We start from the raw sequence: 480090 nt of genomic DNA, 5'->3' as shown, positions 1-480090 counted from the left end.
AGCACCAGTGAAGGGTGATAGATGAGAATGAAAACAGGCCAGTTAGCCCATCATGATGAATTCATCAGGAATTAACCATGATAGTTTCCAGGGAGAACCGCGAGGAGGTCGACCTGGTTGGGTATATTGCTAGCAATAGGATTCTCAGTCTCCATTACTAACAATCCCTTCCCTCCCCCTTAGGGAGTTTTTCCAGTAGTTGCCACGCTTGGCAGGCGGGTTGCCAACCGCTGTTTGGCTTTGGTGATTTTTAAGAGGGTCGCTACTGCCCATCCCTACACTATAAGCTTCCTTAGTTGCCTCTTACGACATTCACGGGAAAGGAAGGGGTGGCCTATTTTATGCTGGGACCTACACAACCCTTTCCATTTCAAACAAAGATTTACCTCTTAGAATGACACTTGTAACTTCATATGGATGGGTTAAGCCGTTAAGGCGCTAAGAGGTAACAAACTGTCATATTTATATTTAGCATTGAGATCGTAGACTAAGGATAGTTTCTGTCTCTGTTCAACCGACTGCAAAAAAAGGACGTTCACAATTCGGTACTATTGTTTTTTTTTATGTTCTTTACCTCAATTTTGTTATTAGTAATATAATATTCGATTTGGAAAAATCTTAAAGGATATACATACAGATCGAGCCCAAAAAAATCTTATCAAAGTCGGTGCAGTAGTTTCATTTTTAAATCAAAATAATTCATTTTGCTACAATTAAAGTCTCTTCTTATGGAAATTATTTATTAGGAAATTAAAAAAAAATACATAAAATGTATTAATTCGCAGGTATCCTTCATCTATGTAGCATATACGAGTACCTAATTTATTAGAAAAAAAAAAAGAATTACCTTCAATGACAATATACGATATTGACAATATTTTTCAATTTAGTCAATTGGTTTTAGTTATTCAAGTGATTATTTACTCTTTGGTTATTCGCCTAATATTTTTGAATATTAATTTTCATTTTTCGTCTTCTTATATTTGTTTTGAAGCTATCTAGACTAATAACAAATATCTACTGACATGCAAGTTCAAATACCTTAATATAAAGTTTTAATAACCTTGTAAATTCTTGATCTTATCATCTCTACCTATATAATAATAAAACGGTAACTACAAGATGTCTGTACGTAAAAGATTTTTAAACAATATTAATATGAACCAAAGTAGCCGACATAACTCGAAGAATAATCAATAATAAGAATAATTTACCAGAGGGAGACTTTGTACAAAAGTCGATTGCTCGGGTACCTCTGTCCCATTCGTGTTTCAACCGTGAAGCAGTTTTGTTTGCATGGCTGTATTTCGGTTCGAAAGGATATGATAGTGAATTTACAGGGTACAGAGGAATAACACCTGTGTCTTCAGGAATGGCAACGCGTGGGGAGTATCATGGGCGAAACAGTATACTCTGTTATGTCCATGGTACTGCTCATGTCTATAAGCGACTGTTATCACTTTCCAACAGGTGGGCCGTCAGCTTGTTTGCCATTCTAAGTTGTATAAAAAAAAGCAAGCCAAAGTAGCAATGGGCTGGTCACATAGTTCAAAGAATCGACAACAGTGTTCCCAAGGGCGGATCCAGCTTTGGCGCCAGGAGGTGGTCACATAGTCGTGCTCAAATCATGAACATATAATTTAATTTGGTAACAATAGATACAAGTAAAAGTAGGTATTTTATTAATGTACGTAAGTACTGTAATTTAAAAATATTAATTCTTTATTGTACACTTAAAAAACTTAACACATAATAACTTGTACATATATGGTACACGTACATATTCTTTTTTTTGATGGGTGAAAATGATATGGTAACCCCGCCTGCGCTAACGGGATACGCTGGTGGAGCACCAGTGAGGGGTGATAGATGAGAATGAAAACAGGCCAGTTAGCCCATCATGATGAATTCATCAGGAATTAACCATGATAGTTTCCAGGGGGAACCGCGAGGAGGTCGACCTGGTTGGGTATATTGTTAGCAATGGGATTCTTAGTCTCCGTTACAAACAATCCCTTTCCCCCCTACACGTACATATTGCCATCTTCTCCTGAAGACATCCAGAGAAGAGATGCGATCGTTCCCAAACGTTTACCATCATACGAAGTTATTATATTATATTAAATTAATTAAATATTGAAGGTATGTACTTACATAAAATCTGTATGGTGACAAAATATATAAATAAAATCATTATGTTCAATTACTGGTCCACCTAAGTCCTGGAACCAGCTCAGGGGGGGGGGGGGTCATGACCCCCATGACCTCCCCCACCTGGATCCGCCGTTAAGTGTTCAAATACCTAGTCATTATTTTAATAGAAAGAAAAACAATATTTACTTACACCAAAAATTTTATAAAACGTAATTCCCTACCGCGTCTGTCTGTCTATATGTGGGCGATAATCTCAAAAACTGCTGAATGGATTTTCATGTAATTTTCATTTATGAACACAGTGATTCCTGAGCAAGGTTTAATAAATTGGTTTAAATATGACAGTGGTTGTTGAAAATGTTGGAAGAAATCAAGCCGGCGGCCGGGAGCTTTCATCAAAAATACTACCTAATCTGTTTGAGATATAACAAAACAATGTATGGTGAGATTGTTTCTCTTTTAAAGGTCTACAAAAAATCCGCGATAGCATATGTCTATCTTTTAAGGATAGCTTTCTATATCCATTTAACTCTAACTCGACGTAAAAAGCTGATGCTAAAAATGTTACCATATATTGATATGCTCTACTACCCGTTTGAAGCCAGGGCCGGTAGCTAGTTTATGACTGAAATAAATTTATAAGTATTTTTGACCTTAAATGTTGACATAATTTTTATTATATTAATTTTAATATAAAGCTATATACATAATAAAATGTATTTACTTATTCGAAACTAACTTTATCTCTTGACACAACAACGAAAAGTATACTTCAGGTACCCTTTTTACAGTACAGTACAGTCAGTTACAGTACAATCGCAGTCGGTTAATCATCGGGTACGCAACTGGATAGTGTAGAGACTGCGTGCTCGACAATGGACCTTTATTTCCGTACAGTCTGCACGTGTAATAGAAAAAAAGAAAGTAAAATTTTAAAGTATCGGAATAAAAACAAAAATAAAAATAAAATAGAAAAAAAAAAACTCTATTAATTCATATCGTAATAATGAATATACTTATTACCATATAAATATGAATTAGTGAAGACACCAGTGAAGAGTGACAAGTGATGAAGGCAGGTCAGTTGGCTAATAGTAACCAATTGAACACGTTTGGGGGAAAGGGATTGTTAGTAATGAGGAGGTATCTACTTACCAGAGGGAGACTTTGTACAAAAGTTGATTGCTTGGGTACCTCTGTCCCATTCGTGTTTCAACCGTGAAGCAGTTGTGTTTGCATGACTGTGTTTCGGTTTGAAGAGTGGGATATGGCGTGAATTTACTGGGTACAGAGGAATAACAACTGAGTCCTCAGGAATGTCAACGCATGGGGGGTATCATGGGCAAAACAGTATACTCTGTTATGTCCATGGTACTGCTCATGTTTATAGGCGACGGTTACCACTTTCCATCAGGTGGGCCGTCAGCTTGTTTGCCATTCTAAGTTGTATAAAACAAAAAACAGGTAAGCCTCCATTGCTATCGATATACCCTATCAGGTTGACCTCCACGCGGTTCCTCCTGGAAACTATCGTGACAAATTTATTGTTGAATTCATCACGATGGGCTAATTTTTCTAATCCTCATCTCTCATCCCTCACTGGTGCCCCGCCAGTGTATACAGATAACGCAGGCGGGGCATCATTCTATTATCATTCTAAAAAAAACAATTGAACAAGAATTAACCACTATGGTTTCCAGCGGGAACCGCGTGGAGGTCGACCTGATAGGGTATATCGATAGCAATGGGGCTGTCAAATCTCCTTCCCCCCAGTATGATAAGGTTACTCTTTCACGCTAAAACTACTGTACGGATTTGAATGAAATTTGGTACATAAATTATATTCTTTACTTTAGACTTAGCATACAGGATACTTTATGTATTGACTCACGCGAGCGGAGTCGTGGGATATAGCTAGTGTAAAATGTATGAATTTCGCCCGTAATTGCTTGCAAGTAAAGGAATAATTTATAAGTAGATAAGCGAATTTAATGATTAACCTATTTATATTATTTTCAGTAATTAATTTATTTTATTAACCGACTTCAAAAGAAAGGAATCTTTTTAATTCGTTTGTAAGTATTATTTAGTTATACGCACGCGACGTCGTCGTCGTTAATGTCTGTAAATCTCTGATCGCGATGATTTTTTTTCGATGTCCTGAAAGAAAGAAAAATATTGCAAAGAATTTAACATTATTATAATTATTATAAATAAAAACTTTTTATTATCATATATATATTTTTTTAATATATCTTATATATAAAATTCTCGTGTCGCGGTGTTTGTTACCAAACTCCTCCGAAACGGCTTTACCGATATTTATGAAATTTTGTGTGCATATTGGGTAGGTCTGAGAATCGGCCAACATCTATTTTTCATACCCCTCAATGATAATGACCCACCCCTAAATATTTTTTTTAATTTTTTTGTCAATTGTTTTTATTTTTATTTTATTATAATTTAGCATTGAAAAATACATACAACTTTAAATTTTCATCGTATTACGATCAACCCCTGTATTTTAATCGCGATTTTTATATTTCGCAATAAGTGGTAAAACAACGTTTACGGGGTCAGCTAGTTGTACAATAAATTTTAATTTTGTAATATATAGCATCAGTGTCATCGTCATCAATATCGACCCGTTAACTCTTTGTTCAAAAAGAACCTTTTTACATACAATATTTATATATAATCTATAATTATATATATAAAAATTAATGCCACTTTTCGTTGTTATTTTACAACTCAAGAACGGGCTCACCTATCCAAACCAAATGTTTAGGCTTTGTTCGGACTATTTAGTAGATGGTTTATGTGAAGTTTGCACAAAATCGGTCGAGCGGTTCTTCATTTATCACATTATCAACTTTCTTTTTTATAAAAAAAAAAGTTGTTTATAAAAAAGAAAGTTGATAAAGAAACGAATTTAGAACAAAATATATATCAAGTGAACAGACGGCATTTTTACTTAGAATTAAATATAATTGATAAATGATAATATTTACATCAAGAACCAGCATATTTTACAAACAGACTCCACAATGGTTTCCAGGGGGAACCGCGTGGAGGTCGACCTGTAGGAACTGTAGGTGTAGGTGTATTGCTAGCAGTGGGTCAGTTAGACCCCATTACTAACAATCCCTGTCCCCCCTGGCTGTAAGAGTAGAATACGGCAATAAAATTAAAGGGTACAGAGGCATAACTCCTCAGTTCTCAAGAATGGCAACACATGAAGAGTATCATGGGCGACACAGTATACTCTGTTATGTCCATGGTACTGTTCATGTCTATAGGCGACGATAATCATTTTTAATCAGGTGGACCGTCAGCTTGTTTGCCATTCTAAGTTGCATAAAAAAGCCCAATGCGACTTTAGCTCGTTCATCTTTCTTGTATGTACTTGATTAATTATATAACTATAATATAATATATTTTTTTAATGTGAATATCAAATTTATCTATGTATTAAATTATTTAGTACATTATATTATATATATTTAATTTTACCCATGTATCTATCTATACATATTTATTAAATAATTCCTTGAAATAAACACAATATTAAATCGATACGTAAATTACTAGTTCTTAAAAGAAAACCTCCCTTATTTCCAAATCGGCGCGGAGCTCTATAAAACAGGTGACAAGGGGGGGCGCGCGGGGTCGACGCGTCCCGCGCCGTTTACGCGGGGTCGCCGTGGCGCGCCGCGGCGCCACCGTCGCCCGGCGACGTCGCAACCCGTTATTCGAGACTTGCGCCGACGCCGGAACTACACTAGTCCAGCGTCACAATATTTACAAACGGTGAACAGTGCTAAAGTGACATTATTAGGAGCATATCCACATAGGTAAGACCTTTTCTGTCATCTACATTCATATATTCAACACTTCGCGCCATCGTGACTTTGACAGTGTCAAAATTGACAGCTCACTTGTTTTGTTTATGTTTCGAACGTTTTAAACGCTCGACCGTTTGCGCATGCGCGTGCGAATTAATCACCTGAAACTTTGTTATGTCTACCTTCTTATCTTATAAATGCGAGTGCTTTGTTTAATTACATATTTGCAACTCAACATACAATGAATGATGAATGATAAATCATACAATTTAACTCGAAGGATTCCAGTATTCCTTTTAGTAAGGCTCCGGCACATATGTGTTAAAAAAAGTTGTTGTGCGCAAGCTAAAAGTTGTCCAATTGGATGCGCGTACGGTCGATAATCGTACAGCTGTTACGGTAGCCTTGGGGGAAAGGGACGCCGTCGTCGCCGCCGCGCCGCCTTCCCAGGTAGCCTCGCATCGTCGCGCTAAAGATTAAACAGTTGCAGATTGTTCATTATTTCAAACAATATACCTACTATTTATGTGTAATATTTTTTTAAATATTTTTTTATATTTGAATAAATATTATTATTTTCTTGATGACACATGACATTGACTACAAAAAGAAATGAGATTCTCAATTAGACTGTTTTTTTTTTAATTTTTTTTAAATGTGATTTCTTTAAATTTTTGTATGTATGCCGACGTTTTTATCAATTTTCAATCGATTTTTTGATATGATTCTTTTTTTAATCAGTATCTATCTTCCGTTTTAGTTCCTTAGCAATTTTATCAATATTTTAAATAATATTTTTGAAGACTATTTTCTTGTGAAATATATATTGTGAAATATATGTATATGTATATATATATATATATATATATATATATATATATGTATATATATATATATATATATATACATATATACCTACATAGTCTGTGGTAGATTATATATTTTACTGAATTACGCACATATTTCATGGATTCTATATAATTGAACTGTTTCTTGCGACTTTCCTTGCGTGTACCAGTGTCACAGATAATACTATGCTATGCTTATTAGATCGAAGCACAATATTTCCCTGGTCGAAATATATTTTTTTTTATTTTAATAATATTAACGAGATTTGGTTTAAAATCCTTTTTTTTTCTATTTTACGTAATTAGGAGATTTTTTTTAATAAGAATATATTTTATAAATGATTTTGTTTTCTAAAACTTACCGAAACATTAATAGTAAATCGCGACTAGTATCGCCATCTATTATTTTTTTTTCTTTAGGCCAATTTTTTCTTCGTCATTGAATACCCCTGCCAGTGTAAGTGTAAAGTATTTCATGTGTTAATTTACGATATAATACAGGCAAATTTTATTTAATCTATCCAGCCTTTTAATTGTGATTGAGTTTTTTTATGCAATTTAGAATGGCAAACAATACGAACAGTACTATGGATATAACAGAGTATACTGTGTCGCCCATGATATCCTTCATAATGATGTAACATACAAGAATCGTTACATTTATTTAACGTTACTTGATTAAATCATGTGGGTTGGATTAAAGCCAAGATCAGCGAAGTGTGATTAGAGCGAGTGTTAGGTACACATCAACCGCAGGGGGAACGAATGCATCTGACTACAGTCGAGGCATCTAATATTTGCAGTTGTGAAGTATTTATTGTTATAGAAATAGTAAAAGAAAAAAATATTTAATCTGCTAATTTTATTTTTAGAATTTTTTTTATTACTTGTTGAATTTCCGCTTGTATATACCTCACTTGATGGCAGGTGATAATTTGTACACTAATGACTTTCTTAAAAGAAGTTGCTTACAAAAATATTTTGAGCAAAACTAAAAGGGGATACCTGTTTATTAAGGTGCTTCAAAAAGCGAATAAAAAGTATTTGAGAGTTTAGAAAACGAATAATGTTATTTAAACACACACATATTTGCACACACACACACACACACACACATGCACATACACACGCACACAGTTATTATAAAAAGATTATAAAAAAATATATTCTCTTCACTCACTGGACACTCCATAATATTTATTTTTAGAATCAAAATTAGACTATTTTAATTATGTCATAATTAATTTGTATAAATAAATCTTAAAATATATATATATATATATATATATATATATATATATATATATATATATATATATATATATATATATATATATATATATACATACATATAATAAATCTTAATAGTTACCTAACAATTAACAATAATTATAATTAATTAATATTAATTATACGCCATCATATAAGTCGTTAACTGTCCACTGTTAAACCTCCCCCTGGAGACGTTTTGCCAGTAGTTGCCACTCAGGCAGGTTGGCAGGTTGGCAACTGCAGTTAGACTTTACTGGTGTTTTAAGAGGGACGCTACTGCCCATCCTTCTACTATTTAGTTCCTTTAGTCGCCTTTTACGACACCCACGAGAAATGAGAAGGGATGCCCAATTCTATGCCGGGAACACACGGCGACACAATTCCACAAAAAAAAAGAATTTTGATAAATTTTCTATATGAGACTAATCTAAAAGTATATCATTTCAGATAAAAAGAAATAATTTTCTAAATCGGTTTATAAATAACTAAGCTATAGAGATAGGTAATGAACATAAAAAAAAACAACCGAATCGAGTACTTCCTCCTTTTCTGAAGTCAGTTAAAAACATTTTTATAAATGATGCTGGGAAATGTTCTCCCCCATCTCCTTTCAAAGGTTCCTGTTTTACGCCACCTCAAACCAGTTCTGTTTAACTGCGTCTAGATCATCGCATATTGCTTTTTTTATGCAACTTTGAATGATAAACAAGATGACGGCCCACCTGATGGAAAATGGTAACCGTCGCCTATAGACATGAGCAATACTATGGACATAAAAGAGTACACTGATTCGCCATTGATACTCCCTATGCGTTGCCATTCCTGAGGACTCAGTTGTTATTCTTCTGTACCCTGTAAATTCACTGCCATATCGCATCCTCCAAACCGAAATACAGCCATGCAAACACAACTGCTTCACGGTAGAAACACTAATGGGACAGAGGCGCTCAAGCAAATGACTTTTGTACAAAGTCTCCCTCTGCTAAAATGTTTTTACATAAAGCAATAATTACGAGTATAATAAAAAAAAGACTTCAATTATGGCATAATAATTTATTTTGATTTAAAAACTAAACTACTGAACCTATTTTAATAAAATTTCTATACGACCAATCTTATATCATTTCAGATAAAAAAAATAATTTTTCAAATTGCTTTGTAAGTGAAACAGTTATGAGGTAACAAACATAAGAAAGAAATACAATCGAATTTTGTATCTCTCGGCGGAAAATAGGTAAATATCGAGTAAATAAATACCTAATTAATATGACCCTTCTGGTGGGTATAGCCAGCTTAATCTGCGACACATAGGCAGTAAACAAGTAGAACTGGGCGCATGCAATCATCTCACAAAATTCTGTTCATTCAAGGATACCTACTCCCTTTCAAAAAAAGTTGCCAACATTTGTTTTATGATTTAAGTAGTTATTTAGAACAAAATTTAAGGAAAATTCAAATTTGCACTTAGGGGGGGGGGATTGTTAGTTATGCAAACTGCGGGTCTCATTGCTAGCAATATATCCCGTCGGGTCGATCTCCACGTGATTCATCCTGGAAACCGTCGTGCGAAATTCTAGGTGTACTCATCACGGTGGGCTAATTGACCTGCCTTTTCAGGGGGGAAGGGATTGTTAATAATGCGGATAATCACTCACATTGCTAACAATATACCCTAACAGGTTGACCTCTACGCGGTTCCCCCTGGAAACCATCTTGATTAAAAAAAAAATAATAATAATAAACACACAGCTATAATTTTAAAGACATAAATACAAACAGATTGGAAAGTTGTCGCCTCAAAGATAGCGACAGAAATCATAAATAAAAAAAAAAAACCCTCTTGATTAATTCATTATAAATTCGTCACTATGGGCTAACTGAGCTGCCTTTTCATTCTCACCTATCATCCCTCGCCGGTGTGGGGGGAATGGGATTGTTTGCAATGGAGTTTGACACCCCCATTGCTAGCAATATGCCCTATTAAGTCGACCTCCACGTGGTCCCCCCTGGAAACCGTCGTGGACAATTCTTGTTGATATCGTCACGATGGGCTAACTGACCTGCTTCATCCTCACCTATCATTCCTCACTGGTGCTCCGCCAGTGTATACCGATAGCACGGGTGGAGAATGAAAACAGTTAACCTATCATGATGAATTCATCAGGAATTAACCATGATAGTTTCCAGAGAGAACCGCGAGGAGGTCGACCTGGTTGGGTATATTGCTAGCAATGGGATTCTCAGTCTCCATTACTAACAATCCCTTTCCCCCAAGTAAAGTCGGACAGGATCACCAATATAAAATATAGTACAACTAATAATTTATTGCCACTTCAATTAGGAATTTCATTTTTTTTGGGTCATTAACTGAGGATAAAAACTGTACAAAAACATAGATGCATAACTATGTTTATATGGCGCTCTCTGGTCTCGGCATAGAGTAGGCCACTTCTTCCTTTCCCGTGGGTGTCGTAAGAGGCGACTAAGGGGGACGAGGGAAAGGCAGTAGCGTCCCTCTTAAAACATCTCTAAAACCTAACTGCGGTTGCGAATCCGCCTGCCAAGCGTGACAACTATGGCAAAATCCCCCCAAAGGGGAGGCTTTTGTTCAGCAATGGACAGTTAAAGGCTGATATGATGATTAAAAACTCTGTTTAAACGTATTTTAATAATTTCTCAAAAACTGTACAAATTAGAAACCTATTTCTAGTTTCCTGTATTATTTACATATATACCTTTATAAACAACGATTACTTAAGATTTAGCACTTTGCAAAAGTCGGATAAAAGGGGCCGGGATGTTATATTTTTTATATTTTGCATTATAATTCGAAAATCATGTGGCATTAAAATTAGTTTTGAAAATATGCAAACGAAGTCCTTGTATCTAATATTCCACTTGATATAGTAGCCCCATTTTGAAATAAAAAAAACCAGGTTTAAAATGTGCAAAAACTGTCAAAGCCTTTTATTATACTCGTAGTAGGTCATTTTTACTTTCTGAGTACCTTCTTTGGATCTTCTGTCAAATTTAATAAACATATATTTTTTTTAAAATTATTTCTGTTGCAGTAATTTTCCAAATTTCAAAGCGATAGCAACAGTAGTTGCTGAGAAATAGTGCTGTGACAGATGGTCGGACAGGCAAAGTGGCAGCACAACGGTTCCTTTATACTATTTTATACGGTACGGAACCCTAAAAAGTGATTATAGTTGTCACAAAATTGAAGTCTCACTATTTTATTTTAAAAGTAATAAAATGCATTGTATCCAATAATAAAACACAATAAACGATTAGACATAATTCGTAGACACATTAGATTAATAATATTTAAATTTAGAACGCGGAATCGTGTAGGTTTTATCCATAAGATTTTATTTTTATGGTTTACAGAGAAAACAAATGATACTTTGTTTCTCTACAACACCCTATTTACCTGTAAAAATAACAATTAAAATAATATCAAAATTGATATTCTATCGCAAAAATACAGACGGATAATTAATGAAAATGTCCAGTAAAAAATTATAATACAACTGAATTAACGTCCCTTTTTTAATGCACAACCACTCTTTGGAATCAACTTCCAGCAGCAGTATTTCCGAACCGATACGACAACATAACCTTCAAGAAAAGAGCATATTTCTTTTTAAAAGGCCGGCAGCACACCTGCAATGCCGTAGGTGTTGTGGGTGACCATGGGCGGCGGTAGTCACTTATCATCAGGTGAGCAGCATGCTCGTTTGCCCCTTGTGTTGTAAAAAAAAAGTCAGTTAAAATTTTCACTACCATCGAGTAGGAGCTCGTTTCGCTTGTTTTTTTTTTTTTTGTCTTTGCCAATTCTCGGTATCGAGAATTCCTTTTGCATTTGATATGTTTTACTTATAATTTTTAGACTTTATTGGTTTTATTATATATTTTTTGTTATGACTGAAGTAGGCACATGTTACAAAACACATCTGTGTTTTTATCTGAAACAAAAAAAAAAAAGATTTTGCTCTCTGTTCACAATTGACGAAGTATTCAATTGACTTACATAAAAAAATATGTACAGTAGAACGTAGAACCTCATTTCTGTGACATCGGTTAAAAATCTCTAAGCAAGACGATGAAAATTCTGCTTAAGATCGTATTTGGTTTGTATTCAAACACTAAGAGCCCGTTATTAAATATTTATAAAGATGGCGCCATTTATATGTCAGGAACATGCAGGGCTCAGGAACAAAATTAGCAAGCTTTTGCAATTCAGGATGTTCTAGACTGAGAATTGTTGCATACGTGCAATAGATGGCGCTTTACAGAATATATACATTTTATAATGTTCAACATACCTAATTATAAGTAACATAATTAAAAAATAGTTTTAACTCTGTATTGTGTATTTTATTCACAGGATAACATTAAGAAATAGTAAGAAAAAACGTTATAAGAACAATATTTACAAAAAACAAGCTATTTAAAACACCAGCTTGGCTAATATAATAATTTTGTAGATAAATACGTTCCCATATTTATTGAATGAAGGAATGAATTTACTTGCATTATAGGAGTACAATATAGGGAATAGGGGGGAAAGGGATTGTTAGTAATGGGGTCTAATAGCCCCATTACTAGCAATATACCCTTTCAGGTTGACCTCCACGCGGTTCCCCCTGGAAACCGTCATGTTTAATTCTTGTCGAATTCATCATGGCGGGCCAACTAACCTGCATTCATTCTCACCTATCTTCTTCCACTGGTGCCTCGTCGGTGTATGCCCATAGCGCGGGCGGGATTACCAAGACATTTTCACCCATTTAAAAACAATATAGGGAATAAGCGTGACAATAATGTAACGATACAGTTGTATAAGTACAGTAAGGCGGTCTTATTGATGATAGCAATTTTTTCAAGACAACTTTAGGGTAATGGACTAATTATTGTACAAGTAGGTATGATTGTAAATAATAATAAATTATTGCTAAAGGATATAAAGGAAAGACAACAAGTTGATAGAACATTTTTTTAATATTACAATGGTGGCAAACAAGCATTTAGCTCGTCTTTTTTTATACAACGTAAAATGGCAAACAAGCTGACGATCCACCTGATTGAAAGTGGTAACCCTTGCCTATAGACATGAGCGGTGCCATGGACATAACAGAGTATACTGTTTCGCCCACGATACCCCCCATGCGTTGCTATTCCTGAGGACTCAGGTGTTATTCCTCTGTACCCTGTAAATTCACGCTATAGCCTTCATACCGAAACACAGCCATGCAAACACAACTGCTTTACGGTAGAAACAAGAATAGGACAGAGGTATCCAAGCAATCGACTTTTGTACAAAGTCTCCCTCTGGTCTAATGGTAAACGGTTAATGTAGCCTATGGACGCTTGCAACACTAGGGATGTCACTTTTGCGTTATTGACCCTTCAAAATTAAACCCTCGCGGTTCTTCCTGGAAACTATCATAGTTAATTCCTGATGATTCTATCATGATGGGCTAACTGATCTGTTTTCATTCTCATCTATCACCCTTCACTGGTGCTCCGCCAGCGATCCCGTTAGCGCAGACAGGGTTACCGTTCTATTTTCACCAATCTAAAAAAAAACCCGCGCCCGCGTTTTCGGTGTACACCGACGAGGCACCAGTGGAAGATGATAGGTAACAATGAATGCAGGTCAAATGGCCCACTATGATGTATTCGACAAGAATTAACCATGATGGTTTCCGGGGGGAACCACGTGGAGGTCGACCTGTGATATTACTAACAATCCCATTTCCCCCGCAGTGGGGCTGTTAGGCCCTATTACTAACATTCCCTTTCCCCCCATTTTCATTTATGTTTAAAGTATCGCCTGATCAGAGGTTTGGCATAATGAAACCAGGCACGACGTGACCAGTCTTATAAGACCCTAGCGTTAACTTGCAAGATTAAATGGGTATATTATTTATCTATAACTAGTGATGTACCTCCTCTTGTAACAATATCGGATATTTCGTATGAATTCGTAGGAATTTTGAATATTTAATTTAATTGTAACCTCCATGTGATATTAGACAAAATTAAGGAATAATATCCACGCCAATAAGAAACAGATGATAAATGAAAGAAATAAGAATGATATAAAAGAAAGAAGGATGGAAAGAAAATAAAATAACTATTGCGTAGTAATCTTATTACTGTTTTTTTTTTTTTTTTTTTATTGTTTGCGGTACAGTATTTAAGGCATCCCGTCCTCGCTATTAGATACGGGTGACGGAATGCCTATACAAGAGGGTACATGGTGGGCGCAGTTTAGATGCAATATCTGAGGAGCATTAGGAAGGTACTATAAGAAGCCTGGAATTTAACATCCGGGTAAGTATACCCCATGCGGGGAACCCATAAAAAAATCTCCATATAAGAAGGAAGGGATTGTTAGTAATGCAGACTACCAGTACCAGTGCTAGCAATATACCCTATCAGGTCGACCTCCACGTGGTTCCCCCTGGAAATCAACATGTTAAATTTCTGACATATTCTTTACAGTGGGCTAACTAATCTGTTTTTTCATCTAACCTGTCATCCCTCACTGGTGCTCTAAATTTTTAACTGTTACTAGTATTTAATTTAGAATTATTAAAATAAATGTAATTTGGATAGTTTTTTTTTTATGTTTATTTACTTTGGAAAAATAAATATTTAGTCTAATATCATATTAAAAAGAGGAAATATTTGATTTTTAATATATTTGTTTGTAAGGGAATAACTTAAAAACTACTAAACCGATTTTGAAAATTCTTCCACCTGTACAAAGCTACATCATCAGCCAGTAACATAGGTATTTTATTTAGAAGAAAAAAAGACCATGCGAAGACGGGGCGGGCCGTTTGTTTTATTATAATATTCGCGGACTGATTACGCACGCGGCTCATCACTATCCAGTTTTAACCGGATAGCATATGTCCATCAAAAAAGTTATTTACTGTTGGCAACAATATATTAAATGTTTCTCTCGTTCGTGGTTAATACGATAAAGATTACACGTTCCGATGTGCTTTACACAATAAATATATTCGACCTGACAACGAAATTATATTTTATGTTTTATAAATACTAAAATGTAATGACGGGTTTGTGGAGCGGGATGGAGGGGTCGGATTGGTACAGCTTAGGTTCCACGCGAGAGTTGCACGGTTTAGGTGTACTGGTAACGTCCAAACAGTCGTGGGTTCAAATCAAACAGGACACCAGAACTATGTCAGAACAAGAGAGTTCCGGCAAGTCGTTGTCGTTGACGTATTTAAGATTATCCTACCAGGAGACACGTGGCCTCTTAAAAAAAGCGCCTATGTACTCTCAAACATGTCTTTGTGAAGCTTTGCTCGCATCCTGGCATGGGTATCAAACGATTTGAGATCCTGACCCTCGACTCTAAATACGTCTGTGCTTGTTATGTTAAAACAAAGCAATACCGCGTTCTAAATTCAAATATTTTGTCTTTAAGACATCGTCCATCGGGGGTAAAACACCACTATTCTGAGTTCGAAATTTAAATATTTTAAGTCTTGTCTATTGGTGGTAAAACATCACTATTCTAAACTCAAATAATTTAATTCTTCGTCTTCATATCTTTGTTCATCGGTGGCATAACACTGCAATTCTGGGGGGAAAGGGATTGTTAATAATGGAGACTAAAAATCTCATTGCTAGCAATATACCCAACCAGGTCGACCTCCTCGCGGGTCTCCCTGGAAACTATCACGGTTAATTTCTGATGAATTCATCATGATGGGCTAACTGGCCTGTTTTCATTCTTATCTATCACACTTCACTGGTGCTCCGCTAGCGCGTCCTGTTAGTGCAGGCGGGGTTATCAAACCATTTTCACCCATAAAAAAAACCCTGCAATTCTCAGTTTTAAATTCAAATATTTTAAAAGTTTTTATCTCGTCGTTTATTTGTTTTAAACTTATAATACTGTATTTTTTGTTAAGCAAAATGCTTTACTACATTAGTTTAAAAACGCGATACGACTATTCGAATAGTATTATTATAAAATATAAATATAGCAAGCGGTGGGTTGGCAGTAAGCGCATATAGTGGGCTCCACTCGGACCGTGTAATTCTATGTCATAAATTTTAACCACAAATAATACATATTGGAGCGCAAATCGCCCTGATTGATATCGAGCTGTCATAATTTGCCGGCAATTCACTTGCTATATGGCTTGGATTCGTGCTCGAATATTTACCGACTGCGCTAGCGATAGTTGTGTGTTTAGATGGATTTGCTAAATTGAAAGATTATTAATTAAAATGTGAAAACAGCGTGATATGCAAATTATTTAATATTTTCCTTACTAATACGTGCCGTGTGGTCCTGGCATAGAATAGGCTACCCTTTCATTTACTGTGAGAGTCGTAAAAGCGACTAAGCGAACTTAATGATCGAGTGATGGACAGCAACGTCCTTCTTAAAACATCACCAAAGCCTAACTGCGATTAAGAAGGGGGGGGGGGGAAGGGATTGTTAGTAATGGATACTGAGAATCCCATTTTGAACATGAATTATATCACCTTGATTTAATTCACCAATAAAAAAATCATGCAAAGAAGGATTAGCAAGAGTTAGATAAAAATCTTTAAAAGCAATTACCAAAATCGATTTTTCGTCTTGATCGATACTTACCATTTAAATCGATTGTATAGGTAACGTGAAAAGTTACAAGAATATATTGCTCTGCATATAATTAGAGAACTAATAATAAAAAAGTACTTTAATTATTATAAAACCATTTAATTTGATCTAAAAAATAAACCACTCAATCGATTATGATAAAAATTCATTGAAATAATCAATAATGCAAGCAATCTCACCAATCCATTTTCATCCATAAAAAAAATGTAAACTGGTAACCTTCAGTTATGGGGAGGAAAAGGGATTATTATTAATAATAAGAGCTTGTTAAAATACATAACCTTCGGTTATAATATCACCGGTAGGTGTCAGTAAAATCTTTACCATGACTCAGTTTCTGTTCTCCATAGACTGCGGTTCGACACTCGAGTTCCCATGTCAACTTGTCTCAGAAACCCCGTCAATATTTCATATAGTTTGGTAACAATACCGCAGTCTGACACTGTGATATCATGGGAAACTTGTTATAATTTTATATTGATTTACTAAATCACTATAAACGTGCTCCAGGCGCTGTCATTTCATTGCAACATAATGGAAATATTTCCCCTTCCTTTTCCGTGGGTGTCGCAAGAAGCGAGTAATGGAGGGCAAAGGATGGGCAGCAGCGTCCCTCTTAAAACAGTACCAAAATCCAGACTATAGTCGCCAATCCGCGTAATTGTAGTACTAACTGACAAAATTCCCCCAATGGTAAACTGCCATAAGAAAAGGCCATAAGAAAAGGCCATAAGAAACCTGTTCCTTATGGTAGTCTGTAAAGGAGATATGCTTTATAATATTTTAAAATTGTGTTCCCCAAAAATCCCTGTCTTCGTTTGTGACAAAACTAAGCAATTTTTATAAAATTTCTATGGAACCAATCCTTAAGCATATCCTTTTAGACAACTTACGGAGTTATTAGATAACAAACGTAAAAAAAAAATACATTCGAATTGAGAACTTCCTGCTTTTTGTAGTTGGTTGAAGATTTACGATACAATAGAATCTTTGTGAACAAAATCTTATAATTTCGAAGTTACGATCGTACGGTCGTGTGGCCGTCCGGTCCCAGCTAAGAATGGGCGGCGGTAGTCACTTACCATCAGGTGAGTCGCATGCTCGTTCAACCCCTGTGTTGTAAAAAAAACCCTTCCTTTACCGTGGTCGTCGTACGAGACGACTAAGAGAATTTTGATGGTTAAGGAATTGACAGCAGCGTTTCTCTTAAACCATCATCAAAGTCTAACTGCGGTTGCCAACTCGGTGGCCAAGCGTGGCAATTACTGGCAAAACCTCCCTTACATAGGACATTCCAGTCCGAAACTTCCTAATAAATGTCACAAACAAATTTGGGTTAAATTTAAAATAACTTATGAGCATTAAATTATCAATGTGTGGAACCCTCTCCACGCGAGTTTCACTCGAACTTGTCCGGTTTTTATTGATGTAATATATATATATATATATATATATATATATATATATATATATATATATATATATATATATATATATATATAAAAACATGTCAAAAATACGTGGATGGGATATTTATTAAGGATGGGATTTCATTTATTGTTTGACCGCATCAGAGTTATACTTATTATCACTCATGTGTTTTCGTTTAATTCTTAACCGATTACCCAAAAAGAGGTTTTTTTTATACAACTTAGAATGGCAAACAAGCTGACGGCCCACCTGATGGAAAGTGGTAACCGTCGCCTATAGACATGAGCGGTACCATGGACATAACAGAGTACATTGTTTCGCCCATGATACCCCCATGCGTAGCCATTCCTGAGGACTCAAGTGTTATTCCTCTGTACCCAGTAAATTCATGTCATATCCCACCCTTTAAACCGAAACACAGCCATGCAAACACAAATGTTTCACGGTAGAAACACGAATAGGACAGAGGTACCCAAGCAATCGACTTTTGTACAAAGTCTCCCTCTGGTTCCCTTAACTTTCTCTCTCTCTCTCTTTCTCTCTCTGAACTCCCTGGAACATATCCATTGTGTATTTTTTTCATTCTCCTGTCAAATTTACTACAATTACTTTTGTCATTGAAGCGTTGGTATTCAACGTTCTTAATTCAAATATCATCATGTCAGCCTTTAACTGTCCACTGCTGAACATAAGCTTTCCCCTTAGGGTATTTTGCCAGTAGTTGCCACGTTTGGCAAGCAGATTGGCAAACGCAGTTAGGCGTTAGAGATGTTTTAAGAGGGACGCTGCTGCCCATCCCTCGCTCTCCCCTAGTCGGTTCTTACGACATCCACGGGAAAGGAAGGGGTGGCCTATTCTATGTCGGGAGCACACGGCTATGATTATAATATATTATATATAAAATAAACAGAGTTTCGAATCTTCAGTCAAACTGTTTATAATTACTCTTCTCCATCCAAAGGTTTTTTTTTGATGGGTGAAAATGGTATGGTAACCCCGCCTGTGCTAACGGGATACGCTGGCGGAGCACCAGTGAAGGGTGATAGATGAGAATGATAACAGGCCAGTTAGCCCATCATGATGAATTCAACAGGAATTAACCATGATAGTTTCCAGAGGGAACCGCGAGGAGGTCGACCTGGTTGGGTATATTGCTAGCAATGGGATTCTCAGTCTCCATTACTAACAATCCCTTTCCCCCCGATTTTATTACATTAGTAAATTTAGTAAGACGGCACTCGTATTCAAACGGTCGGCGACGAGACTAGTCGCGCGACCGGTCGCCGGCCGGCTCGTCTCTAAACAATAATTGCGAGGGAGAAATAATAACAGTAGCGCGGCTCGAGCCGTATCCGCTTGCAATAAAAATGTAAAACGCCGCCGATAAGCGACAACGCGAAGGCTCGAATGTGAAGCGATAAGGTTGCGCGCACTATCGGTAAAATCACGTATCGATAGTCGAACCTGATATCGAGGACTTCAAGGTTAGAGCTGCAGTCACGTATTGTTGTTTATATGACTATAGAGTGATGTCGATGTCGTTAGCAGTACGTTAAATTTTTTTTAATGAATGATAATGGAGTGGTAACACCGCCTGCGCTAACGGTATACATTGGTAAAGCACTAGTCAAGGTTGATAGGTGAGAATGAAAAGCCAGGTTAACCCATCATGGTGAATACACTTGGAATTCAGTTTCCAGGGGGAGATTGTGTGGAGTTTGATATGACAAGGTATATTGCTAGGAATGGAACTGTTAGTTCCCATTACTAGCAATTTTTCCGCCCCCACCCCCACCGCACCTACTAACTAAATATTTGTAGATATGAATTTCAAGAAACAAAAATTTAAAAATAAATCAAGTTTTCAATTTCCCGTACACTGTGAACAACGCTAGTGGTTGAATAAAACACTGTATTTGCTTTGAATAGGTTATACAGAGTTTTTATTTAATAAGTAGACAGTACCATATTCAGCTAATATTGAGCACGAAAATTATATAAAAATTTAAATAAATTTATTTTTAGACAATAAATAGGTATTTGTAACTATACCAGTTATAACAAATTGCATATAATATACGTAATGTATAAAAATGGTTCGGAATGATATCTACAGCCATCTTTTATCATCGCATCGCTTGCCATCGACCGAGAAATCATTCTCACACGCTAGAACCTAAACGGTAAACTGCGATTTTAGAAGAGTTTTCAAATGCGAAAGCTCAGGCTATAGAATAAGATCTCTGTCGAAATTTTCCTTAGGGACTACAGTATCAGATTCTTCAAAAAGGATGTATTGAGGTTTCGTTATCATTAGACAGGCTATAAGCTTGTTTGCCATATAAAAAATAAAATAAAATTATTTCAATAATATTTGGATATTTGGTATATTATATTATATTATAGGTAAAAGCTTAGGTAAAATTTGTATCTTCTTTATTGTAACTATTAATTCTTCATTGACTTTGGTACAATCGAATTTATTATTACATCATTTATTATGTGAAGTGGATGGACGGATATGAATGTAACGTTTTAAGCTTTTTTTGTAAATTCGTTAATAAACAAAATTAAATATTTCATAAATATCGATATTTCGAGTTATATCGACTCTAGGCAGCCCTACCGGTCGGGCTGTTTGACTTTTTATGTCCGGATCAAAACCGCTAGCTATTTTGTCACACAAAATATAAACGTGGCTTACTTCCTTCCTTCATTGGCGGAGTTTATCTCAATGATTAATTACTCCCTTGTACTGCATACCTTTCAGCGGTCGAATAACATAAACTGTTTTATATGGGCCGGCCTTTTGACTTGTTTTCAACCGAATTGAAATAAAAGGTACTATATTTTTACTTGAGTGGGATTTCTTTTACAACACAACGGACAAACAAGCATGCAGCTCACCTGATGGTAAGTGACTACCACCACCCATGATCACTCACAAGACCAGAGCTATATAGCAGGTGTGCTTTCGGCCTTTTAAATATGGTCTTATCTTGAAGGTTACGATGTCATATCAGTTCGGAATTACTGCTGCTGGAAGTTGATTCCAAAGAGTGGTAGTGTGTGAAAGAAAGTGCCTTGAAAAACGCACAGTGGGGGACCGCCACTCATCCAGATGGTTGAGAGAGAATTTTAGTTTGTGACGGGCTGGGATGACGGTGCAACAACGTTATTAATAGTTATAAACAAATATCATACCAGAGGGAGACTAATATAAATATTTTACCAGAGGGAGACTTTGTACAAAAGTCGATTGCTTGGGTACCTCTGTCCCATTCGTGTTTCAACCGTAAAGCAGTTGTGTTTGCATGGCTGTGTTTCGGTTTGAAGGGTGGGATACAGAGGAATAACATCTGAGTCCTCAGGAATGGCAACGCATGGGGGGTATCATGGGCGAAACAGTATACTCTATTATGCCCATGGTACGGCTCATGTCTATAGGCGACGTTTACTACTTTCCATCAGGTGGGCCGTCAGCTTGTTTGCCATTCTAAGTAGTATAAAAAAAATCAGCTAGATATACTTCACAGAGACATGTAGCCCCAAATATATATGGGTCTTTTTTTGCAAAATAGAAGTTCTAAATCAGTTAACTGGTTTTGTCACAATGAAGTTGTAAATTTCTTTGGTGAAATAAAATTTACGCATTGTATCTCTTTATAAACAGCTAAGTCTTTTTAATGGGTGATAATGGAACGATGCCTCCGCCGGCGCTATCAGTATACGCGTATGGGACACCAGTGAGGGATGGTGGATGAGGATAAAAGCAAGTTAAAATGTCAGTATTTAACGAGACTTATTCATGATGGTTTCTAAGGAGAACCGCATGTAAATCGACTCAATTGGGTATATTACTAGCAATCCTTCCCCTCACTAACACTTGTTCCCAATCAGACCTGTGGAGAGGAGATGGAATCGTTAGTAATAAAGATCAACAATTCCATTGCTAGCAAAATAACCTGTTAGGTCGACCTCCACGCTGTTCCCCATGGAAACCATCGTGATTGATTTATTGTTGAATTCGTCATGATGGGCCACCTGCCTGCTTCATCATCATCCCTCACTGGTACCTCACTTGTGTATACTGGCAGCGCAGGCGAGGAGATAATTCTATTATCATCCATTAAAAAAAATCAAGCGTGTCGGGTAACTCTTGAAATAAATCGATATTGAAATTGAGACATTTCGCACTCTCAAATTGCAACACCAGCGACATAATAGTTCCATATCGTTCTGACAGATGTATATTAGTGTAACTTGTTAATGCAAACTATTGTAAACCGATCCCAATTATAACCTAATCCCTAACTGTAGTTTAACTTTGAACAACTGCATAATGTTGTTAAATGACTTGGGCAGCAGAAATAACATTATCTTGAGATAGATCCCTAATCATTCAAATATTCATGAAAATAAAATAGCTGACCAATTAGCAAGACCAATTAGCAAAGGAAGGGGCAAAGAATGCCCAAATAGGACCCGAACCTTATTGTGGCATACTTCGATGTCTTAAGCTCAGACACCTCAAACTTAAAAATGCTTCTAATGCTGCTTCTAAAGCAGCAAACAACTGGCTCTTGTTGCCAGGATTAAATCATTTAAAAACCCTGGTTAAGGGATTTTCAGAAAATTAATTTATAAAATTAATTATTTTGAGTAAAAACAATATATATGTATTAACAAGGCTCACACTAGAAACTGCAAACTAAACAAGCATATGGCCCAATTAGGGTTATGCCCAAAAAGTGTTTGTAAATTTTCTCACAATGAGGAAGAAGCGCCGCAGCACTTAAATTAAGGCTGTAGCCCACTCTTTCATAAACGATATATATCCTTTGTAAAATACACTTTATATCCCGAGAAGACAAAAAAACATCGCTACGAAAAGCATCTTAAAATTCCTGTCACTGATAGAAATTAGTAGCGAACTTTGAAAAATAGGGCGAGTATAAAAGATCATGGAAAGGTGGATGATACCCATGTCAACCAATCCTGTCTCTCTGTAACTGTTGTTTCATGAGTACAGTATAAAATTGTCGTTGGCTATAGACTGGATTAATATTGATATTAGAAGGCCCGATAAGAGTAGACCCGCTGTTCTCGAGTCACGTTGCGCGCGCTATTCCAAGCAACTGGCCACCTAACAATACTGCGACTGCGCAAAAAAACCCCTCTATCGGCGCATCGTGAGAAAGTAATAATAAACATATCAATTTGACGATCGATCGCTTTCTCGTGATCTCAACTGTTTATTAGAAGGCTATATAAGGGATTGGCTAACTATGGCTGCCGGCGGCACGGCCATATTTATTGAAATTACTCACAATTTGATTGTGAATCTGTAATGAGGGAGTCAGCTCGGTAGCTCGCCGCGAAATTAGTAAGTTTTTTGTTCGAATTAGATGTTTTATATAAAGATACATGTAGGGTCAGCTGTACACATTGTTGTATGAAGTTTGTGATGGATCTCTTTTTATTATTTGTTTGTTTATTTATATGTTTTTGTACATTCATTTTTAATATAGATTATTATAAGATAAAAGCATTCGAAAGGAGTAAAATAATATGATAAATAGTAAATTATATTATTAGGAGCTATATAGAAGAGAATATGTATATATATATATATATATATATATATATATATATATATATATATATATATATATATAGAATTACTATCATACATATAAGTAATTTAACTGTCAATCTGTTATTCCTTATATCCTTAATTGTCCAACTATTATTTTTCTATTGTTATGTCTTGGCATTCCATTGTTTCTGCCCACCCTGATGGGTGACAGGCATGACAGATATGTATGTATGTATGCCATGTTCAAATTTAACTTCAATTATTCCTCTCCGTTTTAAGGTAGCCTGGAAGAGATCGCTGTTTAGCGATAATGCTATTTATTTATTTATTGTATTTAAAAAAATGTTTGGTGCAAAAAGTCAGATAGGCTATTTAGAATTATCTCCTTCTTATCATTCCTTCTTCTCTCCTCTGTAAACCTTTGGAAAAATAAAAATGCAATTGTGCGGCTGTAAGCTCGTAAAAAAATATCTTAATTACAACAAGTACCTTGTTTTTTTTTTTGTACTGTAACTGTCCACTGCTGAATGTAGACTTCCCCCATAAAGAGGCTTTTTGCCAGTAGTTAATAACGGCCCCGATCCACTTTCATCCACTGACTCCCTGTAATACATTGGAGGCCGTCGCTCCAACTAGTGGCGGGTCGTCCTACACTGCGTTTGCCTGTACCAGGTCGCCACTCAAGAACCTTTCGTTCCCATCAGTTGTCGGTTTTTCAATCAGTCCGAAAGCAATTGAAAGTATTTTAAATCAATTCGTGAAGCAGTTGTTTGTATGGCTGTGAGAGTTGTATAGGTGTTTGGTGAGTTTAATAGGTGATAATGGAATGGTAATCCCGCCCGCGCTATCGGCATACGCTGGCGGAGCACCAGTGAGGGATGATAGGTGACGATGTAAGCAGGTCAGTTAGCCCATTGCGACGAATTTCACTAGAATTAACCACGATGGTTTTAATAGGAAACCGCGTGGAGGTCGACCTGGTAGGGTGTATTGCTAGCAATGGATCAGTTAGACCCCCATTACTAATAATCCCTTTCCCCTCTGGCAAGCGGGTTGACAACCGCAGTTAGTCTTGGGTGATGTTTTAAAAGGGACGCTGTTGCCCTTGTCGCCTCTTATGACACGCACGCGATAGGAAGGGGTGGTCCATTCTATGCCGGGACCACACGGCAACATTTTATAGGCATATTGTTAATTTATGTAATCTGTATCATTCCTTTAGGGGACAAATACAATTTTTCATTAATTCATTTATTAAATTTGATTATTCGTTCATAATACTTAGAATGACAAGCAAGCTGACGGCCCACCTGATGGAAAGTGGTAACCGTCGTCTATAGACTAGAACTGTATCATGGACGTAACAGAATGTACTTTGATACGCCTAGTACCCCTTAAGCGGTGGGGAAAGGGATTGTTAGTAATGGACACTAAAAATCCCATTGCTAGCAATATACCCAACCAGGTCGACCTCCTCGTGGTTCCCCCTGGAAACTGTCATGGTTAATTCCTGTTGAATTCATCATGATGGGCTAACTGGCCTGTTTTCATTCTCATCCATCACTCTTCACTGGTGCTCCGCCAGCGTATCCCGTTAGCGCAGGCGGGGCTACCATACCATTTTCACCCATCAAAAAAACAAAGTACCCCTTAAGCGTTACCATTCTAGTGGGACGTTTGGTCCGCGCCCAAAATTCTCCATCATGTTGATATAGTTCGCTCAGGTTTTTAGTCCGATAAGAGATGCTCTTAAATTATACTATACAAGACAATTTTTTTTTAAGTTTATCGCCGTATAATGCCGGCATAGAATTGGCCACCCCTTCCTTCCCGCGTGGGTGTCGTAAGAGGCGAATAAAAGAACTTGATAGTCGAGAGATGGGTAGCAATCTTCCTCTTTAAACATCATCGCTGCTTCACCGTCTTCTTTCTTTTCTTCTCTACTCAAAAAAGAGATCTGGAAGATATTGCTTTAGCGATAAGACCGCCTTCTGTACTTCATATATCTTTGTATTATTTCTTTAAGTGGTGAAAAAAAAAATGTAAATAAATAAAGAAAGTTTGAAAAGATGTTTGGATTTGTTTGCCTGTTCATCATTGTCATATCAGCCTTTAACTGTCCACTGCTGGACATGAGCCTCCCCCTTAGGAGGGTTTTGTCAGTAGCCAAACTTGGCTGGCAGATAGGCAACCGCTGTCAGGCTTTAGACAAGTTTTAATTGGGACGTTGCTCGACCTCGCCCTCCTTTAGTCGCCTCTTACGACACTCATTGGATAGGAAGGGGTGGATTATTCTATGCCGGGACCACACGGCCATGTCTGTTACTCACAGTTAGGCTGAACGGATTTAAACGAAACTTGGTTATAGATTTCTTAACACAAGACACTTGATGTATGCAAGCAAAGCCACGGGGAACAGTTAGTATGATATATAACGTACTTATTATTTAAAATATAGGATAGAAATGTACAAAAAGATGAAGCCTATTAAGGTTGGGTATAATGTAAATTAATTCTTAAATGTAGGTAGCTAAAGTTGCGGTTGCAATATCAGCGGACTAACCAAAAGAGTTTCTTCGATATGATTAATTATATTATTTTACTAAAATTAGAAATGCATGTAAAGATGTTTGGGCATTTATTGCGTAATTACCCTCAGACTATAAATGGATTGAATGTAATTTGTTTTTTTTTTCTATGCGGACATAACACATTGACTCCATAACCACCTGACGTGTAAATGTAGTATGTACGGTACCTATAAGTGGTTATTAAATCAATCTGTGTGGATCGCAGGTCCGTTGTAAGATTGCCTGATCTGTGGCCCATACTATAACGGCTTATACGGGTAGGTTATATCTAGACTTAACAAATGGGACATTTTATATGTTGATGCACGCAAGTGTAGTCGCGAGAAATAACTTATTAATATAATCCGATCCTCAGATAGTGGTATCTTTAATCATAGAAATGCTTGTTTAAATTCCATGTCGACTACTGTAACAATTCTACGCACTATAGTTTACTATAGACTAAATTCTTTTACTGAAATTTCGTACCAGTGGATTTTGCGAGTACGTCACATACGGATAGCGCACCAAAATAAAATATATACCAGATTTTAAGTTAAACATTCAGGGATACAACTGTGAAAACCGCATTTTATTCAGAATAGTAATTTTTGAGTGACGCTGCAACAAACAGACAGACAGACAAGAATTATAAAAAACATTGTTTTAGCTTCTATTTCTCTTAGAAGAAAACCACTTAAGAAACCATATAATTTTTTTTTTATTTCGTTCATGTACAGAAATCAAGTAGTTACAATTTTATTATTTTAGTAAGATTGTAAAATCCACTCTGCTCATACGACCGCTGCCAGGTGCACCAACCTCCTTGTAACCAAAATAATCCTTACATATAGCAAAGAAGGTATTAAAAACTATATTCTTTTATAATGTGTTTATGAAACATTCTCTAAATGAAAGAATTAGCAATTCAGATTTTTCGACAAGATTATTCTATTTGCACTCATCAGCAGACATCAGCAGACTTTCTATCTGCATGGCTTGGTCAATTATTTACTTTATATTTTCTTTAAGTTCTATTGAAATATATTATATATATTTATCGTCATCTCAATCATTGTCCGTCCACTGCTGAATATAGGCCTCCCCCATATACTGCCAACTGTATATCAGACATTGCAGAAATATGATTTACTATTATTTTGAATAATCCGCTCCGCTCATGGGCCCGCTCACAGTGGCGCCGAGCGCGTGGTAACCACAATAATCCTTACTTACATTGCATATCGGCTACTGTAGAAATTCTACGCACTAAGTATGGTTTATTATATTTTATAATTCCTAATGAGGGAGTGAGGTAGCTCCGGGCACGATGCGAACGGCCCGCCCCGCCGTTCAATGGGCACTTACAAAAATATATGCTACGAGATACAAAACATGTATGTATGATTCACGTGATTTCATACATATGTAATATAATATAAATGGTATATAAGATTTCACAGTACAATTGTCTGTTGAGTTACTAAGTTGAGTTGAGTTATCTGATGGTTTCCACGTGGAGGTCGACCTGTAAGGGTATATTGCTAGCAATGGGACTGATAGTCCGCATTATTATTATTCCCCTCCCTCCTTCGCACTGTATATGTTGCGTTTTATATTTAAATCTTATAGAGGCCGTGTGGTCCCGGCATAGAATAGCCCACCCCTTTCTTTCCTGTGGGTGTCTTAAAAAGCGACTAAGGGGGGTGGATCTTTCCCGTGGGTGTATAAAAGCGACTAAGAGAGGGCATGGGTAGGGCTGCAGCGTCCTTCTTAAAATATCTGTAAAGCCTAACTGCGGTTGCCAATTCGTCTGCCAATCGTGGCAACTACTGGTAGAATCTTCCAAGGGGAGGCTATGTTCAGCAGTGGACAGGTAAAGGCTGCTATGATGATGAGTAAAACAGACTCTGTTCAGATTCTCAAAGTTGACTGGAAGAAATCCCTTCAAGGACTACGTCCATAGTGTGTATATTTTTGTTATGACTTAATATCTATATTAAAAGTGAATATACGAAAGCATATAAAATACATGGCCGTAGCGAGGGTGGGGGGCAGGCATTAAGGGGCAATGCCCTACCTTGAAAGGTCTAATGTCCCGCCTTAAAATGAAAGGCCCCTAGGAAATTAGACAGATTCGCTTTTTCGAAGTCACTTAATTATGACTTCTACCCTATCAAAAAGTTCTTTTGCCCTACCTCAAACTTGGATTAAGTTACGGCCCTGTAGTTGTCAGATAGGCGTCCTGCGACGGCCGCGGCGGCTCAGTGTAATCATGCCGATTTTAATTGTGTCATTATTTTTTAGTATTTTTATTTTTTTATTTAATATATAAAAGATATATGCGTTATATCGTGTAATTCAAGCGTGTAACTCCTCCACTATTGGGAGGGGGGGGGGGAGGCTTATGTTCACCAGTGGACAGTATACGGCTGACATGACCATGATACGATGTGTCATCATGATAGCGTCCCAAATGGCGGACTGATTTTAATGATATTTTTTATATCACGGTAATACTGAGATGGTGGGGGAAAGGGATTGTTAGTAATGGAGACCAAGAATCCCATTGCTAGCAATATACCTAACCAGGTCGATCTCCACGTGGTTCCCCCTGGAAACTATCATGGTTAATTCCTGATGAATTCGTCATGATAGGCTAACTGGCCTGTTTTCATTCTCATTGATCACCCTTCATTGGTGTTCCGCCAGCGTATACCGTTAGCGTTAGTATTTTTTTTATGGGTGAAAATGGAATGGTCACCCCGCCTGTGCTAACGGTATACACTGGCGGGGCACCAGTGAGAGATGATAGGTGAGGATGAGAAGGCAGTTAGGTCCATCGTGATGAATAAGCCTGGAATTCAGTACAACGGTTCCCAGAAGGGACCACGTGGAGGTCGAACTGACAGGGTATACTGCTAGCAATCTCTCCCCCCCTTCCATCATTTAATGTTAGATACCTAAAATAAAATTAAAGAAAATATATACTGTATTAATAACTAACAATCCGCCCCATTCATAAGATTGATATAACATTTGTATTTATGAACCGATTGAAATATAACAGACACTAAATGCAGCAAATAATAAATAAGTGGAGCAAACCGCTACGCATTAGTGAAAACCGCATACAAATCGGTTAAGCCGTTTCTGAGATTAGCGCGTACAAACGTTGTATATACAAACAGAGAAAAATTCTAAAAACTTTTCGCGGCCAAAGGTGAGCTTTTTGTCAACGGAATATCAGTGTTTTGCTCTTTTTAGGGCAAAGCAAAAAACTGAGTTGTGGCCATTTTGTGTTACTACGGCACACGCATGAAGGAAAAAAAAAATTTTACTAATTTTATGCATTCTGATTTTGTTTTTTTTTTTTTTTTAATTTTTTGTACAAGTATCTTTTTTTTTTTATTTTTTTTCCTTTGCATTTGTGTCTTTTGCTGTTTGTGTGCTGTAAGTAATGCAAATAAATTATTTATCTATCTATCTATCAAAAACCAAAGTCTTAGGTTCCATTGTGTTCTTAAAGCTGCTCCTATAATAGTTTTTCTTATACATCTTCAATGTACAGACGACCAGTTACAATTTTATATATATGTATTGATTGAAGGACACGGTTTGCACCCAATTAAGTTTCAAGTGTGCATCGATATTAATTTTCAAATAACACTTGTATGTATGCAACGCGGCGCGGTGGGTGGCGGCCATGTTTTTTTTTAAAACGTTTATTAAACTTTAAATAACATATTAGGGGCCCGCAGAGCACGCCCTGCGGTCTCCGCGAGGGTCCCGCCGGTAACGACTGCTCAATATGATCACCGTCGCCGCGGGGTTCCGTATGAAATCTTATGACATTTCACGGCGGTTTGGGGCTTGAGAGTTGATCTAATTGTTCGCTGATGGATGCTGTTGATGACAAACTGGCTACGTGCCGCGGTTTTGTCTATACCAATTCTTACTAAGGTTCTTAACGTGAAAGTGAATTTGTTTGTTTGTTTGCGTTTTAACGGCTCAACCTATTGGCATGAAATTAGTTATATATGTATCGTTAAAAGTCGTTTGCTTGGGTACCTCTGTCCCACACGTATTTCAACCGTAAAGCAGTTGTGTTTGCATGACTGTATTTCGGTTTGAAGGGTGGGATATGGCTTGAATTTACAAGGTACAGAGGAATAACACCCTAGTCCTCATGAATGACAACGCATGGGGGGTATCATGGGCGAAATAGTATATATCTCTGTTACGTCAAGATACTTAGTGTGCGTAAATATATAGAACATTAATAACTCAAAAACAACTGCACAGAACTGTACTTGTTTATCACAAATATGTTCCTAAAGGTTGAACTTAGAAATTGGCGTATATCATATGTAATCATGAAATTTTTCTAATACTAAAATCGCGAACAAAGTCACGGGAGAAAGCTAGTAATCACTTAAAACTATATCGTTCCATAGAAAGCGATTACAGAATACATTTGTGCATCCAATTTCTGGCTTTACATGTGAAACCGTGTGGATTACAAATCGCCCATACTAGCACTTTAGATTAGAGTGATTAGATCCAGTTCCGGAGTTCCGTACTGCAATATGCACAGATATTAAACATTCTGAAAATTGGAGACTTCATTTGAGGATTACAACGCATGTATGTATGCACAATTTGTTCTGTTTTCTATCAGGTGGGCCGTCAGCTTGTTTGCCATTCTAAGTTGCATTGATTGAATCATTTTCTCCCAGGATTTTATGTTAGACCTTTAGAAATACAACTATGAAACCGGCATCCAATTTAATGCAGTAATTTCTTGCATCCGGAAAACAGAAAATTTTTCTTTTAATATTCTAACTGCATAAATTATGGTTTCGGCAAGGATCATGAAGTGTGAAGCAAATTGCGACGACCTATTAATCAGGAGCTACATTCACGTCATTCCGTCACCTCTTCTTTTTATATATACAAAAATATTGTAAATTTATATGTATATTTCATTTGCTTACATATTAAAATAATATCCAAATCAAGAACAAATTCGTTATTAGGTGCAAACGCAGTAAAGTAAACTTGGAACTATCCAATTTGTAAGGGCAAACCAACACACACATGCTCAAATAAATATTGTTTTTTGTATTCATTGGTCTGATTTGGCCCTTTATATTATTTTTTCTTAAATACACGCTGGCGGGGCACCATGAGGGATGATAGGTGACAATGAATGCAGGTCAGTTGGCCCATCGTAATGAATTCCACTACGATTAACCACGATGGTTTCCAGGAGGAATCGCGTGAAGGTTGACCTGACAGGTTGTATTGCTAGCAATGGGTCAATTAGACCCCATTACTAACAATCCCTTTCCCCCTGGACTACGTAATTAGAAGCGGGCTACGCCGGCAAATCTGTCATGTACAGACATTGTCTAGTAACAATTTTGTTATATTATTTGTTACAAAACCCGCAGCTTTTAATAAATTGTTACATTGTAATGTTTTCTAGTACTTTTAGTTGCCAATAACGGATTTACAATGTACAATATATTTCTTATTAGAAAGTTAATTTTGAGCTTTGAACTTTTCACTGAACATAAGCTTTCCTCAAAAGTGGAGTTTTACCAGCAGTTGCCATACTTGGCAGGCGAGTTGACAACCGCAGTTAGGCTTTTAGAGATGTTTTAAGAGGGTTGCTGCTCATCCCTCTATCAATAAGTTTCTTTAGTCGACTTTTACGACTCCTATAGAAAAAAAGTGGCCTATTCTATGCCGGAAAAAATCATATATGTTAGGTTGAAAACTTAGGTAATATGTAAATGTAAATATGTTTCGTTGACTTTTGGCCTATTATATGCCGGAAAAAGTTATATATTACTGTGATCTAAAAGTAAGATCACCAGAGGGAGACTTTGCACAAAAGTCGTTTGCTTGGGTACCTCTGCCCCATTCTAGTTTCAACGGTAAAGCAGTTGTATTTGCGTGGCTGTGTTTCGGTTTGAAGGGTGGGATATGGCGTGAATTTACAGGGTACAGATGAATAACACCTGAGTTCTCAGAAATGGCAACGCATAGGTACGCATATCATGGGCGAAACAGTATACTCTGTTATGTCCATGGTACTGCTCATGTCTATAGGCGACGGTTACCACTTTCCATTAGTTGTTCCGTCAGCTTGTTTACCATTCTAAGTTGTATATAAAAAAAGAAAAAAGATGAAATTGACATTTTTGACTCATTAGACAGACTCAGGAGACAGGAATTTTTTTTTCTATATTGGTAGTACTATGTTATGTTGAAAACTTAGGTAGTTTGTGAATATAAATGTGTTTCGTTGATTTTAAACACCCAATCGTTACTCAACGATGCTATGACCTAACGAACAGGCGGTAATGAATGATAATAGTGCTTATAGAGTGAGATGAGCATAGCGCACTCCGATGCGCCCAATATCCGAAAGGAAACGGTGCAGACCTGCCGCCTCCTTCACGTTTCTCCTATACCAACTCCGGTTGGCTTATACCTTAATTATACAGTCTATAATTGAAATTATTATACTTTGAACGTTTAGAGATAGAATTTGTTTTTTTTTTTACATTCCGTCAGTTCTTTTAATCTAATGTCTGTTGAGGGCCTCCAGCTGAAGACTCCAGTACACTATTTTAGTTTTTACGACAAATCGTTCACGGTGCAAGCTGTACCGTTTCCAGGGGGAACCACGTGGAGGTCAATCTGACAGGGTATATTGCTAGTAATGAAACTATTTGACCCCATTACTAACAATCCCTTTCCCCCCAAACAGGTCAGTTAGCCCATCGTGACTAATTCCATAAGAATTAACCAATATGGTTTCCAGGGGGAACCTCATAGAGTTCGACCTGGTAGGATTTATTGCTAGTAACGGAACTGTTAAATCTCCATTACTTATATATTCCTATCACCTTCTCCCCTAGGTTACCATTACATAGACTGTATGTCACCATAGAAACATAAAAGAAACCTTGTAAAATTTAATATTTTTCCCAAAAACGTAAATCGAAAAAATTAATTATTGATTACCTTATTAGTAATTATTTTCATATAACCCTGTATTATACTAGTACTTTCAACTGACTTCAAAAAAGAGGTTTTCAATTCGTTCGTATTATTTTTTTATTTTTGTCACCATGTAACTCCGTCAATTGTAAACCGATTTGAAGAATTTTATCAAAATAGGTTCAGTAATTTTGGAATCAAAACAAATGGTTCTACTGATGGTGGTTTTATTTTTTGGAATACAATATTACAAATTCAACTGTAAAATTTAAGCATTACGCTTAAATATTACATTTGAAATTGTAATATTTAAGCATTACACTTAAATATTACATTTGAAATTGTAATATTTAAGCATTACGCTTGAATATTACAATTGAAATTGTAATATTTAATTTATGCTAGCTGATCCAGATGCTTTAGGCACAGAGAGCAGTCTAAATCTGAATGCAGCCTTAATAGATAATAAGTAGGTGGTGTGAACTACGAGGCTCAAATGGTGGAACGATCACTTTATGTAACAAGCCTGATCTGTACACATATTATATGAGACTTCACGACCACTTTAAGACCTTTTTAAATAAAATGTCTTAACTTCCCATACCATGTAATATTTATTACATGTGTCTATAGGAAATATTAATTGTATCTTGTAAACATTTTTTTTATGCAACTTAAAATAGCAAACAAGCTGACGGCCCACCTGATGGAAAGTGGTAACCGTCGCCTCTGTACATGAGCAGTACCATGCACATAACAGAGTATATTTTTCGCCCATGATAGCCCCCATGCGTTGCCATTCCTGAGGACTCAGGTGTTATTCCTCTGTACCCAGTAAATTCACGCCATGTCCCATCCTTCAAATTGAAATACAGCCATGCAAACACAACTGTTTCACAGTTGAAACACGAATATATTGCCGTGGTCCCGATAGAGAATGGAGTACCTCTTCCTTTCCCATGGGGGTCGCAATAGACTAAGAGAACTTAATGACCGAGGGATGGGCAGCAACGTCTATCTTCAAATTTCGTCAAAACTTAATTGCGGTTGCCAACGTGCTTGCTAAGCGTGCAACTACTGGGAAATCCCTCTACGCAGTCCCCCCTGAAAACCATCGCAGTTAATTCTTGTAAAATTCGTCATCATGGTCTAATCGATCTGCTTTAATTCTCATCTGTCGTCCCTCACTGGTGGAGCACCAACGGGGTTACCATTTAATTTAAATAACACCCTACCGATTGCAAAATCAAAATGAAAATCGGTAAATAACTGGTTATGTAGCCGTGATGATTATAGACAAATAGCGAATCTCCTCTTTAAAGTAACTAGGTGAATATAAACAAACACACACCTACAAACATACATACACACATACGAAGATCGACGTGACGATTCGTGGACACACACACACAGAGTAAATTGCATTGTAGATACAGTGCGTGTACTACAGAAAATATTGCGTATACAATCTATAACAAATCGTTCGTGAAAATCAAACGTTGATTGCCCGCAATTTCGTCGTATAATCAAAAATACCGAATCATTCCCAACTAAATACCCCGCGCCCCAATATCTATTTATTTAGGACGTAAAATTGAATAACAGTCGCCCCTGAAATAAATTGATGTGAGACGCACGCAGTGGTAATATTTAAATTATATTTAGGCGCCGTCAACCAATGGCAAGCGGCACCATCTTCCACCGCCAATGACTGTTCGAATAGAAATTTTCCAAAATTATCGCGTTTTCCGTGTCGTCGCGTCGCGCCGAGGGGGGCCACGGTTTATATATTTTATAGAGTTATTCGACGAATCAATATATGCCATTACTGCTTACTGAATCAACATATATCTCGGCTGTCCGCAACGGCTCCGCGCGGATGTACTAAGTCCGTGCGATTTTTCAAATATTTTCTTTCGAACAAACCTTGTCCTGACATAATTTTGCGAACATAATAAAAAAGAAATTAGCCCAACAAATGCAGTCAATCTGAAGTGATGCGGCAATTGATTTATCTATATCTACACTAATATAAAGAGGAAAGATTCGTACCATTGTAGATACCATTCTAAGTAGTATATATAAAAAAAGATTGTATTATATAAATTAACTAGCGACCCGCTCCGGCTTCGCACGGGTGCACATCACATCACATTAGAAACCTTCCTCTTGAATCACTCTAATTATTAAAAGAAATCGCTTCAAAATCCGTTGCGTAGTTTTAAAGATTTAAGCATACATAGGGATGGACGGACAGCGACAGCGACTTTGTTTTATATTTTTTTTTTATACAACTTAGAATGGCAAACAAGCTGACGGCCCACCTGATCGAAAGTGGTAACCGTCGCCTATAGACATGAGCAGTACCATGGACATAACAGAGTATACTGTTTCGGTCATGATACCCCCATGCGTTGCCATTCCTGAGGACTCAGGTGTTATTCCTCTGTACCCAGTTAATTTACGCCATATCCCACCGTTCAAACCGAAACATAGCCATGCAAACACAACTGCTTCACGGTTGAAACACGGATGGGAAAGAGGTACCCAAGCAATCGACTTTTGTACAAAGTCTCCCTATGTAGAGATGATACAAGACGTCCACACTGAGTAGAGTACTGGAATATAATCTCTTATATTTTCATAATAAGATTCATAATTTCATAAATTGATCGTTTTTTAGTTACACAATTTCAAAATCTTTTGGATGAACTCCAAAATAAGAGTTTCAAATTATCCATACACCTTGTCGCACGTATCAACGTCGTTTCTGAAAGTTCTATCAATTTATTAAACTATAATAAATTAATTTTGACTAAATTTTTGAAACTTCTAATAATTATATAATTAATTTATGTATTTTTTTTTGTTTCAGATTATTAATTTATTTAAACTATTTACGTTCGGAATGAAGCAAAGCGAGGTTGGCGAATGAAGACTATTTGGACGGTAAGTGCTATGCTTAATTATTGAACTAAGCTATCATTTTGATATTATTATCTACTATTTGTTGCCATGGTGTTTAACATTGGGGGGGGGGGGGGGGGGGGGGGGGGGGTATTGCCAGTAGTTGCCATGCTTGGCAATTGAGTTGGCAACCGCAGTTCAGCCTTTGGGGTTGTTTTAAGAGAGACGCTATTGCCTATCCCTCGACCATAAGTTCTCTTTGTCGCCTCTTAATGCATCCACGGGAAAGGAAGTGGTATATATATATATACCACTTCCTTTCCCTTATATATATATATATATATATATATATATATATATATATATATATATATATATATATATATATATATATATATATATATATATATATATATATATATATATATATATATATATACATAAAGAATTCTGACGCTTGATATTTACAATCTCTAAGAAGATTAATATAAAATATGTACAAATAAAGATTTTTTTTTCCATTCATGAAGAACTAATAATTACTTATGATATAGCTGTATGGGTCATGCTCTTTATCTGTTCATTTCGGATGAATTTTAAAACAAAAACTAAATGACAACTTAATACGTCAATGTAACAAATTCTCTTTTATTCCAGACAAATTATCATATTAGGTACGCTAAGGGGGAATATGTGAGGGATGATAGGTGAGAAAAAAAAGGCAGATCAGTTAGCCCATCGTGACGAATTCATTTGGAATAAAAGACGATGGTTTCCAGTGGGATCGCAAGGAGGTCGACCTGACAGGGTGTATTGCTAGCAATGGGGCTACCAATCCTTATTATTCACCTCTTCTCCCTCCCCCATACAAATGTTAGGTCATCCGTATAGCTATTATGAAGCTACAGTTAGAATATTAATTTAAAATTTCTCCCTCAGTGAAATACGACTTCCCAGGTAGTAAATAGCTCGAATCGCAAGTTGCTGCAGATAAATATTCTGTTTACATCTCCTAAACTAGGGTTTTATTATTTTTTTAATAAATGATAATGGTATGGTAACCCCGTCTGAGTTAACGGTATACGCTTTTGGCGCACCAGTGAGGGTTGATAAAAGAATGACCTACTGCGGAATCCTAATATACATGCTACAGGCCCCTAAGAAGGCCGTGTACCCCATTTCAAGAAACCCTGTTCTGTTTTTGATTTTGACACGAATTTCTATATCGTTTAGACATTATTTACAGAAGGCTTATATGTACTTGTCATAATTAAATTTTTATATAAGTAATAGCACAGGTGCGAAGCAGGGGCGGGTCACTAGTATATATTGTCATATACATTTTAAACACTATGCACATTATTCACAAGGGAGAATATTGAATACAGTAATGCCCCTGGGCTCTGTACCACGGCGAGATTTCGATTTCCTTTAATTCCACTCTTATAATATTGGTTCGCCGGTCCTGCTTCCTGCCTGCGCCGACTTTAGCAGTCGGCGCTCGTCGATTGTATTTTCTTCTCTTTCTAACATTGTTACTGTATTTACGACGTTTGATATGATATTTCTTCAATTCCAATGCAGAAATACGACTGGTTTTAGGTATGAGGAATGATGTTTTGTGAACGGTTAACATGAATTTACGAAAATAACGTTAAATGAAAATCAATGTTGTTTTACTGATTTTGCATTACTTATTTAATGAGTTCTCTAACTCGTAAGAAGTAATAAAATCTTTGTTTCATATCCAGTTCCCGCCAAAAAATACATTGTCTTTTTTTTAAGTACGTTTGTTCCGTTGCGGAACAGGCTAAGGTCGGAGACCATGCTGCCTAGTTTTCAATATGATAATTTGCCTGGAATAAAAGACAATTTGTTACATTGACGCATTCAGTTGTCATTTAGTTTTTGATTTAAAATTCATCCGAAATGAACAGATAAAGAGCATGACCCATACAGCCATATCATAAGTAATTATTAATTCTTCATGAATGGGAAAAAAATTCTTTATTTGTACATATTTTATATTAATCTTCTTAGAAGTTCTAAATATTAAGCGTCAGAATTCTTAATGAATACAATTCTTCTCATATGAAACAGTCTCCATTTTAACTTACTCTTCAATTATAAGTTAATTATATATGTGATTCGTAAACTTATATAAAGACTGTACATAAGTCTTCTTATATATAAATTGTAAATACTAAACGACGTTCCCGTATATTCTTTATAGATAATTGTCATTTAAATAATTACACTTGGTGACACTTGGAAACGTCAATGTTCTTTTTGGCGGGAACTAGTGTTACCATAAAAATCTTATATTTTTTTGAATGACGAATAATGTACTTAGAGTTGGGATTTTTATAAATAAAGACCATAGGCATCGCTTGGTGTTCGGGCGCGGCTAATGACGCACGTGCCTACAAACATTTAGTCAATAAACTATTACTTTATTGTGCCGCCGCCCTTAACAATCATACAGGCTAAACATTGGCGGGCTTTACGATATTTACATGTCGTATCGTGTGACGCGGCCTTTACACAATTTACGTTCCGTTACACGCTATGGCTAATTATATGTTTTTTTTTTTTAATTTGACGTCACACTCAGAGGCATGGTCAAAAAGATTCCGTTACAAAAATAACCTTGACGCCTAAAATGTTCACTTGGGTGATCTGTAATAAGATTTTATTTTACCTATCAAAGGAAGACTTTATACAAAAATTTGGTGCTTTTCAGTCATGTTTCTGCTATCAAACAATTGTACTTCAGTTTGAATTGTGGGGTATGGTAGTGAAATTACTTAGTACTTAATAATATTTACTACTTTTCATCACATAGACTTTCGATTTACTTGTCACTATAAAAATTTATAAAAATGTCGTCTAAAAATTCATTACAAGCAATTGATAGTTTTTATGTATGTGTATTATGTTTAAATATCAAATTATTACAAGAATTTTTTACTATATAAATACTTTTAAATCTTTTTTATTATTATTAAACAATTTGGTTAAATGTTGTTTTTTTTTAAAAAAATATTCAATTTCATTAGTTCCATTGATTTTAGAATTCTATGAAGAATCACTAAAGTTGCCATTTTAGGCTTCAATATGCCGCGTAAAAGCTCATGTCATTTATACTTATTTATACTTAGGACTATTACACACTTGTTTTTACACAATATAAATATTTGTAGTTCGAAAGAAAGGCCTTAATTTAAATTTTACAATGCTTTCGTAATTTTTTAAATATAATTTTTAAAACGTAAACCACGTAGTCAATCTAAGAAAGAGTTTCAAACAATTGTAACCCACTGTCAAATTATATAAAAATAAATCTTAAAATATTTTTTTTTAATTAATTTCCACGTTTTAAATGAGAGCGCAAGTTTTGAATTTGAACCCCTATCTACATATGAACGGAACGTACCATTCGACTCACTCTAACTCACAACACAGAGCCAAATGTCGACCGAGGTTCAATTACTTAGGGCGTGCACGCACTGCGCCAGGGAGCCGATACAAATTTAAACAGGCTAGTTCAGAAGCGGGGCGTGCTTAAATTTTAATGCCTTTAGTCTCTTAGAGCTCTATTTTGGGATTAGGGAGCTGTATCCCCCTTGATGCTCTAGATTTGGAATAAAATCACGTAGCTCGCCAATCAATGACTGCCAAAATCGTTGTTTAATATCAAATCCGTGAGATTTTGCGGCGGGCTGAGGATGTGGGTAAATGAGTAATTGCAAAACAATGTATGTTTGTTTATTGGTTTCCGTTTCTCAAAAAGGGGTAACGTGACTTCGGTAATAAGATGTTTTGAACTTTTTAATTTAAAGATAGAATAACAATTGACAAACTTGACTTGAGAAAATTACAGATTTGACAGTTGTTTTCGCTTCAGAAGTGATTGATTTACTTTTTTCTTTATGGTTTAATTTTGTTATTTTAATTTTATAGTATTTTAAAATAAATTTGATTAGTTTTATTATTACATAAACTTGTAAATACGCTTGTAATCTTTAAAATAAGAATACAAGTCAAAAAAAAAAATAAAAATTAGTAAATAAAAAATCTATTTGCTTTTGGATGATAATGGAATGGTAATCCCATCCGCGCTATCGGTATACACCGGCGGGGCACCAGTGAGGGATGATAGGTGAGGATGAAGCAGGTCAGTTGGTAGCCCATCATGACGAATTCAACAAGAATTGTTCACGATGGTTTCCAGGGAGAACCACGTGGAGGTCGACCTAATAAGGCATATTGCTAACAATGGGGCTGTCAAACTCCATTGCTAACAATCCCTTTCCCCCCATAAAGATGTTATTATTACCCATAAATAACTTTCAGTCACAATCTGTAACCACTTTGTGACGTCACAAAGCCAAGTATCTACGTTCAGTACAAATCATAGACTATATTGAATGTTGAACAGTAATTCTTCAATGTTCAATTCTACTGGTGGCCCATTGTCCGGCTTACTCGGCTCTTGTACACGCACGCTTACCAAAATACCAAATTGTAATAGCAATATACCAGACTATTATGACGCCAAACGCTTTAGTAATAAAGACTATAACGGCAGCACAACAAACTTTGTCATTACGGTTCTAAATATATGTGTTAAAATAATAAGCGCAAGCGAAATTGAGTTTTATTACTATAGTGGAAGAAACTATAACGATAGTAAGAATAATGTTGCCAATAGATTCGACAAGCCAGCCTGTAGTGTGAGCACACGTTCGCGACTCACGAATCTCGGGCACGATCGTCGCGTGGCAGGAATGACAATAGGGTGACCAACCTTCGGCACGACGATGTGATGTTCACCGTTTAACCTGACGATTGCAACCTTACCGATACAATGGTATTAATTTGGCACTTCAGTACCGAACAGACGAGGGTTCGTAAAAAGAACAGCATTATTCTATTCTCGTCCCGAATTCCTCATTTTCCAGTAATGACTTTCGGAATTATGTATATTTATGTGTCTATTATTTGGCACGTTGTGTAAAGCACGATTCACACAGATCCGAGTGAAGATCCCGTTCGTGCTCGTCGAGTACGAATAAAAAAGCATGATTTCATGTTTGCACTTACCGTCACGTAATGTTTAGTTTATCGAAAACCCGTGAGGTTTCTGAACGATCGAAAATACCATTTCGACAGCAACTTGTATTGCGTAATATTAAGTTTTTGTTTCGTTCGGCAATGACGTTTCGGAAAAAATTTATGGTACACCGATTTTGTAATTTCATATATAGATGAAATTATGTTAAAACATATCTTTTTTTTTGTGTAAATTACATTTATGGATTAATATCTGGAAAAACAATGAACAATTATATTGTGACATATACATTAAACCATGGGGGAGGGGGGGTGGGGAGGGTTTGTTAGTAATCGTGTCTAACAGCTTCATTAAGAGGGAAAGAGATTGTTAGTAATAGAGACTGAGAATCCCATTGCTAGCAATATACCCAACCAGGTCGACCCCCTCGCGGTTCTCCCTGGAAACTATCATGGTTAATTCTTGGTGAATTCATCATGATGGGCTAACTGGCCTGTTTTCATTCTCATCTATCACCCTACACTGGTGCTCCGCCAGCGTATCCCGTTAGCGCAAGCGGGGTTACCATACCATTTTCACCATCAAAAAAAAACAGCTTCATTAATAGTAATATATCCTATCAAGTTGTCCTTCACGTATTTCCACCTGGAAACCATCATAGTTAATTTAAAAAAAATCGTTTTAATGAGCTAATTGGCCTGAGTTTATTCTCTCTTATTATCAGTCACTGGTGTCCTACTTGAGGTACCATTCTATTACCATCCTGTAATTAAGTCAATAAATGTCATTAAATTAGAGAACACTGATACCAATTTCCCTGATTGTAATTGTAGCTGATTGTAAACTGTAAATAATTTTAAGTAACTGAGTGCACGTCCATGACGGAGTAGTAAGCTAGCATTTTATTACATTATATGGAGCTCGGCAGCTTGACCCGGAACTGTGTGAAAGGTGCTTAACAATGGGTTTAAGGATTTTATATGTTATATGTAAATGATGTACTTATAGTTAAATTAGATTTATGCTTCCTGATATATCTCTGAGAACATTTACTTTTTACTATATATTTCTGATTTGTAGACGGATTCATAGATCGCAGATGGATATTTAAGGACATTTTCACTATGAGGCCTAGCTGGACTCTGTGGGTGGGGGTGGGAGGTATTGTTAGTAATAAGGTCAGGTTGACCTCCACGCGGTTCCCCCTGGAAAACATCGTGGTTAATTTCTTGTTCATTTTTTCACGATGGGCCAACTGACCTGCTTTCATCCTCACCTGGTCACCATCTATCACTGGTGCCCCGTCAGCATACTGATAGTGCGGAAGGGATTAACATTTCATGGTCATCCATTTAAAAAAAGCTCGTTCTACGTCACACAACTGTATAAGTCAAACTGAAACTCTGGGAATTCTTCCTGGAAGCCATGGTGTTGAATTGCAAGTGTATTCATAATGATGGGCTAACTAACCTGTCATAGGAGGGAAAGGGATTGTTAGTAATGGAGACTGAGAATCCCATTGCTAGCAATATACCCAACCAGGTCGACCTCCTCGCGATTCCTCCTGGAAACTATCATGGTTAATTCCTGATGAACTCATCATGATGGGCTATCTGGCCTGTTTTCATTCTCATCTATCACCCTACACTGGTGCTCCGCCAGCGTATCCCGTGAGCGCAGGCGGGGTGGGGTTACCATACCATTTTCACCCATAAAAAAAAACTCTGAATTGTTTATAACTAGAGACGCTTTTGGTAGCAATATATCGTCGTCAGATCGACTTTCACGCGGCCTCCCTGGAAGTCATCGTTTTATTGTCATCTCTCACTAACGTATAACATAGCGAAACCGAGGTTACCGTACCTTTCCTTTCCATCCTACCTCAACCATTATATTTCCTTAGTCACTTCTTACGATACCCATGGGAAAGGATGAGGTGGCCTATTCTATGCCGGGACCATTGGCCATATAGGTAAGCGATATAGACTACTATTTATCCTGCCCAATGAACATATTTCGGTCACGCAGTTGAAAACATGGTTAATGCTGTTAGAAGACATTTAAGAAAAACTGATACTACTTTATATAAAACTAGCGAACCGCCCCGGCTTCGCACGAGTTCAGTACTGATACTAAATACCGCCGCCGGCCCCCCATTACATTACGACATTACATTAGAAATCTTTAAAATTATCAGTGTTCCTCCACTATATTATGCATGTATTATACATATAAACCTTCCTCTTGAATCACTCTATCTATTAAAGAAAACTGCTTCAAAATCCGTTGCGTAGTTTTAAAGATTTAAGCATACATAGGGACGGATAGACAACGACAGCGACTTTGTTTTATACTATGTAGTGAAGATAGGCGGGACAGAGTTTTTCTTTTTATACAACTTAGAATGGCAAACAAGCTGACGGTCCACCTGATGGAAAGTGGTAACCGTCGCCTATAGACATGAGCAGTACCATGGACATAACAGAGTGTACTGTTTCGCCCATGATACCCCCCATGCGTTGCCATTCCTCAGGACTCAGGTGTGATTCCTCTGTACCTCTGTCAAAAAGATTCCGTTACAAAAATAACCTTGACGCCTAAAATGTTCACTTGGGTGATCTGTAATAAGATTTTATTTTACCTATCAAAGGAAGACTTTATACAAAAATTTGGTGCTTTTCAGTCATGTTTCTGCTATCAAACAATTGTACTTCAGTTTGAATTGTGGGGTATGGTAGTGAAATTACTTAGTACTTAATAATATTTACTACTTTTCATCACATAGACTTTCGATTTACTTGTCACTATAAAAATTTATAAAAATGTCGTCTAAAAATTCATTACAAGCAATTGATAGTTTTTATGTATGTGTATTATGTTTAAATATCAAATTATTACAAGAATTTTTTACTATATAAATACTTTTAAATCTTTTTTATTATTATTAAACAATTTGGTTAAATGTTGTTTTTTTTTTTAAAAAAATATTCAATTTCATTAGTTCCATTGATTTTAGAATTCTATGAAGAATCACTAAAGTTGCCATTTTAGGCTTCAATATGCCGCGTAAAAGCTCATGTCATTTATACTTATTTATACTTAGGACTATTACACACTTGTTTTTACACAATATAAATATTTGTAGTTCGAAAGAAAGGCCTTAATTTAAATTTTACAATGCTTTCGTAATTTTTTAAATATAATTTTTAAAACGTAAACCACGTAGTCAATCTAAGAAAGAGTTTCAAACAATTGTAACCCACTGTCAAATTATATAAAAATAAATCTTAAAATATTTTTTTTTAATTAATTTCCACGTTTTAAATGAGAGCGCAAGTTTTGAATTTGAACCCCTATCTACATATGAACGGAACGTACCATTCGACTCACTCTAACTCACAACACAGAGCCAAATGTCGACCGAGGTTCAATTACTTAGGGCGTGCACGCACTGCGCCAGGGAGCCGATACAAATTTAAACAGGCTAGTTCAGAAGCGGGGCGTGCTTAAATTTTAATGCCTTTAGTCTCTTAGAGCTCTATTTTGGGATTAGGGAGCTGTATCCCCCTTGATGCTCTAGATTTGGAATAAAATCACGTAGCTCGCCAATCAATGACTGCCAAAATCGTTGTTTAATATCAAATCCGTGAGATTTTGCGGCGGGCTGAGGATGTGGGTAAATGAGTAATTGCAAAACAATGTATGTTTGTTTATTGGTTTCCGTTTCTCAAAAAGGGGTAACGTGACTTCGGTAATAAGATGTTTTGAACTTTTTAATTTAAAGATAGAATAACAATTGACAAACTTGACTTGAGAAAATTACAGATTTGACAGTTGTTTTCGCTTCAGAAGTGATTGATTTACTTTTTTCTTTATGGTTTAATTTTGTTATTTTAATTTTATAGTATTTTAAAATAAATTTGATTAGTTTTATTATTACATAAACTTGTAAATACGCTTGTAATCTTTAAAATAAGAATACAAGTCAAAAAAAAAATAAAAATTAGTAAATAAAAAATCTATTTGCTTTTGGATGATAATGGAATGGTAATCCCATCCGCGCTATCGGTATACACCGGCGGGGCACCAGTGAGGGATGATAGGTGAGGATGAAGCAGGTCAGTTGGTAGCCCATCATGACGAATTCAACAAGAATTGTTCACGATGGTTTCCAGGGAGAACCACGTGGAGGTCGACCTAATAAGGCATATTGCTAACAATGGGGCTGTCAAACTCCATTGCTAACAATCCCTTTCCCCCCATAAAGATGTTATTATTACCCATAAATAACTTTCAGTCACAATCTGTAACCACTTTGTGACGTCACAAAGCCAAGTATCTACGTTCAGTACAAATCATAGACTATATTGAATGTTGAACAGTAATTCTTCAATGTTCAATTCTACTGGTGGCCCATTGTCCGGCTTACTCGGCTCTTGTACACGCACGCTTACCAAAATACCAAATTGTAATAGCAATATACCAGACTATTATGACGCCAAACGCTTTAGTAATAAAGACTATAACGGCAGCACAACAAACTTTGTCATTACGGTTCTAAATATATGTGTTAAAATAATAAGCGCAAGCGAAATTGAGTTTTATTACTATAGTGGAAGAAACTATAACGATAGTAAGAATAATGTTGCCAATAGATTCGACAAGCCAGCCTGTAGTGTGAGCACACGTTCGCGACTCACGAATCTCGGGCACGATCGTCGCGTGGCAGGAATGACAATAGGGTGACCAACCTTCGGCACGACGATGTGATGTTCACCGTTTAACCTGACGATTGCAACCTTACCGATACAATGGTATTAATTTGGCACTTCAGTACCGAACAGACGAGGGTTCGTAAAAAGAACAGCATTATTCTATTCTCGTCCCGAATTCCTCATTTTCCAGTAATGACTTTCGGAATTATGTATATTTATGTGTCTATTATTTGGCACGTTGTGTAAAGCACGATTCACACAGATCCGAGTGAAGATCCCGTTCGTGCTCGTCGAGTACGAATAAAAAAGCATGATTTCATGTTTGCACTTACCGTCACGTAATGTTTAGTTTATCGAAAACCCGTGAGGTTTCTGAACGATCGAAAATACCATTTCGACAGCAACTTGTATTGCGTAATATTAAGTTTTTGTTTCGTTCGGCAATGACGTTTCGGAAAAAATTTATGGTACACCGATTTTGTAATTTCATATATAGATGAAATTATGTTAAAACATATCTTTTTTTTTGTGTAAATTACATTTATGGATTAATATCTGGAAAAACAATGAACAATTATATTGTGACATATACATTAAACCATGGGGGAGGGGGGGTGGGGAGGGTTTGTTAGTAATCGTGTCTAACAGCTTCATTAAGAGGGAAAGAGATTGTTAGTAATAGAGACTGAGAATCCCATTGCTAGCAATATACCCAACCAGGTCGACCCCCTCGCGGTTCTCCCTGGAAACTATCATGGTTAATTCTTGGTGAATTCATCATGATGGGCTAACTGGCCTGTTTTCATTCTCATCTATCACCCTACACTGGTGCTCCGCCAGCGTATCCCGTTAGCGCAAGCGGGGTTACCATACCATTTTCACCATCAAAAAAAAACAGCTTCATTAATAGTAATATATCCTATCAAGTTGTCCTTCACGTATTTCCACCTGGAAACCATCATAGTTAATTTAAAAAAAATCGTTTTAATGAGCTAATTGGCCTGAGTTTATTCTCTCTTATTATCAGTCACTGGTGTCCTACTTGAGGTACCATTCTATTACCATCCTGTAATTAAGTCAATAAATGTCATTAAATTAGAGAACACTGATACCAATTTCCCTGATTGTAATTGTAGCTGATTGTAAACTGTAAATAATTTTAAGTAACTGAGTGCACGTCCATGACGGAGTAGTAAGCTAGCATTTTATTACATTATATGGAGCTCGGCAGCTTGACCCGGAACTGTGTGAAAGGTGCTTAACAATGGGTTTAAGGATTTTATATGTTATATGTAAATGATGTACTTATAGTTAAATTAGATTTATGCTTCCTGATATATCTCTGAGAACATTTACTTTTTACTATATATTTCTGATTTGTAGACGGATTCATAGATCGCAGATGGATATTTAAGGACATTTTCACTATGAGGCCTAGCTGGACTCTGTGGGTGGGGGTGGGAGGTATTGTTAGTAATAAGGTCAGGTTGACCTCCACGCGGTTCCCCCTGGAAAACATCGTGGTTAATTTCTTGTTCATTTTTTCACGATGGGCCAACTGACCTGCTTTCATCCTCACCTGGTCACCATCTATCACTGGTGCCCCGTCAGCATACTGATAGTGCGGAAGGGATTAACATTTCATGGTCATCCATTTAAAAAAAGCTCGTTCTACGTCACACAACTGTATAAGTCAAACTGAAACTCTGGGAATTCTTCCTGGAAGCCATGGTGTTGAATTGCAAGTGTATTCATAATGATGGGCTAACTAACCTGTCATAGGAGGGAAAGGGATTGTTAGTAATGGAGACTGAGAATCCCATTGCTAGCAATATACCCAACCAGGTCGACCTCCTCGCGATTCCTCCTGGAAACTATCATGGTTAATTCCTGATGAACTCATCATGATGGGCTATCTGGCCTGTTTTCATTCTCATCTATCACCCTACACTGGTGCTCCGCCAGCGTATCCCGTGAGCGCAGGCGGGGTGGGGTTACCATACCATTTTCACCCATAAAAAAAAACTCTGAATTGTTTATAACTAGAGACGCTTTTGGTAGCAATATATCGTCGTCAGATCGACTTTCACGCGGCCTCCCTGGAAGTCATCGTTTTATTGTCATCTCTCACTAACGTATAACATAGCGAAACCGAGGTTACCGTACCTTTCCTTTCCATCCTACCTCAACCATTATATTTCCTTAGTCACTTCTTACGATACCCATGGGAAAGGATGAGGTGGCCTATTCTATGCCGGGACCATTGGCCATATAGGTAAGCGATATAGACTACTATTTATCCTGCCCAATGAACATATTTCGGTCACGCAGTTGAAAACATGGTTAATGCTGTTAGAAGACATTTAAGAAAAACTGATACTACTTTATATAAAACTAGCGAACCGCCCCGGCTTCGCACGAGTTCAGTACTGATACTAAATACCGCCGCCGGCCCCCCATTACATTACGACATTACATTAGAAATCTTTAAAATTATCAGTGTTCCTCCACTATATTATGCATGTATTATACATATAAACCTTCCTCTTGAATCACTCTATCTATTAAAGAAAACTGCTTCAAAATCCGTTGCGTAGTTTTAAAGATTTAAGCATACATAGGGACGGATAGACAACGACAGCGACTTTGTTTTATACTATGTAGTGAAGATAGGCGGGACAGAGTTTTTCTTTTTATACAACTTAGAATGGCAAACAAGCTGACGGTCCACCTGATGGAAAGTGGTAACCGTCGCCTATAGACATGAGCAGTACCATGGACATAACAGAGTGTACTGTTTCGCCCATGATACCCCCCATGCGTTGCCATTCCTCAGGACTCAGGTGTGATTCCTCTGTACCCAGTAAATTCACGCCATATCCTACCGTTCAAACCGAAACACAGCCATGCAAACACAGCTGCTTCACGGTTGAAACACGAATGGGACAGAGGTACCCAAGCAATCGACTTTTGTACAAAGTCACCCCCCTGGTAATAGACTTCGCTTGAAATGCAAAGTTGCACATTTTTCTTGCATAAAATACAATTTCTTTGAGTAACTGTTTCAAGTCAATATTTGCATCAGGAGAAGCACTCGCAATAAACTATTGAATGGGGATTTATTCATTGTGCGTATGTTGCAGTCAATAAAGGAATGAACCAATATATATATATATATATATATATATATATATATATATATATATATATAAATTAATGCCACTTTTCGTTGTTATTTTACAACTCGTAATTTTTTTTCTGTTGTATGTGTATGTTATGTATATATTTAATTGTGTGTATATATATGTATGTAAGAAGAAAGAAAGAAAGAAAAAACTTTATTTTACAAGAAATATGCGACGGCACCCACACAGGGGTTAAAAAAAAATCCATATATTAAGAATTATAATAAAGAAACAACACAAAAAAATATTTATAAAAAAAATATATATATATATATAAAATTAAAAAAGAAAAATAAAACGATTCGTATTATAACAATTTCATCAAAAATGAATGTGTGTGTGCGTGCGTCGCAATACCTGCAAAATGAGGCGCGTGCTCAGCATTATGCTGTAGTGTCAGGGACACTACAGCGCTGATTTTCAGCACGCGCCTCGCCAACCCGCGGGGTCCTAATAATAACAATAATGTTTGAAAACTTGACCAACACAGTGGTGTGCTTAAAGTGTATTGTGTAAAAAATAAAAATAAAATAAATATAATAAATTTGTAGTGGGTATATATTGAATGATAAATTGTGACGTTGTCAATGTTGAATAATAATAATCACACGAAAAACATAAAATACGTATAGAATAAGTATTTTCCTTTTACGTAGTAATACTACAGACGCTAAAGAAACTAAATATCGAATATAGTTGAATCATCCCCACATTCAATCGAGGACCACAAAAACTAGGTAAGTACTTACCTCCTTGAGTTGCAATATGCAATATGTCAATAATGTAATCAATAGCAACCAGTAATTAGATAATAATAAAAAATATATTATTGATTGTGTATTATATTAAAGTGAAATAACTGTTCATATATGTATCATAGAACTCCTAGCTGCACCTAATAGGATACTCATTAGAAAGTCTCTGGTAAGGAAGATCCCGGACAGAGACCAGCAATTTAATTGGCTTTTTGTTGGTGTAGATAATATTTTTTTAGATTACTCTTAAACGTATGTACATTTTTCAAGTTTCGAATTGGTGGAGGAAGATCATTCCAACAGCGAGTGGCAGCGTATTTGAAACTGCCCCTGAAAGCAGCCGTCCTATATCTTGGAATGCTGAGTACATTCACAATTGGACGAACAACATACTTGTGATAGTTTTGCCTCCACGACAGTTTTTTGTGCAAGTAGCGTGGTTGGCCAGTAGCAATTACTCCGAAGAGTAAAGTAGCAAAATGAAGCTTTCTCCTGGCGGACATTTTGATCATATTATTTTCGTTCAAGAAAGGTGTGATGTATGTGTATGTATGTATGTATATATGTTTGTATATGATAATATTTATATAATAGTGCGCCACCTACCCTTTGTCTTTTTCTCAATGTCCTCTACCCAAAGGTTGTCTGCAAGAGATTGCTTAGCGATAAGGCCGCCTTTTGTATCACTTCTCATTAATATTTACTGTATTTGTTATTTCTCTTTTTACTTGGTGCAATAAAGTGTAAATAAATAAATAAACAAATAAACTCCAGAACGGGCTCACCTATCCAAACCAAATGTTTAGGCTTTGTTCGGACTATTTAGTAGATGGTTTATGTGAAGTTTGCACAAAACCGCTCGAGCTGTTCTTCATTTATCACATTTTTTTGTAACAAATGAATCATTTTGATGGCGGATCATTTTTGTTAATGGGGATTTTTGTGTCAAATTCATACTTTTTTTTAAGATGGGTATTGTGCTCTCAAATTGAAACTTTTTTCAGTGTTGACAGTACAAGCATGTTGTTATGTCATTCATGTGGTCATTTCATTTTGGACGTGCTTCGATTAAAGCAAATTGTCAGCGATAATTATTGCTTTATGTTTATATTTTTAAACATATTGTTCAAATATGGCTATTCCATTCAATAGATATTACCAATTTAATAATTCATAGAAATAGAAAAAATAACGCTGTCGCGTTGTACATGTTATTCGTACCTATTTTAGCGGTGCGAGAGAGGGACAGGTGGAGGCGGGCACATCTATGGAATAAGTAGCTAGGTAGGATCAGATAAAAATGTAAAATGTTGTAAAATGTCGACCCGTGCGAAGCCGGGACGGGCCGCTAGTACATAATATTTTTTTATTAGTATTTGAAAAATTCACTGTAAATATTAAAATTTTGCATGCCATTGATCTGGCAGAACACGCATGTTCACAACGTATTATTTATTACTAGCATTTGGGCGGCGGTAGTCACTTACCATCAGGTGAGCCGCATGCTCGTTTGCCCCCTGTGTTGTAAAAAAAAAAAAAAAACAGTGTTTTTCAGCAAATAAATAAATTTCTAATATATAAAATTCTCGTGTCGCGGTGTTTGTTACCAAACTCTTCCGAAACGGCTTTACTGATTTTTATGAAATTTTGTGTGCATATCGGGTAGGTCTGAGAATTGGCCAACATTGGTTGGGATATTTTTCATACCCCTCAATGATAAAGGTGATCCACCGCTAAATATTTTTTTTTATTTTTTGGACTATTTTTTTTATTTCTATTTTATTATGATTAAGCATCGAAAAATACATACAACTTTAAATTTTCACCCTTTTACGATTAACGCCTGTTTGTTAATCGCGATTTTTATATACCGCAATAGGGTTGCAAAGTGACAATCGAATACAATAATTGTAGTAGGATAATAAGTAAACTGGTAAAATTGGTCTCTCTGGATGGTTTATTCTCTCTTTGAAAAATACTTATTACAATAACTAATTTGTACCATGTGGCATTTTAATAAATAATAATAAATAATAAAAAAAATATTATAATGAACAGTGACAGTATTATTGTAGTTAAATTATTTGGACATTTAGAGGACTGTCGAACTATGTAAAGTGTCTGTAACATATAAATGGTACTGTGGCGAGCTGCGTCGGTGTAGTTGTAGTGTGCACTCTTGTGGGGGCGCCACGGGGGCGAACTAAGTAGGCCACAGTGGGGCGCGGGGTGCCCACTAAACGCACTCCAGCTTTTAAATTAATTCAAAGTACGTAACCGAAGGGCTTGTGACGTCATGCACGTGGTAAATTACATTGGGTTTTTGACGAGTTAAAAAAAACTGTTTCCATCGATATACGGAGCAAATAGATTTTGCTCCACAAAAAATACTAACTTCAATCGTTCCAAAATCGGGTATTTTGTTTTAAAAACCAAACTGTCGAACCGTTTTTAAAATATGGCCAATTTGAAAGTATATATTTTTAAATAATAATAAAAAAAAGAAATAACTGAATCGGTTTACAAATGGTTGTATTCTGAGACGACAAGCGTCAAAAAATACAAATGAATTGACAACTACCTTCTTTTTTTAAAGTTGCTTAAATACATATTAATTTCTGTCGATGCTGAAGATTATTGGTACTCGGCGGAATTTAACGGAATACAGTATTCCACTACAGTGAACTCATTAGCATCTCTCTCTCTTCAGTCGTACACTCTTGACAGAGTGGTCGTGGTTTTCACATTGACAGTGGATCGTCGATGAGGCTCTCCTTCGCGATTGAGGTCCTCGCAATATGTCTCCATCTACTTCTGTTCGCCGCCGAGCGGGAGCATTCCACAGTAGACTGCTGTGTGGCCGGTTTCGTTTTCGTTTCATTAGCATAGGCGGGGTTTTTTTACTAGTTGGTAATGGAATGGTAACCCGCTCGCACTAATAGTATGTGCCGGGGGAGGAGAAGGGATGGTTAGTAATGGGGAGAGAGATCAGCAATCCCATTGCCAGCAATATACCCTTTTAGGTCGACCTCCACGCGGTTCTCCCTGGAAACCTGCTTTATCATCATATATAATATCATCCCTCAATGGTGCCCCGTCAGTGTATACCGATAGCGTAGGCGGGGTAACCATTTCATTATCAACCAATAAAAAAAAAGGTATGCACCAGGGAGGGGGCACCAGTAAAACAGGTGAGAATGAAAAGGCAGACCAATTAGCTCATCGTAATGAATACTCCCTGGGATTCAGCACTGTGATCTCCAGGGTGGACCACGGGGAGGTCGACCTGGCAGTGTATATTGTTAGCAATGGGGTTAGTAGTCCGCATTACTAAGAATTCCTTCCCCTCCACACAGACAGGGTTACCATTCCATTATGACCCATTGAAAAAGCGTATTAGAGTACACAGTGTACTTTTAACTCCAATAAACGCGAATAAATTAAAAAGAAAAATAAAAACCAAGTTCGAATAAATTAAAACAATTGCCCGACCCGGGAACGGTATCAGAAACCTCCAGACCTTAATCCTATGGATATTGATATTTTTTGCAAAACTTTCGAACATGAATAAAGTCACATCAAGAGATCCCACAATGTTGAAACTGCCCATCTGCGGGGGGAAAGGGATTGTTAGTAATGGAGACTGAGAATCCCATTGCTAGCAATATACCCAACCAGGTCGACCTCCTCGCTGTTCCCCCTGGAAACTATCATGGTTAATTCCTGATAAATTCATCATGATGGGCTAACTGGCCTGTTTTCATTCTCATCTATCACCCTTCACTGGTGCTCCGTCAGCGTATCCCGTTAGCGCAGGCGAGGTTACCACACCATTTTCACCCATCAAAAAAAAGCTGCCCATCTGCAGAACCACACTGCATCAACAAAACTGTGATATAATGACTATTAAAACATATTTATTTATTTATTTATTACATCCACTGGGTGAGCCTTACAGTCTTCCAATACGCTCACCCAGGAAAGCTTGAGTACAATAACATAAAAAATTAATATTACATATTAATAACAAAAATAATATAAAAAGATTTAACACAAACAAAAAACGTGTGAACACAAATACTCTGTGGTCACTCGACGAAACTCCAGCAAGTTGGAGGCAAATACATCCAATTGCGGATACTGGCTCAAAATATCATTGAGCAGTTTCAATGCAAGAGATAGGGAAGCCTGCTTAGCCAACTCTTCAAAATTAAAATTCAAAATTCAAAAATCATTTATTCATGTAGGACATTTTAGCCGCTTATGAACGTCAAATTTTTACATTATAATTTTATTTTTTTCCCTACCGTCCAGTTCGGTATATAGATCCAATTGAGAAGAACTGGCAAGAAACTCAATTGAATTACTTTTTTTTTAAAGCCAGTTTATTTACAATGTATATTTATATAGGTGTCTATGTCTAACATTAAATGAAAATTCAGTGCATGAACAACTATTGCCATGCACACTCGTCATTCAAGTAATCGTTTAGTGAGTAATAGGCTTTGCTCAGTAAATATGATTTAACAGATGTTTTGAATTTATTTAAGGGTAATTCCAACATAATCTTCTCTCTGTTCTTCTTTATGGAATACTAGCTGACTCGGTAAACGTTGTTTTACCATATATATTATTTCTAGAACTATACATGAAAATATATCGTACTACAATTATTATACTCGATCGCCATCTTGCAACCCTATGGCGAAATATAAAAATTGCGATTAAACGACAAGGGTTGATCGTAAAAGCATGAAAATTTTAATTTGTATGTATTTTTCAATGCTAAATCATAATAAAATAAAAATAAAAATAATTTTCATAAAAATAAAAAAATAAATTTAGAGATGGGTCACTACTATCATTGAGGGGTATGAAAAATAGATGTTGGCCGATTCTCAAACTTACCCGATATGCACACAAAATTTCATAAATATCGGTAAAGCCGTTTCGGAGGAGTTTGGTAACAAACACCGTGACACGAGAATTTTATATATAAGATAATGAAATACCAAAACCAATAAGAGAACTACTAGTAAGTCTCTTTAAATTACGATTAAAAAAATGGTTACTGGAATGCAATTTTTATTGAATAAATGTCGTTTTAAAAAAAATAATGTATGTACGTAAATGTATAATTCAGTTGTATTGTATGCCATTTGTTATGTTTTTGACTTGTTATGTATTTGTTTTTGTTTAGTTTGTATTTGTTTAGTTCTGCTACCATTAGTATGTGTGCGACTGCCAATATTTATAGATTGACTCCTACTAGGTTATTTTTTTTTTTGATTCGTTTAAATTGTATGGTATGTACGGTTCCAGTTGTAATAATGAGAGGCGATCGAGTCAACATGTTTACGTAAAAAAGTGTGATGGCAAAATAAGTGTCAGTGAGTATAAAGAATGATAAGTGCATTAATGATTTACGAAAAACATGAATAGTAATACTAAATTGTCTATTTTAGTTAATTATAATTATCTTTTACATTTTGTATACATAGTTTTATAGTCTAAAATGTTTATATCCGTAGTTAGTATTCCATAAGCGAAACTTTGTCTCATAGTGTTAACATAACTCAGAAATATCAATTGTATATCTTTTTTTTTTATTGCTGAAAATGATATGTTAACTCCGCCTGCGCTAACGGGATACGCTGGCGGAGCACCAGTGAAGGGTGATAGATGAGAACGAAAACAAGCCAGTTAGCCAATCATGATGAATTCATCAGGAATTAGCCATGATAGTTTCCAGGTGGAACCGCGAGGAGGTCGACCTGGTTGGGTATATTGCTAGCAATGGGATTCTCAGTCTCCATTACTAACAATCCCTTTCCCCCCAACCTACTAGCCTATTAATATACGTAAGCCACTAAAAAGTAATTAGCATGATAGCTGAAATAAAATAAACATTTGCATGCCTTTAGATAAAGGGAAATGTGTAGCTCAATAATATTAAAGACTGTTATTATTACCACATTTCGAGCAAATAAATAAATAATTATTAAAGTAATCATCAGGCCACTGAATTGGCCGTTTCGAACTAAGTATATTGATGTTATGTTTGAAGATAATCGAATTTCTCTATTCTGAGTGTTTGTGAGGGCTAGCTTGCTCTCTGTATAGAAACTAGTGCGCCTATAGAGGTCGCTAGGGGCCCACCAATTATCCTGTGCCTAATTGGATTCCCATGTCGGCCGGCCAAGACGTCCGAGTGACAGCCCCTGGTTAGCTCTGCTTCCCGATTGATCCGATCAGAAATAACAATATCTCTTTGTTTAATAATTTATTTATTGCTAGCGACTCGCCCTGGTTTGGCACGGGTGCAATACAGCACCGCTATGTCCCTGCATTTTAAATCTGTAATATCTTCGGAAATATTTATTTAAATTACATGCTTTAAACGGCCATACTGATCTATATTAAATGGACAATGTATTTAAAATACTTAATTGGATGAAAATTAAAAATTAATGCTGTATTACTTAAAATCTCTTCGTAAATAAGCCATTTTTTTCCGTAAAATGTAAAGGATAAAAAATGATTATTGTGGGTTATCCTTAAGAGATAGACGTATACTATCGCGGACATTTTTGTTGACCTTTTTAAGGTGTACAATACTGTAGTACATTATTTTGATTTATCTCGTGAGGTTCAGCCAGCGTTTGCAATGTAAGCGCAAGAAATGTGTTTGTTTACGACATCACATTAGAAACCTCTAAATTTATCAGTGTTTCACTGCAATATTATGCATGTATTATACATATAATTTTTTCTCTTAATTTGCTTTATCTATTAAAAAAAAACCGCTTCAAAATCCGTTGTGTAGTTTTAAAGATTTAAGCATACATAGGGACGGACAGACAACGACAGCGACTTCGTTTTATACTATGTAGTGAATAATCGTGCTGTAGTCTAAAATAAATTATTTTTTATGTAAATACCTGCACACACTAATATTTTATTGTTGAGGCACACAATCGGGTTCGTGCTCGCGTCGCAGTCGCTTATGACTAAGGATCACGAATTTATTCCGAAACTAATTGAGTTTTTTTCGATCTAATTACACTTAAGTTAAACCGGCAGTTATTACATTAAAATACACTAATATTATTTAGATTTATCATCATATCAGCTTTTAACTGTCCACTGCTGAACATAAACCTTCCCCAAATGGGTTTTTTTTGATGGGTGAAAATGGTATGGTAACCCCGCCTGCGCTAACGGGATACGCTGGCGGGGCACCAGTGAAGGGTGATAGATGAGAATGAAAACAGGCCAGTTAGCCCATCACAATGAATTCATCAGGAATTAACCATGATAGTTTCCAGGGGGACCGCGTGGGGGTCGACCTGGTTGGTTATAATCTCATTCCCCCCCAAATGGGGGTTATGCCAGTAATTGCTTATAGGTTTTGGTGATGTTTTAGGAGGGACACTGTTGCACGGCGACGATGTCTCCGTACACTGGGGGGAAGTGATTGTTAGTAATGGAGTCAAATAGCCCCATTACTAGCAATATATCCTGTCAGGTCGGCCTTCACGCGGTTCCCCTGGAAACCATCATGGTTAATTCTAGTTGAATTCGTCACGATGGGCTAACTGACCTGTTTTCATCACCTATCATCCTTCACTGGTGCCCCGCCGGTGTATACCGATAGCGCGGGTGAGGTTACCATGCCATTATCACTCATTAAAAAAAAGTCTTTATACACTGTGTAATGTGTAATATAAACTATTATTATATAAACTACCAGAGGGAGACTTGGTACAAAAGTCGTTTGCTTGGGCACCTCTGTCCCATTCGTGTTTCTACCGTGAAGCAGTTGTGTTTGCATGGCTGTGTTTCGGTTTGAAGGATGGGATATGGCGTAAATTTACAGGGTACAAAGGAATAACACCTGAGTCCTCAGGAATGGCAACATATGGAGGGTATTATGGACAAAACAGTATACTCTGTTATGTCCATGGTACTGTTTATGTTTGCATGCAAACATGCGACGATTACCACTTTCCATTAGGTGAATATTCAGCTTGTTTGGCATTCTTAGTTGCACAAAAAAGAATTTTTAGCTGCGGCCTTGTCCGAGTTCGCATTATGTTCATTCGGGTTAAGTTGTCTAATATATTTTATTCAGAATATTTGCAATAATTATTAAAATAAGTAGCGATTAAGGGAGAAAGGGATTGTTAGTAATAGATTGGAACACCCCCATTGCTTGCAATATACCCTGTCAGGTCGACCTCCACGCGGTTCCCCCTAGAAACTATCGTAGTTAGTTATTGTTGAATTCATTCTCACTTATCATCTCTCACGGGTGCCCCGCTAGCGTATACCGGTAATGCAGGCGGGATCACAATAGCATCTTTTTTTTTATACAACTTAGAATGGCAAACAAGCTGACGGTCCACCTGATGGAAAGTTGTTAATCGTCGCCTATAGACATGAGCAGTACCATGGACATAACAGAGTATACTGTTTCGCCCATGATACCCCCCATGCGTTGCCATTCCTGAGGACTTAGGTGTTATTCCTCCGTACCCAGTAAATTCACGCCATATCCCACCCTTCAAACCGAAACACAGCCATGCAAACACAACTGCTTTACGGTTGAAACACGAATGGGACAGAGGTACCCAAGCAATCGACTTTTGTATAAAGTCTCCCTCTGGTAAACTATATAATAAACTATGTTATAAAAATCGATTCATAATTATTTATTTAAACACATATCATTGCTACGAAAAAAAAATTAAGTAGAGAGCTCTTCGAAATCTCCTGTTGTTAAAATCTCAGTGGAGAATTGTTAACGCGGAATTCAGTGATAACGAATAAGTTTAGTCTCTAAATGTATGAATAAGTTCAAACTAAATAATTATGTAATAACTAGATGACCCGGTAAACCTCTTAACATTTATAACGCCATCTGTTGAATGGAATTCGAAGTAGCGCATTCCATACAAAATTACCTATTTACAATTTTTCAATTTTTTTAGCTTAGCATTAGGATGTCTCTAACTTTTTTTTCTTTACTTCTAAATCACCCCTATATATATATATATATATATATATATATATATATATATATATATATATATATATAAATAAAACAAAAAAAATCTAATCATTTAAACTATTTTTGAAAATTTGCGATGATAAAAAAACAGCAATTGTTTCATAAATATAAAAAGATATATCGATAATTGATCGAACAGATAACAAATTTACGGATACCGTGTTTGTGTCGAGAAATTTTGTTATAAAAATCTATTGACGGTAGATGTGAAAATTTGTTAGCAATCGACGTGCACGTCGCTGCCTCGCTCCCTCCGCTCGGTTCCAATCTGCCTACGGTCTTTGTCCGTGTTACAACTATTCTGACGTCGTCGGTGAAATTTGGTAAGTACTTTATTTAATAAATTAAAATTGTTTATTAGTAGTTATTAATAACTTTTTATATATTAAGTATGTATAATTAAGTCGTTTCCGTGACATTGTTATATATTAATAATTTATTTTTAAAGATAGAAAAAATAGTTGAATAGCGTGGTACGCGTTCGGGGTTCTCAAACGGCTCAAATATGGAGATCGCCATTTTATACACCAGAGGGAGACTTTGTACAAAAGTAGATTGCTTGGGTACCTCTGTCCCATTCGTGTTTCAACCGTGAAGCAGTTGTGTTTGCATGATATGGCGTTAATTTACTGGGTACGGAGGAATAACACCTAAGTCCTCAGGAATGGCAACGCATGGGGGGTATCATGGGCGAAACAGTATACTCTGTTATGTCCATGGTACTGCTCATGTCTATAAGCGACAGTTACCACTTTCCATCAGGTGGGCCGTCAGCTTGTTTGCCATTCTAAGTTGTATAAAAAAAAATTATGATTTATTTTTGATTATACGTGAACAGATTTTTACGATATTTTTTTCATAATAATATTGTCACGATGAACGTTTTAGATTTTTTTTTGAGAAAAAAGTATTGGGTTTGATTTTGGGATGCCATGTTGCAAAGCAAAATATATTTATAGAATTGCGATTACATAATTTTTAACGCTAGGTGTTTACGAAATATTTTCTTGTTTATAAGTGCGTTATTATAATGTAACTTTTTCTTTACTTGTTCGTTTTACTTTTATTTATTTATTTAATCTTTATTGAACAATTAAATGTGGTACAATATTTTATTTATATAATTATATATTTTTTTTATACATAACTTCGTCTTATTAAAGTTATTTTTAAGAAGTGCTCTTAGCTTAGTTTCATAAAAAAATATCAATATCGGTTTACTTTTTAGATAAAAGGTTTTGTCACGATCGAAGTCAGTTTGTCGGTCCGTCCGTCCGTCCGTCTGTCACAGTGTTCTCAGCAACTATTAATGGTATCGATTTGAAATTTTGAATGGTCTTACATATTGCTAGCCCACACATATTTCAATAGAAATAATAAGAAAATTTTTTGTATTTTTTTGCTAGGGGGTTTAAAAGTGGTACTTCTATTTTCAAAATTGGCACAATAGTCCAAATGGAGTATTATATGAAAGGGATTCATTTCTATATTTCAAAACTAATTTTTATTTATTTTTATGCTAACTCCCCCCCCCCCTCCCCTAACTCCGACATTTGTGGAGCGAAAAATTTGAATTTAACAAATATTTTTAAAAAAATATTACAATTTATAAAGATATATATAAATATTACAGGAAAAATACAACAAAGTTACTAACTAATATAGTTTTTGAGAATTTATTTAAAAAATACTTGCTAAGTTTGTTGGCGGTCAGTGTTTAACCACAAATATTAATAGTAATAACTATTAGTTGTCTATTTCGTATAAGAAATACAATAACGGTGATTTTATCTCATATTTATATAAGTATATCCCTTCAGATAAAAAAAAAATATCATGTCAGTTTAGGGAATGACGAGGTAACAAACTTAAAAAAAAATGCAACCGTACTGAGTACCCCTTTCTCTTTGAAGTTGATTAAAAATAAGGAAGTAAGGATAAAAAAAAATATTTAAGTAAATATTTAATGTTACTTTAATACCAATAAATGGGCTATAAAATATTCCCATCCTTTCTCGAGGGTGTCGTAAGAGGAGAATAAAATTTTAATCGTCGAGGCATGGGCAGCAGCACCTGTTTTAAAACATCACCTTAAACTAACTGTGGTCGCCAACCAGTATGTCAACCAAGACAACTACTGACAAAACCATCCAAAGGAGAGGTCTATATTCAGAAGTTACCGGTTAATATCATGATGATGGTAAAATAAAAATATATATTTGTTTCTATTTACAGTACAGAAAGTAAGCGGAACGGGTTCAGTGTTGATCAGGGCTTCAAATTAAATTGCGGTAAAGTAAATTGCGGTAGCACCATCCAAGAGTGAAGACGCAGCTTCGAGTCTACAGGGAACCGGACGCAGCAGCGGTGCAGTTGGCGTATGGACAACGGACGACGAGTGACCAGGTCATCGAAGACCAGCAAGAAACAGCGGATTGATATAACAATGCTTCGTTCTACCAAGACTGTTAAAAAATCGAAGAAGCATCCTGTCACGTAAGTTGTAATCCCGTTTGCTGTATTAATTCCTGATCTTATTATAAAAAAATTACATTTCCGACAAACATACCGTAGATAGGTACATGTTTAGGCGTCTTAATAACTATGTCTAACAATTGTTTATGTAAAACAAAGTGTCATTAAAAATAAAAATAAAATGTTTAAGGAATAATAACTTCATTTCAGTATCATATAAAATCATATAGCTACTATCATTTACTATTTATTATATTATTACTGTTTATTATTACAAAGGTTGCCTGGAAGAAATCGCTCTTATCGATAAGGTCGCCCATTGTTTTCTCATTGTGATTATTTCTTGTAATTGTTTATATCTATAATAAGTTTACTATTGTAATCTTTTGGAGGAAACAATAAAGAGTATCTATCTATCTATATTATTTTTGCACTATATATGTTATGCCTTATATACAAACCCTATAGAGCCTTTCTCCTTTCGGGTTCTCAAGGTTGACTGGAAGAAATTCCTTTAATGGATAAGTTCGCCTGTGTACATTTTTGTTATGACCTAATATAAATAATATATCTATATTAAACGTAAAAGCACAAAAACATATAAATAAATAACCATTGCCAATTAAAAAAAAAAAATTATTACAAACATTTTTTTTTATACAACTTAGAATGATAAACAAGCTGACGGCCCACCTGATGGAAAGTGGTAACCGTCGCCTATAGACATGAGCAGTAGCATGTACATATCAGAGTATACTGTTTCGCCCATGATACCCCTCATGCGTTGCCATTCCTGAGGACTCAGGTGTTATTCCTCTGTACCCTGTAAATTCACGTGATGGCGTGAAGTGAAAACTTATCACAAACTTCATAGAACAATGTAAATAGCTGACCATACATATATATATCTCTATATAAAACATCTAAATCGTATTGTTAATAAGTAGGATAACGCCATCTGGTGACAAAATTTTCTAGTCCACTTTCATTATAATATAGGAAAACCCCTGACGTTGCTTAACTGAAGACTGGCTTTTAAGTAATTTTTAACCGTCTTAAAAAAAGGCTTATTTCGTTCTCATTCGGTTATATTTTTTTTATGTTTATTACCTTACCACTCCGTCAGTTGTAAACCGATTTGGAAAATTATTTTTCTAATCCGAAAGGATGTACATATAGATTTTATTTTTATTTCAGCCACTTTAACTGTTCACTGCTGGACATAAGCCTTCCCTATAAATGGGAGTTTTGCCAGTAGATGCCACACTTGGCAAATACATTGGATTGGTACAAATTTAATAAAATCGATTCAGTAGTTAGATTTTTAAATCAAAATAACGAGTGTTACCACATTTAAAGTCTTATTATTAACATTATGTTTAAATGCAAAAGTTTGTAATGAAAAATGGATGGATAAATTAATGTACGTTTATTACTCTTTCACACAAAAACTACTGAACGGATCTGAAAGAAATTTGGTACACGGGTAGGTTATATCCTAACTCAGCGCTTAGTTTACTTACTGATTCACGCGGGCAAAGACGCGGGATACAGATAGTCGTGACTAAATGACGAAACACATCGTTATTTTTGAATAAATTCTGTAAATATGGGTTTAACTAATTGTTCAATTGATTATTGTAACAGGACATACCTCCCTACAACTCTACGCCGTCTGCTCCCTCACCCCTCGTCCACCCCTATACAATGTCTAGAACAATAAGACTAACCAGTTGTTACTTTAATACGAGGTCTGTCCGGAAAGTTCGTATAAAAGTGTTCTGGAATGCGAGAAAGAGGAGTGGGGAGGCCAGGTAAGCGCAGGACCCCTTCCTTATGTCCCTAACAATGCTTCAGTTCTGGTCTGACCGCCGTGCGGTGCGAACTGGCTTGTCACGCCATCTGTGAAGTTACCTCTTAACGAAACCCCGTCGGCATGGAGCCCGCTTCCGTTGAAGAGCAGCGCGTCGTAATCAAGTTTCTCTCGAAACTCGGCAAGAATGGCCGTGAAATTTTTGCCGATCTCAGAACAGTTTATGGGGATGATGCTGTGAAGGAACCAACCGTCCACAAGTGGCTAAAAAGATTCAGAGAGGGCCGAGAAAGCGTTCAAGATGACCCACGTTCAGGACGTCCTTCCACTTCACATTCCGACGAAAACGTGGAAAGAATTCGAACTTGTGTTAATGGGGACCGTCGTTTAACGGTCAGACAGGTGGCTGAAGAGCTTAATTTGGGCAAAACCGTGGTCCACGAAATTCTAAGAAACGAACTTCAAATGAAAAAAATTTGCGCCAAGATCGTTCCGTGAGTTTTTGAGTAAAAATTCCATTACGGTGACCGAACACCCCCCCTATTCGCCGGATTTGGCCCCGTGTGACTTCTTCTTGTTCCCAAAAACCAAATTGGTACTTCGGGGGCGGCATTTGGGGGACATAAATGAGATAAAAAAAGCTACGACGGGGCAGCTGAGAAACCTACAACCAGAGGACTTTCAAGGAGCCTTCTCACAGTGGAAACGGCGTTGGCACAAGTGCATTATGTCACAGGGGGAGTACTTTGAAGGGGATAAAATTGATTTACCTGAATAATTGTAAAATAAAATTTTTAAAAAACTTTTATACGTACTTTCCGGACAAACCTCGTATAGCGCGCAAAATGGCGTAGATAAATATTTAACAAAGAAATACTCATTAGCGTCGTACACGGTCTAAAAATAATAATTTTATTGATTTTGCGGGTTGCTGCGGTCACTTACCATCTGGTGAGCCGCATGCTCGTTTGCCCCGTGTGTTATATAATAAATCAATTTATATGGCAAATATTTCACCAACGACGACGGCAAAGTAGGACTAGGTCCTATTTAATATTTAGAGGGGTCCGAGTGAGCCATGCCCACCTTAGATTACTATAATACCCACCCCAGGATGTGAACAAAGCTTCGCAAAGATACGTCTGAGAGTGCCTTTTTAAAAGGCCAGACCGCTTCTGTCCCTCTGAAAAATAACCTTAAAAACACGAATGCCTTTTTATGGATGATTAACTAACTGTACGCGTGGCTTCGCTCGCGCGAGACAGTACATAAAGTATTTTTTATTCTAAGTTAAAATACAATTAATTTTCACGTAAAAACTACTGAATTTTTAAACCAAAATTCAGTAGTTTGTGCGTGAAAAAGCAACAAACATTTATCCATTCTCACAAATTTCGCGTTTATACTCGCGTCGGCACTAGGATAATGGAATAGTTACCCTGCCTACGTTAAAACTCAAAAATGGCTTGAGCGATTTGAAAATATTTTTTCGTTTTATTACTTGTAACAAAGAAATATATAAAAAAAAATTTAAAAGATAATTTTGCGTGAGAGTTGTTACTTCGAAAAATTTTCAATAGATGGCGCTATAGGTAATACAATATTCACCGTTAGTAATAAGTATATACAAGCGGTTACGTGGACTAGATATGAATTGTGAATTGTGAAACATACTAAAGATTCATAAGTGCTTAATCCAACTTATTTTCAAACGGATACTCAAATTATATCTGCGTACAAATATAAATGGTCGATAATAATATATTTTATTTGTGTGCCCTCATTAACGGCGCAGATTATATGGATACGACACGTAATCTATGTAGTTTTAGTGGACAAACGGAAACCATGGCGGCCATTATTACCATAGATACATTAAGAAATCCCATCGCCTGTGAGCATTGGACGTTATACTTCTTTTCATTGTAAACGGTCATTTTTTATAAACGAATTTGAATCAAAGAAATCAACGCATAAAGCCTTGTAAGTGGTGATTTTGTTCATGCTGATTCCACCATTGACTATTCTGTGGTTTTTGGCTTCATCATCATGTCATCATAAATATTTCGTGGATACGAGGTATGATAAGTACTTTGGCTGCCTGAAGTGTTTCCACTTTCAAGCTTTATGGAAATTTAGCGTAAATACGTTTTAATTCTTATCTTTGACTTTGTCCGCATAACTGGGTTATAAATGACCTAGACAAAAACTACCCTTTCTTATCTACCCGGTTTTTTATAGATGATAATGGAATGGTAACCCCGCTTGCGGTAACGGTATACACTGGCGGGGCACCAGTTAGGAATGATAAGTGAGGTTGAATAGACAGGTTAGTTAGCCCATCGTGACAAATGCACGTGGTATTCGCCAAGGGGAAATACTCAGGGGGACCATGTGGGAATCGACCTGTAAGGGTATATTGCTAGCAAGATACTTTGCAGACTGGTAGACCGCAATACTAACAATAGCTTCCGGATATTATGACTATAATTTCATAATAAGTCGTTAAGCGATTAAGCCGCCAAGATGTAACAAACAAACAAATTTACAGGTCGACCTCCACGCGGTCATCTTGAAAATCAGCGTGTATAATTCTCGACTTTGTCGCGGCGTGGTTGATCTAAATCCACTTAATCCTCACCTACCACTCGCTGTCACCCTGCGAGTGTAAATCGACAGCACAGGTGTGGCTACCATTCCATTATCATCCTTATAAAACTCCAAATCAATGGATGCACCAGGCTGAGAGTAAGTAGGGTCATACGTATGTATGTATGACAGATGAAGGTATGGGAACGAACATATGGCATGCCTAAATCGGAAGCGGCTCATTGCGAATTAATAGATTGCAGGAGAGCACTTCAGTGCACGTGTAATAAATTATGTAGTACTTTGTCAGAGTAGACTCCTTGCTAACTACAGTATCTTGTTGATTGTAACTGAGTCTTAGAGGCTGGTCACCTCACCGGCTATCTACTATATATTCTAAACTACGGTTCAGACAACTGCAAAATAAATACTAGCTTTTACCCGCGACGTAGTCCGTGTGTTCGGGATTAAGTTAAAATATATATATTATATCCCCTTAGATTATATAAATAGAGTGTCTCCATGTAAATTCTTCGAGGAAAGCGGGTCAACTTTTTCATACAATTTTGCGTGGTAAATAGATATGAGTGATTCCTTTATAACTTTTATATTTATTTTATCTTATAAATTTTATACCTTTTTAATGCGCAAAAACTTATTTTATGTATTAAAATAATTAAATGTAGACACGTCAAGAGGTACATTGTGTGCATAAGTGTATAGAACGTTAATAAAAAAAACTAGTCAGCTAATTTGACAGTTAGTTGACCAAAAGATACCTAGAAGTTTTTGTGGTTCGAGGCCCTATCAATATAATTTAAGTATAACTCATATAGTAAATGTATACCAAATTCCATAGTGATTACTTAAGCTGTTAAGGCTTTAGCGCCTTAACGAATAACGATGACGAAGGAACATTTGTTGTTAGTCAATTATACAAAAATGGCTGAATGAATTTGAATAAAATTTAGCACATTAATAGAGAGATTTATAAGAAAGGAAGGGGTGACCCATTCTATGCCGGAACGATTATTTGTCCATTATCGTCATCTCAGCCTATATCTGTCCACTGGTAAACATAACATAAACATAAGGAACGGTCCTGAGCCACCTGCATCCACTGACTCCCTTTAACGCGTTTTAGGTCGTCATTCAATCTAGTGGGGAGATCGTTCTACACTGTGTTTGTACGAGGTCGCCACTCGCGAACCTCCTTTCTCATTTATATGATACTTTAATCGTAATACACGACAAGCAAACCCGCGGTTTACCGCCCGTCCACCTGTTTCGGTTTTCGGCTGCGTCCACGCGCCATTACTAATTCCAGTTGATGCAGCGTTCCTCGCATATGAATCGGAGATTTCTGTCCGTCCGTCAATCGTGGCTATTCATAATTGATCGTATTAATTATCACATTTGTTTCATACGACAGCCGGTTCATATAGATGCGTTTTGTTAAGCTAATCGTATTGATTATTTAGCTGTATGCGGATTTATTTAGGCATTTCTTTCAGCTGTCTGTGTTTCTAAGGGGGTTTTGACGAATATATGCTTTATGTAGCTACAGATAGAGGGTTTTTTTTAATGGATGATAATGGAATGGTAACCCTAACCGCGCTATCGGTATATACCGGCGGGGCACCAGTGAAGGATGATATGTGAGGATGAAGCAGGTCAGTTAGCCCATCATGACGAATTCAACAAGAATTGTTCATGATAGTTTTAAGGGGGGATTACGTGGAGGTCGACCTAATAAGGCATATTGCTAGCAATAGGGCTGTCAAACTCCATTGCCAACAATCCCTTTTCCCTCTCGATTTTAGCGATAAGGTCGCCCATTGTTATCTCATTGTGATTATTTCTTGTAATTGTTTATATTTATAATAAGTTTACTATTGTAATCTTTTGGAGGAAACAATAAAGAGCATCTATCTATCTATGATGCCTGTTAAAACCTAATAAAAACTAGCAATAGAACAACAAACAATAGTTTGGAGGTTCAAATAACAGTATCTATGCCCTGAAATTTTTAAATCTCGCATACGCTAACCCGTCGAGATGAATACTATGAATTAATAACGATGATTAGTAAGGACACCGCGCGGAGGTCGACTTGACAGTACATATTGACAGTCATTTAAAAGCATAGGAGACAAAAAAAAAAAACAAGTGTAAAATTAATAATTAAACATTGATACAAATTATTTAATTCAACATGTCCGCAGTGCCACCTATAAACAAACCAACCCCATGTATATTGACGTGAATTGATGGACACCTTAATGTCCACGTTGTCACTTAGTGCGTCGATATCGTAAGTAAGTGTCCATGCATCAGGTTAAGCACAAGATGAACTAAAGAGAAATTATAATCTAACCGGACGTAAATACCGGTTAACTCTAATTAGCACGGCCATTATTTGTAACTAATGTTTAAACAGACAAGTGGGATGTCGCGTGCTGAAACGTTCTATAGCTAATGTATAACGTGGTAAATTAAGTATTTATTTAATGACAAGTGCATTTTTCTTGTACAATAAAGCATCTGTGAAAAGTAAGCTAGAGAGTGTGTTCTGTGACATACGCAACCACGCACTCACATATACACACACGCACGCGCACACATGAACACATATACGCACATGCACAAACACACACACACACACACACACACACGCACACGCGCACACATGAACACATATACGCACATGCACAAACACACACACACACACACACACACACACACACACACACACACACACACAGCACAGCACAGATGCAGACGCACATACGCTTACACTTACGCAACACACACACACTTGCATACACCGCGATTCGTCAGGATATTATTATAAGAATAACAGAAAGAAGTAATTTTTTGGCCAAAAACTTTCAATAATTATACAACTGTTGAAACTAAAGCGGGTAGCGCCCTCTAGTTGATAATATTTTAGCATTTCTATTCATGTCATATAGTTTGATTATTTCATAAAATAAAAAAAGGGTACTTACTTAAATTCTCATTGTTTTTATTACAATAAAATATTAATGTAAACATGTTTCGTTTTCTGAATAGTTACCGTGTGTAAAATAACTAGATTAGATCGTCAGCCATTTTTTATTCAGCACATTTTCAGTTAATATCTATCAATTTCTGAAGCAATGTATTTAAACACTGTGGCTATTAATAAACTGTCTGAAAGAAACAATTATAATAGTTGGAAATTTGCAACAAATTTCTATTTGAATCATGAAGAACTATGGTCGTGTGTGGACCCGTCAACAAGGAAACCATTGCTCCCAAGAAGTATGTAAAGGCTAAAAGTAAGATTATATATAAGTAAGATAATTACCACCATATAAAAAAAGCACAAAGTGCACGAAAAGTGAGTGAAAACCTGCAGTCTGCATTCGAAGACTTCGGATTTAACATGAAAGTAAATATTATACACATTTAGATAATTGTTAAAGATCAATGTTGATCAATGTTGAAAATTATGTGAATAAAACTGCAACAACTTCTCACACACTGAGAACTATTGGTTTTAAAGTTGACGATGAATTGCTGTGAATATTAATTTTAGCAGGATTACCGGATCAGTGTAAATCAATGATATGATCAATGATCTAGAAAGCTCCGGTGTTAAATATAGTGCAGATGTTATTAAAATAAAATTGGTGCGAAAGGTAAAGAAGGAATCTGATTCTACCGCATTGTAAGCAAAGCATAAGACCTGCCCTCATGACAAAATTATCACTACAATCAGAATAAATCTCTAAAAAGAACTCTTAAAGAGTTAAACTCGTCTGTTGTACATCTTCATTTAATATAGTCTTTAACCATGTTATTTTTGTATACAATAAAGTACAAATAAATAAATAAATCACGAGATCATCGTTACTAGAATTGTAACAAATATGGGCATATAAGTAAGAAGTGTCTCTCTAATGAAAAATTAAATACATTAAACATAAATATATATGCAATAAACATAAACTGCAGTTTTTTCAGCTTATACTGCAGTTAATGACAATCACTGACATGTAGATTCAGGTGCATCAATGCAAATGACGAGAAAATGTGACTGGTTGTATTACATTAAGACACCTCCGATACTAATTATAAAGATATCCGACGACTCTTCGGTTATAGTACAGAAGATAGGAAATTTGGATCCCAATCTCTGCTGTTAAAATGAACTTAGTCCAGGTGAGAAACATTCTATTTATAATAGAACTAAGCACAAACTTGTTTTTTTATACAACTTAGAATGGAAAACAAGCTGACGGCCCACCTGATGGAAAGTGATAACCGTCGCCTACAGGCATGAGCAGTGCGATGCAGTATGTTGTTATTTAGTCAGTTGGTGAAAACTGGGAGTCAGGTTTATTTTCATAGCACTAAATGTTGTATTTACAATACCAATAAATAATAAGTAGCAATGACACGATTTATCGACAATATGTATAAACTAAATACTACTAGAGTAAATGCATATGTTACTGCCAATAATAGTAGTGAAAGTTTAGATATTTGGTATCGTCGAATAAGATATTTCAATTATATTGATCTAAAAAAGTTGTATCTTGTGCTAAACGAGCAAAGATAACAAACTGAGAAAATAAAACATGCAATCCTTGTATATAAGTGAAACAAACTAGATTACCTTTTAAAAATAGAGATTCAAATGCAACATCATTGCTTGAAATTATCCACTCTGATGTATGGAATCCACTTCTTTCTTTTGTCAAAAAACTTTTTGTATACTTTTTATAGAACAAATTAGATGTAGCCTCAATCTTTTATAACATTAAGAGTCAAGTAAAGAAAGAGTAGAACTAAAAAATAAAAACTGTCCGCACTGACAACGGACCCGAATATCTTAATAAAGTTTTTGCAAAATATCTTTCAGATTCTCGCATCAAGCATCAAACAATAACATCCAAGCAGAAACGACTTAAGCAAGAGGAAATATAGAACGAGCCAAACGTAAACTGAATGTTGCAAGTTTGTCAAAAATCTATTGGGCTGAAGCTGTGTCAACAGTAGCTTATATTATAAATCCCATCTCGAGTGGTTTATGGCATAACACCAGAAGAAGTATGATCGATGAAAGAACCAAACAACAGCCACATGAAAACATCTGACTGCAAGGCCTTCTACCGAAATAACGAGACTAAAATTCTAAATCTACTGAAACCAAGTCTGTGGGCTATTGTCAAAATACAAAAGATTATTAGATATTAAAAGGAGAATCATTATAAATAGTAGATATGATATTCATAGAAAAAATCAAATAAATTCGAATAAGTACTTGCTATTATAAATCAGAACATTCAAACAGTTTCATTAAAGTTGGAAATACGTAGTCCCAGTTCAGAGACAGAAATAACAAGTTTGGATAAATCTAGGATAGAAAGTGTGCATCGCCATTTACTCTCTTTGTTTCACAGTTGTGAAAATCGGTTTTAAAATGGCGACGTGATGGCGTAACGGAGATGTAAAAATATAGAATATATTTTTTAAAATTTTTAATTAAGAATTAAGAATTTCCTTTGCTCCAAAATTAACTGGTAGACACACTCAGACTAAGATATCAATTACATACAGATACGAATGAATACAATGATAATTTACAATACAATGATTTAACAAGTTTAGAAGAAGAATTATCATGCACAAACTCGCATCAGTGGCTACAAGCCATAGATGAAATGAAAAATTTAAGTCACATGTAGAAAAATAAAACCTAGATATTAATGGAACTGCCTCCTGATAAGAAAGCAATTGCATGTAAATGAATATAGAAGATGAAAACAGAAATGGAAACATAACTAAATACAAAGCAAGATTAGTAATAAAGGGGTGTGTGCAAATATTAGGTAGAGATTTATTTGAGAGAGTTTATTGAGATAATCAAAGTTGCGTTAAACTTGTAGATACTGATGTTTATAATTTCAGAACAAAACATACTGACGTCCCGCATCATTTAATGAAGGACAAACTAAATGAAAAGACTGAAGTACACAACATATGAATAGTGGCAAGACGGTTGCTGATGTGCTTACCAAAGCTATTCCCCTAGCTGAACTACAGTATTGCACCTGCAAAATAGGCTTATGTTCAAGGCAGGATATTGAAAATGGACCATACAGTACCATCTAGTGGATTATTTCTTATTAATTGATTATTACTGCTTTCTTTGGTTCGATTTGTTAATTGTGTGGCCGCACGTTTTTATTCATATGCTTTGCTTATTTTATACTAGCTGTTGCCCGCGACTTCGTCCGCGTTTCCGTCGTTTTTGGTAAAATAAGTAGCCTATGTCCTTCCTCACGGTTCAGTGATTTTGATATTACAGACACATTTCCCTTCACTGCTCTGCTCCTATTGATCGTAGCGTGATAAAAGGCATACTATAAGAATAATTGTACCAAATTTCATTAAAATCCGTCGAGTAGTTTTTGTTTCTTTAACGAACATACAGAAAGACAGACAAAAATTTTACTGATTGCATTTTTGTCATCAGTATCGATCACTTATCACGCCCTGATAGTTATTTTGGAAATATATTTCATGTACAGAATTGTCCTCTCTACAGATTTATTATAAGTATAGATAGATTTAGATAACTGGAAATAGTTTATTACAACAATAATTGTATTAACTAACACGGGAATGACTAAAACTAAACTGCGTTAATTTCAAAAACAGTTGCGAAAATTGGCTTTAAAATGGCGACGTGATGGCGTAACGGAGACGTAAAAATTTAGAATTTATATTTTAAATTTTTTTATTAAGAATTAAGAATTTCCTTCGCTTAAAAATTAACTTTAATCTTGAGACAATTATTATTTTTCCATTTAAAAAAAAATAATTAATAAAATGATTTCAGAATTAGTGACGTATCTGTAATTTACTCCCGTGTTGATCCTGTATTAATTTATTGATGACTCAAGCGTTTTTGAAGGTATTTCGCTTTGCGACGCATATGTACATAGCCTTGTATGTTTTGGATGTTTTCTATGTACAATAAGTATTTACAAAATAAAAAAAAAAATATATATAAATATCTCTATTATTTGTTTAGTAGTTATTTGTAAAACTGTTTATTGTAAGACTAGATAGCGCTGTGTTATAGCGCACTCGTAGACTATTCAGCGTTCTAAATTGAAACGCTATTTTTTAAAATAAGAACACTAAGTACATTAGTCAACATTAATTATATCAGAACATAAATTATCTGTCGTTTACTCGTTAAATCTATACACATCTGAAGACGACTTTACCGAACCACTCGACTGTACAACACAATATATAATCATATCTATATGTAATTAAACATAGATAATTATACCCACATTAACAACAGTTACTTGTGTCGCCGCACTAGTGTTGCCAAATATCAATGTCAAAAATATCGGGATTGATCGTTATAGGTGCCTAACAATATATTCTAAATTTGAATTTTTAAATTTAACAGTTTTTTGTTTAAATTTCTCTTAGTAACGTGAGTGTATAAATTCCAGCTATACTTAAAGACGTTTGTTTTATAAATTAGTTACTTAAATTTATAAAAGTTAGATATAAAAGCAATTTATCATTGATATATTTAATTTGTGAAAGTTCAAATGGGCAAAGTAACAATGTCTATAAGTAATTAATTGTTGAATGATTAAATTCAATTTTAAATTCCAAACGAAGCTAATTTCCGAAAGTTATTTATTGTGAAGAAATTACAGGAAACTCAATAATTACTTGTCAAATTACTTACTATCAACACTATTAGTGTTAGGGTAAGAGTTGTACTTAACAAAATAGTTTATTAATATAATATATAATTAACCCAGTTAAAATTACGATAAAAATTAGCGTCAAGGCACGTGTACGAGTACTTTAAACTAGGTGATGACATATTAACGTTAATAAATCAGTGCAAAGCAACACGCCAAGCACCAATAACGTCTTCAACTATCTTAGGCAACATCTCATACGCATTTCAATATTATAATCGTTATCTGTTGGCCTAACTGCTCCGACAGTGCGTTTGTGGAGTATTTGTTTTGATTCCGTGTATAGTTTTGATCCATCATTACAATGATGGAGTGTCAACGTATAAATGATGTTTCGAGATCAGGATACCTGTTGTGCATGTAAGTGCAATTTTTACTCATTATTTGCTTGTAATTTATATAAGGTTTTATATTGAAAAAAAAAAGACAATATTAAATATTTAAGGATATATTTCAAAACAAAATGGGGTGAATAGAGCATAATTATTCACTAATTAATTTTTTTTAATATTTTTAAAATGTGTTTCCGTTGTCATAATCAATGAAAGTGGTCGCCATTTTTGTTAATGTTTATTAATTTATAAACAATATGTATATTTACTTTATATAAAAAAAAGAAAATGACAGTGATCTGGAAAAATTTGCAATTGCAATTTTATGGTAATTATGCAGTGACCTTCTTCAATGAGTCAGTTTATTTGCTATAATTTTTTTATTCCATTAAATACAAGCGGACGTCCCGCGATGTTTGTAATGCGTGGTGATACTACAAATTCGTATACAGGTGTACATTTAGCGTCAATAGAATAATTATGTATACCTATGCGAGTACTTCTTTTCATACTCACTCGATTGTAATGTATAATTGTTATATTAATTAGATATTTGTAGAGTTCCGTACAGCTAAAGGTAACATTATTATATGGGGGAATGGATTATTAGTAAAGCGAGTTGCCAGTCCCATTGCTAGCAATAAAGCCTGTCAGATTGATCTTGACGTGGTCTCTCCTGGAAACCATGATGCTAAATTTCAGGTGTATTCATCACGATGGGCTAACTGACCTGCTTTTTGATTCTCACGTGGACGGTCGTATTTTAAATGCATCTATCCTCCAAACTACACTGGATTTTAATATCTACGTTTCTAAGGTGAACGGAAATATGGTGAAGACAAGGATCCTTATAAGGCTGATGTCAGTTTTGCAATTGACCCCTCTATTCTCCCATCATCATCATCATCATCATATCACCCTTTATCTGTCCACTGCTGGACATAAACCTCCCCCTTAGAGGGGTTTGCCAGTAATTGCCACCGCAACTTTGGCAACCGCAGTGAGGTTTTATTGTTGTTTTAAGAGGGACGCTGCTGCCTATCCTTGCACCGTTAAGTTCCTTTAGTCGCCTCTTACGACACTTACGGTAAATGAAGGGGTGGTTCGTTCTATGCCGGGACCACACGGGAATATATAATGTACGCTACGTATATGCTACTTTTAAACCTATTCAAAGTATTCTGATCGCAAGGGCGAAATTGTAGATAAAAACTTTTAACCCCTAACGCAGCAGAAGGGTGTTATAAGTTTGAACTGTCTGTGTATCCGTTTGTGACATTGTAGCTACTAAACGAGTTGACCGATTTTGATGTGTTTTTAGGATTCCGTACCTACAATGGAAAAACGGAACCCTTATAGGATCACTTCGTTGTTCGTCCGTCCGTCCGTCTGTTAAGACTCTTTTTCTTAAGAACACGTTTAGGTATCAAGTTGAAATTAATATCATACACTCCAGTTTGCAATCTCTTACAGTAGTGAAAAAATCAAGTGTCCAAATCGACGCAATTTTTTTTTTCAAACCCAGGGGGCAAACGAGCATGCGGCTCACCTGATGGTAAGTGACTACCGCCGCCCATGATCACCCACAACACCAGCGGCATTGCAGGTGTGCTGCCGGCCTTTTAAAAAGGAATATACTCTTTTCTTGAAGGTTATGTTGTCGTATCGGTTCGGAAATACTGCTGCTGGAAGTTGATTCCAAAGAATGGTTGTGCGTGGAAGAAAGTGCCTTGAAAAACGCACGGTGGAAGACCGCCACTCGTCCAGATGATTGGGATGAAACTTTAGTTTGTGGCGGGTTGTACGGTGGTGAAAATCAGCAGCAGCAAAATCAATCCGAACAATTCCTCAGAACACTCCCCATGATAAATTCGGTAGAAGATGCACAGAGATGCAACATCTCTGCGCAGTTTCATTGGGTCAAGTCGGACAGTAAGGCGTTGACCATCGATAATTCGAGCCGCCCGACTTTGAATGCGGTCTAACGGAAGGAGTTGGTACTGTGGCGCTCCTGCCCACAGGTGAGAACAGTATTCCATATGCGGCCTGACTTGGGCTTTATATAATTTCAGGCGGTGTTCTGGCATGAAATATCGTCTCACCCTATTGAGCACTCCTAACTTTTTGGAAGCTATCTTAGCCTTCTCCTTCAGATGACCGCAAAACTGGACGTCGCAAGATATATCAACGCCCAGAATTCCTAGACTCGACTTTTTATCAAGGGAAATGCTCTGAAAGTGAGGAGATACGACAAACGGCGTCTTTTTTGCGGTAAACGCGCAGACTTGTGTCTTTTTGGGGTTAATCAAAATCAAAAGATCAAAAGATACGGCCGTTTCATTTATATCGCGTATTTTGACATTTACAAAGGGAATCAAAACCTATAGGGGACTTCTTGTTGACCTAAAATCATGGAATTTGGCAAGAAACAATGTCATGTAGCACAAGTAAAGGAAAACATTCGGTAACCACAAATTTGTAGTTATTTCACAAAAAAAAATTGATAATTTTGTACGGAACCTTCGATGCGCGAGTTCGACTCACACTTAACCGGCTTTTTTTTTATTGAAAGTTGCCGTGATAGGATTGATTTGTGATGACTTTATGAATAGATGTTCATTCAGGCTTGTCGAGGTCATAAGCTTTTGGTGCTGGGCCCTTAGATGACTCCTAGGCCCTCACCAATACTGTATTTTTTTTTAATGAGTGATAATGGAATTGTAACCCCGCCCGCGCTATCGGTTTACACCGACGAAGCATCAGTGAAGGATGATAGGTGAGAATTAACCAGGTTAGTTAGCCCATCGTGACGAATTCAACAAGAATTGTTCACGATGGTTTCCAGGGGGAACCACGTGGAGGTCGACCTAATAGGGCATAATGGGGGGAATGGGATTGTTAGCAATGGTGTTTGACAGCCCCATTGCTAGCAATATGCCCATTTTGACGAATTCAACAAGAATGGTTCACGATGGTTTCCGTGAAGCACGTGGAGATCGACCTAATAGGGCATATTGCTAGCAATGGGGCTGTCAAACTCCATTGCTAACAATCCCTTTCCCCGCGACCAATACTGTATTGATCCAAAGCACACACTAATATTCACTAAGGGTATATAATAGAAAAATTAATGAATACGATTCATACATGGGTTGAATGATGTTTAAGAAATAGGTAGTTTATAGGTTTCTTCGTGTATGGACTTTTTTTTTTAATTTTTAATAAATTTATAATTATTTGAGTACGAAATTAGTCATTGTGACACGTACATTGCCTAATGACCTTTCCCCGTTGTTGTCAAAGGTTTCAGTTTGAAACTGTCGCTAAAACACTTAGGTACATACAACTTTGTTAAAAATACAATTTTACATTTGTACGTTACGTCGACTAACTTTGTTTTATTTCGTGTCGCTAAACAATGATTGCTAAATGTATAAAACAGTTTCACAATTGAATTTCTGTATTATGTAGTCAAGATTTGAAATAAAAAATTAAACCGTGTGGTCCCGGCATAGAATAGGCCACCTGTTCCTTTCCCGTGGGTGTCGTAAGACGAAGGGAGGGCGAGGGATGGACAGCAGCGTCCCTCTTAAAACATCCCATTCGTGTTTCTAACGTGAAGCAGTTGTGTGTTGTTGAAATGGCAACGCATGAGGGGGGGGGGCGGTATCATGTGCGAAACAGTATATAGTCGACGGTTATCACTTTCCATAAGGTGGGCCGTCAGCTTTGTTTGCCATTCTAAATTACATAAGTTGCATCTCTAAAGCCTGACTGCCAAGCACGGAAACTACTGGCAAGTAGTGTTTATGATGTATTATTTTCTTATGTATTATGTATAATTATTTTAGTGTGTTACTATTTTGTTTTTATTATGTCACATATTTTTCACCAAATCTGCCCTTCATACGCTTTCTGTTCTCACCTAATGGATAGCTGGTAGAGAATGCCTTATGGCATTAAGCTCGCCACTTGTACAAAGTTTTATTGTGCAATAAAGAATAAATAAATAAATATAATAGACGAAACATTCTGTTGAGGTAGTTCTATTAAAAAAAAAAGACAGTTATTTGACTAAATTAATACAGGATAGACACGGCAGTGAACGGTATCAGTCGTTTGGAAAAAAATGGCAAAATATAATTATTGTGTAATAAAACATGCCCTTCGGTTTTTTGACGTTTAAAAACATATCCGTTGGAATATATATTATATTGTTTATAATATAATAAAAATAGAATAATAGCGATAAGACTAACTTAACCTCATTTGTAATCAATTATGGGGCAATACTTTGCATCTGTATCGATTCACTTCAATATTTCAATGTCAATTAAGGGTCAGATACAGTTGTGAAATGTCGCGTACTTTTGTACGCATAATAAACTATTCCTCAAGTGCGACAGATGGCATAACTATAGGGTCCACGGGCTACGGTCACCCCGTTTACTATAAGACGGGCCGTATGCTTATTTGCCGGTATAGTCGTTAAAAAAATTAGTACAATCGCCGTCACAGTACTTTTTTAACAGTTGTAATGTTCAATCTCATCAATCTCATCAATGATTGTCATTTCATCATCATCATTTAAGTATTTAGCTGTCCACTGCTGAATGTAAGCATTCCCCTTGGAGGTTTTGTCAGTAGTTGTCAAGTTTGGCAGGCGGATTGGCAAGCGCAGTTAAGTTTAAGAGATGTTTCAAGAAGGACAATGCTGCCCATACATCGTCCTATCTTAGTCGCCTCTTACAACACCCACGAGATAGTAAGGGGTGGCCTATTCTATGCCAGGACCACACGGCCATTTTAAATCAAGCAAATCGTCAGCTTGTTTGCTATTTAGAATCATTGGCAAATAAAAAAATCTTAATCCATTTTAAGTCGTTTTTTAGTTCGACGGATCCCTACAAATGATCGTGTGATTTTATTAGTGAAGTGTCAAATTGGAAATATGGAAAAACGTCTCGTTATCATGCAGCCATGCGAGGAATGTCAACTCCATCAGATTCGATCACTCCAATTAGTTATTAACTTAATTAACGAGTTAAGGGCCCATCTTCAGTCCCCAGGTATTAATATTGGTAATTGCATGTAAGCGCTTTCGCCAGTTTAAATGTTCGCGGGGAATTCATTACTTTAGTCCAGTGGCTCTCAATCTGAGGTACGCTACTCTCAGAATCACTTTCTATATTGTAGATGGCACTAAGAGAGTCGGCATAGTACCGTCAACCGTCGAGAACAGAGTATTTTTTATGTTTGTTACCCCATAACTTTGTCAGTTTTAATCCAATTGGTAAAATTTTCTTTTATTTGAAAGAATATACTTATAAATTGGTCACATAGAAATTTTATCAAAATCGGTACAGTAGATTAGTTTTTAGATTAAAATAACTGTTTTGCCACAATTGAAGTCGCGTTTCTTTGGAACACAAGCTTCAATTATCGGTCAACACATTCGTAGACCATATTGTTCCTATGTTCGCTCATATAGTGTAGTTTATGGCCGAAGCTGGGGTGGAGGTGGGGGGGAGGGCATTGAGAGGTAATGCCCTAGCTTAAAAGGCCCAATGCCCTACCTTTAAATGAAAGGCACCAAGAAAATTAGACAGGTTAGTTTTTTCGAAGTTAGTTAAGGCTTCTGTCCTACCAAAAGAGTTCTTTTGCCCTACCTTAAACTTGGGTCTAGCTACGGCCTGGTGTCAATAAAAATCGCAATTTTTTTTAATAAGTTACGAAATGTATACCAGAGAGAGATTTTATACAAAAGTCGTTTGTTTAGGCACCTCTGTCCCATTCGTGTTTCAACCGTGAAGCATTTGTGTTTACATGGCTGTTTCGGTTTCGGTTTCAACTGCCATATCCCACGGCAGTGAATTTATAGGGTACAGAGGAATAACACCTGAGTCCTCAGGAATGGCAACGCATGGGGGTATCATGGGCGAAACAGTATACTCTGTTATGTCCATGGTACTGCTCATGTCTATAGGCGACGGTTACTACTTTCCATCAGGTGGGCCGTCAGCTTGTTTGCCATTCTAAGTTGTATAAAAAAAATGCTTTAAAATGCTCTAAAAATTGTTTACGTCTGTGTGTATAGTATATCTGTGGTACTGTTCATGAACGCATGGGGAGTACCATGGGCGAAACAGTATATAATCATCCATTTAAAAAAAACTGTGGTTACCAAACCGTCTGCCAAGCGTGGCAACTACTGGTAAAATTCACCTTATGGGGCAAATCTTAAGTTTAGCAGTGGACAGTTAAGTATAGTTAGTTAAGTTATAATAAAGGTCACGTTGATATTGTGATGAGATACCAGTGGTTGACTGTTAGCCTGGGTCGCGGCATTACAACATTTGAGAAACAGTGCCTTAGTCAGTTTTAGAGTTCCTTATCTAAATATTGATTCTTGAAACTGACTTAATTAAAGGAAAGGAGGTTGTTAATGATGTGCGTTTACGTTTTGATGATGAACGGATGATGATGATGATGATGATGATGAATAAATACACCTAGTATTTGAAGCGGTTTAACTAGGGCAAATAAAATAGATAATAATTTGAAGCGTTGATGTAATATAAATTTGATGTAATGCGTTGAAGTTTTGTTTTGCGAGTCAGTTACAATTTTGAAAACCTGAAAGGTCATGTAAATTTCTCCTGCGTTATGATTGGCGTTCTCGCGATGTCGTGATGAGCGACTCTTGTTACTGGTTGATGTTGTGCGTGATTATCTATTAATAACTTAGCAGTCGTCCATTGGTTTTACCGCTGAAACCGCTTCATTATACGCAGGAGTGAATAATATTCATTGCATATTGTTAATGCTTTAACAGAGGTATATGTGTGGAGGAACTTTTGTGGCAAATGTTACGTATCAAACGTAGGTTTACAACGCGCAACGAAAATTATAATCGGACATCTATACAGTATTCATAGAAAACATTCTTAAAGTTATAGACGCTAGATGGCGCTGTGCGATAACGTCCAGCGTTATTGTTCTTAAATATAATGCAGCCAATGATCAGTCAGTACTAATCAAGTATTGAAGCATTATTTTAAAATAAGAACGCGTTTCGCTTCAGTAATTATACAGAGGGAGACTGGCGTGGGGGGCGCGGGAGGCCGGCACGGGAGGGGGGTGTATTGCGAAGTGAAAGCGAAGCAATAGTGGTAGGTGCCGCCCTCAGCGATTTATTGTTTTTAATAATAACGTGAACCCGTCACAAAGAGAACAAAAGTCGGCTGCGGAACGGCGCGCGGGTGGCGCCGAGTCGCGAAACTAGCTAGAAAGATCGGATGCGGCAATTTGGGGTAACCAAGTTACCCCGCTAGGTAAATGATTTGATTGAAAGGAATCACTATCTATTAGTCATTATATTAAAAATATTAAGACATTAATTTATGTAGGACGTGATTTAACGTGCGTTATGTAGTATCGCGTCTTATATGCGTTCATGTGATTTGAGGTGATATGGGTGTACCTAGACTAGATTAGGTCACGTATACAAATATATATTTTACTAGCCATATCATCGACTACAATAATATTCCATCAAAATTACGAAATATTTTTATATAAGATTTAATAGATAACGATGTATGAAATTGATACTGCTGGCGATTGGCCAATAACTTTTTTTTATACCACTGAGGTAATAAACAAGATATAAGAATAAACAAGAACAAGGTTTCTTCAGACCTCTTTACCCCTTTTTTTAAAGAATCCCATGCTGTCTCTTAGCTTTTAGAGTAGGTCATATTCAATCTCTAAGAAAAATTTCGACAGATTTTTTTTATTTTTTTTACAACACAGGGTGCAAACGAGCATGCGGCTTACCTGGTGGTAAATGACTACCGCCGCCAATGATCACCCACAATACTATATTTCTAATTCAAAATCTATTTGGAAAATTGTCCATTTGTTCCACTATGTGGTTCACATATTGTTCCATTGTGTAATATATAATATACATGCTATATGCCTTCATCATTTCGTTGCGCGTGCTGTTTTTATTTTTGTTTGTAATTATGTCTACTATATGATATCACATTTGCTAATAAATTGAATCGACAATTTGTAGTACAAAATAAATTTTAACGACGCGCCGAGGAATTTGAGATTTTTATCCACGAAATGGATCGATGGATGAATCCCATTGCTAGCAATATACCCAACTAAGTCGACCTCCTCGCGGTTCTCCCTGGAAACTATCATGGTTAATTTCTAATGAATTCATCATGATGGGCTAACGGGCCTGTTTTCATTCTCATCTATCACCCTTCACTGGTGCTCCGCCAGCGTATCCCGTTAGCGCAGGCGGGGTTACCATACCATTTTCATCTACCAAAAAAAAAAAAATCAAAATAATCAACTGAATTTTTTTGTGGACAACAATCCTATCATGTTACCACAATTTTATAACATATCATTCAATTCTTACCATATATATGTTGCAGTTAAAATTCTTAACCAGTCAAAAGTACTATTGACTAGCAAAATCAGTCAAAAGACCGTATGGTTTAGTCAATAATACTTTTAACTAAAATAACAGTTAAAAGTACCTAACCTAACCGCAAATTTGCAGTCAAATGTACTAATAACCAATAATTTTCAGTCAAAACCACTTTTGACCAGTCTGTTCGGTCAAAATTACTTTTGACTGATTTTGCTAGTAAATAGTACTTATGTGTGTAATGTATTTATGTGTGTAAGTTTTTATTTATTTATGTATTAATGTTATATTATTATTCATGTACTTTTATTATTTACATATGTAGGTGTATACAGCTGTTTTTATTGTATTATATATTAAATTTTTTACTGGGTATTATTTAGTTTATCTTTAATTGTACGGTTATACATTCTACAGTTTTCTTTTAGTTTCTCAAAGGTTGACTGTAAGAGATCCCTTTATGGGATAAGTCCGCCATTGTGTATTAAATCATTTATCAGTGCTCAATTTGAATTATGTGCAATAAAGACTTTACAATACAATACAAAAAATAGTAATTTTGACTGGTTAACAGTTTTGATTGCAATATATATATTTAATTAAGAATTCTCTAATGATACAGCAAAATAATCTGCCACATCTGATTAGCTGAATGAGAACTGGATGCCGCATCCATTTCCGCGCACTGTATTCTTATTCCGACCTCAGTCGAAGTCCCTCTGGAGCGGGCCGTGGTCGCGATATTAACATTCGTACACATAGCACCCCACAGTGCCTTTATGCTTTATCGTCATACGAATAAAGGTTATATTCGCTCAAATCTATGTCACGCGGCTCACCGTACATTTCAACAAGGAGTTCTTTTTTACCATTATTTCCTAACTTTCAAATGTCGTTTTGTTTATTCGTGTAATGTTATTAAAATGTAATAGGATAATGAATAGGTAAAGATGTAGACAGTAGATGTAGACGGTAGATGTAGACATGTGGCATGTGTTCCGAAATACAACTCCAGTTTTAATAATATACTTACGTTCGATTTTGAAAATGATACTAATGTTTGAAGTAAATGACTTGTGATAGTAAACACCGTTAACAATGATAATTACGTAAGTACAGTTTGTACACTGTGTCCCCTTGTTAGCAATATACCTTATCAGGTCGACCTCCACGCGGTTCCCCTTGGAAACTATCATCATCATTTCAGCCATTATCCGTCCACTGCTGGACATAGGTCTCCCCCATAGACCGCCATAAGGAACGGTCCTGAGCCACCTGCATTCATTGACTCTGGAATGCATGTGAGGTCTTCACTCCATATAGTGGGGGTCGTCCTACACTACATTTGCCTGTACAGGGTCGCCACTCGAGAACATTTTTTTTTCTGGAAGCTATGGTGGTTAATAATTGTCCAATTGGTTATTGTTGAAGTATTTTCAATAAGCATAGTGTAGAAGAAAAGACGGTCTTATTTCTAAGCAATCTTTTCTAGACAACTGCTAACAATGGGAATGTTAGACCCAATTACTAACAATCCCCTCCCCCCCTGCAATTTTAATGCCATGCCCCAAATATCTTTTTAAATCGAAACAACAAACACTGCTGTTTTGCGACAGCAACACGATTGGGGACAGACGTACCCAAGCATTCTGTTTAAGATAGATAGATAAGATATATTTATTTAACAAAGTATGTTTGAATAAGCACAGAATTTATCATTGATTCCTACACTAGGCTGAGCCTGTCCTGTAAGAAACAGGATTCGTAGTATTATATATGTACATGCATACATATATTAATATAGGCTTTTTAGTATTACTGATAATTGTTTATCTATTTATATTATATACTAGCGGCCCGTCCCGGCGTCGCACGGGTGGACATTTTTACATTTTAAAAAGTGGCCATTAAGGCTGCACTCGCTACGAAAGCTAGAGAATGGAGTAACTTCTCCCGTTTTCTCAACGTTTCCCTTCACTGCTCTGCTCCTATTGATCGTAGCGTGATAAAAGTATACTATAACCTGTCCAGGAGTATGAAGAATAATTGTACCAAGTTTCGTTAAAATCCGTCGAGTAGTTTTTGTTTCTTTAACAAACATACAGACAGACAGACAGACAAAAATTTTACTGATTGCATTTTTGTCATCAGTATCGATCACTTATCACGCCCTGATAGTTATTTTGGAAATATATTTCATGTACAGAATTGACTTCTCTACAGATTTATTATAAGTATAGATAATAATTATTTCAGTGCAAAGTCTCCCCTTGTAATCGAAGTCTCGAGGACAACTCACACTTGACCAATTAAATCTTGATTCTTTATTTCACACTCGTAATACCTTATTTTTTATTATAAGAAAATAGTTTAAAAAAAAAAAGTAAAAAATTGGCTTGTTCTCAAAATTTTTAACAAGCGTTCGCTAAAGAAAATCAGATATAATTCGAAGCAATAACCACTTACCCTATTTAGCAAATGACTCGTCGAAATCTCATTAGGTCTGCTCATATTTTTAGGGTTCCCTGATCAAACCGATAATACGGAACTTTGAAATTTAATTTGTTTAAATCTAATGCGAGTCCAAGTTTAGTGGAACTACTCTCTTCCGGTATTTTCTATCATTGACAATCACTATTTCGAATCAGTTTTCAAATCTAAATGTATCTACGAATCATCAATATCGGTTTAGGCGTTTTAAAATTGTATTTTACAAAAAAAATCTACTTCAATCGTGGCAGAACCATTCACTTTGACTTAAAAATAAGTCTGCTGAACCGATTTTGATAAAATTTCTATGCGACCAATTTATAAGTATATCCTTTCAGATAAAAAAAGAATTTTTCAAATCAGTTTACAACTGATGGAGTTACGAAGTAACAAACGTTAAATAAAAAATGGAACCGAATTAAAAACCCCTATTCTTTTTGAAGTTCATTCAAAATTAGAACAGTGAGATTACTACATACATACGTACATACAAACATACATACAAACATACATACATACATACGTACATACATACATTGATACATACATACATACGTGCATACATACATATATATCTGTCACGCCTGTCTCCCATCAGGGTAGACAGAAACAATGGAACGCCAAATGCTTCGATTCAAACAAACCTGAGATTACTAATCAATATTAATTGAGTCTAATCATTATAAATTTTACCAGAGGGAGACTTTGTACAAAAGTCGTTTGCTTGGGTACCTCTGTCCCATTCGTGTTTCTACCGTGTAGCAGTTGTGTTTGCATGGCTGTGTTTCGGTTTGAAGGGTGGGATATAGCAGTGAATTTACAGGGTACAGAGTTGTATATGTAATAACACCTGAGTTCTCAGGAATGGCAACGCATGGGGGCTATCATGGGCGAAACAGTATACACTGTTATGTCCACGGTACTGCTCATGTCTACGACGACGGTTACCACTTTCCATCAGTTGGGCCGTCAGCTTGTTCGCCATTCTAAGTTGTATAAAAAAAGTCACAATAGTTATTTTTTTAATTGACTCTTGTTAAAAACTGAAATAGCTACGGAACCCTGTTGGTGTAACGCGCGACACGCTCCCGGCCGACGCTTGAATATTTTCTTTTGCTCTTCCGCAGCGACATTGTTCTCTTTAAGGTAACGAAGAGAAACGGATTCGTTGCGTTGCTTTTTCTATCCAGCAATTGAATTATATGATCGATTTTCCATTAAAATGTTTTATGCTATGAAAAGTTAAAGTGTGGGAGGGGCGGCGCGGCTCTTTTTCTTTATGGTACCACCGCATATTGGGCGTGTTTATTTATGCCATTTGACGATTTACGTGGTGCTTTTTTTTTAATAAAGAACAACGGTTGCCGCGCCTTTTTTTTATACAACTTAGAATGGCAAACAAGCTGACGGTCCACCTGATGGAAAGTGGTAACTCTCGCCTATAGACAAGAGCAGTACCATGGACATAACAGAGTACACTGTTTCACCCATGATACGTCCCATGCGTTGCCATTCCTGAGGACTCAGGTGTTATTCCTCTGTACCCAGTAAATTTACGCCATATCCCACCCTTCAAACCGAAACACAGCCATGCAAACACAACTGCTTTACGGTAGAAACACGAATGAAACAGAGGTAACCAAGCAATCGACTTTTGTTGCTGCCATTCTTATGGACAAAGCTGTTACACCACAATTTCATGCACTGAAAATATCATCCATCGATGAATAATGGTTACCATGAGTCATACATACAGTATGTAATACTCATGTTGACTTCACATGACATTTTAAATTTGAAAACACCCGACTAGTTTCAAAGTCAATAGGAGCCCTATTCATGAGCGTCATGAAAGTCTCCCTCTGGTAATAAGGGTAAAGGTGCCTATTCTATGCTGGGGCCATACGGCTACCATTCCATTATCAGACATAAGTATTTTTTTTATTATATTCAGTGTGAGATAGGCTTTAGTCAAAGAAGCACTACATTAATGTTGATTAATTGAAGCGACTAGTGGCTAGCCTCCAAGTAGCCGGCGCCCACCCGTCATACCTTCCGCGTCGTACGGCCAGGCGATGTTCTAGAACATTCTTCAACTGTAACAACGTAGAATTTAAAAACAAACATATCTATAAATTTAGTAAAAATTTTAAAAAATAAAACCTCGACACAACAACACACCTATGAAAAGAGCCAATGGCTTTGATACGCTTGGACAGATCTTCGTCAGTTTTTAAACAAAAAACGCATAATAATCGGTCCTTTAGTTAATAGGCTACGATGACACAGACAGGCATACAGACACGTCAAACTTATAACACTCTTCAAAAGCGGGGGTCAAGAGATTTCTTCAGGGTCGGCAACGCGCGCGTAATGCCTCTGGTATTGCGGACGTTCATAGGCTACGGTAACCGCTTACCATCAGGTGGGCCGTATGCTTGTTTGCCACCTCAGTGGTAAAAAAAAAACTCCTCTTTTTGCATCGGCAGATAAAAATATATATGAAAGTATCTGAAATATTTATAAAAAAAATGTTTTTATACAAGTTTACGTGAATTAACGCATTACAAATATAAGCATTTTTGAATTGTATTTTTTTAAGAATAAGCCGGCCAGCTCGTGATGGAATTTGAAAGAGTAGAACGGGCAATATTTAAATTTGAAACTTTAAAAAATATATTCGATTTGTTATGACTTCCTTCTCAGCTGAAATTGTATTCCGAACGGAAGTTAAAAATTATGATTCCGATATTATACTAAAAGTATAATAGGCAGCCTAGAAACACTTGACACCAGAGGGCGTCACAACACACACGAGTAAAAGTGCGCTTAATAATTTTTAGTATTTTACAATTTTTCTCCATTTTTTACGACGGTTAACACTTTCTAGGCCGTCTGCTTGTTTGCCTTTCTAAGTTGTATGAAAAAGTTGTGTGAGTTTGAATAAGTGTATGTTTATATGTATATGCGTGCGTGTGTGTGTACATGTGCGTGTGTGTGTGCATGTGCGTGTGAGTGAGAGTGAGTGTGTGTGAGTGTGTAGTGAGTGTGCAAGTAAATAAATGTATCTACCTATCTAGTAAAATATTCCCTTATAAGGAGGTTTATAATATATATATATATATATATATATATATATATATATAGTTAGTGACAATTCCACAAAACAATGTTGTATAGGTAGATATGCAAGGGTCTCGTACCAACAAATTGACCTTTCAACTTCAGACAACCAAAAACTGACTCCAATTGATATTGGCGGCAAATAGAAAAAAAAAGTATTTAAAAATCGGCATATGGAACTGGAGTCCGTGTTCGATGCCGCGACATCGCTCCGTCGCCATTTTAATTAACTCCGCGTCACACGGACAGCTTACAAAGGAAAGTGACGCCACAGACTAATCTGAGACCTGCTAAATGCCTACAACCACATGTCATTTGAGAGAATAGGTCTAACTAGTTCTTGTCCAAAACTTCGTGTGTTGCCTGACCGGAATAAAAAGTAGCCTGTATCCTTCTCTATTTCACAGTACGTGTATGCCAAACTTTATAGTCATTGTGTTAAGAGCTAATAAACAAACTTACTATCACATTAATATTATTACTAAGGATCTGGCAAATGTTATCTTACCTTTTCCTACAACTACCGGCTTCACTTAAGTTGAAACATCTATATATTTAAAAAAATATAAATCTCGATCGAGCGATTTGGAAGATTAACGTGAATGGACATCGGAACACGAATTTTTATATATTAAATTATCTGTATTTATTTATTATTTTGAATAATGTATTTACTATTTTATAAATGGTGCAATAAAGTGTAAATAAAAAATATTTAATTATTTCTTTTAGGTAATTGTCTACATAATTGTAAATATTGCTTTACAATAATAATGGCTGTAATAGCATCTTAATAATTGAATTTGTAAAGATTTGCAAATGCTCGTTACTCATACACGGTTAAAATACTAAAAGTTATGTAATAAAATGAAAAAATACTTAGTCCAAGTAAAATTTAAACCATCACACACATAATTTCACATAATTTTAAAGATAAATCCACCGATTCATATAATTATGTATGAATCGGAGTAATTTTTTTTTTTTTTACAACACAGGGGGCAAACGAGCAATGCGGCTCACCTGATGGTAAGTGACTACCGCCGCCCATGGTCACCCACAACACCTACGGCATTGCAGGTGTGCTGCCGGCCTTTTAAAAAGGAATATGCTCATTTCTTGAAGGTTATGTTGTCGTATCGGTTCGGAAATACTGCTGCTGGAAGTTGATTCCAAAAATTTTATATCTGTAGGTAAAAAACAAATCGATTAATATAAATTGTATAATATGGACCCGTCTGTTACATTGTAACTAATATTGTTAGTCTTGTGTCGTAGCATAATTGCCAAAACGCAGTTTCTGATCACGTCACGTGGCTGCAATCAATAATAAAAAAATAAAAATATTCAGAAGCAAATCCTTACGAATTTTATTAACGTGAATGTTTTCGCGCCATATTAATTTTGTGTCAATAAAAAAAAAATGTAATCTTTATTATTATCGTGAAAAATGTATATTTTTTTAAACACGATTTCATGTTCTGAATTCAAATATTTTTAGTGTAATATGTCTACGGAATTTTGCGTATGGGTGTGTGGGTGAGTGCGTGCGTGCGTGTAGGCGTGCGTGCATTCGTGGATGCGAATTTTATTACGATTGACATTTGTAAACAAAATGCACCTACACCATGCAAGTCATATTCATGGTGCTCTGCAGGACGTCTTAGCAATCAAGTGTCGTTGACCTTGACAATTCAACCGCATCGTAGATTAGAACAAATTGTAACAAACGTTGACTAATTAAATAAAATTACAATTTAAAAGTGCTTGCAAACGAGTCTATTTGAATAAAGATTGAATTAATTTGAATTCAATTTTAGATTAGAATTCGATTTATTTATTAAAATTTTATGTAATAAATATGATACTTATCATCATCATCATCATCATCGCCATCAATATGATATCAGCCAAAAAACCAAACTGCAGTTGTCAACCCGCCTGCCAAGCATGGCGGTTACTGGCTAAATAACCCCCCCCCTCTTATGGGGGAGGCTATGTTCAGCAGTGGACAGTTAACGGCTCATACAGCAACTTAATTTGTATCCTACTATTACATGAATGTTTCAATGTGTCAATGGAAACATGCAATCAATTACTAGAGGGAGACTTTGTACAAAAGTCGATTGCTTGAGTACCTCTGTCCCATTCGTGTTTCTATCGTGAAGCAGTTGTTTTTTCTATCGTGAATGGTTGTGTTTTGGTTTGAATGGTAGGATACGGCGTGAATTTACAGGGTACAGAGACATAACACCTGAGTCCTCAGGAATGGCAACGCATGGGGGGTATCATGGGCGAAACAGTATACTCTGTTATGTCCATGGTACTGCTCATGTCTATAGGCGACGGTTACCACTTTCCATCAGGTGGGCCGTCAGCTTGTTTGCCATTCTAAGTTGTATAAAAAAAATGCTTTAAAATGCTCTAAACATTGTTTACGATGGTTTCCAGGGGACACCACGTGGAGGTCGACCTAATAGGGCGTATTGTTAGCAATGGGGCTGTCAAACTCCATTGCTAACAATCCTTTTCCCCCATTTCATATATATTAGAATACCCATATATATTAAAAGTGATGTTTATGTATTATATGTGTACTTCTTATGTATTATGTATGAATTATTTCAGTATGTTACTATAATTATGTCACATATTTTTCTCCACATCTGCCCTTCAGAAAGCGTATGCTTTCTGTTTTTACCCAATGGGTAGCTGGTAGAGAATGCCTTATGGCATTAAGCTCGCCACTTGTACAAATTTTGATTGTGCAATAAGGAATAAAAAAAAAAAACAAATGAAACACATCACCCTCCGTTCTTCCGGGGTCGGGTGATGCATTTTGATAAGGCACCCATTTGTGTGTATTACAAAATTTTAATGTGTCATTAACGGTCACGTGACAAATTTGTACTTAATAAACCACTATCTACTCGTGTATCTCTAAATTATTAGGGAACCATTCGGCCCGACGGCGTGCGGTCGTGCCCAACTAGGGTTGCCAAAAAATTTCAAGGCGAGCGTACAAGCAATCGAAATTGTTGGCCACCTTTTTGAGTAGTGTCCAAAACAACGTTTTTCCAAAAGGACGTGGAACAAAATGTTACAAAAAAATTTAAACTTACTACGAAAATTATAATCGTTCCGTTGTTAAATTATTTAATCTTTTTATGTCATTTTTAGACCCATACGTATTTGAGGAAGACGTTCCGTTTCATTAATGGATCGCTTCCTTAATTGTAATGATTTCGACTTATTTATTTATTGGAAAACCAACAACTTACAATTTCTAATTTAAAATAACAAGAATTTATCCGTAATAAAATCCAATAACAGGTTTTCACTTATTTAACAATAGAAATTTAGTTGTGGCAACAATATTGCTAAATTTATCAGGTCAGTCATATAATTTATTTATATTATTATATGTATTCATCTGTATGTATGCATCTCCCATATTTAGATTTAACAGAATTTTTCATCGTGCCTCCCACCAAATTGTTTATTACTCCTCTCCATCCAAAGGTTGCCTGGAAGAGATCGCTCTTAGTGATAAGGTCGCCTATTGTTTTCTCATTGTGATTATTTCTTGTAATTGTTTATATTTATAATAAGTTTACTATTGTAATCTTTTGGAGTCAAAATGTAATAAGATATTATTTACTTGCGGATTTGCCCACGCGAACCAGTATATAAGGCATCCCACGTGTCAAGTTAGGATAAAACCCACCTGTTTGCCTACTTTCAAGCAAATCCGATCAATAGCGGGAATAGGTACCAAACGTGACATAGTAAGATAGGATGAGCTCAAACCTGATGATTTTCAGGGGACACCACGTAGAAATCGACTTAATAGGGTATAATGCTAGTAACGGGACTGATAGTCCAGTAGTTGTAGTGTTACCTTCATCACAACGCCAACAGTCGTGCCACGAATATTTCGTTGATATAATATATTTTATTGAGGGGGAAAGGGATTGTTAGCAATGGAGTTTGACAGCCCCATTGCCAGCAATATGCCCTATTAGGTCGACCTCCACGTGGTTCCCCCTGGGAACCATCGTGAACAATTCTTGTTGAATTCGTCACGATGGGCCAACTGACCTGCTTCATTCTCACCTATCATTCTTCACTGGTAGCGCAGGTGGGGTTACCATTCCATTATCACCCATTAAAAAAATATATATATATTTTATTGGTGTTTGACAACCCTAAGTGCAACCGTGTAATATTAAGCGTCCGTATTGTTTGGTCACGATTTGGTTGACGACGCGCCGCTTGTTATATACAGATAGGGTTGTTTGCGGCGAGCGTGTAGGTATTTGTAATTTTTTTAATTTCCATTGCTCTTTTATATTTACCCGACTGCCGACGATGGCAGGGTAATAGTGTTGGGGTATGTGAATAATGCCTTTGATCTGTGTACTCGTATGCTATTTTATAACTGTTGAACAATCACAATCAGTATCACGATTATCCGACCAACGAATTGTCCGAATATTCGATTATCCGGACATATTTTACACGGCCCTAATTACCGAGTAATTAATTTAGTAAATAGGTATTATGTAATCCACTATCTTTATAGCTTGTATTTTTTTATCGTATTGTCTAAATGACGTATGTAAAACTCTTTAAATAATAAAAAAAATAAATATGTTCGATTTGACTTTAAAATCGATTATCCGGATTTTCGATTATACGAAATATTTTTGGGTTTCATTCGATTCGGATAATCGAGTCTCTATTCCTCTAACAGTTTCACCACGAGATATCAGACATTTAAATAACTTTTTGTGTTTAATTAAAATATTTTTACATCAATATTTTAAGAATTATAATCGTTGTCATGTTTTAAAATATTTAATTTTTTTATAATAATAATTAATATTAATACAATCACTTGTCATAATATTTTTTTTATACAACTTAGAATGCCAAACAAGCCGACGGCCCACCTGATGGAAAGTGGTAACCGTCACCTATAGACATGAGCAGTACCATGGACATAACAGAGTATACCGTTTCGCTCATGATACCCCCCATGCGTTGCTATTCCTGAGGAGTCAGGTGTTATTCCTCTGTACCCTGTAAATTCACGCCATATCCCACCCTTCAAACCGAAACACACCCATGCAAACACAATTGCTTCACGGTTGAAACACGAATGGGACAGAGGTGGCCAAGCAATCGAGTTTTGTACAAAGTCTACCTCTGGTAACCTCTGGCTATTGTCTTTTTAATTTTATTAAGACACTTTTAATATAACGTAAGTGTGAATCGATTATAAATATTTGTATTTCAATAACTGTGTAGTAAAGCAACAGTCATACAGTCAGCAATGCAGATCAACGAGCATTACGAAACGAAATCATTATCTGTTTGTGTACATGGAGATTAAACGGAGATAGATGACGTGAGAAAGTCGATCTGAACGTGCCATTACAATCATTTACGTATCGCGTTATTTGTTTATTTTACAGAAAAAAATGTATTAATTCTTTCTGATAATTATTACGTAAGGTGAAGAGGGTAAGGATCTTATCACATGTTACGAAATCTTACCAATAATTGAGAGGAGATCTCGTATTAAAATAAAATCATGTAGGGAATATAGTACATTACTGCAGCGGCCAGCAACTGAGGCATTGATGGACGAACGTGCAAATGTGAGCCAAAGCGTAGCCGAGGCACACATACGTGAGTCCATCAATGCCTAGTTGTGGCCAAGGCTTGTATAATACTTTTCTCAAACAATGCGCTGAAATAAAAAACACAATTTTACTTTTTTAAATTCAATGACGAATAACGAATAATAATATTTTTTTACGCGCCTTTGTTTTTTTTTTCAATAAACAGCTTTCTATTTGCAAGCCAGTTCGAAATTTTAATAAAACCTTTTATTAGTTACCTCCTTGGTAGCCATGCTTCGAAGTAAAAGGTCATTCCATTTTTAAATTACAAGACAGATATGAGTTTACATAGTAATTTATCTGGCCGCAAAACACGATAGATATGAATTTTTATACAACTTTATCTGGCCAGTACAGCAATTTTGATTTATCTCTAAGAAGATTGTCAAAATAATGCTCACATTTCCAAGCATGTTTGAGAAAAATAAATTTTTAGACCAGTATACACTATGCGAGTAATGTAAAATGAAACGTAAAGGTATCATTGTACTTACTATATAATACAAAATGGTTACAATTATTATTTATATTATAAATGTAAAAGTAAGTTTGTTTGTTTGTTTGTTACTTTATAGCGCCATAAAATTTTAACCAATCGTTATGAAATTTGGTATACACGTTTATGGAATGGGAACCGATGTAGACTTTTCACCTTGGTTAATAAAAGCTAGTGTTAAATAAAATTAAAACATGATCTTAATTTCGTATTATAATTTTATTGATATTTAAATGTTATAAATAATTTGAAGTGTGTATTGTGAGCTGATTGTAAAAGAGAAAACGCCGGTTCGTGTTGAAAAGTTATACTGACAGTTTATATAAAAAAATGAATAATTAAAAGAATACAATATTAGAAATTACAAATTACAAAGGAGTTTGTAACAGTGTGTGTAAAATTATAATTGCCTTTAGTGTGTTGGAGTTAATGAGAGGAGAGAGAAAGGAGAGTAATACTATTGTAATACGGTAAACTAAGGTTATTATAATAAGGTATTGCTACAGGTAATACTATAATAATTATATAGGTGAGGATGAAGTAGGTCAGTCAGCCCATCGTGACGAATTCAACAAGAATTGTTCACGATGGTGTCCAGGGGGAACCACGTTTAGGTCGACTTAATATGGCATATTGCTAGCAATGGAGCTGTCAAACTCCATTGCTAACAATCCTCTTCCCCTACAGGATGCGTTGTAGTATAGTATAGTATGTAGTCGCCTACGTACAACTATTTTGCCAGCCGACTGTACCTACACAAATGTTTCCCTTTGTGCTCATTTGACTATTTATTTCCCCAATTTGTGTGGACAAGTTTACATACAACTTTTGTCTGTCGGCGTCATTTGTTTTTCTCGGAAATCTTTACACTGGCGGAGCAATTAAAGCTTTATATACACACAACAAATATTAGACTTTTTTTTAAATGTTGTGAATAAATTTATGGTGTTTTTAATTATGTTAAGTATGTATATGTATGTTGTAAGTATGGGTATATTTGGTTGAGACATTTATTTTTTGTTTTTTTTTTTTTACTTGTCATATTTGGTGAATAGTGTTGTAGAAGAGGGAGACTGTACAGGATCTGGTGGGGCACTTAATCCTACTCGTGTTTCGGTTATGAAATAGCTGGACTTGCAAGGCTGTGTTTCGGTTTGACAGACAGAGGAACTTGAAGACAATGTAATTATAGGATTTTTAATTTTTTTTTTTCATAGTTGATAATGAAATAGTAACCCCGTCTGCGCTAACGGTATACGCTGGCGGGCACCAGTGAGGGATGATTAGTAAGAATGAAAAGGCAGGTCAGTTAGCCCATCGTAATGAATATAACTGGAATTCAGCACGATAGTTTCTAGGGAGACCGCGTGGAGGTCGACCTGACAGGGTGGGATAGCAATGGGACCGGTAGTCTACATTCATAACAATCCCCTCCCCCATCTTAGTCGTTTTAACTAGTAATACATGACAAGTATATTGGGCGTCACAGAATATTCTGTTTTTGATGTTTTTTTGATGTCTTCTGTCTATTGGCGACAGTTAGACACCACTTTACATCAAGCGGGCCGTGAGCTTATTTAGCAATGCGTGCATTTCGAATGCTTAAATCTTATTTAAAAGAAAGACACGGAAATAATAATAATAAAGTTAAAATTGTGTCCAATAAAAAAAAAAAACTCAGTGGCAAAACCAATTATTTTTATTTACAAACTACTGAACCGATATTTAAATAAAAAAAAATTAACAAACCGATTTAAATTTATTTATAATTTTCATTTCATTTATTTATTCAATAACAATCATACAATTGTGTTTTTGAAATAAGTTACAATATTTTATAAACTAAAAATTAAAGAAATGAACAATAAGGTCAATTAAAAAATAATACAAAAATAAAAAAAAAAAAAACAAAATGATAGCTTATAATAGATAGTAGATAAATTACTTACAGTTACATACAGTTATAAGGGCAACAACCGTTAAAAAAATGTAACCGAATTGAGAATCTCCACCTTATTTGAATTCGGTTTCAATTCAAAACGTAATATTTACTATAAATTGTTAAATTGATCATTCCAGTGACTTCCAGTATTCTAATGCTTAAAGTATTAGAATACTGGTTATTAGAACATAATCGTTAGAGGAGATAGTACTTACATGATACAAAAGAAATTAATTTAGCAGTCGTTTCACAAATCGTAATAAAGGTGCGTTCAAAACATGCCGTCTCTATCATTAATACCCACCACCGCCATCTACTCGGCAAACTAACAACTCATTAGTTTCGCCCACATTACGACAGATGTCGCCATAACAGTGTAAACATGGCGGTTATACAACTTTATTGACGCATAAATATGCTAATTCCGCTATGACTTTTTTATAACTTAATTAATAACGTGCACCTCACAGTTTCCACGTAAAGAAGAAGTATGATTTAGATTTTTATGTGGCGCGTTTTAATTGATGGCGAGTTTGGTTCGCGTGACCGGCCGCGTCGTCACATACTTTTATGAGCGATGTAAAATAATGAAAAAATACCGGATAGCTGTTTTATGTGAGGCATTTGATTTAGCGCACCTCTGTTTTACGATGGTTTGATGGCTGAATATAATCATGTTACGTAGATACGAGGACTTGCCGTTCACGGGGCTGCGTTGCTGATGTGATTAACAAGTATGTTGATATTTTTTTTTATACAACTTAGAATGGCAAACAAGCTGACGGCCCACATGATGGAAAGTGGTAACCGTCGCCTATAGACATGAGCAGTACCATGGACATAACAGAGTATACTGTTTTGCCCATTTCCATTCTCTCTGAAAACTATCATGGTTAATTCCTGATGAATCCATCATGATGGGCTAACTGGCCTGTTTTCATTCTCATCTGTCGCCCTTTACTGGTGCTCCGCCAGCGTATCCCGTTAGCGCAGTTAGCGGGGTTACGGGGGTATACGCTGGTGGGGCACCAGTGAAGGGTGATCGATGAAAATGAAAACAGGCCAGTTAGCCCATCAGTATACTAGTATGAACATAACAAAGTATACTGTTTCGCCCATGATACCCCCCATGCGTTGCCATTCCTGAGGATTCGGGTGTTATTCCTCTGTACCCTGTAAATTCACGCCATATCCCATCCTTTAAACCGAATCACAGCTATGCAAACACAACTGCTTCACGGTAGAAACATATATGTGTATATATATATATATATATATATATAGTGTTTTTTTAATGGGATGAAAATGGATTCGTATTCCCGCCTGCGCTATCGGATCGATATACTGAGACGGATTACTAGTGAAGGATAATAGGATGGCAGATGGCAGGTGAACACGAAGTCAGGTCAATCCGATCGTGACAATTCATGAATTAACCATGATGGTTTTCAGGTGGGACCGCGTGGAGGTCGACCTGATAGGGTATATTGCCAGCAATGTGGTCCCCGTTACTCACAATTCTTCCCAGCCAATGACATGTTAGACATAGATATCACAAATATCGCGACTCATATAAAAACTAAACGGATCGCTCCTAAATCACTTGGCTCAACGTAACAAAGTTATTTTTTGACTCATTCCCCCTCTCGCTGTAAACTTTTGCGAAAATACCGTCTAGATGTAATGTTGTTTTTGTCGATTCTGTAAAATGTTTTTTTTTTTTTTCATATATTTTTATGTGGAAAGTTCGCACTGAAATTTAGTTGACGTCAATAGCACTCACTGTATTGCGCTCCATTTGTGGTCAAAATACTGAAACGCGAAGTGTAGGTATTGTAATGGAGACTTACCTCCACGTGGTCCACATTGGAAACCTGATGAATTTGTTACGACAGGTCAAAGGATCTGCTTTCATTCTCACCTATCATCCCTCACTGGTGCCCCGCTAGGGTATAACAATAGCACAGGCGAGGTTACTATTCTAATTTCACCCATTACTAGCAATATACTCTGTCAGGTCGACCTCCTCGTGGTTCCCCCTGGAAACCATCATGACTGATTTATTGTTAGATTCGTCAAGGTGGGCTTTCTGACCTACCTTTCATCGTCACCTATCATCCCTCACTGGTGCCCTGCCGATGGGGACTTTGTACAAAAGTCGATTGTTTGGGTACCTCTGTTCCATTCGTGTTTCAACAGTAAAGTAGTTGTGTTTGCATGGCTATGTTTCGGTTTGAAGGGTGGGATATGGCGTAAATTTACTGGGTACAGAGAAATAACACTTGAGTCCTCAGGAATGGCAACGCATGGGGGGGTATCATGAGCGAAACAGTATACTCTGTTATGTCCATGATATCCATGCCTGATATGAATGTCCATGATTTTGTACAAAGTCTTTCTCTGATAACTTGTTTGTTACCTTAAAAAGACTTAACCAATCACTATGAAATTTTATATACATTGTACTATATTGGATGGAGAAGAATATAGGCTTTGTATTCCGATCAGTAAGCATATACTGATCACGCGGGCAAAGTGAATAATAATAATTAGTAATCTACAATAAAAAAATCGATTACTGTTCGTTTGCTTTGCTTAAACTCGAAAACTTAATCGATATCAATATATTTTTTTTTGTTTTATTCATCATAATACAAGTGGTGGTTTAAAAGAATAAAAGGCGGAAAACTATTAAAATGCAGCTAAAAAATTGAAATTTTAAAATAGATAATTTAGCACGAGAATCGCTACTTCGAAATATTTTCAATAGATGGCGTTGTAGGTCATACGAAGCTCACTGGGGGCAGCCACTTAATTTACAACATTATATACCTACAATTCTTTGAGTACTTTAAAATAGTTTTAAACTATTTACTTGACTTTGCTAGACTTGTTGACTGAACGATTTGGGATGTCAAATCGTATTAATTTAGTATCCCAAAAAAGAGATTGTGTCCTAAAAAACCGACTTAAGTTGTAAAAAAATCAATTATATTGGTCTAAAAAACTGAACTACTCGACTAATTTTGATAAAATTTGAAATCGTACTGATTTGGTATCCCAAATCCCAAAAATTGGAATGTGCCCCAAAAAACCGACTCTAGATAGATAGATAGATAGTTAATTTATTTACATTACTTACAGCACACAAATTACAATAAAAAAAAACATACACATAATACACAGTAAAAGAGATAAAAGAATGAAAATAAAAAAGCACAAGTAAAAAAAAAAAACAGAAAACAAAATATATAAACTAACAATCTCCCTTCTTTCCCTTCCTTCACGCGTGTGCCATAGTAACACAAAATGGTCACAGCTCAGTTTACTGCTTTGCCCTTAAAAGAGCAAAAATCAAATTTCTAAATCTATTTTAATAAAATTCCTACGGGACAAATGTGTAAGCATATCCGTTCAGATAGAAAAGATGTTTGCAAATCCGTTTTACAACTGACGGAATTATGAGATATGAAACATGAAATAAAAAGCAACCGAATCGAGAGGCTTCTTCTCTCTGAAGACGTCTGACAAATTGAAGTGTTTTGTTCATGAATCGTGGACAATTCAATGTAGTAAATCTATCAAAACTGTCAAATTTAAATGACTCCTAATCATAACATGCATCTTACTATTGTGCTTACAATTAAAAATAAAAAAAAAACAAACTTAAAAAAATATTACTTGCATTCGTAAATAGAATTTGTATAAAAGTTTTTTTTTCTTTATCACAAAGCTTAGTGCTTAGTACCTACCACTGTCGCCCGACCCTCCACTTGTATATTTTATACTCCCCTGAACAAACAAACGGACACAACTGGCTTCGAGGAATCTTTTATATTTCTTTAGCGCACTAAAATTAACACACGCATTATGTCTTCCTTGGAATAGTCTGTGTTTTTTTTTTGTTATCTGTATATATAATACCTATTGCAGTGGATTGTTTAGTACTGGGGACTAGAGTCCCCATTTTCACAAACTTTAAAAAGAAGGAGTATAATTTTTTTGTTATCTCATAACTCTGACATTTATAATTTGAGTTGGAAAATTCCTTTAATTGAAACAATATACCTACTTTCAAAATGGTCCTATAGAAACTTCATCTAAACCGGTTCAGCAGTTCCAACTCTGTTTCATTCGTTCTTTAAAAAGGGGGAAGAGGGAGGAGTGAAGAGGTTTCTTCAGGGTATGCAACGCGCGCGTTATACCTCTGGTATTGCAGGCGTTCATAGGTTACAGTAACCGCTTACCATCAGATGGTCTGCATGTTTGTTTGCCACCTAAGTGGTATAAAAAAAAATCGTGTTTCAACCGTGAAGCAGTTGTGTTTGCATGGCTGTGTTTCGGTTTGAAGGGTGGCGTATGACAGTTAATTTACACGGTAGAGAGGCATGAAGTCTTATTCCTCAAGAATGGCAATGTGGTCCAGATCGGTTTACAACTGACGGAGGTAACGAATATAAAAAAAAATATAGGCGAATTGAACCTCCTTTTTTTAAGTCGGTTAAAAGTGGGCACTTATATGCCGCAAATCCTTTAATCCAAACTATACTTCGCATAAGTTATTTTCAAATATATATCTATTTCTCTTATATAGTATTAGATTGTCGTATAAACTCGACGGAAAGACGAGAATTCATACGCCACTTTTATCTAAATAAATGAATGAATAAGTATACTTTATTTGCATTATACAATATAGGGAATAAGCTTGACAATTAATAAATGTAACGATACAGTTGTATAAGTACAGTAAGGCGGCCTTATTGCTGGGAGCGATCTTTTCAATACAACCTTACTGGGTAATGGACTAATTATAATTAATATAAATTTACAAAATTAAATTAAAAAACAAATTCTATTAATTTATATTTATTCATTTAGTTATATATGAAATTAAATTCATTTCATATATAATTAAATGATAAATTATATGAAATGAAGCTAAGCGCCTAAACGACTTAACTGGTGGGAAAGGGATTGCTGGGAATGAGATTTAACAGCCCCATTACTAGCAATACACTCTATCAGGTCGACCTCCACGCGGTTCCTTTTGGAAAATATAATGGAAACCATAATTCTTGTTTAATTGCTCACTATGGGCCAATTGACCTGCCTTCATCCTCACCTATCATCCCTCACTGGTGCCTCGCCAGCGTATACCCATAACGCAAGCGGGATTACCATACCATCTTCACTCACGCCTCATTTTCCAAAAACGGCTAATAAGTATGTAAATTGGTATATATATATATATATATATATATATATATATATATATATATATATATATATATATATATATATATATACAATATATTGGCCAAATAACGAATATATTAAGATAGATAGATACTCTTTATTGTTTCCTCCAAAAGATTACAATAGTAAACTTATTATAGATATAAACAATTACAAGAAATAATCACAATGAGAAAACAATGGGCGACCTTATCGCTAAAAACGATCTCTTGCAGGCAACGTTTGGATGGAGAGGAGTAATTATAAACAGTTTGATCGGAGGCACGATGAAAATTTTATATATTTTATTTATACATTTAATACTTTATTGTTAACACTATTTATACGTAAAAATATGACAGAGGTTATTTTATACAGGTTTAGATTTTCTTTTATGGATGATAATGGTATGGTAACCCTGCTTGCGCTATCGGTATACACTGGCGGGGCACCAGTAATGCATGACAGGTGGATAATGAAAAAGCAGGTCTGTTAGCCCGTCGTCATGAATGCACCTGGAATTCAGCACGATGGTTTCCAGGGGGGACCGCGGGGAGGTCGACCTGTCAGGGTATATACTGTTTTGTCCAGGATACACCCCATGCGTTGCCATTCCTGAGGACTCGGATGTTATTCCTCTGTACCCTGTAAATTCACTGCTATATCCCACCCTTCAAATTGTAACACAGCCATGCAAACACAACTGCTTCACACAACTGTTTCAGACACGAATGGGACAGAAGTGCCCAAGCAAACGACTTTTGTATAAAATCTCTTTGGTAAAATGTGAATGGGACTGGTACGCATTACTAACAACCCTCCCCCCTCCATATCTGTTTAGTTGTGTATATATATATATATATATATATATATATATATATATATGCAAATTCCTTTATATTTATGTATGTATTATTTATTTCGGTATACATTATTAGTTGTTATTCTCTTTACCTATTCCAATAACGAAATAACACATTTGTTCCCTGGTCATCGTGAAGGTTGGACTGGTAGAGAATGCTACTAGCATTATGTCCGCCTTTTGTACCATATTTCCTTTTGGACAATAAAGTTATTAAAATAAATAAATGTAGTTTAAGATGCTTCATAAAACAATAACTTCGAGACACTATTAAAATGAAACCTATCTATTATGGGGGCCTACCATGAAATATTTTTTGAAATTTCGTGGCTGAACCAAACAAAAATTTAATATTAAAATTACATAACACATACCGTTTAAAAATATTTAAAAATGTTATAATACCGTTCCTTTGTACTTCTATAGTAGGATTTATGACGAACGAAACGTTATGCTCCATTTACTGAACCGATTAAAATATGATCAATAATACGATATTTGTGCACGAAAATTCGTAATTTTGATTTTTTGGTATACGTACAGAATGTTTTAATTTGTTTTGTGTCGTAAAATTATTAAATTATTGTTCTATCAATTAAATTTATAATAATTTCCACTTAAATGTATTGGAAATACCAGAGGGAGACTTTGTACAAAAGTCGATTGCTTGGGTACCTCTGTCCTATTCGTGTTTCTACCGTGAAGCAGTTGTGTTTGCATGGCTGTGTTTCGGTTTGAAGGGTGGGATATGGCGGTGAATTTACTGGGGACGGAGGAATAACACCTGAGTCCTTAGGAATGGCAACGCATGAGGGGTATCATGGGCGAAACAATATACTCTGTCATGTCCATGGCACTGCTCATGTCTATAGGCGACAGTTACCACTTTCAATCAGGTGGGCCGTCAGCTTGTTTGCCATTCTAAGTTGTATAAAAAAAAAATATTAATTTATTTATTTAACTCTTTATTGAACCAGAAACATAATAATAAACAATGACGTATAAACAATTCAAGTGAAATACAGTAGCATAAAGTTCATATAAGAGTCAATACATATAATAAAATCGTAACTGCTCGCTGTCTGTACATAGACGATATATAAGAAAAACTATTATAGGGGGGCTTTATGAACGCAATAGAACTCAGAACAATGATTTTTAGAAATTTTATCTGTTTGTCTGTACGTTTGTGCATGCTAATCTCAGTAACGGCTTAACCGATTTGAATGCGGTTTTCACTAATGCATTGCAGTTTGCTCCATTTAACATTTAGTGTTTTATTTCAATCGGTTCATAAATAATAAAGTTATATTAATCTAAAGAATCACATATAAAATGCTATAAAATAACCGATCAGTTGAATTGGCTGACACTTTTTTTATTGTATGTATGTATTGATTTTCGAAAATTCTGTCTACTCGTGCGAAGCCGGGTTTGATCACTAGTGTACACATATGTACATAAATGTACAAAAGGCTGTCTTATCACTAGGGGAATTTAGCAATTTATTACATATATTATTTTATATTTATTAAATAAATAAATATTAAATAAATATCGCGCTATGATATCAAATTGAAATTGTTATTTTTGTAATTTAAAAATATGACACCCAGAATAAAACACCCTATAGCTGTTTGTTCCTTAATAGGACATCTGAAAATAGGGTAGGTACATATTGAAAACCATGGACTATAAAATATTTATTTATTTATTAAAACTTTATCGCTAATATATGAAGTGTTAATCGGATTTTAAATAAGTACCTTAGACTGTTTTATTGCTACGAAATATTTGAGTCACTTGCATTTTATGGATTCCTGGTACTATTGTGTTGGTGGGTAGTATACCCATTTAGGGTAACTTAGCTAAGTTAACTTAGCGCATAGGTTACTGTAGGTTACCATTTACGCGGGCAGAGTCGCGCGTGTATTGAACGTTTATTAACCTAGATAATTTATAACTTAGCGATCTGCCCCGATTTCGCACGGGTAGATAGGTAGAATTTTTTTAAACTTTCTACTACACGAGGTTATTTTATTCTATTTTCTAGTTTATCCAACTGCAAGGAAATATAATCAAATCTATCCTTTTTATAATACCCACTAGATTAGGTAGATTTTGTGTCCGTATATTTATTTAATAGGCACGTCTACAGTTGAAGATATCGTGACTGCGCTATTTAATATGCAATTTTGTAGCTTATATAGTTTGGTGACTAACAGTATTGTTTTGTATTGTTTGACTTAATTTGAACTACACTTACATAGGTAGAAATGAATTATTTAGTACTGTAGGTAAAAACCTATCTGTTAGAAATAATTCGAAATCAAAATTATAATATATTTCCTTATTATTTTAATTTGAATTTGTCCAAAATATTAAGTTAGCATTTTTGAAAATCTATGTGTAAATGCCGCGAGCATTGCATTTTGTGAGCGGCGCATAGTGCAGCGTGCAAATGTGCTAGAGTGCAGTGCAGCGGGCGGGCGCGCTCGCTGCGCGGGCGCTGCCGGTCGCGGGGCGATCGATGGGGGCGCGGGGGACGCTGGGCGCGCGCCGCCGGGGCGGGGCCCGGAGGCGGCGCGATGCCCCATTCGCCGGCGACCGGGCCCGGCGCCCCGCCCCCGCCGCCGCCCCCCCGCGCCGCGCCCCGCCGCACGCTGCGCCGCCACTCAGTGAGTCGCGAGTCGTCGCGCGCGGTGCATGTGTGGCGCGCTCTCATCACGGACGCGTTACGTTGCAGATGCGAGCCCGTTGCCGCTAGAGAGATGCCGGCCGAGGAGGAACCCGCGGCGATGGAGAGCCGGGACGTGGACGGGTCGCCCCAGCAGTTCTGTTTGAGATGGAACAATTACCAGAGTAACCTCGCGAACTGCTTCGACCAGCTCCTGCAGACCGAGTCGTTCGTCGACGTGACGCTGGCCTGCGAGGGGCAGAGCCTGAAGGCGCACAAGGTGGTGTTGTCCGCGTGCAGCCCCTACTTCCAAGCACTGTTCATGGACAATCCGTGCCAACACCCGATTATAATAATGCGCGATATAAAGTACTGCGACCTGAAAGCGGTGGTCGACTTCATGTACCGTGGCGAGATAAACGTGTCGCAGGACCAGATCACGGCGCTGTTGAAAGTGGCCGAGACGCTGAAGATCCGCGGCTTGACCGACGTGGGTGAGCACGCCGTGCTGCGGCCCGGCGCCGGGCCGGCCGGCCTCGACCCCCGCGCGCCCAAACGGCCCGTCAGCCGCGACAGCGAGTCGTCGGCGAAGGCTCGCCGGCACGTGTCCACGGAACGCGACCGCAGCCCGGTCCCGGGCCCGAGCCCTCGCCGCTCGCCCAGCACGCCGCCAAGCGCGCCGGCCGAGCTGCCGCCGGCGGGCGCCGTACCCGGCGAGCCTGGCGGCCACGTTGGCCCCTCGCTGGCGGGCCTGCACGCCGACGACGTCGATATCCGCCCTGGCATCGCCGAGATGATCCGCGAGGAAGAAAGGGTGAGTACCGCATGCATCCTCGCTCCGGTCACGCACGAGCGTCGCGCTCGTAAAAGTTTTCCCGCCGCGGCCCCCCGCGCCGCCGCCTCGCCCCGGGCGCCCCGCGTGCCGTCGAGCCTCCACCCCCCGCTCGGCCCGCGCACCCTCGTCTCGCGAAACTTTCCATTCGGTATCGCATTACGTAATTAATTTATTTTAGACTTGACTACTTTGTTATTGCTAATGTGAAAGTTATAAGTGTTCCGCGGATCGATCGGCGGGGGCTTTCCGCCGCACTCGGATGCCGGTGGCGCCCTGCGCCCTGCGCTCTGCCACCGGCCGACGACACGCGTGCACACACTGTACTTACGTGGATGCCCATATCTCGGAATGCTTCCGCAGTTTATTCGTACATTTTTTTGGTGGGTCGCGACCCCCGCCTGTCGTGGTCCGATGCCGCGGGTCGGGCCCGTGTCAGTGCAGTGCGCTGCTTGCGAAAAGTCTTCTCGATGTTTACATTGTAAACAACGAGTGTGCGGGCGGCGAGATTAAGCTAGCACTCTTTGTAAAGCCGACAATGAGCGAATCGAAATAAACTTGTACCCACGGTACGGTGACCACGCGATCACCGCACACGGGAATGTCTCCATCTCTCCATTGTTTTTTGTATTTAAAGTAGCGTGTATTGTAGCATATAAGTATTTGGAATATTGTTAGGGATGTTTTTTAGCTATAATGTCTATTTTATTTTTCATTTACTTAATTCCACAAATCTTGGGGTCACGTGATCGATTTTCTTTGGAGCAGGAACAGGAATCGTGTAAAAAATGTTTTAATATAAGGCTTAAAATATTTTTTAATATTTCTTCCTTTGAATTGAAATTAAATAAAATATTTATTTGTTTAAAACAAACATTTAAGGTAATAAAAGCAATGTGTCAGAACTTTTGGCATCCTTATGAAAAGTCGTTCAGTTTTTTTGAAAGAAAGCAAGACACGTCAATTTTAATAGAAGCGCTCGGTAACTAATATGCATACTATTTACTTATTGTAAACAAACCCGCTACTGCACTAAACCCTTTCAAAAACAGGTAGTTAGATAATGCTCTCATTATAGTCCGCTAAATTTATTTTCCTACTTAAATTGTGTGCAGTAACTCCCAGTGGATATTTAGTTGATACAAAAAACCTTTTGGAATCTGTTTTGGACTAAAAAATTAATATTCAAACAACATTTAATTCCATAATAAACAATAATAAAGAGATGATAGGCCGTCGTTTAATGTAATCGATCCAAAATCACGTCGAAGAGACGTTATTTTGCTTTACGTTTGACGTCAGTACACTAATCCATACAAACGTTTACGTATAATTATTCATATTTTTAATTAGGTGTCCACCAATATATCAACTAATTATTTTTAATACTTAATAAACGGATTTTCCTTTTTTTCTGATAATTATTTTTGGGGATTCAATCCTAATTAATTGACAAGTAGACTTCTAAATATTATAAACGTAAGTTGACGGATTGGTTATTATTTTAACATGGATAAAAGAAACTTTATGAACACTCGCATTTATAATACGAGAAAGATGGAGGAAGGGAAGTGTTAATAACGGGAATTATGGGTCCATTCTGGCTCTATCAGGTTGACTGCTAGTCAATTTTTGTAGAATTCGTCACAACGGGATGAAACCTGGCAGCATTCGCAGTCCGCACCTATTATCACTCACTCGTACTCCGCCTGTGTAAACTAATAGCTCGAACGGGCTTCCATTTAAATTCGTTTAAAAAAACACGAGTGGGATTAATTATAATAACCGACTATTCCTTTAAATGGGGTACGAGTTTATCGATCGCCAGACAAAGCAAGGGGAACGGCCGGTCGTGGCAAAACAAACATTTTTTTTCGAGGGTGCCAAATGTAAATACGTTGGTGGAACGGTACGCGGGCAAGAGTTTATTCCTATTTTGTACTGACGCCTGTAGGGGGCGGCGGGGTGGGGCTGGGGGTGTTAATCTTTAAAGTGTGCTTCTCAGACTATTGAACGTACTAATGTTTTTATTAGAACACTACACCGTCTGTGGCATCGTGGCCTAGTAGTATTCTAGCCTGATTTGTAGTCGCCAAAAGGTCACGAGTTCGAATCTAATAGAAATACTTGTTAATCTAGAAGTCCAACTAATTCTCCAGTAATGGAAAAAATTGTTAACAAGTAAAATAATCTGAAGGCAACGACGGGCTCGTTTATTGTTAAATTGTATTCGAATGTTATAATTATAATTCTTCCTAACCGCAACGGTATAATAAATATATGTCTCTGACTCTATCGATTTGTTGTTTACTCAAAAACCTTTGTAATAACTAATTATATAAATAGAGTTAGGGGATTAAAGCACAGAGGAAGTACATAAAGAAAGAGTAATTATTCACTCTATTAAATGGACAATTGGTACTTTTATATGTATAAGGATAATGAGGATTTGCGGCACGGTAGACGCTTCCCATGTTCCTTTCTAGAGATGGCGTGATTGACAAAATCTAAGATTCACTAATTATAGATATTAGCTTGGAGAACTTCAAAATCAAATCTGATCTTAAGCATTTCCATGATCATTATTACATGCAAGTGATGAGTTATGAAAATAGACGAAATGAGAGATAGATACATTTTGTTTCCACCAAAAAAGTACAATAGTAAATTTATTATAGGCACAAACAATTAAATAAGAATTGTATGACGTTATTTGTATGTAGATTGATAGATACTCTTTATTGTTTCCTCAAAAAGATCACAATATTTTTTTTATACAACTTAGAATGGCAAACAAGCTAACGGCCCACCTGATGCAAAGTGGTAACCGTCGCCTATAGACATGAGCAGTACCATGGACATCACACAGTATACTGTTTCGCCCATGATACCCCCCATGCGTTGCCATTCCTGAGGACTTAGGTGTTATTCCTCTCTACCCTGTAAATTCACGCCATATCCCACCCTTCAAACCGAAACACAGCCAAGCAAACACGAATGGGACAGAGGTACACAAGCAAACTACTTTTGTACAAAGTCTCCCTCTGGTAATAGTAAACTTATTATAAATATAAATAATTACAAGAAGTAATCACAATGAGAAAACAATAGGTGACCTTATCGCTAACAGCGATCTCTTCCAGGCAACCTTTGGATGCAGAGGAGTAATAACTGTCACAGATACAGGCACCTGGATACCGATTCACTGCCAATCCTGTAATATATTTATGGCATGAATATAGATAACTTCGATTGTAAAATGTCTTTCTTTAATCACGAAAGGAGTAATAAATTGAAAATATTTGGTCAATATTTGGAACTGTAGCAGGATTTTTTAAAATATTAAAAAATATATTTTAAAAGTAATAATACATGAGGAAAGAATTATTATAATAAATTAACTATTACACTTATCTAACTCTTCCTCCTCATCTCGCTTATTAAAATGACAGAACGGTTAAATCCAAAGACAGGACTACTGCATACAAACTTGCACATCAATTTACAGTAATTGTGCATTTAAAAACCAGAGGGAGACTTTGTACAAAAGTCGATTGCTTGGGTACCTCTGTCCCATTCGTGTTTCTACCGTGAAGCAGTTGTGTTTGCATGGCTGTGTTTCGGTTTGAAGGGTGGGATATGGCGTGAATTTACAGGGTACAGAGGAATAACATCTAAGTCCTCAGGAATGGCAACGCATGGGGAGTATCATGGACGAAACAGTATACTATGTTATGTCCGTGGTACTGCTCATGTCTATAGGCGACAGTTACCACTTTCCATCAGGTGGGCCGTCAGCTTGTTTGCCATTATAAGTTGTATAAAAAATATATATATAATAAATATTACCCTATTATTCACGTTAGGTTACCAACAAGATAAGCAGGGAAGTTATTTCAACGGTACTTACCTGCACAGGTTATTTTAACGGTTTTAAAATATACATTTTTGTAATAATTGCTTGAGGGCTTTTAAAAATTAAACGTCATTTTCCTTTATTAAAAAAAAAAGGAAAAGGGAAATATTAATTTGAAACATCTTTTACGTAATAATAATCGAGCGTTTAAAGAAAAAATATTAAAGGTCATTTCTATGTATTTAAATGAAAGAATAGAAAAAAAATATGTATTAATTAAAAACATGTTTTTCATAAACGTTTTTCGAAAATAAAATGTTTAATGTTAAATTCGATATTTTAAATTTTATAATAATATTTAGTGAGACTGTCCCGCTTAAAATAAGTGTTATGGTCACCGTGAGGGTAAATGAGAACACGAACGCTGGGAAGGCAAAAAGTTTTAAACACCACTTTGGCCGATATGGAGTTATAATATACAAAAAATATTACTGAATTCGACTATTTTTTGTATTGAATTAAAAATTAATTTCAGATTGTGTACCACAAAAAAAATACGACTTCAGCTATGACGGAATCCGTTATTTTGATTTAAAAACTAAACTGCTGATCCGATTTTGATAAAATTTCTATGCGACCAATCTGTAAGTATATACTTTCGGATAAAATAATAATTTTCCAAATTGGTTTACAACTGACGGAGGTATGAAGTAACAAATATAAAAAAATTGCAAAAGTATAGAGAACCTCCTTTTTTGAAGTCGGTTGAATTTTTAACCGACTTAAAAAAAGTATATATATATATATATATATATATATATATATATATATATATATATATTGTTTCATCGTATCAGATATTTATTATACTATTTATTTTGTTTTTTTTTTTATTTTGTGTTTAATCGACTTTAAAAAAGGGTGTTCTGAATTCGTTTATATTTTTTTAATGTTAGTTACCTCAGAACTCTCTCACTTATAAATTTGGAAAATTCTATTTTTTTTTCATTACTTCTTAAAAAAATATACTTCCAGATCTGTACTATAAGGAATTCATTAAAATCGCTTCAGTTATTTAGTTTTTAATTCAGAATAACCGCTTTTTCCACGACTGAAGTGGTGATTTTGTAACGCAGCAAAATTTATGTACTTGCAGTTTACTACATCACCCGTTAACAACTGCCCATTGCTGGACATAGGTGGCAGGGTTGACAACCATAGTTAGGTTTTCGATGTTTTAAAAGGGACACCGCTGCCCATCCCTCGACTGTTAAGGTCCTTCAGTCGCCTCTTGTTACTTTCTCTTTGCTCCCCTGTAAAGTCCACTGAATGGCACCTAATACATTTTGCTCCCAGCGTTCTAATGTAGACCCAGGATAGGCACCAGCGTGCAGTTTCTGGTTCCATGTATTCGTAGAATAATTGCCTATAGGTAGTCTGCACTAGTAATTCTAATTTGGTAGTCGCAAACTTGCTCGGGGTCATTGACCTTTTACAGTTTTTTTTTATTTGTGAAATGGGAATGGTATCCCCGCCTACGTTATCGGTATACACCGGTGGGGCACCAGTGGGCGATGATAGGTGAGAATAAAAGCAGATCAGTTAGCCCATCGTGATGAATTCAACTAGAATTTACCACGATGGTTTCCAGGAGGAACCACGTGGAGGTCGACTTGACAGGGTATGTTGCTGGTAATGGGGCTATTTGACCCCATTACTAACAATCCCTACCCCCCCTATGTTTACTACTTACCGGGATAAAACAGCCTACGGTATGTGTTTTTTTATGCAACTTAAAATGGCAAACAAGCTGACGGCTCACCTGATGGAAAGTGGTAATCGACGCCTATAGACATGAGCAGTACCATGGACACAACATATACTGTTTCGCCCATGATACCTCCCCATGTATTTCAAATTTCACTAATACAAAGTCACGTATTTTCCTCACTCAATAACTGTATCACCATATCTCACTCTTCAAACTGAACTATGCAAGCATAGCAACTAATGAATGGGACAGATGTGCCCAAACCTATCTACATAGCTTGGTTATGTCTACTCTAGTAAAAAATTAAGATAAACAATGGTAAAACCAAGGAGTTCAGCCAATTTTTATATTCATATAGTTAATGTAAAATCAACGCGTGTTTAAAGTAAGCAACGGCTGAGTTTTTAGTCCGCTCTGTTCAGCTAAAATCGCATTTCGAAATGGGTGGTAAAATAATAAAAAGAAAAAGTGCCACTCAGCAGTGCTTAAAATACAGTTTCCATGAATAAAAATCATTCTTACTGCTTATATCCCGTATACGAAATCGATCCCTAATGGTTTTGTATGGAATCATTCAATGGAATTGTTTACGAACGGGAGCGGCTTAAATTTTTGTTTATATTTTGACTCATGCTCCTTGGGGAAAGTTTATCAACATTTGCAGTTCGGTCGGGTGAGCGCAACAGACAGATTCGTTGTTTTATTAATTATAACATTGTTGACCTGTACGAGAAAACATATCGGGTCGCGGCGAAATGTGGTTAAGTTGGTTTTTGCAAAAAACACATGCATTTGAGCGGTGAATATTTTTGTTCTTTTATTATTATTTATTATTATTTTTTTTCGCTTAATTTTTGTTCGTTACGTTGCTTGTTCGAAAATGTGTTTAGTTCTATTACTACACGCATATATCATGTTCGCAAAGTAATTAAAATGCATAGATATTAATATAACAACAGTAACACAACAGACACACGTTTCCTATCGTAAATGTGTCACGCATTTAAATTATTATTATTTGACTCAGTTAATTTGTATAGGAAATTTTAATTTGCATACGTAATAGGTATTATATATGTGTTCATTGTGCGCCACTGAATTTGAGGGTTTCACTAAGACATATCTATCGATCGTTTTCACCGCCCACTTTTCAATAGTTATAAAAAATTATAAATATATTTATTATATGAAAACGATAAAACAGAAATCGGTTGTAATCTTCAAAATTAAGTTGGTTTTTTTCTTGTATATTTGTCGATTTACTCGTACGTTCGTAAAAGTTTCTTGTCGTAGTATCTATGTTACGTAAATTCGAATCGACATGTCAAAGTGATATTACTGGATCGATATATTAGTTAAATAATTAAAAATAGACCTATTAAAATTTTTACATTTTTATATAAACTAAAACGAATTAATAAGAAATATTTAAATTTTAAGCTTTTATATATTCAATTCTCGTAGACTTGTAAATAATAATGTTTGTTTTAATCCAACGGAATGGGAGACGCCAGATTGCGTGGATACTTTAGAAATTTTATTTCGGCGTAATATTAATCGAGTATTTATCGAGTAGCCGCAAATCGATTTTCACAGTCGTGTATCGAGCAACTGATCGATATGACGTGTTATGACGATTCCTGTTGAGGACGACGGACCGGTTTCGGCCGGTTTGGCAGCAGGAGAAAATGTCAGGTGCCACGAACGCATCACGGTAGCCGGCTCGCACGTAGCTACGTAATGTTGATGCAATCGTTTGATATCGTGTGACATTTTGTGATTATTTTACGTGAAAAAAATCAAGCTTCTAAATCGACGCAATCAACTATATGACCTATGTTCCGTTTATATCGCATATTTTGACATTTCGCAAAGTGAATCAATACCTATAGGGTTACTTCCCGTTGACTTAGAATCATGTAATTTGGCAAGAAGCAATGTCATATAGCACATGTAAAGGAAAAAATCCAGAAACCGTAAATTTGTAGTTATTTCACAAAAAATAATATTAAATTTGATTATTTGTACGGCACCCTCGCTGTGTGAGTCCGTTTCGCTATTGAGCGGCTTTTTAACTTAATTGATGAATAAAATATAAGACGTAGGTACAAAAGTAGGTTTCAAAGGAATTTTCTACCGCGAACGCTCAGGCTGTGGAATGAGTTCCCTGCCGAGGTTTTCCCTAGAGATTATAGTATGGGATTTTTCAAAAAGGGTATATTGAAAGTTTTCTTCAGTGACACCCCTAGTATTGCAGGCGTCCATAGGCTTCAATAATCGTTTGGCATCAGACGGGCCGTATGCTTGTTTGGCACTCTCGTGGTATAAAAAAGGGTTACTTTTAGATTCATTAGACTCATTAGGTTGTACAGTATGTAGTTTTAGTGTAAAAGTAAATGTATGTATTTACTTAAAACGTGCTAATACGTCTGACGTCGTTCTGTCAAAAGCTGAATCTTTGAATTGGCAACTAGAAACAGTTTTTTTGTGCAGAAAAGAAAAATGGTGATTTTACAGTTTTTCCGATTTTTTCAAATTTATTCTTCATTACTAATTGAAGTTCGAAGGTACCACTTATATTATACTTAGCAACATATTTAAGTAATATATATATATATATATATATATATATATATATATATATTAGATCGTTGAAAGTCCCAAATGTGATCATTGTTTCCGTTTACCTTTCCATCGACTCGCCTCGTTGAACGCAGCACCGGCGCCGATAAAACACCAGCTCGTAAAAGTAGCAAAATAATACTTACCTTATTCCTAATGCATTTGAATAATGCAAACATTCACTTATCTATGTTGATTGCATTGCTAATTGCAGTAAAACAATATCCTTTTGTTATAAGAAAGACCTAGTTTTGGACGCAAAATACGAAATTATACAACCAGCCAGCAACAATGGCGCGCTGCCGCGGCCGCCGCGCCATTTTATTTTACGTACCTACTTACATTTTTTCAACAAAAAAGTTACGCAATAATTGTTGTTAAAACTATTGCTTTTGTACTTACAACACTTTGCGTAGGGCGCCTTTGTTCGGAGGCTATTTTTATGCATATAATAGTGTAATCATGGGTAGAATGCGGCTCGTACTTGTAACGTGTAATTGGGCATTAAATTTACTTTATCTAATTAGATATTATAATATTTTTTTTTATTCGTTACTAGCTTTTACACTTTTGTAAAAAACCAACAAACTCTCTTATTTTTAATATTTTTTTTGTTATGGATGGTATTGGAATGGTAACCCCGCCTTTGCTAACAGTATACTATATATTGGCGGGGCACCAATGAGGGATGATAGGTGAGAATAAAAACGCAGGTCAGTTAGCCCATCGTGATAAATGCATCTGGAATTCAGCACGATGGTTTCCAAGGGGACCACGGGGAGGTCGACCTGACAGGGTACATTGTTAGCAATGGGACTGACCGTCTGCATTATTATCAATCCCTTCCCACCAACTGTGGTGCTATAGGAGGCTATTTTATTTTCGTCTATCTAAGAATTTACGAACAATTCTACAAGTATTTAATATTGCAGTTTTCTGTAAAGTGATGTAAATGATTAGGAATAACACTTGTAGTTGAAATGATTATAGATACGATATATATTTATTATTTATATTTATTTATTTATTCGTTAGTACATATATGTGTATATGGCGGACTTAATGCTAAAAGCATTTTCTCCGAGTCAACCATAGGGAAGTGTCAGAATACTCGAATGCGGTACCACTAATTATTGATATATGTACATACTAAAATTACATATATAAACGAATAAATATATAAAAATATCAAATGCACTTACACATATATAAAATATACTATATTATATACGCAAATGAGTATTATAAATAGTACTTATTGCTCGGATAAAGTATTACAGTGAGAATGAACGTTTTTTTTTTAAACGGTTTAGTCGGTAGTCTCTTAATGGTATCAGTATTTTTTTTATACAACTTAGAGTGCCAAACATGCTGACATCCCACCTGATGGAAAGTGGTAACCGCCACCTATAAACATGAGCAATATCGTGGTCATAAAAGAGTATACCGTTTCGCCCATGATACCCCCCATGCGTTGCCATTCCTGAGGACTCAGATGTCATTCCTCTGTACCCTGTAAATTCACGTCATATTCCACCCTTCAAACCAAAACACAGACATGCAAACACAATTGCTTCACGGTAGAAACACGAATGGCACAGAGGTGTGCAAGCAAACGACTTTTGTACAAAGTCTCCCTCTGGTAAATTATGTCATCGAATAAGTTTTTTTAACATGCAAACTGCACTGTACTTGTGTTAGACACATAATATCACGAAACGTCATAAACATAATTATAACAAATATTAGTTCAGTTTATCTGTGACCATAAAATGCGCTAGTCATCTTTTATTAGTTAATTTTTAACTCAATACATATTCTCTTTAACAAAACGCCGCGGGCCTAATTCACGGATTGTTATATTGGAGCATAGATTATAAATTGAGGCGTTTGAATTAACAATGACATAGAAAATTACTCGGTTAAATATTAAATGGTAAACAAGGACGATAGGCGAACAGCGCGCTGGTCGCGCTGTGCTGTTCGCGCAGCATGCACGCAGCTGCGAACCGCGCTCATGAATAGGGCTCCTATTGACTTTGAAACTAGTCGGGTGTTTTCAAATTTAAAATGTCATGTGAAGTCAACATGAGTAATTACATACTGTATGTATGATTCATGGTAACCATTATTCATCGATGGATAATATTTTCAGTGCATGAAATTGTGGTGTAATAGCTTTGTCCATAAGAATGGCAGCAACAAAAGTCGATTGCTTGGTTACCTCTGTTCCATTCGTGTTTCAACCGTGAAGCAGTTGTGTTTGCATGGCTGTGTTTCGGTTTGAAGGGTGGGATATGGCGTGAATTTACTGGGTACAGAGGAATAACACTAAAGTCTTTAGGAATGGCAACGCATGGGGGGTATCATTAGTAAAACAGTATACTCTGTTATGTCCATGTTACTGCTTATGTCTATAGGTGACGGTTACTACTTTCCATCAGGTGGGCCGTCAACTTATCTGCCATTCTAAGTTGTATAAAAAAATATCTCGTGAAGAGTACTATGGACTCAAGGTTGCCAGTAGCGATATTTTGTTTTGACGCAAATTCAAATAGGATTTATTACCCTACATTGCGAAAGGGTACTCAATCTGGCACCGCTGCACGGAGTGGGCGGTACAGTGTATACTGTGACGTCCATGGTGCACGATGCTGTTTACGTCTACATATAGTTACTATTTTTCATCAAGCGGACCGTTAGTTTATTTGCCTTTTTACCATTTTGGTATTCTTTTGATGAAAAGGATTTATTTCCATATTGGTCCCATGCTTGGTAGGGTCTCAATTTCGTGATTTAGTATTAAATATGTCGGCAATTCTAAACTGTTTTTGATAATTCTGTTTTTAAATTAATAACGTCTATTTTTTTTTTGTAAATTTTATGATATTTAAAACAATTTTTTTTAACGAACTGTTAAAATAACGCTGTTGTCAAATAATACCTTTACACATCCGATTTATCATTATGTCAGCTCTTAACTGACTGCTGCAGAAAAGGCCTCTCCCTACAAGTGGTTTTGCCAATAGTTGCCTCGCTTTTCAAGTTGGTTGGCAAGCACAGTCAGGTTTTGCTAATGTTTTAAAAGCAACGCTACTGCCCATCCCTCAAACATTATGTTTCCTTAGTTGCTTTTGACGATACTCACGGTACAGGAAGGGGTGGATTACTCTATGCCGAAGCCACACGGCTACTGTGCACTATGCCAGTACTCTAATACTTATATTAATTGTAAAACACGGCCATACTTAAAGTTTTATACGTATATAAAGGTAATACTTCTTATCAATAAACTCGTACGGAATTAATCGAACAACAGCTAAGTATAATAAATACTTAAGCTTATCGGCCGACACAAATTAATCTCGAGTCTAAAACTATATTTTTTCCCGACGCACTTTTTAATTACTGGCGTTAATTGAAAAATTCACGGCGTATATTCATTTGTGCACTTATTTTGTTATACTATTTTAATCTATGTATGTAACGAAGTTACTCTGTGAAAAAATCTATTTCAATAATTTAAAAATTCAATTAATAATGAATACCTATGTGTTTCGGAATAGAGTTCTCTATTCAAATGTATATTTTTTTTTTGTATCAGAACACGCGTTCGCGGTATGCGTTCTAAATTCAAAAATTTAGAAAATAGGAAAATTTTCTTGATATTCGAATTTAGAACGCGTAATCGGATGTGGCTCGTCCTTTCCCGTTGGTGTCGTTAGAGCCGTATAAGGGAACTTAATGGATGTCCATCTTAAAACATCATTAAAAGCCTAACTGCGGTTGCCAACCCGCCTGCCAAGCGTGGCAACTACTGCCCTTATGGGTGAAGCCTATGTTGCACAATGGACAGTTAACGCTAATATGATGATGATGATAGTGCAGAGAATAAACAGTGATACTAAGCTTTTCGTATGCCCCAAACGATATCTTTTTCGAATTGTTCTGTCTAGACGTTTCCGTTATACGATGGTAGGAAAGAGTTCAGTGATCCAATAAATTTGGGATGCCCCATATAATAACTTATTCGAATTTCGAATGCGAAAATTTATTATTGTAATATAATGTGAAATAAATGTATTTTTAATCTTTTTTTTTTTCTATTTGGGACGTATTGCTTTCTTGAGATGTGTCTGTTGGCGAACTGGTAGGAGAAAGTTCTTTAGACTGTGGTACTTGTTTATGATTCTTTTAATGACATAAAAAAAAATTCTATCTGTATGTATATATGTGTGTTTAAATTGCCTACGCTGTTGGTATACACTGGTGTAGAATAGATCAAGTCAGTTCACCGTGGTGAACTAAAAATGGCGGTTTCTAGGGGAGACCTTGAGGAGGTCGACCTGACGGGGCATATTACTAACACTGAGGGCACTAGTCCTCGTTACTGGCTAAATAAGGTTTTAAGAGATGGATACACAAACCAACAAAGAATTATATTATATATAATTATAAAAGCATGATAAACCTTCAAGAAAATTGCATATTCCTTTTTAAAAAGCTGATAGCACACCTGCAATTTCTCCGGTATTACGGGTACTTATCAACGGTACTCATTTACCATAAGGCGAGCCGCATGCTTGTTTTTTTATACGTCTTTTCGTTTATATCCACTTACAGTACAACGTAATCTCGATATTACACTTGGAGACAAAAATAATAGAATAACCGACATTATTATTTTGTATCTGGGGCGCAGTTTCATTACATTTTGAAAACGTATCTACTTATATATGTGATTGAATAATTCATTGTATCGTCTTAAATATATCACCATTTGTAATTTCGCCGTCTCCCTGTGTTGTGGCAACGCTGCTTTTCTGCACAGTTTTTTTGCACTGATGTGTATATATAATATATAAAGTATTTTTTTTTTACATTCGTTAATGGTATGTATGTTGCCAGGGTTTACGCTTTTTTTTATTTATTTTTTTTTTTTGTTGGGTGAAAATGGTTATGGCAACCCCGCCTGCGCTAACGGAATACGCTGGCGGAGCACCAGTGAAGGGTGATAGATGAGAATGAAAACAGGCCAGTTAGCCCATCATGATGAATTCATCAGGAATTAACCATGATAGTTTCCAGGGAGAACCGCGAGGAGGTCGACCTGGCTATATTGCTAGTAATAGGATTTTCAGTCTCCATTACTTACAATCCCTTCCCCCCCGCTTTTTTTATTGGAATGGTAACCCCGTCTGCGCTATCGATATACACTGGCGGGGCACCAGTGAGGTCTAATTGGTGAGGATGAAAAGGCAGGTCCATCGTGACGAATTTAACGATAAATTAGTCACGATGGTTTTCAGGGGGCCCGCGTGGAGCTCGACTTGTTAAAGTATATTATAGCTATGGGGACTAACCTCCCCATTACTAACAATCCTTTCCTCCCATGGTTTACGCTGGCGGGATACACGTGAGGGATGATAGGTGACGATGAAAACAGGTAATTTTATCGTGATGTATTCACCAAGAATTAACCAGGGTCATGTCTAAGGGTTGGAGGTCATTAATAAGGTTTATTGCTGATAGTGGAGCTACTATTTCCCGTTAATAACTTCCATAAATCCAGCAGCAGATTCTCAATTCATCTGCACTTTTCGTAGCCATAATTTCTGTTAATTATTTTAGCGCTGAACAGTGCTTATGTTAGTGCCATATTAAATTTATGCCGAATTAATCCTCTTTTTTTTAAACATATGTATACGACACAATACCGCATTCTAAATTCAACGTGTTCTAAATTCAAATATTTAAAATTATCCCGTCGTCGTGGTTGCGGTTTATCGGTGCATTTTATTTAAAATAAGAATAGTGAGATGTCTAATCCATATTAATATTGGCACAAATGAATTGTTTTTTTTTTCTTGGCGGGGAATATTGTTTATTTACTACAGTAAAGACTTTTAAGAAATATAAATTAAATTGCATCCAGCGTGAATTTCAATATGGCGTTATATTTTTTTAATTTCACGCGTATATAAAATATTAATTGGAATTATAATAAAACGGCGTGTTATTTATTAACGTGTCGCGCGATCGTATCGCAAATACGCGACGCTGGAACACAAATGTTATATTTAATTAAAGGAAATATTATTACAAACTTAGATTATATAGATAGAGCGCTTCGCTAAAAACAGGGAAACTTTTTATTCATGCTTCGTGAATAGGGTTACCATAATATACATTCATTACTAAGTATATGGGAGAAAATATATTGTAAGGTTAAATTAAACAATAAAAATATCATTATTTTTTAATAATTAAAAATTACCGTTGTTTTAATTAATACGTGTACAATAATATGTAAGCAATGTTCACATTTGTATATTTATATTCAGTTTACAGTTCTAAATTATAAATAATAAGTAGTCCTGATCTGGGAAATTTTTAATTTTATTTCAATCAATATATATATATAGCATAAAAAAACTTGCAACACTAAAAAAGTGCGTATGTTGTGATTTTAAAAAAAGAACGAGTTTCAGCCAATTTGACGTTAGACTGTAGACGTTTGACTACTAGATGTCTAATTTTTTTAATTTTTTGCTCTCTGATCTTTCTAAATAGAGAAGTGTATCCTCTATCTAAAGAAATATGCATACAGATGTTTGCTATATATACATATAGATATTAGCTACATATATAATGCAAAAGTATGCATCTATTACGTAGTTAAATCAATCATGTAGATTGCAATTCTCCTTATTCCTCTTGATGTTTTTTTGCAAATTACGAGATATAGGCAGAGGGATCTCTTTTTTCTTAATGGATGATGATAAAATGGTAACCGCCACCACAAGAACTTTAATAGGTCGACCTGATAAAGTATATTGCTAGTAATGGATCTGTTAAATTTAATTACTAACAATCCCTGTCTAAATAAGAGGATCAGTATTTGTAAATAGAAATAGACTTTGAATATTTTTTTTTTATTTCGGTCAATCATCACCTGCCGGTGACTATTACACATGAATCGATAAATCGACAAACCGATCGATAACCACGCACATAATCGATTCCGGCCAGTCGTAATCGCAACGTGGAAACGGTTAGGTCATAGCTTATTCACGAAATAACTGCACAAAGGCAGAATTGACGGATGAATCACGCAGTGCCGGAGCAAGTAATTAATGTTATCTTTACTGCCAATGAACAAACTATTGTTCTACTTAAGAAAATTATATAAATAAGTGCCAGCGTGCGCGGGCAGCTGCGCGCGCGCATCTCAGATTATGCGCGGATTGTTTTTCTCGAATGCCCTGAATCGGTGTTTCCCAACGCGGGGTCCACGCCCCACAGGGGGGCAACTTGATAGTTAAGGGGGGCAATTAAAGACTCGAAGCTATTTTAACCCACTTGCTTCGGGTCATTTAAATGCAATGCTACGAGTAGATATCAGTGTCAAATTTAACAAAAAAAAATTAAATAAAAATAAAATGCCGTATTTATTTATTAGGTATAATTTCGTTTGACGTTACCAAAATATCAACTGGGCGATTAGAGTCGTCAATTAAACTGTGGGGAAAAATTATGTATGGGGGCTGAAAAATTTTAGAAATGTTCATGGCACAAAAATAGGTTGGGAAATACTGCTCTAAATCATTTTTGACCGACTTCAAAAAAAGAAGGTTCTCAATTCGTCTGTATTTTTTTATGTTTATTAAGGTTTGAAGGGTGGGATATGGCGTGAATTTACTGGGTACAGAGGAATAACACCTGAGTCCTCAGGAATGGCATGGGGGGTATCATGGGCAAAACAGTATAGGTACTCTGTTATGTCCATGGTACTGCTCATGTCTATAGGCGGCGACATACTTTCCATCAGGTGGGCTGTTAGCTTGTTTGTCATTCTAAGTTGTATAAAAACAATACTAGTCTTACGGAATACACTGTGACGCCCTCATTGGCGACACAGTATACTCTGTTATGTCAATGTTTACAGGCATGTACTGTTTCATGCGTACAAATGATGATTGGCACTTTCCATCAGGTGGACTGATCAGCTTGTTTGTAAATCTAAGCTGCATAGAAAAAATAGTTCCCACACAGACGAGTTTTATACAAAGTACCTAAGTTTTTTTATACAACTTATAATGGCAAACAAGCTGACGGCCCACCTGATGGAAAGTGGTAACTGTCGCCTATAGACATGAGCCGTACCATGGACATAACAGAGTACACTGTTTCGCCCATGATACCCCCGTTCGTTTTCGTCCATGATAGCTCTAAGCGTTGCTATACCTGTGGACTCAGGTGTTATTCCTCTGTACCCAGTAAATTCACGTCATATCCCACCCTTCAAACCGAAACACAGCCATGCAAACACAACCGCTTTACGGTTGAAACACGAATAGGACAGAGGTGCCCAAGCAAACGACTTTTGTACAAAATCTCCCTCTGGTATGTTATTAATCGGTTCACAGTTAACCAGTTACGTTCGTAACACACGAACAAGACTCCACCTTTTCGAGATCGGCAAAAAATCTATCAGACCTCGTCCCAATTGGTAAATTGTCGTTTCTAGGTAGGAGAACAGCCGGCAATTATGTATTCTCATAGTAGTGGAATCTAATTAGTTGCAATTACCTTTATAAATATGAAAATATACTTCAAAAGAAGGGCGTGACAGATTGTCACATGAATACTTAATGTTTGTACATGGACATGCGATTCAGCGCCGTGAGAAGAATTCAGGGCCGTTTTTTTTTTATTTTTTAAATGGATGATAATGGAATGGTAACCCCACCCGCGCTATCGGTATACACGGGCGGGGCACCAGTGAGGGATGATAGGTGAGGATGAAGCAGGTCAGTTAGCCCATCGTGACGAATTCAACAAGAATTGTTCACGATGGTTTCCAGGGGGAACCACGTGGGGGTCGACCTAATAAGGCATATTGCTAGCAATGGGGCTGTCAAACTCCATTGCTAACAATCCATTTCCCCCCAATTCAGGGCCGTTTACGGTGCGATCGTATTTAGGGTTCCTTATCTTGGAAGGAGAAAACGAAATGCTTATAGGATCACTTCGTTGTCCGCCCTTCCTTCTGTCAAGGTCCTTTTTCTTAGAAACGTGTAGAGGTATTAGGTTGATATTATTATCAAATACTCAGGTTTGTAATCTCTTAAAGCAGGGAAAAAGTCAAGTTTCTAAATCGACGCGATCTAAATATACGGCCGTTTATGTCCCGTTAGTATCGTATATTTTGACATTCGCAAAGTGAATCAATACCTATAGGGTTATTTTCCGTTGACCTAGAATAACGAAGTTTAGCAGGAAGCAATATCATGTGGCGCAAGTAAAGAAAAATAATTCGAAAACCGTAAATTTGTAGTTATTTCACAAAAAAAATTAAACTTGATGATTTTGTACGGAACCCTCGTGCGCTAGTCGGACTCGCACTTAACCGGCTTATTTTTCTTATTTGGATCCGACCTAATAAATCCTTACAAAGGGGAGAGTTATTTTAGAATTTTTATCTAGCAATATACCCCGTCAGATCGACCTCCACGTGACTCCTCTATTAACCATCGTGCTTAATTTTTATAAAATTCATCACGATCCTCTAACTGGACTGTTTTCGTCCTATCCTCACCTATCAGCACTCACTGGTGCGTCCCATATATTGGTAGCGCAGGCGGGGTTACCATTCCATTATCACCCATTAAAAAAACTTCATTTTTTAACAAAACCTACTATGAAACGTAGGCAATCGCAGTTAGGCTTTGGCTATGTTTTAAGAGGGACGCTGCTGCCCATCCCTTTACGATGGTGGGCCTCGACGGTCGGTGGGTGTAGTAGGAGGCGACAAAAGGAACTTGACAATTCCCTTAGCCGCCTCTTACGACACCCATGGAAAAGGAAAACCCATTCTATGCCGGGACCATACCGCGAATATTGTACATACATTACACGATAACTTCGTTAATTCTAAAACGATTTTGATTATTATTTTTATAGTCGATAAGGTTATTGTGTTAATTCCATATTTTATGGTAACAGTAATTTTTATTTGCATTGAAAAAAAAAACTGTTAATAATAAAATAGATTCTATTTATAAAAAAAAAAAAAATAAAAAATAAAGAACGCCTCTTGTGTTGATTCCATATTTTAAGACGATGGTAACAATAATTTTTATTTGCGTTGAAAAAAAAACTGTTTATAATAAAATAGACTCTATGTATTTATAAAAAAAAAGAACGCCACGTTCTAAATTCAAATATTCAAGTTAATTCTAATCAGTTTATCATTCCGTTGTTCTTTACGAAGCATCTCGGATTGTTTTATTCGTGATAAATTAAAAATAGTGAGATTACATATTAATTAATATTCATTATGTCACGACTGAAGTGATTAATTTTGATTATGGGCACGGCCTAACATCTGTACAGCCAATATCTATGTATATATTGTTCTTTTGGACGTAAATGGCGGGAAAAAAGGACATCACATATGTTTTTTTTTTTAAATACGTGATAATGGAATGGTAACCCCACTCGCGCGTGGGGAGAAATGGATTGTTAGTAATGGAGACTGAGAATCCTATTGCTAGCAATATACCCAACCAGGTCGACCTCCTCGCGGTTCCCCCTGGAAACTATCATGGTTAATTCCTGATAAATTCATCATGATAGGCTAACTGGCCTGTTTTCATTCTCATCTATCACCCTTTACTGGTGCTCCGTCAGCGTATCCCATTAGCGTAGGCGGGGTTACCATACCATTTACACCAATCAAAAAAAAAATTCACTCGCGCTATTGATATACCGGCAGGTTACCAGTGAAGGATGATAGGTGAGGATGAAGCAGGTCAGTTAGCCCATCGTGACGAATTCAACAAGAATTGTTCACGATGGTTTCCAGGGGGAACCACGTGGAGGTCGACCTAATAGGGCATATTACTAGCAATGGGGCTGTCAAACTCCATTGCTAATAATCCTTTTCCCCCATCACATATGTGTATACTATATTAGCCATTAACTGTCCACTGCTGAACATAGGTCTACCCTTATTTGGAGGTTTTGCCAGTAGTTGCCACGTTTGGCAGGCGGGTTGGCAACCGTAGTTAAACTTTGGTGATGTTTTAAAAGGGACGGGTGCCGGCTAACCCTCGATTGTAAATTCCTTAGCCGTCTCTTACGACACTCACGGGAAAGGAAGGGGTGGCCTATTCTATGCTGGGACCACACAGCACATTTTTTGAGTTAATATGTTCTAAATATAAGATAAACAACTAGAGTTGTGATTTCTCATCACGTGGATCCTTATGGGGGCCATAAAGTAGATAAATTTTTAGTAATATAAAAAGACCATAGAAAAAAAATTACATATAATCAACAAGTATATATAGTATTATTATTTAAATTCTAATATATATATATATAACAATGTATATCTAAATATATATTATCTATTGGATATATTTTTTATTTAAACATAATGTCTATTGAAACCGCACAATGCCTATTTATTTCAGCGAGATTAATAGGAACATTGAACTGGCACAAACTGGCAACTTTTTTTTTTATTTATAATCTGCACAGACACGAATGATATTCGAAGTATGAAATAATAGAGGCCGCTTGGCCGCATGAATGAATGAATTGAGCCGACGATGGATTCGAAATTTAAATTGTAGTGTCACTGGCGGTCGTCGAACCGGCCGACTTCGACGGAATGACGAATGTATAAGATACAAAGGCATGCTCACATATTCGGCGAGGCATTTCGCAAACGTGAAATACGTAATAAGGACCAGGGACTTTGTAATTTTTTTTTAATAAATTATATCATAATGTAACGGTAACCCTGCTTGCGCTATCGATATACGTTGGCGGCGCACCAGTGAGTGATGGTAGATGTAGGTGAAGACAGATCAGTTAGCCTATCGTGATGAATTCATCAAAAATTATTCACGTCGGTTTCCAGTGAGGACCGCGTCGAGGTCGACCTGACAGAGTTTATTGCTATCTATGAGGACTAACATTATCATTACTTACAACCTCTTCCCTCCCCGACTTTGTAGTTTGCATGGGCACATCTGTCCCACTAATGTTTCTGCTAAGCGTCTGTACTTACATGGCTGATTTTGTTTTAACGGGTACTTGTAGGATTCGAAGGGTAAACCTTGTCTTCAGGAATTGTACAAACGGTAACATGAGCGTCACTGTATATACTGTAAAGTCCATAATACTTACATTTTTTACAGTTCATACATGTTTGTTTAATACAATAAAATTGGCGGTGATTTTGTAACATCAGATGAGCCGTTACCTGGATTACTATTCCAAATATAACATTAAAAAAAAAACAAGCTATAATGTTTTAACTATTAGCTTTTCTCTCGACACTGTCCGCGTGTATCAGTACATGAAGTAGCCTACGTGTTAAGTTTATTACCTATCCGTGTTGGTACGCAGGGAATTACATTTAAATCCATTCAGCCATTTAATCGTGACTGTTCAACAAACATACAAACTTTCACATTTATAATATTAATAGAATAAGCTACTTAGAAACGATAGAAAAGTTATACAAACCCTATCAAAGTACCAATATCGGGCAACACCCAAATTCACCACATTCGACTCGACGAAATTTTCAAACGGGCCTGATTTTATTGCATTTTATTGTTTAACCCGAATAAGGAAGGCCATAAGAGGATTATTTTCGGCATATTCACACAAGTGTAATATTACACAATATAATAGAGATAGAGTTATCTCGGCCCACACAATTTGCCCGGGACAAACACGGAGACAAATATTCGGCGTGCCACGTTTTAATGGGGCGCTCGCGGCGTGGCTATCTTTACAAGTTTAATTTAAAACAACAAAGATAACGTAAAGTGCGAGTTCTAATGAATTAAGGGTGAGTGGTCGCCGTGTCGAATTTTTTTGGAAACTTTTAATATACATGAGTTGTTTCTTGTAGTTGTTTGATAGCATAGTTGGCGAGTGGGCTTTTATGGGTAGTTGAGCTATCTCACATATTATCATGTCATTTTCTACGTGATCTGCGGGTGACAGCTGACGTTTCGGTTTTTATAAGTTTTTTTTTATACCACTGAGGTGGCAAACAAGCATACGGCCCACCTGATGGTAAGCGGTTACCGTGGCCTATTAACGCCTGCAATACCAGAGGTATTACGCGCGCATATTTTGAATAAGTTAATTAAGAACCTTTTGAAAGTCGTTACAAATGTAATAAGGGATGCGATATTTACTTAAAAAAAAGTAAAAAATTAAAAGATAGAAAATATCTGATTCTTAGGAAATCTAGGATGATAAATAAGTAGAACGATTGGAAAAGAAACCAGTATATGTTCGTGTAAAAAAAAAAACATAAAATTAGCAACTTAAATACAAACCACGCTGATGAAAGACGCGATATTTCATAGATATATTACGTTGAAATTGTTTGTATGCGAAATCGTATGCTGCACCATTTGCAAAAACATTTATTAAAATCGGTATGAAATTGTAACCACGTAATAAACAAAAAATACAGACAAATTGTTTCCTATGAAAGGAAAAGTATTATAAAAAAAAAGAAATAGTTGTTTTATATATTTTGCTTTTTGTTTTTTTTTTTTGTTGTTTTTTTTTGTTTTTCATTCTTTTATCTCTTTTAATGTGTATTATGTGTATGTTTGTATTGTAATTTGTGTGCTGTAAGTAAATGTAAATAAATTATCTATCTATCACAAATAGACGATCTTACAAAATATAAATAAAAAAAAAAAAAACTCCTATACAACCTAGAAACTCTAAAAAAAATAGCGCAGGAATAACAATATCTTACGTTTTATTTAACGCGGTAACTTGCAATCGGCTAACAGTAACAATACGACTATTTTCAATGTGTTATCTATCAAGTAATATCAATGATAGGGTGGGAGTTGTCGGGCCCGCGGGGGTGGGCGGGGTGCGGGCGAGAGGGGGGGGGGCGTTACGTTGACAAAGTTCACGTGGTTCAATGACATCTTGCCGGCGCTTTGTTTGTTTACAATAACTCTAGGTGCGTCGCACCCCGTCAATTTGAACATTGTAAAAACGTAAGGGTATGCAAAGAGTTGGCGTAACACAGCCACAGAGCGGTGGGTCAAGACGTATCGTTGCGGTTAGGGTTGAACATAATTATATTTTTGAAATGATATACTCGCTTTTCGATAGGGTTGAAATATATATATATATATATATATATATATATATATATATATATATATATATATATATATATATATATATATTTAATAATCTATACTTACGACATCGTTTGTCTTAGCTGATTATCAACATACATCCAAAACAATTAAGTTTAGAAGGCTGAAATTTAAAATAAAGCTTTAATATTTAATGTTTCGCTATTTGCTAAGAAGAGGGTTTTTCAAAATCCTTGATGGATGTTTTTTTTAAGAGATGAATTTAAATGTGAATGTGGTTTAAAATATTTGTCCTTTATCGACTCATGACCGTTTGTTAAAAATAAAAATAGTTACTCTAGAAAAACGTTGGTCTGTGAGGATGCTATTTATTATATTTCTATAACATCCTGTATACCCATCGAGTACCCTTAACATTATTTTCAGCCAGTTATATTACATATGTTAAAGCTTAAGTTGTGTAGATGAAGCATCGACTATTAAAATCGTGTTTAAATTAAGTCAGCTAATTTGACGTTAGGCTGACTGATCATCATCAGCATTATCTCAGCCATTATCTGTTCATTGCTGAAAACAGACCTCCCCCATATAGTGTCATAAAAAAATTAAACTTGATGATTTCGTACGGGACCTTCGTTGCGGGAGTCCGACTCACACTTGACCGGTTTTTTCAATTTAATACTAAAATATAATTACTCCCATTTACTTAGTAATACTACTTCTCTACCCTATTTATTATTTTTAACTGTATTTATTATTTTTACAGTAACTGTATTTATTTATTTTGCCGTGTGTGTCCTAGAATGGGCCGTCCTGTCCTGTGTGGCATAGAATGGGCCGCCCCTACCTTTCCCGTGGCTGTTGTAAGATGGGTAGCAGCGTCCCTCATAAAACATCTCTAAAAGCCTAACTGCGGTTGCCAACCTATCAAACGTTGCAACTACTTGCAAAACTGCCCTTATGGGGAAGGCTAAGTCATTAGTCATTTATTCAAAAAACAATGTGCATTGTGTCTGAAATAAGGGAGAAACATACAAAAATCATTACATTAACCTGAATATTACAACCATCCAATAACTATATATACTTATGTCTAACAGTGTTCAGTTAATGGCTGAACTAATAATAATGATTTTTTTTGATGGGTGAAAATGGTATGGTATGGCCTGCGCTAACGGGATACGCTGGCGGAGCACCAGTGAAGGGTGATAGATGAGAATGAAAACAGGCCAGTTAGCCCATCATGATGATTTCATCAGTAATTAACCATGATAGTTTCCAGGGGGAACCGCGAGGAGGTCGACCTGGTTGGGGAAAATTGCTAGCAATGGGATTCTCAGTCTCCATTACTAACAATCCCTTTTCCCCTCAATAATAATAACAATTATTATTTTTACAAATAGTGCAATGAAGTGTAAATAAACTAATAAATGTACATAATGGCAACCCTATTCATGCACACACGTATAATAAAGTTGACCTGTTTTGACAAAGCGTTTGTCCATATTGATGACGTTGTGTCTACACACATATATAATCTATGCGTTTAATATTACATACAGTCTATTTGTATGGATTCGTTGGTGTATTAAGTTTAGTATCAACACAGAGTAAGCTTTCATCAATCGTCTTCAAAAATAAAGAGCTCCTTAATTTTATTGTATTTTTCCACTTCATATATATATATATATATATATATATATATATAATTTGTTACCCCATCAATGTGTCAGTTATGACCGGATTTGGAAAATTATTTTTTACTTATACTTAATTTTTTTTATGCAACTTAGAATGGCAAACAAGCTGACGGCCCACCTGATGGAAAGTGGTAACCGTCGCCTATAGACATGACGAGTACCGTGGACATAACAGAGTATACTGTATGTACAAATAATATTAAAGACAAACAATATTAATTTGTTCTCAGTTTGACCGCAGACATGAGTGTGTGTCAAATACACGGTAATGGGGGGGGGGGGGGGAAAGGGATTGTTAGTAATGGAGACAAACAACAACCAAAAAAAGGGATACTAAGTTTTTGCTTCACGTATTATAATATATAATTTGTATGGAGACACTCTATCTATATAATCTAAGCTTAATACATACAGGTGTGAATATGGTAAAGGCCGTTCGTTCGTTCAAATTGGTGCAGGCACGTGGAAAGATGGGCAGATATAAGGGTAATGGTTCGTCTGTCTGTCCCATTCGTGTTTCAACCGTGAAGCAGTTGTGTTTGCATGCCTGTGTTTCGGTTTGAAGGGTGGGATATGGCGTGAATTTACAGGGTACAGAAGAATAACACCTGAGTCCTCAGGAATGACAACGCATGGGGGGTATCATGGGCGAAACAGTATACTCTGTTATGTCCATGGTACTGCTCATGTCTATAGGCGGCGGGTACCACTTTCCATCAGGTGGGTCGTCAGCTTGTTTGCCATTCTAAGTTGTATAAAAAAAAACATTAAATTTGAGACGTCTCCAAAGGACATATCTATGATTATAAGCTTTATGTTTTTATAACGATTGGAATTGGTATTCTTTTGCGCAGAAATGTTTTGAATTATAATATACGTTTATGTTTTTTTTTTTTTTTAATATAGTAATCGTTATTGAACATGCTTTTAGCGTCGCCTTAACAAATGCGCCGGTGGCACGTTCCAAACTATAACATTGCCCAATTATTGGACCAATATTGGACAGTATTAATTATCATAATTAAATTATCTTGTAGCTTATTTGGCGCATCTTGTTGTTATAGTTGGCAAACATTGGTTTAGAGATCTGCGCGCGCGCATCAACACACGCCCAGTAGCTGCGTACAAACATGTACATTGCGATATGGTTGTTTCTATACAAATACACAAATCCACAAGCTTTATCATCCGACTTTGTCTCTTATGAGTAACTAGTTTTTAGCCGCGACTTCGTCTGTGTGGCCTATATAAAAATTAGCTTATGTCCTTTTCCAAATAGTATGTGTATAAAAAACTTCATTGTTATTAGTTTTTTTTTAATGGATGATAATGGAATGGTAACCCCGTCTACGTTAACGGTATACGCTAACGGGGCACCAGTGAGGGATGAGAGGTGAGGATGAAAACGCAAGTCAGTTAGCCCATCGTGATGAATACACCTGGAATTCATAACGATGATTTCCAGGGTATATCACTAGCAATAGGACTGGTAGTCCGCATTACTGACAATCCCTTGCCCATCCTCTCCATATCAATCTATAGTGCAACATGCTTTCATAAAAAGTTGATTTCGTTTTGCAAAGTTTCATGACAAAATTAATATGGGGTCATCTACCCCGGACCAAAGATTACACGATCAAAGTAAAATCTGTCAGGTGAAATACGAATATTAACTATGTCGGGGTCAATTCTGAAGTGTCATTTCCTAAAGCTATGATTAAAATTTTACATTAAAACCATAGTTTAGCAAAAACTTTTTGGTCACGGACCACCGAGGACTTAATTTGAAATAGTTCTGTCCGTAGTGAAAGTTTGGATGTTCGTTACTCAATCTCGCCTAAACGGCTGAACGGGTTTGAATGAAATTTTGTATACAGATAGACTGATACGAAAAGTCGAGGGGTTAATAAAGACAGTTCATAAAGTCGGCCGTTTATTCAGTCTTTAGAATGGATTTCGGTGTTGCCAAATTCAAATTTTAGTTTTAAACATAGATGGCGCTTCAAAGTCGACTTCACTATAGACCTTTCGTTTCCCTATGTCAACTGGTGCGTTACTCCGGCCGAGAATTACTGCAAATTGATAACTGATGGGGAAAGCTGTGCAAGGGTATTATTATCAGCTGATAATTGCTCAAGTAAATGGCAACCAGGCGTTTAACGGTCCACCTCGCTTTCTAAACCGGATGAGTAGGAATAACCACTGTTTGAGCCTTAATTTTAATATTTTATATTTATATTAAATGTAAGTATTTAAAATTAGATTCTATTTTGCAAAGTTAACAATGGCTTAATCCTGACAAAATAATATTGACCGGTAATCTCACTGTTCTTATTTTAAAACAAATAACGCACCGATCAAAGACGAGACGTTCCATAGACACTAGATTTGAATATTTGAATTTGGAACACAGAATCGTATGCTCATTAAGCAGTATTTAGCTTCGTGAAGAAAATCAGCTGCTGCTTTAATCGTGCGTGATATAATTAAACTTGCTCTTATCTCTCGAGTTGTAGGCACGTTACGTAAATTACGTTGCTAGTTCGATTCTCAGTTGAGTAAAATCAAGAAACAATTTTAAATCGACTCGAATCTATTCTAGGTTGTACGCCAGAGCGTTTGTAGTTTTCTTAATTGGCAATAAATGTGATATAAATTATATTAAACATATATAAAAATAAAGTTATAGTAGCAATTATCACTACGTGATCTTTTAAATTGTTGCCTTTTATTTGTCACCAACTGTATAAAATTTTCTTGAATGTCTAGACAGGTAATAAATATATAATATATTGTATATTATTTTAAATTCCCTTTAGTTCTTATCCTTCACCGAGACGGAAATCGAAATATGAAAGTGATATATAAAATTACGGAAATATCGATACTCATCAATTCGATGATCGTCCACTCGATTATTTATCGGGATTCATTCGAATTACGGCGCGAACTTTTATAAGGGCATGGCCAACATTATCCTTACTCGCGTAAAAACGGTGTCGTAAAAACATTTTTAAACGTTCCACTTTTTAATTCTTCATCGCCATCGAATTATCCGCTGGCCATTCGCGATGTCGCTCGAATATTGAATAGGCATCTTTATTTAATGCCAACTTATTTATTGCAGTTGCTCGTCGTATCGACGGTATTACCTTTAATATTAAAATTGTTGCAACACGCCGGGGCCGGTGTCGATACCCGTGGCGGTCGGATTAAACGAATTATAATTAAAATATTCCTTATGAATATTTTTAACATTAAACGTCGACGCATGCAAACATTTTAAGTATTTTATAGGAAATATGAACGTTAAGGACATGTATGTAGTGATGCTCTGTCATTGTCTGTGATCTGTGGCGGGGCGGCGGTACCGTTTCTGTTTAACCGGAAAAGGAAATAATCGGCTTTAATCGTACTGCTGTTCGATTGATATTTTCAATATTTTTTGTTTACTCTTTTTTTTTCATATAATTTTTTTTTTATTTTTTATTTAAATCCATATTCGCTATGACCGTATGTTTTTAAGAATCGCTTTTAACACATTCCTCTAATAAATTAAGATCGCAGTGTTTGAATGAGGACAGTGGCTAAATATTTTCTGGTACATTCTGGAATAAAAATTAACTAACTAAATATGAGACTTTAATAGCAGTGTTCTATTTAATTGCGGATATGTATTGTAATTATATGTAAATATTATGAACTTGTAACATAAATACTGAATACACATAACTTGTGTACTGTGTACACATGACGTAATGTTAAATTTACTAGAATGAGAAATAGATCGAACATAAAATAAAGGTACTGTGTATACGTATTTGATAATCTAATACCTGTAGACGTAGACACAGATTTTAATCCTTAACTATGATAGTATTGTAATTGTTTGTATTTATAATAAGTTTACTATTGTAATCTTATGAAGGAAATTATAAATAGTATCTATATCTGAATCGGAAACTAGGATATTCGCAAAAGAACCAAAACAACCGACAAAGCCCGAAGGATAAGCAAGCTGAAGTGGCAATGGGCTGGTCACATAGCTCGAAGAACCGACAACCGATAGGGAAGAAAGGTTCTTGAGTGGCGATCGCGTACGGGCAAACACAGTGTAGGACGACCCTCCATTAGATGGAGTGACGACCTGAAATACATTGAAGGGAGTGAAATACAGAGCAGTGGATGCAGATGGCTTAGGATCGTTTTTAAGACAGTCTATGAGGAGGCTTATGTTCAGAACTGGATGAATAACGACTGAAATGATGATTTATCTATTTATCTATCTATAATAGATTAAATCGGTATTCAAAAGTTTATCTATATTTGGTCGTGCTATGAATCAAACCTCACGCCCTTGGTCACTTTATCACTGAATTACAGAGGTCATGAACGTAAATTTCGTCACCATTCACATTTCAACCACATAAAGCTAGCATGAAACAATCTTTCACCTTAACACGAAGAGCGTAACAATTGTAGCTAGCACGCGAGCTGCCGGGAAGTGGAGCCCGTAACGCGGGTTTAACGCGTCGGCCGGCTGTTTAACACATGTACAAGCGTTGATTAGATCTACGGTGCCACCGGCTCGCGGCCGCGGCCCGTACGCACGCGGGACGCGGGCCTCGTCGCACATTGTGATACACGTACGACTTTTTAGTCGCATACCAGTCGCATAATTGGTCGTATTTTTTGTTTGATGGGTAAAAATGGTATGGTAACCCCGTTTGCGCTAACGGGATACGCTGGCGGAGCACCAGTGAAGGGCGATAGATGAGAATGAAAACAGGCCAGTTCATTAACCGCCTGCTGATAGTATTCTTTCCGCGGTGGAACTAGGAACATACTTAGCCTAGACATCATCATCATCATATCAGCTTTTAACTGTCCACTGCTGAACATAAGCCTCCCCTAGGGGGGTTTTGCCAATAGTTGCCACGCTTGGCAGGCGGATTGGCAATCGCAGTCAGGCTTTAGGTGTTCGCCCTCCCTTTATCAACTCTTACGACACCCACGGAATAGGAAGGGGTGGTCTATTCTATGCCGGGACCACACGGCTAGATGTGTTTTTTTTAATTGGTGAAAATGGAATAGTAACCCTGCCTGCGCTATCGATATACGCTGGCGGGGCAGGGCATGTTCAGTTAAGTACATCGTAACGAATTTAATAAGAATTTAATCAAAATGATTTCCCGGGGAGACCGTGTGGAGGTCGACCTGATAATAAGATGAAGTTAGACTAGGCCCCATTATTGACAATCCCTCCTCCGAAGCAATTTATTTAGATGTTAAGTGTCCTCTTTACATACATATATTATCTATTTTTATGCCTAATCAATGACTTAACCATAACTATTACACACAGACGGAAATAGTTGCTTAATTTTATAATTATCTTAAGATATAAAAATCACGTATCACAATATTGGTTTACGATAAATTTCGAAACCGCTATATATAGATAGGATAGTCGTTATCTCAATAAGAAAAAATAGATCCGATAGACGGCGGTGGTTGCAAAACAACGTTTGCCAAATTATTAGAAATTAATCAAGTTAAAAAAAAAACAATTTTATTCGAACAAAATATAAATACATTATCGAATTAAAACCGAGCACCTTATATGTAATATAAATGGAACATAATCATATTACGCGGCAATTTGAAAAAAATGGCGTCCTCATTTTGCTATCAATTACATATCAGAACGGCACAGAATTACTCTAATAACAGTCGGCGAATGCATGGGAATGACGACAATAGAGAAAAAACATATATAGCCACATGGGTGCACTGGCAATTATCGAGTGACGTACTAAATAATTAATTATACTGGATTTAAGGCCGGCGTACGCGACGGATATTTTGACGGTGGACTAAATGTTTTTGTAAGTTAAAATACGTGTATGGCTAAGCTGTATTCACGCAGATTTATGAAAATATTTGAGGCACTCGTTGCTTCATCATGTTTCCTATTAATATGAAATTAATATACATATTAATTACTCTCTTTAAAACCTTTAAATATATATTAATTTTCGAAAAATAATATATCAGCGAGAAACCAATTGAGCAAGTAATTTTTTGATTCATAGACTCTTTGAATATGTATTGTATTGATTAGAAGGCCATATTATTGTCAAGTATTTCCATTTAGTTTTTACTTTGCATTTCATTCATTTTTTTTCATCTTTTTTTTTTTGTTCATTCCTGTTTTTGTTGCTTCATGTGTAGTGCCTTTTATCTATTACGTTACTATTTGTGGAAACCCATTAGTGGCTCAGTTTGTAAACCTAGACTATATCTATTTAAACTAGTAGTGTAGCCCTGATTTTTCTGTAAATGAATAAAAAAATAAAAGTTTAAATACTAGATATCTTATTTATTATATCTTATGTATTAAGATATAACTTACATGTATAACAACTTTAATTTAAGAAAAGAAAGAAAGATCATGAATACCCAATCCATTCATCGTTTCAAACTTTCTCATTTATAATATTAATTGATCTGTTATTCTCTTCTCTGGTGCTCCAAGTCCTTAGATAATTGATTGGATGATTTTCAGCAAGTGCGACCCTTGTCCAACTTCGATGAACCCTTCAACTTCAGAAAATCCGATGTCCTTAAATTGTAGAATGTGGCGTTTTACAAAATACTTTCGGATTTAGGGACATCAACTTTCCTAAAGACTTGAAATCATAAAAGTTCAGCCGAATCAGAAAACGCGCTTGTTGAAAACCATCTGTGTGAAAGCCAAGTTTACAGCTCATAGTAATTCAAATTATTGGCAAGTAATTTAGTAAAAAAAAAAATTAAAATAATAATACGATATTCAGTCACTTTCTACTGCAACATTTTTTTTTTATGGGTGAAAATGGTATGGTAACCCCGCCTGCGCTTACGGGATATGCTGGCGGAGCACCTGTGAAGGGTGATAGATGAGAATAAAAACAGGCCAGTTAGCCCATCATGATGAATTCATCAGGAATTAACCATGATAGTTTCCAGGGAGAACCGCGTGGAGGTCGACCTGGCTGGGTATATTGCTAGCAATGGGATTCTCATTCTCAATTAGTAACAATCCTTTTCCCCCCCTACTGCAACATTAGGCAATCGCGGTTCGAATAAATTACTTAAAGCTATCTGATTATGTTTAATAGTTTGTAAACATCCTGCGTTATCAATAGATAAGCGGTCTCAAAGAAACGAGGTAAATATGCTTAATGAAAATAATATTTTTAAACGGATTCCATTTTAAACGAGTAGGTTTTCAAGTTACGATTACTTTTTTATGGCTATGTCACGGTGTTATGTCTCTAATTCTGTAATAATATTTATTTTTGAAATCGATGGGCGACTCCCATGTAGTATAAATGCGAATTTAATGATCCGTAGCTGACCCGGTGTTCTTCGTATTACGTATAACGCCATCTATTAAAAGCATTCCTAAGTAGCGATTCTCATACATAGGTAATTAATTACTTATTTTAATTTATCGACTTTTTAGCTGAACTTTAGAGTTTTTTCGACTTTTTTTTTTAAATCATCCCAGTTTTATAACGAATAAAACGAAAAAAAAATTGGATATTCAAATCGGTCAAGCCATTTTTGAGTCTTAGCGAGACTAACGAATGGCGATTTACTTATATATAAATACTTATATATCCTAGCGACCCGCCCCGGCTTCGCACGGGTGCACATTACATCACATCACATTAGAAACCTTTAAAATTATCAGTGTTTCTCTACAATATTATACATGTATTATACATATAAACCTTCCTCTTGAATCACTCTATCTATTAAAAATACCGCATCAAAATCCGTTGCGTAATTTTAAAGATCTAAGCATACATAGGGACAGACAGATGGAAAGCGACTTTCTTTTATACTATGTACTAATTGATAGTGATATTAAAACAGTTTTTCTTTATATATCTAAATTTTATTTGTTGCAAACAAACCCATTTTTGCGCACAAAATTGTTGTGAATAGGACCTGATACAGAGTAGTAGTTGGGTACAGAGAGACGGTAGTACCAATATATCTGTACACACGCAAGAATCCGCGTTCTGAATTCGAATATTTCCAATCGTGCACACGAAAGATCTCGTTCTTTTTTTCTTTTTTCCTTCATTCAAACTTTTGCATCCGACAAAACCAAAAACAAACTAATGCACAGACAGTGGGATGGGTGACGTATAAACATCAACGCCAAAGGATTGTGGTCCAACGACTAACGGAAAACCTATGAACAAAGGAATTAGGAACTCCATTAAGAAATAAATAGAACTGACAGGAAATGAAGTATAAACGGAATGAAAGAAAACTAAGGAAACTAGCTAAATAATTAAAAGTAATAGATGCGTAACCTGGAACTTAATATCCGGGAAAAGCGTGCTCCTAAGGGGTAGCTACAAGAAAAAAAAAATAAAAATAAATCTTTTTCATCCAATATATCGTCATAGTCGTAGAATACTGACAGATCTGACAAAGATTACATATAAAAATCCGTCAGTATTCTACGACTATGACGATATATTATCACGGTACAAATCGTTCCGTGTACATATTTAGACGATTCTCATTGGATTACGGCCGCAGTCGATTCGCTGCGTACAAATGCGCTTCGCACGTCAACCGTCGTCCACAATGATGGAATACGTGTTTTTAATAATGGTCCGCAGTCGGATGGGCACAGCCAGTCACATAATTAACGATTCGCAATTAGTCGCAATTGCTGGTGGTCGCCGCGGCTGGCAGTGGTGCGAGACGTAGGGTGGGCTCAGATAGAGGAATGTCACTTTGTTATTTATTTATTTATTAGATAAATGATTATATCCGTCTATATCTATATAAGTTACATCATAGTAGTGACGGTACCTTATTTCCCGCTTCGTACTGTTAGTGCGGGATCCTTGTTTAATATATAAAAAAAAAAACTTTTTCCCCCACACCGAAATTATTTATTTAATTTTTTTTTATACACAGCTAATACACTTTGTCCGATTCGAGGGTTCTCTTTGACTCGCTACGCGCGAGACCCTTGGTTCAGGGTTTTATTGAGCCTGGATGAATGTAACTAGTTGGTTTTACTGGATAGACCGGCGGGCAGAAACCAGAGGGTCTATGAAATGTTTTCCGAAATTTCGGATCCGAATGAAACAAAAATTTGTTGTTAAAATTACTTGATACATACCGTTTAAAAATATTACAAACGCTAAAGTATCGTTCCTTTTTACTTTTATGGTAGGATTTATGACAAATGAAATGTTAAGCTCCATTTATAGGGTCGATTTTGGTACGAACAAAAACACGAAATTGAGTCCGAAAATTCGGAATTTCATTTCATGGTAGACCCCCAGGTCGGTAGCTGAGCAGTAATTTGGCTAGCTAAGCTACGACTGATTGATTTTGAGTTTGTATGAGTTTATATAGGCATAATACTGCTGGTTTAAATGGAACTACATGATATTGATAGTCAGCAATAATATGTCTATATGCTAGGGTTGTAACAGTCGTGGATTTCAGAAGTAGGAATACCAAAGAAATAGAATATTTCTAGTAGGTGTATCAGGATAAGACATATACCAGATTTTAAATTAGACCTTCAGATATACAAATGTGAAAACCGCATCCAATTTAGTTGGGTTGTTTTTGCGTTATGCCGGAACAAACATACAGAGAGACTTTGTGAAAATTTTGTATCAGTCTCTAAATTAAATTAAATATCGTTTTGACATCTATTGGCCTTTTACATACTATTACATATATACTACATTATAATATATATATATATATATATATATATATATATATATATATATATATATATATATATAGTATGATATTATTACCGGCAGCACAGTTTTATACACACACATATATATATATATATATATATATATATATATATATATATATATATATAAAGGAATTTTCCAAATCGGGTCATAACTATACATAACATATATTCGTTTACATGCTTTTGTAAATTCACTTATATATATTAGGTATAACAAAAAATTTCACAAGCGGACTTATCCCTTAAAAGGATTTCCTCCAGTCAACTTTTAGAACCCGAAAGGAGACAACATAATAGCATAACATATATATTGCAAAAAATATAATAAATTATATTAGTAGCTAAGCAGAGTATAGATCATCGTCATCACATCAGCGTTTAACTGTCCACTGCTGGACATAAGCCTTTCCCTGGGGATGTTTCACCAGTAGTTGCCACATTTTTTGTTTAATGGGTGATAATGGTATGGTAACCCCGTCTGTGCTATCAGTATACAATGGCAGGGCACCAGCGATAAATGACTAATGAGGATGAAAGCAGGTCAGTTAGCCCATCCTGACGAATTCTACTAGAATTAGCCACGATAATTTCCAGGGGGAACCATGCGTGGAAGTCGATATGACAGGATATATTGCTAGTAATGGGGCTATTTGACCCCATTACTAACAATCCCTTTCCCCCTTAATTGCCACATTTGGCAGTCGAATGGACAACCGTAGTTATTAGAAATGTTTTAAGAGGGATGCTGTCCATCTTTCTTGCTCCCTTAGACGGGAAAGGAATGGGTGGCCTATTTTATGCCGGGACCACACTGGTTTACAATTAATCTACCACTTCTATCCGCACCTGTCTTATACCTGTCAATGTTATATTATAATGCATTAAGAGAACTGTTTCAATACGTACGTCGTTTATCTATTAATTCTGGCGGTCATTTCAGCAATTAGTTGCAAGTATATGCTGACGCGTGAATACCTTGTACTTAATTAAATCATTGTATCTAATCATCTTAATTAAGCATGTTAGATTAATTTCATGTTTTGATGTGTGATTATTAAGTAATTTGTAATAAACGGATTAGCAATGTCCACGACGATGAGTGGTAAATTGACTAATGTACAAGATGTTGTAAATAGCAGGATGCAGTAATAAAACATATATGTATTTGTGATATAAAAACAATAAGTTTAGTGAAAAAAAAAACGAGACATGTCTTATAAAAATCTGATATAGAACAAATTTAAAAATAATACATTGTTCTAAAAAACCTCAGTGTCAACAGCCAGTATTAAAACTCCAACACAGTATATTGTGGACGGGTTATTAGTAATGTGGACTACCAGCCCCATTGCTAGCAATATACCCTGTCGGGTAGACTGTTTTTTTTTAATACAACTTAGAATGACAAACAAGCTGACGGCCTACCTGATGGAAAGTGGTAACTGTCGCCTATAGACATGAGCAGTACCATGGACATAACAGTGTACTGTTTCGCCCATGATACTTCCCATGCGTTGCCATTCCTGAGCACTCAGGTGTTATGAAACTAATAAAATAACTTATCAGGGAGTGATTAGTGATCGATACTGATGCCAAAAATGCAATCAGTAAATTTTTATTCTGTCTGTCTGTCTGTCTGTATGTTCGTTATAGAAACAAAAACTACTAGACGGATTTTAACAAAACTTAGTACAATTATTCTTCATACTCCTGGGCAGGTTATAGTACACGCTACGGTCAATAGGAGCAGAGCAGTGATGGGAAATGTTAAAAATGACCACCTGTACGACGCCGGGACGGGTCGCTAGTGACTGAATAAGTTGTTAAAACGCTGTAATGCAACAGACAGTTTTACCAGAGAGAGACTATGTACTAAAGTCGTTAGCTTGACCACCTCTGTCCCATTCGTGTTTCTACCGTGAAGCAGTTGTGTTTGCATGGCTGTGTTCTGTAATTCGGTTTGAAGGGTGGGATATGGCGTGAATTTACAGGGTACAGAGGAATAACACCTGAGTCCTCAAAAATGGCAACGCATGGGGGGTATCATGAGCGAAACAGTACACTGTTATGTCCATGGTACTACTCATGTTTATAGGCGACGGTTATTACGTTCCATTAGGTGGGCCGTCAGTTTGTTTGCCATTTTATGTTGTATAAAAAAAGACATTACTGTTTCACAACTTCTCGCTTGTCATCAGCTATTTATTATAGCATATAATTTGTATATTATATACAATATTATAATTATGTCCGGTGTATAATTGTACGTAATGTATTCAATCCCCGGCGTTGGTAAATGACTGCTTGTTATGCATATCGTCGGCGCATTGACTTACTGACATTCTTACACTGTATTTGCATGCGTATTTTGTATTTCTTTTTTATGCAACACTGTATGGGAAACAAGCTGGTGGCCTTAACGTCCCCGTGTATACTGTGACGCCTGTAGTCTTATGCGTTGCTACTCCTGAAGGCTATAGTATTATGCCACTGAATAGGAGATGATAATGTTTTGTAACAGTGTGGTCCCGGCATAGAATAGGCTACCCCTTCTTTTCCCGTGTCGTAAGAGGCGATTAAGGGAGGGCCAGGGGTTGGGCATCAGCGTCTCTCTTAAAACATCTCCAAAGTCTTTCCGACGGTTACCGATCAACTTGCCAAACGTGGCAACTATTGGCAAATACCCCTAAAGGGGAGATTTATGTTCAGCAGTGGACAGTTAAAGGCTGATGACGATGAATGCCTTGTATAATTAAGTTCTTTTTTGACTAGTAAACTAGTCTGTTGTTCATTTCTTCGTACGCGTATATTCCAGAAGTAGGAAACCCAATTAGACCATTTCTAGATAGCGGTGTCAAGACATACATCAGATTTTAAGTTGCACACACATACAACTGTGAAATTTGCATCCAATTTGATAGTAGTTTTTAACACACAGACAGACATATAGATAAAATAAAAAAAAATTACACCTATTGGCCTCATTAAGACATCTCATATTTATGTTTTTTAAATATCTCATATGCATAGATATCTTTCAGATACAGTATTATTATATTAGACGTTGACTATAAGCCTTCCCCATAGGGAGACTTTTGCAAGTAGTTGCCACGCTTGGCAGGCCTATTAGCAACTTCAGTTAGGCTTTTGGAGATTTTTTTAAGGGGGACATTACTGCCCATTTCTCTGCAATTAGGTTACCATAGTCGCCTCTTACGACACCCATGGGAAAGGAAGGGGTGGTCCATTCTATGCCGGGACCACACGGCCAATTATTAGTAAGATACTCGTATGTCAGATGTTTAATTTTCGGTAACAAATTCTCATGTTACATTATAAAACATATATAAACTAACTACACTTACAAAAACAAATACTAAACATAGTGAATAAATCTCAAAGTAGGTTAAAAGAAACTGAAGTTTTAATAAGAAAGATCAACAATATACAATAGATTCAGTGGAAAATATTTGTTATTGTGATGACGTGGTGTTGCCTAAAGTAGGGGGCGCACTGCTAGAGGAGCGACAGGCGGAGCGGAATGTTTAATTTAATTTAAATTTAGAAACGAATTTGTTAACTTAAAATATTAGTGAAAAAAAATTGTAAAAAAAAAGTGTTTCATATATGTATGACAAAAAATAGAATCGCTCGCGCGTCACAGTTCGTGGGTGGCGCCTGGACCTCGCAGAAATTTGTCTGCATTGCTTATGTGTAATTTGATATCGAAACTGTTTATTGAACGTTCCAAATACTGTAGTGCTAACGAATGAAACTATAGGTAACTCTGGCTAATAACATTGGAACTAGCGTTGCGCAATTCACATGAACAGAATTTGATTCTGTCTGCAGGTATTGCTGACAAGATTTTTTTTATCGTCTCGCGTCCCGTCTGGGAAAATGTGTTTGTTTTACTACGTAAGCGTCTCGACGCTCTAGAATTACTTCTTAGAAATTGATAAAACGATAGCCTAGCAGCAGGTCCTGTCTATCGTGAACAGTGACTGTAGTCATTCGCTTCGAGTAACGATTGTATGAGTAATGAGGTATACGACCTGAGGACCACGTAGACTTGCATTTATTGCAATTAACATTCCTACCGTTGAATAAAATTAGAGTTAAAATATTGATTTTAAAATTAATTGGGATATAATATTTTCTCTATAGAGAGCTTAAATAAATTATAACAACTATTAAATTGATATAAATATGTTGTCATTTTTCACAAATTTTCACACAGCCAAGAGGAAACACAGGCGACTTCGGGAAGCCTATCATATTTTTTAATTATTGTAATATAAGGTTATATATTATATATTAATAGATAACAGTTATCACTAAAATGAACAAGTTATTAAATTTCTCATAATTATAATAAACATATTAATTTATTATATTAACTTTGATTCTGACGGAAATTGCAAAATTGTCAGTCGTCATACGCATCGTGCTACAACGTGCAGAGTGTAAAATAGATTATTGCGTCTAAACTAATAATATAAGATGAAAAATCTTTGTTTATGGATAAATTAAAAATTGATTTTTAAATTCTTTCGTCTATAGAAAGCTAGCTAGCATTATCAGCGACTTACATGAGCTGTATCCGTTGTGGGTTTTCTTTTTTTTTTTAATGTATTGTCATGGAATTGTAATGCCGTTTGCGTTAAGGGTATACACTGGTGGGTACCAATAAGGGATGATAGGCAAGAATGGAAATACTGATCAGTTAGCCCACCGTGATGTATACCTAAAATTCATCACGATGACTTCTAGCGGTGACCACGTGGAGGTCCTGACTAGGTATATTGCTAGCAATGCGACAGGTAGTCTGTATTACTAACAATCCCTTCCTCCCCAGTCAGGGTGTATTGCTAGTAATGTATAAAATAATATACACCTTGTCAGATCGACCTCCTCGCGGTTCCCCCTGGAAACCGTCATGCTGAATTTCAGGTCTATTCATGACGATGGGCTAACTGACCTGCCTTTTAATTCTCATCTATCATCTCACATTGATACCCCACAGCGGGCGGCGTAACAATTCCATTATCATGTATTAAAAAAAAATAAGTTTGCTAAATATATAGATAGATAAACACTTTATTTGAGCCATTTATGACACACATAAATTTACAAATCAGTTTATACAATCAGATTATTTACACTTTTTTAAATATAAAACAATATATATATAATATCCGCTTACAGTGGGCACCCGCCTCATTATGATTCACGATGGTAAGCGGCGCGTACGGTCGTAATGTGCGTTAATTTCAACTAAAAATAACACTCATTCTTTGTTTGTTAGATTTTTACGAAATCCGCCTGCGTTTATTAAATGTGTAATTCTCTGTTCTCGTATTCTTAACTCCCATTTTGTGCTCGGCCGCTTTTATATTTATAATTTGTAATAAAAGGCAACTGCAGTCGAGATGTTATCGTGTCTAGTTACTCTGTACAAATTGTTTACAAATAATGCTCACTGAGGTATTAATATATTTTTTTTTAATGGATGATAATGGAATGGTAACACCAGTGAAGGATGATAGGTGAGGATGAAGCAGGTCAGTTAGCCCATCGTGACGAATTCAACAAGAATTGGTCACGATGGTTTCCAGGGGGAACCACGTGGAGATCGACCTAATAAGGCATATTGCTAGCAATGGGGCTGTTAAACTCCATTACTAACAATCCCTTTCCCCCAAGGTATTAATATTAGTACCTCGAACACACTAATTTACCATGTGGTCCCGGCATAGAATGAGCCGCCCTTTCTCGAGGGTGTCGTAAGAGGCGACTAAGAGAACTATTAAGTTTCTTTAGTAGCCTTTTTGACGTCAACCGACCATTTTTTTTAATGGATGACAATGGAGTGGTTACCCCGCCTGCGCTATCGGTATACACTGGCGGTGTACCAGTGAAGGATGATAAGCGAGGATAAAAGCAGCTTAGGTTAGTTCGTTATGACGAATTCCACTAGAATTAACCACGATGGTTTCCAGGGGGAACGGGGTAGAGGTTGACCTGGTGGTGACCCTTTTCCCTCGCTCACCGAGTTATATTAGATCGAGGGATGGGCAGCAACGTCCCTCTTAAAACATCACTAAAGCCTAACTGCGGTTACCAACCTGCCTGCCAAGCGTGGCAAATACTGGCAAAACCCCCCTTATTGGGAAGACCCATGTTCAGCAGTGGTCAGTTATTGGCTGATATGGTACATACTAATTGCTTAATTTTCAAGTTAAGATAATTTTTTTTTTATGAGAAAACACAAGGCGAGTGATTGCGATGCCATCGAGACAGATTCGATTACGGAGAATTTCCTAAACTGCCCAAACTAGGAATCGAACCAGGGATTGTTAGTGATGGAATCTTAAATCAAATTTTTTATTTATACAACATAGAATGGCAAACAAGCTGACGGTCCACCTGATGGAAAGTGGTAACCGTCGCCTATAGACATGAGCAGTACCGTAGATATAACAGAGTATACTGTTTCACCCATAATACCCCCCATGCGTTGCCATTCCTGAGGACTCAGGTGTTATTCCTCTGTACCCTGTAAATTCCGCCATATCCCACCCTTCAAACCGAAACATAGGCATGCAAACATAACCGCTTCACGGTAGAAACACGAATGGGACAGAGGTACACAAGGAAACGACTTTTGTAGATAAATAGATACTCTTTATTGTTTCCTCCAAAAGATTACAATAGTAAACTTATTATAGATATAAACAATTACAAGAAATAATCTCAATGAGAAAAGAATACGCGACCTTTTCGCTAAGAGCGATCTCTTCCAGGCAACCTTTGGATGGAGAGGAGTAATTATGAACAGTTTGTACAAAGTCTACCTCTGGTAAATTGACACATTGCTAGAAATTTGCCTTTAGTAGTTTAGTTGTTACATCAAAATAACTAGTCTTGACACAATTGAAGTCTTTTTTGTCTATATTTCAATCTTGAATTATGTATTATATTACATACTCGCACACACACACACACACACACGCGCGCGCGCGCGTACACACCCACGCACACACACGCACGCGCACACACGCACACACACACACACAACTTCCAGATTAAATTATAATTAAATATCTCTTTCTATAAATTATATTTATTACATTGAATTCTTTTATTGTATTACAAGTGCTTAGTAAGTAACCCTGCGGAGTGAGGCCCTGGTGACCTGTAATACAGGTATTCTTATACCTATCTCAGACACCAGTCTCTCACAATTATATATATAATTTGTTTAATATAAGCATTGTATTTCACTGTAATGAATTGTGAAGAGAAATAAATCTGTTTTTTTCTTATATATATATATATATATATTATTATTTACTAATCTAAATTTCTTCAAAATTAGCCCCAATCTTGATTATTTCCTATGTCTATTCAATTTGCCGCCTGCCGGCTTGTTATAAAAAATATGTTTTTTATTCCTTACTAGCGACCCGCCCCGTCGTCGCACGGGTGCACATTACATCACATCACATTAGAAACCTTTAAAATTATCAATGTTTCTCTACAATATTATACATGTATTATACATATAAACCTTCCTCTTGAATCACTCTATCTATTAAAAGAAACTGCTTCAAAATTCGTTGCGTAGTTGTAAAGATTTAAGCATACATAGGGACGGACGGACAGCGACAGCGACTTTGTTTTATACTATGTAGTGATTAGGTAGGCTTGCTTTAATAAAATCCCAATAACTTCGCAACCGGGATATTAATATAAAACAAAATGGCGTTCTGTTTCTATATTGTTCAGTTTTTAATAAAACGCCAACGTTCCAGCCGAAAACTTTTCCCATTTATGTGCTCGGCCAAATGAAATACAGCTTTGAACATTCGACAGGTCGCCTGTAAGGAAATATTGCGGATTCGCTTTATATATTGGACTTGCAAATATGTTTTTGTTGTGAATGTGAAATTATTATGGTATGTAATATATATACATATGTACATATTATGTATGTGTGTATGTAAATATAGCCTTCCTAATAAAGAGAGTTTTACTAGTAGTTGCCACGCTTGGCAAGGCGGGTTGGGTTTCGCAGTTTGGCTTTTGGTGATTTTTTTTTATATACAACTTAGAATGGCAAACAAGCTGACGGCCCACCTGATGGAAAGTGGTAACCGTCGCCTGTAGACACGAGCAGTACCATGGACATAACAGAGTATACTGTTTCGCCCATGATACCCCCCATGCATTGCCATTCCTGAGGACTTAGGTGTTATTCCATACGCTACTGTCCATCCCTCGCCCTCCTTAGTCGGCTCTTACGACACCCACGGGAAAGGGATGGGTGGCCTATTCTATGGCGGGACCACGCGGCGATATGTGCATACATATAGTAAAGTTGTACATAGGAAATGTAATAAATAATATATGAAAGTAAGGGAATAAGAATCAAAACAATATTTTTTGTTCATCTGTATCTTTGTTCTGGCGTAACGCTAAAACAGCTGTATCTTTTTTGATACGATTCTCATACTTGTCTTTCTAAAGGTCGAACTCAAAATTTAGTGTATATTTTATCTCGATTTGCCGTCTAGAAATTGTCTCGGTCCATTTCCGATATTCACGGGTGCGAAGTCACGGGAAAATGTTAGTATGTACACATAAAAACAAACTGTCCAATTGTCCACGATCCTTCATAATCAGCCTATAATGGTGGCCACTGTCTTAATTCTCTTTAAGTAATTATAAATTTTTTGTTCCAGGTACGTACCTTTCGAATGTTTTGCATGTTTTGAACAGCTGAGACAAATTGCGACTTCAATTGAGGTACTTATAATATATTAAATATTGTTTGTTCTTTACGTATGTCACAGTTAATACTTCCAATTGGTCAATAGTAGTTTTTACCCGAGTTTAAACTTACACTGTTAACTTAAAGTGGCTTAGATTAATAATGTTAACCGGTAAAATTATTTTTTTTTTGTAGACAAAACTGTAGGTCTACCATGAAATGATTTCCGAAATTTCGGGGACGAACGAAATATAAATTTGATGTTAAAATTACATAATACATACCGTTTATAATTATTAAAAATGGTAAAATATCGGTCCTCTGGACTATTAGGATAGGATTTATGATGAACGAAATGTTAAGCTCCATTTACTGGCTCGATTTCGGTACGAACAAAAACGCGAAATTGAGTCCGAAAATTCGGAGTGTCATTTCATGGTAGACCACCTGTTCATAAAATATTAGAAGTTTTATCTTTGACCTTTGTAACTATTATTGTTTTTTCTTAGATTATATAGATAGAGCATCGAACCTCAAAAATGGGTCGACTTTTTGTCAACTAATTGTCAAATTAGCTGACTAGATTTTGTTATTAGTGTTCTATATACTTACGCACATAATGCACCTTGATTTGTCTATATTTAATTATTTAATAGACAAAATGAGTTTTTACGCACTAAAAAGACGTAAAAAATATAAATATAGAAGTTATAAAAGAATCACTCATAACCATTTATCGCGCAAAATTGTATGGAAATGTTGACCCGTTTTTCTCGAAGCATTTGTATGGAGACTATCTATATAATGTAAGTGTTTTTTTTTTTTTATTGCGTAAAGGAACTTTTCAGGTGCGTTGCCATTTTTTACAATTGCAGTTCACGTAAAGTTTTTTAATCGGATATAGCAATATTAAATAAGTCTACTATTTTCTATATATAAATAATTCGGTACTTATATTATAATTACTGTTTTATTATTATAAATTCACAATAATTATTAATTTATTTTATTATAAAAAAAATAATTACATGAAAATATATGAGTAATTAATTAAACATTTGATTTATCATTAAGCCTAAACCGTTGAAATCTTAACTCGAAATCTTAATTTTACAATTCTAATTTAAAAATAAATACATAAATTTTAAATTCTTAATTTTACGATTTTTAAAATTATTTTACTTATAGAAAACTATATTATCAGCGAGTATATTTTATTTTTAGAATTCTAACTGCCCGTGTGAAGCACGGCTGGATCACTAGTGCATAAAACACCACTGGAAAAAGTACACAACGCCACCTAGTTTTAAATTAATAAATAATACTTCTATATTTCGAATTATGTCGTTGGTATATTGTCGAAGATACGATACGAGAAATTACTTCATTATTATAATAAATACACATATAGTATTTGAACGTGCCAATATTATATGATGTGTCTCGTGTGACTCGCTTGGAAATAAACAAAACAGTAGTTCAAGTGGGTGAAAATGTACAAAACAGTGTTGCCAGATGTCTTATTTTTGGATAAAAATAATATATGTATTATTTTTTGATATTTTGGTTAATTTAGATATTGGTATTTTGTAAATTTTATTCGTGTAACAGCAATTTTTGTTAAATATTTTTGGCCTAAATTTTGATATTTCGCTTGGCAATACAAAATTGTAGTTATTGGTTAAAACTAAAGAAAACAGTATCATACTCGTATAGTTAAAATTACATTTTTTTTTTTTATAATGCTCATGTCTCAAATTTATACTATACTAGCGACCCTCCCCGGATGCGCACGGGGCAATGCGTGGAACAATTAATAATATTACTATTGTACCCGTTTAAATAGCTTTCCAAACTCTATATAATTTGTAACAATTATTTTAAATATTAAAATGATTGTTGAAGTAATTTATATAATACATAGACATGCCAGCGCTGATTTTTTTTATAGTCCTAATAATTTTGATTACTTGGACAATTATCGTCATATTTCTACAAATTAACAACAAATAATGTTATATTATACATATAAACTTTCCTCTTGATTCACTCTATCTATTGATGAAAACAGCACTAAAAATTCTCGTGTATTTTTTTTAATACATAGGATAATTTACACATTGAGACACGCGTGCAAAGCCGCGGGAACAGCTAGTGGTATATAATAGCGGAGCCTCAGTGGAACAATTATGAAGGTTTCCAGGGGCACTGCGTTTAGGTCGATCTGATAGGATGCGCGTATTGTTAGTAATCCAACAATCCCCTTTATCCCGCCGCCTGCTTGTTTCCCACTCTGAAATGTTCTCTTAATATCGATGTATGCATCGCTATGCATTTGAAATATGTTCTCGTGTTACACAATTATTTTGCTATTTTGGTGGCGTGGAATAATTATTATTATTCGCGTACAATGATCATTAGAGAGTTATTGACCAGTTAATGCCCAGGTATGAATTTGCAATTTGATTTGTACGTATTTGTAGATAGTTGCCACTTACTACCAAGAGTTACTGTCAGCCCACCAGGTGGTTTGTTAAGTGACAGAGTTCCTTTGCCTATCTGTGAATAAAAAAAAATATAGTTGCGCGAAGTTGGACTACCGCGTAAGTCGACCGCTCCCAACCCGAGGTGTTTCAATACAATGTACTCACTCGGTAGGTACACGACACGCATTCGACTGCGCGTAGTCGTTATTAACAAAGGCCCCCCGCATACTTCACGACAAAAACGTGGAAAACGCGCAATTAAGTTTTCTTCACTAATAACATTGTTATACGTTTACCGCAAGAATAAATTAATGTCGGCCGCGATTTAAAATGCGATATGTCGAACAAAAAGCCGAGTACCCGCTGTCTGTGCAAAATAACGCTAACAGTTTCTCGGTAGTCGATTGTATAGAAAAATGTAATTAATTGTGGCACAATGATTACTATAAACAATGAGTTTATTGTTGTTTTTATATGAAACCTATATACTTACAGAATGGTCCCATAGAAATTTTATCGAAATCCATTCAGTTATTTAGTTTTTTAAATCGAAATAATTGAAGTCGGTTTAAAAAGCGACTTCAAAAAGAAAAGAGGTAATCAATTCGGTTGTTTTTTTTTTATTGTTTTTTATTTATTACCTTATATTTCCGTCAGTTATGACCCGATTTGGAAAATTCCTTTATATATATATATATATATATATATATATATATGTAGAAGGGAATTAACGAAATCACTGTGTTTTGCCGTTTCCGACAATTGTTACCACTCCGGATCCACATCCGGAAGTCTTTTTCAGGGAGCGTATTCTTTTGAGGGATCTCGCGGATGATCTCTAGATCATGATCTTACCTGATGGTGGAAAGTGACCTGAAAAATAAGACTCGCGGGTCCACGAATAATTCACTCACGTTTCTCCTTAATTGGGCTAAATGATATGTGGTTGAAAAAACAGAAGCAGGGAGAGAGTTCCACTACTTAGCTGAACGCTTATAAAAGAATGACTCTTCACCAAATACAGATAGATAGTTCTTCCGAAACGGTATTTACGGAATGCACACACATACATAAATAGTCCTGTAAAGGTCTTTAGCACATTTTGATGGATCGCGACTGATCCATATTTCCCATCTTTAGCCTTGAGCAGTACTTTCAGTGGGATCCTAATATAGTTTCCCTTTCAGTATTTAATTTTATGCATTTTACATAGGTCATTAGCATATTTTCTGGGATCGTGACTGATCTATGTACTGACAGTAAAGTCTCACGTTCAGTGTATACATTGCATTGTACTCGTATGATGTTGTTTTTCCTTAATTTCCCATCTTTAGCCCTGAGCAGTACTTTCAGTGGGATCCTAACATAGTTTCCCTTTCAGTATTTAATTTAATGCATTTTACATAGGTCATTAGCATATTTTCTGGGATCGTGACTGATCTATGTACTGACAGTAAAGTCTCACGTTCAGTGTATACATTGCATTGTACTCGTATGATGTTGTTTTTTTTTTTAATTTCCCATCTTTAGCCCTGGGAAGTACTTTCAGTGGGATTCTAACATAGTTTCCCTTTCAATATTTAATTTTATGCATTTTGCATAGTTCATTAGCATATTTTCTGGGATCGTGACTGATCTATGTACTAACACTAAAGTCTCACGTTCAGTGTATGTATACATTGCATTCTTTGGTGTTGTTTTTCAGTAATTTCTCATCTTTAGCCCTTACCTGTACTAGCATAGTTTCTCTTTCTCTTTTTGATTAAATGCATTTCGCAAGGGTCATTTGCCCATTTTAATGGATCGTGAACGATTCATGTTCTTATAGTAAAGTCGCACGTTCCGTGTATAAATTGCATTCTATGTTCTTTCTCTTTTATTTCTCATCTTTGAGATATATGTTAAGTTCTCGCTGTATTTTCAGCGAGAACTTAACGTAGTTTAGAATGGTCACTTTGTTTGCATGGATAACAGTAGTCTCCCGAAAACTTATTTATTCAGAGTTGTCATGTGGCAAAAGAAGAGGCGGCGGACAACATGTTCGTTATAAGGATATCCTCAAACGTCATCTAAATGCTTGCGACATGCCAGGTGGGAAAGCAGCAGCAGCAACTGACCGAACGGATTGTACATACCCATTTAACAATCTAGTCCCTTTTCATACGATAGTCCATGATAAACTTGACATCTTCTTTACAGGTATTAATAAAATTGGTGCTTTGGCGAGAAATGATTTTAAAGCATCATATCATGAGACAGATATAAGAACTGTATCTTTATACTCTTTAAACAAATATAAAATAAACGTTTAAAAAAAATGTTTCTAACCAATCGTGTAGTGTACCACGAAATAGCGGGTTACTCAAACCGTGACGTCACCGTCCTTTACAATCGTGAAATTGTGTAAATTGCTAAGTGTCTGTAATAGTGATATAATGTGAATCTAAATTGGTCCCCATAAATTTTTATTCCTCACGTCTCAGCGACACGACGATGTTTGACAAAAGTAATTCAGTTCTCTATAATGATTCGTTTCGATATTCCGTTCAAATATTCGTGGTGTATTTCTCTAAAACGAGAATCACGCGTTGTCATAAATTAAACAGCGCAAGCATATTAATTCTTGATCAATATTTTTCTTATTTTTTTCATGCCACTCAAAATTAATATAAATGGTCGACTCATTTCTTTTTATTGTTATTTTTAATGAGGCGGAGTATAGTCGGCTGCATGATTTAGATGTAACAGTGTTTTTCTACGACGTTATCAACGTAATAATTACATTTGTATAGTAGAATGGAAATTGTTTAAAATGTCTAATTTGTGTCTGTTTTGTTGAATATGTTATGAGTTACAATTGCACACTATTATTTATTTATATGTGTACGTAGATTAGATAGTTATTTTAACAATGACGAGAAATAAAACTAGCTAGGAATACGATAATGAATTTATAACAATTCAAAATAGTTTACGAATCATACAGAGCAGAAATGAAACAAGGAAGAAGACCATTTGGTCTCTCAAGTTTTGGGATAGGATTTGATGTCAATTTTGGTTGATAACTAGGGTAGAGAATCGGGTACTGGTCCCACAAGTGGGTCTCACCAGTTATTTGAGAAAGCTCACATATCCTAGTCATGTACGACATGAAATAAGTATTATGGTTATTTTTTTTAAATACACAATATAGGTTAAGCTACACAGATTTTACAGACCAGAGATGTTAGATGTCTAAAATTGGCGAAATTATAAGTTAAACAATGTGTTTACAAAGCAAATGATGACGCTACTGACTCAATACCGTACGCGCATACTGAAGACACTGAGAGAAGACTCGCTCATATGCTGGCAATTTGCTGGACCTCCCATGGGGTCTCACCCGGCAGGCGAAGACCGCGCAGAGCGAGCCGAATTGGCACTTCCCAAGGTGATTTGCCAGAAAATTTCCACCACAATGACTCGCACATGGTTATGTGCGGCGGAGAAACAACTCGAGAGGGGCAAGTAGTTCTGGGCGAGTTTCCCGCGCCCTTCTAGAAGGGTAGTGAGATGACTCGAGATGGAATGACTTGAGATGTAAAATGCAATACTAGTTCACGTGTTGTAGCGGAATAAAAGAATACTAATATTATTACATAATTTAAAAGAGACGAAAATGAAGATGCAAAGGGAATGGGGAAAACTCCATGCGAACTGTTTTGATTTGACGCATATATTAAGTTTCTAAACGAGAACTTCACTGCCCTGGAACTAATAAACAGTGAAAACACAGCTAGTATTTCATAACAGTAGATCTGTATTCAAACATTCGAAAACAAACTAAACAGCACGCAAATATATCATAATAATGCTCTTAAGTCGATTGAATGTACAAGCTACAAGCATTCATAAAACCCATGTGAAATGTTTATATTTGTTAAATTTTTACAAGTAAGAATGGGTAAATAACCTGTGATGCTAATAACTATTTACAACAAAATATTGTCTCCTTACGTTATATGCATTAGCAATTGCCAACATTAACCGTTGAGGTGATAACAGTCCATTTGTTAAGCGATTCTCATCTGTGTGACAACGAATAACGAATTAAAATACAATGTATCACAACTCACCACGCTTTTTCCATATCTACGTTGTCAGCCGCGACTTGGGAACAGAGTATAATATCGTTTCAGCCTTTAACCCTCTGACCGCGTATTTTTTTTCGCTCCATTTTCGCATATCGCTTTGACAACAAATAGCAGTACTAGTATTATTTTTAGCCATCTTGCGAGATTCTGAGAAACTATATCAATCTACAAAAACAAAAATCGCGGATAACAACGTCAAGAAAACATAAAAAATGCGAACACTTCGGAATCGCGGGATGCGTGAAATTCAACTAGTAGTTACTACACGCGGAAATCTTGGAATGCCCGGTCAGAAGATCTGTCCGTTGCTGAATATAGCCTCCCTACTAGGGAGAGTTTTGCCAGTAGTTGCCGCGCTTGGCAATCGGATTGGCAACCGCAGTTAGGCTTTGGAGATGTTTTAAGAGAGACGCTGCTGTTCATCCCTCGCCCTGTCTTAGTCGCCATTTACGACACCCACAGGAAAGGAAGGTGTGGCCTATTCTATGCGGGGACTACACGAGACATAAAGTACATACATGGAAAAAGCTCAAAATAAAACCATTAAATGAAATCAAAGTGCTTAACAAGTTTAATAGTAGAAGCTAATATTGTAAAAAACAGATCCGAGCCCAGCGATGGGACTGACAGTGCGTTAATAAAGACGAAGAACAAAAATCCGAAATAAGTCACTGTTAAAAATATGTATTATAAATTTGTACAAATACCGCGTATGTAATGTATCTCAATTAAATTTACAACTCCCAGATACAAGCGAGATAGTACTATTGTTTTGTCAGCACTCAAAGCGAAACATAAAATTTAACGGGCCGCATATATTAATTTAGTCTTGTTTATCACGCTGTGAATTAATTACATAAGTTAAATGGGCGTAGGTACCATAATAAAAATGTAGAACGCTCCAATTCTTAAAATAATATACATAATGACGCGGCAACGGTATTAAATGTTATTCCTACGTATGTACATCGTGTCTAGGTGTACTTTTTTTTTAATGGGTGATAATGGAATGGTAATCCCGTTTGTGCTATCGGTATACGCTGGCGAGGCACCGGTGAGGGATAGGTGACGATGAAAGCAGGTCAGTAAGTGACGAATTTTACAAGAACTAATCAGGGAGAATCGCGTGAAGGTCGACCTCACAGGGTGCATTGCTAGCACTTTCCCCCCTGTCTATGTGTATTGCAAAACTTTGTAATTTGCGTAATAATTCTTTTTTTTTGGTTTCGAATATGCGTTTTCTTTGTAAGCGATCGGACCTGTAGATATAATTAGGTATACGAGTATAAATTGGAATATTTTTTGTCTACGGAACTAGGCATTAAAAATTTTAAATCACAATACGGAATCCTATAAATGTTTTTGTTTGTTTTTATTTGTTTTTTTTTTTTTTTATTTAATATGTTCATATTGTAAATGTAACCGCTTGCTTTTAGACCACGTGACACCATGATGAACATAAAAAAAATTATTTGATGCGTGCTGCGTACCAGCGCGCGAGCTTCCTTACGCCACGGTGTGACGCGCGGCCGCTACCGGTCGACGCCGTGAAATCTAACTGCCAGTTTCCTCTTTAACTTATTTTGTTCGTTTGTTTGTCCTCAATTATTGACTTTAATAAGACTTTGACAATTCACGGTACCTATTGTATACAGTTGTACAAATTGTATAAATGCGAGTACAGTCGTGTACACAAGTAGCTAGGTTTATTTAATGTCTCATTTTTTTTGTCAAGTCAATCATTTATTTATATGAACATAGGTATTTAGTTATATGATATTATATATAAAAAATAGTTTAATTCGCTATGTTCCGCCGTTATTGGGCATACAAATATTATAAAACCTTTCACCAAAATTAATATAGAAAGATATATACCTGAAGAAGGTAAAAACGCCTCAAAAGAAAACAAAATATCAATGTAAGAAATTGTTGTCCAATTATTATTTATTGTTAAAATTAGATATTTTAAGCATTGTCATTATCACATTAACTTTTTATTGTTCACTGCTGAACATAAGCTTCTTCCATGGGGGGTTTTGCCAGCAGTTGTCACGCTTGGTAGGCGGATTGGTAACCGCAATTAGGCTTTGGAAATGTTTTAAGAAGGACGCTGCTCATCCCTCGCCTTCTCTTAGTCGCCTCTTACGCCACCCACGGGAAAGGAAGGGGTGACCCATTCTAAGCCAGGAGCACACAGCCATTAGGCATTGTTAATTGACATAAACTAAATGCTTTTTAAACTAACTTTAAGATTTTATTTTTCATTAGACACATTTTTGCGGACTCTCATTTGCAATGAAGTAGATTTTTACTGAGTAAACAATGACTGTTACTTTATTAGATAAGGGCACATTATTCCAATTACATTTACTGTGCCCGCTTAGATATGAACTTTGTGATCTGCCAAGTACCTACCGTGCTCGTGTCTGTCTCTTGTCGCCTACTGTGTGGATTGTCCTGTAACGCGCTAAGTAATGAGATATTGTCTTCTCGCACATGTGCCTTAAAATGTGAAATAAAATACGCACGCCGTGAATACGTCAAGTTATTTCGGTGTAATACTAAATTATGTCAATTTTCGGAGTCACCTTTTAATTTATATTAAAACGCGCGTCGCAAATAATGATTTACGATGTATTTTAAACGGACGCATTTGTGCGTATCGCCAAAAACGTCTGCCAAGTTGAATTCGCTTTTTAAAATGTACACGATTAAAATAAATTTCTATACTTTTTTTTTTAAATTAACAAAAAAAATAATGTTTTAATTTGATTACGAAACGATTTTCTCCGTAAGTGTACATATATTATTGACACGTGCGCGCCTGCCCAGCGTCTAATTTGGTTTGCACAAAGATTTATTACTTTAAGATATGTCGGTAATTGTGTTTGGTCAGTGCATATTTCATGTGGGCCATCATTCCCCAATATTAATCATGCGACATTATTTGGCAGCGAACAGCGGGCACGACCTTGCCACCGCTTTACCCAACGGACGATCGGTAACAATTTTAAAATAACGTATCAAGGACTGTTTCTATTATCATAATCTATACATATAATAAAGTTAATGGTGAAGCGAATACTGTACATTGAAATAACATGTGTTGTGTATGGATATATTGCACAACTACTTATATCCGTCGGCTTCTTCCGCCTGCATCAGTATATAAAGCATTTTATGTCCAAAGTTTTTTTTTTTTAATGGATGATAATGAAATGGTAACCCCGCCCGCCGCTAATGGTATACGCTGGCGGTGCACCAGTGACGGATGATAGGGGACAATGAAAAGGTAAGGTCAGCAGGTCAGTTAGCCCATCGTGATGAATACACCTGGAATTCAACACGATAGTTTCTAGGAGGGACCACGTGGAGGTCGACCTGACAGGGTATATTGCTAGCAATGGGACTGGTAGTCTGTATTACTAACAATCCCTTCCCCTATATGTCCAAAGTTAGTCCTATCACCATCATTGTAATATCAGCGGTTAATTGTGTCCACTGCTAAACATAGGTCTGCCCCATTAAGGGGGATAATATAACCTATTTTGCTAGGGGGAAAGGGATTGTTAGTAATGGAGACTGAGAGTCCCATTGCTAGCAATATACCCAACCAGGTCGACCTCCTCGCGGTTCCCCCTGGAAACTATCATGGTTAATTCCTGATGAATCATCATCATGATGGGCTAACTGGCCTGTTTTCATTCTCATCTATCACCCTTCACTGGTGCTCCGCCAGCGTATCCCGTTAGCGCGGGCGGAGTTACCATGCCATTTTCACCCATAAAAAAAAAACCTATTTTGCTAAATTATATTTAAAGTACGTTCTATATTCTTTTCATGAATGAATCATAGATTCAGTCCTAAAAACTTATGCATATATAATAATATATAAATATTTGATACTGGCAACAAAAAGTCCATATTCGTGAGTTACTTTAAAAGATAAATAAATCTATTCAGCCGCTAATTAATGTTTCATCAATTCGACATTCATTGGTTACCAAGAGGCGCGGTTTTTATAAATTGGGGTCAACGGCCTTTTGTAATATGAGTTGAGCTTAGTTTAAGTAATACATATATTATTCTATATTCGATTATAATTATGTTTAAATGACTTAGACGGTTATTCGTCTGTGATGCGATTATGTCGCATATTTCATATTGGGCAGCAGCGTCCCTCTTAAAACATGTCTAAAGCCTAACTGCGGTTGCCAATCCGCCTGCCAAGCGTGGCAACTACTGGCAAAACCCTCCTAAGGGGAGGTTTATGTTCTGCAGTGGATAGTTAAAGGCTGTACGTACTTATTTTTTTTTAATGGGTGATAATGGAATGGCAGCCCCACCCGTGTCATCGGTATACGCCGGTGGGACACCAGTGAGGGATGATAGGTGAGGATGAAGCAGGTCAGTTAGCCCATCGTGACGAATTCAACAAGAATTGTTCACGATGGTTTCCAGGGGGAACCACGTGGAGGTCGACCTAATAGGCTATTGCTAGCAATGGAGCTGTCAAACAATCCCTTTGCTAACAATCCCTTTCCCCCCGGCTATACGTACTAGGTCTGTACGTATATGTATATATATGTAGTCTTCCCATGAAATTAATCTAGATGTTGATCTATTCTCCTTTCCTATTATCGTAAATACCGACCTTGCGATGGCATAGTAAAAGTGGTTCTATGGTGTCAGACGTTGGCGCTACCATTCTAATTGGTCCGCGACAATACATTTCGTCACCGGTTCCGTCTACTGCGTTATCAGATTATCTATCCATTTAGTGACCATCACTTGTTCGTGCCTTCTGTGGCACGACCAATTTAACTCGGCACTTCGATTCGGTTAGCAGCTACTGAACTGTTTTGTTTAGATAATAAAGTGTTTTAGTATGTACCAGTTGAAATTTAAATAAATTAGCGTCCTTCCAAAGGGCTCCACCACTAATATTCGGAATCTGCAAAGTATCTCGTCTATTGTTGCATTTAATTCGGAAGAAAGAATATTAAGTATTTGAAATAAGAACAGTGGGGAGATTATTAAATATTTGAAATAAGAACACTGAGATTTCCTGTCGGTATTAATTTTTTTTTTATTGTTTTAATTATATTACATACAGTAGCCAGTATCCGGCCGTCGAGGTAATATGTCAAAGATAGTGAAAACAGTCGCATTGGCATGTGTAATCCCCTATCATTAGATGCCTACCATTGTTTTGATGGCTCTGCCCACCTTATTATTACTGGTCATAGAGCTGGTCATAAAACCTATTTAAAATATTACCAATTATTGAAATGATTATAGCTATACTCGGTTCGTATCTAACGGATGACAGATGCGCCTTACGCCAAGGGTCATTTTTTTGTGTGTTATTAAACCCATACAGGGTAGGGCGACAGTGTACCGAAATTTTTATACTCAACCAACTTGAAAGACACGAGGTTCATAACTATTGTGTTTTGCGTCTTTTGATTTTGTTGTTTGAAGTTGAGATTTTTTATACAACTTAGAATGGCAAACAAGCTGACGGCCCATCTGATGGAAAGTGGTAACCGTCGTTTTAAAAAAAAATAGTATCGAATTAAAAATATTTTTGCGAAGTCGGTCACAATACAAGTATTTACGTTAGTCACTGTATTGTCACTTAACGAAAACGTATCTATCGACTGTATCATTATTTTGTCTCTTGCCTCGCGGACTTGATTTGAGTACTCGACATAAGATATTCCAGAAAAATCATTTCAAACACGCGTACATATCCGTTTTGATATTATAAAATTAAAAATAGCAGACAAACTCATGGATAATAGCTAGAATTAATTGATTCTCTTTGTTATTTTTAAACGCTACGCCATGTCTTGTTCGCGCTCGCGCGGGCGGTAGTCGGGGGTCTACTATGAAACGACAAATCCGAAGTTTCGGTCGAAAGCTCGAACGTTTTTAAGTATTCACGATCACGATGAAGTCGCCTTTTTTGTTGAACGAAATATAAGTATATTTAGACAAGTGTTTACTACAAACTTCATTGGTTTTGATCGGTTAGTTGGACATTATTTACCGTCTGATTAGAATAGTCGATCCCACGTTAATACTATTAAATATTTTTAATAATTCCGAAATTTATTAATAAAAAATAACGCACCGTAATAGACTAATTCGCGTATAGGAACGAACACTGATATTTTTATACATATTGTATAATATTTGTGCTCATTGAATATTAAACAAAAAATCACGATTTTGAGTGTAAACATGTAAATGTTATAAAAAAAAAAATACTCGTTGATTTGTAATTATAGCGCGGAAAACTTCTCCTTCATCCACAAAAGTGTACAATAAAAATTCCAAAACTTACAACAATACCTTTTCATTGAACAAAAAAGTATTGTAATACACTTGTGTAAGTTCTTTTTTTATTTGCAACACAACCGTCTCGTAACAAAGGAACACGTGCGTAAAGGGATAGCTCATAAATAATTACTATAACTTCCAAATATTGAGGCGGCGGTGTTTGCATGGGGCACCGGACGTATCCCAGTACTATCTATAATATTTAAATGTATTCACAAACAAAGGACCAACAGACGTCGGTGTGAAAGGACCATGGCTGCATCTACTATGCTCTGTGCCTAATTGAAACACTCCATCGACCGATATTATTTGATACTATTGTTTTTTTTTTAATTATTATTACTCACGCGATTTCAAACAATTCAAAAATGGAATCAGTTTTTTTTTAAAACAGTTTCAAGCGATATCTGCGACTTGTAAGATATAAATAAATATGCTCACGATTATAATACCTAATGGTATAGTCAGAGGCATTTGGAGACATGCGTTTAATTGTCTACTGCTCAACATAGGCTTACCATTTAAGCGGGGGTTTTGTCAGTAGTTGCCACGTTTGACAGGCGGGTTGGCAACCGTTGGTAGATTTTGGTGATATTTTTAGAGGGACGCTATCGCTCATACCTCAAGATTTAAATTCCCTTAGTCACCTCTTACGACACCCACGGGAAAGGACCTACTTAATTGGTATAAATATGAAGGTGATGAGTATGTCAGTTTGGTTTGTACATTTATGAGGCGATTGTATCTATTGATTTTATTCCATTCATTATATATTTATTTTCATTTACCTAATGTCTGAGTTATGAAATGATAATGCAAACAAAATTGTATTATCAAAGTTTATAAACGAATTTCATGGGAAGCAAGGAGGTAATAACGTTCAATAATAAATTATGTTTTCAAGTACGTACAATTGCCCGCGAACGTTTTGAACGGCACAAAATAAAACTTATACAAAACAATAAAATGGTAGGAGCAGAAATTAAATTAAAAACCATTAGCGCGGTGAAAAATTCAGAGGGAAACGCAGCGACTCGTATAACGGATCTCGCGGAACAAATATAAACATTGAGTCTAATAAAAATTTTTGATGCGAACGAATAACTAAATGAGTTCCATTAATATTCGCCGTTGTTTAAATTCAAAAGCAACTACAAACGATACTAATGAAAATATGACAACTGGGACATCAGCGGGCGCGATGATTTTCACGAACAAAAAAAAAATAAACAGCCGCGCTAAAATACACGTGTTGAAAACAAATGTGCGCCGTGTTCGATATAGTTGTAGAGTAATTCAACAAGTATATTTTACTTGCCGAAAATGCGTTACAATTGAAGAGGTATATGACGTTACGTGGACACATTACGTCCATAGTGATATTATAAATGCGGTAGTAACTCTGTATTTTATCTTTTTACGCCTAAATTGGTTCAGTGGTGATGATTTTTGATGAATTTCTGTATAATTTCTTTGATATACGTTGAAGCTTGAAAAAAGGACGTATGATATTTCTTGACGCAGAAATAAAGCTTAAATTAGGGGACGAAAATTTGTACGGGGAATCAAGAATTTCTCAAGTAAGCGACATAAAACTCAGTTCTACTCAAACGAAGTCGCGGACATCAGCTAGTTGACAATAATATAAGTAACAGTTTTTTTTTCTTTATTAAGAAAAACATATGCTTCGATCGCCGTTGAATGAGCATGGGACCACAGAGGGAGTAACCCCTGTTGATTACAAAAATAATCACGAAAATCAATTGGGAATAAGCGGCTCGATCGCCATAACAAAACAATCGGACAAATATAAAACCTCGTTCCGGGAGCGGCTTAAAATATCAAGACTGTTCGATCGCAGCTGCCCGAGGGCCGGGCAGCCTTTAAGTTTACTTATAATATTAACTTAAATATTTCACATGAATATGTGAAACTGCTTTATGAGTCGAGAATATCACTTTCAAATCATGCTGTAGGAGGGTCGAATGTTTTTATAACAATTAGATACGTTTTACCTACCCTTATTGATGGCCACGGCGCTGTATTGATGGTAGTCAAATATGTAGGCACACACACACACCGGTGTTTGTTCCTTTTGTGCATTTAGGTTTACATGTTAAAAATCTTCGTGGACTACTTCATTTTTGGGGGGCAAATAGGCTACTAATGGTAAAAGGAAAGGCCAACATCGCGCCGGCCGGTGTGGTCGCCGCCACGAATTGTTTGTTGTGACGTTACGAGGGTTTAAGGGGCCCCTTACACGGTGCACGATAAAGTGTCACAGTTTAGTTTACCAATTTAGGGTTTAAACTATTAATAGTGGTCAGCTAGCTTCGTTTAGGCGTGATCGGCTGACCGGTCTTGGCCGTCCCACACGGGAAACGTGTTCTGAAGAGGCTTGCTATTGATTTGTTCAGTTACCGTTAAGTAGTTTAGGTTTGGTTTCCACATTTTTGGTGGCACGTTTTTCAAGTAATTGAGATAATATTGTACTTCGTAAATAATGTATAATGACGGTTTTGTGACGGCGGCCGTGTGGTCCCGGCATAGAATAGGCCACCCCTTCCTTTCCAGTGGGTGTCGTAAGAGTCGACTATGGGACGGCGAGTGATGGGCAGCAGCATCCCTTTTAAAATATCTCTAAAACTTAACTGCGGTTGCTAACACGTCTGCCAAGCTTGGCATCTACTGGCAAACCTCTCCAAGAGGGAGGCATGTTCAGCAGTGGACAGTTACAGGCTGACATAATGATGATAAATGACAACTTTTAACCACGGATTGGGTGACCAGAGAGATACTTTTAATTAAATGATTGGCAATGGAGTGGTAATCCCGTTAGCGCTGGCTGCGTACGCTGGCGAAATACCAGCCAAAGATGGATAGGTTAGGATGAAAACAAGCCAATCAGGCTCAGCGTGACGAATTCATAATATTAATAAATAAAAAAATATGTTTGTTGTTCCAAAGATGACATAAAGAAATAAAGTAAAAAGGGAACTTCTCGGATTTACACTGTAAATAGATAGAGAACTACATACAACTTCGATTGTCAGAGGATCCCTACATTCTCTTACGGTATTGTTAATTGAAAATAAGTATCGCTAAAAGTATTATACTTATAAACTTTACTTCAGTATCAATTGTCAAGATTAACCACGATAATTCCAAGGGGAACCGTGAGGAGGTTGACCTGCTATCAATAAGGTTGTTGATCCCGTTATTTACGATTTCCTTTTCCCCGATCAGAGAGGTACTATCACTTGTTGCTGTTGACAACTGGAACAAATAGCAAGCATTGAAATGTCTTGGCGATTTACGTGTATAGAAAACATTCGAACACGAATAGAACTTATTTTATTATTATTTTTTTTTTTAATAGGACGATTTTCACACTGTATTCACCAGTAATCATTTCTCTATTAACTACGTTGAAGTCATTTGTATACATTAACAGAATTGGCGGCCGAGTGCGTACGGCTCCTCGAGTTTGCCAACAATAATAAATGTATTTCAATGCGGGAACAAGTCTCCTGCATCCATACAAGAGGGCACCGCAACTTTTCTCATTTTATTGTCCGTTGGCGAAGTTTAAATATAAAGATACAATGCTCTACGTATTAGTGAGTCATTGAGTGCGTGCGTGCACCTCCACAGCACCCCCCCCCACCTGCACCCCCCTCACTTTCACCCCTCGCGTCGCAAAAATAGAAGTTAAAACAAATGGAAAATAAACTTTTCGAATAAAATAAAAATAACCCTCATCGTGGCAGGGTGGCGGGCGGCGGCCCTAGCCAATAAAAAATATAATAACTTTTCTTTTTATTCCACGTAATGGCAACGATTGTTCCTCTCTAATATTGTTGCTGTCCCACTCGCGCGCAGATTATTGTAATGGGGTGCGGAGTGTGCGGCCCGCTCGCTCTGCCACTGTGCGCCTTTTAATATAATCTCGCTGCGAAGTCGAACTTGCGAACGAAGCTGCGCTCCTTGATTCACCAGATTAAAGTCGCCCGCGACAATAATAGTACGCTACTTGGACGCGCTCAAAGAAGTATAAAATGTGTCGCCACTTGCCTTCAAGTTTTTCACCAGCTTGAAATAGCACGGGTGTGACACTAAATACACTTAAGCTGCACGAGACAAAAGTTTAATATGTATTTTTTTATGTTTTTCACAACGAACTATGAGGTCGGCGCGATTCGTTATACGCACGGCGCGTTAAGAATGTAATACATCACTTTGTATTCGAGCAAAGAAGGTTCATATTTAATACGATAAAAAATGACGCACGACAGAAATATTGCCGCTTTTCGTCGCGTATTTAATACATACGCTGTTTTCAAAACCTTATAAGGCTACGGCCGGCTCGTTTTGTATCATAATTTTATTGCGCGTCTTTTTTCTATTTGTTGCATAGTAAAGATGGTATTTGAAAGCTTTCAAAGACTATTGGATAGTGGAGACGGAATGCAATTAACTGAAGGTTTCATTTTCTGCAATAAACAAGCTTTTTATAATGAAGCGATTGCATATTAATAACCGTCTAATTATTTTTACAATTCTGTTTTTACGTGTTCATTATTTATATTCGTTATTGTTGATAATTTAAATTATAAAATTAAATATACTTAGGAATGTTCTACTTATCAAAAAAACAATATACCGTTTTTATTTAATTTAATTCATTCAATTAAAGATAAAAATGTGTCTTCAAAATAAATCCAAGTCCAGCTATCGTATTACAAAACACAAAAAAGTGTAAACGTATAATTACTTAAAAAAAACACACACACACACACACACAGTCGAAATAATAATCTTTTGAAGTCGGTTAAAAGACAATGAATGCACCGAGCGTGATATTCGTATAAAGCGCACCAGAATTGATGGTAGGCATTGTAGAGATGAGGGGCGACGCAGCTGACCTCTGGATGTCATTTCGTGGTATCACTTATGTTTGATAACAGTGATTATGTTGTTTTATTGCGTCTGTGGCGCATCTTATACAAATAACTGGAATATTATAATATGTATTGTTCTACGTACAATAATAACGCTGTTTTGAATCATTAATATAAATAATAATAGACAACCTGAATGATTTTCGTCGGGGCCGCATGTGGCGGCGTGGAACGCGGATCATTATGCCATAATGATATCATAAAAGATTTTTTTTTTTTCATCAGATATTAATATTTAATGATATTTCATTTATTTGAGCCAGAGACAGCGATGGTCTAGCCTCTAGCCGGTAATCGAACCCGGGAGAGTGAAGTCACGAGTTTAGTGGTAGTCTACAAGCATGCATTTAAATTCATACGGTAGATGTCGCATACGTTTTGCTTATGGTCTACGCAGATGGACTTGTTATTCCTTCTGCGCTTCGTCTTCGACCGCCTGAGATTTAAAGGGGTCAAGGGGATGGGGGAGGGGGGGGGGCACAATCCTCGCCATCATGCCATTGCCACATACACACCTGTTGGTTCGGGACCTAGCTTGCATGAAGGGACTGTCTGTCCGCGGATAAAAGTCCGTCGTCCGGACAGGACTTTAATAAGGTCTAAAAGACTTTATTCACATAAAAGTATTCTCTCCTTAAATGTGTTAAATGTGAATGCATTTGACGCATGTAGTTGAAGGATGCGGGTTCGAATCCTGACTGATTGAAAATATATTTTTGTTTGTTTTATGCATTTTCATTCAATAATATTCATATACATACAGTATTAAGCTTAGATTATATAGATAGAGTGTCTCCATACAAATGCTTCGAGAAAAGCGGCTCAACTTTTTCATACAATATTGCGTGATAAATAGTTATGAGCGACTTCTTTTTAACTTCTATATCTATTTTGTCTTATAATTTCTGTATCTTTTTAATGCGTAAATATACATTTTATTTATTAAATAATTAAAGATACGTCAAATTACATAGTATGCATAAATATATAGAACACTGATTAAGAAAACTAATCAGCTAATTTGACAATTAGCTGTCAAAAAGTTGACCCGTTTTTAAGACTCGAGGATCTATCTATAGAATCTAAGGTATTAAGTAAAAATAGTACCTATTCTTATCTGAGTAGGTGTGCATATCAATTGTCTATTAGCTACCCATAGTATCGACTTCACTTGGGATTAGATAGCACTATCTCATATATTGATATTTACTTATTCCATGGTTGTTATCAGATGATGTCTGTACATTAAAGGTCATCGTCATCATACCAGCCAGCTACTGTCCACTGCTGATCATAAGATCTCCCTCAAAAGGGGAGTTTTGCTAGTAGTTTTTTCGCTTGATAGTCGATTTCTTTGGTTTTTTAATGGATGATAATGGAATGGTAACCCCGCCTGCGCTATCGGTTTCCCTGTGAGGGATGATAGGTGAGAATGAAAAGGCAGTTAGCCCATCTTGATGAATACAACGATAAATTAGTCACGTGGTTTCCAGGGAGAACCTCGTGGAGGTCGACCTGATATGGTATATTGACAACAATGGGGACTAACCTCCACATTACAATTCCTTCCCCCCTGGTAGTTTGGTTGGCAGCCGCAGTTAGTTTTTGATTTTGTAAGAGGGCCATTAGAGATATTTACGAAACAATAATATGGTAAAGTCGTTATGACACCAATAGATGCCAAAGCAAAATTTTTATAACTACTACTTTTTTAATACAACTTAGAATGGCGAACAAGCTGACGGCCCACCTGATGGAAAGTGGTAACCGTCGCCTATACACATGAGCAATACCATGGATATAACAGAGTATACTGTTTCGCCCATGATACCCCCCATGCGTTGCCATTCCTGAGGACTCAGGTGTTATTCCTCTGTACCCAGTAAATTCACGCCATATCCCACCCTTTAAACCGAAACACAGCCATGCAAACACAACTGCTTGACGGTTGAAACACGAATGGGACAGAGGTACCCAAGCAAACGACTTTTGTACAAAGTCTTCCTTTGGTAACTATTATACTAAATAGGATGCAGTTTTTACAGTTGTTTTTCTAAAATTAACTTAAATTAAGTCAAAATATAAACTACTCATCTATTAAATTTAATTCAAATTTTTTCAGTAGTTTTTCCTTGAAAAAAAAAATTACAAACATTTCTTACATACATGATTTTAAACTTTTAAATAGAAATAGTAGGTTTAAATAAATTTATTACTTACTAACGATCCGGCCCGGCTTTGCTCGTGTAGTAGAATTTTCAAAATTAAAATACATTTCCTATATTACTCCTTAAAAATAGAAGAGGCAAAATGCTGGGCCACCTTATAGGACATGACGATTTTTTAAGAGCATAGTAGAAGGAAAGATAGAGGGCAAAAGAGGAAGAGGAAGACCGAGGATTAACAGACAGGACAGATAAAGGAGACACTAGGTGTCATGTCGTATAGGGGGGTCAAGGATATGGCCTGGGATAGAGCTGGCTGGAAGAAGATGCATGAATTAGTTGCACCGACAAGAGGAAACACTTAAATGAAAAGAGTATTACTCGCTAGTGTAGCTATAGATATATATAATCCGTTGAGTAGTTTTTGAGTTTATTCATTACAAACAAACAATTTTTTTCTGATTACAATATATATGAAATAAAAATCTAAGTAATTCACTCATTAACTCACTGTTGCATTACGCTCTACGCGAACAGACAGACGGACAAATATAACTTAATATTTATTGTTCCAATGAATACAACAACCAAGCAATAATGCTATGGACGATACGCGTCCAAGTAAAAAAAAAAAATGTTCATAATAACATTACTGTTTGTACTGTCTGCTTGTTTGTTTAGTTGGACCGAACTCTAGCTGTGAACGTATTTACACATACGTATAAAATATTCCGACCTTTCTAAACATATAAAAACGAACTGGCTCTTTTTTATGTGTTTATCTATTTTATATATAAAAAAAATATATATAGGCCATATCTATAGTTTCTATGGTACATGTATATGTCTAAGAACAAGGAATTATATAGGAGTGATAAAATTGTCAATTCATAGCAGGCTAGTGTATAGAAAATGTTATACGGCCGTATAACCCTACCAAATTCAGATACGACCTGCTTGCATGCTTTCTACATAAACTGTGTCGAATATATAATCTAGTAATGTAAAATTTGTCATTGACAAGTAATTGACATTTCAAATATTTTCTATAAACTAGCCTGCTACGAATTGAGAAAAATAGCAATTGAATGTGTATCTTTCGTCTTCTTTTTACTAATTATATTTGCATAAGAAGGAAGGAGGCAACCATATGGTTTACAGTTTTTATTTCATCATTCCTTCTATGTAATTCCTTGTTCTTAGGTATATATATGAATACTATAGATTTTACCAATTGTTTTTCATGAAATACAAAATGGCAAATGATTTAACCCACTTGATGAAAATGGTGATGGAGTGGTAGTATAGATGTGATGTCTGTGGTACACTTCACTCTTGACTACGTTTTTACTTTTTATACTCTGTAATTTGATTGCCATATCTGTCACCATTAAAACTAAAATCATGCAAGCTCAACTGCTTCACGGCGGACACGCGAGTGGGATAAAAGTACCCAAGAATTTTTATACACTTTTTTATGAAAGTTCTCTCATGTTAGATTTAATTTGAAGGGACAATCATTGTCTTTGGGCGTTGCTAGTTAAATTGGTTAAATTATATTTCTTTGTTTTATAATCTTAGGTTATATATATAGTAAAAAGCTATTAACATTTATTCGTCTAAATTAATATTTGACATTTTTTTAATACGAAACAAAACGCGCCATTTTTTTCTGTGTTGCAAGTAATGGATTAATAATTTCCCAGATTAGGTCGATTTATTAAATTTTAAATTGGAAAATATTTTTTCTAATATGAATATACTTACATATGTATATTTGTATTGTTTGTAATTTAATATATGTATATGTATTAATTAAAATCGCGCTCATTTTTAATGATTATAATACGAAAATCAAAGTAATGTATAAAAATACCCATTATTATTTATGCACTATTTACCTTGTTCTTTTAAACATATTTTTAATATTTTTTTTTTCATTTTTATTTTCCAATTTAACCTTATAATTTCTCCCATATATAATATAAATGTACGTTATGGTAACCCTATTCACTCACACATAAATAAAAATGTTGACCTGTTTTTGACGAAGTATTTGTATGGTGACTATGTATATAATCTAAGTTTATAACACAGAGTAAACACTGCTACGTATTTTGTGTCAATTATCCAATAAGTAGTAAGTAATACAGTGTAGTTATTGTCTCTTATAATAATGCTAAGAATATTTAGGTCGAGAATTTTAATGGTAGACACCGTCGAACCCTTTTTTTGTTTGTCCAACCCGCTTTCGCTTTGTTTTCATAGCAGACAACTGACTTCGTACTATTTACTTTTCCCGGACTCTAAAATAAATTCGGTTCGGAATGTTTCACATTTTTTTTTGTCGTAGAACCATAGTGCATTGTTCTATATTAAAATTTTTAATATAATATTTTTTAGTTTAATTACGTGGCTATGCGGTTCCGCTTTTAAAATTAGGCGGAAATATATATTTTTTTAAATTGCTATGAATTATAGGTTCAATTATTGCACTGTTCTAATTTTATTTAAATATTTTTTTTTATTTCAATAGTTAACCACAGTATCAAGTAAACAATTTATAAATTCTTTTATATTCTCATAGTCTCTTTATACATCTGTCATTGTTATAAAGAAATTCTTTATTCCTCCCACAATAAAATTGTCACAAATAAAAATATAGATGAAATAAATGGATATTACGGTCGGTTATAAATGACTAGTGATTATCTTGTAATAATACGTTGGAACGGCATGCGAAGTGTCTTTGTCGCATGATATGTTATTTTAATAATATTATTTATTATATATTTTACAAGGATACAAGTAGATGTTGTTTTGCAAAAAAATATAAATTGTTTTGTGTCATGATATAATTGAAATGAAGTATTAGATTTAAATATTTATATTTCCAACATGGAATTCAATCGAATCAAAATTGAACATGCCTCCTGTTAGTGATGTGACCATCATACTGATGTAAACATTAAAAAAATATGAAATTCTATATAAAGACTTAATGGCTTAGGAATAGGTAGCGGCGTACTTCATAAAACATCATCAAAGCTTAACTGTGGTTGTCAACCCGCTTGCTAAACGTGGCAACTATTGGCAAACCCCTTCAAGGGGTAGGCCCATGTTCAACAGTGGACGATACGAAATGAACATATAACGTAAAAGATACATACGAATCAAGAACGTCATCTTTTTTGAAGTATCATAATGATACTAAAAATTCAATAATTTTATATTTGTATCGATATCTTATCTAGATACCATCTAGTCCATACACCAAAGTGCACGACCCTAACACAAGTGGTGCTTAGTGTTTTAGTGGCATAATCTTTAATCGATAAAGATTATGTCATAGAATTAAAGCTGAATAATTATTGTTACTTTGATCGTAAAAAAAAATACGGCAACAGTTATTCTTTTAAGAGTCAGCACTGCTTATATAATGACGAAGCTAAAAAATCAATCTATGCAACCAATACCATACAAGTATAAATAAAATAAAATTATGAATATTGATAGTGTAGTACAATTACTTACAATATCCCTTTGTTCAAAATATTAATATTTATAGGTATCATAAAAGAACTAACTACTATATAGTATATTCAATTTACGGTTTTATAATGAGTTGCTTGCATAGATTTTTTGTTCGAAGTGACGCGAGCTTGAACCGGTGTGTGGTCGACCCTCTGTGTAATAACAAGGCGGTCGGCCAACATACATACAATATGTATTTTATTTGACGAAATAAACACACACACGTCGACTCTTGAGGATTTGATTGCGACTGTCGCATTGTGCATGTCGTTTGTAATCTGTATTTTTCGAATTAGCATCAATTGAAAATTGTATGAATGGTTTTTGTTTCTGCATGGTTTTTATTGGTGTAGTGGCGTTTACTACTGCTGTGTGTTTTTATATATTATTTTATATATTATATGAATAATATATTTACTTTAATAGTATTATTAGAAGACAATTACAATTAAAAAAAGGACAATAAACTCAGTTGATATTTTCACAGTACATTTTTTTATTTAATATTCGTAATTACACAAATTTAACAAACACTTAAATCAAACGGTTTTCTAACAAACATTTCAATGTCCGTTCAATTAAAATCCATTGTTTTCATTGTCGAAAAGCACCCGTTTACTAGTATGACGTTTGTGTCTTTATTTGTTGTAGAGGTTACATTAGATACATATAAAGGAGTTAGATAAATTTAATAATTCATAAAGTTACTCACGCGTAACCTGTAACCTGTAAACCGATGTGGTTAATTCCTGCTGTAATTGTCACGATGCGATGGGCCAACTGACCCTTATTTGTCATCACTTACCGGTACTCCTCCAGGTAGGCGGTGTTACCATTCCATTTTCAAATTCCAAATTAGAACCACCGCAGTCGTTCGCGGTCGCGGCCGTCCAAAAATAATTTCGCGCACAATGGAATCCGTAAAAAATTTGAGACCTATGATTACGCTATTAAATCGAGACGTACGATACAGCAGTGTGCCGCAATATAATATTCAATGATTGTCATTATACATAATTCAAGGATAGCTCGCTAGTTTCCACTGGCAAGATTGTGATATTAAATAAAAAATTAGTTTACGACTCGGCTTATGTATTATGGTTTGGTTGATTCCAATGTATTTTGATGCTTCATACCGTACACATTGTTAAAGAGGACCTTTTGTAATAAAATATTATTTTAACGGAAAAGGGAATGTTTCGTTGCTATAGTCATTTGGAGTGGATGAAATGAAATAAGAATTGGGAGAGAGATTTATAGAGTAAGAGTGAATATAGATATGTGTAGGGGCTATCCTAGTCGGGTATATGCCGATCAATTAGATGTGCTGAAGAAGGGCCAAATTAAAAGTACCCGTAACCGGCGAGCGTGTATGAAAAGATTGATGAATGTGGAGGAAGCGAAAGAAGTCTGTTTGAATCGAAGTATTTAGCGTTCCATTGTTTCTGCCTACCCTAATGGGAGACAGGCGTGACAGATATGTATGTATGTATGGTTGTATGTGTATTGTTTATATTCTATTGTTAGTAAGCTAGTAGTCCACTAGTCCCATCGCTAGCAATATACTCTGCCAGGTCCCCCTGCAAAAACCATAGTGCTGAATTCCTGGTGTATTTATCACGATGGGCTAACTTACTTGCCTTTTCATTTTCACCTATCATCCCTCACTGGTGCCCCGCTAGCGTAAACAGTTAGAGCAGGTGGGATTACCAATCCATTAAAAAAACCTGTTAAAAACCTATTTTAACTGTTAAACTCTTTCATCTTTCTCTTTAACACAAAATTTTTAATTTGAAAGAAAGTGACAAAATATTTCAATAGTTTAAATCGGTTTGTATGAGGTTTTACTTTTTATGAATAAGGGGATTAGTCGTCAGGGATGGCAACGCGTGCAGGGTACTACGGATGCCGCCATATGTTGTGTTCCATGATGCTATTATCTATAGATAACGTTGCACAAAAAAATCCCGCTCAATACGGCGTTTACTCCCATTCATTTCGAGTTAAACATTATTACACAATATATTTTATACTGTGTAATATAATATTATTGCCACGCTGTTTTTGTATCTCGTTTTTATTGCTACAACTAACAAAAGCCGACGAAAAATGACGAAGCGAGACGTCCGAGTAGCGTCTGCTAAGTAAAAAACGTCATAAGTAGTTGCGCCTAATACGGTTAATAATTTCAGATTTTTTCCCCCTGCCACGTTTTGTCCTAGACTTGTATTGATTAATGTATCGATAAAGATCTCAAAATCGATCAATTCCTTTCGATCGATTTTTAAACTGTGACGTTTTACGCTGTCGAATTGAAACTATGTTTTTTAATGGCGTGAATATTTTATAGTAATCCACATTGAGCTATTGGTATACGCTGGCGGGGTACCAGTGAGTGATGATAGATGCGGATGAAGTCAGATCAGTAGCCTATCGTGCCGCATTCACTGACGCGACTGATAGCGACCGAAAGGGAGGTCGATCTAACTTTTTTAGTACTAACAATCCCTTCCCCTAATAGCGACATATGCGGTCCATATTGCATCATTAAAGGTACTGAAACGACTATTAAACGACGAAGTGGCATACCAATAAAACTTAACAATTTTGTTAGATATTTAGTCTCTATCTAGATGCTGTTGATCTATACTTTGCGTGGCGTTCGTGCCTATTTTTTTTTAATGTTTGTAGACGACAGTTTTCTCTTTGCAACGCTCGCCCTGACCCTATCGCCTCTGGCGATATCAACCCTAATCGAAGCATAACAATATTATACGAACGGCCACGCTACTTACCCCCGCCGACACCGGCCGGCATCGAACCTGTAACCACCGGAGCGAGATACAAATACTGTAATTACACCCAATATAAGCGGCTCGCTATGTTATTAACATTTGTTGTTTGGACCAACAAAATCGGTAATTTTAATAATAATAAATCGTATCATTGTTGTGTTTAGTCTGGTCAGGAATCGAGGACTGTACAGTACTAATGGCCGACTCGAAATTACGGGTCTATTGCCCTGTCTGATATACATATTTCTCTCTTTTTTTTTTTAATTTTTGTTCTATTCGTCATGTAGAAAGTGATTTTAGGTATATTTATTTTTAATCGTTTTTACAAATGACGGCATTTATTCCCGTATTCCACTATATAGTTTTATTACGTGACGATTGAAGTATCCTTCGAGGAGCAAAAATAATGGACGTTAGCAATAAGCTCATCATCATCATCATCAATAAATGTTCATCATCATCATCATCATCATCGTATCAACCTTTAACTGTCAGCTGAACATAGACCTCCGCCATAGACTATCATAGAAACAGGAATCTAATAAGTTGTTACTAGGTACTTACTAGATTATAACGTAGTTTTAAACGACTCTACGTTCTAAATTTAAATATTTTAAATCTAATGTCATTTTATTGTTCATTGTTGTGTGATATTTGTTTTAAAATAAGAACAGTGAGATTATTAGCCAATATTATTTTTTTTTATCAATATTGTAGATATTTTCTTTTTTTTTTTCGTACTTCAAAATGTTTTTATTATATTTACTTTTATTTGACCACCGAATTCGTGACTCAAGCTCTTGGTACGAAATCGCACAGGCACAATAATATCGCGTTCCAAATACAAAAATTAAAATATTAATAACTCCCCAATGGCAACACGGCGAAATTAATTTATAGGTAGGGTTTAAAAAGGTTATAAAAGTGTGTCAAAAGTGCCAGTTACAGGAAGGGTTATAAAATTAATACGTAGAACAGTTTATCAATTGATCTACAGAACCAACAAAGGTCTCGGTTCACGGGTGACGAACGACCCCTACTAATTAATCGTGTGCCCTTTTCTCGAAGCAACACTTTGCATTCTTAATCTTTCTATATCTACGTGAATTTTGACGAAGAATAAATCCGTAACAGCCCAGTAGGCCCAGCGTTCCTGAGATTCCAGTATCCCAGCCGTAAATCTCATACAAATGCATCTATTGTATTCATTGCTTATGTATACTCATTCATTCATTTATTCACATTTGGAGAATTTAAAAGTGATTGTCATTTGTTTTGTGTTTCGAATGGCATGTAATGCCGTCGACAGGTGCGCCAAGTCAGATGCTCTCGTACGGTGGTGTGGTATTAAAAGACGAGACACCAGAGGGCGCACTCTCACACGAGTAATAGAACACTTATTTATTTATTTAAAGGAACACCAGCAGCATATTGCATTATAACACATATAACAAACATTAAATACAATACAATATTAATGCACACGCCTATTAAAGGTATTCACAGCATTTACTTTAACATAATTATACAGTATAAAATGAAGTAAACAATTTTAAAGAATTAAATAATACTAGACTAGAAATATTTTAAAAGTACTAAGAATTGTATAGATTTACATTAAAATTGACTACAGAATCCCGTGCCTATATTACTGGCAACTGCGAAACACACAAATGTATTATTGAATTTGGAATATGATAGTAATAAAAAGTTAAATTAAGTACAGTACAGTGTGTTAATGAAATGAATAAATGAATAGCATTTAAAAATATCGATGTCGAGTTTCATACCGATATGGGTCTAAAGTTGATGACTTGTTTGACAGTCATTGCTGCCTCCCGACATCCATTTATAGGTCCGTGCCTCTGCGAGGTGGGAATATATCAATTACTTATATGTACATGAAAATTATTAAGTTTTTATCATAATACATTTACACATCTTACATTACACACAGGACATTGTGAGCCGAGATGCGCCGTTTCGTTCAGAGGTCGTTTCCATTTTATCCGACTTCAAACAAAAAACTACATGTTCAATTTAATTGTATTTATTTTTTAATAATACTATTAATATAATTATTTTGTTAAAATAAAATTTAATTTTTGTTATTACCGGTAGTCACATCACTATATTCGTATGACTGGGACAAGTCACATGTTCATTGACCGGAATTGAAAGTAGCTATTTCCTTCTCAATGCCCAACACGACACATAATACGGTAAATTTGACAACAATTGGATGCCTCAGGAGTTGACACTTCGACGTTTACATTTATAGTCGAAAATTAAAGACTATATATCTATGTTACAGTGTGTTTCGTTAGAATGTAATAAAAATGAAATAAACGAATAACTAAGACAATCTTCTGATATCCTGGTACCTACTACAGATATAATATCGATTAATTAGTTACTAATTTAATTTAATGAGTATTTTTGTGATAATAAAAAAAAATTAGTTGCTTTTTCATTATTAGTTTTTACTATATTTATTTCAAGCAACAAAATTTTATTTAACATTAAGTTCTATTGTAACAAACTATGGGTTTCATGTAATATCATAGTTCTTAGATTGTCACCTATCATTCAGACCACATAATTAATCATAATAAATATGTTATAATCGAGAATGAGTTTAATGTTATTGTTTACTGTTATTTCTGAGTATTTAATATCGTATCTGTAAGAGAGGGACAGCATTAGTGATTGAAATTGTCAATCGATAACATAACATGGGTATAGTTTTTAATCGACCTCAATAAGAAGGAAATTGTCAATACGTATATATATTTTTTCGTTTGCCACCTTATAATTTTATTAGTTGTAAACAGATTTGGAAAAATCTTTTTTATCTGAAAGGGTATACTAACTAAGCTTGATCGTTTAGAAATTTCATTAAAATCGGTTCAGTAATTTAATTTTTAAATCACAATGGTTTCGCCATATTTTTTTTGTGAAACGCAATCTCGACATAAGTTCGTAAAACTTTAGTAGGGGCTGGCGAGTTATAGCCGAGGTGAATGTGAAGAAAGTTGGTAATTAACAGGTACGCAACGGACTTGATAATGCATACTTTGAACAACAATACATCGCATTTATACAGCGTTGTTTGTTCTAAATATTAACTTTACGGTTATAAATATATAATAATACCGTTTTGTTAGTACATCACTAGTTTCGACATAGATTAAATGCAGTAGAACGTCTGTATGATGTGAGAAATTATTAGGTAGAAATAATTTTTGTAAATATCCCACTATTGTGTTTTTTATTATATTGGTACTGACGTCTCGTTGACAGTAGCAAACGGAGTCGTTGAAAACATTACAGCATTCAATTTACGACTTTTGCATTTTTGTATTTTGAAACCTAAGTTATTAGCGCAGAGACTAATTTTCGTTGACGCTGTTACTGTAGACTCTATACAGTTGCATTTAATATTTTTATGTCAAATCGAATGATTTTAAAAACGAAGCGTTCGAAACTTCAAATTTTTATTATAAAAATTTCATTTTATATTTTGAAATCATAATTATTTTGAACTAGCATGCCAGCATGGTTTCAAAAATTATATCTATTTATAGATATAATTTTTGCAAATGATATTATAGCATAGCGTTCCAAATTTAAAATTTTCTATTCTAAAGATTCAATTGTATGCTTCGATTTTTAAATTATTTGTGACTAGCGTTCAGATCTGGCTTCGCTTGGATAGATAGAATTTCCGAAATCAATATATAGCATAGTTATGTTATTCGTTGATAATGTAGCTTTCTATATGTGAAAAAGATTATGAAATCGGTTCAGTACTTTTTGAGTTCAACCATTACAAATTAACGAACGATCTTCCTGTTTATATTATTTGTAAAGATGAAATGCAACAATGCATATAAATACATGTTTAGAACAAATACGTAATGCAAATTTCAACAAACACTGAAACAGTGTATTATTTTGTAAATTCTACGTAAATATTTTCAAAGCGAGCCGACTTATTTAAAACACAACTAAGATACTCCAAGGAAGGTAGTGTATCAAATTTTTGATAGTTTAAGAAACTAGATTTTGTTTATAAACCAATGTAAAACTTTGTATCCCTTGAAAAGTGCGTGTACACTTTGTAAGGGATACAAATATATCGTTGTTTAATAAACGTTCCGTTAGTTTGTACACAATGTGTTTAAGATTAATTTCAAATAATTTGTAATATCGACAAATTTTTTTTCGTAACTTAAAATAATAAATTTAATTTTAAATTATTTAAGATTGTGTTGTATAAAAAAACGACGTCAGTTCTAACAATATCAGTTTTTTTAGTTTAAAAACTAAACTGATGAACTAATTTTGTGAGGAATCTGTAAGTCCTTTTAGATGAAAGAATAATGTTCTAAATCGATTTACAAGTGACGGGGTTATGAGGTAACAAGCATAAAAAAACAATCGAATTAAAAAACCCTTTTTTCAAGTCGATTAAAAAAAGTTATGATGATGATGTCCAGTCCTTTTCATTATACCGATTTCGAAAAAAAAATTTCAATAATTAATATTTTTGTAATTCAACAATCACTCAAATTTTAACTGAACTCGATTTTTATTCGATTTCTCGCATCGTTTCATAAAAAAAAAGCAAATAGAATCGTTAAAGTTCACATGCACTCGACGTATGTAGCTGTACGTAACAAAACAACACAGGCATTACACATTGTATAGAAATTAGAGCTAAACTAACGGCAATCTTTCTTCCTACTTATACTATTATATTATCTAGTCTCAATAGGGAAAAAGCAAATCAGTAAGTTTTCTTTGGCCGATTCCCACGGCGTAGAAAATATTCTTGTACAGAGTACCATACAATGTTTGTTACATTGTGCTGTTAATAACGATCATTTTATTCGTTTTCGTGACCGTCCCTCGGTCCGTTGGCCCTCTGCGCGTGCGCATAGTGCAAGTATTGGAAACAAGTATGACAGGGGGGAAAATGTACGCACTTTGTTACCTACAGCTTCTGTGAGACTAATGGAATAACGATTTTGGGCTTTAGATATTTATTTACGAAAGTGTGTGTGAATGTCACGTTGAATGTGTATGTCTGGTCACGTTAGCCTTCGTGTATCTTGAAGATAGCCAAAAAATTTTACGCGAGTGGGCGACACTCTCACAGGTAATAATATTAAATTATACTTATCATTATTATTTTTTTCGCTTAAAAGGTTATATTTATAGATACAAAATTACTGGTTTTACCACAATTAAAGTAGTTTTTTTAGCATCCATCTGTAAGCATGTCGTTTCAGATAAATAAAAAATTTTCCAGTCGGCTTACAACTGACAGATTTATGAGGAAACAAACATAAAAAATAGAAATGCAACCGAATTGAGAGTCTCTTTCGTTTTGAAGTCGGTTGAAAATGGACATGAATTTTAAAAAGAAACCCGTCTAGACATTTAGGCGTAGGTAAATATGTGACATTCGACCGTCTGCCTCGCATATTCTTTGTCAATATTATACATGAATCAATTTATTCATGCGCCGCGCGCGAGCCGCTGCATATTTTACAATTACGTCAATTTAAAATAATACTTAATTCGCTATTGTGACTCATTGAGAGCATTGTGTCAGTCGTCGGACGGAGTGTTAGGCGAGCGGCACACTGTCGCCCAGTCGTCGGCCCTGTTGACGTTCCTGTCGTGCGTGTGGCATTGGCCTATTGGAATATACGAGTAGTATTTTCAAAAGGGTAGACGTTAACGAAAAAAAAATATTTCCGGTGTATACACTTACAAATCATCCGTACATATATATAAAAATTATAAAACAACGATGTAACTATGAGGTATTTAAAAAAAAAAACATAATGTGGGACCTTTTAAAAGCAATAGAAGATACAACAATTAGAAATTATTCCTGTCTGTATGTACGTTTGTTTTGGTGTCACGCAAGAATTACGATACCAAAATTGGATGCGATTTCTGAAGATCGAACGTAATTTTTTATACATATTTAATCCTGATACATATGTATCAGTGTGCTTAAACTAATTATATTTAATAACAATGAGTAGAGATATATATTCATATTATTACATGTATAACATCTCCATATTTAGAAAGAACAGAATTTTCATCGTGCCTTCTATCAAACTGTTTATAATTATTCCTCTCCATCCAAAGGTTGCCTGGAAGAGATCGCTCTTATCGATAAGGTCGCCCATTGTTTTCTCATTGTGATTATTTCTTGTGATTGTTTGTATTTATAATAAGTTTACTATTGTGATCTTTTGGAGGATACAATAAAGAGTCTCTATCTATTTAATATCCAAAATCCATGCATACGAAGTCGCGGGTATTATCTAGTGAACAGTAAAAGTAGATTTTAGTTGCTACGTACGTATCCTCTGCAGCGATTCCAATGTTGTTAACATGCTAGGTACAAGTCTGGTACAAGTCTAGGTGCAAGTTGATATACATCGTACTTAAGTAAACATATATATATATATATATATATATATATATATATATATATATATATATATATATATATATATATATATATATATGTCTAAAGCACATTATGTTTGGTCCCACATTATGGCTGGCGAGTTATAGCCGAGGTGAATGTGAAGAAAGTGGTATATATATATATATATATATATATATATTGATGATTTTTCAATTTTAATATTATAGATAGATATATAATTTATTTGCATTACTTACAGCATACAAACAAGAACAGATATAGACAGACATGCACAGTGAAAAAAGAAAGAAGAATATGTATACAAAAAAAAAAAAAACAAAATGTATAAAATAAGTAACAATTTTTTCCCTTCATGGTCACAACTCAGCTTACTGCTTGGCCCTCGAAAGAGCAAAACACTGATATTCTGTTGTGGCCAAAAGCCAGCCGCAGAATTCCTAGGAAAAAATAAAAAAAAAACTTTATTGTCATTTAATTTATCTATTTTCTGATACTTAACTAGATAGCAGTGGATGGTAAAAGAAGATAAATCCTTTATGATCAATCTTACACATTGGGGGGGGGGAAGGGATTGTTAGCAATGGAGTTTGACAGCCCGATTGCTAGCAATACGTCCTGTTAGGTCGACCTCCAAGTGGTTCCCCCTGGAAACCATCGTGAACAATTCTTGTTGAATTCGTCACGATGGGCTAACTGACCTGCTTCATCCTCACCTATCATCCTTCACTGGTGCCTAGTGCACTGGTGTATACCGATAGCGCGGGTGGGGTTACCATTGCATTGTCACCCATTAAAAAAACGTCCCACATCGAGGTATATAAATTGACAAACATACCAGAGGGAGACTTTGTACAAAAGTCGATTGCTTGGGTACCTCTGTCCCATTCATGTTTCAACCGTGAAGCAGTTGTGTTTGCATAGCTGTGTTTCGGTTTGAAGGGTGGGATATGGCGTGAATTTACTGAGTACAGAGAAATAACACCTGAGTCCTCAGGAATGGCAACGCATGGGGGGTATCATGGGCGAAACAGTATACTCTGTTATGTCCATCGCACTGCTCATGTCTATAGGCGACGGTTACCACTTTCCATCAGGTGGGCCGTCAGCTTGTTTGCCATTCTAAGTTGTATAAAAAAAATACAGGTATAGTAATGAAAAATCTCTCGTGCACATTTGATATTTGATATCGAAATGCAATAACAGGTTTACTAGAAAACTCTCAATAAACGTTATGATTTATCTAAAACTGTTATTACACGCAGATATTATACAGTAATATCTTATTTCCATGTTTGTTGCATTGAAAACGCACGCAACTGCAGTCAAACGAAATAAAGTTACAAAGTATGCGAGACGTGTTAAAATAATCGAATGATATTTACACTTTAATATTTTACTACAAGTTCTTGGGTTTATATTATAGTATATATATATATATATATACATATATATATATATATATATATATATATATATATATAGGCGACGGTTACCACTTTCCATCAGGTGGGCCGTCAGCTTGTTTGCCATTCTAAGTTGTATAAAAAAAAATGTAATTTATATAGTTTATATATGTATTTTTTTAATAAATGATAAAAGAGTGGTGGTAACCCCGCCTGCGCTAACGGTATACGCTGGCGAGGCACCAGTTAGAGATGATAGTGAGAAAAATGGATCGGCAACCGCAGTTAGGGTTTAGAAACGTTTTAAAAGTGACGCTGCTGCCCATCATTCGCCCTCCCTTAGTCAGCTCTTACGACGCACACGGGAAAGGAAGCGGTGGCCTATTCTATGCCGGCACCACACGGCCACTATATAAATTACATATATAGGGGCAAAGGAATTGTCAGTAATGCGGACTGGCAGTCCCATTTCTAACAATATACCCTGTCAGGTCGACCTCCACGTGGCCTCCCTCAGGAAACTATTGTGCTGAATTTCTAGTGTATTCATCACGAGGGGTTAACTGACCTGCATTTTTATTGCCACCTATCAACCCTCACTGGTGCTCCGCTAGCGTATACCGTTAGTGCAAGCGGGGTTACCATTCCATTATCATCCATTTAAAAAAAAACCGTAAAAACCGGTGATCGTGAACAACAAACGGACCTAACATCCCACTCGGCATCATTATCCGCGTCTAGCGGACAGATTGCGTCACATTTTTTATATTCGCGTCTCACTTGTCGGTGACAATGCATCTGTTGATCCGATAATGTCTTCATTGCGTGTATTAAGTTGTTTAAAACTTTATATCACCTTGTGATGAGATATCTATGCATTTAATGTAGTATTCTATTATGTTATAAAATGAGGTAAATATATATATTTTGAATGTATTATGCAACAGATATATGTGTATTGGGGCGGTATTCAATCTCCGAATAAAATTTGATATCACGTGATAATCAATATATATATATATATATATATATATATATATATATATATATATATATATATATATATATATATATATATATACATATTATATTAATATGTATGTTCATTTGAATGTTTGTTTGTAGTTAAAATATAAACAATTTTATTTTGTTAAATCGCCGTCGAGTATCTCTGCACGTCCTAAAGGTTGATTGGTAGAGAATGCAAATAGCATTAGGTCCACCTTTTGTAACATATTTTATTAATAAATATAATAAAAAAATAAAAAAATCTATCTCTTCGACTTGAAATTACATAAATATGGTGTTGGCCACTGTCCGATACAAACTGTGTTAATACATATTTATAACTAGCTAGTATTTCACGGGTTCGCTCACATGAATCAGTATACATATGAAGTATCCTGAATACTGAGTTATAATACAACGTATGTGCGTATCGAATTACATTCAAATCCATTCAATAGTCGCATGCGGATACCATCCATCCATACATCCTGGCGATTTTTCTTTCATATAATAGTAGTAAAATTTGGAACTAGCTACCGTATAGTTCCTACTTAATTTCTAATGTTAAATTAAACGGAACATCATTCTTGGCTCTTCGTCGTGTCATCACACATCAATATTTAATAAATAACCTTTGAAATAAAGGGATTCTACTTGTATTATATAAGTTGGAACGAATATTAAAGGCATTTCTATTAAAATATGTTTATATTCCATTGTAGAATTACAGTTACGGTGAAATTATTAACTTTATTGTATGTTAAAATAAAATTGGAACCCTCTATGTTTGGTATATTGTTACCATAGTATTAATGTTTGTATTTTAATATTTATTTATTTATTGACAACGTTATAACGAATATTGTTAATGTAATTAACAAGTTAGTCGTGATTGAGTGAAATTTTTACAATTGTGTAATCCGAATCGACGCCAACTCTGAATCGTCTTTTTTTTTTAATTTTTTGCAGCAAGGATTTCCTCTCGTGTTGGTCCCAAAAATTACTAGTTCTAGAGTATTATGTAGGTTATAGTAGATTAAAAATATTGACGATGTTGGGTATCTACGGAATATCTCGAATGTAGCGTAGCTACAAATAATTTTTGGCCATTTGTATGTGTGCAGCGTGTGTTTGTGTGTGCCTCGTATGTGTATGTGTGGGTGTTCGTGTGCGTGTGTGAGTGCGTGCGCGTAGACATGTGTATGGTTGTGTGTTCACGATTAAAACCTCTTTTGCTGACCAAAATGTAATCTCATGTAAATAAACATTTTCATATTCTTAATTCAAATATTTATAATGTAAGATATTTACAAAACGTTATATATGTACGATAACTATGAAACATGGCGTCGTGTATCGGTGTGTGTGTGTGTGTGTGCATATGTGTGTACTCGTATATACATTTGCGTGTATGTGTGCACGATTGGATTCGGATCTTTGACATATCAACTAGATGTTGCATTTGTAACCTAAGTACGTATAGCCTCAGCGCCGTTTTCCCGAACAGCCCGTGCCGCGTGATAAGTACATACATAAATAAGCATATTTGCGTTATTGTGATGCCTATAGCTGTGTACATTGCCGGTGTACTCCCGCTTAAGTTTAATTAGCCAATTTATATTCAAGTTGCAGTGAAGAGCCGTTCTATATTATTTATTGCGCGAATTAAAGCAACCAATGTTTAGTTACATTTTAATATGTATGTATTGTTTTAGCCGTTAACTGTCCATTGCTGAACGTAGCCTCCCCCGTGGGGGGTTTTGCCAGTAGTTGCCATGCTTGGCCGGCAAGTTAGCAAACGCAGTTTGGATTTTAGTGATGTTTTTAGAGGGACACTACTGTTTATTCCTTTACTAGAACCTCCCTTAGTCGGAAAGGAAGGGATGGCCTATTCTATGCCGAGACCACATGGCTAATATGATATGTACCTTCTAATAATTACAATAAGCCAATTTCCCTAATTATATATATATATATATATATATATATATATATATATATATATATATGAAAATTTGCAAATGGTGTCTGCATATTTGTTTTTCAATCACGCAAAACAGCTGAACAGATTTGAATATAATTTGCTAAACTGTTAGTTTACATTCAAACTGTACACGTAGAAAACTGTATAATACTGATGTATTATTGAAGCAAAGCCGCGGGAAGCGGATATTAAATAAGTAAGCATAACTTGCTCCACTTTATTCTCAGTAGATAATTATCATCGTGCACATGTGTGCGTGCACGTATACATACAATTTGTATTAATTAACAGTTTCTACACGGCGTGTGTGTGTGTGTGTGTGTGTGTGTGTGTGTGTATTATAAAATCATTTTATTACATTTACTCAAGTAGAGTAATTGATTCGCGGTAACTTGTACACTGCGGTGAGTGTACGCACGTACTTAGCTATGATACTTAGATATACAGGGTGTTTTAAGGAAGTGTTCCATTAGTAAAACTGAATATTTTCACTAGAAAAAAATTTTGATCCTTTTATACCCACTTAATAGTTGATTGCCCCACGTTTAGTATGAAAGATACGAATTTTCGTGTAATTTTCCTTTTTTTTTTTAATAAACGATAATTCTCGAATATGACCGTTCGAAAACGAACGCCCTACGTTCGAAAATAGACAATTTATAATATTATTAATTATTCAATATTGGTAAAATTTAATTTAATTTAATTTTTTTTTTTACGATTATACCTTATTTCATACACAATGTACATTATTTTTTTTTTATAAATCACTATTATTATTATTCCTAATAACTAAACTACTAAACTAATTTTATAAAAATTCTATGGTACCAATCTGCAAGTACATAATTTGAGATAAATAATATTAAAAAAAAAATACAATCGAGTTGTGGACTTCCTTTTTGATATGATAATTATCATAACAGACTGCAACATATGCAGAAAGGGATACTAATTCGAATACTCATTGGGAGACGTTAAGAATGGAAGGTGTGGGGGAGGTTATGTTTTTAATTTACTTCCAAAATTCATATCTGCGCTGATTTTTACGATTCTTTTTATAACCGATAAGGTATATTACCATGTTAGAATTTTTCTGATGATCAAAGCACCCGTTTTGCTAAACAAAAACCGTTTATTTAAAAACGGAATCTGTTTGAAAGCGCGTATCCACATTCCAAATTTAAATATTTTCTATGTCATGTACCCACGAAACGTTACTTCTTTTAATACACACGCATACACGGATGCGTGTGTGAACGCTCGCGATTTCAGTTGCTTTTAAACGGTGCAAGATAACTTGAATTGTTCCAAAATATCAAATCATATCCCCTTCCCGTGACTGCCGAATTCCCTTAACTGTCTACTTACGCTTGCGATGTACACTCGGGACTGTATTAAACTAAATAAATTGATAATTATAAGGGTTATTCACACCGGCGCGACGTCTGACTCACGACGCATTGTTCGGATGGAGTATTAAGCAGATTTCAAGATTAATTGGTTCCAACACTAGCGGGGTGGCCTTGTTGTTTATTTAATACACATTTATATCTCCCTCAATATATTAAAATTACATGTCACGATGTTCGTTCGAGCTAATCTCCGAAGCTGTTGAAACATTTTTTTTTATACAACTTAGAATGGCAAACAAGCTGTCGGCCCATATGATGGAAAGTGGCAACCGTCGCCTACAGACATGAGCAGTACCATGGACATAACAGAGTATACTGTTTCGCCCATGATAACCCCCATGCGTTGCCATTCCTGAGGACTCAGGTGTTATTCCTCTGTACCCAGTAAATTCACGCCATATCCCACCCTTCAAATCGAAACACAGCCATGCAAACACAATTGCTTCACGGTTGAAACACGAATGGGACAGAGGTACCCAAGCAATCCACTTTTGTACAAAGTCTCCCTCTTATACCACGAATGTGGCAAAAAGCATATAGCATAGCTGATGGTGAATGATCTCTGTAGTTTTTAGTGTATGATAATGGAATAGTAGCCCCGTCTGTGCTAACTGTATACGCTGGCGGGGCACCAGGGAGGGATGATACGTGAGAATGAAAAGGCAGGTCAGATAGCCCAATGCAGCTGGAATTCAACACAATGGTTTCCAGGGGGGACCACGTGAGTCGACCTGACAGGGTATATTGCTAGCAATGGGACTAGTGGCCCGTATTACTAACAATTCCTTCCCCCCCCCCCCCCCCCCCCCCGGGTCTTTATAGTATACAGACGGCTGCAATGCCATTTAACGAATTGATTTTAATGACATTTTGTAACTGTATTATTTACTCTTGAGTGATAGACTAGTATACATTTTATAATCTGTACTCAATAGGTGGCAGCAGGGAGTAAAATAACGTTTGTGGGGTTAGCTAGTATTATTTTTAAACGATATGTATTATGTAATTTTAACATCAAACTTGTGTCTCGTTCGGTCCCGAAATTCTGGTACATATATATACCTATATATAAAGAAAAAGATAAAAAATAAAATGTACACTAATATATCCCAGTAATATTTTGTATATATATCTGCTCTATACATTAAGTACAATGGGGCTATAAATTCGGTTTTTATGCAAAAGCACGTTGTTCCGTCTGTCTGTTACGCTCGCGCACGCGATCACGTCATAACTCACTGTGTAATCGAGTCTTCAATGGCGAATTAGTAATCGATTAATCGTACACAATACGATGTAATTCGATTATTTTAAAGCTGAGAGACAAAAAGCATAAATCCTAATCGTATCATAAACTATCTGTCCACCTTCATCTCCTTTCGCACAGAACTTGTCGATTGGCATTTTCCTTATATTTTCGTATGTTTGTTTATCAATTACGCCTAAACGACTTTACAGATTTTAATTAAAATCGATACTCGATTACAATAAATACTCATTATGCTGTCAGCATTTGGATTGTGATGGTAAAAATGTTTTTAAATGGTCCGGAACAAATTATGAAGTGTCTAGAAGCAAGAGTTTTGGCGGTTAACGTTTTAGTCTGCATTTTTTTTTTTATATTCATACCAACATTAATAATTTTGATCAGCGTTCGTTTTTCAAATTTGACAGTTAACTGCGACGTTGCAACTTTTCAACAAGTGTCGGTATGAACCACAGACTTAGCATAACGTACTATAACGTACCACGCACAACCATTCTTTGGAATCAACTTCCAGCAGCAGTATTTCCGAACCGATACGACATTATAACCTTCAAGAAAATAGCATATTCCCTTTTAAAAGGCCAGCAGCGCACCTGCAATGCTGTTGGTGTTATGGGTGATCATAGGCGGCGGTAGTCACTTACCATCAGGCGAGACGCAGCTCGTTGTAAAAAAATATGAACGTTCTGAACTGAAACTTTGTAAATGTAACAAATGCTCTCACTTGTATTCCTTTCCTTTCTAATTTTTGTTTTATCTTTTAATTTAATCATTTTTGTTTTTTTTTTTTTGTTTTTCATTCTTTTATCTCTTTTACTGTGTATTATGTGTATGTTTGTATTGTAATTTGTGTGCTGTAAGTAAATGTAAATAAATTATCTATCTATCTAATATTATAAATTAACTTTTACGCGCGACTTCGTCCAGGATATATTCACTGACCGGGATAAAAAGCAGCCATGTCCTATACCATTACATATAGTACAGTGTGTACGAAATTTTAAGTTAAGTAGTTAAGCCGCCAAGACAAAGTAACGGAAAAATTCAATTTCACATTTATAATATTAGTAAAGCAATCAAAGTATGTTTGTTTGTTACTTCTTAGCGCTATAACGGCTCGACCAATCGTCATGAAATTTGGTATAATACGTACAATTTGGAATGGAGAAGGCTTCAACCCAAATATAAGCTTTTTGCCCCCATACATTTAATATATCCACGTAAAACGGACGAAGACGGGGGTGTTGACTAGATTTATACATTTGGATGGGCTGCACGATAAAACGACTTACGATAATGTTAACCATAAAATAATAAACGTTATCAACTATTTCTATGTGGCCCATACCCGTCCCATATCTGTGTATCTTTTGGTTTTGATAGGGGGAAGAGGTCATCACCCTTTCCTAGATATTGTAGTCATATATGATACTAGTTTTTAACCGCGGTTTCCTTCGCGTATCCGTGATATAATCACTGACCTAAAAGCCTATCTCCTTCTCTATCTCATACACTACATGTTTACGAAATTTTATTGTAATTGGTTAAGGCATTATAAGATAACAAACAATCTCAGGGGGGAAAGGAATTGTTACTAATAGAGACTGAAAATCCCATTGCTAGCAATATAGCCATCCAGGTCGACCTCCTCGCGGTTCTCCCTGGAAACTATCATGGTTAATTCCTGATGAATTCATCATGATGGGCTAACTGGCCTGTTTTCATTCTCATCTATCACCCTTCACTGGTGCTCCGCCGGCGTATCCCGTTAGCGCAGGCGGGGTTACCGTTACAATACCATTTTTACTCCATTAAAAAAAAAAACAAACACACTCATTATAAATATTAGTAAGGACGTATTAATTGTCTCGACTTATAAACATCAATGTATTACCGCGCGAAGTCGCGAGCGTAACTAGTATGTAATAACATACGGGCAAAAAAGGAGAAACACATGGAAATCTCAAGAAAAGTTGTAAGTGGGCGAGCTCGCTATTTTTATAAGGACGGGACTCGAACTGGCTGCCAACATTGTATGGTGGGTAATTGGCGGCGCGTCCGAGCGCCCTCTACCCGTTATTGGTCCAGTATAATTTAATATATGCATAATTGTTGCAAATTAAATATCTACAAACTATACCGTTGGCAATTAAATAAATGCGATTCAGCTGTAAGACGAGCCAAGTTATGACCACTGTCCAAATAATTCATATTATTATCGCGACCGGCTTATACAAATGTACGGAATACCTGTACTGTGGCGTCCCACGTAGGTGCGATGCGACGCGTACGCGATATCTCGCGATGCGACGCGTACGCGATGTCGCGCGATTGTAAAACGAAATCTTAGTTGTAGTTTACCTAGTGGACTATCGCCAATTAAATTACCTGTTTAATGCAATAATTGCTGGTTCAACTTACGTGTAATAAAGCTCAATCAGTTTTGATATCAATTCGTGATTCTTAGTCATGAGCAACTGTGATGCGAGCACAAGCCTGACTGTTACATTAGAATATAATAAAATAATAGTGCTTATGAAACTTTTAACATAAAAATACAATTACCGCCAGAATTTTGAGAAATATTTTTAAGTTGTTTTCTATTCGAAATTTAAGTATTTTGAATTTATATTTAGCTGTTTAGACTTTGCGTTAGTAAATCAGTAAGTCAATGTAGGTGGTTCAATATACATACATACATGTCTGTCTCGTCTTAATATATGTAGATACGTATGTAACTATTTATCTACAACAATTCTAAATAATTTAACCGCATAATTACAATACTGTTATGCGTAAACTTAACTGGTAGAGAATGATATATAGCATTAAGAGTGCCTTTTGCACTTAATTTTTTTTACGTGGTCAGTGAAGAATAAATAAATTTTCCGCTTTGTCTTACTGAACGACTGAACGTCGGCGACTTGGAATTGTCGCGCTATATCGCGCGACATCGCACCGCTCCTGCAGTGGACATGGCTGTAAACGAGTATATGCAACAAGTCCTACAAGTAGCAACTACTCAGAGATGTATGTATGTATGCTACTGTACTATTAAAGAATTCAAATTAACTCATTTTCTTTATAACTTTACGTTGCCTTCATTCTTTTTTTTTTTAATGTTTGCTAGTTATAAGTAATAACAGTTATATATGTTTATTAATTTCATTGTAATCTTAAAAACGAAACATTGTATGTAATCGGTTAAGTAAAAAAGCAGACCGGTTTTCAATCAAGAATCGAACCTGTAACTACCTGCATATGTGCAAATTACTGACTCATGCAGACTTCTCCATCGCACTGAAGTTAGGACAGTTCCTAAGTCCAATTTCAGGTATACGAATTTGGAATACCACAAAAAAGTATTCCTTTAGCTGTTCCTTAAAGTATATACTAACATATGCACGCGACTTTGTCTGCGTAACTGGGATTATTAATTGAGCGCTGAAAAGAGTAGCGTACGCACAAAACCACGTATCCGTTAAATTTAACGACGATTGCTTAACGATTATTAATACGCCAATAACTAACAAACAAACAAACTCAAATTTGAGAGTGGGTGGAAGGGATTGTTAGTAATGGGGTCTAATTACCCCATTAATAACAATACACCCAGTCAGGTCGACCTCCACGCGGTTCCCTCTGTAAACTATCGTGGTTAATTCTAGTGAAATTCGTCACGACTGGCTTTCGTCCTCACCTATCATCCCTCACTGGTGCCCCGTCAGCGTATACCGTTAGCTTTACCATTACCATTCCATTATCATCCATAAAAAAACCTCACATTTGCATTAATATATTAGTAAGGATAACTACGTCATCATCGTCATCATCCCTCTCTTTGCCATTCTGTGTTGTATAAAAAAAATATATTTAATAATTATAAATTAATATTAATTTGATAACAATAACTCTGCTACTACCAGAGGGAGACTTTGTACAAAAGTCGATTGCTTGGGTACCTCTGTCCCATTCGTGTTTCAACCGTGAAGTAGTTGTGTTTGCATGGCTGTGTTTCGATTTGAAGGGTGGGATATGGCGTGAATTTACTGGGTACAGAGGAATAACACCTGAGTCCTCAGGAATGGCAACGCATGGGGGTATTATGGGCGAAACAGTATACTCTGTCATGTCCATAGTACTACTTATGTCTATAGGCGACGGTTACCACTTTCCATCAGGTGGGCCGTCAGCTTGTTTGCCATTCTAAGTTATATAAAAAAAAAAAATACTCAGTGGTTCGTCAGTCCGGTTTCGATACGGTAATGATATAGATACCGACCCGGCATAACTATCTGATGATCCAATTACCATATCTTTTTTATTTTTCAAAATCTATATTTCAAATTATAACCCGCTCATGTTAATTTTGTTTTTTTATTTTAATTTTGTCTTCTGAGAAACATTCAATCCGTAACTATACGTGTGAGTTAATAATAACTTTATAATATTATACAGTTTGCCAAGTGTGGCAACTACTGGCAAAAGCCCTCTAGGGTAAGGTTTATGTCCAGCAGTGAACAGTTAAAGGCTGAAATGATGGTGATGGTAACACGCACTAGTTAAAAACTATTTCATATGAAAACATATTGCGTAGACCTGATGTATAGTTTCAACGTGAAGCATCGAACCCACCTTGGCGGCGTAGTCGGTTAATAATTTAATAAGTATACTGCAAGAAACGCCAAGAGATTTCTCTATGATAAAAAGCTTTCTTTGTTATTTGTCGAAGGCGGCGGTGCGTACGGCAAAAATTATTCCGCGCAATATAACGCGATCGCGCTCCGAGAAACATATTAATATTCTAACATCACTACATCGTCACTAGGGTTCCGCGACGCGGGAACCCGGCCACGAAACCCCCGACCACGGACTGCCTTTTTAATAGTCACCTAATGTAATGGTAACCCCGCCTGCGCTAACGGTATACGCTGGCGGGCCACCAGTGATGAGTGATAGGTGACGAGAAAAGCAGGCCAGTTAGTCCATCGTGACGAATTTCATTAGAATTAACCAGGATAGTTTACAGAGAGAACCGCGTGGAGGTCGACCTGGCAGGGTGTATTGTTAGTAATGGAGTCTAACTGCCCCATTGCTAGCAATACACCCTATTAGGTCGTCCTCCACGTGGTTCCCCCTGGGAACTGTCGTGGTTAATTCCGGTGCGATTCGTCACGATGGGCTAACTGATCTGCTTTCATCCTCACCTATCATCCCTCACTGGTTCCCCGCCAGCGTATACCGTTAGCACAGGCGGGGTGACCATTTAATTATCATCTATTAAAAAAAACCACGTGGAGGTCGACCTGATAGAGGGTATTGCTAGTAATAGGGAAATTGGACCTTATTACTAACAAATTTCGTCCCGCGGCTGACAGTCACTCCGCACGCCGCGACTTGAGACACGCCCCGCGGATTCGTTTCAATTTTGGCACGCTCGCGCTCGCGCGTACGGCTGGGGATCATTTTAATGACGAGATACGGAACCCGGTTTGTTTATACGTGTCACGCTTGGCGACTTTTTTATCAATACCTCATAAATAGTTGCATGCGAACCGCCAACTATTGTTAATGCGAATCTATTTTTTTTTTTATAGTATTAATTAATGTACATGCAACAACGTTATAATTGCTTACACCTGAAATTGCTTCTAGCGACTCCAATAATATCTATAACTGATTTAATAACCCGGCCATCTTCATTATAAGCTTATAATTAATATACTAGACAACAAAAAAACAGAAAAGAACTGGGAATTTATTACTTGGTATATTTAATTAATATTTTAACGGAACCTACGTATTTTTCTCTGTACCATTCGTGTTTCTACCGTGAAGCAGTTGTGTTTGCATGGCTGTATTTCGGTTTGAAGGGTTGGATATGGCGGTAATTTACTGGATACAGAGGAATAACACCTGAGTCCTCAGGTATGATAACGCATGGGGGGTATCATGGGCGAAACAGTATACTCTGTTATGTCCATGGTACAGCTCATGTCTACAGGCGACGGTTACCACTTTCCGTCAGCTTGTTTGCCATTCTAAGCTGTATAAAAAAATATTCTAAATGTACATATTGTATATAGTACATGTTAATATTTATGACTCTGTATATAACAAAATTGCTGTGTGGTGCCGTCGTAGAATAGGCCAGCCCTTCCTTTCCTATGGGTGTCGTAAGAGCCGACTAAGGGAGTGCGAATGATGGGCAGCAGCGTCCCTGTTAAAACATCTCCAAAGCCTAACTGCGGTTGTCAATCCGCCTGCTAAGCGTGGCAACTACTTGCAACCCCCCCCCCCCTCCAAAGGGGAGGCTTATGTTCAGCAGTGGACAGTGGAGATGATATAACAAAATTATAAATAAATAAGTAAATATAATGACATTTTGTATCCATATTTACGATTAGTAATAAGACATACATTATACGTTTGTCCGCGAATTAACCTCGATTCCAACTTCCTACACTAATCGTGCACACGCTTCGCCTGCGACTTCGGCCGCTTGTTATTCGAAATTGGCTTAATACGTAAAAACGTAACGTTATCGTACGTATACATTTTTCAAAATGGCTAACTAATTTATAAAGGCCTCTCTCTGCCTTTAATGTAATTTCGTATTGTAGAGGGAACCAGTTGTATGGGTTGCTTGGTCGTTTCTGATGAAAATTATAAAAAATTGATTTGTTTGCTTTTGTGCTTACATTTAATATACATAATTGAAGGATTGTTTTTCACTATTATTTATTTGATATTACAACCGATAATACAATACCAATTACTGAATTAAAAGTTTTATTGAAACTTGTTTTTTTTTTTTTACACAATTAGAATGGCAAACAAGCTGACGGCCCACCTGATGGAAAGTGGTAATTGTCACCCATGATACCCCCCATGCGTTGCCATTCCTGAGGACTCGGATGTTATTCCTCTGTACCCTGTAAATTCACGCCATATCCCACCTTTCAAACGTTAAAGCATTGACGCAACAAATAAATATCTATTCTAAAGGTGACTGATTTATTTAAATAATCTAGTTATTAAATGATATTTCTGACCGTATGTTCATTAAAATACTCATAATTAACTTACCATAAAAACTTATATATATATATATATATATATATATATATATATATATATATATATATATATATATATATATATATATATATTTTTTTTATAATATTATATTATATGGATGGGCATTAAGTCTTAAAAACGTATCAACATTGAGTTAATTAAATTAAAATTTGACTGACTCAATTTGACGTAAATATTTTTTAAATCAAATCATTATGCGCCATTTTTTCAGTGTTGCAAGTAATTGGGTTAATCATTTCCTAGGTCGTGTCGATTCCTTTTTAAATTGAAAACCATTCTTTTCTGATCTAATATTAATATGAATATGTACGTATTGCTTATAAATTAACATATATGTATTAATTAAAATGGCGCCGATTTTTTATGATTTTATAAATAAAACTTATTTAACGTCTATACTTGGATGTAAATCAAGGTAAACAGTAAAGATAAGCATTGTTACAAATCTTTATGCACTATTTATCTTGTTCTTTTAAATATATTTTTAAATAATTTTGTTACTTTTTTATTTTTAAATTTTCCACCTTATAATTTCTCCCATATTATGAGTAATAAATGTACATTATGGTAACCCTATATACACTCACACATAGACAGAAAAAGTTTCTCTATTTCCGACGTAGTATTTGTTTGGTGACACTCTGTTTATATAATTAAAGTATTATTTTTTTTATTACCATAGACAAAACCAGGCGCCCGTCTCCTCCGCAAACGTCGCGGTCGTAGCATTTAATTGCAGAAAAAAAGAGACCCTTACAAAAACAGGATCGATTAAAGGGCCTGATAAAAAAGGCATGCTTATTTTAAATTGTAGAAATAGACAACAAAGTTGCATTGACATTTTAGCAACATTGAAGTACCGTGGAATTCTTGTACAATAATAATTGGCGCACGCAATGTATACCTACCTATACATGAATGATTGCGGGCGAATATGTATAATTATTGACTTAATTAGTATCATTAAAGTATTATTATTATATACATAATATAATGCCAGCAGATGTTAAGGAGCATTCAGAACGGTTTTCATTCGTTCTTTGTTCGTAAACATCATGATGATAATTGTGTCTTTGTATTATGTTGGCTTAACACAAAATATTTTAATACTTGTTAAATAGAAAGATTGTGGTAGTTTGTTAAATAGTTCTCTACAATATACACATAGAATTATATTTTATTAATGTATATATGAAGAAGAACTTGTGCTATTTTATATAAGTAAAATGGACAAATTCGTAACACCATTACTAATTAAAAACTTAAATATTGCCACCCCATGGCTATTGGAGGCGTGAAGATATGTATACAAATTATTTATGACAGAAATGACGTCAGATATATTTCGGTTTTCCTTATATAGTGATGTGAAACTCTTTAGGGAACATACAAAAAAATATACGATTATTAACACTGTATTATTAAATAAATGGAACGCGAAATATATAATTATATACCAATTATACTATTGTATTATAGTACGCTAAATTGTGGACAGTGAACAATTTAATGGCTCCATAGTAATGCAAGCGAAAATTACCGAAGGAGGAATGCTTCGCCGCTGCCACACCCCTGATCTTTAATTCGCAGTATGCAACACCCACTTATTCCTATTAGGTGTCATGTAGATCCCATTATTGCAAGTACTTGTTTGTTAACCGTTAACTGGACTCAATGAGGGTGGATGTGGTTGTATTAATGATTATTCCAAAATTGAAGCAGTACAACTTCTTTACTTTGTTAATTGTCACTATAGTGTCAAATACTAGCTGTATCCAGCGGTTTTTTCGATATGAATGAGTATATAATGTATTCTACATGTTGGTACTGTGTAACTCACCCGTTTGTCAAATTTCATTCAAATCCGTTCAACCTATTAAGCGTGAATGAATGACAAACATCTGAACAAACTTTCATGTTTATATTATTAGTAGTAGTAGTAAGGTTTAATATGAATTTATTAATATTAATTAACGCCCGTTAAATTCCTTTTTAATAAACTTATATATAGATTGGTCGTGATATTAAAACTTGTGAAATCAAATACACAACCTGCATAGTTTACCTACTTCTAGAGCTAGGTATTAAAACTGTACACAGGTTTTAAGCCCGGTCAAAACAGTTATCATTTAAATATTTTATAGATATTAACTTATGATTTATAATATAGTAATTACTATTATTAACATATTTAAACATACAAGCTTTTATTTTACACACAAGGTACAAACAAGGGTACCGGTTATACGTTTTAAGGGATTATATGGCATTAGTAAGTGATTAATTATTATAAATTCTTATTAATTCTTATCCTAATAAAATACGTACATAGCGTATTGAGGTACAAGTAATGGCAGTGTTAAATTCTACTTAAAATATACTGATAATCTCAAGGATCCGATGTCATATGCAATGTTGTTTGATTTGTTGCGAACATCCAGTTTATATTTATGCACATAAATTAATATCTGTGGACAGGTTTTAATAAAATATTGCAATATGTTCCGATAAATAATATAATAATTACAGCAATGCATCGTATACAGTTTCTTTTTTGTTTTTTTTTAATTTTGAACTTTTCCTTCGACGTCCAACGACTGGTGACCGGTGACACATTTGAATACATGTATATACATATGTATGAGTTAATAGGAATTGTATAATTAATATTATAAATTAAGGGAATTTAAATAAAATTGTTCATACGTTTGTCAGTCATTCGAAAAAGTCATTAAGCATTTTCATATCAAACTTTAAAGCAATCTGTCAATTAAAAAAAAAGAAAAAAATTACATTTTTTTTTTAATTAAACAAGTTATTTCAATAATTGTAAATGTCTTGTATTTATAACGAGATTAAACATTACTTATTAATAAATATTAAGATTCTTAATAAATTAACGCTGAAAGGATTTAGATGGTAAAAAAAAATTAAATTTCAGAAGAGTAATAATTAGTTGCAGATTTTTTTTTCCGGTAAATTTACTATTTGACAGCAAATATTCTATTAATATTTTAATATTCCGTTAGACCTCTTAGAGATATTGAACACTGATTGATAATACACACGTAAAATTTTAGTAGAACAATTAACATTCGATCATTTGTCATTCACTCAGACGCGTGTACCGTCTCCTTTATTATACGGCGCATTCCTGTGCCTGCTGTAGTCGCGTTATGACCACCCCATGCGGCTGTATACTGCTACTGTATAGCTGCTTGAGGAATAAGGGCCTTTATTTTTGTTAAAATAAATAAATAGTACAGTCAGAGGCGTCTGTCGACTGGTTGACGTTGTGGTAAGGATGCGACCACATTTCATCGAGCGTGGGTGTAAGAGGCGAGTAAGGGAGGGCGAGGGATGGGCAGCAGCGTCTCTCTTAAAACATCTGCGACGTGTAACTGCGGTTGCCAAGCGTGGCAACTACTGGCAACCCAATATAACCCCGTTAGCGCAGGTCCCCACCTGAATAGAACGATTTTATATATATATATATATATATATATATATATATATATATATATATATATATATATATATATATATATATATATATATATATATATATATATGACGTGATATCGTTTGATTCTTAACACTATGACTTACAGTTTACAATAACATTCTTTATTATATCCAAACAAAGAGTAATCGCATAAAATATAAACAAACACCACCTAATTACAATACAATAATAAATATGTAACATTGAAAACTAATTAGTGGATCGATAACTATGATACTTGAACTGCTTGTGACATGAAGATAACTGAGTGAAATGTTATTGTTTATAGCCCCAAAGATCATCCTGTTCCATTTACGCCGACAGTGATAGCGTACGACTAACCCGCCGGCGATGGACTTCACCGTTAACAAACACCGCGAGAGGCATGGGGGGAAAGGGATTGTTAGTAGTTAGTTAGAGACTGAGAATCCCATTGCTAGCAATATACCCAACCAGGTCGACCTCCTCGCGGTTCCCCCTGGAAACTATCACGGTTAATTCCTGATGAATTCATCATGATGCGCTAACTGGCCTGCTTTCATTCTCATTGATCACCCTTCACTGGTGCTCCGCCAGCGTATCCCGTTAGCGCAGGCGGGGTTACCATACCATTTTCACCCATAAAAAAAATAAAGCGACGGTTACCGCTTATCCATCAGGTGGGTCATCAGTTTGCCATTCTGTGTTGCATAAAAAAAGATCAATTTTTAAAACTTGTAAAATTTGCAGAAAACTGCTCTCGCCCGAATAATAATTTTTAAATTATAAAAGGCAGTTCAATGTGTATTATATATGAAATATGCCAAGTATTACCATCGTGTACGACGTCCAATTAACACGAGATACTGTATGGCAAATTACTTTACAAAAATTAAGAATATTTTTGATTAAAAAACATTGGAATTGCATATATTTAATAAGGATCGAATCACGCGCAGCGGCGGACTCGTCCGACGAATTAGCAGAGTGTTATAACAACCTGTTTGTATCCCACTACTGGGCAAGGGTTTCCCATAAAAGGAGGATTTTAGGCTACTTTTATCCTTATACGTATTAATATTATAAATTTGAAAGTGTGTTTATTTGTTAACTCTTAGTGCGTAAACAGCTCGACCAACCGTCATGAATTTTGGTGCACACGTTGTATTTGAGATAGAGAAGGCCATAGTTTTTTGTCCCTGTCAATCAATATGTTCCGTTCACGCAAACGGAGCCGCGAGAAAAACTGATACATAATAAATGCACGGTGAACTTGAAAATTAATAGAATCCTGGAGGAAAGAAATTGTTAGTAATGGGATCTAACAGCTCCATTGTTAGTAGTAATATATTAGATCGACCTCCACGCGGTGTCCCCTTGAAACTATCTAATTTTTGAATCCATCACAATGGACCAATACTGCTTTCATTCTCACCTATTATCCCTTACTGATGCCCCGCTAGTGTCTACCGATAGCGCGAGCGGGGTCACTGCCTCATTTACATCCGTAATAAAAAAAAAAACATTTCTTTATGTATAGATTGGTGCTATTGTGTCTAATACATTGCTTTAAAATTGTGTTCGATTTTCGATTCTAAGTTGCATACAAAACCACAGGTTCTAAATCTATGTTACAAAAGCTGCACATATTGTTTGTCACCCACAGATAGTATTAGGGTCATAGATTAAGGTTAGTACCTGAGATCCTTTTTGTACGATAAGGACGCCTTAACAACGGTTGTGTGTGACAGCCATAGAAAGCTTTTTTTTGTACGAAAATACTTTAAAATTGTTATTTAAATGATAGGTATTATCATTATAATTAGTACTAAATCTACGTTTCTGAAGTTTGCTTTAAAGTTTTTATTTAAATTATTTTTATTGTAATTAGTACTAAATAAATGTTACTAATATACATTTTTAGAAGATGGCTTCTGGCCAAAGACTAATAAATAAAAAAAAAAACTATAGTTGTCAAATATAATCGGTTATAAGCATGTCATCATTCTTATAGATCATATAATCACTACATTTGTTTAAGAGTCGGCACTGCCCTTGTATTGACGAAACTGGAAAATGAATCTATGTAACTATCTATAAATATTAACACAATAAGTCATACTATTGTTCAAATACATTATTTTTATATTTATCCTATTAATATTATAAATATAAATGTTTTTAACGATGGACGGATGTATGGATGCTTGTTGCTCTTTCACGAAAAAACTACTGAATGCATTTGAATGAAATGTGGTATATGGATAGATTATATCCCAACTTAGCATATGAACTTTATATATATACTGATTCTCGTGGGTGATGTCGCGAGATACAGGTAGTTTTTTAAATTTTCTCCAAAATACCGATATCAATAGGTATCATAAAAGATCTGACTGCCGTATAGTGTAAAATTTTCAAATTTAATGAATTAGTTGCATAGTCAGATATAAATGTTTCTTTTTTCGTCCGAAGTGACGCGTCATTTACACCATAACCTGCTTACTATTTGCTTTACAATAAAAACATTCTAAATTCAAACTGAGCGTAGTGACGTGACTGGACATAAAACGCACGTCGCTGTGAACAGAGAAATCATCGATAGAAAGTATTCGGCGACAAGCCTACCTATCGAGATTATTACGATAAAAATAAACGACTAAGTACATCCATTATGTGGCGAAGGTCGATTTCATTTGCTATACTGTATTTGTTATTGCCTTATTAATGTACACACAGACACACACAGTCGTACCCGTCTCGCTCATATTAGGGTTGTCAATCGTACCTTAGATTATGTTGGCAGAGCATCGAGTTTCATAAAAATATTTTTTTTAAATAAAAACATTGTGCACCGTTTTTCAGTGTTGCAAGTAATTTGTTTAATAGTCCTAAAACGTGATTTTTTAAATTTGAATTGAAAACTATTTTTTCTGGTATAATTACGAAAAATACCTGGAAATGTTGTTTACAAATTACTGTATACGTATTAATTAAATTTTGACTACGAAATCATACGTTAAGTCTGTTATCAAATATAAATAAAGGTAATCAGCGATAATAAGCGAAACATTATGCTTTAATTTTCTATCGTTTTTATTTAATTCAATTTAATTTTTTAATCTAATTTTCTCCCACATACACTCTGGTAACCCGATTTACTCACACATGGATAAAATACTTGACCTGTTTTTGGCGAAGCAATTACATGGAGACACTGTATCTAAGTAATAATGTGTAATCTAAGGGTACGACCTCTAAATATACTTTGTAGTTGCTATTCTCGATCAAAGTCACTACTTATGAGTTCATCGAGACTTGGATAATTAATTGGAATTGTAGATTAATAAACATTATGCAATTTTGTGGCTAAAAATAACAATTTATTGTTTCATTCGTGATACTCTTCGATTGACTATAACTAGGTTTTATTTACTAGCTTTTACACCGGACTTCGTCCGCGCGACCGGGATGTTTACTAAGCGGGTCAAAAAGCCTTTATCCTTCTCCACCCAATATAGTACGTGTATGTCAAATTTCATACTTATTGGTTTAGCCTTTAAGGCGCTATAAGGCAACAAAGCAATAAATAAACTCTCTTTCACGTTTATAGTATATCAGTGTGGACGCAACTTGTAAAATGATTTATTAAGAAACTGGCAACCCAAAGGTTACAGTCATAAAAGGGATGATATAAAAAAAAAACATTTCAAACAAATCTATTTCAACAGAGATTATTTTTATTCTATTCTGCTCCGTTCCAATCCGTACTGCGATAAGGATGTTACACAAACATTGTTTTTATTTTCCTAATATTAGTGAAGATAAAAACAATTTATCCTTATTGATGTTACAGTTTTTTTTTTCTTTGTACACTTTGTAGTGATCCTATAAAAGATTAGAATTGCTACAATACGATATTATTTTTGAACGTACTCATTTTATTTATTTTTATACGATTGTGATACGTCTGTGATTACAGAATAATTCGTACAGATGTTTTGTAGTTAATATGTTTATATATTTGTTACTTAATCACCCTTAAACGGCTGAACAGATTCGAATGAAAAATTCACAACTAACTTTAATACATGGATGTTTATATCACGTTTCCCTACTAATATTATAAATGTGAAAGTTTGTTTGTTACTTTATAACTAAACCACCTTAACCGCCTTAACCCAATCGCTACGAAACTTGGTAAACATATACGGAATGGGGAAGGATACAGTAAACATATCCTGGTAACATGGACGAAGTGGCGGTTGAAAGCTTGTATATACATGTAATGATTAATGCAGGGAAAGCCTGGGGAAACAGTTAGTTTGAATAACAAAGACACTTTGATCATCTTTACTTTGATATCCTTCCTCGCCATATTTAACTGCCATTTCTTACAATTCGTGCAGACGAATTTCATGCCTAAGCAATTCAAGTGATTGTTTTGTGCAAATACACGTAATAATATATTTTTTTTTCTATGCAACTTACAATGGTAAACATACTGACGGTCCACCTGATGGAAAGTGGTAACCGTCACTTATAGACATGAACAGTACCATGGATGTAACAAAGTATACTGTTTCGCCCATGATACCCCCAGTGCGTTGCCATTCCTGAGGACAAAGATGCTATGCCTCTGTATTCTGTAAATTCACAGCCAAATCCCATCTTTCAAACGCGGTAGAAACACGAATGGGACAGAGGTACCCAAGCAAATTGTTGCTCAAGTTGTTGTTAATTCTGTTCAGAAGTACGAACAAAATCTGAACTTTAATTGATTCATTAGAACAGGTTATCACACAATACAATAATAATAAATGCTAGACCGATTTTGTTGATTCTCTTTTTTAAGATAAGAGCTTACCCCGAAAGTGTTTATTTTCGGTGTCGGCGTCATACTATTTATTCGTAATTTTTTTTCGTACAATAATTTTTTATTTTACGAAAAAAAATTTTTAATCAAATTAAAGCGCACGGATGGCAACCCTAGCCGGCAGTGTGGGTGCAGTTAGGCGTTTGAGACTCGACGGTCGATGACTCTCCATTGTAATTTGCAATATATTTAAATGTTACCATTTGATAGATGGTTGTTTGACTCCAGCCATACAATACAACGTATAGATATACATGTATTAACTACGGAATTGTAGCATGCTTTTGTATCTCACACTTACAATTGTTTTCTTCGTGATTACACTAATATCTGTATTGCGATCTAATTTTTTTTATTCAACAATTATGTACACTTACTACACTTTTTATACATTTTTTTTTTCATCCACCGAATAAGCGTGCCTATTGTTACACTAAATGATACAAATCTACATTGCGAAACGACTTATAATACGTACCCGGAGTCGTAAACCCACTTACATAAATATTTACAATACATATGTAATAATAATATTATTTATCATTGTTACTGGAACACAATAGATCGTATCATTTGAATATTTTACAAGTATACATATAATACAGATTTGCAAGTACAGTCGTGAATGTAAGTCGTTTCTCTGTACAATTAATAAGCGAGCGACTAACATTAGTTGCTATAAAGAAATTAAAACGTACACAATGGTACGTTCGTTTTACGATATACAATGTAAGAACTTTAATAATACAAATTAATAATCTGTAATTACTTATTCGCATAATAAATTGCCAATATTAAACAAGTTTACATTATAATTACGATTACAAACAAAATCCAATAACCACCTTCGCAATATGTATGAATAAATCTTTTGTTAATCGCAACAAAGTTATTTAGACAAATATTGTTGCTTTTGAATTCATGTAAGGTTTCCTCCTCGACTGTACGGCGGCGGGTATTAAATAAATCGTCGGAAGTGTTATTAGGAAATTTGGCTTTATCATATCGCAGTAAAGTTTCTTTTACAAGCCCGTCAACTTTCACTTACTGTTCTTCTATCGCTCGCGAATATTGAGCAGCTTAGCTACTTTTAGGATTATTTGATTATGAACGGTTTTATTTTCATCATTTTATACGCGTACCGTGCGTACTTGCGCCATTTCGGATTGTCACCGCCGGTATGTAATATTTGTGACGTTATATCAATGACGTTTCGTAGACGCGCCGCAGCGGCTGCACGCGGACCTTCAGACTTGCCTATTTCCTTTGGCGTGCTCGCGTCTCACTCTGCCGTGTGACAGCGCAGTGCTCCGCACGGCGTGGTGCGTGTGTTTACCATTCGATATCTAGCCTGGAGAAGGGTCCGCTCGCCCGCCGAGTGCCACTTGGCCGTGCTCTCGCTTGCTCCACATTCACAAACACTGGAGTGTTACTAAAAAAAGTCATGTCAAATAAACATGAACCCTTCGTTTGCGGACGTACAGTTGGAGTTGATTTTAATTTATTTGATGTAATGTGCGGTGGACGCGGGGCGCATGCGCCGCCCGCGCCGCCGCCGCAACGAGAACGTTCTGGATGCCGTTTTTATGTGTTTATGTATTCTAATTTTATTGTTTTCTTTATTTGCGTCCCACTTTTGTTTGGTTCGGAGCTCGGCATTGTTCCCCGTCGTAAACGCCGATTTAGATGATAAAATAAAATGTTGTATGGAATTTTTATGTAGTAAAACGTAATTTCACCGTGATGTACCGCGTGTCGTGCAATTTTTTTTTCTCTCGTTTTAATTTATTATCGCGTCGTCGTATTTCAGCTATGTTACACAGTAATTAAATTTAAAATAAGACACGCTATCGAGTGTGGAGTGTACTCGGCGTGGTTGTACCCAGCCGGGGATCGGGACCGGACCTGTTTTTATTGCGAATTAATATTAATAATGAATACTTGAAACGGGCGCGATTGTAAGTTGTATAGTTGTAATTAAGTGCGATTATAGCGGCATCGGCAATTACTGACAATGTCTGCGGCTTGCACCGACCCACCGAGCGAGGGTCCGGCTCGGCACCGGCGCAAGACATCGTACGCGGTTCGCGAGATTGTACGCGGTTCGCGCTTGGCTCGCACGCTGCGCCTCCGTCGCTCGCAGCACTAAGCATGCGACCTTAACAATCCCCTCCGCCCTCGCCCCCCGCCCCTCCGCATTACACTGGTTAACTCCAACAACAAACGTGTACAAAAGTGTACATTAAAAGAAATGTCTCGCATAAACCCGACCTGAATTAGAATGAAACGAAACATCCATCGACGATAAACTACAATGAATTAGTTGTTATAATACGACAGAACGAGTATACAGTATATTTTTAACTGCTCCCATAATGTACAGCAGCCACTAGGTACTTTCTATTTATGAATTATGAAATGTATAACATTACTACGGCTGTGCATTGTTTTTTTTCTTTTACTGCAAACAACAACTTGTAACATTTTATAATATAACAATGATTTGCATTGGTTTATGCATCGGCTTACACCTGCAATGGGCGTCCTTACCTACTGGTACTTTGTTATTTAATTTTTTTTCTTGGCAGTTGTTCAATATTGTTTTTAACAAGGCATAGTTTTAATTAATGAACTCATTCCGGGCAAGCTCTTTTAGTTCTTGTCAAAACTCCTTACCTACTTTTTAAAATACGTACGAGTGAGAAATAATGGGTTGAATGAAATTAGTTATAAAGCTGGAAAAGAAACACAGTTATGGTCCATTAATTCGTCTAACAATCCCAATTACCACGTTCCGTTTCTAATATATTAATAAATTACAAACATAGTACAGCATGTTTCATTTCTGTAACAATAGGTGTATTTATTACTGAATTATCTACTCGTATGTGCAAGGATTTTGAGCTAATCTATTCGTTTACGATGAAAAATATCGTAAGTAAATATCTGATTAATAAAATAAGTCGAATTTTTTTTTTCTGTACGGAAAAAGATAACAATTCGTTATGTATGTATGTATGTATATCAATAATTACTAGTACCGCATTCGAGTATTCTGACACTTCCCTGTGGTTGACTGGGAGAGAATGCTTTTAACATTAAGTCCGCCATGTACACATATTTGTACTAATGAATAAATAAAATAAATAAATAAATAATTCTAATCAATTCTATATTACTAGTATTTACGATGTAATATGTAGTTTAATTGTAATTATTGTAAATACCCAACCGAGACTGCACTAATACAGTGAACAATAACAAAAAAAAAACTATTTTATGTGTAACACTAAGAAATTTTTACTAGACGGAGACTTTGCACGAAAGTCGTTTGCTTGGACACCTCTGTCCCATTCGTGTTTCTACCGTTAAGCAGTTGTGTTTGCATAGCTGTGTTTCGGTTTGAAAGGTGGGATATGGCGTAAATTTACAGGGTACAGAGGAATAACACCTGAGTCCTCAAGAATGGCAACGCATGGGGGTTATCATGGGCGAAACAGTATACTCTGTTATGTCCATGGTACTGCTCATGTCTATAGGCGACGGTTGCCACTTTCCATTAGGTGAACCGTCAGCTTGTTTACCATTCTAAGTTGCATGAAAAAAAAAATTATTCTTACTATAATTAACTGTACTAATTAACTTAGCTCTGAAACGGAGCCCTCCCGTATGTAATTGTTACGATAGTATATCTAACCGCGTGTTCCGCGGCCGCGGAATACCGCGAAGTCACCGTTCGGATCAATACGATATGAAAAACCTCGTTGCCGTGAATCCTAGCTGTTCAGTTTTGCTGGATGACCGCTAATACCCGATTCGTGTTGACAACTCGTAGTTTAATTCATGTTGTTTACAATAATGTATGTAGTTAAAGTCTATATTACTACATAAATAGTTTTATTACATGTTTTGCCGCCTAATAGTTATAAAGTGTTGCCTACAAAATATTACGATATAGCTGCGTATATGGTTAAGACCGTAGCCCATTACGGTTAATACTTTATTGTTTTAGTTTTCTTGTTTATTTATATTCTTTATTGACGATCTCTGTGGAGAAGTAGCTTATAGTTTTCGTAAACGAGTCCACAGGTTCGATATTCGATGCCCGAACAATTAAAGCAATAAAGTCTTCGATTTTAGTTTGGTTCTGGATGTGACAGATTTCGCTTCGCAGTTTGTGTGACCTTTATATCTCATATAATATATATTTGTATTTTAATTGATTTTTTTTTATATTGTTTACATATGAATTAGGGTATAGGTAAGTCCGTTCTAATATAGATAAGTTCTAACACGTTGAGGCAAGTTGCCGCAGTTTAAAATACATATAGATTTACATAAGTTAGTATAAGTAGTCAATCAAAGCCCTGACTGTTGACCTGTTTAACATTCGTATCGTAGTGTGGTAAATTTTTTTAAGTTACGCATTTAAATTAGGTTTTATTATCTATTTTGGAATAAATTGTAATTTAAATTTCTAAATAATTGGTGTTAATTATGTACAATGGAACGTAAAGCAGTTCTGTAAAGTCGAATTTATCACGAATGGAATCTCTGTTCTAGAGTTGCTTACTTAAGCGTTGTAGCATCGCTTGAACAATTTTTATCAACACTTCCTACTGCTTAACATTAAAATGTACGGCGATAGTAATTTCAGCAGCTTCAACAAATGGTCGCAGGCTGGGCCCAGCGGAACCTCGGATCGATGCGAGCAACATTTTACGTTCTATTTCCGAAGTAACGCGAAACCGACACAGGCATCAGCCATAATAAATTTCTTGTCTTATAAAAATAAAACTTTTCTTTTTGCCACGCGGGGCGGACGTGTCACAGTCTAAACACTTGCGGTAGTCCTGACTACGTATGCCGGCTGTATTCTCAACTGTGATGCCATAATGATTTTTATTGGAAACCCCATCTATCGTTAGATGATCCTTATTTTAAATAATACCATTCAATTGGCTGGCTGTTACCTAGCTTCATGAAAAAAGTGATAAAAGTAGCGACATATCGTGTCGCTCCGTAAAGGCTTGTGTTTAAAATGCTCGTTTGCGGACACAGTACGTCACAGTGCGTGACGTTACATCACATAACAATTCTGTCCTTGACATTGTGTCAAAGATCTTGTTTGCACTCGTTCACTTGGCGCGCTCGTGTTTCTGCTCTGTGCCAGGGTGTCTGGGGGGAGTGGGAGCAAGGGCCCCTGCCCCGGCAAAGTTGTGAATTGGCTACGCACACACAGCCACGGAGCATTATCGTGATTCATATCGTTTATAATTTTATATTATGTTAAAGCGGGGGCCCACCGGCGGGGGAGTGCGGCGCGCGGGGGGGAGGCGATATTAAAAATACAAGAACCAGAACAAGTACTTTTTGCCGGCACCGTCCGCATGGTAACCAAGTTTGTTTGTGCTCAAACTATTGATCCGTTTAGTTGCTGCGATCTTTGCGTTGTTAAATTAAATTTTACGAACGCTATTAAAGTGTCGGGAGTTCGGTAGTGGATAGTCGTCTTGCGGTTTCGAGCATTCGCGGTACTTATTTTTTTTCCCATTTCGCCACCGTGCACCACGCGGTCGTCTACGTTAACTGCAAATGTTTGTATCGTATGTCACTACTATTGCAAACTATTTAATACATTTTAAACATTTAGGAGATTTTGCCACTTACGATATTAAGCGACATTTTTGCTATTACTAAAAAACTTGTAAATTATTTCGAATCGTCATCACTTATCATCGTCATCTTCCTACCCTTATCCCAATTCATTTGAGGTGGGCGTAACATGTTTTTTTTTATCCATATTACAAAAAGATTTGGCTTTTAGTTTTACGACCGGCCGCCTGCCTGACGTCATCCCTCTTTGGGAAATTGTCGTCACTTATATTATTATCAAATATAAATAAAACAACTAATATTTAATTATCACCAAACAATCGTTATTATAAAATATTTTTAACAAACATAAGAGCACTTACAATTTTATTCTGCGGAAACTGTACGTTTGTTGCATTTAAGTCAATTCGAAGCATTCAGCAAATGACTTTTTATTGATAGTCTCGTCACACTTTACAACTTTTGCACAGATATCCAACGTAATCGCATATTTTTTACTTAACCAATGACAGTTGGATCACATCAGAAATCCATTTAGAGAGTATAATATAATAAAATTATCATACGGCATCTGTGTGACATATCAGTCAAGCGCGATACACTCGCAATTTGCTACAAACTTGTATAGTGGCCAAGACGATCTGACCATACTTGGTGCGCGCTACCAATTAATGGAAATATATTAAAAAAAAAAAAAAAATTTACTCGCCCGCGTCAAATATAAGTATGATAAGACTAGCCACAATATGCAACTTTTTACGTCGTAAGAATGTCTTAATGGCCAGTAACTTCCAATGTAAGCTCTAGACTTTTTTCTTAAAAAATGTATTTTTTTTTACTTTGACGGACTGTCTATGATGTGTTATACAGTATTGTTTAGCATTCCAAATATAAACTTAGACTTTTTCTTAAAATATTTTTTTAAACAAATGTGTAAAATGCAACATTGTTTGATTATTCTAAATTTGAAAATGGATTGTTTCTTATTATTTTTTTTAACATTAGTGGACAGCTACTCCTCTATGGCGTGCAACATTGTCTAACGTTCCAAATATGAATTTGCCTGAGAGCGATTATTAAGACATTTGTGTGTTAACGTTTTGTTTCAAATTCCCACAAAGCTAAGTTATAAATAATTATTCAGCAACATTATACAATAAAACTTGCGTTGCGGACGGCGTTGCTATTTTCTATCTCAGTGCAACATTGTTATCTACGTTTGAATTATGAATTTCGCTTCCAGCAATGTTTAAGACATTTATGAGATAATGCCGTACGTTTTGTGTAAGACAAATCATAGATTAAATAAGCTGATAGATGTGCCGTGTAATTCTTTTGTCTTTCTTTAATTGTTTAGATAAAATACGATAAGAAACATGTTGCATGGTAATAGTCAATTCAATATCAAATAACACTAGCTGTGCCTGCGACTCCGTTCACGTAAGCAAAAAAAAAAAAAAGTTTATGTCCATTGTTTACATGTATACTTTATATAACGATTCGTATGTGTGTCAAAATACAGAAAGGTAACAAAGTTATTTTTATCTATATACTATTTTAGTTAAGTTGTGATTTACTATATCGCAGAGTAAAGGTCTTCCTACAGTGGTCTATCGCCCTTATCAAAGATCTTGTGTCGTACTTGATTTTAAGAGTTTCTTCCTTTTGAAGTCGGTTAATAATAAATTATTCTAAATTTTTTTTTCCACAGAAGAAAGTCTCAACTCCAATATTCAAATTTTCAATTCTGTTGTTTTTTTTTTCCAAATAATCTTGTATTGTAAATTTAAAATGTTAACTATTTTTTAAGTTGTGCAAAGAAAGTTTAGAACGTAAAAATATTTAATTAAGGATTCATTCTCGGACGATATAAATCAAGCGAAATAATTTCTCTTAATTGACTCCGGTCTGGATGTTTTTGGCTACGTCTCCAGATGTTCACTCAGAACTGAGGGTATGCTAACCAGCTCAAACACGAGACGTGACGTGATTTTGTGGCACTATTTACTTGCGCTTTTTTCATAACTTTGTCTTCTCGTGCACACCATGTATGATATAGTAAATGAGATTTCAAATATGGAATACGTAATACGTAATGGAAGCAAAACCGTTAACTGTTCTTAGGTACATTCTGTAGCATATTCGACTGAAGTTTTAGTACAGTCAAATTAAACTTACGCCTTCATTCATGAAAATGTAAATATAGGATACGTCGCGGGTGCAAGGCCACAGGTTTACAGGGACAATGTCGGCCGTCCGATAGGAGGTCGGTAGTGCAGTCAGCGGCCGCGTCGTCGGACAGCGAAGAGCGGCCGGACCGCGGAAGCATCGCTAATAAATAACAACCGCCTATTAAATGGTCCGCCGAACCGAGAAACGCGGCACAGCCGTGTATTTATATGCAATACAATTTCATTATTAGATGCCTATTTGTGACTCGTTATTCCTATTGTCGCTTTTTCTATTTATTATCCGACACAATGTGTGATTATAATGTGGCTTATAACAAATGGGCTATGTGGGAGTCGGTCGTTCCACACGGGCGGCTTCGAGATCGCGTCAGATTTTTGTATGTCATTATATGCCGCGTGATTTTTTTTTGTTACCACGTTTTTTTTTTATTTAGCACTAGCTTTCGCCCGCGGCTTCGTCCGCGTGGATCTTGGTTATCGCAATATGCAATTTTTGGAAATAACTCGATAGATTTATTTGGATAAGGATTAATACGTATGAAAATACCACCCAGACGGCGAGCAGCGCGGTTATTCGTAATTTTAGAAAGAAAAGTGATTGTTGTGACCTAACCGTAATAGTTAGACATATGCTATCGCGGACTTATTTGTAGATCTCAATGAGTACTTTAAAAACGTAGAACATTGTTTTTCATTATAAGCAACTATTTAGTCAGTGCGCGCAAGATAAGCGAATTTTATACAATTTTTCTTCCAACTTGCTCGACATAAATGGTCACAGTTCGGTAAATATAATATATAGCCTATATCACTCACAAAGTATGTAGCTATCGATTGGTGAAAGAATTTTTAAAATCGTTCTAGTAATTTCGGAGCCTATTCGTTACAAACAAAAAAACAAATGTTTCCTCTTTATAATATTAGTGTAGATTATTATTATGACGGATCGCGACTATGTTTGTTCACGATAATTTTCCTACGTAGTCTATGGGTGATTGTATGGAAATAAAAAAAAATGCAATAAATGAAATTGTTTGATTACATCGTAATTTGTTGTCGTCATTGATATTTAACTGTTTAAATGGAATTATTAATAGTTCTGTACATAATTGAATTATTATAATGCGAAATGAAATGCCCCTTTTAACCCTTAAATACCTGAAGTTTCAAATTTGATACCGGGGTTTATAAATCGCATTGGGCGCTTACAATAGATTTTATTTTAATATTTGCCTGTTTACATGTTACCAAATTTTTTTTTTCAAAATAAATATATAAAAATCATGTTTTGATTTTTTTTTACCATTTTTCCCCATTAGTAAACACAGTAAAGGGTACACTTATATATTTTTTAATTTGATTTAAAAAATCAGGCTTTAAAGGGTAAAGGTCTGTGTTAAGGTACATACTGACCCAGACTGTTTCTTTCCAGTCTCGAGAACTTTCATTCGCTTGATGAAGTTATTTATTTTGTTTCTTTACTTGACTTCATATTACATATTTTTAGAATAGAAACATTTATTGCCATACAATTACAATACAAAATACAAATACCATATACAAAAAGTGTCCCACACCCGGCAAAAGGAACCGGCTCAGCTGATGCTGCGAGTGTCCCAGTGCAATGTGAACAGCTGCACAGCACTGGTTTTCAGCCAATCCCTCTCTTAACAAAACAACCAAAATGCAGGGTACCACTGTAAATTACTCTTTACACACATATTACTCTGTAAAGACTAAAAAGCAATAATGATACAATGTATTCTTGTTACAACATAGAGGATTGATTGTTTTTTTAATGGGTAATGATGCAATGGTAACCCCGCCTGCGCTAACTGTATACGCTGGCGGGGCACCAGTGAGGGATGATAGTGAGAATGAAAAGACAGGTCAGTTAGCTCATCGTGATGAATACACCTGGAATTCAGCACGATGGTTTCCAGATGTGATCACGTGGAGGTCGACCTGGTTGGATATATTGCTAGCAATGGGGTTCTTAGTCTCCATTACTAACAATCCCCAGAGGATTGATTGTTAGGAATTCAAAATTGTATAAAAACAAAACTACATAATAATGCCAATAATGTAATATAATTTTTCAATTTATACAGTTTAGCACTATTGTTGGAAATAGCAATACTCGTTGTGACAACTAAGATGTAAGACATAAATGCCACTTACTTAATAATTTTTCCTTTGAATAAAATGTTATAGTGTGGTTCATCGCGTCTGTAATGGACGTCCTTACGAACAACTCGCAGCATCCAGTAAAAAGTCGTATGTCTCGCGACGCTCATAAGAATATAAACCGTGTTGTACTATATACAAAGTATAAAATCCATTGCCCACCCACAATTGGGTTTTGAACTTTTGAATACGTCGCCGATTGCGCGTATCATTAAGATCGCAAATTTTAACACCGCCCCTAAACAATATTCAGCTTTAAGTACCGCGGTGTACAGTTCACAATCGATATTTGATATATCGCTGGGAATAAATCCCTATTGTCATTTATTACAGCCGTAGCTAAGGAAACTGTTTAATATAAGGTTATGTACATACAATGCGATTAATTAAGTAGTGTCTGGAACATGTTGATGGGAGAAAATCTGTTTTTAGCTTAGTCTGAATGGTCTGATTGAATCATTAAATGATTTCTTTTAAATTGAACAATGTAATGTCTTTTGTTGTCAGTGGATCATATTTTTTACCCATTATCCCTTTAAATATTACACATACCACTTTTTCAACTTAGATTCAAGATCTGTCCTGAGAAAATTAGTCTACAATAGACTAGCAATATACTGTCTCAGGTCGACCTCTCCGCGGTCCCTTCTGGACACCATCGTGGTTAATTCCTGGCGAATGAAATGAAATTAAATATAATGGGCCAACTGACCTATTGACGCCGTTTGTTACATCAAATGTAATTCGTTTATTCAACGATACCATCATATATCAGATAAGCATTATAATGTTTATTCAAAAGTGACAACCCTACATTTAAAACAAAACGTGCCTACAGTTCGGAATCGAACCGACAACTACAATAGTTGAGGTCATTGCTAATTACACCTCTGTTAATTGTAACTTAACCTGGAACATACAGTATGTGTCATCTTTGATTCAGAATAAACAAATTATTCTAAAACAGATCACAGTGTAGTGTTATTTAAGTTTATAATTCCACGAAGAAAGTGGTAACAGCCGATACGAATTAACTCATTCGTACCAATTCCGACTTTATTGCGTAGCCGTAGAAGTGATTTAACATTAACATATCTAGTGTTAATATCGTGCTATTGTTCCTATGAGTGTAGCAGTGTACACATAACAGTACATCCGTTGTTACATCATCTGTCATAATCGCGCAAGCCATTGTTCACCTCAACTGCTAGGCAATAACGTTTAAATTTGATTGATAGCCGTCGAAAGGTGTATCTGATCTTGATCCTTGAGGCAGCTGCCCTTGGAAATCTGGGTACTTTGATCGCTTTAATAGATTTGGTATTTATTGAGTGCATTTTCATTACATTTTTAATCGACTTCGATGGGGTTGAGATTCTCGACTCGGTTGTGTATAATTCGTGTACCGATTTCGATGTTTATTTTTTAAAACTGAACACTTTTCTCCTTTAAAATATTTCCTGACTTGTGTACGGATTTCGATATTTTTTTTTTATTATTTAAACTGTCCTGTTGCTTTATTGCTTAATTTATTTTAATAAAAGAAAAAGATTTCCTGATGGTATTTTACGATTCCCTTGAGTACCGTCTTACTTATTTTAACCGTGAAGTACCTACTTCCAACTCGCCTTCGGTCTCAAAGGTGGCAATAATCATTGCAATCTCTGACTCTCTCTGCGGCTTGAGGGGGTTTTTATTGTGGGCGTCACAGTATAACTCGAGATACCATCGTGCTTGGTCAAATTAGTATCAAATTATCTATATAAATATAAATCTTTACAATAAAAAAATTAAAAATCCAATAAAGAGAGTTTTACTAATAGTTGCCATGATTGGCAAGCGGGTTGGCAACTGCATTTAGGCTCTGGATATATTTTCAGAGGGAGGCTGCTACCTATCCCTCTACCTCCCTTAGTCGCCTCTTACGACACCCACGGGAAAGGACGGGGTGGCTTATTCTGGATATATTGGATGATAGGTGAGGATGAAAGGGCAGGTCAGTTGGCTCATAGTGGCGAATTTATAAAGAATCACACACTTCCAATGGCTTAAATACATACTACTATACATAGAAAACACACAGACCGATACAAACGTACATACTCATGAATATAAATATTTGTATTGAGCGGGGATCGAACCTGCGACCATCGGAAGGTAAATAGGTGTGTTAAACCGTGAGACCACCGAAGTTGTCATCAAAGTTTCTTTGTTTGTTTGCTACCTCGTGGTGGGTTAACTGCTCGACTAGTTATGAAATTTTGTATAATACGTACTATTTGTGGATATTGAAGGATATGAGCTTCTGTTTATTCCGGTCATATTCGTACAGCCTACCTCGGTCACGTGGAATAGGTCGCGGGTAAAAGCTAACTTATAAACGAATATATAGAAATTGCGTGTACGGAGAGCGTGTACATATATCAATATCGAGGGGGGGGGGGGGGGGTTGGTGGGTGAAAATCGTATGGTAACCCTGCCTGTGCTAACGGGATACGCTAGCAGAGCACCACTGAAGGGTGATAGATGAGAACGAAAGCAGGCCAGTTAGCCCATCATGATGAATTCATCAGGAATTAACCATGATAGTTTCCAGGGAGAACCGCGAGGAGGTCGACCTGGTATTGGTATATTGCTAGCAATGGGATTCTCAGTCCCCATTACTAACAATCCCTTTCCCCCCGAGGGGGGGGGGGGTTAGTAATGTGGATTACCAGTCCCATTGCTAAAAATATAATATATCATAAACCATCGTGCTGAGTTCCTGGTGGTTTCATCACGATGGGCTAACTGACCGGCTATTTCATTCTCACCTATCATCCCTCACTGGTATCTCGCTAGCGTATACCGTGCAGCCATTGTTATCCATTAAAAAAATATATCAATATGTATATATTATAGTTAGATACAATATCTATATATCGGTTATCCAATATATAATATCTAAATGTAAAACCCGATCGAAATTAATATAGATATCTGACCGATGCGGTCAACGACCTTTTTCCCGCCATCAAAGTCCAGAAGAACCCAGTAGGTACATAGATATCGGAGCGATACATATTACCGGTACCTATTGTTTACTGAAATACATACTTAGATAAACGACTCGATCGAATGTTAGGATTAAATACGAGGCAATTATAACTGTATATTTTAAATTTCTAACAAATATCCAACGGTCTTGATACTTTATCTTTTTGCAAGAATTAGTTTTATTAAAAATGATTTTATCTGATCTTGTAATGAGCTACTTAATATGGAATATATTATGGTGTTGGGGCGATGCAAAAACGAGACAGCATTTGCGATTAAATCTGATATGAGAGTTAATGATGATTATTTTAAAATTATACGAGTACATTGTATGAAACGACTGCTTTTTTACTAGCCGCAAACCGTGGCTACGTTCACGTCAATCAAGATGGAAGTGTCGTGTCTGTTAATCTAGATTTTATTCTATGTACATGTCAAGTGTAATTCAAAATAGGACGGCTGTTTCAGAGTGATTGAGTCATATATTTTTTTAAACTTTCATAATATTTCTATTAACATATATTAATATAATTATATTATTAATAGAATTATTTATTTATTTATTCATTAGTACAAATATGTGTACATGGCGGACTTAATGCTAAAAGCATTCTCTCCCAGTCAACCGTAGGGAAGTGTCAGAATACTCGAATGCGGTACTAGTAATTATTGATATATATACATACTATAATTACATATATAAACGGATAAATATATATAAATAACAAATATACTTACACATATATGATATATACTATATTATACACGAAATTGAGAATAATATAAAGCACTTAGATTATTATTATGTGATAAACGTGAAGTTTGTAACGATGGGACGAATGGATGTTTCTTTCACGCAAAAAACTAGTGCATGGATTTCAATGAAATTTAGTATACCAGTACATTATGCCTTAATTTAGCACATCATCGTCATCAAATCAGCCGTTAGCCGTCCACTGTTGAACATAGGCCTCCCCGAATTATGAGGTTTTGCCAGTAGTTGTCACGTTTGGTAGGCGGATTGACAATTACAGTTTTTTTTTTTCAAGTGAAAACGGAATGGTAGCCACGCCCGCGCTATCGGTATACGCCAACGAGGCACCAATGGAAGAAGATAGGTGAGAATGAATGCAGGTCAGTTGGCCCATCATGATGAATTCGACAAGAATTAAACATGATGGTTTCCAGGGAGGTCGACCTGAGACGGCATATTGCTAGTAATGGGGCTATTAGACCCTATTACTAACAATCCCTTTCCCCCCTGACAATTGCATTTAGGCTTTGGTGATGTTTTAAGAGGGACCATTATGTTTTCTTAGTCGCCTCTTACGACACTCACAGGAAATGAAGGGGTGGTCCATTCTATGCCGGGACCACGCGGCATTACACACATGAATATTTAACAACAATAAGAAATTGGATTATATAAGCGAAGGAGTTTGTAATCTACGAGTACAAATGTCATTAAAAAAAAATCGGCCAAGGGCACTTCGGCCACACTTTATGGGGTTCCTGTAGCTGTTTTATGGTTTTAACTTAATTACTAGTAGTGTAAGTTATTAATATAAATTGAAGCAAACTTCTATTACCGTACAAGGTTTCCCTTCCAACCTTATAAATCTCAAAATAACAAATGCTATTGAAAACGTTCATATGTATTTCAAAATATCAAAGTCACAAAAGTTAAAATCTATAAAGTTAAAAGTCTCAATAAATCAAATTCTCAAAATTTACAATTATTAATTTTTATCCGACTTCAAAAAGGAATCTCCTTTCAGTCGGTTGTATTTTTTTTTTATATTTGTTACTTCTTAACTCCGTCAGTTGAAAACCGATAGGGAAAATTAATTTTTATCTGAACAGATATACTTACAGATTGGTCTTATTGCAATTTAAACAAAATCCCTTTAATAGTTAAATTTTTTGGTTTAAAATAACCATTTTTCTCGGAGGTAAAGGGATTGTTAGTAATGTAGACTGAGAATCCCATTGCTAGCAATACACCCAATCAGGTCGACCTCGTCGCGGTTCCCCCTGGAAACTATCATGGTTAATTCCTGATGAATTCATCATGATGGGCTAACTGGCCTGTTTTCATTCTCATCTATTACCCTTCACTGGTGCTCCGCCAGCGTATTCCGTTAGCGCAGGTGGGGTTACCATACCATTTTTACCCAACAAAAACAAAAAAAAAAACGTTTTTTTTTGTGGGACACCATCTTTAATTATTCCTAAATATCTCCCCATGTACAGATACCGTCTAGTTACAATTGTATTATAATAATAAGACAGATATGTAGATAAGTTTGTTGCATCCGGCGCCTTAACCGCTCGATTAAGGTGCAACAGGAAATAGGGGATACTTTCGACACGTGTCAATGTGTGATCACACGGGCGATGTCACGTGTAAATATTAATATCTTATCAAACGCCGATGAACCCGTACTATACCATCAGTGTTTCATCGCAACTATAAGATAGTTATTAAACTCGACGGCTTATGAAATGAATCGTGTCACCAATTTTAAGGGAGCGCTCTATACACTACACATAGGCGTAGCACAACGCACTCACACACTGACAGAGTGGCGCTGCAATCGCAAATACGAGACAAGGAAACGGTCACGCCAGTGTGCGTGCCTTGTTGAATGTGTGCAACTGAATATTTTCCCTAAAGTAACATACGGGTCGGAAAACAACAACAAAATTAAAGGTTTATGTTTTAACGTTAGCATTTATTACATTAGCATTAGGAGGTACAAATTTATAATTATTAATTCTAGGATTATTTTTTAAAGTTTAGTTTTTTTTTTGTAAATTTTTATTTTCAATTATAAAGATTACAGAACTGGTTTTATTTTCATCTATAAAAGGAGTAATTAAAAAAAAAAAACTTAATTCTAAATGTTGAAAGAATATGTAATATCACGCAGACTGTATACTTGTATTTTTCTTTGCATAATTTTGTACAGTACATGAAATAGGTAGAAGGATTGTTGGTAATGGGGATGATTGTTCCCAATACTAGCAATACACTCTAGGTTGACCTACATGCGGACAATCTGGAAACCAACTTGGTAAATTCCTGGCGAATTAATCACGATTGGTCAACTTTTTTTTTATACAACTTAGAATGGCAAAAAGCTGACGACCCACCTGATGGAAAGTGGTAACCGTCGCCTATAGACATGAGCAGTACCATGGACATAACAGAGTATACTGTTTCGTCCATGATACCCCCCATGCGTTGCCATTCCTGAGGACTCAAGTTCTTTTGTACCCAGTAAATTCACGCCATATCCCACCCTTCAAATCGAAACACAGCCATGCAAACACAGCTGCTTCACGGTTGAAACACGAATGGGACAGAGGTACCCAAGCAATCGACTTTTGTACAAAGTCTCCCTCTGGTCTCTGTCTCCTCTGACCTCACCCGTCATCCTTCATTGACTCCCTGTCAGTATATATCGATGGCAAAAGCGGGGTTATAGTTCTACTTTTATACCATTAAAGAAATTATGAAAAATAACTTTTTTTTATGGTATGAAAATGGAACTTTAACACAAACGGAATGCTCTCACTGCAAGCACGAGCACTTTGTGAATCACCGCAGAGATGCAATCTTTGCAACGGGTCTTAAATAGGTGCTCGTTGGCACATTTAATGCAATAACCGCCTTACAGGTGTCCGATTCTGATCATAGCCACGATTTGTGAGGTGTTACGGCCGGTTTCTAAATTCAAATATTGTTCTAAATTCAAATATCTCGAGCGTAGATAAAGAAATAAATAGCTCAATTTACACAGGCCCGTCCCCATAATATGGGTCTTAATATTTATTTATTTATTTATCTGTGTATTAACTCTTAATTGCACCATTTAAAGAATAATAATAATATACATATTTATGTTACATTTATAAAGTACTAAAAGCGATCTTATTGCTAAACCAATCTTTTCCAGACAATCTATATGAAGTTAATATATAATTAATATTATGTTCCAAAAAGAAAAAAAAAACCTATATTGTCTTATATTTTTTTTCTTCTTTTCAACCGATTTAAAAAAGAAAGAGGTTCACAACTTGGCCGTATATTTTTTTTTTTAGTTTTTTGTTTTTAATTGTTACCTCTTAACTCCGTCAGTTGTAAACCGATTTGGAAAATTCTTTTTTATCTGTAGCAATACACCGTACCCAGCGGTTTCGATTTGTTTGATCGGTCCTATAAAATTTTTATCAAAATCGGTTCATTAATATAGTTTTCACATCAGAATGACTGGTTTCGTTACAATAGAAGATTTTTTATTTGTCGAACACAATTTTGAATTATTTATGTAATATGTAGGTATGTAGAAAAAGTACGTCTATGGCTTCTCTAATTTACATAGTACAAGTTCTGTTGAGTTTCGCACTAGGTGGCAGCCTTTAACAGTACATTGCTGAATATAGGCCTTCCTTTATGGGGGGGAATGGGGGGGGGATTTTGCAAGTTTGAAGATTGGCAAACGCAGCTTAACTTTTGGTGATGTTTTAAGATAGACGCTGATGTCCATCCCTCCATCGTTGAGGTCCCTTAGTCTCTTACGACACCCACGAGAAAGAGCAGGGTGGCCCATTCTATGGCGAGAGCACATGGCATGGTATATGGTATTGTAGTGTATAGTATAATGTAATAACTTAATGTAAACCGGAGGTTAATTAAGTCAATTACTTATGTATGTGCATAGCAACTATTGTAGCTGTAGTGTTAAGCGTGTTGCTTTACCCATATTAGGATTCGGGTTCGATTCTCTGTAAAAATTTACAGAACCAACTTTTTTTGAGTTTAAAAAAACGAGATATGCTGACTTGAACGACGCGTGGTCCCTACATAGAATGGGCCAACCATACCTTTTACATAGGTGTCGTAAGACTAAGGAAACTTATTAGTCGAGGGATGGGCAGTAGCATCCCTCTTAAAACATCACCAAATCCTAAGTGCAATGGCAAACCCGCCTGCCAAGCGTGGCAACGACTATTTAAAATTTGTGAAACCTCTGTATAGGATTTATATCGGTTACAAATACATTAGATCTACAATCGCATTCGCATATCAAATGACATGTCAAGAGACAGCCCTGAATACGGAGGGGTCATTGCACCGCGGCTCTAATTAAAGTATATTTTATTGTTCCCCTTACATCGCCATCGGTCTATCGATACCAACATGCCGGCACGATGCGGGCAAATAATTATAATTACATTTTATTTCATTTTATTAATAGCTCCGACCTTCCCGTCGTAACAATGTTAGTGCTTCAGTGTGTGCGTGCCGCATAGATTATTAAAATGCGCGCAGATATGTCAATTTTTGCACACTATTCATTATTGTATATGTTATTTTTCAAAATTGGTTTGTTTAATTTGTTGATTTAATTATGAATTTAATGGTCCGAGGAACACGAAAGTAATATTTTCTAAATATGTAAAAAATCTGTCTTAAATTAATCATAGTTATATTGGCTTGTAATATTATATGGTGTCAAAAACTCCTTCAATTCATATAATGTGTTTACTTTTTGGATAACCCTTTTATTCACAAATAGAAAAATCTCTTACAAACCTATTTTAGCTTTTCAAATGTTTTCTCACTTTCTTTCAAATTGGGAATCAAAAGATAAATAAATAGCTAAAATAGATTTATGAGGCGTTTCACATTTTTATGAATGACAGGATAAGCATATGTACTTCTTCTTGTTAAATAATAATTGATTAATTGATTAAGCTGTTAAACAGTTAATAAATTTAATTTCGCATTTATATTAGTAAGATTAAATGTGTTATTGTATCTTATCTATCTATCTATATATATATATATATATATATATATATATATATATATATATATATATATATATATATATATAGATTATTCAAATATTTAATTTTTTTTCTGAGTTTTTGAGTATTTAGATGAAAGTGATACATACATACGAGATTCTAGATAACTAAACGGTCTATTGTTTCGGTTGGAATATGAATGACCGAGAATAAAATCTACAAAAAAAAAAAAAAGAAATAACGCCATTAAACATCGTCTAATAATATACAATGTTATTTTTTATTCGGTGAACATTAAAAACGATGTTTGATCGCATCCATATGGTGCACATATAAAAAAATTGTATGTGTCTCTAATTACAGAACAATGGAGATTTAATTTTATAAATAGGTACATCGGTTTTATTACCTACTGAGAGATGCGCGGGCGCAGACAACGTGAATACTTGTACTAATAGTAAATTGTTTATGACGGGCCTTTTGGTAACACCTACTTTGACTAGAGATATTGTTTATTATATAATCTATGATAATATATGTTTAAATCTAGAAATCCAGAAGTCCAATAAATCAAATTAACTTCGAGAGATGTTGTTTTTCAACAAATTTTATACGCTCACACTTTATTACGGTTTTATTTTGCAAAGCAGTTTTTCACCAGTTGTAAATAATTTACAATAATGAAAATCATTATTCATTATTAATTATATCAAAATTTAAGTCAGTTTCTTATATAAAATTATAAAAATATTGTATTATAATATGGACTATTAGCTTGTTTGCCATTCTAAGTTGAATAAAAATAATAATAATGAAAAGAAATCTTATGTATAAATTACAAGAGATAATGTAACCAACGTAAACTGTTAACTGTACAGTCATAAATTTTGATTTGTCACTGAATCTTGAAATTAATATACATATATTATTCCTAAAAATATATAATAAAATAATGCGTGTAGGCATTAAATGTGAACACGCAAGCAGTGTAATCTCTGTTCGCTGTGAACTCACTCACCTTTATTATATTCATTGAGCGGGTATTGATAAAATATAATTCGAAAACTTGTCCTGACACCGAGCAACGTGTGGTCAATGCAGCTGTTATAAATCGTCGATACACTTGTTTAATCATATGCGCATGGCCAGTAATCATTGCTTATATGTGCGAAGCGTTGTGTATGGTACCGTGGATATAGGAGTATTTAATTGCATTTTTTTTTTATTTTTATTTTTAACCGACTTCAAAAAGAGGAGGGTTCTATATTCCGGCGTATTGTTTTATGTTTGTTACCATATAACTCTGCCAGTTACAAACCGATTTGGAAAAATCTTTTTTTTTTTTATCTGTAAGGAGATACTTGTAATACGTTTGGTTTCATAGAAACTTTATCAAAATAACTGGTTTTTCCACAATTGAAGTCGGTTTTTTCATTATTAGTGCAGAATTTTAAATTATTTATATTTTCTTTTAATTTTTAATAGTTATACCGCGGTGTAATCGGACGGACTTCGAAATAACATTTTTTTTATCTCGCGTCCTGTCATACTAGGGAACGGGCGCTATTATGCTGATTGGTCCATTATAACTACTCTGATTTAGCGATTAAAAAAAATTAAAAATCGAAAAGTGATTTAAGGTAGTAAGCTTATTAACATAAAGGTATTTAGAATTATCGATAATATTATCAAATAGTTATTATTAAATACATTCGAATTTAGAAGCTAATTCAAAAACCTATACATTTAAATCGAATCAAATTGGAATGAAGTATACCAGGCCGAATATAATCGAATAGGCCCAATACAAAATCAGCTACGAATAACACTGCAAACCAATTGACTGACGGCCAGGTTGCTACAATGTAAGCAGGGCCTTATCAATACAGCATCAATGTGCAGATGACTGTATCACTGGGGACCTGTAAGCCTATTCCGACCAATATAATAACGCCAATTACGCGACGTCAACACTACTAAAGTTTTCTTTCGTACTGGCAACACTGTTGTAAGACACGTGCAAAATAAACACATACATACGCAGAGCCGCCCAATAATTTATTCTGTATGAGAAAAGATGGATTTTTTTGTTTTTTTGTATTTTTTTTTACGGTTCGAAGATTTTCTGATTCCGATAGATCTATTCGAAGAGTCTTTCAAATGAAATGCCATTCAATTGATTTCGTATTAACCACATTCGTATAACCAATTACGTTTGCTTGGGTACCTCTGTCCCATTCGTGTTTCTACCGTGAAGCAGTTGTGTTTGCATGACTGTGTTTCGGTTTGAAAGGTGGGATATGGCGTGAATTTACTGGGTATAGAGGAATAACACCTGAGTCATCGGGAGTGGCAACGCATGGGGGGTATCATGGGCGAAACAGTATACTCTGTTATGTCCATGGTACTGCTCATGTCTATAGGCGACGGTTACCACTTTCCATCAGGTGGGCCGTCAGCTGATCATATGCTTCCTCCATAAACTGGATTTTGCCAGTAGTTGCCACGTTTGACAAGCAGGTTGGTATTCGCAGTTAGGCTTTTGTGATGTTTTAAAAGGGATAAAATTGTTTATAAATAAAATTAATACAATTATAAATTAAGTATTTGCAAATTTTTAATATATACTCGAGCGAAGCCGCAAGGTACAACTAGTGAATGATATTTTAACAATTTGCTTTGCGGAAATTAAGATACAGGCTCGAACATAGAAATATCCCACTATATTTCTAAGTTAAATAAAACAAGTACTCGTATATCTAATTATTATCTATAGTCGAAGATAAATCATGTAAATATTGCTACATAGTAGCAGATTCTGTGCCGATATGGCATGACAGGATGACTCCGCTGACGGGATCTTGACTTGTCCAGACATCCACTAACAATCGAGCGCTCGCCATTACGTTTTTCAATGTTGTTAACATTAATAACTATTTATTATTTCAAATATTTTGTTTTTTATATTTCGCCAGTATATAGGAGGGTTTAAATGTCTTGGTAGATTGTTTACTTGCGCGTAGAGTAGTCGTTTTGAGAAATTTATAACGCTCTGATATTTTATAAGTATTTAGTAAACCTGCATGTATAAATGAACAAATATTTTAAAATAAAAATTATATATTTATTAAAATAAAAAAAATGATTTTAAAAATCCAGAATATATAAGCTAAAAATTGTTTGTCCGGTAAGCCGTAATTTCAGGAGTGTTCGAAAGTCCGAACGTATGGCAACCCTAGTTGCATATCTGTGACAAAATTTAATCACACAACGTACAAAAACGATGTGATCCATTGCTGTCACTACTACATAATACCTTGCACGTAAGGAAATGTTGTGAATGTGTGAGTGTGCGTATACTATATACGTGTGCGTATATCAGAGGGAGACTTTGTACAAAAGTCGATTGCTTGGGTACCTCTGTCCCATTCGTGTTTCAACCGTGAAGCAGTTGTGTTTGCATTTTTGTGTTTCGGTTTGAAGGGTGGGATATGGCGTGAATTTACTGGGTACAGAGGAATAACACCTCAGTCCTCAGGAATGGCAACACATGGGGGGTATCATGGGCGAAACAGTATACTCTGTTATGTCCATGGAGCTGCTCATGTCTATAGGCGACGGTTACCACTTTTCATCAGGTGGGCCGTCAGCTTGTTTGCCATTTTAAGTTGCATAAAAAAAAAAAAACTATCTCTCGTGTTTACACAAGTAAATGTGTGTGTATGTATATAGTATGTATCTTCTTGGTTGCAAGCGTTGCGCGTTCTTTTTTCAAATGGTCATGTTCAAATCACCGACAGGGGGTGAGGTTAGCTCGAGAGCGCGACACGGAGTGAACGTAATGAAATAATTCTGTTAAGTTTTAACATTCTATATTATATAATTTAACTAGCTTTTACCCGCGACTTCGTTCGTGTGACTGAGATGTGTTCATGATAAGAAGTAGTCGAAGTTTCTCTGTCTCGTATACGTTATAGGTCTAGGTATATATTTTATACAAAATTAAATGGTTAAATAAAAAAAAAAACTCCCCATTGTACTCTTATATAATTTATCGTAGGATAGTATGCTGTCCGACCATTTTATCGTCATTATATAAAATTTTTTTTTAAATAAAAAATATATTTTTTTTTATTTTCCGAATATTTAAAATCATCACCATCAAAATATTACGTATTATATATATATATATATATATATATATATATATATATATATATATATATATATATATATATATATATATATATATATATATATATATATATATATATATATATATATATATATATATATATATATATATATATATATATATATATATATATATATATATATATATATATATATATATATAGCAAGAAACCCTCTTTCTTCCCTTACCTCCCGTAGTCGCGTAAAAATGCTCCATCAGTGGGACTGTTTGGCCCCCAAAGTATTAATAATAATAAGTATAAAAATACATTCATATCTGATCTATAGAATACCTCTTACTAATAACATTTTAGGGCCACAATGGAAAGAAAAATGGAGCGTGGCGCCTTAGCGTCAATTAACAGTAGCAAACCACAATCGACTCTAAAAGCTTATAACGTAAAACGCAAAACCGTTCGCGGCGGCCGCAGCGATGAGTTGTAACCAGCGAGTACCATAGGGTTGCCGTAAAATATTTTTATGAATACTTAAACTAATAATCAACGCCGCACTTAGTTGCGCTTAGAACTGTTTATGTGTCGACAATTCTCTTGGTATTGTTTGTTTTTCTTTATGTCCATTCCACGTCGCGGTCCATTTTCTCCGCCACTCATTATGGCGTATCGAACGCGTGCTACTTCCCCCGTATTTAACTGCAACATTTTATTCTTAACCGCTTTTTAGGGCTCCGGGAGATAAATACCGCAACCCTCGCTCGCCGCGGTCACTGAGCGGTGACCGTGTATGACCTTTGCGAGAGAATAAATTAATTATAGTAATAATAATAAAAAAAATTTTGAAAAAAGAAAATTTTGAAAAAAGAACACTTGAAAATACATGTTGTAAACTATTATACGAAAAATTACGGTTTTTAAGTTTTATTTAGGAACATCACTACGAAAATCAATAATATATAAATACTTATAGGTATTTTAAGTCTTAAGTGTTAAGCCGTGTGGTCCTGGCGTAGAATACCTCTTCATTCCTTTCCCGTGGGTGTCGTAAGAGGCAACTATGAGAGAGCGTGGGATATGCAGCAGCGTATCTCTTAAAACATCTTAAAAGCTTGACTGCGGTTGTCAATCCGCCTGCCAAGCATGGCAACTACTGGCAAGACCCTCCAAGAGGGAGGATTATGTTCCGCAGTGGACAGTTAGACTGATATGATGATGTTAAGTATCTGAGATCATTCACCATTTTAGGACTAACATATTGATTTTTTTCGAAAATCTATCGTTGAACTCGTATATTGAATTTAGTTGTTGTTCTTTAAATATTACCACTTTTGAAAACTAAAAGTTAATTTTTATTCTTTATTAGAAACAATAAAAATTTAAAATGTAACGTGTACCTGTTTAGACTGTATCGACACGTTTTTATAATAATACAAAATAAACATGGCCGCGGAACCCGTCAGTGTATACGTAACACGCACTTTGCTAGTTTTTTGTAATTTGTATTATAATTAATGCGTTCCTGGTACACAGTGAACGAACTGCGCTCGTCTCTTGTTACACTAACTGAAGACATGCGATGCGATACGATGCGACGCGATGTCGATGATTCATCAAAGTCATATATATATATGATATATGTCTATAAAAATTGAATAACATTTAAATAGACTCTGAAAACAAATATAAATATCTAATAACTGCGAATCTTTTATTCTTTTATCTTTTATTGGAAACTCGAAATATTTCATTAATTTACCATTAATTCACCAAAATTAATATAATTACTTGATGTTTTTTTTAATATCGTTTCTAATATGGTTCTCGTTTTTTAATATTGTTTGGGAATCTTCTTTCGGATCGCCTCCATAACTGTTCCTTTCGAACCCTAAAGATATTGAAATTAAACATTTAGCTAAAATAGGTTTATGTGAGATGTGACTATAAATAGAGGGAAATATCTAGAACGTTGTATTATAGTAAAGATTCCTAATAGTAGCCAATGTTAGTTTCAAAGACAAAATTCTACTACCACAGTTCCAAATCTAACACAATAATAATATAATTTCTTAAAAACAACTATGAGTTTGTGAAATTTGTCTCTAAATACGTGTTAACCGTACCGTTCGATTTTAAACGGTGTTTAAGAAATATTGGATATTGCATATGAAGCCGTAGATATGATTTTAGAAGGAAACATTAATTACCATTCCATTTTAGATTAGCAGCTTATTCTTCTAAGATATCTCGCACATTCGGGTCCATTACAAAACAGTGCTTTGTATGTAAATGTCTTCACGCATCCCCGCCCGTCTATTATCTGTCAGGGGAATATAAATAAGTAACTCGTTATATTTCGTTTTTGCATCCCAGACACTGAAGTGTATCTTTAAATATATCGCATAATGTGTTGTAAATTTTTAGTAAGATGATAAATCCTTTTAGGGATTGTATGTGTGTGATATAGTATATGTTATTAAGTGTATTTAATTTCCACAGATTAGTAATTCTATAGATTGTAAAATAATTAAAGATTTCAAGGTTTCAATGTCTCCTATGTTGGAGTATATATATAAAATGTCTATATTCTAAAAGTATTTTTTTTATACGACTTATAATGGAAAACAAGCTGACGGTCCACCTGATGGAAAGTGGTAATCGTCGCCTATATACATGAGCAGTACCATGGACAAACAGAGTATACTGTCTCGCCCATGATACCCCCCATGCGTTGCCATTCCTGAGTAATGATTAAAAATACTGATAAATAATGGTAATATCGTATTGTAATAGAAAAATATATAATAGAGAACTTACCTCAAAATAAGCACAAAGGTTACTTATTCAGAGGTAAGGTAAAGTCAGTTAAAAGCATATTAAGTATAAAAAAAATATTAATTATATTTAATGAATAAAAACAAAAATAGAACTAGCTCTTTCTATGTTGTTTATGTTGACGTAGACAGTGTCGACGTATAAAACAACCGTTCAGCTTTCGTTGCGAATAACATTTTTTGTTTAAAAATTACTGAACAAAAAGTTTCGAGTTGCATTAATTACAAAAGAATTCCAATACGTCGACGGTTATATAGTTATTACTTCACTGTACAAAACAAAACAATTTAACATTAAAAAGAAACAAAATTATCACATTTCCACTGCTTAGCTTCCAATGAAATGGCAGCCTTAAACACCGCGGATGCGTATGTGTGCGTCGCCTCACACATTTGAAGTTAACAACATTGTCTTACCCTTTAAGTGGCATACCGTTATTGTAGCAAAAAAGTGACATCTGTCGTCGAAGTCCTGTATTAAACCAACATTGTTACCGCACCGCAGACCACTCGTAGCCGTACAGGTGCATGCCGAATAATAAAAACATACGACTAGGTGTAAATTAAAAATAATAACGCGGCCTGCTCACCGCCTCTGGAAGGGTTGACTTCAGGTTGACATTTTTAATACCCTAAGTTCAATGACCCTGAATTTAATTATACAAGACTGTTGTGTCGTACTAAAGTATTACATAATGATGGTGATATCTTAGGCCTCCCCTTGGAGGGTTTTGCCACGCTTTGCAGGTTTTAGGCAGGTTGGCAACCGCAGTTAGTTTTTGGTGATGTTTTAAGAGAGACGTTGCTGCTCATCCCTCGACCATCAAATTCCTTTAGTCTCTTACGATACACAGGATATTACATAGTATTTTACAATTGTTAAGATATGAGATAGACGTCAAGAACTCACCTTTTTTTTATACAACTTAGAATGGCTAACAAGCTGACGGCCCACCTGATGGAAAACGGTCACCGTCGCCTATAGACATGAGCAGTACCATGGATATAACAGAGTATACTGTTTCACCCATTTCCTGAGGACTCAGATGTTATCCCACTGTGCCCTGTAAATTCACTGCCTCATCCCATCCTTCAAACCGAAATACAGCCATGCAAACACAACTGCTCCACGGTTCTAGTTCGCTTTAACTTTTGTCAAATACATATAGAAAAAAAAAATTATATTTATATAAACAATTCATTAGATTACGTAAAATGTTTGCCACTGAATGCTACAATAATTTAACATTCATTCATTGACAAAGTGGATCAAATAAAAAGAAGATTTAAAACTGAATATAATGGTGTTATTTTAACCGGCCCCCAAATCGTTGAACAGGAAAATGTTGAAAAGTACACTTTTAAACGTCCGCTCTACTTCAATTTACATATAAATCTGTACAAACGTTCTTCAAATGACGTCCTAAATAGCTTTTTCAACGGATTAATTTAAAGGAGAATAAAAATCCATTGTGAAAATAGGTTAGCAAGTGTGCGAGTGACAACCCTAGCAGATTAGCGGGGTAGGTAGCGGGGAGCGGTGGGGTGGGCGTAACTGATCAACTAGTTATTGGTATTATTTGAAAAATTTGAATATCCGTTTCGCGAACTCCATCCGCCGGTTACTGTCTTGATTATGATCGTATTTTAAGTATTTATACATTGTAGACTTGGTTACAATGTAAAAAATTGGACAGTTTCCGACACCTTCAACCTTATTTTTTTTTATACTACTTAGAATGGCAAACAAGCTGACGGCCCGACCTGATGCAAAGTGGTAACCGTCGTCTATAAACATGAGCAGTACCATGGACATAATAGAGTATACTGTTTCGCCCATGATACCCCCAGGCGTTGCCATTCCTGAGGACTCAGGTGTTATTCCTCTGTACCTAGTAAATTCACGTCATATCCCACCCTTCAAACCGAAATACAGCCATGCAAACACAACTGCTTCACGGTTGAAACACAATGAGACAAAGGTACCCAAGCAAACGACTTTTGTACAGTCTCCCTCTGGTGACTTGTGTGTTTATGAAACAAGAGAGGTTTTGTAAAATAACTTAAAATGATGTAGGCGAAGAGCTCGATGCAATATTACGGTATTGTTTTCAATTACGTATAAGTTGGCAATGTCCATCCCTCCTCTTATGGGGGTGGTCTGTGCTCAGTAATGAACAGTTCACAGCTGATATGACGATGATTATTGACAATCAAGGATATGTTCCGGATGATGGTACGCGCGTTGTTAAGTGATGATTTTCAGTCATCGTACCTGGTTACCTTTAAATTCACAACTCAAAAATTATGGTATATAAATATATAATATATGATATATATGTATTGTAGTCAAAACTTAACCAGTCAGAAGTACTCGACTTGACTAGGAAAATTAGTCAAAAGTACTTTTTACCGTATTCTTTAGTATTCTTTAGTATTCTTTAGTTATATTTTTGACTAAAATAACAGTTAAAAGTACCTAACCTAACCTAACCGGGAGGAAAGGGATTGTTAGTAATGGTGACTGAGAATCCCATTGCTAGCAATATACCCAACCAGGTCGAACTCCTCGCGGTTCCCCCTGGAAACTATCATGGTTAATTCCTGATGAATTCATCATGATGGGCTAACTGATCTGTTTTCATTCACATCTGTCACCCTTCACTGGTGCTCCGCCAGCGTATCCCGTTAGCGCAGGCGGGGCTACCATACCATTTTCACCCATAAAAAAACCATAGATTCAGAAATCTGGTATATACTGGTACGGGATGAAGAAGGATATATTCCGAAATAAAACAAGAAAATATTCCCGTCACGCGAACAAAGTCGCGGCTAAAAGTAATTAATAAGGCTAACATTATTTTAGAATCGCGGGAAGAGAACAAAATAACTCTTGTATCAGTTTTCACTATTGTTTATTATTTGTTCCATGTATTTTTATTGCTAAACACAGTTGCCACTTACTCCTGTTGCGACGTTAATTAGGTACCGCGCTTCCTACAAATACCTATTTTATACGTGCCGGCTCGTGTCACTCTAAAATATACTCAATGTGGAGTATATTAAATATCAATATTAAGTGTGCTTGCACGGTAAAAAATGGTTTACATAAATACATTTATATTAGGCGGGGCAATCTCATTAATATTTATAGGGAAATAAAAATATATTATCATACATTTTGTGTGCAAAACCTTTATCGTAGGGAATGGACTCTTTTTATTGTCATATTAGAAAAATATAGTGAGGTATTGTTTTTTTTTTTTTGTTTATTTGTGCGTGATAGAGGATTTGTGTGGTTTTTTTTAATGGATGATAATGGAATGGTAACCCCACCCGCGCTATCGGTATACACTGGCGGGGCACCAGTGAAGGATGATAGGTGAGGATGAAGCAGGTCAGTTAGTCCATCGCGTCGAATTCAACAAGAAATGTTCACGATTGTTTCCAGGGGGAACCACGTGGAGGTCGACCTAATAGGGCATATTGCTAGCAATGGTATTGTCAAACTCCATTGCTAACAATCCTTTTCCCCCTTGGATTTGTGTGGTTCCCTCTATGAAAAGACCACCACCATGCTGTATCCTTATTTAATTCATCATGTCAGCCTTTCATCCATTGCTGTACATAAGTCTGCCCTTGGGGTGTTTTGCCAGTAGTTGCCACGCTTGGCGGATTGGCAACCGCAGGCAAGCTTTAGAGATCAGCTTTTCATTCATTGCTGAACATAAGCCTTAGGGTGTTTTGCCATTCTAAGATGCATAAAAAAATTTACATTGAGAAATTAGCGGCTTGTATTTAAATTTGTTCGTATTACAAACCGTCAGTATCGTTACTGAAATACTAGCCGTGTCCCGCGACTTCACCCACGTGAACAAGCGTATAAAATATGTTGTAAGTTTGAATATATTATACACGTATACTAAATGTCATTCAAATCAAGATACACAAAGAATAGATGGCGCATCCACATGGCACATGCCACGCACGCATAGATACGTTCCATTAGGATGATTTATAATTTAATAGAATAATAAATGTTAACATCCGGATTAAGAGAAGTAGCAGGGAATCGTATTGAAGCGGCAACAATGAACTCGGCGAGGATAAAACACACATATTATTTTACTGTATAGTCGAGTAAAAAAGTCTGGGGCCTACGTCGCGTCTGTGGAACGCGACGCACGCTCCCGACCACGCTACAATGTTGCAAAGGCGGCGACACCGCGACGCTCCGGCCGGACGGGAGTCTCGTTCGAAATTCAAAAAATTAAAATTCCCCCCCGCCGCCATTTAATATTGTTAATTAAATAGAACGTAAGGTGTCCATTAGGAGTTTTTTCCTCGCTAGTCTTTATACGACAGATTCGTTCCGACGACGGACAATTAATATTAATTAAGATTTAAATTGGTCTAATTACATAGAGCCCGTCCAATCTTCAGCCAGCAAGCAAGCTGCTCTACGGGCAACGGTGAATTATGATACGAAAATATCTATTGTGTATTCGCATATCTTGACAAGACATTAAATATGTATTAATTTTTCTTTTTTTATGTACCTTTGTGTTTTTTTTTATGTATTTACATGTAAATAAATAACTTATTTACATTATACTCTAATTCTTACTGCTGTGTTCTTATTGTTTAAGCCAATCTATATAATTTTAATCTCATTAAATTTTTTTTTTCTCATTAATTTAATTATATTATTTACTAGCGATCCGCTCAGGCTTCGCACGGGTAGACAAAATTTTCCAAAATCAGTACATATAATAAAATATGTTTCAGCCAATTCAATTGATCGGTTATTTTATAGACGATGCTAGTTATGTCCATGGTACTGCTCATGTCTAAAGGTAACGGTTACCACTTTCCATTAGGTGGGCCGTCAGCTTGTTTGCCATTCTAAGTTGTATAAAAAAAAATGTACAGATAGCGACTAGATCTTTTTTTATCAATGATAATGGAATGGTAACCCCGCCTGCGCTAACAGTATACACTGGCGGGGCACCAGTGAGAGATGATAGGTGAGAATATAAAAGCAGGTCAATTAGCCCATCGTGATGAATTCACTTGAAATTCAGCACGATGGTTTTCAGGGGGGACCACGTGGAGGTTGACCTTTTTGGGCATGTTGCTAACAATGAGACTGGTAGTGCGCATTATTAACAAACCCCTTCCTCCCCCCCCCCCCAAAAATGATAGCGACCAGTTAGGATTGTATGTGTTGATTTTATTAGGTCCTTAGACACGTGTTAAGTGTTCGAGTGACTGTGTAACTAATGAATGTAATATTATTGTTTCAGGTAAAAATTTGTTTATTAATACGTATACTGCGTTCGGCTAGAAAATTCCTGCAGGAGGATCAGGTAAACGAACTTTTTACAAAAATCATGATGTATACAGATTTGTTAAACGAATATCAGATGCGCCGCGACGAGGATCAGAACTGATCAAATGGTCCTGGTTGCGACGTGATCGCCACGCTGGACTTGCACAATATATTGTTATTGTACATGTCCATAATCATTTTGCTTGTCATTTTCTTTTTGAATAAATATCTCAGAAAAGTCACGTGTTTTGCTGTCAGATCTCGAGGGTACCCGATGAATGTCCGAATTCTAATTATTTTTATTGTTCAAAACTTTATAGGACTTTGTTCGAAATATATTAGAAGAATACATATAATACGTCCAGCCGTTTGAGAACGTCTGTCGTGCCAAAGACTAGTTTTAATTTATTATTATACATAATATTTTTTCCTCAAATGTCCAATAGGTTAAGTTCGAACGTTAGTACAATTTATAAATTAGTTCAACCGTTCTCAAATGTATTTTCCAAATAACAGTTTTTGACTTTTATTTATATAGAATGCTTAAATTATATAGATATGAATGTCTCCATACAAATATTTCGAGAAAAGCGGGTCAACTTTTTCATACAATTTTGCGTGATAGTTATAAGTGATTCTTTTGTAGCTTCTAACATATATTTATTTTGGTTTTAGAATATTTGCGTCTTTTTAATACGTAAAAACTCATTTTATTTATAAAAGAATTAAATATAGATACGTCAAGATACATTTTATGAATAAGTATATATACTTTACTTTTTTGTTCTATAGAACACTGATAAAAAAAAAAAAAAAAAAACTAGTCAGTTAATTTGACAATTAGCTGACAAAAAGTTGAACCGTTTTTGAGGCTCTATGCTCTATATAATGTAAAGCTACATAGGTCCTTGTTGATTCCCTAATTTAGAGATATTATGCTTATATTCTGTATCTGTCAGACCTAATGAAAGAAGGAATTGATAGTATTAGGCGTTTGGTATTAACATACCCCGTCAGGTCGACCTCCACGCGGACTCTCCGAAAACCATAATATTAGATAGATAGATAGATACTCTTTATTGTTTCCTCCAAAAGATTGCAATAGTAAACTTATTATAAAATATAAACAATTACAAGAAATAATCACAATAATATTCAGCATTATTCAGGATTTTAAATATGAAAATGTAACATATAAATAAAATTTTTATCTTGTAAAATGAATAAGTCATACATCAAAATTAACATACTGTTAATATTATAAGAAATAAATGAAATATTGATATTAGATGCAAATTTGAATGTATTTGAATTAAAAATGATTGCTAGCTAATAAAAATATCTGGTGCTTGCTTAATTGGGAATGCTATGTCTGCTTAATGTTTTTTAGGAAATTTACTTACAGTTGGAACGAGTCTGCTTGGGTACCTCTGTCCCATTCGTGTTTTCAAGAAGCAATTGTTTGCATGGCGGTGCTTTGGTTTGAAGGGTGGCATCTTAATTTATGTAAATAGAGATGCTATCCATACAAATGCTTTTAGAAAAGCGGATCAACTTTTTCATACAATTCTGCGTGATTACATTATAACTTCTTTATTTATTTTGTCTTGTAAATGCTGCATATTTTTAATGTGTCAATACTCATTTTACTTATTAGATAAAAAAAATATAGAGTACTGATAAAAAAAAACAAAACGAGTCAGCTAATTGGACAATTAGCTGACAAAAAATTGATCCGTTTTTGAGACTTGATGCACTATCTCTATAATCTAAGGGTGGGACATGGTAATGAAATTATATAATATCCTAATCCTCAGAAATGGCAACGCATAAAGATACAGGCGACACAGTATAATCTCTTATGCCTACGGTACTGTAAACGTGCACCGCTTTCCATCAGATGGGCCATCAGATTATTTGCCATTCTAAGTTACCTAAAAAAAAAAACGAAAAATAACAATACAGTTGAGTCTTCTGTACTCTTCAATTCCCTTTAACTAACCAACTATGTTTCAGTAAGAAAATTAGGTAGGGACAAAGTTTGTGAAGTGTAGCATAAGAGAGGCATGGGCTCATCTGTGGCGGCTGATAGAGATCTGTGGAAGAAGAGGACACACTGCTGCTTCTACAGGGTATTGATGATGACGATGACTTGCTTGTTTTTTTTTTATGGCATGATAATGTAATAGTAACCTCGCTTGTGCTAACCAGGCGCTGGAAATGCAGTGAGGGATGGCTATGCACGCAGGTCAGTTGGTAAATCGAAGAATTTATTAGGGTAAGGGTACAGTTAGGGTGTATTGCTAGCAATGGGGCAGTTGGACTCTATTACTTTATGCCCATTTGTTCATTGTACGTAGATTTGACAAAAGACTACAAGACTATAATCCAAAATATGCCAAATACAATACACATATATATATATATATATATATATATATATATATATATATATATATATATATATACTTTTGCACACATCAGAAAATGTCTACAAGGTGGACTTAATGCCTGGTGGCAGTCACCAGTCAACTCTTGGTATAATATATTGGTATTGCAGGCGTTCATAGGCTACGGTAACCGCTTACCATCAGGTGGGCCGTATGCTTGTTTGCCGCCGCAGTGGTATATATATATATATATATATATATATATATATATATATATATATATATATATATATATATATATATATATATATATAGGGAATTTACACATATTATTTAGTGAATCTCGACTAAATTACTAAAGCTGTCTGAAGGAATCCGAACTAACGTGATGTAAACATTCGTAAGAAAGGGCCTTCAGAAATTCCCGCTGGAACGCCAGAGAAGAGTCCACGTATTCATGCGGAATCCGTTACGAGTGTATATGCATTACAATGTTAAGAAAGAAAGAAAGAAATAATTTAATCAAAGAAACATGCGGCCCACACAGTAGCGCACAAAACAAGAACAAAAGAAATCAAAAGAAAACAAACAAAAGAAAATAATAATTGTATACAAATAAAAAACAATTAAATTATAATAATAATCAATAAACAAACAAACAAACAAACAGTAGTATAACTCTTGAATCCAACATCAATCTCAATCCAAATCTATTGCTAATGACAATTTAATACTGCACTTCAATACTGTTACTGGTTACTATAACAGGATGAAATAACTTAACCGGTTTTGATGAAAATTAGCAAATAGAGATAGGTTCATCAACTAATTACACATACATGTTAGGTATGGAGGGAACAGTAGCAAGTGTTCAGCTGTAAACTGTAAATACATATAATAATAGTTCCAAATACATCCAGTGTGGCGCTAGAGTAGCAAGAAGGTATGCAATGAATTTAGCAATTTATGATGGAGTGAAGTGCGCCGAGTTGAAACATTTAATATCTTTATTTATTACTAGCATTGCGACCCGAATTCACACGAGTTAGCAAAATTTTCGAAATATAATACATCCAAAGTATATATTTATCATACTTAGATAGTAGATACATACATTGATATGTATCACATGGTAATTATCCTATAAATTTTTAACTGTCCACTTCAGCAGTGGACAGTTAAAGCCTCATGAGCTTCCCCTTTGGAGATTTTGCCGGTAGTTGCCACGCTTGGGAGGTGGATTGGTAACTGCAGTTAGGCTTTGGAGATGTTTTAAGAAGCACGCTGTTGCCCATCCCTCGTTCTCCCTCAGTCGCCTTTTACGACATCCACGAGAAAGAAAGGGGTGGCCTGTTCTATGCTGGGACCATACGGTATGGATATGTATCTACCATCTAAGTATCCTGATCTTTAAAACGAAACGAAACAATCTTCGAAACTATCTATATACCCCCTGATCTTCGAACCTAAATAGATGATTTAACAGATAGATCAATAAATCTCATAGTGAGATATTCTCACCATCGTATTCCAATGTTTTTAGCAAAGAAATGAATGCAAATAATTACACTACTACTAAACGATTAGAGAAACATGCAACAATTGCAACATAACGCATCCACTACAAGTAGAACGAGAACTGTAAAGGAAAGAGCCAAAGAACGCCCTGACAAGGGACTCGAAGCAGCAAACACGAGGCTCGAAGCGAGCGCTCATTGTTCACAGTACCGGGGGGGGGGGGGCAGTGTCGCGCCAAATAAATAGAAACGGCTATATGTTAAACGCCTTTCAGATTCTACGACTTAGCGCTAACAGCTTCTTTTAGTTTACAGCCAGCTTTTTGTGAACGCAACCGCAATTACCCCTTTCATTTTGTCCGTGTGCGAAGCCTTTTATTTTATCCCGTGCTGCCTCCACGCTTTTTTTTTTTATATGCGCACTGTGTGTTGTATATCACATATCTTTTAATAGCGAACGTAGGCCGCCCGCTTTCAAAGTCGCGGGTGGTTTGCGCGTCGCGTCGCTGAATTATGTTCTCACCTTATGTGCACGTGTGAATTATCTCTCAATTCGTGCTCGGTTAACCATTCGCATTAGTGGATCGCGAGTGTTGCTTTGCCACCGGTTTTTCCGTGTAATGGGCCGCTAAAATGTTTGCAGCCGCGTCACGCTATTAATCCCTTTGTCGCGGCAATTTGAACATCGCACCGTCAAATGTAGCCCCTGTTTGCTAGTCGGCTGGCGTTCGATGCCCTTCAATCGCGTATTAATCTAAACTGATAACTTTTACTCGCGGTTTTGTCCGTGTGTCTAGTTTGAAAAGTCCATGCCCTTCTCCATTCCATATAATACGTGTATACCAAATTTCATAGTGATTAGTTAAGCTGTTAAGACGCTATAAAGTTACAAACAAACTCACTTTCACATCTATAATATTAGTACGAATGTTAAGTTTGTTTATTAAACCGCTTGGTACCTTAACCGCTCAACTAATTGTTGTCAAATTTGGCATGTACACAATACTTGAGTGGGAGATCTCACAGCGCCTTAGCGGCTTAACCAATGTATATGAAATTCGATATATACGTACCATATGGGATGGAGTATGATGTAGGATTTATTCGGATCATTTAATATACGAGTAGCTGAGTTGCGAGGGTGAAGTCGTAGACAAAAACTAGTTTATGATTTACATTCTAGCATTTACATACATAACATAATTTATTAAATATGTATAATTAACTAATTATCATATAATTAATTAATTATATATTAATTAATGGAATATATAATATATAATTAATTAGTTATATAATAATTAATTAAATCTATAAATATTTAGATAATTTTAAATCATGTTAAGATTGTATGAGCTATTTTGTATTAGCGTTGTTATTTATGCAGCTTCGCTGGCTACTGCTATCAGACAAGCCGTATGCTTTAACTAACATTATGATATGAAAGGCAGGACATGCACCACACTGAGTGTTCATAAATATTTAATGTACGAACCCCGATTCCCTTTACTGCGTTCTCCCCGCAAGACTAAACAGTATAGGGGGTCTTTGCCAAGGATGTACGCGCCAACTGAGGTAGGCTTCTTTCGATTTTTTTCAATAACGAGCATACTTTATTGTCTGCACAAAGTGTTTACGGATAAAATCTCTTTTCTTTAAGGAACAGAACCTGGAATCTACATGAACTAGTAGTAATATTTTTATATATTATATAGTATTTTATATTAGCGGTAATCCGATGGCCGGACACCAATGAGAGACTCAAATCCAAGTTCTAATTCAAATCATTTTTATTTAAATAGATTTATTTACAAGCACTTTTAAATCGCCATTTTTTAATTTTACTGCATGATTCAGTAAAATTTAAAAATGGCGGCGAAAGTTGTTATCTGTTGAGAAGAGTCCGCAATAAACTCAGCAGTTGCTCTTTTAAATCTCTTTTAACATATACATATATTACAAAAACACATATATTTATTTAAATGTACTATGTCTAAAATTACGTGGTCATTAAAAAGCTCATGCATGTTCGACTAACACCATGCACGCTTGTCATTCAAGTAATCGTTTAGTGTGTAAATAGGCTTTGTTCAATAAATGTTTCTTAATAATAGTTTTAAATTTAGATTAATTTAATTTTAAATTAAATAAAGGTAGAATTTTTTATGCAACTTAGAATGGTTAACAAGCTGACGGCCCACCCGATGGAAAGTGGTAACCGTCGCCTATGGACATGAGCAGTACCATGGACATAACAGAGTTGGCTTACCGTGATAAATTTGACAAGATTTAACCTGCTTTCCTGGGGGGGGGGGGATTATTAGGGTATATTGCTAGAAATGTGGCTATTGGACCTCATTATTAACAATCCCCTTCCCCCGCGATTTAAATGCTAATCCAATTATAGTGAAACCTCTGGAAATATTTGAGTACTGTAATAATAGGTACACGACTTAGTTTTAAAGGGAAATTGTGTTTGAAAACAAAATGTAGATTGCTTGTGGCCATTTATGACCTTAATAGAAACAGAAATAATTTTTAATAATCTAAAGTTTAGATTAATAGAAAAACATTTAGAATAGTATTATTTATGATTGAACCACTCATCCGGAATGTAATTTCAGTCAAGAAGAGTGAGTAAGAGATTCGATAAGAAAATGGGTTAAACTGTATCTTTGTAAATTAATGAATTTGTGTAAAAATTAACTACCAAACAGTAACCAGATTATAATAATTAGACTGTTATCGTACAAGTGGAACAAATTATTAAAATAATTTACAGGCCGCACCCGTTCACGAGTATGACGGATGATTCATCTTTATTCTAAGATTGTTTTTAAAATTTATATTCACTTACTTATGGCGTGCACCCTGAAAATACTTCCTGAAACAATTTGTCGCTAACAGCAAACAATACTTCCTTAATTTCTTGTTATTTATTTAATCATTAGTACATATATATATTATATGTGTACATGGCGGGCATAATGCTAAAAGATTTTTCTCCCAACCATAGGGAAATGTCAGAATACTCGAATGCGATACTAGTAATTATTGATATACACACACACACACTAAAATTCACATATATAAACGAATAAACACATATAAATAACAAATATACTTACACATATATAAAATATACTATATTATATACGCAAATGAGTATTATAAATAGTACTTATTGCTCGGATAAAGTATTAGAGTGGGCATGAACATTTCTATATGTCGTTATCCGGTTATATGGATAGAAATGCAGAGTGCATTTCTATCCATATAATATTAAAAAAAAAACGGATTACAATCGATAGGATATTGGCCCCTTATTAATTTAATCACAATAGTCGCTGTTTTGTTTTTACAAAAAGTAAGTCGTAAATTTGTTACATTCGACGCTTACCATTAATTCCGGACTATCAACATCATCATGTGATGATGACATCTTATCAGCCTTTAGCTGTCCACTGCTGAACATAACATACCTCCCTCTTAGGGGGTTTTGGCAGTTGCAACGATTGGCAGGCGGATTGGCAGCCGCAGTTAGGCTTCGGAAATGTTATAAGAGGGACGCTGCTGTCCATCCCTCAGCCTTCCTTAATCGCCTCTTACGACACCCACGGTAAACGAGTGGGTGGTATATTCTATTGCGGGACCACACGGCCATAATATAGCCTAGTAAGCTATTATTCGAATACAAAAACATGAATTTTACCTCGTCCCTTATTATCTTTTCGTTTTAATCCCTTTTAATATCAAGGAGCACAATAAAGATTAATGTCTTAAAAGCAAGATCATATTTGAGATTTTGTATTGTGTATTTTATATACCGGATAAGTAAAGTAGGTGGGCGAGATTATGCGTAAATTTTCGCAAGTAAATTTTAAGTAATTACAGGGTACGGAGGAATAATACCTTAATCCTCAGGGATGGTAACGCACAGGATACCGTAAGTCTCACAGTGTACTCTTTAATTTCCACCATCCTGTGAAGGTTTCACTGACGCTTACCACTTGCCATCAGGTGGGCCGTCAGCTTATTAAACATTTCCAGTTGCACACTAAATGTTTCTTTTTCTATTTTACTTTATTAGTTAGTGGTAACCGTTCACTCACAGAAAGCTTCTGAGGTCTGCACACGCCAAGAACGAATTCCAGACTAAACCTCGCAATTTTCAGTTTCATTTAGCATATAAAAAAGCCACTTGCTTCGTAATCTGGAGGACATGAAATCCACAACTTTAGAACAGAAAATACTTATTTTCAGAAAAACACATAGTTACAATAAAAAATACAAAAATATTATATATACAAGAAGTGTCTCATATTAAGCAAAAGGAACTGGCTCAGCTGATGCTGTGAGTGTCCCAGCGCAATGTGTACAGCTGCACAGCGCTGCTTCACAGCCAGTCCCTCTCTTAACATAATACAACTAAAATACAAACGGGTACAAGTACAATTGCCAAGTTACAATTTTACCGATTATACACAAAGGCAGCCAAAAATTCTTGACGAGAGAGAACGATACCATACACGACTGGTAGGTATAGTTTGTTTAAATAGAAATTAATGAAAAACATATCATTTATTTATTTAAATAACTTTATTGGCCATAATAAAGTACAAAAGGCGGATATAATGCTAGTAGCATTCTCTACTAGTCAACTTTTGGGATGAACAGTGAATCAAGAACGCTGTACTTCATTATTGAAATAGGTTAAACATTCTAAAACAAGAAGAAATGTTATTTAAATGAAATGTATTATATAAAAAATAGAAAAAAAAATTATCAATTTTTTATTTGTACTCTTTGTCTTTGTACAACTTATTAATGATTGTACTATTCTATCTGTCTATTATGGCCCAAATCATATAACAGCATAGTTTCCAAATGGGCACATTTAAAATTGAAGTCAGACAGTCTTATGGTAGGGTCAATTATTCGTTTATATAAATTTTTATTACTTCTATTGACCTGTTTTAATATGTGAATAAATGTAGTATTACTACAGTATAGACTACTAGCAGTAATACTACATCTATCTTTCATTTCTTATCACACCATGGCCGTAATAGAAGCATGGCGGTTACAAAAAGAATCATTCCAAACGGTACTATGCGTACAGTGACAGATCGACAATCGTCGAATACAACGCGTGGTGGCCATTCAATAGCGTACAATTCAGTACTGATTCCATCACCGAGTGCAACATTATTTGTACTGTGCATTTCTGGCATGTGCTTGTTTTGTTTCAACGCTGTTGCCTATGAAATTTGTACGAATTATCTATACATTAATGTTAAAATCATCAGTTGCATGCTCCATTAGTTGTTAAAGCACTGCACGGGACAATGGAATTAATAGCAACAAGACACAAGACGCATGAGGTTATTCAGCTTAAGGCCAGTGGGCCTACTATGAAATAAAATTCTGAAGTTTCGGACTCAATTTCGTGTTTTTGTTCATGCCTAAATCGGCCCAGTAAATGGAGCTTAACATTTTGTTCGTCATAAATCCTACCATAAAAGTCTAAAGGAATAATATTTTAATATTTTTACTGTTTTTAAACGGTAAGTATTATGTAATTTTAACATCAAATTTGTGTTTCGTTCGGCTCCGGAATTTCGGAAAACATTTCATGGTAGGCCCTCAGATTTTGATATAAACGTGAATCAGCGTACGCATTTGTAAGTTAGTAAATTTTAAATTACAGTTCGTAGTTAGACCCTTTGGATTCACTATGATTTCTGAACGATGTCTCTAGTAATGAAGAGTAAACAAGAACCGAAGAACTATAGGTAAATTATGGTAATTATATAGTATAGTATGGCTCGCTTTACTGCCCTTTAGGATAAGTATCCCGGATGGTCCCAAAACTAGGCGAGCATTTTCGACTGTAAGATTGTATGCCAAGAAAAACTGACTTCAGTAATGACAAAACTACAGTTATTTGGATTTAAAAATTAAAGTATTGAATTGATATTAATAAAATTTGTATAGGAACAATCTGTAAGTATATCCTTTTAGATAAAAACGTTACAAACATAAAAAAGTACAACTGAGTTTAGTACAACCTTCTTCTTTTTAAAGTCTGTTAGGAATTTAAGTAAATCAATCCGGTCTTTCTTACATTAAAATACATTGTGTATTTACGTAAGATTAAACATTAAAAATGGTAGTTTTTACAAAAAAAAAAAAACTGATGGAATTGGATAATAAACTCTTTAAAAAAAGAAAACAAAATAAACAAAATGGAGTCTCAAGATTTTTTAAATAGTCAAAAGTGTATTTGATAATAATGTTTATTTATTTACTCACAACTTTTTGAGTACAATGGAACGCTTAAAATAATACCATAGATATATCAAAGTTGTGGAGAAATAAAATTTAACGGATACCCAGTATCTGAAGAATTTAATGTAACTTCCAGCAGCAGTATTTCCGAACCGATACGGCATCATAGCCTTCAAGAAAAGAGCATATTCCTTTTTCCAGGCAGCACACCTGCAATGTATTTGATGTTGTGGGTGATCATGGGCGGCGGTAGTCACTTACCATTAGGTGAACCACAAGCTCGTTTGCCCTCTGTGTTGTAAAAAAAAATAAGAAGAATCAATATATATATATATATATATATATATATATATATATATATATATATGATGAAAAGAGATTATAAACTATGTAAGTACTTACATTAAATTCATTCTGACATAACTTCATAAATACAATTTGGGTCTAAACTCGGTCTAACATAATAGTGGCGGTTTTCACTTGGTTGCCAACTCTAGAACACTCCTTCTGACACTGGGAGAGCTAAAACTTACATCTCTCACTACATGGAGTTTAGTTTCGCTGTTTGTGTAGGTTAACTTTCATTTCATAACATTTTACTTCTTATCACTTGTTCTTCATCAATCATGATCATCATCATCTACCATAATACCATAGACTGCTATAAAGAACGGTTCTGAGCCACCTGCAACCACTAACTTCTTGCAATGCATTTTAAATGGTCACTCCATTTAATAAGCGTCACCCTACACTGCGCTTGCTCGTACGGGATGGCCACTGAAGAACTATTCTTCCTCATCGGTTGTTAGTTCTTCAGGCTATATGACCAGACCTTTGCTTACTTATCCTTTAGACTTCATTTGCTTTGATTTATACACAAATTTAGTGATTATACTTAACGTATTAAGGTCTCTTATGATTCGGCAACGCGCGCGTGACATCCCTGGTGTTACAGGCGTCAGTAGGCTACGTTTTTACCACTTAATGATGTAGCCCAAATTCTTCACCCATATAATTACCTAATCGACTGCAAACCTTGGCATATGCGAGCGTACACCAAAAGCGCAACCGCAAGTGCTTGGGAATCCAAACCCAGTGCATTGGACAAAAAAAACTCCGTTTACCATCAGATGGGCCGTATCCTTGTATGCCACCATAGTTCTGTAATTAAATGTAATGTAATATACAAATTAAGATGTATTCATACAAAATTTCCACATAAAGAAGTCTAAATATTTGTGAAACCCATATTATAATCTATGATGTGGTTTAGAAGAAATAAACGGAGAAACAGACAGACACACACGGAAACTTTGTTATGTATTATTTAAAGATATTATCATAACACATTCCATGAGGCGTATTAGCGATCACGTGATAGGTACATACGTTACGTACAAACGGACAAACAATTAAGATAAATATTAGCAAAATATGTATTTATATTCAACTTGAATATTGCTCACTAGAAGTATGACAAGTTTGTCTACCGAGTTTGTTTGTTTACTATATATATAACGACAAAAAATATTTAGAGGCTTGTACAATAGGAATCGTAAATATCACTCGAGTATTTGCTTCACTACGAGGTCTGTTAATGGTGGATTTTTTACGATCATATCAAAAATAATTTGTTTACAAAAAAATTTTAGTTACATTTCTTTATGTGATAACCACTTCTCTTTATACCGTATGGTTGGTAACTAGGTATCTTATAGGAAAAAAAAAGTTATAATTAAGATTGTTTTAAATTAAAAAAAAAACCTCAATTGTGGCAACACCAGTTATATTGATTTAAAAAATAAACTATTGAACCGATTTTGATAAAACTACCACAAGACCAATCTGTAAGTATGTATATCCTTTCAGATAAAAAAGAATTCTAATCGGTTTATAACTGACGTAGTCATGAGGCAACAAACATAAAAAAATACAATGAAATTGAGATCTACTTTATGTTTAAAATTTAAAAAAGGAAAGAAATAAAACTATAAGACACTATTGTTTTTTTTTTTTTTTATAACACAATATGAATTATATATTAATCTCATAGATTTAAAGAGATTTTACCAAACCCCCATTTTAAGGTAATTATTTTTTAATGAGGCCTCTACCCAGTGTGACAATAATAGGACCTTTATATACACTTACATGGTAAGTATGGAGGGAACAGTAGAAAATGTGTTCTAATTGTAAGCTGTAAATAATAGTTCCAAATACATCCAGAGTGGCGCTAGAGTAGTGAGAAGGTATGCCATGAATTTAGCAATTTATAGTGGAGTGAAGTGCGCCGAGTTGAAAATTTTAATATCTTTATTTTACTGTTTAGTGCATAATTGAAATATTAACAATAATATGTGACAATACTAATTTTATACCATTTTCAACCGATTTCAAAAAGAAGATGGTTTGCAATTCGGTGTATTTTTTATGTTTGTTAACTAATAACTCTGTCAGTTTTAAATCGATTTGGATTTTTTTGTCAAAAAGAATATACTTACAAATTAGTACCATAGAAATTTTGTTAAAATCGATTCAGTAGTTTAGTTTTTAAATAAAAATAACTGGTATTGCCACAATTCAAAACTTTTTTTGTGAATCACAATATTTTATTACCTATATTAGGTTTTTCTTTTTAAAAATGCGCCATTGTAGAGTAGAAGTTCTGCTGTCTTGTTTACTTTCTTTAAAATTTACCCACCTGCTACTGTAGCGGCACCATAATTTAACGTCTTTTGACGGACACTTTTTTATACACAGAGACGGTTCTCCTTACCTTTTCCCTCCATAATATCAAAGTATAAGACACAAGTTTTAATTCCGCTGTCCTATTTTTTTGCCCCCAACAATTTTGAGGTACCCGCGAAAAAAAGACGTGAAATGTCGCGCCGCGCCTCACTGGCCACAATCTCTTTAAGTTTATAAAAAAGGAAAAAAAAAAACTTAAGTTCCCTCTAAGACATTTCACTCCAGTGCCATAATTATGACATTTCAGTGTTAATTTCATTTTAATGTTATGTGTCGCGCCCTCGTGAATGGGCCCTCTCATTAAATTACTCCGGTGGTTGGAGCACTATGACTTAACATACGCTCTGATTGATATAAGTGTGAAACTTGCTCTCTCGACACTTGTATGAATTAGCAAAACATTGGCTGAATGCCTCTAGAGGCAATAAACGCTAGAGAGGAATTCGCGGCTAATTTTTTTTTTCATGTCCTCTTAATAAGGGCACTAATTAGGACCCGCGATTTTCGATGGGACATTCCTGTGTTGAGATTAATTTGCATATATTGAATGTAGGCTGTGAAGGGAAGGCGGCGGTTATGTAAAAAGTGATTCTGTTAATAGCTGTGGGGGAATTTTATGTGTATAGCTTTATCAAAGGATCACCAAGTTTGATAATTTTAAATAGTACACATCGGATTTAAATATGATATCTATTATTACATTACTGGCTTTTACCAGCAACCTCGTCCGCTTGGCCGAGTTATATTCGCTGACCGGGATAAAACGTAGCGTATGTCTTACTCTATCCAATAAAGTACGTGTATACAATTTTCATAGTGAAGCTGTTAAAGCGTTAAAAGGTAACATAACAATTTTTACATTTATATTTTTAACAAGGATTATAAGTATCTTAAATATTGTAAATAATAAAAATTAAAAAAAAAGAAAATAATTAGGTAGTGTTAATACAAATATTAAAAATGTAAAAAAAGGTCCAAGTTTAATTATTAAAAACACTTAAGTTAGTATTAGTTTAATTAGATTAATTATGTGTAATTGTCGGCAATACGTGTTCCGCTTATTAAAATAAAATTAAGAAGTTATAAATGGCGGGAAACTTCGTCCGTTCATACATTGTATGTATCGGTATCCGCCCAATACATTATTAATAAATGATTCTCTAAATATAATCATTTCTATTAAAACTATTGTCCAGTAGCCACCCATTTTGTTTTTTGTGGACAATTTTTTACTTTTTTTTATATAATAATATATTATAGTTTTAATTCAGTCGATTTTAAAAGTTAAGATACCACGTTCATTTTACATTACGAGGAATATTAAATAAATAATTAAATAAAATTGAACAAATTGCACAGCGCCATCTATTTCTAAACTGGTTCAATCTTGTTGTATAGATGTACATAGTTCTAAACTAATGTTATAAAAAGGAAAATTTGATTATTTCTGATGTATAAATAAAAAAAATATTTAACCGATTTTAAAAATTATCCTAAGTTACTTTGTCGGAGAGTAACGTGCATTGTATTTTATTAAAGAAAAATATAAAGAGCAATATCTACCTACGTAAAGTCGGAGTGGTTTGCTACTAACTAGTATAATATATACTTATATTATCAGTACCGTAGATTACAGGGCACGTGGTAAAAACATTGATATACCATATAGGATAAGAATAGAATAGGATACAAATAATTTTTATTCAAATAGACTCTTTGAAATCGTCAGTTTTTTATGACTGTAGTGCTGGGTTCGGAGTGTTGTATCTGCTGAGAAGGATCCGCAAGAAACTCAACAGTTATTCTTTTCAAAATATTACGACATAATTTTACATTTGCATGGGTACTGTGACTAAAATTGGAATTAGGTTCTATTTGTGTGTATTATTAAATGAAAAACAAACAAATAAACATGATCAGACTAGTCCTCACGAGCAGCAAACGTTTACAAGTATGAACCAGCTATTATTGCGCTCAAACATATTTTAGGGAACTCAACGACTTGGCCCATCGCGCTGCCAGTCAGGACCTCGCAGTGATCATGACTGGCTTCAAGTTACTTGACTACATCATGAGTACAAATTACATCAACACACTACTTATGTGGTTATCAAAATATTCATACATTTCAAGCATTGAATTGACATTTACAATCAGAATAATTAATTTAGTAATATCAATAAGTTAATAATAAAAATGTAAAATTTTATAGATATTATTAATTAATAAAATAATCATAATATAATATGTTAGATTAATGTATACTTTGTTTAATCTTAATAATATGAATATAACGATACAAATACACATATATGAAAGTGGAATGATAAGTTAAATGGACCATTACTGGCCACACCTCTCTTTAGAAGGAGGTTATTATTTATTCTTTATTGCATCACTATATATATTATTCTAATATCGCCACGTTTGCTGGACGGAAACTTTAATTAATTAGCAATTAATCTATTAGACACGATATCTGAACTTTTAAACGCGACGACTTGCGTTTCACGAAGGAATGTGCAAAAAAGCAAAATTTCAAAAATTTAGTTAATTGCAAGCCAGAGGATTTGCTCCTAACTTTCATCATCACTATTATCATAGCATCCATTATCTGTCCGCTGTTGAACATAGACCTCCCCTATAGAATGCCATGAGGAACGGTCCTGAGCCAAATTCGCATTAAATCTCCAAGCCTTACCCCCTCAAAATAGATTAGCAAGATCATCCTCGAAATTACTATTATTCCATATAGGCCCTTACGCAATGCGAATTACAATCAGCAATAAAAGGGGGATAGGGATTGTTAGTAATGGAGACTGAGAATCCCATTGCTAGCAATATACCCAACCAGGTCGACCACCTCGCGGTTCTCCCTGGAAACTATAATGGTTAATTCCTGATGAATTCATCATGATGGGCTAATTGGCCTTGTTTCATTTCATTCTCCCTTTACTGGCGCTCTGCCAGCGTATTCTGTTAGCACAGGCTGTTACTGTTACAGGGGTTACTATACCATTTTTACCCATAAAAAAAAATCCGTAATAAAATCTAAATAAATTAAAAAAAAATAAGATTCTAAAAAGTTTAAAATAGCATTGAGTAAATATTTAATCGAAAAAAGTTATTATGCAGTACAATTATTTTTCAATGAGGTAATTTAAATGTATTTGTTTTAATGTTATTAACTATGCATGCATAGAAATGGAATCGTATATTCTATGTAACTTAGACTTCGTTAAAATGACTACACCACCCCTGTAGGGTTCATTTTGAAGCTGTACCCCTAATGATTGAGATTTACATTGTTACAACATCAAAATGTAATAAACGACAAATAAAAAAAAAACTCAGTTTTATCTATGCATATGTGTAACGGAAATCTTCTTAATCTGATATCTTAACAGTCTTACTCTCACTATTCTCCATATAGTTATCCTTAGTAATATTATAAATTAAAAGTGTCTGTGTTTGTTTCTTACTTTATAGCGCCTTAATGGTTTAACTCATGGTAGATCACTATGAAATTTGGTATACACGGACTATATGGGATGGAGAAGGATATAGGCTACTTTTTATCCCAGTCGCGGGCAAAAACTAGTAATATATTTTGAACACAAATTTTATAACCTCAAATTTGTTAGTGTCCCGAAAAAATGAAAAAAAGTATGGCCACCTTAATAATAAGTAGCAATTAACCTAGTGGTTTTACAATGAGTAACATAATAGGATCCGTGTGACGTACTGTATTAAAGGGCGGCGCGTGTGCTGCGACTGTAGACAGTCCTGTTTGGGTCGAAGATACAAAGTGGCGGTGAAAGGGCACGGCGACATAGGTACGCGCGTAAATAGATGTAAGACGAAAAATACGTATTCTTAGTTTTCGTAATTCTGGAGATAAAAAAAAGAGTAATGGCGAATTCTATTAAGTAGCATCATATGGCGAAATATATTTATGTAATATAATAATTAGTTGTCATATTTTAGAAAGAATAAAAACTACGAATTTGAATTTTTATCATTTTAGAGCTGGCAACATTTCTCTACTGCTATTATAACGATTACTAGAAGATAAAAAAAAAAAAACAATTAAACAATTATCAATCGAATTAAAAAAGTAGAAGGTTCATAATTGTATTTTATGTTTTTTATCACATAACTCAGCCGGTTATAAAAAGATTTGGAAAATTCCTTTTTTTATCTAAAAGGATATACTTACAGATTGGTACCATAGAAATTTTGTCAAAATAGGTTCTATAATTAAGTTTTTAAATCAAAATAACCGGTTTTATTAAAATTGAAATCGGTTTCTTTTGTGGTAGACAATCGTTTCACTATATAAAACAACAATAACAAGAACTATAACAACGCTGTTTTAAATAAATAAAATTAAATAGAAACTGTAATAAACTAGTTACATTATTATCAATACTGCCATTTATATATCACTTACTCATTAACACTAAGACTAGTGTTAATGAGTAAGAAGTACTTACTGCCGATCACTATTTCGTTAAAAAATAAATGTATATTTTAAACGTGTAATAAGAATAAATAACTGTACAATAATATTAATACGTATCATTTCCATTCACATTGATTTCCGCGTTTGCAACCAAATATTTTTACTCGTAAATGTGTGGTTATTTGGTGTAAATCCGTTGGCGTTTGGGGGTTAATTGTTTGCCGGGTGTCCGAGCTTTTTGCTACATTGACCCGGCGATACGTTGAATTGAATTCGTTCGGATTTCGAAATCCGTAATATTATCGTCGAATATTCGAGTACTAATTCCATTTTTAAATAAATTAGTAGTTTTTTAATTGAAAGTTTTTTTTTTTATATTAGTGTTGTATTAATAAAATGCATGCAATGCTCGGGATCTGTCTTGAAAACTTATCAGTTAATTTATTAAATGTAACAGTATCTTAAATGCGCACTCAAATTCACTTGTGATCGAATTATTAATATGGCTATTACTGTACATGAATGACAGGTAATTGAGTTTATAATAAAGTACGTCTATAAACAAAGGGAGGTGTCGTTTCTTCACACGTTTCTCACATCACCTCATCATTCATTTTTAATCCTATTTATACTTAATAGATAAAATCGCCATTTATGCGCTCAGAGGTTGACTTTATGAAATTTTCTGTTGACTGATATTGTTGATTTATATAATCATAGATAGAGATAGAGTGTCTCCATACAATTTCTTCGTAAAAAACAGGTCAACTTTTTTATCCATGCTTTATGAATAGGGTTGCCATAATATAAATTTATTACTAAGTACATGGGAGGAAATATATTGTGAAGTTAAATGAAAAATATAAACAATACAAAATTCTTATAATACATTTGAAAGAATCAAATAAACAGTCCGCAATGATTCGTGTTTATGCTTATTTTTACTGAATACTTTGATTTATATTTGAGTGTAGACATAAAATATGTTTTCGTTTTTAAATAATTGAAAATAGCCGTTATTTTAATTAATATATGTATGTATATTAAACTGTAAGCATACGTATATTTATATGTTATATTAAAAAATAGTTCTCGATTCTAATTTAAAATCATACTAATACATACATAAATACATCTAATTTAAGATCAGGGTAATTTTTAATCTAATTACTTGCAACACTGAAAAATGTGCATTTATTTTGATTTTAGAAAAAACCATCTGTCAGTCAATTTAATGTTTGGTTGACTGAAAGTTGTCCTGTTTTTTCACTTAATGTTCTATCTATATAATCTAAACATATGGTCTTGTTTTTATTTACTTAAAACATATTTTACTATATTAATGCATTCATATCTCGTGCGTTTACAAACTGAGTAGTTATATTTATAATAATTACAATTGCAAAACAGTAAATTTGCATTTATAGTTTAAAATTATATACATTTTACGTGAAACTTATGTAGTTGCTTGGTAAATACAAATGGGCCTCGTTTAAATATTATATTTCTAGGTAAACGTTTAAATAAAAAATAGCAAATTAATAACTGTATTTTATTAAGCCTTCATGTATCTCAATATTTAGGTAGAATACTTATTTTAATAATGATATTTTAATTTTATAATCTGCCTTTAAATTCGAATTGTAAGTGATTTTATTCAAATAAATACACTAATTATAAAATAGTTTGTTTTGTTTATTGCTAGAGGGTTACTAGCTTAAAATATTGAATAACTATCTAAAAAAATTGGTTATGTTCAAAATATAAATTTTATATTTGTACTGTCTTTTTCCTAGTTACTTCATATGCGTAGTTTAAAAAGTTAGAATAGCAATGAAATATATATATAACGTATTAAGACAAAACGTACACCGGATTTTAAGTTACACGTACAGGAACACAACTGTAAGATTGGCGTCCAATTTGGTGTAGTAGTAGTGCTGCGTAATGCCAGAACAAACATACAGACGGACAAAATTTCTAAGAATAATTGTTTCACATTTCTTGGTCTTATTATTACCAAGAAATGTGAGATAATTACTACTAGGGTAATTTTACTTAAATATCTCCAAGGTACAGACCTTATATATATATATAGAACATCGAGTTTTAAAAACAGGTCAACTTTTTGATAAATTGCTGACTTGTTATTTTTTTATTAATGCTCTACATACTGTTGCACACAATATATTTTGATATATCTATATTTAATTATTTAATAAATAAAATGAGTTTTTGTGCATTAAAAAGGTGCAGAATTTATAAGATTAAATAAATGTAGAAGTTATGAAGAAATCACTCATACCTATTTATCATGCAAAATTCTATGAAAAAGCTGACCTGCTTTTCTTAGAGTATTTGTATGGAGACATTATGTATGTATTGTGTATTTTCTTAGATTTTAAAGTTTCTGACAAAGCGCTTATAGACAGACCCTCTACCTATATATTAATAATTTAAAAATAGTTAATCGGCTTGTAGGTGTGTGTACATTAAAAAATTAAAATTCAGCTCACAGAAATCGATTGAGCTTGCACAATATGCACATTTTAATACAAACCTCTGCTACCCTCAAATAATTATTCGATTCGGCTATACCAGATTAGAGTATTATATCGCGACGATATAATTATGGACGCGAAGGAATAATGTGGGGGCGCCAAATAATGTGAAACGTCATACACAGCGATAGGGTAGACGGCTGCCATATTATCCGCCATGATGAGATCGCCTGCGCAGTGGCCCGAAAACCGCGCACTGCGCAGACAGCGAGCTATGGCGTTCCCGCGCAAACAGCTGAGCCACTGGACCTGATATTGATTATGACGTGTTCACACGATCATCTGTTCCTCTTGTTATGTATTGTATGCACCGTATTTAGGTTAATTGCTTTTTTGAACAGTGGGGTTGGCACGTTTTGTTGTTCAGTTATAATTTTGTAGTGAAAGTTTAAAAGTTTCTTTGCAATATGGGCGCGCATTTGATATATTATTATGAGTAGGTAATAAGGAAATTTCATGTTTAACTTAAATTCTAGGTCGTATATTTATTTAATTCCAAATGAATGATCGAGATAAAAAAACTTGTCAAAATTCAGTGAGCCAAATTTTACCACTTTTCCGTCACTTTTAGCTGACTCATTTTAAACAGTTTGATTTATTATTTATTGTTTTAACAACAAACGCGCTCTATTTTTCTGTGTTGCCAATAATTTGCTTAAAAATTCTTCAAATCTGCTGGAATTGAATTAGCAACGGTATTATTTCATATACCTAATATAATATGAATACCTATATATATAGATAAATATAGATTGATCAAAATGGCGTACACTTGCAATGATTCTTTTTTTAGATGTCAATTAAGTTAAAAAATGTCGAGTAAATTTAATGAAGAATTTAAATATCCCGAGTATAAAAAAAAAATTAATAATCCACTTGAATGTATTGGTGACAAGGGGCCCACATATTTACACCTATTTTACGAACCATATTAAAAAAAAAATTAACGTAACGAATTTAGACAGACAAGTATTTAATAAAAAATTAAACAAGAAATAATATTACGATTGTTCTAATGTCGTAGCTGTATAATTTAGTAATTACGATGATTTGATATCAACTACTCAGTACTAAAGAGTCCACCTACTTGGTCAATTTAAATAAAAACTGCATTGAAGTGTAATTTAGTATCGCATTACGTTCTTAGGAATCTTGTGGCACCTACTATTTGTCCACGATCTGTCTTCGATCGTTTCTACTTACTTGTGTAAATTACATTCTATTACGAAACCGTAATACCGGTGCATTGTTCCATTTTATTTTGTCTGTAGGTTTACCCTCGTATTCATAAAAATGTCAAACCCCTTATATACCTATTTTAGCTATTGTAGGGTTTTATCTCTTTCTTTTGTGTTAAATTTCCAATTTGAAAAAAAGTGACAAAGCAGCTATTTTTTATTTAAAAGGGGGTTAGACTTTATTATTTGTCTTTGATAATTGCATAACATTTTCAACGTACTCGTATAGGTAGGTAACGTTATTACACGTACTTCGTTCGTGTTTCATTTATACGTACGATACATTTTGATTTTGTTTTTCGTTCAGGCAGATTAGAATACGCTTCTCATATTAGAATAGAATAGAAATAATATTATTCAAATAGACTTGTTTACAAACTCTTTTAATATGTATTTTTTTAAGATTCTCTTGCTGGCTTTGGAAGGTTGTTATTTGCGGAGAAGTACCTGCAAGAAATTAATTTTATTAATCAATCTATTATATTGAGAAGTAATTTAATTTCATTATTATCATCTATATGTAAGTAGGTTTACTTATTAAAATAAATTTTAGTAACATTCGTATTATAAATATTTAAAGAAAGAAAAAAAATGAATAAAATTTCTTATTAAAAACATCATAACATTGTTTCATATAATGTATATAAACTGTAAATAAGTCTCTATAAATGTGATGAATATTATTTTTACAAAATAAACAATAATATATAATAAAATGGGCAGGTAACGTCGTGTTTCACTGTCAACGATTATTTTTTTAAGATAGCTCTATAAATATTTGCACACAGCTCTATAAATATAAAATAATGTTCTATTTTTATTTTTTGCAGTTATTGTTTCGTCGGTAAAAAAATGTTGAAATCGATCAAAATTCGAATGTCAAAATGCCACCGATGAATATTAATACTACGGAAACAATAGTAGTGGCTCTAAGACGGAAAGTTTGCAATTATTTTCAATAATTGATACAACCGGCATTTTCTTGTGTCCCCTTTGTTATTATATCACATGTGTCCTGTAACTCCTTGTTTCATCGATTCTACTTACTTCGGCCCACAGCGCCGTCGGCTTGTTGGGCCGATTTGATTTGATTTTCTGAATAAAACAAAAAGCAATCCTCGTGGCGGGGGTTTTGATTTCGTACCTAATTGATTGTGAATTTTTGATGGCCCTAATAAATAGGGTTGTTCAGAGGTGTTCTGATAATTTTTCAACCGTTGCAATAAACCGGTTGAGTTCTCTAATAAAAACAGCAATTATTCTGTTCATAACAATTCAGTTGTTTCAACGGTTACGACCAACTGTGAGGGTGATTTTTTTATGGATGAAAATAGGATGGTAACCTTGCATGTATTGCACGTATACTCTGGTGGAGTATCAGAGATGATAGGTGAAGATGAAAGCAGGCCAGTCGGTCCATCGTGATGAATTTGCCGGGTATTGGTGAACTCATCATCGTGGTTTTCAGAGAGGGCCGCGTTGAAGTCGACGTGATAGGGTATATGAGATTAGAAGAGCCTCATTACTAAAAATAACAATCTCTTTTCCCTCGTAAGGATGGTTACTCTTTGGTGTCTAAAGCTTATATGTCATCTTAGTTACAAGCGAAGTCCTTTGACGTACCTTACCGGACGATGTCTAACATATGTCTTGGCCAGATCTTAGAATTGATCACTTCATAATGTGGCCCCGACTATTTCATATTATCACCTATATTACCTATTATTATCTTTATATATCTATCGTTTAAATGTCGACATTTGATGATATGCCAATTCTTGTTTGACCATGCCATCAATGTAGGGTTTCAATGACATTTGAGTGAGTGACTTTCGCAAAATTCTAGTAGTTTTGTGTTGTAACAACTTTTCACTTTACTTTTATTTTCATTTGACACATTATTATTTGCTTTGTCAGAAAAAATCCCCGCCGCCATGATGCATGACAAAAACAAAACGATATCAACGCCTCTAACGGTGGATAATGTAACTACTTAAAAATATGATAAATTGAATAAATTATTATACAATAAATAAATATGATGGTTGATTGATAGAGAACACCATCCGGTGTTAAGTCCGCTAAATGTACATACATTTATGCTGTGCAATTTAAATAAATAAATATGGTCATTATGTTTGACCACAGTATGAAGTAATCATGCGTTCAGCTTTCATATGGTCAAACGCTGTATACTCTTTGATCTGGCCATAACATGTCATGAGGTGGACAGTGGGTATCATTAATATGAAGTCATACAATCGTTTTATCATGAAGTAATTTTAAGATCTAGGATGCCATGACATGTGCACGAAGCAAGTGATAATAATACAAATGTGATTTTAAAAATAAGAGCTTCAGCCTAAGTATTCGGTCTTAGGATCTCCGGACTACAGTGAAGCGTTGTCCAACCGTACTGTCACCATTGTCTGCTCTCACGGTTGTTTGTTAATTCCATTCGTATTTTTATTCATGAATGGTGGCGATACCAATCATATCTTCAACCCCATCTTCGTCCGCGTAACGTGTACATTTTTTTTTCACTTAACCACTAACTCACTAAACCACATTTGCAGTAAACCGCTAAGTAGTTCTAGTAACTTTTTAATTTTTAATTCCCTATTACTTTAATGCTTTGTCGTGCGCGATTATCATTATAAAATTATCCATAATGGCGGTTCTGGTAATCAAAATGGTTCAGCTATATGTTAGATATTAAAAGAATAATCCCAGTTATTGCCCTTTGCATTATCCATGTCTGTTATTAGTTCTTCGAACATTTCACTCAGTTGGCATTTGTTTGTATGATTTTTAAGAATCTTTTATTTCTAAAGCCCTACACATCTCTAAAGCCTTAACTGCGGTTGCCAATATATCTGCCAAAAATGGCAACTACTGGCAAAACCCCCAAAGAGGGAGGCTTATGTTCATCAGTGGTCAGTTAATGGCTGATATGATAATATAATTTATAATATTAATAGACTTTCTGTTTAAATTGAATACGTATGACATTTTTTTTAATTTGAAGGATAAATGTCGAAAAAATAATATCTCTTACCTTCTTTTTATGACTTCAATAGTTTTAGCTCCTCTATGACTCTATCTCAGCCTTTGAAATAGATGTAACATATTTCATATCACAATTTGTGAAATGCTTACAAAGGTTAAGGTTAAAAAAATCGCCACAATACCATTTTGTCATACGATACAATTGGATTAAAGATATTGCCGTGTGCATTTAATGTGCTGCACTGAATGCGATTAAACAACTAATAAATAACAAGCGACCTTGCGCGGCCAATTGAGCGTTTTTCTTATATATCGTGACAGGAACACAGTGCGGATGTCCCCATTCAAACACATTTGAAAATAAAGGTGGCGAACGGAACTAGCCCACACGTTTCTCATTATGGTCGTTTTACGTAAGCTGCCAGTTTCTGACGCGCATCCCGCCGGCGTTACTTCAAACGTTAATTGAACAAGATACAGTGGCTCCGCCTTGTTGGACTTTGTCAGTCCAACAAAATATTACAAATTAGGCTGTACGGCTTCGTGTCTTTGTCGTTACATTCTTTGAAAAACTATTAGTATTGTAGATTAAGAGATGCATCACAGAATCACTAAGATAGAGAACTTGTAATTTATCTTAGTCAGACTCGCGGCACTTTAAACAAAAAATACGTTTGTATGAAATCTGTGTAATCAGTTCATTTAAATTTTTATTGAACACTATATTCGATATCTGATTTTTTTTTAATTTTATTTATTTATGTTTTTGTACACACTTTTAATATAGACATTATGTTGTAACAAAAAAGTACACAGGTGGACTTATCCCTTACAAGGATTTCTTATTCCAGTCAACCTTGAGAACCCGAAAGCATAACATACATACATGGTGCAAAAATAATATGATAAATAATGTATTAGTAGCTATATTTATACATATTATTACACATACACACATATATACATATTATTTTTAGTATGAAAACAATCTAAAGGTAAATCCTTAAAAGGGCCGTATTAAGTTTCTTCAGGGTTATAGATTAAGAATGCGGTCCTCTTTCTACGTAACACACAATAGCGAACCATAGATTCACAATAACCTAAAAATACAGTTCGGTCTCGTAAACCTCAATTTTTGAGTTAGTTTACAGTGGAAATCAAATTTAGACTGGAAATCACTGCACATAAAGGGAATTTCTGTGGGGAATAACCTATAGAAAACCGCGTATTAATGAGAAAAAACTTGTAGTTGGATGGAAAAATCAATGCCGACATTGGTCATTGTTGCTGGATCAACGTCGTTCATTTTTCATATCATCGATGTAAAATATGAGAATATTCGCATATTCTAACTATAGCTTGCTCGGTTTTACCGTAAATCTGTCTGTACGTGTGAGAGAAAGGTTTTTTTTAGATTTTTCTACACGTTGAAATATGTTTTAGCGCGAAATAAGGGAATAGTCCATTAGGTGTCTTTCAACAAAAAGTCCGGATGGCTCGTGTACCTGACCGGACTGCTAGCATAACAGGAGCCATCCATTAGATGTAGAGAGAAGCAGGCCAGTCCAGAACTGTAGTCGGAAAGCCGCGCCATTCGACAAATAGAACATCGAGTCGGTGCTCCGTGCAGCGTTGCCAGATTGAGTAATTTTTTCTGAGTTTTGGAAAAAAATGTTAACGTAAAATTTTCTAAAAATAAAATTCTGAAAAACCACACACTTTTTTTTACTTAACTCAAAAAGAAAAATGTACAATTTTTTTAATGAAATAAAATGCGCGTGGAGAAATTTAGTGAACTTTTTTATAGTTTTGGTATTTATAAATCGTATATACTCGTAAGTACAAAGACAAATGACGGTAACAATATTAGATAAAGATATGGTCGCGGAGAACGCCATCTTTTTTTGTGGTCCGTGTAAACTTACATAGAAAAAAATTGTGACAATATAAGTTTGCAATTAGGGAAAAAGCGAGAGAAATCGTCACAAAATGTCCGAGAAAATATTTTAAATTTGAGCAGAAATCGAAAATCGCATCTGGCAACGCCGGTTCCGTATTGATTTAATACTCGCACGAGTACGACGGGCGGGGGCGAAACAAAAATAAAATTAAAAAAATATGCATAATAAAAATTTGGTGGGTAACGCCGTGTTCCCCGTTAGCAGACGATGTTTAATGTGAGGGGTGCACGATCGATTATTTATATATTACGCGGGCTCCGGCTCGCGGCTGATCGTCGACGTGTACATTTGTAATTTTATAATGCAAGTCATTTTCGACCAGCTTCGAAAAAAAAAACGTTCTCAATTCAAATGTATTTTGTAATGCAAGTTATTTTCGATTCCCTTAAAAAATATTCTGGATTCGAATGTATTCTGAAATGCAAGATATTTTCGAACGATTTTTAAAATTTAAACGTTTTTTTCTTTTGTATTTAAAATCTCTTTTAAAAAGAGACGACTCTTATTCAGTTACATAAGTTAAATAAATTGAATTGTCAATTATTTTAAAAATAAAGAAGTTTGTTGTAATCCATATCTGTTAATTAAAATTATTTAAAAAGATCTATTGCATCATGAATTGATTTCTCAAATAAGTTTTGGACGTTGTGTTTAGTAATTAAATTTTCGATTTTTTTTTAAATGAAAGATACTTGGCTTTTATGTATTATATATGGTAGATATAATGGTTAATTTTATTTTTAAGCGATGTTACAAATAAGAATTTTCTTATTTGAATGTAAATGGTAATTTAATTAATTAAAAAAAAATCAGAAATCCTTTCTTTTCACACTATGTATCTATGTATATATGGTTGTATATCACAGATATGGTTTTAAATAGATGTAAAAAAAAAGATTGCACTTGCTACATGTATTACTGCATACCAATCTTTATTTAGACTCAACAGACTCTTGTCTCGGGCTAAATTTTAAAAATCTATAGATTTGACAGAAAAACTACCATCTGTGTTTTGAAAGGGGTGTTCGCTGTCACAATAAATAGCTTTTGCAAACATCAAGCCGAGTAGTTTGGTAATGACACGCTCAGTTCTCAAATGCTGATACACGCGTCATCTACATCTATGTATATCAATGTGTATTGCATTGTATATTTGCGTTCCGATTTCCTTATCGGATTATGATTCTCAATGTCGAATATTCGATTCCCGACAAGCTGCACCAGCCGATGGCTTGCCGATATTTTAATTGAATTTCCACCTGCCTATTTTGCGTCCATCACACTGGTTTTACACTGGATTTCATTCATCATTCTGTTGTCGTATTGACGGGCTGGTGACGTCGACGGAGAATCGGTTTTTGGTGATATCGGTTCGTATTTAAACATTAACGAGACGCGATTGCAGGTAAATAGTACCTACTAGTACATCATCCTATTTTTGATGGGTGAAAATGGTATGGTAACCCCGCCTGCGCTAACGGGATACGCTGGCGGAGCACCAGTGAAGGGTGATAGATGAGAATGAAAACAGGCCAGTTAGCCCATCATGATGAATTCATCAGGAATTAACCATGATAGTTTCCTGGGGGAACCGCGAGGAGGTCGACCTGGTTGTGTATATTGCTAGCAATGGGATTCTCAGTCTCCATTACTAACAATCCCTTTCCCCCACATCATCCTATTAGCTGTTCACTACTTCTGAACATAGGCCTTCCTCATAAGGGCTTTGCCAGTAATTGCTACGTTTGACAGGCGGGTTGGCAACTGCAGTTCTTTAATGGATGATAATGAAATGGTAACCCCGCTTGCGCTAACGGTATACGCTGGCGGTGCACCAGTGAGGGATGATAGGTGAGAATGAAAGAGCAGGTCACTTAGCCCATCGTGATGAATACATGTGGAATTCAGCACGATGGTTTTCAGGGGGGACCACGTGGAGGTTAACCTGACAGGGTATATTGCTAGCAATGGGACTGCAGTCCGTTACTATACATTACATTACTAATGATTCCGTTGGTGACGTTTTAAGACGCTGCTGCCCATCCTTCGCCTTCTCTTAGTCGCCTCTTACGACACTCGAAAAAGGTTGTCTATACTATGCCGGGACCAAACGACAAACGGTGTTACTTTATCACACTTAATTTTGAAAAAAGAATGTTGTGTATTACAAGATGTCTTTACACATAATTGCAAATCTATTTCGCATCGAAATCTCGCAACGTTTACACGTAGCTGCAAAAAGTGGCGTGCACAAAAATCAACAGTGTCACGCCGACACCCGCTGGCCACAATACACTCGCCGCTTTAACGCTCCGCACATAATGCTATCCAAATGTGCGGACGCGTAAAAAGCGCTTAATTCGCTGGACGCGCAAGCGGATCATTCACAATCACAACTGGATAGGGATGGCCGATAAATCGTTAATTGATAGTTTTATCGATACCGCCCCCGGTAACGGCAATTAAATAAATACGATAACCCGATATTATACAGTACCGCAGTACCTAGTTATTCATTGTAACTGTTTGCATTTATGAGTACTTAATGTACTTTGTTGTGATCAAATTTTAATTCTAATCTATGGTTCCATACAAATGGTAGAATAGTCACAAATATACTTTATCCGTATTTTAATGTAATAATTTCGGTTTAATTTATGTGTAATTTGGTTTTAAAAGCTCGACTAGTTTCGGGACTATTCGGGACTCTTATTAGTTCAAATGTTTTATTTCTGCAATTTGTAAAATTACAAAATGCAATTGTAAATTATAAAAAAGTATCTTGCTATTATGGCGTACAATTATAAATATTGAATATTCTAGTACTGTTGACATGATGTAATGATGAGGATAGAATTGTATATTTCATCATTATATTATTGTTAAAAGCTAAATGATAATTTTAATTAGTGACTCGATGGCGAGCGCCATCTTATTTTATTTACCAGTGATAGGCCTGGAGGCAGATGTATTAGTGCATCTGTTTACTTTGTCAATGACCAGGTGAACAACCTATGGTTCAAACAGTCGACACTCTTGAATTGTATTTTGCTTATTTTTTAATTGCATGTAAATCGCATTAATATCTGATACTGTCAACGGTCATCCTGTCTAAATAGCAACTTATTTGCCATCGTGACTGGATTAGATGGCGTACACGGTGGGTCTCTTATTATTAGTCTGCTTACTAACGGTTGCTTGCTTTGGCATTACGAGAACATTGATTGATGGTGGAATGGGTGATCGACTTAATTAGGTCTGTCTAGTGGGTGGGAAATCGACCCCGAGGCCGTTTGCCTTCTATCGTCCTTATATCACTAACCGGCGAAATGGGCTGAACAATTTACAGGACAATTTACAACTATGTAATAGAGGACCTACTACATAGGTGTGTAAAGTCCATTTTAATTTATATTTTTCTTAAGATGAATACACATCGATGCAAAAAGCCGCACCAATCTAAAAATGGTTTATAGAAAAATAAAATTAATACGATAAAAGGTAATTATATAAAGATTTTATTAGTGTCTGACATTTAATACATTTATTAAGTCCGAACAGTAATTGTAAATGAATATTTATAAAGTTTAAATGCCATTAAAACCGAGTTGCACTATCGTTATAATTTATTACAAAGTCAGCACGCGGTGTTATTATTTAAATGATAAAAACTGTTGTGTTGACGCTGTGAAAACATGAGGTTCACCTTTTGCAAGGGTTACGTTGACCGTGAACACTGTTGCGGACAACAGGTGAGATGTGTCACATCACTAGTCCGCGCGCGGGACACGTAAAAATAGTGCGGAATCTAGCAACCTGTTAGTCGGGCCGGGGACCGCGGTGGCGCTGGTGGTGGCACTGGTCGGCCCGTGGTCAGCCACGCACCGCGCTGACGGCACTTTACCAATTTTATTCGGCGGCCCGCACACCTGCAAATTAGCGATTGTATGCAAACGGACAAATTGCCACTTTTTGTATTCCAATCAAAGCGATGGTCCTGGCCACAATTCATCACTGTTATAAAACGCATTGGCTGTTTTAATTTATAAGCACATTCAGGATCATATTTAATTAAAAACACTATTTGAATATATAATACATAATTTGAAATATTTATAGCACAATTCTGTTTAGTCTATGTGGCTTCTTAGAAATGAAAGTAATATGGGGCAATTAAAATACAAAAATATATGTTTATTATTTATATGAATAATAGCTAGCACGGGACACGATCACCGTTCTTTATGGTAGTCTATGGGGTATCTATATTCAGCTGTGAATAATTAACGGCTGAGTGTATCCGTCAAACTTAAGGTTCAAATGAATTTAATGAACTTTCATACTAGCTTCCATTTTATCTAAGCAAAATAATTATTAATAAAGGTTTTTCCATTTCATATCTCTTTATTATTTATTATATTATAAGTGTAAGAGATAATAGCAGAAATCATAAAATAATATAGTAACTAAACTGGTATTACCTGACAACACTAGTCTTAAAGGTGGATTTAGATAAAGCCAGGAAAGATTGGAAGGAAACAAAGAGCCTTTGCTTACTGCACCTAACTCAACTACTCCAACGATCACTCAAAGAGCATTTATAAGATAATTTTTATACGTTGTTTATTTTTATACTAATTTCATCTCTAATATAACTTACATTTATATTAAACAATACGAGAGAATCGAAGTTCGAACTCGGAACCTTAAAATACTGGCCAATGGACTGACATTAATTTAAGCAGTAAACATTTAAGAAAAGAAAGTTTTTAAGTTGTCACAATTTTTAAAATATTTATATCAATATTTGCCCAATGTTAATTTAGTGTCGCTTGAAGTGATCGCTTTTTTTTTTTCAGAGAAGAAAAAACCTGTTGTGAAGCAAAATTAACTTGCACACATCATTCTGCATTCTAAATTCAAATGTTTTCAATCTAATGTGTTTACGAAACATTCGTGGTTCGTTGATGCGTTTTATATTAAACGGTTTTATATTGATTTTAAAATAAGAACAGTGAAATTACCAGCCAGTATTAATTGTCATGATTGATGTTGTTTTTTTTTCAACAATGCAAAATGTACTTGTTATAACTACATACAGTGCCGTACAGACGTCCGTAGAGCGTGCTTCGAGAAATTCGATTACGTCCGTTGCCCATGTCAATGACTTGAATTTCAATTAGAACAAATTATCAAGGGATACGCCGCCAAACTTGATTTGTTAACGCAAGCGCACTGCACTATGGGCGGCCTCGAGCTGCGAATTTGTGCCGGTTCATTTTGGATCTGTGATCTGGACTTTGCTGGACAAATCGGATAGAGGCTGTCGGATAAATATGATGGAAACTGGATTCGGAATTTGAATTAAGGGTTTTACATATTTTAAGCAATACTATTTTTCGCTGTACTTGATCAAAACATAACAATTCTTGGAAACGTCAAACATAGTAAATATTATATTCATTATCGATTAAGTTGGCAAGGTACTAGTTGATGATGATGGGTGAAGATGAAGTGATGAATACACCTGGAATTGCAGTACGATGGATGTCAGAGGGGACCACGTGAAGGTCGACCTGATTGGGTATATTGTTAGCAATGGGACCCTTAATCCCTATTACTAATAATCTCTTCCCCCAAGTGAGATCAGTTGACCTATCGTGACTAATTCACCAGGGAGTAGTAATGGAGACTAAGAATCCCATTGCTACCAATATAGCTAACCAGGTCGACCTCCTCGCGGTTTCCCCTGGAAACTGTCATGGTTAATTCCTCACGAATTCATCATGATGGGTTAACTGGCCTATTTTCATTCTCATCTGTCACCCTTCATTGATGCTCCGCCAGTGAAAGGTAGCGCAGGCGGAATTACCATTCCATTTTCACCCATAAAAAAAAAAACAACTGGCAAAAGCCTTTTTAGGGGAGATCTATGTTCAGCAATGGACGAGTCACATTACATTGAATTTTATATACGGAGTTAGGATTATGTAAATAGATTTTGTTCTGTAGAGAAAAACGGCGGCTACGATTGTCATAAAATTAAAATTACACGCATATTGTAATGATCGCAAAAAGAATCATGAAAATCGGCTCTTGTTTGTCTAAGATACTGCGTAATGGAGATAGAGTAAACAGGCGATCCTTCGTGTTTTGGGAGTTGTACAAAAATGCATTACTGTATCACATCTCTAATTTAAATATTAGAAAATGTTTTAGTATTGAAGTCAGATATAAGCGAGCGAGCTCTCTACCTTCTATGTATGACTTGAAAATTAACATATTAGAGGAAAAATGTCGAGCCACTTTATATGACATGGCAACTTATAAAAGTATACTTTGAAAGGAGCATTAAAATTATCAAATAATGTTAGTGTGGTTATCCTGTGGGTGCAGTCACTTTGACTGAGCCAGTTGGAAGATTGCTGATAATCGATAAAAAAAAATTAAAAATATTACGAATATGAAAAAATACCATCATATGAGCATCAGTTGAGCATAGGTCTCTCTTGGCAGGTAGTTGTCACGCTTGGCAAACGGGTCGGCAACCGTAGTTACAAAATGTAATATAATAAATGCCAAAATAATTCTATGTACATAAAATAATTAATTCACGCATAATTTTACGTAACGCCGCCTCCAACAATGATTGAAACGTTCCGCTGAACCGAGTCCGCACATCACTACGCGTGTCCACTGTACCTACATTTGCCTTCGACCTGCAAGCCAACTCCATCGAGATATTAAAACAATCGATACATCGACAGAAATCAGTGCTCATTCGATATAATTGACGGCACTACCCCTTTGTGGCAGCCGTGACTGTTGTTTATAATGTGCCTTCAAAGATGAACTAGTTGAAATGCAAACAAGTGTATGATTGCGAGGCAACCGAGTTCGTTACTCGATTGTACCAGTTGAATTTCGTTTTTAATGCGCAATTGATAGAGTCTAGTTTGTGTTATATGTAATTGTTATGATAGTAAAATTGATTGTGTTATTTTTACACGATTGGCCGAAAATAGTGTAATGTTTTCAGGTTGATGTATGATTTGTTCGTTTAATTATTCTCTTTTTTTTATTTTGGGCAATGGGCTAGTTTTGACCATTATGACACTAACAAACAGGAAAGGGCAAGGGGCTAGTGTAGTCTATTATGACACTAACAAACAGGAAAGCGCAAGGGGCTAGTGTTGCCCATTATGCCAATAACAAACAGCAAAGGGCAAGGGGCTAGTGTTGCCCATTATGTCACTAACAAAAAAGAAAGGACAAGGTGCTAGTTTTGCCTGTTATGCCACTAACATGCAAAATAGGACAAGGGCTAGTGTTGTCCATTATGCCACTAACAAACAGGAAAGGACAAGGGGCTAGTGAAGCCCCATTATATCACTAACAAATAGGAAATTATTATCTTAACCAAAAGGCTAGATGAATTTTATTGAAATATCAATCGATTGTTCATGACAGCTGATGTGTCAAAGAATAAGCAAAACACAATGAAGGTAAAAATGCCTACAATAAAATGTCAGATTGATAAAATGGGGATACGTATATCGAATTTGAAGATGGGATATTCAAATTATATGGGTAATATTATTTGAATGCTATTACTTCTCTCTACTTACCCTTTAATTTTAAAATAGACTGGTGTGCAGAATATGTCCATGATTATTATACAAATCTCAATTTAAATGCCTAATTTATAATTTCTTTTATTTTTTTAAATTAATTATTTCACTCGACCTTATAGGAAAGTGTCAGCTTAGAAGGCTTGACATATCATTACCAAACACTTGTTGTTTTAATTAAATTAGATATTAGAGCTTTATTAGAGAGCGGTGGATGGTGATGAGGCGATAAATGATACACACATACAATAATAAAAGACACGGATTTTCACAGAGAAACTGTATTGAACAAAGACAATAACAGACGTTGTTAAAATAGACAAAACTGAAATTACAAATTAAAACATTCTAAAAGTAAATCAGAATAAAAAAGTATATGATAAAATGTAAAGAGTTTGCATCGGCCAGTCGCTAATAGGTTATTCGATTAATTTACACGAACCCCAAACAAAATTTTCATTTAAAGATATATTCATTTGTGATGATATTGGCATCTCATCATCGTCGTATCAGCCCTTAATTGTCCACTGTAGAACAGAAGCCTCGTCTTTGGGGTGGTGTTGTAAGTAATTGCCACGGTTGGCAGGCGAATTGGCAACCACATTTACGCTTTTAGAGATGTTTTAAGAGTCGCCTTACGACACCCACGTGAAAGGAAGGGGTGGCTTATTCTATGCCGGGACCACACGGACTACATTTACACAATAGTTATTTAAATAGTAATTTCTCTATTTGTTAAATTTTTTATTTAGTTCTAAATTAACAGAGCGTTCTAATTTTAAATAATAGTTAAATTGTAAGCTTTTATCTTTTATGAAAAAGGAATTCTTTTTCACTCTAAAAACCGTTACAGAAATATGGATAACCGAAAGCGATTTACGTTTGGCGAGATATACGTATTACGTAATGTACACAGGAAAATAACATACAAACGAGTCGAGAATCCATTTGTAGTTGGTTAAAAATGAGAATGTAAATAACCGTTTAAAAAAGATTTGCAAAGTTGGATATATTCAATATTCAAAATATCAAATTCTGGAAAACGGTCACCTCTGTATAGACTTGTGAATTCATATAACGCTTTATTTAATGATGTTGGTATTATTAATGAACGCCAAAGCACTTTTAAAAAGATAATCTCTAAAAGATTCACACAATTTTTAACTGTTCTTCTTTGCTTAAGCTATTTGTATTATATTTGAATTGAAACTGTGTTGATGGCAAATTTGCTTAATGTTTCCTTTGATTTATATTATGTATAATTCTTTATTTTGTCACTGTTGGTTTTCCCAAAACAATGAAAAAAAAAATTGTAAACATACAGGTTTGTAATAAACAAAATTCTAGTAGATACGTCCGAAATTGCGAGTGGGTCCTACCAATCTAAGTACTAACGCAAATCTGAATTGCAAAATTCGCTTACACGGACACAGTATTACATTCATAAGGTTTGTTTGTGTGCGTCATAAGGCTTGGAGCACATACGAGTAGGATTTATCGTGGAATGGCGCGTGTATACAGTATGATTAGTTTTTTTTTTAATTATTAACTACAGGTTGATATTATAATCATTAATGTACTTCTAAGACAGATTTCTACAAATGAAACTGGTATTAGCGACCCGCACGAATGCTATAGTCAAATGCGTTAAGGGGTCTGAAAAGCGCTGTGTAGGTGCATAAGGTTGGAGGTAAACATATATAGCAACAGCTGAAGCACCTCCTATACCTGCAATATTTACGGTTTTTTTCCTTCATATCAGCCTTTAACTGTCCACTGCTAACCCATAGGCCTCTCCCATAAGGGGGTTTTCCTAGTTTTTTTTTTAATGGATGATAATGGAATGGCAACTCCACCCGCGCTATCGGTATACACCGGCGGGGCACTATCGTGACGAATTCAACATGAATGGTTCACGATGGTTTCCAGGGGGAACCACGTGAAGGTCGACCTAATAAGGCATATTACTAGCAATGGGGCTGTCAAACTCCGTTGCTAACAATCCCTTTCCCCCCGGGGTTTTGCTAGTAGATGCCACGCTTTCCCGGCGGGTTGGCAACTACAGTTAGATTTTAGTGATGTTTTTTTTTACCCTTTTTCAATGTAACGTATCATTGAAACATCTCAACGGTGAGCCGTTTCGTCGCCGGAAATTCACAATTGAGTTTTTATATAATGCAAAATTTTAAATTGTTGAATGAAATAGACATTTTTAGAGTGTTATAAGTATGGTAAGAGGATTTGTTGAACAACGATCGCCAACGCTTTGAGCGAGCGCCCATTGAGAGGTATTATGCTTTCATGAAAGAGAATAGAAAATAACTTTTCGAAGAAAGTTGGCTGTATAATCAAAATAGCGTTTTAACCAATAGTGGGTACTATGTTACAAACTAGGCTTTTGCCATAAACGATGCAATAAACAACCGTACTGTATAATAATAATTATTATATAATAATAACATAATTTACAGATATGTATTTTTTTTTATACAACTTAGAATGCCAAACAAGCTGACGGCCTACCTAATGGAAAGTGGTAACCGTCGCCATAGACATGAGTACCATGGACATAACAGAGTATACTGTTTCACCCATGATATGTATGTGATATGTGTAATGACAAGTACAGAATACCCCAGCTAATCATACAATACAGCGAGTTTTAATGGATGATAATGAAATGGTAACCCCGCCTGCGCTAACGGTATACGCTGGGGGAGCACCAGTGAGGGATGATAAGTAAGAATGAAAGGGCAGGTCAGTTAGCTTATCATGATGAATGCACTTAGAATTCAGCACGATGGTTTCCAGGGGAACCACGTCGAGGCCGACCTGATAGTGTATATTGTTAGCAATGGGACAATATAGGGAGTTCACCCCCATACCTTAGAGCCTAGATGACCCATATTATTATTATATAAAAAATAATTTTACAAATCAGTTTACTTATGGGGTTGTTACCCCATAAAAAAGGAAAATACAATCGAATTGTGAACATCCTTTTTTTTAAGTTGGTTGAAAATAAAATCTATCTTCATAGAGTAAATGCGAACCTCTTGACTAATACCCTGTGACTGTAAACCATCGTTAGCAAATTTAATAAATTCGAAACGTAGCTAAAGTCACGGTATTTCTAATCTGCGCGCCTACTGCAAAAATAGATTTTTTTAGTATGCTCGGAAAAAAGTTCGGTATAAAATATTGTTGCAATTGTTGTAAACTATTTTAATATGAAATATTGGGTAACAGACATTCAGCGTATTCGTTATTGGATTAGGACATATATATTGTAATTAAAATATATATAGATATTACTGTATATTACCCATCCCTAATATATATGAAACGTTACTCAGATAAGTAAATGAAATTTTTACATATACATTTTAATCTAAGAGTAAAATGTTTCCTCTGGTTTTATCAATTTTATCAGAACCTGTTTATGTTTATTTGGAGCTCTTTTTTTACTGATGTATGATGCTTTGTTTCATTAATCGCATCTTACATTTAAAAAAAGAGAAAAAAATATTATAAATAAAATTAAAATTTTTTATTGACTACCGAAACACGATTGTAGATTTCGCAAACAAACGACTTAAGTACAATGTCTTCTAGCATTGAAGACTTCTGTGACGCAGTGGTGAGCAATATGCTGTGTGCATTGAAGTCTCGGCTTCGATTTCCGATCGGGCTAATTTGGAAAACGAACTTTTCTAAATTGACTCTGGTCTGTGTGGTTACTCCGTTCTCTGGTCCCCCATATATTAGATATCCTGGCGTGATGATCGGGCGATTCTACGTGGCACTTGTTAACTGGGCGTGCACTAAACGAATGCTTATCAGAGCACATAGCCATAACTTGATTATTGTCTAATTTTCAGTGCGGCCATGCTTGTTAGGACGTATGTAGATGTTCAACGAATAATTTAATATTGCAATAGCAGTACGTAGTGAACGCAAACACGATAGCCGGAATGTTTGCGAGGTATCTCGCGAACGCACCGTATCTAATCAAGTGCTAAACCTACTATGATTTGTGGATTATAAACTCGCGTGCCTTGTGTTTTGCCCTTTATTCGTGATGCTCCACCGTAGAAATTAGAGGATTATTTTGTACCTGAAATATTCTCTATTTTCAACAGACGTCAAGAGCAAAATTTTTATTTTACGTTTGTCACCACATAATTACGTCAGTTGTTAAAAGATTTAGATTTTTTTATCTAAAAGGATAAACTTACAGATTGGCATCATAGAAAGTTTATCAAAATCGATTCAGTAATTTAGTTTTTAATTAAAAAAAACTAGTTTCACCACAGTCGAAATCCTTTTTCCGTAGAACATCATCATCATCACCTTTAACTGTTCACTGTTGAACATAAGCCTCCTCCTTAGGAGAGATTTGCCAATAGCTACCACGCTTGGCAGGCGGATTGGCAACTGCAGTTAGGTTTGGAGATGTTTTCACAGGGACGCTACTGACCATCTCTCGCCGTCCCTTAGTCGCCTCTTAAGACATCCATGGAAAAGGAAGAGGTGGCCAATTCTATGCCGGGACCATACGGCCATAAACCTAATTATTAATAGATAAAAATACAACGGTAATCAGGCATGTGCTATTGGTTTACACAGATGAAACACTGGTGAGTTGTAATAGATGTTGCGCGGATGTTAGATCAGTTGGCTCGTGACGAATTCGCTAGGAATTGGAAACCGTGTGGTGGTCGACGCTATCAGAGTATATTGTTAGCAATGGTAGGACTGGTCCCCGGCAGTAAAAATCCCCTTCTCTCTGCCCTCGTCTGTGTACACATTCGTCCTCGAAAATACTTAGAAGTACTTAATTCACAGTGTAATCAGTAAGCTAAGATTTTGAGAGGATTAGAAACGAAAAAGGAGAGGCAGTGAGCGTCATATTGCAAACAGGTAGCTGGATAAAGTCGTTTTAATTCTATCTACATATTATATTGCTGTTTGTTCCTTTAATAATACTTAAGTAACTAATTGTCCGCTGTTTTAAATCCCAACCAATTTTTAGTGATACGCGAACCGGTCAAATTACACGAGTGTGGAACAGTTTTGTTTAAGACTCCTTTTGAAATACGTTTTTATGGATAATGTAAATTGGCCGTGTAGTCCCGGCATAGAACAGGCCCCCGTGTCTGTCGTAAGAGACGACTAAGGGAGGGCGAGGGATGAGCAGCAGCGTCCCTCGTAAAACATCTCTAAAGCCTAACTGCGGTTGTCAATCCGCCTACTAAGTGTGGCAACTACTGGCAAAACCCCCCAACTTTGGAGGCTTATGTTCAGCAGCGAATGTTTAAAGGCTAATATAATGATGATGATGATGATATGGTAATATAAATGATTAGACCGTATTGTGCTCATCACAACACAATCAGGTGAGCAAAGACACAACTTCTATTTAAAATGTCATTAACGAAATTTACACTTTTTTAGTCGGGATCACTTCGAGTGAGATCAGAAAGGGCTAGTTTCTGATCCTCCCGTTGCATCTATTGAATTCAACCGCCTTTAAAAATGATATTCCCGCAAAGTACTGCATATGTGTTTCGGAAACAGCTGTAACTTTTGAATAAATAAACACCTTTTGTAATGGCCATAAATGCCAATTTACAATCGACAATATTCGTGGTGACAAAACAAATTAGTAAAAAAGTCAGAACTAAAAATTAAAAAGTCATTAAAATGTGCGAACATTCTACTTTTTGACGGGATCGCATCGAGTTATTTGTTTCTCCCGTTGCGTCTAATGAATTCAATAGCATTTGGCCTCTAAAATATGATATATAGATTATCCATCAACTTATTGTACATTCAGCATACATTTTGGAATCGGTTACAACCTTTCAACAAATGAAATGGCAATAGATGTCGATTTACAATAGACATCACTGTGAGTGGACATCGGGCGGCCATTGTTGCCATTCGTGACGTTATGCGAAGTTCCCATTGTCGTTCTGTGTAAAGTTTGAGCTATCGGCTCGCCGATAGCGGCGTCACATTTGTTCAAAAGGACCTCTAGTCTTTGACAGCGCTGAATTGATCTGACAATATTATCTGCGTCGAACGTTGCTCTCGCGGTAAGTCTTCGTCGATTTCCTCCGCCATTGTCGGAATTTATCATCGGCACACACCGAGAATTGGACGGTGGCGAGCGTTCAATCGAGTTGATTTGTCAATAATATTGGACCGACGTATTTGGGTGAGAATTGTCAGGAGTACCTCAACAGGTATAACTAGTTTCTTGCCCGCTACTTCGTTCGCGTGGATTTCAGAAGTAGGAAAACCAATGAAATAGGCCATATCTAGATTCCGTATCAAGATATATAAAACAATAAAAATACTTAGACCTTCAGGAGCAATGCAAGCTGCATTCGATTTGATGTAATAGTCTTTGTGTGTTGCCAGAACAAACATACAAATAAACAGACAAAATTTCTAAAAAAAATGTTCTATTAGCATCTATTGGTCCTGTTAAGACCTTTTATATTAATTTTCCTTGATTATATCTATGTATAGACACTACTACTTACAATTTTATTATCATATAATAAAATTGTAAGATTCAGTATTTTATGTATTCGATATGGACGATGATTTACTTGATTATAATATAAAAGTTAACTCATTTTTGTTTTTTATTCGAATGGTTTATAAAAAAAAAAAGTATTTTGAGATCAAAATAATCACAGTAGCATTAACTCAATCACCGAGTCTTTATAATATCAGTTTCTTTTCCTCAAATGTGCAACCGCCTTTCAGTTACCAGATATTATTAGACTGGCAAAACAAAATATGAAATGTAATTCAGCTGTCGAACCGCGGAGTATGAGTCGTTTTTGTATCAATGTTATTTCATATCAAAACTTCAGCATTAGAGATTGATATTAAAAATTCCCTTCGGAGTAAAACTTTAATATGGGGTGTATTTTCATCAGCCTCGCGTTTTATTAAGATGTATACAATATCCAATATATTGGAAAACCTTCGTACTTTTCAATGCTTTTATATACATTAAATCATCGCCATCATTCATTGTTCATTGATCTTAGGCCTCTTCCACTGTATGAATGTTTAATTTCTTGATTCGAATTCCGAAGTATAAAGGTCATAAAATTGATAACTATATATCGTTGTAATAAAATAAACTCATATTTTTGAAGAACTAGGTGATATCATAAAATAACGAAAAATTTTAACAAAGTTATATGCGACCTGTTAACACGGAAGACTCTTATTTCTCTAGTAACAACGTCCAGATTCACTTGTAGAACACTTCCTTATGCTAATGATGCTATTGATTTTAATTTTTGTATGCAGTCTTTGTTATTATTTGAATGCAACCAATTCGCCGCAATCTTTCTATTTCTATGCTAACGAATGGAAATAGTAATATTTTACTATTCAATAATAAGTTAGAATTAGATTCTTTTTTTCTTTTAATATTTATAGATGTTGAAATTGAGTTTTTGCAGCAGTTAGATGCTACAACGCAGTGAGTATCGGGAGTGCACTACGCTGAACAGTGGTGACCAGCAATGTATCTCAAATATAACGGCACAATAAATACGGCATACGGCGGGCGTCCCTGCCGGTGCTGGCATATATTATGAAACACTAGAGTATTAGTGCTCCCTCTAGATTAGTCGACGAATAGAAACCCAATGTTAACATAACTTATGTATGGATGTTTGTCTGTCCGAACTCAAGGCGGTCCCTCGCTCCACCTGAAATCCTTATTAATCATTAATGAAAATTGCAATACATATAACGTCTCCGTTTAAATATTTACGAACGTAGTTTTCCTCGGCGAGATCGTGGGCCGGGCTCCGCGTAATGGCGCCCCTGAATTATTAATTCGAATTTTATGTTTCGTCTCCCTACCCTCTTAGTAAATAATACTTTTGATTTCTTGTGTGCTCTCGCTTTGTGCGATCCCGCGGATGTTGTAACTCACGGATGATTGAGACAAACGTCAAGATTTGTCTCCTTTATACGCCGGAACAAAGTTAAAGAAATTTGGCGATTATCGCGACGCGACGGACGGAATGGGAGTGTGCGTGTACTGTTAATCTGTTTGCTGGAAGCTGGAGTGGTATGAAAGCTTTGACCTTGGCACTATTCAGAGGGGTTTAAGGTTTAAAATGGCTTGAAAATATGTTTTAATATTTTTTCTCAGTCTATTAGTTCACTAAGCATTACGTGTTCATTCATTGACAATTTCGACTTCGTTTTAAATATTAAATATATCTTGCTATTCTTGATTCATTCGAAACTTATTGGGTACTTTACTACGTAGTATGATATAGTATGTTTCAGAATTAGCTCAGTTTGCCGAGTGTAACGAATTCAACTAGAATGAACTAAGATGGTTTCTAAGGGGAACTGTGTGGAGGCCGACCTGATATTGCTAGATGTGAAAGTGAGTTTGTTTGTTCCTTTTTAGCATCTAAAGCAATCGCTATTTACTAGAATGGATATAAGCTAATGAATATATGTTTTTTGGTCACGCGGACGTAGTCATAGGTTAAACATAGTATGTGTAGTAAATAATGTTCCCGTGAGTTCTTATTGTGGATTAACTTCAGTACGGCCTGAAATCAAAGTGGGGGGACAATACAGAGGTACAGTTAATTATCGACGTCAGGATCGAGTCCTACGGGGTGGAGGCGGACAGGGGCGAGTTTGTTGAACAAATGCATTTGATTAGCCCCGCTTTGTCGCATGCCGCCGTGGTTTCGCCCGGACACCGGCACCGATACGAGTAGCTTTCTTCGACGGCCTTGATTAGGAAAGCATGCGAATATTGCATTCACATTTTTATTGCGTGCATCCCAATAGTGTCATTTTATAGTTTACGCGGTAAATAATGAATTTGCACAGTCTTAATAATTGCAGGCTGAATTTTGACGCAATAGAACTGAGCTGAAATTGTCATTCTTAACAAATAAAAATCAAAGGATACAATAGTGATGTACATTTGACATTCGTTCATTATACATTCGATTTGATCCCAATTGATTGCGGCAAAAGTCAGCCATTTTTTTATATAAATGCTTATTATTTTATTATTCTCCATAATTCACACCTCTTGTTTAAATGAGGAGAGATGGTAAACTAAATATTTAGTTGAGATAAAATCGAAATTGTGTCGAGTAGACGTGAAATTTACTTTAATATTGGACCGTTTGACGGGGTGATAATGATTTAATCCCAACTCGATTGCGTCAAAAGTCAGATTGATGTTTTAATGATGGTGGGTTTGTTTCCTTTTTTATTTCTTTGTTAACTCTTAATACTTTAACGACTCAACGTAATTTAAATTTCATCATAATCCATGCATAGTTTATTTGGCTTACTTCGACATCATCATCAGCCTTTAACTGTCCACTGCTAAATTTAAACCTCCCCCTTAAGGGGTTGTGCCAGCAGTTGGCTTGGCAGAGCGGATTAGCAACTGCAGGCTTTGAAAATGTGTTAAAAGGGGCGCTGCTGCCCAACTCTTAGTCGCCTCTTACGACACCCAGAGGAAAGGAAGGGGTGGCCTATTCTATTGCTGGGACCACATCGCACTTGCGTATTAATTACTAATCTAAATGTTCGCATCCGAACGATTCTCGATCGAACGTTGCACTGCTTTGTTCAGAAATTGTCGATGTAATCAAATTTGTTTACGTTACATCACATTTCGGTAACAAAGACTCATTGCTTTTAAATAGGTGTGCGTATATAATGTGTATGTTTTTTTTTTTTATATTGACAGTATATAGAGGATTTAATTGTTTGTTTTCAATAGATTTTAAAAATTCTTTCACCAATAGAAAGCTAGATTATTAGTGGATAACGTTAATTCCGAAAATTCTATAAAACCCATGTAAAGCCGTTAATATTCTACATGTTGTGAAATGCCAATAAATTATTTTATTAGAACTCATTACCTTCATTATTAGCTGCTAGCATTCACCCGCGACTTCTTTCGCGTGAGCGGGATATCTTCAATGACCAGGATAAAAAGTGGCCTATATGTTCTCTATCCCATATAGTACGTGTATATCAAATTGCATGTGTGCGTGTGGGTGCGTGTGCGTGCATGCGTGCGTGTGGGTGTGAATTTGTGAGTGCGTGCGGGCGCGTGTGTGTGTGTGCGCGCGCGTGTGTGTGTGCGTGTATGCTTGCGTGCGTATGCGTGTGGGTGTGTGCGTGTATGAGTGCGTGCGTGCATGAGAGAGTGCGAGCGAGCGTGTGCACGTGTATGTGTGAAATTAATAAATATTAGGATGAATGCAAAGTATGGAGGAATGATTACGTGTGTGCGTATAAATATTGAATTTATTCGGTGGAACAATCAAATTAATTTACGGTATTCGGACACCGCGAAACACGCATTATCTGACCATCTACGTATTATTTGTCCGGCCGAAATGGAATTATGAATAGAATTAATTACATTTAATCCTTATGTTTGATACAAATAACATTCTGTACAAACAAAATGCAAGTTGCACGGAAAATTATTATTATATCGGTATTATATTAATGTATCAAATTCAAATTTGCGGCCATTAATTATGTTTGAAAATTAATTATTGTAAATTTATATCTGTACAAGTTTTTTCCTGCAACTTTGTCTGCGTGTCAGGAATATTTTGGTTGCCCTGCCTGCTTCCATAGAGGGTTAAAATTTGCTTTCTAAAAAGTTTGTTTGATTAGATACCTCTATTTCTATATATTCCCTACATACATACATATCTGTCACGCTTGTCTCCCATTAGGTTAGGCAGAAACAATGGAATGCCAAATACTTTAATCCAGACGTCTTTCGTTTCCATCACATCTAGCAATCTTTTCATACACGCTCGCTGGTTACGGGCGCTTTTAATTCGGCTCTTTTTCAGCATGTCGCCTATTTGGTCGACATATATCTAATTAGCGTTACCCCTACTGACTTCTCTATACATTCATGCTCGACAAATCTTTCACCTAATTCTTCTTTCACCCATCCTCTCGAAATGACGAAACCAACGCAACATTGTCTTTTCGATTTTTATATATTCTCTATTAAAATATATATGCAAGTATGTATATGCACATTTTTTCTAAGCTGTTATTGTATTCCGAACTGGTCAGTAGATTAAAAAATTACTTATCAAAAATGCTTATAATTAAGTTTAATTAAAACAAAAATTGTTTATTTATATATGTTTCTAAGATTTTTATCAAAAGAAATAATTTATTTTTACTAAATTTCACTGTTTTAATAGGTAAAGGTATTTGACTGTGACATATTGTTAAAATAGTGCATCCCGTTTATCTAATATCAAGCCACCCAGGGACGCAGCTGCGTTGCCCACCTGATTTGGTTCTAATTCACTTTTAGCCGTACTTCGGCTATCGGCAAACGTTGTTGGCAAACACACTCCCTCCCACCCAACACCGCTCCAATCAGACGCATGCGGGACTTCGATAATATCCAGATAAGGTACAGCACTATTGCATAAGATTAGTGATGTGCACGTTTACGTTAGTTATATTCTTTATTCAAATTTTTTTTTAAATACCCACTATTGAAAATAAGACAAGAAATTGCTATGTGTTTTAATGACTAGCTATCAGGGTGGTATTAGTGATATTATGTATTGTTTTGCGATTCTTTGGATCAAATATATACATATTTATATCTTTAATAGGACATTAATGTTTTTTATATATTAGTGTAAGTACACTTTGCTTATTTTTGAAGATTAAAAAAAAAACTAAATTGAATAAAAAAGTTTGATTACATTTTTTAAGCATAAATATTTTTAAGTATAGAAAACTGTATATGGAATGGATGAAATGGATGAATGATCATAAAAACAGTATACATAAAAATGTGAGCCGCATTCGTACGTACTACGTGGCGTAGCGCGTAGCTGTCTATCACGCGGCGCGTGCGCAACTAACATTAAATCGATTCGTTTTATTAAATTATTGTGACATTTTAAAATTATTAACGTATCGCTTTGCGTTATAGTAATATATATATATATATATATATATATATATATATGAAGGGTCTTAATAAGATTAACAGAAGACAAAACAATATCATTTAAAACTTCTGCCTGTCTTTATGAGTGTTCTGGCATCACGCGAAAATTATTGCACCAAAATGAATGCGGTTTTCATAGTAGTGTTCTTAAAGGAGTAACATAAAATCTGATGCATCTTTAGTTTGATATATTATCTAGAAGCGACAAAATAACTAAAAATTATAGTTAAATAAATTTTACTATTAAAAATAGACACTGGGCAATTTATTACACATTCCGTTTTAAAAGGCCGGCTAAACACCTGCAATCTCTCTGATATTGCAGGTGCTTATTGGTGGCGGTAGTCACCTACCAACAGACGAGTCGCATGTTCGTTTTCCCCTTGTGTTAAGGCCTTCTCACTATGATGTTTTTTTACAACACAGGCGGCAAACTAGCATGCGTCTCACCTGATGGTAAGTGACTATCGCCGCCCATGATCACTCACAACACCAGCAGCATTACAGGTGTGCTGCCAGACTTTTAAAAGGGAATATGCTCTTTTATTGAGGGTTAATTCTTTAACCTTTCTTTGCATAATGGTGGAAATGTCCATCATAACATTGAATGCCTAAAAATTATATATAAAAAAAAAGTTCACTTTAAGTTGATCGTGTCTGGATACCTTTTTAATGTCCATTGCAGAAAAAAACATAGCTGTTAAATTCATTTTTTTAATCATTTTTCTTTTAAGTTTGAACATGAATTATATCACCTTGATTTATTTCAGCAATAAAAAAAATAATGAAAAAAAAAAGTTTATCGTTTGTATCTATAATAAGTTTACTATTGTAATCTTTTGGTGGAAACAATAAAGAGTATCTATCTATCTATCTTCTTTATTTAGAAGCGCGCTACCCGGTCCAGGCAAATCTAAAATGTAGCCCACCAGATATTAGTCTGGATCGATAATATCCGTAAGTAATTGCAGCGTATCCGCACGCCAATTGTATTCATTAACAAATTACCTTCCAATTGAACGTAGGCACGTCTAAGTCTGCGCTGTATCCTAGATATTACATAGGAAAGAGGATGGAATGGTGCACCAGTTTGTGCTAACGATGTACGGCGGGGCACCAGTGGAGGAAGGCGGGTCGGTAGACCTGTACCGTGACGAATTCACTGGATAATAAACTTGATTTTATCTTTTTATGTGACGAGCTGACGACCCACGACGGCGGTATGTGGTAACCGAAGCCCATAGACATGAGTGCCATCATGGACATGATATTATATAGACCATAATGGCCAAAGTATAGTATATTTTGTAGTAATCAACCGTTAACTGTCTAAACATAGGCCTCGCCCTTTTTGCCAGAAGTTGCTACGCTTGGCAGGCGGGTTGGCAATTGCAGTTTGCCATTAGTGATATATTAAGAGGTATTGCCTTCCATCTCGACGTTCCCTTAATTCGTCTCATACGACACCTACTAGAAATTTCTTTCTAGCGGATTTTCTATTCTTTGGTCGGGACCATTTTGCAAATTATATTATATTATATTATTACAACATAAATACAGAAGTTAGCATTATCGTATAATTCACGTGTGCCCCCAGCATTACTAATATAGATATAAACAATTGTCGGTACATACCTTTTATCTAGGGCCGTACACACGTAAACCGCGTCGTTCTAATCACGTTGACTCGCCGACCAGACCTGTAGGGATGCACTAAGCTCGCCAGTTATTCATATAAAGCCTCAAAACATCCTAAATCCTAATGCATATTGTAAACGCGTAAGAGAATCGGTTCTGATAGTCTGATCGTGTTTTTGAATTCCCATACAAAAAGTGACAGTTTGGATTTTGGAAGCCTTTGTCATGCGTCTGTATGGATAAACTGAAATTCGATTTTTTTTAGTTATCGGTTTAATCGGGATCGCTTTTAGTTGTGAATGACGGAAATTTGTACATTGTTTGCCACCTCAGTGGTATAAAATAAATTTGTGGCGGGTATTTTTTTTTTTATTATTTAGTACTAATAGATAAAAAAGAAAATATATAGGAAAGTATTTTTGGAAGTTCATATTAGAATTCAAAATAATCGAGCATGCTTTTTGTATCTTACAAATAACGCTGGTCTATGAAAATGATTATATCTCTGTTAACAAAAGAATAATACAAGTTTAAATATATATATATATATATATATATATATATATATATATATATATATATGTTTATTAAAAAAAATGGCGGATAGGTGATATGAGAAAATTAAAATGTGTATACATTCTTATATTTCTGTCCATTTAGACTCGATAATTTAAAAATATCGAACTTCCACCGGAATTTAAATTTAGAACTATGTATTACCAGCCAGGACTAAACTCTCATGACGTTATTAATATTCTTTAGAAAAAATCTTGAATAAATACGGAAATGTACCAATTAATAATAAAATACTTGAAAATATTTCCACTCTGTTTATTTGTCTATGGATCTTATGGTAACTATTGCTGGAGTTAATGAGTCTTCTTGTGTAAATAATAGCTTTTATATCGGTTCATTAATTTTTGTTCCGGTAAATGAAAATGTTCTGTAATTAACGAGTCATGCGGAAACTATAACGAGAGCTTATAAAAATTGAATAAATCTCTAATCGGAATTCTGGAAGTACTTGTGAACTTCGCTTCGTTAAGTTATATTAAACAATAATTTACTGACAAATTCTTTTTTATTTTTGATAACTTATGTTTTTTTTTTTTTTTTTGTGAACATAGATGTGCTCACCCTGAAAACTTACGGATAAAGTCAATACAATTGTCGGAAACGACAAATTTAGTAGGTAATTTCATTAAATTCTCGTGTCTAGTTATATACATTAACTAGATCTTGTTCGCGACTTTGCACGCATGTTGTCGTCACCCTTTTAAGATGAAATTTCCTAATATACTTTATTAGCGAATGCATATACAGTGAACATTGTATATAAGCAACATTCTTTATATATAAAATTTTAATTGTTCTACTCAGCTTAGTTAGTAAAAGAAATTGGTGGTTTGTATTCACACACTTAAACTTAAAAATGTAAAGTAATAATAAAATTATTTAAAAGAGCAACACGCAAGTTTCTTGCTCGTTCTTCTTGTGATGAGACAGCTTTCCGAACGAGGGGTAGATTAAAAAAAAATTTAATGACTATTCAAAAGTGCTTCAATGTAAGTTTATTTGAATAAATGATTTTCTATTCTAAATAAGTAAAAAATATTTTCCAGACGGTAAGTATGTTTATACTCCTTTTTCCCCTATAAGCGACTTTTTCAAATAAGAAATTTAATTTTATTTAAAGTGGTTCAAACGAGTTGCTTAAATAGAGCGTTCACTGTATTATAAAATATATCTGTTCCAAATGCCAGCTTTTAAGACTCAGTAGTTTCGGCTGAGTGTTGATAGTCAATCAGGCAAATGTTTTTATGCTTATTGATATAATATATTTGTGTTTTTTGAGAGGTCTATTTAATTATTCACCGTTTTAGGAGGAAAATAAATGGGTCCCACATTTCTTTCCCTTTTAAAACATCACCAAAGCCTAACTGCAGTTTGCTAATTGCAACCCACCTGCCAATATTGACAATCCCCCACTCTAGGGAAGACTTATATTCAATAATAGAGATACTGTTTAAAAATTCTAAAAAGAAAAAACAATTTAATCTCGATTATGTGCTACAGTAGCTATATACTTCTGTCGTTGATTATTTTATGGATAATCAATTATTATTATTAAAAATCAAGGTAATTTTTGAATCCCATCGAATAAATAACGATAAACTGAGAAAATTACAACATATTATTTATTTATTATAACATATTATGTCATAATTATATAACATAATTATAATAAAGAGGTAGTTACAGTGACAGGTAAACTTTTTGGCGTGGAAGCATTCAAAAACATATTTGGAATAAGAAAGTCGGCTTTGAAATGAATGTACCAACCCATACAAGTCCAACCGCGGTGGTCGCCATACTCGTAAATATTCGATAAAATCAATTTACATTTATGAATAATATAAATGAAATGTATTTTAATTAATTAATTCGATTTCATGAATGGTATTCAAATTGCGCTACATTGGCGCTTGTGGCGACGTTTTTTAAACTTGGCCAGTATAATGGTTTTGACGTGAAGTATACCTGAGTTCTGATTTTGTTTACCTTTTATTATATTTATTATTTCTTTATTACTGTCCACTGCTGAACATAAGTCTTTAGATGATATGTTTTTAGAAGGACGCTGCTGCCTATCTCTCGTCCTCCCTTAGTCGCCTCTTACGACACCCACGGGAAAGGAAGGGGTGGCCTACTCTATGACTAGCCCGGACCACACGGCTATTGTTATAACTATGATTCCAATATGGTCATACATTTAATATTATTATTGATGGCAACCCTAGCTGCCTACATGAAATACTTGTCTCTGACGTATTAGACATCCCATTTAATTAATTTTAAAGTCATTTCAGTATGCATTCTATAAAACATGGGTAGTCAACCGGTCGATCACGACTATTAGTCCAGTCGATCATGGCAAGCAAATAAATATAATATCTTGCTAATCTAGCGAGAGACGCTCATACGCAATGCTCACACTAATATAGATAAGTAGTTACTAAGAATAATTTTTAGTTTTAGAATTTTCTCTCTTAATAAAATAAAAAAAATACTACAATACTACATAATCGTGTACTAAACTATGTTGTTTCATTTGAGATTTCAAGTAGTTGGTAATTGGTAGATCGTACAGGGTTTCGTTAATAAACAGTAGATCTTGGGGCCTAGTCGAGTCGGCCACCCCTGGTAAATAACATATTTTATACTTACAATTCATAAAATTCATGACAATAAAGGTAAAATTTTTTTTAATCATACTAAATGTACAGATCAATCAGTGTTGCAGATGTCTGTCATAATAATATGAACCAACTAGCCCCCTCCTCCCCTCGGAATAACCGCTACCGCTTATACGCCAGCCCACGTATCCAGATTCAATTTTCACAGTAACCCCAGGCGCCCCGGAAATTGTCAAAAGCCCTGGAACACGGGTAACACTGGTGTGGCGTGACAGAGGTATTGCTAGGTCGTTTTATGTACAGTCGCTCTGTGGCAGTGTTAATTATTAACTCAGTGTGTTTCTGTCTTCATAAACACCAGAGGGAGACTGTACAAAAGGCGTCTGCTTGGGTACCCATGTCCCATTCGTGTTTCTACCGTGAAACAGTTGTGTTTGCATGGCTTTGTTTCGGTTTGAAGGGTGGGATATGGCAGTGAATTTATAGGGTACAGAGGAATAACACCTGAGTTCTCAGGAATGACAACGCATGGGAGGTATCATGGGCGAAACAGTGTACTCTGTTATGTCCATGGTACTGCTCATGTCTATAGGCGACGGTTACCACTTTCCATCAGGTGGACCGTCAGCTTGTTTGCCATTCTAAGTTGCATAAAAAATAAATACTTTCATTAAAGTGAGACAGTATACAAGTTTAATGTTCCACATCAAGATACCTGAACAAAGGGTGTTTACATTTTTACATTAACAGAAAATGGCATTATAACATAGTAGCGTATTATGATTTAACAAACAAACACACAGAAAGGATCAACACTGAAATACGGGGAACAGCAAATGGTTTTCTAAATAACATTGTCTCCAGCTATTGCCCTAACACAAACATAGGTTTTTATTGACACATCCAAACGTAAACTTATTGTTAGAGAGAACTTATGCAGTATACTTTACTTGTACTTTGCCTACGTGTATTCCTATTATTATATAAACTAATATTATAAAGAGGAAATATTAGATTTTATGTTTGTTTGCATTGCACAAATTAAAAAAAAGTAGATAGATTATTTATATTACTTACAGCACACAAATTACAATAAAAAAGAACATACACATAATACACAGCAAAAGAGATAAAAGAATAAAAATAAAAAAGCAACAAAAAAAAAAAGCAAAATATATAAAGTAACAATCTCCTTTCTTTCCCTTCCTTCATGCGTGTGCCATAGTAACACAAAATGGTCACATCTCAGTTTATTGCTTTGCCCTTAAAAGAGCAAAACACTGATATTCTGCTGTAGCCAAGAGTCAGTCGCGAAACTCCTCATTAAAAATAACAATAAAAAGAAATATAAATAAACTGTATTGTATGTGTCCATTACATTCGCTAGATACCATTAGATGAGGGGTAGTAAAATTTTTTCACCTACAAAATCGGCTAGAAAGTTACATTTGTTTATTTATTTAAATTAAATAACTTTATTGATCAAAAGTAAATATGGTACAAAAGGCGGTCTCAATGCTAGTAGCATTCTCTACCAGTCAGTCTTTGGGGTGAACAGTGAATCACGAACGTACTACTTTATTTAAATAGGTAAAGAAAATAACAGCTAGTAATGTATGTCTATACACAATAAATAATATATATATATATATATATATATATATATATATATATATATATATATATATATATATATATATATATATATATATGTACTGAAGTAAAATAAATTGATGATTATTGTATAGTTATATTGTTATAGTAATATTTATGTATGTATTTATGTAATTATTAATTTAATACATTTTATAAATGTTTATATTACTCCAATCATATGTTTATAATATATGAATATATTTATTATTAATATTTATATTTCTTCCCTTAAATATATAATAATATATAAATAAAATTTAGAAAATGATTATTAGCTACTATTATTTTAATGATTTCATATGGATAATAATTAATAAACTTTAAAAATTCGCGATGCGTAATTTATGTCTTTTTAGAGGAATTTTCTTTAACCCTTAAAAGCCTGATTAAATCAAATTAAAAAAAATATAAGTAAACCTTTTACTGTGTTTACTAATGGGGAAAAATAGTAAAAAAATCACAACGATATTTTTATATATTTATTTTGAAAAAAACATTTGGTAACATGTAAACAGCTAAATATTAAAATAAAATCGATTGTAAGCGTCCAATGCGATTTATAACGCCGGTATCAAATTTGAAACTTCAGGTATTTAAGAGTTAAACCACTCGAGCGGTTTAAAAAAAATTCACTGTCTTCAATTCGTCTGAATTGTTTGTGGCTGCAACCCGATTACATGGCCAATTCTAAATGGATTTTTATTATTATTTTTGCTTTCGATGGGATTTACTTCCGTATTTGCACCATAATAAGTTCGTGACGATTGATGCTTGTTTTTTTTTTCTTGTGAAGTCCAAAATTGTTCTCTACTAAAGACAATCCTGGAAACACGCGATTCCTCGTTCTAATTTCGAATATTTGCAATGTAATCGACGGAGCATCTCGTCGTTCATCGGTGTGTCCACAGTTGAAATAGGTTTTTTTGCGGAATTGAGGGTAAATTGAAAAATAAGCTGAAGACAAAAAGACGTGACGATTCAACAACAAGAATAGATTTAGTCGACGTTTGCCTTTTTTTATGAATAAGGGGATTAATCTATTATTCAGTGTTTAAAAATAAGTTTGGTAAATTAAAAGATTTTTAGAAAATAGTGCTACAAAATATAAAAGAGTTCCTCAGTTATTAAAATTCTCTTGTCCTGTCCAAATAGGACAGGTCTATCTTTCTCAATGCTTAAAAGGTGCATATATGTCAATTTGTTCTATATTCGTCTATGTAGTATGAATCCATATGACTTGAATGTAATAAATAAATATTTCCCCTTACTTCTTATCCGCTTCCTTCTTATCACAAGTGTAAGGCGGTGTTACTTTTTTTTTATCAAAAAAGTTAAACTAGCAATAGACAGATAATCAAATATATGTTTTACTTAACTTTCCTTTAGGGGCTCTTAAAAAAATTAATTATTTATTTAATTAATATTAACAAAACTTGCCAAATTGGTCTAGCGCGGTGCTTTCTAACCTTTTCAATATGTTACCCCTGTAACCTATAAGGAAAACAGATTTTACCCCGACCTTAAAATATCAATATAAATGATACAAGTAAATATAAATGTAAATATAAATAATCGCAAACTGCACATTAGTCTTACAATTTTTTAATTTTTAATATATAATACATACAATGAATTAACTAAAAATAAGGTAATGGTATTTTTATGGGTGAAAATGGAATGGTAAGCACCAGTGAGAGATGATGGGTGAGGAAAAAAGCGGCTCAGTTGGCCCATTGTGACTAATTCAAGTAGACTTAATCACAATGGTTTCCAATGGGAACTGCGTGGAGATCGACCTGATTGGATATATTGGTTGCGATGGGGCTGTTAGACCCTAGGTTACTAACAATCCCTTTCCCCCAATAATAATGGTTGATATTGTATTTACAAATTTTCTTGTTTAGTTTCGTTTAAAGATACTACGCGGCCATCTATCATGTTTTTAGCAAGATATTTAGATTTAATTATTAGGCCTATTGTTACCCCCATAGAATAGCTGATTTAGCCCTACCATGGTAATTATGCCGGATTCGGAACATACATTCCAGCATTCACGTCTCGTCCTCAAGTAATGCACTGATCAATAAATAGCATTTATTTTTGTATACGGATGGACAAACTTTTAGATAATGTCACTTGGCGTATGTTCATGTCAAAATTTGTAACTTTTTAAACTGTTTACTAACACGATGCGTTCAGCTGTCAAATTAATATTGGAAGCTCCTATTTCATTTTTCGAGTTGTTTCCTTGGGAGCGTTCATTTTCACTGGCGGAACTCTTTTCCTCTTAGACTTTATTATGTCGCCATAAAGTTGATTTTGTTAGATATATTAGAGAGCATGTAAGAGCCGCTGTAGATTCCGAAACTAGTCTTGCAGCATCCAAGTTGTGTGCGAAGCCAATATAAATCATGATAATAAATACATTTATTTGCTAGAAGGTACAGTTATGAAAGTGCAGGAAGAAAGAGATACATCTCTTACAAGTAAGGGTACAGGTATTTGACACTCGGTTCTCCCTGCCTGACCCGCAAAGGTCTTAGCGTAAAGATAAATAGTAATGGAATAAATACGTATAGTGTACAGACAGATTTTGAACAAGAGAATAAAAATAAGGAAGCCAAACAATCTTTAGTAGATGTAAGTATAGTATTACAAATAGAAGACGAAGACGCAACAGTCGTAGCGATTTCATCATTAAAGCAAACAATACAGCTGATACTTTTAATGGTTCAGACAGCGCTGTTTGCACAAATAGCATTAATATAAACTAGAATCGAACGTTGTGCGCTATCGATTAGGAGCGGCGTTCACTACAATTAATGACCTGCATGTCCCAAGCCCGACAAAGCTATGGCAAAACAAATAGATGCCCGACGCGCCTCCCCCGTGCACAGCGTGATTATATTGTCACCGGTGAATTTTGGACACTTCGAATTTCGAATTGAGTTCGGCCGTTTCCGTGTTGGGTTCGTTTTTACTCTGTCGAAGGAGGGCGATGTATTTTTTGATTTGGTGTGCACACGTGTTCGGATCTTTAATACGAAAAAAAGGGAAATTAAAAAATAATATCCATTTAATAATATGTTAGGGCTGTGCTTTTGTAATAATGGTACAAACATGTTGTCATTAATATTTCTCTTTCTATCTTTTCTGAACACATTTATTTATTTATTTTATTGATCAGTAATTTAAATTAGAACATTTTTCAGGGAGACTTTTTTTTGGGCCAAGCTTGATTTTGTAATTTAGTTTATGCATATTGTGAAAAACAAAAGTTAATTTTGTGGCCATGTGAGTCAAGTTGCGGTCAAAGTTAATATAAAGCAAATATGAGGACTATAAACTGTACATTGCCTAAAAATGTTTTGTTTCTGTTTTAGCACTCAGGCTTGTCGTCTTTATGGAAATTATTTCAAGTTAATTCTTTATTTCAAAACTTACTACACCTAATCTAATAAGGCAAAGACTTTTGTGAATTCTAAGAATATAATCTCCCGTTGCGTTCATATTTAATTCTTTTGCGAAATATTGCGTAATAGAAGCGACTCGTGTGAATATAATTTATGCAAGCAATAAATGTTATACAAAATTCATGGCGGCGCAACGAATTATTTCTGAGACATCTCATATCACATATAAAAGACTTTTATGTACATTTGATAACGTACCCGACATTGCTATAAACATTTTCTAAACCACATTACAACGGTTCTCGCATTTGTCGCTCGGAACATCAAATATACAGCGACCAAGTTTCCGCAACATGCAAAACTTGTATATTGTGGAATATCAAACGACTTGTCACATGGGAACACGCTGTATGCTCAGTTCAGGGGTGCACGCGCCGGTGTGTGCGTGGGCCGCGTGTGTGTGCACGCTTAGCCGACAGGGGTGTCAGTGCTTAGACAATTTTACTATTATATATATCGCAAAATAATATATGGGGGGGTCATATCGTATGCATGGGCTCTGTCTGTCACCATGCGTTGTTCGTGCGAGTACATCTACGTTTTGTAACCTTTTGGCTGTTGTTTTCTGACAGTCCGCTTCGGGTGCTGCTTTAGAATAATGGATTTTTTTATGTATTAACGATTAACGATAACTGGTGTTTATTTATAAAATGTATCTTTTGTTGTGTTATAAAATATTAATACATCTGTAATGGTAGACGAGTAAGTGGGTAAGCAATCCATTATTGATATCGCCTTTTCCATTTTTAAGGGTTCCGTTCTAGATTTATGGGGGAGGGATAGAGACGATTTGAAAGATGTCTGTCTGAAGATCCGCCTGTCTAGACAGACATGTTATAAATTTATAATTTTTCGGATTGTTTCGAGTATTAAAGTCTGATTGTTCGTAGGTATGTCATTATAGATTGAGATATAGTTGCTTTTAATAGCTTAAAAGTTTATGTTTAATGGTGTACTGCAGTAATATTTTAACGTCCCATTGGTCGGCATGGCACCCCATAAAGGAGGATATTAGTTCACTCATAAATATTTAAATTCGTCCGTCCGAAGTAAGAATACAATTTGACTGGTTTATATCTTCAAGTTGTCGTAAGAGACTGAGTGATTGACTGAGAGAAAATAAACTCGAAATTAAACTATTCCACGCCGTCTGGCCAATAGTAATAATAGGCCCAATATTGAGACGTCAATAGAATGTCAAGTTATTATATCTAAACATAATTAGCCTAAAACGCGGAGCCTAATACTGGCAATAAAATTATAAGTTACGATGCCTCTGGATGTTTATACTCCAAGAACGGAGTTACAACCACACATAAGACGCGGTTACCGAAAAAAAATAAAACATAGCTGTAGGTTTTCTTTACGTGGCAAAACTCTGCAGAGAAACTCTATGCCGCGTTCTAAATTCAAATATTATAAATCGAATACATCTACAGAACGTCCGGTCGTTAATTACGCGCGCGTTTTGTTCATTTTGAAATAAGAATATTGAGATTACTAGTCGATGTCAATCTTGTTGCGATTGAATTCAACGTTTTTGCGGAGCAAAACCTATTTGTTTTTCTACTGGCCAGTGCAGTCGTTTCAGTCGCTGCAGCCTCTCATACACAACATACAAAGCGGCTTCCGCCGTGTCGATGACCACACACACAATCAATTGCCAATTGCGACTGTTACGCAACGTTTTCTGCGCCGTCCGAAGATCGTGATAGACACGTCATTTCCGCGGAGTGTGTGGACGTCCTAACGCACGTCTGTCGCGTTAGGACGTCCACACACTCCGCGGAAATGACGTGACGTGACTCTATAAAGATAGTTATACCATTGACCAAATAACTGGATATATCGCTTTTGTTCCCGTCTACATGCAAGTTTGATGGCTTTGGTACTTTTCGGTATATTCTGTAATTAAAGTATTCTGTACTCGTGATTAGGCATGGGCAATATCGGTATCAGTCTAATATCTATATATTGGGTTCTTTTAATATAATGTTATATATTTTACTGAATTAGGTGTTATTTTACGGACATCCATATCACTGGTTGGTTGATTAGAATTATTTTGTTTAATTCCGCTACCATTTGTATGTGTGCGAATATTAACATTTGAGGATTAGCAATTACTAATAGAGAATCTATGACCTTCCCTATTAGTCAGACTTCACAGTTTCTACTAACGGTCAACACTAGTCCATCAATTACTTGACGATACCTGGGGGTCTACCATAAAAAATAAAATTTTCGGGCTCAATTTTTTGTTTTCATTTATACCGAAATCGTTTTAGCTAATGGAGCTTCACATTTCTTCCGTCATAAATCCTATCATAAAAGTGCAAAGAAATAATATTTTAACATTTTAAAAATGTTTAACCGTTATGTATTATCTAATTTTAAAATAAAATTTTTGTTTCGTTCGGTCCCGTAATTTCGGAAAACATTTCATAGTAGGGCTTCTGATTTAGAGGTGAAACACGTGTAAGACAGACGTCTGTAAGAGATTTATGATTACTAGGCAAGTTGCATACTAACAGTAGCGTAATTAAACTTAAAGTATTTTATGTACTGATACACGCGGGCGACGCAGCGCGATGGAGCTAGTTAATAAATAATGCCGGCATTGGAACATTTCAATATGTACTCTCATAATACAAAGAGACCGAAACAAATTTGCATTAGGCTTAGTGTTTATTGAAATCTCTTTGATCGTACTAGTCAATTTCAATATTTCAATAATTCAATAGCCTTGTACATGTAATTAGACTGGTACAAATATAATACGGTGATATGAATGAGACGCCATATTCATATGTACCAGTAAATATTAGTTACATTGAGTTTTGTTACTAATTTCGACGTCGGACTCATTATAAAACATTAATTAATTGAAAATGTTTATTTCGGCGAATAAATAATTATTTATGTTAGTATACAAGTGAAATAGGTTGATATTAATTCAATATATTGAATCCTATGAACATGTAATGCAATTACACGAAAATACATTTATATTTTATATTCATTTTACGGTGTTTGTACTAAATTCTAATTTTACAACATTTCGACGTGTATAAACATGTGAAATAATTAAATAAACATTTAAATATTATGTTTAATGTGGATTTTGCTAATTTCTCATATCTATTTGTTTATAAATATTATCCATATCAGCCGTTATCTGTCCACTGGTGGGCATAGGCCTCACCCATAGACTGCCATAAAACACGGTCCTGAGCCACCTGTATCCCAGTGGATGCAGGTGCAGTATATAGGCTTCAGTTCCTTGCAATGCTTCCATCTAGTGGGAGGTCGTCCTACACTGCGTTTGACCGTAATGGGTTGCTACTCAAGAACCTTTCATCCCCATCGGTTGTCGGTTCTTCGGGCTATGTGACATTTTTTTTTATATATTATAGTTTACATAATATTGAAAAGTATTCGAAAGTAAATAGCAGTTGATAATAAATTTATTTTTATAGACAGTTTATATATCTGTCTTTACGGCATCGTCGCAGTCATTTTGTAACAATTGTAAACTTGAAAATTAATGCAGTTAATTGAACTGTGAATATAAAAAAATGCGTTCATATTATTTTTTGTTTCTTTAAAATGCAAATTATAATTATTATGACCTGTTATATTTCCTTCAATTATTTTAAATTGACTAATATTTTCTCAACGTTTAAAAAAAACAATTGTGAAAAAAAAAACTGTTAATTAAATATCACTTACCGGTAAGTAATTGATTAAAAATATTATTAGCAATCTAGCTAATTGCTATTTGCGTGAATTGTAAGCAAATATTGCTACAGGCAATGAGTATGATGTTTCCTAACTAATTTTTCACTATTAGAAAGTTATTTGAAGTTAACAAACAAAATAACGTGTTACGCTTCCGTGTACACATTGAAGTGAAATCATAATTGGCTTTTTTTTCTTTTTTTTTTTTACTAGAGGAAGACTTTGTAGAAGGTCGATTGTATAATATTGTTTAAAATATTTGTATATATTGATAAATCTTTAATAAATACTTTATAGCATCTTAACGACTTAATCAAGAGGTATACGAGTACACTTAATGTCCCATACATTGAACATGGATTTCACATCGAGAAAGATATAGGCTAAGGTTCAGGTCAAATCCAGATTATCTGTTTTCAAATAGACTTGTAAATTTTTAATTTTTTTTTAAGTTTACTGTAGGGTTCGGTTATTCTCTGTTGAAAAAGCCCGCATGAAACTCAACAGTTAGTCTTTTAAATCTCTGTTAATATATATATATATATATATATATATATATATATATATATATATATATATATATATATATATATATATATATATATATATATATATATATATATATATATATATATATATATATATATATATATATATCAGTCAGTAAACATAGATATGTTTTGTATTGTAAAAAACAAAATAGGAAGAAACAGTAACAATTTGATGAGTGAAATGAAAAGTTCGTTGAAGAGGGACATAATATTATTGGCTTTTATTGGGTTGATACAACCTATCATTGTGTTACCATAGCAAGCATCAGGGCAGGTATAAGGATCTGTGATATTCCATTTTTAAAACGAACGTAGATAAAATCATTATCATTGTGAAATTTTGAAAATGGAACACAACGAACTAATGAATTGGTCAGAAACGGCGCCGACGTTCGGATGCCTCGCGTCCGTTCTAACCAGTTCAAATTCAAATTTCGAACGTTAGACCGGCGGGATTCTTAACAAGGCCTCCGGCTGTTCGAAGTATGAAAATCTCGAAAATTCCATGGTAGACCGAATATGCTTTATGGTATCCAGGAAAATGGTGAATTTGTAAGGCTCCCCTGTGCAAGTTCCCGTTACATTCCTGCTTACCATTGGCATAAGTATAAGCCAATGATTGTTGAGACATAGATGTGACGAATGCCAATCTTCTTTGATCTCTTACAACAAAGTATTAAAGACTTTCGTACTTAATAAAACCATAAAAACTGTCTTGACTAGTTGACTTACACCGCTAGGGTTAGCAACTTACTTAAATTTGCAAGAAAAATAAAATATTTCTGTTCATTTATATATATTTGTATATGTATGTATATATAATTATTTTTGCATAGAATTTGCGACAAAATTTAAAAAATTTACTTGTGTACGAGTTTACGCGATTTCCATCAATGAATTTAAATATTTTTAATATAATATGTCCAAGAAACATCCCATCGTTCATCATCGTGTGTATGAGTTTGTGTGTATGTGTGTGTATGTGTGTATGTGTGTATGAGTGTGTTTGTGAGTGCGTGTGTGAGTGTGAGTGTATGTTTATATATGTTTAATTTTACATCTTTTAAACGCCACCTATTCATTAATTCCTTCTACCCAAAGGTCTAAGAAGTGATCGCTTAGCAATAACACCGCCTCTTGTAGTACATATAGTACACTTAATGGAAAGTCTTTAACAATAATAAAATGTTATTTATTTATATAATTGAATATATTACTGTAGATAGGTACTACTGCGGACACACATGACCCTGTACACTGAGACAGAGTGAATGCAAGATATAAAATGAATAAAAAACTCCATCATCTCATTGCATACCGCGACATTTTTAGGGTTCCGTATTCGAATGGTTCATACATCCATCGAGAGGTCCATTGTAATTGAATCGATCGAATTGTCAAAAATAACGAAGTTAATCCGTAGATTAATAATAGTTAGATGGAGTAACTTAACATAAACGCTTGATAAATCAGATCTTTTTTCAATGGATGATAATGGAATAGTAACCCCGCCTACGCTAATGGTATACGCTGGTGAGGCAACATTGAAGGATGATAGGTGGCAATGAAAAGGCAGATCAGTTAGTCTATAGTAATGGATTTACTCAGAAAAGGACACGATAGTTTCCAGGGGGACCGCGAGGAGGTCGACCTGACAGGATGTATTGCTAACAATGGGGCTACTAATTCCAATTTGTAAAAAAAGATTAGTGATACATGCACATACAGTTATTAGTAAAATAAATGAGAGAAATTTGTATTGTATGAATAAGATAGGAAATAAACATAATACAATATTTTCACGGCTGTGTTCGTAGAAAAGGGTAGACAGAGCATAATGATCCATTCTTTTATTGAATTATGGATGTAATTGTTTGTAAATATATTTATAACTCGATCATTTGTAAATGGGTGGACGGATTTAAATGAATTATAAAGACATACCCGCCGTTTACAGATAGTCTATATAAATTTAATTTAATACTGTTAATTGGCAAGTATTTTTTTTTTGTCAACTGTATAATATGGTTCAAAATATTTTGTGCTTTGTTCCACTGTGTTTACAGTATAGTTTAGTTTAATAGTTTTTGCTAAAAATTGTTGTTTTGACGTCTATTGATCTTATGACCCTTCTATATGAACACGCTTCGTCTAGTTACAGTATTTTTTTTTTTATATTAGTAAGATATACGCCACCGGTTTCAAAATTTCATTTACAGTCTTCAAGTATGAAATATTTTGAATAACATTGTATAGATATAATAAAGTTGCAATAAGAAGTCATAACACAAATAGTGTACTCTAATTTTGTTTTAATTGATAAATTTTTACTAGACAAGAAAAAAAAATTTAATTGAAAATAGAACATTTAAAAATAATTAGAATTTGGACACTGGCTTGTTTTTAATAAAATAAAAATTAATATACGGAACCTTATGTAATATTGAGTTAATTAATCATAGACTACGCAACATTGTTGGGAATATTTTTATAAGTGACAAGCTTACAATGTCGATATCCTGGTAGTGGCTAGTGGTTATTATTTAAATAATTTATATGTTCAATTGTAATAATTTATCTGGCTGTATATGGAAGCAGCTGTACGGGCGCTCGATAAAAAGTTCCTTAACATGAGCCCTAAAAAAATATTAATGAGTATTTGTTGTTTCAACATTACAACAATGGCGGCTCATATCATTCCCGACTTTGTTCGCTCGCTGTTTATAAATAGCCGTCCGATTCGCACAATAACTGGCGATTGTTTTATTCGCTTTTCGTTATTAATGACGTTAATTCAATTTTTTTTCCATTTCAGGTAAGTTGGACACAATAAAATTGGACTTGTTTAGAATTCCGCCGCGCTATGTAGACGCATTAAAACAATGAGCGAGTGAGTATGTGTGCGCGGTGTGTAATGTACGCCGCGTGTGTGCGCGCCTCGATGTGGCCGCACGCAGGGTTTCCGATGCCGATTCGATTTAATCGATGATCTTTCAGATCTCATTATTGTTTTTTGATCTTGTTAAATATCATTATCATCATTTCAGCCGTTGACTGTCCACTGCTGAACATAAGCCTTCCCCATAAGGGGAGTTTTGCTAGTAGTTGCCACGCTTGGCAAACGGGTTGGTAACCGCAGTTAGGCTTTCAGAGATATTTTGACTTGGACGCTGGACGCTGCCCATTCTTTTACCATTAAGTTCTTTTAGTCGCCTCTTACAACATCACAAAGAAAGAAAGAGATGGCCTTTTCGATGCCGGGGTCGCACGAACTTGTAAAATATAAATTAATCTATAACTGTTTAAATAATGAACAGATATCGATTAATCTATTTTTATATATAATATGTAGTTTTCCATTTTATCTTCTAGTTTTCCATTTTAGTCTAAAAAATTTTTATATTTCCATATAGAGTATTCTTTATTTTTAGACGCAAATATAAAAAAAATCTATCGATTTTCACGAGATCGGTAGTTTTGGATGTCGATTCTCTCATAGATCGATCTAAGAATTTCCGATTCATATCGATTCAAAAGTTCGATATATTTATCCCAAGGTAGAACACCCTAGCCCACTCGGTGTGTGACGCGCGCATAATACACAATACACATTGAACGTACGGTGGATTGTTAGCCTGTACCTGGAAACATTATTGAAAGACCCCGTCGCATCGGTTAGATCATCTGTCACTTTATAATTATACGCGTTACGTTCCACGGTTACGTTCCTACGTACGCAGTATGCACACATTGACAATGTGTACGCTATTGCGTTCCGTTACGCAATACATATATAATGGCGCGTAACTTTTTTAATTAAATATTTATTGCTTGACGTGTGAAAATATATGATTCGAACAAACACAGCTGCTTTGTGTAAACGTTTTGTACTTGTCTAGTTTAAACATATATTATTGTAGTGTTCTGAAGAATAAAATGATCAATTTATATCAGACAATGACAAGATAACTAGTTTTTAATAATATATAATTATATATTATACAAAAAAATATTTTTTTAAATGTTTAACTTAAGTGTAGACGAAGTAGATATATACCTTAAATGCATATCGGTCACGCCTATTTCCTATTGGTGTAGGCAGAAACAATGGAACGTTAAATGCTTTGGTTCAAACGGACTTCTTTCGCTTCCTCCACATTCATCAATCTTTTCATACACGGTCACCGGTTACGGGTGCTATTAATTTGGCCCTTCTTCAGCACGTCGCCTATATGGTTGACATCTGTCCAGTTAGGGAGGCCCCTATGGGCATCTCCATTCGATCATTCTTGATAAATCTTTTTCGCAATTCTTCTTTCATCCATCCTTTCCAAATGGCCAAAGATAGCAACAATCCCTTTTCGATCTTTTTCACTATATCATCTTTGAGTTTACACTTCTCTCTAATCAATTAATGTAGTTTTATTAAATTATTAATGTACTTTATAAAGCTAAACGAAATTACAAAACAGCTGTAATTCAAAATCTTATAAAAAGTAAGTGATATGTCTACGTATCTACATATTAAAATATTATACAAACGGCAGTGAAAAACGCGTAAAACGGAATGCATCCACGCTCTTTTTTAGAACAATTTTGAATCTGACAAAGTTGAACAGTTTCGGTGAGAAAGTTGGCAAAGTTGGATGCTCCGGTAATGGACATTGGCGCACAAAAGAGGGCTCGTCGTGGAGTGGAGGGAAGGCGTAGATAGGGCAGGCATCACCTTTGTCGCCTCATCGGCTCCTCTAAGTGTCCAGGCACGCAATAAACGTTCCGCGAGCAAATTCCTTTTTCGAATATACATACAAATGTTAACTTTTTAATCGGTGCCGATTGTTACGCATTTCGAAATTTAAACTTTTATCAAATTCTATTTTTGCCAGTTAGTAAGATAATTAGATGAATGTTTAAAAAACCAATCAAGCGTAAAGTCAATTCACTTGCCGAGAATTCCGTACACAAAATAGTCTTATATTAATAATATAGTTCTATTTAATTTTTTTTTTAAATAAAAAAAAAAATTTTGAATATGTTGTACACTGGTGTATATATATATATATATATATATATATATATATATATATATATATATACTTAAAAATACATCGAAACAGAAACACCAAGTAAGGGAAATAAATGCAATTATTCACTACAAGACGAACGTACTTAAAAGATCAAAATTACCACAACATACAAAAATCTAACGGTACACGAGTAAAACGTTTAAAACCAATAGTGCTAGGAATTATTTCGATTCCCCCCCTATAAGAATATATCGCAATCTATATTTTAATAATCCCCATTTAGTTGCTAAATGTAATATATAGAGAGATATAGATAGTAACATACTAATAAAATTACCTCTTTATTATATTTCATATAAAAAAAAAAACTAATAATAATAAATATTATTATTATTTCAATTAGGAATTTAGTATTATACGGTAACTGTGGCCGTCATGTGGTACCAACATAGAATAGGCCATCCCTTCCTTTCCAGTGGGTGTCGTAAGAGGCGACTAAAGAAAGGCGAGGGATGGGCAGCAACGTCGTTCTTAAAATATCTCCAGAGCCTAACTGCAGTTGCCAATCCACCTGCCAAGCGTGGCAATTACTGGCGAAACCTCTTAAGGGGAAGGCTTATGTCCAGCAGTGGACAGTTAAAGGTTGATATGACGATGATATGGCTAGAAATCCGACCTCGAGTTTGTTTTTGCAGGTTTTTTTGTATGAATTTTCTGTAGTTATTATAAATATAGTTTAATTTTGTTATATTCACGTATACTTTTATAAATTGTAATTATTTCATATCTTTCGCTTCACTTACTTAGTAAATATCATATGAGGGTTGGTCTTTTTTTTTCTTTTTTTTTCGATCATAAATCAATATAAATAAAAATTAGTTACTAAAATCGTATGTTACCCCACTTGGGATAGTAAGTCCATTTTGAAAATTTTGGGTACCCATTTTGCACCTCCTAGAAAAGACAATAAAAACATTTTCTCAATTATTTCTCAAATTTTTCAAAATATTTAAAAATATTTCAAATTTCAAGTCGATGACATTAGTAGTTGAGATATAATGTCGGACGAACAGATAGACGGACAAAGTTGCATCATATGTCGCATGGTTCCATTGTAACTTATTGGTGCGGAATCCTAAAAACGACGGTTAATTGTCCTTTTTTTGAGACGTCTTTTGGCAGCTTACGTTAAACTATATTTGTATTATCAAAATACTACTATGAATGCGGTGAAAAGCAGTTAATTGTTCTCCATATATATATATATATATATATATATATATATATATATATATATATATATATATTCTGTTTTTTATTTATGACAATGGAATGGTAACCCCTCCGCCTACATTAACGGTATACGCTGGCGGGGCACTACTGAAGAAAGATAAGAAATAAAAAGGCGCAGGTCAGTAAACCTATCGTGATGAATATCTGGAATTTAGTGTTAAATACACCTGGAATTCAGCACGATGGTTTCCATTGGTACCGCGCGAAGCTCGATCTGCTAGCAACGGGACTGGTAGTCCGCATTACTAACAAGCCTCCCCCCCTCTCTAAGTATGTTATAAACGTGTTCGAAAGCGACGAGCTGTAAAAACGCAAAGAGAACTACCCGCCGCCCGGTGCGCATACTTCATTACAAACAAAAGTGCAGATGAGCTAGTTCTGAACAATACCCACGTGGAGCGATATTAAATACGTGGCGTAACTTTTGAAATGCACACGCTTACTTATTAGTGTGCTGGTTTTTTTTTTAAACGTTCTCGTACTCCATACATACGCTACGGGCCAAGTTTGACTCGAAAAGTTACAATCGTCCGACGCGTAAAGCTAAACGCTGCCTCTCTGGCGGGGGGAGGGGGGAAGGGATTGTTAGTAATGGGAAGGTTAATCCCTATTGCTATAAATATATTCTGTCAGGTCGACTTCCACGCGGTTCCCCCTGGAAACTATCGTGACCAATTTATCATTGAATTCATCACAATGAGCTAACTGATCTTTTCATCCTCATCTATCACCGCTCACTGGTACTCCGCCAGTGTATACCGATAGCGCAGGTGGGGTTACCATGCCATTTTCACCTATAAAAAAAAATTATCACTGGCGCGCTGAAACTTTTGTAAGCCGAAGCTTAATTTCTCTACGAACTGTAGATAACGCGTCCATTACACGAACTGTTAACGTTCAAGAATAGGCTTCAGCTACGAAAAGTGTTAATCGTTATTAAAGATTGTGTCCCGCACAAAACCGACTTCAATTGCGACAAAAGCAGTTATTTTATATACATTGATTTAAAAAGTAAAGTGTTGAACCGATTTTGATACAATTTCTATGGGACCAATCTGTGACTGTAAAAACGTTTTAGATAAAAAAAGAAGTCTTCAAATCGGTTTAGAATTGACGGAGTTGTGAGGTGAGAAGCATAAAAAATACACTCGAACGGAGAACCTCCTACTTTTCAAAGTCGGTTGAAAAGCAGCGTCTGGTGTGTCGGAAGGAATCGGCCTGGCGGGGTGGGGAGGGTGGGGTGGCGCGGCAACGTGTAACACAAATTATAAATAATAGGCGAACGTTATTTTTTCGAATACATTTTTCATTTTATATTGTACGGGTGCGGGGTGGGCGGCGGGGGAGGAGGTTGGGGAGTTAAAATAAAGAGAAGCGCAATTGAATTTTTAATATTTCATGAAGAGGGACGCGAGCGGGGAGCAGTTTTAATGGGGTTACGACGCGCGTCCCGCGCCCTCTGCCGTGTCTCGTCCGCACGCACCTATGGCCTGCCACTAAATACATGCATATGTTACATCATCACACTTGGTGACTTGAACGTTTCTATCAATGAAAGAGTTAACTGCAATTCCGACAATCGTTTTCGGAAATCAATTATTTTTTAATTCACTCTAAAAAGTATTTAATTACAGCCGCGTTGAGTTTAAATTATCATGCATGCATAGTTCTGTTTTGAATAGAGAATTTTCGTGAATCCGCAGCGAGGCGCACCCGCGTACATTGCATTGTCGACGTCATACTCGGAAGGTAACTCAATTCCGGTGTTCCCGCTACAAAGGGAATGTCAATTTCGTTCACTCTATGGTCCATCATTAATTTAACACCGCTCTAATGTCCACTTGAATAGGTATTAATGAATTCTTATCCAATTGCAACGGCCTTATATTTCAACTTCACTATTTCATATTCCTACCGTTTTTTTATAGGTGATAATGGAATTGTAACCCCGCCTGTGATATCGGGATACGCTAGCGGCGTACCAGTGAAGGATGATAGGTGAGGGATGAAGCAGGTTAGTTGGCTCATCGTGACGAATTCAACAAGAATGGTTCATGATGGTTTCTATGGGGAACCACGTGGACCTAATAGGGCATATTGCTAGCAATGGGACTGTCAAATTCCATTGCTAACAATCATTTTCCCCCCTATTCCTACCGTTATTATGCTCCTTTTCCGCTCCGACGGTCGAGATTTTAATATAAAATACTAAAAAGTACACTAATTGCTTAAAAACGCAACGGAGAATGGAGCGTTATTTTAAGGAAATATTTTCCAGTTGTTTTTAAATTAAACGTTTCGCGTACAGTTCCAATGTGGTCACACGTACTCTTTTCGTGTTTTATCATTAACTAGCGATCCGACCCGGCTTCGCACGAGTAGATAAAATTCTCGAAAATCAATACATACATATAATAAAAAAGTTTTAACCAATTCAACTGATCGGTTATGTTATAGCATTTTATTTATTTATATATATGTGATTCTTTAGATTGATATAACTTTTTTATTTATGAACCGATTGAAATAAAACAAACACTGTATATTAAATGGAGCAAACCGCAACGCATTAGTGAAAATCGTATTCAAATCGGTTAAGCCGTTTCCGAGATTAGCGTGCACAACCATACAGACAGACAAAAACTCTAAAAAAACACCGTTTTGGGTTCTATTACTTCCATAAAGTCCTCCTATAATAGTTTTTCTTATATATCTTTTAAGTACAGACAGCGACCAAATACGATTTTATTATATATATTGATTATAAATAGAAGTACTGTTTGCAAATGTTGAAACTACACCCGTCTGCTTATTGTACTAGTGATTTATTCATAGTGTTCAGAGATACTTACCTTAACGCGTATGGTATTTGTATACGCGGATTACTGTTCAACTTATATATTATTTATTTATTAATTATAGAATGTCGAATTTTTTTTATAATATTGTTTTTTAAACATCTTATTTTGTTTTTATTACAGTTTTCTTTTTATAAATTCTTGAAAACTTTAGTAGTTATACAACGGTTTAATTTTCCCGCAATATTCACGTCTACATTTTAACTGAGGAACGGGAGGGGGGGGGGGGTTGGTTTCTTTTCATATTTTCAATTTCATATCGGTCACAAAACAAAATAAAAAAAAATATATAAAATGTTCAAATGAATGCCTTTCATATGATACCCCATTTGGAGTTTATAAGTCCATTTGGAAATTCGAGTACCCTTTTTGGACCTCCTAGTAATGAAAGTTAGATATATATATTTTTTTTCAATTATTAATTATTGCAGAATATGTGGGTTAATAATATGTAAAAATATTTGAAATATCAAGTTCATAGAATTAATAATTGTTGTAGTAAGATATAGCGCTGAAACAAATGGACGGAAGGACACAGTCGTACCATGAGGGTTTCTATCAAATTTTTTGCTACGGAACCCTAATGGTTATTTATACACACAGCTTACCATTTATCCTTCCCTACTGGAAGGAGATATAAAAAATCTTTAAAAATTGTCATGTCGTGTAAGATAGCCCAGCATTTTGCTTCGTCTATTCTTTTACTAGAGGGAGACTTTGTACAAAAGTCGTTTGCTTGGGTACCTCTGTGCCATTCGTGTTTCTACCGTGAAGCAGTTGTGTTTGCATGGCTGTGTTTCGGTTTGAAGGGTAGGATATCACAGTGAATTTACTGGGTACAGAGGAATAACACCTGAGTCCTCAGGAATGGCAACGCATGGGGGGTATCATGGGCGAAACAGTATACTCTGTTATGTCCATGATACTGCTCATGTCTATAGCCAACGGTTGCCACTTTCCATCAGGTGGACCGTCAGCTTGTTTGCCATTCTAAGTTGCATAAAAAATCTGTATTGTTTGTTAATGTTTTTTTTTTTTTATATAAATGTTTCTATTTGTTATTAATTTATTTTACAATATATCTGTATGACAATTTCAACAAATTTTGCTGAACTTTTTTTATAAGTTCTTTTGATATAGATTATATAGTATTACGAAGTGAATTAGAAGCAGAAGAAGCAGGGGCTTTTCAATATCCCTGTGTATTTTTTTTTGTGCTTTGTCCGTTATCTTAACTTTTCTAAATCCTCTTAACGGATTTTAAATATTGTTCTCGCCATTGACGGGTTTCGCTTCCCTATTGTAATTCTTTTTTAATTGTTATAATTTTGTTGCGTTTAAAATGCCATGGTGTTTTTTTCTCTTTCAATTTTGTTATTTTTTTTACAATAAATAATAGTTCTTAAATTTGTTTTCCAAAAAAATATAAGTATTACAATGGAGATAACATTATAAAGAAAATACTGTAATATACCATATCAGACGTTAATTGCCCACTGCTGGACATGGGCCTCTCCCATAAGGGGGTTTAGCCTGTAGAAGCCACGCGTAGCAGACGGGTTCACAATCTCAGTTAGGCTTTGGCGATGTTTTAAAAGGGACGCTGTTGTCCATCTCTCTACTATTGACCCTTTTTTGCATGATTTCTTTTTATTGGCGTAATAAATCAAGGTAATATAATTAATATTCAAAATTAAAGGAAAAATGATTAATAAATAAATTTGACAGCTATGTTTTTTTTCTGCAATGGATATTTAAAAAGTATCCAGACACGATCAACTTAAAGTGAACTTGTTCTTTTAAATAATTTTTGAGCATTCAATGTTATGATGGAAATTTCCACCATTATGCAAAGAAGGGTTAAATTCCCTTAGTCGCCTTTTACGGCACTCATAAGAAGGAAAGGGTTAGTACATTATATGACGGGTCCACACGACGTGATCAGTCCTTATAATTGGTGCAGCATAAGTAATAAATGTATGAAATTGTCACATGTCGTACACTCACAAAAGTTTCGTTCATGTGTCTATGGAATGAGGTCTATGAGGGAGTGAAAAAGGATTAAGTGCACAATATTTTATTTGTGGAATTATAACCCCGCCTACGCTATAGGTAGAGTACTAGCGGGGCACCAGTGATAGATGATAGGTAAGGATGAAGGCAGATCATACGACGCATTGTAAAGAATTCGACAAAAATTAACTACGTTGGTTTCCAGGGGTCACCGCGTGGAGGTCGACCTGATAGCCTATCAGCCTACCTCACCTAGGGTAGGCTGACCTGACCTGATATCATAGCCTACCCTATATTACTAATAATGGGGAGGTTAGGACTCATTACTAACAAATCACTTTCCCCCCAGTGAAAAATGGATTGTATGGACAATGACAATTGAATTGTCAAAATTATTAAATTTATAATAATTTTGACAGTTAAATCAGCTGTTAAAGTAAGAAAAGTAACATTTTGTAAGGAGACAAAATTCCCTTTTGAGTAATCCTGTGTTTATTTAAACATCGCATGTGAATTGTAGCATGCACTTTAAATATTATTATGTCTCTCTAGACTTAAAAGCCTGAGTAGAGCACAAAGAGGATAAGATTTGGTGGTGAATCTACTTAATGCACTGCCTTATCATCTAATGGTCGTGGATTCGGTTCCCGCACAATACAAATATTTGTATTTACGTACATACATTTTTTCGTAATAGTTTAGTGTTTTTTAAGAAATTAGTATTTAAATATGTCTGTCACTTTGGCGGCGGTAGTCACTTACCATCAGGTGAGCCGCATGCACGTTTGCCCCCTGTGTTGTAAAAAAAAAGAACACATAGCAGAAACTCAGTTTAATTTGAAATATTTTTAACCGTATTTATTATTATTACTATTTTTTAAAATAAAATTCCCATATCCCCTCTGGAGAGGAACGGAGATGGTAAACTAACCCCCGGCAGAAGCACAGTCGGCCGGGATTCAGGACCCCAAGGAGAGAAACCGACGTACAATGCAATCAGTAACCAGAAGCACCGCTTTCTGCATCTTTCCTGGGAGTGAGCTGTATTAGAATTCCAAACGTCTGAGGTTTTTTTTTAATGGAATATAATGTAATGGTAACCCCATCTGCGCTAACGGTATACGCTGGTGGTGCACCAGTGAGGGATGATAGGTGAGTATGAAAAGGCAGGTCAGTTAGCCCATCGTGATGAATATAAATGGAATTCAGCACGATTGTTTCCAGAAGGGACCAAGTGGAGGTCGACCTGACAGGGTACGTTGCTAGCAATTGGACTGGTAGTCCTTATTACAGACAATCCCTTCTCCCCAAATTGAACGGGTTTAAGTCTGAGATATTGTTCCAGACTGGTTTGGATAAAACTTTTCACCGACGGACTTGGACTAGATTGGGATGATTTTGGTATATGTCACCCCTCATATTTCAGCCACCTCGTAAGCCAAGTCATCTCGGCTTGTATTATTATTTATAATCAAGTCTGCGGACAAATTCCTCTGTACGACTGCCCAGGTCGCTATAGAGTGATTAGTCTGTATTTTTCCACTCGCCAGTATCGATTGTTAATCGATTCCTCGTTCATTCATAAATATAAAATGAATGAAGACACCACAAGCGCTGGCTTCCTGTCGCAGGCGCATATCGGCTTACTATCTCGTATGTTCCATTCACTATAATAGTTTTGATACTTGATCATAATATCCTGCTTTAGTTTATTGTCTGTTTTTACTCGCAATCGATTATAATGAACTATTAACTCGATATAACATCGATTGTTTCGCTAACGACTTTTTGTGGCGTGTATGTTAACTAATAATAATTAAGTAATGGCCACTGCGTTGAGTTCTTACATGAGGTTAAGCAACGTTGTGTGTGGTCGGTTCTTGGATGGGTGATCATGTATGATGACGAAAATTATTAAGAGACTACGAAGAGCATTATCTAGTATATTTTTATGAAAGAGAATATTTATACTCTTTGACATGTTTTGTACAATGTGGCAAATGTTACCTGTTGATATGAACAGAATTATGGACATCACAGTATATACTGTGACGGCCACGGTACGACTCATCTATTGGCATTCCTGAGGATGTATAATACGCTCATATTTAGATGCCTGATGGAAGACTAATTACTAATACGGTACTAATCTCTTAGCGGTTACAAATACTTAAAAAACATTTCTAAATTTGATTTTATTTTTTTGTATGTAGATTATATGTAACATACATACAAAAAAATAAAATCAAAGATGTTATGAAATGAAAAAGAAGATATTATGATGCTTTATTTAAAGTTCATTTTCTTTAATTATGTTTATTTATTGTATTTTATTAATCTATAATAATTAACTTAAAAACATTTGTTAAATGTACATAGAAATTATAGTTTTGAGATTATTTATTTCAGATTTTACCATATATATCCTAAAATGTTACAGTCCACAATTATGTACAATTTTCAATTTAGCTAAATATTTTTTTTATTTATTTTTCGTTTTCAGAACTTGTCTTATTTACATTTCATGCCACAATTTTCTCATCGTACAGCCGTTTAAGCGTGGTTAAGTTATTACTAACCCATCCATACATTCATATTTACAAATTTTGGCATTCATATTATATATTATGGCCGTGTGGTCCCGGCATAGAATAGGCCAGCCCTTCCTTTCCTATGGGTGTCGTAAGAGCCGACTAAGGGAAGGCGAGGGATGCGTAGCAGCGTCCCTCTTAAACATCTCTAAAGCCTGATTGCTGTTACCAATCCGCCTGCCAAACATGACAACTACTGGTAACCCCCTCCCCCTTAAAGGAGGAGGCTTCTTTTCAGCAGTAAACAGTTAAAGGCTGATATAATGATAATAAACAGGGTTATAAATAGAAATATTGTTTGTAAGTTTGAGAAACTATGACCGTCTGCTTGTTAACACGTGAGCAATTAGCACCTTTGCTTTCGTAAATAAAAAACAAATCCTCAAGTGCGCTTAGAAACTATATTATGTAGAAGATCAATCCACAAGGTAACGGGGTCGCGTCGCCCGCGCGGATCCGTCTCTGTGACCTACATCAGCACAATACGCTTCCGCCTACCGCCACGCAATTAAACTGAACACCAGACAAAAAATTACCGAAACAAAAGCGAAAAGGGGGCTCGCCCCCACCCGACGGTTACAATTTATCATAGCGAATAAAAATACTACGAATTAAAAAGGAGAGGACGAAGGAGAGGCGAGAGGGAGCGACGTGCGCTCGCACGATCAACGCGAGCCACTGCCGAAATATTATATTCTTTATTTTCAATGCGGGGGAGCATGCAATCAATATGCGACGTGACCAATTAAAAACGCCTTCACTCACCGCGATTAATGTTTCATATTATATGAATATTTAATAATCAATCGTGTTCCGTTTCGATTGTCTAAAACACATTTTATTAGCCGCGCCGTATGTTAATATCGTATGACATTTTGTTTGTTCCACTTCAATGAAAGATCGTGGTAATATTCGAATGGAGTTTTCGAATCGTTTCTGTTTATTTACTATTTTATAGTTTTTTTCTAATGGATGAAAATCGAATGGTAACCCAGCCCGCGTTATCGGTATACACCGACGAGACACTAGTGGAAGATGATAGGTGAGAATGAATGCAGGTCAGTTGGTCCACCATGATGAATTCGACGAGAATTAACCATGATGATTTCCAGGGAAAACCGTGTGGAGGTCGACCTGAGAGGGTACATTGCCAGCAATAGGACTATTAGACCTCATTATTAACAATCCCTTTCCCCCATTATTTTGTCATTAACATGACAGTGGAGCATAAATGTACAAAGGCAAGCTTAACTCTTCTTGAGTTCTCTACCAGCAACCAGCAAGTTCTTTACTAGAAGGAGATTTTGTACAAAAGTCGTTTGTTTGGGCACCTCTGTCCCATTCGTGTTTCTACCGTGAAACAGTTTGCATGGCTGTGTTTCGGTTTGAAGGGTGGGATATGCCGTGAATTTACAGGGTACAGAGGAATAACACCTGAGCCCTCTGGAATGGCAACGCATAAGGGGTATCATGGGCGAAACAGTATACTTTGTTATGTGCATGGTACTGCTTATGTCTATAGGCGACGGTTACCACTTTCCATCAGGTGGGCCGTCAGCTTGTTTGCTATTTTAAGTTGCATAGAAAAAGCAAATGTAAAGTGGTAAAGAGTTTTAATAAAATTTCATTCATCAATTTTTATATTTTTTTAATTTGCACGTTTTCTTAATGTACCGTACCTGCCTGATTGTCATAGTATAATCGAATAAGGCCTCTTAAATAAGGGTTGAATGAATCTATCGTAGATTCGATTCAGTTAGCGATTGTATGAGAAATACAACGCACGTCACTATTATATACTATCTCGTGAACTTGATATGAATAATAAATTATTTATTTTTTTATTACACAATAAAACTTTGTACAAGTGGCGAGCTTAATGCCATATGGCATTCTCTACCAGCTAACCATTAGGTAAAAACAGAAAGCAGATGAAGGGCAGATGTGGTGAAAAATATGTGACATAATTATAGTAACATATTAGAATAATTATACATAAGAGATGTTACACATATAGTATATATTTTTAAACATTACAATGCATTAGTGAAAACCGCATTTAAATCAGTTAAGCCATTTCTGATATTGACCTATACAAACGTACAGATAAAAAGAGAAAAATTCTAAAAATCATTGTTCTGAGTTCTATTGCGTTCATAAAGCCCCCCTATAATAGTTTTTCTTATATATCGTCTATATACCGACAGCGAGCAGTTACGATTTTATTATATGTATTAATTGATTGATTGTATACACAAATACTTTTTGTTTAATCCGGGAAATGAATCTTCTTAATTTTTTAACAAGGATAGCTTAACGGAATAAAATTTTAATATAATAAAGTATTTTTGTAGGAAAATTAATTGGCCCCAGTCCGGTTAATCTGAGGTAATCCCTTTCGATAGTCGGCCAGTTCGGAATTCGTAAAATAAATGAACAAAAATTAATGCGAACTTTCCGATATGTAGACATTTCTTATTGTTATATTCGTAGTTAGCTGCCCACTGTTGAACGTAGGTCTTCCCCATAAGCGGAGTTTTGTCAGTTTTTTTTAGTGGCCATGTTTGGAATGCGGATTGGCAACCACAGTTTGACTTTTCGTAATGTTTTAACCCTTAAAAACCTGATTTTTTGAAATCAAATAAAAATATATATAAGTGCACCCTTTACTGTGTTTACTAATGGGGAAAATTAGTAAAAAAAAATCAAAACTATATTTTAATATGTTTATTTAAAAAAAAAATTTGGTAACATGTAAACAGCCAAATATTAAAATAAAATCGATTGTAGGCGCTCAATGCGATTTATAACGCTGGTATCAAATTTGAAACTTCAGGTATTTAAGGGTTAATAGGGACGCTGCTGCCCATCCCTTTGCCTCTTTTAGTTGCCTCTTACGACACCTACGGGAAAGAAAGGGGTGGTCCATTCTATGCTACATATTATGGGTGATAATGGAATGGTAACCCCGCCTGCGCTGTCGGTATACACTGGCGAGGCTCCAGTGAGGGATGATTGGTGAGGATGAAAAGGTAGGTCAGTTAGCCCATCGTGACGAAATCAACGATAAATTATTCACGAGGTTTCCTCTGGAAACCTCGTGAATAATTATATATATATATATATATATATATATATATATATATATATATATATGTATATATATATATATATATATATATATATATATATATATATACATATATATATATATATATATATATATATATATATATATATATATATATATATATCACGAGCAAAGCCTCTGTTTATATCTAGTTGATGTAACATTGAAATGCTGGCCATTCGTTCTCACGGCGAGGGTAATTCTAGAGCGTTCTACAAACAAGTCGTATCGAGCAACAAACGGAAGTCCCTGGCACTAATTAAATATTTTTTTAGGGTTCCTTGTCAATTCACAGTATCGGTTTCCTTGTTGGTAATGAATACGATACCTGTCTTTTAGACACTGTGTGTAATCTTTGCATTAGTTAAATTATTTTAGGGTTCTCGTATCGATTGTAGTATATTTTTTAATTAAAAAAATAATAATAATCTAATTACGTATGTAATTAATTACACACCAAAAATTAACCGATTTTCATAATTCCTTTTACAATTAATACTGTTTACTCCCGTATTGTTCTTTTATTAAGTCATGACAAATTATTTTACCAATTTTTAGTATCGTTATCATTATTATATTAGCTTTTAACTGTCCACTGCTGAACATAAGCTTCTCCCTAAGGGGTAATGCCAGTAGTTGTCACGTTTGGCAGGCGGATTAGCAACTGCAGTCAATGCTTTACCAGAATGTTTTAAGAGGGACACTGCTGCGCATCCCTTGCCCTTCCTTAGTCGCCTCTTACAACACCCACGGGAAAGGTAGGCGTGGCCTATTCTATGCCTGAACCATACGGCTAATAATTGTAAATCTAGTGTGTTTGTGAAATTTCGATGTTTTTTTTATTTATTTTATACAACTTAGAATGGCAAACAAGCTGATAGCCCACCTGATGGAAAGCGGTAACCGTCGCCTATAGACATGAGCAGTACCATGGACATAACAGATTATACTGTTTCGCCCATGATACCCCCCATGCGTTGCCATTCCTGAAGACGGTGCGTTTGATAGTTTTTATGGCGCACTTTTTGGTATATACAATTTTTTTTAATTAATTAATATATTTATAAATTGCTCACTACACTTATAGTATCCCAAAACGTGTAGTGAGCAATAGGTTCAACAAATCTTAAAATTATAAACAACATTCAGAGAATGTTGTAACTGATGGACATTTGTCACAATAAATATATTTTTATTATATAATATACTAGCTGTATCCCGTGGCTTCATTCGTATGGCACAATATATAATGTACCTTCTAACAAATATTCATCCATCATTACATAACTTTCGTATTTATGACATTATTGTAACGATATTGTAAAAACCAAGCCTGAACTTGATATTCACAACGATAGTCACTCTGTGTTCATGACTAAATTAAAATGTTGATGTACCTCCCCATTACATTATATTTATTTATAATTTATAATAATTTAAATATAATTTCCATTATTTATATAATATTATTATTCATATTGTTAATATCTTTACTCATATAATGATATTTAATAATTTAATTATATTTTAATGTTTATCAAACACAAGGCATGCTGTGGTCGCCTATAAATGTAAGAACAGTTAGATCTAATCTACCAGTGTATTGTATTAAAATGTTTCGCTGTATCTTATGTTGGTAATCCTCTAAATAAATAAATAGATCACTTATAATTTTTTTTACAGTATAGAAAAATAACGCATCAGCTAACAGTTGGCTGAGCGTTTTTTGACGCTCGTCACTCCGTCTAGACGTAAAAATCGATACAAAAAAAAATTAAAATACTTTTTAAATAATAATACTTTTTAATACTGAACCCCATATCACTATCATACCAACACTTTGGCCTATTTTTTATCACCACTCAGTGCCTAGTCTGAATAGGAGTCTTCTAATTATACCGCCGCTTGATCGGGTCCTCGATTTTGAATTGGTAATCATTTGGTATCAAAGAACAAGCAAGTCTTCACCTTCTCTGTCGTTGGAATCACTTACCAATTAATTATCGAGTTCGCCTCTACCTACCAATTAGTTTAATAAAGCCAGGCCCTCGCTGTGAGGCGTGTAATTCAATCAAATCTAGCATTTGTAAGAAGGGTGCAACTATCGAGTTGTACCTAGTGGATTTCTATGATTTACGCGATTGCGCGCGATAAGGAGTATAATGTGTTTTTCTAATGGATAATGGAATGGTTACTACGCCTACGCTAACGGTATACGCTGGCGGGGCACCAGTGAGGGATGATAGATGATAATGAAAAAAGCACATCACGTCAGTTAGCACATCGTAACGAATTTCACTAGAATTAACCACGATGGTTTATAAGAGGAACCGCGTGGAGGTCGACCTGAATAGGTGTATTGCTAGCATTACTAACAATCTCTTTCCCCCCAGTGAGAGATGATAGTTGAGGATGAAAGCAGGTAGATAGTTGAGGTCGTCGCCGCATGTAGAAGGTTGTAGCTTACTTTTTATCTCTGTCACGCGGACGAAGTCACGGGTGAAAGCTAGTTATAAATATTTTATGAAACCGCATTATCACTAAAGAGTTCCCTACGACACTTTATACGAAAACTTGTCTAGGACCGTCACTATTACACGAGCAAGTTGTTTGTATACGCGCGAATGTGTATGTGTGTGCGTGTGACGAAGAAAAGGGTGATACCAGTTCGAGAGGTAATAGTTTATTACGAATGAATGAATGAATGAATAAATAAATATTTAATTGCAAGAAACCTGATAAGTATACAGGTATTAAAATGATAATAAATCCACACATTTCGCCACAATTAGGCATATATAATTCATTAGTTATTTATTTTAATTTTTTTTAGAATTTTATTGTATGACAAGAATTTAACTAAAAAATTAAAACAACAATTTGTAATAGAATAATAATAATATAGCCTTTATTCAGATCAAGTTAACACTGCTTTTAAAAACAAACATAAAATTTAAAAAAAAAACTTAATAAAACAAAATAACTTATTCTAGTAATTGCTTCTTGCTTATTTTCTGAAGATCTGTTTGCCAATCGGCAAAGCCCTCCTCCAACCGTTTCCACTCAAAGGCATGCAAAATTTATAATATTTTTAGTAATTTATTGTATGACAAGAAGTCAAGTCAAAAATGAAAAGAACCATTTATAATGGAATATGATTGAGTAAAATCTGTTTGAAAAATAATAATCGAAATCGGTTAAGTTACAACAGTTCAAAATGTAGTGTAATATGTATCTGAAATAGATAAAAAAGAACAATAGAGTAGTGAGCCCCCCGCCCCTCCCCTTCTAAGAATAATAATATACCCTAATAATATATAAATATATAATAGTTAATTACCAGAGAGAGACTTTGTACAAAAGTCGTTTGCTTGGGTACCTCTGTCCCATTCGTGTTTCAACCGTAAAGCAGTTGTGTTTACGTGGCTGTGTTTCGAGTTGAAGGGTGGGATATGGTGTGCATTTACATGGTACAGAGGAATAACACCTGAGTCCTCAGGAATGGCAACGCATGGGGGGTATCATGGGCGAAACAGTATACTCTGTTATGTCCATGGTACTGTTCATGTCTATAGGCGACGGTTACCACTTTCCATCAGGTGGGCCGACAGCTTGTTTGCCATTCTAAGTTGTATAAAATTAAAATAAATAAATATATTAATTTAATAAAAAAGAAACAAAACATTACACACACTATCATGTATTTGACACACACACACGCATATATACTCTTTTATTTATTGTTAAAGTCTATGGTCAAATTGTGAATAGTATAATATTGGTTGTCTCTAATATAATTTGTCTATAGTCTTACTGAATGTCGAACATAACCATAATAAATACATTTATTACAATATATCGTCATAGTCGTAGAATACTGACGGTTCTATATATGTAATCTTTGTCGGATCCGTCAGTATTCTACGACTATGGCGATATGTTACGGTCGAATTTTGACCACGGGATGACCATTAGTGATTATAATTCTAACAGATACGATTTGATAATGCCATAAAAAGATTATTCTATATACTCTAATAGTTTTTACTCTCAAATGAAACAAGCTATATTATCGTGTTACAGTTAAAATATTTAATTCCAACTGAACCCCGCGCGTAGTCTTCTCAAACATCTCGCCCATGTGTGTGGGACGAATATTCTTAAAATGACATGAAACCACTACACCTTTGATCTCACAGTGCTAGCCTCTCAGAGGCTACTGGGCTAGCCATTACTGTATGCAGATTTTTCTACTTCGTGCCATTTTGCATTTCGCCGCGCCGCGCCTACGGGGGGCGTACCCACCCCCCGACACCTGCCGGGGACGGGAGCGCTACTTAGCTGATGACTTATTAAGAGTACAAGAGTACATTCTTCAGAGGTGTCTGCCATCGCACGGAGTTTAATGATGTGGGTGGCGAGATATACCTTCCGATTTTGTGCTTTGGGACTGCTCCAGTTCGGAAACAATGCTGCCGCGGTGACGCGTGCCTTTAATTTTGGAACACTTTTTTAGTGTTGTTGTATGTATATGAATATGTTGGTTTTAAATGTGTTAGATGCGATATCTGTGTGTGTGTGTGTGTGTGTGTGTGTGTGTGTGTGTGTGTAAATACCGACCTGTCCCGGCTTCGGACGATTTTTTTTAAATGAAATACTAGAATAAGAATGTTCTTTATTCAAATTGAATTGTTTAAAAGCTTTTTTAAATTGTTATTTTTTCCGAATCTACTGCTGGGTTAGAAATGTTTTCATCTGCTGAATAGAAACACCTAAGAAACTCAACAATTACTCTTGTCATTTTATTTATGTGTGAGATAATTTTAAATCACACAACTAGAAAAGGCCACCTCTTCCTTTCCCGTAGATGTCGTAAGAGGCGACTAAGTGAGGGCGAGGGATGAGCAGCAGCGTCCTTCTAAAAACATTTCTAAAGCCTAACTGCGGTACCCAACCTGCTTGCTAAGCGTGGCAACCACTGTCAAAACCCCCAAGGGGTATTTTCAGTAGAGGACAGTTAAAGGCTGATATGATGGTGATGATGATGATGATTTTAATATTACCTTAAAATACCAATTACTACTAATAGCCAACAATAATTACATTTTAAAGTAACTCCGTTATACATTCTCAAATTATTATTTTATATATATATATTAAAATAGCTTTTGAAACGGCAATTCTAACTACGTATTTTCAAGTATTGTTTTCTCTTAGCGAGTCTTAAAGCTAAATATATTATTCACATGCTTTTCACCCGAGCGACGACGTTTCGACAAAGTTATATGATGTAGGAGTCACTGCAAAGATTAATATTTAAAAGTGCCCCGCGCTTTACCTAACACAGTCACATTTATTCATAGTACATTAAATTAAATATTATGCATACATATATATATATATATATATATATATATATATATATATATATCATCGCCTATAGACCTAAGCAGTATCATGGACATAACAGGCTGTTTAGCCCATGATACCCCCATGCGTTACTATTTCTGAGGACTCAAGTGTTATTCCTCTGTACCCTGTAAATTCACTGCCATATCTCACCCTTCAAACTGAAACACAGCCATGCAAACACAACTGCTTCACGGACAGAGTTATATAATTATGTATAGAACGTTATTTCGACAGGGGTATTAGCTAGATAATAGGCACAGGGAGTTAGTGGATGCTGCTGGCTCAGGATGATTTCTTATAGCAGAGTATGGGGGAGGCCTATATCGTCGAGCAATGGACGGATAATGACTGAAATGATGATGATCTGGGTTATAGAAAATTTATAGAATTTTCTCCAATCCTCCATACAATACAATTATGTATGTTCCACACCCACTAACTTTGCAACCACTATATTAATCTAAAAGGCAGTAAAAACGACTTGCAATCGTTCAAATAGGATCATTAACCTTTTCATAATGCTAAAACGCAATGGAAACGTGCCCATGATGCTATAGTGAATGCACCGCGCCTTTACGTTCTAGATTTGTAACGTCAAATTACTTTTCCTTCGCGATTACAGGGAATCGTTTAGTATTTTTTTTAACCGACTTTACAGAGAAAGAGGTTCTCAATTCGATTGTATTATTTGTTTATCTGAAAGGATATTAAACTGGAATGTGACCATTTTGTGTTCCTGTGGCACACGCACGAAAGGAAAAATTATGTTACCTCTTTTACGTATTTTCCTTTTTTTGTATATACATTTTTTTTTGCGTATGTATTGTTATTTGTGTGCTGTAAGTAATGTAAATAATTTGTATATCTATCGATCTGTCTATTTGGGAAGTCGTTTTTAAATGCGCGTAAAAATATTTTGAATATAACAAAATATTTATCAATTAAAACGCAATATGTCCTTTATTTACTGTGCGCTAGTAAATCACATTTATTGCTTCCTCATTGAATTTATTTCAAAAGAATTTCCCTTTTATTTATTGGTCGGACACTGCTCCCAAATAATATGGAAAGTGGCAATAAATAATAGTGTTGCCGTATAAATAATTGCGAACACCCAATAGCACTTTGGAATTATTTAAATGTTATATAATGTATACAAATTTGTGCTCGCTCCGTATTCCACAACTAAGTCGGCCATTATTCTGTCCTCTGTGAATAATAACATGTTTTTCTCACTGCAATATACGAATCAGGAATGGCAACGCATGGGGGGTATCGTGGGCGAAACAGTATACTCTGTTATGTCCATGGTACTGCTCATGTCTATAGACGACGGTTACCACTTTCCATCAGGTGGACCGTCAGCTTGTTTGCCATTTTAAGTTGTATAAAAAAAAATATGAAAGGTTTATCCCTTCTCTGATTTTTTTATGCAACAATGATGGCAAAAGCATATGGCCCGTCTGTTGGTTAACGGCCTTATAGTCTATGGACACCTGTGGGGGAAGGATTGTAATGTAAAGGACGGGAAGTCATGGGGACATTAATCCCCATTGTTTACAATATGCCCTGTTAAGTCGACCTCCGCGCGGTTCCCCTTGGAAACTATCGTGATTAATTATTGTTGAATCGATGACAATGGCTTAATTGACCTGGTTTCATCTTCACCATCACCACTCATTGGTGCCCCGCCAGCGTATACCATTAGCGCAGGCGGGGTTAAAATTCCATTATACTATCCATTAAGAACTGGACCTCCCTAACACCAGGGATGTCACGCGCGCGTTACCGACTCTTAAGAAACCTTAATACGTCCTTTTTGAAGAACCCTATGCTGAGTCAGCAAGAAAGGTGGCAGAAAGATCATTTCACAACCTTTTCATAGGATTATAACGATCATTGAATTAAAAAAATATTGCATTAAAAGGCAGGTCATTTTTTTTGATGGGTGAAAGGGTGAAAACGGAATGGTAACCCCGCCTGCGCTAACGGGATACGCTGGCGGAGCACCAGTGAAGGGTGATAGATGAGAATGAAAACAGGCCAGTTAGCTCATCATGATGAATTCATCAGGAATTAACCATGATAGTTTCCAGGAGGAACCGCGAGGAGGTCGACCTGATTGGGTATATTGCTAGCAATGGGATTCTCAGTCTCCATTACTAACAATCCCTTTCTACCAAGTCAGGTCAGTTAGCCCATCGTGATGAATACATCTGGAATTGAGCACGATGATTTCCAGGGAGGAGACCACTTGGAGGTCGTCCTGACAGGGTATATTGCTAGCAGTAGGACTGGACCCTGGCTTCTGGCATGTTTTTTTTATACAACTTAGAATGGCAAACAAGCTGACGATCCACCTGATGGAAAGTGATAACCGTCGCCTATAGACATGAGCAGTACCATGGACATAACAGAGTATACTGTTTTGTCCAGAATACCCCCCATCCGTTGCTATTCCTGAGGACTTAGGTGTTATTCCTTTGCACCCACCCTTCAAACCGAAACACAGCCATGCAAACAAGACTGCTTCACGGTTGAAACACGAAAGGGACAGAGGTACCCAAGCAATCAACTTTTGTACAAAGTCTCCCTCTGGTAAATGTTGTGAGCATTAATGATGAACTGTGTAACTTTCGCTCGGTACGAAATAGTTTTTATTCTTTGTAGCACGTTTGACATTACGCATTACTCCGATATCAGGTGTACGTATTCTCATCGCATTGTCCCAGCAACGCCTTGGGGACTTAATTATAAATTATAAAATGCAAGTGCGCACGATTTTTAATTAAGCATTGTGCCCACCGTCGGCCGGGGCCGCCGATACTCGAATGAATTCATTCAACTCGTGTCGCTATTAGGTAATTGTATCAGATGTAAGTGATATTTCGCCGGCGTTGGACTCTTTTTATTGCGACCATATGGCCCTCCATTGTTCCACTCGCACCACACTTTATTGCTTTAATAAAGTGATTAAATACCATGGCGTAACGCCGGTACGATACGCCACCAGGTCATTTCGAAAACTTGAATTTCGAACTCGGTGTCGAACCGAAAGTTTGCTCAGCGAGCTACAGGGGTAGTAACGAGCGGCAAGTCTGCAGACATGTATCGCTTGTAATATAAATCGAGTATTATTTATATTATTATTCCAAAATGTTGAAATGAAAGGTATTCGTTATAGTTACAAGTAACTAGACAGGTTTGGGGGTAATTGCATTAAATTCCAATGTTAATGAATATAAGTGGAAATACAAATTTTCAGAGAATAATAAAAAAATGTTTAATATAATATGATTTTTTAAAGTAACTCGAATATGAAATATTAATCTGTCAAGAACTGGTGGATTATTGGAGGACGATTAAAATATCACTATTGAACTAAGCTGCTTTCAGAAATCGGTACACTCAATAAGGTGTCATCCCATAGCCGTGCAGGTACACCGTAAGAAGGTAATTTGCTTTTAAAGAACTTCGCGGCCGTTAGTTCGGAGGCGCGAGACGAAGTGACGAGGCGCGGTGTCGGTGCACACACCCTAGGCCACCCCTGCACCCTGTATCGACATCCCCGGACGCTTTTATTTTTGTTGCCTTACTTTTTTTCTATATGAAGGTCCACTCACTTATTCATGCGAGCGGGATTGTAGTTTTTTTTATACTTTTTTCCCATGCGTCGTATATAGATATTTTGGCTGCCTCCTATTTTTTCCTGACTATAAAACTCCTGTATTCGTGTACTTTTTTCGCGGTGCCCTGCCTGGCTGGGGGGCCGAGGGTGCTCACAGTTAGAGAATTATTCATTGCCTACCCACGCCGAACGGCTTTCCGTTATTTCTGTTTGTTATGAATTATGTCCAATGACTTTTTCCGACGCCCCGTTTCTTTCGTTTTCACTAATTACTTTTTCTATAGCAACTATAAATCTTTTACTTTGTCTAATCGAATTTCTTTTTCTGTGTGCCCACTTTTGTGGTGTTCGGGGTATAAATAAACGCGAGCCGGTGCGATCGTCACGCCATCGTCCGTCCATTGTTTACTTTGATATCTGACTGGACTGTTTGATACAATTTATCTACTTGCATCGTGAAGGTAATAAATTATACTCTTCACGCCGATAGTTGACGTTTTATAGTATTATTAGTTTTAATAATATTAATAATTAAAGATTATGTCCTAGAAAAAACCGACTTCAATCGTGATAAAAGTAGTTATTTTGATCTAACCGATTTTGATAAAATTTCTATGTGACCCATCTGGGATGATAGGTGAGAATGAAAAGGCAGGTCAATTTACCCGTCTTGACGAATTTACTTGGAATTGATCACGGTAGTTTCTAGGGAGAACCGCGAGAGGGTCGACCTCACAGGGTGTATTGCTATCAATGGGGCTACTAATTCTCATTACTACTAATCCTTTCTCCGACTTGTGCAGAGTGTTTATGCCAACTCATAAAAGCCAATGAGACGGATTTAAATAATAAATTTTCTTATTTCAATATAAGTTCTTACGTCATATAAGTACGCAGAGAAATCCATATGGACACTAAGTTAATAAAACAAATCTGTCTTCTCATATGAAATATATATATATATATATATATATATATATATATATATAAGCGAATTAAGTGAATGAGAGTATAAGATCAAGATAGTTAATAGTATTTAATAATTATTAACTTTCGCTTTGTTTACACATATTTTAAATACACAATCGGGACTTAACGCGACGAAAAAACCTTGTCCTGTCGTGACCACGCGTGGTGCAATCCACGTCGGAACGTCAGCAATAAACGAGCAGGTATGTAGGTACTATTTACCTGTAAACGCTTTTACATAGCGTTAAGTCTCCATTATGTATTTAAAAAGGGAAGATTTACTCTCATTTTTTTTTATTAATACATCCGGGATGGGCAGTTTCTTTGTGGTACGTGCTGATGTCTTCAACAGATCGTTAGAAAGTCAATTTCATATAAACATGCTTGAATTATTTGATTTTATTTGCGAATAGTTATAAAAATATAAATTTAGACGAAAAAGTTAGTTGATCCACTTGAATTTTTTGGAAGTCGTCCGTTGAGACATACAGTCAAGTTTTTTTTCCTTTTTCGTAATGTAGATGGGCCAATCCTGGGGCACCTCCGGTCTTGCTATATTTCACTTCATACTGTACGCGACATTTTGTAATATAAATCGTCCTGTGGTCCCGGCATAGAATAGGCCACCCCTTCCTTTCCTGTGGGTGTCGTAAGAGGCGAGTAAGGCAGGGCTAAGGATAGGCAACAGCGTCCCTCATAAAACATCTCTAAAAGCCTAATTGCGGTTGCTAACCCGCCTGTCAAGCGTGGCAACTATTGACACAACTCCCCTTATGGAAAAGGCTTATGTTCAGCAGTGGACAGTGAACGGTTGAAATAATAATAAAATAAAAGAAATATGTGTGTAAACTAGTTTAATTATGGACACGAAACATTAATGAAAGTATTATAACATACAGAGATCCCCATTCGAGGATTAACAAAGGCTATTTCCACTAAAAGTAATTACAATAAAAAAGTAGGCCGCTTCGTGTGGATAGTTAAAGACAGTTATGTTAACATTTCAAATTAATTAGACTGACTCCAATGTGTTTCTTGTTTATAATGCTTACTTACATAGTAAAGGTTTTTGCATCGTACAGTGAAAAATTTCTATCTTTATTGTTGTTTGTCCATATAACCCACTTCTATCTGTTCTCCTTTAATCAAAGGTTGTCTGTAAGAGATTGCCCTAGCGATAAGGCCGCCTTCTGTACCTTTATGTGTATATTGCAGTCTGTATTTATGTTACTGTATTTCACTTGTCATTGTATATTTTTGCTTATGGTGCAATAAAGAGTTAAATAAATAAATAATAATATAAACTAATTCAATCAATCCACTATTGAACATAGGCCTTCCCCGTAAGGTGGGATTTGATAGTTGCCACGCTATGCAGACGGGTTGGTAACCGCAGTTAGGTTTTGGTGATGTTTTAAAAAGGACAATTCTGCTTATCCCTTGATCGTTAAATTCTCTTAGTTGCCTGTTACTATACCCACTGGAAAGGAAGCGGTGGGCCATTCTATGCCAGGACCACACGGCGACTTAGTAGTGACTAATTTAGATTTTACTCGACTACCTTTTATCATTGGAGACTGGTAGTTCGCATTATTAACAATTCCCTCCTCCCAATGAGCATTAGGTAAGAAGAAATTAATAGTTGTTCTTGCAGTATAATACCTAACTCCTTAGCTTTCGTGTTACCTGCGTAGGTATGTCGAATGTGCGCGTATAATATCTATATCATTTCTGTTTTCCAGTACAAACTGGCGTTCTAAATGCTAACAAAAGATTCAAATTCACACCCTGGTGCCTACTAAAATATGTAGAAGAGCTTGCTGCCTGCCCGCTACAAATTTGAATTTCATATGTATGTTTCACCTATTACGGATGCACTCATTAATATCTTAAGTGATGTGTGGACGGGTGGGCCAACGAAACCCGACCTTAAGTCCTGCCGCCGAAGGGCGAAGCTCGACGCGCGGCGCGACACAGCCGCCGCTTAACACAGAGCACGCGTTAAGATTATGTCGGATGAAAAATTCTGCAAATTGTATGACCCCCATGAAAAAACATTATCATTACGGGATGTTCCGGTCGGGTGTCGTTTCACATGTAAATTCTGGTAGCTCGCGGCCTCCGCTGCTTGTCTTCAAGTATTTTTTTATTGTTGTTTAAGTAATGAGAGATAAAACTTTTCTCTTTGACTATATTATGTTTATGTTGGGTTCAAGGTGACTGACTAAGAGAATATTAAAATATTGCTTTTAGAAATATTAAAAATATAATTTTAACTTACACAACCAAGTGTTATTATTAATTAACGAAAAACAGTTAAATATAATAATTGTAAGAGAGTTAATTTTTAAAAGCTGAATCTATTTAAATATAATATAATTATTGTTGAGAAGTTATATAGTTCGGGTTAACATGGATTACTAATCGTCACTTGTTTTTATTCTATCTTTGCATCTTCCATCATCATCATCATTTCAGTCGTTAACCGTCCACTGCTGAACATAGGCCTTTCCCATAAGGGGAGTTTTGCCAGTAGTTGCCACGGTTAGCAGGCGGGTTAGCAACAGCAGTTAGGTTTGTAGAGATGTTTTAAGAGGTACGCTGCTACTAATTCCTCTACCGTTAAGTTCCCTTAGTTACTTCTTACGACATTTTTATTTAATTCTTTACAATTTAGTAGCATTAAATCCGCTTCGATATAGGTTGAAAATATCTCCGGATTATATTACTTCAAATCGATTAATATAGTAAAACAGATATAAATCCCCATATCCTTGCGATATGCATTATTCAAGGAGCTCTCTGTAGCTACAACAATAATACAAAATTTAAACATCATCTTCGTACCCTTATTCCAATTATTTATTTGGGGTCGGCGTTATATGTTTTTCTCTTCCATTCTTCTCTATTCGCAGTCATTTCCGCATTCACTCCCATTCTTGCCATATCATTTTTCATCCGGCTTTTTTAGGTCTTACTCTGTTCTTGTAACCTAAGAACAAGGAATTACATAGTTATAATGATAAAATAAAAATTCAAAATAAAAACATCATATTGTTGCCTCATTTCCTCTTATGCAAATATAATTAGTAAAAAGAGAATGAAAGATACACCATCAGTTGCTACTTTTGTCAATTCATAGCAGGCTAGTGTATAGAAAATGTTGGTTATGTCAATTATTTGTCAATGTCAAATTTGACATTACTAGATTATATATTCGACACAATTTATGTAGAAAGTATGCAAGCAGGTTGTATTTGAATTTGGTAGGGTTATACGGCCGTATAACATTTTCTATACACTAGATCGCTATGAATTGAAAACAATAGCACGATGACGATGTATCTTTCGTCCTCTTTTTACTAATTGTATTTTCATAAGAAGAAGGGAGACAATAATATAATTTACAGTTTTTATTTTATCGTTCCTTCTATACAATTCCTTGTTCTTAGCTTGTGACTATCCACATTTGTACTTAATTCTGAGCAATATTATAAATATTAGTCTTGTTCTAGTAACAACAGAAAGTATTTCATCTTATGTCAAGCAGCGTGCACCTGTTTTGTATCAACCGACAGTGCGCTAAAAAGGGGGAAAACAAAAGAAGAACAGGATTACTTAACGCGCAGTGCGATACGTTTTGTGTCATATTAGACTGTCACTACATCCGACGACCTTTGACGAGACCGTACACACACTGTTTCATTCATTCGCACGGAACTCGCGACTGAAAATCGCGGTTCCAGGGCCCGGCTCTGGAATAATTATTATTTTATATTAATTTAAACGTGCCAATGAAACGACAGCTTAAGTCTTCTTTTTTTTTTTAATTAAAACCGTTGCAGTTTTAAAATATCTAGTATACTATTGTCGATAATATACGAAAAAATTGTGTAATAATAAAAAGTATTGTTTTTAAATAATTAAATTAATAATCACTGTTAAACATGGGCCTAGTTTTGCCAGTAGTTGCCAAGCTTGGCAGGCGGGTTGGCAACCACAGTTAGGCTTTACTGATGTTTTAAGAGGGATACTGCTGCCCATCCCTCGACCAATAAGTGACGTTACTCATGTCTAATAGTTTCTTGTCTTGGATGAAGTAAGAACACAGAGATTATATCAGCTACTAGCTTTGCCCATTACTTCGTATGTATCGATTTCCGAAATAGTCAACCCAATAAAACAGACCTTTTCTAGATTACATACCAAGTATACAAAACATATTTTAAGACCAGATCTTAAGTTAGACTCTTAGGAACATGACTGTGAAAACCTCGTTCAATTTTATACAGTAGTTTTTGTGTGACGCCGTAACAAACATACAGACAGATAAAATAACTGAAACTAATTATTTTAGCACCTTATTAAAATCATCGTCTTATTAAAATCACACATGTTATTTTTCACATCGTGCAATTATATTTTCATTATATTAGTCATTATAAATAATGCTAAGGCGGTTCGCGTCCGTCCCTGTCGCGTCTTGGAGACAGCCCTCGCAATACAAGTATAGTGAGTTCCTCTGATCTTCGACAAAGGGTGTGCGCGCGAGGACTATTTTTATTAAAACCAGAAGCATAGCACGTTTTTTTAATAACTTATGTACGTAGGTGCAGGGTCGGGCCATTTGAATTGCACTCTGGAAAACTCCGCGGGATTTTTTTTTCGAGAAAATTTCTCGAGTACTCCTTTGTGGAGCCGCTGCCTTTGCTTACTGTTTTTTTCTGTTTTCATTTTTATATTCGGCTTTTAACTCTGACACGAGCTTTATCGATACATTGATAGTGTCAATTGACAATGTGTCACAGTATATGTCGATTTTCCAAACCTTTCGATCATTTTGGGAATTTATTTATTTATTATTTATTCATTAGTATATATATGTGTACATGGCGGACTTAACGGTAAAAGCATTCTCTCCCAGTCAACCGTAGGGAAGTGTCAGAATACTCGAATGCGATGCTAGTAATTATTGATATACGTACTAAAATATATAATGCATTGCAGGGAGTCAGTGGATGCAGGTAGCTCAGGACAGTTCTTTGGGGGACGCTTATGTCCAACAGTGGCCGAATAAAGGATAAAATGATGAAACTAAAATTACATATGTAAACGGTTAAATATATACAAATAACAAATATACTTACACGTATATAAAATATATGATGACATTGATGCTCCTTTCCACTTTGGGTGTTGCTAGAAGAAAACTCTATTAGAGTTAAGTTCGCCTTTGTACATTTGATTACCTCTGTTATATTCTTACAACTGGTGTGTACAATAAAGAATTAAATAAATAAAAAAATATACTATGTTATATTATACACGAAAATATATAGTACTTACTACTCTGATAAATATTCTGTTCGGTGTATTTTTCGAAACGTTATACATATATCATATTTCAGACTATCACTGCCAAATTTCCCAGTCGGTTCAACAGTTAAGCGGTTTAAAATGTAACGTAGTCCCCGAAACGACTTAGGCAAAGTGCACTGTAAATAATAAATCATTATCTATGTTTGCATTTGATCATTCGGTTTTGTGTTTTATTCCAAAGGTCTTTTACCCGACTGCCGTAAAGACGTTCGAATGATGCTACGAGGACCGTAGCACAGTGATGTAGCTTCAATTTGTGTTATGAACGGAACTTGCTTCGATTCCTGCTCAAATTTTTGGACGTCTGTGCCTATGTTTATTTATTGTTTTGCATAATAAGGTCCTGGGATCGATTCTAACTTGACCTTAATTCCGTTATTTGGAGCTGTTCGGGGCCCAAACGGAACGGTTAAAACTAGACTCCGGAGCTACGATCTATTAATTTGCCTGAAGATCGTTAGAGATGAAACACGTGTTGCAAAACGTGCGTGGACTTAATGGTGGTCGGCGATTGATGACTAATATGGAAGATTATAGAACGTCTATTGTTAATAATAGTATAACTACTATCTTTGAGTGTTGGCAGTTGAACGCATATTAATGATAGCGGAATTAAACAAAGTAATTCTAATCAACTAAATGATAAAATGGACTTTTAGAAAATAATACCTAGTACAGTAAAATATTTAGGATATAACCTTTTCAAAATTGTCTTGAGTCTGAGTGTTCGGGTTGTGTTTTGGTAATCGTTGCTAAGTTTCTCATATTAAATTGAGAATCAAACATATAGTGTGATTGTTTGGTCGCTTATTATGAAAATATTTTTATTTATTTGTAAACATTCGCGTTTTGTGTACATATATATGTGTTTAAATTTATTTTCGGAACTTCACGCGACGCGGTTACAGGTAAACGGTATTAACATATCTAATTTCTATTCCCGACGTTTCGACGTACATTCACACTACATCTTGATCATAGCACGATCGAAATAGAAAATGACAACGTCGCAAATTCTTCATCGATTTTGATAATTCTTCTTGATAAATCTTCTTTGCTTTTTCTACTATTTATCACATATGTATATATATAAATGTGCGACTATCGGAGTTCTTTCCAAAGAGGGTTGACGTCAGGCAGGTGGCCGGTCGTAAAACTAAAAACCAAGTCTTTTCGTAATATGGACAAAATCATATTACGCCGACCCCAAATTATTGGGATAAGGTTAGGAAGATGATGATGATGATATCGGAGTTGTCATATTTGTTTGTCGGAGCAAAATACCGCTTGTTGCGAAGCTCTTGTTACTAAAATGCAATATTTTCAGTTTAATATATTTACGCTATATTCCGTCGTCCCTCGGTGCATTTTATTCGCTTCAATATAAAGATATAAGGAGATTACTACATTATAATATATTATAAATTTTATTAAGACATATTTAAAGTAAAAAGTAACTAATAGAAAAATGTTTTTGCTCAGTTATTGAATATTTAATTTATTTTTCATATTAAACATAATGTGATCCAATTAATTGACTGCATTATTTGTAATTTGCATTATGTATTATTAATAAGTAAATATATTGCCATTGTAAATTATATTATGTGACATTCGGCTTATAATCGTGTTCATAGCATAATTAAATGAATTTTGTATGCCAGATTCTAGTGAAGTGTATGGAACAGTATTTAAATATTATGTCCCATCCTTTTCACCACTTTTTAAATAAAATTTTATTATTTTATACAATGTTTGTAGGATTTTTTCTAACTTAAATATTATATTTTCTAATTTACACAGAGAAATCGTTATAAATAGAAATACATTGATAGATATTAAACTTTCAATGAGAATATTTGAGATTTTTTTTTATATTCTGTTTACCATTTTTTTTTTAATATTTTTGTTTTATATGTCACTTATGTCACTATACTCTGACCAAATAGATAGATAGATAGATATCCCTTCTATGCCGGGACCACACGGTATAAAAAGCCAATAATTAATATACTTTATTGTACACAAATTTATTGTTAAAAAAGGGAATGTGACAATTTTGTATTAAATATATAAATTAATAAAATTTTCTTCCATCTAACCCAGGCTCTCTACACAAGCAGTTAGCAAACGCATAAGAAAGAATAAGACATTGACTGTCTCTGTCCTTTTTATCCCACGCACGCGGTGGCGTAAACATGTCTATTGACTGCTTTGATTTGCCACTTATCTAGAAGTACAGTCTCGACAGTGGATAGAAAGTGGTAACCGTCGTCCTGTATTCACTGCACCTATGTAATAAAATATTTTATTCCAATTTGAAAGAAATCCGAAGCACCGAAACAAAAAATTGCTAACTACAAACACAAAAGGGCTCAAGTACAAAACTTTCAATTTATATCCTAGCAAACTCCATTCCTGTCACTAAAACTGGCGGCATCCCTCCAACTAAATGAAACGTCAACGGCACACACCAGCCGTTTTCGTAGACGAAAGACGTCTGGAATTAAAAGGAATCAAATATGAATGGAGTTATACATGATACATGAATAACAGGGTCTGCTGTAGGCGGCCGGGCGCGCTATTGCCCCGACAACTAAAACTGATACATTAATAATGCGTTTGCTTACAATGCGCTTTAAATGTAGATCCAGAGGGCGTCCCAGTCGGCGCGCACGGCGCGTTCATGCAAAATGAAAGTGGAATGCGACCAGCGCGACTGTTCTATGCTAGACTTGACTCTCAAGATAATACAACTGCCTATGGCTACCCCTTCCTCTAATTCACCCTATACGCGCCCCCGCCCCTTCCATCCCTTCGGATATCGATAGTCATCATGTCTCCAAACGGAGGCACTAGTTCATTCATATATACACACAATTATATATGTACAACATATACATATATTTATATATTGAATATATTTTTATTAAAAAAAAAAAATTATGAGATTATGCCAGTAGTTGCCAGGTCATTTGCATTGCCACTGCCAACCCAATCGCAGTTTGGTTTATGGTGATGTTTGAAGAGAGACGCTGCCTCATCCCTCAATCATTTAGTTGCCTTTGTCGCCCCCTACGACACCCATCACTACACAGTAGCCAGGCATTAGTGGGTACGTATAATATAGAATTATTTATAAAAACAGTCAATGAATTGATAGCTGTCGATGGACCTGTTTTTTTTAATGGGTGATGATGGAATGGTATCCCCGCTTGCTGACGGTATACACTGGCGGGGCACCAGTGAGGGATGATAGGTGAGGATGAAAAGGCAGGTCAGTTAGTTAGTTCATTGGGATGATGGGACCACGTGGAGGTCGATCTGGTTGGGTATATTACTAGCAATGGGGCCCTTAGTCCCATTATTAACAACCCCCCCCCCCCCCTTCCCGATGGAACTGTTACACCTACATGTACACACGACATCCATCCATATTCACTAATGAACATAAGCCTTCCTCTTGAGGGGTTTTGTCAGAAGTTGCCACGTTTAGCAAGCGGATTGGCAACCGTAGTTAGAGTTGTTTACCCTTAGCTTACACGACATAGCTCCATTAAATCTGTTAATACAACACACATTCTATTAATTTTATATATATACATATATTTTTTTCCTAATGTTTTGATTTTGTTAGCAAAACTCACACATAGGTACGTATCTCGAGTTCCCTACCAAACTAAACTTTAAGCTAGTCGTGATAAGGTTTAATTTGCTAACACACTAGTGCCTCAGACTGGACATCTCTCCCGGATCGCGACAGATAGGCCGACTTCATTAGGTGACCATCAATATTAATATGTCGCCGTAACATGTTTGTTTAAGCTGACTGATTACAAATGAATCACTTAAATTATTAATTAAGTAATAATATAGTGGCAGTAGTACCATGCTTTCAGGTAAGAAATAAAAACAATTGTTATACTCAAATAAGATTCTCTTACCTCTTACCTGTCCTATCAGTAAAATAACATTTCATACATATGTACATATCTATCACGCCTGTTTCCTATTTGGGTAGGCAGAAACAATTAAATGAACAACCTTCACTGCCTCCACACTCATCGATCTATTCATATAAGCTCGCCAGTTTTTTATGCAACTTAGAACGGCAAACAAGCTGACGGCCCACCTGATGGAAAGTGGTAACCGTCGCCTATAGACATGAGCAGTACCATGAACATAACAGAGTGTACTGATTCACCCATGATACTCTCCATGCGTTACCATTCCTGAGCACTCAGGTGTTATTCATCTGTACCCTGTAAATTCACTGCTATATCCCACCCTTCAAACTGAAACACAGCCATGCAAACACAACTGCTTCACTGTAGAAACGCCCAAGGAAACGACTTTTATACAAAGTCTCCCTCTGGTATGGGTACTTTTAATTTAGCCCTTCTTCAGTACGTCGCCTATTTAGTCTACGTCATTATGTCAGATTATGTTAAAAAAATAACAAAAACAAAAATTTTAAGAAATTTATCATATTAAGACGTGTAATCCCGGCATAGAATGGGCCAAGGGTCCTTTCCCGTAGATGCCGGTAAGTGGCCAAAAAAAAATTAATGGTCGAGGGATGGGCAGCAGCGTTTCTCTTAAAACATCAAAAGCCAAACTGCAGTTGCCAATCCGCCTGCCAAGCATAACTACTGGCAAAATTCTCCCAAGGTTAACTGCCATGAGGTACCGTCCTTTTTCTTGTGGCAGTTTACGGAGGCCTATATTCATCAGTGGACAGGTAACGGCTGACATGGTGATTATGAACACGTGTATGTATGTATATATATGTGTATGTATATGTATATATATGTATATAATAGTTAGTAGGGATATATATTTACATTATTACATGTATTATATCTCCATATTTAGTAATAACAAGATCTTCATCATGCCTCCGATCAAACTGTTTATAATTACTCCTCTCCATCCAAAGGTTGGCTGGAAGAGATCGCTTTCAGCGATAAGGTCGCCCATTGTTTTCTCATTGTGATTATTTCTTGTAATTGTTTATATTTATAATAAGTTTGCTATTGTAATCTTTTGGAGGAAACAATAAAGAGTATCTATCTATCTATCTATCTATGTAAATGCTAACAATTTTATGATAAATTTTGAATTGTTAAAATAAGAACAATATGGATGATCAGAACGATTGAGACCCTACTATACTGTTGTGGCATTTATTACAGGAATCGGTCAATGGACTCTTATCACCATCTGCCATCATCATTATCATTGTCATCATCATTATATCAGCCTTAAACTGTCCACTGTTGAACATAAGCCTCTCCCTTAGTGAGTTTTGCCAATAGTTGCCACGCTTGCTAGGCGGATTGGCAATCGCAGTTAGGCTTCAGAGATGTTTGAAGAGGGATGCTGTTGACCACCCCTCGCCCTTCCTTAGTCGTCTTTTTCTCTTTCTCTTTCTCACCGTCTGTCAGTTAAAGATAAATGGAACGAAACTAAATTTTAAAATCAATATTCAGCTCTTGGACTTTATAATAATTATATTGACACTTGGGGCTTGATTATGCAACAATTGTCATTCGAAATAGATTCAAATTGACAGGTTCCTGATTGGAGATGTACCCAGAGCTGTCAATTACACCCATAATTACAAAACCTGTTAACTAATAACGGCAGGTCGGAAACATTTGTTTGTTTGTCCGCTACGGTATAGCTGGGATATAGACGTACCGATTTCAATGCGGAAGACTATTTATTCTACACGTGAATGGAGATGTGGTATTTTTTGTTTTTTGTTTTATAAAAATGAGGTGATAAACGAGCATATGTCCCATCTGATGGTAATCGGTTTTTTAATGGGTGATAATGGAATGGTAACCCTGCCTACGCTATCGGTATACAATGGCGGGGCACCAGTGATAGATGACTAATGAGGATGAAAGCAGGTCAGTTAGCCCATCCTGACGAATTCTATTAGATTTAGCCACGATGGTTTCCAGGGGGAACCATACGTGGACGACGTATGGAGACGACGACGTGGAGTAATGGGGCTATTTGACCCCATTACTAACAATCCCTTTTCCCCCATGGTAAGCGGTTACCGTAGCCTATAAACACCTGCAATACCATTATGTTTTCAAAACTTGTAATATATTGTGACGGTGAAAAAGATTTGTACAGCGTACCTATATAAACAATACGCCCTTTGTGGCAATGCAACGCGACATCAAATCACTGGATCCATATCGAGACGTGTACTCGGCTCGCTCAAAGAGATTCGCGCGTTCCGTTGTTTTCGACACAGCATCGTTACGTTCGTATGTTTTACATGCATTATGTATTATTCGATATCGCTAGTCGAGACTAGGAAATGTGTGTCTGCCTGAATAAATCATTAGGTACGGCGCGTAGCACTAAAATATGCAACAGTTTTATGTAAGTTAGACGCCTCAGGCAACGGGCGGACGGTACTTAGTGCCTACCCGATATTTTATTTAATAAACTTACCCATGTACTCTGACTCGACAAACTTCAGTTTTACCATAAGAATAAATAATATTCGTAGATGTGACACTCGTTTAATTTCTCTTTGCGAGTGCACCGGTGCCGACGGAATGTACCCCACTTCCCCTCACTCGAATAGGGATGTCACAAATTTGTAATTATTTAAAAAAATTACTTTATCGTACAAATAATAAAAATCAATCCGTCTTCATATTTAAAAACGCGAAAAGAGTCATAAGTGGTGACCTTGTATAGACAAATGTCGAGTAAGGTGGTCTACCCTATGAGTACTACGACGTCATAAAATCTGATAACTCTTACACGACATGGACAAATATAGAAGGCATAAAGAAGGAATACCCAGACATAACTAACAGTTTCGATGTAGTTTCTTCCGTTAATGTATTAAAATAATTAAATTAATAAAGAATATATAATTAGCTGTATTATTAACTGAAGTTATTACTATAAAAAACATTCAATTTTATTTGATGAAATACTTAGATTTATTACTTATTGCTAAGTAAGCCCGCTTCGGTTGTCGACATACGCTGGCGGGGTACCGGCGAGGGATATCGCGACAAAATCCACAAGAATTAATCATAACGGTTTCTAGGGGTGACCGCGTGGAGGTCGACTCGACGGATTATATCGCTAGCAACGGATCCACGATTCCATCATTAACAATCCCTTTCCCCTTAGCCTTTTTAATGGAATGGGACACTGGCAGAGCTGGAACTGGAGCACCAGCGAGGGATGATAGTTGAGAAGAGATAGTTGCCACTTCTGCGTGGTCTTTATTCTTGGGGTTTGAGCGCTGTTTGAGTAGCGGCACGTTAGTTAGGATGAATGTTAATGACCGGGACACGTGTGGTAGATATTTTACTTGGCCGGTGGGTGCGTCTATGAATTTTTGATACGCCTCTATTTTGTTGGTGCGTAATGCAGGCAAGTTTGTATTGGCCTATTTGTGTGTAAACATGCCACATTATACCACTTGAAATATTGTTTTGTTATATTACACTTTGTTGGTTTTACTCGACTGCGGCCAACGGTGAATGGGTAATGTTGCTGTCACTGGCGGGGGGTGTTATAAATTAATTAGTAACTAAATACTTACCTATGACTAACTAGACGTTGGTACATTATTATGTAAGAAATATAAACTACTAGTTTTTACCCGCGGCTACGTCCGCTTGACCGTGATATTTTTACTGGCCAAGATAAAAAGTTGCCTATATCGTCATAGTCGTAGAATACTGACGGATCTTTATATGTAATATTCGTCAGATCCGTCAGTATTCTACGACTATGACGATATGACTGTCCGTCGTGTGGTCCCGCCTTAAAATAGGCCACCACTTCCTTTACCGTGAGTGTCGTAAGAGCCGACTAAGAGAGGGCGAGGTGTTAGGCTTTGGAGATGTATTAAGAGGAACGTCGCTGCCTAATCCTCGCCCTCCCTTAGTCGCCTCTTACAACATCCACGGTAAAAGGGCCGCCTATTCTATACCGGGACCATTTTATGACCGGACCGGGGAATGAACAAATCAATTTATAGTAAATGAAAGACATTTATGTACAAATCGGTTGAGTTTGGAAAAAGTATTCGTGAGTCGATGACGTTGTTATATAGAGGAATTTCGGTGGAATGTTGACTTTTATCATCTACTTCATCTCACACTTAGGTGCTGGTTCAGGGCTCCCGTAATTCGCTTACCGTTGTCTATTTTTCCTCGATTTATATGTATGCATATATAAACAATAATAATAATAAATAATAACCTAAACTCACCCCAAATAACCGAAGACTGTTAATATTTTCAATAACTGCCGTGGAGGTCGATGTTTGTTCCCGCGTCAAAGTCACACACACTGGCGTTGTTGCACGGCACTCACACCAGAGGGCAGGCGTCTCCATATATCCCCGTAATGAGTAATTTACAGGGACGGTAAATATTTATATATATATGTGTGTGTGTGTGTTGTAAGATTGTACAAGTGTAGTGCCGCGAAGTTATTAAAAATATTGCAGATAAATTAAACAGACGTCATAGGATGAACACTTCACAACCTACACAGGTGTGACCTTACAAAACTGTACCGGCCCTGTACATTACACTGTTATTTTTATGAATAATAAATAAAAATAAATTATGACAGCGACGGCGCTTCCGTAAAACAAAATAAATGCCAGCGAACAGTTAAAACAGTCGTAAACGCGTAAATGCGCGCGGCGCACTTAATTTATACTTTAGAATTAGGTTTGTAAAAAATTGTATGTGCTTGTATCATTGTTTATTGTCACAACCCTGCTTGAGATTGTTTTAGTAACTTCATATTTTCCTATCTTTTTTTTTAATAGATGATAATGGAATGGTAACGCTGGTGGGGCACCAGTGAGGGATGATAAGTGGGATTGAAAAATCAGGTCAGGCCATCGTGATGAATACATATATAATCCAGCATGATGGTTTCCAGGGGCAACCACATGGAGGTCGACCTGACAGGGACTACATCATTTACTAGTATTTAATCTGACTTATGTACAATAAAGATTTTTACAATACAATACAATACAGGGTATATTGCTAGTATTGGGACTGGTAGTCCGCATTAGTAACAATCCCTTCCAAACCATATTATTATATCAGTGCGTACTTGTCCACTACCAACATAGGCCTCCTCCATAAAGTGGGGAATTGGCAGTAGTTACCACATTTGGCAGGTTGGCAACCGCAGTTAAGCTTTGGTGGTGTTTTAAGAGGGACGCTGCTGCCCATCCCTTCATCATTAAGATCCCTTAGTTGCTTCTTACGACACCCATGAGAAAGAAAGAGTGGTTAATTCTATGCTAGGACCACACAACGACGTATTAGTAACGTAGTTTTTTTTTATACAACTTAGAATGGCAAACAAGCTGACGGTCAACCTGATGGAAAGTGGTAACCGTCGCCTATAGACATGAGCAGTACCATGGACATAACAGAGTATACAGTTTCGCCCATGATACCCCCGTTGCCATTCCTGAGGACTCAGGTGTTATTCCTCTGTACCCAGTAAATTCACGTAGCGATTGTTTTAGACTTCACTTGACTATAATTTGTTTGTACAGAAACGTAATTCGAACTACTTAACCAGTTTCCTCGAGCGATATATTCTGTGTTGAAATTTACTAAATCGGAGTAGATTTAATTACACAAACATCAACATAGAACATTCAACAATTGCAAGATGCAAGTTATAGCATATTGGACTAATAATATAATACATTTACGTAACTGAACACCGGGTTTGGGTCCTCTACTACCCCGTGGGCACCGTTTTGTAAGGTTAAATTTGGCCAAAATTGTACAGTTATTCGTATTCGAGTAGATTTTTTTTTATTTATACCACTGAGGTGGCAAACAAGCATACGGCCCACCTGATGGTAAGCGGTTACCGTAGCCTATGAACGCCTGCAATACCAGAGGTATTACGCGCGCGTTGCCGACCCTGAAGAAACCTCTTTACCCCCCTTTTGAAGAACCCCATGCTGTAGTCTCTTGGGAAAACCTCGACAGGGAGCTCGTTCCATAACCTGATTTTTAATTTACAAATAATTTTTTTTTATTCTTATAATTTGTTTTATAACGTTCGAGTTTTTGCACGCGTGATATCGTGTTATCTCTTTCGAGATGAAATTTTCAATGTTCTTTTTTTAAATGCGTACGTTTAAAAATAAATCTATGTTCCAAATTTCAACTTTGTAGTCTTAGTACAATTAGTTTAGGCTGTAAGAACTCGTTTACGCTTTGTGTTGTTATTCAATCAAGACAATCGATTTTATAAGCACATATAAATAATATGAACTTTTTACGTAATTCGAAAAAGAGCGAATATGTCCGTTTTACTGCAAATGGTTTTATTTAATGTTTTTTTTTTTCTTTATTTAGTAATAGTTAATGGTATGAGTGCCTCTAGCCTACCCTCATTTATTATTTTATTACATAATAATATAATATGTTTCATTTATATGTTTTATTAGTCAATCATTACTGCCCGTCTTATAACTAAAGAGTTTATATTATTTCTGGCATTTTTCCTTATTTACCCTCTTTTATCTTCATTTAAAGGGAATCTGTACAATAGTCTATATGGGCACCTCTGTCCCATCTGTTCTTACGTTGAGGCTTCAGAAGCTTTGTTTGTATTAGTGTGCTTCAGTATGAAGGATAGTATATGGCAATGAATAAAGGCAGTCCTCAAGAATGGTATCCCATAATGTGTACATGGCATCACAAAGTATTCATTGATATTCATGACTATGACAGTTACCACTTTCCATCAGGTGAACCGTAAGCTCGTTCACCAATCAATAAGTATCATGAAAAAGAAAATCTTCTAGTACCGTATGCATTCGAGTTACATAAATAAATAATAAACATCCACTGTCGCGTGCACGTGGAACAGGAAAGAAGCACGTAGCACCATAGACGGCACTCGAAACCAATCAAGGCGTGAGATCCGCTTTACAAATTGAAATCAGACTAGACATAACAAGTTTCTTTCAATCCTGATGACAAAACTCGCCGATAACGAAGTTTAGCTTTTAATTCGACTCACTACACGGGCCCGTATTAATTGACGTTCGGATTTACTCAATCCAATCGATAAACAATACGGGATTGTTTTTGTACTGTTGTACTGGTTTTAGATCAAGTAAGGTCGAGGGGAATGCGGGTACAGAAGGAGAATTACAGAACAGTAGTGTATGTGTGTGTGTGTGCGTGCGTGCGTGGGTATGTGTGCGTGTAGGTGCGTGCGTGCGTGCACGTGTGCGTGTGTGTATATGTATCTCTATATAACCCTTGTCTCATAATAGGTAGGGTAGTTCAAAACAAATGTGAAATAAGTCTAAGTTGTCTCTTTTATCCTTGATTTTTAACCGATTGTAAAAAAAGGAGTTCTCAATTTTGATTGTAGTGTTTTTGTCAACTTATAAGCCAATTCGCCTGCCAAATGTGGCAACTACTGGCAAACTCAAAGGGAGACTTTGCCAGATGGGGAGATTTATGTTCAGCAGTTGTTAATTAAAAGTGAAAATGATGACGATGAGGTATTCCTATCTCAAGGGAACAAATACGTAATCAGATAACAATACAAGAGAAAATGTAAACTCGAAATAAAATTCTATAACAAGCAACTTGATCTATGCGGTAATAGTATACTAATATCTACTTATGGGGAGACACGCATGCTCAGTAATGACGACGTTAATAGGTTGTTATGGAACTAAACTGTGTCCTATTATGTCAATCTATACGTGTATGCTAAATTTCATGTTTTATGGTCAAGCCGTTTTAACATCAAAATGTAACAAGCGAAGTCATTCTTCTATTTATAATTATAACTTACGTTCTTTTACGTGGTAAAAAGTACACAGCCAAGAGTAGTTATGTGTAAATTGATGCTTAGTTTTTTAGTTTTTGCACACGAGCGATCTTTTTACACATTTCAAATATGGCAGTAGGTGGCTGTATATTATGTTTATAACTGTTGCAATAATGTAGGAAAAAACTGGTAGCGCCATCTTATGGGCAAGTCAGCTTATGTGTTATACAGGTATGAGAATTACGCAGTATATTATTGTAAAAAGCATTAATTAGGTTTAATATGGTAGGTGCATTATAAAAATATCTTTAATTATGAATACATTTATTTTACATTATGAAAACAATACTAGTAAAATTATATTTTTGTCTTTAATTATGAATTAATTTATTTTACATAATGAAAACAATGCTAGTAAAATTATATTTTTGCCATTAATTATGAATTAATTTATTTTTTATTATAAAATAAAAATGTGACATTTTTATATTAAAATTCGTTGAACTTTATAAAATGACATCTAGTGATAATAATTGTAGAGAGTCCAAGACAGTGGCCAACAGTTTTGTGAATTGGACAGAATATGTAATTACAAATAAGTTAAATATTTTCTTTAACAATTATTTATTAAAGGCTAAATTAAAAAAAAAAATGTAGTAAAGACAAAACATGTTATTTTTATTTTTAAAATTAAAAAATTTTTATGTATTCTGTGACAATCGTGGCGACTGTTCATGTATATTAACACTTGTTTTTAATTCAAGTTACAGAAAATATAATTCGAAAGTAATTATTTTGAATTTCAACCGATTTTTAAAAGAAGGTGATTCTCAGTTCGTTTGTATTTTTTTTTTATGTTTGTTACCTCATAACTCCGTCAGTCGTAAACCGATTATGAAAATTCTTTTTTTTTTTGTCTAAAAAGTTGGTTTAGTTTTTAAATCATTTTTTTAAGTCGATTTACTTAGTATTTTTATTCCTCTCTTTTTAATGCACCATTAGAAAAAAATATTAAAACGAACTTTTAATCTACCTCTTCAATAATAGAATAATGAATTGAAAAAAGAATCCGTCGTGTTCCATTTTCAAATGGAGCCGTACGCGGCATCACACTTGCCAGTCACAAGTTCGTTCCTATGCCAATATGCAATGCAAATTAACCTGAGCAGGCGTTTTAAGCTATACATTATTTATTGAATACCACTTACATCGAAAGCCTTTTCGTTTTCCACGTGTGCTTCATTCATTCAGAATCCATCGTCCAACTAAATGCACACTAGTGTATTTATTAATTTTAAATCTGCAAATAACTTTTGTGTTGCATTTGTTATGATACAGCACTTGCATTAGGGTCTTTTTAATGGGTGATAATGGAATGGAAATGGAATGGAAAATCGGCGGGGCACCAGTGAGGGATGATAGGTGAGGGTGAAGCAGGTCAGTTAGCCCCTCGTGACGAATTCAACAAGAATTCTTCACGATGGTTTCCAGGGGGAACCACGTGGATGTCGACCTGATATTGCTAGCAATGTCAAACTCCATTGCTAACAATCTCTTTCCCCCACTTGTATTAGGATCGTAACTTGTATATAACATGTATTCCGATATATATGATAATTTAAAATTGGGTTTCACAAAAAACCCGACTTCAGTTGTGGCAAAACCAGTGATTTTGCTTTCAAAATTAAACTACTGTACCGATATCGATAAAATCTCTATGCTACTAATACGTAAGTATATTTTTTCAGATAAAAAATAAATTTCCAATCGTTTTAGAACTAACTGAGTTATGAGGTAACTAAGATAAAAAATTATAACCGAATTGGGACCTTCCTTCTTTTCAAAGTCGGTTAATAATATTAAATTAAAAAAAAAGTGAATTTGGCTGTATAAATTAAATTACACTGTTTTTTTTCGAAAAAAATCGGCACAAATGATGTTTTATAAAATTAATAATAAAAAAAATATACGATTAATTTCATCACTTTATTAGGTATTTTTAGTATCGTGTAAAGTATAGTAAAAAATTTTCAATATAAAATAAATATTTCAAATCTCATACGACAGTTTAATTTATAAAAAACTATATTTAATTAAACATGATAATTAATTAACTCATACCATTTACAATCATTAAAGAAAAATAATTTAATTTAATAAAAATTATATATATATATATATATATATATATATATATATATATATATATATATATATATATATATATATATATATATATAAAGAGAATTGAAATAAAACGAAAGAAACAAAATGTTTTTCGGACCTCCAAAGTGTAATCACGCTGAAACGGAACGAAAATGGAACACACACCTCGGCGACTGTCCGCAAAACTTACACGATGCCGTGGTACAGGTCTCAATTGTTACACGTCACCGTCACCTTCCTTTTTCACCGCCGCCACACGTCAAAGGAGTCCGCAACGATATCAGGTTTATTGGATTTGAAATTTGTTATCGCACGGGACTTTTTCACTTTGGCGCCGCGTGATTTTCCCGCGGTGTACAAACCCGCAACTGCGAGTATATTGCGTTTTTCAGTTGACACTCATCATTGTACTGACGGCCGCCTTGTTTTATGGGTTTTGTAATAACGCGTCCGCCGCCACTGCACCGGTTCACGGTTTGTGCTAACACTTCCCGCAATAAATTTGTTTTCGATTCGACGAACGTTGCGCCGTTGCGGTGAGACTCCGATAGTCGGTCCGCAGCTTTATCTTTGTTTTTCGAATCTCAAAAAATAGGGCTGGCCACTATCAATAAATACTAATCGAAGATAATGACAGCAGATCGTGTACAGTCCGCCTTCTGTTTTTGGCTGTGATGGGGCAGCCCTATAGTTGCCAATATAAAATGAAGTTGCATTTTACTTTTTCGATTCTTGAAAAATACAAAAACATAGGGTCTGTCTGTCAAACTGTCAAAAACAAACCAAGGGCAGTTACTAAGAGTTATAGTAGAATATGCCATTTGTTGTGTATTTGATTTTTTTTATTTTTAATATTTTTTTTTGTATTACTTTACAAATAGAGATAATATCGTACGTTACATTTTCAAATACACAAAAACAAATGACAAATTTTTAACCGCGACTTGTTTAAACTTTGAAGTTTTTAAAGGCATTCCTATGATAGACAAGATTGCCATGCTGAAAAACATATAATCAATGGGGAAGAAGTTTCTCATGTGAGAAAATGGTCTCTAGTATCTTTAGATGTAGTGTAGGGCGACCCCCTAGTCTAAGCATTACAAATTCCCAAACGTGTTACAATTAATTGGACGCAAACGGCTTAGAATCGTCCTTATTGTTTCTTAAGGTCGTACAATGGACAATGACTGTAATAATGATAAAAAAAAATGAAACATCGACCATCAAACATGTTTTCACAGCCCCTTAATAAAACGGAAAAAGAATAACTAACCAATAAAGTAGGACTTAACGGCGCCACATCTTAACAGCTGTCACATAAGTGTAATCGTCAATCGTTCTAAATCGATTCGAATCGATTCGCAGTCAAATTCAAAGACAAACAAAACGTACGGTGATCACATAAATCGCCACAATTATAACATATCAATCGATTGAGATGCTCGTCGGTATTCGATAGACGGCCAGACGTTTACTGCTCGTAACTTAATCGAGGTGAGGCATTTGATGCAGAACAGTAGTAATCGATTCACACTCGATCACGTGTCTCAGTTTAGAACATCCATAAGAAAATTATTTTTAAACGATTATTAAAAGAAATGAAAGTGATAAGTCTCTTCCTTAGAGGGGTTTGCCAGTAGTTGCCACGCTTGGCAGGCGGATTGGTAACCGCAGTTAGGCTTTAAAGATGTTTTAAGAGGAACGCTGTTTCCCATCCCTCGTCCTCCTTTAATCGCCTCTTACGACACCCACGGGAAAGGAAGGGGTGGCCAATTCTATGTTGGAGTTTTAATACTGGCTGTTGACACTGAGGTTTTTTAGAACAATATATAATTTTTATACTTGTTTTATGTCAGAATTTATATAAAACGTGTCTTGTATCTTTTGACTAAACTTATAATTTTATATCATAAATACATTTTTTTTTATACAACTTAGAATGGCAAACCAGCTGACGGCCCACCTGATGGAAAGTGGTAGCCGTCGCCTATAGACATGAGCAGTACCATGGACATAACAGAGTATACTGTTTCGCCCATGATACCCCCCATGCGTTGCCATTCCTGAGGACTCAGGTGTTATGCCTCCGTACCCAGTAATTTCACGCCATATTCCACCCTTCAAACCAAAACACAGCTATCCAAACACAACTGCTTCACGGTTGAAACACGGATGGGACAAAGGTACCCAAGCAATCGACTTTTGTACAAAGTCTCCCTCTGGTAAATATATGTTTTATTACTGCATCCTGCTATTTACAACATCCTATGCCGGGACCACAAGGTACTAACCGAGATTAAATATAATTCTTTTTCCATTTGCTTTTATAAATTTAAAATTAATAAAGCCGTGAAAGCGAGTAATTCGATAAAATATGTATAAAACCGTGAATTAGACTTATTTAATTCGAAGCTCGAATGGAATCGAGTTAGCGCTTCTTTGATATATCGTCTGTACACGTGTGAATTTTTAACTTTTTTTTATTTAATATTAAACACCTATTTATAAATGTTAATTATTTATTACTTAAAATTTATTTTCAACTGTACTTTAGTTGCGATATTGAATAAAAGTGACTCTACCTTTTTCATAATATTTTTATAAGTTCTACAAGCGACAGTTACCACTTCTTATCAGGTGGACCGTCAGCTCATTTGCACTAGTGGAGTAGTGAAAAATGTAAAGATTAAAATGTAAACTAGCTTATTGCCTGCTACTTCATACGTTTGGATTTTAGAAATTGGAAAAATTCATGTAACATACCACTTTTAGATAATGTATCGAGATGCAACAAATACCTGAGGGCCTACCATGAAATGTTTTTCGAAATTTCGGAGCCAAACAAAACAGAAATTTGATGTTAAAATTACATAATACATGCCATTTTATTAAAAATGTTAAAATATTGTTCCTTTGGACTTTTATGATAGGATGTATGACGAACGAAATGTTAAACTCCATTTATCAATTTGATTTTGGTATAAACAAAAATACGAAATTGAATCTGAAATTTCGGAATTTCAATTCATGGTAGACCCGCAGATTTTAAGGTTCAGGAATTTCAGGAACACAGCTATGGAAATTGCATCTAATTTGGTGTAGTGGTTTTTGTATGATGCCGGAATAAACATACGGACAGACAGACAAATTTTCTAAAAATGATTGCTTTGGCATCTTTTTGATCTTGGTCTTAAGATCTCTCACATTCATTTTATTTAATTATTACTCATGTACAGACATCGTCTACTTGCAATTTTATTATATTTTATTACATTTTAGTAATATTAGACGGAATTAATTTAAAATAAATTCTATAAATCGGATTTGGATTAAAGCTTAAATTAATTAAAATAAATGTAATCAAATAAATAAATAAATGCATTTAAATAAAAGTATAATTAATATTTTAATATTGTTTTATGTGTTTCGGTTTAAAGGGTGGGATATGGTGAATTTACAGGGTACAAAGAAATAACACCTGAGTCCTCAGGGATGGCAACGCGTGTGGAGTATCATGGGCGAAACAGTATACTCTGTTATATCCATAGTACTGCTCATATCTATAGGCGACGGTTACCACTTTGCATCAGGTGCGCCGTCAGCTTATTTGTCATTCTAAGCTGCTCAAATTTTTTTTTCTTTTTTTTTTTAATATAGAAATGGTATTTACAAAAATTATAAACCTCCTTTTTGTTTCCGTCAGAATTTGCAATGTAATTTATTGATTTTAAAGGTCTCATCTTAATATTAATATTGTGGAATCAATAATCGCGAATGACTGATCATATGATACGAACGACTCACAAAAAGTAAAGATTAAAAAGTAATTTAAAATACAATTTTATAATTAAATTAATAATTTAACCGTGGGCGGCAGTCGCGTCTGATGTTCATATAAACGGCCGTTAATATTTAACCAGTTCAGTTTATATTATTGTAACAAATAAAAGCTGAGTGTAAAATTTTATAAATTAAAATCTGGTGCACGTTTAATAATTTATTGGCAATCATGCGAGGCGGCGACACAGTATAAAATGGGCCTGTACGAATACGTTTATTGATTGTATACGATTACTAGCTGCATGCGGCGGCTTTGCCCGCGCGTATTAGGATAAACGAAAAGCCAGGCAGCGCTATAAATTTAGTTTTCATCGGAGTTTTGTCAGTGAATTAGCGCGCGAACATTTAAACATTGTTTGCATGTAAAAATAAATTCAATTTGCTAATTATAGTTATTTACCCGTTCCTTTCCCGTGGGTGTTGTAAGAGAATTTAATGATGAAGGGATAGGGGTGGCAGTTACTAGCAAAACCTCCTTAAACCACCTTATCAGACGTTAACAGTGCACAGCTGAACTTGGGCCTCATATCAGGCCCTTTTGCCAGTAGTTTGGTAAGCGGATTGCCTTTGGTGATGTTTTAAAAGAGACCCTGCTGCCCATCTTTTATCCATTTAGTTCTCTTAGTCACTTCTTATGACACCCACGAGAAAGAACGCGGTGGCCAATTCTATGTCATATGGTCTCGACACAGAATAGGCCACCCTTCTATGCTTGTTTACTTCGTGAAAAAAAAGTGATGTTAAAAAAAAAAAGAAAGTCGGCCATATATATTATTCAGTTATTTGGCCATGTAAAACACTTGATGAACATTATCACACCTGTTTATGACCTTTATAACTCGCAGGAGATCCGCCATAGGCGTTAACCACGCGAGAATAAAAAAAAAAATACACGCAGCAAACATTAATAAAAGTTTTACCACCGGCGATTAGCAGCCGTTTTAATAATCGCAGTGTGCTGTTCGGTAAAAATTGTGAAAACAATATAGCCGAGCGATCGGGCCGCATTCGGACCCGTGTGGTTATCTTTAACACGTAAACCAATAAATGTTATACATCAACCGTTTGAATGGGCCGTTCAATTAAATTTCTCCCCGCTGCCAAACTAATTTGCGAACTATACCGTCGCGTTTCGGTCCCACTTTCAATACGCGCCGTAATTATTTTGTTTTCCGAATGTTTTTCGCGGGAAATTCAACGTGTCGAGAGCCCGGTCAATATTTGATCCGGCCGGGTGTCGGCGCGAGCCACTCTCCGGTGGCGTTATTTAAATTCGATTTTACTATTGTGCAAATAAATAAATTGGAGTCATTCAGCGCTTCACAACAGCGCATTAACGCCCGATAAACGGTCGCGTCAACGCGTACTAATGACGCGGCGCGCGCTTTCCCAGCTTTTTCATTATCTCTTCACTTTTCATACAGTTGTCTATGCCGCGGGGGACATAAAAAATGTAAACTATCGTTGAACAAACCTGTTTTTACTTTTTAGTTGCCTTTTTAAATTGTTTGAATATGGAACGACAGCTGTTCCATTTTTAAAAGTTGTTTTTGCAATTAGCGGGACTTCTGTGCGTAATTGTTATAGTCAATTGTATTTATTTATAATATTTATTTAGACATTACATTCGACCTTTGCGTTAATATTAATTTTTTTGTTCAACTTAGAATGGTAAACAAGCTAACGGCCCACCTGATGGAAAGTTGTAACCGTAGCTTGTAGACATGAACAGTACCATAGACAACAGAGTATACTGTCTCGTCCATGATACCCTTCATGCATTGCCATTCCTACTAAGGTGTTATATTTCTGCACCCTGTAATTTCAATGCAATGTTTCCCTCTTCAAACTAAAATACAGTCATGCTAACTGTCATCTGTCATATCTCAGTCATGGGGACTGAGATACCCAAGCAGACGACTTTTGTACAAAGTCTCTTAAAGTCGTAAGAGGCGATTGAGGGAAGACGAGAGATGGGCAGCAGCGTCCCTCTTAAAACATCACCAAAATCTGACTGCGGTTGCCAATCCGCCTGTCAAGCGTGGCGATTACTGGTAAAACTCCCAAGGGGAGGATTATGTTCAGCAGTAGACAGTTATAGGCTGATATGATGATGATGATGATGCTAAAAATTGGTGAAATCATTTTTCATAATTTAATAAGAGAACAATACAGGAGTAAACAGTATTAATTTTAAACGGAATGATGAAGATTATGTGTTTGTTTTAGTCTAAATCCACCTTAATAATAAATTATTTTATTATTAATAATAAATTTTAGTAACTTGGTCAATAAAAAATATATGAAAACTAGCGACCCGCCCCGGTTTCGCGCGGGTGCACATTACATCACATCACATTAGAAACCTTTAAAATTATCAGTGTTTTTTTGTACTATATTATGCATGTATTATACATATAAACCTTCCTCTTGAGTCACTCTATCTATTAAAAAACCGCTTCAAAATCCATTGCGTAGTTTTAAAGATTTAAGCATACATAGGGACGGACAGACAGCGACAGCGACTTTGTTTTATACTATGTAGTGAAGAATTATAAAAAAAAAATTCCATTTTTGCTATAATGAAGAATAAAAAAAACTTATAAACAACGTTAATTTGGACGGTGCCAACCACCTGTTGATCGCCGGTCACACTCCAATATATTTAGTTCAGGTTTAATGCCAGCCCAAACAAACATATAAGTTAGCTATATAAATTTTTAATGACAACCATTCTAGTGTAGTGGTCGAGCGGGTACTTTCAAATAATAGAGGTTCGGGTTCGATTATCGGTCGGGTCATTTTGTATCAAATTACAATTTTAAGACTTAACTGTATTGCGTTAAGATCAATGATCAAATAATGTATGTGATCTTAAAAATATCATTATTTATTACTTTAGTTTATTCAAATTTCAATGCACAATTATATAACTGTACTCATGCTTTCCTGGGTGAGCGTATTGGAAGACTGTAAGGCTCACCCAGTGGATGTAATAAATAAATATAAGTAAGTGTACATATAGCGGACTTAACACGTAATGACGTTCTCTACCAGTCAACCATAAAGCAAGCAGAAAACTAAGTAGGCGGTGCAATAATTCTGATAAATAATTTAAGATTCTGTTGCACCGAAAGAAACCCACTTCAATTTTTTTTTATACAACTTAGAATGGCGAAAAAGCTGACGGCCCACCTGATGGAAAGTAGTAACCGTCGACTATAGACATGAGCAGTACCATGGACATAACAGAGTATACTGTTTCATGATACCCCCCATGCATTGCCATTCCTGAGGATTCAGGTGTTATTCCTCTGTACCCTGTAAATTCACATCATATCCCACCGTTCAAACCGAAACACAGCCATGCAAACACAACTGCTTCACGGTTGAAACACGAATGGGACAGAGATGCACAAGCAAACGACTTTTGTACTCACCAATTCACATCTACTCACCAATTTTCATGAAAATCGATGGAGATCAACGAAATCGGAGGTGTAAAGCTTCATTGACTGTACTAATTACTCCCTTTGGAAGTAGGTCGAATAGAGCTTAAACAAGTCAATATAGATAAAAATTATTTCTATACTCTCTGCTATTAGACGTTGCCATATTGGAATGCAATTTTAGATCGTGTGATATTTAAAACAGTTGCAAACAACAGATGCAGTCTCAAGGGTGTCTGAGGGTCGCGAATATATAAACGAAACATATTTACAACGTCATAGCGCCGCTAGATGTAATACCAAGGACTTATGGCAGTGACAATTTGAATTTACCGTCTAGGGGAGAAATCATATGAGCTGATGATTTTTTTTATACAACTTATAATGGCAAACAAGCTGACGGACCACCTGTTGGAAAGTGACATGAGTAACATGAGCAGTACCATGGACATAACAGTGTATACTGTTTCGCCCGTGATACCCCCCATGCGTTGCCATTCCTGAGGACTCAGGTGTTATTCGTCTGTACCCTGTAAATTCACGCCATATCTCACTATTCAAACCGAAACACAGCCATGCAAATACAACTGCTTCATGGTAGAAACACGAATGGGACAGAGGTTTCCAAGCAAGCAAGACTTTTGTACAAAGTCTCTCTCTAGTATATACCAAGTACCATATAGTCTATATCAAACTCTATCGTAATTATTTCAACAGTTAACTGTCCACTGCTGAACATAAGATTTTCCCATAAGGAGAGGTTAACAACCATAGTTAAGCTTTGGAGATGTTTTAAGAGAGGCGCTGTTGCCCATCCCTCGCTCTCCTTTAGTCGCCTGGGGGGAAAGGGATTGTTAGTAATGGAGACTAAGAATCCCATTGCTAGCAATATACCCAACCAGGTCGATCTCCTCGCGGTTCCCCCTGGAAACTATCATGGTTAATTCCTGATGAATTCATCATGATAGGCTAACTGGCCTGTTTTCATTCTCATCTACCACCCTTCACTGGTGCTCCGCCAGCATAACCCGTTAGCGCAGGCGGGGTTACCATACTATTTTCACCTTTTTTTTTTATTTTTAGACTGACAACCAATACCTCAAACTTTGTATAGGACTTCAGTGGACGAACTTTCATCTCCAATGATGCATACATATATATTTGAACAATTTATATCGACGAGAAGCGAGGCAAGTGGAAAACAATTTTGTCGGACGCGATGCGATAATGCGAATTTATTATATCATTTAAATTGTCCAAACGGCGGAGTGATAGTTCGGTGTTTTGTGTTATTGGTATGTTCATCTCGTAAATATTTAATGTTGCATCGACACACGAATCCTATTTGTAGCTGATTTATTTGAGCGTTGTTATCAGGTGTTTTAGTCACAATGTTGTAGGTACTTTAGATTTAGGTTATATCTGATAATCTATTTAATTCTATCGGTATACATGTTATTTCGATAAAAGAGTTCATTGACTCGAATGTAAATGTTTTTTTCTTTTTAATGGATGATAATGGAATGGTAACCCCAACCGCGCTATCGGTATACACCGGCGGGGTACCAGTGAGAGATGATAAGTGAAGATGAAAAAGCAGGTCAGTTAGCCCATCGTGATGAATACACCTGGAATTCAGCACGATGATTTCCAGGAAGAGACCACGTGGAGGTTGACCTAACAGGGTATATTGCTAGCAATGGGTCTGATAGTCCACATTACAAGACCCCCCCCCCCAAGGTTTTGCTGATAATCGTGTTGGTAATCCGCGGCATAGAATACGCCATCCCTTCCTTTCTCGTGTTGTAAGAGGCGACTAAGGGAATGGTCGAGGGATGGGCAGAAGCATCCCTCTTAAAACGTCATCAATAATTTTACTACGGTTGTAAACTCGCCAAGCATGGCAACTACTGGTGGATAGCTAACGGTTGACATGAAGAACAATCCCTTCAACTACTCGCATAAATTTGAAAATTAATACTAATAAATTTTCATAATTTTGTATAATTGTGTAAATTTGCAAATGGAATACATAAATAAGATTGCTTTGATATTTTGTTTTATGTATTAAATACTTTTCCATGTGACGTATAATGAATAATTTTAAACAAACAAACGATTATCGGAATCGAACGAGTCGATTGGCTCACAATCGAATAAATACGTATTAAAATGCGCAAAATCTTTGTCCGGCTTTAACGTTATTAGTTAAAAATAAAGTGGCACGCGGGCGCGAACGCCAAAATAAACTATTTAACACCTTAAAACCGTGAACTGTGATTGTCAATCGGACCGGATGATTCCCGGTCCGGGGAGCCGGTTAAAAACCGACGTCGAATTAAACCATTGTATCGGCGTAGGCTCGCCACCGGTTAATTGACGTGACCAATTATTACACGACTGGTACACTCGACCTCGTATATTGGTTGGGCATGAAATCATTAACATAATGTAAAAAAGCGTTCTATTTGCGAAACTGAACGCTTTATCTAAAGAAACTACAAAAAGGACAATTGAAAAATTTGGAGCCTTCCCAGCTAAATTGCCGTGTGTTTGTGTTGAAGGTACAACGGTTTTTTTTGTTTCAAAATCGTAAATATAGAAATATCGATAAAAGTATAGAATAAACCTAGAGATCTGGAAGTACAATATTTTATACTAGTTTTGACTCACGACTTTGTCTGCGTGACAGGTGCATGTTTATTGACCGGGATAAAACGTAGCCTTACACCCTTCTTCATCCCATATAGTGCGTGTACTCCTATCCTTCAAAGTGATTGATTGAGCCGTTAAGGCGTTATAAAGTAACAAACAAATTCACTTTTACATTTATATTATATTAAGGATGATTTACTAACCGACTTTAAATTTCATAGTTTTTATTTTTATTTGAAAATACTCTTAATGTAATAATTTGAAAGGCCCTATTTTAGCAAAATCGGTTCAATAGTTTCGTTTATTAAACAAAATAACTGGTTTTACCACTGTTTCGAAACCGGCGATTACTTTTTTATTGCACAAAATTCACTTGTTTTAAGTACTTACTTGCTTAGCTGACAGTGAGAAATCTCACCGACCACACGGCTGGATCGGTGAGATTTCTCACAGGTGTTTACGAGGCTGACTGTACACCTCTGTTAGTTTACGATAAACGGGCCGTTCACCGCGAGAGCACTTTTTTAGTTGGCCAGCTAAAACCGCGGCCGCTGTTTGCGCATTGAGCGGCCGGCTGTTATTAAAATGATATCCTGAAACGGGACGCCCTCGTCATTTGAAATATTGGATTCGGTAGAGTAGCTCTGCTGGTACGGTGATCATCCGTCCGGGTAGCTTGGAAACAAAATGACAATCGAACATTGATGATTAATATGGAAGGTAGTGGAACTTCTGGTAGTAATAATGGCGGTCAATCTTCGAGTGTTGGCAATCACATTAGTAGGTACATAAGTAAAATAATTCTAATCAAATAACCAGTGTTATAGTCTTCCGCAAGATAACATCTAGTTTAGTAAAATATTTACTCGGGATATGTGAAGGTGGTCATGTATGCTCCAGTAAAGATTAGGCCACCTCTTCCTTTCCCGTGGGTGTCGTAAGAACCGACTAAGAGAGGGCGAGGGATGGGCAGCAGCGTCTCAAAGAACCATCATGGTTTATCACTAGTTAATTCATCCCAACTGTCTTAGTATCGATATATAGATATATAGATACCCCGTCAGTGAGACTTTATAGGGCGAGCGGGGTCACCGTTCTATTTCCATCCATTTAAAAAAAACGTATTCCATATCGATAATATAATTACGCGAACACCAACAAAGTAACGATTCAGCGGCACTATGTTAATCATGCCATTTGAAGATGAAAATAAATGGATATTTCGCCCGGTAAAATAATTAGGGGCGAACGGGCGCGGCGTGTGTCGAATGAAATCGGACACTTAAAATTCGTATTGTTGATAAATGGTTTAATTGTTTCGGCAATTAACCGCGCGAGGGTGGGGAGTCACACGGCGCGGTTGACGCTCCGAGTTGACAGGTTTTTGATAAAAAACATATCGGATAAATATCAAGCAAAGTTATCTTTTTCATCGGTGAAGAACCAAAGATCGAGCTCTGTAGCGTGCCTTGCCAAGCCAAGAGCAGCAGTGGACTACAGTAGGTAGCTGGTACCAATTGTTAGCGGACGATTATTGGACATTACTGATTTCAGATGGAATCTCGAGAAGATCGACCTGACAGGGCGTATTGCTAGTAATGGGGCTGCTAATCCTCGTTACTAACGATTGTTTCTGCCCCCTTTAATGGTTGTTGTCTTTATGGATAAATCTTTTGTGAGTAGAATTAATACTTGACTCAATTCTTAGATGTTATAGAATAAATACCTCAGAATTGAGCCAAATCTAAGTCAAGCCAAGTCTAAATTTCGTAATTTTAGAGATTAAACTCAGAAAGACAGGAAAGACATACATATAAGCATTTTTTTTTTATGGGTAAAAATGGAATGGTAACCCCGCCTGCGCTAACGGGATACGCTGGCGGAGCACCAGTGAAGGGTGATAGATGAGAATGAAAACAGGCCAGTTAGCCCATCATGATGAATTCATCAGGAATTAACTATGATAGTTTCCAGGGAGAACCGCGAGGGGGTCAACCTGGTTAGGTATATTGCTAGCAATGGGATTCTCAGTTTCCATTACTAATAATCCCTTTCCCCCGCTATGGAGAGGGTTATGTTCGGAGTTTCTTTGCGTGACAGAATCCGTAATAAGGAACAACCAAAGTGACTGACGTGGCCCAAAGGATAAGTAAGCTAAAGTAGCAATGGGTTGGTTACATAGCTCAAAAAACCGAAAACCGATGGAGAAGAAAGGTCTCCACTTAACCTTTCTTCCCCATCCGTTTACCCCGTACGGGAAAACGTAGTGTGAGAGGACTACCACTAGATGGGGTGACGACTTCAAAGTCGAAGACGAAGTCAATGGATGCAGGTGGCTCGGGACCGTCCTTTATAGCAATCTATGGGAAAGGCTTATGTTCAGCAGTGGACAAATAATGGCTGATATGATGATGATGATGGAAAAGTGTTTGAATAAAAAGAATTATCCTTTGCACTTTTGTTTTTGGAGTTTCTACATATTACACATGACAACATATAATATATACTTAAAATAAATATGGCGCTAGTGAACTGTCATACACATGTGGAAATTAACAGGCTGTTGCGATTTAAATTTCAGCCGTTAACTGTTCACTATCGAACATACTACTACCTGAACTACTAACTGACCTGCCTTTTCATTCTCATCTATCCCTCTCTGGTACCCCGCCAGCGTATATTGTTAGAACAGGCGGTCACCATTCATTTAAAAAAAAATCACTGCGCGCGTTCGCTAACGGGTTAAAATCTACGCATGTGTTACAATGATAATTTACAATAGTTATAATACAAGTAGTTATAACAATGTGTAACAGTGTCAAATATTTCATACACGTATCGGGCGTGCTTACACAGCTACACTAGCGCCGCTATAATGTATCAATATCGCACGTTGCGATGACAAGGCACTAACAGACGACGTAGAATCCGGGAATTTATTCATATGTATTTGAAAGCGTATGAATAACACATGAAAATGATAATAATGTGTTTCCCGTTTCTTTTCTTTGGTAGTTATTCAGGTCGATGGCCCTGCTGTGTTGCTTTTTGCGCGGTTTTGTTCTCGCAAAATTTAAGCTCGTCCGCTGTGATGTGATAGCTACTTGTTTGTGATAGCGATTAAACGGTTATAATTAGCCGTTTAATAACTGTTATAACTGTTTGTAAGTTGAAGCTAATAATAAAGTTGTAATAACGATACCTTTGAGTTTGGGAAGGTGAAGGGTTTTTTGTTTTAGGCCAAAATTGTTCAATGCGTACGGTAGATGCTTGCACGCACTCCAGTGCAGTTATTAACTGGCATCGCTCTTAGCGATAAGGTCGCCCATTGTTTTCTCATTGTGTTTATTTCTTGTAATTGTTTGTATTTATAATAAGTTTACTATAGTAATCTTTTGGAGGAATCAATAAAGTGTATCTATCTATCTATTATTTTCAACCGACTTCAAAAAGGTGATGAAAAATTCGTTTGCCTGACCAGAAATCGAACTGGCGACCTCATTATTATTATTTATTACAAAGCAATGTACTCATCACTGTGACATATTAAATACACAGCATCCTCTGAGATATCACTGTTTCATCACACTGATTTCATTCGAATGAATTATCCTGATTATACTAGGTCTCCTGTTACACTAATATTCAATACTTTTCACATTCAACTCCCCCGCGAATAGATGTTACCTTTTACGCTATTTGTTTTGTGAAAGAGTCACATTGTGAGCAAATCGACACGCGCGAAATGTATATTCAGATTCCCGTAGGTTTTGTTTGCTGACAATGTCCCACGTGTTTCCCCCATACTATACCGTATTGGCCGTTAACTGTCCACTGCTGGACATAGGCCTCCCCTATTGGCGCGTTTTGCCAATAGTTGCCAATCTACGTAAGTGTCTTGGGGGGAAAAGGGATTGTTAGTAACGAGACTGAAAATCCCATTGCTAGCAATATTCCTAACCAGGTCGACCCCCACGCGGTCCCTTTTGGAAACTATCATGGTTAATTCCTGATTAACTCATCACGTTGGGCTAACTGACCTGTTTTCATTCTCATCGATTACCCTTCACTGGTGCTCCGCCAGCGTATACCGTTAGCGCAGGCGAGGTTACCATTCCATTTCACTCATCAAAATATCTAGGGTGGGTTGATAACCACATTTAGGCCTTGGTGATGTTTTATAGAGTCGCTGCTGCCCATCCCTCTACTATTAAGTTCTCTTAGTTACCTCTTACAATATTCACGGGAAAGGAAGGGGTGGCCTATTCTATGCCGGGACCACACAATAAGTCGCTCCGTGAGGCCTGTGAAGATCCCAGGAAGCTTCTGTCCTTCTGGGCGGAGTTAGGTTGGCTGTACTAGCCACGATTCATACGCACAACGGCCCAAATGAGAGGCTAAGCGCGGAAAATAGAGTCCTATTTACATTACATTACATTACCTAGATGGAAGAGTGTCCGGGGGCCGTCCGGCAGGGATTTTTGAAAAGTGACACTTTTGTTGTCAGGGGAAATCCAATATTTTTGTAGGTAAGCGATCAATTGAAATAAATCTTAATTACAAATTCATCCACAATAACCCCGTTTTTATATAAAAATGTTTTTATTTTTGTTACAAAAAAATATTTTTTCTGAAGTGTCCGGGGAAAAAACCATACTTCGTCCAAATATCTATCCGGGATTTTTGCCGTGTTTGTCCGGTGTCGGCAATTTAGGTGATGGCAGCCCTATCTATTGCTAGCAAAAGGGCGAGTTTCCACTACTAACAATTCCCGCCGCCCACTCCGTGCATTAGCAACATTCTCGTATTAAACTCACTTGAAAACGCAACACAACAATGTGCTATGTTTTATTTGCTATAATTATGACCTTAAATCGTCCGTTAGCAACCGTGTCTATTGCGCCCTACTTTTTATTGCGCCGCTAAGTATTCGACAGGAATGTCCTAATAGGCCTTTTTTTGCTCACAAACTGGCTGTAAGCATTCAAAAGGTTCATTAAAACAAACGTAAACATTTTATAAACACAGTTTTGTACAACAATAGCTTTTTATTAATTTAAATGGGAAAGTTTGTGTGAAAGGTAAAGTTATTTACCTCTAAGTGTATACTCGAGGTCTCGAGGGGAAATTGTAAAGGTCACAAAAACAGCTGTTAAAAATTCACATCAGCAATTTACCTCCCTTACGTAAGACGTGTTTGCAACGATTCCCGGTTACAATCAGACATACAGTACAATTACACCTCAGTTATTTAGAAATAGAATTCCACGTTTTTGTGTAGTTAACGGGCACGCCGTATGCTTAATTTCAATCTTAGTTTATAAAGTGATACTACTAGAAATGGCTTTATTAGTGCGATCATCTGTGAAGCTTACTTTTTTTGCAAGTTCGTTTTATTTGCAGTTTTCGAATGAGAAATCTCGTCACGGTTTCTAAGAACGATTTAATATATAATTCAAAACTTAAACGTTAGATTATATAAATAGAGTGTCCCCATACTAATACTTTGAGAAAAGCAGGTCAACTTTTTCATACAATTTTGCATGATAAATAGTTATGAGTGATTCCTTTATAACTTCTATATTTATTTTGTCTTATAAATTTGCACCTTTTTAATGCACAATAACTCAATTTATTTATTAAATAATTAAATATAGATATATCAGGATACATAGTGTGCTTAAGTATATAGAACATTGATAAAAAAAAACAAATCAGCTAATTTGACAATTAGCTGACAAAAAGTTGACCCTTATTTGAGGCTTGTTGCTCTATCGACATACATATATAATCTAAGACTAAAACATATATTGCATTATAAAAAAAATGTTACATAACCAAACAGTCATTATTCTCATGTGAAAGGTTGACGTATTATAAAAATATCATAACAAAATAAATACACTTACTATTTATAAAACGAATAAAATCCGTCGTCAAAGACGAGATATTTCATTTATATGTTCGATTAAAAATATTTGAATTTAGAACGCCGAATTACGTACACGAAGATTTTACTCTGTAAAGGACGGCCATCTAAATTAATCTGGGACGTTAGAAAACTAAAAAAAAAATCAAAATCAGTTGAAATTTGGAAGCCGTTTGGAAAGTATCATTTAAAAACGCGTCGCAATTTTATTCGTACACGTAACAATGTTTATTATAAGATATTAAATTTATAAATATGTAGGTGCGTCGTAAATGAATTCGATGCCTACTTTTTGTATATATATCTACATCGCATATGTCATAATTTAAGGCCAGGACAGTGTAGTCCCGCGTCCGCGTCGCGGACATTATCGAGTCGTATAATCGAGTCAATTCTTTTTATCGATTATAATTATTTTATACAGTACGTATACGATACAATCGACATTAATAAATAATTAGGTACGCAGCCAGATGCAACATTGTTGCCAATAATAATTATGCGGCCCCGATACTTTGTTGCTATTGTATGATAGATTTATAGCGAGGATGTATTGTTTCACTTAATTTCTAAAGAATAATGTTTTTTTTTTCTAATTGCTCATTTAAAATGTATTAAGTATTGCTGCCGTTATTAGTGCAGAGTGTGCTTGGCGATCGATTTTTGCTTATAGGTATATAAAAAAAAAAAATCTCGAAGAAATGATTTGTAATTCCAACAAACTTAATGATAATGAGCTATTGTAATGAATTATATGAAATCACGAACATTATCGACTCGAATATTTGTATAAAAAAAAACATTTATTGATTTTCTTATAATCACAGTTAATTGTTAGAAGATCTAGTTGTTTGGCGCGGATGGCTGCCAGTAATATACATGGATATTTATTTTTTGCTGGCTTTGCTCGCTTTATTAGCGTTTTTTATTCGAATATCAATCGTACGTTACGGATCATTATGTGTATCATTATTTGAATTATTTATATTTTACAATCATTGAATATATTTATTTAATTAGTTCAGTAATTGAGTTTTCTATTTATCAGTATCGCGTGTGGGTGTTAAATTAGAGGAAGACTTTGTACAAAAGTCGATTGCTTGGGTACCTCTGTCCCATTCGTGTTTCAACCGTGAAACAGCTGTGTTTGCATAGCAGTTTGAAGGGTGGGATATGGCGTGAATTTACTGGGTACAGAGGAATAACACCTGAGTCCTCAGGAATGGCAACGCATGGGGGTATCATGGGCGAAACAGTATACTCTGTTATGTCCATGGTACTGCTCATGTCTATAGGCGACGGTTACCACTTTCCGTCAGGTGAGCCGTCAGCTGGTTTGCCATTCTAAGTTGTATAAAAAAAAAGTGATGAAAACAAGCTGACGGCCAACCTGATGGAATGTGGTAACCATCGCTTATAGACTTGATACGCGCCATGGATTTAACAGAATATACTGTATCGTTCATGGTACCCTTTTTACGTTGCCATTCCTGAGGACTGGGGTTATGCCTCTGTACCCTGTTATTTTATTGCCTTATCCCACCCTTCAAACTGAAACATAGTCATGCAAACACAACTATTTCACAGCAGAAATATGAATAGGAGAGAAGTACCCAAGCAGACGGCTGTTGTACAAATTATGTCTTCCTATCTTCAAGCCAGTAACGTTACGAGATGGTAGACAGGGTCAAATGTCAAAAAGTTTATAAAAATCTGCCTGCACTAAATTTCTTGTTAATATTTATAAATGTTGCTAATAATGTTTTTTTTTCTTTTCAGGTAAGTACACTCCACGTGAAAAATGTCTTATGCATCGTGTTTGTTGTAAGTAAAATAGTATATGAATTCCGCTGTTTAATACACTTTTGTACCTAATCAAAGCAATTTATATTTCTTTGTGTACATTTATAAAAAAAATGTTATATTAAATCTGATGTATTATATTGCATTATTTACGTTAAATTGCAGAAATACGTACATTTTGGTCGTAGAGCCCTCTCTCTTTCTCTCTATCTCTGTCTGTCCGCAAATACTTTGCGTTTTTTTTAATAGACGACAATGGTATGACAACTTCGTCTCCGCTAACGGTATACGCTGACGTGGCATCAGTGAATGATGATAGATGAGGATGAAAAGGCAGGTCAGTTAGCCCATCGTGATGAATTCACTTAGAATTGAACACCATTACTTCCAGGGGAAACTGTTAGGAGGTCGACCTGAGAGGACGTATTGTCAAATTCCATTGCTAACAATTCCTTTCCCCCCTGGCAACCGCAGTTAGGCTTTTGACGATTCTTTAAGAAGGTAATTCTCGACATTAAGTTCTCTTAATCGCCCCCTAAGGCACTCACGGAAAAGAACGAAGATATGTACGTAATTAATTCGTCAAGAATCAATTTTACACTAACTAAACCTTAAGAGATCCATCAAAATAATATACCGTACGACGTCGGGGCGGTTCGCTAGTTAAACCTGAAATAGGCAGACAAATCCGTGGGTTTTGTCTACTCAGAGTATTAGGGATCGGCCCCAAATATGCCTACCGGCCTATGTTAAAGTATACAGTTGATCAATTATTTAATTAGTTAATAATTAATTCACTCCAGGGTGGCGAGGAAACTTCTGGAAGTGAGTACAGGCCGTTATTGTTATCATGAATTTAAATTAAATATCGTGCCCCAGTAAAGTATAGTAATTATCCTATTATCATAAAAAAGACGATGAAGTGCGAGTCGGACTCGCGCAACGAGGGTTCCGTACAATTTTTTTTTGTGAAATAACTACAAATTTACGGTTTTCGGATTGCTTCCTTTACTTGTACTGCATGATGTTGCTTCTTACCAAATTTCATGATTCTAGATCAACGAGAAGTACACTCTAGATTTTGATTCCCTTTGCGGAAGTCAATATATGCGGTATAAATGGAACGTAAACAGCCATATCTTTTGATTGTGCCGATTTAGAAGCTTGATTGTCCACTGCTGAACTCAAGCTTCCCCCTTGAGGGGTTTAGTAGTTGCCACGCTTGGCAAAATGGCAGCCGCAGTTAGACTTTGGAGTTATTTTAAGAGGGACGCTACTGCCCATCACTAGCCCTCTCTTAGTTACCTCTTACGACACCCACTGGAAAGGAAGGGGTGACCTATTTTATGCCGGAACCACATGGCCAAAATTCATATGAGAAATCTTAATAAGAATAATAGAAGCCAAAAACAAAATAAAAAAAAATTATCTATCTTTCTGTCTATCTGTAGGTATATTTGTTCCGACACCTCGTCGAAACTGCTACACAAAATTGAATGAGGTTTACACAGTTATGTTTTTGCAGATATTGTTTAAAATTTGATATATATATATATATGAGACTACTTTTGAGATCCACGTGACCGAAGTAGCGGGCAAAAAGCTACTTATGTTTTAGTAGTAGTAAGTTCGAACTCTTCGTCAATTCTGAACCGATTTCGATAATTCTTTTTGCTACTAATAAAATTTATCCCTGCAACAGCAGGTTTTCAAAAATGAGTATGTTGTAAACATATTTTTGTGAGATAAATCTTTATAAATAGATATATAATTTATTTGCATCATTTACCCCACACAAATAACATATTTGGGCACTTAAATATCTTAAAAAAACCATTTGGGACTAGTTCAACAAAAAATGTGTGGTCAACGTGAGTGAATGGTTAAAAATATGTGAATAGTAACGAAGTGAAATACATATATAGAGAAAGCGGGCCGCTCACAGAATCCGCATTACCAAATTCCCATCACGCGACTCCGCAAAAATCTCAATTCTTTCTCCTTTTTCTAATCGGACGCTCCGGGAGAGCCGCCCTCCCACCACTCGCCCCCCAATTAGGGCGCCACGTGCGAAGTAACCGGCCGGCCCGAAACACTGGACAGATAAAATTCACTCCTTTGCCGAAACGATCGATTCTGGACATAAAAAGAACAATTCGAAGTGGATCGCCTTTTTTCGAACTCTCGGGTGACGGGGTGGGGGTGGCCCCGTCCCGTGGGGTCGCACTCACACCGCCCGCGCGGCCCTGGCGCGCCACGCAACTGGGTGTCTGAAGGAATCACGCCGCTGTTCCCAAACTAGGATTTGTACTATTCTAAGATTTAGTGAGGTATTATTATTGGACTGTAAACCTAGTTGCTTGATTTTTATATTAAGACATCTTACTTCAAGCTATAATTTAAATCCACAATAGGGTACGGGCCCAGTATCGTATAAAAGGTAGAGCTCTGGGCCCATAACTTATTATTGATTTAAAACATTAGATGCCGAGCTAAATATTATAATATACTTATTAATTATTGACAGCTATTTGTCGTGTACTAAGTTTATCACCACCCTACACTCTAATACTATATGGTAATGGAAGGAAATACGTCAAACATTTTAAGACCGGTCCGTGCATACGCTATCACACTAGGTCATCGTTTCTCAACCCGGGGGTCGCGACCCCTAAGAGGGTCGTATTTAGTATTAAAGGGGATACGTTTTATAGATAAAACCTGTACACGTAATATCATTTTATATAAACATATTTAATTCAAAGAGAAAATTGCATATACGTATACAAAGTAAAGCAACAAAGTACTTTAATACCCAGTGATTGTTTTATTTAAAATCCCTATTAATAATGTAAGTTTGAAAGTGAGTTTGTTCGTTAACTCGTCGTCATGAATATTAATATTACACGTAGTATTTAGGACGGAGATTATATTTTATCCCGGTCAGTCAGATCCCGGTCATGCGGATGAAGTCGCGTGGATAATTAAATACAACACACTTGAGCATTTAAATAATAAAGTATCATCATATCAGCCTTTAACTGTCCACTGATGAACATAACCTTCCCCCTTGGGGGGTTTTGCCAGTAGTTGCCACGTTTGGCAGGCGAGTTGGCAACTGCAGTTAGGCTTTAGAGATGTTTTAAGATGATGATTCACCTACACAATATAATCTCGAAGCGGATTTAGCAAGAGAACGAACAAAAAATTTATATTTTTAAATTTTGAAATTAGTTATTAGTTTTAAGTGAAAGTAGTGGGTTAGAGTTAAGCATGCTGTTCCTAGATTTAACATAAATTAGGAAAAACCCTACATTCTTGCTCATTTTTCACGTGATTTCGTAATAAACATTTATCTCGCAATGTTATAGAACATTCAGAAATATTTTGTACAAAAATTCGTAGAAAAAATAACTAATTTAATCCAAGTAATATTTTGAACGTTCATGAATTGTAACAAATACATGGATTTTTGCTGTCTTCAACCGACTTCAAAAAGTGTGACGTTCTCAATTAGTTTTTTTTTTTATTTTGTTACCTCATAAATCCAATTTGAAAAAATATTTTTGTGAGTAGGTACGTTATACTATGTCTATGCTTGAGCATAATATTTTTTACAATAATAATAAATAATTTATATATTTAATGAAAATTTAAATAAAATTCTAAATACATAATCGGTTTTAATTACTAAGCGGATCGGCTTATTTGTTATTTACCTCATTGCTACTTAGTGAATCTCGATATTGAAAACTTTGAGAAACGGTGCTCTCTAGACATATGTGATCATATGTCAGTGAGCTCAAGTCTTTCAATTTATAAAGCTATAATCGTACTTTTATCAGTGGTTAGAACATTTTAGTATCATTGGACTTGGAATTAATAGACTGTGAAATATTTGTATAAAAAGAAAAATAAGAAATCCGTACTAATATTAGAAATGCGAATGTTTGTTTGTTTCCTCTCAGTGAATTAATAGCTCGACTGATTTAACACAGACCATAAAATTTGGTATCAATCTATTATTTGGGCTGGATCAGGACATACTTCTTATCCTGATCAATAAACATATCCCGGTTACGCGGATGAAGTCGCGGCTAAAAGCTAGTGTAACTTTACAAAAGGTACTAATACCTAAAATTCTGAAGTGCCTGAGAAATAGATGTGGTAACGATAGAATAAAATTAAAGCACTCTATGATAAAATTAACATTCCACGAAGACAGTTATCAGAATCTATTCGAAAGCACGAGTTCGTTTGTCCCGCTCGCACCACTATGCGCCCGAAAGGGACGGATTCATTGCAAAAAAGCAACTGGTAGTTGTGACAGTGAGGCGTGACGGTTACATTTCCACACCCACATACGTTCCTAAAGTCTGTTTCTAAACAGAATTTAATAAAAATGTAAACAAAAATATAATTGACCCGATCTTAGATTATGAATTATATAGATTAGCAATGTAAAAGAGAGAAAATGTAATAACCTGTATGGTAGAAAGAGATAGACAATAAGACAATAATTTGCGCAATATATGCTCGAAGTTGATTTGGCAAATGTAATAATTTTTAATTATGTTTTAGAAAAGAAAAAACAATAAAATAGAACACTTCCAGATGGTGTATTAAGATAAAACATACACCTGTTTTTAAGTTAGACTTACAGACAGACAAAAGTTCTAAAAAAATATCATTTAAGTATCTTTTGGTCTTATTAAGTTATAATATAATAAAAGGGATATTTTTTTAAATATTTCCCATACCCAGATATCGTTTAAATACGATTTTATTATATTAGTAACATTTTTATACCACTAAGGTGGCAAAAAAGCATACGGCCCACCTGATTACGTGCGTATTGGCTACTCTGAAAATCCCTGAAGAACCTCTTGATGAACCCCATACTATGGTCTATTGGGTAAATCTGGACAGGGAACTTTTTTAATGGGTGATAATGATATGGTAACCCTGCCTACGCTAATGATATGCGCTGCCGGGACACCATTGAGGAATGATAGGTGAGCATGAAAAGGCAGGTCAGTTAGCCCATCGTGATGAATACATCGACATAGAGCTCATTCCATAACCTGAGCATTCGTAGAAGGAAACACCTGTCTCTCGGCTCTCAGGTACGGGGGTGAACTCCCTGTCGATGGCGAACTATTCGATGGTAGAAAGTGGCCATGGACTAGGACTATTGTGTGCCGTATACAATTATAAATGACCGTGTATACTGCTCATGTAGTCAGTTTGTTTGCAATAAAGGTAATTATGTAATAAATTATTTTATTACAGCATTGCTACAATATAAAATACTATTTACAAAACGTGGCCGGTGTTTTTATATGCAATTACACATATATTATCATATATATATTTATTGATTACCTATAATTTATTTAATAGCACATATTTCTCACAAATGACTTTTGTGATATTGCTGTAGGTATACGTTATATTATTAGGCGGCCATCTTGTTTGTCATATTGATAAAAAACTATAATCATTATAATATGTCCCCCATTCGCGGCAACTTCTCATTACTAAATATAATTATTTAATGACAGACGTAGAATAATACATTAGACTGTATGGTAATATTCCTTTGCATTTCCTTCGTGCATAATTAAAAAACATAATGGACATTCTATTTATTACTCGTTTTACTTTTACAAATCGAAATAATTAAATTGTTAAGGCAATGATTTAAGGTTATGGCGTCGCCAAAAGTCGGAGAGCTTGCTCGTAAAATTAATATAGGATCATGTTGGAAAAGTTATATACATGTATAACTTTTTCTTTTCTTAAAAATTACAAAAAAATATAGAAAGAACATGAACAAATAAGAGTCAAGTCTCTCCGAAACCAGCGTGCGTGCATTGAAGACGGGTTATTTAATTGGATGAAATAAGATGTGTACATACATCTTAATAGGATGTATAATAATAGTAATTCTTTAGGATTCTACTGACAGATAGATTGACGAATGTATTATTACATACAATTTGTCTCGAACTAAGCTTAGGTCACTACAGTATAATGCTACAATAGCGCTAGTTTTCAAACTCTTAGTCTCGTAAAAATATTTTAAACAAAATAACAGCTATATAAATAGCATGTTTCATCAAGTTCCACGCAATAAGTAGTTACTAGCATCATAATTATGTAAATCTTTAACGTTATAAGAATTAGAAGCTAAATAACAGCTACATAAGTAGCTAGTCAAATGCCACGCAGTAACTAGTTGGTAGTAGCGTAAATAAGCATTTCTTATGTTAAGAGAATTATAAGGTAATTATCAGCTATATAAATAGCAAGTTTCATTTAGCGAGATAACATAAATTATAAAAATATATATATATATATATATGCGTAAAGCCAAATACAATTTTTCGTTTGTGCGTGTGCCATAACAATACAAAATGGTCACAACTCAGTTTATTGCTTCGCCCCCAAAAGAGCAAAGCACTGATATTCTGTTGCGGCCAAAGGGAATAGGGTAACAATAAAACAATACCACCAGACTATCCATACAGTAAAAAGACAGATATAAAGTAAACAGACAGATATGACAGCTTATGTAGCAGACAAATGGAACATAGAGAGTTAAAAGAATTATAATGTTATTAGCTATTATATACAGCTATTAATAGCTGTATAAATAGCAAGTTTCATTTCTAGCCATGTAATAAATAACAGTGCAAACATAATCATATCACTTGCACTCCAATCATACATAGACTCACAATATGTCTGCACTTATTTATAGCTATACATATTATCATTTCCACATTCTTTTGCAATAATTAATGTAACTGTAATAAATGCATCGTTTAAAGGAATAACTTACATTTATTGGCACTAGCCGACGGAGCAACGACCCTTTAACTGTATTAATTTGTAATTTTAATCATGATAGGTAAGTGTATGATAAAACTCGTTCTGTATACTTGTCTGACATCGATATTGTACTAAGTAATAACATCGGGTATATGCTTAATTTACAGATGTGTAATATATATATAACAATAAAATAGATATTATTTGCTGTACCACTGTTTTAGGTCAACTGGAGCATGTCTCAATTCATTTTTTTCCTGGCTATGATTACCTATACTTTCATTTTGTGTTGTAAGAGGCGACTAAAGGAACTTAATGGTCACCTTAAGGATAAAGAGAGTATGAAAGGATGACTTCTACTTATTTTCAACCGACTTCAAAAAAAGGAGGCGCTGAATTCGATTGTATTTTTTTATTATGTTTATTTTTATTATTTCATCTATTAATTGTCCACTGCTAAACGTAAGGCCAGTTTTGCCAATAGTTGCCATGCATAGCAGGCAAGTTGGCAATTGCAATTAGGCTTTTAGGGATGTTTTAAAAGGGATGCTGATACCCATCCCTCACCTTTATTATGTTTGTTACTTCATAACTACGTAGTTGTAAACCGATTTGGAAAATTATTTTTTTTATCTGAAAGTATATACTTATTGATTGATCCCATAAATATTTTATCAAAATCGGTTTATTAGTTTACTTATTAATTTATAATAACTAGTATTTTAACAATTAAAGTCTGTAATTTATCTGTGGTGCATAATCTTTAATTATAACTACGACACTACAAGGAAACTCATTATGTTATCCTTAAAGTAAACAAGATAGTATTATTGTTAGTTTCTTACATTGAAAATGAGTTAACTTAATAAATTGATAGATTGACCTAGATTCTATATATAGTGTAATAACGACAGACATAGATAAACACAGATGACGCAAGTACTCCCAGCTCGATCTATGTATAAAGAAAACTAAGTGTCTTACATTTTCCTTACATTGATATTACAGAAGTTATTCATTGGTATCAAATGTATCAAATCCCTTATTGCATTTTAAGTTGGGGCTGGGGGGGGGGCAATAGTTGCCACTGCACATTTTGAAAATATCGTCTCTTATACATTTCTATTGTAATTTGCCAATTGATTCAAATTTTCTAAAGAAGCTACGATTCTAGATTTAACCAGAATACAAGTAGGTCCATTTATTTAATTTTAAACTTTGTTGTTTCACATGTTTTAAATATGTGTAAACAAGGCGACAGTTTGCGTGGATTGCTCCACGTCGTGGTCACGACATGACTGTAGTTATCCACGTCGAAACGTCGGCAGTAAAGAAGCAGGTATGCAGGTACTATTTACCTGTAAACGTTTTTTCATCGTGTTAAGTTCCGATTGTGTATTTAAAATAAGGTCCTTTTTATTTTATAAGGGAAATTTAGAAATTTAAGCAACTTACGGTTATCTTAACTTAGGTTCTTTCAAATTCAGGTATATAGAATAAAAATGTGCACAATAAGAAATATGCAGTGTCAACTAGCGACATCTATTGTGTTAATATCTCCCACAAAAGACTTTTGCAACACTCGATTGTCTTAACGCTTATAAACGCTTCATAAGCGGCAAGGAGCGGAGGAGACCCGCTGCCGCGCCCGCTCGCCCCGCAGCCCGTCTCAAGGTGAACGTCCGCCCTGCACGTGACCCGCCCAACACTTACCTAGGTCACGGTCGCGACGACGCCGCACCGACTTACGCTGACCCCCCGCCGCTTGGACGGCCCACCCCGACAGTGGGCCAACTCTCAATGGGCGATCTCGGCTCCCCGATTTTTCCAAACGAATAGTTTTGTTATCGGCCGCATGGACCCTTGCGGTAGGTCAAGTATGTGTGGGTTATTGGCGTGCGGGTGAACACCCTCGTATCGTCTTTCGTTCTCTTGCTAATTTTAGATTTGAGATGTAGATGTTTATAAATCCATCTGCTCGGTTCTCTGCTTGTTCAGGGTCACGCTTGTACACTCCTTATTGATTTGTTTTAATAAATGTCATCATGTCATCATCATACCAGCCTTTTTTTTAATAGATGATAATGGAATAGCAACCCCGCCAGCTCTATCGGTATACACCGGCGGGGCACCAGTGAGGGATGATAGGTGAGGATGAAGCAGGTCAGTTAGCTCACCATGATGAATCTAACAATAACTCAATCACGATGGTTTCCAGGGGCAACCACGAAGAGGTCGACCTGACAGGGTATATTGCTAGCAATGTGGCTACTAATCCCTATTACTAACAATCCCTTCTCCCCCCTCATCATACCAGCTGTCCATTGCTGTTCTTAAATATCCACGTTGGGGAATTTTGTCAGTTATTGTTGGGCTTGGCATGCGGATTGGCAGCCACAGCTTTGAAGATGTTTTAAGAGTGACGCTACTGCCCATCCCTCGCCCTTCCTTAGTCGCCTTTTAAGACACCTACGGGAAAGAAACGGGTAGCCTATTCTATGCCGGGACCACACGGGAATTTAATAAATGTAAAAAAAATAATTGTATACTTATATCAATGACAGTCTAAATGAATATGTGTGATGATGGATACAATTCCCTTCCTTGTCCCATTCGTGTTTCTACCGTGAAGTAGTTGTGTTTGCATGGCTGTATTTCGGTTTGAAGGATAGAATATGGCAGTGAATTTACAGGGTACAGAGGAATAACACCTGAGTTCTCAGGAATGGCATCGCATGGGACGTATCATGGGCGAAACAGTATACTCTGTTATGTCCATGGTACTGCTCATGTCTATAGGCGACGGTTACCACTTTCCGTCAGGTGAGCCGTCAGCTGGTTCGCCATTCTAAGTTTCATAAAAAAAATACGTTTGCGTAATACTCGTACACGATCAAAAAAAAAATGTCGAAATAAGAAACGCATCCTTTTCAAAGTCGGTTGAAAACTGAAAAATATTACCATCTCGCTTAATAATCGCCCTCCATTATACGCGCAAGATTTCTTAAATTGCATTTTATAGACCTCTCCCCAGAAATTGGGGTTCGCGAAAAATGAAATTTTATCTTCATTCCTACACGAAGAGAATTACCCCTAAATTATTTTTTTGTAATTTAAATTGCAAGATGATAGGAGGGGACTCGCTAAATACAAGGCGACGGTCAGCACTTTCAATTACGTAGCTCGCTTGTTTGCCTTTCTTAATAATAAAAAGAGCACATGACAATAATGCATCGAAATACAAGGGTATCGCCATGGATATTAATTTATATAGATGTCGTAACTGCATGTATTTCACATGACAATTTTTAGTACTAAAACATAAAAGTGGACTAAAGCCTAATCTAGCTAAATATCGATTTGGAATTTCCATTAGAAATTCATACGAAATAAGTTTAAGGGATTGGCTTGAAATAGCACTATAGTATGGTGTCATTTGCCGTGTGGTCTCGGCATAGAATTGGCTACACGTTCCTGACCCGCGCTTATAAGACTACTAAGGGAACTTAATGGTAGAGGGATGAGCAACAGCGTCCCTCTTAAAACATCACCAAAGCCTAATTACGGTTGTCAACCCGCCCGCCAAGCGTGGGAACTACTGGCAAAATTATTGAGGAATACATATCCCTCCTATGGGGAAGACTGTGTTCAGCAGTGGACAGTTATTAATATCTAATACATTTATGGTGTTATCAAATATATCCTTATTTAATAAAACACTGTCACTGTTCGGGCTAATATAGCTGCACGTAGTTCGTCTATTTTTCTTTATATCTGTGTACAAGACGGTACACTCGTGAGTACGTACAAACCAAGTCGTACCAAATTATAAGCACAGTGGTTAGCTTACAAAATTGTTTCTTTACAGTAAATTAGAAATAGGCAGTTCGCAATTAAGTAATTAGTATGGCTCACTGTTTCTTGAATAACAGACAATGCCACGATCGCCCAGCGCTAGGTCTAGACGTAGTGAGCGACTTGAAAGAAACACGTGTCTCTTTTCTATACAGAAAATGGTCAACCGTATTATTACAGAAAACGTTTTTACAATGAGGAAAATTGAAGAGTACCGCTCCGTTAAATTAGACCTGAACACAACACATTAGCTACTAGCGATCTAACCCGGCTTTGTACGAGTTGATAGTAGATTTTCAGACAGAATACATATAAATAAAAAAAAAGTTTCAGATTTCTTCTCTTCAGAAAATTCTTTTTTTTATCTAAAAGGATATACTTAGAGATTGGTCCATAGAAAATTTTATCAAAATTGATTGTCTATACTTCAGTTTTATTAATTTTGTAATTTTTTGTTTTTGTGGAACTCAATTTATAATTATAATAATTAATGACAATGATTTTGTAAATGAGATATTGCTTTATATGGTACATGATTAATGATGTCAGGTTAGTTAGCCCATCGTGTACTAAGAATTAGACTTGAAGTCGACCTGACGGTACGTTGCTTGGAATGGCGCCGCTGGTCTCCATCCAACAAACCGATTCCCCCGTGAAGGTGAGGTGGATAGCGTTTTATTGTGACTCTATGGAAGTGAATTATAATTGATATTTCGCCATACTCGGCGAGTATAGCTTTTGACGATTTTTATGACTTCAAAATAATATAATTTCATTAGATATGTATTTACATTAATATTATGTACTTAAATATCTTCTAAAGAAAGAGATCCTATTTAGTAACATACATATTTAAAATAATCTGATAGGTCATATGTTTGTTGACGTCTTCATTATATAAAAAATGCTATATTTTATGCAATTTACTATGGCTAACAAGCTGACTGCTCTCCTGCTGGGTAGTGGTAATCATCGCCTATAATCATGAACACTACAATGGACATAACAGAGTACACTGGGTCGTTTATGATACCGTAATATTGGCATAATAATTAGGGCTCTTCAAGAAGGGTATTAAGATGTCTTCAGGGTCAGCAACGTGTACGTGACACCCCTGGTGTAGTAGGCGTCCATAGGTTACAGTGACTGTTTATCATCAGACGGGCAGTAATGCTTGTTTGTTGCCACCTTTGTGGTATAAAAAAAATGCACATTTTTTCTATGGATTTGTATAGATTGATATAACTAATATGTATTTGTATATCCCCAACGTCTGTACCCGCAAATCTAATAAGTACTATAAAATATTGTAAGCCGCAGCATTGCTCTGGATCGAATCGAATAAAAACATTTAATTTCGCTATCGCGCAGTCCGATTCGAATGTAAAAATAAACTGGGCCAGACAAATTTGATATTCGTCTTCTCTTAACATTTGCATTGTTCGAGTGAAATTGTTATATAAAGTGCCTAATTATCATAGTATTGGCTGCGCTGTTCCCATGAGCGATTTGTGTAACATTATTATTTTATTATTAATTTAAATATCGCATACGATCCAACAGAGTGTGCCGTAGCAATTTCATTATTATTTCAATCAAGTAAATGTAAATTTATTCAACAATCTCACGGGGTAATTGCGATGTTTCCATTCCTCTCGCTCGCTCGTCCTGTCTCTGTCCCGCGCGCTGCTACGTACGCCGGTCCCCACATTCTTATGCGTTCAATCAAATCTTAACACCGCTGTTACGTAGGTCTGTACCCACGTTTACCGACTATATCTCGTCATTCTCGGTAGGTAGATTGTTCGATGCCTTTGTTTTGCCAGCAAAATTGGCTGCTGCAAGTGTATTAGTAGTGGATTCTCTTACATGTTGTCTAGAAGTTATTTCTAATGGAGGCCTGTGATTGCTGCGTGCGTGCTACGGTAGGCAACTCTAGCGCGGACATTTTGATTGGTCGGGTACATGCGTCCACATGAATCGTTTATACGACTCTTTAATTTAATATCATTAATAATATAAAGAGAACAAAAAAAAAATGATTTCTTTGTAATAGATATACTCAAATATAGCTGTGTTTCGGTTTGAAGGGTGGGACATGGCAGTGATTTTACAGGGTATAGAGAAATAATAGATGAGTCCTCAGGAATGGCAACGCATGGGGGGTATCATGGGCGCAACAGTATACTCTGTTATGTCCATGGTACTGCTCGTGTCTATAGATGACGGTTACTACTTTCCATCAGGTGGGCCGTCAGCTGGTTTGCCATTCTAAGTTTTATAAAAAAAAAAATATAAACATATCGAGATAGACATATCGTTATCTGTAATGGTTTTGTTTTGTAAGCCCTAAAAATAAGAGCTAAATGCCTTCACATGATGTCTAACCACATTTACCTCCATAATCATATAAATTAAAATATACTACAAATCTATTTTAACTATTGCCATGTTTTGCCACTTTTTATCAAATTAAGAATTAAACACAAAAGAAAGAGACAATACAATTTAATAACTGACATAACTAACGTGACATCCCTGATGTTACAGACTATGATAACCCTGTTTACCATGAGACGGGCCGCATGCTTTTTTGTCATCATAGTAGTTTAAACAATGTTTATGACTTCACCCTTTATGAATAAGGAGGTTAAAGTCTTATGAAAACTAAATGCGATTCATTACACAATTATCAGACAAACAAGCCCGTTTAGTCGTTCGTGGTCCGGCCACAGTTTATAATAATATTGAGAGAGAAAAAAAAATTAAAAACAAATAAATTATTAAAGTACGATGAATACTTGACAATGTATTGAATTATAATATTCCCCGTACACAAAATATGAGTCCTTGATGCGTTATGTTTAAGTTTAAAATCGCTCAACTGATTTTGTAAAGATGACCGAAGAACCGCGTCTCGACGGTACTCGAGTATGCCGTTTCACCAAAACGATCGAGGAAGTAAGATCACAGAAAATGCACTTTATACACTTTTTAAATATACAAAAGGATACATACGTACATACATATCTGTCACGCCTGTCTCCCATTAGGGTAGGCAGAAACAATGGAACGCCAAATGCTTCGATTCAAACAAACCTCTTTCGCTTCTTCCACATTCATCAATCTTTTCATACACGCTCGCCGGTTACGGGTACTAATATATACTACTACTAATATATAATAAAAGGATATTAGTCTACTATTAAAATGCTGGCCAGGCGGTTCGGTATAGGGACTTTTTGTCGGCACAATATCTGAATCTGAGTACTATTTCATTCTAATAAGATACGGTTCTATTATCAATCCAACTATGAATTAAGTTTCCAAACTTATGTGATTGACAGCTTTCTATGGAAATTCGCAGAATGGCTCACTTATTAGGAATCAATTTAATCTTTCTTCCCCGATTCTCAGTTTCTTACCAGCTCCCTATTATACCTACATAATTAATGTATTTGCAATTTCCAATTAAGGGGTCTAATAGCGCCATTGCTAGCAATATACTCTCTCAGGTCGACCTCCTCGCGGTTCCCCCTGGAAACCATCATGTTTAATTGTTGTCGAATTCTAATTCATCTTGGTGGGCCAACTGACTTGAATTTATTCTCACCTATCATCTTCCACTGGTGCTTCATCGGTGTATACCGATTGCGCGGGCAGGGTTATCTTCCCATTTTCACCCATTAAAAAATCCAATTGAATAAAAAGTGCAGAAAAAATAACGTATATATATATATATATATACATAATAAACATAACTTAATAGTACACATACAACAGAAGAAAATGCGAACTGCCATTACTTGCTCTAGCCATTACAGTACCATGAGGTGACAAACACATTCACACATTCATAATACATATTGTTGGGGAAGTGTGGATGGCCTGTCGCCCTCGACAAATATTCGTGCTCAGTTTAATCGTATGAATCGTTTAACAGAGAGGCTCATCCTTTATGAGCAAGCATCCGGCTAGCAAGCGGCACGATATAAACGCGTTAATAAATACAATATTTGATGCACGCCCGTTTATCTGCGAAATTCACATTAAACATTCAATATTAACTACGTAGACGGCTGCGTGTTGCTTAACAATTCCACCGGCCATTGCATTTTTGAGGACACATTTATTATTTTAATATATTTTTTTTAATTACTTTACAATATAATTACAATATTATAGACCGAAGAACAACTACATGGGACAGATAAAAGAAACACTAGGTGTCATGTCGTATAGAGAGGTCAAGGATATGGCCTGGGATAGAACTGGCTGTAAGAAGATGCATGAATTAGTTGCACCGACAAGAGGGAACTTTTAAATAAAAAGAAGAAGACAATATAGTTGTATTTTCAAAACAACCTTCTCAATTCTCAATTCGGTTGTAATTTTTTGTTTTTTAATTATTGTTACCTTGTAACTCCGTCAGTTGTATGGTTATATTTGTATTTTTTTTTTAACTGAAAGCTTAGTATAAGTACAGATTGATCCTACCAAAATCAGTACAGTAGTTTAGTTTTCAGATGAATATAATTGGTTTTGTCGCATTTGAAGTCGGTTTTTTTGTGGAGTACAATTTTAATCGATCAAATAAACTGAATCATCATCATTTCGGCCATTATCTGTCCACTGCTGGACATAAGCCTCCCCCATAGACTGTCATAAGGAACGGTCCTGAGCCACCTGCATCCACTGACTCCCTGCAATGCATTTGAGGGCGACACTGAATGCGTGCAGTCAATTGTCAACGTTTTAAACAAAAACAAACAAAATCTAATTGTTATAGTTGACGTAAAATAAATTTGAATCGTATTTTTATTAATTTTAGTGTATTTTTTGTTTAAATTATTTTTGTGTAATACACTTTTCATGACTGTGAAATTGATTGGCGTAATGTCTAATTTTAACAATACATAATAATTAGATTTCAGATTTTTAAATTGAGGATTGTATTTAATAATTTTGATGAAGGATTTTATGATATTTGTATGCCCAATAACGGCGGAACATAGCGATATAAACTATTTTTATATACAAATGGTCGCCCAGTGGCCGAAATTCGATCGTAACATATATTGTAATAAATTATATAAATATAAGAAGGGCCAAATTAAAAGTACCCGTAACCGGCGAGCGTGTATGAAAAGATTGATGAATGTGGAAGAAGCGAAGGAGGTTTGTTTGAATCGAAACATTTGGCGTTCAATTGTTTCTGCCTACCCTAATGGGAGACAGGCGTGACAGATATGTATGTATGTATGTTGTCGTAATTATCATAAATGTATTAACTATTTATGTGTTAGGTACTTAATAATTTTCGCCGCATGGTCCCGGCATAGAAAGGGCCACCCCTTCCTTTCTAGTGGATGTCGTGAGAAGCAACTAAGGGAACTTAGGGGGATTGGCAGCAGTGTATATCTTAAAACATCACTATCCTAACCGGGTTGCCAATCCGCCTGCCAAGCTGACAATTATTGGCAACCATTCTTGGGGGGGGGGGGGGGGGGGGGGCGGGATATATTCAGCAGTGGACAGTTAACGGCTGATATGATGATGGATACACGTTTGTTACTTAAACACGCTTATATGGATAGATGGATTAAAATGAAATTTGATCGTAAAATAAAGCTATGTCCTAATTTAACACATAGGCAACTAAGGGAGCTTATGGCCGAGAGATGGACAGCAGCGTCCCTCTAATTAATGTAATTAAATATGCTATGTTCATGCAAATAAATGATTGACTTGTGAAATAAACGGCATGTTCATCAAAACTCTATTGTACCAGTATCAGAGCGTACCTATTCACCTGTCGCAGCATCAAACTTAATATTTGAACGGACGCTCATTTCCATACATTCTAATGTTCTTGAATAATTCAATTGTTCAGTCCGCGTCACATTTGCGTCGATGAGCTACCACCGCCTCCCCCCCATCCCCCTCGCCGTATTAGATCATCAACCCCCATAAGTACGTATAGCCGGACAAGGTTCCCCAACTTTGCTCTCAAGAGCTCTAATGAATTCACATTCAGCTAAATTAATCTACAATTTTTGTTTTGTCCTGCTTTGTGACAAGGTAATTAATTATATATTTAAATTTGTTTTTGAATCTTAACGCGACGTGATTACAAGGAATTAGTATATTTTTACTCATTATAAGTGTGCAAGTGGGTTTGTGTTTGTTACCTCTTACCGCCTTAAGGATTTTTTTTTATGGGTAAAAATGAAATGGTAACTCCGCCTGCGCTAACAGGATACGCTGGTGGAGCACCAGTGAAGGGTGATAGATGAGAAAGAAAACAGGCCAGTTAGCCCATCATGATGAATTCATCAGGAATTAACCATGATAGTTTCCAGGGGGCGCCTTAAGGATTTGCCTTACTCTCATTAATCTTATGCTGTTTATGAATAATATTTTTGTGTAACTAAGATGCGTCCTGGCCGTGTGGTCCCGGCATAGAATAGTCCACCCCTTCCTTTCCCGTGGGTGCCGTAAGAGGCGACTAAGGAACGGTGAGGAATGGGCAGCAGCGTCCCTCTTAAAACATCTCTAAAGCCTAACTGCATCTGTCAATTTCCATGCCAAGCGTGGCAACTACTGACAAAATTCCCCTTATGGGAAAAGCTTATGTCCAGCAGTGGACAGTTAAAGGCTGTAATAATAAAGCCCAGCTGCAGTTATCAATTTGCATGCTAAGCATGGCAACTACTGGCAAAACCCCCCAAGGGGGACGCTTATGTTCAGCAGTGGACAGTGGCTGATATATTCTATATTCTAAGATGCATCTATAGTCTTATAAAAATATAACGTCCAGACACATTTCCACCGTCGACGGATGCACATTGCATCGATGATTAAATTAATATCCCTGTTTAGTGGTGTGAGTGTCCTTATTTTATGCCCACATCACACTGAACAAAACTAACGACGCTGAATGCAATAAATTATAAATTGTTACCAATATAACTCGTACATATAGAAAACAAATTAATGTAAAGTTCGATAAAATGAAATTGTTTTAGTAAAAAAATATAATGATGATATTTATTTATTTTTTTCTCTTTTCTTCATCTTTTAATTTACGTAATATTTACTTTCTTTAATCGACAACATTGACAACAATGATGCGGTGGTATGGTCATGCAATAAGGAGATCGGTGGACAATATAACTAGACCAATTCTGACCATAAACACAAAACGTTGAAGAGGACCCTTGTCTAGGTTTTTTTTTCAAAGGATGATAGTGGAATGGTAAGCCTGCCCGCCTGCGCTAAGGCTATATGCTGGCGGGGAACCAGTGAGGTACGATAGGTGAGAATGAAATGGCAGGTCAGTTAGCCTATCGTGATGAATACATTTGGAATTCACCACGATGGTTTCCGACGAGTTTGGGCATATTACTAGCAATAGGGCCTTTACTGTCCTATACTAATAATCTCTTCCCCCCTCCCTGTAACTAGGTTACCTGTGATCAACAAATACCTTATGAAATGATCAAATGACCAAACATCTTGACAAACTTTCCCATTTATTATATTAATGGAATTGCCGGGATTACGTGTTGCACGTAAAATGTTACGCTAACAGCGTATAGCATATTTTACACGTGCCCAACGTGATTACAGTTTCGGCATTAGTCTAAGGATTCAATTTACACAGAACGGAGAGAGCCGTGTAGTGCGGGGGTATGAAATCTGATTAGAAGCGGCTTTGTCGCGCGTACGGTTACATCGCGCGGCACCGTTCGGTGTGAGCTAATCCTAATTCTATGAGGATCGGAACATCGCAACGAAACCACTGGACCAGAAGTACAGAACTACTAATTGATTATTAGTTCAATTAGCAATCAATCGCCGAGCGCCGCTGGGCGACCGGCATTAGTGTAGCATTGTTTATCATTCAATCGATAATGTTCACCCTTTATCAATCGATTAAATCGATATTACTGATTGAATAGGAATGATTTAAAAAAGCAATTTTATCGATTATATTAATAATGGAATAAAAAAATACATACTATACTATATATTGTTTCAGTACGTACACTCGATACTACAGTATTATAGACAACAATATGTAGATTATTCGTGAATCCAATGGAACTATCGATTAATAAATCGAATCGATTAAACATATCACTATTTATTTTTACTGTAAAGATGGCAATATAAAAAATATATACCATCATTCATACGTAGAGAGCACTACAATTACCATTTCATCCATTCTTTGTCCACTAGTCAATATAGGTTTTGTGTTAGGTTTATTTTTTTTATTGCATTGCCCATTTCGTATTATTGTCAGTTAATAACAGTGGATTCGGTGAATTTACGTTAGAATTGTCATCGCTACTCATCCAATCCAAGTAATGGATGGACACACAGTTTTATAATTACAATAGTACTAAGTGAAGTGACTTTACATAACCAATTTCACGGCAAAATTTTTTCATCACCATCATATTAGCTCTTAACCGCCCACTGCTGAACGTAAGCCTCCCCCTTAGGGGGTTTTGCCAGTGGTTAACACGCTTGGCAGACGGACTGATAACCGCAGTTAGGCTTCAGAGGTGTTTTAAGAGGGGCACTGCTGATCATCCCTTTGCCGTCTCTTAGAAGCCTCTTACGGCACCCACGGGAAAGGAAGGGGTGGCTTCTATACCAGGTCCATACGGCCACTGCAATTCGTATGCATATTTTTTTATACCGTTTAATGAAAAATATAACAAGAAATAAAGCAGCCCTACAAATTATGGATATAAAAAAAAAAATAATATGAAGTTGACAAAATAAATATTACGCGAAACATATATTTCAAAGAAAAATACTTCAAGGTTAATAGACATTCATAACATTGTTAATGTTTGACAATGATTAATCCAATAATTTTTAAATAATGAAGGAGAATGTGCCTATTTATTATGATTAAGAAATTATTTTGCATATGACTGCTAATGATGATGATATTGTATCGTTGAAATATATATATATATATATATATATATATATATATATATATATATATATAGGTGTATACCAATTTTTTTGATCATTTCAGTCATTATCCGTCCACTGCTGGACATAAGCCTCCCCCATAGACCGCCATAAAGAACAGTCCTGAGCCACCTGCATCCATTGACTCCCTGCAATGCATTTAAGGTCGTCACTCCATCCTATACTGTATTTGCCTGTTTGGTGTCGTCACTCAAGAACCTTTTTTCCCGTAAGGAAATAAGAATTCCAGAAAATTGCACTCAATTGCAAACTTGCTTTGATGAGTTTTTTTTCTTGTAAGGAAATAAGAATTCCAGAAAATTGCACTCAATTGCAAACTTGCTTTGATGAGTTCGTACATTATAACTTGCCCATATTTCGCCGAGCTTATTAGAATCCGAAGTTACAAGGTGCTAATTTACCGCTGTCTAATCTACCGCGGACTAATTAAGTTTTGAATCGCATACATTATATTTCTTTTTTTTATATTTAGAATCTCAAATAGAAATAAAAATATATATAGGAATCTAAATGAAAATAAATTTATCTTGTAAATATCTAGGATATGAGAGAAGTAATCGAAATGTCTGATGGACCAAAGGTATTTTGTGTCGATCGCCGTCAACCGCGCCGGAGAGGTGAAAGCGCTATGAACGATGAGGTCAACTCTTTTGAAGGCAAATTAAACATCCATAAAGGCAAATATGAAACAAATTGAAAACGTTTAAGATAGTTTTTGGAGAGCGGCCGGCGAGCGTTTGCCTTCGCTTCGATTCTGTCCAAAAATATTGCAATTGAATGCATTTGGTATGGAATATTGAAACCTCAGTGGGTGATGCGGGTATTTCTCTACCGTACACGCACCGAGGTGGGGGATTTCAGGGGGCGCGAGGGGGCCGGCGCGGGCCCCCCGGCCCCAGCCTGCTTTCTAAACCTCCACGCAAATAGTACACGTTTGCTTGGCAACATTTCATGCTTAGTGTATACAAATAATGTGCGGCTCCGCTACAAACTGCGCAAAGGGAATACTAATGTAAGCAACAAACGCAGGCCTAAAGTTAAATCAAACATTTCGCCAATGATCGTTCGTATTGTAATAGATACCGTCAGGTGTCCTTCGTATTTAGTTGCAGCAACTATTGCGCTATCAAACATCTGCCCGTTATAATTGCACTGCATTTCGTTCTCTTTTTTAGCATTTTCTCGTCTCTTAATATTGCCTATCGCTGTCTGATTAAACGATGTTCCGTACCTAGAATTAGTTATAACTGCCTTTATGTATTTTTTTTTTTACTTTTATTGGACAATTTCATCTACAGGTTGAAGTGAAATTGAATGTCTATATTAAATTTAGTTCTCAGAATCTTTATGTAAATAATAAATGCAAAATTAAATAAACTTCGATGGAGTAATGGAAGTTGTTTGTTCATCATTGTGGTTGTCGTAACACTTGTGCTACATTTTATAATGCAATTTGGAATTTAACGTAACTTTAAAAAAAAAGTAATAAGAAGATATTACATTTTAATCGATTCATTCATTTATTAGACGAATAAATATCACCTACATAGGTAACTCTTCGTTACAAATTCCAGCTAGCAACTTCCCGTGGCTCAGGTTATCCCACGTCAAACAGAATATACTAATAGTTTGAATTCTTGACTACTATGCTATATAATATTCATGTATCTATTTACTGGAACTTGCCAAGGTTCCTCACGAGGTAAGCAGAGAGAATCGAATAAGGCGTTCAGGGACTCTTGTGTTCTCCGTCGATTTAAGTCTATGTAATCATTATAATAAAAGCCGCGTAGCGCCCGGCATAGAATAGGCCAACCCTTCCTTTCCCGTGGGTGTCATATGATTCCATGATGATGATGATTTGCCATGTAGTCCCGGCATAGAAGGAAGGGGTGGCCTATCCTTTCCCTTGGATGTTGTAAAAGACGACTAAGGGACTAAGGGTTGACTAAGACTCTGAACCAATACGACATCATAACTTCCTTTTTAAAAGACCGGTAGCACACCTGCAATGCCTCTGGTGTTGTGGGTGAACATAGATGGCGGTCATTTACCATCAGGTGAGCCGCATGCTAATTTGCCCTCTGTGTTTTAAAAAGTCTTTACTTGCAAATTCATTCACGTTAACGAGATATATTTATTGACCAGAATAAAAGGTAGTCCTTCTCAATTAACTGAGCCGTCACCAAAATCAAACAAACAAACAAGCTCATATTCACATTTATGATGTATATGTATATATATATAGTAAGGGCATACGTTTTTTCTCATAAGAACTTCTGAGAGTAGTAGTCATGTATGTACTTGGATTATTATTTCTAAATATACTACACCTTTAGCACTCAGACACCCTTGACGCCACCCTCGCGCGGTTTTATCTTCCTCTAGAGCCCTAATAGTGTAGTGAAAGGGACCCTAAACTAATCACCTGTACTGAACGAATCATTCGCCTCTATACAGTTTTTCCACCGATGAGTTGAAATAAGCAATTTTTTTAAACACAATTATTAAAATGTTAATTTTGTTAATTAAATATCTGATTAATCGTATATGGAATTTTAATTGTTTCACAGTTAACATTTGCAAAATTCATATATTTTTATTAATTTGTTCGATTCTTTATTTTCACTTATAAATCTTAAGGGGATTGGTCACTGAACAAAATTAGACAAGTAGTACTAGATGTCGCTGGAATCGAGACTTGTGAATTTTATTGATTAATTTAATAATAAAAAATAATTTGAAGTAAAATTTCTATATTGGCAAGTAGTTTTCTTTATTTTTTATTGATAGAGTAATAATTTATCATTAGTTTTGTCTTTATTCTCTTGCATTGTACAACTTTGTAAAAAAACACATACTGGCAAGAAATATTGAGATTGTGTGAGTTATATTTCATTCAAGAAAAAAATCTATTAGCGTATTATCTGTCACTTCACATTCATAATAATAAAAATCACTCGCTAATTTCAAAATTTTACTTCAATTCATCTTTAATTATAAAATAATCAACAAAAACCACAAGTCTCGATTCCAACGCCATCTAGTATTGCGTGTCTAATTTTGTTTAGTGATCAACCAACTTAATATATAAATATTCACAACTTTTTACTAAATATTAAACTGAGCTGGGTGTTATTTTGCGGAAACTACACTATCACTGGCAAGTTTATTATATTTTTTTTAAATTAAATTTTTGCTATGTTTTTGTTAATAATTGTATAACTGTTAGTTATGTTTTCTATTATTTCTTCCTACAGTTGACTGCTAAATAATACCATGACGTTAAGTCCGCTTTTTACATTGTAGTTTAATACACGTATTAAAGTCTAGTAAAAAAATATAAAAAAAAATTAAATGTTTTTCATTGAAAAATAATTACAAAATGGGTTTAGCGTATCATACATGCCAAATACAAATAATATATGAGAATACTTCTTTTTTTTTAATCCAATAAAGGAACTATTAAAATGGTAGTTAATTTTACAATCAATTTTTTTTTAATTGTGAATTATCTACAACTTAATACTGTTACAAACTTTTTAATAGTTTGTACTTTTATATTTTTCAATTATTTTTATATGAAATTGTCATTATACATTTTACATTTCTATTATAGTATCAAATACTTTTTCAGTAAGCCCTCAACCTCGTTACTTTAATATATCAAGTCAAAATTTCACTGAAGTTCATTATGTATGACCGCGTAACAGTACGATGTAAACGTATTTAGTCAATACAACAATCAGCAAAAGGCTGTCGCTCCGAGAACAAACAGGGGCCAACACTCCCCAGGGCTGGCCGGGACAAAGTCGCCCTGATTCGCAGTCGCCCACCTGTGTAATATTGCCCGATGTATTTTGAATAATTGCCGACTGTGGCCCGGCCTGATTGCACGGCGTTTTGTTGAGGTTTGACATATAGTCTTGCATGTACTCCACTCGTCTCCTCTGACGTTAGATTTTGCACACAATTATGTAATGGCAGCGCGTATACACGTTTGATTAACGTGTGGCTCCGGCATAGAATGGACCACCCCTTCCTTTCTCGTGCGTGTCGTAAGAATCGATTAAGGGAGGGCGAGGGATGGGCAACAGCGCCCCTCTTAAAAGCCTAACTCCGGTTGCCAACCCGCCCGCCAAGCGTGGCAACTACTAGCAAAACCCCTTAAGGGGGAGACTTATGTTCAACAGTGGACAGTTAAAGGCTGATATGAAGATGATACACGTTTGATTAACGTGTGGTCCCGGCATAGAATGGACCACCCCTTCCTTTCCCGTAAGTGTCGTAAGAAACGACTAAGGGGACTTAATAGTCGGGGGATTGGCAGCAGTGTTTCTCTTAAAACATCACTAACCTATTTTAACTGCGGTTGCCAACCCGCCTGCCGAACTGACAATTATTGGTAAACCTCCATGAACATAGCTCCCCCCTTTTAGGGGGGGGGGGCTGTGTTCAGCAGTGGACAATTAAAGGCTGATATGATGATGACGATGATGGATGTATTTTTGTTACGTAACACTTAAATGGATAGACGGATTAAAATAAAATTTGATATACAATTGAGCTATGCTATAATTTAGGTAACTTTGTACATTGATTCACGCGAGCAAAGCCGTCAGAAACGGCTAGTAAAATAACAAGTCCTGAAAAATCAAATACTACACAGCAACGTTAAGAATAGAATTCTATTCTTCTAGAATAGAAGAGCAGTTCCATTAAAATGCAATGCATGTTTGTAAAAACTGCCTCTTTACCTCTCGTTGCGTCTCAACGGGCTACGCCTCTTTGTAGCAGTAGTGAGTGAATATTATATGTATAACTTCCTGGCACTACAGTGTGGAGGGCTTGATACATAGATAAGAACAATATATACTCCATCTATGTATAGTTACGAAGTAACATTATATATATAGATATATATAAGATATATATAATATATTAGATATATTTATATGTTTTTTTTATGCAACTTAGAATGGCAAACAAGCTGACGGCCCACCTGATGGAAAGTTATAACCGTCGCCTATAGATATGAGCAGTACCATGGACATAATAAAGTATACTGTTTCGCCCATGATACCCCCCATGCGTTGCCATTCCTGAGGACTCAGGTATTATTGCTCTATACCCAGTAAATTCACGCCCACCCTTCAAACCGAAACACAGCCATGCGATCACAACTGCTTCACGGTTGACACCCGAATGGGACAGAGGTACCCAAGCAATCGACTTTTGTTCAAAGTCTCCCTCCTAACATTGTTGGTTATTGAGTGTATTATTAATTTATCAGATGTTAACTATACACTGCTGTACACAGCCTCCCCCCAAAAGGGGGGTTTTGCCAGTAGTTGCCATGCTTGGCAGACGGGTTGGCAACTGAAGTTTGGCTTGTGGTGATGTTTTATGAGGGACGCTGCTGCTCATCCCTCCACCATAAACTCCCTTAGTCGCCTCTTACGACACCCACGGGAAAGGAAGGGGTGGTCCATTCTATACTGGGTCCTAGATGGTATACATTATTGAGTGTATGTGCTATTGTTTTTTATCATCATTGTCATATCGACCTTATTTTTTTTTCTTTTTTTTTGCCTCCCGTACGAGTGCAGCTTGTTCCCGGATATTAATTACCAGGTTTTTTTAGCTAATTTAATTTCCTTCCAAGTTTTCCTCACTCTTTACTACCATGTTCCCTTCATTCCTCATTTTTCATTCCACTTTTTCCCATTTGTCGTAACGATCTTATTGGCCATATCGACCGTTAGCGATAGATGTCTATTAAGGCAGAAGAAGACCTAAAAGACTTGGATGGACTGTGTGAAATATGACATGGTTAGAACGGGAGTGAATGCGGAAATGTCAAGAGAAAAATGGAAAAAGGAAATATATTACACCGACCCGAACTAAATAATTGAGATGAGGGCTGGAAGATGACGATGATTCGTTACTAATAAAAAAGTAAAATCTTTTCCCTTTATAAATATTATAGATAGATACTCCTTAGGGCCGTTGCTAGTTTAAGGTAGGGCAAAAGAACTTTTTATAGGGCATAAGCCATAATTAAGTGACTTCGAAAAAGCGATCTGTCTAATTTTCTTGGGACCTTTCATTTTAAGGCAATGGTCCTTTTAAGGTACGGTACTGCCTCTCATTACCCCCCCCCCCCCCTCCAGCTACAGTCATGTAGCTTCTTTTCTCCTCTATAGGATTACAATAGTAAACTTATTATAAATACAAACAATTACAAGAAAATATTATACTAAGAAAACAATGGGCGGCTATTATTACAATATTACTTACGTTATTTGTTTTTTATTCGACTATCCGTGCATAATTCAAATGAATCTTATCTCTATGCATCTTACTTTATAAATATTCTATGCATTTTGTAATAAAAAAACCAACATTGTAAAAAAAATAACAAGTTGTAAATAAATTGAAACAAGCAATAATTTATATTGCTCATAATTATCCTATTTAATTCAAATGACCTTATTGCCATTCTTATTGATTAGTTAAATCATCATCAGTCATCATGAACAATGGTTTATATTAATTTTACAATGGCTATCATAGTATTTTATTATCATTTTACTGGCAATTTATAAAATAAAATATATTGCTGTCATAACGTTTCAACTTCAAACTACTTTTATACGATAACTAGTGAACTACCCCGGCTTTGCACGTGTGCAAATTGAGATGCTATTTCGGGTATACCCGCGACTTCATCCGGACCAGGTTAAGAAGTAACCTATTTCTAACTCTATCTCATATAGTATGTGGATACCATACATATTGATATTGATCGAGGGCGAGGAGGAATTGTCAGTAAGCGGCTCCTTCAGCGGTTCCTTCTGGAAACCATCGTGTTTGGTTTATTGTTGATTTCATCACGATGAGCCAACCTATATAAATATATATTTTCCACGGCCACTTCCTACCATCGTACAGCTTGCCATCGACAGAAAGTTCACGCCCATATTTTAGACCCTGGATGGTCGCATACAGCGTGGTTTCAGAGATGTTTCCGCCCATGAAGACTGTGCTCAGTCGAGGTTTTACCAAGTTTATTTATTTTTTATTTATATGTAAATCTTCTTAATGCCAAATTTCAATCAATAACCCACCAATAATGATATCGCTGCAACCCAAACAGGTCATTAGCGCGGTGAGGGGTTTGATGGTAATGGGGTTTGTCGGCCCCTTGCCATTAATATACCCCATCAGGTCGACATCCGTGCGGTTTCCCCTAGAAACCGACGTTGTTTAATCCCAATGAATCCGTCACTATGGACTGGCCAAACTTCATCCTCACCTGTGATACCTTTCTGAAATCGCCAAGAATGAAGATCTGCAGATGACGCTGAGTTTATAATTTTTGCATTCGCAATTGACAGATTTTGATTATATGGTACATGTTATTTTATTATTATTGATTTTAATCATTCCATCACTGTTATATTATTTGATAATATAGTGAAATATATAAATGAATTATGTATCATATCGATGTATTCGGAACATTTCTTATTCAGTTATTTTCCAAACATCTTCATTGTTTTCCGTTGTTAATGATAATTTTGTGATCATCATATCAGTCTTTTGGAGGGAGGGGGGGGGGGCTTTTGCCAGTAGTTTTCACACTTGTCAGGCGGATTGGCAACCGCAGTTAGGCTTTGGAGCTGTTTTAAGAGTGACGTCGTTGTTTACGACACGGGAAAGGAAGAAGTGACCTGTTCTATGTTGGGACTGCACCATGAATTTTGAGACATACATATAAAACTACCAGTTAGATTTAAGAAATTATTTTCTCATTTGATAGGCCATTTCTTGTGGCTTTTTAACATCACGTTACAACCACGAGTGAAGCCGCGGGATACAATTAAACAATAAAATAAGTAAATTTTAAAATTGTATCGCGTCGCTCACATGCACTCGACAAGCATTCTTCGGTATAATAAATGTGTCTTTTTACGTTCATTTCATAGCAATTTTGTTACAAAAACGTACGCGCACAACAGTAATTTTTTCCGCTTTCTTACCGAATAACTGTCCGGAAAATGTATATAATAAGCAAATTGTATATTCTGCTATTGCTTACACAGTTTTTCTAACTGCACTGAGGAAGCCAGTGTGTTTCGGTGAACGTCTAGTTTGGAAATAGCTGTTTCCATGCGGCTTCTCCCGCTTGCATAATATATAAAGTATCTTGAGTGTTTTTTTTTTAATGGGTAATAATGATATGGTAACCCCGCCTGCGCTATCGGTATACACAGCCGGGGCACTAGTGGGAGATGATAGATGAGGATGAAAGCAGGTCAGTTAGCCCAACCTGATAAATTAAACAAGAATTAAACATGATGGTTTCCAGGGGGAACCACATGGAGGTCAACCTGACAGGGTATATTGTTAGTAATGGGGCTATTTAATCCCATTACTAACAATCCCTTTCCCCCATCCTGAGTTTTAGGTTAGGTTATAACCTGTCCGTGTACGAAATTACATACACATTCATTCAGCCGTTTTTCACACACCATTCACTGATTCAGGTGTAAATAATATCATCATTAGTCTTTAACTATCCACTGCTGGACATAGACTTCCCCTATTAGGAAGGGTTTTGGTTTTTTACTCGCAACGCACAAAGGTAGTATCTTGCCTGTTCTTCTTGGCTAAAATTGCGTTTCGAATGGGTTATAATGAAAAAATGACTATTCAAAAATGCTTAAATCTAAGTTTACTTGAGTAAAAATATTTCATTCTCTAACAGCTGATATGATGACGATGAACAACATATTTTATGACAATTAATTACGCCAGAAAGTAACAAACAAACTCACATATTTAATGTTAAAAAATCCTGTAAATTTTTTAGATCCAACACAATTTCTCCTTATTTCGTGACTAGACAGCACTGTACACTTCTGTTCATGTCAGAGCCTCTTTATTTTATAGCCTCCCCCCTCCTTCATTTAATAAATGTGGAAACTAAATCACTAATTATAATACAAAACAACATTACTAAGTACGCATTCTAGCGCCCTCCCAACCAATTTATAGGCTATGTTCATGCTACATATAACAAGTCGTAGTTCGCGGATTCTAATTACCACGGAATAATAATCCATCCACGATAGGAATCGATCTAACATTCGCCCCCACGCCCCCTACCGTCCCCCCTCCCACTGCATACATAACTCGCTCACTATTACACCAAACTCAAATTTTCAGATTGTACGCTTTTTCACATGGTTGTGCTAGTGGGTTCTATTTAGAGGCGCCTGCATTTCGAAACGTTTTTAATTAATCTACCCTCATGCTTGCGTTTAAAAAAAAATACCTACTCTCAATCTTTGGTCCGTTTGTTAATTAAAATTAATCATCTCTTTCAATCTCAGGTAATAATTTAATTTATCCTAATTTAAATTCATTATCCTGTCGACAGATCCGTCGTTAAATTTTTTTTTCTTTACCTCACCTTATTTTTAATTTGAAATATTTAACCTCGGTTCGGACAGGCTGTTCGTCTTTAAAGATATTATTGTTATTACATGAAGATCAATATTAATTTTTTTTTTTTACTTTTACCTGATGATACGTTTGATGGAAAGTAACTGTCTGAGGATATGAACAGGAAGCTTTATCTTATAATTTTTATTTGTAACTGTTTAAGATATATTTACAGCTTCAATTGTTAAACAATCAATTGATAAACTATTTTGAAAAACTATCTTAAATTCGCAGTTAAGGGTAGCTTTTTAAAATCACTGCATACACGAAGTAAATCGGAGATAAATCTCTTATTTGCTACCTGACTGTAATATAAAAGATATATGTACGTATATATTTGTGATTTATTATTTGAATTAATAATTTTAAACACGACGTTTACTAATCAATGGTACATAATACTATCAACTATGCACCAATCGGGTGGTCTCTAACGAAATTCGTACAATTCACATCCGTATACGGCACTGAATCGGAAAATCGACTCGGAACATAATCGAGAGACGAGTATCGAATCGCTACGGAAATTGCGCCATTTGAAGCCATTTTAAAAGGTGTACTCTCATAGATTGGCATAGATGCTGCTGTAGAATCATTTAAAAAACTAGGCAGACGTTGAATAAGCAATCAAATATGGAGCTCAGTTGTTGGGAAAAAATCATATTTTTTATTACAAGTCACAACTATAAGTTGATCGACTAGACGAGGTTTGTTACGATCTTGTAATAAAAAAAAATTGTAAACGTTTTCCGGATATTTGCTATCTCATTGGAAATATCGATAATTGATATTAATTAAATTGGCATTCAGTATTTACAGTTCAAGGTAAAGAAGAAAAATAATATGGAATAGGTATTCTGGTAATCGATCTACGTGATTAAATACTTATTTCAAATGACTTTATAAGTTTTACGGACGTAATATTTTGTTACACATATTTTAAAAAACCATGTTATAAAAACGCCGATTCACTGCGTTATCATTTATTATTTTAATTAATGATTAATTGAACTCTTAAATTGAGCATAACATTAGTCGTGTACAACCCTAACGTGTATCAATACTATTCTTCGCCATAGTAACGTACATTTGATGAATCGCAACTCTAACTACAGAAACATTATCCATCGCATTCCAGCTAGGGTTGGCTATCGCACACGTTGATAGTATCAGAATGATGATTAACATGTGAGCCGGTGCCAGGCACGATACGCGCGCCCTAGATATTTTTGACATCGGTAAGTTTGTTATTTTAATAAAAGCAATTAGAACCCGCGGTTTGTAGGCGAGAACTTTTCGATTTGCTGCGGCTTCTAGTAAGTGGATTTTAAATTGGCCCAAATCGATTGCGCTTATTCTGTGTAATACTTTGAATAATTCTGAATAGAAAACCTGCTAGGGATGTTTCAATACTGCTAGTGAATAGGAAATAAAGTATATAAATAATGTATGAGGCGGGCAATGTAATTGTTTGTATTTGGTGATGTCAAGTAAATATGTGAATATTTACTAGTTCATTGTGAACGTAAATTAAATTAGTTCTCCTAAATAATAGTATTGGGATGGGCGATTTCTTAAATTCATCATAATGATTTATCATAAAAATCTTTTAGTAATATATTTTAATATATTACTAAAAGATTTTTTTTTATTAGGTGAAGATGAAATGATAACACTGCCTGTGATATTGGCTATACGCTGACGTGGCACCAGTGAGGGATGGTAGGTGAGGATGAAAGCAGGTCAGTTGGCCTGACCAATTTATCAATAATTAAGCACGGTGGTTTTCAGGGGTTCCGCGTGCAGGTCGAGCTTCTAGAATATATAGCTAGTAATAGGGCTGTTAGACCTCATTATTAACAATCCCTTTCCCCCCGGAAGAAGATATTAGCTCGCTACCAGGTTGACCAGTTACGGACTAATTTTTAAGTTTTACTAGTTACCTCTTGCGACATATTGGTCATGAAAACAGGACACATTTTATATATTCTCTTCTTGTTGTGCTTAATAACTGTAGTTTTATTTCATCACAATACAGAAAAATTTCATATACAGTATTTAAAATAGCAATCTCATGATTACAAACCTATTTTCCTGTGGTACTCTTCTCGCCTGTATCCCCTCTCGCCGTGCTGGTTTTATATCAAATTCTTTTGTTTTACATTCTTCACGACTCTTGAACGCACTCCCCGAAACTATCAAGAGACTTCTGTCTAAACCGTTATTAAAAAAAGATTCAAGCCCACTTTTATACTTTATTCGAACAGTATTATCTATTTTTATCATCTTCGTTTATAATATAATATATATTGTATTTTGTAAGTATATTTGTTATTTATACATATAATATTTATCCGTTGATATTAGTACCGCATTCGAGAATGCTCGAATGACTTTTCCTTTAGATTGATTGGGAAAGAATATGTACTTTTAGCATTAAGTCTGCCTTGTACACATGTACTTTTCTAAAGAATAAATAAATCTTTAGCCCTTTTCTTGTTACTTATGAACTTGGATCGATCTAAAACCTAGTTCTAATTTATTACTTTTAATTTAAATGTTTACATTCAATAGAATTTAATTTAATAAACACATGGCGGCGGTCTGAAGCAATTGAAAAGCAAAGCAATAATGTTCAACTTTTCAAAGCAAGCATTGAAAATAGAACATTATTAATTTATCAAATAATACTAAAGTTACAATAAATTGATACTTGTCCTCAATAGAAGGTCAATAGAACTCATCTAAATTGACCAGCAGCGTAAAGCAATGTAACTGTTATTTATGACTTTTATGAAAATAATATACTTACAATTATTACTATCGCAGTTAGTTAGACCGGAGTCAATTTGTCTAATGTTTGCTTTTGGGGTAAACTTCACAAGTCATATTCAAAATTTTAATGTGATCGGACCCGTCTCTCCGATTCACTCGGAATGTTTACTTACAATCATGGAAGAGTTATTCTCTCTATTTTTAGTTATTTTTCTAGTTATTCTCTGGACTCACAAAATATTTGGTTTTAATTTTGATCGAAATTTATAAGAGATCTTGCGGTTCGAAGCCATGGAGCATATGCCGCAACGCACTCTATTTGATTTATCATAACTGCAAAAATTGCTAGATACAGTCATGCCTGTTTTATTCTAAATTTGACTTTCTTAAATGTGCTTCTCTGCTAGTAAATGGTCTTTTGTGGAATATAATTATGCTTAAGTGTAAACGATTATTATAGAATCATTGCGGTTGATTGCAGTTACTAATTATGTGTACTTCAGGATGGTCAGGTAAGTTTAATTGAAAATTTTTGATTTTCTAGCAGAGTAAGAATAGCTATTACTAGTGTAGTGAAAAATTATATTAATTAATCAATTGCAGTAGATACTCTCTGATAGCCGAGATTATGCTGAATGTAAAGTGCATTTAGACATATATCATAATGACTGACAATAAAAGGATTGCTTACATTAATGGGTATAGGTTCAATTTGAAATTCAATATCATTGTATCTTACATATGTATACTTGAAAATAAAATTTCACGCACCTAAACATAATTCAGTCATTTATATTAAATAACAATCAGCCAAACAATGTATTAGACTATATTTTCCACATAATAAAAGTTTCCGACCAAAAATCGTAACTCGACTATAATGATGCACTCAACGAGTGCGGTGTACGCCACTTAACGCTGCACCACTGAGATTCTAAGTTCAGTTAAAGCACTGTAGGAAGCACTAAAGAGCCGAACAATAGACGGCGCGTCTAACGTGGCGGTGACGTCACAACACCAGTTAATATTCATATAGAAAATATTGGGGGGTGGCAGCGGGCGGGCAGCCATCACCGCGTCGGCTCCCCTTCGCCCGGTATCCACTCTAACACGCTCTGCTCTGCCTTTAATGAACTTTATGTCAGTTGCCGAATAAGAGCTCACTTTTCTTTGCCGCTATCGTATGTTAGTTCGAACAAAGCCCATGTGTGAAGTCGCTTGGAAGGGGTAAACGCGGGCCAGCACTTCGGTCTGTTCTTGTTTGTTCGACGCCTTTTTACAATGCCAAATAGATCGCACGGGAGATGTTTGAGGCGTACACGCGGACACATTGCCGTGAATAAAAACGACGAGCCCCGTCTGAATTTTTTGAGTTGAACAAACGAAGTGCTAATGTATTCGGTGCGGATACAGCTTGTTTTACTAAAGTCGTATTTTTTTATGGCATTTGTAAAGATATAATATAGTTCTGTATTACAGATTCCAATTTATTATTTGGCCAATTAATTAAAAAATCTTTGCCAAAATGAAACATTTTTCAACTTCTAATTGGGGTTGAACTAAGTATATCTTTAACGATCTATATTTTTTTTTGCCTTTACTCGAAACTTCATCCGAGTTAATTAAAATTGTTTAAAGGGAATTATTATCCGGATAAGAAACCCCGTGTCAAATCTGATCTCAAATTTCGTCTAAATACATTTAGGTGTTTCTATTAAACGTCTATTAGGAAAACTTTTTTAATAAATCGTGATAATTTACTGAAGAAAAAAATGTTTATGCTGCAATTTTAGTAGCTTTTAGAGACTTCTTGAATTTAAACTGACTGAAGCTACCGACCAGTTACACTAGTATTTATTTGTGCGTTCCGTGGATTGATCTTTACTTTGATGATTGCTGTGCTTTGGCTTAAATCGTTAAGCTTTTAAAACGTAAAAGTTGTAAAGCGCCGTCAGTTAGATAAGCGCCTTAGATAATCGGTATCAGATCTATCAGCTGAAACAATATGTACTCCAGATACTTTCAATATTATGTGATATAACTTTTGTGTTTACGTTAATGCGATCTTTTTCACGTAATATATTTAAGCGCACTCTTCGTAATGGCTCCTAACTAAAATTTCAAAGTATTCTGAGTACAAATTTCAGAGCATCCAGTATCATTTTTAGATCTATATGTTCTAATGAAAGCTTGCACAGTATATTTAGGGCATCAGGCACTTTTAATTAGAGGCCTTTGGCGAGCCAACTCCATTACGTCTTTTTGCTGGATGTAGTGACGTTCATTTTCGACAGAAGTGTCTAATAATGTCCATCTCTTTGATATTTTAATCTGCATAGTATTTTTGAGATGTACTTTTATCGATAATATAATACTAACGAGAATTTATAATGGTGAAATATTGTATATTTGAGTTTTAATGATGTGTCAGGTCTATGGTGATAAAAGAATATTGTTTAGTAATTAAATGTGTGTTTTGTGAGTTTTTAAAGCTCGATTTGTTACTATAACCTTCTATATTAGCAGTTATCTATCCACTGCTGGCCGATAGGTCTCTCCCATAGACTGCCATAAGAACGGTCCTGAGCTACCTGCATGTACTGACACTCTGCAATGCATTTGAGGTAAGTGGGGGGGGGGGGGGTCATTTGTACTGTGCTTACCCGTACGGGGTCGCCATTCAAGAACCTTTCTTCTCTATCGGTTGTTGGTCTTCCAAGCTACATGACCAGCCCGTTGCCAATACAGCATTGTTATTTTCTATATTTATTATTATTTAACATTTACATGGTATATATAAATAAATCTTGTAAAAGAAATTTCTTATTTTAAGCAATTAAATTATAATATTGATTTTTTTTGCATTAAACCCAACAATACATGAATTGATATGGAAATCTATATCAAATCTAAATGTGGGATAGTAGCCTCAAATAGTAGAGAATAAAGTGATAAAGTAGAATTTATAGCGTCACATATCTTAGAAGCATATCCCAGTCGTCAGGATGCCATAGAGTAACATAAATGCGCTGTACTGGAAGATGCGGAATTCACGATCTCGGTATCACATCTCGGGACTAGTTATTCATTAAAATATCATTTTTTATTCATCTTCATAGAGGAACACATCAAAATTTATTGTAGAATGATGCACATTCCTTGAAACCTGTCCGACGATTATCTCTCTTCGGTCCTTACAAATACAAGCTTGAAGTACGACGACCCTATCAATCAGCCTTTTATCTTATTTATCAAGGCTAATAATTGCCTTGCTTTACGTGGCAAATAAAAAGTATATATATATATATATATATATATATATATATATATATATATATATATATATATATATATATATATATATATATATATATATATATGGATGAAAATGAAATGGTAATCCCGCCTGCGCTAACGGGATACGCTGGCGGGGCACCAGTGAAGGGTGATCGATGAGGATGAAAACAGGCCAGTTAGCCCATCATGATGAATTCATCTGGAATTAATCATGATAGTTTCCAGGGGGAACCGCGTGGAGGTCGACTTGGTTGGGTATATTGCTAGCAATGGGATACTCAGTCTCCATTACTGAAAATCCCTTTCCCCCTAATACTATTTATTAAATAAATGTATTTGCCTTCAGACTCTCTATAACCGATGTATTACATTGATAAGGTTGTCTTCTTAAGTCGTCATCGTCATCACCATCCTACCCTTATCCCAATTATTATTTGGGGTCGGCGTAATATGTTTTTATCCATATTACAAAAAGATTTGGCTTTAAGTTTTACGACCGGCCGCCTGCCTGACGTCAACCCTCTTTGTCTACTTAAGTATTTTATATACTTTAATATTATTTCCTGCGAAGTAATAGAATGTCTTGGTATGGTTATATGATGCGCAGAAATGAAAGTTATATTTTCAAAAAAGTGCTAAGTATGAAAATGGATAGATGTAGATGAATGGGATGACAGAAGACAAGGCGGATGGACTGTGTGAAAGATGATACGCGTGAAAAAGGAGTGAGCCTAGAAATGACAGTTAACAGAGATTTGTGGAAGAAGAAGACATACTGCGCCGACCCCAAATAAATGGGAGAAGGCAGGGTTATGATAATTATTAATACTATTCAATCGACCTAATGCTTCTTACTATCCATCTAATCAAAAATGTCCACAGTTGGGCGTAGGTATCTATACCAAGCTAGTAGTCACCTGTAGTATTATATATATATATATATATATATATATATATATATATATATATATATATATATATATATATATATATATATATATATATATATATATATATATATATTATAGTAAGTAGTTTAATAAATTATATGTATTTGATATTTTTGTGCATTACATGTTTTTGTATTTTATGCACGAAAAATTAATAATTCACACTTTCGCCACCTACCCTTTTCTATCTGTTCTCCTTTAACTAAAGGTTGTCTGTAAGAGATTGCCCTAGCGATAAGACTGCATTTTGTACCTTTATGTGTATATTTCAATCTGTATTTATGTTACTGTATTTCACTTGAATTATTCACTTGTCATTGTATATTTTTATTTATGATGCAATAAAGAGTTAAATATATATACGTATATGTATACATTTCTGAATAACCTGTATATTTCCTACATATCAATACGACAGTTGTAAAAATCTACTAACTTATAAATATGAATTAACAAACGTACATAAATCGCTAAAATCACACGTCTCATTCCCGCAATCGGGCAAAAATAGCCCACCATACTTTTTCAATCAGCCGTTCGGGTTAGACAGGAGATTAATAAATTTCCTGCACCACTCTGGACGTGATTAGTTCGATGATACGATTAGTACGCTCCTCGGTCGCGCCGGCTTTTATTGTTCTATGTTGCGCACGCGGCGATGGATTGCGAGCTAACCCACACACACTACAACCGGGTCACGGTGCTCGACACCTAATAAATTAGAAATGCGCTACACTGATACATCCCGCCGCGAGATGAACTCCGCCGTTCTCTGAAACGCTTCCAATGTTCGCTTTGTGATCGAATCGTATCGATTTACCAAATATTTTCGTGTTAATAACATACCTATAATATTAACATACACACCGACGATTAGAAATATTTATCGTGTTGATATTACTTCAGTTAACCGTAAAAAAGATCCCTAATTAAAGAAAGGATTATGCTTGGAGTTTCACCACGACGGCTTCCGAGAATAGAAACGCAAAATGTACTGAGACATAACAAATTTTCGACATATTCCGAGAAATTTACAAATTATTCCGAGAATTGAAATCGGATATACTCCGAAGAGTCAGCAAGCTGAAGTGCCAGACAGAGAAATCTTTAATTGGATTTTGAATAAATACAAGACAACATAGTGTTGGCCGACCACAATGAGATAGAGTGACGCCTTCAAAACTTATAGGGAATCGATAGATTAGATAAAGATTGTGATTTATAGCGGATTGTGATTATATCAATTTTCAGCAGTGAATAATGGTAGGCAAAAATGATAAGCAAATTCTGAGATGTAAAATATTGTGTATCTTACTTGTACTTTACCACTATTTGTCTACTTTTACTATCTCGGGCTCTTTTGTGCATTCGATATGTTTGAAGTAATAAATGTAGAAAATGTGTTAATAGTATTGCAATTGCATATTTTAAACTGTAAAGTGTATTTTAATAAAAAAATTAAATTATTAAAAGATTCAGTTAATCTTTTAGATAAGCATTCGGCAAATTTTCCACATAAATCTACCAGTAACTAACACCCTGTCATCGAATTAAAGTTTTACGTCTATTACTTTTTCGTTTGAATTCCAATTTTTATATAACAGTCTTATGTACATACTCGTATTTTAGCCACATCAAGTGTACACTCATCAACGTCATTCCATTCAACTTTTGCATTTTAAACGATACTAAATCGTTTCAATTATTATTCAATCCAAATTAATAACCTTCAAGAACTTCGACCAGACTATCATATTATACTCCACTTTAGTGCTTTTATGGCCCTCCCATGAAAGCAAACCGAGCGTAGAGATATAAATCAACTTCACATTGTGATCCAGCAACACACGTTGCAACAACAATACTCATATTTACATATAAAACATTATTTTCGTCTGTACATATATATATATATATATATATATATATATATCGGTCGTAATCCAATATGGTCTTTCTTAAATCGCTCTGTGCACTGTATTAATTTATAACATATTTCATTACTTATTGTTTTTGCCTTATATTGTTCTCGCTTCCTGCAGGGCGCGGTACAAATAATATTGTGTTTTTAGACCTGTTATTATGCTACTGTCGTTTGCATTGCTGAATTGTTTGTATGCGGCGCTCGACTGGGGCTCGTCTTGGCCCGCCCGTGTCTGCAATGATTTTAATTATAATTAATTATAGCTCTACGTAAACGCGGTGAAAATGTCTATTGATTTTGTTTGAATGATGTCGCTTATAATTCAAATGGCAGTTTGTATTATACCCGTATATTAGTGTCGGTATTTGAATCTTATATGAATGTATTATTATTATCTGTATGTAGTTGTGATTCAGTACCTATTGAGAGAGGATAATGTTAGATAGTGTGTGTAGACAGAGTAAGAATTACCATTACTTTATTATTATTTGGGTCACTGCGACACACTTGGTGAAAACATATTTCCATATTTCATAATTTGTTTTATATTTAAAAAAAAATAAATAATCTGATTGTATTAACTCATTTGTTAATTTACGTGTGTCATAAATGGCTCAAATAAAGTGTTTATCTATCTATCTATCTATCTATCTACTTTTCATTGCTAAGATCTTATAAGTAGTGTATCGGAAAACATACCTAACAATATACTAGTTAAAGTAACAATTTGAAGCAAATCATCGTCATTACCATATTAGATGTTTTCTGTCCACTGCTGAACATAGGCTTCCCCATAGATAGTCATAGGGAACAGTTCCCTATGGCATCTTTCAATTGGGAGAATTTAGTCAGTAGTTGTCACGCTTAGCAAACAGGTTGGCTAACCAAATGAGGCTTTGGTGATGTAAGAGGGACGTTGCTGCTCATGTCGCGTACATTAAAAATACATAGATGTAATAATATCTAGAAAAGTTATTTAATAATAAAATATATACTCTAGACCGAATTATATAAATCTGTCACTTGATGTCTATGTATCAATAAAACTATCTCGTACCAACATACAACCTACTCGTTATTAGTGGTGGGTAATATATCGCAATATACTATATATTGCAGCTACAATATCTATATAATGGCTTGATAACGAATATATAAAATATCGATAGTTCAATATATAATATTGCAATGTATGTAGCAGCTGATTTATTACCTTTTTTCACCATTAATATCTTGATGAATTCAATATATAGGTATCTGAGTGGTGCTTATATTGTACAAAAGTCGATTGCTTGGGTACCTCTGTCCCATTCGTGTTTCAACCGTGAAACAGTTGTGTTTGCATGACTGTGTTTCGGTTTGAAGGGTGGGATATGGCGTGAATTTACTGGGTACAGAGGAATGACACCTGAGTCCTCAGGAATGGCAACGCATGGGGGTATCATGGGCGAAACAGTATACCCTGTTATGTCCATGGTACTGCTCATGTCTATAGGCGACGGTTACCACTTTCCATCAGGTGGGCCGTCAGCTTGTTTGCCATTCTAAGTTGTATAAAAAAAAATGCTTACTCTATAATATGTCTACTATAATAAACGAATCCGTGACTGCAAACCCACTAATTATTTTTCTTTTATTTTTTAAATAGAATTTTTTACACCTGTTACGGATATAATTACACGTATTGGAACGTATTTTAATTGAGATGTCCCATTGTAATTACTTCATTCCTTGTAATGGAATATAATGGTGTATTATGGCTTAAGTTTGTAGAACAATGCTTTATTGTATACCACATTTTTGTATCTTTATTTCTTTATACTCGTATATGTATCCCGGATTAATCGGTGTCTGGAGCGATACGTGAAATTCTGTTTTTTTTTTTTTGAAAAAATATACTTTCACTTTGGTTACATAGAAATGTTATCGGAATCGGTTTAGTAGTTTAATTTTTGAATCAAAATAACTGATTTGTTTTTAATGAAAATTATTGGTTTTTTTTTCCACGATTGAAGTCAATTTTGTTTTCGTGGAACTAAAACTTATTCTATTTCTGTTGTTTCATATTAATTGTGTAGATATTGTTAGTGCCTGTTAAGATTATTATTTTCTTGTATTACGTACCAAAATCTTAGTGAAGTGTTAGGTATATCGATCCAGTGAAATTCGAGTGTATTTTTTCATTAACATCATTATCATATCAACCGTTTACTATCTACTGGTGAACTTAGACCTCTTGGAGGGGGGGAGGGGCGTATTACCAGTAGTTGCCACGCTTGGCAGGTGGGTTAGTAACTGCAATTAGTTTTAAAAGTTACACTGTTACGACCCCTCGATCATTAACCTCCCTTAGTCGCCTCTTGCGACACCCACTAGAAAGGAAGGAAGGCCCGTTCTATGACGGGACCAGTTTTTTTTATTTATACTAAATTATGTACAGCATCCTCTCAAATGTAAATAGGTACTAAAACTGTATATAAACATAACTTTATTACAATGAAATATTGTTGAAGTATAAGCAAAAACTTAACAATAGCGCGGTTCTTAACAAATGAGTGAACCAAGTAGCTGTTGTACAGAATTCTTCAAAGTTTTCTTAATAGTTTAACAATACTAGAACCCCTTTATAAAAACGAGAGAAATTTTAAACAAAAAACCACATAGTTTAATACTCTTTGTACTTTAAATTTTTAAAAATTTTTATGGGTACTTATATATATAGATATATAATAAGGGTCCCGTTAGGGTTATCATCATCATCATATCAGCCTTAAACTGTCCACTGTTGAACATAAGCCAACCCATTAGGGGGTTTGGCTTTGGCTTGGCACACTTGGCAGGTGGATTGGCAACCGTAGTCAGGCTTTAGAGATGTTTTAAGAGAGACACTGCTACCTATCCCTCGCCCTCCCTTAGTCGCCTCTTACGACACCCACCACCCATTGACCATAGACAATAAAATAACAATGTGTTATCTCAAGATCGATTCAGTAATTTGGTTGTTTAATCATAACATCAACATTAGTTTTTATCAGAGTTGAAGTGGGTTTTTTTTAAACAAAATTTACGCAAGTCCTGTTCTGAAACACCATGCAAGCAGCTGTGCTTCATAGCATACACACGAGTGGGACAGAGCTAACTAATCACACGACCTTTGTACTAAATTTCATTGTGGTATATGTAAACTTATAATAAATAATAGAATTTCATCGTGCCTCCGATCAAACTGTTTATAATTACTTCTCTCCATCAAAAGGTGGGCTGGAAAAGATCGCTTGTAGCGATAAGGTCGCCCATTGTTTTCTCATTGTGATTATTTCTTGTAATTGTTTATATTTATAATATTTTTTTTTTACTATTGTAATCTTTTGGAGGAAACAATAAAGAGTATCTATCTATCTTCTTTAATGGGATGAACATGGAATTGTAACCCCGTTTGCGTTAGCCATGAACACTGACAGGGTACTAATAACTAATTATTCCTTCGAATTGATCACTAATGACTTCCTAAGAAGGAATCAACCACGATGGTTTCACATTCAAAGAGAATTGTCACACGAAGGTTGACCTGACAAGGTATCATCATTATCATATCAGACATCAACTGTCCACTGCTGAACATAGGCTTCCCCTATAAGGAAAGTATTGCCAGTAGTTGCCATGCTTGGCAGGTGAGTTGGTAACTACAACTGGTTCACTTTAGAGATGTTTGATAGGGACGTTGCTGCTCCCTTTGTTGCCTCCTATTACACCCACGGAAAAGGACGGGGTGGCCTATTCTATGCCAGGACCACATGGTTGACAGGATATATCGCTAGTCCCCATTATTGTTACCCCGCCCCCTCGCCCCGCGCTAATAATTTAACTTTGTAGGTGAGCACCCAAAAAATCAGTCTCAAGTCTTCGTACATTGGTCGTGGGGCCGACACGCGACCTCTGAGGCTCAATATAAACAACGTATATCCATGTGTGAGTAAGCAATTCTTGTGTTTACACTGCACGAATGCAATCACATGCAAACGGAACAATACGCGCGACGGTGGGACGCGTCACACTATAGGATACGAAACCAAAGCTAAGTCAAGCTATATTCTATTTTGCTGTTCTTGATAATTAATAAGAAAGCCTAGAAATTAAAGTAATGTCAAAATTTACCATAAAATTAAATAATATTAAGAAACTCCTCTCTTTTATACATTTAAAAAAAAAATGTCGGAACAAAATTTATATTTTTTTTATACAAACTTAGAATGGTAAACAAGCTGACGGCCCACCTGATGGAAAGTGGTAACCATCGCCGATAGACATGAGCAGTATCATGAACGAAACAGAGTATACTGTTTCGCTCATGATACCCCCCATGCGTTGCCATTCCTGAGGACTCAAATGTTATTCCTCTGTACCCAGTAAATTCACGCCATATCCCATCCTTCAAACTGAAAAGAATGGATGTATGAAAGGAAATATTTGAAAAATTGTACGGAAAAGTGCAAATTTGTGTGTAAAAAAATATACATATAAAAAAAACTGAAACGGAAGATTTGGTTTCATTTTCTTGATTAGTACACCCTTATGGGGCTGGAGTAGGCTTCACTCTCTCACTTATTTATATGCAAATTTTTTGCCCAAAATATTGTCACTTTTCCCTGTGATTTTTCAAACGTTTTTACATACAACTGAAATGTAATGAAATCAATAATATCTTACATAATACATTTGAACTGTATGCCATAATTTTCCTCCACAACACCAGTTTATTAGATACTCGTAGCTGTAACAAATTGTTCAGTAGGTATTATGTAAACAACTGAATAAAAATGTAATTTGAAACGGTCCAAACGCACTCGCGTGCTAAGTAAGTCCTTATTAAAATTCATATATGCAAAAATAGTCTATATCACATGATAGCACAGACGAGATTACTGTGCACGAATTTGTGTTGACCCAGTGTCCTGATACGAATATTAAACCCATAGTTCTACGTTTTTCAATCAATCGATGCGAGTAAAGGAACGTTGACAATTTTAAAATGTTCCATAGTAGTTTCTGCTCGCACTTTTTTCACTGGACCTTAGATAACCACTTTACCACAACGTAAATTATTGATATAAAACATATACTAGATTAGAACTTAGACCTTCAGAAATGCAGCTGTGATAACTGAATTCAATTTGGTGCAATTTGACACAAAAATTCCAAAAATGATTGTTTTTTGAATTTATTGCTCTTATTAAGACCGATGATATCTATTTTTTTGTCAAATATATCTCATACGACATCATAACCTTCAAGAAAAGAGCATATTCCTTTTTAAAATGCCGGCAGCACACTTGCAATGTCGTTGGTGTTGTGGGTGATCACGGGCTGCGGTAGTCACTTACCATCAGGTAAGCCGCATGCTCGGTTGCCCCCTGTGTTGTAAAAAAAAATGTACAGACATCGTGTGGATATAGTTTTATTATAATAGTTAATATTTTGAATATATCAAATATATTGAGTTTTATTGTACTGTTAACTGGTATAAGGAAAAACTACATTCATACTCATAAAACTACAGAATTGTTGGAACTTTCAACATCGTTAGGTACCGTATTGCTTGTATGAACGAGAAAAAAACGACGTCACCTCGATAAATTCGAAAATCGAACAGCCGAATTGAAGTTCGTTGTATGTGTATACGTCGGCCACTCACACACTCATATTATAGTATCTACGTGAGTTAATTGCCAGTACGTTATGTTTAAATTATTTAACAAAAATTAATTGCTATTTTTTTTTAGGAATTACAACATATTCCTAGTTTATCATATAATCGATGATTCACTAATACTACTATGTATGTATATATATATATCTTTTCCGCGATTTCATTCTCGTGACTAAGATACATTGATTGGTCATACAAGAATAATCTATATTTTTCTCTATTCGAAGTACAACGTGTATACCAAATAGCGAATTAATGCGCCGTTAAATATATTAGTAATGTAATTAGTAATTAATTTAGTAAAGATCACAGATCAGTTTGGTTATTGATACCGGTATGGGGATTGGTGTAGCCATTTGCCATGTGGCCCCGGCATAGAATAGGCCACCCCTTGCTTTCCCGTGGATGTTGAAAGAGGTGACTAAGGGAGCTTAATAATTGAGGGATGGGCAGCAGCGTCCCTCTTAAAACATCTCCGAGGACTAACTTCGGTTGCCAACCCGCTTTTCAAACTTTGCTTCTATTGGCATCCCCCCTCTTGAGGCATATTTTCATGATGAAAATTGACGAAATTTGCCATCATCATCATCATCTCCCCAATAGAGGGAGGACTGTGTTCAGCAGTGAATAATAGACAGCCGATATGGTATAGTATATCAGCCATTAACACGCCAAAAGACATTTAACTCTCATTCACATTTATAATACCAGTAATATTGAATTTCGTATGCAAAGCGTATGTAGTTACTAAGTCAAAGTACTGCGCGAAACTTATACTGTTTCTTAATGAAGTCGATCCGATATTCAATAACGTCGCGATACATCTAAGGAAATCGTATGTTGTCAAAGATGTCCCCTGTATACGTACAATAGACAGAGACAGACGATCGTCACCGCTCGTATGCGTGATGCACGCGATCTCAATTTCATGAGTGCAATAAATTTCAATAATGTTTATTTAAAAATATTCTTACGGTATACTTTAAATTCAACATAATATAGTTTACTTTGCCTTCTTTAGAAAATAAAAAAAAAGGAATATAGCATCGCCCCATCGCTTCCACGTAGCATCTTTAATGAAATCACTCATTGGAAAACATGTATAAAATACACATGTTGCCGCCGTATTATAAGTATTTAATTATTTTGTAACAATAGTGTAATGAAAGTATAATTAGGAGGATTATTATCAGACCACAGATAATTGCATAATAAAAGATCATATCCGTCATTATCTGAGATTGTGACGCAAAAAAAAGAAAATGACAAACTGTACAATATCTTGTAGCAGATTAAAACGTTTATCATTTACAATCTATATTTGACATTGAAGATTTGTTCCTTTAAATAAGGTGAGTAATTATGGTAAGAGTACACAATGAGAATGAGAAATGTCTTAAATCAACTGAGAATATCAATAAGTTACAAAAGTTAAGATAAATTCTAGTTTCATATTTGTTTATTTACAAAACTCTGGAGCGGCAGAAGCAAATTGCGTTCTAGAAATTAAATAATTTGTTTTTATTTGAGATTGTCGTGGTCTTTGATAAATATTTATTAATACAAAAATAGCATTAAAAAACTACAGTGAAATATATATGTAAAAATAGGCTATTTAAAATAGGAGAACGTCAGTCACTATGATTAAGTCAAAACGCAATTCGAATAACTTTTTAAATTGCATTTTTTTACCAATTTTAAAAGCAAAGACATAAACTAGTACTGCTTACAATAAATTTGAATAATAAATAATAATGTCAAGAACAAATTAAACAACTATAAATTAACAATAACTAAATAATAAATAATTACTATCGACTACTATCCTATTTACTGTCGAGGTTAGTGATAAAGGCAAGCTATACTTTTAAATTATTTGTACAATATTATATCCTGGAGTGTGGCACGGCTTAATACATTAAATGCATGAAATATGCTCTGATTTGAAACAATGGCGAAATATACATATAATAACATCAATGAATAACAATGGAATATAAATTATCATTTAAACTGTTGTATATTTTATAAAATATAGCCCTTATGTTTTGTACAACGTTACACGGCAGTATAATTTGTTATAATGCCCGTACGTATGTCGAAAGTGCTTCGGTCTTAATGTAATTCGTAAAGGTATCGCTTTAAATTAACCCTTGTAGTGGGTACCCACCTCAATTTGGTGACCGTCGCCGCACCATTAGTGGAACGCTTCTAATATGCCCTCTCGTTCCTTAACTACAGTAGAAACATGATAGAAAACACGGTAGCATCATTTGTATGAGTATAAGTTTACTTACATACAATTTATTTTGAATTTTAAATACACATCTAATCATTTAATTTTACTTTCACATACATACATATCTTTCACGTCTTATATGATTTTTTTTATGCAACTTATTATATTTTTATGCAATGGCAAACAAGCTGACGTCCCACGTGATGGAAAGTGGTAACCATCGCCTATAGACATGAACAGTACCATGGATATAACAGAGTATACTGTTTCGCTCATGATACCCTCCATGCGTTGCCATTCCTGAGGATTCAGGTGTCATTCCTCTGTACCCTGTAAATTCACTGTCATATCCCACCCTTCAAACCGAAACACAGCCATGCAAACAACAGCTTCACGGTAGAAACACGAATGGGACAGAGGGGCTCAAGCAAACGACTTTTGTACAAAGTCTCCCTCTGGTGATGATGATGATGATGGTTGACTATATAAACAGTCTAAGAGAGGACAAGCATATTAAATACACACATTAAAAACTAGCTACGTCTTGCTCATCATGCTTTACCCGCGTGAATCAGTACGTATGTATCGTATATGCCACGATTCAAGATTTATTTATTTGTAAAACATGCGTATAAATACATGCAGATGTTGACAATGTAATATCGTTCAACATGTTTAGCCTGTACGGCATACAAACATATATAGTTACACAGACAGTCCAAAATTACACATTAAGTCCATTTTATACAATTAATCGTCATCACATTTAAATGAATAATAATTGTCAGGCAAGATTAAAAAAAAAATTTAAGCCAAATTAGATTTTAACTCACCCGTGTTCCAAACATTCAAATCTATTCATTACTTTTTTGGTTAAATAGTGGAAATAACATTTATCTATAGCTTTTATGTCGTAGCCGTGTGATCCCAGCATAGAATAGGTCAGCACTTCCTTTCCCGTGGGTGTTGTTAAAGGCGACTATGGGATGGACAGCAACGTACCTCTTAAAACACCTCCAAAGCCTAACTGCGGTTATTTGCCTGTCAAGCGTGGTAACTCGTGGCAAAATCCTCCAAGGGGAGGTCCATGTGCAGCAGTGGACAGTTAAATACTAATTCAAATTCATTTTTAATAAAATAATAGAAGTTTTTTTTTTTGATGGGTGAAAATGATATGGTAACCCTGCCTGCGCTAACGGGACACGCCGGCGGAACACCAGTGAAGGGTAATAGATGAGAATGAAAACAGGCCAGTTAGTCCATTATGATGAATTCATCAGGAATTAACCATGATATTTTCCAGGGAGAACCGCGAGGAGGTCGACCTGGTTGGATATATTGCTAGCAATGGGATTCTCAGTCTCCATTACTAACAATCCCTTTCCCCACAAATAATTGGGGTTTGCCGTATTCTAGAAAGCCTAATAAAGGTACATGTAGTAGCAAGTTTGTGAAACCCTGTAATAAAGAATCTACGAGTTGCTATTAACAAAAAAGAAGATGAAGTAATAGATTCGTATTACTTTGTGTAGGGAACAATAAAACTAAAGGGAAAACAAAAAAAACCTATTTGAATTGATCTGAAACAAATCTCCTTATATTTCTTACGAGAACTGTTGGCACGGTCGAAACTTATTTTTATTATTTACTAGAATAAAGCCTCCTTTGCCGTTGTCATGGAGCGTGATAAAAAAATCCTATTTAAAACTTTTTACAATATTGCAAAGCGCTCTGTTGTTGTTCAGTAATAAGCGATTCATATTTCTCTTGTATACGAATGATAAATACCAAAACAATACTCGGATACCTAATTCTTGCTTATTTTTGTTTCAAAGTTTCAATCGACGCTGGTCGCGATTATCTCGCTAAAGTGTTGTTTGCTATTTTTATTTGTTTGTAAACTGTCATATGTTATTTACTGTACTTTTTTTTTTAATGGGTGATAATGAAATGGTAACCCTGCCTGCGCTATCGGTATACACTGGCGGGGCCGAATGAGAGATGATATGTGACGATGAAAGCAGGTCAGTTAGCCCATTGTGACGAATTCCACTAGAATTAACCACGATGGTTTCCAGGGGGAACCGCGTGGAGGTCGACCTGATAGGGTGTATTGCTAGCAATGGGTTCATTAGACTCCATTACTAACAATCTCTTTCCCCCCTATTTACTGTACTATCCACTGACATTGACCATGTGCTCCCAGCATAGAATAGGCCACCCCTTCCATTCCTGTGTCTTCAGAGTTTATTGTAAGAGTTAATCTTTAAATTCAATCAGTTACTTGAACTTAGGCACAAAAATTTTCATCGTGTTTTGTTTAAGAAATATTTTCTATTATTAAAATACTTATTTTGATTTCATCCAGTGTACATCGCTAAGCTTCTATACATATCCTAGTTTAAGTTCGTACAGTAAAACTCCCACTGTAACTCGAAGCGATTTGGATTATCTTGATATGGCCAGTTAACAGTTTCCCATTAATTTCTAAGGATGAACTCATAACACGAAATCAACTTTCACGTCACCAATGCAAAAAATCAGCCGCCGTACACGACTACCGTATTCCTTCGTGAAACTCCTGCGCACGATCGCCTTGTACATGTTTTTTTCGTGATCCAACCATTCATTGTTCAATGGCATTTTATTGGCTTGAAATTGCTACCGCCAGCGGCGCGCGCGCATTCGCCTCACGTCCACAGTGATGTTTGTGTATTGGATCTAACAACAAATACGTGGGCCACGATTGTGTTTGGGTATCTTTTTTTTTTTGTGTTTCACAAGATATATTTAGCATGCTGTTGCCACAGATATGAATTGAAATAGATGTCGTAACGGCGACTGTTTTGATTGCGACTCGTAATAACTTATTATTATAATTTGGTACGTATGTACTAATAAAAAAATAATGCAACTAGTTGATAGAAATAAAAAATTAAAAAAACAAGAATATACACTGCGTATTATACAAATACATATTATTAATATTGTATTTCTTATTGTTATTTTAATGAGCCAAGTGGCTCCCTCTGTCTTATAAATTGATGCCACTCAATATCAGTATTATGTCCCCAAAATGATAAGGCATATAGTTGTGCTTTTATACATTCCATTTTAATTCGTGTGATGTTTTTAATTAATTAAACAGCAAACTTCACATCTCAATTGTAAAAAGAACAGATTCAAATATCGAACGAATCAGAATTGAACTTTGAATTTGTTCCCTTTGTATAGGGACCAATGAACTGCTAAGCCGCCACCAGTAAAAATTCTATTGTAATTATAACAGCAAGAATTACACCACAAAAACTGTATATCAAGATAATGCACACTACATTTGTATGGCACTAAAGAAATGCAGTATGTATGTACATAGCTAACTGACTAACTAGCCGCGTGTAACGGAAACCAAATGTAATGAAAATGCCAATCACAAGTACCAAGCATACGTTATGGAAAACTGCGAACAATAGCAACTATTTGTATTTCACATGACGAAACAATGTTGACTATCTTCAGGTGGGTACATTCGCTTGCACAAGTATTTCATGTAACAATCCGAAGTAGAGTTTCAATAAGTTTTGTTACCACAAAAGGAAAACAGTATATTCGAATGTCCATCGACATCGATATGTTTCATAAATACGTTACAGATTAAAAATATTTGAATTTAGAACATTGAATCGTGAATCTATAGATTTTGTTTCTCAACAAACAATATTTCGCATCGCAAAGGAAAACGGTAGCTTCAATTGTCGTCAAATTTCAAAACCGATACAGGATAAAATTATAGTATATTTCAATAATATTTAACAAATTTAATTTAGAATTGGTGACGTAATTTTTTTTTACAACACGGGGGCAAACTGGCCTACGGCTTACTTGGTAAGTGACTACCGCCGCCCATGGTCACCCACAACACCAACGGCATTGCAGGTGTGCTGCCGGCCTTTTAAAAGGGAATATGCTCTTTTCTTGAAGGTTATGTTGTCGTATCGGTTCGGAAATACTGCTGCTGGAAGTTGATTCCAAAGAGTGGTTGTGCGTGGGAGAAAGTGTCTTGAAAAACACACGGTGGAGGACCGCCACTCGTCTAGATGGTTAGGATAAAATGTTTCCCATTTTCTAAGAGGCGACTAAGGGAACTTAATGGTCACGGAATGGATAGCAGCGTCTCTTTTAAAACATCACCGAAGCCTGCGGTTACTAATCCGCCTGCTAAGCGTGGTAACTACTAAAAAATCCCTATTATGGAGGAAGCCCATGTTCAGCAGTTGTCAGTTAACAGCAGGTGGTCTACCATGAAATGAAATTCCGAATTTTCGGACTCAATTTCGTGTTTTTGTTCGTACCGAAATCGAGCCAGTAAATGAAGCTTAACATTTCATTCATCATAAATCCTATCCTAATAGTCTAGAGGAACGATATTTTAACATTTTTAATAATTTTAAACGGCATGTATTATGTAATTTTAACATCAAATCTCTGTTTCGTTCGTCCCCGAAATTTCGGAAATCATTTCGTGGAGGGCCTACTGCTATCATCATCACTATGATCAATCGAGTAACACAGTCGAAAAAAAAAACGAATAAAATTAAATATATGTAAAAGTCTGTTATCCCAAACGAATAGTGAACATAATACTAGACAGATCCACGTTCCGTCGAACAAATTTTAATCCATTCAAAACAGTTGGAATCGAGCCTGCCACCGTCATAACATTAATGTGGTTTATTTTTGATCACCAGACAGTTATACGGTTTAACTAAACTAAATTAATATAAATAATAAATGTCTTTTAACATTGAAAACGGTTTTGGAGTTATGGAAAACGTTTTAAATTCGAAAACGTAACTTTATAAATATTCAGTTTTATTTACACTTGTGGTCGCGACTGTATTTGGCCTTTGCAAACATTTTATGCTAATGACTACAAAATATCCAATATACACCCTCGACAAGTAACTTTTTTCCAGTTTCAAGGCATCGCCTACCCTGTAATGGCTTCACAATACATATTACAGCCCCTTTATACATACATACCCATCCGCAATTGACGTTTTTAATAACGATTCGTAAATAGGTTGATTTCTGTTATTCTTTTCGCGTTTAAACAAAGAAGTCTGATAATCTATGAGTCGTGACGATTTCCTTCTGGTATTGTTTTATGATACTTTAAATGGTAAACGAGCTAACGGCCAGCTTGATGTAAAGTAGTAACTGTCGCCGCCTATAAACTTGAACAGCTTGGATCTTACAAAGTACACTGCAGTATCCATGGTACCCCTCATGGGTTGCCACTCCTTAGGACCAGGCTGTTAGACCTCCGTATTCTATAATTTCACTGCTATATGCTTTCAAATCACTATAGCTATGGAATCACAGCTATGAAGGACATGAGTATATATATTTGGAAGGGTATTATGGGCAACACAGTATATTCTGTGATCTCCATGGTGCTGTCCATGTCTATTGGCGACGGTTACCGTTTTTCATCAAGTGAGCCGTCAGCTTATTTTTCAGCAGTATCCCTCTCAAAATATCACCAAAACCTAACAGCTTTTGCTAATCCGCCAAGTGTGGCAACTACTGGCAAAACTCACAAGAGGCTTATGTTCAGCAGTGGACAGTTACCGGCTAATATGATGACGATAGGCCACTGCAAATCATAGATCAGTCCAAATCTGCCCCGGTGGGGGGAAAGTGATTGTTAGTAATGGAGACTGAGAATCCCATTGCTAGCAATATACCCTACCAGGTCGACATCCTCGCGGTCCCCCCTGGAAACTATCATGGTTAATACCTGATGAATTCATCATGATGGGCTAACTGACCTGTTTTCCTTCTCATCTATCACCCTTTAATGGTACTCCGCCAGCGTATCCCGTTAGCGCAGGCGGGGTCACCATTACATTTTAACCCATCAAAAAAAAGTCTGCCCCGGTGCCCGTAACCTTGCGCTATCGATGTATACTAACTGTGTGTAACATTTACACTTGATAGTGTTTGTGTAATCTCATACCTGTGCCACAATAAGCCGATTCCCTCCCCGATTATCGTATCGGAATTCATTCCGTAACTCGAATGTCGAATTTGTAACTCATACTCGTAACAAGCATTCGTTATTAACTAGTTGAAATAACTTGGGCATTCATTTATGTTTTTTTTTAATATGATTTATAATGACAAACAAGCTTACGCCCCGCTTGATGGGAAGTAATAACCGTTCTCTGTAGATATGAACAGTTCTATGGACATAACCGAGTAAACTAATTGATAACTGATGAGTTGACAGTTAAGCGTGATGGAGGAACAAACATACAAACATTCAGTAGTCTTTACTGACATTTGACATTTATATATATATTTTTGATATATATTTTTATTATATATATATTAATTGAATGGATTTGAATGAAATTTGGCCCACAGGCAGGTTATATCCTATTCTAATACTTTATATACTAACAAAGGCGGATAAATCCGCGGAACATAGCAAGTGTAATATAAATATTTGGCGAATTGTGTGTCATCGAAATCAGTCCAGAACTGTATCAACAATGTCGTGAAATTATCACAAAAAATAAAAATGGATTTTGAAGAAATAGCCATTAATTTCTCATTCGCCGACATAATGGTATAAAAATAATAATTCCTTAATCAAGTTTCTTATCTAATACAGTCGAGAGGTTTATTTCAACATACACTCCATTTAAACAAATACGGCCCATTGTTTCGTGTGCCGAGTGTAAAATATAAAAAAAAAATACGTTCAAATTTAGAATCTCTTTTCTAAAGAATTTCGAATATTAGAAACTTTCCAATTTCGAATCTTTTTAAAAAACAGCCGGTAAAAAAAGTATAGACATTAATTTGTCATTCGCCAACATAATTGTATCATCGTCATCGTCATTGTCATACTAGTCATTGTCTGTCCACTGCTGAACATGCCATAAGGAACTGGGCCGTTCCTTATGGCAGTTTACCATTGGGGGATTTTACCAATAGTTGACACACTTAGCAAGCGGTTTGGCCACCGCCTTTTAACTTTGGTGATGTGGGGGAAAAGGGATTGTTAGTAATGGAGACTGAGCATCCCATTGCTAGCAATATACCCAACCAGGTCGACCTCCTCGCGGTTCCCCCTGGAAACTATCATGGTTGATTCCTGATGAATTCACCGTGATGGGCTAACTGGCCTGTTTTCATTCTCATCTATCACTCTTCACTGGTGCTCCGCCAGCGTATCCCGTTAGCGCAGGCGGGGTTACCATACCATTTTCACAGATCAAAAAAAAAACTTTGGTGATGTTTTAAGAGGCACGTCGCTGCCTATCCTTCGATGAATTTTCCCTTAGTCGCCTCTTACGACACTCACAGGTAAAGAATTCATATTGCCGGTACCACACGGCGAGTAGTATAAAAATAATTATTCTCTAATCAGATTTCTTATCTAATGCAGTTGGAACGTTTATTTCAACACAGCACAGCTAGGTCTATTTACGCAAATACAAGCCATTGTTCCGTGGTACGGAGCGTTTCCACAATTTTCGCCGCCCTCTTAGTAATTTTCCAGCCGGATAGTTGTGGTTACTCCACAATGATTGCTATCCGAGTGCGAACGGATAACCTGATATGTAAGATATGAAGCAGGCATATGTAATAGGCATGGGTAATACCAGTATTGCCCCGGTATCTATACATTGAGGTTCCTCTTGACATAGATGAGGGGGAAAAATCATCACCCACTTTGATATCGTTGCATATGCAATATGCATTTCTTATGTGTATATTATATTTATATTATGTATTGCCTTAGTGTGTTACTATAATTATGCCACATATTTTTCACTACATCTGCACTTCATACGCTTTCTGTTTTTACCCAATGGTTAGCTGGTAGAGAATGCCATATGGCATTAAGCTCGCCACTTGTACAAAGTTTTATTGTGCAATAAAGAATAAATAAATAAATAAATATCGCCCATACCAGTTAAATACCTATATTAATTTCATTTAGTTTTTCATTTCGGTATTCTATATTAGATAACCGATAATTAATATATCCATTACTGGGCCAATATATATGTAGATATTATAACTACGATATATAGACATTGCTATATTTTATGCATCCCAAATTTTTTTTTAATTAATGATAATGGACTGGTAACCCCGCCTGCGCTATCGGTATACACTGTCGGGGCACCAGTGAGGGATGATTGGTGAAGGTGAAAAGGCAGGTCAGTTGGCCCATCGTGACAAATTTAACGATAAATTAGTAACGATGGTTTCCAGGGGAAACCGCGTGGAGGTCGACCTGATAAGGTATATTGATAGCAATGGGAACTAACCTTCCCATTACTAACAATCCTTTCCCCCCAATGCATCACTAATAGGTAATGTTATTCCGATCCGATATCTTTATATTTTGTATAATGGATGATAATAGAATAGTAACCCCGTCTGCACTAACGGTATATGCTGGCGGGGCACCAGTGAGAGATGATAGGTGGGAATGAAAAGGCAGATCAGTTAGCCCATCTTGATGAATACACCTAAAATTCAGTACGATTGTTTTTTTTTATACAACTTAGAATGGCAAACAAGCTGACGGCCCACCTGATGGAAAGTAGTAACCGTTGCTTATAGACATGAGCAGTCCATGGACATAACAGAGTATACTGTTTCACCCATGATACCCCCCATGCGTTGCCATTCCTGAGGACTCAGGTGTTACAGAGGAATAACACCTGAGTCCTCAGGAATGGCAACGCATGGGGGTATCATGGGCGAAACAGTATACTCTGTTATGTCCATGGTACTGCTCATGTCTATAGGCGACGGTTACCACTTTCCATCAGGTGGGCCGTCAGCTTGTTTGCCATTCTAAGTTCTATATAAAAAAAAAAAAAAAAATTTCTCTGTACCCAGTAAATTCACGCCATATCCCACCCTTCAAACCGAAACACAGCCATGCAAACACAACTGCTTCACAGTTGTGTTTGAATGGCTGTTTTTCGGTATAGCTCTTTGACAGTTTATCAAAAATGTTTGACTTCCTATATCTAGTAAAACGGCGCCTCTACATTTAAAAAAAAAATTCAAACTGCTTTCGCAACAAAGTTAAGTTCCACTGATAAAACCATAGAGCAAAACCTTAGATTATATAGATAAAGCCTCGAGTCTTAAAATTGGATCCACTTTTTCTCAGCCAATTGTCAAATTAGCTGACTCGCTTTTTCATCAGTGTTCTATATACTTACGCATACAATGTCTCTTGGCGTATTATTTAATAAATAAAATGAATATTTTCGCATTAAAAAGATGGAGAAATTATAATACAAAATATATGTAGAAATTATAAAGGAATCACTCAATTATTTATCACGCAAAATTGTATGAAAACCTTGACCTGCTTTTCTGGAAGCACTTGTATGGAGACACTATCTATATAATCTAAGGGTTAGAACATTACGTTGGCAGGATTTTAATAATTCCGATTTCACCTTGTGTATGACAGATATTATTATCTCATTGACAGATCATTGAATATTCATATTTGACTGTGAGACTTCGAGTATCAAAGTTTACGTACTGACGGCACACCGAACTAGCTAGCTAGTTATGCAATACACATACACGTGTATGACGTACACGCACACACTCGACGTACACGCACACACTCACACCGCGGCGTACCCTCTTTAACGTCGACGTATGTCCGACCATTTCCTATTCAAATTTTGATCAATCGTTGAATTGATTGGAAACACCGGGATCACAGAATTAGATTGAGTCCTCATTCGCGCATTGAACCCGCACCTTTTGGGAGTGGGAGATGATTGGGGGGGGGGGGATGCAATGGGTTATAAATAAGGTTAATATCGCAACAACAATACGCCATTTCGAAATGCAATAGAGGCTTGCAAAACTACCGGACCATGATCTGGAGTTCAGCTCAGTTATGAAGTCCTGAACGAGGACTGTCCTATTTTTATGATATCGTATTATTTTGCAGTGAACCTTTTTCGTGTTGCCTCCATTGTTCTGTTATTTAGTATTTATATTTAATGTGAACGCTCACTTAGCCGTGCTGGCGTAGCCGTTAAAAGCAAAGTTTAGTGACAATGAAATGAAAAAAGTTGATAAATTAAAAGTGTTTACAGATGCATGTATTTAAAAAAAACTATTTTTATTTCAATTTTTGATTTGATTCAAGAATTCTATATTTATTTAACCTCTCTCGCTAATCCACGACGAACCCATCGCTTGAAATTCGGCGTGTGATGCGCGAGCGGACGGTTCCATGGACAGTACTTGCCACAATTGCTCAATTCTTTCAGCATAAATAGACTTACGAGATCGTCTGATTTTCAACCGATTTCAAAAGGAAGGTGGCTTGCGTTGTATTTTTTTAATGTTTGTTACCTCAACTCGGTCAGTTGTAAACGGATTTAGTAAATTCTTTTTTTTTTATCTGAAAGTATATACTTACAGATTAGATAGAAATATTATTAATATCAAGTCAGTAGTTTAGTTTTTAGTCGACTTTTTATTAGAGACACAATCTTTATTTATCCGACGATTGTTTGGTGCGTTCGTTACGGTTAAGTGTACGTAAACCTTTATCCTTTTCTCCAGCGCCAAAACCTAGAACCAAAGTTATTACCATATGTAATAATAATATCAAATATTTACATGCTTCCTGTTTCTCTTACTAAAGTACGCTAATAGTATAGGCAAACGTCAATAAACTCTCGCACAACTTCGTGAAATACTAGCGACTCGCCCTGGCTTCGCATGGGTAAATGTTGTTAATATAAAATACAGCCCATGTTACGTGCTGCTAATCTAACTTTCTGTACTTGAATTATTTTTTAAATCAAGTAGATTTAGTAACACAAAATGGTTACTCAGTTTATTGCTTTGCGCTCAAAAGAGCAAAACACTGCTATTCTATTGTGGTCAAAAGCCAGCCGCCAAATTCCTTAGAAAAAATGAAAAAAAAAAAAGAAATATAGATAAAATACATTGTGTGTGTTCATAACATTCACTATATTCATATCAATAGGTTTTTTAAGGGAAAAATAAAAGAAATTAGAGTTACATCATTATCTTGCATGATTTGATGGTCATCAACCACCGAGTATTTCACGAAATGCTTTGCCATACATACTTACTGTTTATGTGCACAGAACGGTTTCCGACTTCTGATCCATCAAATAAATGAGTTTTCAGACTTACTCTCCCTTTGGAAACACTTTTGAAGGATTATTTATTGTTATTTTTTTGTTTTAAAGCTTTGCATGTATATAATTATTGACGGATCCCTTTTGCAAAAGTTTCACGTATCAAAATGTATTCCTGTCAGCTTTGTGAAGATATTACGTGAAAAATTACATTAAAAGTTTTAATTTTATCATTTCTGAGGAATGATATGTTGTTATTTTGTATACTGTATCTCCCTGCTGACCGTGTGTGCCCCAGCATAGAATGGGCCACCCCTTCCTTTAAAAACAACCTTTGCCTAGAGCTGGCTTGAAGACAATATCAAGAGAGTTTCCATTAGGACAAATTTAAATTGTTAAATTTCAAAATTACATATACATATAATATCAAACAAACTAATTTCTATTAGAGTAACCGAGAGATAATAGGCCGTAGACGGGCGCGTCCCGAGGCGCCGCGCCATTCAGATGGACTTCTTCAAATACATACAAAACAATAGCAAGTAGGCGAGATCAAAGCGACGCGACGCCGCCGCCGAGCTTTGTTTACGCGAACGCCGACGAACCATCGACTAATCAACTGACTGATTAATTTAATTAAACATTACGAGAAAGTTCTGTTTATTTTACGTTTCCTCGGGCCCACGTGTGAGTTCAAAGGAAATAGGCCGGGAATAAACAAGTATATTGTTTGTTGGGAGCGAAACGCGCGCAGCGGGCGCTACGCGCGGGCGGCGACACTCCGCGCGGTTTGAATGGGCGAGCGGCGCTGGCAAGACGCGCCATCTGACCACATCGTGTCTTGTTTATAAATTATTAAAATTTTATTTAACCTAAACGTTAAATTAATTAAAAATAAAAATATTAAAAAGCTTGCAATGGTTGCTGACTGTACCGCAAGACGCTCTTTACAATAGCTCTGCACATTTTTAACTGGCAGAGAAAATTTAAATATTTTCATGTTCACTGAATTAATTTATAAAGACATCTCCATTTGAGATAAGCTTAAATGCTTATTGGATTAGGTTGACCTGTACCTGTAAATGTTGCAATAAGTCAGCCAAGAAGTATTAAAATAAAAATGACTTTCACAATTAAAAAAAAATTTAAATTTACCCAATAAATAGGGGCAAAGGGATTGTTAGTAATGGGGAGTAATGTCCTCATTGCTAGCAATATATCTTATTAACCTCCACGCGGTTCCCCTGGAAACAATTGTGATTAAGTCTTGCTGATTTCGTCACAATGACTAACTAACCTTCTTTCATCCTCGCCCATCATGCCTCACTGGTGCCCCGCCAGTGTATACCGATAGCGCAGGCGCGGTCATCATTCCATTTTCACCCATACAAAAAAAAAACAATAAATAATTCACTAATATAAAAAAATTGTATGAACGTTATGTCTGTGCATAGAAAATATTTAAGAAAAATTAATATAAGGAATCTTATTAAGACTAATGGATGCCAAAATAATGATTTTTAGAATTTTTTTCTATCCATATGTTTGTTTTAGCATCACGCAGTAACTACCGCACCAAATTGGATACGATCTTCATATTAATATTCCTGAAGGTCCAACTTAAAATTTTTAGTCTGTGATCTTGAAACTGATCTTTTTACCTTAAAACACCATCTAGTGGGGAATGTGCTTTATTAATTTTCCTACTTCTAAAATCCACGCGCAGAGGGCATAAAGCTAGTTTGTAATAATAATATTAAAGTTTCTAAAATATAAATAATGAACGGACAGTGGTCCGTAAACCATGTGGCCAGTTAACTTCACGCTTCACCTAACGAACACCTGGTAAGTATTAAAAATAAGAATTATGAGTGTTATTTATCATCGTACATATATGCCGTTTCAAAGGTTGTCTATGGCACGATAACAAATGGGTTATTTAAAATTTATAACAGTACAAGATCAGCGTTTAACATTTTGGCAAATGTAGTGTTAACTACGTATAGTTCTATAATAGGTTTTTAATATAATACCTTCTTTAATAAAAGTTTCAAATTTTGACAAAATAAATAAATATTAATTGACTTTTATTCATTATATTTAAATATATTTTCAATATATATATATATATATATATATTGAAAATATATTCTGTATATATATATATATATATATATATATATATATATATATATATATATATATATATATATATATATATACAGAACTGGCAAAGGTGTTGAGTAAAATATAAAATAAAAACATACATTTGAATCAAAAATCCATTTGAAGCGATCTAGAAATTAAGAATCAGTTGGACAAGCTGAGATTACATTATTTGCCTGTAAAGAAATGTATTTTTACGTATGCCCATCGATTTCTCCGCCAATTATGGGCCTATTTTTAGCAGTGAACTCGAAGAATAAGAGACCGATTGCATAGTTTAATAGATCATTACAGAAATGTTACGCTATTTCGTAAATTACTAAGACATCCTTTATATTGAATAGTTAGGTAATTGTTATTGAATCTGATTATTCTGTGACCTAAAAATAGTCTTATGTCGAGTTGTCATAAAGTTCAAATCCTTGTACATTAAATATTGTGTAGGGCAGCATCGAAGAGCGATGTCCAAGTTCTATTTTGGCATTTCATCATCATATTAACTGTTAACTATCCACAGCTGGACATATTCACTTGGCACTTAGTCTTCTGGTATTCTTTATTTTGAATCGATGCGACTGTCACATATGCAAAAATCTCCAAACAAACTAGATTAAAAAAAAAAGAATCTATCGCCATTCTCTCTGGCTGTCAAAAAGATCGTAGAGTTTGCGCGCTTGTTTCCAAAACCGCGTCCGTTATATTTTGAAAAGAGAACAAAATACGCGGCCGAACACACGAAGGCCCTTAACCCTAATTAGCTGGACGAAAGCGAAAGCGCGCGAAAAAGAACGAGTTTTAATTCGGGGGAAGGCAGTTTCCCCTACGACTGAAGTGAGGCGCTTTTAACGTTTTGTTTTTTAATTAGTTGCCGCTTAAACTTTTGCGCGTTCACGTTGTACACTTTTTTTTTCACCTTTCAGTTATGAAGGACAGTTTTCATTAAACACTGACAACTTGTTAAGTATTCCACGGAAGCGAATACGGCGTCTCGTTTTGGTATTTCATGTTTCGTTGACTCGTTGTTGTAGTAAAGGCCATTCGATTTGTTTCTATAACGAGTGCAGTAATCGTAGTACATTTTGGACATTTTATATTAAAACCCCATGGTCTATGATTGTCACAACTACAGAAACAAGTATGTGTGTTTAATATCTGTACGTATGACAACGCGTGTGTATGTAGTTAGGGTTAGCGCGGAAAATATTGTATCCTCTATCCTTCGACATCGGCGGCTATTGAAGACTAGAGATATCCATTAGAGTTTGGGCACTGTCGCGTATTTAAGAGGGGGTGAAGTAATGTCACAGAGGGTGGCAGGGACTGTTCATACTAAATTTTAGTAATATTACTTATACCGGGATAGTAATTATGAATTATATAATGCGCGTACCCTGGTGTTGTCATTCGTGCGTGTGTGCGTTTGCGAACGGTAGCTTAAGTAGTTACTATTTGCGAACCCCACTGATAGCAAAGCGTATTGCAGTTCGAAGTATATAAAGTGGAAATGTTAGCATCGTTTAATTTTTATATAAATATAAAGTAAATAGCTAAGCATAAAATCTCCGATGAAAGTGAGCGCGTTACAAATTAGATATTTTCACATCCATTAGTCTTCAGCGATGTAGGTATCTACAGCCTATACTGCCTACACCCTCGCCACGTCGCGAATACAGTTTGCTCAAGGAAATAAGGAATAACAACGAAGTATTTAACATAACAGTGTATCATTCCGTGTACATTATGGTAACAAAACACAATAGGCAGTGGGTACGTGCTACTAATGTACTAAATTAATTATAAACAGACGCGTGCGGAAATTCTCTGGGCTGCCATCTTTACAAGCGATTAGTAATTGTGTTATCGTTCAATTTGAGCCATTAGTTGTCCGCCCCGAGGCCCCTCCTAGCAAAATTATTTCTTCCGATTGGTGATAGGACCCGTGGCGCCATCTATGATCATAATTGTGCAATGTACAACGACATCTATCAAGTCGCAAGTGCAAACTGTTGTGTCACTTGTCTAACTGCTGATTTATATCTGTAAAGGGTTGATTACATATACATAGTTAAAAAAGAAATCATTTTAATATTTATGTGTATTCTAGAATAATTATTGTGTATTCAGTTACTTGCTTAAATCTAATTTAACTAGTTTATCCGAACGGAGAATAGAATGAAAATATTTACAGTATAATTTTGCTTACAATTTGCCATTTTAATTCTAATCCCACTTAGAATTATTCATCATAATCCCTGTACAGAACGAACTCCGAAGAAAATTGTTCACTTTCCATAATTTGATGGCGGCGATATGAAAACGTATGTGAAATTACGCCGAGCAGAACATAACGGTTGCCAAGGAAATCGAATTTAGATTCCCACTCATTAAACAAAGTAAGCGGAGCGAGGCAGGCGGAAAATTATTGTCTGTGAAGATTTGTATGAGACAACGTACATTGACGTACTTTTTGCATGGTGCGCCCGGTGCGTTGACCTTCTTCCGGACAAGGTTCGCGTTACCGAATGGCGTTACGCCCAAATGGAATATACGAAATTCGAATTCAAATTATGAATTCCGAATATCAATTCGGTACGTAGTTCGAAATATAACATTTATGTATAGGCTGATAATTTTTTTTTATAATAATAATATATTTGGATCGCAGCGTAAAATGAGATATTTTTTAACAACGCTTGGAACATAGAAAGAAATACGTGAGGTATTTCTTTACATGCAAATATAATACAAATTTCAATAAACTTTACATACACAATTAAAATTTGTATTGTAACAATTTTAATATTATATCAAAGTGGAATCAAATACTATAAATTATAAGAAGAATAAATAATAAATGTACACTCAGAACTGTCGGAGATATGGGGATATAAATATACAAAAAAAAAAAAAAAATACAGAATGGAGAAACCCCTTCTTTTTCTTCCTTATCCGCTTATAAACAAGCACATACCTACCATTCTTTCCGTAAACTTTTCATTATTTATCCGCCGTTTGTTTTCCCAATCCGCGAGGCTTGTTATAAAAACGTTTGAATAAAATAAAACAATACCGTGCATTTACTTAAATCTCTTAGAAAGGGAATACATTGAATATATACGGCCTTCATAGGTACTTTAATAAATAATATATAAAGATTAAACGAAGATTCGAGAAAAAAAAGTATTCGTTCTTTCCACTAATGTTATGAATGTATTTGAATATTATATTAATTTTTTTATACAACTTAGAATGGCAAACAAGCTGACGATCCACCTGATGGGAAGTGGTAACCGTCGCCTATAGATATAAGCATTATCATGGACATATATATCATGATAACAGAGTATACTTTTTCGCCCATGATATCCTCCATGCGTTGCCATTCCTGAGGACTCAGGTGTTATTCCTCTGTACCCTGTAAATTCATGCCATATCCCACCCTTCAAACCGAAACACAGTCATGCAAACACAACTGCAAATATTTGAATATTTATTAATTACGCCTTAAAATATATTGGCCGTGTGATACTGGCATAGAATAGGCCACTCCTTTCCGAGGCGACTAAGACGCGGCGAGGGATGGACAGCAGCGTCACGCTTAAAACATGTATAAAGCCTGACTGCGGTTGCCAATCCGCCTGCCAAGCTTGGCTGCTACTGGCAAAACCTCTAAGGGGAGGCTTATGTTCAGCAGTGGACAGTTAAAGGCTGATATGATGACGATGATGATAGATTTAAATTGGTATGTAAAATGGCATAGATAGAGGATCTTGGATAACAGTTTAGGGTACTTTTTATTGTAATGAAGGCCCTTTACTCACACACAAACGCGAGTTAGAACTAATATTTATGTCATGACTTGTGTTTTTTTTTAAATGGGTGATAATGGAATGGTAACCCCGTCCGCGCTATCGGTATACACCGGCGGGGCACCAGTGAGAGATGATCAGTGAGGATGAAGTAGGTCAGTTAGCCCATCGTGACGGATTCAACAAGAATTGTTAACGATGGTTTTCAGGGGGAACCGTGTGGAGGTCGACCTGATAGGGTGTATTGCTAGCAATGGGTTCATTAGATCCCATTACTAACAATCCCTTTCCCCCATGACTTGTGTTAAAAATTGCTAAGTGTCACATGACACTTTTCTGAAACAAGTTATTGACATCTATTAGAGGTCATTCAGATTTCTGATGTGATTTCGATTGGAAATCAAATTAAACATTTCCTGAATGTTTAAGTGAAAATACATTTACAAAATCTAAGAAAAAATCTCCGAATTTCTGTTAAAATGCATCACCGTAAAACGTACACCACATATTAAGTTACACTATTAGAAATACAATTGTGTAAACGGCAACTAATTTAGTGGACAGACATATAGACAAAAATTCTTAAAATGACTGTTTTGCCTTCTATTGTTTTTATTAATAATGCTCATATTATTCTTAATTAAATATCTCTTATGTACAGATATCGTTGCGTTATAGTTTTATTACCTACATGTAAAAGAGTTTAAACAATTAAACGATTCCAAGGACCCCTGTTAAAAACATTTTAGTTAGCGATTAAAGTTTGGAAAAGAAGTTTTTTTTATATTAAAAAAAAAACTTTTATTAGTAGTTCCTTACACTTGCTTAATTTTATGAGAAGGATGCTGCTGTTTGGCCTCAGTGAGAACATTTCCTAATAAAATTTTACAAATATCGGACCTACTGTGGACCACTGATTTGTTTGTTAGTAATGCGGACTACCAGTCCCATTGCTAGCAATATACCCTATCGGGTCGACCTCCAAGTAGAAAACATCGTGTTGAATTCCAGATATATATATATATATATATATATATATATATATATATATATATAGCGATATATATATATATATTATGGGTGAAAATGGTATGGTAACCCCGCCTGCACTAACGGGATACGCTGGCGGAGCACCAGTGAAGGGTGATAGATGAGAATGGAAACAGGCCAGTTAGCCTATCATGATGAATTCATCAGGAATTAATCATGATAGTTTTCAGGGAGAACCGCGAGGAGGTCGACCTGGTTGGGTATATTGCTAGCAATGAGATTTTCAGTCTACATTACTAACAATCCCTTTCCCCCCTCCAGTTATATTCATCACGATGGGCTAACTGACCTGCCTTTTCATCCTCAACTATCATCCCTCACTGGTGCCCTGCCAGGGTATACCGTTAGCGCAGGCGGAGTAACCACTCCATTGTCATCCATTAAAAAATAAGCGTCCGTGGAGATGACTTTAAGAAACTCTGATCTGAAGTAATAATATAAACGTGTCTGTTTTATTAATATTTATCTATTGTGCCATTGAAACTAGGCTATTGTAAGCACAATTGCCATAAAATGTTTATCGTACATAATGTTACGTTGGCGAAGGTACTTATTAAAGTTATTTTGTTACACAAAGCCGAAACGTATAAATATTTCACCTACAATATGAAACTACAATTACTAATTCAGTCCGACCTGTCTACAGGAAGTTACGCGGTTTAGCTTTCTTTATGAATAATAGAAATGGTGTAGTAATTTGAAACGATCGGAGCTATGCTGTAAAAGTGGTACCGAATTAAAAATAAATGGTCGTCAAAGTTCGCAGTAAATTATTTAGAGGCGACCCTCGGCGCGGCCCGGTGTAATTGGGAGTGCCAGGGTGTGAGGGGGCGCCCCCCACCGTGTACCGGGGGGGGGGGCTGGAAATTAACATGTTTGTCTTGCTTACATCGTCGCCAACACCAAAACTACGCCCAAGTCAAATAAATTCCGAGTCGTTTTGCATAAGTACGTGTAATGTTTGACTTTAATGCTGTCAAGTCTTGCCGTTTGTTACCCTTAATTAATGCCAAGAAATTAAACTTTTTGTGTTTGACTGCTTCGAGTTAGTGTTTTATGTTGTTGTTGTAACAATTAGCGCCATACAAATGGCCTTTGAATGGAACTTAGTGGGGTGTTTGTTATTAAATTAGAGTAGATAAGGGTTTGCCCGCATGTTTAACACCCCCCCCCCCCTCGCATCTTCGCTCCTCCTTTTTCTTTTCCCGTTGCAACCCTAATGGCGTTTCTGTTAGTATCATATACCAGTCAGGTCTTAAATTAAACAGCACAAAAAATAAATATTTTATACCGTATTTCCGCGTCGGAAAAAGTAGATTTTCATTTCCATTACTGTTTCAACATTTTTTTTAATACTTCTATAACTAACTACATTTTTATTACAAAATTTTGAATTTACAATTTATATAGGCAAAATATTTATTCATACATATTTTTCACACAAAAAAAATAGTAAAAAACGTAATTAAGCAATTTTTATGTAATTTAAAATAATAATATGTAATTTAAAATATAAAATAATATAAAATGAAACCCCCTATATATGGATGTCTATTATAATTTATAAATGATAAAACACGTGTTCAATAACTGATATTTATAACGTTCGTAACTAGTTTAAAAAAAGTTTAAAAGAATAATTTCTTCTTTGAAAGAATTACTTTAATTTTGTGTACCTAACTATATATTTGTTTACTGTCGCGGCCTGTGCTTGTTGTCGACTAGTTATTACACGCGACTTTGTCCGCGTAACCCAGATATTCACTCGCATAAATCTATCCTATGTCCTTCTCCATTTTAAATACTACATAATGACTGGTTAAGCCGTTAAGACGCTAAAATGTAACAAATAAACTCAAATATATATATATATATTTTTATATTTACAGTATTAATACGTTGATTCGGCTGTTTGTATGTTTATTTTTTAAATTAAATTTTATTTTATAGATTATAGCACTAATTCACGTTTAAAATACAATCAATAGAGTTTACGTCTACTCCCACGTTCGGTCGTGACGGAATTGATACCTATGGTGGTCCCATAGCTACTAATTTTATCTCAATTGGTCATTTTTAAAGAACAATACATGATTTTAAATTATTACTTACACTATTTCTGTAAATCTTCTAACATCAAATTAATCATCAGAAAACAATATTTTTTTTTGTAATGTTGACCGACCACACACGTAACGAACACTTTGAATTTGATTATGCGACTACAACGATTCGTGTTTCAACCGTGAAGCAGTTGTGTTTGCATGGCTGTGTTTCGGTTTGAAGGGTGAGATATGGCGTGAATTTACTGGGTACAGAGGAATAACACCTGAGTCCTCAGGAATGGCAACGCATGGGGGGTATCATGGACGAAACAGTATACTCTGTTATGTCCATGGTACTGCTCATGTCTATAGGCGACGGTTACCACTTTCCATCAGGTGGACCGTCAGCTTGTTTGCCATTCTGAGTCGTATAAAAAAAAAACGATTCTTCGCTGCGTGTGCAACGGCCCTAATAGTCGCAAGACCGCGTCACACCTAACGCGGCGGTTTAAGTTTTCCCAAATATAATAAATAATATCTTTATTACTGTATAAAATTACAATATTTCCCGGCAAAACATATTATTACCTATAGTTTGACTCACTGGGTACATATATTTTTCCGTATACACCGAAATTGCTTTAAATCACAGGCCTACAATATGAATATTAGAAAATTGTATATAGCCGTAGAGTTATAATTTACTACCATTTACTATTATGAGTACTTACTTGTCAACTGTTTCGACTAATTGAGAGGCAATTTATACGGACAGTCGCCATTTTAAATAAGTCTTATAAGAAACATGAAACTATTTAATTTAATCGTTTATTAGGTTTAATAACCTGTGACTAACGTTGACCTTTTTAAGTAGCATTTTGAATTTGGAACGTCCTTTTTTTCTTTATATTTTTTTTTCTAAATTATTTCAAAGAGTTCGCAGACCGTGACATTGGCAATATTTGTTGTTGTAACTAGTTATTTCCCGTGACTTTGCCTGCATGAGTTATTATGTATAGTATTCTATATGTTGATGTTTTTTTAATGGATGATAATGGAAAGGTAACCCCGCCTGCGCTGACGCTGTACGCTGGCGGGGCACCAGTGAGGGATAATAGGTGAGAATGAAAAGGCAGGTCAGTTAGCCCATCGTGATGAATATACCAGTAATTCGGCAAAATGGTCTCTAGGGGGCGCCACGTGGAGGTTAACCTGACAGGGCATTTGTAAGCAATTGAACTACTAGTGCGCATTACTAACAATCCCCTCCTCTCCCATATGTCACATATATATAGATATAGATCACATTTAAATGTAATCTTATTATAATTATATATATATATATATATATATATATATATATATATATATATATATATATATTACTGTTTGTTAACTTTAATAAAAAAAAATATTTACATATCCCTACATACTAATAATATAATTAAATCTGTCTGTTTAATATTGAATCACGCTTACGTCTCGGAACGAATTTGAAGTTTATCGTATAAATTAACCACACCCTGTATTGTCGTACGGAGTACCATTTATCTAAATTCTAGCGGGAAATGTGAAGATGTTTACCAGAGGGAGACTTTGTACAAAAGTCGATTGCTTGAGTACTTCTGTCCCATTCGTGTCTCTACCGTGAAGCAGTTGTGTTTGCATGGCTGTGTTTCGGTTTGAAGGGTGGGATATGGCGTGAATTTACTGGGTACAGAGGAATAACACCTGAGTCCTCAGGAATGGCAATGCATGGGGGGTATCATGGGCGAAACAGTATACTCTGTTATGTTCATAGTACTGCCCATGTCTATGGGCGACGGTTACTACTTTTCATCAGGTGGACCGCCAGCTTGTTTGCCATTCTAAGTTAAATAAAATAAAAAAAAAATGTAAAAATGTCCACCCGTGCGAAGCCGGGACGTGCCCATAGATTATAAATAAAATAAATAATTTTTTTTTCGTCAGTGTGCCGTATTAACACAAAATGGTCACAACTCAATACAACTACTGAAGTGATTTTGACAAATTTTCTACGGAACCCAATTTGTAAGTAACCTTTTGGATAAAAAGGGAACTTTCGAAATCGATTTATAAATGACGGAGTTATCGTAAAAAAAAAGAAAAGCAACCGAATCGAGAAGAACCTTCTTTATTTAAAATAAAGAGAAAAATGTCCAATTACACACACACACACACACACACACACACACACACACACACACACACACACACACGGGAGTCACACGAACACAAACAAAGGAACGCTATCTAATACTCTAATAGATATCTAAGAGAACAACAAACGCACAAACAAAAGGTATATAATAGAAGCGAAGTGCCTATCAAGCCTTCAGATGTTGTAAACATATACAAGGCGGTTATTGTTCTTTAGAAACAATATGAGCAACATTTTTTCACAATTGACTGAAGCCGTTTTGAGTGGAAGCGCCGTGGAATTAATAACGGGCAGTGGGCTCATACTGCATCGGCTCACGTATAAACAATCAAACGTGGAACAAAAAGACAGTAATGTGGAAACGGATAATGCAGAAGCCCTGATAGCCGCCGGCTCGCGGCACGAGCGACAGCGGGTCGCTTGTCGCTTATTAGGTTATGTTATTTTAATATTTATGACTTTCAATATAAGAACTGTAACACGGAGTTCTAAAACATTTGCACTCTGCGTTTATAAGAGTAATACGTCGTATTATAACCCCCTCATCCGTATGTGTCGTACTTTTAATGAAATTTCTGCTAATGTCCTCAAATTGATATCTTCAACTCACGTCTGAATGCCTTCAAAAATATTTTACAATCAGCCGTCAAGTCTCTTTGACATGTCCATATTTTTATATTTTTTATTATTTGCATATACTTTATTGTTATTTACCACATTCATATACTTTCTTTATACAATTTATAATTTAACATTGTTTGTCACCTGCTTTAACCATGCTGTGTGTACATCTGTCTGGGTCTCAGTCTAGTTCATACTGTTGTCTTTCTATAAATGTTTATAATGTTATTGATTGTAACCTGTTGTGTATACCTTTTAAATAAACTAATAAAAAAATTAGTAAAGTAAGTAAGTAGATGATAAGCACGATCTTTCGTACAATACCTTCATTATTCTATTACTTTGTGAATTCTTTGTAAACAAAATGATTCATCGTTTCAATTCTGAAACGTTAATGTTACTATAATAAATTTGCCATTGTTATGTCAATTATGTTAATAAATTTCATTCGTTCATCACTTGCTCATTTCAATAAGACGACGCCATATCATACAATCATCGTACCAATCGTTAACTGTCCACTTCTGAACATAGGCATTCCTCGTAATAGGAGTTTTGTCAGTAGTTGCCGCGCTTGGAAAGCAGATTGGTAATCTCAATTAGGCTTTGGTGATGTTTTAAAAGGGACGCTGCTGCCCATCTCTCGATCATGTTTCCATAGTTACTTCTTACGACACCCACGAGAAAGGAAGGTAGTTGGAACAAGGTATATTTAAGATAATCATTGCCAAAATTTAGTCGGAATCATTTAGCTTCTATTACATCTACTTTAGAGTTCAAAATTGACACACAAAGTACGTTGTTATGACGTCTATTTAAATCCATATCTGTGACCGTGATCGTAATCAATTTTCAATGAAGTGATTATATGATTAGGTGGTTTTATCCTTCGTCTTGTGACGCACACCGCCCCGCTCCTCTGCCCTTTCGTGACTTGCACCACCCCCGGTCCATTCTTCGCTCACTATTAACGCAACAAATGAATCGGTCTGTGTTACGGGGTATAGTTTAAGTACCTAGTTGGTCTATCTATAGCAACATAGTCATTGTATAATATTTAATTTCTTTTTAATTTGCTGTTGTTATATATGACTTCTTTAGTGTCATATCTTTGTTTTAAACGCTAAAAGTAAATGGAAAGGATCTTTTAAGAGTTAAGAGGGTCTAAATATGACTGTAGTTTTTTTTATGTTTGTTACGCTATTTTTAACTGATTCTCATGATTATTATTTAAATGGAAGGTTTATTTTAAAAAATAATATTGTTAAAATTTAGGACAGTATTTCTAGATAAGTTAGTCATTTTATTAATATTAATGAATATAAAATATTTTTATTATGCGGTAATCGAACCGGCGACCAAGGTAAGGTTATGTTAAACCACTACGCCACGGAGGTCATCAATAAATAAAACTAAACATATATAGTTTTCACAGGCGAGTAGTTTAAGCTAGGTAGTTGCAAGAGCCGTTATTACACGAAGTATCATTTAGTAGACGTTTAGGTTATTAATAGGGGGGAGGCAGAGGGAGGTGCGCGGCGTCGTACTTATGCAAACTAAATAAAACATTCATATTTGTAAATAAGAACGGGCGAGACAGCACCTCGATCAATATTACAATACTATAGTTGTCGGCCTTTGCTCATTTTTAATTCGTATCATTATTTTGTGCTTCAAAATTTCATATCTAACGATTGTAGACTCGTGTGAAGTTGGCAATTTATTGAAATCGCAATCTATGTTCATAGCATAGAATGAATGGTACGTTATTTAAGAGTCGACACTGCCTTTTCTATTAACACAATAAAATAAATAAATATTACTAGCGTTTTAAAGCTATTTATAATAATACCTCTGTTCAATGAAGTCTTGTCGATAGGTATCATTGAAAAGTTATTTTACAGTTTAAATTTTTTAAGTGCCAATGAATTTCATACAAACTTTTTTGTTCCTTATTACGATGCCCTGGCTATATATCCTAGTTTTGATTTTGATATTATCGTTGAGTGTTTATTGTAAGTTATTAAACATCATCTCTTTTTATCTATTTTATTTTTAAATGATAAAAATCAGTAAAATCGGCCAAGTATGAAAATTGAAGTTTCAGAAGTCTAAGGAACGAGGTGTAGGACTAGTTTTAAAAATGTAATAAAAAGGAAGAAATATAGGTTTGTCGTTTTACTTCCTTGAATTGATGTATGAGAAATAACATTCATATACAGACAATGAGGCCGTATTATTACATATATTTGCGATAACTTAAATGTAAATATTGGAATGCGGCATCAATTTGTGATATTTCGAAGTAAAAGGTGCTTTTGTTCGTAAATTAATACACAGTGTACAAGGGTTTGTTGTATTAATGATATATTAAAAGGTAGCAAATTGCTATCGTGGAAAAAATATAGGGTTCACACCATAATAAAGGGAAATGGCAAGTCGTCAACAGAATAATTCTTGTCGTATACTATGCCACTTGATGGCTACAAATTGTCGTCACCAACTCAGTAGCTGAATTGTGGCGTTATAATATGAAATTAAAACTAATCAACACAAATTAGTTTATTAATAATTTGATAATTAAAATTTGGTAATGCGTTATAATTTTTTTTTTTTTTTACAACACAAGGGGCAAACGAGCATGCGGCTCACCTGATGGTAAGTGACTACCGCCACCCAAAATAATATATTGCGTATATATGTGATATGTAATTATAATAATTAGAGAAGAAATCGCATATCAGAAATTTTTTACTCAGGGAAAAGTGTTTTTTTTTAATCCATGAAATGTTACTAGTACTGCATCAAATATAAAAACGCAAATCGATTTTTGTTACTTGTGTAGCGTAATACGTGACAAACCTATTTCTGTGAAATATTAATGGGCGATAAAACAAATGAACTACCGCGTTTTTAATAATACACATTGGTAACACTAGCGAATAGGGTTGAACGGGGTTAAACGAAAATTGCAGAAATAGAAACATTTAGAAATCGACAACACGAGACGGCTTACTTCCACACACACATATCCATAATTAAAGTGTATGTGTGAGTAGTATACGCTATAATGGGCGAGCTGTTAGAATTCATAAGTATGTTCTCATATATTTTTCAGGAAGTGATTTTTAAGAAAGAAAAAACCTTAATTACTTAGTTTGATTGACAAAGGGAGTTCACGTTATAAAAACTGAAATCTAGTCTATTGAAAAAATGGAATGGTAACCGCGCCTGCGCTTTTGAGTTACACAGTATAATAAGTAAAGAGTTGGATCAATTAACCCATCGTGAAGAATTAATCAGAAATTATTCGTCTGACTGATGGTACTGCTAGCAATGGGGCCGCATGTCCCCATGAAAATCCATTCTTTTCAATAAAAGCAGTTACCACCTTCCATATAATTGTTCTCATTGTTTATTTAATTATAATGTTGGTGACATCGTCTGTCCTAGTCGAGAAGGTCGGAAAAGTTTGCAAATCCCTTTAAATGTCCTTTGACTAATTTAATTTGTTTTGATTTGAATGAACATTAACGATCATGCTGGTGTCGAGTCTAAATAAGTAAGTTCCGTTTCATTAATAAAGAATTTAATTTGTTGGTTTTGTGTAAACATATCGCTTGATGATGACGATACCTAAAGCTGTTCATCACTGCATTATTTAAGAGACGGCGCCGCCTTTATATTGACGTAACTAGAAAATAAATCTATCCAACCATTCAGAAGCATCAATAAAATAAATTAATGTTCATGGTATAGAGCAACTATTTATAATATACCTATCCATGCTCAAAATATCGTAATTTATAGGTTAAATTAAGAACCTAGCTACTTTACAATGTAATTTTTTTAAATACAATGAATTGGTTACATAGATTTCGTATGTATTTTTTTCTTTGGGACTGACTGACACTTCGGGCATAGATTAAGGATAATACTTGAGGTCCTTTATCGGCGATGTCAACTAGTAACATAGATAAAGTATATAGTTTATCCGAATCTATAAATAATTTAATCCTCTTAAATCCATTTTTAAAGATTTCAAAATAGTAATATATTATCTATTTATACTTAGTAATCAGTTCATCTTTGCATGTAATTATTATTGTATTTTTGAGTACAGTAAAATATAATTTATTATCTATGCCAAGTACTTACGGCCCTTTCTATGGGTGCTAATAGGATTTTTTTTAAGGTTAGGGGGCTTTGTCTAAGGCAGCCTCCCTTGCTATTGATGGCTAAAATGTACAAATTGGTGGAATAAAGCAACAGGTAGAACAAAAGATTCCGCTCTTTTAAAAGCAATAAATGCGGCGCTAAGAAAAAAAAGTCACAAATTTTATTAAATGAAATTGGGTTAGTAACTTTTTATTAAATATATTTTTTTTATAAAAAACAATTTAAAAAACCATGAATGTTTCAGATTTTACTTTTGTTTATTTTTATATATATATATATATATATATATATATATATATATATATATATATATATATATATATATATATTTTGAATTTTAAACGATAAAAAATAACTTTCATTACTTAATATTATAAATGGAAAAGTGAGTTTGTTTGTGTGTTTATTACCAAATTTGTCTTAATTAATCACTATGAAATTTACATAGACGAAATTGCGTGCAATAACTAGTTAAATATAGTTCAGAAACTGTAGTCAACCAAGATGTATTTTTTTTTTGAGGAACCAGATGTATCTCGTGACTGCCCGCGTATTTCAATATAAAAAGTATAGGGCACAAACTATTCTCGCATCAAAATTCATTCAAATCCGTTCAGCAGTTTCTCCGTGATATAGTAACAAACATCCATTCATCCTAAAAAACTGTCTCATTTATACAACAGTAGATGGATTATCGCCAGTTATTCGGTTAGTATCAAACAAAGCTGTTTCGTTTAGTAATTATTGAGCCTGTCCTATATTTGTTTACGCAGATGGTCCGCCTATTGTTATGTTTGCATTGAAGCTTATGGATTCGCCTATTTGAACGGATGTTGAGTTTCGGAAATTTGAGTCGTGGCCTCCCACAATATCCTTTGTCGTTTTATACATTATCGCCATTATTATTTTTACATATTGATTTATTTTTGACCAGTCAGATCTAATGTTATAAATGCAAAATTTTCTTCGTTACCTCTTTACGCCTTAACCGCTCAACCGGTAATGGCAATTAAAAATATTCCGGTCACACGGACAAAGACGTGAGTAGAAAATAGTAATATTAAAAGAAATATAAATGAACATAAATGCAAGAAGTATGATAGAATCGTTGAAAAATATTTAAAATTTCTTTATTGTGTTCGAAATTTGAAATATATATATTTTTGAGACGTTGCCAGTACTACCTACGCCGTGTTATACAACAGTCAATTTAGAAACAAACATTAAATATGTATAAATGTATCCAAAATATATATATCATTATACAGTATGTTATAGTTGCATATTTAAAAAAAAAGAAATTTTTTAAATATACTCATGTAGAGCAAATATAGATGTGTAGTTACAGACATTTAGTCGACGTTGACCTTGTGGTGAAGTTATCGTTAGGCGTGCCCACATTTCGCCGAGCATATTTGTACGACGCGAGCAGAATCTACAGCAGTCTCTCGAATAAATTTGGATTGTTTATTTATTTATTTATTTATATTGTCCATCATTACAGATTTAGTTTGAAATTGACGTACAAGGTATTTAGTTTAAGCCACATTCAAACTTATGATCTTTGAGGAGCTATATCTCGCAATAGTTATATTTATATACCTATAACCTAGACCTGAGCGTTCTTTGGAGGAAATACTCTGAAACCGCATTGCACGCGACCATCTAGATTCTATGTCGATGCCATCGACAGGGTGTTCACCCCCATACCTTAGAATTACATACCCCATACCTTACATCGACTCGATGGTGAGCTGTGCGGTATGGTAGGAGATGGCCGTGAGCATCATACTGAACAATTCCTCTGAGCACAGTTCGTTGTGCAATATGTCTTATATTCACTTTGAGATGTAACCAAATATTCCTTTTTTAAATTAGATAATATTTTTTTTTATTCAAAAAAAAAGATTAGGGAAACACTATTTTGGCATGCGTATCTCAATAGTTTATTACACCCAGCGGCTTTCACTTAGTAAACAGACTCGTCAGCTAATAATGTTTATAATCGTATGAATACTTGAGTTACAGCAAGTGCCCTAATATTATAATGGACACCGCAGCGGCCCGCGCCCGCGCCCGCGCCGCCCCCTCCTCCGCGCGGTGCGTACATAAATCTAGTTTATCGTACTCCGGCAATAAATTTTATTTTGGGATCTTTAATTCTTTGTTATTGAATTGGATTTTAGTGTTTTATTCGGGTAAACAAACAATACATCGGAACGTTTCAACCGGCACTCTGAGTCCTAGCACGTGCGCGAGTATAAACACGCGCGACGGCGCCGCGTGCGCCCGCGCCACGTCGCCCGGCGTCGCGCGTACTTTTTATTTCTAGATTGCTACGCGTACAGTTATTGCCGCCGTAAAACGCCCGGCTTTGTCTGCGTTCACAATTAAAACTTCGATAAAGTTTTGTTCTAGTTGGCACAAAGAAATGCCGCTCTTTGCTCCGACAATTACTGGCGAACGTAAATAACCGTGCGCTGCGCCCGCGCATTCGACGCGTGAAATACAGTAGCGATCGATAAATATTGCAATTGTAAACTTCCTGTATAAGATAGGGAAATGTAAATTAACGGATGGTTTGTTCTTTTTCATGCGGCCTTTTAATTGTACTCCCATTTCTTTTCTGTGTTCATATTAATTAAACTACCTATTGTAACGCCTGGTCATTTCGTAATCGCTTAATTCACTTACTAAATACTAATTACTCGTCATTTAAGAATGTATTTCAAACCATTTCCCGTAATATATTATGTATTATAATATTCTATATAGGTATATATATATATATATATATATATATAATATGTTATAATATAATCAGAGGATAATAGGTGAGAATGAAAGGCAGGTCAGTTAGCCCATCATGAATACATCTGGAATTCAGCACGACGGTTTCCAAAACCATGTGGAGATCGATCTTCCAGGATATATTGCTGGCAATAGGATTGGTAGGTCCGTATTACTAACAATCCTTTCCCCCCAGACAGTCCTCATTGGGTAGTAAGTATGCACCAGATATCATGCAAGTACATATATTGTTCACGTCTCCTAACGACGGCTAAAACTTTCCATCAAGTCGGCCTTTGTTCGTTATTTTCAATAATATATAAAAAAAAAAAGTTAACATGTTAAATATTAAAACGCGAGAATGCTGAAAACCGCGTTTTAAAACGTCCGACTGTCATTTGGTGGGGTGCAGAAATTGCGCGATCGCCACATCTTGTTGGGACACCGTGTCATCTGTTAAATAACAGTTTTTTTTTTCCACAAACCGATATCACCTACAGATGAAACCAAATAAAATAGGTAACCAAATAATATGGCAGTGAATTTACAGGGTATAGAGGAATAACACCTTAGTTCTTAGTAATGGCAACGCATGGGGGACTCACTACTTCGTATGTCACAGTGTTCAATTGACTGGAAGAAATCTCATTCTGAGATAAGTTCGCATTTACTAATTACTAATTTGTTATTATTACTGTAAAATACACTTTACTATAATGAAAACCAATCTCTCACATCATCATCATATCAGCCTTTAACTGTCCACTGCTGAACATAAGTTTCCCACTTCAGGGGTTTTGCCAATAGTTGCCATGTTTGACAGGTGGATGAGCAACCGCAGTTAGACTTTAGGGTCGCCCTCCCTTAGTCGCCTCTTACGACACCCACGGGAAAGGAAGGGGTGGCCTATTCTATGCCGGGACCACACGGCCATTCTCTCATAGCACGTGTGATAATATCTTAGCAGGGAACCGAGTAAAAAGTGACAGTATTAGTATATTACTAACTACGATTGGATAACATTTTTCACACAGTACGTTAACTATTGTTTCTCTTAATTACTATCGTAGTTATGTACTTGATACAAACATTTATGTTGTAAGATTACACGCAATTGTTTCGCGGTATTGTAACAAATGCTGAAGTGGCCAAGTTATGGATTGTGAACTGACCCTCTGAAAGTTACTGTCCAAATATAATTCTATCTGAAAAAAAAGAAACTCTCTCTCTACTCTCTGCGCATAGCAGCCAGTATCGAACCTCGCGACTAAAACCAAAATTAAATATTTTTTACAAGTATTCATCCATGTTCTTGACCTTAAGTAAGTACTCCTTTAGTTCGTAATTCTCTTTTGTACTGTTTTCCACCATTTATTATCGCAGGTGTAGATATAATCATGGTTTCGAGTCCCGAACCTCGACTAGAATAATCGAATACAAAAAGAGATCACTTGTACCTGTAAGGGTGATTTCGAAAATGTTAGCATTTTAAGGGCGTATTACACTATTGATACTGAATATTCAGTATTTACCGTATAGTCCCGGCATAGAATGGACCACTCCCTCTACACGTGGGTTTAGTAAGAGGCGACTGAGGGAACTTAATGGTCGAGGAATAGGCAGCAGCGTCCCTCTTAAAACATCATTCAGGCCTAATTGCGATTGCCAACCCAACTGTCAAGCGTGACAACTACTAGCTAATTCTCAGTCTATGTCTATAATCTCAGTAGACAGATGATGGATAAATTAATCATTTTGAGTACAATAAACAACATCAATTGTACCCTGTATAAAAACTAACGATAGGCACAGTATAAATAACGACGCTATAGCTACGTTCTGTTACACGCTTAAAAAACTTTCATTGTTCAAGCTATGCTACCAACCGTTCCTTCGATTATATTTCTCACATAGTTCTTCTATATTTGTCACGCAGTTAAACAGCGAGCACAGACCTTTTCCTTTTAGTCCCCCACCGGCGAAAACATATCGTAAATTTGAAAACGCTATTTCTAAATTTACCGTTCGATTAAAACCCATAACGTGAACGTGGCAGAAACAATAACCAACATATATATATAACAATAACCTCATTGTTAACTAAGAATATATTTTACAGTTGCTACGGTGTAACGACGGATTTTATGGGCAATAAACTAATTATAAGTTATTAATATCGATACAAACATAATATCGAGATTGTTTCATGGGCTTATTTGAAACAGTTACCCCCTATAAACTGAACAATTTGAAAGTAATGCGAGATACTTTCGTCTGTGTACACAATATCCTAACAACGTATCTTGTACGGGCTCTCCTCCCCGGTATCTATAAAGTATGCCAAACTTTTAATAATATACGAGAGTTTGTTTATTTACTATAATAAACATTGATCCGTTTATCGGTAATTTGATAATGATAGTATTTTAATTATTGAGACTCCGTAGTTTATTTGCGAGAGTACTCAAAATTATTCACTTTTGCATTGTATCTTGTAGGAAGCAGTTTTGTATACTGCAACAACATAATACATAGACATAAATCAATCGTAGCCCCTGATATCCCACTGCTGGACAAAGGTCTACCCTAACTGCTTCAATTTTATATATATTCTTTATTGCACAAAAAACATACAGTAACAACAATAAGTTAATAACAATGTTAGCAAAGGCGAACTTATCTCTAAAAGAGATTTCTTCCAGTCAACCTAACGCAGTGGCATAGGAAGTAGTGAGTGGGCAGTAGTAGTGCAAGACAGAAATTTAAATAAATATTTACATAAATTATAAATAATTATATATATACACACATGCATTCACATATATACATACATACACATACACATATATATACATATACACATACACATACATATACACACATACATACACACGTTAAATACAACATATAAATATCAAATACAAGAGAACACAATGATGACAGTCTTCTAATCATTTTTATATTTAAATTAAATTGGAAAGATAAAATGATTTTAATCTTTTTTTGAAGGAACTGCTAGACGGGCTATTCTGAATATTCACGGGAAGTTTATTCCACAGCTGTACAGCACGATATGCAAATGAGTTACCCATAAAATGGGTTTTACAGCAGGGAAGCTTCAGTACCCTGGACTGGTTCAGACAAAGACGTCTAGGTCTGGAAGGAGGAGGTAATAATTGGAACCGGGAACGAAGGTAGGAAGGAGAATTGGGATTATTAAGGATATTATATAGGACCGCTAGGACATGTGTCTCATGACGATGTCTAATTGGGAGCCACTTTAAACGAGTGCGGTATTCCGAGACATGATCATATTTTCGTAAGCTGAAAATAAACCTTATCGCTAAATTTTGCAACCGCTCAAGCTTATTTAGCAGCTCCTCGGTCACATCTAAGAAACAGACATCGGCATAATCCAGAATGGGAAGAAGAATAGATTGTGCAAGCATAATTTTGGTATTGAAAGGGAGAAAGTATTGGAGACGTTTGAGAGAGTGATATGAAAAGTACATCCGTCTACTAATGTCATTAATATGAGAGGTCCACGACAATGTACTATCCATAATAAGTCCTAAGTTTTTCACTTTATCAGTATAAGATATCTTAGTACCCTCGTATACCAATGGAGGAATCTGAGACCATTCCAACTTACACCTCAGCCTGCCACTACCGACAATCATAGCTTGAGATTTGGCTGGATTAACAATAAGACCAAATGATTTAGCCCAGGAGTGAATAGCCAGTAGATCATCGTTTAGAGCTGAAGTTGCCTGTGTAACCTCAGACAGCATAAAGTGACGATACAACTGCAGATCATCCGCATACAGATGGAAGGGAGAAGTAATGACTCGAGAAATATTATTAATAAAGATAGAAAATAATAAAGGGGAAAGTACACCGCCTTGAGGCACGCCAGCAGTTAATGAAGCCCAGTTCGATAAACCATCATTGGTTCTAACACACTGCTGGCGGCCGAAAAGAAAACAAGAGAACCATTCGATAACTGGAGTGGAAACGTTGACTGCACGAAGGGTGCTAAGGAGAACATCAAAATCAACCGAATTGAAAGCATTACTGAAATCCAACAAAACAATTGCAGTCAATTTTGTGCTATCCATAGCCCGACGTATGTCCTCTGTAATATTAAGAAGCGCTCCAGTAGTGCTATGAGAGGGTCGGAAGCCCGATTGAAAGGGGCATAAAAGGTTGTTGGTGGAAAGAAATTTAAATAATTGGCTGTGAACTATAGATTCTAAAACTTTTGAAAGAATGGGAAGAATAGATATGGGACGGTACTGGGAAAAGCTAGTCGGATTAGTAGATTTAGGAAGTGGTATGACGTAAGCCTTTTTCCATTGTGATGGGAAGACATTATGCATGAGAGAAAAGTTAATTATGTGAGTGAGCACAGGCAAAATAACATCCAACACGGGAAGGATCATATCAAGGCTCACATTATCGCTACCGATAGCTTTAGTAGATAATGAACGAATGGTTCTCTTGACAACATCTACAGTCACCAAGCTAAAAGTGAATGGAGGACAATCGGGTGGGACAAGATTAGAAAGATATGATATAGTATTTGCCTTAGTCACAGTACTGAGTGTAACAGAGGAGGACGAAAAATGATTATTTAGAGCATTGAGATCTAAACCGCTCTGACAATTTTCTGAGGACTTACCCACCCCCAGTGATTGGAGAAATTTCCAGATTTGGGTCTGAGAAAGGTTTTGAATAGTAGAATGAATGTATCGGCGTTTGGCATCCCTGCACATTCTGTTACAGATGTTCCGCAGTTTTTTATACGTGTCAAAGTTTACTTGTGATCTCTCATGTTTATATCTGCTTTTGGCCCTGTCACGCTTTGCCATACTTCTCTTAATAATAGGGGTAAGCCAAGGAGCAGGAGCATGCTTGATCCGTACCGGTCGGACTGGTGCATGAATGTTGTAAATTTTAAGCAACTCGCTGTTCAATATCCCCACCATGGTGTCGATACAAGAAGCCATCAACAAGGGAGACCAATCAATACTCCCCATATCCTCCCTCAAACGCTCAACATCCATATGCTTAAAATCGCGAAGTAAATGAGTCCTATTCCTGTTTTTAGGGGGACGCACTTTATAGGACAGATAAATTAAATCATGCTGTGAGAAAGGAGAACACATTTGTCCATGGGAGAATACTAAATTTGGTTGTGAAACTATGATTAAGTCAATAAGGGAAGGTCTGCTGTTGTGGAAGTAATGAGTAGGTTTAGGCATAGGCAAGACCTGGAGATCAAGGGCTGATGTTAAAGCAATAAGTTTGCCAGTCCTATGGTCATTTTTCAAAAGACATGTATTTAGATCACCCATAAGTATAACATGATCAAAAAGAGGAACCAAGTTATCTAGAGTATTTTCCAAGATATTAAAGTAATCAATCTTGTCATTAGGGCTATACAAGACACCAAGTAGGATTCTTTTGTGATGGAGAGATAGGGAGAGAAACAAATACTCCAGAGACCCAGAGAACTGCGGTTGCGATGTACACACTACTTCGGCAGAGATTTGGTTGCGTAGATAAATCCCCACACCTCCACCCCCAGACGTGATGCGATCGTTTCGAAAGAGTTTATACCCAGGTATTGTGCAGCTAGTGGAAGGAAGAGATGGTTTAAGCCAGGTCTCAGAAACTAAGATACAATCCACTAAGCCAGCACTGAAAGAGGTAAGAAGGTCATTATAATGAGCTAATATGCTTTGCGCATTTATATGTACAAGGGAAAATTGTTTGGAATAATTGTCGAAAACAGTCCGCAATTTATCTTCAAGAGGATCGCAATCAGATAAAGAGGAATTATGACTCGAAGCACTATCAAAATTATCGGAGGAATAGCAAGAAAAATAATCATCATTTATGGACATATATAAAAATAAATTTAAATAAAAATAAAAAATAAATAAAAACTTATTATAAAAAAAAAAGCAATATTTGTAAAAATAACAAAAATTAATTACTTTTGCCTTAATTGCGTAGGTTGACTTGATAGGCTAAACCCACTTTACAATGAACAATAACGAACAAAATAACAGCTATAACAATATAATATAAAACAACTATAGCTGAAGAATAGCGGGCACCCAGTCTAAACTTAAACAACAATAGCTACTACAAATCAGTGATATACAGAAACGAAATGTTAAAGTATATTAAATATATACCATAGCCACAATTATTATAAGTAACTTTGACAGTGACATGAGAGTTCAGATTAATTTGTTTATCAATACTATAGTGACAATCAAACACTGATCACAATTATCTATCAAGTTGGGTAAATTAATATAATTTTAGAAATTGAGCAACATATTTTAAGGTACCCTAAAAAAAAAAAAAAATAATAAGAGAATAGTTAAGTGTGCCCAGTGACAAACCGACAAAATAGCAAAGTATTAAAATAGAAAATACTGCAACCTGTCTAAATTATAACGCGTTCTTTGGGTACTCAGCGATTAGCAGTTTCAATTCAGCCATTGAAACTATCTTCTTGCGATCTTTATTAGGCAGAAGAATAACTATAATGCCATCCGCAGACCAGCACTTCCCCACGCCGAAGTGATTACGAGCCGCAACAAATACATCTTGCCGTGCTTTTGTAAGGAACTCAGAAATAGATGTTTTGGAGCCTTTTAAAATAGTTTTAGCCCTCCATACCATGGATCGAAACCGCAGTGATGCAAACCGCACAATAATAGGACGGGCAGAATCCTTCTTAGAGCCGAGTCTGTGGCAAGATTCAATAACATCAGGACCCATACCTTTCAACTTCATTTTGTCGGTTAACACCTCCAACAGCTTCTTACAGATGTCCTCACCAGGAATCTCTTTTACACCATGGAAAAGCAAGGTCTTTCTGCGGGAGTGGGTATCTAGACGGTCTTGCCCAAGTTGAAGCAACTCCACCTGTGATTTTAGTAATCCAAGACACTTCCATATAAATGTTTTAAATGTAGCATAGTCGGCAGATAGACCCTTCACTGTGGTACCTGACGAAGTAGAGGCCTGCTGCTGTACGCCTTTCTCAAATTCTTCCATGCGGCTGTTGAACACAGATGATAGTTCATCCATGCTTTTTTTAAGTTGTTCAGCTGTGGTATCCATTGCAAAGTAAGTGATGAAAACTTGGTGAGTGAGTTTATCAGGAGTCAACCAAATGCAGATTAAATATAATCTAATACATAAAGAAATTTATATTTATATATATTTAAAAAATTTAAAAAATTAAGAGCACAAAAATTTCGGACTTAACAAGTGTGCGTCTACCCACACAGTATCAATTTTCTACGATCGCTGGCCAAGCTGTACCAATCTAGAGCGTACAATTACAGTTAATTATACTAAAATTTTATAGTTTTGTAAAGTTTCATCTCAAGAAAATCTTGAACTATTAGATTTTTATTATTACATTTTTTACTTGTAATAATAACATTTGGTTCTTTTGTTTACAGGCAAAGCTATTGGAAAATTCTCATGCATGGCTCGGAGCATCGACATCTTCTATTGCAGGTCAGTTGATCTCTTATAATCCAATCTATCTGTTATGCGCATAAATTTTACATTTCTCTCTTGCCAAGCACTATATATAATGCATATTGTTCCTACAAATTATTAGCCATTCTATAAGCAAACTATCACGTGTAATAATATAATAAAAATCTTTTGCCTTTTGACTAATTTTGTTTATAATTCTCAGTGCAACTGATTTATCTAAATTACTCTAAACTCTTTCTGTACAAGCTGATGCCATTTGTATATTTTCCCCATCATCCCCTCGCTCCTCTTTCTTCTGTCTTTCTTTTCAACGTTATTATATCGTTTTACATGGTACTGTATTTATTCTATCCTATTCTAAATTATTTTTATTGGTCATCTCTCATTTACTTTTATCAATACTTCCTTGTTCTTTATTCGTTTATCTAATTCATACACATTTTAGTACTTTGTCACAATGAAATTATTATAATTATAGGTGCAAAAGAATTTGTATATTATTATACGTGATCTTCTATTCAATAGACAAATAACTTATAAATATATTAGCACAAACAATGTTAAGACATCATAAATAATCACTTTTAATGATACTTTTGCTTTGTTTATGTGTGAGTGTGTGTATAACGTGCATGTCGTAACATATCCGTACTATAATGATGCAGTACCTAATTATTCATGCTCAGTCACTATAAGTACACCATTTGACGTTTACCAGCGTATTATTGCCGTGGGAAAAATATAGGTACCGCGGAAAAAATATACTCTTTATTACACTAGCACAGGAACTGCGATTTTTGTCGTGTCAGTGACAACGCGTAACAGAACAATGCTATATTTATATTACTCATGTCAGTTTATGCAATGTAACTGACGCGGGTAATTCCGTTTCTTTTTTTTTTTATTTTTATTCTTATACAGCTCAAAATGTAGGTTTAATGTTAGTTAATTATTAATTTTCATTAAATATGCAAACGTGGGTTATGTTTCATACAGCGAGTTTCCCTTAGGGTTAACGTATATAATTACTTTGAAATGCAATTGATTTCAATCCTTTATGTCGGCCGTCGTTTGGTGTATTTATTCACGACTGTTTATTGCATATCGAACACTTTCGCCTCTAATATTTAGTATTGCATCAGTTGTATGGATTGTAGTTATGCTTCATATATTGATTTTATCTGTTAGAGTGCCAACCTCATAGGCTCAAGACGAAAACGCCCTTGTGGACTCAAAGCCAGCTTCAGGAAGCTATACAAGCGGTCGTCGGACAAAGGATGAGGTTCACCCAAGCTGCTACATACTTCAGAATACCTAAAGGAACATTGTATGATAATATATTAGGTAAATCTAAACGAATGGCGGTATTAGACGAAGTAAGTTTGCTCCCTCATGAGGAAAAGGCCGTTATTGAATTTTGTTGTGACACCACCGTGTCACCTTATAATAGGAGAACTAAAAAATCTCTCCCCGAAGTAATAGCTTTTGTAGAGAAATTACTTCGAATGAGAAACCCTCGTTTCACATTTATCGGTCTAACTGGATTTAGATGGTGGTGGGCATTCTGTAAAAAGCATTCTATTGTGTCGTTGTACTATCATAGTGCGCATAAACCTAAAACCATTAGAATGAGGTTGAGACTCAATGCTAAACCGAATATCGAAGATTTTTAAATATCTAAAATAACATCTTTATTCGTCATCATTCTCAATTCCAAAGGTGTACCACAGGGATGTGTTATGAGACCCAAATTGTATTTTTAAATGAAACAGTGATTAAGTAATCTATTGTGTGTACCGAAAAGTCATTTTCCGCCGTCACGCCTCTTAACTAAATATAGTACTACGATTGGAAACGATTAATATTCAAGTGAAACAATTTAATTAAAGTCAGGTGTCTATATCCCATTTCATAATAAATTCACATCGAATAATAACTTAGTTTTTATGTGCTTCAAAATATAAATATTGTGTGAGCAATGAAACATATGTTCGCCCTCATGACTGAATCGATATACATACTTACTACTTAACAAAGCTGGTTTTTATATAAATATTTTTTATAAAGCAAAGAGTTTTTGTTTTTATATTCTTTTTTTACAGAAGAGTTTTTATTTTTAGTTTATAATGTAATCAGTATAGCATAGTGGGAATACAGATCTATTAGATTCAAATATCTAATTAGGTAAGCAATGTAAGTAGGTTACGATCCTAAATGAAGGGGAATAGTCCATATATTGATAATGATGACGAATTTGATTACTACTCGTAATGTAATGATACATCGATTCGAAAGAATATCGGCAATGTACCCAATTATCATTAGTGTCTACAAAATACTCTTATTTTTTATTACATTTTTGATTTTATTTTCTTTTTATTTAGAGAGCAGGCACAGTTGTCGGTTGTCATTGTAACGATTTCTAACGATTTGTTCCTATTATTATATCGTATACATTCTTGTACATAAGTGCTCAAAAATTAAAAAAATTAAATTGCCGAAATTGTCACAATGACAAATGTCAGCTCTCCGTTTTTTCTGTTTTTTTATTGCATGCCTTTTTTATTATATGTTTACTATGTTTGATTGTTTTTTTAAGATGCCTGATTTTAATTATAAGGTTTATGTAAACTGCTTTATATTCAATAGTTAGTTTGATACTGAGTAATTAACACAGGTTTATACTTGTGTTATTAAAATCTAGTATCTATAAATATTATTTTTGATATCATAATGCCATTAGAGTAAAATATAGATAAAGAGAAATACATAAACAGGTGTTTGTTTAGTCAAATGTGCCTTTTAGGTTCGCGGTTAGCCTGTGATATTATAGGGAGTAAGTATATTGTACTTATTTTACCATAAATAATAGTCAAAAGTTTTTTGATTTATTCTACTATGTTCCTAATAGGCAAGAATTCCAGCAACATATAATAGTTTCATGTTTTAAAATATTTTTTTTTATATCATTAATCGTTTAATAACGTTTTGGAATTTTAAAAGAATCTTAGATAAAATTTGCTTTTGTAAGGATTACATGATTGTACTTATTTTATGCCATTCCGTTTTTTTCCATAACTGTCATACGTAAAGAGATTACTCAAATAGTTATATTTTTCTAGTTTAATATTTTTTCTCTTTTTTAAAGCTTCTATATTTTAATGTCACACGATATTGTTAAGATTTTATTGTTAGAATAAACTATATGCATTTGTATGAAGCTGCTTTTTTTTTATATTAAACGTGTATATCGTATCGTGACGTAACTATAAGATTACGTAATTGTGACGTACGATAAGTGTTTAGTGATGCTATTGTGTTTTTTTTTTAATTTTGCTGATTTATAGTGGAATATAGATAAATGGATATTGTTACTAGATATTTATTAACATGTATTAAAAACTGTAAATGTTTGCCATAACTTGGACCACTGGAATATTGATCATTAATAAAATTACTTTTGTTTCTATTGTACTTGCAATTTCTCTATGATTTGTAACATTACATACAAATTTTATTCATTTACACACAAATTTGGTATAAAAGCATACTTATTTTTTTTTTTCTCATTTAAAATACAAATTATTTTTGATAGTTTCCAAACCTTTTTTAGTTTCAAACCTAATAAATTTAAAAAGTAATCCATTTTTTATTCCATCATCTCATTGAATGCTTCGACGGTGATAAACGTTATTGTGATATAATTAAATAAGCATCCTGTGTCGACCCACATGACCGTTTATTGGTCTCACACAAATTTGCAATACTTCTTAACTCAGTCACTTTTTTAAACAATACGATACAGAACAAGTGATCACTACGTTAAACAATACTGCTTCATTGTTACCTTTTGTTTTTTTTTTTTTTTTTAATTAATGTATTCCAAATTCAAAATTGTAAAAGACATTTTCAGACAGTTGTGTACGTACAATTGGTTTTTTTTTTTATGAATATTATAACAAAGGTATATAATAGCCTATTCATAGGTTCCCGACTTGTGTACAGACTGCTTTTGTCTTACTAATACCGACTTGGTGCAACTGCGTTCCGTTACAAGTAATTAGTTGGTATTTATTGAATAATAGTAGTCTGTACTTTCTTTGTTGTGTTATTTCCGAAGGCAATTATATAGTACCTGCGCGGTTAACAGAATTTGTTAACGAGTGGCAAAAGGACCAATTTATTTTTTATACATATTAAGTAGTTTGGTAACAATAGAGGTTCTATGTTTATATCTATAAACTGAAATCGAAATACATTTAACAAGCCGTTCTATTTTTAAAATTTATATTCCCCATCTCCCACCCCCGCACTTACATGATTATTCGCACGCACACACACACACACATTTTATTACAATAACACCGTTGAATTATTATTTTTTAAATTAAATTTATTTGATTATACATAGTTGATTAATTATTGATGTATATTAATTATATACAAAATTATTTATTTGATTGTATTATTTATTGAAACGTATTTTTTCATATTTAAAAAAATAATTTTTAATTTTCTTCAGTACATCATTGTTATTTTGAAGCATACATTCTAGTATTTCTATAACGGTTTATTTTTAATAAATTGCCAACTATGTGATTATGTTTAAAGAATAATAATAATAAGGAAAATTTTGTTGTCTATATTTTGGGAAATCTCCACATGAATAAACATATTTCAGGTTTGACTTATTGCAAATAAAACTGAGATAAAGGCATAGCGGCGGCACCGTTTCGTACATTAATATGCCGTATGCATAATTAATAAGATTTTTTTTTGTCCTAAAATAATTAATGTATATTAATACGTAAAATGCTAAACGCCCGTTCATTATGCCGGTGGTTCATTTTTATTACAAATACGAACATAAAACACTATGTTGTATCGCAAACTGTGCATGTGTTTGAGAGTGTGAATGCCAAGTTAGTTATCAGCGATAAATTTGCTCAAATCAACATTTGCCATTTTATACTAAATCAAAACTTTATTTAATTTTTTTTAAGTAATTACAATAAATAGCTGTAAATGTCGATGTGTATTCACTTATCTTGTAGGTCCACGTAAATCTTATTTTCCCGTTTTTTATTTTTATAGTTCATGTAAGATTTTTGGTTACTTAGCTTTGATTTTGGGTACTTGTATTTATAATGAAACAAGAAGACTGCCATTTTAATTTTTAATATATAAAAATAAAGAAAATATAATGCAGTTTCATTTACGGATCCTTTCTATTAATCATTTTTGTTTTTATGTTTCTATCTAGGTACCTCTGGAGGTCAGTATGTAGTGTTTTCGATTTCTATTTCAAAGCTTGCATGTTATTTGTAAGATTTTAAATGTTTACACCAATTTTCATATGTGAATCACAAACAAAACATTAGCGTCTATTCTGAGGCGCCATTACTCTAAACACAACTCTAATTTTAAAATTTTAATTTGATACCACAGCGACATCTTTATTTTAAGGACCAAAATGAACTACTTTACTAATAGATTTCAGTCAAAATTATTGTAATGTTATTTTATTATGTTTCTTATTAAAATATTAGACAAAGAGACAGGTTTAGAGAAATGACGTCGTAATGTAAGTCACTTTATTTATTTATATTCAGAGATATTATTAAAAATAAATGATTCTTTTATATTTTATTTTTAATCCATTAAAAAAACATATCTCTAATAATTATATATTCCTCGTCTATGTGATACATAGACAGTATACTAAAAATGAACATCGAATCTATCGATGTTCTCCCGACTAAAATAATCGAATAGACATGGGTACATTTTTTTCGATTCGTAGCGGGCAAAGACCACAAAACATTTCCTACTCTCGTTAAGTAGATTCTCCGATTGACTCCACAATGTCTAAGTATATCATCGCCGACAATTATATTAAACAGTAATTTGCCCTCGTTATGATATATTAGTACCCCGCCCCCGCCCCCGCGCTCAAGACAAAGGTCAAGAGTTGATACAGAAAAATACAAGTGTATTAATTTAAAATTTACATGACGCTATTAATTTATCCGAAAGCCAACGGTAAGCTCGGCTTTCAATGTATCATATCCAATCCAATATGCTCAGAGAATAGCAATGAAGCCAATATTAATATTTGACATATTTTTGGTAGAAATACCACATAAGTTTAAATACACTCAACTGAATGTAACAAATTAATAGAGTGTATCACAATGTTTTTGGATATGCAATATCTGTATTATTTGTCTTAATTTAAGTTTAAGAATAATTTAAAAAGTGGTTCATTAATTAACTATAAAAATTTAAAATTTAATAGATATTAAACTATCACAGATATTTAGAAATTCTATGCAAAAAGCAGTTTATAGCTTCAGAAGCATAAGATTCAACAGTTAATTAAATTTTACTATTATTTTTAATTAATTATTTAATAGATTAATGTTTTATGCATGGTACAAAAATATGACTTTCTAATGCCTTCAAAAATATTTTACATTTATTTTTTTTAAATAATACAGATATTATTATCAGACTTCTGTTATTTTGATTGTCGATCACAGATTTTTCTTTTTTTTTATTTTGATTTATAAGACCATGTCAGATTTCTCTGGGGCTTTCGTGAACTCCACTCTGTTACCACTATAGGTCCTGGTTGTGCAGGACACATAATGATCAGAATATACAGCATGATTGTGCCAACTTCAAGACATCATAGCGAGACCCTTCTGAATTGGCTGCAACAGTTAAAAAATTAGAAATATTTTTTTTATTGATAGAAATGGAAATAAGCTGATATTCTATCTGATGGGAAGTCTGTCTGATGGGAATTACCATTAATCATGTATATTGCAATACAAAAATTTACCGTCTCTTCGCCAGTCTTTGATACGAGAGTTACTGACTTTAGTTAACTCAAAACTTAACTTTGTTTTTAATAATCCCTTCATGAAGCAATAATGACCAGCGCTGTTATTAAAACACATCTTCTCTATTTTCAGCAGACAGCTACCAGTACCAACTTCAGTCGATGTGGCAGAAATGCTGGAATACAAATCAGAGTCTGGTACATAACCTACGATTCCGCGAGCGCGGGCCCCTTAAGTCCTGGCGGCCGGAGACTATGGCCGAAGCCATCTTCTCGGTGTTGAAGGAGGGGCTGTCCCTGTCGCAGGCGGCGAGAAAATACGACATACCATATCCCACATTTGTACTCTACGCGAATAGAGTCCACAACATGCTGGGACCGAGCGCTGACGGAGGAGCAGGTATGTTGGTGATTTTTACATTACCTAAGGCAACAGTCATCAGGTTTAGATCAGGAGCGTTCATGACTTTAGCTTTACGAGGTGTGATTAAGTCACAATCATCTGTCAATTTACAAAAACAATTGAAGAGTTTTCAATATTTCCAACTGATTTAAAACGTGCTCTGCGTACGAACTAAAACAGTAATCATGCAGTAATATAGTTATTAAATTGTCATTGAAAATTTGGATTTTATTGGCAAAAAAAATATTTGAAAAATTTCAAAGCAAAATAGTTTTATGGATAGATTTACATGCAGTGCATCTTCTTATTATTGATTTATTTCGTGAGCAGAACGCTTTTTAAATTATCAATCGGAAACATTGAAAATTCTTCAGTCGTTTTTGATAATTGACAGATAATTATGACATTGCAACACTTTGTTATGGATGCTCTCCGTTGATTTTGACATTGGTGTTGCATAATTGTCATTTGGGCTTCATAATGACTTGATTTCTGTTGCCGATTATTTCGATACATTTGTCAGTTCTCGGGTCACCGTGTTTCAAGTCCACTGGGTTCTTTTATTTGTTTAATATTAATAGAAAAAATTGATATAGTTGAACGTCCCTAATATAGATTAGACATTTAGTGTAGTATTAAGAGAAAATATTATTAAAAATTTAGATAAATTCGTTTTCATAATTAAATTGTATTAAGTGAAGCTCGGTCGCCCACTTATAATGCTATATTGGTTATAATTTTTATACTTATATATAAAGGTTATACTTGGCGTATTTAGTAAATATTCTAAAAAACAATAGTCCAGATAACATGACATAAAATAACCATATATATTCATTAATTCAATGTACTCTTGTGTATAACAATTTTTTGTTTGTCTTTAAATGATTATTACCATAAAAGGTATAACAAGATTGCTTACAAAATTGAGCCAAGTATAAAAATTATACTATCTAATTTATTAAATACTATTTATAATAAGCCTACATTTTTATTCGTCATCACACTCTCCTGTTAATGACAAACAATGTTGCTTTCATATGGGTCATTCGTTTCTTCATGTGTCCTGACCGTTCAGTTTTAAATCTTAGAACTATGCTACACAGTCCATGTCTACGGTTTGAAGGGTGGGATATGGCTTGAATTTACAGGGTACAGAGGAACAACACCTGAGTCCTCAGGAATGGCAACGCATGGGAGATATTATGGGCGAAACAGTATACCCTGTTATGTCCATGATACAGCTCATGTCTATAGGCGACGGTTACCACTTTCCATCAGGTGGATCGTCAGCTTGTTTGCCATTCTAAATTGTATAAAAAAAAATATATAAAAAAAATCATTAAGATAAACGAGTTAAAATTTGTTAAAATCTTCCATAATAGTTGAATTTTTTTAAATATTTAAGGAGATATTTAAGAAAAAATGATATAAAAATAAGCCTCTCACTCAATGAGTCCAATAGAGACCAAAATAATTATTTTCAGAAATTTTGTCTGTCTGTCTCAATTGTATCCGTCTGTCTGTATTGTAATTTGTCTGTCTGTCTGCTTGTGTTTCCCTCTATCTGTTTGTTTGTCTGTGTGTATGTTTGTTCCCGCATCATGCAAAAACTACTACACAAAATTGGAAGCCGTCATCACAGTTGTGCTTCTAACGGTCTAAATTAAAATCTGGTATATGTTTTTTTCTTTAAACACTATCTAGAAGTAGTTTATTGTATTTCTTTTCCTACTTTTACTATCCACGCGTACGAAGTAACGGGCAAGAAGCTAGTAATAAACTTTTTTAAATTATTGTTTTAATAACTAACTAATTCCTTAATAAACCCATAGATTATATAGATAGTGTCCAAACATATTATTGTTTTTTTAAATCAAAATTTACATCTCCCTTCTTAAGTAGAAACTGGTAATTTAAACTGTGGCATTTTTTAACATGTGTGGCATTTTGTAACTGTGACATAAGCCTCCCCTATATAGGGGATAGATAGAATTTTCAAATATATATATATATATATGTCTCGTTAATAATGTTGCTTTCTAAAGTTGAAAGAATTTTAAAAATCGGTTAAGTAATTTTTAAGTTTATCTATTACAAACAAACAATCATATCTTTCATCTTTATACCCGCTTATTCATAAAAACTGAAACGTACTTACTACAAATCAAAACGGCGACCAAATACTAATAATTAAAATATAACTATTATAGTGTTTTGTCGCTATCATTCAAATTGAGAATTTAATGCGAAAGAAAGGGACACTCGTCAATAGCTAAAATAGGTTTATGAGAATTTAGACGTTTTTATGAATAAGGGGTTTAGTATACGAGATGAATCTATCACTAAAAATTTTGGAAGTTAATTGTAGAAGTCATTCGAGTCAACATTCCCAAATCGTAGTGAACGCCTCCTCGTAGACCTGTGGACTGACAAATTGTATTATTTTTAATCAGTATTAATAATAATCATTAATTATATAATAACTTGTGTAATTATGTGCAAAGCGAATTTTGCTAAGCGATTTTTTATTATGAGTATGTAATTGCATGAAACTGTGTATAGTATATATATATATATATGTATATATATATATATATATATATATATATATATATATATATATATATATATATATATATATATATATATATATAGTATATATAAGTATATATGTATATTGTATTGGATAACCTCCTATTATGTATTTGACATGCGGCATTTGATATTAATTAATTGCTTTGTTAGAATTAATGGACATTTATTTTGTATTAATAGGTGTATATTTAATGTTGTTTCCGATATACTAAAATACAGAATCTATCTATTTAGATAACAAATTAGGTAATCAATATACCACAAAATTGATATCCAACCAATTATCAATTAATATTTAAACACAATAGTTTGTGTAAAACAAGTAATATTTGAAAAACCTATACATATATTAAAAAAAGACTACATACATTCTGACCTTTTTTATTAATTAAAACGTCATATTCATTATTCCTTATTATTAACCCTTTATTTATAAAAACGTCATATTCATTATTCCTTATTATTTACTCTTTATTCATAAACCTATTTTGGCTGTTGAAGAGTTTTGTCTTTTTCAGCCGACTTCAAAAAGGAGGTTCTCAATTCGGTTGTATTGTATTTGTTTGTTATCTAATAATTTATAACTCATGTAACTTAGTTATCAACTCCTTTGGAAAACTCTTTCCTTATCGGAAAGGATATACTTACAGATAGGTCCCGTAGAAATTTTATAAAAACCGATTCAATGGTTTAGTTTTTAAATTAAAATAGCTGTTTTTTGTCACGATTGGGGTCGGTTTTTTTGTAAGGCAATCATCTTTTGTAGTCTTTTGTGCTATTTTTTTTTTTTATTTGAAAGAGTGTGATAAAATATTGTAATAGTTAAAATAGGTTTGATGGATGTTTTAGTTTTTATGAGTAAGGGGGTTTGTTCATACAGACAAGGATATTGCAATTATCCCATATTCAGTTATTAATACATTTATATTGACTAATAATTAACACTATATTTTTTTAATAATTAGCATATTTAGTTATCAATCTCATTTATTCATCTTGCTGAAATTTAATAAAAAAAGGACAATAATAAAACATCAATTAATTCTTTGTTTCCTCTCTCTTTCTCTCTTTATCCAAATTGTTTTGTTTCGATAAAAGACATGATTACACTATTGCTGCTTTAGCCAATTGGTTTAGAATAGTGTGTATTTATTGTTTTTATATCTTACATAAATCGTAAACGATTATGGGATACCTAACCAATAGGTTATGGTATACCTTACTACTATAATAAAATTGTAACTAAACCATGTCTATACATGGGAGTGTTTAAGAAAAAAATATATAAGGGGTTTCAATAAGACCAACAGATACCAGAACAATATTTTTTAGAAATTCTTATGTTTGTTTTGGTATCATGCAAAAACTATTGCACTAAATTAGATGCAGTTTTCACTTAAAGTTGTTCTCTTAAAGGTCTAAATTAAAATGTACTGGTTCTATCTTGATACACTATCTAAAAGTGGTTTTATTAATTGGATTACCTATTTGTAACATCTAAAAAGTATTTTTTATAAAATGAACGAATATCTAGCATAAAATATTTTTATGTCAATTTATATTTTTTATATCTCGTATTTAAATGGCTTCCTTAGAAGAAAACAATGTGGTGCCGATTCCAATGCGCCATTTTCCTTAAGCTATCTCTAATTTTTTTGTTTAAATAATTTAATTAATTTAATTAAAATTTAAATTAATTTAAAAGTTCAATTGATATAACAGCTAAATCTTTATTCTAAAGACCGTAATATGCACTGATTTGAAAAGTATATGTAAGATTATATGAGATATATTTGCTTTGTCCATTAAATAATGTTTTTGTCAAAGTATCAAATTATAATAATAGATTTTGAAGTCGTTTTAATAGAATGGCGCCACCGTTCCTTTAAATTTTTCTGCAACTTAATACTTCAATTTGATATCACAGCAAAGATACTGAAGATTATAAAATGAACTTATGTCATATATATGTTATATTTATGTCAAAATTATTATAAATTAAGTTTATCGATAGTGCATAAAATAGTAATTTCGCAAAACTATGAAATTAAAATATTAATTAGGGTTCCGTACTCGTACCTAAGAGTTAGTTTTAGAGAATGATACCACAAAATTGGTATTATTGTCAATATTGCTTACTAAGTGTGCCTAGTGTAAAAAAAATATTACACAGAGTATTAAAACAGGATCTATTTATCTTTTTTCTCCTTACTCTATCTTCTTAATAATATTTCCCTAACCAAAGTCATTACTTACATGTAACATAATTTTATACCTCTAATGAGAAAGGGTATAAACCAAAATCGCTACTTTGAGGCAGATTCTAAATAATTTTATTAAAAAGAACTCCTGTACTTATTTTAGATGATAATTAAAAACTCAAATAATTGATTACGTAATATTTTTTGCCCTTTTTCATATGGAATTGTTGGTTTTGTAACCAAATAAGCTGTTCGACGTATTGAAATTATCACGTGATTCTAATTTATGACTATTTTCAGTAATATTAAAGATAAACTATTTAGTGTAAAAGGTTCTAATAATTTTAATCGTTAAATTAATAAAGTTTTATGACATAATAAAAATCGTTACCTAATCGTATAAAAAGTCGTGAATCGAATGGGATCAGTTTAAGGAAATAAAATTGAAATAGAAAAACATATTTGACGCTTGGTGCCAAGTGACTTGTTACTTTTGGTACTATTTTTTATAAAATGTAACCGATGTCATTCGGATTCAGTCTTTTGTATCGAATACACGTAAATTCGTTTGTTTATAAAGATATCTTCATGTTGCTTACACAAAAGATAGAGAAAAATTTGCTTTTTTTTAAATAGACAAAAAAGAAAAAGGATACAACTTCACTTACACTCTTTCTCACTAGAGGCACAGAATTGTGCATTTGTTTTTAAGCAATAAATGTAACTTAAATTTGAAGGATTGGAGTATATCAACATATGATATAGGTAATTTCATATTTCGATAGAACTTCTAGTTTTGCTGTCGTCTAATACTTACACAAAGAATTTGTCATGCATGGCTAATACATATTAACTAATATTGATTAAAAAGTTTAAACACTTGTCTTGATATTGTAAATAAAATATAATTCTGTTGTACTACATACATATATTATGTGGGCATCATGTAGTCACTCCATACAGCCTGCCCAATCCGTTGAAACTGGAACGTAATCTTCGATAGTATTAAACATCGGAATGTTTGCGTGTTCACGTTTTACTATTATGTGTCGTTGCAGATTTGAGGCCAAAGGGACGCGGGCGTCCGCAACGCATCTTGCTGGGCGTATGGCCCGACGAACACATCCGCGGCGTGATCCGCGCCGTCGTCTTCCGCGACACGCACACCCCTCACGCCGCGCACCACATCAAGGAAGAGGTCCTACCTGTCTATCCTTCTATCACGGTCAGTATCGCGAACATCACTCCACTCTCCACGTCTCCATAAAACGATATTAAACTTAACACCGAACTTATCCTTATTCTTATTCCCCCTGTGCGATTCATTGTTCATCGATTACCTTTTGTTTTCTGCTAATGCGAATACGCTATTGCGAGTTTCAATTATTGCAACCGGCTCGGTGCTCTCGAACGCTTTAGATTTAACTGTAATTCATTGGAATTCTGCTCGAACGCTTCGGACTCGCACTTTCATTTGCAATTGTGTCAGACACACTGCTTCATGAGTACGAAAGCTATTCGTGCAGTGTGGTGGTTCGGAGAATTCGAACAGAATTTGCGTATTTTTTATGCAATGACAACTATTGTATGTCGGCGTATGCGTGTTCCAGGATGGCATGGCAGTACAAAACGCATATGGAACCGTAGCGTGTGGGAACGGTCGCGAAGGTGGCGTATCTCCAAATGCAGCAGCGGCGGCCGCAGTCGCCGCGGTGGCGCACGGTCTTCGCCGGCAGATGTGCAACATGGTGGTCGCAGCGCAGAGGCCGCCTGACCACCCGCCACATCTGGGGCTACCGCCACTCCCGCTGCAGTCGCCGCGACTGCCGTCACCGCTCTCCGCCGGGCTGGAGTCTCCACTGTGCTCGCCCCCACCACCGGGCCACGCTCTCGAGCCCCCCAAGCCAGCTGATCCGTTCCGCCCGTTTGCTTCGCCGCGTCCTGACAGTCGCTACGGAGAACGCGATGTAGTAGCGGAAATTACTGATATGGGCCCACCCAAGACTCCAGTATCGCTCGCCAAGAACGGCAAGGAATTGTCAAGTCCGGTGCCGGTGAAAATGGAGCCGCCTGTGGTGGAAACGCGCGCAGAGAACATGTGAAGCGAGGCCGCGGGAGCGGCACCGGCGCACGCGCAAGTTGGCGTGCCGCCACCGCCGCTGCCCGCATATCCCTACTTCGTGCCCAACCGTAACTCCGTCGGCTACTTCTAAGCATAGCGAGCGGTCAGCAGTCTGTATACGAGCACATTCCATGGCCGCACGCAGACGGCCACGTTACGCTGTCGCACGAGTAGGCGACACACGTATTTAATCATTTGAATCGTATCGGCATTATTTCACATTTCATATTTAATTATTATTTAAAGTGGACTCGCTGTGCAATATAATGCTTGTTGTTTAGTTATGAATTTTGTATTATGAAAGAATATTTTTAGTTTATTATTTTTTGTATACATTTGTCGTTTATGCATGTGTTCCAGTGACATGTTTAAATATTTTTGTTAATATTAGCGAAGTGGTAGGTCCACGAGTACCGAGAGTCCACGCGTCGGCCCACGCGCGCGCTAACCACGCGCCACGCCGCGCGTCGCCACGCGTTCCCACTCGATACTCCGGCATTATCTACTCATAAGTAGAATGTCAGACATAAATGTAAGCTTAACTAATAAATGTTACGATTTAGATTCATCTGTGAACGTAGGGAGATCAAAATTAAAATATTTGGCCCGATTTCAAAAGACTGTTCGGTATACCTATTCATTGTAATTCACCAACATATTATGTAAGACAAAATTATAAATTAATAGTCTTAGCTGTATTCGAATAGATACCTATCGTTTCATTTGTCGTCAGGTCGATGTCATTTTCTCTATTAGGAATTTAAGTGAATGTGCGTTGTTGCTTGCGGGTACGCTCGCACGGTTCGCCGCGTACCTCGCGTCCCACGCCCCGCGGTTCGCGAGCTGTATTTGTACCGCGCCTTACTTCCCGCGTCCTGCATCTTGCGCAACCCGTGTTTCGGGCCCCGCGTCCCGCGTCCCCAGGTCTCAGCTCACCGTTCACTATTTGTGCAGCGATTCACATTCGAGTAGACATTAGTGGTCGCCAAATGTAATATAGATTGTATCATTAGCCAGTAGTGATTGTTCCAAATGTTAGGTTAATTTAGATGTTCAGGACTCGATCGACTTCTCTGCATTATCCCCACTAAGTTGTCTCCTCACTAAGTTCTTTAATCAAATATGTTATTTTTATATGCTTTAGTTCATGGAGAAAAAAATTACGTTATTATTTTGTTAATTTTAATGGTACACCATGACTGAAACACGATCAGAATAGTCAATCAAGAAGGCAAAGGCATGCTGTTCCGACCCTAAATAATGGGCAAAGGTCGGAGGATGACAGCAATGAATGGTGCCACGCCACACAATATTTTAGCTTTTTACATATTTTTACCTTTTCTCCTTTTCTACCTACATTCAGTTGGAATAAAATTAAGTAAAATAGATTTAGTATCTGACACTTTGTCTTTCTTTAATAAAAAAATATGTTTAAGAGATCAATATTTTTAAGCCCTGGATTCCTGTAATTTTATTGTTTACTATTTTCAGAGTCATACGTATTTCTTATAAGTGTATTTGTACCTTTGACAACAAGTCATACACTATACTAGTATGAGACCATATGATGAATGAATCACGCTTGACGGCCACGCACATTACGAAATTCGGATGACTCCAAAACACTGCTCCGTTAATAAGTAGTTTCTGATAAAATCCATAAATACAAAAAGTAGATATTTGCACCCATTTGTATTCAGTGAACACTGTTTTAGTTTTATTAATATAAAAAGAGATGACATCGAGTCCATTAGGTTTAGTAGCACTGAAATCGCCAAGCATTGAATGCTCGTCATTCGAGCGTCTGCTGAACTACCTACGCGTAGCTAGTGTATGTACGAATCAATTTAGATTAGCTATGTAACTATTTGTAGAATAGAAACCATCAGGTTCTCGCTGACGTCATTAAAGCCTCGATCCACAATCGAATCTCCACTTTGGTGCGGTCAGCGTGACAAGGAACTCTCATTAAGGTTTATATGTACAAATTTGTTTTATCGAGACCTTTCCAGTTGTATCGTTTAATAGTTTCGGCGGGAAATTTACTAGAGTACGGTTCTTCTTGCCGCAAGGGTATACCATTTAGATATTGTTGGCGGACATAACGTTGGCGTTCTTACATTGTGACTTTAGGCGGGGGAGGGCATCGGCGGAGGCGCGTGTACGTACTCGCATGTCCATGTGTCCGCCTGAATGTGTGTTGGTGGGAACGTATACGTGTGTGATGCCTACTTGAATGCAAGTCTGTGTGAAAGGATGTTCGTGTGATATCATGAGCTTTGAAAGCGTGCTTGCGAGAATGCAAGATCGCGTGAACGCACGCCTGCTTGAATTCATAGTCGAGTGAATGCATGACCACGTGAATGCACGGCTACATGCGGATACAGCACGCCGCTCAGCCCACGCCCGGGATAGACTCGTCGCAAAGCACGCTCATGAATGATTATAATAAGTCTCCAAGTGGCCTTGATACTTCACTATTATTTGGGATTTGGATTATTCGGTTGAAGTTTGGGATTAGTGTATAAAAAAGACCAAATTATTAAAAAATACATTTGCAATTCAGATCTAGTGTTGAAACTATTTGGCTATCCTTTTGGAAATAAAATTTAATCTAGGGAAAACTAAAATAAAAAAAAAAGTTATATAATGGCCTATACGTTTCGGATGAATTGCGTAAATTTTGGTAAATGTTACTACGCATATTTTCTATTGTGTAAGTCTAGGCTAATGTGTTCAAAAAGTAATTTAAAATTTAAAATTTTTGAAAAAAAGTAGAAAGTGCCTTCCAAATTATTGACCACAGTAAGTGTTGGGATGGGTGCGGCGATGATCGGCTAGATGCGGCTGACGGGCGCGGAGTTTAGCAAGCGAGCGTGTGCCTACGCCACGCCGGACACGTCGGACCACGCCGGGCCACGCAGGGCCACGCCGCGCCACGCGCCCGTCGACCGCAGTGAATGTGCTTAAAACTATAAAAATGTTAGAATAATAAAAATTCAAAATTATTATATAAAATTAAATACATATGACTATTATATAGAAAAAAATATACATAAATTATATATTCGGCCGATGTGGTTATACCCTGACAGGCAAGCGATAGCTGATTATTCGGCGTCAAAATTAATTCTATATTTCTTTACGAGCGATCATTCAAAATCATTAAGAAACAATGCAGACGTTGCAATGTGCCATTTGTTTGAACTGACCTATAATGTACGGTTCATAATTTTTTTGTATCACAATGTGGATTTTGTAGTTATATAATTAAACAATTAATTAATTTATTGTATTGGAGAATAAACGATTCAGATTACATAAATAAGTACCTATGTTATTTTCGTGATAGTTAAGTAAAATGTTTACTTATAGTAAGTATAATATACATACACACTACAGAGGCGGTTTTGGTTGGTATTTATATTAAAATAGAATTTAATTTAAAAAAATAGTTAACAATTCATTAGTGTTCACAGGCGACAGCGCGACTTATCTACTGCATGACATCACTCCTCGATTCTCGTTTCGTTTTGTGATAAACAAAATATATATATATATATATATATATATATATATATATATATATATATATATATATATATAATATTTATATATATATATATATATAATATTTTTTTAAATATTTAATTATTGTAAAGAACAACATTATGTTTGTAGTTCTTTATCACCTATATCTACTTTATTATTTATTTTAAGTAGTAGTAATGCCACCAGTGGGCTCAAATTATAAACGATTAATTGTAATTTGATACCTACCCATAAAGTCTGTCCGTCAACCAAAAATGTTTCACTAAAGTATTATGTTCTATATTTTATTGACTGTTTAGTTTTAAGTACATAGCGCCATCTGGTAGGTATCAGCAATTATAACCTAAATAAGTTTTACCAGTATACTGCTTTCGGTTCTAACATGGCATTCAATTGCATATCATTAGCCACTCGATTGGATACCCAATATTTCTGTTATCTCTGCGTTGCCGTGCATCAAATGGCACGGTGATAAACAAAAAAAAACATAGATTTAAGGTGCAGTTATCTTCAAATTATTGGTGTAGAGATGTTGAACATGTCTAGAATAATCACCAGAGTCCATAGCGATACAATAATGTATATTTCTAATTGTTCCATTGCATTTCAGTACTCGAAACCGAGGTAACGAATCGATAGTTAATGATAAATCATTGTGTATCCTTTTAGTTTATCATGTATTATATCTGCGATTATTGTCTAACGTTAATTATGTTACTGATGCAATTATTGTTATTAAGATTTTGTTTCGGTGCCCTCTGTTCCTGGAGAATAACTGTGTTATAATGACATTTAAACACTAGACTTTTGTTAATTGTAAGAAAGTGTAATTGTAATAATAATATACCTGTGTTGTCCGTGTCCGAACGATTGAAACCAACCTTGTAATTTGCTAAATAGAAAATCGAGAAATCATTCATTTTAATGCACGCAACGACACACGCAATTGTACGTGACATCAATTCCATATTGTTTCTATTAATATTAAATATATAACAACGAATCTATTTTTAGCTTACATTAAATATTTACATTTTCCTAATTTTTTTTAATACTGTACAAATCACCTTAAATACCTAGGTATTCAAGAAAAGCCTCTATCGCCTTTGACTACTTAACTAAAACCTTGATAAATTCTTTGTTTCAAATCAAATAACGAAATTGTATTTAAAATAGTAATTATTGTACGTGTATTAAAATAGATTTCATTGCTTCTGAAAATTGAAATCATATAGCACACCTCAGGTAGAGTAGTGACGTCTACGACTTTACAGCGACGTCATTCTTTGGTCGTTTTAAGGTCACGATCCTGACGTCCTGATACGTAAAGCATTTTTACGTAGAAGGCGCCACGTTTCATCGTTCGGACGACGACATACGTAAATAAATTTATTCTCGGTGTTTATGTCGAGTACAATATTATCAAAATCGGTGTATTCCTCAATGTAACAGTTAAATGCATGTAGTTAACAGTATCCGATTAACAATATGGACACTGTTTAGTGGCCGTTCAATCATGTGTAGTAACTTCTCAATTGAATTCTTTAATGTTTAAGTTCGTTAATGTCACAGTGTACCGTTGTCTGGATGAATATATAAAAATAGAGGAAAAATATAGTTTTATTTAACCGACACTCCTTATGTCAGTTACAGGATACAGGAGCAGAGCACGGATCCTCAGAAATGGTAACGTGTAAGAAGTACTGTGGGAAGCACAGTGTATTCTATGATGTTCACGGTGTGGTACATGGTTATAGACGACTGTTGCCACTATCCGTCCGATGAGCCGATAGCTAGTTCACCATACTAGATTAATTCACAAAAAGGTCTTAAACAAATTATTTTCATTATAAGAACTAGAATCTGCAAAAGAACATGACGCTGGCTTCTAATGCAGTCAACCACTTTACAAAGTCTCCATATGGTGTATTTACAAAGTATCCATACGTGTAGTGGCTTAGAACTTTACTGTGGAAATCTAAATTCAGCAGTGTTTAATAAATAGTCGAAATAATGTGTGACATTTAAAAAAAGTGGCGGTTATTGTCCAAGTTATTATTTTTTTGTCAGATCTTAGCTTTGATGCCAGGATGCCCAACGATTGATCTATAAATTGGGTAGTTTACAGATAGAGCCTATACTTTTTGAAAAGGAACTACAATCTATGTTGCTTATTTTCCTGATAAATAGTAATTTTATCTAACAGTGACGGTTTACCAGCACATTCTCATACGAGAGAACCATTTCTATAGCAAGTGTTACCTATAATGTAAGAATATTTGAATCAAAGCCACGTCTAATCATTAATATCATCATCAGCTCAGCCATTATTCGTCCACTGCTAAACAGGCCTCTGCCATAGACTGTCACAAAGAACGGTTCTATGCCATCAGCGTCCACTGACGCCCTATAATGCATTTGAAGACGTCACTCCATCCAGTGGGGAGGTCATGTTATACTGTGTTTACCTTTACGAGGTCGCCAGTTAAAAATCTTTCTTCCCCATCTGTTGCAATGGGCTGGCCATATAACTCGAAGAACCGATTCTTTGAGTTATATGGCCAGCCCATTGCCACTAAGTTTGCTTATCCTTCGGGCTATGGCGGTTACTTCGGTTCTTTTGCGAATATCCTCAAGTTTTTGCATAAAAGAGTAGGACCGACTGACTTATGGAACCGAAATATCGGTTCCATAAGTCATTATTGGCGACACACACTAGTTAAAGACCTTCTTTAAACTTTGAAATAAAGATGTAGCGTAGTTTTCTAAACGCAACTCAGCCGAGTTGGAATCGTCGGTAGATTTCTCGGTCGAAGTCTACTTAAGAATTATATAGCTATATCCCTCGACTTTGCCTGCGTGAATCAGTAAAGTATCCTATTAAAAAAACAAGTTAGGGTATAATTTACCTCTGTACCACCATATCTAATTACAATCCCGAGTTTTTCTGCGAAAGAGCGATAACACCACATCGGCCTACATTCATTATAATGAAGTACTAGGAAAACAGAACCATGTAGAAGGTATTAATATTAAATACAATAGTTATAATTTAACATTCTTATCAAACTACTACTTGCTACATTTAATATTTCGTTAATTTAAAAATTAAAAAAGTAGTTTTTATTATCTTAATGTCGTGCTCGCTAGTATTTGCTATTGAATGTAAAATCTGATTTTTTTAATAGATGAAAATGGAATGGTAGTCCTGTCTGTGCTATCGGTTTTCGCTGGGGCACCAGTGTGGGATGACAGAAGATGAAACAACTAGAGGGGACCGCGTGGAAGTCGACCTGTTAGGTTATATTGTTAGTAATGGGCCTGTTAGATCTTATTACTAACAATGCTTTCCTCCCCTCTCTAATTAACTGTACCTCTGAACGTGGTCTCAGAAACTCATGTTATGTTAAGATTTTGTTTCGGTGCTCTCTGTACCTAGAGATTAACTGCGCTTTAAGACACATTTAAACACTAAGACATTTGGTAAACTTAAGAAAGCGTAATTATAATAATAATATACCTACCTATGTTTTATTATGCAACTTAGTATGGCAAACGAGCTGACGGCCCATCTTGGAAAGTAGTAACCGTCACTTATAGACATGAGCAATACCATGGACATAACAGAGTATACTGTTTTGCCCATGATACTCCCCATGCGTTGCTACTACTGAGGATTAAAGTGTTATTCCTCTGTACCCTGTAAATTCACTGCCATAACCCACCCTTCAAACCGAAACACAGCTATGCAAACACAACTGCTTCACGGTTGAAACACGAATGGCACAGAGGTGCCCAAGTAAATGACATTTATACAAAGTCTCCCTCTGGTTATCCGAGCCCGAACTATAGAAACCAAGGTTGGTATTGCATCTGCATACAGTGCAAAATATCTGTTTTTGGCTTATATGAAATTTTTACATTTTACCGTATTTTTTAATATGGGTACTTGAAATATTTCTCTGTTGGTGTTGATTACTTAAAACCTTGTTAACTTATTTGTCGTCTTAAAACCTTGTTAACGTGTGTTAGATTAAAAACAAAAATGCAATTTTAATACTAATTATAGTGACGTCTACGACTTTAAAGCGACGTCATTCTTTAGTCATTTTAAGGTCATGATCCTGACGTCCTAAAAGTGTCCTGAAAATTCTCGATTTTTGCATCAAGTACGATATTATTAAATTCAGCATATTTCTCAATGTAATAGTTATATGTAAGTAGTTAACAGTATTCGATTAACAATACTGTTTAGTGGCCGTTCAATCATGTATAGTAAATTCTCAATTGAATTTTGTAATATTTAAATTCATTAATGTCACAGTGTACCGTTGTCTGGATGAATATATAAAAAGAGAGTAAAGGCATATTTTTATTTAATAATCACTCCTTAAGTTAGTTACAAAATATAGGCGCATAACACCAGTCCTCAGTAATGGCAACCCATGAGGGGTAGTGGGCAGCACAGTGTGTTCTGTGATGCCCAAGTCTTTGAACCTGATAAATTAGCATCGAATTCCTCTCTCCACGAAGTAAGTGCTTAAAAATGTGTCTAATGTAGACTCTTCGAATGGACCGCAATCACAACGTCTACTGTCATTTAAACTCTCAATATTTCTGTAATCGTGTCAATTTGGAGTGAAGCTGTAGAAGCTGTCTTGCTAGGTGACGAAACACTTTTAAAAAATTGAGATAAATGTTTATTATATGACAAGATGTTGTTCTTTTTATGTGTAAACCTAAATGAAGCATTGGCTCGCTATTTAATTCAGGTGACACGATGCTCACGTAAATATATTGGATTTGGATAGTACCTATTGTAGATTAGATCCGCCTCTTGCTTCATGCACCGATATACAATTGTCCAATTGCAAGTTAAGGCTTAGATCTCATTATTGTGATGGATGTGTTTAGTAATTAGAGCTGTAAAAAATATAATTATTTCACTCACACAAAGGGATGTCCTTGTCCCACTTGTAACTGAGACTCCTTGCTGTTTCTGTATTCCTAGTAATACTGTCATTATTTTTCGAGAGAATTAAGTGAAATTATAACTGGCACATATAAATTCTCCAGACATCTGGGGAGGAGTAAGGAATTATACGATTATAACGTATATACATACTACGTACTCGGAGATGGTCAGTTATAACGCGCTCGCAGTTGTATTCTTTTTTAATTTTATCTCCGTCGGGGTTCCGATGATTTTGACAATGTCAAGGTTGACAGAGACATTGCGTTTTTATCGGTGGTGCGATAAGATTTCTTTGTCCGTGTTGAGTATCATCAATACCAGGAATTTTCCAGGAAGAATGGTTTATGATTAAATGTTAAAAGTAGATATATATATTTTTTATTATTATTAAAAGCTTTTACCTTCTTCAAGTATCTCAGCCCTATAGTACAGTGAACTGATTTTTAAAATAAAGTTTTATCTACTTTCCCTAGACACGGAAAGAGAGGAATTAATCGGTATTAATTTTACAGAGATATTAAAAAAAAACTGATTTGGGTTCAACTAATATAGATTGAATTAAGTTAAGATGGCGCATTAATTCTTCTCTTTACTTCGAGTTTATACACTCTAATAGGATATGTTGCACGTTATTAATGGTATCACAAAATTAATAATGGGGTGACTAGGACTTTGCATATGTGCATTTTTTTTTTATTTTGATTCCACAAAACCAAGGAATGTGTGGAGATTCAGAAATCTTATATTATTTTTAGACAGAAATTTTTCTGTCAAAAATAGTCTGAGAGCAGACTAAAGTTAATAAATACTTGACGTTAACAAACATACGGGGTCTAAACGTAATCTAATAATAAAAGAAGTTGTTAGTACGGGGAGTCGACATATAAATTCATTATGTGCTTATAAAGCAGGACGTGGAGATACTATTTAATTGAATCTATGATCCACAATAAAGACATTTGTATGAAAAAAAAACTACGGTTTGACGGATAATGTTTTGCTGTATTTGGTTTGGTTCGGAATTGCTTTTATCGACTTAAGACATTATACAAGATACGAAATTTGTTCACAGAAAAATCATGAATTATTTTCTGTGAATCTCTTATATTATCTAGGTTAAATTATGGTGACCTGATATACGGACCTCGTCTCCTTTCTTTATCTGATACCAAAGGATTTAGAATGCGTGCTGTCGTTTTTGCTTTATTGTTTCTCCATTACGCCATATTTGAATGAATGTTGAACTTGGATTCAGATAGATGATTGCACCTAGATGTATTGACGTTTGACCTTTTAAAATTTAAATACCTTGAATATATCTATATATATAAAGCTCAAATTTCCGACTTTCAACAACTGTTATGAATGTAATGTTTCTCGACCGACACGGCCCCTGTTGGCGGTTCATATTCATAGAACTGTCGCTTTTACTCGATGTTTTCGCTACCAAGCAACTAAATGCTGAAATAGCATACTCCCTCCAGTGAGACTAGCTGCATTCAATTTTTAAAAAGTTAATTACCTAGCATTTATTAAATAAAAACTTAGTATGATCGCCTGGTATATATTTTTTACCAGAGGGAGACTTTGTTAAAAAGTCGTTTGCTTGGGCACCTCTGTCCCGATCGTGTTTCAACTGTGAAACAATTGTGTTTGCATGGCTGTGTTTCGGTTTGAAGGGTATCCTGTAAATTTACTGCCATATTTCAATACGGCAATAAATTTACAGGGTACAGAGGAATAACACCTGAGTCCTCAGGAATAGCAACGCATGGGGGGTATCACGGGCGAAACAGTATACTCTGTTATGCCCATAGTACTGCTCATGTCTATAGGCGACGGTTACCAATTTCAATCAGGTGAGCCGTCAGCTTGTTTGCCATTATAAGTTGCATAAAAAAAAGTCACAATAAGTTTTATTACGAATATTTTATAATTCATGATTTCTTATTAACCATTTCTCCGATTGTTACTTGCTGGGTCCAACAGGCCCCATAACGCTGACGATAATAATATTAAGTCAGCAGACATCTATTATTTATTAATGAATGCAATCAAATAAATGTACAAATATTTGGGGTCAACATATGTTTTTATCCATATTACCCAAGATTTTGGCATTTAGTTTAACGACCGGCCGCCTACCTGGCATAAACCCCTCTAGGCGTCATAATAATTTAATATAAAAAATTCTCGTGTCGCGGTGTTTGTTACCAAACTCCTCCGAAACGGCTTTACCGATTTTTATGAAATTTTGTGTGCATATTGGGTAGGTCTGAGAATCGGTCAACATCTATTTTTCATACCCCTCAATGATAAGGGTGACCCACGCCTAAATATTTTTTTTTTAATTTTTTCGACAATATTTTAAATTTTTTTATATTATTATTATTATATTATTTTACTATGATTTAGCATTGAAAAATACACACAACTTCAAATTTTCACGCTTTTACAATCAACTCCTGTTTTTTAATCGCGATTTTTATATTTCGCAATAGGGTTGCAAGATGGCGATCGAGTTTAATAATTCTAGTACGATACCATGTATATTTCTTGAAATAATGTATATGGTAAAACAACGTTTGCCGAGTCAGCTAGTAATAATATAATAATTTATTTTCATTACCACTTTCATACAATAATTAACACGAATCTATGTCTTGTAATTTAGAAAACATGTGATTTTCAAAAATGTATCAAGTCGATGAAGTTACTCTAAAAAATATCATATCATTAATCACACAAGGATCAAAATTGAAAAAATGATCTCCATAACTATTGCGCTACACGTACATCTGCGTCTGCAAATGTGTGTTACACACACACACGCATCACAATGCGCCTTACCTAAAACTAACGGACACCATTTTGTGAACAGCTTAAATCAAATATCCAAGCATTAAAACACTAGGCGAACAGAACCTTCGCAGAGGCATACAGTAATTAATGGTGATAGGCAGCATTCTTCTTATAATTGTGGCTATCGACAGTTTCATAAAAAAAATCCTTACTGTCTAGTCTAAATGGAACCCTGGTACATATTAGAAAATATTGTGCATATTGGGAAACTCCTAGTTATAAAAAAATTAAACAAATAAAACTTTTTTTATGGGTGAAAATGGAATGGTAACCCCACCTGCGTTAACGGTATACGCTATCGGGGCACCAGCGAAGGATAATTGTAGATGAAAACAGGTCAGTCAGCCCATCGTGAGGAATTCATCAATAATTAACCACGATGGTGTCCAGCGGAGGCCATGTGGAGGTCGACCTGATAAAATATATCGCTAGCAACGGGGGTGTTAAATCTCATTAAACATTAATCTCTTTCAACCACATATATGTCGCCTATAGACATGAGCAGTACCATGGACATAACAGAGTATACTGTTTCGCCCATGATACCCCCCATGCGTTGCCATTTCTGAGGACTCAGGTGTTATTCCTCTGTACCCTGTAAATTCACGTCATATCCCATCCTTCAAATCGAATTACAGCATATATTATAGCAATACGAAACACAGCATATTTAATTATGTAAAATAAGAATTTGTGTGAATACAAACTACTAAGCAGTATCCAATCATAAAATTTAAAATATATAGTAAATAATTAAAACAAATCAATAAAATAAATCAGTTGCAGTAACCAGAACAGATCCGTCCCTACAGACAGCACCCGTTCACGAGTATGACGGATGAACCAGCCATCATTACGCTCAACCATATATTAAAAAACTCAATAAATTATTTATCCTTTAAAGTTATTATTTTTTATTTAACATATATTATTAATATAAATCTGTAATTTATTTGTCATTTGAAACCTTATTATATATCGTTTTATATTTGTGTATAATTTAGTTTTATTTAGTTAGATTAGTAATCTATCTTTAGTAACGAAAAAGTTATTCAGTTTTAATCCGAAAATGACTTCGATTTTCCGCTGTGCGTCGGCGCAGCCAGCTACCTGTTGCACTTGATAGCAAATTAACTCCGCCTCGTGCCTTATGCACCTATATGCAATTATCCAATCGCATATTATGAATTAGTTGCTATCAATGCAAAAAAATCGTGTTTAGTAATTGCAACTGTAAAAAATATAATTTTTTCACTCGCACAATAGGATGTCCTTGTCGCACTTCCTACTATGAGCCTCTTTACTATTTCTGTGTTCCTAGTAGTGCAGCCACTATTTTTTGAGCGAATTATATTAAATTACTTTGAATAAATTTTGTATAAAGGAGAGTTTATTCGACACATCCGAATGGTGAAACATCCGGAGGGGACTGAATCTTTTCATATATAGGAATTGGCTTTACGAGTATGTTAAACGTAAACGCGAAAGTTTACAACGATGGACGCATGGATATTATAATACCATTTCAAACAAAAATTACTGTACTGATTTGAATGAAAATTGTTACAGGAATAAGTTATATCGTAATTTAGCATATAGAATATTTTATATACTGATTCTAGCAGCCGGAGCCGCGAGATACAGCTAGGTATTATTGCATTTATTTATTTATTGGTACATCGAATTAAACTTTCGCGTCGTAAAGTGGATAGAAAAAATCCTTTGCAGGTAAATAGTATTTACATACCTCTTTATTGCTGATGTTTCGACGTGGATAGCACCACGTCGTGGTTACAACTGACTACGACTGACCTTGTACAAAAGTCGATTGCTTGGGTACTTCTGTCCCATTCGTGTTTCAACCGTGAAGCAGTTGTGTTTGCATGGCTGTGTTTCGGTTTGAAGGGTGGAATATGGCGTGAATTTACTGGGTACAGAGGAATAACACCTGAATCCTCAGGAATGACAACGCATGGGGGGTATCATGGGCGAAACAGTATACTCTGTTGTGTCCATGGTACTGCTCATGTCTATAGGCGACGGTTACCACTTTCCATCAGGTGGGCCGTCAGCTTGTTTGCCATTCTAAGTTGTATAAAAAAAAGACTGTATAAAGAAGCAGGTATGTAGGTACATCGCGTCAAGTCTTGATTGTGTATTTAAAGTAAATGTTCTATATAGTTCGTTACAATACAACACCTAAGTAAACCTTTTTTTTATTCTACTAGCGACCCGCCCCGGCTTCGCACGGGTGCACATTACATCACATCACATTAGAAACCTTTAAAATTATCAGTGTTTCTTTGTACTATACTATGCATGTATTATACATATAAACCTTCCTCTTGAATCACTCTATCTATTAAAAAAACCCGCTTCAAAATCCGTTGCGTAGTTTTAAAGATTTAAGCATACATAGGGACGGACAGACAGCGACAGCGACTTTGTTTTATACTATAATGACGTACATTAATGACATAAAGAACAGACAAGTAAATTAGTGGATTAATTATGATAAATTTAGAAGCAAGTATTAAACATGTCCCAGTTTCGTTCTACCAATGAGGTATAAGGCTGTTAACCATTGCCTCCACTCTATATTGCTATGGAGGCTCCTGGGTTAAATGTGCCGATTCGAACTCACGAATCGAACTCGATTCGAATTGGATCTCGTTGCCATGTACGATGGTATGGTTTACAGTCATCATGGTGGCAATCAATTTTTGTATTCTTCCTTCACAGTCATCATACAACATATACAGTAGGGGGGGAAAGGGATTGTTAGTAATGGAGACTGAGAATCCCATTGCTAGCAATATACTCAACCAGGTCGACCTCCTCGTGGTTCTCCCTGGAAACTATCATGGTTAATTCCTGGTGAATTCATCATAATAGGCTAACTGGCCTATTTTTATTCTCATCTATCACCCTACACTGGTGCTCCGCCAGCGTATCCCGTTAGTGCAGGCGGAGTTACCATAGCATTTTCATCAATAAAAAAAAACCACCTTTAAAAATACCTATCACTATCATTTATATCTTCTACGGTTTTCGTTATCAAAAGACGAAACCTTTTCAAATATATATATATATATATATATATATATATGTATATGTAAAAATGTATATATATATATGTATATATATATATATTTTCTTTTTTTTTTCTTCAGTAATACTTCATGTATTAGGTAATATAGTTTTATAGAAAAATGTCATTCCAAGAACAATGTTTCAAGTGTCGCAGCCCTGTAATTGACTACTACATGATTTATGCATTCCTGGTGTTAGACAGGATGTGGATTGATTAAAAAAAAGTTTGATTAAGAGAAACAAACAAGTAAGGAAAGTAAGTTACTTACTTACTATAGACCTAAAGATGCGCTTACGTTTGTGAAAAATTTATTTTAACAATGTCGGTATCTATTCAAGTTCAAGTTATTAGGCATCCAGAAACAATAAGGTAGTGGCTCTAATATATTATGCTGCCGGCTTATGAGACACGCTTATCGCTATTATATATTTATTTATATATTCTTTTTTGCGCAATAAAGCTTTGTACAAGTGGCGCGCTCAACGCCATATGGCATTCTGTAATCATAATCTCTAATCATCAAGGAGTTTGCTTGGTATAGCTCCATATCAGAAAAATAGAAAGTTAAATTTCTAAATTAGTGCATGCTCTGTGAAGTCTAAAATCCAACAGACTTTTATACTGCACCTGTCACCTATTATGCTTACGCTTACTGTACAATAATACTAAAAGTTTTAATCGTATTATTAAATGTATTTAAATTTTTAATAGTAATTAATTAATAATATATAAGCCTTTATTCAGACATTTTTTTTTTTAAAAACAACGTATTAACAACTTATTATTTAATTGCTGTTGTCTGTTTGCTTATTAGCAAAGGCCTCCTCCAACTGTCTCCAATGGTCTCTATTACTAGCAATTCTTGTCCAAATACCCCCTGCTTCAGCCCTAATGTCATCTACCCATCTTCTGTGTGGTCTTCCTCTTCTCCTTTTTTTGTCTTTCGTGTATCTTTTTACTCCATTTATCTCTCCCTCTAATTGTATGCCCTGCCCATTTCCATTTAAGTTTTTTAACTGTGACTGTAACATCTTTAGTTTTTATGTGTTTTTTACATACATACGTACATATCTGTCACGCCTGTCTCCCATTAGGGTAGGCAGAAACAATGGAACGCCAAATGCTTCGATTCAAACAAACCTCTTTCGCTTCTTCCACATTCATCAATCTTGTCATACACGCTCGTCGGTTACGGGTACTTTTAATTTGGCCCTTCTTCAGCACGTCGCCTATTTGGTCGACATACGTCCGTCTAGGGCGGCCCCTACCGACATCTCCATTCATTCTTGCTCGATAAATCTCTTTCGTAATTCTTCTTTAATTGCTGTTGTGTTTTTTAATTGTGTTTTTTAATTGTGCTAGTTTTAATTCTGTCTGATAATCTTATCCCCATCATACTTCTTTCCATGGCATTCTGGCAATTTTGTAGTTTTTTAAAGTGGGATTTGGTAAGAGCCCAGGTTTGGCAACCATATGTAAGAACTGGTAAAATACAGGTTTCAAATAGTTTACCTTTTAAGGCTGTGTTTGTCATTTTGCTTTTAAGTATTTCCTTTAGACTCCAGAATCGTTTCCAGGCATTTCCTATACGTTTTTCAATCTCCTTTGTAGTTAAGTCTGTTGGTGAAATTATTTGACCCAAATATACATACTCATCTACATATTCAATTTTTTTGTTGTTGATGCAGATAGTTTCCCCTTTTTTCCCATTTGTCATAATTTTTGTTTTTTCTTTGTTCATAACCAAACCTACTTTTCGGCTTTCTTTATCTAATTCATTAAGCATTACTTGTAGATTGTCTCTTGTTGGGGAAAATAAAATTAAATCGTCGGCGAATCTCAGATGTGACAGGTATTCCCCGTTCATTAATAGTCCATACTCATCCCAATTTAGTTGACGAAAGATCTCTTCTAATACTGCAGTGAAAAGTTTAGGTGATATGGGGTCACCCTGCCTTACTCCCCTTTCTATTTTGAATTCCTTTCCTTCTTTTTCTAGCTTTACTTTTGCTTTACTGTTTCCATATATGTTCTTCAATATTCTGATGTATTTAATATCAATACCCTGATTTTTAAGTGCATACCAAATTGCCTCATGTTCGAGGGTGTCGAAAGCCTTACTATAGTCTACAAAGCAGCAGTAAAAGGTGATATTGTATTCTTTACTTTGTTCGAAAAGTTGCTTGACAACATGGATATGGTCTAAAGTTGAATATCCACTCCTGAAACCTGCTTGCTCCCTTGGTTGGTTATCGTCTAATAGTTTGGTTATGCGGTTTAAAATAACTTTAATAAAGATTTTATATATGTTCGACATAAGGCTTATGGGTCTATAATTATTCATATTACTTTTGTCCCCTTTCTTGTGCAACAATATAATGGTGGATATAGTCCATTGTGTTGGTATTGACTCACTTCTTAATATGTCGTTAAACATATGTGTAAATATTGGTGTAAGAGTATCTTTATTGTTAATAAGAAATTCGTTACTGATATTGTCAGGACCTGGAGCTTTATCCTTCTTTAGAGATTTCATAACTGTTTCGACTTCTATGAGCAAGATCTCTGGAACATCCTTTTGCTTTGTCAAGTCTGTTTGCATAATAGAGCTCTTAGTAGAATATAAGTTTTGAAAAAAATTTGTAGCTATTGTAAGTATATCTGATCTTTTGGTTGCGGATTTACAGTTATCACCTTCTATATTTGGTATCCAATCTCTTTTTTCTAACAATTGTTTTGTGGCTCTTTTTGTGCCCCCAGTCTTCTGAATGCATTCCTCCATTGTCTTTAATCTGTGATTTTGTCGGTCTTTCCTCATATTTAACTTAATTTTTTTACTAATCTCAGTTATGTCATTTCTGACTTTTTTTGTTTTATTAGTTGTAGTTAGTAATTTAGCTCTAGTTTGTATCATTTCTCTTGTTTTAGCTGTTAGCCATTTTATTTTAAGGATTTTATCATTTTTTCGATTTACAATACTTTTGTTCAGGATTTCTTGTAGTTTATCGTATCTGTCCTGAGTATTTAATTGTTTTGTGTTTTCTATAAAATCTATTAACCTATTGTTTAAGTCTTTTGTATTCACTGATTCTACTTGATTTGATTGTTTAATTTTAAAGGGTCTGTTATCTTTCTTAATTTTTAGGTTTAATTTTGCTCTTACCATTCTGTGATTACTATTAAAGTTAAGAGTTTTTATGGTCCTACAGTCCTCAAAGTCTTTACTCCTATTGGTTAGTATATAATCGATCTCGTTTTTATAGCGACCATCAGGGGATATCCATGTCCACCTATTATTTACTCTGTTTTTGTACAGACTGTTAAGTATTTTTAAGTTGTTCTCATATGCCAGTTCAACTAGTTTTTCGCCGTTTCTAGTTCGTTTTCCTGAACAATAAGGACCCAATATCAGTTCTTCCCCACCTTTTCTATTTCCGATTCTGGCATTAAAATCTCCCATCACGATTAAATTTTTATATGTATATTTGTGTATTGCATTTGAAAGCAAGGAGTAGAAGGAGTCTATTTCTGTACTGTTGTATTGCTCTGTTGGCGAGTAAACTTGTATAATTGACCACTTCATATTGGTGTGTGGTAAAGTTAAATTTAGTATTGCAATACGTTCTGATATACCAATGAATTCATCTATATATCCCTTTAGTTCTTTACTTATCAAAAATCCTACTCCATATTGTCCTGGTGTGTCTCCATTATAATAAAATACAAACTGTTTGTGGTCCTCTATACTTTCACCCAATCGTCTAACTTCACTCATTCCTACTATTGTCCAGTTTATTTTTTCCAATGCTAACATCAATTCCACTAAGCTTTCATTGGTGCGTAATGAGAGGGTATTATATGTTGCAATGTATATGGTTATATTATCTTTTTTCGGATTTTTTTTGTTGTGTAATGGTGTTTTAGGTGGAATACTTGGAGGGTAGTAGTCGTCTTCCCCCACGGTGACTAGCCGGCTTGGGGTGCGGTTTTCAGATGTTTGTTTATATTTAGTTCTAGATTTTTCCTTGTTTTGGTTCCAGGTTGACATTTCTAGTTTTTTGGGGTTTCTGAGACTGAAGCTGATCTTCCTCTTATGTAATTAAATAAATTGTTTGGTTTCATTATTTCCTTTGAACTTGAAGCAATTAACTTTTCTGGTGAAGCAGCTTTTGCGTTTAACTTCTTTTGTACTTGTGCAATAGGAGACCCCGTCTTCTCACGTTTTCTTTTCTCTCTATTCGTATCATTTGGTTTCTTTACTATTAATTTATCTCCCCTTATATATGCTATATTGCCTTTTTTCCTCTCTTCTATCATTTTGGGTTGTAACTGTTTTCGTACCTCTAGCACTTCCTTAGTATAATCTTCTTTAATGTAAATGCTTGAGGGAAGACTAGATTTATTTTTCAATATTAGATGTTTTTTCCATACAGTGGTAAGCGAAATTACAAGGGGTCGATTTTTAGTAGATGGCGCTCCAATCCTATAAATGTTACTTATTTCTTGGCTATCTAAGGGAATACCCGATTCTTCTATAATTTCTTTTACACAATCAACAAGTTCACCCTTACTTTTTCCTTTTTCTTGGACTCCAAAAATGACCAAATTATTCATTCGTTTTTCTTTTTCCATAGTTTTAAGTTTTTGTTCCAAATATGTTACTTTAGTTTTCAAATGCTTATTTTCCTCAATTAGCGTATTTAATTTTTCATCTAATGCCACCATAACGCTTTTTGTAACTTCTGTAGTAATTGTATAAGTTTGTTGAATTAATTTTTCATCAAGTTTTGTTAGTAATAACTCCAAAACGTTTTGGTCCATTTTTGAGCTTTTTTGGCAATTTAGGGTAACTTAAGTTGGATTATGGTCACACAATAGGCAATTTTTTGATTTTTTTTTTGTTAGCAACACTGCAGTACTACAGCACTTAATAGTAATAGTATGTACTTAATCTATCATTAATTAATAAATTATTTCATATATAAATTACAAAACAAAAAGTATTATTAATATTTTATAATTAGTGAATGAAACTCGTTTTAGAAATAGTATTATCTTTATCGGAGCCTACAGGGTCCACAATGCTTACTGTAACAATATTATGGCAGTAGACATCTACTGTAACATTATGGAATACAAATATACGTACATACAAATATTCTTTTTAAAATGTTGTAAATTTTTATAAGAGATCAATCCATAAAAATTGCTACAGTCGACTCCGAATGCAGATAAAATCAAAGGTGTGTACAACCATGTTAGAAAGGGACAATCGTATAGAAAAAAATACCGATTGTCCGTGTATGAATGATAGAAACCAATCTTGTAGGTAGAAAACGCTGGCGGAGCACCAGTGAAGGGTAATAGATGAGAATGAAAACAGGCCAGTTAGCCCATCATGACGAATTCATCAGGAATTAACCATGATAGTTTCCAGGGGTAACCGCGAGGAGGTCGACCTGGTTGGGTATATTGCTAGCAATGGGATTCTCAGTCTTCATTACTAACAATCCCTTTCCCCCTTGTAGCAAGTATAACGAATAATATAAGAAAATTACAATATCAATCATTTGCCATAACTCAATAGGATTACCTCTTGCGCCTCATTCCATTTAGGTTTAATATACGAGCATATTTTTACGGGATATTTTACTTCCCCTTTGAACAATGATTAAAGAAATATTAAAATATGAATATTCTGCACTTCCATTCCATATCTCATGATAAAATTTAGCTTTTTTTTATACAACTTAGAATGGCAAACAAGCTGACGGTCCACCTGATGGAAAGTGGCAACCGTCATCTATAGACATAAGCAGTACCATGGACATAACAGAGTATACTGTTTCGCCTATATTACCCCCCCATGCGTTGCTATTCCTGAGGACTCAGGTGTTATTCCTCTGTACCTAGTAAATTCACGCCATATCCCACCCTTCAAACCGAAACACAGCCATGCGAACACAGCTGCCTCACGGTTGAAACACGAATAGGACAGAGGTACCCAAGCAATCGACTTTTGTAGTCTCCCTCTGGTTTTCGCTCTTAATTCACTAGCCCAATGGTGGAGCTAGTGAATTAAGAGCGAAAAGTCAATATTATGTGTCATATCAAATAATCAATATATTCGTTAATAAATTGTATATCTATCTCCCGCGGCTGCATAAAGATTCCTATGTGCCAAGTTAGTACATAACCTACACGTGTACCAAATACTCATTAAAATCCGTTGAGTAATTTTTGTGCGAAAGAGTATTATTATATATTATGTATTATATTAATTACTAGCGGCCCGTCCCGGCTTCGCACGGCTTTTTACATTTTAAAAAGTGCCAATTAAGGCTGTACACGCGACGGAAGCTTAAAATGGAGTAACTTCTCCCGTTTTCGCAACATTTCCCATCACTGCTATGCTCCTATTGATCGTAGCGTGATGAAAAGTATACTATAACCTGCCCAGGATTATGAAGAGTAATTGTACCAAGATTCGTTACAATCCGTGGAGTAGTTTTTGTTTCTGTAACGAACATACAGACAGACAGACAGACAAAAATTTTAATGATTACATTTTTGGCATCAGTATCGATCACTAATCACCCCTTGATAGTTATTTTAGAAATATATTTCATGTACAGAATTGACCTCTCTACAGATTTATAAGTATATAGATTAATCCAGGCCTTGATAGTTATTTTAGAAATATATTTCATGTACAGAATTGACCTCTCTACAGATTTATAAGTATATAGATTAATCCAGGCTATACAAAGTAACAAGACAAACAAACAACAATGACAAAGTAACAACAAGATCGACCTACATTCATTATAACGAAGTACTAGGAAAACAGAACCGTGTAGAAGGTATTAATATTAATACAATGGCTCTAATTTAATATTTTTATCCAACTAAGCATAAAAGTTATTGCTTCACTGAATTCTTTGTCATTTAGTGAAATAATTATTTACTATGAGCCACACAATTTTCGTTAGCAATGACTTATGATTACTATAATTCATCACCATCTTTATATGAATCATCATAATTCATATAAAGTGAAATATGAATTATGATTTTTATGATAAGAGCGAACAAATAGAGACTTTATAGAAGTGTAATAAAATCTCTATTCGGTTATAGTAATCCACTGATAAATGTTTTACAATACTTTCTGCATGTTTTATATACCTACAGATATTATATATATTTTATATAGAAATAGTATATAGTACCATAATTACCTGTCGAATAGCTCTTTACTACTAACATAGATCCTGGCATTTTCTATAGTCTAAATAACCAGTTTTCTAGAATTTACCATGACTCAAATAAACGTATCAACTCATTATAATATTATTCCAAAAATGAGAGTGGTGTACACTACGTACGTTACATTATCACCACAATATGTCCGAATAAAAGATACAAGGACATATATCTGTGAATAACTTAAAATTACAAATTTTATTGAAATATATTTATTGATGTAATCTACATTTAAATCCGCGACAGCGCTGGCGGTCTCCTGCACTCTGCATCCGATTTTTATTACATTTTTTTCCAATAACTCGGGAAACCGCAAATATCCGCAGCTAAATTTTATAAATAGATACCTGAGTGACAAATTAATATTAAATGTCTCAAAAAACTCTCGACGAATACAAATAATTATGATTTTTCTCCTATTAAATTGTTTTATTATTTACACAAAAAAAAAAAACAGATTGAAGTAATTGAAAACCTATGGAAGTTTCAAAATATCCACGCGACGAGCTTTTCATAAATACGCAACACTTCATATTTTCCTATAAAATAATATACAAGACATGGACTTTACAGTCATGAAATCAACAGTACAGCAGTAACGCCTGGAGAATAAGAAACTTTATGGTATTACAAAAATATATTTAGTAACTAATTATATAAAATATCTATATTATAGTGAAACTGAACTATTAAACAAACAAATAAAATTAAAATGTGTCACAACCTACTTAGGTAAAAACTTTTTGGTCGGGATTTTGGCGTTATTTTCCACAGTGCGTCGGCGCACGAGCTACCAGTACCTGTCTCAGGTGGCAGGGCAAGACGCGCGCGCAGATACGATGCACTCGGTAGCATGCCGGACTAGCTCCGCCTCTTGCCTCATGCACCGATGTGTAATTGTCCAATCGCCAATAATGATTTAGTTGTTATTGTTGAGATGACCGTATTTTGTAATTACATTGTAAAAAATATAATTATTTCACTCGCACAATCGGATGTCCTTGTCGCACTTCCGTCTGTGGACCTCCTTACTATTTCTGTGTTCCTGGTAGTGCAACCATTATTAATGAAGTAAATAAAATGAAATAAAATAAATATAATAAAATCGTAACTGCTCGCTGTCTGTAAAGAT

The 480090-nt window shown here is 35.3% G+C and overlaps 1 protein-coding gene across 6 annotated transcripts; it reads left to right on the top strand.

The window, feature by feature from the left end:
- The first annotated feature begins 5916 nt into the window (after positions 1–5916).
- Positions 5917–460790, top strand: LOC113520521 (protein bric-a-brac 1-like). 6 transcript variants are annotated; one of them, XM_052896733.1, is made up of 9 exons: positions 5917–6008; positions 36280–36353; positions 61352–61612; positions 105161–105905; positions 235214–235276; positions 442996–443053; positions 450019–450285; positions 456146–456312; positions 456698–460790. In XM_052896733.1, exons 3-9 carry the CDS (start codon positions 61497–61499, stop codon positions 457187–457189), a joined length of 1908 nt encoding a protein of 635 aa, XP_052752693.1. In that variant the 5' UTR covers positions 5917–6008; positions 36280–36353; positions 61352–61496; the 3' UTR covers positions 457190–460790. The 6 variants fall into 6 exon arrangements, with proteins under 6 accessions (XP_052752693.1, XP_052752695.1, XP_052752694.1 ...); XM_052896735.1 differs by lacking the exon at positions 61352–61612; XM_052896734.1 differs by lacking the exons at positions 5917–6008; positions 36280–36353 and adding an exon at positions 59352–59439 and having other exon boundaries at positions 450022–450285.
- The last annotated feature ends 19300 nt before the right edge of the window (positions 460791–480090 follow it).

This window comes from Galleria mellonella, unplaced genomic scaffold, assembly GCF_026898425.1.
Source record: "Galleria mellonella isolate WM207_F2 unplaced genomic scaffold, CSIRO_AGI_GalMel_v1 utg33, whole genome shotgun sequence".
Taxonomy (NCBI): domain Eukaryota; kingdom Metazoa; phylum Arthropoda; class Insecta; order Lepidoptera; family Pyralidae; genus Galleria; species Galleria mellonella.
Note: the sequence above shows the minus strand (reverse complement) of the source record. Positions and strands in the feature narration are given on the sequence as shown.

Coding starts and splice junctions, on each gene's coding strand:
- LOC113520521 (XM_052896733.1), top strand. CDS start 61,497: ATGGACAACGGACGACGAGTGACCAGGTCATCGAAGACCAGCAAGAAA. Junction 105,906..235,213: donor TGATCCGCGAGGAAGAAAGG/GTGAGTACCGCA, acceptor TTATTGTTTCAG/GTAAAAATTTGTTTATTAAT. Junction 456,313..456,697: donor CTGTCTATCCTTCTATCACG/GTCAGTATCGCG, acceptor TGCGTGTTCCAG/GATGGCATGGCAGTACAAAA.